Genomic DNA, 482,387 nt, shown 5'->3' on the forward strand with positions numbered 1-482,387 from the left:
GGGGATTTTCCCTGTGACTTTTCAAAATGTATTTTATCCTGCTTATTGTTAGCACATGACATCATATCTTGAGGATTTTTTCATGTTGTGACTTTGTAAACATCTGTTTCACGGAAGAAGGGCAAAATGAATATTTTGAAGACTTAGGAAATAATTTCTGAAGTTAATTGCACCAATTTACAGTCTTACCTGATATATGTGAGAGTTTCTTTCCTGTTTTTTAACTTTAAGTTAAATGAAATTACATTAAATTTTTACTTTCATTTTTTGAGAGTTTCTATTTCACTTTTCCCAATATACTTTGCGGATGTGTTAAACATCTTTGCTGTTAAAACAAAATTTTTTTAAAAAGGTATTTTATCACAATTCTTTGAAGTCTGTGTCGATTCCATGCCTCCTCTGGGGTTGCTCAGTTGGCTGGAAAAACAACCATGCTGGTTGGTTCACTCAACTCCATAACTAGTGATCTCAAGTGAGCTTTTGTTTTTGCCTGGCAATCTGCCTCCATTTTCCACTCTCCTAAACTATTTCACACCTTCTCCTCTTTCCTCCAACCTTCGTCTCCCTCCTCACTCTCTGCTGATGATCTCAGTCCATATTTCATTGAGAACATGAAGAGAGCTCCCACATGCTACCCTAGCCATCCTGCTTGTATTGATGCCCATTTACTCTATCATGATGCCCATGATCTGAGATCAGTCCCTTTTGATGCTCTCTAGATTTAATCCTTTCTTGCCCACCTAAGCACTTCACTCTGGCAAGTCTCTTTTTCTCCTACATTATTATTCCAGTTATCAAACAAACATGCTCTAATGTCTCCTATCTTAAAAACAAAACAAACCTCCAAACCTCCATTGACTTCACATCTCCCTCCCACATCTAGCTACTGCCTCTCTTTTGTCCTTTACAGCAAAGTCTTCAAAAGATTTGTGCCACTGTCTCTGCTTCCTCTCCTCCCCATTCTCTTTTGGCCACACTTAATCAGGTTTCACTCTGCCCAAAGGGTCATTGTCAAGGTCCCCAGTGATCCCATGTTGCCAGTGGTCAATGCATCTTCTCCACCCCTGTAGCATTTGACACAGTCGGTCATTCCTGAAGACTTGCTTCATACTGGCTTCTGAGATACTGCTGATTCTCCTGCCTACTGGGCGCTTTTCTCAGAGTCTTTGCAGTTTCTCTGTATCTCCATATCTTAAGGTTGGAGGCTCCAAGGTTTAGCCCTTGGACCTCCTCTCCTCTTTATTTACTTTCATTGCCTTTTGACCAGTTCAGTCTCATGACTTTATATGACATCTACATCCTGATGACTCCAAAATTGATATCTCCAGCATGATCTTCTCCCTGAGCCCCTGACTCATGCATCCAACTGCCTGCGTGACTTTGCCAATTGATAATCTAACATCTCAAAATTATCACATCCAAACAATCTCCTGATTCCGTCCTTATCATCAATACGCAGTCTTCCTCAGGCGAACACTCTCCTTCCACGAATTTGCTGAGGCCCAAAACTTTGGAGTCAGCTTTGATTCTTCTCTTTCTTTCATACTTCTGATCCAGTCTGCCAGGGATTCTGTTGACTCTACTTCCAAAGGATGCCACATCCCCCTCTCACTCCCTTCAGCACTTCCAGCCTGGTCTGAGCCACTACTGGTTCTCACCTGGATGACTGCAAAGCCTCCCGGTTAATCTCCATCATTCGGCCTTTCCCATTCCCCCTTTTCCCCACATCTATCCTCCACACAGTGGCTGACTCATCCTTTTAAAGCTAAATTCAGATCATGTCACTCCTCCTGGCAAAATCCTCCCATGGCTTGCCGTCCACCCCACACAGAGTAAAGCCAAGGTCCTGGCCTACAGGCCCCGTGCCCACCAGTCCCTGCTGTTCTCTACCTTCATCTCCTCCTGCCGCCCCCTTGCTCGCTGTGCTCCAGCCAAATGGGCCTCCTTGCTGTTCCTCAGGCATGCTCAGCTTAGGGCCTTTATGCTCACTGTTTATGCAGTCAGGGTGTTCTTCCCCAGCTAGCTCATTGCTTTAGCCTCCTTTCCTTTTTGCCTCTTTTCCTGGGTGTCCCGGAAGGGGCCACCGTGAAAAGGCCTTTACAGAGAGGAGTACAGATCAACCAGAGGATAGATGCAGGTGTTCTTGTCAAGGGGACTACAAGAGAGTGCCCCCACTGACTGGGGGTATCTGCTACGAACCCACTCCTGCCCCACGAGAGGAAGATTCAGTTTCCAACACCTTCTCGTCTCAGAGAGAGCCATGTCAGTTTATGACAGTACCTGACAAGGAGGTTTCTTTCCCCCCTAATGCCTCACTTCTCCCCTCCTCCCCACCCCCCACCCACTATCCCAGGAGGGGTCAGAAATAATGGGGAACAAGATGGTGAAGGAGGGGTAAGAGAGGAGTAAACATAAAATGTTATTAAGGTCTTTATCATGTATCATGTATCATGTATCATGTATTTTCAAAGAGAATGAACACTTTTACTTTATACTTGTTTCATTGACACTTATTTAATATTTAATTAAAATCGTCCATTCAGATTAAAAATATCTATCAAATAAAGATGAAGTGAGATGACATGTTTTGCCGCAGACCTGAGCTGAATGGTGCAGCCCAACCCACTGCAGACTATTTTCACCTCCTGAACGTCTCTCAGGGCAGCACTGGCTATGGGAAAAAGTCTGGGGCAGAGCCTGGGAGCCACAGGTAGGACAATGGAGACAAATATCTTCCTGTTTTTCCCTAATGCTCTTCACTTTTTCATGTTTCACAGAAATCTGTTTTCCAACAGTACGTCAGCAGCTGAATTTAAAAAAAAAAAATTTTTTTTTGGTGTTTATTTTTGACAGAGAGAGACAGAGTGCGAGCAGGGGAGGGGAAGAGAGAGGGGGAGACACAGAATCTGAAGCAGCTCCAGGCTCCAAGCTGTCAGCACAGAGCCCGACGCAGGGCTCGAACTCACGAAACGCGAGGTCATGACCTGAGCTGAAGTCAGAAGCTTAACCGACTGAGCCACCTAGGCTCCCCAGCAGCTTAGTTTTTTAACCAGAAGCAAGAAACACATCATCTGAGCACTGGAACTGAAATAAATTTTTCTTTAGCAGCTCAACAAATAGTAAGAAAATTTTCGCTCTATGCCAGGCCCCATACTGGAGATAGCAATTAGGATAAGATTACCGTGGCTCCTCTCAGGGGATCAGACAGGGCATCAGGTGATATTGTGTGAACGGGGGCCTGGACAGGAGGCGCAGGAAAGGAATTCCAGCTTGTGCTATCAGGGAAGTCTTCCTGGAGGAAGTGGATATACCCAAAGATTTGCAGACAGACACTGTGAGTGGATACAGCCAGGAGAGGGAGAGAAGAAAGAGTGTTCCAGCTGCAGGGGATCAGAAGATATCCCCCTCACTTGTCATATGCAGGTTTAGTATACAGATTATTCTGAGCTGAAGGTACTTCAATAGCGAATGCAGTAAGGGCTCCCTGACTTTCCCCTTTCTACCTAAAAACGGGTGATAAAATTTCCCCTGAGAGAAATGCCCTCCCTGTACCAGGATGAGAACCTTCTTATCACTGGAGAGTGTAGAGAGTTAATGCTGGAAAGGCTCTGTACAAACCAGCCCACTAAAATAACTTATCTTTTATTGGTTTCCCCCATGTATTTCCCAGTCACTGCCGCACAATTTACTGTCCCCAGCCCGAGGCACCTTGTCTTACCACATTCCCACAATTGGTCAGGCTTTGGGGCCCAATGCCTTCTTTAGGTCTTTATTTTCCTTTTGAGGACTTGCATGTACATGTAAAAATATCAGATAAAATGTGTGCGCTTTTCTCCTACTGATCTTACGTCAGTTTAATTCCTAGCTCCACCTTAAGAGAGCCGAAGGAAATTATTCATTCTCTTTTTTTTTAGTGTTTATTTATTTTTGAGAGGGAGAGAGTGTGTGTGAGCAAGGAAGGGGCGGGGGGGGGGGGGCGGGTGGCAGAGAATCCAAAGTGAGCTCCGTGCTGACAGCAGTAAGGTCGATGAGGGGCTCAGACCCATGAACTGTGAGTTTAGGACCTGAGCAGAAATCTGACATTCAACTGACAGAGTCACCCAGGCACCCAAATTATTCCTTCTCTATACAGCTGAGGATGCATCATGAGGGTGGCACTGAGGGCCTGAGAGGCTAATCATCCCTGAGCCTGAGGAGAGTTGATAAACGTTGCAACCTGCCCTCGGCTGTCTTGTGGGGAAATGGGGCATCCGGTGCCTGCACCTGGGCCATTCCCTTTGAGCCCATGCGTGGTGACTGTGGTCGTTACGGAGAGGTCCCCAAGGAGCAGGAGTTCTGGAGGACATGGGACTGGGCCTTCCAGCCAAGTCTACTCACCATGAGCTTTTTACTCTTCTGCCAATGTGGGACCATCCAGGGACTACTTTGTCAAGGGAAATGGCAGGTGTGCTTAAATACTTAGATGCAGTTCGGTCGATCGGCTGTTTTAGTCCTCAGGAACGGGATGGAGACCGTTCTGTGGAGAGGTGATGGAGAACGTTCTGTGGAGAGGTGATGATAGGGTGTTGGAGCCAGAAGCTCATTCTGGAGCATGGCGCATGGCCCCAGAGGGCACTCCTGGTGGGTGTGTGGCTGGAGGCTCTCAGAGGCTGGGGAAGTCTAAGGACGTCAGGGACCTCTATCAAACGGGGCTGACAATGAGTGGGGGGGAGCAGACCAGCAGCGTGGGAGTGATGATGGGGTTTGGAGACAGACAGTTTGGCCTGGGGCTAGCCTTGACTAAATAATTATAACTAATGCTATGAAGCGTTTATATGCTAGAATCCTTCCAAAGTGTTTCACATACATTAACTCAATACACTCCCATGGTTACTTAGGGAAACTGAGGCATGGGAGGGTTAAGTAACTTCCCTAGTACGCAGCTTGTTAGCAGCAGAGCCAGGGTTTGAACTCAAGCTATCTGACAGTACCTGCCTCTCAGTGACACTGGAAGATAATGACGATGACACTAACATGCACGTGGTATGTGGTTTATTCTGGAATTGTTCTGGGTTCTGGAGAGTCAGCACTGAACAGGAGCAACACAGTCCCCGCTCTGTGGGGCTGATAATCTAGTGGAGAGATAGACAAGAGAACCACACAACAAATAGATCAAAAAATAACTTTAGAGAGTGACACATGCTATAGAAAGTTAAGGCAGGAGGCTGTGACAGAGGAGGACAAGAGAGGAGTTCAGGGAACACTCACTGAACGGATGACTGCATGAATGAGCAGTTGTGGGCTCGGAGGCCAACAGGTACCTCATAAATTAAGACAACCCTAAGCACCTGACGCTCACAGTCTGCAGCCTGAGGTGTGTTTTTAAAAAAATCTTTTCCCCATTTGTCCAGTGATGTCAGACTTTTAGTCTGGTTATTTCATCATGCATTTATTCTATCATTAAATGTATTACTGCTTATACTCGAAAAGAGATCCCTTGGGAACAAAGAATCATAACTTTTGAATAATAATATTCGCTCTGCTAAGCATCCTAAAGCTACTGGTCTTTCTCGAGAAAAGTTTATCATCAGTTTATCATTGATGTTATCATTCTGGGATGGGTTGTGAGTAGAAAGGGAAAGTATCCCAATTTTTTAAAAAGGTTTATTTATTGGGGCACCTGGGTGGCTCAGTCGGTTGGGCGTCCGACTTCAGCTCAGGTCATGATCTCGTGGTTCACGGGTGCAAGCCCTACCTCAGGCTCTGTGCTGACAGCTCAGAGCCTGGAGCCTGCTTTGTGGATTCTATCTCCCTCTCTCTGCCCCTTCCCAGCTCATACTCCGTCTCTTGCTCTCTCAACAATAAATAAACCATTAAAATTTTTTTTTTAATGGTTTATTTATTTATTTATTTTTGAGACAGAAAGTGGGAGAAGGACAGAGGAAGAGAGGGAATCCCAAGCAGGCTCCGCGCTGTCAGCACAGAGCCCAACACGGGCTCGAACTCACAACCGTGAGATCATGACCTGAACTGAAATTGAGTCAGATGCTTAACTGGCTGAGCCACCCAGGTGCCCCTCAATTTTAATGCAACTCAAAGTAAATACCAGAGAAAGGTCAGTGCCTTTGCATGGGACCTCCCTCTGCAAAATAAACATACGGAGCACAGAAGCATTTCAAGAGTTCTATGGGGACAGTGTCACTGGCTCGCAGGTAGTGGAGTGTCACACAAGGCCCACACCCACCAGCCCTCTGAGCTTTAAAATCTGCAGGAGAGGGTCCCGTCATATCTCCTAGTTAACATCTGGGTCGCTTAAAGGAGAGTGGCAGGTAAGGAAGGTTGGTGCCCTGTGGTCTGGGACACCAGGCCCCACACTGGGTTCTCACCATCCCTTCACTGTCCCTCGGGGTCCAGCACAGGCACCCGGCAGTGAAGATCCTTGCTTTCTGTGCCTCCCCGCTCCCTTCTGTCCCCAATCCTGTCTCTGGTCATCACCTGGTTGAGGGAAGGGCAGGTTAACTGTAGCAGCGGTGGGGAGAGGGGCCAGTTGGTGGAGCTCAGACTCTTGGGTCAGCAAATCTGGCCTCAGGTGTGGGAACAGGAAGGACAAGGCAGGGAGCAGCTGGCAGTGGGCAAAAACCACGAAGTTCCAGTGAGTCCTGCTGGTGTGGAGATAGCAGGATGGTGGTGGTGAGTCAGGTGACAGGGGTGAGTCAGGTGACGGGTACGAGGGCTTTCTCTGGGAGCAGGTTTCAGAGGAGAGCACAGGTAGGGAAGGCACAGCCTCATCAGCTGACCGCAGTGAGCGTGGGAGAATTATGTCATTTCTCCCGGCCTCAGTTTCGTCATCCGCAAAAGGATGGCTATGTTCTTCTGCACCTGACTGGGCTTCCCGTTGAGGTGAGGTGGTTACAGTGATGGCGGGCCTGGGCTCCGGACAGGCTGCTCCTGCAGCAGGGTGCAGGTTGGGTTCTCCAGCCGAGGCACCAGTGAGGCCTGGGCCTGGAAGGTCAGAACTGGGCCTCAGGGTCAGGAAGGTGTCTTGTTAAATAAATTTGGAGGGAAACACTGCATGATATGGCTCCTTCTTGCAAAGTTCTAAAACCTCGATCCTATTAATGGCCGTTAGAGTCCTGCAGTTCAGAAGCCTTTTTAGCTTCACTGGTTCTCGTATTCACTTCCCCCCTTTCCCCGAGTACTTACTAACAACCCCAGGAACTATCCATGCCAGAGCCTTTTTGGTTTAAAAATTCTCCACCTTCCTGCTTCCTCTGGAGAGCGTCGGTCTTAGGGTTGGGTCTGGGACAGAGGCTATGGCAGCAGCCCGGCCGTGGGAAACACTGTAAGAGCATGGGGTGGGCCTGACACTATTTTCTTTCCCTTAAAAAAAAAAAAAAGACCTCTTAATTCTGAATAACTGCAGATTTATAGGAAAGTTGCAAAGATAGGATAGACAGTTCCCATATGCCCTTCACCCAGCTTCCCGTAATGTTAATGTCTTACACATATGCCACAGTACCTTTGTCAAAGCTAAGAGATGAACATCGCAAGGGTACACTTGACTGTCTATAGACTTCATTCCCATCGCACCAGTTCTTCTACTCCATCTTCTTTCTGTTCCAGGACCCAATCTGTAACACCACATGACATCATGACATTTAGGTCATTTTCCTTCTTCGTTCCTTATCTCTCCCACCCCACATTTCAGTGTGTGTGTGTGTGTGTGTGTGTCCCCGTCCCTCCTGGTTCTCCCATCTCGTGGATGGGACAGGGAGACTAAAGTAGGTGAAGGGGACAGTGAAGTGAGTGCAGGAGTCCTCTGTATTGGGGACAAGTTCCCATGATGCCTTTTGTGAAGTGAGCAGTGACTGCAGGAAGAGAAGTCCACAATGTGGCCAGATGGAGAGGGACCTGGGGAACCTGCTCACCCATGATGAGCAGGCAGAGGAAGCTGAAGCTGGGCAGGCTGAAAGAGCAGCTGTCTGCCTCTGGGGAGTAACAAGACAGAGAAACATGAAGCTTGAGGAGCCACTTCTTGAGGACAGTAGCCCCAACTATTCCCATCTCAGTCGTGGCTGCAGGTGGAGTGTGCCTGTGAGACAGCAGAACACTGGCCCTGTTACCTGAGAGTCAGATGGTTCACTCAGGCTCCACGCTGTAATTCAAGGCAACTGGCCAGGTGAGGGAGAGCTCAGGCACCAAGGTGGTATGGTGGGGTTGTCACTCAGAGTGTGTGCTCCAAGGTGACTGAAACAAGCTAACCACCCCATTCCATGCACAGATGAAGGATGAAAGCCAGGTGAACATAGAACAGGCTGTGTAAGCTCCAGAGCTGTGTGGAATAACAGGGAGTGACACTTCTGGAATTCTGTGAAGCCCGCCCCATACAGAAGTGGAACAGACACTTCTGGATGCCTGCCCAACATGGATTTACACCCTTCCTCCTTGCTAACTCAACTCCGACTTAGTTCAGGTCTCTGCTCCCTGGCTAAAAGTCTAAAAGGCAGGGGCACCTGGATGGCTCAGTTGGTTAAGCAACCAACTCTTGATTTAGGTTCAGGTCACAGTCTCATGGTTTGTGACTTCAAGCCCTGCGTTGGGCTCTGTCCTAACAGTGTGGCACCTGCTTGGGATTCTCTCTCTCCCTCCCTCTCCCTGCCTCTCCCCTGCTCATGCTCTCTCTCTCTCAAAATAAATAAATAAAACTTTAGAAAGCCTAAAAGGCAAATGCTTCAGGGAGGCTGGTTTCTGGGAGCCATATTATGTTCCCATACTGTTTGCCAGGGATTGGTTTAAGCATGGGCATGTGGTACAATTCAGGCCAACAATGTAGATGTGAGGAGTAGTCCTCTAGAGATGGGTGTGGGTTTTCTGGAAAAGTTTTCCTCATTCGCAAAGAGACTCAAAGGTGAAATGGTTTTCTTTTCTGAATCTTGGCAATGGAGTGCCTTGGATGCAATATCTGGAACTTTGGCAGCCATCTTGTGACTGAGAACAGTGAGCCTACAAGAATGGACTGATGGGTGGGGCGCCTGGCTGGCTCAGTCAGTATAGCATGCAACTCTTGATCTCAGGGTCTTGAGTTCCAGCCCCATGTTGCATATAGAGCTAACTTAAAAAAAAAAAAAAAAAAAAAAGAACAGACTGATAGGAAGAATCAACATCCTCTGTAACATCATGGAGTGGCCAAACCAACCCAGCTTGGTTGCAGCCACCTGCCTTTGGACTTTCCCTTGTGTGTAAGCCAGGTGAATTGGGTTTTTCTATTACTCTCTGGCACTGAATCACCCAGAGCCAGAATATCTATGACCTGCTGGGGCCACCCCTAGCTCTCCCTCCTTGTCCTATGAATCTCCACCCTAGGTCTCTGTATTCGTTTCCTATTGCTGCTACAATAACTTCCCAAAAATATAGTGACTTAAAACAAAACAGATGTATTTTCTTACCTTTCTGGAGGTCAGACATTTTTTTTAAAGTTTATTTATTTATTAGAGAGAGAGAGAGAGAGAGAGAGAGAGAGAGAATCCCAAGCAGGCTCTGCACTGTCAGTGCAGAGCCCAATGCGGGACTCGAAACCCACAAACCACAAGATCATGACTTGAGCTGAAATCAAGAATTGGACACTTAACTGACAGAAGCCCCTGGGACCCCTGGGGGTCAGAAGTTTAAAATCAAGGTGTTGCCATGTCGTATTCCTTCTGCAGGCTTCTGGAAAACACTGTTCTTTGCTCTTTTCAGCATTCCTTTACTCGTGACACCTTCCTCCCATCACTCAAGATCTCTGTTTCCCTTATCACATCTCCTGCTGCTCACTCTGACCTCCTGCCTCCCTCTTGTAAGGACCTTTGTGATTGAGTTGGGCCCACAGATAATCCAGGATAGTCTCCCCATCTCAAGATCCTTAATTTAATCCCATCTACTGAACTCCTTTGCCATGCAAGGTGACATCCTCTCAGGTTCTGCCAATTGGGGCATAGACATCTTTGGGAAGATGTTTTTCAGCCTAACACTCTCTCTCATCAAAGGTGATCCACACATCCCCTCGCAGCTCCATAGATGATGGTCGTTCTTGTGGTGCCCCCTCCAGGGCATGACTTGCACAGACCGCCAGTCCAACCCTGTTCACCTGGTATTTCCCAACGCCAACTAGGGAGACTCTGCTTGAGTCTAGTATCTGCTCCTGGTGGGAGAGGAGAGCCTGAGTCAGAAAGACACAGGAATTGTGGATACAGAGTGAACTTCAGTTACTTCAAAGTGGAGAGAAATAGAGGTCTCGTGTGTTGTCAAGCTAAAAAAGATGTCAGAGGCCTACCAGATGGCTTAAATGAGGTTCAGATTTTCCTTAGAAACTCACTGCTTTTGAGGACCCTTTTTGACGTCAGAGCCCCAGAAAGTCTGAGATCAGGGCATCTCTCAGGGAATATGAGCATCAGAGTTGGACTCTAACACCAATAGGCCACTGATCTGTTTCTCATCCATTCTGGACACTTGGCTAGGTTTGTGGTGGGAAAATTCAGAAGAACTGCACAGTCAGCTTTGGGGAGATTTCCAGCCATTTTCCTCCTTTTTGCCACATGCTGGGCTTCTGGCCGGGCCAAGGAGTACCATGCATAAATCCCGAATGTATTCTCCACATTGCAGCCTGGAACATGTCTTCTGCCTTCAGCCTTTGCAGCACGTCTGGAGCAAAGGTCACCTTGACTATAAAATGACGGGTTGGGAACAGTCTCAAAGATTTACAGCTTCCAAATGCCATGGCTTGTGGTTGGGAAAGGGACACAGAAGAGAGATTTTTTGGAGCCAGAAACAATGAGGCCAGAGCATTTGAGGGCTTCTTACCCTTAGCCCAACCTTGCAAAAGGATGTGGAGGAAGATGGGCAAAGTTAGCCTCGGTGACCATCTCTCGCAGCCTGACACAGGTGGCATTTTTCTGGTGTCTTGGGTGATTCCATGTCTCCAACCCCTACCCTCTGTCTAGCCTCCTTTAAGGCAGCTCCATGGGTGGGAAGATGCACCAGCTTTGGTGTAGACCAGTCCCATTAAGAGAAGCAGATCAACAACCCAGGAGATAATGAACAAATTTTGTTTGGAGAATAAGCCACTTCTTGAGGGCAAAGCAACAACATCCTTTCATTGGTCTAGATTCTAGTGCTCATACCTTTGCCTTGGTGAATCTCCAGAGAACTATGCACTTCCCCCCAAATGCTGTATTTACTAGATGAAAGAGGAAGAATAGAAGGGAGCATATGGGAACCTTTACCTACCAAAAGGTAAGCCCGGCAGATGATGCCATCAACAGCTGATGTGGATGGATCACCAGGGCTGGCACCTGCAGCCCTCAGTTGGCATGGTTCTGTCACACTGAAAGTCCTTCTTGCCTTCTCAGGTCTCATTTTTCCCAGCTGGATTATGAAATCTCGGCCTTTTCCACCCAAAGCAAGTTGTGGTACATCAATGGGTTAAGGTATGTGGCAAAAGAGCCCTTTGGAAGAAAATGTTGACCTGGCAATCTTGTACTCAGGGGAGAAGGACCAGCACAGCGTGTCTTGCTGTCTAGTGCTGACTGTCTCCAAGCCCCACAGTCAGTGTGAATCTCCCTCAGAGACCACACATGTAACTGGGGTGGGGAGGCTTCTGGGAAGGCGTCAGGCTTCTAGACACAGTCCTAAGTAAATGAAAAGTACCACAATGTGGACACTCAGTGGACTGAGGAGGTGGCTCTCATGAATGGTTTTGGCTCTTGTCAGTGTCATGGTTGGAAATTCACCCTGGTTCATTCAGTTGTTTTAGGTTCTGTGCCAAGGGTGGCTGGGGAGATCCCTGAGGATTCCCTAGATGTACAGGGTCTGATTCATCTTGCCCCAGCCCAGGGTGATGACAGACATGGTCTGATTTCAGGCAGGGAACAACAAACCAGTGTTAATAAGAGACAAACCTACTAGATGCTTCTGGAAGCATTTCAACTTTGTGCTCTTCCCTTATCTCCTTTCCCATACTCAATGGCAAAATAGCTAGAAAACCACAGGCTCCAAGGAGTCTCTGGAGAGGGGGTGGTGGTGGTGGTTAAAGCTTGTTTTCTAGAAAGCCAAGATAAAATGGGGAGCAGGCACATATATCCACATTGGGACATTTTGCTTCAGTGATGGCAGAAAGGTGGCTACTGTCTTGAGATCTGAAAAGGGGAGATAGGGTATCAGGTATTAGGGTGGAAGGAGATCCTCAAGAGTGCAACCACTGGGAGGCCATTCTGTCTACACTGTCCACTGGCTAAGGACACTGGATACTTGATACACCCCTGAGAGGCAGACTTTGGGGAAGATGGCATAGAGGAATTCCCCCTCTAGGCAAGAAAATGCAAGAGCCTCCTTCAGTCGGGGTTCATAGTTGCAAGCAAAAGCAACTAACCCTGGCTGATTAAGTGGGGAGAGAATTCATGAATAAGACATTGAGCAGCTCACAGCATCTCCGGGAGCACCTGGTTTGGAAGCTGCACACCAGGGATAGCACCACAACTCCTGCTGTAAGACCTGCATATGAAGAGACATTTGCTCTGCTGAAGGGCCCACAGCCAACACCCTAACACTGGGCACTGGGTGCTGGCTGGACACAGAGCCCCTGCGGCCTCTAGAAACTGGAGGCCCCACTCCTATGACCGTCATCGCCCATTGCCAGAATACATTCTGAGCTCTTCCAGCTGTTCCTCGTAGGTGACAGAGCCCAGACCACTTACCTTGCCTATCTATCAGGGAGCTGGAGAAACCAGTGTCTGGCCCTTTTGGTTTTTATAATGACGTGTGGGCTCTGCCTCACAAGGTGGGTGGGGGGCACAGGCACAGAAAAAGGTGCAGGTCCTTAGGGACCAAACACAGATGACGGTTGTTCCCTCTAAGTCATGAAGGGATAGGACATGACTGCAGGGGCTTCTGATGCTGTCATACTTCTTCACCTGGGAACCACTATAATCTGGCTTCTTTCACTCTGAGCTCACTGACACTGTTCTTGTTAAGGTCTCCTGTGATCTCCATCTTGCTAAAATCTGTGGTCATATCTCTGCCTCCATCTTGGGCAACCTCTTAGCAACATGTGCCACAGTTAGTCACTCCTTGAAACACTGTTTTCTCTTGGTTTCCATGACACCTCACCCCACTGGTTTCCCTCCACCCACCTCCTCCTCTGACATCCTGGCTGGTTCTGTTTTCTCTGCCTGATCTCTGAGCATCGGTGTTCCCCAGACACGGTCCTGGCCCTTCTTTCCATCTTTGATATCTCCTCCATTAGCTCAGCTGTTCTTAGGACTTTAAACACCATCTACGTCCTGATGGCTCCTGCATTTGTGTCTCTAGTCCAGTTCTCTCCTTGGAATGCCAGACTTGTATACTCAATTGCAATAAAAAAAAATCTTTTTAGTTGGAGATAATTTCAAACTTTCGGAAGGGTTGCAAAAATAGAAATAGCACACAAAACACCTGTATTCCCTTTACCCAGATTCAGTTTTCAAACTCAGTAAATGTAACATTGCTGTAGTACCTTGATCTCATCTACCTACCATTCCTATTTCAGTTTTGTCATTTAGCCCAAAAATATTTCCTATGGCATTTTTTTCACCTTCAGTAAAGGATCTGGTCTGGGGGCGGACTTGGCACTGGATTGTCATGCCCCTTTGGCCTCCTTTTATCTGGAACATTTCCACAGCCTTTGTCTTTTACGACATTGACGTTTTTGAAGAAAACAGTCCCCTTCCTATTTTTTCTTTTTTTTTAAATAGAAAATTCCTCACTTTGGGTTTGCCTGATGTCTTCTCAGGATTAGCATCAGGTTATTTATACTCTGCTGGAATACTGCCTCGGTTAGGCTGTGTTTTTCTCAGAGTATCGCATCTGGGAGCACACGGTACCCCTTGCTGGTGATGTTAATTTTGACCATCTTGTCAAGGTGCTGTCTGATTGCTCCACTGTGCAATTACTGTTTTGTTTTCTTTCCCTTGTAACTAACACATGGTCTATGGGGAGACATTTTAAAACCATGCAAATATCCTGTTCTCCATCAAAATTTGCCTCTAGATTTAATATCCACTGATGATTCTTGCCTGATTCATCCTGTGCTGGGATGATTGGAAAATGATGCTTTTAGTTTATATTTATAATTTTGAAAAAATTTTTCTTTAAGTTTATTTATTTATTTTGAGACAGAGACAGCATGAGTGGGGGAGGGGTAGAAAGAGAGGGAGAGAGAGAGAATCCCAAGCAGGCTCTGCACTGCCAGTGCAGAGCCCGACGCAGGGCTTGAACCCCTGAAACCGTGAGATCACGAACTGAGCCGAAACCAAGAGTTGGACGCTTAACCAACTGAGCCACCCAGGTGTCCCTATATTTATAATTTTTTTAAAAAGTTTATTTATTTTGAGAAAGAGAGAGAGAGAGAGAGTGCACAAGCAGGGGAGGGGCAGAGAGAGAGGGAGAGAGAGGATCGCAAGCAGACTCCATGCTGCAAGTGCAGGGCCTGACACGGGGCTCAGACCCACAAACTGAGATCATGACCTGAGCCGAAATAAAGAGTTGGATGCTTAACCGACTGAGCCGTCCAGGAGCCCCAAGAAAATGATGCTTTTCTAATTCCAGGCACCACCTACATGTTGTCGCGTCAACCCCTGACATTCTGCTATGAGTAAGAGCCGTCTTTCTCCCCCATCCATCCCTCCCTTCCTTCCCTCCCTCTTTCCTTATCAACTTATTACTGGTATGAACACATGAGTTTTTCAATGGTTTGTAATTCATTGATGCACTCACTTAGCTGTCACACAGTTCAAACTCAACATGTCCACAATGGAACTCTCAGTTTCCCACTACAAACGAATGAACCCCCCCCCCCCAAAAACTTCATCTTAGTCTTCCTGTCCTAGGAAATGTCACCATCAGCCCCCCAGCTACTCAAGCCAGAAACTGAGATGTCATCCTCAATTCTTGCCTTTCTCTCAGCCTCTACACCTAATTCATATGCAAGTTCTGTTGGGTCGACCTTCAAAATACATCTTGAGCCACCACCGCCCCTGCCACCCCCCCCCCCGTCTCTTTCTACCCCATGGCTCGCATCCCTGCCACCCTCATCTCTCCCCTGAACTGCTACAATATCTCTCCCTACTCCACCACTGCCCTGATGCCCCCTCCCGTTCCTTTGCACACACTAGCCAGTGTGATGTTTAAAAAAAATTATAATCAGATCATGTGTCTCCCCTGCTTCAAACCCTGTGACGGCTTCTCGTTGCATCTAGAATAAACTGCGCCCTTTGGCACAGCCTCCGGATCTCTGCAGCCTCTTTGGCCACATCTCCACTGCTCTCCTCCGGGCCTGCTGGTGCTGTAGGGAGCCCACACACACTTAACACCCCAGGTACACGGCTGACTTGCCCTTGCCTACCTCGCCACATGACTTTCCCAGAGCGGTGGCTCAACAGGAGCCCAGGTTCTGTGGGTGGTTTTCCACTGGATTTTCTCCCTATTGAGCAAGGGGTCGTCCTCCCAGCGCTTGGATTCAAAAGTGGTTGTGGAGATGACTCACGTGGGGCTTCATGTGCGAGAAAGCCATGGTTTGTGGTTTGGTATGATTTGCCAGGCAAAGCAGGAGATTATGAGAAATGGGAGAGAGTTTTCACCAAAGTCAGTGACGGACAGAGGGCCGAGGGCCCTCTCTGAACCTGATCTTATCTCAGAGCGGGGACTGCACAAGCAGCCACGGGTTCAGGCGGCCCCCCTTGGCTCTTCCCAGGTGCGGCAAGGGCCTGGGGACCAGTGACCGTGGTGGCACCCTTATACCTTCTCTGGTCCCTGCAGACTTGGGGTTTTCATAGCTATCGACCTTGGTTGACGTGCTGGACTTTGACTTTTCGTTCTGTCCCTGGATGGTTGCTTTCTGGAGATGCTGGGTCACTCTCTCTTAATCTCACTTGTTTAGCAAACAAAACCAAAGGGAGACTTTCTCCTCTGGGTTCAAATGGGACTTCTGTTCAACTCTCAGTCTGCCCTGTGCTACCCATCGCTGCTCATCTCCCAGTCTCCAGCCTCCCTGCCTGTGTAATGCCCCCAGGCACTTCGGCCTTCTCCTCACCTCCATGAGCCACACTGCCCAAGCTCTGTCCCCCTGTCCTCTCAGGCCAAGACCTGGGCACTGGCCGTGCGCATGGTGGCAGTCCTACCTAGTCACTTCTTGAAGCACCTTGTTAGGACCGGTCCTTCCCAGTAAGCTTAAACTCCTCAGAGGACTGGGCTTTTCTCCTGCAGAACAGGCCAGGGCTACGCAAACAACCTGACTCCCAGAGGGGCTCCCGGGTTGCCCTACAGGCTTCTGCATCTGGTGCATTTCTGCTTTGAAGCTTTGGAGTATTATTCACAGCTGACAGGCCCGGCTTCTGAAAGCTGAGGGCTGTCTTTGGGGGAAGAGCCTTTGGGCATTTCTGAGGCTGTCACCTCACCTCTGCCACTTACCAACTGTGTGGCCTAGCCCTTTCTGTACAGTTGGGATGGTTTGAGTCCTCTGGCACTGGAGCCGGGAGCATAAGTGAGGCCAACACACCATGAGTTCTTAATAATTGGGGGTTATTACTGCTGTTGCTACTGCCTACTCATTCTGTTTGTAATGATTTGTTTACTTTCTGTCTTCCCCAGGAGCTCCTTGCTCTGTTTCTGTCCCATCCTCTTCTCTGATTCCAGAGCCTGATTGTCAATACATATAGTTTGATGAAAGAAAGAAAGAAAGAAAGAAAAAAAGAAAGAAAGAAAGAGGGAGGGAGAGAAGGAAGGAAGGAAAAGAAAGAAAGAGAAAGGAAGGAGGGAAGAAAGGAAGAAAGGAAGGAAGGAAGAGAAAGAAAGAAAGAAAGAAAGAAAGAAAGAAAGAAAGAAAGAAAGAAAGAAAGAAAGAAAGAGGGAAAGGAGGGAGGGAGAGAAGGAAGGAAGGAAGGAAAAGAAAGAAAGAGAGAAAGGAGGAAGGGAAGAAAGGAAGAAAGGAAGGAAGAGAAAGAAAGAAAGAAAGAAAGAAAGAAAGAAAGAAAGAAAGAAAAGAAAAAAGGAAAGAAAGAGAAAGAAAGAAAGAAAGAAAGAAAGAAAGAAAGAAAGAAAGAAAAAAAGAAAGAAAGAAAGAGAAAACTTGTCATGATAATTAAATAAGATGCTGTGAAAACTTCAGGCACAGAGGGACACTTCATCTGGGGAAGGAATGGATGGGCCATTAGCAGCTCGTCTGGGACAGGTGGGGTGGGCAGAGGCCCAGGTCTGAGCATCTGGTGCAGTGGGAGAGCCTGGCTACTGCGGGAAGGTCTCCAGGTGCTTCTCAAACCAGTGGCAGCACCTCAGCAGGGGCCTCCTCACTTCTGACCTCTGTGTGAAGTTTCAGCCACCACTGTGGTATGGATCTCCTCAGAGGAGGAGAACCGGCTGAACCGTCTTCCTGGAGCCTCAGACCCTCTCAGGGGCCTGGGTCTGAGCAGTGGGTGATGGCTGAGCAACCAGTCCCCAGAGAAAATGCCATCTCTTTCCCGTCAGCATGAACCCTCACATTTACATCGTTGCCAAGCTGGAAATCACAGTAAACTCCCCTCAGTAGCCCCGACAGCCCCTGAAGAGAGAGGAGAAAAAAGCTCAGCCCAGTCCAGGAAACAAAGTTCCTTCTGTTGCAAGACATGGGCTTCTGTTCAAGTCCCGGGGGTCCCTGTGGCTGCAGTGGACTGAGCTGGGCCCGGCAAGTGGGGTTTACCACGTGGTCAGGGGCGGCCCCCCAAGGCCTGGCCTTGTTTCCCACCATGGGAGAGGGGCAGCCCCCAGCCTGGCCAGGGCATCCATCGAGGGGCTGATCCTGCCAGCCCGGTGGGATCCCAGGGGCCTGAATGCCTCCCCTGTCCCAGGGGGTCAGTGCTTCCCACCCCCTGCCCTGGGAGCCCTGGTCAAGGGCACATCACATCCCTTGCCAAACTGAAGCCCAGTGTGTGCCCAGAGTCTGCCTCCTTCAGAACAGTCTTCCTTTTCACTGCCCTGCTCAGGAAATCGAAAAGGTTAAAATTTCCATCTTCTGTCTTAATTCCTGCTGTGACTCAGTCTCTGACAGGAGTCTTTTTTTCCCACCTTCCGGGGCGGAGTCTGAGCTGGGGATTCAAAGCAGAGAGGCTGACAACATGGAGCAGTTTGGATGTGCCGCTGGACAAGGCCATTTTGCCACCTCCACCCCAATGTGGCCACGGGGACAGGCAACCCTGGGCCCAGGGCCCGAGAGACCCTTGATCTCATGCAGGTTGGAGAAGCAGGTGAGCCTGGAAGCATCCCTGTCCCGGTCTCTCTGCCTCCCTGCAAGGTACCACAGACACTCGCCCTCCCTTGCTCTATTTCTTCATCAGCCCGGCCTGCCTTCCCTCATTACCTCATGGCTCTGCTCTCTGCTTTCTCAGGTGACAGCTCATTTACAGAGAAACCCTTGCAGTGTGGCTGGGGACTTGTGGAGATGCCATACCTTAACCCTGGAAGGCTCTGGGGCCTCCAGGGCATTGACGAGGCCGACCCCCAGGAGTCTGAGTACCTCTGGTCCTGGGCTTTGTCACTCACTCTGACTTCTTGGGAAATAAGGACTTTTTCCCCAGCAGGGGCTTCAGGTCAGCTTTCCCTTACTTTAATTTTTCAAACTAAGAGGCTTCTCACAGGACCTCTGTGGCATCCAGGCTTTTATTTTGGATAGGGGCCCAGGATTCTGAAATAACTGCCTGCAGCTGGGTGCGGACCCTGAGATGGGGGAGCAGTGCTTCATGGTCACGAGGCCCTCAAGATTTGGGAAAACGTGTGCTCTGAGTTGACTTGCAGAGTGTCTGGGGCCCCATGGTGAGTGTTTCTGTGGTGACTCAGGCCAGCCTATCTTTGGTCTGAAGATATTTTAACCTGGGGGACTTCTCTGGCACTAACGTCTGTGGGTTCAAATAAGGCAACTTTCAGATAGTAGAGTCAGAGAGAAATCATAATCAACTGGAACCATCAGTGGAAGTGAGACGAATTCTAAATTTGTGAGGAAATAATAAGTGAGGAAAGTCTAAATTTTCAGCCAGAAGTAAATTGTTCCACAGCTATTGTGGTTTTTGCTGCAATGTGGACATCCTGAAGGGTGTTTTGTCTCATTTAGGAATGCAAAAAAAAAAAAAAAAAAAAAAAAAAGAAAGAAAAGAAAAAGAAAAAGAAAAAGAAAAAGAAATAAAATATGAAGGTGATTGGAACTCCTACTCAAGGCTTACAAAACTAAGATGTAGGTTCTCAGAGTCCACAGGAAAAATGTCATGATATGTAGACTTATTTGTAGCCCCAACCCCAGAGATAGTCTCTTGTTGTTTTTTAATTGTAAAAATAAATAGGGGCCTGGGTGGTGCAGTTGGTTAAGCATCCAGCTCTGGATCTCAGCTCAGGTCAGGATCTCGCAGTTTGTGAGTTCGAGCCCCGCATTGGGCTCTCTATGTGGATGGTGTGGAGCCTTCTTGGGATTCTCTTTCTCTCTCCTCCTCTCTGCCCCTCCCCAGCTGTGCTCTCTCTCCCCCTCTCTTTCTCAAAATAAATAAATAAACATTAAAAAAAAATAAAAAAAATAGCAGAAAAAAACGAACAAAAAAAATTTACACAGAATCCAGTCACTTAACATGCCACAGTTATTTGTTTTGATGGCTTGGTTTTAACTTACTTGAGGTGCTTCTGACTTAAATATAATTTAGATATTTGAAATCTAAATAACAATTATTATTGACCAAAAAACTGGCAAGTTTGATCAAAATCCTTAAGACAGATAAGAGGCTTCTAAAGAAAATTTCCTGTTATCCACTCATTTCTAATTTATCTAACACAGTGAGTCAACATCTCTTTCAGAAGGGATTTAACATGAATTATAGGAATAAAGATACAAATGAACAAGTTGACTACTCACTATTGTGTAGATGGGTGGCTCTCAACTCGAAGGCAGATTTGCTTCCCAGGGAACATTTGCAATGTCTGCAGACATTCTTGGTTGTCACAAGGAGAGAGGCTGGTACTGGCTCCCAGGGAGTAGAGGCTAGGGATGTTGCTCAACATCCTTCGATGCTCAGACTGCTCTTCCCTAAGTCCCCACAATAAAGAATTAAAATTCAATAGTGCTGAGGGTGAGGAACTGTGGGACAGAAACTGTGAGAGAGATAAAGAAGCATGAGGCACAGTTACTATTTTTTAGGAATTCACCAACTAAAGCATTTTTAAAATGCATAACAGAAATAGACTTTAATCTTCCACGTCTTTCCTTGTTCTGGTCCCTGTTTCAGATTCATGGAAAAGACAGGAGTCCCGCCATGCTCCTGAGCCAGGCATTCTGGGTAAGGCCCGAGCGGCAGAGCCTGGGGCTGAGGCGACGGTCGTGACTTACTATGGTTGGCAGCCACTGGAATCTGCACTCTTCTCAGGGTGACAGTGAACGACTAGACCCATTTTCCCTTCAGGTGGTCCACAGCTCTGAGCCCACACGTCCCACCAGGCCGTGAGACGCAGCCCTGATGGAGGAAGATGACAAGAGTGGGTGTGACCGCAGAGCGGCACTGTGGCTGCCTCCAAGTCCAGTCAGCTCTGGGGAGCCTCTTTCCTGTTTGTCTGTGGTTCTCACTGTCCTCAGGCTCCTAGGTCCCCTGCGTTCCATCTGGCACCCAGAACTGCAGCTAATACCCTGGGGCCAGCCTGGTGCTCTGTCATCTCTCTGCCACATTCCACAGGTGGGCCTTACCTACGGGGACGCATTCCTGGGTCAGGCCTGGCACACATTAGACTTCTCGAAGCCTGTGTACTATGGTATTGTGGTGAGAAAGGATAGTCCTTGCTTCTAGAGAGGCTTCTCCAAGTATTTAGTGATGAAGCAATATGATGTCTGTGATTTGTATCAGAATCATCTGGAAGGTGGGCATAGGGGAGAGGGGGTGAGGTGACAGAAAACAAGGTTTGCCTGCGCCCAGGGTGGGGGCTCAGTCGATTAAGCTTCTGACTCTTGATTTCAGCCCAGGTCATGATCTCAGTTTATGAGTTTGAGTCTCATGTCAGGCTCTGTGCTGACAGCAGAGAGGCTGCTTGGGATGCTCTCTCTCCCTCTTTCTGCCCCTCCCTCACTCTCTCTCTCTCTCTCTCTCTCTCTCAAAATAAATAAATAAAAAACTTAAAAAAGAAAAAAGATTTGCTGTGAGCCCTGGGTGATGTCCATGGGGGTGTACTGTACTTTTGTGTCTGTTTGGAATTTTCCATAAAATCTCTATAAGCCACGCTTGACCCTCACAGCAGGGCAAGGCATGGGGTAAGTACCAAGTCTGTGAAGGGACCTTCCAGTTTTCTTTCAGAGAGTGTTATTTGATTTCATTCCTGACTGCAGGCTTGGGTTTGGAATGAGACTTTTTATTTTTTTAAACTTTATGTATTTTCAGAGACAGAGCGTGAGTTGGGGAGGGGCAGAGAGAGAGGGAGAGAGAATCCTAAGCAGCCTTCACGCTGTCAGGATGGAGCCGACAAGGGGCTTGAACTCACAAACCATGACATCCTGACAAGAGTCAGACGCTCAATGGACGGATGCACCCAGGAGCCCTGAGAGTTTTTAATATCGTCCTGTGTATGTGGAAGATTAGAGCTCCTGTCAGGTAGATGGGTCTGGGCGGAAGGGCTGGCAGAGTCGGAGAAGAGGGAGGATGGAGGGAGGGTCTGTCAGGATGTGCTGGTGAGGATGGGATAGACCACCCCTTAGGACTGCCCACCCTGAAGCAGGAGGGTCTGGTTAAACGGGGGAGGCTGAGTCGGCCTTCAGGGTTTCAATGTGGGCTCTGGGCAGAGACAGTGAGCAGATGGTGAATAGGGGATCGGATCAGAGGAGGACTCTCGTGTTTTAAACCTGCCGACAGTAACACAGAAACAGGCAGCCGAGATCTCACGATCTGATGTCCTTCCCATCCTGGGGTCCTCTGCACCTACACTTTGTGTGCAAGGGGTGGGGGTTTGACTGTGGGGCCTGTCTCATAGACAGGGGAGCAGGAAGGTACTCAAGAGCAGCACTCTCGTCCGTTATCTATTGATGTGCAACAAACCACCTCCAAACTTAATGGCTTAAAACAGTGAGCATTTTGTTGCTTCTCAGGCTCAGCGGGCAGTTCTTGGGCTCACTCGTGGTTGTAGTCAGGTGGCACCTGGGGCTGCAGTCACCTGGAGGCTCCTGGGGCCCGAGAACAGTTGGCCTCTCCATGTCATCTCAAGGCATCTGCTTCCCATATGGCCTCTGCGTGACGTCTCCATGTGGACTTTTTGGCAGAGGAGCTCAGCTTTTCAACATGGAGGTTCAGGTCTCCCAAAAATGTCACAGGTGTCACAGCAGAAGCGCTCTCAGGCTTGGATTGGTCCAGCATCACTCCTACCACCTTCTGATACTCAAGCAGTCATGAGCCAACTCAGGCTTGAGGGAAGGGAAATAAACTTCACCTCCCGATGAGAGAATGACGAAGAATTGCGGCCACCTTTAATCCCCTACAGGAACCCTATTTTGGAGTCTGCTTGGAAGAAGGCGTGAGCTGCAGTCATATTAAGTGATGCCACCTTGTGGGTGGGGGAGATCCCAGCATTGCTATCCCTTGTTCCTTCCCCATTTTGTCGTGGGGATGATTGTAACATCTTTAGATGCTTCTCTAGACCTCATGTCATCATTCATGAAGTGGTGTCACGATGAACTTTCTCTGGGACCAGTGCTGGGGCTACCACCTCACTGTTCTTGAAAGTCATTCACCCAACGTGACTCTGGAGCCAGAACTTTCCCCACATGCTGGGGGCCTCTTCTGTGACAGCATGGCCACAACCTGGCCTACCTTGGTCTGTTTGGGCTGCTATAACAAAAATACCATAGACTGGGTGGCTTAGACAAAAATCACTTATTTCCCTTAGTTCTGGAGGCTGGCAAATCCAAGATCAAGGTGCCAGCAGATCTGTGTATGGCAAGGTCCTGCTTCCTGGTTCACTGATGGCCATCTTCTCGCTGTGTCCTCAAATGGAAGCAGTGGAAGAACCCTCTGGGATCTCTTTATAAGGGCATTAATCACCCAATCGCCTCCCGAAGGGCCTATCCCCAAATGCCAAGTCCTGGAGATAAGATTTCAACATACGAATTTTGGGGGGAAAAAGACATTGTCTATAACCTGGTTCTTTTACTCTCCTCCTTCTGGACCCACAGAAAGGAGGCCTTTAGGGCATGGGAATGAGAGCCTGACTCAGCTTTAACTGAGTCTGCCAAATCATGGGTCCAGTGGGCAGCCAAGGGGAGCCTAGGGGAGACAACATAACAGAATACCTTCACGTGTCAGCATCTGCTTAATCTTCCTGCAAGCCTGTGAGGACGCTGTAGCTATCAGGTTAAACATGGACCTTAAGGGCACGTAAGCAGTCGTAGTGGAGTCAAGGGTCAAGTCCAGGTTGGCCTGACCACTGCACTCACCCTCTCCCCGCAGTCCTGAGTCACAATCCCCCTGGCTGCCCTTTGGGTGGGCAAGGAGGAGGATGTAGAGAGAACCGGCCCTGCTCTCATGCCTGGACTCCTCGGGGATGCCCTTTCCTTAGTTACAAAGAGCCTTGGCTTTGGTTTGCTACCCGGGACAGATGTTCTCAATTTTCAAGCAGCGAACGTGTCTCGTTTCACCTTACCTTAATCAAGTTATTTGGGTTCTATCCACAAAGTGTCTGGGGATTTGGATAAATGGGAAAGGGTCTGTGCAATGAATGGCTCCTCTGTCTGCTGGCTCTGGAGTGGCCGACCCAGGGGCTTCACCAGGGGGGCAGAGGGGAGCAGGTCGCTCTGGCTCCTGGGTCTGTAATTGAGATTTGACCTGTTTTCAAGTCCGTATGTCTTGGAGAAATCCTTCATTCTCTCACTCTCCTCAGGTTCCTGGCCACCACCCCATCTGTCCCAGTGCCCAGGTGGGAAATGAACACTTCAACATGCTGGGCTCAGCCCCGGGCTCTCTCCCTTCTCTGCCGCATTCCACACACAGGTGGGCTCTGCTGGGAGACATTCCTGGGCAGAGCTTGGCTGGATAGCATTAAAAAAAGTCTCTGAAATACACTTATATTCAAAACAGGACTGGAGGTGGAGGTGTGGAGTGAGGTCGGGTTGATTTGCAATGCTTTCTTGGAGAGATTGATTTGGTTTCAGTTGTGAGCAGAAGAACGCTCTGCAGCCCCTGTGTGGTTCCCCTTACTCTGCAAGGATGGTGTGTGTTGGGGGTTCTCATGCCCCCCTCCCCCACTTAGCCCCTTGCTAAGCACAACTGGAATCAGCAAACACCAGGAGGCATAAAAAAAAGCACTTGTTGATTCAAGGTAGTAGCTCCCAACCTTGGCTGAATGTTAGGGATCTCCTGGGAAACTGAAAAGCACGGATGCCAGGCTCCCACCCACAGGTACTCTGACAAATTGGTCTGGAGTACCATCTGGACGGGAACTCTCCCACGTGACGCCAACGTACAGACAAGGTGGCAAACTCCCACTCTGATGTCCTTTCCTTCTCCTCTGCCAGCCCTGCTGGGACCTGTCCATGCCTCAGCTTGGGGGCTGCTCGTATGGCTGTCCGTGGCGTTGCCTCTTGTCAGCTGCTGGGAGCTGGTCACACTCTGTTAGTTCCCAGTGTAGTCACACAGTGTGACCTGCAGAAAGAGGATCTTAGTTGGAGACAGCCAAAGTGCCTCCCATCCACAACCATGGAGAGTCAAAGGCTACAACTTGTAGTGTCTGTAGATGGTTCAGGAAACTGCAGCAGAAGGGGTCACATTCCACATCTAATCCATCAGCAAATCCTGTTGGCTCCATCTTCAGAACATATTCAGATTCTGACCACGTCTCACCGCCTCCACTGCTCACCCAGGTCCCTGTACCATCTTACCACCACGTCTTAACTGTTGCAGCGAGCTCCTTAACTGGTCTAATTTCATCCTGGGCCTTCCATGGTCTCTCAATATGGCAGCCCAAGTGCTCCTTTCAAAATGAAATTCAGAGTACGTCACTACTGTGTCAGAACGCTCCATTGGCTTCCAGATTTACATCCTGTAAAATCCGAAGTCCTTACCATGATCTATAAGGCCCAATATAGTATGGGATGTGATATCTCTCTGGCCTTATCGTTTGACACTCTCCCCTTGTTTACTCCACTTCAGACATATCGGTCTCCTTGCTGTTTTTCAAGCTTGTGAAATCTGCTTCCACCTCAGGGCCTTTGTACATGCTATTCTCTCTGGCTGGAATGCTCTTATCTTTGATATTGGTGCAGCCCAGGACCAGGATCTTACTTCCTTCAGGTTTCTGTTCAATTGTTGTCTTATCAGACTCAGGTTTCCCTGAGTACCTTATTTAAAATAGCGCACCCCCCCCCCCCCCAACCCAACCTTAACTCTCTTTTATTTTTATTGTGAGAGCTTATTACTACCTGCATATTTTCTGTTTATTTTTGGTCTTGCCACTAGAATGTGTGTTTCATAGAATAAGTTCATTGTTGTATCCCAGCCTAGGATAGGGCCTGAAACATAGCAAGTGCTCAACAAATATTTGAGGCGAAGCAGTGGCAAAGAAGATTCTTGGGAAATCCTCTCTGAAGATCCTGTGACTAGGCTTTGAAGGACTGAGAGGTGGTCACATGGGGGATGGAGTGGGAGGGGGTTTCCAGCAAAGGGGACAGCAGACACGGTCAGTCAGGAGCTATGGCAGACTACAGTGAGGGGCATGGGTGGACCATCTGGAGGGGAGGCTGGAGGAGCACTGTGTCCTTGAGGGGCGTGGCACCTTGCTAACTCAGTAACCTGCAGGGCTTCCATGAAGCTGGGATGATGGAAGTCCTGCGCAGCCCGGAAGAGGTTCTGCACAGAGAGGAGGTTTATTGCGATTACTTAGTTGCTGTTCCTGGTTGATACCACAGGCCACATAACCTCCGAGTTTAGTCTTCTTAGAACCATTCATAAACCACGGAAGTCTTCCTAGCTAGGGCTGGCCTGAAGTGAAGGTGGATGGAGCTGGGGTGGGTTTGAGAGGAGCAAGGTTTTCCTGCCTTCCCTAGGCTCCTGTGGCCTGAGCTGGCTGTGGCTGACTCAGGCTCGGGAACCTCCCTGAGATCCGTGAGCAGAACTCAGTAAGACCCCGAGTTACCTGGAGAAGTGGCGTGTTAGTAATTAGCACATTGCCAGCTAGCTCACATCAGACACTGAGGGAGTACAGCTTGGGAAAGGGAATGAAAGAGATGTTTGGTTTGTGAGGAATTGAATGGAAGACTAGGTGGGGCTATGTGGAGAGCTATTTGGGTATAAATGGAGTCACCAGAGGATTGGGTTGTGTGTTCCCGAACAAGGTTAGGCAGCCCCAGCACATTCACTGCCATCTATTTCTCCGGTGATAATAACTTTCCTAATTAACTGCTAGCACCAGGTGGTGTTAGGTGCTTTACACCCAAAACTACGGAAAGATAGTAATACAGTTGAGGAAATGGAGGTATGAGAAACTTCCTTGAGGGGGGGTAATGTGAGTGAAAATGGTGGGGTCAAGACCTCTGGAAATCCTCCCCTCCATAAAAGCCCTGACAGCACAGGCAAAAAAAAAAAAAAAAAGTCAGAATTAATTGTTTCAAAATTCTGCAAATTAACTAAAGACTTGCAACAATCAGAGAATATATTTAAGAAAAGTGGCCGAATCTTACTAAGAACCATGAGCTTCGTGGTGCTTTAACTTGCCCTGTTACAGCTAGTAAACAAGCTCAGCAAGACGGGAAGATGAAAGTTCACCATCCAAAACTCAGTTGTATTTCTGTCCTTGAGCAGTAAACAATCTGAAAATAAAATTGAGAAAATAATTCCGTATACAATAGCATCAAAAAGAAGAAAATGCTTAGGGATAAATAAATATACACACATACACACTTAGGAATAAAAATTAAAGACGTGCAAGCCTTAGACAACTGAAGACTATAAAATATTGTTGAATGCAATGAAAGAGGTCCTCAAGAAATAGAAACTCACCTTGTGTTCATGGATTGGACAACTTAATATTGTTAGATGGCAATACTCCCCATTATGATCCGTACATTCAAAGCGATCCCAACTAAAATCCCAGCTTTTTAGTAGGGATTTTAATGACAAGCTGATTCTAAAATTGATATGGAAATGTAAAGAACAGCAAAAATAATCTTGAAAAAGAACAAAGTTGTAGGACTCATAGTTTTCAAAACTTACCACAAAACTCTACCAATCTAGACTTCACGGCAGTAGCATAAGGATAGTCATATAGATCATTAGAATAGAATTAATGGTCCACAAATAAACCCAAACATTTATGGCCATTTACTTTTAGACAAGGATGCCATGATAGCTCAATTGGGAAAGAGCTGTCTTTTCAACAAGTAGTGCTGGGAAAACTGGATATGCACATGCAAAAGAAAAGTTGTACCCTATTTCACACAAAAATTAACTCAGAATGGATCAAAGGTGAGAGGTTAAACTATGAAACTCTTAGAAGAAAATGTAAGCATGAATTTTCATGACTTGGGATTAGGCAAAGTTTTCATTCTTTTTTTTTTTAAGGTTTTTTTAATTTTTATTTTTAAGTAATCTCTACCCCCAGCATGGGGCTTGAACTTACAACCCAAGCTCGAGGGAAGTATGCTCTACCAACTGAGCCAGCCAGGTGCCCTGGCAATTTTTTCTTAGATATAACACCCAAAGCATAAGCAACCAAAGAAAAGATAGATAAATTGGACTTCATTAAAATTAAAAACTTTTGTACTTTCAAGGACCCTTATTGAGAAAATGAAGGCAACTCATAGAATGGGGGAAATAATTGCAAATCATATATCTGATAATGGTCTAATATCCAGAATATATAAAGAGTTCCTACAACTCAACAACAAAAAGACAAATATCCAATTAAAGAAATGGGCAAAGGATTTGAACAGATATTTCTCTAAAGAAGATATACAAATGGTTATAAGCTAAGAAAAAGATGCTCAATATCATTAGTTATTAGGAAAATGAGAATCAAACCCACATGAGATACCATTTCACATCCACTAGGATGGCTATAATCAAAAAGATAGAAAATAACAAGTGTTAGAAAGGATGTAGAGAAGTTGGAACCCTCATATTGCTGGTGAGAATTCAACGGTGCAGCCATTTTGGAAAATAGCTGCCCATTTCCTCGAAAAGTTAAGCATAGAGTTACTATATGACCTAGCAATTCTACTCCTAGAGAACTGAAAACATGTCCACATAAAAGCTTGTACATGAATGCTCATAGCAGCATTATTCATATTAGCCAAAAAGTGGAAACAGCCAAAATATCCATCAAGTTATAAATGGAAAAACAAAATGTAGTATGTTGAGACAATTGAATAATATTTGGCATAAAAAAGAGTGAAGTAGTGATCCATGATACAACAAGGATGACTCCTGAAATCATTATGGTAAAAGAAAGAAGCAAAAAAAGGTCCCATGAGTATGAATCTATTTGCATGAAATAATTCAGCATAGGCAAATTCATTGAGAAAGAAAGTAGATTACAGTTGCCAGGGGATGGGGGAGGGGCAGTGGGGAGTGACTACTAATGAATATGAGATTTCCTTCTGGGGTGATGAAAATATTCTGGAATTAGGTGGTGATATTTGCACAACTTTCTGAATATACTCCAAACCACTGACTGAATTGTATGCTTTAAAAGGGTGAATTTTATGGTATGTGAATTGTATCTCAATAAAAAAAGTGTCTTAGAAAACTTCCCTAGGACAGAAAACTAGTTAGTATGGTAGTCAAGATTTGAATCCAATGCCCAAGAGCTTAAGGACATTTGTTGCCAAGTCCTCTGTGCCTTGGTAAGCAGCATGTGGTCCCTTGGAACCGACTCGGTTACTCACAGAAACATGGTTTCTGTTGGGTGATGTGGTGTCTTCTGGGCACAGCTACCTAGATGTCTCCTCGTCACCAGGGGCTGACCTGGACACAAATTCATGTTCAATACCACACAGCATACTTGCCTCTCCCACTTCCAATATTTTGTTATAAGGTCAAGCTTGGGTGTCTGATTTATTCTTCTCTTGGGATGACATCTTTCCCTGTGGTTCCTCATCTCTCATGTAAATGGATTAGGGGTGGGCCTATGCTGCCACTCTAGCAGATGTGACAGAATTCCTGCTTAAACTAAAGCTTAATCTCTATCTCTGCTACAATATTGTTATTGTGGGTGCTAATCTCCTTTCCTTTAGGTATTTTGTTGTTGTTATTATTTTTGAGAGAGAGAGAGAGAGAGGAGAGAGAGAGGAGAGAGAGAGAGAGAGAGAGAGCACAAGTGGGGGAGAGGGTTAGAGGGAGAGAGAGAAAGAATATCAAACAGGCTCCATGCTCAGCTTGGAGCCCAATGTGGGGCTTGATCTCACAACCATGAGATGACTCAACTGAAATCAAGAGTTGGGTGCCCAACTGACTTAGCCACCTAGGCACCCCTATTTTAGGTATTTTAAATAGGGTAAATTTTCTTCTCTTCAATCCATCCACCTACCCACCCACCACCCCATCCATCCCTCCCTCCCTCCTTCCCTCCATCCTTCCATCCTTCCATCCATCCATCCATCCATCCATCCATCCATCCATCCATCCATTCAATTTGACCAATCCATGTTGTGCTAGGCTTTTTCCAAAGCAACTTGCTGAAGCACAGATTTGTCTAGGTTTAGGAACATGTGCCAACTGAGTTTTTCTAAGTCTTCTAGTGATTTGTGAGTTCAGGGGGTTGTCTTTCTGGGTTGTGTGTAGGCTTGAAATGCTTGGCAGCCATGATGATCAGCCAGGGGTCCCAGGCAGCCTCACAAAGGCAGAAATAATTCTGATCTTTCCTGCTGATTTTTTTCTTCTTTCTTTTCTTTTTCTTTCTCTCTTTCTTTCTTTCTTTCTTTCTTTCTTTCTTTCTTTCTTTCTTTCTTTCTTTCTTTCTTTCTTTCTTTCTCTTTCTTTCTTTCTTTCTTTCTTTCTTTCTTTCTTTCTTTCTTTCTTTCTTTCTTTCTTTCTTTTCTTCTTTCCTCCTTCCTCTTCCTTTCTTTCCTTCCTCTTCCTTCCTTCCTTTTTTTCTTCCTTTCTTTCTTTCTTCTCTCTTTCTTTTCTTCCTTCTTCCTTCCTTCCTTCCTTCCTTCCTTCCTTCCTTCCTTCCTTCCTTCCTTCCTCTTCCTTCCTTTCCTTCCTCTTCCTTCTTTCCTTCCTTCTTCCTTTCTTCCTTCCTTCCTCTCTCTTTCTTTCTTTCTTTCTTTCTTTCTTTCTTTCTTTCTTTCTTTCTTTCTTTCTTTCTTTCTTTCTTTCTTTCTCTTTCCTTCCTTCCTTCCTTCTTCCTTTCTTTCTTTCTCTCTCTCCCTCTCCCTCTCTCTCTCTCCCTCTCTCTCTCTCTCTCTCTCTCTCTTTCTTTTCACAGAGTTCACAGAGCAAGCCATTTTCAATAAAAGGGTTTGCAAATGTAAAATTTCCTCCCCGAGGGCTCCTTCTGCATGGCACAGACCTTTCATCACTAACCCAACTTGTAATCTTGGGTAAAAGAAGGTTCTCCACTCATTTTCAAAGAGAAAAAAAAATGCAAAGCAAAACAAAACAGACATATCATGAAGTCCTCCATGTAATGAGGTTGCTCTGTTGAGCTGTCATTACTCTGGGCTCCAGGAGGGCCTGGCCTCCCACCTCACCCTGGCCAGTCAGGGCTGGAGTTAGCCAAGTGGACAGCCCAGAAGGCCACCCTGGAGGCTCTGAAAATAGGCTGTTTTTCAGGGCTGGGCCTCACTTAGAAACTCCTGGCTGGTCAGTAGCAGCCAAGGATGGGAGAAGAGTCCTGTCAGAACTCCCATCTCAGCTACCCCTTGGAACATTCCAAATTCAGGCTTTTGCTCAGACCACTCTTACCCCTGCCTTCCCCCAAAACTCCCGCACCTCTCGGCTCATAGAATCTCGCTCATCCTCCAGAGCCAGTAGGAGTCCTGCCTCTGGGACCCCAGAGCCTCTGCATCCTACAACTACTCATGCAATAGCAGTTTATGGAGCAGTTTTTCAGGGCCAGGCTAAAGACAGATAAGACTGGATCCTTGCCCTTCCCACAATAAGGAATGTAGATGTGGAAACAATTATGGGACAGCATACTAAGCACTCATAGCTATTCCTACTGACTTTCAGGGTGCCATATGCGCTTCTCTCACCCTCAGGCAGCAAGTTGGCCTTTTCTTTTCCCTTTTAGGGTAGACTGGTGGTCTTTGCTTTTTAAATAAAATGAGAGGGGGAATGGTACCTGTCTCATGAAGTTGTTGTGAGGGTTTAATGAGTTTGTTTATGCAAAATGCTTAGGAGGTGACTGGCACCTGGAAAATGCTAAATAATAGTGATCTATTATTATTTCGTGTAATAATAATAATAATAATAATTTTTATTATTCTCCCTGCATGTGACAGAACATGGCACCTTAGGCATAGCCTTCTAAGACTCCTCAGTCACTGCTTCCAGAAGGGTCCGACTGAAAGGGAGCCATTCTTTCTTTTTTTTTTACATTTTTTTTTTAATGTTTATTTTTGACCGAGAGAGAGAGACAGAGCATGAGCGCGGGAGAGGCAGAGAGAGGGGGGGACACAGAATCTGAAGCGGGCTCCAGGCACTGAGCTGTCAGCACAGAGCCTGATGCGGGGCCCGAACTCATGAACTGTGAGATCATGACCTGAGCCAAAGTCGGGCGCTCAACCGACTGAGCCACCCACGCGTCCCGGGAGCAATTCTTTCAAGGGCTATCTGAATACTTAGCTGAGTTGGGGGTTCTTCCCTGGATTGAGGAAGGGGTACAGGACAGGAAGACATCCAGATGGACTCACTATAGTCTTTATTTACTCTTAAGGAGAGAGAGAGAGAACATGAGCATGGGGGGTGAGAGAGAGAGAGAGAGACTGAGAGAGAGAGAGAGAGAGAGAAAGAATCTTAAGCAAGCTTCACGCTTAGCACAGAGCCCAATGCAGGGCTCAATCCCACAACCTTGGGGTCATGACCTGAGCCAAAGCCAAGTATAGGACACTCAATACTGGCGGCTCATAGTCTTTATTTTTAATACAGTTCTAGCGCTAACAGCCTCCTGGACAGACGCCTGTGGCTGCAGTGTGAATGGCTTGGGGCCACTCCTAAGAAGGGCCATTTTGTCTCCCCCGGAGACAGGCAATGGCAGAGCCAGGAGACAAACTCTTGATTGCAACCACATCTGCAAATAGAGAGCATGGGCTCTGTGCTGTCCTGGAAGGACAGAAAGCCCTGGAGCTGAATGGCCTCCCATCACTTGCCCCCAGACCCCAGACCACTCTGCTTTTATTTTCCTGTATTTGGTCCCCACTTCGTTCACCCTGATGGAGAGGATGCTCTGGGCTCTCCATCCATTCTGAGGTGTTTGACCAGACCAAAGAGTGTCCTGGCCCCCAAAGTTGGTCAGAGTCCCTCACCTCCCAAGGGGCCACGTCCCTCTTGGGAAAATGCCACTTGAACTGGATAGCACTTTCTGTTTATAAAGTGCCCTCATTATTTTATCTCGATCTTCACATATACCCCGAGATATATGATTATTACCCTCATCTCAGAGGTGAGAAAACAGTGCTCAGAGAGGCCAGAAAATGCTTCTGAAGTCATGGGGACTCTGCCTGCCCCATGCAGAGGGGGAATTTGGAGTTTCTTGGCCTGGCAGGAATGGATCTGACTACAGAAACTGGGGTGAGTCTTCTCATCGTCTCTGCCTTCTGTGCTCATCCTGTTGTTCATCTGACTTATGTCATATTTTCAGGGTGCCAGACATGTGGCCTTTCAGTCAGACCTTGCTGGGATAGTCTCATTGAATGATGCCCAAATGACAGGACAAATGAGACTGTCATGAGGAGGAGCTGAAGCGGTTTTAAGAGAGACACTGATGTCATGGTTTCTAGAAGCCCTTTGGGAATGGCAGTAATGAAGTGGGGGTGGGGGCGCGGTCACTGGCGGGCTCAGGAAATGCAAAGCTGTTTCTCTTTAAATGTGTGGTGATGGATGGTAACCAGACTTACTGTGGTGACCATTTCACAATCTATACATCTATTGAATCATTACGTTGTACACCTGAAACTAATATAATGTTATATGTCAATTATACCTTTATTTAAAAAACTGGTTCTCTTTCGAAGAGGAAAAAAGTGAGCTGTCTCAAAGAAAAACAAAGGAGCTTTTATCTTTAAGAAGCCATACTCATTTTTCAAAGGTACCTGATTTTTTAGCGCTAATAATACATAAGTGTTTTTAAAGTTTATTTTTTTTTTGAGAGAGACAGAGAGACAGAGAGAGATTCAGAGCATGAGTGGGAGAGGGGCAGAGAGAAAGGGAGAATCCCAAGCAGGCTCCGCACTGTCAGCTCAGAGTCCGACGTGGGGCTCACGAACCATGAGATCTGACTTGAGCCCAAACCAAGAGTCAGGGGCTTAATCCACTGAGCCATCCAGGCATCCCAATATACAAATGTTTTTAGAAACTTAGACAATAGCTTCTTCCAAAAGTCTGAATTACAGACGCTTCAGAAAACTTCCCAGTGTAAGTATGCTCAATACTCTCCTTGTACGGGAGGAACATTCTGGGTTTGAGAGGCTCACGCTGATGTCATTCCAGTCCTTACCAGGAAGGCACTCAGGAATTTCTCAGCTCCCTCCTCAGGACCGTCCCCAGGGCTTGTGGAGCAGCCTTGTGGGGTGTGGACCAGGCCTGCTCCTGCAGGGGAGGGAGGTGGCTTCCAATAACGGTTGTGGCCTCTCAGGGGTTTAATTCTTTTTTGAAAAGCCTACAGCACAGGGTAAAAGTCCTCTTGGCAAATTGGAAAAAAAAAAATCTGATTTGTTTACTTCACCAGAAACAAGGCCCGGGTGCTGTGAGGCAAGTGCCCAGTGGTGAAAGGCCTTGCTGGGGAATTGCCTCCCTGACATGTGCATGGCTCCTGACTCCCGTAACCCAGATGCCAGGAGGGTGGAGCTTCCACAAGACGGAGGGCGAAATGCAAGTGGAAGTCTGGGTGTCTCTAAAAAAGCGGGGCTTCAGAGGACCAAGCCAGCATCCATCCACACCTGACAAAGCCTTCACTGAGCGCTCTCTCAAGGGGACGGAGAGGCCACATATGCAGCCCCAAGCGAGAATGTCACCCCAATGTGTTCATGTCACATGCCTGCACGCCATGTCCCGGGCCCAGGCCCCTGCTTGGGTGATGCTCCAAGCTGCAAGCGCCCCCACCCCCTCCCACTTCCTCACCAGTCACAGGCCCTGTCTGGAACCTTCATCTCAGCTGGGGCCTGGACGAAAGCATGTGAATGAAGGAATTCAAACCAAGATGAGCATGATGGATAGCCTCTCAGGGCTATTTGTATTTTAAAAGAGAAGCCCCTCTCTCTGGGAAACGCCACTCTAAAGACAGACTTCAGATGTCAGGGGGCGAGGAGCCAGGCCAGCTGCATGGGGCTTATTCCAGCCAAGTGACTGACTGCCTGCTCTCAGGCGGTCTTGTGGAACCGCCACAAACTCCCACCTCTGCAGACTGCGTGCCCATTCCCGTCTCCACTGAAAGAGATTCTTTCGTCTGGGCACTACGTATCGAATAGCAGATCTTTGTACTTGAGGCTGCAAGGTATGGACATGCACATTCTATCTGCTTTGAAAATAGTTGTTCAAAAACATAGAAGCCCCAGAGGACACTTTTCAGATAAAAATCCCTTTGTCAACTGCAAAATAAACAGGTATATTTTCCAGACCGTGTGTCAGTTAACTAAGGAAGCCCTGACCCTCCCAGGTATCCCTTGTCATCTACCCTCTATTTTATGTGGAGAATACCCTGCCATCTGAGCATCCTGGTTGCCGTGGAAACCCTCAGTGTCCTCACCTCAGTGTCCTCACCAGCCCTGGGTTCTGTGGGAGCTGCCCCCAGGAGCCAAGGTGAAGGCTGGTCAGCAGGCTGCTTCCCCACTGTTGCCATTTGATTTCCACTGGGCCCGCGTGTGCTCCTTTCTGGGCCAGTGTTTTCAGGGGCGATACGGGCCAGAAAATATTTTGTAAAAGGAAATGGACCAACTAGCTTTGCTAAGACTCACTCTATTCCTGGAGCCCTGATGATAGAAGACTTCTTAATTAGCGTTGGAAAGAAGAAGTAAATAGTGTCATTACATTGCATCAGTACTTGTTAATATGAACACATTGCACGTAAAAGGCTGCCTTTAATGTCCTGAGTAAATATACTTATTTTTCATTTAAATTTGTAAGGCTTCATGTATGGTATCATGGGACCAATTACACAAAGTACTCTTGACAGGCTCATTCTTTTCTTGCCCCACTGTGGCGTGCATAAAGAGACAGACCCTTTGGGATGTTCAGACAGACATTTTTCACAGGTCAAACTCTCGCTGCCATTACTAATGCTTCAGGGCTGCGGGGAACTTTAATACATCCTGATATTCTGAAACTCCTCTGGGATCACACCCACCATCTCTGGGGTCCGAGTTTATTGACAAATACTGATTTTTTTTTTTTTTTCAGGGTAAAAGCTGGCTGCTCCAAAGCACTTTCACAAAGCCGGTAAGAAGGGGGGAGCCTCAAGGTGACTCTGGCGCCTGCCAGGAGGAGGACCTCGGGTGGTGGCTGAGGTTCCTTAGAGAGGACGTGTCCCTTGATGAGATTTCTTAGAGACGAACATGACGTTCCCACCACGACCAGGATCCAAACCCCTTTAAAAGAGTGTTCTACTTTGCTCCCCGTGGCCAAATACCACAAGCACTAGTCAATTTAAAAATTATGTAACCCTGGCATTCCAGAGCTGACGTGCCTGGCTGCAGGAACATACGCAGTATTCGAAGGTGAAAGCCCCAGACGGTGCTCAGTGTCAAAAAAGAGTGTCAAATCATTTTCAGCTTGAGAGGTTTGCTCGGCAAGCATTTTTTCCCCTCTGGAGGAGATTTTTGTTTACAGGATTTAACAATTAAAAAAACTCACACACACAATTGCGCATTGTTCAGCTCGGGGCACAAAGGTCAGCTCTCGGCACCCAGTAGTTTTCCAATTCCTGATCCTTTTTGATCCACTGGGCAGATCAGCAGATATGGAGTTTTATTTTAAGGTAGCAACATGCAAAGTAAGAGACAAAGTGTAGAAATCTTGTGAATTACTATCCAACAGAAATATCCGTCCAGATGATGGGGGAAAGCTTGCTTGTTCAATTCTAATGATGTCTTTGTAGCTTTTAGAATGCATATTCAGTTGTAACACTGTATTTTTGGGTGCTAAAATCCTCTGTATAATTGGAGCTGTTTGTGGGGTTCAGGCGACAAAAATACATGAAAATGATGTTGTTCTCGTAAGACACGTGAGGGACAGAGTCAATTGCTGTAATGAGATATAGAAAGAGGGACTATAGTGTTAGAGATAATTTTGTTCAACTTTTAAAATTTAAACTTGAAGTTAATTTTAAATAGGTGAAGCAATTCAGACCCAGAAGTGACAAGCCCAAGTTCATACACGTAGCTAAGCAGCATCTAGAACTTCCTTTCTACTAATAGTACTTACTTAGAGTCTGTAAATTCTCCCACCACAAGATGGAACACTGGAATTCCTTTCTATTACCTGCAGGACTCTTGCCACAGCCAGTCTTAGAAAGAAAGGTAAAGGAAAGGCAATGGTAAGAACTTTATGATATGACTCTAACCAGAAAGTGGGAGCAAATTAGATGCTTCATTGAACAAGCCAGATATGTTACTGGTTGGAATAACTTTTTAAAAGTGGACATTTTATTGCTTAAGATGAAAAAGTTATATACAATTTACTAAATACAAGTGGACATTTGGCTGTTCTTTGATGCAGTTCCAGAAAAAAGTTTTCCGGGCAGGAGATGTTGGCTGACAACTTGTGGAATCTGAGGTGCCTGGGTGGCTCAGTCGGTTAAGCATCTGACTCTTGGTTTCGGCTCAGGTCATGATCTCACAGTTTGTGAGTTCAAGCCCCATGTCAGGGTCTGTGCTGATAGCAAGAAGCCTGCTTGGGATTCTCGGTCTCCCTCTATCTCTGCCCCTCCCCCCTTATGATCTCTCTCTCTCTCTCTCTCTCTCTCTCTCAAAAATAAACATTCAAAAAAAAAAAAGAAAAAGAACTGTGGAATCCCTCTCATAACTGCCACTGTTGGGCCACAATGGAGACACAACCAACAGGCCGCCACCCTCTTGCTCCTCTAGTCCTACACTTCTCTGTTTTGTTTGAGGAGGAATTTAATTCTGGCTGATCTGACAGGCACAGGAAGGAGCCAGGCAGAGAAAGGGTTGAAGGCTCTGGAGCTGCCCTTTTAAGAACACTGACAGTGGTGTCCACGGAAAACTACTTCTAAATGGCTTTCAAGGCCCTCGAGTTTGTTTAGAGAAAATCCCGCTGGCACTGATGGATTTCTCCTCCTCTGACAGTTCACAGGAAAGGGCGTAAAGAATTAGATGATTCATTCCACACGTGACAGCCTCACGTAGTCCCGCTCTGATCCACTTCTTGCGGCTGTGTTCGAGGTGCCCCATGTGTGATGAGGTCATCTCGCTGGGGCACACAAAAGATTCCAGGGGGAATACACCATATACTGCGGCCATTCATGGCGTTCATTCCTCCTGGCTGCTCAGGGGTAACAATGAACCTTCTCAGCATTACAGGGCTCACTAGGAGACAAGCTGGTTTAGATGCCTTTCAGTGGAGCTCCCTCCCTGGGGCAAACAATGCATTTATTATAATGTCTTGGCCCCAACAAGGGCCTGGGAACAGCAAGGAGTGGCCTACAATTAAGTACATTTCATAATAAAGGCACAAACTTCTTAGGTATTCTAAGAAGTGAAAATAAACCCTTCTCATCTCCTCTCTTGGCCACCCCCCCACCCCCACCCTATCATCTCTCCCTTTTACAAAAAGGCAAAGTCAGGGTTTACACGTTTGTTTGTTTGTTTGTTTTAAATAACAATTGCAAGGATGTCTGGCCAGTGAGGAGAGGTGAATTAAATTACAGGAGAACATTCTTCCCATGTGAAGGAAAACTGGCCTCTGCTCACTCAGGTAGTCAGGGCACAGGCAGGATTTGTTACATGGCCATTGTGTTAATGATTCTCGGATTCTGGTCCAAAGCCTTTGGGGGCTGTGACTGTCCTCAGAGGGGCACTCCTAGGGGTTAAGCTGCCACTTGAACGGGCACTTCCTCAGTTTGCTGCTGAGCCCAGGAAGGGCTGGTTAGAGATGTCCCTCCAGCAGTGTCTTGTGTCCTTGCTCCCCACATCCTCCTCTGAGTGCCCGGATGTGTGCAGGTGGCTTCTGAGTCCCAGGGAGAGGAAGACAGCTCTGTGAACTGTGGTCAGGTTGCAAGAAGAGAAAGGAGTCAAGGCAACGAGAGCTCGAGTACATCACGAGGGAGGCCAGCACAGCCCAGCTCCGCCCCTGCCTGCCAGTGACTGAGGCCCGTTTTCTTGAACTTCCTTACACCTCAGTTTCCTTATTTATCAAGGAGGATGTGAAAAGTATGAATAGTCAGTAGTCCGGTATTGGGAAGTGACTTACTTTCCTCATCTGTAACATGAGATAAAAAAAAGAAAAAAAAATGCTTCTATTTTACATGCATCTTTGTGAGGATTGAATGGAATGATACATGAAATCGTTTAGCATACATACCTGGTATGTGGTAATAATCAGTAAGTGCTACCGGCTGCTGTTGTTGTTATTATTACTGTTATTAATGCAATTACATTTTTAAAGGTACTCGTTGGATTGAAACTGCATGGCTGGATGATTCAGTACACAGAGCAAGTATCTGGCCGGAAAAATAAGAGAAGCTATGCAAACTCATTGGGCAGGATTGCACTGGAAATCTAATTACTTTTATTTCTTTGACAACTGATGGGGAATCGAGGGTGGTGGAACAAATGGGTGATACCTTTTCTTCTCTACAATTGACTAAAAAGAAACGGATCTGTATAATTCCATTACATATGGGTAAACAGGGTAACCTCATTAACAAGACTAGTTTTTCCAACTCATGACAAGAAAGCACGCACACACTGGTGCCCCCTGCAATTTTGACTTTGCATCTCTAGCTTCTTAGGTGCTTGCACAGACCCTGACTTTGGCTGTGGCATTTGATTTTAAACAAAGGGAAAATGAGCCTGTTGGTAAATGAAGGTCAGCCCAAGAGTAGGTGGGAATGAGGTACACTTTGAAAGAAAAGAGGAGTCTTGACAAAAAAAAGCATATATATATATATATATATATATATATATATATATATATATACATACATACACACACACAGCTAAAGAGATCTCCAGTTACCATTCAATTCAAACATACCGCCTTGTTTTTACTTTGCTTTAAGTAAAAACATAAGTGTTTGTTGTTTTGAACATTACATTTTGGACACCAAAATACGTGAGACTTGTGAGAAGCACTGGAAGAACAAGAGGAAACAGGAAGTTCAAGGCAAGACATCCTTTATCCTTCCACGCTGGCAGCATGGAAAATGGGAGGTTTGCTCTTTATTATTTAAAGAGTCTTTAAAAAGTCAGGTGGGAAAGATAGCAATGCAGGGATCTTTTGATTCCTTTTGGCTTTTGCCAAGAGAATGGAATTATTGAAAAAAACCTGTTTATAAAATATGTCTGTTAGAAAGCTTTCCAGTGAGTTACATACTATAAAATCATTGTCTTCTGGGCAACCAAGAGTGGAGAAGAAAATACACTTAATTACTGGATAGGAGCAGGTTGGGTGGGTTTGCACAGACTTGTAACTCAACGTCAGAATACGGCAACTAAAGCTTAGTTTGATGGGGTCGCTTCTGTTACCTCAGGTGACCAGATGTTAAGGCAAAAGCAAGGAATTCTCTTTCCTTCAGGTTTCTAGATATAAACCAAGTACCACAGTTCTCAAACCACTTTCCTTTAACCCTGACCTTTTATAAAATGCAGGTCAACTCACTTCCCTGTGAACCCATCAACAGTTGTCAGTTTCCATGCACAAACCTCCCTCTGCCTGCTTTCCTGAATTCGGATTGCTGAGCAAGCGCAGGAGGACCCAGGAATGCCAGAATTATCCAGTCATTGCACAGGTTCCCTTTATAGATGTCTTCTTTTCTTCAGAGTACTCTTTATCCCTATCTTATTTCAAATCCCGGGGGCACCAGGGTGACGAAGGGCACGTCTTAAACAGTGGACAACATGGTGGAGGTGAAGATCTGTTGTAAAATCTGAGGGATGTCCTTGGTATCCATGGCAACGAAAGACCGGCCAGCTGGTAAAGTTCTCTGAAGCCTGCCAGGATGGAAGGGGAGAGAAAATTACCATTGCAAATCGAGGCTCCCCTTCCACCTCCTGCCCCCACAAACCACAGTGTCCCGATGGTTTCTTAGGAAAAGAAGTTTTTACTTTCTAATACCTTGCCCCTGCCGGCAATTGAACTGGCTGTCACTGGGCAGTGAAAGGCTTGGAAAAGCAACAAAACAGAGCGAGGCACACTGAAAGCAGTGAACCCAGAGAAAGGTCTTTTCGGTGAGAAAATCAGTTAATTGGAAAAGAAGAAATTTCCTTCCTTTTATTACTGTCACTTTCTAGTATTCCCTTGGTAGAACAGAACGCTAGGGACGCATTTGAGATTGGCTCACCTAGGTCCAGCAAATCCATACGCTGTACTTCTAAGTGTTTTTCCTGCCTTAGAAAACAGGCGCCGAAAAATGCTGCCTGGCCAAACCCCGGGTGGTTCTTTCTTTCTTTCCCTGCTCTCTCGTTCTTTTTTGCCTCACATTATACAGCATGAAGTACACTCTGACTTATGCAATTGCAGCTTTGATGACACCAAGGTTATACAGGCTAATGATAATTTTTTTAAATGGCAATTTATCATCTGGAACAAAGGGCCATTTTTTGAAAGCAATGAAAGGACAAGACACAGTTCTATCCAAAAGAACGCCTTCTTTCACTGTGCCAACAAAGTTTGGTTTTGGAATGACATTTAATAAAAGTCAACCGTCCTGTGTAGTATCATACATTTGGCATGCCTGGTAGACCAGCTAATTCTGCAACGTATCTTTTGCCAGTGGATGTTGGACCATTTCCCTAGGAAACCACAAGGGTATTATTGTACTTTCTTAAGTATTCAAACAGGATCTGTTCACTAGAAAGACAAAATAGCTATTTCAGCTCAACCAGTATTTGTTGAACTTGCCGTCTGCTAAATACTGGGCTGGTCCTGAAGGAAATCTGGGTAGAAAAGGCACGGTTTGCATTCGAGGACATGGAAGTTCTAGAAGAGGCTAACGTATAAAACTGGGAAGAATGCAAAGTCAGTTGTAATAAAGTGACTGTAACTACATGATATTCAGGCTGTTCTTAACCTCACTTGGTGATCCTGCAGCAAGGCGAAGGGAATAGGAAAAGATGCCAGCTCTTTTGACACTAAAGCATTTTGTAGTGTATACAGGACTCTATACTTCAGAGTATGACAGGTAAGAGACAGGAATAATAAAAAGGTATGCATTCTAGGCAGGAAATTTATTTTTGGGGGTGGGAAAAATATACTTCCATTTGTGTTTTCTGCCTCATACAAATATTTCAAGCAAAGAAAAATCAGAAGTTCTTTCTGTTTATAATTCAAAAGAATAAACATTAGTATATTTGAGAAATGAAAGTGTTTCCAGATCTCTCCTTTTAGCTCATCCACAATGGTATTTGTTATCTGACCACACCTTCTCTACTAAATATTTAGCATATTCAGTGTAGAATTTTACCACATATACTCTCTTACATTGTCTCCAAGTGCTTTACCTGCTTGTCCCCCCAGTAAAAAGGGATATACACACATACAAAGGGAGATATTTAAGAAGTGATATTTATCTACAATCTATGTATCTATATCCACGTATGTCTGTCCATGTATATTTATGTATATGTCTCACTATATGTATGTGTATGTGTGTGTGTATGTCCATGTATATTTATGTATATGTCTCGCTATATGTATGTGTATGTGTGTGTATTTTATATATTATTTATATACAGGTTTTACAGACACAAACATATATATACGCAATCTCTTATGCTGGGAAAATAGATGTTTGCTAACTTTGAATATGATTTGAACATGAACTGATTAGAACTGAGCTTGAGACCTTGATGTTAAGTGAAAATATATAAAATACTGTCTAATTTATTTGTGGACAAATCAATTTGTTAATTATCCTATTGTTGGTCTAAACACACAATGGAAAACTGTTAATTTCAAATGATTACTGCTCATCCAAACATAAGCCGGAGCATTATATCCTTCCAACTGGACTATCAGCTCCATGACAGCAGCAACCCTACGGGCCATTCCTCCTTTTTCTCTTCCACTGCCCCGCCTGATGCCAATCCCGTGAAATGACATGCGCCAGGTAGGTCCCTATACCTGTCCTTTGCTGTATTCCGAGGAGACCCTTACCTGGTTGCTTGATCACCTAAAGATCCAATGAAAATGGCAAAAGCATTTACTTGAGGGTTGCTTGTCAGGATTTGGGCAAACTTGGCAGGATGTATTCCATATCGTGACAGGTTTGCGTCACTTAAGACGATGACAAAGTACTCGTCAGCTTCTTCTTTGACAATTTCCTTGATGGCATGTTCTGTCCCCTCTAACGTGTGGTCCCCACTCATGCAGAATTGAGCATGGGCATGCATTGTCTGGAGGTAAGAGATGTCGCACAAAAGCCACAGGTGAGAAACTTTCTAAGCCAACATAATGGTTTTTCTATTGACCACGAGAATGCACAAATACCAATTATTCCATGTGAATAAGAAATCTCTGAGCAAGTTCTATTTCATTTGCACCTCAGAGTGACAACAGTACATGTGATATTTGTATGCGGTTAAGACTTTTGTTAGAAACATGAAATGTTCCCAAACTCTCCCAGTTGGCACTTACTCCTCAAACTCAAGCTGCCATTTAAAGTGAGAAAATGTAAGAAAACATAAAACTTGGTATCACACACACACGCTGTGGTAGGCAGAATTCCAAGGTGGCCCCCAAGATTCCTGCCCCTGGTAAACACAGCCTGCATAGTCCTTTCCCCTTAAATGTGGGCAAGACCTGTGAATGGATGTGACACAAGAGAAAAATGAGAAATGGGTTGAATTTCTAATAAACAAAGCTGTAACACTAAACACTGTATTTACAACAATAGCAATGGAGGACATTTACTTTAACCTCATAAGGTGTGTGTGTTTCTACTGTAGATCTGAGTATGTGAAACTGAAGTTATCATTAGAAAATACTACGAAGTACATAAAACTGGGAGAGTACGCTGAAAGGGGTCATTCTTTTCCTTTTACTGAAATACTTAGGGACTGAGAAGAACTGTATAGGTTTTAGGAGGGGGACTCAGGCTGTGGAATCCTGACATAATCTTGAGTACACTAAAAATATGTAGGGAACAGAGTTTAAAATTTGTAGTGTGGAGAAGAGGATTTTAGGCACCAGGAGCATTTTCTCAGTTTAAGGCTTGAATGCTTGTAAAACAGAAAGTCTTTTTCTTTCCTGTATCTGTTGCTGCTTCAGTGAATCTTTCCAGTCATCAGAAGATACTTTACCTAATCTGGTGGAAGTTTTCACAATATAGAGGTGATTCAATGTATTTACCTTCAGAATTTCTAGTCTTTGCTTATTGTCCTTGGGGATTTTGTTAATTGGAACCAGACCAATGTTGTAGCCATCTCCAGAGTGTCCAGCGATGTCATACTATAGATAAGAGAATCAGAGTTAGAAGCCTCTGCCCACTAGAGAATTGTCATCAGACCTTTTGGCCTCCAAATCTTTGGTCTGCCACCATACACAATTGCTCAACAGATGGCCATGGAGAAGTCCAGAGAGATGGATGTGTGCTTATCAACAAAGGCAGACAAATTCCAGGCTCCTTCATTTCTGGCTCATCCTCATGTGATTTCTGCCCTAGCAGGAGGGAGAAAGTATGATGGGGGCTTCATGGGCTACCAAGACTTCCATTCTTAACCATCAGGGGAGAGTTCAAAAAAAAATCACACACATACACACGCACTGTGGTAGGCAGAGTACCAAGGTGGCCCCCAAGATTCCTGCCCGTTGGCATACATGGCCTGCATAATCCTCTCCCCTTAAGTGTGAGCAGGACCTGTGAATAGGGTAGGATGTTTACTTGTGATTATGTTATGTGGCAAAGGGGATGTTGCAGATGTAAGGCCGCTAATCAGGTGACTCTGAGTTTATCAAAAGGGAGATTACCTGGGTGGGCCCAATTTAATCACATGAGCCCTAAAAAGCAGAGTTTTTCTGGATGGTAGTAGAAGGGGAAGACAGAGAGACTTGAAGTCTGGGGGGATGTGACATGTGGGAATTATCTGTGGCTGAGATGGAGGTGACTATGGGGTGAGGCCTTGAGAGTGGCGTCTAGGAGGGACCCTGGCTGACAGCCAACATCAAAACAGGCACCTCAGTCCTATGACCACAAGGGACTGAATTCTGCCCAAATCCAAATGGGCTTGGAAGCAGAGCCTCTAGGTAAGAGTCCAGTCTGGCTCAGATCGCAATTTCAGCCTTATGAGACCCTAACCAGAGAACCCAGCTGAGCCTTCCTAGACCCCTAAACTATAGAACTAAGACCTAGTAAATGGGTATTGCTTTGAGAGGCTATGTATGCAGTAATTGGTTACACAGCAGTAGAAAACTAATACATAAACTTTTTTTTTTGAACACACAAAGTGAAATGTATTCACCATCGAAATTACAGTAAAGCACAAAAAAGAAAGTAAAAATTAGTCATAATCCCATATTCAAAGCTAACATCTCTCAAAGTTTTGTAGAAGTTCTGAGGCTTTTATTTCCTCTCACTACATGTGAAAAATGTTGCACATTCACACACACACACATCTACATCAACATAACTTCTAACTGCAATGGATAACATTGTTTTATAATCTGCTTTTCTACTTTATTTATTTTTTTAACTTTATTTTTAATTTTTTAAAATTTACATCCAAATTAGTTAGCATATAGTGCAACAATGATTTCAGGAGTAGATTCCTTAGTGCCCCTTACCCATTTAGCCCATCCCCTCTCCCACAACCTTTCTAGTAACTCTCAGTTTGTTCTCCATATTTATGAGTCTCTTCTGTTTTGTCCCCCTCCTTGTTTTCACATTAGTTTTGTTTCCCTTCCCTTATGTTCCTCTGTTTTGTCTCTTAAAGTCCTCATATGGGTGAAGTCATATGATTTTTGTCTTTCTCTGACTAATTTCACTTAGCATAATACCCTCCAATTCCATCCACGTAGTTACAAATGGCAAGATTTCATTCTTTTTGATTGCCGAGTAATACTCCATTGTATATATATACCACATCTTCTTTATCCATTCATCTATCGATGGACATTTGGGCTCTTTCCATACTTTGGCTATTGTTGATAGTACTGCTATAAACATGGGGGTGCATGTGTCCCTTCGAAACAGCACACCTGTATCCCTTGGAGAAATGCCTAGTAGTGCAATTGCTGGGTCGTAGGGTAGTTCTATTTTTAGTTTTTTGAGGAACCTCCATACTTTTTTCCAGAGTGGCTGCACCAGTGTGCATTCCCATACTTTATTTTTTTAATAAAAAACATTTTTTAATGTTTATTTATTTTGAGAGAGAGAGAGAGAGAGAGAGAGAGAGAGAGGTTGAATGAGAGGGGAAGGGGCAGAGAGAGAGAAGGAAACACAGAATCCAAAGCAGGCTCCAGGCTTGGAGCAATCAGCACAGAGCCCTACATGGGGCTCGAACTCATGGACCATGAGATCATGACCTGAGCTGAAGTCAGATGCTTAACCAACTGAGCCACCCAGGTGCCCCTCTGCTTTTCTACTTTAGTGTATGACATGTATTTTTAAAATTTAGGAACTACCTTTCTATTTCTCTATCTCACAGTGCACATGAGAAAACTAGAGCTGAGTGTGGGGTGCAGCATTTGAATGGAATCTGGAAAGAAGTTTGGGACCTGAAGCAACCCCATAACTGGAGCAAGGTGGCTCTAACTATTGGGGTTTGCTCCCCAATTCCCTTCTCCCCTTCCACGTCCCTCTAAGAATTTTTGTGATTCTGATGTGAAAGTTAGAATAGATGTTAGGGTATCTGGGCAATTGGGGCATCTGGAAAGAAAATTCTGAGTGTGGGCCTGGGGCAAAAGATTTTCAGGAATATTTGGAATACTACTGAGGGACAAAATGCTTTAGAATCACTGCTTTCTATTCACCAACTGCCCATCAATCAACAAGTATGTTTTGAGCACCAACCATGTGCAAAACATGACTCTAGGTATTGTAGGGGAATGCACTTATTTCTTTTCATGTCTGTTTCTTTTTAACTGTTGAGCTCTTTGAGGCCATATCTTATTCATCTTCAAATTTCAGTATCTGTGAGTGTGCCTGGTGTGTTTATGGCAAAAATGCAATCATGTTGGGGCAATAAGAAGCTTTCCTTTCCCATGTGGGCTACATTCTTTTGCAAATAAGCTGCTTGGAAGCTGGAATGCATTTTCCCACCCCCCACCCCCCATAGCCACCATGTGATAAATGGTGGTTAGCCCAAGCTGGCTGACCAAAAAGCCCATACAGTAACCAAAACCATTGTATTTAAAATGAAAAGAAGTGGAAGAATTTCTGTTGAAATAATTTTTATGCAATGATAGGGAGCCAGGAGAGAAGCTGGGTTATTTGCAGAAGATCAGTTCCATTTTGGATGTGCTGAAATTATGCATCCAGGGAGGTATCAGAGTAGAAATGTATTTCATGGAGTCAGAGATGTGGCTGTCCCTGCCCAGGAGGGACACATGACTGCCAAGGGCAAATGCAGAGACAGAGAAGAGCAGAGGAACCCTTCACCTGAACTTTGAGGAGTATCCTCTTTGGTGGGTGGAAGAAGGACACAGAGCTGAGTGGGGAAGACAGGGGAGACAGCACTTGCCAAAGTAGGATAAGCGGATGGCCCTGGGGAATCTGTGTGCAGGGTCTCCGGAAGTGGTTGTGCAAGTGTGCTGAATCACACTAACGTCAGCCATCCCAGAGAATGGGGACTAGTGACCTCTGGGCCTCAGAATCAACAGACACCTTTGTGGGGACAAGGTTAGTGAAAAGTCTGTGGGATAAAAAGTAAAATGGAACAGCATCTAGAGGGGTGTTGGGGGGGAGGTGTCTGGGCATGTTACAGGTGGCAGAGAGGAGGCAGTCAGGAAGGAGATCATGGTCAGAGTCAGAGTGTCTAGTCTGGAGAAGGAAGGAGGACACTCCTTTTTCTGAGACTGAAAACGAGCAGAAAGAATGGGAATGGACAGAGATAAGTGTGTAATTGGAAGGGACAAGTGTACAAATGAAGGCCGATGTAAGATGCCTAAATATTTAAAACCTGTAAATCAGGATATAAATTGTTAAATAAAATATATTCTGTCCTCCTTTGATAAGTAAATACAGATTATAATGACCTGGAGAGCCGGGAGTCCTTGAAGTTCTGTGCAAGAACAGAATGGTGTGGGCAGCACCGGCCCCTGGCTTGCTATAGTTGGCTCTGTCCCATTTCCATGAGGCGCTTCACATATGTATGGACACCCAGCCATCATATTCCTTCCTACAGTTGCCCCTTGGCCATACCTCAGACCTGGGTGTTTACACCATTGGCCAGTCTGCCCTATGAAGATGGGCATAAGAAAGGGGACCACATAGGAAGCAGGCTTGGGGGGTCATCAGAGGTTTCTTGGGGAGCCCAGAAACTGGGAACATGATCCAGAAACTGGCTTTAACCGAGTATACCCCCTTGGCCCCATAGGCTCTTTACCTCATGGGAGGGACATGGTTAGGGGAGGACCAGAGTGAGATCTTGGGTGTGGTTTTCAGATTTTTTAATTTATGCAAAAGATGATACAAAAGAATTGTAAGGGAAATTTACCAATACAATAAAAAGGCTTGATAATAAATCAAGGCTTTTTAAGAGGATGTAATAAATTCCATATGTGAAAAAAAAATCTCCTTGGATAGTTTGTTATCCATCTTATGAAAAGGTAACAGAATTTGAACCCTAAAAGCTGTACAGCTCTTGCCAATGGCAACTAGTAAAGTATTGGCTTCAGTAGATGTCTAAGGTCACCCACGTGTTCAGTGCTGGGGCGGGTATGGAGAAAGCCTGTCGGATTCCTCCATGAAGCATGCTCGAGGCCCTATCATGTCTCAGTTGACAATGGTCACGGCCGGAACTATTTTAAGCCAAGAATAAAGTTCTCCTGAGAAGGTGCCAGGCAGACTGCTTTCGTTACGGGGCTGGTGAAGTAATCTGTTAAACAGGATCTTACACAGGAGGGGATAAGATCAGTTCCTTGAAACAGAAGTAGGTTTCTCCTTTTTGGCTGAGGCAAGAGGGCTATAAATGTATTAAGCTTTTTCCTTCCCTTTAACTGGAGATGCAAATTCTTACTAATCAGATGACCATGGATGAGACTATATGAATACATCTTTGACCATATGGTCTGCTCACAGGGTTGACGTAACTGGTTACTGTGAGGAAAAAAGTTGATTATTACACAAATAGCAGTCAAATGAGCTCTTTCTCAAAAACAGATACTGGCTGATTAAAGGCTTCGGGAACATTTTAGTTACTATCCATCTATCATTCCCTGGACTGATTTACCTACCTACCTACCAACCACTTTATTTGTCCAGGAGAACAAAGCATACTATACTTTTTCATACAAGTGAGAGAAAGGTAAGTTGCCAATCTGCCTTTCTTCTCCCTCCCTTCTTCCTTTTCTTCCTTCTTCTGTTTTCTCCTTTTCCTCCTTCCTTTCTTTATTTGTAGTAAGGAAATTTCTATTTGCAGAACGATCTGCCTTTGTCTGTGCCTGGTTAGCATTGCAAAGGCTGAGAAGACACACCTAAGGGACAGGATGAGGCTTATAAAATGGTTTGCAGGCTCTGGTTTTTATTTTCCAGACAGGCTTGGGGATTATTCTGTGCCCAAAGTAAATAAAATGCTTGAGAGGAATCCAAAGCACATCCAAGTGTGGAACATTCCCTGGTGTTACTGTAGATCAGTGTAAGCTTCCATTAAAAACAATATTTCTATGTCATAATTATCTAGTATCTGCTATCCAAGGATCCCAACACGTTTTACAGGCAGAGATTTGCTAATCCTCAAAACGGGCTGGGCTAAAGGAAAAAAGGTACATAAACTCCTTCTTTTCCATTCTCTGATACTTAATCCTACTGTTCACCCAGTCTGGTTCGTTTCTGCTGTGACCACCGTCAAATCAGACTTGACAGGGTCTCAAGCATGCATCTGTGGAGGAATCACAAAGTCACTAAACAAGAGCCTCACTGTCATTACCAAACCACCTAACATTCAGATCATAACTTTTTTGAGCAGCTCAAAATTTTATGGTCACGAAAATGACCGCTTCTCACGGCCTCCCATAAGTCCTTGTGGGGTCTTGCACTGCAGCATAAACATAAATAATAAACCACAGTAGTAAGAAAAACTTTGACTATAGAAGATCAATTTTAATACTTCTTTGCTTTGGAAACTTGTTTAAATGCCCCCTTGCTGTATTTTCTTTTGAAAATCGCATTCACTTAGAGAAAGGTCTTACAAATGAAAACGAATGCTGAGTTTCAGTCTAAGACACAAAGATGTATTAGGAAATAAGAAGGCTGATTTGTGATAGGTTGCAAAGAAATGTCTGCTTAGAACAAAGAGCTATTGGTGTTTTGTTTTTTTTTTAACAAGTGAGATTTATGTTTAGATTTCTGTGGGGAAGGATAATCATCTGCTAGTTAGGAAAGGCTATGCTTTATTGTGCATCCACATTATAACTAGGTATGAGACAATCGTCTGAGGCTATTTCTGAAGACTGATGATGTGTGAAATTTTAATCTCCTACAAATCCAAGTACACCATTCTAAGGTGGCACCACTGACAGTGGGCAGCAAAGGATTAGAAGATGAATATGTGATCAAAAGAGTCAAGGGAAGTGCCAACAGAACCCCTAAGGTGTTAGTGAGCCGATAAGCTATAGTAGTAGCTAGCTAACCTTTCTTTGTATCTTAGAAGTCAATGTAAAAAGAATACTGTTCTGGGGCACCTAGGTGGCTCAGTTGGTGAAGTAGCCAACTCTTGATCTCGGCTCAGGTCATGATCCCATGGCTCGGTTCAAGAGTTCGAGCCCTGAGCTGTGCTCTGTGATGACCACATGGAGCCTGCTTAGGATTCTTTCTCTCCCCCTCTCTCTTGCTCTCTCTCAAAATACATAAACTTAAAAAAATAACGTTGTGAAGGTCAAGGATTCTAGGCTTAGCTCTGATATTAACAACCTCTTTGACCTAGCACAAGTCACTTAACTTTTGTAAATCTTGTTTCTATTTTGTAAATAATGCTGGTTTAAATGACCTCTAACATTATATGCTTAGAAGTCCCTTAACCTCTCTGGCAAATAGGAATAATCTCTGTTTTATCTAACCTCACAGGGTCACTGAAAGTATAGGACAATACATTTAATGAGTATAATGTCAATGTTTGTACAGTTCTTCATGTCTCAACTCATCTTGATTCTCTTCACAGGATTTGTGGTGGGAATTATTTACCTCTTTTTACAAATGAAGAAATTAATGCTTGGAGAGGTCAACAGCCTTTCCTAAGCTCAGAGATGTAGTGTTGGCAGAGGTGGAAGCCAGACCCAGGTGCCCTGATTCTGTAGAGAAATAATCATTCCCTATCCCCCTCCCCAGTCTCTTTGGCCAGTACTTCCATAGCAACAACTGGGTCAATTCTGAATTCTTGTTTCACTGTGAATGGATTCAGAGAACTCTGTACCCCTTTCTTGGGTCTTATCTCCATGTACCAAGAAGAGTTTATTCAAAGCCTAAGCCTGATAAGATAAATGGTTTCCATTTCTAAATGTGTGAAACATTCCTGAGGCATGGGGAAAAGGTTAATTACAGACACAGAGCTAAGTTTTTGATAGAAGGAATCTTCCCAGCAGGTGCTAGTTTTGTGAATCATATCTTTTCACATCCTTCTGAGAATTAACCCAGCCTTTCTGACCAAGATATCTTTGAGAAAAGTTATGCCTACTATACCTCACTTGGACGAAGAAGTGCTAAGGGAAGGAAAATATAGAGTCTTTTATGTAAATGGTACATTTGCTCCTGAATTACAGCATTGTAAAAATACTGACTGGGCAGGAGTAAAATGGTTGCAAAAAAACGGGGATAAAACATCAACTTCTTAAGAAAGGGCCCGGAAGTAGGAGTCAGAAGTCCTGTTTTGTTTTTTTTTTTCTACCGTGTAGCTGTGTGCCCTTGAGCAAAGCATGTTACCTCTCTGGATCCTGATTTTTCTCATCTGTAAAACAAAGAAGTTGGTGAAAATAATTGCCAAGACCATTCCTGCTCCTAAGGTTCTATGAAAAGTCAATGGTTCACTCTAGAAACAGACTGGAAAAGTCTGCTTCCCTTCTCATAGGAAAATCTGTGCCTTGCTTTCTCTTGTCAAAGGAATGAATCACCTAAATCTACCTGAGGACTGATGAAGTCTTTTCTAAAATGAAAGCTCTCAGAGTCTACAAGAAATAACAATCCAGTACTGGCTCTAGTGGAAGTCTTTCTCCAATGGAAACACTGCACAAAAGCCCAGATTATGAAACATCACACAAAATTAATATAAATGGAATTGTTTTGGTTTAATTGGAGATGGAAGGGGAAAGGATAAAAAGTCCTGTCTGCTCGTCATCAAACCCCCAACACCCTTCAAGCATTCCTTGTTACACTGTTAGGAAACCATGGCCTTAAAATAGGAGTTATTCTCCACCAAAAAAAAAAAAAAAAAAAAAAAAAAAAGGAAAAAAGAAAAAATTGAACACTACTTTTCAAAGTCCCATTTCTCAAAAACTCAATAAATCTGTCTCTTTTCTGGACTCGCCACTTGAGTGCTCAGTGGAGAGACAGTCACCTAACTCTTGATGTTATGGAGTGCTTTGAAGAAAAAAAATAAAGGCATGAAGAGCTTTTGAAAAGGAGGTCTACTTTAGGGTTTTAGTAAAACATTCCCATGGGCTTGCAGAAATCACAAGGAACAAACAAGAAATCATGAGATAAAGGAAAAAATGTTTCTTGACTGAAATAAAATGGTTCGCACAACAGTTACCATTCCACTTTTCACTCCCGTGTTTCAGTGCTCTGTGAACATTAAACATTTTGCTGCTTAAGACTAGAGGAGTTTATGATGATTATTAGCAAATAATGTCACTTTCATCTTAAGAGACCAGACTATATATGCTGCTTCTGAGAATAACTGAATTCTATTGGTAGACCAATTATGAGAAACTTTAAAAACTCCAGATGGCTTTGAAATGTGTCCTGCCACTGAATTACCTTTTCTTCTCAGTAATTCTTACTCAAGGGTCCCTGTGGTTTGGCATGGCTCATGCTAGGATGGAACAGAAAGTGGAGGCTGACTCCAAATGAGCCTCCTGGACCTGGACTGTAATGACCCAGAGCCTGGGAGCTGAGCCCAAGCCAAACAAGATACAACACAGATGCCAAAAGAGAGGTTTCGGGGAAGAGTCCAGATCACTGGGCCAGGTCGGTGGCTTCTGAAGGTTTCAAAGCAAATATAGACTAGACACCTTTACGAAGGAGGGATCCAACTGCAAGAAGACCATGCTAGAAGCCATCTGGAACTGTGGAGCAGGAAGTCTCAGAGCACATTGCTGAATTCCTAAAGATACCACACGCGATGCCATCCTGGGCTACGGAATATAAATTTTTCACTAGGAACTCCTAAAACTGTCATTTGTTCATGCATCATTTTATGTTTGCTGAGAAAATTACATACTTTCATTAGTTATTCCTAGTCCTTATGCGTCTCTCACAAATGGGAAAATGAAAGCACAGATAGAGTGAGTTGGACGTGACCAGATGGTGTACAGATACAGAACACAGTGAATGGAACGCTGCCATTTGATGTACACGTGTCAAATATCTCTGAGAAGACACCACAAAAAAATCCACACCGGAGGGGTAAGTGGGAGCTGAGAGGGGTCAGAGGCTTACACAGAGGGCTTCACTTTCGCTCCTTTTTGAACCTTCTACACATTTACCCCAACGTATTTAATTAAACGCCCTCACAGAATGTCAGGTGGTTCCACCCCACTTTTTTCATACACTCTACAAAGGAGGCTGGAGAGACCCCAGCAGAGACTGGGTGGCCAGTGGCCACTCTAAACTCAGACATGTTGGCAGGGGTGGTGAGAACATTATACAAAGTTTCCAGTGCACCCAGTGCAGGGGAGAAGCTGTTGGGAGTTCTGGAAACATGGGGAATATTGGGATAAGGTAAGTGGCACCATGAGGAAATAGCCAGATGAATCCAGAATAAAGGGCGTTCTGCAGAACAACTGTTCTGAACTCTCAAGAGCAAGCATCAGGACAAGCAAAGATGGTAGTGGCAGTGGATGTGACGTGGCCGCTCTGGGTGAAAAGAGGCTAACGAGACATTACAACCAAAAATGAAGTGTGGATTTTGGATCCTGGATTGTGTGTGTGTGGGGGGACCAATTAGAAAAGACACTTCCTGTGGTAAGCACTGAGTAATACATGGAGCTGTTGAATCATTATATTGTACACCTGGAACCAATATAACCCTGTATGTTAATTACTTCATTTAAAAAAGACACCTTTGAGATAGTTGGGAAAAGTGAATTTGGACTGGACACTAGAAGATATTATGAAATTACTGACAATATTTTTAGATGTGATAATGGTATTGAGGTTGTGCTAGAGAATGTCCTGTTAGGAGAAGCATAATAAAATATTTAGTAGTAAAGCATTATGATTTATTTTTAAATGATTTAGAAGAAGGAAGACAGTATATATTTAGAGAGAAACATAAAGCAAACAAGGGAAAATATTAACATTTGGCGAATCTAAGTAAAGGCATATGGGTGTTCATTTTACTTCTCTTTCAACTTTTCTGTAGTTTTCAATTTTTTCAGAATAAAAAAGTTGGGATAAAAAGGGGAAATTTTAAAAACAAATCAAAATACCAAAAGGGAATAACAAACAGGAGAGGAGTCCTGTCTCCAACAGCCTTCTGACTTTGGGAAAAAGTCCTTAATGTTCCTGGGTCTCAGTTTCCTGTTTGAGGACTGGGGAGACTGAGTATTGACTTGTGAATTCTGAAGTCCATGGACATGGTAATGAATTTGCAGGAGCAGGACTCCTATGCTCTCCCTGTCTCCTGTCCCTCCCCAGCCCTCGAGATACTCGCCCAAATGCCATTTTTCCTCACAGAGCTTGTTTTGTGAAATCTTGACGTCTTTTCTTGGAAAGATTTTAATGGAGTGGAGACTTTCTATGCTCTTAAAAAAGTTCTAAAGGAACTATAGTGAAGGTAGGGAGTATGTTTAGAAGTACAAGAAAATGCACAAAATCCATTTCATAAAAGTGCTATTAAGAATCTAATAGCATAAGGGCGCCTGGGTGGCTCAGTTGGTAGAGTGTCCGACTTAGGCTCAGGTCATGATCTTATATTCATGGGTTCAAGCCCTGCATCGGGCTCTGTGCTGACAGCTCAGAGCCTGGAGCCTGCTTCAGATTCTGTGTCTCCTTCTCTCTCTGCCCCTCCCCTGCTTGTGCTCTGTCTCTCAAAAAATAAAATAAAATATTAAAAAAAATTAATCTAATAGCATAAAAAAAACAATAAAGATACTTCAAACCTTGAATAAAGCTTACCTTATCTTGGTGTCTTGCTGTAATTTCTTGCTCTAAATATTGACTGGATTTGTTAGTCATATATTACCATGGTTATCTTCTCAATATATCTGTGGTTTTACTAATAAAGACTGGGGAAATTATTTACACTATTGTGGGAATTCGAGACTATAAGCAAAATATGTGCTGAAGTGGGGTGTCTGGAGATGAGCATGCTTTCTATGTGCCTCTGTTACTGCACATCTCTCATTGAATGTTCTATCAGAATTAGTACTTTTTATGTGTCTCCCTCACTAGGCTATAAGCTCAAGGATGGCAGGGAACTCTGTACCTAGCAGAGTACTATCCTCTTAGCAAGTGCTCAATTTATGTTTGTAATTTTATTAAAATCCACTTATATGGCCACAATTGGGTTGTAACTGTCAATTAGAAACAAAACAAAACAACAGCTTGTGAAAGGCTGATTTTCCTTGATATTGTTTCTTTTTGGTGTGACATGTCCAGTCTCATTAATGTTGTCCCAAATGCCAGCCTTTTAACAGTGAGAACTGGAGAAATACCAATCTCTCTGTGCACTCCGCTGTGTGAGATGAAATGATATATTCAACACGCTTCCTGATAGTCACATCATCCACCTGCAGGCTGTTGGAATGGTTCTCAGATTTCCGTATTAGCTTTGCCACCTTCTACCTTCTGTCTAATTCTTTACACAGTCCTGGGGAGCTGAGTCAACCAATTTCTTGGTTAGCTCCTAAAAATGTTCCTAAAAACTTAGAAGAAGTAGTCTCACCTATCGGAGTGGTTCTGTTCTCAAAGGCATAAAAATCCTCTAACTGGAAATTTTATTCTAGATAATATGAGTATGTATACCAATTTTAATAGTGATATGTTGGTTACCATCTATAATGGATCACAATTTCCATATAACTCAAAAGAAGCTAAGGAACGCTGACCTTCAAAACTCACAAAAGAGGCAGATGGGCTGATCCAAATATTAGTAGAACCCAAGGGTTTCAAAACATTCAATGAGACTTATGCTGATGTGATGGATAGATGTTTAACCATCCGCTGGTCATCCATGGTCCAAGTGATTTAGGAATTAAACTCCTACTAGGCAAGATCTAAAATATTTTAAAATAAATATTTCCCAGAGACCCATAAAACATAAAAAAACAAAAAATTAAAATGAAGACACACTTACATCTGAAGGGAGGCAGGGTCAGGGGAAGGAAAAGGCTGAATACTAGTGCACAAGCCACAGGACATAAAGCTGCCAGAGTGGTCTTTGATTTTTGGCTTTGACCTTTCTGGCAATGGAAACCAAGAGGGAATCTTGAACAGTTCCATGGTTTTCACTAATCACAACCCTGTTCTTCATTCTGGGAGGGAAACAAAGCTGCTCCCTACCGTGAAAGTCTACATCCTATTTGTATTTGTATCCTGAACTTGTACAGAGCCTGGCAACCCACAGCACTCCCTGACCAAAGCTGCCTTTTCCTACCACTTAATTCTAAAAGGAATCTCTCACACAGAGCTTCATGCAAGGGACCCTGGGAGAGTTGGAGCTCAAAAACGGGCTTGAAGTAAATGCAATGATGGGTTACATTGATCTATTGCTTGCTGTGCATTCCGGCACAGATTTTTAAAGTAAAAAGATAATAGAGACCGTAATACACAGATAGTAATCCTCTACGTGGGATGTCAAGCTAAATAATGATCTACGATTGCCTATTTCTGAAGGACATGTTGGATCCTGCATATGATCTAGAATACCTATGGATAGACTGAGCACCCTCTATACATGTCTGCACATATACCATTTCTGCCCCCTGCACTTTTGATAATAATTACCCAGCACGTGACTGTGTTATTTGCTCTAGTAAAGGGCCAGAAGTGCAGGTGCTCCTGTGGCCGATTAAGAGTGGACCGATGGGCAACTTGGGCAGTCACATGGCTCTAGGGGATCCCCTTTCCACACTCAGGCCTCTGAAGGAGGGTGCAGCAAAATGGACATAGTTGGAACGGGCAACTGCATGTCTCCCAGGGTTGCTGTCTTCATTCCCAGTGGAGGGTCATCTATTACTGTTTAATCTTCGCGCACATGGAAAGGGAAAGCAAGGCTGAGAATAGTGCTCTTTGAGGGTGTCCTCAACCCTTGGGAAGGCTGTCTGCTCAGTGATGGGGACGAATGGGCTGTGGAGGAAACTGGGATGAGGATGGCGGTTCTAGAAATTTGTGGAAGAGATCTGTGGTATTTCTAAAAAAAATTTTTTTTAACGCTTATTTATTTTTAAGACAGAGAGAGAATGAACAGGGGAGGGGCAGAGAGAGAGGGAGACACAGAATCGGAAACAGGCTCCGGGCTCTGAGCTGTCAGCACAGAGCCCGATGCGGGGCTAGAACTCAAGAACCGCGAGATCATGACCTGAGCCGAACTCAGATGCTTAACTGACCAAGCCACCCAGGCGCCCCGATCTGTGGTATTTCTAAATGCCTGCTTATTGCCCCTAACATTATGGCTAACATCACACACTGGCAAAGTGCAGTGCTTTCTTCTGATAATGGGTTCTTTGAATTCTGGTATTATCGTTTTCTGATGGTTAGGGCAGAGGAAACAAAAGGCTCTCTTCCTCCGTGCTGATAAGTGAGCTGATGAGGAGATGAAGATTTTTGTTCACTCCGGTGGAGCCTGCATCCCCCTTTCCACCACCGTGCCCTAACCCGGAGTGACCGGTGGGCATAAGTGGTCAGTGGCGCCCCTCATCATCCTCAGTTCATGCCATACCTTGAACTTCTCTTCGTAGTTCTCGAAGGCTTCCATGACCATACACACGGCCTCCATTGAACGCTCCAGCCGGCCGTCCACCCCGTTAAAGCGGTACATGCTGCCAGACACATCCACCACCAGGCGCAGGCGCTTGGGTTTCTGTTGGGGGCTGCCCAGCTGAGGGAGGAACAACAGAAAAGCCTCGTGAGCCAGGAAACCACCCCTGGTTGGAGTTCTGAGGGTCCCACACCGGCCCCGGCGTGCCGGCCATGAGGCAGGCAGATCAGCTGGAGGCTGGGTGTGGCTGGAGGCTGTGCTGGCAGGTGGAAAGGACTGTATTTCAGTAGATGGAATTTCACATTTGTGCTGGGGCCATATGGGAGAGATTTTCCTTTAGAATATGGGCCTTCCAAGGCCTAACCTAGTCTAGTAAAACTGCCTTGCTGAGGCTGTTATTCTTAAAAATAATAATCTGGAAAGATACAAACCCCAACATGTCATTTTCATGTCATGCCTCGGAGTCAGTTACACTAGCAAGATTGAGTTGTTTGGGAAGGCCACGTTAATTCTGCTAGTGCCTTTTATGTAGTGTCCTGCAAATCATTTTCCACATAGCTTGTGAGAAATGTTAGATTCCTAAAACAAGGTTCTGTGAGAGGGCATCTGGCAAAGAACAGAGGGAATAGATTTCATCAGTGTCTTTTGTCATTACAAGCTTTTGGTTTCTGCTTCCTTCCAGTCGCTGCATTTCTACTTCTCTTTCCTTTTCTTGGCAGTTAAAGCATGCAAGTGGCATCTAACTGCTATTTAGCAACAACTGTCAATTAAAACATAAAACTCCTTTAAGTTTCAGTTTGATTGTGGACTCATGCCTGCCAATTCGCAGAATTAAACACAAAAGTACGTTTGTCAGTTTTACTTATAGGAAAAAAGGAAGAAGAAAAGTTCCAGATTATTCTGTTATTATATGCTTGCTGTCAGGTATGAAGGCTAATGAGCAGAATCAGTAATTTCAAAAAGATTGTGTGGGTATTGGAGTGCAGTGATTTCAGACAGAATTCAGTATATTTCTTAAAAACTTGTGTCTGCCTAAATTAAGAACAGAGCCACATATGATTCCATGACCACTCACAATTCAGATATATCTAAACACATTTGTTGACCGCAATGAGTCAGTATAGAAAGTAGTTGTTGACTCATGCCAATGACACAGAAGTGAGTACTGCCCAAATTACCAAAAGATCCTCTCTGAATAAACATTTAAATGGAGTAAGTGACTGCTTTTCCCCACCAGTCACTGCACCCCCAGCTCTCAGTGGCTACTCAGCAATTTTGGTTATTCAGGAATACAGGAAGCCACGGGGCCCTCCAAGAGATTCAGTATTTCAACTGCTGCCATTTTTTTTTTTTTTTTTTTTTTTTGCCATGGGACTGCAAACACTTTAATATTATGGCTGTCTAAAGCTTTACATGCTACAATTGGAATTATTTAAGAGAGAATTTCTTATTTTCTAAAATTTTCTTCAGTTTTGGGATGGGCACAGATCTTTGAAGTAACAGGATAGCAGAAAACCACCAAGAGTCTTCCAGGGCTTTTACTCGCACAGTCCTCCAGGATTCATGGACACTGAGTGTCTTCAGTTTCCCCTCCCCCCAGAGGCACCCTGCTCTGTGTCCTGGGAGCTGATCTGCAGGGACAAGCATCAGCCTCTTGCTCAGCTGCAAGCTTCTGGTGGATTCTGCTGGTGGGAGGCCCTGGCAGGAGACCAGATTGCCATATTCAGGGTTTATGGTGTTTTGATAAAGATGGCAACTCTGGAAAGCATTTGTCTGTAAAGAAGACTGAACTTTACCTGAGGCTACTAGTTCACCATTACTTACTTGTGGTTCCAGCTCACCCCGGCGTTTGTAGATGGCTTTTTCTCCAGTGAGCCCATCGATGATCTTGGCATCATCTAGTTCCCCCGTAGCTTGGTGTCTTAGCCACTGTCTTTCTTTACCTTTAGCCTACAACGACATGCACACACACAACTCCTTATTTTAATTACTTCTGCAGGGTACGTGACACATTTTCTGCATGATAAACAGGAAACACACACAGGATCTTTTTAAATAAGTGATGGTTCTGCATGAACCCAGTTTCACAAATGGACTGGTCTCCGCTCTGCTGACAAAGAATGCCCTCTGTGTAGATTTTGTCAATTTTAATTGTTTTAACACATGGAATGATAAAATGAACTCAATGCACGTACGAATGGGAAAACAGTATGCAAATGGACCCCTGGAGAGCTGTGCAAAATCCAGAAATGTAGTAGTGGCGATGCATTTCTTAAGCATTTTCTGTCACGGTACACCTAGCAGATTTCTTAGGTAACAAAATAATCAGCTTGAACTTGTTAACAATGACTGCAAGCGCAGAGAAAATGTGATCTTCAGAACTCTTCCTTTTAGAAGAGAAGTTGATACTTGAGCTCTCTGTGACTTAGCGTGCAAGTGGAAACAGCTGAAAACAATAGTTCATGAACATGTTGTGTCCCCCATGTCTCCCTGATCAGAAATCTTCTGAATTACTTTCCCAAAGGTATTTCCACGTAATACTTTCCCACAATAACTTATAACTATGCCAGGGGGACCGAGAAGGTAGTTAAACAATAAAGAATGACAATATCCCAATCAAGACATAGACAGGTTTATTACAGCCAAGGACTTTATTTACATTAAGAAGTGGGAAGAATACCAAAAAAAAAAAAAAAAAAAAAAAATCGAACTACCCTATGACCCAGCAATTGCCCTACTAGGTATTTATCTAAGGGATATAGGTGTGCTGTTTAGAAGGGGCACATGCACCCCAATGTTTATAGCAATGCTATCGACAATAGTCAAAGTATGGAAGGAGCCCAAATGTCCATCGACAGATGAATGGATAAAGAAGATGTGGTGTGTGTGTGTGTGTGTGTGTGTGTGTGTGTATACACACACATATACACAATGGAGTATTACTCAGCAATCAAAAAGAATGAAATCTTGTCATTTGCAACTATGTGGATGGAACTAGAGGGTAATATGCTAAGTGAAATTAGTGAGAGAAAGACAAATATCATATGACTTCACTCATGAGGACTTTAAGATACAAAATAGATGAACATAAGGGAAGGGAAGAAAAAAATAATACAAAAGCAGGGAGGGGGACAAAACAGAAGAGACTCATAAATATGGAGAACAAACTGAGGGTTACTGGAGGGGCTGTGGGAGGGGGAATGGGCTAAATGGGTAAGGGGCATTAAGGAATCTACTCCTAAAATCCTTTTTGCACTATATGCTAACTAACTTGGGTGTAAATTAAAAAAAATAAGTAAATGAAAAAAAAAAGAAGTGGGAAGAATATCTGAAATATTTTTATGTGTGCAAATGCGAGTAGTAGTTAAGATCATGTGCTCTGGAGTCAGATAGCCTGGTTCCGATCCTCCCTTCCCCATGCTCAGATATCTGACCTCAAGCAAGTTACTTAGCCTGTCTGCATGTCAGTGTCCTCAGCTCTAAAATAAAGATAACACTAGTTCCTACTTTGAGTGATTGTGAAGAGTAAATGAGATACTACATGGAACTGGTTGAGAAAGAGCCTGGCAATCTATGTCAGCTGGTATCATCATCATCATCGCCATTATCATCAAGTGAGACACGTTAGGGACAACTAAGTGCACGTTAACTTAAGCATACTTCCATCACGGTTTCATTGGGAGTGCCTGTATGACAGTACTGTCATTGAAAATACAAAGCCACGGGGCGCCTGGGTGGCTCAGTCGGTTGGGCGTCCAACTTCGGCTCAGGTCATGATCTCGCGGTCCGTGAGTTCGAGCCCCGCGACGGGCTCTGTGCTGACACCTCAGAGCCTGGAGCCTGTTTCAGATTCTGTGTCTCCCTCTCTCTCTGACCCTCCCCCGTTTATGCTCTGTCTCTCTCTGTCTCAAAAATAAATAAACGTTAAAAAAAAAAAAAAGAAAGAAAATACAAAGCTAAGCTTTAGGCAGGCTTCTTTAGGCATAGACCAACCACTACACAAAGAAGCTCCACACAGTTTTACTCTAGGCAGGGCTATATAATATTAATTTCTTGTTCCTGATAGCCTTGCTGCAAACAAGGGCAAAATTCCCTCATTTGAATACAAATATATTAATGTGAATGTGAAACAAAGAGAGAGAAAGTCCTAAGCAGCATAAAGTCACCACCATTTGGTGGGCAGTTAATTCCAGGAATTATTTTACGTGTGCTCCTCGGGACTATGTTTTTTTTCTAATGTGTGTTCTTGGTAAGAACCCCATGATCTTATAGGAAAATGGGATTCCTTGGAGTATAGTTCAACGTGCTCATGCAACTCTGTGAGATACACAGCTATAGGTGGTAGGAGGAAGGGGTGAACAGAGTCTTCTAGAATCCTTTCCCACTGGGCTATGAATCAGACAGACAAGTTTGACCACACAGTGCTATCCTTCTCAGGATATTTTCCTTCTCAGGATATTATCCTTCTCAGCTTCTATTTTCCCTTCCCCATCATTCCTGATGTCTGGAGTAGGATCATTCCTCAGGTTTCCAGGATACTTCATGCTGGGAAATGCATTTGGGGGTGAGCACTGAGCTACCTTTCAATTCTGAGATTCTATGATTCTTGGAGATACGAAACTGCAGAGCACTGGCTTCTAATGCCTTTCATAGATGAGGACAGACTTTCACAGACCAGTCTAGACTGGGAAAATAAGCACTGCAAAAAATACTAGAGAATGTGGGAGCAATACTTAGCTGTCATCAAAGTGACATGGAGGTTGTATTCTAGAGCTGGGTTAAGAGGAATATGGGATTACAACAGAAACAAGATTATGTGGCATGTAATGTAACAGCTGTGCCACTGTTATCATTAGTCTTGATTTTCAAACTTTCATCAATACATTGACAAGGCAATGACATTGAAGAAGTTCAAGGGAACCTGTTACATTTCCAGTGATATGTAACTCAATTAAGTACAATATAGAACTCTCAACCAAATAGCATATCAAATATACCAAATATCAGTTTTTGATAAGGCTAAAAGTTACATGTCAACCCTAAAGGAATCAAAGAGGTTCAGATAATGAGCATAGGTTATTAAAAAAGTAAAAAAAAAAAACAAACCAAAAACCATTGTGTCACTTCTTAGCTCATCGTTGTTTTACTTTCTTCATTCTTATCACTGTTTACAAATGTATTATTATCTCTTTATCTCTATTAGCTCTCTGCTCCATTAGAAAGTAAGGTGTATGGGATAAGAGCCCTTATGTAACTGCAGCATCTAGAGCAGTGCTTGCTTGATACATAGTTGGTGTTCAATAAAAATTTACTGACAGAAAGTTACCACTAAGAAATGTTAAGTGATAAGCATATGATAGAAAAGCATGTCTATACAGTATTATCTTAATTGTGTATGCATGTACATTACATACATGCAAAGAAAAATATGCAGGAGAAAACAAAACATTAACAGCCATGGTTATTTTGGGGTTGTGAGGTTATGGATGATAACTGTTTTCTTTAATTTCTTTTAATGTTTATTTTTGAGAGAGAGAAAGAGAGAGAGAGAGAGAGAGAGAGAGAGAGAGAGAGAGAGAGGAGCAGGGAGGGGCAGAGAGAGAGGGAGACACAGAATCTGAAGCAGGCTCCAGGCTCCGAGCTGTCAGCACAGAGTGTGATGTGGGGCTGGAACTCACGGACTGTGAGATCATGACCTGAGCTGAAGTCGGACGCTTTAACCTACTGAGCCACCCAGGTGCCCCTTTTAATTTCTGTATTTTCTAATTTTCATATAATGAACTCATGAGTTTTATAATCTGAAATAAGCAAAAATGAGTTCTTTTTTTGTCAAAAGTTTTAAAACAATTCCTTTATATTTTAATGAAATATTATCTTTGAGACCAGTTTGCAAGTTATGGAAAGCAAGGCTTCTCAAACTTCAATGTGCATACAAATAACTTACAGATCTTGACCAAATGCAATTACAAATTTTTAAAAAATGTTTTATTTAATTTTAGAGAGAGAGACAGAGTGTGAGCAGGAGCGGGGCAGAGAGAGGGGGAGACACAGAATTTGAAGCAGGCTCCAGGCTCTGAGCTGTCCACGCAGAGCCTGACATGGGGCTTGAACTCATGGACTGTGGGATCATGACCTGAGCTGAAGTCGGATGCTTAACCGACTGAGCCACCCAGGAGCCCCACAAAATGCAATTTTTGATTCAGTAGGTTTTGTTAAATAACTGGTCCAACATCACTGCAGAATTTTTTTGCTAATAATTAGTAAAAATGATAAAAAGGGGTCCTTTTTAGGAGACCTATTAATGCCCTTGGTAGGGAGGCTACAGAATTGTAAAATGCTTACTTTTCTCTTAGAATATTATGTTTGTCTGCTGTGTCTGGATTCAGCATCATGTAAGAACCTAGGGATTTTAGGTCTTAATTTTCTTATGCCAATGTTGCTTCTTTTCCTATATATGATTATCATTCTGTAATGTGCTCTCTAGCTTGAAGACTATTTCCATTATGTGTGCCAATGGAAGGAAAAAAAAAACTTAGTAAAATTTGGGGTGAGAGTGAGGGAAGGAATATGCTTTTTCCAATTAATATGCTATCTCCTTCTTCTTTTTTGGGGTCAGCTTTTATTTTTTTTTAAGTTTATTTTGAGAGAGAGAGAGAGAGAGAGAGAGAGAGAGAGAGAGAGAGAGAGAGAGAAGGGCCAGAGAGAGGGAGACAGAAAGAGAATCCCAAGCAGGCTCTGCACTGTCAGCAGGGAGCCCAACGAAGGGTTCGGACTCACAAATCATGAGATCATGACCTGAGCTGAAATCAAGAGTCAGTCGCTTAACCAACTGAGCTACCCAGGTGCCCTGGGGTCAGCTTTTAAAATTTAGTTATAACACACTTTTAGTAAAGTATATGATTCTTAAATGTAGAGCTCAATGAACTTTAAAAGTGAACATGGGAACCTGGGTGGCTCAGTTGGTTAAGTGTCTGACTCTTGATTTTGGTTCAGGCCATGATCTCATGGTTTGTGAGTTCGAGCCCCGCATCAGGCTCTGTGCTGATGGCACAGAGCCTGCTTGGGATTCTGTCTCTCCCTCTCTCTCTCTCTGCCCCCACCCTGCTTGTACACGCCTTCTCATTCTTTCTCTCTCTCACTCTCAAAATACATAAAATATACATTAAAAAATAAAAGTGAACACCCCATGTAACCACCTGTATGTCCACAGCCCCCCAGCGCTCCTTCTGGAATTTATTTTCCTCCTGCCAAAGGTGACCTCCTATTCTGACTTCTGTCAGCATGGATTAGGTTTGTCTGGCTTTGGACTTCATAAAAATGGAATCACACAGTAGGTGTTCTTTTCTGTCTGGCTTCTCTGGCTCAACATAACTCCTGTGAGGTTCCCTATGTAGCTGTGGAGCAGCCCTTTATTCTCTCTCACTGCTCTAATGATATTCAATCCTATGATTTAGTCGTAATTTGTCCATTCTACAATGGCACTGTTTCCAGTTTGGGGCTATTACGAATCATGGCGCCAGGAGTGTTCCTGAACATGTCTTTGGAGCAGATGTGTGTGTATTTCTGTTGGGTAGGAATCCTGGATACATTCAGCTGTCGTAGATACTGCTAAACAGTTTTCTAAGGTGTTTTTTCCAATTTACATCCCCATGAGCAGTGTATAAGCAAGTCTCATTTGCTTATACCCTCACTAACACTTGACACTGGTGGCTTTTTAAAAAAGATTTTTAGCCATTCTGGTGGGTATATAGCATATTCCCTTCCTTTTTATTTTTATCTGTGGAAAAATGAATGTTGGTTCTGCATGTCATTGGTATTTTTAAGGAACATGAACCAGTAGTTTCTGATTTTGAGAAGTGAAAATATGTGCTAGCCTTTTGATCCAGAACTACTGGGCACAAAGACATTTTTATAATAGTAGCACTATTCATTAGTTTTCAAGCCTAGAACTTGCAGATAAATACGGGCAGATAATTTATTATCTGTCATCTAGCCAGCCCACCAATATTTGGAAATTCAAAACAGGAAGAGGCCTGTCAGAATGGATACTCTTGGAAGCAAGGGGCAAGTGGGGGAGCACTTGAAAAACTTATTGTGGGATGGAACAGAAATATTTATTATTATAGACTGTGTATTGTATCTCAGCGAGATACATCCTTGACAAGTAAGTTCCTATTGTATTTAAATACATGCTTTCATTTATAACAAAGGGCCAAACATGATCTTTATTGTATATTCCTATTGCAAATATTCTTATAAACACGTCCATCTGTTTTGTATTATGCAATACATCCAAACTAATGAGAACTTATTATACATAAAGCTATGTTTCCCTAGTAAAAATATACGTTACAGGCTTTCTAGAAAAAAAAAAAAAACCATAGTTTTATTATGTTCATGTAAGGGACATTTAAGACTAATTGAAATGCTCAGAGGATGACGTATTCTGGTTAATTCATTTTCTGGGAAAAAAACTGGTTAACCAGAAAGCACACACACACTCATCTGTAGCAGTGAGGACATTAGGAGGAATACACTTGACAAAAACCAGTTATCTTGTGGTTTGTGACACTCGATCTTGTGATTTTGGCACTGAAAGTATTCTGATTAATCTTAAGTCTTCACTTACCTGGGTTACGGTTACTCAAGGCTTCCTTTACCTATAAACTCTACAAGTAAGTCAGTTTTCTCTTATTCCTTCAAAATTTAATGAAGAGATTAGAAAGATTTAAGTAGCAGTTTTTGTAGAAAGCACATACATTCTATAGAATAAAGCATAGAGATATTCACCAATAAACATTGTGTCAATGAATAAATGTAATGGGTGTTTGAGGATACGTGCCTGGGAACAATGATTCTTTTATTAAACATTATTAGCTCCCATTATTTTTAACATTTAGTCATGTTCCACCAAGATATACTTTTTATGTTATTAGTCTGCACAATTAAAAAAAATAACATGCTGGATTGAGGTAAACTTTTATACAGTATTTATAAAATGACAAATTATAAATCAATGGAAACAATAAAAAATTTTCTCTGTGGTTCTCAGTATTTTGACATAGCAAAAAATATTTTCCTAAATACCTGTTAGGTTGCTGGCTGCTCTAAATGGTGGAAACAGTGTTGCCCAGACAAGAGAAGATGCAGACCTTCCTTTTTAAGGAGTCTCCCGGTTCTTGAAGGGACATCTCATGGCAAGGTTAACTAGTGATTCATGTACTTAACAAAGACGACCTTCGTTAGAAGAGTCTGTTCTCTTGGATGCCGATGTGGAACTATGACTTTGAGTCATCACTTACCGTCATTTTATAATTTGTTTTTATGAATAAAGAAACTGGAACCTACACACGTCAGTGTGCATGTACAGAGGCATCTTTGGTTCCTCTTTCTTTCATAGCTCATGCCTAGTGGGCCGGCCAACCCCCGTGGCTTCCCATGTACCCACCGTCTCTTCCTGTGGCCGGGCCTATTTCCAGTGCAAACACCTTTCTCTCTCCCCTGGACCGCTGCCGTAGCCTCTTCCCTGGCCTCCCTGCCTCCTTGCCTCTCTCCTGGCTCCCATGGTCCTCTCTCAACACAGGAATCAGAAGAATCTTTAGAATAACACATTGTAATTTGCAGGCAACACATAAAAAAAAAAATTCTGGCATGATTAAATTTTTTAAAAGCCCAACTGAACTTCTCTTTCTCCAGTTATTTTCAGGAATGAAGTAGTATTTGTCTCTGTTGCACGTAGTACAAATGATCACACTTTTAGCTTACTTCTGTCCCTCATCTATAACAACTTCTTGATTGTTGTTTCATTTTTGAGGTACCATGAGAATTTAGGCCCCGCTTATTACTATTATCATTAAATTCACTTTTTAATATTGTGCATCTTTTTCAAAGCACTATTCTTGATATTTGAGTTTTCTTTGAAACACATTTTCCACAATTATTTAGAACTGATTCTGTGTTTAACTGAATTCTGAGGTTCATTGCTAGTCCTTCTACGCCATGAATTTCCCATTCTTAAAGAATTCAGATTCTCTTCTTAATTGGCTGGAATATTTATACATATGTGCTTACATACGTATGTATGTAATCATTTTCAAAAAGAGTACTTAAGTACTTAAGTCTCTCGATATTTGAAAATGTCTTTCTATCTCTTTGTACTTTGGCTGAGTACAGCATTCTCAGGTCACAACTTTCCCTTGTCCCCCAGATCTTGCAAACATTCTGACAACTAATGTAAGATTGATTTGTCTCTAATAATAGCTTGGTTTTTGTCTGCTGGCATTCTTTTAGGATATTTTCTTTGTTTCTGAGATGTTAACGTTCCATGAAGCTGTAAAAAGGCACTTACCTCTTTTCATTATTTTTGCCTGGTACTCAGTGAAGTTGTTTTCATCCATAGATTTAGGCCGGTCTTTAGCTCAGTGCAGTTTATGTTGTTGTTGTTGTTGTTACTTTGATTATTGCTTATGTGTTCCTTTTGGTCCTCTTTGGGAATATCATTGGCTCATACAGCATGTATTTACTGCACAACTTCTACGTGCCAGGGTTCTACGTTTGGGGATGGATCATGGTTCTGTGTGTTAGCTCTCTGCTCTGTTTTTACTGATCAGCTTTCTTTTGTGTTTTATCTCTTTATTTCCTCTACAGTCTGGAATAACAATTCCAAGTTTCCACTCATGTTAGTACTTAGACTTAGGACTGGATTGAGTCTGTTCCTTCTACTTTTAATGTAGATTTCACTTTTGGCATTGCATTTTTAGTTTTTAAAATAATCTTTCCTTATTGCATTCAACTCCCTTATTATTTCTGCTTGCTTCTTAGCCAGACCCTTTTAAATCTATGTCTCATTTCACATACTTCAAGTTTCTTTGAATTGTGAGAACACAAAGCAGATGTTTTCTAAAAATCCAGTGTTTTCTGAAGAAAATATTCTAGCCCAGTGGCACCTTCTGCCTTTACATCTTGGATGCTTGTTGCTCTATCTCACTGCAGAATCATTTCATAGATCCCACGTCATTTCATTTTTGGGTGTTCCTATTCTTGAATGATGAGATGGCCCCACAAAACCGTTTAGGAACAGACTGGATAGACTCTCCTTTCTTGTATTCACTTACCATTTTGTTATTATTAGAGTTCTCCTTGAAGATTTTGAACTGGTGTCTGTAGTGGAACTAAATCTATTTACTACTTAGCTCAGGAACTCAGTAGGGAAGGAGTTGGAACTGTGGACAGTCACAGCATGAGAACTTCATCTCCACATCATTTCTTACTGTTTGGCAAAGCCATCGCAATGGGGCCACTTGGCATTTGTTTCATCTTGTCTTCAGGCCAAGTATAAGCTAAGGCTGGGCTGGACCCTTTCCCGGTGTTATTCCCCTTCCAGCTTTCTGTTTGTCGTAGCCACTGCATAAAATCTAGATCTCCCCAGCCCCACTGCTCCCAGTGTTGCTACTTTCAACTGCTTCTGCTTGGCAGTGACAAAATGGAGGTCAAGTGATCTGCTTCCCACCAGCTTTAGGGCTCTCGCGTCTACTCTCCACCTCGCCAAATAAGGGATGTCAGTTTGATTCTGTTGGGTTTCATGCACTTCCTTCCTAGTAATGCCATTCCTTAGGGAGGTTTTTGAGTTGTTGCTAGTGCTACCATTCACAGGGGCTCATCACCATCCGTTTAGCAAATATTCTTCAAAGCTTCTTGCACATCACTAGCACTCTTCCCTAATTTCTGCTGTCATATGGTTTTTCACTGTTTACAGCTTTTTGTTATTTTAACATTCTCATGGTCATCCGGTGAAGACCGAGTTAGATGCCTGTGCTCAAGTAGCCTAGAAGTCAGGACTGTATTTGATGGCTGCACTTCGTCCATGTTGTCCCCTAGTGGCTATGGATGCCTTGTGCTGAGTGATGAGCCGTTCGGGTGCTAAGAAGAGTAACTGGCATCTTACTGTTCTCCCCAACATGCAGATGTTCCTTGACATGCTGTTTCCACCTTTCCTCTCTCTGCTCCGTAGTCTCAACCTTAGTCAACACACCTTCTCTCTTGGCGTGGGCTGTTGCTCTACACAGATGATGATAAGAATGCAGATGTAGATATGCATGTGGGTATGCAACACTATCTGGTCCTCACCTTGCTCCTGAACTCCAGATTCACATCTTCAACTCTTCAAATCTCACGCTTGACATTTTTACGTGGGAGTCCCAGTAGTGAGAGAAACATGATAACGTCCAAAGCAAACATCTGCTTTCTCCACAAGCCTCTCCTCTTCCTGGCTTCCTTATTTCTGGCCTCTAGGGCTTGAAAACCTCACTGTTCCCCTTACCTCACATTCGATCAGTCACTGTCTTCTTACCTACCTTCTTGTCCAGCCTCCAAACTGTCCCACTCTTTCTATTTTTCACTTTGATTGCCCTGGTTCGGGTTCTTATCACTTGTCACCTGGATAACTGAAGTAATTTTAATAATTTGGTTTCCAGGTTCCCCCACCTCTCTCTTTTCTTTCTCTGACACTTTCTTTTTCCATGGCTTTGAAGCCTCCTAAAGAAGATATAACTAACTATACCACTCCCTTTCTCAGTCATGTTCACACTCTTCACTGCTTATAGAATTCAGTTAGCATGGTGCTCTAGGCCCTTGGGGGTTCACCTTCTCCTTCATTTTCTCTTCCACTACCCCCAGCCTCATCCCCAAACTCTGAGCTCTAGTCTCTAGGCAGTTTGTCACACTCCAAATAGCCTTGTATTCAAGGCTTCTTCCTCTGCTCATAGATTCCTTCTGTCCAGCCCGGAGCTATGCAAACTGCCTTTGGTGAGTAAACACTTGTTACTGGTCCATGATGAAATCAGTAACAGAAATGAACAGTAAGCATTTAAAAACGTATATGGCAATTTGAAAAAGTGCTTTCATGCTTGCTGAATCTCATATTAAGTAATATGGGTTTGTATCTTGTATGCTAATTTTTACATCTTTTTTTTCAGTAGTTCATTTCTGTTTTATTTTATAAAAGCCTCAGCCCATGATTGATGAAAAATACTTGGCCTCTCTCCACAGAAGGTTTGAGAAGCTCTGGTCAAGGCTGTCCTTCCATGCCAATCCTTAGAAGAGTTACCAATTAAAAACATACTCATCCTTCATGGTCCAGCTCAAACGGCACTTCCTCTGAGTTTTCCCTAACTGTGCAGCCTAGAAATTGCACACACATTTGTCTACATAACACAGCACTTTATTTAAAACACTGCTGTGGCATTCACCATATTGTGTCTTCTATTATAACTACACATGTATCTTCTTTCCTAGGTCAGTCATTGAAGGCAAGAACCCTTAGGCAAAAGAGATATCCAATAAATGTCTACTGGATGAAATACGGTTATTATCAACTAAATAAAAGGAATGGGGAAATGCTTTCCATTCTTTAGATATGAGCGAAGTGGGTGCTCAGAATAGAGTCTAAATTCCTTGCCTGGCACCTACCTGACTCTTAGCCCCAAGTCTCTGTATGCGTTTTAGGCTGAATGGAATCCTGCTCATACTGGAGACCAGCCCTCAGCATACCCCTGAGACTGCACAGTGTCATGCTTTTGTCTATGCCATATTCTCTGCTGGGGCACTTTTTCACTTTCCTTTAACTAGTTAATATCCTTCAAGAGCCAGCTCATGTGTCCTTTCCTGAAAAATCCATCCTGGAATCTCCTTCCTCTGGGCTTCCACTGCATTCTATGCATCTGTCTACCAAGACACCATATTCAACTGAAACCATGTGTTCAGGTACCTGTCTTTCCCACTCCTCAAAACTACAGCCCTCTTGAGTACAAGGACAGTATCCTATGAATCTTTTTGCCCTCAGTGCCAAGCACAGTGCATGCCAAATGTTAATGTTCATTTTGAACTACTAAAGGAAAAAAAAGGAACATAATTGTTGGTTCACGTAGATATCATGCTAGCGAAAGCAGTCAGGGAAAGGCTAATTTCGTTCAGCCTGAGAATGAAATTAGCCTGATTGTAGATCAGCAAAACACTGGAGAGAAGATATGATTAAAATCAGTGGCTTCTTGTGGAATGGGTATTTTCTTTTGTTAGGGAATGCTGGAATCAAGAGATTCAGATTCTGAACCAAGTATAATTGAATTTATTATAAACTCTATTCTAATAAGAAGATTCTTGCTATCGATTCATAAAAGGTCCAATAAAACCAGGACTCTATGATATTCCATGATCCAGTCAAGAGGCAGAGAGGTCACTGGTGATGGCTATCTCAACTGAGAAGAAGGACACATGTTGCAAAGACACACTCACTGAAGCAGACATTAGCAGGAGTGGCAACAACATTCCTTTTCCTCAAATCTCAGCACAGCCACCCGGAATCAATGCGTGGGCTTGAAAATGTACTTTGAAAAGTCATTTCAAATGATGATTTGCTAGTTCCTGGCCAGACTTTCTGCTGTTCACCAAGGAAACACCCATAGTTACTGGGATTACACAGCAACCTCAACACAGCTGGGAGCTATTAGTCAATCAGAGCCACACAGGACTGGCAGAAGATGGCGAAAAGGGGACCAAACAAAGCCATCTTGTTTTGGTAACAATCTGAAGATTCATATTCTGCAGGAGGCCCTGTCTGTCCTTGGCCGGTAGCTGCGTTTTCAGCTAGCACATCTCTCTAAACTGAGGACTAGAAGGCTCACCTGAGAATAACACTCCTGTGGGTTTCAAAAATACCTACATGTGATAAGGGAAGCACTTGACAATGCTACGTCGGCATCAGGATAATGATGCAAAGTGCGTCGTGAGCATAGGTGAGCATGATACTTCTCACAGAATTGTAGAGTTGGCAGCAGATAACAGAGGCCTCACAGGTAATAGGGACCCAAGCTCTGGGCCCTATGACCCAGGACATATTACATCATCTTTCTAGTCTTCCGTTTCCTCAAAATATCTACAGGATATTGCAGGAACAAAATATCTACATTTCAGAAGAAATGTAGAACATAGTCCTTACTGCTTATCATAAGGATTAAATAGCATAATGAATGTAAAGCATTTGACTGGCTTGCAGTCCACGCTGATGAATATTAGCAAATACAAGGGAAGTAATGATGAAACAAATTCTTCTGTAGAGAACGTTATGTGCCAGGCATTGTTTTAAATGGTTTACATGTCTCATCTGAATTAATCTGCATAACTGCCCTATTATCTATCATTCCATTTTATAGAACCCAGGCTGTCTGGCTCCAGGGCTGGCACTATTAGTCACTAAGTGATGACAATGATGATGATGATGGTGGTGGTGGTGGTGGTGGTGGTGATGATGGTGATGGAAGAGATCTTGATAATGATGTTGATAATGTAAGACAACTAGTAGAGTCTCTGGCACATTGTAATTGCTCAGTAAATGTTTGCTGTTATTAAAATGCTTGTATTATTTGTGAAGATTTGAAGGGATGGTAGTTCTACAACCATTTTAGGTCCTCATCCAAGGATTACATCACTTTTATTCCCTTTCTTATATCTTAAAACTCTTTCTTGCTATTATTTAAGCCTATTTTCTCTTTTTCAGATTTCCAAGGAAGAAGAGAAGAAAAACATCCCTGAAATAATTACTCTATTTGAGGATATCTAGAAAGTTATGGATCCCCTTATGGTTTTTTAAATAGGTGCCAATTTCTTGTTTCCCATCCATTTCATCTTATTTGTTGCTTTTCTTTGAGCCCTTCACAGTTTTCTTTCACCTCTCTCTTGAGGGTGGAAAGCAAAACTGGGCAGTTTCTGATGCTGGTCTCATTGCTGTGGACTTTAGCAGAAGGGTCATTCCTTAACGATAACCCTAATTCTAACCCAGGTATAATTGGATTCCTACTTGAAGAAGTCACAGTAGTGGGTCTGCCTTTTCGTCCTTTGGCTGATCTGGTGAACATAATATCATTTATCTCAAAGAGCTGATGTGAGGATTGAATGTGGCGATGTCTGTAAAAGTAACTATAGCCTGGTGCCCAATGAATACCAGTCAAGACATGAACTAATACCAGATGAGGATTCTCGTTCCTTCAATTAAAAATATCTTCGCAGGGTGCTTGGGTGGCTCAGTCGGTTAAGTGTTTGACTTCAGCTCAGGTCATGATCTCACAGTTTGTGGGTTCAAGCCCCACATCAGGCTCTGTGTTGACAGCTCAGAGCCTGGAGCCTATTTCAGATTCTGTGTCTCCCTCCATCTCTGCCCCTCCCCCCCTACTTGCACTCTGTCTGTCTCTCTCAAAAATAAACATTAAAAAAAATTTTTTTAAATAAATAAAATAAAATGTATTCTTGTATTTCTCTCCAGTACTATGAGTAATCTAATGGCCTATTTGTACACAGGGTAAAACCCAGTGTTGTCTGCATGTTCTCATGGAAGCCAGGGCCAGATCATGATCGGGTCTTTGTGATTTTGATAGCCTTCTCCTTTGCCACTGTCCCCCACCACGTACATGTGCTTCAGAGTCAAACTGAACAACCTGCACTTGTACATCATGTGTCCTATGTCTGGAATGCCCTGATTCCTCAACCATCTGGAAAATCCTTAGCCTCTTTCAAGTGTGAACTCAAGCATTACATTCTCCACAAAGCCCTTCTTCGTTCATTCCATAGAATCATGCACATATTTCCCTACGAATGTAAGAAATCATTTGCCTATTTGTCTTCTTTGAAATCCTTCTTTGAGGGCAGGGGCTGCATTTTATTTTTCTTTTTTAAAAGATTTTTTGTTTGCATTTATTTATTTTTGAGAAACAGAGTGAGACAAAGCATGAGCAGGGGAGGGGCAGAGAGAGAGGGAGACACAGAATCTGAAGCAGGCTCCAGGCTCTGAGCAAGTGGTCAGCACAGAGCCTGATGCAGGGCTCGAACCCACAAACTGTGAGATCATGACCTGAGCCGAAGTCGGACGCTCAACCGACTGAGTCACCCAGGAGCCCCTGCACTTTATTTTTCTATCCCTAATGTCTGGTGTGCATCAAGAACTTAAGAAATGAATGACTGACTAAACCACTCATTCTTCAGTTTTAATATAAACACTATCTCTTGTTGCCCTCATCTCGTGTGAACCACTCATTTCGGCTCTTATTCACCTTTTGCCTTGCCATGGAGATCAGAGCCCACCTAGAAGTTGCCTTCGATGCCCAGGGTGATGAGCACTGGTAAAGTGAGTGACTTTACTGGAAAAAATCCAACCATTCAATGTTACTTTGTTCATACAATTTGCATATGGATTTATTTTTTTAAAGCAAATTCTCCAAATAACAAGTCTTTGCTTAGGAAATATTGAAGCATCTTAATTAGTATTTTAAGGGGCAAGAGCAAATATTAACTTATTCTGAGGAAACCACAGTCTAAAACTGAAAAAACAGGCAGGCAATGCAGGGGCAGGGGGAGCATCGGAGGAGATGCCAGGAGACATAGAGAGTGCACAGTCTGGATGATCAGAAATGTTCCTCTGTCTATAGTCAACAACAGTGAAATGATTTGTAGGAAAAGAATTCTATCTGTGGATTTCTAGTAGAGGTGGGATGCTCATAGATCTTATATATAGGGGAATCAGGGAGTCTGGGGTCTTCTAGGATTGCTGGTCAAATTATTGCTTCTTGGACAGGATAGGAGAGGTCAAATATTTTCCTTGGAGAACTGACCTAAGAAGGCCAGGGAGTGATCTGCAGTTTTACACAAACATTTTGGCATTGATTACTTTTTTTCTGACTGGTTGATTAGGGTTTAGGTAACTTTTCTCCAGTAGTTTTGGGATGGGCCCAGCTTTGGGCCCAGATTATTTTCTTAGCCCATTATTGGAGATTACCTGTAAATTATCCAGGATGATTCGGAGGGAGCGCACCTGCCGTCGAACAGCACCTGAGAACCTTTCATAGGTTGTGGCATCATATTCACTCATTTGGATCTCCTTTAGCCTGTAATCAGAGGGCATGAAAAAGACAGTAGCTGAAATCATGTGTATGTGGTCCCTTGCGTCCATTCGTCTTCTGCTAGAACTATAGCAAGGTCCTTGGTATCTGATGTTGCCTTGAAGGAGAAAACTCAAGAAGCAACGTTTCCAGTTAGGAGAGTCTAAGGAAGAAAATGTCTAGTGGTAGGCTGGTAAAAAGTTAACAAGTAGGTTTCCAGAACAAACCAAATCAAACCAAACCAACAAAAAACTCTGATTTATAGTATTTGCTGATTTCTGTGGTGTAGATACTCCCACCATGATCAACTCCAAAATACTAACAGTAAGATCACCAAGCACTGACTTGGGAAAGAATGTGCGCAACTGGCTCTCATAAGCCAGTGAGTCAGCTCTATAGCAAACCACTGCCATATCCCAAAGACGTGTCACGATGTTGGCAGCTGGTCAGTTCATGTGGCAGGTTCCTAGAAGAGCTCCGTGGGTTGCTTTTAGAGACCAAGGACATATATTTGGTTGACCAAGATAACAGTTCAGGCCCAAAGAATGTAACTTAATGTGTTGCTATGTAGAATACAAGAGTTTTCTGCAATTGCTGTGTACTTTTAATAGGATAATTATGTTTTCATATTATTGTGGCTTTGAGGTTCTAACCTGCCAGCACGGTGCTCCTTTTTATTGTTCTTTATCATCAGCTTCCACTGTAGCCCCAGCAGGACATTCACAAATCCTTGAACACACTGTACACCCAGAGCTTGGGCTTCTCCCCCACTGGGAACTTCCTTTCTCTGCCTCTTTGTCTCTATTCCCACTTACTCTTCAAGACTCAACTCAATAAGGACTGCCTCTAGGAAGCCTGCACTGATCCCAGGTCTGTCTTCTGTAGCCTCAGAGCATTTTGGGCTTCCCTCTATCAGAGCATTTACTACTCATGCTATACGTGTCTGCCACCTGTCTCCCCAACTAGGCTCCCTTAGGAGAAGGATTGAGTCTTTCTCATTTTTATATGTGCAGTGCCTACCATGGTACCTAGCACATAATAGGTGCTCAAAATGAAATCAAATGAATGACTGAAATAAAAATAAGACTCAGGATTATTTAAAATGCAGCATCTCAAACTAATCATAAGGAGAAGGTTCCTTCACGGAATGAGGCTCTCTTGGACTTTACAGTGTTGCATTCATAATACGCTAATTTGATCACGTTTCTAGAAATTTCTATAAATGAAAGGGTTCTGATACTAGGATAGGCACTAATGAATGCATGTCTACAAAGCCTAGCAATGGCACAGTCTTCTAAACTGCTCTGCATGTGTGCATGGGCGTGTATACGTGTGTGTAGTGCTGGCAGGTGTGGATCCTGTGTGCACAGCTGAAACTCTTATCTAAAATCTAGATTTGTCATCTCAGGCTGGAACAGAAACCCCAGATGCAAGATGAGAATGAACGGTGTCTCTTCCTCCATGTCAGGCCAAGCACCGGGAAGAATCCAGCCATCATGGGGCAGAGTGTTGGAGGCTTACTAGAATCACATAACATTAGGGCTACACTGCCAAGGGCAGATCTGCAGTTCCTGCCCAACCACCTGGAGGGGTCAGCTAACACTAACTCAGGTTTCAAGATCCCGCTTGAAGGCCACATCCAATGAGGTCTTGCTTGATCCCTCTGGTAAAACGGATCATTCTTATTCATAAATCTTCTACAGCTATCTACTATGAAACCTCTGCACATTACTGCTTTTACTACATAGGTCTATTTCCCTCTATCATAGTGTCTCTCAAACTTTATTTTCCACAGGAGGAAATATGCTTTATGTTGAAATCCAGTGCACACAAGTATGTATGCACGTGTGTGTATAACTAAACCAAAAATACAATGAAAAACACATTTATTACATGTGATTTACTACATGGATATTTTCTCTTCTATTCCTCTGAGAGAAGAAATAGTCTTATTTTTTCTTTGAATCTCCAGTACCTAGTGCAATGCCTGGCACATGGTAGCACTCAATAAATGCCATCAGAGAGCAATTTGAAAGCACTGACTATCAAAAGGTAAATAATAACTGAGTGGTGTTCCCCAAGGTGACATGCCAAGGGGCCTTCTAAATTTAATTTACTTTCTGTTCTGAAGAACAGCTAGGAATACGAGTATAGCACTTGACCTCCTAACAATACCTCTTATGTTTGCTTTTTGGCAATCTCTTAAACCTCTCTATAAATTTTCATTAGATTAAGTTACGTCTCAAGTCTCAAGGCTGACAGAAGCTGGGCACCATGAATACGTGGGACATGCAACTTCCCCTCTTTCATATATAGGAAGCTAATACGCTCTGTCCCATAGAAGGGAGATTAATACTTTTCAAAGAAGGGAGGTTAGTACAAAAAAATGTAGATAGCTTGCCCTTAGCAGGGAGAAACACACACACACACACATACACACACACACACACACACACACACACACACACACACGGAAAGGAGTCAGGCAGTTGGTAAGTCACCTTGGGCGGACTGGTCTTTGTAGTGAGATCAGAATCCGCTCCAGTGATAGGGCTACTTCTGGCACGGTCACATTGCACCCCAAAACACATCACATGCTGTTTTAATTATGAAGAAGTCTGGAAATCATATTCCAGGTTGTTTCAGCTTTCAGAAAGATCGCCTACAAGGTGCTCAAAGCTGATAAATTCTGAAAGATGAAGACCGAAGCAGGGAAGGGGAAAGAAAATAGGAAATCTTAGCCTCTGGACCAGATAAGCTTCCTGGTGTTAATACTCTCAAGCCCACAAAACTATCTGGAAATATGTCTTTTTGCTGCTTTAACTGATCAAAACTGCAGCGCACAGCTGCTTCACATCCTAGTAATCTATGTGGACTAACTGCATTTTGTTGGCACGGTATATTTTTAAAGGGTATATTTATTGTTACGTAACAGTCTGGGAATTTTAGTTCTCATTTTACTTTTCTTATAGGTCAGCCTTAAATACTATAATTTTGGATCAGTTATGAGGAAAACAAACATAAGTTGAGATCTATGGTGTGAGGCTGATGAGTTTTACAAATGGTAGTAGGTACATTCCACAGCCGGCACCCACCTTAAATACTCTTTTAGGCACGTGAAATACCTCACCATCGATTTCATTCAGGTTTTGTTGCTTTAATGTTTCTGTTCTGCCTTCTGCATGTCTTATGCTTGTCTTCCTGAATGAATCTTTTTTTTTAAAAGAAAAAAGTTCTTAAATTCCAGTTAATTTACAGCATAATATTACTTTCAGTGTACAATATCAATCAATTCTTGATGCATAGGAACAGGTATTGAACTGGAATCCAGATACAAATGAATGCTAACTAGAGGCTATGTTGATGATGTCAAGAACCTATCAGGAGTATTAGGCTCTTCAAGGTAATATGAGGGACCTCTAGGCTGATGGATGGGTCTGGCTTTCAGTCTGGTTTTAGCCAGTTTCTTCTTTTTTTTAAGTTTTAATTTTAATTCCAATTACTTAACATACAGTGTTATATTAGCTATAGCTGTACAATATAGTGATTCCACACTTCCACACATCACCCTGTGCTCATCACAAGTGCACTCCTTAATCCCCATCACCTATTTAACCCATTGCCCCACTCCATCTAGTTTTAGCCAGTTTCTGAATTAAGTATCAGCCCATCTTTGAATAAAGCATTATTTGTGCATATTATTTATTCCACAAGTGTACGAGTGTTTGCCATGCACTAGGTTTGGGGTATAGGTACTGGGGATATATTACAGAACACAATACTCTGCCATCAAGGAACTTAAAGCCAGTGGAGGAGAAATCAACTTTTCATATAAATAATAATATAAAGGGAAAGAGGAATAAGAACTATGGAGAAAAGGTCCAGGGTATATAAAAGCATAAATGGAGGGACCTGACCTCATTCCACATATGCCTAGCATTGCAAAATAGCTTTAAAACAGACTATTTGATGATAGTAAATAATTATTACTTTTTCTTTCTTTTCTTTTTTTTTTTTTTTGAGAGAGTGCATGCATGTGAGCAGAGGAGGGGCAGAGGGGGAGGGAGAGAGAGAGAGAGAGAGAGAGAGAGAGAGAGAGAGAGAGAGAGAGAGAGACTCTTAAGCAGACTCTATGCCCCGCAAGGAGCCCAACGTGGGGGCTTGATCTCATGACCCTGGGATTATGACCTTAGCTGAAATCAAGAGTCAATTGCTCAACTAACTGAGCCACACAGGCGCCCCAAGAATTATTACTTTTTAAAGACACGATAATTGTATTGTGTGTTTTTATTTTTATTTTTTAAAAATCCTTATCTTTCAGAGATACACTCTGAAATATTTACAATGAAAGGATAGGACATCTTGGATTAGCTTCAAAACAAACCAAGGGTGGGGACTAGGAGTGGAGCCAGATTTTTCTTCTTGAAGTTGGGAGAACAGGTACTTAGGGTTCTTAAAGTTTTCTCTCCACTTTTGTTTATGTTTGAGAAGTTTCATACTAAAAAGCGAAAGAAAATCTTTAGCGGGACTAACCTGGATACTCACCAAATAGGAGTATTTACTCCATGAAAGCAGAAAGCACCCTCTTTCCTGTGTTTGCTATGCCCTGTCTTTCTCAGGATCCTCATGTGTTTTTATTTCTTCCTCTCCTTTCTCGTACTCTTGTCCACCTCTCGTCTTTCAACCACCTTATGGATTTTTCTTTTACATGGACTAGATTCTTCTCTGCAGTAATGAGTAGACGTGTATGGTTTTCTCACTCTCTTCCCCATTTCATTTCTTTCCTCTCTTGTAGCTACTACATTTAGTTGCCTTATTATCACAGATGCTTCTTTCCCCTCCCTGTCAGCAGTGGTTAACAGGACCAGGTTCCTTCTCCCTATTACAGAGATTAGAGAAGGGGTTGTATACTTGTGCCCAAGCACTACTGAAAGGTCTTTCTGCCTCCTCCCATGAACTATGTGTGTGTCAAAGTAATCTATTTGTCCACTTAGGCAAAACTTGAGACGGGATAATTACTTATGAGGCTCTGGGGATAGCAACAATAGGAACTTATTAGTCGATGCATACCTAATGTGGTTTTGGTTCCTAATGTGGTTTTGGTTCTTTTCCTAATGGATGTTTTATTGTTTGTATGAAATGTAGAGCAGTATTTGAATCCCAGCAAGATTTTCCATGTAGCATTCCTACCACTTTTTTTTTTAAGAAGTTTAAACTGCTCTCATTTCCTTTTTTTTTTTTTTTTTTTTTTAAAGTTCATTCATTTTGAGAGAGACAGGGAGAGTATAAGTCGGGGAGGGGCAGAGAGGAAGAATCCCAAGCAGGCTCCTCTCTGCTACCAGCACAGAGCCTGATTTGGGGCTTAATCCCATGAACCGTAGGATCGTGACCAGAACTGAGATCAAGAGTGGAATACTTAATGGACCGAGCCACCCACACGCCCCCAAACTGCCCTCACATCTAACATAGTTATCTGTCCCCCATAACTTTTTTGAGAGGAAGAGAGAAGAAAGTCCCCCATCCCAGAAGAGCAAAGTCAGGCCCGGTGAAGATAAATAACCTGCTCCAGGCCTCCAGAGATGGCAGCAGAACAGCTGCGAGGAACACTTTGCCTTGTTTGACCTCCTGGGTATATGAGGGTCCTACTGCTGGCAGGGTTTCCTGAGGGCGCGGCCGGAGGGGCCTGCGTTTCTGTCCCTATTGTTCTGTCCTGTTTACTTGCAGGATGTGTAAGCACAGCATGTAACGTAGTACCAGATGTTCTACGTGGGAGGAATTTCATTACTCACATACACTTGAGGGTGCTTTCTTCCGACTGTACCCAGCCCTTTCAGTGAGCACAACAATGTAAACCAGCCTCCCGAACCACTACCAATTCCCTCAAACATGAAGGAGACATTGCGGGTCCTTTGGTATTTTTTGCTTTTAGACATGTGGATGCCTAGTGAAAGCATCATGTGGATTCTTATTTTTTAGATGGTTCCAATCAAAGTGGCCCAGAATGGTTCCGGATCATGTAAAAGCCACAGGCTCGTTGGCCTGGATTTCAAGGCCTCTGCCCTTTGAGAGGGACTCCACATTCAACCTCATTCCCCTCCACCCCAGCTGGTACCCCGTTATCCTGGATAGATAAGCTGACTCTCTCTGCCATAGACACTATGTTCATTCTACTCTGGTGTTATCCCTTCCTGGAAGAGCCAAATCCTGGCTGAGCTCAGGCCCCACCTCACCGACCTCACCCTTCTCCGTACTGGCAGGGGGCACAGCTCTGTACCACGTGACTGCAGCCTTAACTTCCGGAGTGTATGTGGGCATGAGTGTGCAAGTTTGAGTGTGTGTGTGTGTGTGTTTACTAGTCCTATCCCCACATCTACAAGATTCCCGAGGGCAGGAAGGTACTATCGACTATCACGTAGAGTTTTCTAAATTTCCTATGGGGCCTAGGAACAGAACAGATGTGGATGGAGTGATTTGAACTTTAATTTTTCTTCAGAGCAGTATCTTTTTAAAAAATTTTTTAACATTTATTTATTATTTTATTTTATTTTTTTAATTTTTTAAAATGTTTATTTATTTTTGAGACAGAGAGAGACAGAGCATGAATGGGGGAGGGTCAGAGAGAGAGGGAGACACAGAATCTGAAACAGGCTCCAGGCTCTGAGCGGTCAGCACAGAGCTCAACGCAGGGCTCTAACTCAGGGACCGCGAGATCATGACCCGAGCCGAAGTCGGACGCTTAACTGACCGAGCCACCCAGGCGCCCCATAACGTTTATTTATTATTGAGAGACAGAGAGAAACAGAGCATAAGCATGGGAGGGACAGAGAGAGGAGGAAACACTGAATCTGAAGCAGGCTCCAGGCTCTGAGCTGTCAGCAGAGAGCCTGACAGGGGGCTCAAATGCATTAACTGAGAGATCATGACCTGAGCTGAAGTTGGACGCTTAACCCACTGAGCCACCCAGGCGCCCCTCTTCAGAGCAGTATCTTTGGTTTGACTTTCCAGTGTGCTCAATTCCTTTTCCTACACAATCGTACGTAATGAATACATTTAACATATTCACATCAAGCAAAAAGAACAAGGGAGTATGTTCATTTGGCCTCTGCCGGGAGGCAGGCGTGGGGGTGTCCGTTTGTGGTCGCCGCTGCTGCATGAGGTGGAAAATCATGGGACGCGGGATCTACTCGGGGACCGCCGCCACACCACACCCCAGCAGCCGCCCTGCTCTCACTGCGGCGGCCCACTCACCGCTGCTGAAAGGCCTTCTGGCCCATCTCTCTGGCGGCTCTCTTCACCTCCTCGGGAACCGCGTCTTTCTCGGCCTCAGACACCTGGTACACCGCATGGCCCGCGTCCAGCCGGTAAGGACCTCCTTTGCCGCCCAGGCCTGCGGTGTCTCTTCCCCCTGGAAGGAAACCATGAAAGTCCAGGTGACAAGACTGATGGACCACAAGACAAAAGTCAGATCGTACCTTTAAAGCAGTCCTGTGAAGCATATGAATGGCACCCACTTAGTGATTAAATGTTCAAATGAGTTGTCTCCTGGAAACAAAGAGTTTCCCCCTGTTTAGGGTGCCTTTTGTCTTCTCTGTCCAGCCAAAGTTTACCCATATTTCAAGACATCTCGTCCGATGACTACCTCACAGGGATCACTCCTGGCCACTATTTGTTACCCTTTAATATTTATTTTTTCTTTTCTCACCAACTGTTAATGATGGGTGGGATTATATCTTACATAATTTTAAATCTTTGCACCTACAAGAGTGGCTTGGGCACCATAGATAACTTGGTATGTATTTGTCAACTAAATGAGCACCGCTCCTTGTCCCTTGCACGTTACCTTACTTTTCCTTAAAATAAGAGAAAGACAGCCAGGATATAGATCCAGTCAGCTTTAGACACTGTCAGCGGCAGGACAGCTTTCCAATATAAACCCAAGTCTGCATGCTTGTAAGTGTGTGTTATGTAATATTACAGAAACTGTTTGTGTTGTAAATATAAATTAAATGCCTAGAGGACCAGGTAGATAATACTATAAAAACTGGTGACGCCTTTGGCTAGCTAGAGCAAACTTGCCTTGTCTAAATACATTCAAATTCAAGTTATTTAAAATATCGTGTTGGTCCTCAAAATACATGTATTGGCTAGATTTGGCCTCTGGGCTACCTCTGTTTTATAATGATGAAAATACTAGTAATCAGTTTCTTTTGTTCACTCACACATAACTTGGGCACTCAGAAGAGAATTCAATATTGGGAGGGGCAGTGCAGTATCGCATCGTGTCGTATCGTATACCCGTATTATATAATACAACACTGTACAGTTAAGCGGACAGGCTGAATTTGAATCCTGGCTCCAATGCACTAGTCATGTGTCCTTGAAGGAAGTCCCTTAACTTCTCTGTGTCTCAGTCTCTTCATCTGTAAAATGGAGATACTAATACTACTTAACTTCTTGGGATTTTCATGAAGCTAAAATGCTTAGAACAGTATCTGGTGGAAAATATAGAAGTGGTTGCTCTTACTATTATTAATTAGACAACCTCTCATCACATAGAATGAGGTCATTTCTAAGTTTCACAAAGTGGAAATTTTGAAAGCTTTTAGGCTTTTGTTAAATTATGTTACATTGACCTTTTCCCCCTCGGAGCCTTAACTGGTATAATAAACTAAAAGTAAGAACTCAGCATGTACTGCTTCCCTGACCAAAGTCCAGGTAGGTCATTTCCTTTTGGAAGCACCATGACAACAGCCTATTAATTACAGTATGTTTACCCTTTGATTTGAGAATATCTGACTTCATTTTTATTTGGAAACTGATGGTGGAAAATTTCTTCTTAGATGGTGTGATTGCTGGTTCTCACTCAGCGACAGCCTGTAGGCAGAGGGGACCAGTAACTGGACAATGACGATGAGCTACAGAGGTAGAAAAGCTATTTCTGTGACCTGACTCCCTTCCTACAGGTTCTCCTTAGGCATGGGTGGATCATGATTAGAGCTTAACACCTCCTAGGTGCTGAGATGACAACCATTCAGAGGCTGGTGTGAGCAGTCAGCATGAGTCACAGGGGCCCTCAGGGAAGTCCCATGGGGGTGGAGAGGGCAACAGGGGGGAGCTCTTCATGACCTCTACTTCTGAGAGCCTTTAACTTGTATGACTTAAATGAAAACACTGGTCAGAGGTTCTAGACTTCAAGGCATCATCTTGAAGCTAATCTCAGGCAACTTAAATCAGCTCCTAAAGTATGGGGAGAACAAGAAAGGGAGGGGCTCAGATGATGAAAGAGGGATCAGGTGATTTGGGTCAGAACTCTGTTCAATGTGATTAACAAGCGAGACCCTCGGCTCCAGAGTAGTCCACTGCTGGGAAATGTACGTCGGGCCAGCTCATTTCACAACGCATTCCACATGGATTAAATCGTGCTGCGTTGACACTGATTTCGAGATCAAAGGACATTTCTAAAAATACCCTTTCTTTAAAGCTGATGCTTGATGAATAAACAGAACAGGCAAGAAGTCTATGGGCCTATTTGATAGCACATTGTCTCAGCACAGAAACCCATTTCCTCCCGAGGCTGTCAAGGCCAAGAGGCACACACCATCCTTCGGGAAGGAGAAGCATGGAGCTCGTGCCAACACGAGACAGATAAGATCAGACGGTGCACACACAGTCTGGCCCTATTCCTGAGGCCCAGCAGATGTGTGTGTCCAGCTGCCGCAGAGGAAAGAGGAAGGCAGCAGTCATGGGAACAATGCTCTCATCAGGCAGCCAAGAGGAAGGAACGGACCACGGCCATCAGTTCAAACTGCAGCCGACTCTCTTATCTCAAAATCCTGCATCCTCAACACACTCACTTCTGAGATGTGGAAGGCGAGGACCACTTCTTTTCCAAGTCAGCTGGTCAAGAAAGAATTTACTATAGATTGCTGGCATGATCCCAAGGGCATGGAATTTAGAAGGGGTTAACATTTTTAATGAATACATTCTTCAGACCAGGGCTTGTGCGCAGCACTTTACAATCGTGATTTCATTCAATCCTCACCACAACCTGGTAAGGCAGGTAGTATTTTCCAATTTACTGATGAAGCCACCCTGGGAGGGTCAGAATGGTCTCCCGTCACAAGGTGGCAGCATCTGTGGGGCTCCAAAGGCTAGAGCTTTGTCACGTGTTGATGTCACACTGGGACTCAGGGCAAAAGCACAGTCCCGCTGACTAACGGGGGAGGCAGAGAAAGGAAGAGGCCCCTGCACCTTCTCAGAGGTGGTGTGCATTCTACCTGGGCTTGTGAGGTTTTGGGAAGCTCGACCCAGGAGGATGCGGGTGCTACCAACCTGTTCCACCAGCCCAAGTATTCCCGCCCACGTGGGGCATGTTGTCTGGGTCCTCCTTCCCGTGTTTGGGGGAACTCACGTCTTCACCACTATCTCTGTTGATTGTTATCTACAAACGGAGAATTGAGACATTATCACTATCTCATGAGCAACCCCAGAGACTGCAGGACAGAAAGAAGAATAACCTCAGGCAACAGGACACAATAGATGCTGTTTAGAGTTTGGCAAACAACTTCATCAGATTTCACATCCATTCAGTTGGCAAGGAGACATTTGATTTAAAAAAAAAATTCTTTGAAAAAGCAAAAAAAGAAAAGAAACTGGGCTGAGTTGTAGCTTCAGAATTCTCTTGGGGCAGCACGTGCCTCGAGCAACCACACCAGGAACAACAAACACGAGCAACCACACCAGGAACAACAAACACCTTCGAGAAGCAGGGAAAGTGGATCTCACCAGAGACTGACACTCTCTGGACGGTTTAAAAGGATCACTGCCCAGCTGTTCCAGCTGAGTCTCAGCAGATACACATTTACCTATTTAATTTTCAAAGACATTCGATCCTTTTGAGAAATACTTTGTATAACACATGTGGAAAACAAAAATAGCAAATGTATCTGTGTGTGCTGCAGTGGTATATTAAAGTTATACACACAGAAACTAAAAACTGCTTACTTATTTTCTGGACCCTCTCTAATTTATTATGGTACTTTGTAGCTTTCCTAATTCACCTTTATTTTAATACAGGATTTACTATTCCTGCAATGGCAAACAGAGTAAGCTGCACTTTAGCCCTCTTCCATGATAGCCTGTGACTCACTGGTCCCTAATTTCACTCAGCACAGATTCAGCAAAAGGGCTGATAATCACCCAAGAATTCCAGTCGTACTAAGTTCATTCAGTGGATACCATTCCACAATAAAAAGAACTCAAAGCAGTCACACTTCATGAATCCTATGAGTCTGCTGTTAAATGTAATGGTTTTCAGGGCAGACCAAATCAAATATGCATTTATTTGTTCAAAAAGTCTTCTGGAAGATGTTCTGGCAGGACATCGTACGAAGTAGAAAGCCATGGAGGATTGGTCACTGCTCTCTAATTGCTGAGGGTAGAGCAGGGTGGGGCTTGCACCTGGACCAGAAGCATGATGCCAGATCAGTCTTTAGAGCTGACCCATTCCTTGTCAGTGCCTGGACTTTCATTCTAGATGTTGGATTAATGAAGGTAGGTGGGTAATATAGAGTCTTTGCAAGTAAAATGGCTATTAAGAATGAATTCAACATAACTTCCCTTGTCTATGTCCAGACTAGTTAATTTCAAATGTTAGACCATCGTAAAGAGATTTCTGCCAATAGCTTTGGCAGCATTAACAGGGTTTTGGCCACAATTTTAGCATACTTTAAGAAAATTCAGCAGCCGGGACAAGACAATTGATATGAATTCCACACACACAATCATGCTCTAAAAATGGGGGAAAGTAAATATTTTCTCCTTTTTAAAATTAAACTATGCAGAAAAGCTAGAAACATTCAGAGAACAAATAAACATTTAAAAAACTTTCCCAGAACTTGTCACCACCTTCTAACTTATCCAGAGGTAATATAAGAGATAAACAGTAGATTAAAATACTTACGAAGTATAAGAATTCTAGACCAGCGCTAATCAATAAAATTTTCTATGTTGATAGAAATGTTTACAGCTGTAGTGTGTAATATGGTAGCTAGTAGCCCAATGTGGCTACTGAGTACTTGAGGACCTGACGTTTACATTTTATTTAGTTAACTAAAAATTAAATTTAAATAGCCACATGTGGCTAGCGGCTTTTTCACTGGACAGCACAGCACAAGGACAAGCTTGCCTCAGCCCAGCAGATACTGTTTGGAGCACTTTGGAGCATTCTGTAGACGTTCTCCATGAGAAATGAGAAAAACAAGGAACATTTAAAAACTGGGATAGTGTTTTATTCTGTTTCGAATTTAAGAAATCTATATAAAAGCTATAACTAGCTGAGCCTGGGTGGCTCAGTTGGTTAAGTGTCTGACTTCAGCTCAGGTCATGATCTCACAGTCTGTGAGTTCGAGCCCCACATCAGGCTCTGTGCTGACAGCTCAGAGCCTGGAGCCTGCTTCAGATTCGGGGTTTCCTTCTCTCTCTGCCCCTCTTCCCGCTTGCACTCTGTCTCTCTCTCAAAATAAAATAAAGACATTAAAAAATATTTTTAAACCTATAACTACAGTCTAACAGGTTTTTTAAAAAACAAATACAATGGAACTTACATATTATTATTACTATAATAATAATAATATAAACTTTTTAAAAGATGCTTTGATTACAATATTATCACTGCTCAAAACAAATTATGGACTGCTTCTGGAAGGATCTACAGAGTCCATGACAGATTCTTCTTTAATATCTTTAACGGTGGAAAATATGTATTAAAACTAGGTTTGATTTTTAATAAACAGTAAAAGGATAGTTGGAGTTGATTTCTGGTATAAACTATTTTCTAACTTGCTATGTACCTGTTGGCAAGTCAATTGACTTCTCTGGCCCTCAACTTTCTCATCAGAACTAAGGGAGTTGAACTCAATGATTTCTGCCATTTTGCCTAGTGTTGAGATGCTCTGATTTCAGTGATTCCAAACCTTGTAAATAAGGTGATCAATCTGTGGCTTTAGTCAAAACAAGGTACACTTACACAGTGATGAGACTAGTTTGCTTATAAGAGTTGTGAGTCTTCTTTAGGCCAATTCTAAAAGATGAAGTTACAAAAATGGTCTCAGCAATGACAGCATTATTGGAAAAATTGTTCTGAATATCATTCTTCACTTTAGGGGTGTGTGTGTGTGTGTGTGCGCACGCGCATGTGTATTCAGGTATGTTGTTTAAAAATAAAAAAAATTCAGGGGTGCCTGGGTGATTCAGTCAGTTAAGCGTCCGACTTCAGCTCAGGTCACGATGTCACAGTTTGTGAGTTCCAGCCCTGCATCGGGCTCTGTGCTGACAGCTCAGAGCCTGGAGCCTGCTTCGAATTCTGTGTCTCCTTCTCTCCCTGCCCCTCCCCCACTTGTGCTCTGTTTATCAAAAATAAATGAACGTAAAAAAAAATTCAATAAAAAAACTTCAGAAGAGAAAAAGAAAGCAAATTCCTATGTGTCTAGTAACTTTAACAAAAATTAGTTATCTTCTTTAGATATTTCCTACAATCCAGATATTCTAGTGTAAGAGAATAGTCTTTAATTTTTTTATTATTTTCTTTTATTTGAGAGAGAGAGTGCAAGTGGGGAAGGAAGCAGAGGGAGAGAGAGAGAAACTTAAGCAGGTTCCATGCTCAGCATGGAGCCTGATGTGGGGTTCGATCCCACAACCTGGGATCATGACCTGAGCCAAAAGCAAGAGTCTGATGCTCAACCAACTGAGCCTTGAGAACAGTCTTTTAAGAACAAATACTAAAAATGATGGCACAAGATAAAAGGAAAAGCCCTGCAAATTGTCCCTTTGTGACCTCCGAAATCATGCTCTTGGAGTTGCAAAGACACTCAATCAAAATGGGCCATCATGGAGGCAGAAAATTGGCTATGAAATTCCCGGGGAGAAAGGAACTGGTATGTTCTTTGCCGCCTGTGTCTTCCCAGGCCATCTGCTGGGAAAGGGAGATGGCCTTGCGTACATTGCTAAGAAGACAGCCATACACCAATCCCAAGTGGGAGTCTAGAGATGCTTCAAATTTGACAAATTCTTAACAATAATTATCAGCCCAAACGTGATTTATTCCAGAGAAATACATACCACAAAATTCCAGGACACTTGCTTAAAAAAAAAAAAAGGCATTTTGGGAAGTTTATCTAATTTTGTGTCACTTTATGAATGCTTTTAGACTCACAGGAATATATTTCTCTAGCACATCTGCCAAGGGGTTTTCAAAGGCATTTTAGGGCATCTCTTACATGAATTGACAATGATTCATAAAAAGTACAAGGCAGGAAGTCTAGGTCAGTCCAACCCAGGACAGAAACTGAAACAGATACTTGGGAAGGCCTATCATTTGAGGAAGCTTGTCTCCTGGGGACAGACATGTGTCATGGAGCCACTGGTCATTCTGAAAGTTGATAAACTACTGAATACTTTGAAGTTTGTGTTGAGGATTTGGAATACATTTCCTATGAGGGATGGTTTCACCTAGAAAGAGCTCAAGTAAATCATTCCAATTACTGAAATAGACATTACTATATTCATTAAATGGATCAAAATTTCCCCCAAACCACAAATATCATGGCCCCTTACAGCTTTTGATGCAAACTGATGCATGTGCCAAGACCTCTGATGTGTTTCTCACGGCTGACACAATCTACTTCCGTTTAGGGAAGTGTGCTGTAATCCTAAAAGCTGTAATCCTACGAGTCCTCTTACATATGAATTAGATTGGAAAAAAACCATGAATCTTGTAACATATAACTCATAAAAATGTTCCAGAGTAAAGCAACCCAAAGTCAGAGCAGGAAAGGGACATGACTCACTAAAACCTTGTAATTCTGGGCAAGGCTCATATATTTTAGGCTCCTCCTCAAGTTCAGGATTTTTAAAAACCATCAGTAAAATGATATAAATAGTCAGATTATAATGCTGGAAGAAGAGTTAACCCTTGGAGGTATGACTGGCCACCATAGCTGATTCTCATTTTCCAGCGGGAGACTAGGTGGGGCACAGCAGATATTTCTAGCTGCCTGCCCAACACCCATCCACTCCCTCTTTCTTCTTTTTAAACGGGAGTCAGATGAATCATTGTTGACTGGGATTAAACATAGCATTCCCTTTTGCCAGTGCCTAGTTTAGGGAAAAGCATGAGACCTGAGATGGAAGAGAAAGTCTATCAGGAGGTTTCTGGGAAAGATCTTCCTCCCACGTAAAAGGAGAGCTCTCTCGCTGCCCCGGATGCACTGCCCTTCTCTGCCCTGGAACATGCACGCACTTGCTGCCTTGGGAAACAGAGTCAGGATGTGATGCCCAGAGCTGCAGCCTACATCTGATAAACCATGTGGAAATAAGTCGAAAGTGGCAGACGGAAGGATGGAGGAGCTAATGTCCCCAAATGGCACTGTTGAGCTGCTGAACCAGCCCGGAGTCATGTAACTCTGGTCTTCCACATAAGCAAATCATAAATGTCCTTATGGTTTAAGCTACTGTCAGTTGGGTTTTCTGCTACTTGGAGTCAATTGCACGCACATTAATAAATTCATATGTTGAAGGATGAATGACGGGCAGCAGGGCGGAAGCTATTGTCCTGACCTTTTGGAGGATGTCCTATTTCTAACAAGAAGACATTATTTGCATTCTTGCAAAGAATCAAAATTGTCAAAATTGTCATAATAATATCAGCACAGAAATCCTACTTAATATAGTTGCCTACAATTTTCTTGATTGATTCACAGGCAACTGAATGAACGGATTTATTCATTCTCTTATGCCAACATTTCTGGGTATGTTTATGGTACATCTGCTATTTACTGGGACACAGAGATACATGAAACAGGATCTTTGCTTCTAGAAGGATACTTATAAAGGGGAACAAAGTCACAGCACAGGGTGATACAGGCCATAATAAGGCACTGAGCATACTAGCCTAAAACATATTACTGTCTGAGGTTATTCTTACAGATTAGAAATTGCCTTGATAGACACAATGATAGACACATTACTATGTCTTGAGGAATGATGATGGTCTTTCATATGAAGATAACTGGCTTAAAAAAAAAAGGTGACCCTCACCTAATTTTCATAAATAACATGTAGCTTCTATAATGAAATGCATGACAAAGATCCCTTTGTCCATAGGTACCTTCTATGGGTTTCAATTTCAATCTCTGGCAAGCCATCAACTTTGAAGAAGTTATCTTCAGTTCTTCCCTGGCTGGTGGCAACATTTGCTTTCAAATACTCAGTGACCCCTCGCCTTCTTTAATCCCTGTTCATTCTCACAAAGCAGGGAAGGGCCTGATTTTTGCTCATTGATGTTAAGAAATTACACTATAGCTGATATACATCCATACTGAATAACCCCAAAGGGTATTCACATTTTAAGTGCCTTTGTCCCTAATTGAGAAATTAGGTCTTTCTTTTGTTTGAAAGTCTAGGAAGAAGCAAATAGGCAGAGGTGGCAGGTGAACATATGGGGCAAGGGTGGGGTTATACTAAGTCTGTTCCCTGGCCCTGAAGACAAATGCCTCTTAGGGTGATTGTAATACTACATGTAAGACACAGACTAGGTGGTCTATGGTCTTATCTTGTAGACACTCTTGCTCTGATGGGGTGGGTGGAGTCTTCTGGCATAGAAAGGGTTCCCGTCCTTTCTCATGGGCTTTTTCAAGCCAACGAGCAGCTCCTTTCTCCTGACTGTGGGCTGGACCACTTGGCCCACCTCCCCAGACTCAACCAAACTCTGTCTTACCCTCCTCCTTTCTGCTTGACCACTCCTAGAGACTTGGGTGTATTTTGTTTTCCGGCATGAGTGTTGTGCTTGGTAAGTATTTTTAAACATTTGAAATGATAATCTAAAACATCTCTCTTCCTCTATCTGATATGATGTTCTGGAACACATACCTATATATATCCTATGTTATTTCTTTATCTGAGTTTACAGTTTCTGATAAAGAACTTTCTCACTGAAATGCCCCTCTTCACTAAGTCTATTATTATGCAACAAAAATACCCAGTCTGATTAAAATAAATGACACTGTAAAGATTTCACAGCTTCGGCTAAAAGGGGGGGGGGGCACGTATCAGTTTACTATTTTATTTTACATTTCATTACCCGACAGCAGTAGTTGGCACAGTGGCTTATACGTACATCCTTAAACATAATAGATGCTTAATAAATATGTTAAATGCACATGTGTGAGGCTGCTCGCAACAGAAATGAGTTTAATCTTCTGTGTACAAACCTCTCCACAATAAGCTGTCAGCTGGGTGTCTGCTGGGACTCTTCCTGGCTCCTTCCTGCCAGCCTCTAATTGGCAAATAGCACAGCAGGGTTCAGCCATGGGCAACAGACAGCCGTCTCCTCATAGAGGCAGGAAACACATGGCCCTGTGGGCTCGGGGTTGTTCCTAACTCCTGATCCTGCACCTCCCTCCGCTTGACTCTGATCCCTGCAAGGCCTCAGCTCAGTTTCTGGCTGGACCTGTCACTGGGCCTGGGATGACTCCCTGTCGTGGGTAGTGGCCTCCTTGCTCTCTGACCCAGATAGAGCTCTTTGAATGGCCTTCCAAAATAAAATTACAAGGTTGCAGAATCCATCCAAAGCAACCTCTCACTTTACTTAGAGTATTTATTCATCTCTTTCTTCTCTTTAAATTCAAATAGAAACAAAAGATGAGGAAAACTTAAAAAAAAATGTTTATTTATTTATTTTGGGGCACTTGGGTGGCTTAGTCAATTAAGCATCTGACTTTAGCTCAGGTCATGATCTTGGAGTTCCTGAGTTCAAGCCCCACGTCAGGCTCCATGCTTTCCTGCTCATGTTCTCTCTCTCTCTCTCTCTCTCTCTCTCTCTCTCTCTCTCAATAAATAACGAAATTAAACTGTGTAGTTTATTTGGTTATTTTGAGAGAGAGAGAGAGAGAATGAGGGAGGAAGGGAGGGGCAGAGAGAGAGAGAGGGAGAGAGAAAGAATCCCAGGTAGGCTCCAGCTGTCAGCACAGAGCCTGACACGGGGCTCGATCCCATGAACCACGAGATCATGATCAAGAGTTGGACGCTTAACCGACTGAGCCACCCCGGTGCCCTGAGATGAAGGAGGCTTTTGGAAAATGTGAGAATATGGAACGCACATGAGGGAATTGGGAGGATGTTTCATGGGAAAAGAGGCTGTAGTTACAAACAAATCTTTAAGGGAAACCAAATGTTGTTATCATTGTGCGTAGGTGAGTGTCAAAAACACATGTTGAGAAACCACAAATAATTGGCATGGCGGCAGTTGCCTGGCACGGAAACGCACCCCCTCCTGCTGCCACCTGCCAGCACATCCAGTGATCTGAGCGTCCTCACGGAATCAAGTGCTAATTCAATTCAGAGACAGCAGAGGCAGGGCAAACCGTCAGGTCTTTACATGTTCCACCCTTTCTATTTTTGCCTCTTTTGTTTTCAGGAGGCTTCGACAGGTTAACATTCAACACTAGAGTAAATTCAAGCCCGGTCGTCCGATGTCCATAGCCAAGGCAAAGGTTAGTGATGCAAGGTCACCTCAACTACAGCAAATCGTGCGCAGCTGCTTTGGTTTTGTTAAATATGAGAGGTGGTCCTGGCGAGAGACAGCTACTGCCGTGGACTTTTATCATTACTGCCGCGAAGTGATCTCTCGTGCCATTTCCTGGCCAGGTGATTTCAGTCTTAGACCGAACTTTTGTGTTCTAAGACACACCATCTATTTAGCAATTTTTAAAGCTATTGTGCTTTCCATGTCAACAGGATTCTCTGAGGTGCTGTGTAGCTAAGGAACCGGAAGGATGGATAGAAAAGCCATTCCTACCACTGAGTGGTTAGAAGAAGCAAAAGGGGCTTTTAATATGACCTACGTTCTAAAAGTTCTTGGAAGCAATGGTCACAGCCTCATGCAAATGCACTTGACATAGGAATTCTCTGAAAAGAGGAGCGCTTAGTGAATCAGTGCTGGCAGGTCCTTATAGCATACTTCCTGTGGAGTATCAAACACTGGCAACCGGTTTTCCATTTTCTTTGTTTCCGCTGAAGTCGCATTCTGCCGATTATTTCTTCCAGTTATCCTGCAGACAGGCTCCACATCTCAGGCTCTCATAATGTTTCTATGGTATTGCCTACTGCCGTTTACCCTGGGCTTCCTTGACCTTTTCCTCAGGCACATGCGGTTCCTGTGGAACCTGCGCTGTGACATCTGGCAACGCATCGTCCTTTGCTTCCAACAGGACCAACATTCTCACACACTTTGACAGCCACTCTGGGCCAGAAGCAGTCATCAGAATGCAAAATCAACGGCACCAAGAGAGGCCAGAGAGAAATAAGCTGCACGCGCTGCATACACACAAAACTCAGGATGCGGTATTATGTTGCTCATTCGCTGGGCGCTTATGGTTTGGGGCTCTAAGGCTCACTGAGCAAGGGAACATTCCAGGCTGCTGCACTAGCTCAAATGGGCTGAGAGTGTAGAACACTATGTGGAACCTGGGCAAAATACACGTTAAGTGATTGTGATGTGCATTTTTGTGATAGTACGTTTTTAAAAGAAAAGATTTCTTTAAGTGATAAATAGCATTGCAATGAATCGGCACTTGGGGCATATTGGAATGTGTGGCCAGACAGGTAAACTGGTGTGGATTCTATGCTGTGGCCATGCACTAACCTGTGTGTATCGTCTTCTGCAGCTGGCACAGCCACTGTGGCCATTTCAAAGCTGCAGGGCAGCTCCAGTGGTGTATATGCACAAGAGTATATAATTCTGATAATATATAATCCTGATGATTGCTCTCCTGGAACTTAAGGAGGCAGGTTGCAAAGCAGGAGCTTTGGGGCAGGAGAAAAGAATACGATTGGCTTTTGCTTTATGAAACATTCTTTTAACTTGACTTGTGCTGGCGACATGAGCAATAGACTAAGAACGCTAAGCACCGACAGGTAAGGCTTATGAGATTTCAGGCATAGTTATAGGACACAAATTATGTTATGTTTCATCGATACTGAGCTACATGGTAATTAGACACAAACAAATGATTCCTATAAGGGCTATAATTAATTAGGGGCTGATATCATCAAACACGAGTTTGCCATTTTCTTTGTGTTAGTTTTCCAGTTTTTTCAACAGTGTGAATCTGTCAGTTTCCCATTTATACCCCAAACTCCTATGCCCCAAAAGACAAAAGCCCTGAATGCTTTCCCAACAAGTTCCCTGTGCTCCTGTCTCCCGTGGTTCCCCCTCTCTCCCTGCACCTTGCTCTGTGCCCCAGATCTAAAGATTCCTCCAGTGGGCCTGGAGGCCGACGGCAGAAGGCAGCACGGACTCCGGAGCCTGAAGCTGTGTATGTTCCAGGGGTGCCGCAACAGGGTCCCAGGAAATGAAGGGAATCACAGGGAAGGGAGAGGAGGGAACACTGTAAAGACTAAGTTAACCTGGGGCCTTGGGGCTGAACTGGGGTGAGCGGGGTGGCAGCCAGTCCTTCCTCTGTGCCTTCCCGGTGCCGGTACTGTCTTCTATTCATGAAATTAATTGTTCATGACACTTAGGAATGTTTTCATGTCGGTCTCCATCCTCTGACATCATTGTCTTCCGGGTCCTCACACAGTGTGGTGTTCTAGTTGTGCAGCCATGCGAGGTAGCCTAACACAACCCTGGTTTTAAGAAATGTATTTTAGGGGCGCCTGGGTGGCTCAGTCGGTTAAGCGTCCGACTTCAGCTCAGGTCACGATCTCGCGGTCCGTGAGTTCGAGCCCCACGTTGGGCTCTGTGCTGACCACTCAAAGCCTGGAGCCTGCTTCCGATTCTGTGTCTCCCTCTCTCTCTGCCCCTCGCCCACTCATGCTCTGTCTCTCTCTGTCTCAAAAATAAATAAAACGTTAAAAAAAATTTAAAAAATGTATTTTATATCCCATTTTTTACTTGCTTTGAATGATTTTTTTTCTGATGTTTATTTATCTTGAGAGAGAGAGACAGAGAGAGAGAGAGAGAGAGAGAGCAAGCGCAGGAGCAGGGGAGAGGCAGAGAGAGAGGGAGAGAGAGAATTCCAAGCAGGCTCCACAATGTCAGCAAAGAGCTCAATGCAGGGCTCGAACCCAGGAACCGGGAGATGATGACCTGAGCTGAGATCAAGAATTGGATGCTTAACCAACTGAGCCACCCAGGCGCCTCACTTTTGTCTTACTCTGACAGGCTTTAATGTCGCTTTTGGGGATGAGTAAGTTTAATGTAGAGAATGGGCTTGGGCATGTGTAACAGAGATTTTAAACGAAGCAAAGTGTCCAAGAGGAGGTACGAGGTGTCTGGGGGGTTGGGGGTCCCCAGCCCAAGGAGCACGGGCTGAAAGCTGAACTGGAATTTCAGCCCAGTGGGGCTCCAAACTCGCCGTGTGATACTCATCAAGTCATTTAACTTTTCTGGGCCTTAGTCTTCTTGTCTTCGAAATGAAAAACAAGACGAAATTCTTTCTAGCTCTAAGTTCTTTACGTGGGCCCTTATCTACATTTATCTCTAGTTCTAGTTTATAAGAAATATAAGCTGTCACCAGGGATCAATTTGACAAAAGCCAGTTAAGTGTAAAGAATACTTTGATACAGTCACATAAACGCTAGGCTCTTCTTCACATCGGTTCACTAAGATTTTAAAATTAAAAAAAAAACATTTTTTGAGAGGCAGCTTGATGTCATGGAAAAACCATTTTACTGGGAAATAGAAGGCTGACTTTTGATCCTGGTTCTGGTACTAACTGGTGGAATGGTTTTGGCTAAAGTTACTTATTTTCTCTTAGCTTTCTGTACCCAGAAAAGGAGGGGGGGTGGTGACTGGCAGACATGTAATTCAAGTACACTACATAGTTCTTCTGTCTGATAACATTTTACATAGTTAGTAGAACATGGAACCTGAATGATGGTCTAACCCAAATTCCAGCACAAGTTTGCTGGGGGAGGCATGTATCACACAGCAGGGACAGGGAGATGTGGACTGTGCGTCACGGAGTGGGATGGGAAAGCGTGAGAGTGTCAAACTTGAACTCCCGTGGCTGAAGTGAAGAGATAATACTTAAAATGGAAAAATCAAGAAGAAACATGTTATTGAGGGATAATGAGGGCAAAAAAATAAGTCAGCAAAAAGAGTTTAAAGTGTTTGTCTCTGAACCATTTTTCACAAGTTTTTTAAATTTGATTTTAAAATCTATGTACATATATATAGCTTAGATGAACCTTCAGTTCCCTCCTTTTCCTCCTTTCCTGTCAGACTGTCTACCTGCCTGGAGTAGTTTTCAGCAAGCAAGGACTATGAGCCAGACCCTCTGCTAGAGGCTAAGGATACAAAGACCTGTGACCCAGTTTTGTACCCTGGGGAGATTTCAGCCTCTGTGCTCATCAATCATCGCAGAGAGTGGGTGGAGCCCCATGCCGGTGGAGGGTTGGGGGTAAGCACAGTGTGTTAGAACATACTGGAAGGGCTCCTAAGACTGAGGGTCAGGAGAACTATTAGGGGAAGTTTCCTGGAAGAGGTAATGCCCAAGGAGAATCTTGAAGGAAGTGTAAGGAGGCTGGAGATTTCAGGCAGTAGGGGCGCTGGATTGAAAAACAAGGGGGGTTACATGATAGCAGCCTTGGAGAGCCCTTTGTTCATGCTAATACAGCTCTTGCTGAGCAGCCAGGACCATCCACCTGTGTAATACATATTCATGAGGATTATGATGATGAAACACCTCCTCCTAAAGTCCACCCATTCTGCCAAGTCTAAGTTGAATAAACGAATCTGAGCACACACAGGTTTACGTGAAAATCCTACTGACCAAAGAAGTTAGGGCTCATCATCACTCCTACCTACACTTATTCTCCTTTATTGAAGAACATCAGGCAGGAATGTATATATAGTTGTGGAATCAGTTCACCCGTATTCAGTATGTACATTTAAATAAACAAACAGGGGCGCCTGGGTGGCTCAGTCGGTTCAGCATCCTACTTCGGCTCAGGTCATGATTGCACGGTCTGTGAGTTCGAGCCCAGTGTCAGGCTCTGTCCTGACAGCTCGGAGCCTGGAGCCTGCTTTGGATTCTCTGTCTCCCTCTCACCCCACTCTGCTCTTCCTCCGCTCGCGCTCTGTCTCTCTCAAAGATAAATAAACATTAAAAAAATAATTAAAAAAAATAAACAAATAGCCTAACTGAGTCTCTGAGCATGGATAAACACTTAGAATTTTTACTATGTGAAACTCCTCCTCCCTGCCTCTCTTCCCCGTAATCACACCGTGCTGCAGTAGTACACAGTGCACTTGTTGTTGCTGTGGGTTTGCCTCTCTCTATTTAGAGAAAATCCAATCTAAAAGTATAGCTATTTAACTGCACCCATGTTAGGAATGTGGGGAAGCAGTACGGTGCATCACAGTAGCCTGAGAAACTAGGTGACCTGAGTCCTGGTTCTAGGTCTCTGGTCTCTACCTATGAGCTGTGCAACAGTGGGCAAGATTCAAACTTTTAGAACCACAGTGTTCTCCTCTCTTAAATAGGAAGAAGTACACATGCCTTCCCGGAGTTCTTGTGAAGTTCAAACAAGGTGTGAAGCAGTTGTGTGACTCCAGGAGACGTACTCGCTGTCTTTGGACTTCAGTTTCTGCATCAACGGAATGAAGGGGGTGGATTCAGACCTGATCCCTTATGTCGTTTATGTCTATGTCTATGTGGGTGTCTATGCAAAGACGCTTTCCCAAAATGTAAAGTCCCATTCAAATATGTGAGGCAGTTGAGACGTATTGTTATTGTTCCTAAATAAAACAGACGAGAAGGGAGAATTCGTTCTCTTTTTTAATACGCACTTTTAGGAATTCCTGCCATTTCGCTGGCTTCTTCATTTGTTAGGGTTCTTTACGAGCACCAACCGCCTGAAATCATGGAAGGAAGTGAAGTTGCCTTGAATGAGAATGTGGAGTGAAAAGGGCAGTGGCCCAGGAAACAAAACAGCAGACAAGACTGAGAGGAAGCAGAGAGGCAGGCAGGAAGCGAGGGGGAGACTGTGACTATCATGAAGCCAAGGGAAGACTGAGCTTCAACTCTGAGTATGCGGAGTTCAGAGCAAGTGAGGGCTACATAGGGTGATGACCGAGCAAGGCCCATGGAATTTAGCAACATTGAAGGTCCTTGTGACTTTAGCGAGAGCAATTCTGTAGATGGGGAGGAGGGGCCAGAATTCATGTGAGAAGGAGAGAGGAATGAGTGGAGGTCTGGAAGTAGAGTCAGTGCATGGAAATGATTCTTTTAAGAGGGTTTGCTGTGAAATGGATTAGAGTTCTGCAGATTAGAGTTCGAGTACTAGCAAGTAAGATCTGTGGGGTCCAGAGAATATTAGAGCAGGTTTCAATGCTGATGAGAAGGATCCGAAGGGAGAGAGAAGGAGGATACCTGAGAAAAAGGAGTCACAGGACGGAGCCATGTACCCGAGAAGGTGGGAGGTGAGGCAGGTACATCTGCAGATGGGCTTGCTCATTTGAGCTTGGGAAGTTGGAAGAGCTGCATTCTGGTGGCTTCTGTTATACTTGGGAAGCATGAGACTAGAATATTGCCTGAGAACCTGGGAGAGAGTAGCTTCAAGTTTGAAGAAAGTAGAGACTGTATGAAAGTCATTATGGAGATTAGGCTGAAAAGACTTTTTTTTCATCTCAAAAGAATTTTAAGATTTCCAAATATGATCCTTTAAATGGGAGTTTTGTGGAGTATAACCATCTGTTTGGAGATTGAGTATTAGACAGATATGTTGGTTGTGGAAAAAAGATAAGGAGGCTAGATTAGTGAAATCTAAAGCTATCATTTGGACAAACTGCAAATATCTGGCCATGAGGAGAGCGATCCTGCAAATGCTTCCTTCTAGAAGTTGTTCCTTCCTGAATTTCCCAAACAAAAAATGCTTTTCTTCCTCTGGGCTCTTGCAGCACTCCTTCACTATACTGTCCTTCCTCTGTGCCGTAACGATCTGACAACACATGTGTGTCCCTTCCACATGCCAACCTCTAGGTACTTTAAAAGCAAAAGCCCACGTGCCAAAGCTTAACTGTACAGCGCATCTTTTAGTACATGTTTGCAAACTTTGAAATGGTTACATAATCAAGAGGAAATGGTATCTGATGTATACAAACTGGCCTTCTACATGTTGGAGAAGACTCTCATGGCATTAAGTCAGGTATCTTTGTAAGAACAAAGGATTTCCAGAAACAGCAACATAACAAATGGGTGGGCCACACTTGGAAGCAATGTGCTCTTTACGTGGGCCACATCTCTGCTCCATTTTACAATTTCAAGAGCCTGATGCAGCCTCGCGAAGAAAATTCAAGGAAATGAAACAACTCCCTCCCCCTGCTCCTATTCTTCTAAGATACAAAAGACAGATAATTATCTAAATTGTTTCTCAATATGAACAAAATGGAAAAGTGACCTTTGAGTCTGTGACAGAGTCTATTCACGTCAGTGTTTTTAGCAGAAGCAAAGCCATGTCCAGGCTTCGAGAATGCTCACAGGAGCCAACTTTTGTTCTCCCTCATGTTACATAGACCATAAATAAATAGGCATAGTTTAGCAGGCGGCCAGACCCGAATGGCTCATACTCACTCCCGGGGAGTGATAAAATTCTCCTGCTGGTAGACTTACATAAACGAAGATGCAGTGAATTTTTTAAGGATATTCCCTTTGCTCAATAAACCTGAATGCTTTAAACTTGAAAGATAGCTTGACTACAAGGGAAAATAAATCAATGTGGCAAGAAAAAGTAATCATTCAAAGTGCTGGTAGATTAACTGAAACATATAAGAGATCAAATTCAGTGATTTAAAAATCATATGCTTGCTAGTTAAAAATCTCCCTTTCTAGTTTTCTGCCTATTTTAAAACACACCAGAGGAGCTTTCTCTAGTGATTTGGCCATTTCATGCTACAACTGGAGCTTCTGTCTTGTTTATATTCAAAATAGAAGGTAGAGTGAATTTCAGAATCCGAGGCTTCTTATAGATTTGTCTATTGGTTGGTGGCAATTATTGCCAGAGAACAAATTAATCCAGTTGATCATTCTGATGATGATGAAAATCTTAGATTTGGGGGGAAAGGGGTATTTCTAATTTATTGGAGCAAAGTATCCAAATAGTTAATTGCTTTATTCTTATGTTTTAAAAGAAAAAAAAAATACGCTGATGATACCAGAATTAAAATTAAAAACTTAATAAAAAACAAGAAAAAAACCCCCCACAAAAACAAAGAGGACAAAATAAACAAGAACAGGTTGGAGGAAGCAGGAGGGAAACGGTCTGAGAAGTCCTCCTATCCAGTCTCTATCTCTGATAACTACTGAGTTTATCAACAGCTTGTGGATACTGAACAGCACACGTTCCATTCTAAAGAACCCTCATTCTTTCCCCCAAGTTATACATGCATACTTAAAAAAAATCTCAAGCACCAGCTTGAATGAAGACAAAGGATAAGGAGGCATAGCAAGGGGAGGGGGAGGTTTGTTGTTGTTTGTGGACAAGATACAGATAAAAGGGTGGGGGGGGGCATTTTCTGGGGGAAAGTATATACCAGAGTGTAAAAGTAAAGTAATAATTACAGTTCTTTTAGAAAAAAGGTAATATTAAATATTCATAAAGCAAAACCAGTGCCAACTACAATATTAATTTTATGATGAACAATTAGTTTTCAAAGCATTTAGAGATGACTGGTTTTTAAGAGAATTACAATGCCAAAGTCAGGTAGATTATTTCGCTTTGGAATCTCTTTAGAAATTTAATTTTTGGGGGACCTGCTTAGGGTCACACATAGAAGGTCAAGTTTGTCTGGAATTCTGAACCTCCTTATCTGTATTGGCTCAGCTTTTTTGAAAAGAGTTATTATAACATCTATATACTAGTGAGGGGCCAGTACTGCTGTGGTGCTATTAGTTTTAAGATGGCTGTTATGTTCTCTTACTATTTAATTTTTTTTAACTTTTATTTATTTTTGAGAGACAGAGAGAGAGAGAGCCAGAGTGTGAGCCGGGGAGGGGCAGAAAGAGAAGGAGACACAGAATCTGAAGCAGGCTCCAGGCTCTGAGCTGTCAGCACAGAGCCTGATGTGGGGCTCGGACTCACAAACTGCAAGATCATGACCTGAGCCAAAGTGGGATGCTTAACCAACTGAGCCTCCCAGGTGCTCCATGTTCTCTTACTATTAAAAGAAAGCAATTTCCATCAATCTTGGGAGATTCTGAACATGGGATTGATATCTCCCCTGGCAACTTCAGGATCTTAGGTGGTGAGCTAGACAAGCTAATTTGTATTCACACTGTGTAGTGTTCTAGAATGCATTATAGATTTATAATGCAAAGAAGACTTTTATTTAAAAAAGCAGCAAGTGGGAGGGGTGGGCAAAATCTTTTCTTGGTATGCAAATGTCTTATATGATCTTATGTTCTGGATTTATATTTCCAAAATACCAGAGGAATCCTACAAAACTGCATTCTAAATAAAATAGAACAAATGGAAATAAAATGACTAATAACCAGTTTATCATATGTCCTGCTGTGTGGGGACAGTTCCAGTTAATGCCTGCTGTGCCAGGGTAATTATTAATAGCACCAATTTAGTCTCATAAGTGGAATTATACAATCATCCTGTAATAACTGAGGATTGTACATATAACCTAGCCCCTTGGAGGAGTTTATGACTCCATTTGAGTATTGAATTAAACTGTTTCTGGACAGCAACTGCCAAGGGTCATACTGGATTATACATGTCTTGCCATTTGATAGAACAATGTGTATGTGATTGTCTATCTTTGTCTATACATATCTGTTTATTCCAGGCTCATATTAATAGCAGGTTTTTTTTGAATGCAGAAGTTTTTGAATTTTGAAATAAAAAAATTTAAAGTTTTAAATTTGTCTTCAAAATTTATAGACAAATTTTCTGGTATGTTTCTTACAGTGCCTCTTTATGAAAAGGTAATAGAAAATTCCAGCTTTTTAAGATAATGCTATAGGCTCTAGACTAAGGTGGTCTGACAGCTTTTGGCCACTCAGCCCCAGATGCCACTCAGCCTCAGACCAGTCCTGCCGCAGGTCCCTTCTCTTTTTCCACTTGAAGTCTTAACCAACCTTCTGACTTTTTCCTTGGGAACAAGCCCCAACCTTGAATCCCTCGTCTCGTAACCAGGCTCCAGTTCCATTTCCTACTGTATGAACCTCTGCTTTGGTTCCTTGACTTGTCCTTTCTCTGGAGTTTTAGGGATCTCTCTGCGTGATCTTGAACCTTTCCTACCTGGACTCCCAGCCATTGTTAGGCACCACACTCCTGACTCTACTTTGCTTGTGCTGACTGTAAGGTTAGACATTCAGAACTTGTCACCTTTGAAGAGCTGGAATCTGGTGCATTGCCTGGAGCATAGTAGATTCTCCACAAACAGTTGTTAAGTGAATGAAGGATGGATGAATGCTGCAGCTTCTTCTTGTTGACTGAGCCTGTGTTTCCTTACAAGGGCCACTTCCACCCTGGCTCTCTCCATCGTTAACTGGGCTCTGGGGTGCTTGGGTGGCTCAGTTGGTTAAGTGTCCAACTTCAGCTCAGGTCCCTATCTCACAGTTCGTGGGTTCGAGCCCCGCATTGGGCTCTGTGCTGGTAGCTCAGAGCCTGGAGCCTGCTTCAGATTCTGTGTCTCCCTCTCTCTGCCCCTTCCTGGCTTACACACTCTCTCTCTTTCTCTCAAAAATAAATAGACATTAAACAGGGCTCAGGGAGCTAATGTTGTTTGTATCTATTCCTCTTGCATGAGACAAGACAGACACAGAGTTTAAAGGATGCCGGGGCCCGGGTGGTTGGCTGGTCCCTCACTGGGCTGCTGCTGTGTCGGCTGAGGCAGTGTGAGCAGGGCTGAGGTTCACACCATGGTCGTGTTGCCAGCTCCAGGCATGGGAGGACAGCCTAGAGAAGGAGGCTCTGTTTTTCCCCTAACTGGTTTGTCCAGAGATGGCCCTTTGGCAATCCATCCTCCCTGTGGGAAAACCTCTGTCCACTTGTATACAGTGGACCAGGTGTGCTGGAAGAGGCTCTCTTAGGGCTCTCACTTCCACGAAGAAATGTTTGACCCGAGTTTTGGCAAGGGCAGCTCTTAAGGAACAAGCACGTGTGAAGGAGTGAGTCTATTATCTCCTTTTCTTGCTTCTTATCATAGGTAAAACCTGACTGCTTTGTTGGAAAGTTCATAAAGATAGACGCCATCCAAGTTTAAAGAACTTCAGTGTGATAGCTAACTCAGATGTTTTTATTGTGCCAATTGTATAAAAGCATCTTTTTCCCAGGAAAGTAAGGTGAACACTCTTTGCCTTGGGAGAACCCTTGAAGGGCTCTTTGGTAGGCTCTCTTCATTTCAGCCTCTAATCTACACGTGAAACCTAGGCATGTTCCACGTGAAGAAAAATAGAGTGTAGGGAGGTGGTTTGCCTGCCCATATGCACTTCGCTAGGATGGTCAAATAGACCAGTCTTTTTTTTTTTTTTTTTTTTAAATGTTTACTTATTTATTTATTTTGAGAGAGAGAGAGACAGAGCGGAGGGGCAGAGAGAGAGAGAGAAGAGAATCCCAAGCAGGCTCCATGCTGTCAATGCAGAGCCCAATGCGGAGCTTGATCCCATGAACCATGAGATAATGACCTGAGCTGAAACCAAGAGTCAGATGCTTAACTGACTGAGCCACCCAGGCCCCTAGAGACCAATCTTAATAGAGCTCTCTATTACTGCTACTCAAAAATGTCTTCTGAGGTAGTGGTTAAGAGCACAGACACTGGAACCAGATTGCTTGGATTCAAACCTTGGCTCTTAACACTTGCTAGCTAGGTAAGGCATCTCATCTGTAAAATGAGGATAAGCACGGTACCTACCTCACAGGGTCACTATGGGGGTTAAAAAGAATTAGTATACATAATCACTTAGAACAGAGCCTGGCCATAGCAAGTGTTATATAGGTTAGCTATTATTACCCCTGCTTTATTTTCTGAGAGTGAAAAAGGTATTGCTCAGTATAAAACATTTATTTTTCAGTAGAGATGTGCCAGATATATATCATGTTAATATCAGCACTGTGGAAAAAGTAACCCAGGGTTTTAATCAAAGATATTTTCTGAAATTTAAGTTGAATGAGAATTCAACACTGTCCAATTCTTACACTAACACTCACGATCTGCTGTTCATTCATGATCTCACACAGGAAGTTCAATGCTGCTCAAGTATTACAAATACCAAATTGATGTTTCCTAGTGCAGTGCTCTGCCCAGAATGCAGAGGCCTCTTTTATGGCTCTGGCAGCTGGAATGAAAACTCGATTCCTTCAGAGCTCCCCAAAACATGTTTGCTCTCAGCCGCAAAAGATATGACATGAAGGGGACTCACATTTCCAGCCATGAAGCTGCTCCAAGCAAGACCTGAGAGAAATGGATACCTTAGAAAATGAGAATAAAATGGGCTGGAGTGCCAAGGAAAAGGCAGTTGTTTGCCTACAAATTTCCAGTTAGGATTTTCACTTCAGTGTACCTTACTTGTTCACTTGTTAGATTAAACATTTCTCTTTTAAAATCAGATGATATTATAGATAAAATAAAGTAAGATAAGATGATATTATGTGTGAATTTTGCATTGACTTCCTATTTTCCTGAGTGCATCCGGAGGACAGAAAGGCATTTCCAACAACGCAAAGGTGAAAATGTGTACTATTTTTCCTCTTGCTAAAACTTCTTATAGAAGTTTCCCTTATTAATATGCGTGGAGTTGAACAACAGAAACTACCTGATCTGGTTGCTGAAGAGACTTCACGCATTCCCTTGCTCCTTCACTCAGTGAATACTGGTGGTGAGGGCCTCCTGTGCCTGTCCATGCATTAGGAAGATAATGTGTATGATACATCCATGATCCCTGCCCTCATGCTGTTCACAATCTAGGTATTTCACACATATTATTCCTAATACTCACAATTCTCCATATTAGGCATTGTTACCTTGACTTTGTGGGCCAGCAGTCTAAAGCCTAGAGAAATTAAACAACTTAGTGTCACCAAGCTCTCAGGCAATGGAGCTAGGATTCAGATCCCAGTCCGTCTCATTCCCAAAGCCAGGTTTACTAGATTCTTTTTATTATATCACACTAGCTTTAAATAACAAATGGGTTCTTGAACGTCATAGAATTCAGTGTTTTATAAAGCATCTCACAGTTTAAGAAAGCAAGGAATATTTCTCAAAAGCAACTGCTTTTTCCCTTATCATATACATCAGATTTATAGAAAACAATGAGTATCAGGAAACAGGACACCAGATCAAAGGGCTAGTATAGTTTTCAGAAGGCTAGCAAAATATAGTATGTACATACTGTCTGAGCCAGTTTTACAGCAGGCAATCTTGAACATAACTTGCAAACTCAACGCCTGCTCTGGTGGCACAAATCTGATAGTGTCACTTGCTGGCCACAGGACATTACATAATGAGCTTCTGTTTCTTCATCTGTAAAATGGGGATATCATTACCTACTACATGGAGAGCTACAAAGAGTAAGAGGAGGAAAGTACGTAAAGTGCTTAACAGTGGTGGGCATGCTTCAACCTTTTCCCTCCCGCCCCCCACCACAACATCTCAGCTTCTCTAACAATGCTAGTAAAGCATACCCCTGTTTAGCATTTACAGACCAAAAACACCTCCAGTGGAAACGTGCCAGAGTATGAAGATCACTGACTTTGATGCCCTGCTTGTGGTAAAATAGAAGACATAAATAAGGATTAGAAGCTTTTAGGATACTGCTTCTAGATGACTCAGGTTTAGAGTGACTGAAGAAGGATTTGAATGGCTAATCCCTAAAGCACAAGTAATCTCCCACTTATGCAAATGAGGTAAGGTCTGATAAACACATAGAGTATACCTTTGGACCAGTAAGATTTGAAAAACAAACAAACACATGTTCATTTAAAAGACTGTAATTTGAGGGGCGCCTGGGTGGCGCAGTCGGTTAAGCGTCCGACTTCAGCCAGGTCACGATCTCGCGGTCCGTGAGTTCGAGCCCCGCCTCGGGCTCTGGGCTGATGGCTCGGAGCCTGGAGCCTGTTTCCGATTCTGTGTCTCCCTCTCTCTCTGCCCCTCCCCGTTCATGCTCTGTCTCTCTCTCTGTCCCAAAAATAAAATAAAAAAACGTTGAAAAAAAAAAAAAAAGACTGTAATTTGAAACTGTCATCCTGAAAGTGGATGTAGTTTTTTCATTCCTTCATTTAACAAACGTCGAGTGGGTGTCCAGTAAGCTCAGGGCACTGTGTTAGCATTGGGCATATGGTGATGAGTAAAGCAGAAATGTTTTGTCTCTTTCAAAGCCAGTTCACATACATGTGGGATCAGTCACAGTATTTGTGGTTGGATAAATAACATAGAGAATTCGGACTGGAGTGGTCTTAGCCTGAATCGATCATAAAACTAGTTCTGAACATGGACCTATGAATATCTTACAGCATCAACACAATTAGCAGAGGGGCTCTTTCCCGACACAATAGAAAAGTGCTTTTGGACTATGTAGTCCCAAGTAAAGCGTCTCCTATTTCCTGAGCCTGATCACTGTTAATTATGACAATAAAAAAAGATTCCCTTTTTTTAGCCTTGGAAAACATCCCATCCAAATAACTTTTCTGAAGCTTGAGATTACATTATTTATCTCTTTCAGGTTTTAAAAATATTTCTGATTTTTTTCTGCCAACAACCAAGCCCTCTTTCCTCACAGAGAACAACCTTGATTTCTGAAGCAGCTCTTCCCTTGACATTACTTGGGAGGTGGGCATTATTTCCCCCCCGAAAAGCAAACAAGGGAATAAAAACAAGGTGACTCAAAGGATGAGGAAGTATGTTTTTCTAGAGAACAAAAGATCCTTTCACAGTATGTCAAAGACTCAACTGTGAACTTTCCTGAATGTAAATACTGTTCAAATGGCAAAAGGAATTTCATCTATGTCTATAAAAGGTCCTGCACAATAGTTCTTGCTGGAAGCTACATTTGGCAGGCAAGTAAAATAATCTTTTCTTCAGACACTTTGCATACAGACCTACAAAAACTTTTTTATTGTCTCAGGAGTGATACAATTACAATCACCTTCATAACAGCAATAATAACATGTAGATCAGAGTACTGCTAAAGGCAAGTAATGTTATAAATTACAAATAACATCATCTATGCTTAGAGTCTTTAGGAATAAGGAAATGTTTTGGGAGAAAGTTTAAAATAATAGGCTGATATTTTCCATTTAGCATAAGAGTTTAAAACTTACAGGGTACTAGATTTTTAAAGCAGATTTTGTTATGATCATAGAAGAGGACTTATTAATATTTTAAACTGACAGGAATCATGAGATATCAGTTAAAGTAAATATTCAACTTTCCCTTTTATTAAACTTTTATTCTTTGCAAACCTCTGGGTTCTAATAAATAAATTTAAAATTGACCCTGATAATGACGTTTACAATATTTAACAGAACTATATGCTATAATCAAATTATAGAATTATTATGGGAAGGTCAGAGATCTTTCCTTCCTTATCTGCAGATTTTATTTTTTTAAATTATTTAAATCAAATGGTTATTACTATTATCAGTCCAAATCCTATTGTAGCCAGCTGCTGGGGTTCTCTCTCCCACCGTTATAGGAGGGTTGGACAAGTTCTAGTAAATGATCTATAAGGAGTAAAACTCAGGGTCAGAGGATGTGGAGAATCTATTTAGGGCTTTCTATTTTCAAATGACGAGTATAAAATTTCAATAAGATGTTCTCCGGGACCCTCTGGTTTGGGGTGAGAGAGTGGGGGCAGTGGCAAGGTTACTGTGCCTCAGAGATCAGCCTCTCTGTGACATTCCCTCTGTACCCCCACTCCCATGGGTCTGTGCCATGGCAGTTCTTAACCAGGATCATGGAAGGAATGTGTCATTTAGTCAAATCCTTGAGACAGGGGCTTGGTGCTTCCTCAGAGTCCCTGGGAGAGTAGGGGACACTGAGGAGATCCTGAGTGACTTACTCCTTGTGGACGAAAGAGAGTATGATATCGAGAAAGGGTGATGACATCTCCTGGAAACCACCCCTGGCCTGAGTGGGTCCAGTGCTCTTCCTGGGGGAGGAGCATGTGATTTCAGGTTCCTGGAATGGACTGAGTTAGGCAGAGGAGTCATAGAGTTCATGTCCTAAAAACAGTAAGAAAGAACAATCCCTCAGATTCCCTCTTCCTCAGTTCCCTTTTCTTAAGGAAAGGAAGCTTCCTAAAAATACAGAATTGCCTTTTCAGCTTCTACCATGAAGTAAATGTATACTTTCAGGAAATTCACTTAATCTTTCTGGGGCTCAGTTTACTCGAGTGCCTCGTGATCCCTGAGGTTCCTGGAGTCAGTAACAATACTAAACATTTACTAAGCATTAATATTTGCCATATGATGAAACAGACTCTATGTATGGATTATCTCCTTTACCTTTATAGCTCCTCTTTCAAGTATTGTCATTCTCATTTAATGTGAGGAAACTGAGGCTTGGAGAAATAGAGTAAGTTACTCACAGTCATAGCTTGTATGGAGTGGAGCCAGTATTCAAAGTCTGTTCAATTCCAGAGTTGGTCCTTTTAGGCGTTATGCCAGATTGCCCCATTCCATGATTTTCACAATAATGAACAGGTGTGAGTCATTTGTTACAGAAAAGGAACTATTACTTCTCTACAAGAATAATAAACTAGACATAAGCTACAGGTTTGCTCCTTGTAAGAGCAAAACTTCCTTCAGGTTTTGTCTGCCATATCTCCCTGGGAAGAATTGCCAATCTGACTTGGCAAAGACCAGGGCATCCACTGGGCTACATTTTGAGTGTGCAGAGTCACTGTGCATTAAACATGTAATAGGCTCCCTGGTAGTTCCTACTTTGGTGAAGTGAGCTGACCGGTAAAGGACTTATCTCCATCATGGGGATCCAACCAATCTTTTTCTTTCTGCTCTACCTCTCCGTGCTTGCATCTGAGAGGGGAGATCAGGTTGGTGCTTCTCCCCTTAACGTTTAGGGGAGGAAGCAATAACCCACTTCAGCCTGCAGCCTCAAGTTTTGCTTTCTTTGTTTTTAACTATTCCTGCATTGAGGATAGCTGAGTGCTGGTCCATTTACTAACAAATTAAATCATATACATTGGTACTTGGTGCCCCATTTGGCTAGTTTTCTTGTGTTTATAGGTCTCTTGGTTGGGAATCCTGAAGACAGAAAGTGTAAGCAATAGGTAAGGCATTCCTAAATCTTTGCCTAATATCTAATACCTTCAAGATCTCAGGTTGCCTATAACAAGTATGGAGATTGAATTAGTGGCTTCAAAACTGTTCACAAAGGAAAGTCCAGGCCCCGATTCATTACCATTAAATTCTAACAAGTATTTAAAGAATTAGTAACAATTCTTCACAGACTCCTTGAAGAGGAAGGAACGTTCTTCAACTGATTTTATGAGGCTGGTATTATTCTGGTACCAAAACCAAAAAAGACATCACAAGAACATTACAGACCAATACCTTTTATGAATATAGATGTAAAACTCCTCAACAAAATAATAGCAAACCTGAGTCCAGTAATGTATTATAAAAGGATTACACACTATGACCAAGGTGGCTTTATCCCAGGAACGCAAGGTTGGTTTCACATGAAATCTGATTAATGTAATACACCACATTAGTAGAATGAAGGAAAAAAAAACCCAAAACAACCATTATCATCTTAGTAGATGCATAAAAAGCATTTGACAAAATTCAACACTACTTCATAAGAACACTCAACACACTAGGAATGGAAGGGACCTTATTCAACCTGATAAAGGGTAGCTACAAAAACCCCACAGCTAACATCATACTTCATGGTGAAAGACAAGTGTTTTCATTCTTGATGAGGTACGAGATAAGGATGTCCATGACATACGTATTTAATGTTTTACTGGAGAATCTAGCCAGAGCAATTAGGTAAGAAATGGAAATAAACATCCAGATTGAAAAGGAAGAAATAAAGCATCTGTATTTGCAGATAGCATGATCTTGTATTTCTAGAAAATTCTAAGAAATCCACTGAATATATTAGAATTAATGAACAAGTTCAGTAAAGTTGCAGGATACAAGATCGATAATAACAGTCAATTATACATTTGTACACAAACAACGAACAGTCTGCAAATAAAATTAAGAAAACAATCCCAGTTGCAATAGCATCAAAAAATACTGTAAAACTTAAACTCTGAAAACTATAAAACATTCTTGCAAAAATTAAAGAAAAACTAAATAAATAGAAGTATCTTCATTTTGATGGGTCAGGAGGCTTAATGTTTAGATTGTGCTATGATCTGAATGTTTCTGTTCTTCCAAATTCTTATGTTGAAATGCTAATGCCTGATGTGATGGCATTAGGAGACCAGGTCACTACAAGGTGCTTAGGTCATGAGAATGGAGTCTTTATAAATGGGATTAGTGCCTTTATAAAAGAGGCCCAGAGAACTTGCTAACCCCGTTCCACCAGATGAGGACATAATGAGAAAATGCTGGCTATGAACCATGAAGAGGTTCTTCACCAGGATGACGCCTTGATCTTGGACTTGCCAGCCTCCAGAATGGTGAGCAGTAAGTTCAATTCAATCCCTGCTCAAATCCCAGCTGGTGTTTTTCTTTTTTTTCTCACAGAAATGACAAGCTGATTCTAAAATTCATATAGAAATGTAAAGGATCTGGAACAGCGAAAATAATCTTGAAAAAGAAGAAAGTTGGAGGACTCATACTTTTCAATTTTATAACTTAGTAAAAAGCTATAGTAATCAAAACTATGTGGTTGGTAGCATAAGGATAGCCATATAGATCATTGGAATGAAATTGGTAGTCCAGAAATAAACCTATACATTTACAGTCAATCAATTTTGACAAGGATACCAAGACAACTTAATTAAGAAAGAACTGTATTTTCAACAAGTAGTACTGGGAAAACTGCATATCTACATGTAAAAGAGAAATTGTAACCCTACTTCATACCATACAGAAAAATTAACTACAATGGATCAAAGACCTAAATATAAGAACTAAAACTATATAAGATTCTTAGAAGACAACAAAAGTTATGTCTTCAGGACCTTGGATTAGGCAATAGTTTCTTAGAGATGATACCCAAAGCACAAGCAACCAAAGAAAAAGGTCGATAAATTGGACTTCATCAAAATTTAAAAACTTTTAAGCTTCAAAGGATACTAGCAAGAAAGTGAAAAGACAACCTAAAAAACGGGGGAAATAATTGCAAATCATATATATGATAACGGTCTAGCATCCAGATGTATAAAGAATTCTTATAATTGAGTAATAGACAATTAAAAAATTGAGAAAGGATTTGAATACTTATTTCTCCAAAGAAGATATGCAAATGGCCAGCAAGCACATGAGAAGATACTCAACATCTTTAACTATTAGGGAAATGCAAATCAAAACCACAATGAGGTCCATTTCAGATCTACTAGTATGACCATAATAAAGACATACAACTGTTGACAAAGGTGTGGATAAATTGGAGCCCTCATACATTGCTGGTGGGAATATAAAATGGTGGAGCTACTTTGGAAAATAGTCTGGCAGTTCCCCAAAAAGTTAAACATAAAGTTGCCATACGGCCTGGCCATTCCACTCCTATAGATATGTATGCAAGAGAACTGAAAACATCTATCTATACAAAAATTTGTACACAAATGTTTATAGCAGTATTGTTTACAGTAGCTAAAAAGTGGAAACAACCCACATGTCCAGGAATGGAATAAATAAAATATGGTACATATATGAAATGGAAGCTATTCAGCAATAAAGGAAATTAAGTACAGATCCATGTTACAACATGGATGAATCCTGAAAATATGCTAAGTGAAAGAAGCCAGTGAAAATGGACCACATACTGTATGATTCCTTTTTTTTTTTTTTTTAGTTTTAGAGAGCAAGAGCTAGCATGAGTTGGGAAAGGGGCAAGGGGAGAGGGAAAGAGAGAATCAAGCAGGCACCACGCTTAGCATGGAGTCCAATGCAGTGCTTGATCCCACAATCCTGGGATCATGATTTGAGCTAAAATCAAGAGTCAGACTCTCAACAGAGATAGACAGTAGATTAATGGTCGCCAGTGTTGAGGGGAAGACGGAATGGCTAACAACTACTTCCTGGGTACAGAATTTCTTTTTGGTGATGAAAATGTTCTGGAATTAGTGCTGATGGTGGCATAATTCCAAGTATATACTAAAAACCACTGAATTGTGTACTTTAAGGGGTGAATTATATCTCAATAAAGTTGTCATTAAAGAGAAACACCTCAGCTTAAACCGCCAATACCAATCATTGCTGGACATTAAGTGGTTTAATTTTTAAAATTATTGATAATTTGTTAAGTATAATACATACCAGGATCTAGAAAAAATAAATATGAGGAAAACACAATCCCTGGCTTCAAATACTTCAAAAGCTTACAAAGAAGAGTAATGCAGTCTCACAAGCAATTCAAGGTAGGTCGTGATAAGTACCATATGAAAGGACCTAGTGGGTGGGGTGGGTCAGGGGAGGTAGCATTTGGGATGGACCTGTGAGACTGGATGGCTGTGACCCACAGAAAGAGGAAAGAAGGAACGGCAGAAGGGAGCGTGCTGCAGATGGAAAGTCTGCATGAGCCTAAGCACAGAAGGAGCAAGGATGGGCTCTATTGGGAAATAGCCACTAGTTTAGCATGTGGTAGAAACTGGGTGCTTTTAGGCTGGAGCATGCCGTGGAGGCCCTGAACCCCGGCAAGAGCGGGTTTTACCTCAGGTTGACAGTGATGCGATTTCTGAAGGTTTCTGACCTAGAGTGACATGTTCAGAGCTACTATTTATGAGCATTTAATTCAGCAGTTTATGGAGAATGGATTCGAGTAGGAGGACTCTGGACCTCAAGCACATTTCCATTTTTAGGCAAGGATTAGATATTGTGATGTAACTCTTTAGTTACTCGAGAATACTATGATAGAATGCTAGCGAGGCACATTTGTTGTATTAGATGAACAACTTATGAGTTAGAGTCAGGCAGAAAATCATATTAGCTGTATTTCCTGTGGGCTACTTTTACTTTATGTTTTTTTGTGAATAATTTTAAGTATAGCAGGTTTTTTGTTCTTAGTATTTTGAGTATTGTTAAGGATTTTTTTTTATTGTTAGTATTTAATTACCAGGTTATTGTTTTTCCGTCAATATTAAAATTACCAAAGGTGGGGTGTGTGGGTGGCTCAGTTGGTTGAGTGTCTGACTTTGGCTCGGGTAACGATCTTGTGGTTTGAGAGTTTGAGCCCCGCATTGGGCTTACTGCTGTCAGCACACAGCCGGCTTCAGATCCTCTGTCCCCGCCTCTCTCTGCCCCTCCCCTGCTCATGCTCTCTCTCTCAAAAATGAATAAAAACATTAAAAAATTTTTTTAATTTGAAAATTTAAATAAAATAATAAAATTATTTTTATTAAATTATTACATATGTTATATATTTATTGTATAATAAAATATATTCTGTTACAAAAATTATTAATTTAATTAATAAAATTAGCATTTTATTTCTACCAAGATGCACTTCCAACTTTATAATTTTTCTTAGTGTTAAAACAATTTATTTCCAGTAAAAAGACATATTGAAGCATAGAATTTAGAGGTCAAGGAGATATACTAGAATGCTTTATGTATACACTCAGCCTCACATCTCACAAGGAAGACATTCTACTACCAGTGGTTCTTGCAAGAGCGAGAGGTAAATTAAAATGATCACTGAGACAAATATCATGCCTCCACAAAACTGGCTGGGGCAGGAAAGAATCTAAATCCTTGGACTGTTCATCTCAATCCATTTAATTTAGGATCAAATGTATTACCCTCTCCCTCCAATAAAAGGGTTACTACATATACTCAACAGGATTCCTAAAAATTTCAAATTTAATTCAATAGCTCTTTATGAAGTTTAAAATTAGTTCCCCATGCTCTATACTCATTCCTTTACTTATCATACAGATTAATTATCATAAATAATACATCTCACATTCATAGACTACTTTACAGTTTGCAGACAGAGCGCCTGAACATATGTTATCTCATTTGGTTTTTACAACAATTCTGTGAGGTAGCTGCTCTGAGTAGTTGCATTTCACAGATGCAAAAATGGAGCTCCAGAGAAGTTGAATGACTTGCCTAAGGGACTGGACACAACTGGGAATTAAACTCAGTTTTGGCCACCTGGTTCACAGGTGTTCATGATGCAGCCACAAAGTAACAAGTGTAGGAAAAAAGGAAGGGTGGGAGATTTATTACCATTTGGTTCTCTGCCAACTTAGGCAATAGTCGGCTTGTGAACAGTGAGCTCATTTACAGAAACAAAAGATGTAGCCTTGTAAGAAACACCAAAGGAGTTTGCAGCTTTTATGACCCCTCGCAGGGATCTTATAAAAGCTTTAATGCCCCAATTAATCATACATTCATTTATTGGTTCACTGATTCATCACAAATTTATTGAGCTCTGGTCCCATGTCAGGCTACCAGGCAGATGCCTCAATGGGACACAAATTCTGCTGTGGGGCAGCTTGCCTTTCTGACACACAGCAGTTAGAGATCACATGCGGCCAGGGCACAGCGATACCAAGGAAGGAGGGATGAATTCAGCTGGGGGTGGATAGGCTGGAGCCATGTGTGCTTACCCTTGAAGGGTGAGACACAGAAGTGGGTGATGGGCATCCCAGCCAGAGGGGACAATGTGAGGGAAGACACAGGACATGAAAATGCACGTGGAAGAGCTATGTGGAGAGCGTTCTAGTTTCATCCTTCTCATTCTTGTCATGAGTAGAGAATTTTGTTTTGTCACTCATAAAATGCATTAAACAAAACCACCCTGGGACCAGTTAGATTCCTCCCCTTACAATTAAGAGCTACATGGGGCGCCTGGGTGGCTCAGTCGGTTAAGCGGCCGACTTCGGCTCAGGTCATGATCTCGCGGTCTGTGAGTTCGAGCCCCGCGTCGGGCTCTGTGCTGACAGCTCAGAGCCTGGAGCCTGCTTCAGATTCTGTGTCTCCCTCTCTGTCTGACCCTCCCCCGTTCATGCTCTGTCTCTCTCTGTCTCAAAAATAAATAAACATTAAAAAAAAACAAAACAATTAAGAGCTACATTACTCCTCATTATAACTTAAACAGCATACAAACTAAAAAAAAAAAAAAAGTACATTTGATATACTATGGCTTTTCTTAGAGGACATGCACACAACTTAGGAAGAAGAAACATAATTTTTATCTCTTTATGCCTGGATAATATTTTGAGATATTTATGTTTACTTTTCTCCCTTTGTTTCCCCCTTTTCCTTTCCTCTGATTTAGGTAGATTCCTTTTTTTTTTTTTTTTTTTTTTTTAATTTCAGGGTAGGTATACAACATGGCAGTAGATTGCCCATCTTTTTGGCTTTTTATTCTAAACCTGGGGGTTTAGAATTCTCCTAATTTCATTAGGAGAACTTAAAAACTTTGTAGAGCAAGTAAGGGAATTTACCAACATAGGTAAGTTATTTGAAAAAAGCTTGTAAGGGAATGGGGTTTCATTTCTTGATACATCCCCAACCTGGTGAGAAGAAAGAGAGATCTGTGGGTCCTGGAGTGTTCTGTCATCACTCTATCCACAAAAAAATGCTGAGTTGTTGCCAAATTTTCAAATCAATGAGATTTCATTTAAAAGTCTGGATTTCGGTCTTCTCTTGAAACTGTCCAAGTTGAGCCTGCATTCTCACACGGCCACAGCGAAGTAGAGACTGCCCTCTTAGTTCAAAGGGGCATGACTTCCTGTTTACCTCAGACCCTCCAGATCTGTGTTCCCTATCCAGCACCTGTAAGCATTTGGTCTCCAGGACAGACAAAGAATGACTTTCTCCTCTAAGGGTACAATCTCCACTGAAACTAGTCTTTTGGACCTAGGGAAGCCATGTGGTGAAGAGGAATAAAAACATGGGCTTCTGAGATGGAGAGAGCTAGGCTGAAATCTCAGCTTTGTTCGTTGTTTAGGAGAGTGATCTGGGGCAAAGTACTTAATCTAACCTCAGAATAGAACAATATAATGGTGGTTATGTATTGATAGCACCTAGCATACCCTAAGCAGTCAATTAAAAGAAAATCACTAGTATGGAGAAGTTCTTCAATGTATACCTTAATTTAAAAATTTTAAAGTTTATTTATTTTTGAGAGAGAGAGAGATTGAGAGAGAGAGAGAGAGAGAACATGTGCGCAAGCAGGGGAGGGACAGGGAGAGAGGTACAGAAGGAGAATCCTAACCAGGTTCTGCGCTGTCAGCACAGAGCCCGATGCAGGGCTTGAACTCATGAACCATGAGATCATGACCTGAGCCGAAACCAAGAGTCAGATGCTTAACCAACTGAGCCACCCAGATGCCCTGATGTATGTCTTATTTTTAGATCCTATCTTCATTGTTGCCTTTTGTGGAAGGGCCTAAAGGATCAGTTTACAATCTATCTCATCTTATAGAACAAGAAATTAAGGTCCAGAGACAGCGTGACCGCTTAAAGTCACACATTAGTGGTGAAACCAGGAAGAGGATCGGGATCTCTTAATTCCTGACCTGAGAAAATTCTGTGAGCCTAACTTCACTAGAAGTTCTGAATTCTTCTCATAAATGCCGTTCATGTAATAGCCAAAGGTCTTCGAATGGAGAGAGCATTGACTCATGTCTTCTGGCTACCTCAACTACTTTTTAAATTATAACTTCCAAATATAGTGAAATGACAACAGTTATTAGTTATGGAAGTTCTATTAGTTGTTGAAATTATCTGAAATATTCCTGTTCTAAGCTCACAGACACCCTCGTGTGGTCAGTAGAAATAATAATTCCAGCCAAATGAACAAGAAAAATCTGAAGCTACTTACAGTTAATGATAAAGTGTAGTAAGATGGGTAGATAGGCATCAAATAACAATAATAAGGAGCCCCTATAATAATATTATTTTACGCCCTGGCCAATGGCCAGAGGAAGAATTATTTCTCTCTCTCTGACCAAATGAGACTGAAAGATTATAATGGATGATTTCTTAGGCCTTGTTCAGAACCTAACTCTGTAATAACATGAAGAAAAATATTCAACATATATGGTGGCTATATGATCTCATATCTTTGTTGATTTTTCTCCAATGTACATGATTATGAGTGACAGAACATTCTGAGACTCTCTGAATATAACTGTTATGCATGGGTCATTCAACCTGAAGGCTCTGCTAAAATGTTTCCTGTCAAATGTAAGCACAACTCAACTAGTGGGAACAGAAGTATGAGGGCATATTGGAGACAGGCTGATGACCTGTGAATGTTCAGGGTGCTCTGGACATCCATTCAAGAGAGCAGGTTAATTTGGAGAGTTGGTTAAATGGAAGTAGGTTACAATGCTTCTTTTTTATTAACAGGGTGATCTAAGTCAACAGATAATACCCAGAGAAACCGCCCAACGAAACAGTATTTATACCAGCACAGAAAATCAGAGACAAAAGAAATTGGATCTACTTTTTATGCCACAAATTAAAGAAGTACTAAAAAAATGACTGAAGCATGTCAAAGGGACAAAGGAACTGGCTTGAAGGAGTCCCCACTGGCTAAACGAACAATCTGAACATCAAAATAAATAAGAGTGGCAATAGACTATCACCCATCAAATAAGGTAGAAATCCATGAGGTAATACTAATAAAAAAAACAGAGGGATAAGAAGGGAGGGTCCTTCCTTAGTTTAGAATGCCAACTGTTAATGTAGAAGAAATGATGCAATTGGAAAAAAAAATCACTGTTTGACAACCACAGTAATAATAATTGATTCAAATAAGAATCATTGATGGATGGTAAAATTAATGAAAGAAAGCTTGATGAGAAATAAGATATTTACATAGTCTCAAAATGTAAACCCACAAAAGACATATAGTAATTATCAAAGGAAGAAATATTAACTTCACAGTGGAGAAACACAGTGGAGATAACACCTTAACCAGATATTTGAAGTTAACATCACCAGTAATGGGACAAACCAATACTCTGTGCCACCTAATAGGACACATTGAGAGAAATATAGCATCATTTTTGTGATATTCCTGCCATAGATGCATAAACTGGATCTACAATGCAGAAACATTAGTTAAACCCAAGTTGAGGGATATTTTTATACAGTAACTAGCCTAAGCTCTTCCAAAATGTCAAGGTCATGAAAGCCAAGGAAAGATGAGAAACTTTTGGATTGACAGAGAACATGATCCTGGATTGCTTCTTTGTGCTAAAAGGATGCTCTTGGGACATGTGAAATTTGAATAAACTCTGTGGATTAGACATTAATGATGTATCATCGTTAACTTCCTGATTTTGAGGTCTGTATTGTGGTTATGTAGGAGAGTGCTTTTGTTTTGAGGAAATACTCCCTGAAGCATTCAGAGGTAATGGGGTATCATGTCTCTGACTTACTTTCAAGTGGTTCATGGAAAAAAATATATGGAGAGAAAGATAAACAGTTTTAAAATATGTAATTAGATTTGGTGAGGAAAAATAAAAAATTAAATTATTTGTCTATACTTGAAGACAGAACTTATAAATAGGCATGGATTTAAGGCTCTGAAGGGAATGCTTTTCTTTCCTATTGTTTGTTTATTTATTTTAATGTTTATTTATTTTTGACAGAGAGAGAGAGAGAGAAAGACAGAGCATGAGTGGGGGAGGGGCAGAGAGAGAGGGAGACACAGAATCGGAAGCAGGCTCCAGGCTCAGAGCTGTCAGCACAGAGCCCTAAGCGGGGCTTGAACTCACAGACTGCGAGATCATGACCTGAGCTGAAGTCGGACGCTTAACCAACTGAGCCACCCAGGCACCCCTCCTATTGTTTTTTTAAAAAGTATTTATTTATTTATGAGAGAGCATGCACAAGAGTATGAGTGGGGGAGGGGCAGAGAGAGAGAGCGAATCCCAGGCAGTCTATGTGGTGCTTAAACTCATAAAGCATGAGATCATGACCTGAGCTGAAACCAAGAGTTGGATGCTTAACCGACTGAGCTACCCAGAGGCCCCACTTTTCTATTGTTTTTATCAGCAGTTGTCCTAAACAAACAATATGCTTCTTTCAAATTCACCAAAGTTTAGAAGAAACAGTGAAAAACTCAGAGTGGAAGAATCAAGGCCTATTTCGTAAAAGATATTCTATTGCAACTTTAGAAAGGTTTTATATATATACACATGCATATATATAAAGACATATTATAGGTCTAATATTTACAAACATAAAAATAAATAAATATAAATGTTCTTTCTATTCTACCTATCTACCTACCTACCTACCTATCTACCTACGTACCTACCTACCTAAATATTTCTCAAACTGAGTGAGGAGAATTATATTCAGAAGTCTGAAGTCTGTTTAATCTTGGGAGCAGTCAGAAGCTTATACCTATAACAACTGATTTTTAAACTTCTAAGTAATTTGGAATATAGGATAGGAAAAATATTATATTTTAGTATTAAGAGAGTCATAGTAACAATAATAACTTCTATTTATTGCTGTTAAATAGTCCTTATATATTTGTTGGGAGTTCTACGGGTTAACTCCAACCAGATTCAGAACACGTGAAATTTGTTTCTGATATTATGTCAGGGTTTCCCCTTTCTGAGCAATGACTTATATATGTAAATATGATGGCAGAGTGGTTGAGGTAATGATGACTCATAGTCAAATGCAGCACTTTCCCCTTTGGCTAGCACAAAACCTATTAAGTTTTAGACTTTCCTATTAGGGCTCTATAGATGTCATTCCTCTTTATGGAAAGGATTATTCAACCCATACCAGCAATGTGAAATGTAGGGCCTTTAATAGTGTTGTGTTTGCTTCTTAAAACAGAAATATCTAAAGGAAAAAAAAATAATGAAAATGATCCAATATTAGTAAGTTCTTTTCATTAGGGGAAAAACCCACCGTAATGCCATCAGAGCACTGTCAAGACAGACCTGACAATTTTATTCAGAACTCTTGCAACTGGAAAGTCTCATAAGACAATTGTAACTAGAATATTTATGTCTGCCTTACATGTATTTAGAAAGTTAAGTATGTGTTTCTGAAGTATTCACTCTAGGACTTAAGTGGAAGATGAAATTAATGAATGCTATAGGTCATCACTGGTCTAATTACCTTCATATTGCATCTGGTAAAAGTCATGTTTTATGAATGTTGTGCTGAGTGCAAAACAAAATGAATCTGATGATAGTTCTGGTCTCCAGGAAGCCCAAACCTAGAAAGGTTATCAGCTGTCACTTGCAAGAGGGTGGCTTTAGCTGTCAAAACTACCAAAAACAACAACACCCCCCCGCCCCCAAAACACATGGTCAAGTTTTTTGCTTATTCAGTATTTCTTTAGGGGTATTTCCCCTATTCCTAATTCATAATTTTGTAGTTCGGATGGGATTGATACAGCCCTCGCTCATCCCAAACTCTAGGAGTGAAGACATGCATGACCAGAGTCTGACTAATTAAGAGCATTCCATCCTTTTGGTCACAGTGATTGGTTCAGGATGGGCACGTGACCTCATGGGCCTATTGTAATACCCCTAAAGACTGTTGAAATTACTCGTAGAGACGTGCCCCTTTTACTGAGATTGCCAGCTGTGAGAACCATGTATTACCTAGCACCATCAGGGCTATTGCTGCCACTAAATGGAGAAAAGCTTTGTAACAATGAAGCCAGAAAAAAGCAGAGCCAAGAGGAGAGAGACTAGGTCATATGACGTACGTTGAGCCCTTGGTTTGAGCTGAGCCTAAGGCCTAGGTTCTCTCTTCAAAGGTATAGGGATACATTCTTTTTTAACAGTCAACCCTAGCATTCCAGATTTATTCTCTGAAGTCATAAATGTCATGCAACATGCTTGTATCCTGAGTCAGGTTTAGAATTAGCATGAAGGTCTTGTCCTAAGAGATCTACTACACAGCGTGCACGGTGAACTGAAGCAAAGAAAACCAGGAATATAAAGACTGGCAACTTGTTGAAGTATTAAAAAGACTCTGAATACATTTGGGGACTACTCAGTTAAATAAATTAAAGAGGTTTCTTTACTGGGACTTCTCAAAGCCAGATATTCACTAATTGTAATTTCATCTCTAAGAGGCTAGTAAGTTATAGTGTCTTCCAACAGCTTGAACATGGATTCCTTATTAAAGAGGGTTCTGAGAATATGCTTTCAAAAACAACTGTACGTTTTTCTAAAAACAAAGCTCAGTTGTTCTGCTCATTTTCTCTCTATTCTCCTTAGCATCTAACTGTTTTCATGGTTTCAGCTAAAAGCTCCATGCTAAAGATCATTGTAACTCTCACTAGCTTTGATCTTGGGCTCAATAATCTATTTCCAATTACTAACTGCACACTGTTAATGAAGTATCTCACCATTACCTGAGACTCAGCATATACAAAATGCCTGAATCCTATCTCCTCTCCAACTTTCCTGGTTCCTACAATGATCTGCCATTTTGCCAGATATCCAAACTAGAAATGTCCATAATGTCTGCTTCCATGACCCATATTCAGCTTTTCCCCACCAAACCATACCCGCCCTCACAGTTGCCCTAGTTCACTCGGGGTTCTTTCCCAGACTGCACATCACTACCAAGTCCCTCTTTCTAATCTAGCCGCCACTATTATATTTTTCCTACTCAAGGACCTTCCGCAAATCCTAGGAGTAGGGAACCTAAAAGCCTCATTGAATCTTCACACATCCTAATTTCTCCTATTTGGGTGACTCCTTCTTACACCACTCCCCAGAAGATACCCTTTGCTTTTAGTTGTTTGTCTTAGAATATGCTACAGATATGCCTAAACAGGCCAAAATCCTTTCAACTGCTTTTAAAAGTGTCCTGTGCCAGCAAGACTGTGCTGACACTAAATCGCACCCTGTCTTCTGAGATCCCCCAGCGGGTGTGTGTCTGGTGGTCCCAGACCCAGCTCTTAATACCCACCCCTGCTCTGGTATCCCCTCCAATGTCTCCTTGGGATAGTTGGTATTCAACCTGGATTTGCCCCCTGGGCTTTGTGCGTGCATCACACTGGCTGTGATATTTGCTTACTGTTCCTCTGGTATCTGCACCAGGTCACTCTTGGATTTGTTGTGATCCATGCCTATGGCACAAATCATCCTCTTATTAAGGAAACACACAGTGCTCATTTATACCTATGCCTGTGGTATGATTTTCAGAATGTCTAGAATTCTCTGACCTCTCTTTTTGAACTATCTAAAGACAAAAATAAAAGTTCAACCCAAGCCCCATTTCCTTCACTTACAACTTTCATCATACATATATACTTCCCTTCTGAACTACTATAGCACAGGGTCAAAACTCCCCAATTTACCATTGATTTTTTTTTTTTAACGTTTATTTATTTTTGACACAGAGAGAGACAGAGCATGAACCGGGGAGGGTCAGAGAGAGGGAGACACAGAATCTGAAGCAGGCTCCAGGCTCTGAGCTGTTAACACAGAGCCCGACGCGGGGCTCGAACTCACAGACCGCGAGATCATGACCTGAGCCGAAGTCGGCCGCTTAACCAACTGAGCCACCCAGGTGCCCCAATTTACCATTGAAATACACATTGTTTTGTACTACATGCTGCTGTTTCATGACTATCATCCTCAACTCCCCAATCACATAGAATAAACTCTCTGAGGGTAGAAACCATGCTTTATGTTTTAGTATTCCACCACCTCCCCACAGGTCCTTCATTGGTGGGTACAGAGCAAGTGCTCCACAAGAACATTCTGGATGGTGGTTCTCAAATGGGAATAGATATTTGAGTCCCCAAGGGACTCAAATATCTATTGTTTGTCCAGAATTGCTGTAATTCAATAGATGACCACCTGCCTATCCCACAAAGAAATTCTACAGCTTGGCTCACCATCATCTCCCTAGGAAATTATGGTTTGCTATTTTCCTGAAGCCAGGTCTAGAGTATATACACTGCTGTTATATGAAAATCAACTAGAAATACCGGATGCAGGTGGGAGAACCAACAGAGCTTTTAAGGAACTGAGACTCAACTAATACAGCCATTAGATTATAGATATAATGACATGACAGGAAAACTTCTTCCTCACCAAAAAAAGTATTTATGATGACAAATATGTAATTATATTTGTATCTGTAGGTGTCACATGTTGGTTGAAATTTGTTGCTGGGAGGTGACTCACTAGTACCTATTGAGAATATACTTAAAGGTTTTCACTATATTTATATGCAGACAATTACTGATAAATCAATTAATCGAAAAAATGCAGTGATCGTTTTTTGTGGGTATACAAACATGGTTGAAATAAGATTGATACTTGACTGGTTAAATAAAATCATGAGAACACAGCGGTTTGGAAAAGAAAAGCAACTTCTAAGTGAATAAAATGCCTGCTTCCTCTAGGACAGAACAACTAGTCTAGTTCCTCTGGCTTTTGGGTCCCAGCCGGTTGTCTGCTCTGCCCTATAGCTTGAAGGTTTCACACTTCTGTTCCAGATACAGTGTGCTTTTCTCCATGGGATCCAATGCTTTTAGCAGTTTTCTGATGGAAGCAGAGAGTATCGACAGCTCTGTTGTTTGGCTATATAGGTCAAGGGGGAAATACATGGGCTGTGCTCTGCCTGGAAAGTGAGCAGAAGTCCATGGGAGAAGATCCATTTTCCTACCCCTATCTTCCTATCAGCAAGTCCTACAGAGGTTCAAATGAAACTAGTTCTAGAAAATCATTTTATTTATTGCAATTTTTTTTAATGTTTATTTTTGAGGGAGACAGAGCATGAGTGGGGAAGGGGCAGAGAGAGAAGGAGGGGAGACACAGAATCTGAAGCAGGCTCCAGGCTCTGAGCTGTCAGCACAGAGCCTGATGTGGGTCTCAAATTTACCAATGGTGAGATAATGACCTGAGCCCAAGTGGGATGCTTAACTGACTGGGCCACCCAGGTGCCCCTAGAAAATCATTTTAATCCCCAATCAGGCCTTGTGTCTTTTAACTTTTAAATTAAAAAAAATATTTTTAATGTTTGTTTATTTTTGAGAAAGAAAGAGACAGAGTGTGAGTGGGGGAGGGGTAAAGAGAGAGGGAGACACAGAAGCTAAAGCAGGCTCCAGGCTCTGGGCTCAGAGCCCAATGAGGGGTTCGAACTCAACAGACTGAGAGATAGTGACCTGAGCTCAAGTAGGACACTTAATTGACTGAGCCACCCAGGTGCCCCTTAACTTTTAAACCTTAAAATGTGTTATAGAGATATGAGACAACACATTGAACGAATGCAGTTCTGAAAGTTGACTTGGTTAAGCGAAGCACTAGCCAGTGAATGTCCAACGCCTCCTATTGAATTTATTTTTGCTACCACTTTTTATTTCTCCATATACCATGTCTGATTGGTTTGTTGTTTATTTAATTGCAGTACAGTTAATATCCAGTGTTATGTTAGTTTCAGGTATACAATATAGTGATTCAACACTTCTATACATTACTCGGTGCTAAATTTCCAAGACACCTTTCTTGTTCTTTGAAGGTTCCTATGTTAAAAAAGCATCACATTTTTGTTTTATGATCATCATATTTTCTCTTGCCTGTCTGAGAATGTCAATTGTCACTTTGTGACATGTTTTTCTTCTTTCTGCATCATCTCTATTTTCTCTGTTCATTTGTTTTCATTTCCATTTTTTTTTCTGTATAAGAGGCTACCCATTAATATTTAAGCAGAAGGCATTAAAAAGTGGACTGAAGTTTTTGCATAAAGGCTGGTCTCAACAATAAGTGGGTCTTCTTGTAAGATTACTAGGGAGAAACTTCCAAATATTAGATCAGAAAGGTTTTCTTTTGGATATGTCAGTTTCTAGAAAGGATTTTTCTACTCTTCTGTTCAAAGGGTATAAATGTGGAAGTCAGCTTCATGGAATCTATATAAGAAAAGTAAACTTTCACTTTATCTTCTCACTGTCTACGTGGTCTCATTCTTGTCCTCAATTGTACAAATCTCCATTACAGCTCCTGTCTTTGGTAAGCCTAGAGAAGAGCCAGTGGCCCAGGTGCAAAATAGAGGAGAAAATCTGGCTATCTAAATGGTCTCTATACAGAATTTCAATTCATCTCCCAATTTTTGGTGCCACCCTGCACTCCAACCTTCAGAGGTACATGGTGCCTTCAAGCCCTGATGCTTTGTGGGCTTCTGCAGAGTACGGCAGCTTGCATCTTATTGGCTTCCCCCTCTGGAAGAATAGGTTTCAGCTCTCTCCAGCTGATAACTCCGTTATCACCCACCCATTTATTTTCTATCCTTCAAAGCGCTGCTGCGTCTGTAGTTCTCTTTGCCCTGGTGGGTTGGGACTGTTTTTTGATCCTTTATTGCTCTTTTACTGGGATTTTGGCAAGAGACAAAACTAGTCACATGTGTTTGATTTATCAAGAGCTCCTTCCCCCTTCCTGAAAAACTGGGGTTAGGCTGTTTTCTGATCCTTTGATCATGCTCCTATCAGTTTATCTGCCATATTGCACTACAACTTATTTCATTATAGCTCTACTTGACTGTAAGTTCCCTGGGTCTGCACCTGTATCTTATTTATTTCTTTATCCTAGCGATTCTGGGTACTAAGCAAATGTTAATTAAATAAATGAAAGAATGGGTGGGATTATTCAGAGAGGTTAGAGAATGGTACCTGTGGCCTGACCTTGTGAAGAAATAGAAAATAAAAAGAGAGACATTTTTGGAATGTTATAAGGAGAGACCAAAGAGTACTGCATATGGAAAAATTAAGAGAGACAACTCCAAATTTGACTTGCTCTTTTCACTGTTCTCAGAACTCAGGACTAAAGATGATGTATATATTTGCTGTGTGTTTTCTGGTCCTGTTCTAATTTGTCTTTTGAATAAGGTTAAACACTATAATCCTCTGCTGACAATTGTCCTATCATTCATTTCCTGCTTTTCCTCAAGTTGACAGGTTTAGGCACAGACCAAAATTCCTTTTTTGGGCCTGACAAAACTTTTCCTAAATAGGATTATAAACAAACCTCACACCTTATAACACAAAGATAGATGATGCATTATGTAACTCATTGGGTCATGATTTAATATTAGGTGACTGGGTAACACTGCTTCCTTTTAATTTGGCTTTGCATTTCCATATAAGCATTAAAGAATTCTATGGCCCAAATTCTAAATTCTAAGTTTCTAGTTGTTATTTGTTTACTTACTCTGTGCCAGGTACTGATGCATTTCAGTCTTACGACAACTTTGTAAGGTACAATGGTATTATCTTTATATTATAACTGGAAAGCATAGCCAATAGGCTATGCCTGCTTATGAATAAAATTACAATTTTATTTATAAATATAACAGGAGGATTTTATTTCTGTAGCCAATGTGATGTGTTGATTACATGTAACTATATACATAATAGGCTCAGAATCATAAAAATTCTAGAGCCATTAATTGTCAACATATTCATTGCATTTGACATCTCAATTTATAACTGATATACTACAGAATTAATTTGTTTTCCTTATACTTTAAATATTCCTAAGATTACTTCTTTACTGGCTGATATATTGTTAAATAACACGCACTGAAGATATAGTATCATATAAAAGAATGATCTTAAGGTCTGTCATGAGAGAAAGGAGTTGAAATGCTTCTGTCAGTGATGATTTGAAAAGCAATTTCCTAAGGTTAGGTCTTTTCTATAATGAGAAAGCTAGGTGCTATTTCTGTTTTTAATATTAGTTTAAGACTCTATAGTACCCCCAATTATTATAATTTGTAGGATTATTATTTTTGTTGGATATGCACAAAAGGTTAATGAAAACTCATGGCCTCCCTGAAAGTCATAAGCTTGTTGATCTGCTTGTCTGAGGGAGGTGGTTGCTCATTTAATTTTAGTTATATTTAGCAATCACTGACAAAGTTGTGATCTAATGGAAGCACGACTTCTGGAGGACTGTAAAAATCTGGTAATTTCCTTCTGAAATGATGTTTATAAGAAAGGAGGCTTGTACTTGTGAACTCATGAGTGTCATCCTACTTGACTGCAGACTTCTTTCTAATTCTTTGCTCAAACTGTATTCGTGGTTCAAAAAGAGCATTGCCAGTCTGTAACTGGGACAACTATGGGCTTCAGTACTTCCCAGAGATAAGATGGCACCATCTTGTCTGTGTTCCTAGTACTTCTTTCCTTTCTCTGATGGCTGCTAAATACTCAGAAATTCAGCAAGTTGATTATTAACCTTTGGAAGCGTGAAATCGGCCACGGAGGGAGTAGTTACACCAGGGAAATTGGCAAACATTATAAACTGCCCCACCTTTACCTCACCAGAGGGCTGGTCTATCAGCACACCACCGGGTAGTACACTCCCAGTGTACCTTATTCAAGTCTGAAAACCTTATTCAAGATCTAGATTCAAAATGGATTTCCATGGCTGGGAATTTCTCTAGCAGGAATAAACATGGGAAAATCATTAGAGGCATTGCTCAAATGCTACCGCATAGGCAAATGGCTAGACCATCTTGCCGAATGTTTTTATGAAAATTAAAAAAAAAAAAAAAAGCATTGCCTTTTTGGGCCAAGGAATATCCCCGAAGATACATGTACATATAACAATCCTATGAAATATACATTGTTATATGTACGATAATGATAATGACCCACTGAATCAGACTGCTAAGTATTTTCAGTCACTGGCCAAAGTGAAGAACGTGGTGCAAGAGTGAACTATAAGCTACCCTTAAAAAGAAGAAAGAATTCGTCTGTATTCCAGGGTGGCTCAGTTGGATGAGTGTCCAACTTCAGTTCAAGTCATGATCTCGCAGTTCATGGGTTCGAGCCCCGCATCAGGCTCTGTGCTGACAGCTCAGAGCCTGGAGCCTGCTTCAGATTCTGTCTCCCTCTCTCTCTATCCCTCCTTCACTTGTTCTCTCTCTCTCTCTCAAAAATAAAAAAACATTAAAAAAATTTCTTTAGGGGCGCCTGGGTGGCGCAGTCGGTTAAGCGTCCGACTTCAGCCAGGTCACGATCTCGCGGTCCGTGAGTTCGAGCCCCGCGTCAGGCTCTGGGCTGATGGCTCGGAGCCTGGAGCCTGTTTCCGATTCTGTGTCTCCCTCTCTCTCTGCCCCTCCCCCGTTCATGCTCTGTCTCTCTCTGTCCCAAAAATAAATAAAAAACGTTGAAAAAAAAAAATTTCTTTAAAAAAAGAACAAAAAATTGTAAACCCTCTCAGCGTATGTGGAGAAAACATAGTCTGCATAGTGAAAACCTAAAGGTACTAATACAGCTCCAATGAAATGATCTAGTGGTTTCCAAAACCGGAAGAAGGACTTACCATCTTACTGATATCTTAAAAAAAATCCTTACTGTTGGGCTTGTAGTTAAAGAAAAGGCCAGTCTTGTTTACCAAAGTACAACAACTACCTTTACTCATATTCCTAGAATATCTTCTTTAAAAGGGGGAAAGTCTTAGTGGTGCTTAATATAAATTAGTTATCTTTTCTAAGTATGTTTTCTGATGCCTCTACTGTGTATCTATTGTGTACCAGGCACTATCTTCACTGTAAGAATGAGTAAGTTGTAGTCCCACACTGTGTTTCAAAGATCCTATCCATTTTAAAAGTATACAGATAAGGAAGTACTATTCAAGGGCCTCAAAGAGATTCTACCAGTAACATACAGAGGATTTACTTTCGAATTAGTTTATTGTAATCAGACAATAACACTTGAAAGCTATAACCTTTTAGCTTTTGTGTTCCCACAAGAATAGTCACCAGGAGCTTTTTAAAGAAGATGGTTTGATTTCTGAAGAAACCTGTGGTGTAGCTTTAACAGCCTTCTTGGGATGAATCCAAGTGTAACTAAATAAAAATATGAAAAATATGCTTTAGAGAGAACACTATGAAGCATGGTCAGAAAAATTTTGGCTTATAATTAACACATGCTTCTGAAAATATGAAGTCTAAAAGTAATAAATATGAATTCTTAATCATGGGCTTTTAGAACCACAGCTACAGTGACACTTTGAATTTGTTATAGTTGTTTGCTGTAAGAAAAACACACTTCCTATCAAAGCATGTAAAATTAATGAACACATTTTCTATCAAGAGCTCAATAAACACTCTCTTGCAAACTATTTATGAAGGAGAACTATCAATGAATTCATTAAGCAAAAACTAAAATTCAAAGCAACAATGGCTTCAGAATTGATAACTCTAGAAGGCTGAAATGAAGCAAGATATAAAGGAAAGTGGTAAAGCATGTAACTGACATAGTTAATCTAAATATAAACAGTTCTTTTGCTATCATTCAAAAGACTTAAGGAAAAAAGTGGGTCAGTAAGTGGTGGGGTATTTGCCCAGCCTTCACTGTTGACCTAAAGGAGCATCTTGTGACCAACAGGAACCAAACAATACAGGTGTGTGTAAACCTCCTTAAACTAGTGAATGCAAAACAGGTCTTTTAATTTCTACGATGTAAAGTAAGTCCATTTTGCCACTAGATGGAGATCGGGTTACTCTGCCAGGAACAGGGAGAGGGCTGGAACTTAGCCAGCGAGAAGTATGGTACTAAGAACATATTCTCTTTTCTCAATATTTCTAGAAAGGCATTTTTCAAGCTCCTGAACCAGGAGGAGACATATGCTGAATAAAAGGCCCATAAATGAGGAAGAGCTTGAGGGATCGCACCGTACGGGAAACTGTAAAAGACATATTTTGCTTCTTATTACTACTGCTCCACAGTGATTCCCATTTAGGTCTGGTTGTGTACACTACTTGTAAATAATAACAAGAACTGGTCTACATATGAGCAGTTAAATATACTCTCATTGTTAAAAAATTTTTTTTTAAAGTTTATCTACTTTTGAGAGACAGAGCATGAGCGGGGGAGGGGCAGAGAAAGAGAGGGAGATACAGAATCCGAAGCAGGCTCCAGACTCCAAGCTGTCAGCCCGACGCGAGGCTCGAACACTCGAACCGTGAGATAATGACCTGAGCCCAAGTGGGACACTCAAATCGACCGAGCCACCCAGGCGTCCCTGTGCTGTCTCATTATTGACCAAGCAGGGAGAAGAGGACAGATCCGACCAAAAAATAAAACGACGTCAGACCATCTGGGCAATTAATACTGTCTCTTTAGACATAAAGACGTATGCTTACAATTTGTTTCTCAGTTTGAGTATGTAGATAAATATATATTTCAATATCGACCAAAATGGATCAAGGAACATCAGAGATGTTAGGAGAAGGTTGGATAACAACTATTCTAATTTTCCAAATGAAACTAACATTCACTTCTGAATTGTGTAACTTTCTTTCTGAATAAGTCTTATTTCTGTTATAGCTGAACTTTGAACGGGAGACATAAAGTTATGCATTTTCTGGAAAATGTTAGGTCTGGGAAGGATCAGATGTTGCTCTGCATACTGCAGCCAAACCTTTTGATTATTTTTGAGATGTTAGATAATATATTTCTGTTCATTTCTAACTTAATAACTATATATATTCATCCAATAAATATTTATTCAGTTACACAAAAACGAATGAATAACTTGTGACAGTTTAAAAGAACAGTTCCATTTTTTGTCAAATAGCTTCAAAGGCTAGTGCAATTAGGATATATGAGTATGAGCATACACAAATATATTAATTGCCTGTTGTGTATCAGTCACTATGCTGGGAATAGAAAGATGAACAACAGAGTTGGGGAAGTCGCTGGGAAAGAAGAGTGTATGGCTAAACCATAAATAGGGGTTAATTTTTGTAGCAGTCAAGACCAGTTATGAAAATCATGTGTAAAATTATTTTTTAAAGTTCTGTTGTGGAAGACACTTAATTTAGGCCACACTCTTGACCATAGGAAAAATATGACCTTTCATCTCTATGACACATGAGGAATTGAAATAAAATACAAGAAATTTAAATACAATAGTATTTACCAATCTCTGTAATGAAAAGAGGAGCTTAATTCAAAGGGAGAAGAAACTAATGTTCAGGATAATAAGAGAATCAGAACCATAGTTAATTAATTTCCTAATTATTGTTACGGATAGTGACCAACATTCAGTCTGTTGCTATGATAGATTCATTGCACTTAATGGCATGTTTATGTTAGAGCAATACATTTGTTTTAGCTTAATTAAATTAATATATTCATACCCTTTCAAAAGAAGTTGAAGTTGCTTGCCTACATTGGTGTCGAATTTTCAGAATGTTCCTATAAGGTTTTAAGAATCTAAGAGAAATATGTATTATTCATTCACAATTATTCTCCTTTAAGGGAAATCAGAAAAATAACCACACAAAATAGTAATTATTAATCAAGTATCAATGGAGTAGTTTGTAGAAATTTATCTTGTGAATTGGCTCTCTGCAGAGCAACACAGCTGGCAGGAACCCGCCTTTCTTTACCATCTTGCTGGATAAGAATGAAGCATAAACAGAGAAGTTTTCTTCTGAAGATTAAAATCAATCAATTACAAATAAATCCTTTTATTATATGCTTTAGTATTTATGGGTACACAGCTTTCCTCATTGGTTCCAGACCAACTAGATTAGGTGGTGACTGAGTCATTTCTGGAGTTTCCTCTCACTTTGGTGACCTATTTCCATATCTCTTTCCAGGGCAGGGCTGGGTCTATCTACTGCTAAGTTTGCATTATCTGGAGATAAGGAAGTTGGTAAAAACACATCTTTGCTGGATGCATAATATATGTATCTTCTCTAGTCTAAAGGTTTTGACCTTATGGTAATGTGCTGCGTTTTATATCAGTATTTCTGCCTCCTTGGTAGCATAGCATGCAGAGATGCCCAAGATGATGGTAGTAAAAGAACAAATGCAAAGGTGATGCTAGAAGCTGATTAATGCTTGGGGTCAAACAGAAGCAATTGTCTCGTATTCTCATGTTGTGATGTGAGGAACTTGTATATTTAAGCACTGACCGCAAAAAGGGCACCTTTTAACTTTCCCACTATCTAGAAAAAGACACGTCTTTTCCTATTATGAGAAATTAGGTATTTAAGTAACTATATTTAAGTTTTGAGGCCAGAGGTTTACTTCCATTTGGAACTAATCTTATACGTAAATATGCACCTTTAAGAGGGAAAGTGGGTTAGAGTGGTACCTGCATATGTCTGTCACTGTCTTGTCCAATCATGTTTCTCCATTCAATGAGTGATCGCTGCAGACGTTCAAGTCCAGTTTCCCAAAGCCTGATGTGACCTCCCATATCGACAGTAATAACAGCACCTTTGCCCCACTCAGCTAGCAATGCATCTGTGTCCGAAATAGTAGACAGCCATGTGGTATATGGTGAGAGAGATTCTGATCTGAAAAGGAAATTACAGTAGTCAATCAGTTGGTAATAACGAAGCTAGTTTACCTAATTGTGGTTCATTAAACTTGCTATAAAGAATTCTAATAGTAAACATATTAAAAGATACCAAGAGATCCATCTGTAAGAAAAAAATGCACAGATATCTATTGGTTACTTACATTTTTCTGTATTTGTGGACCCCCGATTGTATTGCCGTTCACTGTCAGAAAGAAAAGAACTCTAAACCAACTCATATCTCATGCACCTGCAATGTTAGACTCACTCCTCAGGGATCTAAGTTTCAGTCTAAGGGCTAAAGCTGATATCTTTTCTATGGGCTTTACCTGCGTTTATATTTAATATTTTGCATTTTCTAATTTAGGAAGTTACAAGAATTTATAACAAGGAATTTATATATTTGTCATATTATATATATTTCATACATATACATGTTTTCTTTGCTATATATTCATTTCTAGGGATGCAGTTTTGCTTCTATGAGTCAACTGCACACTTCCTTTTTCTAGGTATAGCCTTCACTATACAAAAGAAACAGATTAGAAATTCGAATTACCAGCGTTGGCTCTCTAAATACATCTGATATTTTCTATGTAAAATAAATGGTCTAAAGGCGGAGTCTCGTCAGATAATAAAAACATAATAAACTATCAATGTAGATTTGGGAAACCACAAAACCACTATGTGTTGGGTCAAATCTTATAACCTCCTAAAGAATAAACCGAGACTACCTGACCTTTTTTTTTTTTTTTTTCCAGTCTGCCTTAGTAGATACTAAACACAGGTGACACAGCCAGCTACTCTGGGACACAGAAGCTTTAAAATATGTTTATATGAAGAAGATGGTAACTACTGCTTCAGTGTTTCAGAGCTACTTTACAATAATAGAAGGACTCAAAGAAGGCAACATTTGACATAATACAGGATTTATCTCACGGTGCTCTGCCAGAAATATTTGCCTTAGGAAAAAAATTAATAGGTACACATGGTGAAGTAAAGGGCTATTCAAGAATAATGAAATTTTTCTACGTGAAACAATAATGTTTGTAATTCTTCCAAGAGCACTCAAGATGTATGACTGTTGAGTACTGTATCTACTGGCTAAATGTTTAACTCTTCATAGTATGAAACTTGATTAATGTCAAAATACGTCAAAAAAAGGGTGAAAAAAATCACATTTACTGCAATTTGCCCTAGAATCTCTTCTTCACCTTGTTTTTTTTTTTTTTTAAGTTTTATTTATTTATTTTGAGAGAGAGAGAGCATGAGCAGGAGAGGGGCAGAGAGAGGGAGAGAGAGAATCCCAAGCAGGCTCTGTGCTGTTTGTGGAGACTGACGCAGGGCTCAAACTCACGAATTGTGAGATCATGACCTGAGCCGAAATCCAGAGTCGGATGCCCAACTGACGGAGCCACCCAGGCGCCCCTTCTTCACCTTGTTTTAAATGCATATTCTCTTTTATACATAATAGCAAGGTCTTTAAGGAACACATAGAATCATAGTAGAGGGAAGCCCAGATTTACATACACCCACACATGAGAGCTAGGCAGTATCATTTTACAGATGGAAATAATACAAAAATTTGAGGAAAAATACTCAAATTTTACTGGGGGCAAAAGTGATGTACTCATTTTGGTTCTGTAGTTACATGCAGTGTCACTGTATTTTCTGTTATCTGAAGTTAGCCATCAGATGGAAAATTCCAGCTATCTAGCAGAATGCTAAATTTAAGCAACTAGCAGGAAAACTGAAATCCAGATGGGTTGTTCTCTTGGACTGCATATATGCCAAAAATGGCAATAGCTAATCTCAAGAGAAATTCAGGATATACTGATAATGAACAGACTCTAAATCACATGGCACTTGAAATATGGCAAGTCCAAACTGAGATGTTCCCAAAGTGTAAAATAAATACTGATTTCAAAGACTTAGAAGAAAAAAGGAATGTAAAATATCTCATTAAAACTTTTATATTGAATATGTGTCAAAATGATGACATTTTAAATACATTGCGTTAATAAAATGTTTAGTTAAAGTTAATTCCACCGATTTCTTTTTCCTCTTTGAATATGGCTAGGAAGGAACATAAAATGACATTGCATTATATTTCCGGTGAACAGTACAGCTCTAAATGAATGCATTACAGTGACCAGTTGGCACTGGCTATACACACAGCTGCTCTTCCAGATGTTGTTCCTATGGCAGGTAGAACATGGTCCACATAGAAAGTTAAAACGGAAAAACAACAAAATAAAGCCTAGGGCCAATGAGGGAGAAATTAAGAGAAATATTGGAAAAGATTATTAATGCTTTATAAATGTAAAAAGCAAAAAGTTGTTCTTTGCTTCTGTTGCTTGAACTAATAGTATATTTTAATAAGCATATAATTCATATGGAGTAAGGAATTTCCCCAAATGACCAAAAGCCATTTTCCATGAAATTGACAAGGTGAGATGCTCTAAGAAGCCATACTTCTATATGTTGGAACAAGTAAACCTATTTTTTTGAGTAATGCTTTTATTCTTCATATTTATTGACCTTGATTAAGGGTCCTAAGAAATAAAGCTGTGCTTCTGAGTTACTGTGTACTGTCATGCTGAGCTATTTACTTCTAGGGGTTAGAGGAATGGGTGCAAAGGTGGCCTGCGGGTGCCATGGATGACTGACAGCCTTGGTGTGGCTGGCCTTTCTCTCCTGTTGGATGGCTCTCCAGGGTCCTCTGCTTGGCATCTCAGCTGAGGCTTTCACCCCTGTGTTGTGAGGTCTCAGTTGCCTGTCAGGAAGTATATGTTAGTAGGGGATGTGATGTCAATCTAGGCCAAAGCAGAGTAAAAAATTAGAAGAAGGAGGAGTTGGCCCCGGGGGGGCAATGTAAGGAAGAATCTAGGCCAGGTGGACCAGAGCAGGGGCTCAGTTAGGCTGAGAGAGGGAGATCAGGCATGGATGCATCCAGAAAGGGATGGGCTACTGGAGAGGACACCTGTGCTCCTCAAGGGTAGACACCAAACACGTTGTTTTCCTTCTGTATCGTCCATCCAACTGGTTTGAATACTTTGCTTCCATCATTGGACAATAATAAGAGCAGTGAATGATCATGAGTTTCATTCTAAATCTCTGGAAGCCTTTAGCTACTACATAGCCTTCACAACCGCAGATGCACAGTAGCACATTTAAAAACAATATTAAACAAATGCTATTTAAATTCCTTTGACATTTTGAACACATTTGCCTCCAAAAACTAATATGTAAAGTTAATAGATACGGTGGATGGAGCTAGAGAGTATTATGCTAAGCAAAATAAGACAGTCAGAGAAAGACAAATACCATATGATTTCACTCACATGTGCAATTTAAGAAACAAAACAAGCAAGCAAAGGGAAAAAAATAAGACAGAGAGAGCGATGAACCAAGAAACAGACTCTTAACTGTAGAGAAGAAATTGATGGTTACCAGAGGTGGGGGGTAGGTGGGGGGATGGGTTAAATAGGTGATGGGGATTAAGGAGTGCATTTGTGATGAGCACCGGGTGATATGTGGAATTGTTGAATCAGTATATTCTATACCCGAAACTAATATTACACTGTAGGTTAACTAACTGGAATTAAATAAAAACTTAAAAACATTTAAGAAGCCCGAAGATTTCTGCAATACTGAAAATGCTATTTCAGTTACAGAAAAACTTATCATTAGGACAGATCAAAAAAGAGAAATGAAGCCTTGAAGTTTGTTAGACTTATACCTATATGACATTTTTCCCAAATGAAAATAAAAATAGCAGTAAACCATGCAGAACAGCAGCAAGACATAAGCCAAGTGCAACTGGGGGGAAAAAAGAGCTTGCTATTTAAGGAAGCAAAAGCACACATTTATTCAGAGCACTTGGGAAGACTTGGCTCACTTTCTATCTGACATACAAACGGAGGAGAAAGGTGAAAGTGAATTACCTGGGAATAGGGATGTATCGGAGTTTCTTTGATTGAAGGTCAGTGATTTCCACATAACCAGCTGTTTGTGGAGGGGTAACATCTGCAAACAAGTCACAGCATTGAGCAGAGTATTAAATTACAGCAGGATAGCAAAATAAGACCAAAAGAAAGCATGAATGTTGCTAAAAGTGGAATGAAGTTACCAGTACACTCAGGCAAAACTCTGAGACCCACCTGACAAGGTCCTGGGCCAAGTCTAGTCTCTAGGTTATGTTTTTGTCAAGGAAACACAAAGATTGTCAAATACATGCATATTAGGCTATGATTCTTTACTGTCAGAAAATTACCCAAGTTCTTTTCATTGTCTTTGCTAGCTTCCCAAGATGAGAAGTTTCAGCACTTAGAGTTTATATGAAATTATTTCATCACGTGAATTCTGTTTTTCCTTCCTGGGAAGTCACAATGACAGTATAACGTAGTGGAATCAGTACCCACTTTGTAATCAGACTGGCCTGGTATAAAACCTTGGCTCTGATATGTCCTAATTGCGTTTTTGGCTGGTCAAGTTAATGATCTCACTGCTTTTGTCATTTGTGAAATGGGGGTAACAGCATCTGAGCATCATAAACATTATTTGGGGGGTCAGATGAATTGGGTAATTGCAAAGCACTTAATTAGCAGTTGCTCCACACACGGTGCCTGTAGTGATGAGGGCCATGCAAGACGGGAGAGGGTGAGGTGAGCATGGGCCAGTGGGGTGAGGGCTCTGGATCACGGAAACTATGAAACGGTGGGGGAAGAAGAGGGGAATGACATAGAGGGGCCAGAGCTCCCATCTCCAGTTCTGGAGGTGTTTCCAGGAGGATTCCAGGGGACTGCTGATTTCTTTTCCAAAGCCTTGAGTTACACCACTCATCATCCCTAGCTGCCACTGCTGTGTCAGAAACTCTGCTTAGTGCTTTTTTTTTTTTTTAAATGTGCATTGATACTTAGAGAGAGAGAGAGAGAGAGAGAGAGAGAGAGAGAGAAAGAGAGACAGTGTGTGGGAGTGGGGAAGGGGCAGAGAGAGAGGGAGACACAAAATCTGAAGCCGGCTCCAGGCTCCAGGCTCTGAGCTGTCAGCACAGAGTCTGAAGCAGGGCTCAAACTCACCAACTGTGAGATTATGACCTGAGCCAAAGTCGGCGCTTCACCTAATGAGCCACCCAGGTGCCCCAGACTCTGCTTAGTCTTTACAGGTAGTATTTTTAATACTGACAACAAAGACTTATGATTCCTGCTCGAGAGATGAGGAAGCTGAGACTTACAGAATTATGGTAATAATGTGACTTGCTTGTGGTGACACAGCTGGAGGGTGATGTAGGCGGCTTTCAAACCAGGCCGTTCCAGCTTTGAAGTCTCTGCTCTGTCCACCACTCTACACAGCTCCTACCTAGGCTGACCCTAGGGCAACAACATTTAAAATTGTTCTACAAAATATTGGCTATCAGTGTCTCTTAAAAAAATCTCCCTTACACAGAACCCATACTTTAAAAAAAAAAATTTTTTTTTTAATGTTTATTTTTGAGAGAGAGAAAGGGACAGAGCACGAGTTGAGGAGGGGCGGAGAGAGAGAGAGAGAGAGGGAGACACAGGATCTGAAGTAGGCTCCAGGCTCTGAGCTGTCAGTACAGAGCCTGACGCAGGGCTCAAACTCATGAATCAGGAGATCACGACCTGAGCTGAAGTTGGATGTTTAACTGACTGAGCCACCCAGGTGCCTCTACAGAACCCTTACTCTTAAAGATTTTTTCGGTTGTCTATATCTTATTACAATTCCAGATTAGAATGAGATATCCAGGATGTTCACACTGGATTTATCCAATGTAGTTTACAAAAAAATTAAAAACTTGGCATTTTTATTTCATGTTTTTAGCTGAAGATTTCTGAGTTAGACCATCTGAAAAATTCAAAACTCAAAATATCTCTTATTTATTCAACAAACATGGTTAAGCTCACTTTGCACCAGATACTACACAAAGCACTGAGGATAGAGAAGAAGGAGGTTGATTCCTCCCTTATTCAAGGAGCCCACAGCACAATGAGGAAAGTTCCTTTTAACCAAACCAGACCGAATCCAACCCACCGAGGGCCTTTCGGGACTTGGAAAAGACTCCAGGGTGAGACTCATGGGCCTGGGGCCAGGTATGAGTTGCAGAGCAAGGCAAGAAGGAGTGCCAGGGGTCAGAGGTTTAGGAGGAAATGGAGGTAATGTCCAGGGATAACAGAGGGTAAGACAAGAGAGTTACTATGGTAATCTGACCACCCAGCTCAATTGGCTGTCCCCTGATGGCCATTTACAGAAAACAAGCATGCTTATCATCTGTCACACAGGCCTGCACTGGAAATGCTGCCTAGGATAGAAGGTCAGTCTCGGATAAAGTTTTGCACCATCTATCATTTTTGACAGTTCCTGCGGCTAAGACCCAGCTGAAGTAGGTTGAATTATTTATGGACCCAGGTTCTTTGCCAAAAATGACCAGTTACTGAAGAGGTTGGGATGCCTAGAGCTGTCTAGTTAACAGACTTATATTTTTGGCTTGTCACTCATGGGAACTTTTTTCATACATAGCAGAATGAAGCTGAGCTATGGCCATCAATGTTTTTAGATGGCCTGTGAAAACAAAGTAAGTCAACTTATTTTAAAATACTTTTTTTCCCCTACATCGTTTTTTTCTTTCACTGTGCAAATTAATTCCATGGCATAAAGAGGGTGAGAAAATGCAATAATGACTGTGTCTATTTCAAGAAGGAGAAAGCAAGAATTTTACTCCTGGTGCTAAAAAATATTTTCATGTATCAGAAAAGGCAATTCATGGTTATAAAGCACATCAAAGTAATATTAAGGGTAATGGTAGCGGTGGTAATGGTAAATGCTTGAAAAATGATCAGAGTTGATGTTTACTGATTTGAAAACGAATCAGCTTAGAATACATGATTGAATTAAGGAAGTGAAAATCGTGGCCAGACTTCCCTGCAAACTTAGCCAAATCCTTGTCAATCCGTTTTAAATGTTTCAACGCTGTAGAGAGGACGGAGGCTCAGTAAATTTCCATTACATTTATAATCCAGGTGGATTTCCAAGATAGGTGTAAGCTACGCGCGAGGATGAGTTCACTAATGATTAAAGGGAAGTCACGGCTGCAGTGCTTCCTGCATAGTTCCCGCAAACAGTGGGGACAGCTTATGTGCACAGTGCCAAGGTTAGAAGGAGGTATAAAAGCTGTCAGACAAAACAACCACGAACACATTCAGAGGGAAGATGAAATTATATTAAAAAATTCACTCCTTCTAGCAATGTAATTTGATGGACATTTGTTAACTGCCAGGTTTAACACACTTCTGTGTTTACAGATTAAGAGTGATGTATGCCCTGCAATCGTGCCAATGCCAAATCTTTGAATTTACTCAAAGTTCAAAACACAGGGCATCAATTTCAATCCAGAGTCATTATTTTGTGCTTAAAGAGCCGAGAACTGTGATAAAAAAACAAAAAAAAAACAAAAACAGCTAACATTTCCCTAGATGAAAAATGATTGGAAGAAAGGAATAAATCTCTCCTCGTTTGCATTAAACAAAAGCTATACCATCTTTGTAAAAGCCACCAAGAGAGTAGCCTTTACGGTTTCTATTGATTTCTTTAATAAAAGGCTGATATGCATTAGTTCCTGGCTAATCAGATAGATGGTTGGATTCTATTTACTTAAAAAAAATTACCTATTTTTTTATACCAGCATCAGCTCAAAGATTGCTTCTTAACCAGCAAAAGTATTTTTGACGCTATAATCTTTTCACTACTACTTTGGAAGTTATATACTCAATTCCTAACTTACACATCAACTTAGTATCACAATAAAACACATCAACTTAGTATCATTGCCTTCTTCCTGAATAATGTAAGGCACTAGAACACTTTAACATCAGTTACTCCTCTCCTAACTTGTGGATGATAATTATCTCATGGTTTTGATATATGCTTCTTAAAATTTCACAAAATTTCATTACTTTTTATCCCTTATGATAATGCTTGTTAGTCACATATTTATTCTTTTTTCATATGTTCTCATCTGAATGGGTTGATCCCTAGATCTGTGCACAACTATCATCCTGGTATCTCCTTTTGTCATTCTCCTAGTTTTTGTTTTTTTTTTAACAGCCCACATTTATAAAATTCCTCCTGTGTGTTAGACACTATGCTAAGCACTTTATATATGTTTGGTATATTTAAGGAATTCTACTTAAACAAGTGAGGGGAAATAAAACTCCTGGCATCTAAGAGAAAAATGGTAAAAGATATAAACAAGCAATTCTCAGAAGAGTAAATTGCAACATGTAAAAAGATTCTTCAAGTTACTAGAAATTAGGGAAAGATAAACTGAAACCACAATAACGGGGTCAGATGCCTACAAGAGTGGATACGGTTGGCACCAAGAAACATAAAATACCTAGGAATAAATCTAACCAAAGATGTAAAAGATCTGTATGCTGAAAACTATAGAAAGCTTATGAAGGTAATTGAAGAAGATTTAAAGAAATGGAAAGACATTCCCTGCTCATGGATTGGAAGAATAAATATTGTCAAAATGTCAATACTACCCAAAGCTATCTACACATTCAATGCAATCCCAATCAAAATTGCACCAGCATTCTTCTCGAAACTAGAACAAGCAATCCTAAAATTCACATGGAACCACAAAAGGCCCCGAATAGCCAAAGTAATTTTGAAGAAGAAGACCAAAGCAGGAGGCATCACAATCCCAGACTTTAGCCTCTACTACAAAGCTGTCATCATCAAGACAGCATGGTATTGGCACAAAAACAGACACATAGACCAATGGAATAGAATAGAAACCCCAGAACTAGACCCACAAACGTATGGCCAACTCATCTTTGACAAAGCAGGAAAGAACATCCAATGGAAAAAAGACAGTCTCTTTAACAAATGGTGCTGGGAGAACTGGACAGCAACATGCAGAAGGTTGAAACTAGACCACTTTCTCACACCATTCACAAAAATAAACTCAAAATGGATAAAGGACCTGAATGTGAGACAGGAAACCATCAAAACCTTAGAGGAGAAAGCAGGAAAAGACCTCTCTGACCTCAGCCGTAGCAATCTCTTACTCGACACATCCCCAAAGGCAAGGGAATTAAAAGCAAAAGTGAATTACTGGGATCTTATGAAGATAAAAAGCTTCTGCACAGCAAAGGAAACAACCAACAAAACTAAAAGGCAACCAATGGAATGGGAAAAGATATTTGCAAATGACATATCGGACAAAGGGCTAGTATCCAAAATCTATAAAGAGCTCACCAAACTCCACACCCGAAAAACAAATAACCCAGTGAAGAAATGGGCAGAAAACATGAATAGACACTTCTCTAAAGAAGACATCCGGATGGCCAACAGGCACATGAAAAGATGCTCAACGTCGCTCCTTATCAGGGAAATACAAATCAAAACCACACTCAGATATCACCTCACGCCACTCAGAGTGGCCAAAATGAACAAATCAGGAGACTATAGATGCTGGAGAGGATGTGGAGAAACGGGAACCCTCTTGCACTGTTGGTGGGAATGCAAATTGGTGCAGCCGCTCTGGAAAGCAGTGTGGAGGTTCCTCAGTAAATTACAAATAGACCTACCCTATGACCCAGCAATAGCACTGCTAGGAATTTATCCAAGGGATACAGGAGTACTGATGCATAGGGGCACTTGTACCCCAATGTTTATAGCAGCACTCTCAACAATAGCCAAATTATGGAAAGAGCCTAAATGTCCATCAACTGATGAATGGATAAAGAAATTGTGGTTTATATACACAATGGAGTACTACGTGGCAATGAGAAAGAATGAGATATGGCCTTTTGTAGCAACGTGGATGGAACTGGAGAGTGTGATGCTAAGTGAAATAAGCCATACAGAGAAAGACAGATACCATATGGTTTCACTCTTATGTGGATCCTGAGAAACTTAACAGAAACCCATGGGGGAGGGGAAGGAAAAAAAAAAAAAAAAGAGGTTAGAGTGGGAGAGAGCCAAAGCATAAGAGACTGTTAAAAACTGAGAACAAACTGAGGGTTGATGGGGGGTGGGAGGGCGGGGAGGGTGGGTGATGGGTATTGAGGAGGGCACCTTTTGGGATGAGCACTGGGTGTTGTATGGAAACCAATTTGACAATAAATTTCATATATTAAAAAATGAAAGAGTGGATAAGGTTGGGGCATCAGGAACCCTTTTATGTTGCTGGAACAATGCTGGGAAACAATTTGATAATTCTACTTTTAGATAGATAGATAGATAGATAGATAGATAGATAGATAGACAGACAGACAGACTCTCAGCATATATACAAGGAGAGGGATAGAAGAATATTCATTGCCCACTATCTGTAACAGCAAAAATTGGAAAGAACCTAACTGTGCATCAACAAAGACCAGATGAATAAACTGTAATATGTGCAGCAGTGAAAGTAAATGAAAGTGCTACTGACATGGATGGTGACAAAGATTATCTCCTTTGACCAAACTCTAGTCAGGCTCTTCTGGATCCTCTTCCCAAACAGACCCCGACTTTTGGGTTTCTGTGTCCATCTCTGTCTTGTCCACTTTCAGCGAGAGTCCTGCTAATAAGTAAGTTTAGCAAGAATCCTCTCCCCCGCCTCAATATGTGATCAGGTTCCTCATCCTCTACTCCCCCCAGGTAAGGTCTGATCACCCTGGCCTGACTTCAGCAAGAATCCTGTTAGGTCGATTTAGCCCATAGGTTTCCTTATCCCTGATTTCCTCTTAGTAATTTTCTATCCACTGATCCCTACCAACAGTTAGAGGATCTATACTACCTGATTTTGACACTCATTATAAACTACAAAGCTAGGAAATAACCAAGAATGTGCTGTTAGTGAAGGGATAGATACAGAGATCAATGGAACACAATACAAAATACAGAAACAGACCCAGACATATGTGGTCAGTTGATTTTCAGCAGAGGTCTGAATGCTGCAATTCAATGGAGAAGGACAGGTTTTCCAGCAAATGATGCTGGAACAGTGAGTATCTCCATACAAAACTATGAGTCTCAATCCACACCTTGTGCCATTTAAAAAAATATCATCTCAAAATGGAGCATCTAAAACTATAAAATTTCTAGAAGGGAAGATTTTCCCTTCATCAAGAAGGCAGAAAATGTTTGAAAGGAATATATCTGATAGTGGACTTGTATCCAGAATATATAAGGAACACACAAAACTCCTAAAACAAATAAACAAACAAACAAAAACACCAAATAACCTGAGGGCAAACAGTCAGACCTTTCACTAAAGAAGGTACACGTGACAAGATGCTCAACATCATTAGGCACTAGGGAAAATACAAATTAAAATCGTCATGAGCTATTGCTACACACCTGCCGGAAAGACTGACGACACCAAGAACCGGTGAGGAGGCACAACTAGAACTCTCATTCATTGCTGGGAGGAATGCGAAATGATTGCCACTTTGGAACACAGGTTGGCAGTTTTATCATATAATGTAAAAATGCCATTCCTACATATTTACCCAAGTGAAGCAAAGACTGATGTTCACTTAGAGATCTGTGCATAAATGTTCAGAGTAGGCTTATTCATTATTGTCAAAAAGTGTAAATGATCCAACTATCTACCAACAAAGCATGAACAAAGCATGCACATATACACAACAGATTACTACTTGGCAATAAAATGAACTACCGGTACACAAAACAATACAAACGATTCTCAAATACATGATATTGGGTAAAAGAAGCCAGACTTGAAAGACCATATACTATATGATTCCATTTATATGACATTCTGGAAAAGGCAAATCCATAAGGACAGAAACAGATCAGTCAGGGGTTAGGGAGTAGGTAGACAGGTTGACCACAAAGAAGCACTGGGGGGGGGGGCGGGTTCTGGAAAGATGGAACTGTCCTCTGTTCAGTTAAGGTGATGGTTACACAACCGTATGTGTTTGTCAAACTCACAGAACTATATACAAAAAAGGGTGAATGTTACTCTGTATAATCTGAAACTTAATAAGAACAAATGCATACTTTAAAAATATCACTCTGTCTGGTGTGTGGAGAATGGGTAGGATGCGGAAAGAGTTGGAAGAGGAAGCTCTCAAGAGGCTGTTGCAATATTCTGGTGCAAGATGGCAGTGATTTGGATGTTGGTAATAGAACTCTAGTCAAGTGGGTAGATACAAAATACAGTAGTCAGGCTGTATCAAAAGGACATGATGATTTGTGATTGGATTAGATAGAGAGGAAGATGAAGAAGAAGTATCAAGGCTGACTCCCAGGTTTCTGGGTAGTTGGAGATAACACTAAATTCTGGTATAGAATTTCTTGTATTTCCTGGGATGCCTTCATGGCTCTGTACCTTTCACATAGGATTCCCTGTTCCTGAAACAATTCCTTCATTTGATTCAATCCCATTTATCCTTTCAAGGGTCAGCTCATCATCACCAGTCTGGACTGTGAGCCTCCCCTTTCATAGATCACCTTGTGAGTATTCCTACCATGGCACTGTACTGAGACTGTCACTTTCTTCACCTGCCTCTTCTACCGTAAAAAACATTTTGAGGAAATGGTGATTTATTTGGAAGAAGTGAATTCTAAATATTATCATATAACCAGGACTTCCAAACCCAGTAATAGATTATAATACATGTAGCATTATAGTTCTTAAGTTCACGGTGATATAATGAATGTAAACACAGGACAACATATTACTACCACTACGATGCAAATAATAATCTGTGGCTCAATGATCAAACATTTTCATAATTATCCATTATGATGAAAGCCTGTGTGGTCCAGCAAAAGTAGCTCTAGACTTGGGACAGGAAGACCTTAGTGCAGATCTGGGCTCTACCAGCCACCGGTGGTGTGGCCCTTGGCACGCCATCTTGCCTTCCTTTGTCAGCTTCCCTGCATATAAGCTAGAGAGTACACTGATGACAGAATGGAGATTTGAAGATTAAATAAATGTATATGAGGAAAAGTGGCACAGGACCTGGCATATATCTTGCAGTAATAAATATAAGATGACTTTGAGAGAACTACTAAGTGAATCAGTCTGCATGAGTCCCTGGTCTTTCATCATAAGTCGGGCCCCATTTTCTATGCCTAGTAGTCTAAGAATTTTTAAAAGTCCCTTTGAAAACATCTTCTAAGTTAAGTTATTGTTCAGATTATAAAGCAAAGGAAAAAGAGTTCTAACAGCAGTGGCTTCAATCAGAGACTGCGAGAAACTGACTGAAAGCTTTATGAGCCCACACCTCGGACTCTTTAAGCTGCTAGGTCCTGGTAGACTTATCCACATTTATAAATACAGAATGACAATGATAAGTTAAATATCCCTACCAAAAGAAAACTAGGTTTACTACTTTGGCAAATTAGGAATTGGTAAGTTTCTTACCTTTTGGGTAGATATCTTTTAGAGGGACTTCTCCTGGGGGCAAAATCCTGACTATTTGATTAGTATCTAAAAGAGTCACACAATTGCTCTGCTTTGGACTTTCACTTGTTTTCTTTCCTCCATAGAATGTTGTGTCAGTGACATTTGGTTTATGAAGAGATGATGGCCTTTTCCAAGAATAGACTTCACTGGGTGACTGAAAGAAAAAAAAAAAAAGATTAAAGTACCGAAATATAGTTGACCCTTGAACAACACAGGTTTGAACTGTGAAGGTCCACTTACATGTGGATTTTTATTACAGTAAGTGTATTTTCTCTTCCTTATGATTCTCTTTCTTTAATTGCAATAAGTGTATTTTCTCTTCCTTATGATTTTGTTAATGACATTTTCTTTTTTCTAACTCACTTTATTTCACATATGTAATGTATATAACATACAAAATATGTGTTGATCATTTATGTTATCAGTAAGGCTTCCAGTCAACTGTAGGCTATTAGTAGTTATGTTTTGGGGAGTCAGATGTTATATTTGTGGAGTTGTGATTGTGTGAAGGGGGTCAGCACCCTAAATCCCCTCTTATTGTTCAAGGGGCTATGGTACTATAAACTATATTCACCACACCTGCTACAATGCAGCCCTTTAAGCAGATACCGGTGGTAAACTTGTATTTCACAAGTATAAGAAAACCAAATTATTTCTTGACCTTCTGGTGTAGAAAATAGCTGCTTCACCAATAATTATAATTTTTAGGCAAATGTGAAATATAAAACATATATATATATATATATATAGATTTTTTTTTTTTTTTTTTTTTTTTTTACCTTGAAATAAATGAAACAAATATCTGGTTCATTCATTCTCTAGCATAAGGAACAGGACATTACCAGCATTCTAAGGTCCCTGAATGCTGTATCCCATTCATATCTCCTGTCTGCCCCAGATGTTTATAACTCTTCTGGAATTTTGTGTTATTTTTTCCCTCTTGCTTGACTTCAAATTTTTACCAAATATGTATTTGTCCTTTCCTACTCCAAGATCATAGACATTCTCCTATGTATTCTCTAAACATTTTAAAGTTTGTCTTTCACATTTAAATCCTTAACCCATTAGGGATTTATTTTTGTGAATGGCATGAGGCAGGGATTCATACTCGTCCTTTTTTCACATGGATAGCTAATTGTCTAAATACCACCAGATACTAAATGGCACTGATTAACATTGCTATCATAAAATACAGTTTTATATATGCATGCATCTGTTGCTGGGTACTTCATTCTGCTCTCTTATTTCTTTTTCTTCCCCCACGCCAATACCACACTTAGTTACTGAAGCTTTATAATAAACCTTGAAATTTAGTAGGTTCTTCAGCAACGTCTTGATTATTACTTGTCCTTGCTTTTCCATAAAAATGTATGAAAGTTGCATTTGCTCTGTATCCTTGTCAGCACTTGTTACTGTCAGTATTTTTTTTTATTTTAGCCATTCCAAAGGCGTGTATAGTATCTCATCATGATCTAAAAACATTTTTTTTAATTTTTTAACTATAATTTATTGTCAATAAAAAATTAATATTTATTTTTGAAGGAGAGAGAGACAGAGTGTGAGTGGGGGAGAGGCAGAGAGAGGGGAAGACACAGAATCTGAAGCAGGCTCCAGGCTCTGAGCTGTCAGCACAGAGCTCGATGCAGGGCTTGAACTCATGAACCGTGAGATCATGACCTGAGTCAAAGTCGGATGCTTCACTGACTGTGTCAGTTAAGGTGTCCCTCACATCATGACTTTAATTTGCATTTCCTAAATGACTAATGATGGTGAACATCTTTTCATGTACTTAATCTCTGTATCCTCTCAGGTAAAGTCTCTGTTTAAGTCTTTTGCCCTTTTTTTTTTTTTTCACATTTACCTCCAAAGTTATTTCTATATCTATCTAAATATATTGAAAACTGTGAGTTCACACAAATAAATCCAATTCCAATTCAACAACTATGAGATTCATTTTAGTTTTTTTCCTTTCTTTATCTGTAACCCCCTTCTAATGAGAAACTAGATTTCATTATCTTTAATATATTTACTTTCTTGCTCACTTCTACTGTATGTGAGTCATATGCCGTCCCATTACTAACCTTCCCTCCTGGGCAAATGCCCTCCTTACTCTCCTTGGTCCTGACAGTCCACACTGGGCTACGCTCATGAAAGGATGCCCTCCTTGCCTTACTTGGGCGTCTACACCATGTTACTTCTACATCTTCATGGGCACCGTCTGCATCCTGCCTGGAGTGAATTCCCATCACGAGTGATGACACCCTCCCCCATCACGGATGTCCTCACCTGCTCAGTCTCTAACCTCTGATACCTCACACTGGGCCACTATTTGCCTGTTTTCTATATTGGAATATTTGTTTTCTTGCTCTAGAGGTGTTTTGTTTTGAGAGAGAGAGAGAGAGAGAGAGAGAGAGAGAGAGAGAACGAGCGGGAAAGGGTCAGAGAGAGAGGGAGACATAGAATCTGAAGCAGTCTGCAGCCTCTGAGTGTCAGCACAGAGCCCAATGCGGGGCTTGAACTCATGAACTGAACTGATCATGACCTGAACTGAAGTCAGACACTTAACCGACTGAGCCACCAGGTGCTCCAACTTGCTCTTGAGTTTTAAGAAATCTTTATATGTTCTAGATACAAGTCCTTTGTTGGAAATGTGATTTGCCAATAGTTTTTCCCAGCCTTATCTTTTCATTCTCTTAACAGTGTCTTTCACAGAGCTAAAACTTTAAATTTTGATGAAATTCAATTGATCAAAAATTTTGTTATGGATTATGTCTAAGATTCTCAGTACAATGTTTAATAGAAGTGGCGATAATGGGTATCCTTGTGTTATTCTTGATGTGAAAAGGAATGCTTTTAGTGTTTCACTATTGAGGATGATGTTTGCTATAGGTTTTTGTGGCTATGTGGCATTAAGTTAGGAAAGTGATAATAAGCTTATAATAATTTAGGTACCTCTGATAATGCTATAAAAAGTTAATGAGAGGTGACATACCCCCTTATTGATAGCTTTATGAAGGATTAAAAGAAATTCACATAAAAGCAGGAAGGCACTGTGATACAAGAGAAAGGATACAGATTTGAGGGTCAGTCACACTTGACCTCAAATCCCAGCTCCCTCACTCATAATTTGTGTGGCCCAGGAGATATATCTTCTCTGTTTGTTTCTTCATCTATAAAACCTTGTAAAATTATTTTAAAAATTAATTATCATGCAAGAAAGGTTTTAGAATAGTGCAATGCCTGACTTTTGTGTTAGGTCCTAAAAGGTATGATTGTTACCATAAAATGTTGAAAGGCTCCTTAACTGACCCTAGTCTTTCATTTAACAAATATTCACTGAACACCTCCTGTATGTTGTGTGCCATATTAAGTAGGGGGAGATAGAGCTTTTTTTAGTGTTTATTTATTTATTTCGAGAGACGGAGAGAGAGGACCTGAGTAGGGGGAGGGGCAGAGAGAGAGGAGAGGGAGAAGTGGGGATAGAGCTTTTAATTTAACAAGGTTACTAGTCCTACAGGCTATAAAGGATTCCTATAAGGTTAATACAAATGGTGTCTTATACTCAGTGTAAAATACTTTTACTTTCTAAATCTTTACAGTGACATTACATTTCTATACTAGTTTCTTCAATTGGAAGATCAGTATTTTAAATGATTCCACCTTCAGAAAAATAGCTCTAGTATTTTCTCTATTGATGACAGCACTCATTAAGAAAGCATACTAAACACAACTCTCATTCAGTCAAGGCTGCAGTAGATACTATATTCCAACAACATGTTTCATTTTCAGTTACATAATACCATAGCAAATGCTTTCTCCTTGATAAGTAGGAAGACATATGGCAAAATCCTAAGCCACATATTATCCACTGGGTTTTGGATTTCAAATGCCTTATACCCTGAAGTACTCATCATTCATTAATTACATTAAAAAGTTGAGCTTATGTGAGATTGGTGTACCATCGTGCAGAGCCCATGTTTTTATCTTTAAATGATTCTATTTAAAAACAAAAGCTACAAAGGAAATTATGAAAATTAAATGTTTAATCAAAACACATGGAGCTACCTCTAAGGTTATTAGATGGCAACATGGACTTAAATCACCTTTATATTTCATTTTCCCACATTTCCATCAGAGGAAGATGGGACCTAGCTTCACCTGAAGTCAATTACAAATAGTCCCTTCTTTACAGATAACAGTACGTAATGGTAGGAGGGACCATCTAAGGCAGATTTAAGTTGAGACTATCGCCATAATCTGGATGCTGCAAAGACACAATAAGTCAGAGCAAAACTCAGCGGAAGGTGAATAGATGTTCGTGAGTGTTGAAAAAATTTAATTGACAGTAATGAGACCCCAACAAATTTAACTTTAAAAAATTCCGGAAGACATGTTATTTTGTTAAGTTTCCAATGTTCCTCTTGACGGATTACACGAGCACACAACAAGACAATATGATATAAAATTACCATCAGTAGGTTAAGCAGTTAACTGTATCACATGAACTCCCATGTACGGAGAATACGGGCTTTCCCTTACGAACCAATATAATTACATTACCCTATAAATGGTAATTTTAAAAAAGCAATGAAACTCTTTATGTAGAATGCATTTTTTAATGACTGATTTGGAATATAGTCTTGATCTAAAATGTTTACCAGAATATCATTACATTTTTAATCACTCCTCAACTAGCCTTATAGATTAGAGGCTAAACCAAGTAGAAAAAAAACATCTATTGAATAAATGAAAATATTGGTGCTTACCATGAGATCTGGGAAACCAACAACAACCGTAGCATAACTAGTCTCATCTGAGAGAATTCGGTTAGGAGAGGCAATCTTTTGTCCCACTGCTGAACTTAGATTTTCAGATGATAGTTGATCACTTGAAATTTTATGAGGTATGCTGAAATCTGTTTCTGCAGTGGCAGAGAAACATTAGATACCATATGCCCCTACAATGCTCCAGGAATTAATTTTTGCAAGATTTCATTCTTGCCAACTCAAATAGAAAAGCACAAGTTAAAAAAGAGAAAACAGTTTAATTATATTCATGGCCTTTTGTTTGAGAAAACTCCGTTTTTACAGTCAAGGCATCTTCTCTAAGTGAATGCAAGTATTTACTGAATTCAAAATTTTATTAGCGCTTAAGAGACTCTTAAAAACTGAGAACAAACTGACGGTTGATGGGGGGGTGGGAGGGAGGGGAGGGGAGGTGATGGTATTGAAGAGGGCATCTTTTGGGGTGAGCACTGGGTGTTGTATGGAAACCAATTTGACAATAAATTTCATATATTAAAAAATAAATAAATAGGGGCGCCTGGGTGGCGCAGTCGGTTAAGCGTCCGACTTCAGCCAGGTCACGATCTCACGGTCCGTGAGTTCGAGCCCCGCGTCAGGCTCTGGGCTGATGGCTCGGAGCCTGGAGCCTGTTTCCGATTCTGTGTCTCCCTCTCTCTCTGCCCCTCCCCCGTTCATGCTCTGTCTCTCTCTGTCCCAAAAAAAAAAAAAAAAAAGTTGAAAAAAAATAAAATAAATAAATAAAATAAATAAATAAACATTAAAAAAAATTTATTAGCGATGCATATTATCACTAATAGCACCCTGCAGAAATGATGTGAAACTGCCCCAACCAGTGCTGGTAATGGTATGTTTTAGATTTTTTTCCATAAGTACTATTCACCCCCCAAAACTGTGATGAATTAAGTAGACATCTGATGGTCTGTGTAAAAAAAGAAAAGATGCTACCCTAAAAGACTATTAGACTTGGCACCTGAATGTATATAAAAATTCTGATTTCTCAGTTAGAAAAATCAATGACAGAACTTAAAAAAAGAGTAGATTCTCATTTACTATTTCTAAAGTAGTTACTAAGCTTTCCCTTTTAGTATGAACTTAACATATGTTGATGTTACTGCTCTAAAAGGATTCTAGGGGACTGTAAGCACGTACCCATACAGTCATAAACACAAAGAACATGGGATTTACCTTGTATGACTCCAAATCCTGTGCTAGGCAGCTCCTCTTTCAATGCGTACAACTGGCAAACCCCGCTGTCCTCAGATTCGATGTGTGCAGGCTTAGTTAAAAGATATTTCCTGCAAACAAACAAAACATCTAAGTGAAAAAAGTTCTTCTTTTTTAATAATTGTGAGTCCAGGCTATGAAAAATCAGAATTCTACCCCTTTCCCCCAAGGCTTCTTTTTTATATTCAGAGTAAAATTTGTAGTTTCTGAGTTACCTCATGAATTAACAAATAACTTCTCAACACTGTGTATAAGGAGCAGTGCATAATAACAATGCACTAATAAATATGAACCAAAATCTAACACTTCCTGTAAGAGGAAGGGCTACAATAATAATAATAATAATAATAATAAAAATAAATAAATAAACAAATAAATAAAGCAGTTCTAATGAGAAACTACCCCCACCCCTGTATCATGGGACCCGCTATTGATATGACTGTTTCATCAGTCAGTCAGTCAAGTGGGAGCCTGGTCTTTGATTTCTGACCAGCTGAGAGACAGAAGCCCTAACCATTGTAACCATTGTAATCCCCTTGATCTACTTATTTTTAAGATTTCTAAAATAGGGATGTATATATAGGCAGAAATCTTTTGCAGCAGGCTACTTCTGCTTGTGACCCGAGGGGAAGAGAGAGTCTGTATTTAGCCAGTAGAGGTAATGTGTGAGGGAGGGGGACTTAAAATTTACTGTGCACCCTATTTATGTCAAGTGCATATAATGGCCCTTTCATCAAGAAGTGTATATAGTCCAATGGTGGCAGGCAACACAAACACAAACATAACTAAGACCAATCAAGACAGAATGAAGAAGAAACTTCTAAGGGGTGAATTCTGTGAAGTTCCAAAAAGGCAACAGCTCTAGGGCAGAGACTATGACCCTCTGAAGAGAGGATAAAATAAAAATCTATTTTGAAGCATCTCTGGTTTGGTAAGAATACAGTGGATTCTCAATGTACTAATAGGAAAAATCCAAAGAAATATGGATCAGACATAAAAGTCATTATGTTTCTACTGTTCATTTCAATGTCATTCTCTGAAACACTTTCATGATTACTCCGTGAAGTGATATTTAATTGGTTTTCATTTTTTCCCTCCCCTTCTTCTTTCACCTATAGAGACGCCAAATTCAGAAACTGTGAAAAGACTGACTGGAAGACAGAACAGTAAGGATGCTGGGTAAATGCTCTATGAGACGCTACGTAAATCCACCCACTGGTGTGTTCTACTCTCCACCAGAAGCCACTTGTCCTCCGCTACAAGGAAGACGGTCTTGAGGTCGATGGGAAGTGAGATGGTGTGTGTTCGCCCTTCGAGAACATCCAGCACAGTCAGGCTGTTCCTGAAAGAGGAGAAGAAAGCTATTTGAAAGGAAATGATGAGGATAACGATTGAGTAACGATGGCACAGTCATTTCATGATACTTCATGCAACCCTAAAGAGAATGTTTTCAAGACTAAAGAATAATAAAGAGAAATGTTAATTGAGAAAACAGATCTATAAAACTCTAAACTCTGTAGGGGTATGCATAAGAAGAAATAATGGATGCTGATAACCACCAAGCTGGCAGTGGTGGTACTTTGAAATTAAGAGCACTGTCTTTTCTTAGGTCTGGATTTAAATGTTCTTGCAATGTGGGATGAGTTGCTTTTACAATAGCATATTTGTAATGTGGTTATATTGGTTTTATAATAAGCAAGTATAATTAAATGAGGAAACAGAATGGGCAAACTAAGGATCCCAGTTTCAATCTTCTATAGCAAAGCACTCACCCATTTTCTTTGTAGAATACTAGCCAGTTTTTGTGCGAAAATTCTTTACACATTTTATAAGTTTCCTAAAGACAAAACCAAACAAAATATTCACATTAAATGTGTGAGATGCAGTCATGTCTCTTCAGTTGCTTTCCCTTAAATAAAGTTCTCCAACATGTAAAACATGTAATCCAAAAAAAAAGAGAAGCCGCCTCTTTATTTACTCCAAGGCTCTTACGGTGATGTGGATTTAAATATAATTCAAAATTTATTGTGAACTATGTGCTAAAACATCTTTTAGGATAAAAGTTTAAAAAATAATGCCAAATACTGGTTAGAGATAAATATGCTATCTGGCGAGTAACTGTGGAATTTATACGATAATATAGACATAAAGGAAATACTGCTTTTTGTAGATTTGAATGTATTTATGGCATTTAAAACATCTCTCTTTTTTTTTTTTTTCCATGGTCTTTTAAGACTTATGTATTGCAGGGCAGAAGGTAAGTCGTATTTTATATCCATTACCTTTCTCTGAATGGCAGAATAAATTCTCTTGGGTTGGCCTGAAACTTATTTACTAGTTTAATTTAGTTAATAAGTTCAAATGTTCATTCATCTAGTAGGTGCACTCGAGTGTCATACTTGTCAGTTTATCATATAAATCCAAAACATAAACATATTAACTCAAAAACAGTTCAGTGACTGCATGATTAGGAATTTGTCATGAATATCACCCTCAAGAAGCCCACGAATCTCTATCATTATTATAGCTCAGTCCTGACAAGTCTTCATGTGAGTATGATGTATACAAAAAAAAGCTATTGGTGTTAGTTATATGTGTATCAGTGTCTTTTCATATTGCGTTAAAATCTACAAGCGCACAATAAGAGAATTCTCTTGTGCTGTAAATAAAAGGCCCTGAGAAGAATGGGCATGCATGCATCTTTAAGGTAGAAAACTACAGAAGTCCTTGGCAACTTGCTGGACAAGTTGGGTATTCCTTACAGCTTCCTCCTTGTTCCACCAGGAAGATTTCTTAGGTGTAACCTCTTCGGAAGGGAGGATGAGACGTCGAAGGGCTCGGCTAGTGGTGTCTAACAAGAGGATGACATTACTCTGGAAATAAAGAGAACAGTTAAAAGCTCAAGATGTTCTTTTTTTTTTTTTTTTAAGCAGCAGCTTCTTGACAACCTGGGAATAAAACATATAGTGGTAAACCGAAAGGAAGATGACAATATTGAAATACTTAAGAGACAACATAAAGATAATGGTTTTCCTTAATACACAATTTAAAGTAGTAGATGGTTTTATGAAAATATTTCAATTATGTAATGCAGAAGGGAGTCTCTTTGAAGATTTTATCTTAAAACCATCCCCTTCTATACACAGGCTATTTTAACCATGGTTCTGTTTTATTATATACTTGAAATTAAGAGGATTGATATTTTTTAAAGTCCATTTACTATCATAAAACTTACATGTCAAGAGTGTTTTGTTGACATGTCTTACATTGTGCATAACTAAGTCTCACTCATGCTTTTCACAAATCCAGATTTACTTCAGAAAATGTGTACATGATAAATAGATGGGTTAGCAAGAAAATATCAGGATCTCAAGAACTTAATTCATAATGAGTGTGTCTTCATTTCAAAACTCACAGTTGGTGCTGTAATAATGTACAAACAAGAGATTTCTCTCCAGCGGTATTAATCACAGTTTTGCAAATGAAGTAATAATCTCCCAGTAATTAGCAGTGTTTTTTCAAGAAAAAAAATTTAAGTAAATCTCAAGCATTACAATCAATGAACAGAAATACATGAATAAGAACTTAAAATTGAGAAAGCCAGAAAAGATTAAATATTTTAAAGAGATGCTATTAGTTTGGCTTTTTTTTTTAAGTTAAAATTTAAACATGTTTGAAGATTAGACAAAAAGGTTTGCAGGGCACCTGGGTTGCTCAGTTGGTTGAGCGTCTGACTCTTGGTCATGATCCCAGGGTCTTGGGATTGAGCCCCATGTTGGACTCATGCTGAACCACTGACCATGGAGCCTGCTTGGGATTCATTCTTTCTCCCTCCCTCCCTCTCTTTCTTTCTCTCTCTCCCCCTCTGCTCTCTCCCCCACTCACACACACTCTTTTTCTAAAATAAAACAAAAATAAAAAAACTCCGAGAGCCCCAAAAAGGTTCGCAAAAAGGCACGTACAAGCTGTTTGTCAGGCCTCATTGTTATGCAATGGTCTTTTTCTAGAAGTTTTTGTTTTGTTTTGTTTTAAATTTGGGGCTTCTCCAGCTATCTTAACCCTTAGGAACTTTTCATTTCAAAAACTTTCTTTGGGGAAAATGAAGTCATAAAGCACCCAAAGAATTACTGTATAGTTTGTGAAATATAGGAGACAAAATAAAAAATGTTTGTTGGCTTGTTTCTTAGTATTTACTGAGCAGCTTATATTTAAAGCACAAAGGAGAACACAATAATGAATTAACCATGACCCTTGCCCTCTCTTATGTGGTCCAGTTAGAAATAAGAAGAAAGGCAAAAAGATTGATGATGGGCCAATATTGAGGAGGGCACTTGGGATGAGCACTGGGTGTTGTATATAAGCGATGAATTATGAGAATCTACCCCCAAAACCAAGAGCACACTGTATACACTGTATGTTAGCCAACTTGACAGTAAATTATATTAAAGTTAAAAAAAAGAAATAAAAAGAAAGGCAGAAAGATTGATGATTCATCCACTAACCTGGGACCTCATCGTGCGGTTTCAAGTGTATTTTACTAGCTAATTGTACTGAAGTGCTCAAAAATTAAAGTAGTATTTGTACCATGCAGTTTCCTTCACTGAATCCTGGCTGTTAAAAAATTCTATTAAACATGTTGACAGAGTTTAAACTTCTCCACAAACATCACTCTTAGAATGCATCATTGGTATGACAGGCAATTTTCCATTCAGGACGTGTGTTACAGATATTCTTTTTAAAATCATTTCATACGAGAGGTATTATTTCTGGCCTTTGAAAGTTTGAAAAGGATGGCAGTACCTTAAAGTACCTTAAAGTTACTTAAGAAAATGTATTAATTAACAAATTAAAAAGTGACAGTCTTATTCCATTCTAGATTAAATCTTTTTTTTGAGAAAGTATTTTTTTAAAGGAGAAACTCTTTCTTGTATGATAAATATGAACATTAACATGAATTCTTAGCGCTTTAGCAGTTTGGGATAATATTAACTTTTCTAAGCAAAAGAAGGTTCTAAAAATAATGTTTGATTCCAAAATATAATTAAGCAGAAGAATAAGCAGATGATTAAACAGATACGATTAAGCAGAAAAATAAGTATGGTTTTGCATTTTTCTTCCTTTTTAGGGTCTAATACTTATATACTCATAACTTGGCATAAGCAAATTGAAAACCTGTGCCTTTCTGAACGACAGAAAGCATATATGTATTTGCAGCCATCGTTGGACTTAGTTTTAGAAACAATTGGCAACATGAAGGAGTTCTGTTGGTCCATCCTTTTGGATGTTAATGGTTTCCTTCTGTAAATGACTAATGATATATTCTGAGTTTAAAAATAGAATTTTGCGTCACACACGAGTACATGTAACTGTGGCTTTGGTGCTCCTTTAAGGGGGGCAGGGAGAAGAAGTGAGCAATTTTATTATGTTTGTATCTGACTGGGAGAAAAGTAACCTCTGGATGACCTCAATGTCCTAAAGTCTGAAATTCTAAACTTCGTACAGATGTAATAAGTAATCTCATGGCAGGAGAGGGGGAAGGGTGGAGGGTCTTTATTTTTAGGCATGGCCAAGTTTCCCTTTCCTCACTTAAGATTTTATTTTAGCAAGGAAGCTTTGAACAACTTCTTTAACCAGGGAAATGCATCCATAGCAAGCTTTAGACAAGTGATAGTGGAATTAATGGCAGTGATTCTCTGCAATATTTTAGCTCTGCTCTCAGTGAGGGCAGGATGGGGAAGGAGGAACTGATGGCAGTGCACACATTTGTTATTTGATTAGAATTATTTATCATTTGTCCAATTTTACAGACGCATGCTGTTCATTTGAAATTAAAGAGGTCTTACCTCCTAACAGGGTTTTAATATGATGGCTACGATACCCTCTTTGGGAAAAGAAGAGGCAGTTCAGAGGGTACAGTGGGAGTATTCCTATAAGCTAGGCATGCCTTCTCAGGGTGCTGAGGTAGCTTTCTAGAAAACTGTTCAGGCTGTGGTCAAAGGGACAAGTCAGAATGTCAGGAGACAAAGTGCTGGCCATGGAAGTTGACAGTCTGGCCACGACAGTTGTAAAATGCTGAACAGAGTATTACACTGAACAGAGTATTAATCGGCAATGTTGCCAAATAATTGGATCTTCTGAGAAAATAAAATACTTGCTAAGAATCTAAAAATCTAGTACTTTCCAAGAATTGGTATATGTAAAATTGGAAGTTAATTTGACAGCTGAAAATTTGGCAGGATTGTTTGAATAAATACTCCAAATTTAAATTCTTACTCAATTGACTTGCTGAATTAAAAATCATCAAGATAGCATGTGTTTTTTTATGACAGATTCTTCTCATTGTAGAATTCAATTCAATGCCACTGATATTTTATTAGAAACCTATAACACAAGGGGTGCTTGGGTGGCTCAGTCGGTTAAGCATCCCTTTTTTGGTTTTGGCTCAGGTCATGATCTCAGTTTGTGAGTGCAAACCCCACGTTGGGCTCTGCACTGACAGTGCAGGGACTGCTTGGAATTCTCTTTCTGCCCCTCCCCTGCTCATGCTCATGGTCTCTCTCTCTCTCTCTTTCTCTGTCTCTCTCAAAATAAATAAACTAAAAAAAAAAAAAAGAACCTATAAAGCAAAGCCCTTATTCCATGTGATGGATACAAACTTTTATAAGCAATATGTGGATATTTATAAACTCTGCTTGCAGGAGAAAGTGAAAATGAAAAAAAAAAAGTGAAAACCTGAAAAAATTTAACTCAGAATTCATGATAATTATTTACGCAAGGCCTAAAGTTAAAGTTGACTTATTTACTCAGTGAAACACTGACATGTTATTTATGCAACATTTCCTCTTGATTAGACACAGTCTAAAAGTATTGTTTCTTGGTAACACTTTGTTCTCCTAGTGACTTTAAGTATTCGTAAATAGCAACACTGCATTTCTTTAATATTTTCCTATTACGAATACTTTTTAAGTTTTCACACTATTCTTTTCCCCAAGTAGCTATAGTGAGTGAGATGGTGGATGGAGTTTAATTCTGGGGGGGCCAATCCAATCTGGTTTGAATCTCAGTTCATTATGTAGCTACCGGGCAGGTTATTGAAACTCTCTGAGCCTCCATTCTCTCAAATGTAAATCTGGCTGATGGGTATCTCAGTGGGCTACTGGAAGAATAGCATGGGATGATGTATGTAATCTTTCATTTGGCACACTGCCAACATTTAATAACTGCTTCTTCTGTTTGCGAGGCTCATCACTTAGCCTTCTGGGATACCACACTCCCTGCCCTGTCCACCTACTTCACTGGCCACTCATCGTCAATCCCTTTGGTTGATTCTCCCGTATCTCCCTGATTTCTTAATATTTCATTGCCCCAGGGCTTGGACTTCTCTGCCCACACTCACTCCCTTGGTGACCTCTTTCAGCCTCATGGTTTTCAGTAACATGTACATGCCAAGACTCCCAAATGTTCTGATCTCTCCCCTGAACTCCAGGCTCATCTACTGGGATGTCTAACAGGCATCTCACATTTAATCAAAGGTCTACTCCCCCCAAATCAATTCCTCATCTCAGTTGATGGCGACTCTGTTCTTTCAGTTGCTCATGCCCTGGACTTTGAAGTTGCCCTTAATTAGCTCCATCCTCTCTCACCCCATGCATCTGATCTGTTAGGAAATCCTGTTGGTTCTACCTTCAAAATATATCCAGAACCCATCGTTACTTACAACCTCCATACCCTAAACTACAATTACCTCTTGCTGGATCACTGCAAAAATTTCTTTACTAGTCTCCTTCATTCTGCCTTACCACCTACAGACTATTTGCTGCAGAGGAGCCAGAGAAATCTTTTAAATATATAAGTCAGGTCACGCTACTCCTCTGCTTGAGATGCTCTAACACCTTCCTCTTCCACCCACAGTCAGGGCCCAGGACATTACCATGGTCTACGAGGCTCTGCACAGTCTGCTTCCTCACTCCCTGCACCACGTCCCTGCTCCAACTAGCTGAGTAACCTGTGATCTCACCTCCTTATGCTCTCCCCCTTGCTCAATCTTCCCCACCACACTTCTTTAAAGATGGAACAAAAGCATGCTCCAGCCTCTGGGCCTCTGCCTGGAATGCCCTTATTTTAGATATCTGTTCTCCCCCTCACGTCCCTCAAGCCTTTGCTTAAATATCCCTTCCTCAGTTAGGCGATCCCTGCCCATCTACCCTACTTTGAATGGAAATCTTCCTGCCAGCCTTGCTTCTCCTCTTCTAGCTTGAGATATAATTTACTTCTTTTGCTCATTGTCTGTCTTCCTGTACCACAATGTAAGCTTTTCAGGACAAAAATTATTGTTGTTTTCTTTGCTGCAGCATCCCCAGTAATAGGCACATGATATAATTTGTTGAATGAATAATATGCTTGAATGAATAGTACGGTATTTGGTAGATACTAGGTGGATAATAAGCATGCAAAAGCATTACACTCCTTTCTATTGGTATGGTACAGATTAACTTAGACCTTCAGAATTCTCACTAATTGAGACACAGCCTGCTTTTTGATCTATACCTTCTATTTGGAATTATTATTATTTTTTTTAAATCAGTGTTTTTTATTATTTATTTTTGAGAGACAGAGAGAGACAGAGCATGAGCAGGGAGGGGCAGAGAGGGAGGGAGACACAGAATCTGAACAGGCTCCAGGCTCTGGGCTGTCAGCACAGATCTCCACCCAGGGCTTGAACCCACGAAGCATGAGATGATGGCCTGAGCCAAAGTCAGACACTTAACCGACTGAGCTACCCAGGTGCCCCTGGAATTATTTTAAGCTTGACTCTAAACACCTGTACTTTTAATTAGTGCTATCTTACACTAGTAGTGATGGTTAAAACTTGAGCTTCATTACATACCAAAGGAGTTCAGTGTCATCTTGCAGTGAATGGAAGGTTTATGTCCTCCCAAAATTCATATGTTGAAATCCTAAACCCTGGCATTTAGGATTACTAGGAGGTAGGGGTCTATGGGAGGTGATTAGGTCATTAGGGTGGAGTCCTCCTGAATGGGATTAGCGGTCTCATAAATGAGACACCAATGCAATCCCTCGCTCTTTCTGTCCCGTGAGGTTACAATGAACAGACAGCTATCTAGCAAGTGGGTTCTCGCCAGACACCAGATCCAGATTTGCTTATTCTTGATCTTGGACGTCCCAGCCTCCAGAACTGTGAGAAGTAAATTTCTGTTGTTTATAAGCTCCCTAGTCTATGCTACTTGTGTTATAGTAGCCCAAACAAGACCAAGACAAGTCCATTCACTATATGTTTGTGGCTGTGTCTACATTAAGAATGTCATTCAGGTTTCAAATAAAACGCATCTCCTAAGGGGAGCACCCCTTCATACTGTTACTTCCACCTTCCACTTCCTCCTCCCCCACCCCTATCACTCCCCAGGACATTGTCTCATTTCTATACAGCACTTATCACCGCCTGAAATCAGCATATTTATTTGTTGGCTTACTTTATGGTCTGTCTCCCCAAAGAGAATGCAAGTTTCACAACAAAGAATTATCCGGCCTCAAATGTCATTAGTGCTGAGGTTGAGAAACCCTAATTTACATGCTTCCAGAATTATAGGTCATGTTGAAGTCTCCGCAGAGAAGATATTAGCCTGCCTTTGTGGTACTGACAAAACACAGCTCTGATCCCTCCTTGATGTTTATGAAAGCACGTATTTTCACTTGTAGGTTGCGAATCACCTTTGCCTTTTTCTTCACACAGCTTACTCTTGGCGTAATTGTACCATGTGAGTAGCCCGGGATGCCTTACCTGCTGCTCGTGGAGAACCACTTGACCCTTGAGGGGATTTCCCAGTGGTGCCACTGTCACAAATGGGTGCCAAATTCTACTGGCCACTCTTGGGAAGATGTCAGAGAGGTCCACCATGTAGCCACTTTTCCCCGTCATGTTCAGAAAGTATAAGGTGATGGGATTGCATGCAACTACATAGAGGGTATTTTCCTCATTTTCTGTAATGACAAAAAGGTGTTAACTGTGTGATCTGCAGTAGATTTTCTGAATGGTCAAGAGGTCCAGTGAAATCTGAATCATGAGACTGAGCACACAGCTGGAACTCAGTGGACAAACTGTAGATGGATTGATTAGGATATACATACGTTATGTATATATATCAATTAACTTTGATTCTAACCTCCCAAAATGCTCTTTTCTCCCAAAAATACAGAAGAGGTATAAAAACAAAGAAACAAAAAACAATTAAAACTCTAGTTTGCATAAGTGGACAATACTGAAACAGAGAGTTCAATTACAGAAAGGGCAGCATTATTTTTATGGGCCAATTCTGACTGACGGCAGCTGCCTGGAATGTTGTTCTGAGAACCGTGAGGCCAGGACAAGGTTTAACCAGAAAAGCGCTCCTGGTTAGCGATGCCTCTCACTGGCATGGGGCAGAGGATCACAGCATACTTATTTCCAATTCTGAAAGATGGGACAAGGGCCAAAGTTCAAGCTTTATGCATAAAATCCATATTTATTCTCTACTGGTGAATGTAAAATATCTTCATAAGAGCACCCGTCTGTTACCAAAAACCCCTGTGTATATGTACATACATACATACATATATATATATATACACACACACACACACACACGTATATACACACACATATATATGTGTATATACACGTATACATATATGTGTGTGTATATACACATACATATATGTGCATATGTGTGTGTGTGTGTGTGTATATATATATATATATATATATATATACATAAATTTTTGCCCTCATTTTACTTATTTTGATGGGGGTGGGGTGGAGGAGCAGAGAGAGAGGATCCCAAGCCGGCTGTCAGCGCAGAGCCCGATGTGGGACTCGAACTGGTGAATCCTGAGATCATGACCTGAGCTGAAACCGAGAGTCAGACCCTTAACAGACTGAGCCACCCAGGTGCCCCAAAACCTTGTATATTTTTAAAGCATATATTTTTATTCCACAAAGCTGATTTTGGGAATAAATAATATTCATAGAACTTAGATAACAAAAACTTGCTTCTGAATTTTCCCCTCAACAATCCCCATCCTAGGCAAGTTAGAAACTCTCTCCCTTTCTTCTGTCATCACCTCTGTTTAATAGGACCTTAGGAACTGCCCTCGATTGAAAACTTCTGCCAAAAACTACCCAGGGCACACTGTATGAGTCAGTAGGAAATGGCAGCAGTCCAGAAATGTAGATGCCAAAAATTCACGTCCTTCATTTGCCATTCTTTAAAATAAATGTAATGACTGCAAAGCACTCCAGCCGTGCTTTGGTGGTTTACGCCATCATCAAACTGGAATCCCAGCCCCCAAATCCAATGTTTCTCTTTTTCTTGTTCCCTTCTATTTTTAGCACATGCCTGGGTGTGTTTAACTTTGTGCTACAGTTGTAATGAGAAACAGACATATGCATACAAACTTAGCAGTGCTTATGTGGATTCCACAATAGTATTTTGTTAGGTTGTTATAGGAAATTAGGTCTAAATTGCATATAATTACTATCCAATACAATATGACACAGTTACTGAGTCTATCATAGACTTTTTGATGTCTAGAGATTCTTTCAATCCCTCTTTTAGAAAAAAGTAAGTACAGGAAGGAAAAATCAACAGAATAAATTGACATACCACATGACGTAGCAATGTCACAGATTAAGTTAATTTCATCCAATGGTAATTTGCAGGAGGCACATTCTTCAGTAAAGGTTTGGGATCTTTCTTCATATCTTTCTACTGGATATTCCTGTATGTTTATAAGTGCTGGACCCTATAATAAAGTAGTTGTCTGAGTTAAGGAATTTGGATAGTTACTAAAATGTAGAAAAACTGAAGTTTTTCTAAAATATGAAATTTAAATTCAAATACCCAACATCTTGATATACCTCTTCTTATTTTGTTGACTATCATGGTACCTATAACAATAATAATGCCATATACTTGCATTTATAAATGCTTTCAATTGTCCTATCTTAATTTCTCACTTTCTTTTCTTTTTACTCACAAGGTACACCAGCTGAAAAACCCCATAGGATTTCTGATTACTTTATTCCTTCCTAAACAATGGTCAAGGTTTGAACTCCAAGTATTGGGACCCAGAGCTGGCCAAACTAGGAAAATAATCTGTAAATGCATGAATCAGGGCCTTATATAGTTCCATTGTAAAGAACGATTATTATACCATTATATAGAATATAATGGCTAAACTTCAGTCTTTGAAATAAAAAAAAGCTTGCTGATAACTACTGTTGTTTACAAAAGGTAGAATATTATACACATAGTGAAAATTATTCAATATAAACATAAGCAGAGAATCTAATTTAATAATATTATTGATATTAGGGCTGGTACTTAGAGAAAATAACTATATAGAAGAATTATATAGATGTAACTACACTTTCAATATTCCCATGCCATACAGTCCTTTTTTTAAAGTTTATTTACTTATTGAGAAAGAAAGAAAGAGAGCACATGCACAAGTAGGGGATGGGTGCAGTGAGACGGAGAGAGAAAATCCCTAGCAGGCTCCACGCTGTCAGCATGAACTGTGAGATCATGACCTCGGCTGAAACCCAGAATTGGATGCTTAACTGACTGAGCCACCCAGGTGCCCCCAGTCCTTAATTAATCAAAAATGTCTGGGTTAGATGGTGACTGTTGTGGCATCCCTGCCATCCTCCATCCTGCCCCTTTCTATCTAGTCTGTATCTCTGGAGCTGGAAATCTAGAAACAACATTCCTCAAACTCCCTTGCAGTAAGGGTTCTGGATGTGATTTCGGTTCTGCCAATTAAATGCACTTAAATGGCCCACAGGTCAAGTGTGACCCATTGCTTGCTTTTGTAAATAAAACTTTACTACAACACAGCCACATTCATCTGTTAGCCTATCACCTATGGTTGCTTTTGTGCGATCACAGTAAAGTCGAGTAGCTGCAACAGAATCTGTATGGCTCTTTAACCATCTGGCTCTTTGCAGACAAAGTTTGCTGATCCTGCTTCGCCGTGTCGCTGCCAGCAGCAGGGATGGTAGTAGAAGCAGACACACTGAACTTGAGACTAAAAGTCCAGTGGTGGCCCATTGACTTCTGTTTCTTCTGTCCTTTCCAATGATATTACAAGCATCCAATTCCCCACAGTAAATCCCTTTCTGCTTGAATACCTAAACGAGTTTCTGTTGTAACTAACAACTGATACTCCTTTCCTTTGCCTTTTTACATGAAAACAAGGATCATGGAGTAACTCTTTTAGGAGGACACACAATATACCTGACTCTAATTCATGTTGGCTCTTAGGAATTCTACTAGTCACTGACAATGACCTACACTGAGTTCCTCAGAGGCCAGGCTGGCTTGAGAGTTGGAGTGGAAGTTAAATCTAAAATAACCTCAGAACAAGTTATTTTGGAGATTGTATGGAGTTTTCCCCAGGGAACATATAGAAAAAGTTGTAACATTCAGTATTTGAATGAAGAAATGATGGTGTCAACCTTTACGTCTATGTGATGAGTTACTGCTGGACACAACAGTTTTTGCATTCCATTTCTTGACTGACCAAACGTCCAGAAGCCCATGAACGTCTGCTCTGGCAGAGGCAACCTGTCAAGGATGATTTGAAAAGTAAACATTTCTTGTTTCCGAGTCATAGGAAAAACCCAACCCATCTATTATACAAGTAAATTTGAAGAATGTTTTACTTACAAGTGAATTATATTTTATTTTATTTTATTAAAAGACAGTCTATGATACAACACTTGGAATATACTTTAAGAAGAAGATTTCATTTTTGCTCTTTGCAATGACATGGATAAAGCTAGAGAGCATAATGCTGATCAAAATTCAGTCAGTCAGAGAAAGACAGATACCATATGATTTCACTCATATGTGGAATTTAAGAAACAAAACAAATCAGCAAAGGGAAAAAGCAGAGAGAGGGGGAGAAATCAAGAAACAGATTCTTAATTATAGAGACCTGATGGTTACCAGAGGGGAGGTGGATGGGGGTATGGGCTAAATAGGTGATGGGGATTAAGGAGTGCACTTGTCACGATGAGCACTGAGTGATGTATGGAATTGTTGAATCACTATATTGTACACCTGAAACTAATACAACACTGTATGTTAACTAACTAGAATTAAAATAAAAAGTTAAAAAAAAAGACTTCACATTTCTGAAACTCAGAAGCTAAGGTCCTATTTGGTTTTTATCTTGATGACAAACATAATTAAGGTTTACATATTTTTCCTTGAATGGGTAAAATACTTAGCAATTTAACATCTTAGTTCCTAGCAGAGTATAGGAAGGATTTAAAGAGAAAAATGAAGCAATCCAACCATATTTTTAGTCTATTCTTTTTTTTTTAAGTTTATTTATTTGAGAAAGAAAGATAGCGTGCAAGCAGGGGAGGGGCAGAGAGAGATGAAGAGAGAGAGAGAATCCCAAGCAGGTTCCACACGATCAGAGCACAGCCTGATGAGGGACTCGGACTCATGAACCATGGGATCATAACCTGAGCTGAATCAAGAGTCAGACATTTAACCAACTGAGCCACCCAGGCACTTCTATTCTTTTAAATTTGGCATCAAATAATAAACAGTAAAGAAACTACCAATCACATATTTGTAAGTTGTACAAGGCAAGTCTCAGAGAGTATTTTAGCTCTTTAAACTTTTTTTTCTACTTTGAAGTATAATATACATACAGAAACGTTCATATAAATGTGTCACTTAGCCCTGAACACACCTGTGTATCCAGGTCATTACCTCCACCAAGGGAGTTATTGTCCTGACTTTAATGGAATTATTCTGTGTTTAGATTCCTTTTTATTTAAAGTGATTTTTAAATAAAGTGATATGTCAAAATATGGCAATGCTAAACTATAAAACCACAGACAAATTTTTGAGAAGAAAGCCTTCGCATTTTTTTTTTTTTAATTTTTTTTTCAACGTTTTTTATTTATTTTTGGACAGAGAGAGACAGAGCATGAACGGGGGAGGGGCAGAGAGAGAGGGAGACACAGAATCGGAAACAGGCTCCAGGCACCGAGCCATCAGCCCAGAGCCCGACGCGGGGCTCGAACTCACGGACCGCGAGATCGTGACCTGGCTGAAGTCGGACGCTTAACCGACTGCGCCACCCAGGCGCCCCGAAAGCCTTCGCATTTTAATCATACTATATTTTCTTCAAATCTTTAAAAAAAGAACCATTAATTTGTCATTTATTATAAATTTCTTATTCTGTGGTAAGGAATAAAGCAAAAAATGATTCACAGTTAAGAAGTTGTTTAAAAATAATGCATGTATGGCTATAAGTTAAAATGCATGCTCAGAATGAGTTTGATAATCATTAAAAGGGTATAGATTTATATTTAGAAATTATTTTATTTTCAGTAAAATACACAATATTTCCATATGCATACTAAGACCATGTAAGGCTCAGATACTGTTTACATAAAATAACAGAACCAAACATTCTGGTGGAATATGTTTTGTCCCTTTGAAATGCTAATGTTTAACATATACACAAAATAAATTAAAGAGAAATTTACAGTGAAATTCTTCTAATTCATATGACATAAATCTCTCAAAAGGACATATGTGCTTATTTATCTATCACCTCAAATAACATTTTAAGTGTCTGGACAATTATCCTGATTGGTCACCCACTTCCCTGTTTTAACTGGAAATGAGGTGGGAGGGGCACTGAGTTACGGGATTTACAGTTACTGTGTTCTCTATTTTATTAAAAAATTTTTTTATGTTTATTTTTTGAGAGAGAGAGAGAGAGAGAGAGAGAGTAAGCTGCGGAGGGGCAGAGGAAAAGAGAGAGAGAGAAATCCCAGGCAGGCCCCACGTGGGGCTTGAACTCACAAACCGTGAGATTCATGACCTGAGCCAAAACCAAGAGTCAAATGCTTAACCGACTGATCCACCCTGTGGCTCTCGTGTTCTCTCTTTTAAATGTAATAAAACCACATTTCTGTGTCAAAGGGGCAGATCCTGAAAACATCTTGCAGACTAGAATCTCTCTCTTCTTGTTTAGGGAACAAACAGTATTCTTCACTCGCTTTCAGCAGTTCACTAAAGGAGAGTTAGATTTTCAAATAGAGAAGGAGAAAACAGAGGAACGACACACCGAATTTCCCTCTGGCCTAGAAGACTTAGTGTAACAAAATGCAGGAGACCCGGGTTCTAGTTCTAGTTCTTTTATTAATCAGCTCTACAAACCCGGGAAGGGAACAGTCAGCTAACTGCTCCGAGTGTTAATTTCTTCCTCTGTGAAATGACGGGTGTCATCTGCAAGGTCCTCACAGCCTGAGGAATCTTGGATGATCACTGGAGTGAGTAGAGGCAAGCCTCAGTGTTAGATTCAATAGTCTTGCATCACCTTGGTGCTCTGAAGTTAAAAGTAATCAGAGTGAAAATACCTATACCTACAAATAGAATCAGTGCCCTCATAGACAGGTATGTGCTTTATTAAAGCTTATAAAAAGAGACTCTAAATACATCCCCAAACTAGCTCTTTGAAGACAACAGAAAAAGTTACACATCTTGAAATCTAATTAGAAGTGGACAATTGCTTTACAAAATGATCCTTGGTTGACAGGTTGCTATCTACCCTAAACAATGGATCTAAAATATCCCTTAATAATCTCACAAAAAATATAGATGCTTAAAAAAACACTTCATCCCTTTGAGAAAAGGTAACTTTATTCAGCTTCCAATTTTTATGGACAGTTTCTGGGATACTCATGAAATCTGGTTTGAACTTACAAACTCAATCTACATTAATACAGAAATTACAGGCTGCCCGTTTCCATCTAAATATAGCCCTAACTGGTTGGCAGGGTATGGGAAGGACCTTCAGGTACCCCATATAGAAACGATTCTGGAACCACACAACAAAATTGCAAATGCAATAGTAGCTATAAAAGAAAGACACATGTGGGGTGTTCTGGAGTTGTACAGCAAACTGACTCCATCCATCCTGCTCCTTGGTAATACGAAGTGTTGTTCTAAGTCTTTTCCTGTGGGCTCCAGACTGGCCAGCTGAGGTAAACCAAAGCCCCTCATTTATTTTTCATGGCTAAGTACTCTCAGTAAGCTGTGCAAAAATCTATTACTAACTCTTTCTCTTTCAATAAGTTAATAGCCAGGAGACAGGGGAAGCATTGTATTTGGGTGAATGAGCAAGCTTTGGAATTAGAAACATAATCAACATTAATTTGGACCTAACTCTAAACGAAAGGCCCTATATTTCATTACTGAAATCTGTCATCTAACTCTAACCACACTGATGTGACCAAAATGACAATGATACTTTCCATGATTTTAAGATCCTGACACTTGTATTATTTAACTCCATTAAAGTCTTAGCTGGACTGATGTCTGGATTTGATTTGAAGGGGGAGGAGGATGAATTTAAGGCCTATAAATAGCATTACTTTTTATCTTCAATGTCATTCATGAATTTATGTTTTTTAAAACAATGAAGTATTTCAATTCATATGTTGTGATGTTTCTTAATCCCTTGTGGAAGTATTAATAAAGGCCTGGAAGTAAAAGTTTTAACTAAAAGAAAGGTGGACACCAAAATTATGACTCAGATCAAATTATAGCACTTGAGCAAGTTACAAAAAGAAAAAAATTTTCTTTCTAAGCATGCATACAATTCATAACATGATGCATATGGACACCAAAGCCGAGTAATACAGTTTGAATGACAGGCGAGTGATTTGTCTAAGATTGTTTCCATAAAGAGGTGAGCTGGGGTTTTGAAGAGTATGTTCTGGCAGATTTCTGCCTTCTCTGAACATTTGCCAATACTATTTCTGGAGTCGGAAAGAAACACACGAAAAAGATTTGGATCTTTCTAGGGGCATTATGCAATTAAAAGTTGTTGACGTACCTATTGTCAACAATTCCTAAAATATCTCCTTACCACAACAACTACTAATTTTCACGGGAATAGTGGAACCTCTCAGGGTAGTTCCGCCAACTCCCCAAACTTCATCAATTACTACCATCTCGGAAAAGAAAAAGAACAGCTCCGATTTTAGCAGTCCTCATTCACTCCTAATGTTTTAAATCTAACCTCTGGTAAAAATTAGGTTCGACTGTCCAACTGAGTTTGCTAGAGCCTTTCATAGAATAACCCTGACAAGCATTTCCACGTTTGGCTCCTATGCCTTCTTCTTACTCTCCAGCCAACTTAGGCCTTAGCCACCTTGAACTGCTACTTGCTCTTCTTGAACATGCTACCCATTTTCATGCTTCCATGAGGCCATTACCTCTGCCCCGAACTCCTTGCTGTTACTGCCTCTTTGATGAAATCCTTCTCATTCTTAAGGCCCAATTCAAACATTACTTCCCCTTGCATCTCTTGCCCAGATTTCTTTCTGGGCAGAACGAATCTCTTGCTCTTCTGTGTTTCCATGGAAATTTGCACATTTGGAACTGTTAGAAACTCTTAGGGTACAGTTTTATAGAAATTTGCAATTTTCAGGTTTAAGGCCTGATAGAAAATAAAGTTTTAGGGGGCAAGGTCAGAAGTGAGTCTCTTGCAAATATTTATATTTATTAAAATAAACAGTGCCAGCATACTTAAAAAGAGAAAATAGAAAAAAAACCCTCAAAATGCTTTAAATTGGTGATAATGGGTATTACTATTCCCAGTTACCCTCCCTTGTTTGCTAGAAGCTTCTGAATCTCCCTTCCCTATAATCTCACATGTTACTGGTAAATTAACTTTGTTTCATTGTAAGTGATGTGCACACAACAAATATGTGTATGCTTTTCCTTTCTTTGGGTGGCTCTGCATTAGACATGATGGTTTCCACTTTATAACTTAGACGTATACGCCTCAGCCACCCAGGTCCCACTGACGCCACTGAAATGAGTCATTTGGATGCATGAGATGGAAAAAGATTTGGGGAACCCTACTATTCTTGGCTGACAATTCTCAAATATGCTCCCCAAGATCCAGAATGACACTGTGCTGTCTTAGAGCTGGTGCCTAGCGTCACTCTGTGCTAAAGCAGATATTGTCAGCTTGCTCCACACATCTCTGGCTTTCCTTCTCCTCACAGAAGTTGCCTGAATACAGTTCTGGGGCCTGGCTTTCCTTTCTCTCCTCTTTCACGAAATTTTACTGCAAAAACCTCGCTTTTTTCTGCCATCTGCTTTACCAACCACATCTGAGTATTTTCTAACCTTAAGTTCTTTCCTTTTCTAATTATCCACATCAAGAATGATGACTGGGGTTGAATCTTTCCCAGTTGGAAACTTAACCCCCTCCTACCCTCCCCCCCCACCATACACAAGAAACCTCTGTTATTTCTGACAAAAAGACCGCAATACTGTTAATTCATTGAGGGTAAGGCTTACATCTTACTTGAATCCTTGACTCTCTGGCACTTGGAACCCATCGGTTCTGCCACTGAAATCTCTCTTGCTCGTGGGCCTCCTTTCCTTCCCACTGCCACCAGCAGGGCCTCCCTGACTGTCACTTAAGATTACTGCAGCTGCTTCCCGACAGGTCTTCCTGCTGCCAGCTTCAGTGCCTTTCAAACCAAGAGACTGCCTTTCAAACCAAGAGACTATGAATTTGACCATGCTACTGTCAGGCTTAAAATTCTTCTGGGATTCCCTCTGACTCTTCTCTCCCTTTTTAGCCTCATCATGGGGCATGCCCTCACTTAACCCTTTGTTTTAGTCACCAAACTACTTGCAGTTTCCAAAATGCACCACGGCCTCTTAAAAGTGTCTCTGCTTGCAATGTTTTCTTCTCCTTTAATCCCTTAAGCATTCAGCCCTGTTATCCTCCCTGACTCTCCCCCCAAGGGCAGAAGGCAGCAAGCTTACCTCTTTGATTCTCTCTAGTGTGGCTCTAACACAAGTCACTCTTTACTTGGGTGCTTCTCCAATTCAACTGTGACCTCCTTGAAGGTGGAGGTAAAGCCTTCCTTCATTCACCTTTCTAATTCTGACTCCCTACCTAGTGTTTACCACATAAATGCTCAATAGTGTTTGCTAAGTGAATGCTTGGCTGCATTAGAACGGTCAACATCTTCACTTACCTACTTCTCTCTCATCTCATTGGCAAGATGCAAACCACCATAGCATTCATTCTTCCCCCATTGCATCCTGACTACATTACCCTCAACAGATGATGCAATCTACTTTGGCAGGTGTACTGGGAAGAGTTGGTTATAGATAGGGACTGGGGATGTCTATGCAGCCAAGTGACAGATACCACTTACAGATGCTTAAGGGAATCCAAGGATAGTTCTATGAGACTGTTTAAGGTAAGTATGATAGAAGATTCATAGCTCTTGAAAATTTCTATATACAGATTGGTTATATTTAAAATTTTTCTGTACCTTCATAAAGGAATTAAAAACAAATGAAATGGCTGTGAAGCTACTTTAATAATATACCAAGAGAATATAGGGCAAAGGGCTATGAAACTATAAAATCTAATACCATCTTTTGCTTATGATAGTTCTGGAATGTCATTATGTAAATCTTATTATTTTTGAAAACTAAGCTCTTTTATGAAATGGAAGTCCATCATCATGCAGAGTGGAATTGCACACCTTAGAACTCCATGATGAGTACTATGTACTCATTTGTAAAAACCAAGACATGAAAAGAAAATGATAGCATATTATAGCTTGGAAAATGGAACGTGAGCCACAAAACTTTAAGAGAGTCTTAATGCGATAAACAGTAAACTAATAATCATTCCTAGTTTCAAAGACAAACCTAATGAAGTTACTCCAAAGAGAGGCCCCGGCTGGAACGTTCTCTTCGATGCCTCTGGTACCCCATGGTTGGTCGTGGTCAGAGCAGAAGCCACTGCTATTGATGTCACAATTACACCGAACAAGTTTTTAAAGCAGGAAACCTATTCTAGGGAAATACTCTTTCAAAGACATTCACTATAGCTGAAGCTGTTCTGTCTGCAAATGCGCACAACTGTTTTTATTTCTGCTGCTTTAAAAGTGTTTTCCTCACTTGATACATTTATGTTGATGTCTACCAATGTATCAATTTACTTATACTGTGTGGAAATGCAATAGAAATGCTTGGTTGGGCGCCTGGGTGGCTCAGTTGGTTAAGCGTCTGACTCTTGATTTCGACTTAGGTCATGATCTCACAGTTTGTGAGTTTGAGCTCCATGTCGAGCTCTGCGCTGTGGTGGAGCCTTCTTGGGATTCCCTCTCTCACTTCCCTTTCCCTGCTCGTGCGCTTGCTCTCTCTCTCTCTCTCCCTCCCTCTCAAAATAAATAAACTGAAAAAAAAAAAAAAGGCTAGTTAACTGGATTTCTCCTTTGCCATTGGTAAGGGAGCCAATGTTCTGCCCTTAGAGTAGGCATTGCAGTGTGGTGGTAAGCTTTGCTGTGCCAGAGGCAAAGGTCCCCAAATATAGCAATTTCAGAAAAGACCTTTACTTTATCGTTCTTATTTTATTTAAATAAGAAAACAAAATGCAAAATTCCAGTGCTCAGATAGTGGGTGGACATTTAAAAAATAAAATATAGAAAATAAAAACATGTTAGAATATTAAAAGGGTACAGAAAGTAGAGCCTCTTTTCTCTACTCCAGGGCCTCTCTCAAAGGCAACTACTATCAATAGCTACAATGGTATCTTTAAATTGTTTAAACTGTGAACCTATTTAAGAAGTTTAATAAAAATATTGGATAATATGGAACTAAACTTTATTAATTCAAAGTTACTTTATTTTGCCTGAAAAATAAAATTAAAAAAATTTAAGCATTTGAAAGCAGAGAGAGAATACAGATGTCAATAGGACATCAGAAGAGTAATTCAAGACTCCAATAGGGTTTCTTCATCAGCTCTGAGAGTTTTTTTTTTTTTTTTAATAATTTTTTAAAGTTTATTTATTTATTCTGAGACAGACAGAGAGAACATGAGCAGGGGAGGAGCAGAGTGAGACAGAGAGAGAGAAAGAGAGAGAGAGAGAGAGAGAGAGAGAGAGAGAGAGAGAGAGAGAATCCCAAGCAGGCTCTGCAGGGTCAGCATAGAGCCCGACGTGGGGCTCAAACTCACGAAACTGTGCGATGGTAACCTGAGACTGAGCCCAAATCAAGAGTGGGATGCTTAACCGACTGAGCCACCCAGGTGCCCCAGCTATGGGACAATTTTTACGTGTAGTCACACATAACACTTTTAGAGGGGCAGTCTGTCTGGCAACAGCATTTTTATATATCTGAACAGGATAATGATGTTTAAACACATATATAAAGAGAGTTGTTGATATCAATTCTCTATGAGAATATCTTACATGCTTTATGAATGTGTTCATTAAGCCTGGAATAAATGAATAAGTAGGCCTAAAATCTCAAGAAACAATAAGAATGGAGAAAGAGTGGGATTGGGGGAGGAGTGCCATACATCCTCAAATCTAATTTATTATAGATATACAGTTGACCCTTGAACAATATGGGTTTGAAATGTATGGGTCCAACTTACATGCAGATTTTTTTTCAAAGAATACAGTAAGTACAGTGCTGTAAATGTATTTTTTCTTCCTTATGATTTTCTTAAGAATATTTTTTCTCTAGCTTACTTTATTTTAAGAACATAGTAATAATACATTTAGCATACAAAATATGTGTTAATCAACTGTTTATGTTACTGATAAGTCTTCTGGTCAACAGTAGGTTGTTAATAGTCAAGTTTTAGAGGGAGTAAAAGTTATATGTGGATTTTTGACTGCATGCTTGGTGTTGGTGCCACGAATCCCCATATTGTTCAATGTCTCTTTTATTAAGGAAAAACAAACAAACAAACAGACAAACAACTCAGGGGCTTCTAGGTGGCTCAGTCGGTTGAGTGTCTGACTTCGGCTCATGATCTCATTCATGGCTTATGAGTTTGAGCTCTGCATCAGGCTCTCGGCTGTCAGCACAGAGCCTACTTCAGATCCTCTGGCCCTCTCTGCACCTCCCCCACTCATGCTCTCTCTCTCAAAAATAAATAAACATTAAAAAAAAAACTGAAAAGAATATTTTCTCAGTGTGTGCAATAACACAAAGAATCATAGGAAAAGATCTAGAAGGATTTAACAATGGTTATTTCTGGATGGTGAAATTATAAGTGTTCTGCCTTTTTGCTAATTTACTTTAAAAATGAATGGGACATTATTTTTCATTTTGTAAATGCATCATAAAGAAATCCTACATATAAAACCTTTTTAATCTCCTCAAGTTTTTTATTCCACTTTGCTCATACAAATAAATGATTGGTAGATTATAATTTGCCAGTGACAAATAGGGAGTAAATGCTTTGGAAAAAAAGATGCTAGCTTAAGAACAAATTAAGCAGCATTAAAAGAGAAATGAACAGGGTGCCTGGGTGGCTCAGTCAGTTGAGCGTCCAACTTCAGCTCATGTCATGATCTCACGGTTTGTGGGTTCAAGCCCCATGTCGGGCTCTGTGCTGACAGCTCAGAGCCTGGAGCCTGCTTCGGATTCTGTGTCTCCCTCTCTCTCTGACCCTTCCCAACTCACGTTCTATTTCTCTCTCAAAAATAAATAAACATTAAAAAAAATTTTTTTAAAGGAAATCAACAGAGTTGAGGACAAAGAATTTAGAGTAAGGAGGATGATCATTTCAATATTTTGTAGATGTGTGTCTCCTAGGGAAGACAGGGAGAGAAAAACACGTAACAATAACTTCAGAGGGTAGAGATAATTTCTCTAATGTTTTATTTATTTAAAAATGACCACAACCTTTGAGAAGATTTCATAAATTAGTTTTGTGTTCCAAATCAGGAAAGGATAATGGCTAGTATGTTTTTTATATATGGCACCCAAATAACGTTTTCAAATTTATTTTTATTTTTCTAAATGAATTACCTAGTGTTTTATTTCATGATCCTTCACTATGTCAAAAAACAAAACAAAACAACAAAGAACCAAGAGAAAACTTAACTGGGAAATGAAGAGGTCTCTAAAATGATCTCTGTATGCCAAAAGTCTATGTTAATCTACTTTTTGACTCATTTTTTTTTTTGTGAAATATCATTGGGGGCCAGCCCCCTCCCCCCTACCTGAATCTTTCATAACTCTGTGAAGAATTTGTGCATTATACATGTAGGACATCATAGTCAATAATGATTCCAAGGTGCTTACCTCAAATCTTAAGGCCCTTTTAAACCAATTTCAGTAATTTTCAGTATCCAAAGAGTAACTGATTTAAAATTACCTATAATTTGCATATCAATGTGCTTATTTTAGTCTTTATATTACAGCTCTAATCTTGGTTAGCTTTTTTTTTTTTTTAACGTTATTTATCTTTGAGAGAGAGAGACAGAGAGACACAGAGACAGAGCACAAGCACGGGAGGGGCAGAGAGAGAGGGAGGCAGAATCCGAAGCAGGCTCCAGACTCTAAGCTGTCAGCACAGAGCCCGACGTGGGGCTCGAACCCACAAACTGTGAAATAATGACCTGAGCTGATGTCAGACACTTAACCCACTGAGCCACCCAGGTGCCCCAACCCCAACCCCAACCCCACTGCCAATTAGCTTTCTAATCTTAGGCAAGTGACATAACCTTTCTGTGTCTTAAATTCCTCATCTACAAAATGTAATACTAATATTATACATATACATAAAACATTACCTATTATGGGTTTGTTATGAAGATTATCTAAATTCATGTAAAATGAGTGTTTGGGAATGTGCTGGGCATGTAGTTTTCTATAAGTTGCTTGTATTACCATCATCATTATTGTTATTAATTAAGATGTTCACAGGTAGAGTATACTCTCCTGTGAATTTATGAAATGACAATTCTCTCATCTTAAGAAATGTCAAATTGAAAGTGGCATACATATTTAAGATAAAATATTATACAAGTCACTTAAAATTATGTTACAAAAAATAAGATTTTTTTCTTCCTTTAAAACAAATGTTTTCCTGCATGTTAGAGCTCATAAATTGCTCTGAAACACACTTTTAAATTAAGAAGAACTAATGCACTAGCTGTATGTTTACTCTCAGATAAAAGAAACTTCAGAAATAAAAGCTCATTTTAGGGAACAAGAAGAAAACTTTACTTTGAAATTTATTACCTGTCTCTACTACAGTAGATAATCGATACGCCTTTGGTTGGATGTTTGGACCTAATTATGTGTGTTTGCACTCATTTCCGCCCCCCGCCCCCCCACGATATTTGAAACTCAATAGCTCAGATTATTTTTAAAGAGCTCAGATTTTAACCCAAATCTTCCTATTTCTGCCTAAATTTCTCCCAGTGTGCCTCCTTATTCGGCTGTGTTTGCCATCTCTTTGGCCTATCCTATCTCGTATATTAGAAACTGAAAAGGGAACAGTAAAAAAGAATCTCAGGAAGTACCAGTGGGAAGAGGCCAATGTCGTGTGGGAGTCTAGGTGGCCAATTCTGATCTCAGCACTAAGAATTGGGAGTGTGTTGTAGATCAGGAAGAAGAGCTGCATTATGGCATGCCCGAGCTAGGTAAAATAAGCACCTGGTAAGACTCAGCCTAATAGTGGGTTTAGCAAAGGTTTAGTAAAGAAGGTAAGTCATATTCACCTCATAATATGACACTGGGCCTTTTAAGAATGTCCAGAGACCTATGAGATAGGTACTATCACTGTACTCTTTAGGAGAACAAAAGGGGAAGTGACAGCATCTCTTCTGGGAACTCACTAAAGATCACTAATTGGACACTACCAAACAGCCAAAGTATATCCTGATTTCAGCTGAGGAAGAAGGTGCTGTAGAAGACTGTAACAACAGCGGTCATCTCTGCCCAGGTGAAAACTTCCTTCTACAATTTTTGCCATACCTCTCTTTTTAGTTATATACAGTGGGTGGCCAGTTATTCTTCCATCCCCAACTTGAATGTGAATGTGAACACCCTATTCGGACTCAGTGGAATTTTGGTCCTAACCAATAAACACTATGATTGGATTAGAGAACAAGAAAATTAAGAGGCTGTAGCAAGAATTTTTCATTTGGGGCAAAAGGATATTAACAATAAGTAAAACATTTTGTCTTTCTTTCTTCAGAACAGAAACCCATTGTGGAGCTTCTTCACTGACATAGTATATATGCAGAGGTGGGCAGGAGCTGGTTTAGCAAAAAGTCTAGTGAAGTACGAGCTTTAGTAAAAGGTCTAGGGAATTAGTACGAGGTTTAGCAAAAGGTCTAGAAAAGTCAAAGCAAATCATAAGACTGCATGGGGACAACTTTAAATCTTCAGAGGGCTATGTGATTACTATTAACAGTGTGTTACTCTAGAGAGAAAAAGAAAACATTAGCATCACTCCTTTCTTATTCGTTTTTGTTTTTCCAACGAGAGAAAAATAAGATTACGTTAAAATGCAAAGGATGTTAGAATAGGAAGGAATCTTATTAATAAAGTTAACCTTATTAACTTTATGAAAAGGACCTTATATTCTAGCCTCACTAGGACAGTCTTATTTTATACCTCTTTTTACAGAGGTATTATTAACAGAACCCCCTTCCATTGTTAAACATGTACTCATTAGATAAGTTATATGGTTATGCTGTCTATAATAAAATGCCCTCATTTTACCAACAGGCCAAAAATCTGTTTCTCCGTCACTGACCAACCACACAGGTTGAATATATAACTGCTGAGCTCCCAGGCCATTGCTTCGTCACTTTACCATTCTCCTCTGTCAACGTACAGGACTGACTGTTCAGTAGAAACAGACATATGGAAGCTGTGGATTTCAGTTAGAGGGCAACAAAATGACATAGCTACTTTAGAGCTGCCTGAGTCACTGCTTTACCAATGTGGAAACAATGCCCTGAATGTCAAACTGTGGTCTACTGCTAACTCCACCACAAGGGAAAATCCACTCATCCTCCACATCTCTGAGTCTACTGTTAGCTACATGCAGTGGGTGGACAGCTAGATGTTTCCATCCCCATGTCAGGCATGAGCATGACCATCTCGTTTCTAGGCTCAATATACTGTTTCCACTCACAAGTACTAGAGTTGGAATTAACTTGCCATGAAGAATTTTTTCAGTTTAGAAGTGAGAACTGTAATGCATAAGTTAAATCATTTTATCTGTCTTCCTTAGAAACTTAAAATGCTCTCTATTTCCTTTTGATTGATCTTACCAACTGATGTCTATTTTAATTTTTATTTCAAGTTGTACAAGTGTACAAAAGATGTTATTTTAAAATCATAAGCCTCGTTTCCATGAAGCCAGAACTCTATAGAAATTTGCTAGTGGTAAAAAAACAACAACAAACCCATCTTATTTCCAATTGAAAAAAAAAGATCCAGTTTATAAAAAGGGAAGTAAAAAACATGAGTGCTTACAGAGGTTTCCATATTAAAGATAATTTCCTGAACTCTAACATAGAAGGTATGCTTTTAAATTAGCAAATGAGCTTCAAAATGCCTACAAACACTGCTAATCAATCAGTAAAACAATAGTTTAGAGAAAATTGTTTGTATTAGCAACTTAGTGATTAGTGACACCAAATCACTCCTTTCAAAAAGAAAAATTTACTCACTCATTAATAATATAAACCAATTCACCGATAATTTCAAACATAACTGCATCTTGTGCTTTTACCACAAAAGGGAAATATTTGTTTCTCTTTAAGAATCCTTGAAGAAACTGTTAAAGCTTTAACCACTTATTTTTATTGGTACTTATCCTGACAAGTTTTTATAATAACTTCAAAGAAGAAATAAATAAGGATGATATTTAAACTTAGGATGTAAATGTATATATGTGTGTGTGTATAGATGGACTAATCATCAATTTATATTTAACAATTTTTTCTAAGGAGGGTAGAGAGTACCTCCTGTAGGAGATTAAATTTAAATAATAATTTAAAAGTAATTATTGTCCCTTAAGAATTATGGTAATTAACTATTTTTTATAGACAAAGGTGGCATTAAATGCATTATCAATTAAGTGATACGTATCTAAAACTGTTGAATTTTCACTGACTTAATTACTAGTAAACTACATCAACAATCATTCTGGTAAACAACATATTTGCAAGAATTCTCTACTAAGGTTAAGTATGTAGTCTACAATTATAAAATAAAAGGCAACTGGCCTACATGAAACAAACCCACTTGTTTTCACTACCTCTTTCATCCATTGAGCTGAAATAAGTAACCAACATTCTCTTCAGTTAATATGATTATAAATTTAGAAAACTATCATAACAGAAAAATATATGGTGACACAAATAAGAACATCTTAACTAAATACATATTAGCCCTTTAAGTAGTTTCCATGTTTGTGCAATGATTTTGCACTAGACTAGGAAATAATGAGAGTCATAGTAATTCAACAAAAGGACAGAGACTGTTAAAGAAACAAATATTTCCCTTTATTTGATTACATTACATCTACTCATGGGATATTCAAAGTAATTGAAATTCTCAATTTACAGGCCTACAAATAATGCTATTTAACTGAAATCCAGTCAGCAAATAGCAACACGCATTTGAAAAGTTTACTCATGGAATTTCCACACCAGGTCAGTTTAGCAGCATGTAACAGTAGATTCAGAATTGTCACCATTTAAGAATCAGAACAGTAACCCTCAAGAGTATTTTATCAATAATTAGTTTGCCTTACTCCTTTGCCAGATGCACATTGGTCGGTTTTGCTCCAATAGGTATCCCATATTTGTGCAAAGTGTTAATCAAAATCTCCCTCATTTCGTTGTTGTAGGAATCAAAGTCAAACACATTCCGAACCACACTGGAGAGACCTTCCGTGGGAAATTTCTGTATTAAAAAAAAATTTCCTTATTACACATGTGATAAAATATACAGTATTATAAAAATTTATAAAACTGATAGAACAATAATGATCAAATAAACTTTAACAGATGTTTACTAGCCTGGTCAGATAATTAGATAGGAGGTAATATATACATTTTCTTTTTAATGTTTGCTGTGATCTTGGTATTTTCCTTTTCAAATAAATATTAGAATTTGAAGGGGAACAGTTCTTTCCCTCAAATGTTAAATCAGTGCTCAGATCCTGTTTGGTGACTTCCATTGCTTTCTGAAACCTCCGGCCTTTAAAATGAGTAGCAGATTGACCAAATTAAAAAAAAAAATGTTATTTACATAGATAGAGCAAAGTGTTGAATATCTGTACAGAAGTATTTAGAGAAGTCACAGGTCTATGAATAAATGAAAGAATAGATAAAGGAGCAAGAAAAGAAGGGAAGAAGAATATAAAAAGTACAGTGAATAAAGAAACCAAATGGCAGAGGGAAAGAAATATTACTAACAGCTACATTTACACTGGTTGTGCACTCTGGGTCCCTTGTTGGCTGTGTCTTGATTTTCTTTAGGCACTGGGGTCTGAGCTGGACTTTTCATGGTTTTAATACGCAGAATAAAGCTTTCTATTTCCCTTTCTAGATTTTCCTTAGCGAGTTGAGGATGGGTCAGAGGTCAAGAGTCATTAGGTTGTGACTTTTAGCTTAAAGACCATTATTTGTTATAAAAGTAGACCTGACCTGGGTTTTTTGTTTTCTTTACGAAGGTGGACCATATATTGTACACAGCTACAAAGAATTACATTCTCCTGCCCATTTATTCTATCTTATAAAACTTTCTTACAGTATTTACAGGCATATAATAAATACTGTTCTTACTGTGTTTTCTATATTCACATCTTTTGTTTTCAAAATGAAAATATTTTTCACTCAGATACCTCATGCTTGTTGTATAAAGTCAAATAGTGGTAAAGTTTCCCTGCTTGTCTCATTCTGTCTTCCCTCACCCCCCAAAAAACCTCCACCAAATTTCCTAGCTCCTTGGTAATGGCCATGGCACAGACCTTCACTTACATCAATTCAAAGGCTTAAACATAAAATGTTCATCAGTCTTCCAGATTTAAAATTTAGATTACAAATACTTCTTATTATATCACCTAAATCGGTATTATATTTTAGAAATTAAAAGACTTGGTATAAATTAAGCAGTCTAAAAAAAAAAAAAGAAGACTGATGGTTTCTTTTAAATCTTTATGCACAGGCACGTGCCATACCTGTAAATGCTTCACTATGTTGATGACTTCTCTGGTAGAATAAGGATAATTAATAGTCCCCTGGTCAGCTAAACTCCTCAGTTCTCCAAAGGCAGCCACGAGCTTCTGAAGGATGGTCTCAGGCACATCTGGTCCATATTGCCTGAGCATTTCAAGCTCTGAATGGGGTTTGGGATTATCAACTGCATGGCAGCTAAAGATATCACCTGTAAGAAAAAAAAAGATTCACATTCAGTATGCAAGTAATCCATTATAATGCCATAGGAGATACAGAATGGTCGTTTAAAGAGACCTTGGTTGTTCATCAAAGCACTTCTATTTTTAAATATATAAAACTGCACAGAAAGCCCGTCCAATGATAGAACGGTAGAGAGAAGAAATGACTAGAACAAAAGAAAAGGAAACTGACAGATGTGTGATTTATTCTTCATAGATTTCTGTTAAAAATTATATAATATTTAAATACAATTTCACTGGGAGATGCTCAAATATAAAAGCCAAAAATAGAGAGGCCTGTGTCTCTGCCAATCCCACTCCTTTCCCCCACAGGCACCCAATATTGACAGTTCAGTATTTGTTCTTCTATAACTGCATTAGTCTTTTTAAAAATACATGGGACGCCTGGGTGGCGCAGTCGGTTAAGCATCAGACTCTTGATCTCACCTCAGGTCATGACCTCACAGTTCATGAGTTCCAGTCCCACATCCTGCTCTGCACTAATGGTGTGGAGACTGCTTGGGATTTTGTCTCCCATTCTCTCTGCCCCTTCCCCTCTTGTGCACACGCATGTGTGCATGTCTTCTCCTTCTCTCTCTCTCTCTCTCTCAAAATAAATAAATTAATTAAAAAATACATACATACAAACACAATTTTGGTGATTTATTCATTTTCTATTAATTGGAAAATACTCTTCATACAGTTCTGGAACTGTATGAAAATACTCTTCATACAGTTCTGGAATTTTTAATTTTAACACATGTTGAACATTTTCAGAAATGACATACATCTATCTCATATGCATGTTTCTTTATGTATACCAAGATGGGGGAATTAGTATCACTGCTCTATACACAATTTATATCTTGCGCAGATTGCTAGAACTTACACAAAATATTTCAACCATAATTTAGGCAACTGAAATTATACTAGTACCATATAATCTATGCTCAAGAGAGATGGGTTTCTCATATTAAAAGTTCATGTAATTCTACTGATGCACAAACCAAGAGACTGGGGGCCGAAGGAAGTTAAAGTAAATAGCTTTGCATTATTTAATATGATCATTTTATGTTTTTTAAGTTTATTTATTTTGAGAGAGAGAGAGAGAGAGAGAGAGAGAGAGAGCGTGTGCACACATACATGTAAGTCAGGGAGGTGCAGAGAGAGAGAGAGAGGGAGAATTCCAAGCAGGCTCCATGCTGTCAGTGCAGAGCTGACACAGGGCTTGATCCCATGAATCATGACATCATGACTTAGGCTGAAATTAAGCCACCCAGGTTCCCCACCCAGGTGCTTAACTGATTAAGCCACCCAGGTTCCCCAATATGTTCATTTTAGAAAGAACTTTCTAGTTCTCAAAAATCATTAAAATCATAATTTATCATTATTACATATTTATAAAAGTAACTGAATAAAACACAAGCCATGATAACTTCAAGCTTGTAGCTCATAGACTAAACCTGTTCAAACACAAACACAAAGTATATTTTTTTGCTGAAGATCAAATGTAACATGAATGTAAAATGATAATTAACCACTCATTCATTCATTCATCAAGTAATTATTATTATTTTTTCATCAAGTAATTATTAAGTATCTTCCATGAGCCAAGTACTACTCTAGCTATTTTATATACATCAGTGATCAAAAACACAGAAGTTCCTGTCCTCATGAAGTTTATATTCTGGCAATGAACAGAAAGTATAAATATTAGAAACCATTTGTTTCAGAGAAGAAAAAAGTCATACTATAGGATATCAGAAATGGTAATGATGGTGGAGGTGAGTCAGGTAGTCCTTGTGGAGAAGGTAACATCTGAGCAAATGCAGCTATTGGTGGGGAAAGAGCACTTTAGGCAGAGGGTACAGCTAAAGTGAAGACCCCAAGGCAAGCATACTTCATATGTTCAAGGAAGACACAGGAGAACAGAATGGCTGAAAAAGAATGAGTGTTGGGAAGAGCATCATAGAATAGAACCGACATGAAGTCATGGAGATAAGAGGATGTGGGAGACATATTGAATGCTCTTCTGTATAAATTCTACACAGGCACAAGCATATTCATATATACATATCCCTCTTGCCTTTTGGTTTTTTAACTAATACAAATGGTAGACTACTCTTCTGACTTATTATTTCACTTAAAATATTTTAAAGATTTTTTTTTTTGATCAGCATAGGTAAACTTACCCCATTCTTTTTTTAACTGTTGCATAGCACCCTACTGTGTGGACAGAACAGAGTTTCTTTATCCAGTCCCATTTGGATGGACATTTGGGTTGTTTCCATTGTTTTGCTACCATAAACAATGCCATATTGCCTATCTTTGTATTTCAATTATTGCATGGGTGAATTCTCTTGAAAAAATTCACTGATACAGAATTGCTAGATCGAAAATCCTACTGAGCCTGCTCCATGTTGAGTATGAAAATTACTGGTATCTAGAATCACCTACTTGCCATAGAGAAGTGAATTCCTTCTTAAAGGCTCTTGTTGATGAAGTCTGTCTCAGGGCCTCTCTGATCCGTGTTAATCAGTCTCCTCAGAGCTGGTCTCAAACTCTTTCGTACTTACGGGGATGTGACAAAAACCAAACACTGAAAATCATTTCTGATTTTGTGTTTTATTCTAAGAGACCCCAAGCAACAAACATAGTATAACTGTTTGAGCAGTTACAGGCTCTGGAATCAGACAGATTTAGATATGAAGCCCAATTCTCATATTCATTGTGTAAGTGACTCCAGAAAAGATGACTCTCTCTGAATATCTGATGTTCTCCTTCTCTCAAAAGGAGATAACACATACTCTCACAAGGTGTTTGCGATGATGACACAGCACATGGTGGCATTCAGTGACAGCCACCTCATACTGTTACTAAGACAATATTATTATTGTTATTGCTATTGTTTTTGTTATTGTTATCATTATTATTTTACCTAAAGTGCCGAAGAAATCATTGCCTAAGAAAGGAAATCCAGGTCTGTTGGCCAGAACAATCATTCTAAAATCAGGATGAATCACAATAACGTTTTCTCTTCCATTGACATTACCAGAATCTGAAAAACATAATTTCTCCTTAGTCTTTATTGATATTTAATAATTCTTAAGAATTTCGTTACAGCATTTAAAATAATATAAGTAGTCAATTAAAAAAAACCCTAAAAGGGGCGCCTGGGTGGCTCAGTCGGTTGAGCGTCCGACTTCGGCTCAGGTCACGATCTCACGGTCCACGTGAGTTCGAGCCCCGCGTCAGGCTCTGGGCTGATGTCTCAGAGCCTGGAGCCTGCTTCCGATTCTGTGTCTCCCTCTCTCTCTGCCCCTCCCCCGTTCATGCTCTGTCTCTCTCTGTCTCAAAAATAAATAAATGTTAAAAAAAAATTAAAAAAAAAACAAAAAACCCTAAAAATCTGGTTGTGTCAATTTGGTTATGGGGAAAAAAAAAACTTCCTTGAGAAAGTTTGCTTAAGAACAGAACACTGATTACGCATATACTGAATTTTACAGGAACTTACATTTTTATGTAAATTCAATGTAAATCTAAAAAGCAAACTTGCCCAAATATTATCTTACAGTATTTAAACTTGGCTTGAGATACATTATTCCTTAAAAAAAAAAAAAAAAGAGGTAAGAATCTATAACGAAGGATAATCCAAAGGATACCCAAAAGATAATCCAAACATCCTTCTATTTTCATCAAATCAGTAGCTGCATCACTTTGCTAACAGCCTGCCATCATGCAGCTAGGAAGTGATTCCTGGTTTAGACTATGTGCCCTGAAACTTAACACAGAATAAAGGTCTTGAACACCTAGTCAGCTCATTCGTGCAATGTTGATTTATTTCCAATTAAAGGATTCTACCTTAGTTCTTAAAATACATAGTTTCTTTTTTTAAAATTTTTTTTTAACGTTTATTTATTTTTGAGACAGAGAGAGACAGAGCATGAACGGGGGAGGGTCAGAGAGAGAGGGAGACACAGAATCTGAAACAGGCTCCAGGCTCTCAGCAGTCAGCACAGAGCCTGACACGGGGCTTGAACTCACAGACCGCGAGATTATGACCTGAGCCGAAGTCGGACGCTTAACCCACTGAGCCACCCAGGCGCCCCTAAAATACATAGTTTCAAGTTGACTGAAGCTTTCTTTGTCTTAAGGAAACTGAATATGATATTCTCCTGGCTGATGTACATTTCAGATAGAACTGCTAGTCTGGACAATAATTTCAGATGGTAAAAACTTTATTGTGATTATTTTAAGAAGAAACACTTGTCATCTGGGTTTATTTAAATTCCAGCTTTTAAAATGAATAGTTATGTAGCACCTGCAGTTTTATTTGAGATCAGCCTGTATGAACCTACACTTCTACTTTTTAATATAATCTTTCAAATATGCCATATATTCGTGTACTAAATACAATCAATAATCTTAATGTTTGATCTCCATTAATTTAGCAGTGGTAAATAAACCAGTATGTGTCACAGGCAAAATTTAATTAGTTAGTTAATTAAAATGAAAATGACAATAAAAAATAAAAACTTAAAAAGGAAAGAAAATGGAAAACATAGCCTGAGAAGTGATGCTTTATGAAACCATGTTCAGAAGCGCTTCAGGGGCTCTTGTGTTTAAAATGCTGTCTACAATTAAATTTGAGTTTAAAAATTAGGACTACTCTTTTTCTTCTAGACTATTCTCCAAAAATGTATTGGATAATGTAAAGGGTTACCAAGAGATAATTACTCTTTAACTACAATTTTGTTTCAGCAATTCTTTCTTGTTATCCATTTACTGTTTTCAAAATGCATCTATGAAAGTCAGGCAGAATTTTTTTTTTTTAATGTTTGTTTATTTCTGATACCAAGAGAGACAGAGCATGAGTGGGGGAGGGGAAGAGAGAGAGGGAGACACAGAATCTGAAGTAGGCTCCAGGCTCCCAGCTGTCAGCACAGACCCCGACGCGGGGCTCAAACTCACAAACCGTGAGATCATGACCTGAGCTGAAGTCGGTCGCTCAACAGACTGAACCACCCAGGCACCCCAAAAGTCAGGCAGAATTCTAATCCTGAAAGTCTGAATGATCTAGGAGTTCGTATTCAAGCTGTCTAACTCAAATGCTCATTTCTCCCACAAATTCACTGTGAAGTTGAAATATTAGAATACCTTTATTAGTGCTGAGTTTCCTAGGCTCAGAAATAGCCATCTTGAAATACTAACATCTAAGAAAAACCCCTCTGGTGATGCACCTGCACATTTTTAACGGGGTTTTCTTTACATCCTCACTTTGCATACTGAAGGTTTTAGTTATTAGTCTCAATTTGTTTGATTACCCTGCTATCAGCTATATATATTTTCAGTGACTAGTTATAGATGTTCAAGTCTTCTCATCACACAAAAAAATTAAATTAGAAACTAGAAAAGGGACACCTGGGTGGCTCAGTCGGTTAAGCGTCCGACTCCGGCTTAGGTCATGATCTCACAGTGTGAGTTCAAGCCCTGCATCGGGCTCTGTGCTGACAGCTCAGAGCCTGGAGCCTGCTTCAGATTCTGTGTCTCCCTCTCTCTCTCTGCCCCTCCCCCACTTGTGCTCGGTCTCTCTCTCTCTCTCTCTCTCTCAAATAAATAAGATGTAAAAAAAATTTTTAAAATTTAGAAACTAGAAAATATTCTGACATTACATTAGACAGTTTTTCTTTGTAGGTTAAACAGACTGATCAGATTCATCGATCTACATTTTTGCTAACAAGAAAAAATTCAATCAATCAATCAATCAATCAATAAAAGGAAGAAGGTAGTCCAAAACAGAGGATAACTTCTTCCCGTGGTAGGAGTGTGTGTGTGTGTGTGTGTGTGTGTGTGTGTACACATATTCACATGTATGTATGACAATATATATATATAATAAAATGCGTGGCAATTTTTCTAATTATAATGAGTAATAATAACATTAATTTTAACATTATAAGCAATAGAACATGCTAGAGCTTTTTAAAAAATTCAGATAATGATGAAGGAAATTAAATTACATACAAATCATGGACAAATGAGTATAATAAAGATGATATGTTAGGGGTGCCTGGGTGGCTCAGTCACGTAAGTGCCCGACTTCAGCTCAGGTCATGATCTCATGGTTCGTGGATTTGAGCCCCATGTCAGGCTCTGTGCTGACAGCTCAGAGCCTGGATCCTGCTTCAGATTGTGTCTCCCTCTCTCTCTGCCCCTCCCCTGCTCACGCTGTATCTCTCAAAAATGAATAAATGTTAAAAAACATTAAAAAAATTATATCTTAGTATTCTCAGAGTAGAAAAATATAGAGCTGATTTGACCTAAAACTACTATGAAAATTTTCACAGATGCTGACTATAAAAATGTGAGACAAAGATTGATTCAGATGTATTGATTTTTATAAATGACTGTCAATGCAGACAACTTTGGTTATATGGAACTTATGTTTGTTACTTGTAGAAAAATGGCCAGCTAAGTGTGTGATTTGATACCAAAGATGTGAAATTTGCATATATTGAAAGCTTTTTTATACTCACTTGCAACAATGCGTCTTCCATCTGCTAGAATCATTTCTCCATTTTCTACTAGAGTTTTTAAAATACAGGTGACATTTGTTGGGGCTTTATCTGCCTCATCTACCACCAGAACATGACCCAACTTTACTGCTTTAACCTTTGAAGACAGAACATTTATCATAAACAAAAAAATAAAAGCAAATGTCTTTAAAATTTTTTCACTCATTGCTTTGGCTTTATACTAGTAGCTAGTTCTACTTAAGTTATGGATACACTATCACAAAAAAAAAAATGTGTAGCAGAGCTGGAAACAAAATTTATAGATCACCTCTAAAAGCTTCACATAGTTACCAAATTGTTAACTCTGCAGTAATCAATTTATTCCCCTTTGGCAACATAATTATTCCTATGTTGGTAATGTCCACATTTTACACCCCAGAGTAGGGGAGATTTAAAACAAGAGAAACAAATACAGAAACTAGAGTTCCATGGAGGTTAAGAAGACTGAGACATCACAATCAAGAGTGGATATCCGAACACTGCATTTGTTATGGCTCTAAAGGAGTGGGGGATTTCAATAGATCAGAATGGATGGTCAAGAGGTGGGTATTCAATATAAAGGGAATCACTGGTCAAACTCAAGAAATCCTGAGGCACATTGAGGGAAGAGGGAATATGAGTAGTCTATCTTGGCTGAAGCAGAGGTTAAATGTAAGAAAGAAAAAAGAAAATAGGGTCTGAAAGAGTAGATCAGGTCTCTGTTAATTTGTCACCAGAGTGACAAATATGTACTTTATCTCATTAAGTAATCAATTTGTAAAGATTTATGAGTTTAGGCATGATAGGAATGGAGGCTGGAACTACACTTTAGGATGTTTAATCCTGCAGCGATATGCAGAGTAGACTAAAAGGGGATTACCATAATAATCTGGTAAAAAAGTAGTTTGAGAGACCTGGTTTTAAGGGAAGAGGCATGGAAAAGTGGAAATAAAAAGTATTAAATTGCTCTGAAGGGTTTTCTTCTTTTAAGTTTTTAAAATTTATTTTGAGAGAGAGAGTGCACATGGGGGCACAAGTGGCAGAGGGGGAGAGAGAGAGAGGGAGAGAGAGAATCCCAAGCAGGCTCACAGAGCCTGATGTGGGGCTTGATCTAATGAATTGTGAGATCATGACCTGCGGTGAGATCAAGAGTTGGATGCTTAACCCATTGAGCCAACCAGGCACCTTGATCTGAAGTTTTTTGGACATATAATCTATAGTCTTGGCAACTGATTACATGGGAAGTAAGGAAAGGAAAAATAAGAAAGAATCCTAGGTCTTAGGTGTCTGAATAAGTGGTGATGTTATGAAGAGAAAGGTAAAAATAAAAGCTAGGAAAAACTCTTAAAAACATTTTAAGAGGGGGGCACCTGGTTGGTTCAGTTGGTTACACATCTAGCTCCTGATTTCAGTTCAGGTCATGATCTCATGGGTCATGAGTCTGAGCCCCGCACTGGGCTCCAGGCTGACAGTGCAGAGCCTGCTTGGGATTCTCAATCTCTCTCTCTCTCTCTCTCTCTCTCTCTCTCTCTCTCTCTCTGCCCCTCCCCTGCTTTCTCCCTCTCTCTCTCAAAATAAATAAGTAAACTTAAAAAAAGAAAACATTTTAAGAGAGTAGATGGGGGAAATACTCAATGAATTTAAATACAAACCCAAAGCTTATTTTTTTTAATGAACCATATAATAAATTTTCCTCATTACATAGTTTTGACAAATAATTTTACAGATTGAGAAACAGATGATTGCCTCTACCACAAATGAATATTCATATTCTAAAAAAACTGATAAGGGTTCTTCTTTTTAACTTTAGGGCAAAAATGAACTGAATTAAAAAAGAGGGAGAAAACATATAGCTTTCAAACACTAATCCAACTCCAGCCTTCACATCTCTGTTCAGGGAAAGTCAGACCCAACCTGGGAGAATTCAGGAATGAGATTCTAAAGACTTCAATCACTTCAAAAAGCTCTGGACCAGAGAGGTTCTTATGTTGGCATATTTGTGCCATTACCACAAAGGAGTTATCTACACAGAGGGACAGGCCTGGCAGGCCAGGATTATTTTGGGTCTTATGTAAGAAGTTGAGGGATGGGTCTTTCCAGCTACCCAAAACACTGGGCTATATTTTATTCATTAAAATCATTTAAAAAAATTCTAGAAACATTATCTAATTTTAAACACTACACATTTGAAAACAGCAAAGTTTTTTTTCCTTAATTCTGGAATGATAAAGAAACCATTAGAGGATTTCTATCATTCCCTAAATCACCTGGAAGAGAAAAGAACAGAATAAGAAAACATTTTATTTTCCAATAATTTGTATTTAAATATCTACTCTCCAAATGACATATGAATGAGTGTTTTCCAGTTAAGACTGAAATTCATTGAAATCTATGGGATATTTACAAATCCCTCTCAAAGGCTGAAATACAACTATCATTCAGAAAAATAGAGTTGAGAATATTCATATAGTTGGATTACTAACCAAAGGTGAGTCTTCGTATACAATCAGTCCATCTTTAACAGAAGGCTGAAGAGTAAGGGTTTGTACTGTGGTGTCCCTGAAGTTAAACCAAAACATTTTATAGTTAGTAAGAAAATAAACAGACATGAATAAAAATATAGCACAGGAGGACTTCTTTTTAAATTTTTATTCACCACCCACTTTTCTCAAAATGAATAATAACAAATGAAATTCCATTTAGCAACAGTATTTTGTGGATGTAAATATGAATTATAGGGTTTGGAAATCAATCCAGGTTTACAGATTATCCAGGTTCTTTACTTCTCCTTTCCTTTCTAGTAATTTCCTTTGTGACCATTTCACTCCTCAAAATCACCTCCTGAGGGTGAGGAGGAGAAATTAAAAACATATATATTTGCATTAGAGAAATAATATTTATATTATTTGAAAGGAATTTTGATGGTGACTTTGGTGATGACTGGCATCCTGACATGACCAATTAAGGCAAGTGTATGAATTCCACATTCTGGCCTAATCTGCCCTCAGCATGTGCAAAAAGCCAGACTGTCTTACCTCCCTCCAGCAACCATAGGCTTTTGAACATTTCTGCTAGGATTAAGACAATCCATTCCATTTTCTTAAATCTATTTGCTAGAGTGTGCCAGACCTTCCTTTAGATCAGAATATTCAAATTATTAATAGTGAGCTCTCTTGATGTTATATACGTTCTCACATGATGAGATAGGAAATTCATATCATCTATGAATTACTTTTACCAAAAATGTGTATATAAGCTGCAGGTGATAGGCAAGTCCAGACACATTTAAGGGGATCAATTCTATATCTTCATCTTCTACATATATGCTCTCTTTAAAATAAAAAATTCTATGGCCATCTTGATCATATCATGTAGAGAATTAAATTACTTTTAAAATGTGAGTAGCACTTTTCTTTATAAGAATTGAAGGTTGCCTTTTCAAATTTATCACTTACCAAGTAATATGTGGAGTTATGCCTGTGTTCTTTTGAGTACCTACTATGTGTGAGGCCATACTTGGAATGTGAACTTCAGACCTTAGTGTTATAATATGCTTCTGAAACTTCTCCCCAAATGCTAACATTTATCACCATCTATTAAAATTATAAAATGTGTATTTATTTAAAAAACTGATAAATACTATATGACAATGACAAACCAAGCAAACTTAAGATATCTTTCAAGTAAGTTTTTGCTTTAGCAAAACAAATTTAATCAAAATAAGTGAATTGCTTTGACAGGCAGCAGTGGGGTAGTAGAAAGAAGACATTGGAGTCAGACCAATCAGGATTCAAATTCTAGTTCTTATCACTTATTAGCCACTTGATCTTGGGTAAGTAATACAATCCACCCAGGAGGATTGATGACAGAACACTTGGAAAGTACCTAGCACAGCATATGGCAGATATAAAGAGTGTAACTACACATCAGCCTTACCAGTTTGTTATCATTATTTCTGCTGTTAGGACTGAAAGTTCTTGCCTGTCTAACTTCTACCTGATCTTCAGGTCTTGAGTGTAGACGGTGTTTCTTGGAAATCCCCACCATGACCCTTTCTAAAAAGACCAGGTTAGGTGACCCTATTGCATGTTCCCTTTGAGCCCTGGATCTCCTCTATTTCAACCCTTAACACACTATATTCTAATTACTTATCTTAATATCTTTCTACATAGACTGTAAGATTTAAGAAGGTAGACCATATCTATCTGTCCCTCATCCAGTTCCCTGCATCTAATGGATATCTGGCACATAGAATGCATTTAATACATATTCTCTGAATAAATGAATGCATGAATAAAATGACAAAAATGCTAAAAGTTAAAAGTCAACACTGCGGCTTATAACACAACATATAGTATGTGGATTTCCAAATTTATTGGACCAGGGACCCCCTTTTTTTTTTTAAACAGAGAATCTGGAACTATAGAATCCACTTCAGTAAATGTTGGGTTCGATTAAGGCTGACTCTACTAGATATAAGAAATCTTTTTTATTAATTTATAAGTGTTTATTAGAAAGTACAGTCATATTGAGAAGTACACTTGCAGTTGACTAGTCAAGGGAGTATGGAAGACCTTGTTTACATCCATCATGGACTCCAACTGAGTTGAATTTAGACTTATTGTAGTGAGTAACTCCTCCATCAGTGTCCTCACCTACCAGGGCTTGAACAGGTACGTTGGCAATACAATTAATGACATTTATAATTTCTAGACTACCTAACTTATCTGCACCTAGCTTGAAAGGCTTTTCCCTCTAATTTGACTAAACAGCAAGTGGCTTCTTGAGTTAATTCCCTGGAGTCTGGTCTATTGCTCTTCCTGACCTCTACTCTAAGCTCCCACCCCAATGATTCTGGCTCTCATGGGTCTGATACCTGCCTTATTATCTACTGCTTCCTATAGCCCAAGCACTAACACTTTACAAAGAATCAGATACTACTTTTAATGTTGGCTAAAATTCAAATTCAGATGTGTTTGAAATAAAGCCTTGAGGATGTTAAGAAAAGTGAAAACAAAACATACGGTGACAATTTATTGGTGCTTATCCACTTTTAGTATGAACACAATGTTTCTTATGCAGTGTAATGATATCTAGTCATATGTCCATTTTCTCTATTCCTGGGTCTTACAAGTTTTCTATAGGACATACTTTATGCTATCTTCTGCTAAAAAATTAATTTTTAGAGTTTTAAGCAAACAAGAACACAGTTTAACTAATTTCCCTTAAATTCGTTGTTAATATTCTAGCAATACAGAAGGGGGGTTGGGTGAGGAAGAGAAAGAGTGTGTTCACACAGATTTTTATAGCTATATAATGAATTTCTCACTTCACTTGTCACATATTTAATGGGCAACAACATGACACCTTCAAGCACCAAAATGGAAAAAGGAACTCTTGTATCATTGTCAGTGGGAAGGAAATTCAAGCTGAATTCCAATTTTAAAAAGGCAAATGAAATTGTTCTATAACACTTGAATTCTGATAAGATACAACTTGCCAAATTAGATTTATCAAAAGACTTTTGTGCTAGAATTAAAAACCAAAGGTTTGAGGGAACATGCACAAATCAGATGATTTCTAAAAAGGATTACAAATGAGAATAAACACAAATGGAAATCATGGCTTTCAGTGGAGTAGTCTGTGAGAAAGAGGAATTTATAGAAAAAAGGTGGTTTTGTTCTGTTCTTTTTATTGATCTTTCATCATATACATCAAAGGAAAAGCAGAGATTAGTATAATGTGTAAAATGATATGCTATTAAAAAATGGATTGGCTTATATGTCAGTTAAGTTTCACTGGTGATGTAAGGGTGGCAAATAACCTACTATCCTTGCATAGTACTTAATACAATAAGAGAAAGCTGGTTTTTCAAGGTATCTTACAATATCATAAATTTCAACTTAGCGAAGTGATAAGCATTATTGTCACAAGCAGCATATGAATTGACCCTTAAAGCCAATATAATGATTATTTTTCTGAAAAGTTGATTAAAATCATTGCTCTGTGTTTAGGAGCATCTTGGATCAAAAGATATTAGTTCTCCACACAAATAGGCAATAACCCTAAGAGAGTATTTTATTTGCTACAATTTCAATTCTATTACAATTTGTTCCTCTCAAGAACATCTCTGAAATATAAGCTTATAAAAGTTTAAATAGAATTAGTAATTTCAACAATAGAGAAGAGAAGGGAATTTAAAACACATCTAAGTCACATTTTCTTAGCCTACGGTTTAATTTAAAAAATGGTTTTCAGTACATAACTATCATCTGTAATGCTTGAATTAATTAGAATGTTTAGCTAATCGCTGACATAAATGTTCTCACTTCTCACTATCTTGCAAACTAAAGTTTTCTATCAATTAAATCCTGTGTAGATAAAGGAGCTACTCAAAGAAATATGGTGCTAAACTCTATTCTTTTTTTAATTCTGTGATTAAAAAAAATTTTTTTAATGTTTATTTATTTTTGAGAGAGAGACAGAGCATGAGCAGGGTAGGGGTGCAGAGAGAGAGGGAGACACAGAATCTGACGTAGGCTCCAGGCTGTGAGCTGTCAGCACAGTGCCCAACGCGGGGCTCAAACCCACTATCTGTGAGATCATGACCTGAGCCTAAGTCAGATGCTTAATTGACTGAGTCACCTTAGAGTCCCCTTAATCCTGTAATTTTAAAGTTTTTTTTAAATAGAGTTATTAATGTCTTGATAGTAATTTAAAATCATTCTACATGCAATAAAAATAATTAAGTTGTATAAAGACTAGGTTTTTGTCAAAATAAGGAAAGAAAATTGGCCTCTGGAGAGCAAGCACAATCTGTTCTTGAAATGTTGCTTGTAAAGGTACATTAAGCTAATATCTGCTAATTTACTGAAGAGCAAATGATCTCAAAATAGTGATGTTTATTTTAAAAATGATATTTTAGTAAGCTGTGTTTAAATTGGCTTATGGTTAGCTTTCTTTTAGAAACGCAATAGTAGTTAAACATAAGAGTGAAAGAAGAAAGACGACATATAAGAGTTTCAAATAGCTAACAAAAATTATCTCTAACTTTATGGTTCATTACATAAAATTGGCTGTAGGAATAGACTAGTCATTAATAGAAGTCAAACGTGGGAAAGGAAAGCTGGACCATGGCACATAGGAGACACTTAAGAAATATTTGCCAAATATTTCTAAATGAGGGAAGGTCCTGAAAATAGAAGTAAATAGTAATTTCTGCCAATAAGAGATAAGCATAACATTACCCATTGAGAAGTAACGCTGCTGAATGATATTGCCAAGTGGAAAAGAGTTCATGGCATCATCAAGAATATCATTTCCAAAGGCTTATTTTAACTATCAATGAAATGAAGGTAAGGGGCACTGATAATTTTCAAAAATAAAACAGAGTGCTACTTAGACATAGCTGAGGCAAACAAACGTTAAGCTGTAAACAATGTGTACAAGCGGTCTGGGCTCTCTCTTGAATAGCTACACACCCTTTCTTACTCTTGCCTGTAAAAGGCAAATGTACTCCTGCCATGTTGGAAGAGAAACTTCTCAAGGACGTCAAACAGAAAGGGCCACTAATATAAGCAGTGTTACCATACAATACAAAAAAAGGAAGACACAAATTAACTGTGATTATTGCAGTGTTTGTTAAAAACCACCACTGGCCTAACTCTGAGTCCAGATTTAGACGTTGGTCAATCACTTCACCTCTTGAAGCTCAAGATTACTCGTGTCTAAAGAGGGAATTAAAAGAGAATAAATGAGGGAGCAGAGTAGAGTAAAAAGCAAGGAAGATAAAGTGGAGACAGAAAGAATATTATTGTTATATGTGCTTTGAATGCTTTGAAGGAAAAGTCTTTTTAATAAGATAAGCAAAATATTATTTCTGCCAAAGTGACTGAAAAGACTCCAGCTCTTAAAATAGCTGTTTTGGAGGACAAATAGTTTATTTAGCAGTCAATCACTCATCACTAATGTGTCCAGATGCAAAAAATCCTAACAAACCATAAAAGAAAGGAAGACATTAGGGGGATAATATTTATGGAAGGAAGTCTACTGTGATGCAACACTGTTCTCTTCAGGGGTAGCTTCTTACTGGGAACAACAGGTAGAAAATAGCCACAGCAAAGTAGTCATCTGATGGAAGCTAAACATTTCAAAATATGCTTAGTTTTCAAAATCTACTTCCCTCCCCACATCTCCTAGCACTGTATTAACACTTATTTAAAAAGAAACTCCTCTAATATTCAAAGCCATGCTGATAATCAAATCTCTTAACAAAATCTGAAAGATGTGAGTTGTCTAATCTTTAAAAATACATCTACTAAAATGATATATTTAAAAACTGGATCTTTTGTCTTTCCTCTGAAAGCTAGGTTTCTGGCTTGGTAAATTTTAGGAACTCAAGATGACCTAATTTCTTTGTGGGAACTTCATTTCCTCTTTTCCAGCCCCAAAAAGAAAAACAGTATGCAGGTCCTTTATTACCCTTTGCTCCTAACATTAAACAAGGCATTTTCTAGTCAGTTCTAAAAAAGGAATAGAAGAACAAAAATGCAGATTAAATGCAAAACTAATGAGTGGGCAAAGATGTACACACAGATGAAACCAGAGCGCGAGGCTGGGGAACACTGTGTCCACTGAGTAAAGCTTTATCAGAAAATACAGTAATGAGTAGTTTATAGTTTTTAAAAGTCTCATTAATTGGGTCACAACAGAAAAGCATGAGAGAGTCAAAAATTAATGTGAATATCTTTTCATATCAGGATATTATCTACTCTTTTATTCAATAAATTTGTATTCAGCATTTATCCATGGGCATTGCTTTGGATGCTGAAGTATCTGTGAACAAAATAGGTAGAAATTCCTTCCCCTGATGAGCTTAAACTCATAATATACTTAAGCGAACCTAACTCATCATACTAACAAAGTACCATCTTTCGTACAGTATGAACTAGATCTTGCATGAGATTAAATATCGAAAGATATTTTACCAGAGGCAATTCAAAGAGAGAGAGAGAGAGAGAGAGAGAGAGAGAGCACGCGCAGGAGGGGCAGAGGGAGAGAAGGAGAATCTTAAGCAGGCTCCACACTCAGTGTGAAATCTGACGTGGGGCTGGATCTCAGGACCCTGAGATCATGACCTGAGCTGAAATCAAGAATCGGACACCTCACCAACTGACCCACCCAGGCACCCCTGAAATACCTATTTTTGATCACTAAGACAAATGAGAAATAGCCTGCTGCTAAGGAAATCCATCAGAGGACTTAAGTCCACCAACTCTCCGTGAGACCGGCTTAGCACGTCTCTCATGGTTAACAACCCTAAATACATTTTCCGTGTAACACTTATTGCCTAAAACTCACTATGTAAGTTGCATTTTACATATATCATAATATTATTTGGTATATTATAATCATGAATTATTTTTATCCTCATTTCTGACTGTTCATCAACTTGAAAAAACTCACAATGCTCAGTGTTAAATTTATCACACTTCAACTACTCAAGTCAAATAGAAAATAGTATGTAAATAAGCATTATATTTGGAGAACTCTTCAAGGAGATCCATGTTTAAATTTTCTGTAATGTACCTATTTTATTAAGTTTTTATGATAGATTTTCTGAAAGGAAGACACTACTGAATCATAAGAAAAATGAGATATATAACATTCAGAAGCAAAAGTTAAAGAGTTCATTCATTTCAGTCATAGCCATTTTCCAGCATTATTTGAATGGCAGAGAAGGAACAAACACCTCCAAGGACTTAGAGGTCAGGGGACTGGAGCAGAGCTCTAAGCACTACTTCTTCTTCTTCTTCTTCTTCTTCTTCTTCTTCTTCTTCTTCTTCTTCTTCTTCTTTTTTTGCGATCTTATGTTTTATCTTAAAATTTGCTGGGGATTTTGAAAGCTATTCCATAACATACCTAGGTGTTTCAATACCAAAATGTTTCAGTCACCAGTAGGAAGACAGCAACAAGGAGCTGAGCCAACACCCGCAGGAAACAGGGTTGAGCCTAAGACAGTGGACACTGCAGAGAAAGTTCTGCCCCTGGCCACTTTGGCTCTTCTGGTATCTATCATATTTCTTGAATCCAAATTCAAATAAATGAATGATAACTTGTTTCTCACTTCTATCCTTCCACTTGAACTAACTGCTCGAAAGGACTTTATACTTAAAATTTTTAGTTGTTCCTATGACTGTCCTTCACTGTGAGGACAAGGCATACCATCTATACACAAGGGGGTATCACCTATATATCTAGTGCCTGTCACCACACCTCATACCTTCTAGGCATGCAATCAATGTTCACTCAAAGAATGAATGAGGCAAGAGTGTGTTAAACAAATATTACATATTTTCAATGTATAAGGCAGAGTTTTAGGTATGATGATTATAAAAGATCAGAGATTCTGTTCTCAGGAAGCACACATGACAGAAAGATAGATGTAAAACAAATATAATCCATGTCAGAGGGTGATAAGGGCAATAATAGAAATTAAATCAAAGTTCAGTGAGAACACAGAGGAGAAGGCAATTAATTCTGAGTAAAGAGAATAGAGTGTTGATGATTCAATATGATTTTAACTGATAGGTATGGGTAGAAAATGCTTCCAGACAGAGAAACAGACAAACATGTAGAAGGTCAAGATACAAGAGAAATTTGAGGGAACAAGAGTATGTCTAGAATATAGTTGCACAGAAGGCAGTCGAGCTGGCCAGGTGAGGTGAGCCAGAGTGCACAGTTTTCTTAAATATCATGCTCAAGAGGCTGATTTTCATTTCATGGAAATGAAGAACCAATCACCTGTTCATTTCCGACAGAGGACTCTCTAAGCAGATGTCTCAAAGATGGGTGGGAAGGAAGAGATATTGCATTTATTCATTTGTTTAACAAATGTTTATCAAACACCCACCATGTTCCAGACGTTGTGCTGGAAGGAGGCAGTTCAAAGACCCATCCTTGCCCTCAGGGAGAGCTCACTGATCAGCCAGGGAGACAGAAGTGGGAACACGTAATTGTGATAAAAAATGACATGTACAATAGTGGAGACTGTTCTAGGTCAGTAGCTCTAAATATACTATCAATCAAAGTTTTTTCTGAGAAGATACACTGTAAAATATATGAAAACAGTAACAAAAACTGAGCCAACTATGGAAAACAATATCTAAAAAATGCTCTTGGACTTTATTTGTTGATAATACAAACAACTTTCATTCTTATTAAAAATTAAAGGACGTTTTTGGGGGCACCTGGGTGGCTCAGTCAGTTGAGCGTCTGACTTTGGCTTAGTTCATGATCTCACAGTTCGTGAGTTCGAACCCCACGTCGGGCTCTGTGCTGACAGCTCAGAGCCTGGAGCCTGCTTCAGATTCTGTGTCTCCCTCTCTCTCTGCCCCTTCCCCACTCATGCTCTGTCTCTGTCTCTCAAAAATGAATAAACGTTAAAAAATAAAATAAAATAAAGGACATTTTTGGGAGAACAACGTGGTTGATATACTTTATTATTATTTGTGTGATTAAAAGGTCTAGTCCTAAGTTCAGTTTATTTCAATGCCTGTTTTAATGGTTATTATAGCTGAAAAAGAGCTCACAAAGACATACAGATCCAAATAGAAATGCAGCATTCACTGCACCCCTATAGCATGACATACACTTTTCACTCATTTATCAAACATACAAAGGATTTTAGTACTATTAGGCTTGGGAATTTCCATCCTTCCTGAAGTCTATCAGTGGTTTGGCAAACAAATCAGTGCCACATTTTATATTTTGAACCAATGGGTTCAAACATCATTGAAAATCTTCATTTATAAGGCTTTTAATCATTTGAGGAAATTGTATTTCAAACTGTTTTAGCGCGTAGAAGAGACCTTTTGGGACCGTATGATCTATTTCTACATTTCAGCACTCTGACACCGAACATGGGTTTTCCAGACCTGACAATCTCTAAGTTTCTGCATACACCAGCTGGTTGTCTACAAGGTAATTCAATTCTGACACTAACTACACGGTGGAGCTAGCACAGATCCCAGTGGGTAAGGGCTCTGTTTCACAAGACTGTCCCCATTTCACTCACCAATTCCAAGTCTCAGGCCTCCCCTACTTTTGACAGACCAGCTCTGAGTCAGGGGTTTCCACGATACCCTCCTCGGGATCCATAATCTGCTAGAACAGCTCACAGAACACAGGAAGGCACTTTATGTACTACTCCTGATTTATTACAAAGGCTACAACTGGGGCGCCTGGGTGGCGCAGTCGGTTAAGCGTCCGACTTCAGCCAGGTCACGATCTCGCGGTCCGTGAGTTCGAGCCCCGTGTCGGGCTCTGGGCTGATGGCCCGGAGCCTGGAGCCTGTTTCCGATTCTGTGTCTCCCTCTCTCTCTGCCCCTCCCCCGTTCATGCTCTGTCTCTCTCTGTCCCAAAAATAAAAAAAAAATAAAAAACGTTGAAAAAAAAAAAATTAAAAAAAAAAAAAATAAATAAATAAAAACAAAGGCTACAACTTAGGAACAGCCAAAAGGAAGAGATACAGAAGGCAAGTAATGGGGCGAGAGGGTCTGTGCATTGAGAGGACCAATGTCCTCTCTGGTCACAGCACCCTCCCAGTACTTCAGCATATTTGCTAACCCAGAAGCCCTGCAAACCCCACTGTTTGGGATTTTTACAGAGGTTCCATTAAGTGGACACAATTGATTAAATCATGGGCCACTGGCGATTAACTTAATCTTCAGTACCCCTCCTTTCCTCTCCCCAGAGCTAGGGAGCAGGGCTGAAAGTTCCAACCCTCCAATCACATGGTTTCCTGAGGAAATGGGGGGGGGCAGTCTGAAGCTATCCAGGGCCCCAAGAGTTACCTTATTTGCATAAAAAAAGAGTCTTCTCACTCCAGAGATTACAAGGGTTTTAGAACTGGGAAAGAAGATCAGTGTCATAACAGAAAGATAACCCTTATTTCTCAGGAAATTACAGGGGTTTTAGAAGCTCTTGTGGCAGAAATGAGAATGAAGATGAAATATATTTTTCTTATTATATCACAAAATCACAGGGTGATATGTATTATTTTCAGCAACAAAAAAAGCCTAGCAACTGAAACACTTATAAACATCTGATTTTAAAATGCTCTCTCCAGAGATTTTTTAAAGTAATTATTTTCTACTTTACTGTTAGAGCATGACCTTTACCTTGAAGGACCAAATTAAATGTTTTTTTTTTTTTCATTTTTAAAATATTTGTTTATGGGGCATCTCTCTGACAGTCGTTTAACACACATCAACAAACTGACCTCTTGACTTTGTAAGAGACGAATGTGTAGGTTTGGCAGATCTTTGAAATACTTTACAATAAAATTTTAAGTGAGACTGTAGTATAAAAGATTTTCATTGTTAGCTCCTATCTCATAACAAGATATTGAAATAATTCTGGCTTTAGTTTACATTTTTTTAATTTAAGTTTATTTATTTTTGAGAGAGAAACAGAGAGAGCGAGTGGGGAAGGGACACAGAGCGAGGGAGAAAGAGAATCTCAAGCAGGCTCTGCACAGTCAGCACGGAGTCTGACATGGGGCTTGAACTCACAAACCTCAAGATCATGATCTGAGCTGAAACCGAGAGTGGATGCTTAACTGACTGAGCCACCAGAGTGTCCCATGGCTTTATTTTAAAGGTCTTGGTTTTAAATATGGTATCAAGCTGGTGCCATCCTGTAGGACTTCGTGTAAGTCCACTTTCAACTTCTCTGCAGCAATGTTTTGTTTTGAATCATTATGAAGAGAGTATTATTCATGTGTGGTGTCCTCTGTAACCTTACTCCAGAGTCTTTTCTCTTTTCAATCAAATCAGATGCACCATCTGATGGTTTTACTTACATAATTTTCTGTCGGTTTCATTTCATTTATGCTTATATTGTTAATACTATTTTCAAACTGGAGTTCTTTTTCAAGAGTCTTTAAAACCACTGTCCATTATGCGAGGGCTAGCTTGGTTAAAAGTAGGTTAAGTAAGACTTTCCCAGGCAGAGTTGATGAGAAAGGCACTCCAGGCTATAAGAGCTGCACGTGATACTCAGGAATCATAAGCAGTTCATTTGGCTTAAGCATAAGTATGTGGGAGAAAAAGGTTGGAAGTAAGACCAGTGAAGCAGATGCGGCTCAAACTAAGGAGTACAGACTGGATACTGTTGGCAATGGGAGTCATTAGAGGGTTCTGAGCAGGACAATAAGTTATCAACTTCATTGGCTGGAACAATGGGAAACATAAGAAAGATAGACTGGAGGCTGAGTTCTTAGCCAGGAGACTACCACAATAATCTAAGCAAGAGAAGAGGAATGGAATTATGGCCCAGAGAAGGAGGGAAGGAGATACTATATCTATTAGAAGGATGGAACTGAAAGGAACTCTGGAGTGCAGGAAAATAAACGAATGTAAAAGTCCGGGCATGGCCTGTGGCTGTGGGAAAGGAAAAGAGGAAGATATTTAGGAGACCTTAAAAAATGAAGACATGATTTCATAATGAATGACTGTCAAGGTGAAGAGTAGGGAAAGACAAAAGGTACCGGGCTTACAGGCCAGGTGACTGGATACAGGGCTCTGTAAGCACGGAGAGGAAACATCTATTCTTTCCTTCACCAATTCCATAATTGACACCTGCCATGAACCAGGTCTAGAAAGGGGGCTGGAGAACATTGAAAAAGAAGAGTTGGTAAGAAGAGATGGATATTTTGGATTTGAAATGCCCCAGAGATACTTACGTGGATATTTGTAAAAGAAAAATGCAGATCTAAAGCTAAGAATAGAAGAAGGGGCAGAAGATGTGGCTTTCACCTATATATGGATAGAAGATGATACAGACTTATAGACAGGAGGTTTAATTTTAACTGGCTCCTTACCACATACCAGGCACTGTCCTAGTTACATGTGACATATATCATTTAATCCTTATAATAACTCTCTGATAAACTTTGGGCTCAAAGAAGTTACCCAAACTCATGCTTTCCTTCAAAAATGTGAGGCTTCCATTTTATTTTAGCCCAGTTGTATAACAAATGGTTTCTGATTTTTGACACAAGGCATTCCTAAAAACTGTATCTGAAAACATACTCATAGCCTGGACTGTAGCATTATTGCCATTTAACCAGTTATGAGCAGAAACCGGTAAAAAGTGCTACTAGTTCCAGTGATGCAGCAGCAGAACTGAAGTCCTCGGTGGAAAATAATATTCATTTATATGCAGCTGCCCCTGAAGGTTGGTTAAAAATAAAACAAAACCCTCACATTCAGAATGCGTGTGTGTATATAATACAGAAGACACCTTTGTTGGTACGGAGTGCAAAGCTTGTAGTCCTGTCCCTTGCTTTATTCAGTTTCACTTGGCTGTAGGCTCAGCCCTGCTCAGTTCCTGACTTCCTATTCTAATCAGGGGATAAGACACATGACTCACTGGTATTGTCCATAGAGGTTATAAATCTCATATTTGGGGATTTATAACAAGTTGCATATACTTCTGCCTCTGTTTCTCTCCATTTTCTGATTATCACACCAATACTCCCCTTGGTATCTGTATCCCTGGTACCCTATTTCCTCTAATCCTATCACCCTGGGTCAGACCCTAGCTAGGCCTGGGACCTCAGGCTGTTGGCTGGAGTGTTATTCCAACCTATCACTAGCCCATGTTCTCACAGCTCACGGTCATCTGCAATCTTTTATGGATTCATCTTACACTGGGTCAATTCATCCACTGAATCTCTAGAACAGACAAAGCTACTGAAATGCTGGAATGTGTTATTGCAAATTCCACCACAATTATGAAGATGGTCATTGCTGCCAAGCTTACCCATTCACTCCTTATCACATCAGCCTTTAAAACATTTTCACATAATTTCCTTCACAGCATTGATACTTCCCTGTTTATTGTGTTATTTACTGCATGTTTCCTCATTACCACTAGAAAGCGTCATGACAGAAATGACCTCAGCTGTCTTGTTCAGTGCTGTATTTCTCAAGGCCTAGAACAGTGCTATGGACTGTGCTGTCCCTCAGAAAAGGTTCCTTCCAGTATATGCCATTGGCACCCTGCACAGATCTCCTTTACCACCAAATACACCTGGCCCCCGGCTACTGCAGCATGACTTCTGACAACTCATAGCTGCACCCTTCTCCAAAGAACTGCCCTCCACCACTGGGGAGCTACTCTGCCCAGAAATGCCTGGGAGTTAGAGGGTCCCCCCTAACCTCCCCTAGGGGACAGCCCGTAACCAATGACTTACTGATATGGGGGCAAAAAAGGCTGGCCCATCTTGCTTCCAAATGGGATAGCTGAGCAGTGCCATTCATGCTCCAGAGCTCTCTGGCTGAGGCCAGATGGCTTAAAACCTCTCTTTTCCACAGCTGTATCCTAACTCCTTGGCCTCCCTGCAAGTTTTACCTCAAAGCTCTCCCTCTAAAATTACTTACACAAACATTTCCATCTCTGGCTCTGGTTCTAGAATACCTAGCCTAGATATTTGTTGACAGCCTGAAGGCATGAATGATGTAAAAATGCAAACAACAATTCTTAGATTTTTCTAGCGATGTTCTTCGTTCTTCCTGTATGAAATATTATAGCTACATCTCAGTTAATAGAAATTACTTAATGGAGCTGTGAAGTGAGCAATCCCAGTGAGACACAAATCGGCTTACTTAATCTAAACATGTCATGCCAGCCCCGTCTGCTCATGTTGTCACTGTTGGCGTCATCTGGAGTGTCTGGCCACAGCAATACCTGCCTTCCTTATGAGGAGCCGCGCTTTATGAAGCATTTTAGATTTTAATAAGTAAAAAGACTGGTGAGAAGTATAAGGCACCAGCTCAAGATACTTCTTCACTCTCCCTGCTTCTCAGGGTGCTGTGAGAAACCAGCCACTGATGCTAGCTGGAGAGGCCCAAAGAGAGAAGAGCAGATTAAGTGGTTAGGATGTGATGGTAAGCATGTTCAGAGAATCTGATATTGAAACAACTGTAAGGGGGCGCCTGGGTGGCGCAGTCGGTTAAGCGTCCGACTTCAGCCAGGTCACGATCTCGCGGTCTGTGAGTTCGAGCCCCGTGTCAGGCTCTGGGCTGATGGCTCGGAGCCTGGAGCCTGTTTCCAATTCTGTGTGTCTCCCTCTCTCTCTGCCCCTTCCCCGTTCATGCTCTGTCTCTCTCTCTGTCCCAAAAATAAATAAAAAACGTTGAAAAAAATTAAAAAAAAAAAAAAAAAAACAACTGTAAGTTTGAGTTGATTTTTATTACAGCTAAGGACTGAAACTTTTTTTAATCTCTCTCCCATCAGAGTATCACTAATTCTATAATGGAAGTCAGTGTGAGATAATAATTCTCTTAACAAAAATGTCTTTTACAAGTTAAAAGAAAAACACCCACAAAGGGTTGGAAGGTTATAGACTAAACTGACATTAGTGATTGACTTGAAGAAGGGGAGATAGGATTGGGGTGGTGGCTGAAGGGGACTTTAGCTCTAATCACAGTGTTTTATGTCTGTAAAAGGAAGAGTAGAATCAAATTTGAGAAAAATATTAACAGTTGTTAAATCTCAGGGGTAAGTTTGGGTAGGTGTTACATAGTTCTATTTACATTTTTTGGATTTTTAAAGTTTTTCTCAATCTAAAAAAAGTACATAACACTTGAAAGGAATGTAGCTCTTCTCTAATGGCAAGGGATGGAACAGAACTAAGAAAAAATGCACAAGGCACTGGTGGTTCTCAAGCTTATTTAGCTTGGGACTTAGGAAGTAGAAATGAAAGCTCCTCCTTCTTTCCAGTCTTCTCTTCCAAAATAGCCTAGAGCATGCTGGTCGCTGATTCTCCTAGTTTCAGGGGTGTGTGTGCAGCTTGGACTCAGCCACCTCTCTAACCCTCAATCTGCGGCGGGAGCACGAGAGGTCAGAAGCAGTGTCGGCCCAGGAGGGACATCACGTAAAAGGCCACGAGAATTAATTTGGTTAATGTTTTTATGAATTACCTGGGTGATGGTTGATGATACACCCCAGGTGATGTGCACCTCTCTTCTATGCACATACACCAGGGGAGGTGTGATGAGGAGGCAAAGTCAGTTTAATAATCTGGAAAAGTGGTCAAGAAAACACAAAAGAAATTTCATTAAGAGATTACTATTGGGGCACCTGGGTGGCTCAGTTGGTTGAGCATCCGACTTCGGCTCAGGTCATGATCTCACAGTTTGTGAGTTCAAGCCCCATGTCAGGCTCTGTGCTGATAGCTCAGAGCCTGGAGCCTGCTTCTGATTCTGTGTCTCCCTTCTCTCTCTGCCCCTCCCCCACTCACACTCTGTCTCTCTCTCTCTCCTTTGAAAATAAATAAACATTAAAAAAATTTAAAAAAAAAAAAAAAAAAAAAAAAGAGATTACTATTGAAAAAATGGAAAAATATGGAAAACTGGCCGAAGGAAAGAACTTGGGGTCAAGTTGAGCAAGGATTAGAAATAGGATGGTAGAAGTAAAAAAATCAAGCTAGTATATACATGGATTAGAAAGTAAGAAAGTAAGACTAGAAACTAAGACTTATATGACAGTTTTCCACATGGCTGGTACTTTAGTAAGGAATTTACTAAAACACTATCATCCCTAAAATACTATTTGATTAGCACAACAAAGTCAAGAAGCAACATGGTGCAGTGATTAGAACACATGGCTGACCCCAGACTGTAAGAAGCCCGCTCTGTAACCTCAGCCAAGTTATTTAACTTCTCTGTGCCTCGGTGTCCTCACTGGCAAAACAGAGATGGGAATAGTACTGATCTTGTAGAGTTGCAGTGGGCAGAAATGAGTTACAATCTGAAAAGAGTTTACAGCAATGCTCAGTACAGAGTAGCTGCTATGTACATACTTGTTAAATAAAGAAACCAAAATAATATGGAAATATAAGTGGATTTGAAGATCATCCGGAAAAGAGTAAAAAATTATTACAAGCCTAAAGATCTACATGGAAAGGTTGGAGGGACTGACATAAATCCTTTAGTGAAAAAGAGGCAGCAGAAGGCATTCTTAGTGGGAGAACTACTGTCCAACTGCTGATAAAATAGCAGCTTCTAAAACAGCTTTTTCAAATTCATAATGGGTAGGGTGAGACAGGAGTATCTCAGAGGGTTTTGCGTAGCAGCTGACACGTGACGTGCCTCCAATTCTCTAATGCTCTTATCAGTGCTAAGGATGGCTTGATGGCTCAAAAATAATTTTTTCTATGAGACTTAGAAAAGCTTTCAGTTCTTCTATTTTCTGTCGATACATCTATTTTCCCTCTGGGACTTTGTGAATTTCTAAATTTATGCTGTCATATTCAGTTTTCTTCAGCCTGAGGATAAGTCTTACATGTTCAATTATGCTGTGCCCGTATCTTCTTCTTGGCAACAACTCTTGCATCTATGCACACACAACCCATGCCATATCACGCTGCCTCTCTCACCTCCTGGCTTTTAGATAGCATGTTTTTAATAACCATGATGTCCCATGCTCTGCTCTACACTTAGAAAACTCCTACTTCTCCCTTCACACTCAGTTTGAGTGCCACCTTCTCTAGACACCTTCCCATATCACACACGGGTACACAGACTGTTGGGCACCTCTCTTCAAGGTTCCCACAGAACCTGCAAGTGCCTTTTTCATAGCTTATATTCAACACTGTATGGCAAATGTTGTAGTCTCACCCACTGACAAGCAAGCAAGCTCCTTTAGGTCAAGATCAGTATCATCATCTATAGGGCATCAGTGCTAAGACAGCCACTGACAAGCAGTAAGAATCTAATAAATACAAGTTAGATAAATGAATTAATATCTAATGAATAAACCAGACTCCTGCTCTCAAAAAATTCCCTATTTAGATGGGGAGGCTTGACTGGGGAAAGTGGAGTGGATGGAAATGAGATATAGAAATTAACTATAATGCAAATCAGAGTGAGATAAAAAAAAAAGTGGGGCATGTAGCAAGAAACTAATATTTATTAGCTCGCCTACATATTTAAGTGCCTAAAATATGTCAGACATGTGAACGCTCCTTTCCATACATTCTCTCCTTTAATTTTCACAACCATCCATAATAATCTTATTGAATATTATCCGCAATAATAATATTGAAATATTATTATTTAAATTTGGTAAGTAAGGAAAATAGGACTCAAGAAGTTCAAGGCCACCAAAAAGTTAGTGGTAAAGATAGGACTTGATCTCTGAAACTCACGTTCTTTCTTCCACAATGGTACACATTTAGTCCATACTATGAAGTTTCAAAGGAAGGGATGGTTACACCCAGAATGACAAATCAGAAAAGATTCCATGTAGAAGTAAAACTGGGCCCAATCTGAAGGATTAGGAGAGAAACACAGTGCATTTTACTTATTTTATTAAAAATTTTTAAAATATTTATTTATTTTTGGGAGAGAGAGAGAGAGAGAGAAAAAGACAGAGAGACAGAGTGTGAGCAAGGGAGGGGCAGAGAGAGGGAGTCACAGAATCCAAAGCAGGCTCCAGGCTCTCAGCTGTCAGCACAGAGCCTGATGTGGGGCTCGAACTCATGAACTGTGAGATCATGACCTGAGCCAAAGTCAGACACTTAACTGACTGAGCCACCCAGGCGCCCCATGAGAAAGAGTGCATTTTAGATGGCAAAATAAAGACAGGCATGGCTACAAGTTCAAAACTTGTGAGTAGGACATAGAATGGTCCAGTCTGAAATAAGGTGAGCATAGATGAGGAAGATCCCACTAAAGAGAAAGTTTGAACTATACAGAGAACCTGGGAACTCTATATTTACAATGGGCATCACTATTAAAAAAAAATAACGAAGAGCATATAGGTCATGCTAATGATGATCTGTGCCATCATCTTCATATATGAAAGTTAGCAAATGAAAAAAAAAAACCTGGTAAAATAAGTATTTCAAAGCCTCAAGATAATTCTTAATATAGAAGTGTACTTTTATCCACAGAGGAAATACAGCTGCAAAAGGTGACATATCAAGTGTCCTCTTGAACCTCAAAGTAACATGACATTGTGGAAAAACAAGTAAACAGATGTACTTCACAAATATGAGCCATGTAGTCTCTTCTATTTGCAATATGCACCGTAAAAGTAATTATATCCATTAATCTTTTAAATTACCTAAATCATACTCAGGACAACATCCTGATTTTAACTAAAGACATGAATTAAATTGCCCAGCTTCCTCATTTTATGGGATCTGATCATTAAAACATAAGATGGTAATAGTTAAAAAATACACGGGTTGTAGGTTTTATTCATGTATGTTTGGTGATGCTTTTGCTTATCAAGATTATGTTTTGAGTGGCCCATAACTAATTTTGTTGGAATGGCATCTATAAACTAAATTGAATGTGACTTATTATTTAGATGGTAATAGCACAAATCCATTAAAAGGAATCTAAAATAAACAAAGTAAAGATGTTATGTAGGTCACCCGTAGATCAGAGAAGTCCAGGATATTTTTTTGATTGCTATTTTTAGGTCTTTTAAAACATATGTTTTTCTTAAAGCAATTTTATGACTTTAAATTTTATGTCAAATATAGCCCCAAAGCTGTGTATAATGAAAAAACTCCCCACATTGAACTTTGTGAGAAGGTCAAATTTAATTAATAAAAATCCATTAATATTACATATCTTAAATAGAAATGGAGAGTTTTTACTTCCAACTTTATATAACAAATTCAGTATCAAATATTGCAAAATAGAGATACCTGAGTCCCTGTTACAGTGAGTAGATATTTTATTTATAATAAATCATCATTCAGTAATGTAGCAATGGGTGCTATCAACAAAAATTATACAAATATTAGGCTTTGAAATTGTTATTACATTTTTAATTTAGAAAGTTTTTTCATAGATAACACATCTATACATTTATGTGGCCAATGTCAAATTTACCACAGAACACAAATAAGCAGAACACAATTCTTTACTATTTATGGATCATTTGTTACCTTAAGACAAAAAGTAGGTATAAAATGTATTGTAGGCAGAAAATGCATGTGGTATCTCTCTCTCATCTTCCGAACTTTTAAAAAAATGACTTATTTATTTTTGAGAGAGAGAGAGGGACAATGAGAAGGTCAGGGGCAGAGAGAGAGGAAGACCCATAATTTGAAGCAGTCTCCAGGCTCTGAGCTGTCAGCACAGAGCCCAACATGGGGCTTGAACTCATGAACTGTGAGATCATGACCTGAGCCGAAGCCAGACCCTAACTGACTGAGCCACCCAGGCACCGCTAATCTTCCCAGCTTTCTAAAGTACCTTGAATACCATCTTCTTCTTGCTTATTCAAAGATTTTGGGACATAGAGCCAAAAGATGCTACAAATTACCTTGTCTACCTTTCTTAATCAGAGATGAAGGAAATGAGAGCCAAAGGGAGACCCAAAGATAGATACCCTCAAACATATATAAATAAAAGGTAAAAAAATCAATTACTTCAACATTCATATAAAAGAGTTTAAAACAGAAAAGCAGATTAAATCCAAAGGAAATAAAAGGAAGGGTATAATCAAGATAAAATCAGAAAATACTGACTAGAAAAGAAACACACAAAAGAGAGGTTCAATAATACCAGAAGTTGGTTGCTTGAACAGACCAATAATATTGATAACCTCCTGGAAAAACTGATCACGAATAAAAGAAAGAGAAGACAAGTAACCAATACCAGGTATAAAAATGAAGACATCATTACTGAGCCTAAGGACATTAAAATATCATAAGATGATATTATAACAACTTTATACCAGTAATTAGAAGACAATGAATAATTCCTAGAAAAATAAGATCAAAACCTCTTAGAACTATTGAAGATAATGAATAATAAACAAAGGCCTGTTTACAATCAGTGTGATGATGACATACACCCAGGAATAATTACTAAGTACCTGTTTTATTTCTTTGTCTTCTTTTTCACTGATTGTGCTAAGTAACCTCCATAATTCACAATCAAAATTAATTGATATAATTCAGCCTAACACAGCCTATTTCTTTTAAAGTATTTTGGTGTCCAATATATAGAAATGGAAAAACTGTCCCATCATACAAAGGGACTCTCACATAAAGTGACTTCCTTATTTCTGGGGCATAAATTTGTGAGCCAATTTCAATCTTTCAATCTTTGATGTCATCTTTTTTTTTTTTTTAATTTTATTTTAATGTTTATTTATTTCTGAGACAGAGACAGAGCATGAGTGGGGGAGGGACAGAGAGAGAGGGGGACACAGAATCCGAAGCAGGCTCCAGGCTCTGAGCAGTCAGCACAGAGCCCGACGCAGGGCTCGAACTCACAGACTGCGAGATCATGACCTGAGCAGAAGCCGGACGCTCAACCGACTGAGCCACCCAGGTGCCCCTGATGTCATCTTTAAAATAAGTTGGCTTTCTGCTTATTTTAAAATCTAAAATTTAAATTCATATGTTTTTGCTCAAACTGACATTGTATGCTTAAGTGGCATGGGAATATACACTAATTAAAACTTCCAAGTAATTACATATTTTTAAGGGCATCACTAAACAGTAGAAACTAAACACAATGCAACCAAAATAAAATAGCACAAATTCTAAGAATGAACAACTGCAATGCTCACTCTATCATCCTTAAAAATATAAAATATGGGTCTTGCCATGTGCTTTAAGGCTCAAAAACTAGAACTGTGATGTTATAAACAAAAGTTATTCAGGTGAGAACTAGCAAACTAGTCAAACTTTGATTCTTTCATTATTTTCTTCAAACTTTGTCCATGTAGGAAGAAAAACTTGTTTTAAAGCTTAAGGATGAGGGGAAAAGGTAGTTCTTCAGATTCAGGGGAACATAAAATATTGAAATAACTATAAACAAGGACAGTATTATAGCTCCTTAAAGATAGAAATCATGTTTCTTATTCCTTTCTAAATCCCCTAAAACACATAGTTCTATAATCTTGACATAGTAAATTCCTAAAAAAGGTGAGTTGAAATTCCTAGGTTTATATAAGTTATTATTCATATAAAGAAGAACCATGAGAAGATGAAGGAATAGGCTAGAAAATTTCCAAAACTATGCAGGTGACCTATGCAAGTTAAGGGATTGAGATGGCCTTGCTATGCCCTATTAAAATCAGCAAATTAAAATTTGCACATATTTTGTTAAATTTATTCCTATGTATTTTATGTTTTTATCCTATTATAAATAATAGTTAAAAATTACTTTTCTTTGTCCATTGCTATTATATAAAAATAAAACTGATGCTCCACATTGACCTAGTATCCTGTGATCTTTCTCAACTCACTTATTCTGATGGCTTTTTTTTTTTGTAGATTTCCTAGAATTTTCTATATATACAATCATGTCATCTTTAAATAAAGACAATTTACTTCTTTCATTTAAATATGTATTTTAGCTTTAGTTTTTTCTTGTCTTATTGCACTGACTAGGGCCTGCAGCATAATGTCGAATAGTGAATATCTCTGCTTTTTCCCCCATTATAGAAAGAGAGCATTTAGCTTTTCACCATTAAATATAAGTTAGCTGCAGGTTTTTCATAAATGTCTCTTCTTAAGTTGAGGAAGTTTCCTGCTATTTGTAATGTGTTACAACATTTTATCATGAATGGGTATTAAATCTTACCAAATACTTTTTTTTTTTTTTTTGCAATGATTGAGATGATCACATAGCTTTTCCCTTATGCTATAGATTGAATGAGTCACATTGTTTGATTTTCAAATGTTAAGTCAACCTTACAATCCTGGGATAAAACTCACTTGATTACGATGTATTATCCTTTTTATATATTCTGGAAGTTGATTTTTTAATACTGTTTATAGATTTTTGTATCTATGTTCATGGAAAATGCTGCGCTGTAATTTATTTATATTATGCAGGTCTGCTGTTGAAAAAATACCCTCAGCTCTTGTTTATCTGAAAATATCTATTTTTAAAGATTTTTTTTTCCAAACACACCATTTGACACTCACTTCTCACTTTTTTTTCTTCTTTTGGCACTTTGAAAATAATCATTTCACTGAATTGTGGTTTGTATTTACTACATACGAAAAATCAGCAGTCATTTTTATCATTTTCCTTCTGTAATGTTTTTTCCCCTGTAATATGTCTTTTTTCCTCTCTGGCAGTTTTAAAGATTTTTATCTTCCAATTTTCAACAATTTAAATATAGTGTACTTTGTTGAGGTCTCCTGTTTATCCTACTTGAAAGTCACTGAGTTTCCTGGATTGGTGATTTTATGCTTTCCATCAAATTTGGGAATTTTTCCACCATTATGTCTTCAAATATTGTTCTGACTCATTCTTATTCCTTTCTTTTGAGACTCCGATTGCTCATATGTGAGACTGCTTTTTTTAGAGTTGCCATTTCTATATTGAGAATTCCTAAGTATTCCCTCATTATACTCATTTTTTCTCCTTTAAATGCCTGAATATATTTATGGCAATTGTTTTATAGTCCTTGTCTGCTAATTCCACCGTCTGTCATTTTGGGTTTTATTTCTACTGACCAATTTTCCTGCTTCTTTGTATGTCTAGTAATTTTCTATTGAATGCTTGACATTATGGATGCTATATATTGTTGAATGGATTTTACACTCTTCCTTCATTTCATGTGAAGTTTGTTTGGCTAGGCAGTTAATGTACTTGTGAATTAGACGGATCTTTTAAAGACATTTCCCCCCTAACATCCATCCCTTTAATTTTTAAAGTCATTGTGCATGAGAAAAGCGTCCAAAAATACTGCTAAATAGCAAGCATCCTTGTTTTCTCAAGGCTTTTTTTTTTCATTTTTATTTATTTATTTTATTTTTTAATATGAAATTTATTGTCAAATTGGTTTCCATACAACACCCAGTTAAACTTATTAAGGATGAGCATAAAGCAGCTTTTATTTTACAGATAGACTGGTTGTACTTCTAAAGCACACACTCTATAGAATATCTTCCAAATGCCAGGAGTGTTTAATGGAGGCTCCTAATCATGTGGGACCTCTGGTACTTGTTTAGCTCACAGATCCCAGGTAGTTGTAAGTTTCCCAGTATTTGTGAGTCTTGTGCAGTTTTATAATTCTTTACTATGGTAGGACTAATCTGGTACCACTTACTCCATCTCCATAATAGCCAGAGGTATAAATCCCAAGAGGGAGATTTTGTTTTTTGTTTTTTACTATCTCTCAGCTTTACTTTGGTTCTCTTCTCTTTCTTTCATGATTCATTAATTCTGCTTTCTTTTTTCTTACATTTTTCTCCCAAGAACATATTATTTAATAGAAAGACTCAAATGAGAAACTAATTCTTGCAACTCAATCCAATGTTTTTTCCACTACACAATATATACATATTTTTAAATGTTTATTTATTTTGAGAGAGTGAGAGTGTGAGTGGGGAAGGGGCAAAGAGAGAAGGAGAAAGAGAATTCCAAGCAGGCTCCACACTGTCAGTGCAGAACCCAATGCGGGACTTGATCTCATGAATTGTGAGATCATGACCTGAGCATGAATCAAGAGTCAGATGCTTAAGTGAGTAACTGAGTAACACCCACTACACAATATGTTTTATCTCCTGGGATTAAAATAACAATTAAATCTAGTTTTAACTTGCTTATTACTTGGTATATTCCTTGATTTCTCTATTTCTCTCTCTCTCTCTCTCTCTCTCTCCCCATCTCTTTGTCTCTGTCTCTATTTTGGTGGATCTGCTACTTACTTTTATTTTAGAAAGATTTAGAGCAGGTTGGCTGATACAGGTAAAAACAATTCATGTCAAGAAAATCTATTTGATTAAAAGCTATCCCTGAACCAGCATTCTGACCACACAAAACTAAATAATCCACAAAGTGTTTATAAGGAAGGCAAGGAGACCAATAACTTATTCTATATTTTTGGTTTCTTACCTCATTCCTGAGATCATATAGTATATTGTTTCTCCTTGTGAGCTATTTTAGCTTCCTGTTAGTGAATGGGCTTAGCCTCTAATATTTTTATTCCAATTTAAGGGCCTTTATGTTGATGAAATCTGCTCCTAGAATGTAATGTTCATCACTCTCTGTCCACAAAATATCTATTTATTCATGTTTATAAAGCATTAGTCACTTTAAAAATAAATTTTGCCATGTTTTATTGCCTTTTAAGGAGGAGAAAGATAAGGACAGGAGGAACAGAAATAAAACTGGCTTATAAAATGGGCTTTTAAAAAAGTATTTTTAAATTGTACTGGGAGAAAAATAAATAATTAAACTACATCTCAAGAGGTTGTGGGTCTTACAGTTTTACCTGTGCAGCTGAATGTATTCTCGAGGTCTGTTGAGCAGGTGAAGGAATCTGTCAACAATCTTGTTCTTTCCTACACCCTGTAATTACACAAGCAGCGTTAAACAAAAAGAGACTTTTGTGGAGGTAAAACAAACCAGAAGAATCTTTTGCCAAAATGTACTTTCTCAAAGTTGTACTGTTTCAGCTTATTGTTAATGAAAACATACATATATACATATATATACATATATATGTATATATATGTATATATATGTTTACATACAGCAAACAAATACAGCACAACTTCTGACAGAAAGATTTTTTAAAAAGTTACTTCTAAGTACACTAGGTTAATTTACATAAAATACACTAAATGCTTTCTTTTTATTTAAAAGGAACTTCATAATAACTTTTAGCCTTCTACAGCTTGTTTTTTCTGTTCTACAGTTTTACACTTAAATATAGATGTTATAGTACAATATTAATTATTTCAAATTTGAAGAATGGCATCAAAGGCAATAAACTAAGTATAAAAACAACGATTTTGCCAGTGGTTCTTCATAAGTATGGTTTTTAAAGACAGATGAATACAACACCGCACTTCGGTGTTAATCAAACACTCATTTATTTTTCTCCTTTTATCCCCCTTTCAGTCCTTTAAAACCTTGGAAACCTAAATTATAACCAAGGTTTATTAATAAGTCTCAACTCGGGGCACCTAGATGGCTCAGTCAGTTGAGCGTCCAATTATTGATTTCAGTTCACATCATGATCTCAGAGTCATGAGATGGATCCTCACGTGGCGCTCTGTGCTGAGCATGGAACCTGCTTAAGATTCTCTCTCTCCCTCCCTTCTTCTCAGCTCTTATGCACGCTTTCTCTCTTAAAAAAAAAAGTTTCAACTATATCTGCTCTTGTTAGGAACGTCCTCATGTCCTTACCACTTATTGATGCTGAGAGTTGTTGCCATCCTTTTGTAGAAGACAGACTGTTAAAAATGGAAACCACTCCCATGCTAGTTCCCCATTTTAAAGTTTTCTCTTACAGGTGGAATACTCTATTAACGGAATGTGACTCTTTTAACAAGTGAGTTGTGTGGGAAGAGTAGAAGTCGTCAAAAAGCTAAATTCCATAGTCATATGTAGTCATAGCGATAAATAACACTTACTGATATCTTATACCCTCCCTGCCAAGCTCTATGCTAGGTATTTACCTGTGTTCTTTCATTTAATTACCATAACAGCTCTATGAGGTAAGTATTTTGATTATTCCAACTTCACAAATCAAGACACCAAGTCTCAGAAAAGCCAAGCAACATGTTCGTGGTCACACAGCCAGGATTCAAATCCAGGTCTGTCTGATTCTGATGCTCATACTTTTAGTCCCAACATTATGGATTATATTTCTCTCACTTTGAAATTGATTTAGGGAAATGGGGCCTTGAATTTTCTCCTCCCCTACTGCTAGGAGTCCATCCTAAGGAAATCATTAGGCAGATCAGGAAAATGCATGGCGCTAAGCAGTAAGAGCAGAACCCCAATAGAAGGAAGCAGGCATTGGTATTTCTGCTACACGCTCAAATATCTTGTAAAGAAAGGCATTCTACAAGTACAGAGGATAGAAATTCAAATCAATCAAATGAGTATTTATTGAGCATTCTCATAGTCCAAGAACTGTGACAGTTCCTCTAAGATAAACAAATTCGCAAAGAAAATATGAGAAGTTGTCCCTCACAGTTCTCAAAAGGAGGCAAGATACATACACAGGGAGCACAGAAGACAAGTCGCCAGTGTAGATAAATAACTGCTAACTTATATGACATAGATTCTAATAACCTTAGAATCTTTCTCTTCTCTTTGGCCCACTAAATATGTCATAAGATGACAGATGCAAGAGAGACTAAGAGGGCTGGAATGATTACCAATTAATAAATACGACAGAGATATGAAGCACACACAGAAACACACAGTAGCAAGCAATTAAGATCCATTGTATACCCTCAATTCAGGGAAACAGAATGAAATCAATATTTAAAGAAGGACAATATGACGATAATATGCAAACTATACTGAAAGAGGAGAGACTGGAATCCAGGAGATTGATTGTTTATCCACTCAACATATAAACAAACATTTACTGAGTGTTGGCACATGTCAGGAGAGAGACCAGTGAACGAGACAGATAAGGTTTCCACTCTTCTGGAACTCCCATTTCAGAAGTGTGGAGACAGAAGGATTGGAAGGTAGATTAGAAAAGTAGGTAGAAAGCCAGCAACATATAGTTAGACAACTAACAAAATAAAGAAAATTATCAAGCAGTGATGTTCTCTACACACAGTTAAGATAGGGTGAGGTAATACTAACTGGGTGGTTATTGACATTGATTTAGAAGTGAAGACCTTTCCTCAGGTAACTTTAAGCTGAGATCTAGATGACGAGGAGCCAGTGCTATCAAGATTCCAGAAGGGGCATTCCAGGAGAAGAGTTGCTACAGCTGATCCCCTAAAGTACATATAAGCTTAGGATATCTGAGGAGCAGCCCATGTGTTCAAGTGTTGTAGGCAAGAGAAGAATATACAAGATAAAGAAATAAAAGTAAGTAGGGTCTAACCAACCAAGTTTACAAGTCAAGGTGAAGAAGTGGGATTTTATTCTATTCGATAGGGAGCCATATATATATATATATATATATATATATATATATATATATTTATATATTTATATATTTATATATTTATATTTATATTTATTTATTTTTGAGAGAGAGAGAGAGAGAGAGAGAGAGAGAGAGAGAGAGAGAGAGAGAATAAGCAGGGAAGGGGCAGAGAGACAGGGAGACACAGAATCCGAAGCAGGCTCCAGGCTCTGAGTTGTCAGCACAGGGCCCGACGTGGGGCTTGAACTCATGAACTGTGAGATCATGACCTGAGCCAAAGTTGGACGCCCAACCAACTGAACCACCTAGGAGCCCCCATTACAAGATTTTTTAGCAGGGAAGTGACATGAACTAATACATAGGTATGGAGAGTGAATTATAAGGGAGGGTGTAAGGATGGAAACTGGGAACCAGTTGGAATGCTACTTCCAGAATCCAGGCAATAGACAGTGATGGCTTAGATTAGGGAGGTACAAATGGAGAAAGACAGATTCAACTTGTTTTGTAAGTAAAGCTGACAAAACTGGCTCACGAACTAGATAAGAGAGGGTAAAGGAAAAGAAAGATCAAAGGTTACTTCTAGATAATTCCTTGAGCAAATGGATAGGAAAGACTAGGGGAGGAAGACCTTTTTCAGGAGGAAAAATCAAGAGCTAACCCTATCTTTCTCCAAAGCATTTATTATCATTTAACATTCTGTCAATTTATTTGCTTGTGTGTTACCTTTATCCCGGATTGGAAATGTTAGCTCAAGAAGCTTGTCTTGTACACTACTGTATTGCTAGTGTCTAGAACGGTGCTCACACTAAATAGGTACTCAGCTAATTTGTCTAATGAATTAATGATATCTACATCTCCCCAGGTGTTTATGGCAGTGACCCCAGTCATCCTCAGTACTTCTGACTCCCTCTCAATTCATTACTATTCCTCTCATTTCTATCTCCAAAATAAATCTTAAGTCTGTCAAATTTCTCTGGAATCATCTTAAACCAAAGGAATATCTTATCTTGTCCAGAACAGTGGTTCTCAAGCTTTGATGAGCAAATGAATCACCTCTCAGATCTTAACAAGATGCAGAATGATTTGGTAGGTCTGGGCTGGAGTCTGAGATTCTGCATCTCTAAGATGCTTCCAAGTGGCACCAACACTGCTCATCCACAGACTTTGTGCAGCAAGAATATGTACCTGCAATAGTCTCACAACTGAGCTCCCTACATTCATTCATTCATTCATTCATTCACTCTATTCATTTGTTCATTCTATTCATTCATTCATGCTATTTTGAATGTATTTTCCACACTGCCAGCTGGAGTAATGTTCTTAACAGATAAATTAGATTATGTCATTCTGCTCAACCCCACTCAGTAGCTTCTCACCGCATTTAGAGTAAGTGTGAAAATTCTTCCTGTGGCCTGTAAGGTCCTACATGCTGTAGACTCCACTCATTCCTCCGGGCCTCCAGTGTCCACTCTTCTCCACCCAAACACTGTTCTAGTCACACTCAGCTTCCTTCAGTCCTTAAAAGATTCCAAGCTCTTCCTACCTCAGGGGCCTTACACATGCACATCCTTCTCCTTGGGGAGCTTTTCTATCATTCACCATCTTAGTCATTCACACTCATTATCTTAACTCCCTTCTTCACAAAGGCTTCTCCTACCTCCCAGTGTAAGTTAGGCTCTTCCTCACCTCCCACACTACCCTTTATTTTTCCTTCTTAAGCATAAGTAGGATTTATATGGGTGACAACTTGTTTATAAAGTCTCTCTCATCCACTGTTCTGTGAACTGAAAATGTCCTGAGGGCAGGGTCCAGGACTATTTATTGCTGGTTTGCCCAGAGCCCAGCACAGAGCCTGACACAATAATGCATTCAATAAACATTTGTCCAATGAATGAATACAAAGAATTTGTAAAGTACTGGAAAAGGGTATAAAATCCCAGTAAGATATGAACTGTGATCATGTTAATAAAGATAGTGAATATTGGAAACTGTGATGAGTTCCAGACTAGTAAAAACTGGCCAAGTTTTGCAATGATCCAATTTACACATTTCACCTACAAAAGATTCAACGTTATTAGAGCTGACTGTCAAACTGACAAATTCACTGATGTAAGAACAATGGATCATTTCATCTTCTAGGAATCTTTTTGATATCTAACTGGATTTCTCCCCAGATAGTTCCAAGTCTAACACAGGAACAAAGAGAAGGAAAATATTTTCACATTTGCACATATACTACAAAGCTCTGTAAGCTTTAAATGGCATGTTCTAACAAACATAACATTTTAAATAGATACATTCAGAAGAGTAAAATGTGTTTGTTAACATATCAAGTCTGCTAACTTCAAAGAATCTACAGAAAGCAAGTATCATAAACGCACTGTAATGTCAGAAATACAAAGGATCTCCTGATAGAAACAGATCATGGAAAGCTACTGCCAGGAGTTCCTGCTCCCTGCCCACCTCCAAAGTTACCTAATCAGCCATGCTTTTCAAACTGCTCTGGAGCAACACACTGTTTTAGGGGCTTACAAGTCCCAGAGATGTGGGACGTGACATGAAATCCCCAGCTGCCACCGGGGATCTCTTTTTCTTTATGTTAGGGTCTTTAGAACTTCAGAACTTCTAGCTCAGCTATCTTCTTGCTCCATATACTCTCCCTGGGCAATCTCACCCACTCCCATAACTGGAGTCATCACATAGGGCTCAAACCTCTTTCCGAAGCTCCAGCTGAGATCCCTTATCCCTGTCAACTGAACTTCTGCACCAGATGTTCATAGTGGACTCATTATGCTGCCACTGAAACCCACTCCTTTTCCTTTTTAATCCCAGTATAATAGAGTATCACCATGTACCCTGCTACTCAATGAACGAACCTTGGAACGTTTTTGACTAGTCTACTTTTTCCTATGACCCCATTCAATGTCACTACAACCTGTGTAGTCTCCACCTGCAAAATGTTTTTATTCTTTCTTCTCACTCCTTTCTCTCCTTTTCTTCCTTATTTCCTATCTTCCCTCCCTCCCTTGTCCAATAAGTCAACTATTTTAACACATAACGTTACAGGTAATGTACTAGCTGAGCAAGATATGATGGTAAATAAAATAGCCATGGCCCATGGTCACACTCACAGCTTACCATCTAGTAAGAGACAAAGACAATTAAGCAAATATAACGAGTACACCTATAATAAGTGTTATGCTATGGGATATCCGAGATGCCTGAAGATTTTAGCAAAGGGCTCAGGTAGGCCCACCACACATAATATTGTTTAGTGGGGATGTCACGGAGTTAAGGAGGTAATGGGGAGGAGGAGGAGGAGGAGGAGGAGGAGGAAGAGTGTTCCAGATGGAGAGAAGAGTATGTGTAAAAACTTGAGGGCAATCGTGAGCTGGAGTGCTGGACAGGTCTGAGAGAGGGCAAAGGCTAGAGCAGCAATGAGGAAGGGAATGGTAAGAAATCAAACGAGAATGGCAGGTAGGGTCTAGCTCTGGCAAAGCCTTGGAAGCCAGTTAAAAGAGTTTGGGCTGTTTCCCAAAAGTAGAAGTAGAGTAGAGGAGTAATAGGATCAGATTTTGACTTTTGGAAAACCACTCTGTAGAATGATCTGGCAGACAGAAAGAATGAAAGCCTAAGAAAGCAGCCTAGAAATGCCTTTAAAAAATCCAGGCAGGAGATAATGGTGGTTTAAACTAAGGAGCAGAAGAAATGGATGGATTTAAGAGGTATTTAGGGAAAAGAACTAATGGGATCTGGTGATGGTCTGGATGTGGAGATGAGGAGACAGAGGTGTCAGTTTCTATCTGGGGCCACAGGGTAGAAGGTGGTGCCATTTACTGACAAATGAAACAGGGGAGGAGAAGTGGATTTGCTGGGAGGAGGAGGGAAGCCTAGTTTTTAAAAAAGGCAGTTTAATTTTGGATTTGTTTACTTTGAAGTGCCTGCTTCCCATATCTGCTCCTTCCTCTCCAATTCACTGTCACTACTCAAGGGCGGCCCATCGTTGTGCCAGGAGTCTTTTGGTCTCCCTCCTCTGGACTCACAATAGGCCAGCCCACAACTTGTTGAGTTATTTTTCTAAAATAGAGATCTCATCAGGTCATTTCTGACTTAATTTTGAAAGCTCTGATGGTTCCTTCGAGGAAATGCTAAAAGCATAACCTCAAAAGGAATTTCTATAAATATGCGGAGCAGAAAGGACCAGTTACAGCGATTTGTGCTTTCCAATCAGTTTTTGCCTAGAACACAAAATCCTCAGGATTACTTTAATTGAATAAATACATAAATAGTCTCTTATTTTTCCATCGTAAAAGTTACACACACTCATTTTTCTCACTGGGAAATGTAAAAGACGAAACGTTATACAACGTGCAGCTGCTAAAACAAACCTGCTACCATTTTCATTTTGTGCCTCTGAGAATTTATGTTCAGTTGTCATTATTCTGTAAATAAAATGTGTATTCTCTAGTAGAAATTAGCATGAAGTTAACAGTTTTTACATCATATTTAACTCATATTAGGGATAATATTTAGTGAGTTGAAAATTTAAAAAGGGAGAAGGAAGCTGTGGAATGAGAAGTCTGAGAAAATACAAAATGTCTTATGAGAATGCACTTTCTTGTATCATTACTGTTCCGTCTCACTGTGTTCTTTGTGGCAATATCCTGGAGAGAAGGACCTTCGCAGATGTAAGAGTCAGATGGTCCTTCAACTACAGGGTTAAGAGAAGCAGGGAACATGTTACGTCCCACAGACACGAATCAAACCAAGGATAGGAAGTAAACATGCTTCCAGTTTCTGTGAGAGAAAACATCAGGGACCATGACTTAAAGGACTTGAAAGATTCTGGAATTCTCATACATTCCTCAGGTTTCTTATTTTAATTATCCTGTTTCCTCAGAGAGATTAGCGGTAAAATCCTTTAAAGGAAAAGGCTGTAGAATTTCGGAAACTCCATCTGTATCCATCAAGGGGGAGGGGGAGATAGGAGTGGAGCAGGAGAAAAGACCTAAAGCAGAATGGAGAGCAGGTAAGAGAAAATGAATCCAGGGATGAGACCTGGGCCAGTCCAGATGTTGAAGGATATGTCATAGCAGGTAAACTTGAAAGCTGCTGGCAGCCCTCTGCAAGTCTCACTCAAATGTGTTCTTAATCAACCAACAGTCTCCTGAACCTTCACGCTCCCACAGCTTTGCTTACGTTGTTCGTTCTGAGAATAGCCCATCCTTCCCCCATCTATCCAAATTCTTCCACTCACTCTTTAGTGTTCTGATCAAATGTCTCGCTTCTCGGAAGCTTTGCCTGACTCTCCCATTCTTTTCTCTCTCTGAGCATCAGAACAATCTCCTCCTTTGGGCTCCCAAGCCATTGTCTTACAGCACTCACCACACTGTACTTTAGCAACAGGTCTGGTGGCTGGGAGGGAAAACTCCCTCCCTGAGGCCAGGATCGGTCCCCCAGTTCGCACACCTCATTCACCTCACGTATAACCTGCAGGGAATAACTACTAAAATTTGAGGAAAGAAGAAAGTAAGAAAGGAAAGGGAAGTGATGCGACTTGCTCTTGCAAAAGGAGGTAGAAAGCTGTTCCAGGAAGCTTCTGCTCCCTTTGTGCAAACAAAGAGGAGGAAACTAACATTTATGGAGCCCTCTGCTGTATGCATACACACCCTTTCAGTGCTTAATCACTTGAATCCTCACGCTAGCCCATGTGAGCGGGAGATAATGTACCTGCTTGGAGAGAAGCAAACTTAAATTTCAAGTGGTTAAGAACCCAGCACACAATGGGATTTGAAGGCATATCCATTCTGATTCAACAGATTGGGCTGTTTTCTGTTTCACCATATTGCAAAACAAAATGTCAGGAGGTAGTCTCACTGAACTGATTTACATGGGAGTTTATATCCTGATGTCATACATCAGTCAAGATCAGTCATTCCACAGTTATGATATACTAAAACATGTGTCCAGCAACTCCCTGTATAGAATCCAAGGTTCAGGAGGGAGAACAGTGAGAAAGTCAAGTTCGATCTTTCCTTCTGCAGTAATTTTTAAAATCGACTCCAAGTGAGTGTTTACCACTGCCAGTGTTCTGCTTTCTCTCATGTGTTTCCCTCAACTTAGGGCATTCCTTCCAGTTCTCCCTAATTCTTTAATAACATTCATACAGTTAGGCCAGTTTGTATAATATTTACAGATAATTTCTGCACAGTGTCCTAATTTCCTTTTTAAAAAAGCTACTATATGGGGCGCCTGGGTGGCTCAGTCGGTTAAGCGTCCAACTTCAGCTCAGGTCACGATCTCAGTCTGTGAGTTAGAGCCCTGCGTTGGGCTCTGGGCTGATGGCTCAGAGCCTGGAGCCTGTTTCCGATTCTGTGTCTCCCTCTCTCTCTGGCCCTCCCCCATTCATGCTGTCTCTGTCTCAAAAATAAATAAACGTTAAAAAAAAAAAAGAATAAAAAAAAAGCTACTATATGAATGCCATTAACAAATACCAACTGCAATAAAAAAAATAACAAAGAGACTAATATTACAGTAAATTGAGAGAAATAAATTGTGGCTGCTTTTTTTAAGCCTTAAAAGTTCTATCAAATGTTGAACCTTCTAATTCTTTGCTTCTGCCTGAAAATATACTTAATATACTAGCAGTTAAGAAACCTGGATTATGATCTCTGCTTTCTCTCTCTCCAGATGGAGGTTTCTACCACCATCTGAGCCTAGATTTGTTCATTTGAATAGAGGGCCTAGACATGCTGATCCCTAAACACTTTTATTCTAATATTCTGTAATCGCATAGTAAAATGTGAGATTACTGCTATATAAATCACCGGAAATTTATTTTCCAAATTCTCTCAGTGAACCTGCACTACTTAGGTAATCAGAAAAAAATTATTAAAACTGAATAGTAAACAATCCTAAACATGTACACAAGTGGCTTATTCGTAACAGAGCCAATAAACATACCCAGAAGCCAGACGGAAAGACATACATTTCAACTGCACTATGAGTTTGCATGGCTTGAAAACACACTTACTTATAAAGCTTTCTGTCAAAGTCATAATCTCTTTTTCAAACAGGAATGATGAAATCCACATCCCTGCAACTCCTCTTTGAAATACTGTGCTGCTATAAATGGCAAAGGTATACTCTTAGGTAGTTTGGTCATTAGGTATGACCAAAGCAACCATGACAAATCTTGTGGAGGGAAAAGAAAAATCAATATGTGTGCAAGAACAACATGCAAATTCAAAATAAGTGCAAAAGAACATTCACTAAGAAACACTGAATGGTCAAGAATTTCCAGATCGTAATACAAACAACTTCATTAGGAAGCAAGGGGTTGGAGAAGGGACACAACATAATACAATCTAAAATAAAGATGACTGTCCTTATCTTTGATAAACCCAAGTATTTCATACCCTTGGGACTCCCAGGCTGCTAGAGCTCCTAGAATCATAGCACATTTAGTTATCAAATTCCCTGCTGCCACTACCAGCTGGGGACTACAGACAGGATTTCTGGACAAACTGTTCAGTTCCATTACAGATATCAGACAATTCTGCTGGCATAGCAACATGCTATATTTCTAATGTTGCACAGTAGCAATCTGCTAGGGCTCAGTTCAAATTATTAATTAGCAAAATTCACACATTCTTTAATTTTGGCAATAAAATATTCACAGCATCTCAATATTAAATAATTCAACAAACATGACTTTACCAGGAGAAAAACTAAGTCCATGATCACAAGAAGCCTATGATTAATGGGTGGAGTAAGATACAAAGGATTATATATGGTTATGTAGTAACAACGTGCATAGAGTTCTGCTTAGTTGGCACTAAAGATATGCTTACTGATTTTCATAATGTATAAATATCTCAAAGTCAAAGGCTATGAAAATCAAGAAAAGAAAGCAGTTATTTCTAACGTGGAAAAAAATGGATATGGTTTGAGGTCACTGTTGTACAAATTAATGAGGGACTTAAACTGGCTTAACAAAATTTATTCTAGACAGTATTTCCTCAGACGTTCATCAACACTGGTGTAGTTCTGAATAAAATGTTTACATTCGTGAAAATTCGTTACCCTGCTCAGGGTAAAGAGGACAGGAGAGTATTGCATTCCTTTTTCAAAGAGACTTGGGAGGGACGTCAACTAAATATAATTTCCAGCCTTTGTTTAAATGCTGATTGGAATAAACCAAGTGTAAAATGACTGTCTGGAGATAGCTGTGGAAAAATGAAAAAAGGGTATCAGAATATATTCAGGGATTATTAATTTGTTAGGTGTACAGAATTGTGGTTATATTAGAAATAAATACTGGGATGGCTATGAGAAAAACGCATTATGTAAAAGAATAATGTTGGGGCGCCTGGGTGGCTCAGTTGCTTGGGCGGCCGACTTCGGCTCAGGTCCCAATCTCGCGGTCCGTGAGTTCGAGCCCCGCGTCGGGCTCTGGGCTGATGGCTCAGAGCCTGGAGCCTGCTTCCGATTCTGTGTCTCCCTCTCTCTCTGCCCCTCCCCCGTTCATGCTCTGTCTCTCTCTGTCTCAAAAATAAATAAAACGTTAAAAAAAAATAAAATAAAAAAAATAAAAGAATAATGCATGAAAAGACAACATAAAAAAGCGTTGGGGGAATAGATAAAACAAGTTAGATAAAATGCTATTAATTGTTAAAGCTAAGTAACCAGTAAAAGGGTTCGTTACATACTCTGCTTTTTATAGAAAATTACAAAACGCCCTGTACTCTGTATGTAAAGCATACTCCTTAGCCTGTGGCACTCAACCAAAGTTAGCAATTACATATTATTATTCTTGTTGCTGTTACCATTATTATTCCTAGGGTAAGCATTCCTGTGGTATGGTGAAAAATAAGTGTGAACTTTGAGGTCAGAGTCCTAACTCTGCCACTAAATAGCTATGTGATCTTGAGCAAATATTTTAACTTTTTTGAGTTTTAGAAGGCTTATTTGTAAAATGTGGAACGTAAAAACATTTACCTCAAAAGGCTGGTGTAGAACTAAATGAAATGGTTTTAAAAAAAGGATATTGGAAATTGTAAAATGTACAAATATTACCATTTTTAACCCTTATACTCATAAGAAACTTGTAGATGAAATCTACAGTTGTAGATAAAATCAAATACATATCACAACTGAAAAAAAGTATCAAAATAGTGAAAAATACTATAAAATTTCAGAAAAAAAGATTATTATTATTTTTTAAAGATTTTATTTTTAAGTAATCAGTATACCTAACGTGGGGCTTGATCACACAACCCCAACACTAGAGTTGCATGCTCTACTTACTGAGCCAGGCAGGCACCCCAAGATTATTTCTACTTGGGAAAGACTAGGAAAGGTTTTGCTGAAGAAGAAATATCTGGGCTTTGAAAACTGGCAGGATTTTCATCGGCAAAGATGAGAGAAGTGCTGTGTGAAGCCAACAATATGAAAAATGGCTGGGGGAGCAAAAGGGCCTGGTTTACTCAGGGAGGCTAAGAAACTCAAATCTGGAAGAATTAAAATTATACAAGGAGTTTGGAGCCAGGTTACAGATCATTTTAAGTGTCTCCCTCGGAGACTTTATCTGATAAGGAAGAGCCACTTACAACTTTTACCAGGAAAATAAAATTAAGAGATACTTTCTAAGATTTATCTCACTGCTGATCGATCAGAAATTGCCAAGGAAGTGAAAAGAATATCTAAAGAATCAGTACTGTAAAAACATGAAGCACATGAAAGTCAGGGATAGAGAAGACATCCTATGTGAAAAATCAGCCAGAGCTGACTTTTGATTTTATAAGGAAGACATAACACAATAGAATTTTGATAAGGGCAAAAGTATGGGCTGTGGAATACAAGGAGAGCCTAAGTATAAAATTTTCACCAGACCACTATTATTGGTAAAATGATACAAAAAGCTAGTTTAAAATGAAGAAAGAAAGAAAGAAAGAAAGAAAGAAAGAAAGAAAGAAAGAAAGAAAGAAAGAAAGAAAAGAAAAGAAAAGAAAAGAAAGGAGGGAGGGAGGGAGGGAGGGAAGAAGGGAGGGAGGGAAGAAAGAAAGAAAGAAAGAAAGAAAGAAAGAAAGAAAGAAAAGAGAAGAGAAAAGAAAGGGAGGGAGGGAGGAAAGAAAGAAAGAAAGAGAAAGAAAAAGAAAGAGAAAAGAAAAAAGAAAGATCTGGCAAATTACTGGATTATATTCATTTAGAAGTGACTACAAATTATTATGTTTCATTAAACATAAATCAAAATATGATGATTTGCTTTGCAATTTTATCTCACATTATATATAGATGATTACATTTTCATCTCTTAAAATACTGCATATTAGAAAAACACTCTTAGGTAGGGATAGCTGAGCACTTTGGAACACCATATTGCTGAAATATTTCTTCCTTCTAATATCTGATAAAATGCAACTGTCTCTCAAAACTCAAGGGTTCTTACACAAAAATGTAAGTTTATTCTTAGGGAGTTTTTAAAAAACAATAAAAACTACGCACCTATAGGTTGATTCTATAACGCCAAACACCCACAATCAATATTTTGCCTATCAAATAGAATATAGCTCTATAAATCAAGAGAAAAGAAAATCTGGGAAGAAAAGAAGCTTATTCTCCAGTAGAGTTGGGACAGAAGAAGCATCACTGACTCAAAAATAAATAGGCATTTCTTTTTTTCCCTCTCAGTCAAGCTTAAATAAATAGAAAGTCATGCTAGGATAAAAAAAAAAAAAAAAAAAAGAAAAAGCCTGCACGAAAACTCCTAATTGCACGAAAGGCACATGTAATGTTATAATTAAAGTAAGTAGAAAATAATGCATGTGGCGGCATACTAAAGTGGTTCTACACTCTGCAGCATTATGTACTAAGGGACCATCAGATTAGTGTCATTTCAGGCACCTGTCCCTTTTGGCTAACAGGCAGCCATTCTGCTTCTCTTATTGGAAAGTTGCTGCACTGAGCCATAAAATCCTACATAGAAAATCGAAAGGGTAACAAAAATCAATTCACTTCACCAAAATAAGATGTGGGTTACTTAATTTTGCTACGATAAGTGACATTTATGGAACTGTTTTCAGCTTTCCAACAGTTATAAAATCTTGTCTAATATCAGATTTCTTAGAAAATATAGTATTATATGGAAAGAAAAGGTGGATTTGGGCTTATAAAGACAATAAACCGTGAGATATCTCAAAATCAACATTTACTCAACTTCCTCACTGTAAAAGCTGCTACTGGTGACAGAGAAATCTTTCAAGGCATCTCCAAATTTACAACTTCAACTATTTAAAAGTTTCTTTCATGGACTTCAGCCAGATTCTAGTTTGCAAACAGAAGGCTGGGTAGACTGAATGTATCCATAGATAGTTTGTATTAAGAGCATTCATCACACTTTATTGCCAGCCCACTGCTGGTTTCTCTGCCAATACTTAATCCTCAAAGCTTCACTTTTGATTTTTTTTTTTTTTTTTTTTTTTTTTTTTTGGAGTAGTCATCATGTAATGTCTTAGAAGGAGAAAGAAAGGGGTGCCTGGGTGGCTCAGTCGGTTAAGTGTCTTGACTTCGGCTGAGTTCATGATCTTCTGGTTTGTGAGTTTGAGCCCCGTGTTGGGTTCTGTGCCTCAGAGCCTGGAGCCTGCTTGGGACTCATTCTCTCTCTCTCTCAAAAATAAAAATAAACATTTAAAAAAAAGAGAGAAAGAAAGGAGCCTGATCAATTGCTACAAATAGTTTACTTAGTTTTAGAATAAATCATGTGATTAAAATAGGCATTTTCCCACTTGTCACTTTGCATTTAGGAAAAAAACACTAATAAAAACAATGATACCACTACTGTCAGTAGTCCTCAACCTACCAGCTATGCCTTCACTCTCCTTTTTCCTTTATTTATTATTTTGTTTTACAAGATAGAAATAAAGGTGAAGATGAGAAGGTGCATAAAATATTCAGAGGTGCTGAAAATACCACTGATAAATGAAGCAAGGCATTTTCGAAGCCATTGATGAAGGGCCTGTTAGTATGACTGCAAAAGTACGTTCATGAAAAAGAAACCTCCTAGATGCTCAGAATTCTGAGGAAAGCACAGGGAAAGAGAACACACAACTCCATCCTTGGCAAAACACATCTCTGGGTCGTACTTGCTCTGCATTTATTTGCCAACAAATCGTGTAGGTGACTTTACACTCCCTTGTACATACTAAATGGAAGCAGTCAACAGTCTAACTGTAATGAACTTGGAGGGCATTATGTTAAGTGAAATAAGCCAGAGAGAGAAAGAGAGACAAATATTGCGTGGTATCATTTATATGAGGAATCTACAAAAGAAAAAGATAAAGAAAAAGCTAGACTCAGGGTAGAAAAGTGGCTGGGGGTGGGGTAATAGGGAGAGGTTGGGAAAAGGGTACAAAATTTCACCTAGAAGATGACCAGGCTCTTAAGATCTAATGTATAACATGGTGGCTATAGTTGATAACGCTGTATTACATAATAGAATTTGCTAAGAGAGTAGAATCTAAATGTTCGTATGACAAAAGAAAACATGTGAGGCAGTGGAATGTTTAATCAACTAGGTGGGAGGAATCTTGTCAAAATGTATATGTATATCAAATCATCACATTGTACCCTTTAAATATATTATGATTTTGTCAATTGTATCTCAATAAGGCTGGGAGAGAAAAAGAGTCAAATTGTAGAATCTTGCTCAGATCTTTTTTAAAAATTTTTTTTTTAACGGTTTATTTATTTATGAGACAGAGAGAGACAGAGCATGAATGGGGGAGGGGCAGAGAGAGAGGGAGACACAGAATCGGAAGCAGGCTCCAGACTCTGAGCCATCAGCCCAGAGCCCGACACGGGGCTCGAACTCACGGACCGCGAGATCGACCTAAGCCGAAGTCGGACGCTTAACCGACTGAGCCACCCAGGCGCCCCAGATCTTAACACCAATGGTTGAAAACAAGTGTGAGAGGAACTGAAATTAGCTAAAGTATTTAAAAAGTTCTGTTTAAATTTTAACTAGCCACTTTGGTTCAATCTCTACTCCTTGACCTGGTAAATGTAAGCAGGCACAATGTTATATGTCACTTAATTAGCTAAATATTAATCACCATTTAATTATTATTTGAAATTTAAAAATGATTACTATTCCATTATTCTGTTCTAGTGATAATGCTGCCAGTCTCTGATCCCGTCAGTATATATAAACATATCCAGTTGAATGGGCCACTTAACTATTTACTCTCTTAAGTAGGCACTCCCTAGATTCTACCTAATTTGTTTCCTTCATTGATAGTTACAAATTTACAAAATAAGGAATTCAGTCCATCTGTCTTAGACTCTCCTGAAAATAATCCGAGTTAACCTGAATTTTAAATTCATACTACTTCTAAATCATTTTGACTACTCATTGGGAATTTATTCTTAGTAGTCTTCTACAATCCAGCAATTTACTCAGCAAATATTTGTTGACTATCTATGTATGCAAGGCAAAAATAATTAAGGCTTTTCTCAAGGGACTCTCTCTCGGTTTAGTAGAGAGATGGCAGGTAGAGGCATAAGTCTAAGAGAAGCCAAAAGAAATCAATAACTGACCTGCTGTAACAGTTCAAGGAATAGGGCCAAAGCTTCAGGCCTGTGTCCAGGAAGACTTTATTAAAGAAACATATTATAGAATATTATAGCCAGAAGGACCTTAGAAAATACCCATTCCAGGGGCGTCTGCGTGGCTCAGTTGGTTAAGCATCTGACTCTTGATTTTGACTCAGGTCATGATCTCATGGTTCATGGGATTGAGTCCCTCATTGGGCTCTGCGCTGACAGCACGGAGCCAGCTTGGGATTCACTCTCTCCCTCTCTCTCTGCCCCTTCCTCTCTCACTCTCTCTCACTGTCTCTTTCAAAATAAATGAATAAACTTAAAAAAAAAAATACCCATTTCAATCCTATCATTTAACAGATAAGGGGAAAAAAGAGAGAGAGAAGAAAAAAGACAAAGCCCATTAAGGAGTAATAGCAATCTACCTAGTATCACCTAGAGAATTGTAAAGTCTGGACAAGAATGTAGGTCTTTGGATTCCCAGCTTTCGCTCTTCTATGATAGCACATTGCCACTCTGGGGTTGGAAGGATTTCAAAAGGCAAAGATGGGGGAAATAAGAGAGCAGGCTGATAAGACCAAAGGTTGGAATATGACACTGATACAAAGGTATGTTTGGAAAGCAGTTATATTTATCTGAGGACAAGAGTTTGAGGGGGAGGAATGAGACAGTAGGCTGCAAGCAGGGTAGGAATAGATAATGGACAAATGACAGGAGGATATCAAACAACAGACTAAGAGAGTTAGTCTTGTTCACTAGATAATTTAATGGACACAGAAGCAGAACTGACTTGGGAAATCTGAAAGTTCCTTCAACATTGGTAATATTATTATTATTAATATAATTTATTGTCAAATTGGCTAACATACAGTGTGTAAAGTGTGCTCTTGGTTTTGGGGGTAGATTCTGGCGGTTCATCACTTACATACAACACCCAGTGCTCATCCCAACAAGTGCCCTCCTCAATGCCCATCACCCATTCCCCCCTCCACCGCCTCCCCATCCACCCTCAGTTTGTTCTCTGTATTTAAGAGTCTTATTATATGAGACTGACGGTCTTAAAGGTATATAATGAATGAACAGAAAAACCCTTCTGATATGAAAAAGGCCAGTTAAACATACCAAATTTAACACTGAATACAATCTCCCTTGGTCAATTTTTCTTTCTCCCAAGTGGGTGCAGAACAAGGATGAAAGAAGGCAAGACCCGCTGATGACAGGCACAGTTTGTGACGGCAGTGATGGAGAGACATTCGTGATGCCAGGCACATGCCTACAGAGCGGTAGCTGCTCTTGCCTCCACCCCACTGGCTGGCCCTGTGTCCTACTGTCCTGTTCTCTTCTTTGGGACTGGAAATCAACTAGAGATAGCCTACCGGATTTCCCACCAACATGACTCTAGCGTCATTTCAAAGCACACTGCCTCTTTTCCACTTACCACAAAGTAAAAGCAAACCTCTGTTCCACCTCACCCTCGTCCTGCATAGCTCTCCTCAGCCCCCCTCCCCTCCCAGAGATTAGAGTGTGATTCCTGTCTTTCTGGTTACTGGCTAGGTTCTAACTTTAACCTTTCAACCTAGACAACTCTTCTGAAACCCTGACTCTCTTAGCTGCTCAACTGTCAACTCTGCCTTTGGCAAGACACTTCTACTCCATCCCACCCACTAAACCCTTAGGGCATCAGTATAACCTAGGATATTTCCGTGCTGCTTGAATTCACAGCTTGACCTCTAGGGACCTTCCTTTTGAAAAGCTGCTTCTCGGCAAAATTATTCCCCAAGTCCCAGTTCTGTAGATTGTTGGTCTGGCCTGCTGCTGCTGAGATGCCAGCAGAGTCTCTGTCTAAGGTCATCCAGGTGATGGCAGAAGTCCCAAAAGGACACACTGAGTGCACCAAGGTTTAACCACTTATAAAATGTTTGTGAAATACTCTGGGCTAGATAGTCAGAAATTTTCAGAGAGTCACCATTTTTCAGAGACAGATGAAAAATTTGAAATCAAGGACTGAATACTGGATAATTGCTCTCCAATCCTTACTCAGGGAGGAAAATGATTTTTCAATACATAAAGGTAGGCAGGACTTTTTAAACAGTGGAAAAAAACACCTGAATAATTTATCACACTTCTTGTAATTCTTATTTAGAAAAAAATGAAACAAGAAAATATTAAAGTCCTTTTTAACAGCACAGTGATACAGAGATTTAATTTTAACTGAGCACCTACTATGAGGCAGGCACTGCATGAGGTACTTTCCACGCATTACCTCCTGTGGTTCTTACTTGAGTGCATACTCTTTTCACTTCCAGGTTAGATATCAGGGCACTGGGCCTTGGTAAGATAAGCAATTTTCCCACAGTCACAGCCATCTGTGACAGGGTTGCTATTGCAGCTTGAACCAGTTAACTTCTAAGCCTATGTACTCGATCAGTAAGCCATTCGATTGGCCCACGTTTAGTAAAAAAAAAAAAAAAAAAAAAATCAACACTTTGGGGCACCTGGGTGTTTTAGTCGGTTAACTGTCAACTCTTAATTTCACCTCAGGTCATGATCTCACGGTTTGTGGGATCCAGCCCCACATCTGCCTCTGTACTGCTTGGGATTCTCTCTCTGCCCTACCCTCACTTACGTGTATTCTCTCTCTCTCTCTCTCTCTCTCTCTCTCAAAATAAATAAATAAAAACTTAAAAAACCCAACACTTTAAAATTATAAGTTTGAGGGACTAAATATATGAAGAACATGTGTTGTCTTTATAAGTTTAAAAAAAAAAAAGGAAAAATAAAGGCTAAACTCCTTCTGAAAGTTTATCATTAATTTAAGACCCATTTAAAAAAACCAAAGGTGCTGTTCACTGTGAATCTGACAATTCAACTGGGGAACATTATCAGAACCTTCTAAACAGAAAATATCCATCCCGTCCCTCCATAAACACATGGTGAATATCTACAATGTAGCAGACACTGTTCTAGTAACCAAGGATACAGAGAGAAGCAAGAAAACCATGGTCCCTGCCCTTGAAGATCATATAGACAAGTTGGAAAGACAGTCATTCTACACATAGACACAGTAACATGACTAGTGTGAGGACAGAAACATAGAAGGGTGTAGAAGGAGGATAAATTGAATTCAGCTAGGGACAAGGGGAGACCTCTCAGGAGTTAGGGGAAAGGGGCGGAGGAAGAGGACTGGGAGTGCTCCTTGTAGACAGAAGGGCAGGCAGCAAGGACCAGGGCAGAGATAAGAAACTGAAGCAAGTTCAGAGTGGCTCAAGCTAACACCGAGTGAGAGAAAGGAAGGAGCCAAGGCTTAGGACTAGAAAGGTGGGCAGAGGCCAGATCCTGCAGGACACTGTAAGCCATACTGAAGACTATACCTAAGAACAATGGAAAGCCAATTTAAGCGAAAAAGGGAGACCTGATCAGATTTTAATTTGACAAGTATCAACCTGGCTGCAGAGTGAGGAGTAGATCGGAGTGAGAGTAAGGTTGACGTGGAGCTATGTTAGCAAAGTACTGCTGTAGACCAGGTGACAGGTGACGGCGAGCTGGGCTAGGGTGACAGATACAGGAAAGAAGAGTAGATACTTAGGAGGTAGAAGGGACAGAACTTGATGGGTGACTGAATGGGGATTTAAGCCAGGACATAATTCTAAAACTTAGAAGGTAGAAGGCCCTCTTTGCCTAATTAAATCAGTCATTTTGGTAGGAAAAAGAAGAATCACTTCTAAAAACATATTCCAACAAGAAGAGACTTACTGCTTTTAAACTGTTACTATCATTTATTCATTAGTACCTGAGTTCCAGCCATAACTCACCTGATTGCCAACCAATAATAGGTGTTCTCCAAGAAGAAAGTCTTTCAGCATGTCTTCCATCACTATCATGTGCTAGAGAGAAAAGAACTAGAGGTTAATTGTGTTTTGCATAATCAAGGTGAAATAATAAAGTTAACAATAAATACCTCTTTGTGCTAAGTAAAACATCTAGGGTGACAATTCAAGATGGCAGTGTAGGAAGATCCCGAACTCACTTCCCCCCGTGGACACACAGATTGTACAGCATCAGATGAAATAATTTCCTTTTAGAAAAATCTAAAGGCTAGCTGCCTGATGATTACACACTGGGCAAATGAGAAGAAAACCATCAAAGCAGGGAGGAGAGGCTGGGACACAGTCTCACCATAAACCTCACCCCCAGTGCAGCATCCTGTAACTGGGAGGGATCTCAAAATGTGGAGCTTCACCCTGAGGAACGAAGCGTCCGAACCCCACACTGAGCATCCAACTTTTAAGACATATACTTGAGAGATGAGCCCCCCAAAACATCTAACTTTGAAAGCCAACAGGGCTTACATCCTGAGACCCACAAGACTCTAGTGATCTGAGAAACTGCTCTCAGAGGATTGTGCGCTCAGACTCCCCTGCCCCGGGGCCCAGCTCAGAGGCAGCTGACTGTGCCCAGACTTAAAGTGAAGGAGGCTCACCTGCTTATATTAAAGAACTGGCCTGAGGTACAGGCATCTAACTTAATACACACATGTAGAAGCCTGCTGGAATACTCTCTGGGGATGGAGACTGGCACAGGCCATCTTCATGCTCTCCCTCTCCCATATTCCAGAACACCAGTATCTCCTGGAAGAGAGCTTTTATATGGGTCTGGTGCCTCAATTTTTGTGACTACGACCTGGGAGTCACCTCTTGATCACCTGGCTCTGGAGGCCGGGGAGTTTGCATTCCTGGTCCCATACAACTGATAACTGGCATCACCCAGAAAGAAGCTCATACCCCTATGTGGCCCCTGATTTTTGTGACTTCTGCCAGAAGATACCTCTACATCACATGGCTCTGGTGGCCATTGGGGCTTATACAGTGAGTCCCACAGGACTGTAACCAAAGGACAGAGAGGTCTTAAAAAGCTACCACCCCTAGGGCATAGCAATAGGCAACAAATTCAGGAGCTCGGTTATTCTAGGAAGGAGGACTATTAGCTAATCATCATGACTGAGGCCTGAGGGGGCAGTATTCTAATAAAACATGCATCCTAGGGGTGGCTGTAATCCTGTCTAGAGACCTTGGAGGGCAGGCGCTATCTTTGTACTCACACTTTATCATGCTCCAAAGCACCAGTGTCTCCTGGAAGGGAGCTTTACACACATCTGGTGCCCTAGTTTTTGTGTCTGGTGCCCTGGTTAATGCAGCTGTCACCCAGGGACACTCCTTAATATTTGGCTCTGGTATCTTGGGGGGGCTTGCATTTCTGGGTCCCATGAGACTGTGGCTATCATAAAGATGGTGCTTGGCAGGCTACCAGCCCAGGACACTGCAAGACAGCGGACTGAGGCATACTCTTCAATCTTCTGTGAAGGAGGCCTCTTTGCTTGTCCTGGAGCTTCAGCCTGAGGAACAAGCTTCAGTTTGGCACACATTTAGAAGCCCATGGAGCACTATCAAGAAATGTAGGCTATGGATGCCATCTTGGCTTTCTCTTTCTTGGCCTTGCTCCAATTCCCTAGTATCACTTAGAAAAGGGCTTGGACACTTGTTTGTAGCCCCAATCTCTATGGCTGTCATCCAGTGGACACCTCTAGATCACCTGGTTCTCATGGTCAGAGGGGCTATAGTTATGGTACACAGGACTGTATATATTTGCATACTTTTAAAAGCTAATGCTTGAGGGTGTGGCTTCCAGTCAGCCTGAGTCCAAGTGCTGAGATCCTCCCCTATGGGACAAGAGGTCTTGGCACATCTTCAGGTACTGGGAACTATTAAAAATATAATGGGCAGCTTGAACAAGCATATAGATTTAAGAGACAATCAAGAGCTGAGGCAACGTTGAATGATAAGGTTCATCTCCTACATGAGGCCACTCTTTTAAGACTGGGAGAGGTAGTTATTTCATATATTGTATAAAACCAATAGAGTTAAGCAAGATGAAAAACAGAACAAAGGATATGTTCCAATGAAAGGACAAGATACAACCTCGGGAAAAAATCTTAATAAAATGGAGATAAATAATTTACCCAATAAAATTTCAAAGTAATGGTCATAAGGAAAACCACCCCCCAAAACTGAAAAGGATGGATGAACACAGTGAGGACTTCAACAAAGAGATGAGAAATATAAAAAGTATCAAATAGAAGTCACAATGTTGAAGAATATAGTAACTGAGCTAATTAAGTTCAACAGCAGAACAGATGAAGTAGAAGAAAGGATCAGTCAACTCAAAGACAAGGCAGTGGAACAAACCCCATTAAAGCATCAAAAAGAAAAAAGAATTTTTTTAAAAGTGAAGATAATTTAAGAGACTTAAGGGACAACATCAAACAAACTAACATTTGAACTACAGGGCCCCAGGAAAGAGAAGTTAAAGAGGCAGAAATCTTACTTTAAAAAATAATAACTGAAAACTTCTCTAACATGGGGAAGGAAACCAACATCCAGACCCAAGAATCCCAGCAAGTTCCGAAGAAGAGGAGTTGAGAGACCCACACCATGACACATTATAATTAAAATGTCATTTTTTAAAGTTTATTTATTTATCTTGAGAGAGAGAGAAAGAGAGAAGAAGGACCAGAGAAAGAAGGAGAAAGCATATATAAAGGTCTTAGAATTTTATTCCCATTCTGTCAGCACAAAGCCTGATGCGGGGCTTGAACTCATGAGCTGTGAGATCATGACCTGAGCCAAAATTGAGAGTTGGACACTTACACAACCAAGCCACCAAGGTGCTCCCAAAATGTCAAAAGTTAAAGACAAAGAGAGTATATTAAAATCAACAGTAGAAAAACAACTTGTTACATAGAAGGGAACACCCATAAAGCAATGAGCAGATTTTTCAGCAGTGATGTTGCATGCCAGAGGGAATGGCACAAGGTATTCAAAGGACTGAAAAAAAACCTTGCCAACCAAGAATACTTTACCTAGCAAGTTATCATTCAGAAGTGAAAAACAGAGTATTCCAGACAAGCAAATGCTAAATGAGTCATCACCACTAACCGAGCCTTACAAGAAATATTAAAAGGACTTTAAGCTGAATAGAAAAGGTGTTAATTAGTAACGAGGACACACATGAAAATAAATTTCACCAGAAAGGTAAATATATAGTAAAGATAGAGGATTAATCACTTACAAAGATAGTATGAAGGTTAATAGGCAAGGTAGTAAAAACATCTTTGATTATAATAATTAATTGACATATAAGATAAAAAATGTGACAGCAAAAACAAAACATGAGGGGGAAGAACAAGAATGTTGAGCTTTATAATGGGATTAAACCAAGTTGTTATCAACTTAAAATAGACTGTTGTAGATATATGTAAGCCTCATGGTAACTAGAAAGAAACAACAAAAAATAGACAGAAGAGAATATAAGAATAACACTAAAGAAAGCCATCAAACCACTAAAGAAGAGTGTAAGAGAAAAAGAAACAGAGAAAAACTATAGAAATAGTCAGAAAATAATTAACAAAATGGCAATAAACACATACCTATTAATAATTACTTTGAATGTAAATGGACTAATTTCTCCAATTGAAAGACACAGAGTGGCTAAATAGATAAAATACCAAGACCCTTCTATATGTTGCCTAGAAGAGATTCATTTTAGACATAAAGACACATACAGACTGAAAGTGAAGAAATGAGAAAAGATATTCCATGCAAACGAAAACCAAAAGAAAGCAGAAATGGCTGTACTTATATCAAACATGTTTACTAGTAAGGAAACTGAACCCATAAAAAAAACAAAAAAGCAAAACAAAACAACAAAAAAAACAACCCTCAACAAATGAAAGTCCAGACCAGACTGCTTCACTAGTGAATTCCACCAAACATTCAAAGAAGAATTAATACCAATCTTTCTCAAACTCTTCCAAAATACAGAGGGGACCTCTTTCAAACTCACTGTATGAGGCCACCTACCCTGATACCAAAGCCAGACAAAGATGCCAAAAGAAAGAAAAATTACAGGTCAATATCCTGGATGAACACAGATGTAAAAATTCTCAACGACATATCAGCAAGCCATAATTTAACACGACATTAAAAGAATCATACACTATGATCAAGTGGGGATTATTCCAGGGATGTAAGGATGGTTCAACATCTGCAAATGAGCTAATGTAGATACGAAGACGATCATCTCAACAGATGCAGAAGAAGCTTAAGTCAAAGAAAGACAAATCCTGTATGATCTCTTACATATGGAATCTAAAAAATATGTGTATATTTATAATATGTAAATAAAATACATTTAACATATATGTACTAAAAAAAATCGAGCTCATAGGTACAGAAAATACACTGGCTGTTGCTAGAGGCAGGGGGTAGGGGTGGGAGAAATGGGTAAATTTTTATGTTTTAGTTTAAACAAACTGAATACAAAAGAAAGTAAAACATCTATTGTAACCGACAATACTCAATTTAAAAAAAATTAATGTTGGTTGTAAATTATATAACCAATTAGGTCACTGACACTGAAAGCTTGCAACAGTCCACCTAAGCAAGACTAAGCCACTGACCATTATTTCAGAGTTTGCATAATTTAACCCTAACATATTTTAGCTATTGCTCTATTAGGGTTGGCTTATAATTTAATATAATATTTAAATTAACACTTGCTAATAATGTAAATATACAAAGGCTCTCTAAAATAATTGGAGATTTCCATGGAACATGTTACACTAACTTGCTCTTAACCATTACCTTCAGAGGAAGTGTAACTTTAGAATTAGAAATACATGACTTAGTTTCCATGTTTTTTATTTGAATTAGGCCACAATATAATACAAGAACAAGATTAAGGTTGCTCACAATAGCCACAGAGGAAATTACATTGCTCTTTTGTATCTTGCAAAATAGGACAACCATAAGTAGGTCACGAAGGCTCAGGGGTGGGGGTTGGGGGGAAGAAATATATCCTAGAACAATTAATATCCTTATTTCTTTCTCGTGGTTTTCTGTATCAAAACAATAACAGCTTCATAAGTACTGAGTTACTGAAGTTCCTCATTTGTAAAAAAGGCAAATTAACTGCATTTAATACACACTGCAGATATTTTTCTAGCTTATGCTTGCTTTTCTTTTTTTAACTTCTTATGGATTTTTTTTGACATCTTGAATATTTTCCTTTTACTTGTCAAATTAAGCCATACTTTCTTTCAGAGTTTCTTTCTTAGAAAAACTGAGAAAGTTTTTTCTTTCCTTCAAAAACAGATGAGTATTTCCTAAAGTTTACCTTTGTAGTTTTTATTTTTTAAAAAGCTTTCAGATACGCTGTTGCACTAGAGTTTTAACAAAGCTTGAAGTAGGGTGGGCACATCAATTTATTGTCCACCCTGGCACTTTTAAGACTAAAAAGAGATATCGTTAATAATAATGGTCAACAAATGTAAACAGGGACTATTTTAGGGATTATCTTAAGCAGGCCAATGTGTGTGGTTACCCTAGGAGGCCTAGAATACCCCTCTAATCTGGGTTCTACTGGTAATGTGGTCTGGAGACCTCTTCCTTCTAAGATGAAAACTCAGTGCCAATTTCCAGACATTAAAGTTTTCCAGTAACAAAAGGGCTAATCCACATGAGGAATAGACAGAAAAGTTAGAAGGAGCACCTGTATCACCAGATAAAGAAAAGCCATGTAAATACTGAAAAATTCAAACTATAGTTGTATTCTTCTATAGTGTACTCATGTTCTCCTACTTAATGCCCTCATTCCATCCAACTAGAGTATTCAAATCAACAAACATTAGCTAAGGCTAAGGTCACACTGCCTATGTAATTCTTCTCTTAACCTCTTGGCCCACTCATGTACCACAGACAGTTTCTTAAAAGTTGCCCCTTCCACTTGTTCACCTCTCCTGAATCCCTCCTACCTCTCTAACAATTTCTCTCCACAGTCTTTCAGGTTGGATCTTTTTGTTGTAGCAATTCCTTGGATACTGATTTCTTCCATATTCCTTCATTTGATCACTCTCAGTACCTTTTTACATAGTCTCCTGGGGTCAAGGTTTAGGGCAGAGTAGCTCATGCCTACTTGTACACGGGCACCCACCGGAGGGGGAGGGAGGGCTGTGTGCAGAGTTGGGTACCCACATGTCAGTGCTTGAAGAGCTACGTGTGACTACTCTCCCTAAATACTCTTACCTATTCCACTGCTTCGGCTACCAACTCTATGATGATCTTCAACAGCAAGACTCCTCCTCAGCTCCAGCCTCATATTCTGAGCAATTATCAAACCATGTACTTGGTTATTTCCCAGTCTCTTCAAACTCACCATGTCCAAAACTTGTCTCATTTCTTTCTCCTCAACTTTGTTTTTTCTCCTGTATCTCTTATCACTGTTAATAGCATCATTTCCTACCATCCGACCAAACCTCTACCATCATCTTGCACACTTCACTCCTTCCTTATCAAGAGCCAGTTAAACACCAAGTCTAAGCTATTAAGTCACCCAAAAGTCAATTGTATTTATCCCTCTCTTTCTATCCCCAGTTTTCATTTAGGTTTTTACATCTCTGGCCTAGATTTTTATCACCAATTTGGCTTCTCTAACTTCAGTCTGTCCTTGAGGCAATGTGCTCTTTATAGTACTGACAATCACTTCTTTGTTCAAAATCATGTCACTTTTTTTTTCTTTTTTCTTTTTTAATGAAATTTATTTTCAAATTGGTTTCCATACAACACGCAGTGCTCATCCCAACAGGTGCCCTCCTCAATGCCCATCACCCACTTTCTCCTCCCTCCCACCCCTCTTCCCCCATCAACCCTCAGTTTATTCTCAGTTTTTAAGTCTCTTATGATTTGGCTCCCTCCCTAACTTTATTGTTGTTGTTGTCATACAGAGAAAGACAGATACCATATGTTTTCACTCTTATGTGGATCCTGAAAAACTTAACAGAAGACCATGGGGGAGGGGAAGGAAAAAAAAAGTCACTTCTTTTTTTAAAATTCCTTAAATGACTCCTAATACCTTTGAAACAAAGGTTCATCCTTCCCTCCTCCCTCCCTCCCTTTTTTTTTCTTTGCTAAAGGCTATTTATTTATGTGTTGAGATATAATCGACATGATGTTAAATTAGTTTCAGGTGGCACAACATAGTGATTCAACATTTGTATACATCGTGAAATGATCACCACCATCTGTCACATTGCAAAGTTAATATAATATTATTGATTATATTCCCCCATGCCGTACATTACATCCTCATGACTTATTTATTTTATAACTGGAAGTCTGTACTTAACTCCTTTCACCAATGTAGCCACTCCCCTCAACCGCCCTCCCCTTCTCAACTTCTTGATTTAGTCTTGGCCTCCTCTCCTGTCACTCTCCTCCCACACTATATTCAGCCAAAAATTTAGAATAATTTACTCTCTTCTCTTCTGTTTACTTTTCCACCAGGCTTATGTGCTCCCTGAGGGAGAATCTTGGCTTTCATCTCACACATAGTTCCACTGACTCTACCTACTGCCTAAAGAGCCCTGCTATTTGTCCTCTCCACTCTATCCCCACTGTCACCCTCTTCGTTCAGATCCTTCATAAGGACCTGACTATTGTACCTGGACTATTGCAACAGCCCCCTAACAAGTCTCTCTCTGTCTTGGTTCCAACACATGGACAACATTAAAGAGTGAATGCAAAGTTAGCTAGTGGAAATGTGCCTAACATCTTCCAATGGCTTCCTCACTTCTTACGAATAGCATCCAGATTCCTTAACTAGAAGGCCAAAATGATTTGACCCTTTTCTAACTCATCAGCTGCATCGCCTGTCACTCTTCTGTTTGCAACCTCAGCTCTGTGCCAGTGATAATTAATTATATGTAGTTTCCTAACTACACATAGCTAAGTCACATATGCTAAGTCACATATGCAAATGTTAGTCTCTCTGCCTGAGAGAGTCTCTCAACTTTGCCGGGTTCACATCATTTTCCATGATGTATTTTCATTTCTATGAAAATATATGACTCTCGTCACAGCAGCAACTCTTCCAATTTTCAAGTGTCTTTGGAAAGAATTTAAAAGTTTACAATGCCTTAGTAAAAGATGTTTCAGGGCACTTGGGTGGCTCAATCTGGGACTATCATCTCACCGATGCTACCATAGTAACCTGTGTGCACTTTTGTCACACTATCCAATAATCATGTGTCCTTTCTTTTCTTTCTCTGCTGATGGACCTAGGCAATGTGGGCCCTGGAGCTACCTATGTGTAGCTGCGTATGTGTGGGTATTTTAATATCTTTATCCAAATACCTTAAACAAGGCTTGACACATGGTAGATATTTTAAACATTTTTTCAGATCTAAAGTTCCTTAGGTTTAAGAGGCTATTATTTTCCTTTCCTCCAATTTCTCCTTACTACTGGAAGTGTAACATTTCTTAATGACCCATTTAATAAAATAATACTCCTGATTATGAACATTCAAAATCTTACTCTTTCTTTATTAATCCACTCAACACATATTTTACTCAGCATTCCCAATGTGCTGGGCACATGATATTTGGTGAAGATTCAAACTAAAGAAAACATAGACTTTACTTCAGTGGTATAGAGACCATATTTAAAAAATCAATTTCAGGGGCACCTAGGTGGCTCAGTGGGTTCAACATCCAACTCTTGGTTTCAGCTCAGGTTATGATCTCGTGGTTTTGTGAGTTTGAGCCCTGCATCGGGCGCCATGATGGCAGTGTGGAGCCTGCTTGCGATTCTCTCTCTTCCCCTCTCCCTCTCTGCCCCTTCCCCAGTTGCACTGTCTCTGCCTCTCTCAAAATAAATAAATAAACTTTAAAAAAATCAATTTCAATACAATGTGGCAAAGGGACCTCAGGGCATAGAATAGAATGGTATAGAAGCCCCTAAATATTTAAGAGACAGTGGAGATTACTGCTTCAAAATGAAGTACAGCATAAAAGGAAGTAACATATGCAATAAAAGCAAATTTGATCAAAAGCCATGGTTCCTTGAATTGATACAGCTAAAATTTTTCGTTAATGGTTAATTCACAATGCTTTATGAAGAAAAGGTACATTTGGAGACAGGCTGCGGAAAATCCTTCAGGGCCACTGTGTAAAGTTCATAGCAGCCCTGTGGTCCTCAAAGTCTGTGTCACAAATACCATGGCAACAGACAGTGTTCAAGGGCACAATGGCCCTCCCTGTTACTGAATTTTCTACATTCTTAAACGCTGGGAAGTCTTTTCAACCTTTGCTACCATGGACTTTTTCAAATTGTCACTTATAAGATTTCCTGATTCGTTTGTCTTTATTCCTCTTGACTACATGAACAGAGTACATTACTATCAATGCTTGGGAATAGTATATTTTCTTTACAACCATGTTTCTGTCTTTCTTGATAGGCAAGATTCTTTCCTTCTGTATCCTAAAAGTAACTTTCTTGTCTGCATATTTGTCTACTGCTTGCGTAAGAGTATTAATGCTTCAGAAGAAAAATCAGACCTACGTTATTAGTTAGTGGGCCATAGAACAAATACAAAATAAATTCAGGTTATGCTTTTGCCTTTGTCATAGATAGTAATTACAGTTTTGACAGATTTCAAAATATTTAATCAAGATTTTTATTGAGGAAGAAAAATTTTCCCAGATACCTTCTGCATTGTTAATATCATCTAGGGATATAAATTACGGTACTAACTGAACAACAAATATGGGAAATGGCAGCAAAAAAACTTTTAATTTTTCTAACTCCTTAATATAGTAAAAACAGCAAGTAGAAGTTCTTCTAACATAATGTAAGGTTATTATCTACATGCAGATTAGGGACAAATTATTAGAGAAAAATTTAAATATATAACCACTTGACATAAAATCTGGAAAACGAAAATCTCCTTTTATAGTATGGGTAATTTTCTCTGGAAAACATTCTTATTAAGGTGAATGTCTACAGTAAAGCTTTCTGGGTATACACTTATTTTGGGGGCTTAGTGGAAGGTCTGTAATTATTGATTAGTTTACAAGTGAGAAATTATCTAACTTTCTCCCTTAAAAAAAAAAAAGGAAAAGGATAGGAAAATATTAGGACTTTTCAGGGAAAAGAAAAGGAATATGAGAAAAAGAATACATAGGACACATCCTCTTTGAACTGTTGAGATAATTTAACTGACAGGAAAGCAAAGGAGAGGATGAGTATCAGTTCCTTTTGTTCTTAATTTCATGATACATTCATTTTATTTACCTGGAGTGTAGTACATGTGCACATAGAAAACATATGATTCTCGTCACAGCAGCAACTCTTCCAATTTTCAAGTGTCTTTGGAATGAATTGAAAAGTTTACAATGCCTTAGTAAAAGATGTTCCGGGGGAATTGGGTAGCTCAGTCAGTTGGGCATCAGACTTCAGCTCAGGTCATCTCATGGCTTGTGGGTTCGAGCCCTGCGTTGGGCTCTGGGCTAACAGCTCGGAGTCTGGAGCCTACTTTGGATTTTGTGTCTCCCTCTCTCTCTCTGTCCCTACCCCACTAATGCTCTGTCTCTCTCTCTCTCTCTCTTAAAAATAAATAAACATTAAAATTAAAAAAAAAAAGTTTCAACATCTCATTTTGCATCATGTGAATTGAACTTGGCAAATTAGAAAACTAATTAAATATCAGCTTCACTGTGGAGTTGATTACCACAATGTAAGAGGTGTTATCCATAAACGCAAAGCAGTGATCTTACCTGAATGTTGTCATAGAACAGAACATCAGGCACTTTCATTCTCTCCCGGGCATTATAGATCGGTGCAGTAACAGCTCCAATCCTCAGAGATCCAGAAGCTACTTCACCTAAACATTTCCCACAGGATAGAGGATTACTCGTAGCACTGTCTTCAGAGAAACCAAGTCCAACGTGACATAATGCAATACAGCATCTTTAACATCTTGTGGGCTCATTAAGGACTTCTAAATTAACATCTAAATGAAGTAAGCTTGAAGGTGGTAATAAAACACCAAAGCTCTACATAAAATGTTTAAAATGTTGCAAAATATAATAAAACTTATTTAAAATAAAGTATGTAGCAAACAGCATATAGACACAATTACAGAAGAACTGCTCCCCCCACCAGAACTCAGTCAAGCTGCCTTCATAAGCTTCTTTTATCAGAGACTATCACATAAACAAGGCTGAATACACGTTCAAAAGCTCTGAAGTACTTTGAATATTTGGGAACCTACCCTTTGAAAAAACTCCAAATGAGAATTGCCTAGAGTTTTAGTAAAAAATATTGATTAGCCAACCTCCCCACCCAAGACCTCTCAAATTACTATTTTCCGGGATGGTCCAGGAGATCTGTATTTTCAAGTAAGAACCCCATGTGTCACACTGTTATTCCGTGATAATTACTATTTTATTGTCTTCTATTTGCTTTATATAGTTGGTCTGGAATAGAATATGAGCTCCTTAAAACTAAATAATAAATTTGAAGTCACGGAACACATCTCATATGTATTTCTATAGTAAAGAGATATACATGTTCACTGCCTGACATATTCCAAGATTACCAATCATAACATTAATAGTGGTAGTTGTTAAAGTAACATCGATGATCACAACAGAAGCCATAATTTATTGAGGACCTTCTACAGTCCAGATCTCAAACTAGAAGCTTCGATGCTTTCTCATATAATTTCATGTAATTCTCTTAACAATGAGCCAAGAATTATGAGGAAGCTAAGGACATATTATTAAGTAATTTGCTTAAAGCCACCCAGCTAACATGGGTAGAGCTAAAAATAGAACTAAGTATAATGTTCTTTCTGCTGAGTGGGGTACATTTACTCCTTTGACTCCAAATAATATTCCATCCTGTGGAAATACTGGAGCAAGCAGACAGATAATTACAATGCCTAAACAACTGACCTGTCTTCTTCCTGACCCCGCCCCACTTCAAATAAGAAAACTGCTCTTTTGTGCTAAAGCATTTTGAAAGACCAGGGAGGGGGGTGGGGGGAAAGCAACATTTGTGTTTTGCAGTGCTGTGAACTATTTTGAGCTACAAATAATGAAACTGTCACCCTGTTTAATCAAGTGCTGAGTGCCACACGTTAGCCAAAGCAAAGTAGACCTCTCTCTCCAATAGATCCTTGACATTTCCCTTTTATTTACAAGTTCTATAGAGAAGAACGATGAGCTGTCACGCTGAGAATCTATTGTTTATTTACTACCATCAGGTCTCTGAAACAGACCCAATATAAAACCGTATAGAGAAAGACCAGAATTGTCGCAGTGACTTAACTATATACTTTTATGTTGAGATGACAAATATAATTTCAGAATCAAGTAGCATCTGAAACTATCTATGGTTTAGTTTATGGAACACATCTGTTCAGTTTGGTTTTGGGCTTTAGAACAATGTAATTCACCCAACTCACGTTGGTTGTTAAAATTTGAAGCTTGAAAAGGGAAATGCACTCAGACAATGGTCATACTTCTACTTCCTAGAAGAAAGGTGGCTAGCTGTGTCTGCTAAGAAATCTCATAGGATGGCATTATTTTGGTCCATTTGTCAAGGTCCTCAGTCTCGTAGACTCAAAACCTGATTTTGTCATGTCAACTGACAACAAACCTAACTCCCAGGAGAATATTATTAAACACACATATTCTGATCTATACATAAATCTGATATATAAAATAAGAATTGAAAATACTACAACACAATGAAAACTGCAACTTTCCTATGGACCACAGGGTACACTGGTTGCCATAGCAGCATATTATTCAGAGGGGGAGACCTACACGGAAAGCCAAATCCTCGTCAGAAGGTTATTTGGTGAACCTTGTCCTTCGAACAAGGAGAGTACATTAAATGAATTCTCCTCAAGAGAGATGACATTAAAGATAAATGGAACCATATGAGTCAAAAGTCTTTTAGGTTCCTTATCCCCTACGCAAGGCACAGATGGGAACTGCTGACACTGACCTGGTACCAAGACTGAACAAGAATCTACAGTCAGAACGACACGGGCTTTCTTTGGATATGTTAAAAGGTTTAGTCAAGTAACATATGAGTCTCCAGGCCCCAGAGTTATTCCATCTCCTTGAGGTGGCTGGGCCTATCTGTGCCCAGATCCATTGGTATGTGGAGTTTATAATTTTACTCTAAAAAAGTCATCTCATTTCTTCAACACCAAATTCCTGTCTCGGTGTAGCCCCAACTATTAAAAACATCTATTACAAAGAGAGTCACAATAAGCCCTCATTAGACAGTGGTCACACGAATTTTTCATACAACAGGTAAGTACCTCTAAAAATAGAGAACCTTTTGTTGTGTTTTAATTGAAGAACAGGGAACATTTATAGGAAGGGGTAAACCTCCCTAAAATTATACTTAAATGGTTATCCAGAAGAAGAGAATCACAAAAGACAGTAAGGGTGGAAATGGAAAGATAAGAAGGCATGAAATGGTACTCTGAATATTTTAGTCTACATCAAACTAGAACAGTTTCCCAAACATATCCTGCAGGGCACCAGTGGTCCTCAAAATGTAAATGTTGTGCAAAGGAAACAGAATTCTAGATTCTACAGTGAAATACGTTTGGAAAAAAAGGTAAAACAAAATCACGTAAGTTTATTTATGGCAGGGATTCTCAGGGCCTTGAACAGGTTTGTCTCAATTGTGACTGAAGGACCGGTATCTGGTATGCATTGAAACAAAGGAAATATTCTAAGATCTAACTTGTATGTGGGTTTCAATTTTTTTTTTTTAAAGGAAAGATTCATTTCTTCAACCCAATGCATAAAACAAAGTAGATGGAAAACAAAACCATTTTTTTATTGAAATTAAAACAATAATACAAATATCTGATAATTACTATTTCACTTAAGAAACAAATTTAATACTTACACTTATAATCCTCCAATTCTGGTTCCTGATTATTATCAGCACTTATTTCTATTGCAGCATCTGCCAGGTTTTTTTCTAATGCTGACCTTGCAAGGCTTGGTAAGAACCTGGTGGATGGGGGGAGGGGGTGGGGAAGGATATAATGTAAAGTCAAAGGTTTTTGTGATTCCTAAATATCTTTTGGCACGTACCCACGCAAACTCTTTCTCTCCTCCCTCTCTATCTCAATATAACCATTTATGGAGTGTCAGTCTTGCTCTGTGAAACCCATGAAAAATTTTGGAATATAAATTTCAAGCACCTGTGAAGATGAAGTATGTTTGTTGAACTCCTTTAATAAGTAAAATTTATGTGTAATTAGCAGTATTCATTTATATACAATATTTTATAGGACAAGATTTAAAATAATTTACTTCTTAAAATGGATTTAGTGTGCCTCATAAATCTTGTTTAACTGTTTAACTGGATTATCAAATTTTCTTAAATTGATAAAATAACGCTTTAACCTGCTCCAACCTGGCAATCAGAAATTCAAATTAGTGGAAGCGGATTAATGATGTTTACTTTCTAACACAAATTACTCAATTTAGGGTTATCCAGCTTGGTCTTTCCTTCCATTTAAAAAAAATACACCTGCTTGCCTATTCTATATGAATGTTGTCAAAATAATAATCTGGTGAGTGACAGAGGCATTCTTCATCTACAGGTAGATTGTACGAACATCATGAGCTTGGATGATGAAAATGGAGTTTCCCAGCCACACAAATAAAGTTATATCTAGAACTTATGATCCCAAGTGAGCCCACAGAAATCATTTTTAACCCATTACCTGTGTTATACTACTATAAGCTAACCACTGTGTGCCACGATATTCCAAATAAACATACTAAGAACATAACACTTCTAATTTAGGCTTTCCATAGCTCTAAATCCTTGGTGGTGGTTCCCACAGCCTTGAGTGTGCGCTCGAATAAAAGAGATGTTGGTGTGAGTGAGAAGGCAAATGAATGAGCGTGTGAAGAACTGATAGATTTCCTGACCCTGTGATATAATCCACATATCTGACACTATCTCCCACCTACTGCATCATTTTGGTTCCAGGCTATGACAGGGGGATTTCTATAACTCTAGGTCAGTAGCTCATTGGTTCAGCATCAAGTAGGACTTATTGTTGCTCACCTCTGACCTTTCATCACAGTTCTTAGACTGTGTCCAAAACCAAGGCCTCACCTTCTCTCTCAGACCCAATAACTGGGCTTTTATCTTGTTTCCTGAGCCCTTATCTTGGCACCATGCCCCCCTTTCCTCTCTCCTCTACACCACAAACTGGAGTCTGGCCTGGTAACATTAGGCCCTGCAGCTCCATCTCCATTACTTCCTGTCAGACCATCGTGATTGACAATAACCACTTGCAAGCTGAGACTCCATCACCATCCCCCCAAACCCCTTTCATCTATACAGCCTGCTGTCGACACATTTTCCTTTGCCCCTGTACTGAAACATTTCTAGATTGCCCTCCAAAGCCTGTAGAGAACTGCAAAAGGTATGCATGTCTCCCTTCCAATAGCAGTGGCAGGCATTGCTTGCCCATGTGATACTCTTTTCTACTGAACATGTTTCCGAACTGTTTTCAACCTCACACCCAGATACAACTACCAAATAATCAGAGGTAGTATGGAAGTTGAAAATATCCCACTTCTAGAACCTACATTTTAAAAGTCACTGGCTCAGGGCACCTGGATGGCTCAGTCGTTAAGTGTCAGACTCTTGGTTTCGGCTTTCATGAACTCACAGTTTGAGTTCAAGCCCTGTACCAGGCTCTGTGCTGACAGCACGGACCTGCTTGGGATTCTCTCTCCCCCTCTTTCCCTGCCCCTCCCCTTTTTGTGCGGTCTCTGCCTCTCTCAAAATAAATAAATAAATGTAAAAAAAAAAAGATACTGGCTCATCCCACAAATGAAGAAAATAAAGTGTGTCAGGTTGTATTAGGTCAACCTTAATTTTTTCTAGGTTTCGATTTTTTTCTAGTTAACAGCTTCTTTTCCCATTGCTCACTGATATTTTCTACTTGCTTTTTCCTCTCCTTCTGTGGGCTTTCACAGAATAAGTGAGTGAATGAATGAAACATCACTCTTTCTGTCCTACTTCCCTATAACAAAAACAAATACATACTCTGCTGTAAAGTTTTCAAGGGTATTTATCACTATTAGGAGCACCATAATGCCTTTTTAAAATCATTATTGTCATTATCTTCATTTACTATCAGTAAAAATAGAATTGGAAATTATCTTCATTTACTATCAGTAAAAATAGAATTGGAAAGTCTCCAGTCTCTACGGTCTTGGTTGAACAAAAAACTAAAGAAATATTCAACCACATTCTAGGAAACAAAAACAGAGGTAGTTTCCCTAGGCTAACTGAAAGTGAGATACAATCTTTGGATTAAGGAGTAAGATAGGGTTTCTCAGGATGGTAGTATGAGAAGCTAGAGTAAGGACAGGGATGTTCCCAAATTACCAGTGCAGGAAAGAGAGGTATTACTATTAGTAGTAAGAGAGGGAGAAAAAGACTGTGGGAGTCAGGGGCTATCAGGTAGACTGTGATTTCTATTTAGAGTGTGTAATTAATTAATTGATACCTGTGATTTTAATCTTAAGTTTATAAACAGCACTTGAATATTTAAAGTAACTTATGGCTCATTCTATTTATAAAGTTAGTTCATTATCTTTGTGAGTTATTTACTTTTCTGGAAAGGTTTTGTTTGTTAATTAAGCTATCTGAAGTACTTAAAAGGAAATAGCATACATAAAGTTTATTGACAAATTTCAAATATTTGAAGACAGTTAATTTAGCCAAGATGTTTGGAAGATAAATGGAATCAAACATGTTTCAAAGGCCTATAAAAATAATTCATATCTGCTAGGCTTATAAGAGTAAGTTGAATAATAGAAACACGTAAAGAATATCTAGATTTTTGAAATTATACCCTTAAAACACTGAACAGCAATTGTAAAGCCAGAAATAAATCGCTAGTCTCTCCAGAAAGAAAAATAATTTTTCAGAACAAAAAATACACATCAACGATAATCCTTATAATCATTTAACACTGTGTATGATTAGTTCTATCAGGCTTAATGATTCTTTAAAAACTAATTGGTTAATAATGTAAAAAGAGTGGAAATTTTATATAGATGTCATTCATTTTATGTTACAGGGAATTCTTGAAAAATATTGTCTGTAAACTGAGTTTTTGGTGACTGGGAAAATTTCCTCATTACCTCCATGTCAGAGACTGTTAATCTTCATTTCTAATTCTTATAGCTCTGCCTAAAGTTTCTATGCTAAAGGATCATTACCCCAAGATTTTCTATAAGCAGATAATGTAATGGAATACAAAATACTTGCATGGAGTAGAACCCTTGTTATAGGAACTTCTAATTAACTCTTCTACAATAAAAGAACTTTTAAAATGTAAAATACCTAATAACTTCCTAATCTTCTAAAGTTTCTTTCCTTTGGCTTCTTAGGTTTTCAACTATCCAGAAAATTAAACATACATCTAGCTCCAAGACTTGGTGTATATATTATAGGATATGAGGATAAGGCACTTAGCAAACCATTCCTTCAGATGAAGAAATGTTCCAGTCTGAACTCAACTGCCATACACAAGTAAATAAAAAAAAAAAAAAAAAATTTAAGTTTATTTATTTTGAGAGACAGAGAGAGAATGCAAGCATGGGAGGGGCAGAGAGAGAGGGAGAGAAAGAAAATTCCAAGCAGGCTCCATGCTTGTGAGGAGCCCAACATGGGGCTCAATCTCACAACCTGAGCCAAAATCAACAGTCAGACACTTAACTGACTGGGCCACCCAGGCACCCCCAAATAAATGAAAAGCATTTTAAAAATTCAATTAACAGGATTTTTTTAAATGTTTATTTATTTTTGAGAGAGAGAGAGAGAGAGACAGATCGTGAGTGAGGAAGGAGCTGAGAGAGATGGAGACACAGAGTCTGAAGCAGGCTCCAGGCTCTGAGCTGTCAGCACAGAGCCTGACGCGGGGCTTGAACTCACAAGCTGTGAGATCATGACCTGAGCTGAAGTTGGACACTCAACCAACTGAGCCACCCAGGCACCCCAAAATTAACAAGATTTTTAAAAGCCAAGTTAATACTTAATAAATTTAATGTTTAACAAATTTAAACTAGAGAATTTCTTTGGATTGTGTCTGCTAAATAATAGATTTCATTAATATAAATTATGTCAACTTAAAAAAAAAAATGTTTATTTATTTTATTTTTGAGAGACAGAGACATAGCCTGAGTGGGGGAGGGGCAGAGAGAGCAGGAGACACAGAATCTGAAGCAGGCTCCAGGCTCTGAGCTGTCAGCACAGAGCCCGACATGGGGCTCGAACTCATGAACTATGAGATCGTGACCTGAGCTAAAGTCAGATGCTTAACTGACTGAGCCACCCAGGTGCCCCAAATTATGTCAACTTTCAAAAATTTTTTGGGGGGGTGCCTGGGTGGCTCAGTTGGTTGAACGTCCGACTTCAGCTCAGGTTATGATCTCACGGTCTGTGAGTTCAAGCCCCGTATCTAGCTCTGTGCTGACAGCTCAGAGCCTGGAGCCTGCTTCAGATTCTGTGTCTCCCTCTTTCTCTGCCCCTCCCCTACTCATGCTCTATCTCTCTCTCTGTCTCAAAAATAAATAAAAATATTTAAAAAAATAAAATAAAAATTTTTTGCGAAACTCAATTTCTTTTCAGTGCTTCAATATGGAATGAGGTCACTAAAAAAAGGAAAAAAACTTTATGTGTCCATAATTTTTTTTTTCCTTCCTGCAATTGTGCTATCTTGAATAGAAGGTTAGTAAAAAAGGTTTTTGAGTTTGTAGCCTTGCTAAAGTCAACAGATAATGAATAAACAAGATAGCTGTTTTGCTTTTTTGCAAAGTGCCATAGGGTGGTGACAAAGAGAGTTTTATTGTGGTCAGGTGATAACACTGGAAAAATTAGTTGACTATTTAATTCAGTAAAATATTTATGAGTGTTAAAAGTAAGTAATTTTAAGTTTTTGAATTTTTTTAACTATGAAATATTGCAAGCATATAGAAAGTTACAGAGGATATTAAATAGTCTATTAATCTCTTTTCATCTCTGGAGGTAATTCTCACGCTGGAAGTGTTATGTATCTCTCCTGTCCACATTTTTATTTTGCTATATTAGTATGAATAAAACTATATTGCATTTTTGTCACATTTAGCATTTTTATACATGGCAACATATCCCAAATTTCCTCTTGCAAACTGCCCATTTTCTGCCTGATATTACAGACAGACCTACTTCATTTTAACTAATGTGTACTATCTCATTATGTGAATATGTCAATTTATATATTCATTCCCTACTGATGGATAGATGGGTTGTTTCCAATTTTTCACTGTTACAAACAATAATGTAGTGAACATTCTTACATATGCCTCCTATACATTCATTTAAGTCTTTCTCTGAGGTGATATCAAGAAAAAGAATTGCCAAATTATAGAGTATTAATATACTTAAGTATAAAGATAATGTGAGGCAACTCTAAAGTGAGGAGACTTCCATCCCAACAGCTTTAATAGAATTCCATTTTCTTCTATTGACAAAAAATGTTAATTTTTACAGGTAAAATTATAAAAGTATGAAATGATAGCTGATTATTATTTTAAAATCTCATTTCCCCAATTAATTATAAAGTTGAACATCTTTTCAAATATTTATTGGTCATCTGAATTAACTTCTGTGCATGTCTATTCATCCTTTGCCCATTTATGGTTGATTCTTTCATCTCATTAATTTGGATACTTTATAGTCCCTGAATACCAATCCTTTTGTGATTATAAATTTTATCAAACATCTCTTAGTTTGTGGCTCATAACTTGTAGACTGGCTTATAGGGTTTATATCATATATACATATTTTACTTTTTTGTAAGGGATAAAATGGGTATTTTTAATTTTTAACCATTTATTGATAAGTATGTCCGTTCCCACACTGATTTATAATGCTACTTCTAACATATACTAACTTTCCACAAATATATGGGTCTGCTTCTGGGCTCCATAGTCTATTCTAATAGTCCATTTGTCTTTCCTTGTACCAATCCCATCCTGTAATAATGAATATAGCTTCATAATGGATCTTGATATATCTGATAAAGTACAACTCCTTAATATTCCCCAAAACTTCCTTTGTTATTATTTCCATGATAATTTTGAGATCAGCTTGTCAAATTCTGTATAACCTTGGTGGGATTTGACCAAATAATAACTATATATAAGTTTGGAGTATAATAGCTTTATAATTCTGAATCTTCCTTTTCATGAATATGGTATAGCTTCCCTTTTATTTAAGTCTTTATGGCTTTCAATAAAGATTTATGCTTTCCTCCATAAAAGCATTAGATATCATTAGATTTGTTCTTAGGTGCTCAAAGATTTCTACTATTATTTTGAATAGGATTATTTAAAAAAAAAAAAACTTCCTCAGTTGATTGTTAGTAGAATATAGAAAAGTCACTGATATGGATTTATAAGTCATCTCACTAATCTCTATTTGTTCTAATGATTTATATATAGTTTCTCTTGATTTTTTTTTTTATTTTGAAAGAGAGAGAGAGAGATTGAGAGGGGGAAGTACAGAGAGAGAGAGAGAGAGAGAGAGAGAGAGAGAGAGAGAGAGAGAATCCCAAGCAGCCTCCAAACTGCCAGTGTGGAGCCTGACATGGGTCTTGAACCCATGAACTATGAGATCATGACCTGAGCTGAAACTAAGAGTCGAATGCTTAACAAACTGAGCCACCCAGGTGCTCCTTTTGAATTTTTTATGTAGCCAATTAGATAATTTTGGGCAAATGCTCTGACTGAAAGGACAGATAGGTGACATTCTTGTTCTGTTCCTAATTCTAAAGAAAATATGTGTATTTTATCATAAATATGTTTGCTCTAAATTTGGGGTATATACCTTTTATCAGATTGAAGAATTTTCCTTCTTTTCATGGTTTACTAAGAATATTCCTGGTTTACTAAGAATGGTGTTTTTGCTTTGGTTTGTTTTTAGGTTTGGTTGTTAGGTTTCATCAAATCCTTTTTACTCATTTATTAAAATAATATTTTTTTCTAATTTGTTAATATAATGAACTAAAAAACAGTATATTAAACTTCCTTCACATTCTTGAGATAATTCAAAATTGCTCATGATTTTATATATATGTGTATACACATACATATATATATGTATATATGTAATTAGTTAGAATTAGTTTGTTAGCATTTCTTTTAAAAGTTTTGCACCTATTCCATGATTGTGATTTGTAATTTTCCTTTCATACATTATTCTTGTCTGGTTCAGTTACCAAAATCATACTAGATTAAAAGTGAATTGCTGTTTGTCTGTTCTTTGGAATGGTCTGTAAAATGCTTTGGATTACCAGTTTTTCAAAAAATTAAAGACACTGGAAAGGAGCTTTATTTTAGCTGGATACAGCATAGAGAGAACAAATTTAAGTTGCAATGCAGTAAGTTTACTTAAACTATAAGAAAAATTGTCCACCAAACTAAGATTGATAGAAGGCAATTATAAATTCTCATAAGCTGAAAATAGATTCTTTTAATTCCTTTTATATATCAAGGAATGAATGGACAATAGTCAGAACCACCATAAAAATAATTGCCAGATTATATGAAAAGAGCCTAAAAGAAAACTCTGGGCTTATTGGGTATTGTTATTAATCCTTTTTTTTATTGTTATTTTGAAAAAGGGGTGCCTGGGGGCGCCTGGGTGGCTCAGTCGGTTAAGCGTCCGACTTTGGCTCAGGTCATGATCTCGCGGTTCGTAAGTTCAAGCCCCACGTCCGGCTCTGTGCTGACAGCTCAGAGCCTGGAGCCTGTTTCAGATTCTGTGTCTCCCTCTCTCTCTCTGACCCTCCCCCATTCATGCTCTGTCTCTCTCTGTCTCAAAAATAAATAAACGTTAAAAAAAATTTTTTTAAATAGGGGTGCCTGGTTGGCTCAGTTGGTTCGAGTACCCAACTTCAGCTCAGGTCATGATCTTACAGATCGTGGTTTTGAGCCCTGTGTACGGCTCTGTGCTGACAGCTCGAAGCCTGGAGCCTGCTTTGGATTCTGTGTCTCCCTCTCTCTCTGCCCCTCCCCCACTCACATTCTGTCCCTCTCTATTTCTTGAAAATAAATAAAATGTTAAAAATTTTTAAAAATTTTTAAATGTTTATTATTTATTTTGGGGTGGGGGGCAGAGAGAAAGAGGGACAGAATCCAAAGCAGCTCCAGGCTCTGAGCTGTCAGCACAGAGCCCAATGCAGGGCTCGAACCCACAAACTGTGAGATCATAACCTGAGCCCTGAGCCAAAGTCGAATGTTTGACTGAGCCACCCAGGTGCCTGTTAAAAATTTTTTTTTAAATGATTTCATGCAAGTGTGATTTTGTAAGAAAATTCTTTAAGCCAATATTTTATAATAATTTCCAAACAGGTATAAAAGTATTATTAGTATAGACTGAAAAGACATTAGTTTTGTTAAATTTAGGCAACAGAACAGTATATCAAGCATGGAAGTTTCCAAAGCTAATTTGGGAGATGCTCAGTGTAGTGCTTAAGAACACTAGCTCAGAAGACACACAGCATTTGAATCCCAAATCCACCTTTACTTCTTCACTACTCTGACTAGAGCAAGGGACTTAGTTTTCTTATCTGTAAACTATCTCTTAAAATTGCTGTTATGTGTACGATAAAATATGTTCTAAAAACTGAACACAAGGTTGAAATAGCTACATATTAAATAGCTACCAATTAAACTTACGTTATCGTTTTAGCAAAGACCCAGGAGCTTGAATTCAGTGAGAAAGGGGAATATGGTTACCTGGAAAGGCAGGCTTTAGTAACTGCACTGTGAAGATTTTCATGAGGGTACTGTGACAGCCGACGAGAAATCCGCAACAGCTGTCTGGTAGATAGTGATGCTGCCAATGACTGGGCCTATCAAAAGACAAGGACAGCCTGATGACAGTCTTGTTTCTACCTGCTAAAGTCCCTTTAGATGAGTATCAGGGCACAGCTCATTATTCCTGATGGACAAGGCCAGACTTAAAATAAATATGTACTGTTAATGAATTACAAATAAAAATAAACAGGGGCGCCTGGGTGGCGCAGTCGGTTAAGCGTCCGACTTCAGCCAGGTCACGATCTCGCGGTCCGTGAGTTCGAGCCCCGCGTCAGGCTCTGGGCTGATGGCTCGGAGCCTGGAGCCTGTTTCCGATTCTGTGTCTCCCTCTCTCTCTGCCCCTCCCCCGTTCATGCTCTGTCTCTCTCTGTCCCAAAAATAAAAAAAAAAAAAAAAAAAAAAAGTTGAAAAAAAAAATTAAAAAAAAAAAATAAATAAATAAACAAAAGCCGATTTACACTTTAAAAATCCTTAAGGAGGGGCGCCTGGGTGGCTCAGTCGGTTAAGCGTCCGACTTTGGCTCAGGTCATGATCTCGCGGTCCATGGGTTCGAGCCCTGTGTCGGGCTCTGTGCTGACAGCTCAGAGCCTGGAGCCTGTTTCAGATTCTGTGTCTCCCTCTTTCTCTGACCCTCCCCTGTTCATGCTCTCTCTCTGTCTCAAAAATAAATAAATGTTAAAAAAATTGTTAAAGATAGGTTTTTAAAAAAAATCTATAAAAAGTGCTTATAAGTTAAATTCGATAGAAGTGTTTTCATTGAGCTAAGTGCTGTATACACACGTTTTGGGGGTTGGTGGGGGAAGAGGTTGGAGGAAGGAAAGATGTTACATAATACAGTTCACACCTGACTTACAAATAGCTTTTCTGTGCCATGAATTATTTGTTCTTTCCCCCACCCCCCCCCCCCCAGCCTACACAAAGCTGCACTGTTAAGATATCCTGAAAATGCTTAGAGCTTTAAGTAAATCGATGGTTTCTAAAAGGGAGAAAAGGAAATGTGGACAGTTCAGGTTGCTGATCACAGAGGTGTCAACCAGTGTTATCACCTGGGCGGCAGCTTGCAGTTTGAAATCCTTTCCCTACACTGTCAGAATAATTTCACTTTTAAAATTAATAGAGCTGCTAGTATAGAAATCAAGACATGTGAGTACCAATAATATTTGTTGTTGATTTTGAAATTATCTTAGTGGGCAGCATAATATAAAGTTCATAAGCTTCGGAATCAGACAAATCAGGCTCCCTCCCGTGTATTAGCTTGGTGGATTAGTTAACACCTTAAAGTCTCGGTTTCCTTATGTTTAAGTTGGCGATAATAATGCCTTTACCTTTAAGATTGTTAAGAGGGGTTTAATATCCAAAATCTATAAAGAGCTTATCAAGCTCAACACCCAAAAAAACAAATGATTCAATTAAAAAATGGGCAGAAGACATGAATAGACATTTTTCCAAAGAAGACATCCAGATGGCTAACAGACACATGAAAAGATGCTCAACATCACTCATCATCAGGAAAATACAAATCAAAGCTACAATGAGATACCACCTCACACTGGTCAGAGTGGCTAAAATTAACAACATAGGAAAACAACTCTTGGGGAGGATGTGGAGAAAGGGGAACCTTCTTACACTGTTGGTGGGAATGCAAACTGGTATCGCCACTCTGAAAAACAGTATGGAGGTTCCTCAAAAAGTTACAAATAGAACTACTCTATGATCCAGCAATTGAACTACCAGATATCTATGCAAAGGATAAAAAAATACTGATTTGAAGGGATACATGAACCCCAATGTCTGTAGCAGCATTATGAACATTAGCCAAAGTATGGAGAGAATGCAAATGTCCACTGACTGATGAATAGATAAAGAACAGGTGGTGTTTATATTCAATGGAATATTACTCAGCCATAAAAAAGAATGAAATCTTGCCATTTGCAATGATGTGGATGGAGCTAGAAAGTATAATGTTAAGCAAAATACATCAGTCAGAGAAAGACAAATACCATAGGATTTCACTCGTTTGTGGAATTTAAGAAACAAAACAGATGAACATGGGGGAAAAAGACAGGCATATCATAAAATAGATTTTTAACTATAGAGAACAAACTGAGGGTTGCTGGGAGATGGGCAGGAGGATGGGTTAAAAATGAGTAATAGGTAAGTATTACAGAGGGCACTGGTTTTGATGGGCACTGGATGTTATATGTAAGTGATGAATCACTAAATTCTACACCTGAAACTAATATTACACTGTATGTTAACTAACTGGAATTAAAATAAAAACTTGAAAGAACAAAAAAGAAAGAAAAAGGAAAAAAGAGAAAATTGTTCTCTTAGCAGAGGTCAGTCACATGGATGCTCAACAAATGTCACCAATTATTATTAAAAGTCAGCCTCTTCAAAATGAAGAAAATCTAACAGGAAGGTGATGTGACCTACACTTTAGTATGAATTTAATGTATCAGATTATTATTGGATTTAGATCAGCAGCATTAGGAAACAGCAGTTTTCACTGAAAACCAGAAGAGAGAAGAACTTTTAAAGAACAGGCCAGGGTGAAATGAAGGCACATGTGAGCCCCTAAGGGAACACAGAAGAGGACCCCAAGAAGTGAACAGAGGGTTCAGGATGGATGGTGGTAGGATGCCACAATGCCAGAGACACAGTCTATTTGCTTGTTTCAACATTTCACTTGAGGTGATTTCTGCATGTTCCAAGGAAGAACAAAAGGAAGTGATTTCTCTCCCTTGGGTATTTCACGGCTCCATGAGATGCTGTTATGCTAATACTAGAGTTATATTTCAGCTACAACATAGGTTAAATAGTCCTCTGGGGACTAGGTTGGGGGCAAGATCACCATTTACAACGTACCCTTTTTTCTATTAAAAAACACATTCGATGTCTCAAAGAACTCATTTGTAAGCAAACATTTGGTTCATCCTTGTTTTCAACAAATTTGCATTCTAGACATGGAGGCAATATTTAAATATAAGAAAGTAGAAATTGCAATTCAAAATAGCATATAATTTAATGCCAAAGCAAGTGAAGCACTTGACAACTGCTATAGGGGCTTAAAATTAAATTGTTCAAGTGGGCAGGAGAAAGGCTATGAACAAAGGCATGAAAGCAAAAGAAACAGAAATCATGCAGACTGTGAGGAAACCAGCCCAGCTCTATCACAGGGTCTTGCTGGAGAACTTGCTCCTAAGTAACAAAGACCTGGGACTGACTCCTGGAGGAGTTTGGCTTTACCCCGAAAGGCAATAGGACTTCTTTTGTGCACAAAGTGGTAATATGATTTTAGAAAGATTAATCTGGCAGGAGCATGCAAAATAAGTGAAGGACGGGGGGAACTGAGACAGGAAACAGAAAGCTCCTTCAATGATCTGTCTATAAAATGATAAGGTACTACAGTAAGGTCACTGGCAAAAAGGAGTAGAGAAAAGGAATCAACAACTATTTCAGAGAACTTGGCACCTGATGGATATGAGAAAGAAGGAAGAAGGGAGGATAAGGTTATTTCAGCCAGTATGATTTAAAGTATCAGAAGCCTAATATGATTCAGCAATTCCCATTCTTAACACCTGGGTCCACAAAAATTTCTATTTTCATCATGGAAAATGTATGACTAATGACTCCAACCCGAGCATTCTCATGACAAGAGTCCCAATAAACAGTACAGTAACTTCCTAGTATACAATATTCTAATCTCATCCAAGAATGACATTGAATTCAGGCTTCACATTTCATTCCAGTGATCGGTAAGGACTTTCTCATGAATTTGAAAAACACGAGCTTTCTCAGTTGATAATACCGAAATGCTTTATGATAACATCCAGTGTCAAAAAAATCAGAACAAAGCTTTATGTTGAGCCATTTAAGTGTTGAATAAAGGGTTTGGTTATTTCTTCTCTCACATTATCAATTAGAAATTGAGAATGCACTTTAATTACAAAATTCCTAACATGTTTAACGTTTATAACATTACATTTCTCTTAAAAACTGAGAACAAACTGAGGGTTGATGGGGGTGGGAGGGAGGGGAGGGTGGGTGATGGGTATTGAGGAGGGCACCTTTTGGGATGAGCACTGGGTGTTGTATGGAAACCTATTTGACAATAAACTTCATATATTGAAAAAAAAAACATTACATTTCTAAGTGCAGTTTCATCTTGCAAAAAAGAATGTGAGGATATGAGCACATTCTCTTAGTTACCATGGTTATGGAGTTTAAGAGCACACTTCAAGGGTTTTTTGTATTAGCATGATTAGTACCAGTAATTCAGCTTAAAAATATGAAGGTTCTGATCAGAAATTTTTTCAAATAAATTCTCTCTTTTTCCTCTTAAAGAATTATTTCTTTTATGAAAATGTAACATTCTCTGGGAGAGAAAACTCTAGGGACAATGTGTTAATAAATTAGTAATTAGTTGATTAGTCATTTTATTCATTCATTCATCAAACATTTATTAAGTGTCTCTTATGTGCCAGGCACCAGGCTGGGAAACGGGAATAAAAGAATGAACACTGGGGCACCTGGGTGGCTCAGTCGGTAAAGTGTCCAACTTCAGCTCAGGTCATGATCTCACAGTTTGTGGGTTCGAGCCCCGCGTCGGGCTCTGTGCTGACAGCTCAGAGCCTGGAGCCTGCTTCAGATTCTGTGTCTCCCTCTCTCTCTGCCTGTCCCCCCACCCCCACTCTCACTTTGCTCTATCTCTCAAAAATAAATAAATGTAATAAAAAAATTTTTAACTAAAAGAATGAACAAGGAGTTCAAACAGTCGTTGGGGAGATAAAAATAAACAGAGATGGAGCCACCACAGGTCCGTAAGAGAATCCTACGTCAAGTGTCACGAAAACAGACTGCAGACTGAGGTTACTTCTGCCTGAGGGGCTGAGAGAGACCTGACGGAACAAGGACCTGTGGGAGAGCAGAAAGGGAGAAAGCACATTTCGGGCATCACCTGATGTGGAGGCATCTGGTTATGTGCTGGGCTCAGGAACCAGTAAGAAGAGGAGTGTGGGAGGCCTGAGGGTGCTTCAAGAGAGGCTCTAGAGAGCGAGGCTGAGGAGGGCAGCACACAGCCAAATGGAACTTGGCAGGCATGCATGTTTTAGCGGGTTGTCCTTCAGTCTATACGCGGAGAATTCAGCCCTTAACAGTTCAGGAAAGGCCACTCCAGAGATAACAAGGAAGAGTCACTCATTCATTTATTTAATAGATATTTGTTGAGCATGTACTACACAGTAGGCAAGTTCCAGATGCTGGGGATACAGCGGGGACCACAACAAAAATCCCTGTCATCCTGGAACATAAATTTGAGTCAGGGAAAACAGACAATTTAAAAAAGTGAGTGAAACATATATTATGTCAAAGGGTTAAGCCTCAGGAGGAACTTGAAAGCCCAAAGAGAGCTGGGAATGAAAAGGGCGGAAAGTGTGATTCTAAATAGAGTGCTTCAGGTTGGCCTCTCTGAAGAGGTGACATCTGAGCAAATCCAAAAGGGGGAGGGGGCAAAGCTACAGTTATCTGGGGAAGAACAATCTAGCCAGAGGAAATGCTGAGTAGCAAGGGCCCTGAGGCAGACACTAGTGGGTTTAAGGAACAAGAAAGAGAATGGTATAGCTGAAAAGAACAAATAAGGAAGCAGAGTTGCAGATGAGGTCCCAGGAGTTATTAATAGGGGGCCTGTGACAGCTAGAAAATGCTCCCACCCCCTATACCCCAAGATACCCACATCCTAATCCCTGGAACCTGTGAATTTTACTTTATATGGCAACGCTGACTTTGTAGACCACATTAAAGACTTTGAGATGAAGAGATTATCCTGGATTATTTGGGTGCTCCCTAAATGTAATCACCCGTATCCTCGTAAAAGGGAGGCTGAGAAAAATCTGACACAGACACACAAAAGAGAAGGTGATGTGAAGACGGAGGCAGAGGTTAAGATAAACGAGGCCACAAGTCAAGGAATGCTGGTCACCAGCAGAACTGGAAAAGGCGAGGGACAGATTCTCCCCTTGAGTCCCTGAGGGAGTGTTGCTAATACCTTGATTTCAACTCAGTAATACGCATTCCAAACTTTTGGCATCCGGAACACTGAGAAAATAAATTTCCAGTGTTACAAACCATTTATGGTAATTTGCTAAACAGGCACAGGAAAGTAACACAGGGTCATATTAGGAATGAATTGTTGGTGATGAGGGCAGTCAAAAGGAAATAACGATATTCCAGGAGAAAGATTATGAAACCAAATACCAGGACAATTCTGATAATAGGTAAGAGAATGGATGAGACATCATGATGCTAAATTGATGAGATTTTCTTTCAGGGAGAGTGGAGATAGTGGGAAAGCAAGGAGACAGATTATTAACAAAGTCGGGGGATTAAAAAAGGAAGTAGGAATAGATTTAAAGGGGAAAGACAGTTCAGTTGTATAAAATAGGTTGAATTTACAGCAATCCCAGAGTATCCCGTTGAGCAGTGAAAGAAATGAACATTTATTAAGCAGCTACCAAGAAAAGGATTCTTCACATACATTTTCATGTTTAATCATCACAACATCCTTATGAAGTAGATGGCACTTCCCATTTTACAGATGAGAACACCGAGATTCATAGAGTTAGTGACAGTCCTTGATCCTTCCAACATACACAGTGATTTCCAATGTTTTAAGCACCAAGTCCCTTATTGTTATTCCCCATGTGCCCTGTGTATTTTTTAAGTAGGCTTCATGTCCAGTGTGGGGCTTGAACTCATGACCCTGAGATCAAGACCTGAGCTGAGATCAAGAGTGGGATGCTTAACCAGCTGAGCCACCCAGGTGCCCCCTGTGCCCTGTGTTTTAAAAGGTTTTGCTTACCAAGCTGCATTTATTAAAGAATTAGTTCTCTATTTTTTGCTATTCAAATGCATGTATAGTCACCAATCGTGTTTCTGATTGGCATAATATAACCAGGCTTAGGTATTAAAATTCCAGCCCAAAGCCAATAACATTTTCATTAGTCCTTTTATTCCTCTGTGGGAAAATATACAACTTGCTTTGGTCTATTTAAAATATTAACTATTGCTTGAAGACTTCAGATTAAAAACGAATCACCTTTTCATTTCACCCCTGATAGCGCATGAATTATACCGAGTGTATTGGACTTTTGACAGGGGGTAGTTTTTGTAACAGTGCAAAAATGTTTTCAGCTGTGAATGCTGAAATAAACGTTAGGCAAGAAATTTTAAAAAGGGTGGGGGAACATAGTATGCCACCCCAAAGTATGCCATTTTGACATGTTTATTATTTTGAATTAAAGTCACTTAAGAAACAGTCAGTGTGAGAAGGACACTCTGACCCTCCTCTGTCCCCCAAAAGCAGGAAATAAATCTCCCACCTGAAAGGCACCCTGTCTGTCCCAGGAGGGTAGAGCGCATCCTTAATGCCAGAAATAGGGAACAAAGGGCTAAGATGGCAATATAAACAAACTTTGTTACTTTGTCACTAATTTACCTTCCCAAGCTCCAACTTTTTGTCTTGTCAATTCTTCCCAAATTTATTGTTTGTCCGAAAGGTATAAAAGCTGCCTGCTTTGGTCATTTCTTTAAGTCTAATATTTTTATAGGGCTCCCGTACATATGATATCAAATTGGGTTTTCTCCTGTTAATCTGTCTCATGTCCATTTAATCATTAGGCTGACCAAAGAACTTGGAAGGAAGGAAGGAAGGAAGGAAGGAAGGAAGGAAGGAAGGAAGGAAGGAAGGAAAGGGAAAGTTTTCTGCCCCTATACCATCCCAAGATGGAAATACAGTTAGAAACAGAGAATCAATGAGAAAAGAAAAGCTAGAAGCTGAAGAGAAATATGTTGGCGTTAACATAAGAGGTCATACTTGAAGCCAAAGGACTAGGTGAGACCACTCAGCACAGGAGACCAGGGTAGCAGAAGTGAAACCCCTAAGAACATCAAGCACTCCTCTAGAGCTACTGGTTTTTGTATGATACCAGCCACGAGTGGCTGGAGTAAATGTTCAAACCACCAAGAGAGTGAAATATATGCACAGGGCAAAGCACAGCATAAGAGATAAAAATACCAGCTTGAAAAATAGATTTTTAAGCATTAAACTCTGAGAACATAAAGCAGCAGCATGTCAACAACGAAAAATCCTATGGGAAAAAGCCCAGACTTACCGTGGGATCCTGTGTCTCTCTGAGTTTGTGTGCAAATGATAACAATCTGTCCAAAGCTTCCTGAGGTATATTTGGGACCTATTTTATGAGAGAATTGAGAAAAGAAAGAAAGAATAAGTTGGGATATCTGATCAATCAACCAGAAATTATGGCTAGTTAGCAAACGATATTAGAATTACATTTTTAGAAAGTCTCTGATGATAGGTAACATGTTTAACTCCTAGCTAAATTTGCTTATTCATTTTCTCAGGAAACACTTACACCTCTACTTTCTCTTTAAGGATCAGGTAACTGAGGAGAAGCCGCCCTTCATTTACACTTCCATCACGAGGATAAAAGATGAAAGGAGTTGCTCAATTAAAAACTGGCATAAAGTGTGCCCATAAAAAAACTTTTCATAATGATTTCCCTGTTTGTTAGCTTCAGCATGATTTTTTTAATTCTAATTTCAGCATTTTTTCGTACTGAAACCAAACTCCCTCATTTAATCATCATCTTGTATCTACAAAGTGACATAAGGTATCCTTGTACAAAGACTGGATGTTCAAGCTGTTCATTTTTTCAAGGGCTTTTAAACCACACACCTAAGGGGTATAATCAGTTTATCAGTGAACTGTGAAGAACAATGGCCCAAATAACACACACTTGTTGCCTGAACTGTAACAATTTAGCATCTGACTCTTGATTTCAGCTCAGGTCATATACTGTGAGATCACCACATCAGTCTCCACACTAACACTGCAGATTCTCTCATCTTCTCTCTCTCTCTCTCTCGCAAAATAAATAAACATTTGAAATAAATAAAAATATCACAGAGATGTTAGAACAATGACTGGTATGATGCAACCATTTCAGAAGTAAACTGCTCAGGATTCCTTTGATGATTTTTAAGTGACTGGAACTTGAAAATTCTAAGTTCTTTTCAGTATATACTTTATTTCATTTATTCTTTTAATCAATCCTGTGATATATCCCCAACTTTGGTTGAGTAATTTACCCAAGGTCTGGGAGCTAATAAATAGCGGATTTGGCATTTAAAAGCAAGCTGTTTGGGGGCACCTGGGTTAAGTCGCTCAGTCGGTTAAGCATCCAACTTCGGCTTAGGTCATGATCTCACAGTTTGTGAGTTCGAGCCCCACATCAGGCTCTGTGCTGACAGCTCAGAGCCTGGAGCCCGCTTCAGATTCTGGATTACATGTCTCCCTCTTCTCTGCCCCTCCCCCATTTGCACTCTGTCTCTCTCTGTCAAAAATAAATAAACATTAAAAAAGAAAACAAAACTTTAAAAGCAAGCTATTTGACTTGAAAGCCTATGCCCTTATTCACCATCATGCTCACAAGACCTAAAATTAATCAGCTCATTCTGGTCTTTCAGAGGGGATGGGTGCATTCATATAAAAAGTTAATTATTCGTGATCTAGAACAACACTGCCCAGGAGGACTTTCTATGATGATGGAAATGTTCTTTACCTATGCTGTCTGACATGGTAACCAGAAGCCCCATATAGTTATTGACCACTTGAAACATGACTGAGAAACTGAACTTTTAAAATATCTGTAATGTGGCTAGAGCTACACTGAACAGTGAAGTTCTGGAGTTCCACAAGTGTTAAACACAATACTTGGTTAAGGCAGACATTGAAATAATGCATTATGTATACTGCAAGCCACCAGGTAACTGGTCAGGTAAGTACAGGATATATTACAGTATCGAGGGGAACAGCATTACTTTATATATTCTAAAATCTAAGGAACTAAGATATATTTGGCCTCCCTGTATAGGAACTTAAAATGATCATCTTTGGCTGATTAGAAGAGGAAAAGGAATCCAAATCTGCCTCCATATGAGGAAAGTGGAGAGCTAGCTTACATCCATGGTTCTCAAAGTGTGTTCCCCAGATCAGCAGCTCGGCATCACCTAAGAAATGCCAAGTTCTCGTGTACCACCCCAGACCTAGACACTCAACAATCTGTATTTTATCAGACCCTCCATATGTTTCTGAAAAAATGCTGAAGTATGAGGACCGTTATATCAGGAAATGTGGGAGTAAATGGGAAGAAAAAGCCAGGAATGTCCAACTCTGCTCCAGCAGGTGTCAGAGTGCCTTAAAAAAGGAACAGTTGAAGGCCACAGGCTAAAGCTAGCCTCACTCTTACCATTTCCTTAATCACTTGAACTTCTTCACTTTTGGCAAGTGGTTTCATATAATGGAAAAAGAACATGGTTAAGAATTCTGGTCCCAGCCATTGCTGTGTGGTGCTTCCAAAGACAGGGGGTTCTGCCAAGGCGATGATTCTGAAGGAGGGGTGGACAGGAAAAATGGATCTAAGGGGGGGAAAAGTAAAACAAACAAACATAATCATTCATATTAGAAATTAGGTCATGGGAGCTAAAGCCTAGGCAGTGATAACCCCATCATGTTGCTGTTAATATAGTCAAAGCTATTATCCAAAGAACAAGCTTTGAAAAAAATCAGGACATCCTAAGAACCTATTATTAACACAAAAAAAGAATCACCTACTGTTAAAATATGTTGGATTATTTCCACTGATGGTCTCCATGCCTTGCACAAACCACCGTTTGGGATATGCTGTTACATATCCAACAAAATTTCTCCAAAGTCCCTCAGAACAAAATCCCCTCCAATTCACATTCATTACACAGCTTCCTTTTCTTTATTCAAAATCCCCTCAAAATCTCCTGTCTTGCAAGGAGCCCAGTCTATGTAAATCGTAGAAAGACCAAGAAGTATGATCCAGGATGAGAAGGCTTTTTACAACACAGAAAATTTAAGCAGCACAGGGGCTGGATTAAATTTAAAATTTGCAATTGACAATAAGAATAGTCTTCAAAAAGTAGAGAAAATTCAACTTTTAGATCATTCACTCTTTTGTCATTTTTTAGGAAATATTGTGATTTTTTTAAAGTGATCTTTTATAAATCTCTGCTAGGGAATCTGACGATGTAAATATTCTAGGACACACAGAGGAAGAAGATAAGACTCGCCTTGGTTTATGAAATGACTTAATATATTTTGGAGAAGGGACTAGACACCCCTTATCATGATCTAATCATGGGGTGATATTGTCAGTTCTTATGAACTGTACTCTAAACCCCAGTGGAAATACAACTTTAGAGGGTAGTATCATCCTTGTTATGTGACAGAAGATATGAAACTCAAACACCTGCCAAGATCTTCACAAAAACAAAAATATAGGTACATAACTGGCATTTCTCCAGAAATGGAATACTCATTGCCATTAACTGTTATAATAGAAACCAATAGTTAAGTGCTTAGGCGGCTAGAATATCAGGAGGTAGGAAATGTGTGGAGAGAATCAGATAAGTACTCTGAAGATTTCAGATAAGACCATGCCCTCCCAATAAAACAGGTAGGTCCACGGACTCTCTGACCATGTGATCTGTACATTTAGAGGCCACTCCCTGATTTGTAAACCAGGGAAAAGCAGTTTTTGGAAATGGTCATATGAGAAAGGTCTAGAGGAATTCATGAAAGCTACCAGATATCATTTCATTTCTCCAGGTGGGAAAAAAAAAATCCTTATTTACAGATATTCAAGCAGGGCATGGGAATGATCTGTCCAAAGGAGTTGTTCTGAGAAAACAGGAAAGAACAGCAGCATGAGCAGTGCCCGGAAGGCCTGAGGATAACATGATCACTGAGGACCGCCAGCAATTAGACAGTCACACAAGAGAACCTGGACACAGAGAATCCTGTCATCTAAAAGCTAAAAGGGAAGGTTATTCCATTTTCCACTCCTGCCAAGTGGTTTGCTACAATCCAGAAAACTCCTGCTTCGTGGCCCAACAACAGATGTTGGATTCATCCCTGCTCCTCCTCTTTCCTAGCTGGGACAAAAGAAGGTGGGAGAGACAGAGCCACTTTTTTGTGCTTTCACTGCACAAAATTAAATCTGCAGATGCAGTTTCTTACTCAAGATAATGAGGGATACTAAATCAGGGAATAAACAAAGCCAAAATCCAACAAGTAAGCCAAAAGAGGAAGTCTAATTTATATCCTTCAACCAAAAGATCAGGAAGCAGGGACCACAGCTGAGCTGTGGATTTAGTACCAGAAGAGCAATTAACATGAGAACAAGCAACAGGAGAGCAAGCTAGGGGGGTTGACTTTAAATAGGTGATGATCATTGCTTGGAACATACATTGTCTGTGGCTTGCTTTTTGGTATTGACTCTAGCTGGGTACACCCAAGTGAGCTGGCCCAATTTAAAGAGCGGCAGTTTCCGAGACTGTTGATGTATCAGACAGAGAAGTGTATACTGACTATGAAAACAGCCAGCAAACTACTGAATAACAGGATAAGGACCATTTTGTTGCTAGGTAACCCCAAAGGCTTCCTTACATATAAATAGGTCATATGGAAAGTCATTTCCTGATGGTGATAGGATCTCCACCTCTGAAAGCCGCTGAGTAGAGTACTCCTAAGGATCTGCCATGTACTTTCAGGTGCTTTAAGACACTGGTGTGTAATACAAAGGCTGAATACGTGGTAAATAGTTGAGAATTAGGAAACAAGCACTGTCAAAAGTTAAAACTAAGATTAATGTTCATTTTACTACAATCTAACAACAAATAACAAATGAAACTAAAGATATGGCTTGACTGAGATAAATAACTATTTCATAAGAATTAAAGATGAGAAAAGCAAAGTGCTCTTTTAAAAAGATTTCAGGAATAGAAGTATTGGGGTCAACATGTTTGGGCACATAAGTTTTAGAGAGAAAAGCACTTTCCACTGCTTCTTAGCGATAAGAAGGAATGAAGTATTGATATACATAACAACATGAAAGATCTCAAAATAAGTATGCTGAGTAAAAGAAGTTAGATCAAAAAGAGTATATACTGTGTGATCCCATTTATATAAAGTTCTAGAAAATACAAGAGAAATCAAGTAACTTGAAGCAGAGTCTGAGGGTAGCAGAGGAGGGTGACAAGGGTCAAGAGAGAGGGATTACCAAGAGATCTGAGGATACTCTGGGGTGGTGGTCACAGATATATTCATTATCCTGACTGTGATGATAGTTTCATAAGTATATATAAATATAAAAATTATCAAACTGTACACTATAAATATTCACAGTTTATTATATGTCATTATACGTCAAAAAAGGCTATTCATTTAATAAAAGAAGAAAGACTTCAGTAAAGTCTAATCTTTGGAAGGAAATTATACAGTACATTTTTGTCAAATGTGTATATTGAGAATGACATAGAAGGTTTTTATAAAGACATTAATCATAAACCAGAAGAGGATCTTGTAACTGGCTTTCTGTACTATAAGACTAGTGCTGAACCTACAGGCTATGTAGTTCTATCTACAGCCCATATTTCACCTTTTTTTCCCGATGCAATGTAGCAAACTGCATGGGCACATTTCTTGCTCATCTTTATGGCACACGAGGTCTAGGGTGGTACTTGGATGACAGCAAATGCTAAATAACTAAATAAATATATTACTGTTGTTAAGAACCATCACAGCAAGAAACTTTTTGAAGACCTCTGATGTCAAGGACAATGGAGGTAATTGATAAGGACTGAGAATAATGATTTTCTACCCCAAAGCAGAGCAGCTCATCTAAATGAATTAATTTGTTAGAGAAGGTGCATCCTCTGTATCAAAAAGACAAAACCACAACATACAATAATAATTAGATTCTTTATAGACACAGAGTTTAGAACTTTTCCTTGACCAAAAAAAAAAAAAAAAAAACGGTAATTTTTCAAAATCAGAATCTGCTGAGAATCAAACACAAAGACGTGGGCAGAAAATCCTGGGTCTATCTTGAATTTTAAAATTTACGTGGCCTACATCGCTACTAAAAAGAGCTGAGGTTTTTGGGCAGGCCGAGAGAATGCTGAGATCCTACCTATCTTCTAACACAGGAGTAAAAATAAAAGGGTCTAGAGAAGCTAATCTATCAAGGATTACGCCCAACATCCAGTTATGGTTCAATACCGATCTAGAAAAACTGGAGACTGTAAACCATTTTCAATGTTCACTCATAGTTAATACTAATAAAATATTCAATAAAAATGCAAAACACCAGACTATATATAATTATAACTGAGACTAGGCCACTAATCTTTACTGCTTCCCTGAGATAACCATAAGCCCTTTCTTGGCAAAACAAACTATTAGTAATGCACAGAAACTCTCAGCCCCCTCATCTAGGCTCTGACCGATGGCAGGAAGGGACATATTTAGCAGCTTATAGTATTTGTACTCTCCCTTTCCCCAAAGAAGTTTTTCTCATCAAAGGAAGCAATTCTATTTTGGTCCTTGTTTCCTGTGAGAAATGCAGGCATGGTGTCTGATGTGCGTGGCCATCATGCTATTTCTAACCACCACATCCACTGTATTCTTGGTGTCTTGCAGCAAGGGAAGGAAAGTTGCTAACATTTCTTACACCATATTTAAGAGCACATTAGCTATGTAGTTACTTGCGGACAACGCCTGCAGAGCATTCAGATCAAGACATATGATCTTCATGAAGAATTAGAATTAGAATACAACAGAGGTCAGCAAAGGAGTCAAGTACAATTCTTTAGAAACTGGGTTTCACACTATGAAGTTGACAGGCACAGTAACCCACTGCTAGTAGCTGTTAATTACTAGGCACTGTGGTATCAGAAACATTTGCTAGCTCAGAAGGTTGTCTAAAACTGGATTAATGGAGTTACCTTTACCTTGAGTTTCCTAGAATTTATACTAGGTTAAGATTTACTCACTTGCCCAAAAACATTTGCTAAGTGGTCTACTATGTGCCAGGTGCTGTGACGTTAGAGACAAAGAGATGAAGTACAGAGCAACAATGTCCTGGCAACATTCAAGTCCTGGGTTGCAGTTATTTCCTGAGGTCCAACTGCATCCTTGCCTCTCCTTTGAACACATGACTTGCAAAAATTTAAGGTTTTTTTGTTACCTGTAACTAAAGAAGTCTTGCTAAACACAAATATGAAAATTGGTCCTATCTGAAAAGAGACATGTATCCAAATTTATCAAACTGGGTCCAGAGGCAAAGACGCTCTTAAATCTGCCTTCCCTTCATTCTACATTGACTTTTCCTCTATCTCAAAATCCCCCAAGGAAACAAAGCATTCATAGCTGAGTTTGTTTAAAGGCTATCAGATATAATAATGATTTCCCTGAACTTCAAGTCTGTGCTTAGGTAGAGAAATAAAGGGATAGATGATTCAGACGCTGAGTTTCTCATGTAGAGTTCAAATACTAATGCCAAGAGTAACATGTTAGATATGCACAGCATATAGGATCAACTCACACTAGATAATGGGTCATATGACTTATAGGAACAACTCATGAAATAAATCAATTTCCTCACTGAGTACAAATTTCCCACTTTATACTATGCTGTATTCTTTTTGGTCAAACTGTCTTCTTCCTACCTAATAAACACAGGCTTGAAAGAAATACTGTCAATGGCATTAACATACTATAACCTACCCTATTATAACCTATTATGACCCTAATAGAGAACATATTTATTCTCAGTAAGACAAAAATGGGCCACAAAATTAAATCAAGTTTAGCCAGGAAAAGATAAAGAAATTTACTAACAATCCACATCCATCAGAGTGAAGAAGATTCTGTAACATGACTCTTTAACAATGAAATAGAGAAAAACTGTTTATGTTCATAAGAAAATAAATAGCATGTTTCGCAGGCCAAAAAACAAACAAAAAAACAAAAAAACAAAACAAAACAAAACAAAAAAGGAGGAATACTGATAAGGAAAGGAATTAGGATTTCAACTCGTAGAAATATTTCAGACAGAGAAGTATCAACTCCTAGACATTTTGCCCCTGAAAAGTCAATGAAGTCCTGACAAACTGGCTGAACATAAGAGAGAAAATTAAAAGTTCAGCCCAAGAGGTTCAACACCTAACAGATGAAAGTTGCAGAAGGAGAAACTGGAGGAAATGGGCAAGTGGGAGTGGACAGAGATCTAGCATGGCATTTGTGCTGTAAGTATGAAGGACAGCAGGTCCGAATTAGGGCTAGTCAGGATGCACTATGAAAGAAAAGATGGAAACCTGATAAAAGCCTGATGTGCCTGCACACACCGAGAGGAGATTTAGACAAGAGGGGAAATACCTGGAATGAAAAAGTGATAAATACATGGAAAACAGGGTCATTTCCTCCTCTGTGTTCCCATAGCATTATTGTAGAGATCTCTGTTCTAACATTTAAAAGCTGCATTGTAATGGGCACGTGGGGGCTCAGTTGGTTAAGCATCTGACTCTTGCTTTTAGCTCAGGGCATGATCTCACAGTTTGTGAGTTCGCGCCCCACATTAGGCACCATGCTGACAGTGCACAGCCTCCCTGGGATTCTCTCTCTCCCTCTCTCTCTGCCCCTCCCCTGCTTGCTCTGTCTCTCTCTCTCAAAAATAAACTTAAAAAAAAAGCTGCATTGTAATTATTTACCTACATATCTGCCTCTCTTCATATGTATACAATCGCTAACTCTAGGAAAAACAAAATGTATGCAAGACAGGAAAAACAACTGTATTTTACTAAATGACTCAACTGTATACAGTCCTTATACTGTGATAATAATGCAGACATTGAGTGAAGTTCTAAATACTGCAAGATAAAGAAGTATCAATGAAAGCACATTATGACATTGCAATAGTGATGTATGGGGACAGATAGTATCTACCTACGCTTGTGGTGAACACAGCATAATATGGAAACTTGTGGAATCACTATGTTGGATACCTGAAACTAATGTAACATTGTGTGTCAACTGTACTACAAAAAAAAAAAAGTATATTATTTAGTGATATGGAGGTAAGTACCTTGAAGAAACAGCTCAGAGTAGAAGTAGTAGTCTCTGGGGTGTGGGAAATGGGAAAGTGTCTGAGGATCAATGAGAGGGGACTGGTATTTTTCGCCAGATGCCTTGAAAAACTATCTGGCTCAAGTTTCATGCATGGTTAACAATGACACAAAATTCAAACAAAAATAAAAAGTAAATGACAGAAACCAAGCAACACTCTTATGACTTGTTTCCACCTACTCGGAGAAACCTCTTGAGATAGAACTGAGCCTGGTTTGTATTCATGGGAGTGATGAAAATCAATAGTGATGAAGATAGGACACTTTGAGAAGGAAGTCCTAGTGACCAGTCTGAGCCACAACCTCAACACGATGTACAGGCCACTCTGTTCCTGAAATGGTTTTCATTTGTAAAACCGCTTGTGACCATCAGGGAGAACTTGGGTCCTTCTCAGGAAACAGGGCTGTCATTTCCTGGACATTTGACTACAAATACAAATGTTCCTGAAGTCCTAAGGGAGCCTGACAAGCAGGCTTGCTACTGCCCCACTGTTTTGATCCAGCTCCCTGAAAATACAAAATACAAAAGGTATGAAATGAGAGGAATGTTTAAAACTTACCTCCCTAGACACTCAACTAAACTATTCACTGGGCTAGAGGAGTTCAAGGATGTCTATCCTAGAAGCATAAATAGCTGTGTATAATCAAGTGCATTTTTTAATAACTTACACAGAAGCAGTAAGGAATTTAATATTTCCTCTCTATAAAAACTTCCAAGAAAATTTTTGAACAAAATTCTCCTTAAAACATAAACACAATAAGAAACACACTTAATTATCATTTGTAAAATTTTAACGTTTTCAGTATGTCAGCAAGCCCTTTGTGGGGAGGGGAAGCTTTAATTAAATAAGATTCAATTAAGTCACTACATATTTGCCAAGGTAGCAATCTCTACTTATGTCAAAATATCCATGGAAATGGAATGAAACAGAAAACTTATATTTGCCAAACCTCCTCTGAAGGAAAGTAGTGTGTAGTTGGAGGAAATGTTTTGAAATTTTTCAAACACACAGAAAATTTGAAAGAATAGAATATGAACACCCATACATCCTTTACCTAGGTTTCACCACTTATTAAGATTTTACCACTTTGTGTTCTTATTCCCACTTGTTCTTTCTCTGTGTGTGTGTGTTGTGTGCATGTACACACACGTACATGTCTTTTTCCCCCTGAAACGTTGGGAAGTAAGTCACCGACATTTTTTTACATTATCCCTTCAATATCTCAGTGTGCATCTCCTAAGAACAGGAATATTCTCCTTCATAGCCAGAATACCATTATGATATCTAAGAAAATTAATACTAATTCAATATGATATAGTATATATTTCAAATTTAACTTTCCCAATTGTCCCGAAGTATCTTTTATAGCTGTTTCCATTTATTTCCTGATTCAGGATCCGAGCAAGCCTCACACATAGCATTTGGTTGTGACATTTCTAGGAGGGAATATATAAATAAGCCACAAAGGGTACACCTTTATCAGGTGGCTTACCTCAGTAATAACCCATCACTTCCTGGGAGGGAGGACCCAGTAAATTACGAGAGTTTTTTGTGTTGTTTTTGTTTTGTTTTTGTCTTGCTGAAGGGAAACAAAGTACGGGACAAAAACTGAGTCACCAGGACAATGAATAGGGGTTACCTTCTGAGCACTAAGCAGCTTATGAAGTGTTCAAACACTTAGGTGAAAGTTCGGCTGAGAGGGCAGAACATACCTTGGGTCGTAAACCCAAGTTTTAAGAAATGCCAGATTATGAGCATGCCCAGGACAACAAACTATTAAATTCTTCAAAGTTAGCCTGGCTTGGCCCTCGGTTTAGAAGGATAATAAAAAGAAGGCACACTTGACCACAAGGATGAGGGCAGTGCACCCAACATTACCTCTTCCGCAGCTGCTTGTCAGACAGTTGTAGCTCCTCCTTTAAGCGCATATACCTGTCTTCTCTCAGCAGCCTGGAGCCATCGTACAGGCTTAGCTCCCGGTCGTGGATCAACCTAATGGGAGAGGCGAAAGTCAGGGAGCAAATTCATCTGTTTTGAATGCTGAAGTTACAGGAGGTAGAATCAGCTAACATTTTAATCACGTCTATTCTTATGGGCAATGGAGTCTAACAATTTTGTTAGCAGCGCCTTTTGAAACTTCAAGTTGGCTAGTACTGCTGTACTTGGCAAAACTATTGGTTTCTGTGCTGGAGAGCGGTTGTCATGGTTACGAGATGTGGACAGTGGGGAGGAGAAGGACGAGGAGAAGCTGGAAAGGGGAAGGAGGAAGGAGATGCAAGGAAACAGCCGAATGAGCGACTCAGGACCATCAGGAGGTACATATTAATGACCAAGGCAAGTGGTACATGCTCTGAGTCTAATGTAAGTCTTTAAGGGATAGTATTTCCAAAAAATTTCTATCTTTGGAACTATAGGATTTTAAAATATCAAAGATCTTTATAATGAAATAACTGGTGCTGCTTTATCTACAAACTACGATGGTGACCTGACCATCCATAGCACCAAGAGCACTCCCTTCCAGATGTTGCAGAGGGTGAAAAGCACCAACCACTGAAGTCTCCTGAAGCCTGCATTACACTTGGCCCACAAGGACCTCCACTCGGTGAACACCAAGGAGAGGGGAGACTGCATAACGCAGGGGTCAGGAGCATGGACAGCAGACTCAGTCAGATCTGTGTTCAAATCCAGCTCGGCACCTTATAAGCTGCCTGGGGAGGGGGAGAACTGCTACTCCATCTCTCTAAATTTTTCTCTTTTATAAAATTAGGGCGATAATACCAACCTCCTAGTATCGCTGTGAAAAGTAAACACCTAATGTAAGGCAGACGCTATGACAGTTGTTGTCAATCTTGGCAGCACATTAGAATCCCCTAGGAAGGGTTTGAAAATGCCCATTTCCGGGCCTCACCCTGGATCAATTATATATGAATTTGAGGAGGCAGAGCTCAGGCCTCAGTAGTTTTAAAGCCCCATCCCTGGAAGGTGCTTACGGCTGAGAACCTGAGAAGCACTGGCCTGGCACAATGCCCAGTACAGAGTAAGCACTCATAGCCACTCCTCTTAAGTGCTTGGCCTAAGGGCAAGGGATAACCAATAAAAGGAGAGGGCTATTATTTTGTTTGTGTCTGTATTTATCCGTTCAGAAGAAAAAAAAATACTGTAAATCTATGGAATATTTATGGCAAATCACTGAAAGGTTGTGATTATTATTTTCAAATGCTCTCAAACCTAATTAGGACTAACAATGTTTTTGGAAAGTTTTGTAAAATTTATTTATTTTGAGAGAGAGTGAGAGTGCAAGTGGGGAGAGAGTGGGGAGAGAGAATCTGTGGTGTCAGCGCAGAGCCTGATGTGGGGCTTGAATTCGTGATCCAGGAGATGATGACCTGAGCCGAAATCAAGAGTCGGACACTCAACCAGCTGAGCCACCCAGGCACCCTTATTTTTGGAATTTTTAATTATACTCAGGATGTGACAAAAAATTTTGAATATTTAGTTGGGGAAATGGCTTATGCCATAGTTAAAAAAAATCTACAAATGACAGAATCAAGACAGAATAAACAAAAAGTTGGTATCATTCATCTTCTTAAATAACGGGATAGACATATTTCCCATGAAAGTTACACATGAAGTTTTCTCTTAACATTACACTCTAAAGAAGTTAATTAGAAATGTTTTCCCCACCTAAAGGGAAATAAGGAAACAATAGTTACATAAATGTTCAAGTTTATAACCACAAAGTGAGTTTTCTAGTCTATATAAAATATCATCAAACACCTATTACACATTTTATATAAGGAACTACCCTTTCTCTCTCAAAAAAAATTCCAACATGACCAACGAATAATTTAGATCTATGATTCATAAGGAGTTTATAAACAGTGAAGCAGTGACTGACAAATCGTAGAAACTTCAGCTGTGTAACTTATTGCATGTATCAACCAGCATATACGAAGTCTTTCAAAATTACTACCTGACAGCTTTTTTTTTTCCACTCTTATACGGAGACTGCTGCTCTGACAGTGGTTTTTCCCAAAATGTTCATTATTTGAAGTTTCGCTACTGTTTACAACGAAGAAACATCTTCTGTTCTGGGTGGTTACAGAATTAAGTTTCTCAGTCTCTACATAACCCAGTTTAAAAAGACTGATAGAGTCCCCACCCACTGTTTCCATGGTGTGTTTTTCTGCGTGTGTGTGACTCACGCAAACCTTTGCAATACAGCGAGTGTGCCGGCGTTGACGCGGTGAATGCCATCCAAGAGGACAAGCTTTCCTTCCAGAGCGGCATTCACAAGGGGTGAGGACCGCCAAGCAGTGTCTCCATTGGGAAGAGTGTATCTCTGCTGTAGCAGATCACGTGCTGTCATATCCTGGAACCAAGTGCCACCACCCACCAAAGAAAATGCAGAATTAGTTTTGAAACTAAGGTTGGTGGCTTACTTAGCTTTAGAGTTAGGTACTTCTCTGAACATAACATTCCACACTCTAACTGGGAAGTCGTCTTCTCCAATTCAGTAAAGAGCGAGATATCCAAAAGCTTCTCCTGGTTATTTGAGGTTGGTCCTGTTACTCATCCACATAGCATAGTAAGTGTGAGGGCTCCTCCCCCTCTCCTTCTTATTAAGCATTTTCCCCCTCCCTTGAAATGTTCATTTGGCTCATTTAGATGGCATTCATTTCCACTTGACTGTAATGAAATTCAATTCAATCAGCTTTATTTTTGCAGGGATCAAAATGTGTGGATTCCTTTTTAAGAAGTAGAGGCCATACAAACTCAATGGGAGGCGATGCTTATCAATAATGTGCATTGTCTTATAGTTAAAGTCTCCTGAAAAACCATGCTAGGAACCCATCACAATGACTCAGTGTATTTAAAGAGGTCTGAAAATGGAGGAAGCCAAGGAGGACAGTTGTCAGATGAGGTACAGGAATTGACAAACAATAGCATGGCACTCACAAGCAAGTCTTTAAAGCACACACACAATGCGCTTGTGTTAAAGCAGTGTAACAGATTTAAGCAAACTATAATAGCAGTGGCATATAAATGTCTGCTTACTTTAAAAAATTCGAGGTGCCATGTAACATGAATAATTTTTTCTTACATGTATTAATGATGAAGATAATAGTTTGCTTTCTGTTATCACCTTCAGATAACTTTTGTGCAACTAATAGCAAACAAAATTTCAACTTTTACAATCAATTTTATCCTGAAACTTAAAGTCTTTTGTAAATTCTTTGATATCCGACTCCAGTTTCAAGAAGACAGAAAACTAATACATTTGCTTATATTCACAATGGCAACAGATCTACACCAAAGCCAAGATGAAAATGTAAGTATTCATCATTTCAGTTTTCTCACTATCAAAAAAGTACTGACTTAGGAAGTGTGAATAAGCCTATACTGAATCATAAAAGCACCTGAGAACAGTAACATTCAAACTCACCAAGTCCCCATAGGCCTAAAGGTCTGGCTTTGACACCTTATCAAAATTTGGCTTAGCTCATTAATTTCATTTAATTCTTCAACTATGAATTTTAAGTTCTATGCAAATTATATGAGCATGGCATTCTATGCGGCCAGTGATAGTTGCAATAGTCAATACTAAATTGATCACCATCGTCAGCATTTACTGAGACGGTTCAGAGTGAGAATGAGATCACTCCTACCCATGGGTATGCCATGTAAGAACAAGAAATGGATAAAAATAGGACAAATCAAAATAAATCATTGTGGGTCATTTTCATAATCAAATTCTGAAAAACAACCAAATACACAAATAAATCTTTCTAAAATTAATATAAAATAGGTAAATTCAAAAAAATTCTTGGCAATAATTATTTCAGAAAAATATTCACTATAGAGTTACATCATGTATTGTTCTAGAGAATAAAACAAACAGAAAACATGTCTTAGCACAGTACTTCTAAGTCAAAGATATATATCAGAAATAGCTGGGGGAAATTTTGGAAAATACATAAGCATAAGCATAAGCCCCTCTCACCCTGAAGATCTGGATTCAGCAGATCCAAGGTGGGGCTCACCACCTTGTAACATTACCTTATAATGTTTAATTAAACATTAATTACATGGTAACTTAAATGCCCCCTCAAGTGGGAAACTGCTTTAAAATAGAAACATTGACTCAATGTGAAAGTCTGTCTCATCCTATTTATTTATACCCCTTTCTTATTCTAGTAGGAATTATGAGATTATACAAGGACGTACAAAATGTGTAGCAAAAGAGTATAAATTAAGAGGTGAAAAAAATGAAAGAAAAAAAAGGAAGGAGTAGGCCTTGTTTCCTTCAGGTGTTCCTATTGGTATTCAGAGGGGATGAAGAGAGCATCCCATTGATACTATATTTTTAAAGGAATGGATGGGTGTTAATTTTGAAAATGCCAGCTTCATATTGCAAATAGATGGTATCCTGACCCATCTGAGCTCTTGAGTCTTTTTGCGTGGGCCCGGGAAAAGGAGGTGAGGAATGGGACGGTGCCATGGGATGTTCAGACTCCTAAGTGGCTGAGGCTGGCAACTGGTAACTTTTTTTTTTTTTTTTAAATTTCAGTAGAGAAAATTCCTTACTGTCATACCAAGATACCCTCAATCACCATTCTGTGAACGCTACAAAAAAGCACTGCTTCATTTGATGAGGATTCCAAAATACTTTCACATCTTGTTAATTCATTCAATGCCTACCAAAACTTGCCTCGTTCAAATGAGTAAATATTTACCAGTAAGACAGCCATCGCTGACTGAGGTAAAACAAGATTATTTGCTGCTATATAAGGAGCAGTCATAGATCAACAGAGCTCAGTGCTGCTAATGCCAGCCAGCCACAACTACAGACCAGAAATACTCTCCCTTTCTTCAATCCTTACAGGAGTAAAAAAATGGAAAACACTTGGCATTTCTTGGAAGACTAGCTCACTTCAGTTTTACCACCTAAACTCTCTTACACTACTATGCAAAAAAAGAGTCATTCTTCACTTCTAGTATGACTTCGCATTAAAATAAAAATCCTCCTGAGAAAGAGAAGAAAACATTCCTTTTAATACAAGCTTCTACTTTTCATAATTAAAAGCCTGTACTGGGAGAAAAGAGGGAGATTCCAGCTTTTCCTTAAAGAGATAATTGTCCCCACTTTCCATAATATGAGTTAAAATCAGAAATTATTTTTGATTGTGCAAGAGTGCAAGAACACCAAAATAAAGCTGAACTTTCATCCAACTCAAACTAATCAAACCTAATTATATTGATAGGCTTTTTTTCAGCATAGTCTGAATTGCTCAGTGATATGAATTAATTTCAACAACAGGCTAATCTCTAAAATAGAGTAACAGCATTTTCAAGTGTTCCTGTCAATAGAATATTTGGATTTTAGTACCGTGAAATTGTTATAATATCTGTATTTATTTTAACATATACTGGGTCATGAAATTTTTGAAAATTTATCATTTCTTTATTCTTCCTGCCTATTCACACATCCCCAAAGCAAGTGGAAGGCCAAAATTAAAAAAAGAAAATGTGCTTGCTCCATATGATTATTTTGAAGGTACACTAATAAAAACCAAAAAAAGATGCATATCCCAGTTTTTGCATATATTTTTCTTATCCTTGAAACTTTTGAACTTAAGAGAATAAAAATAGTACTAATGATATCATAGAGCCCGGACCATTTCCTCTTTCTGCATTTCCTTAAAAATTTTAAAACAACAGGACATGAAATCCAGTTCCTTTAGAGCTACCATTGTCTAACCTTCAACACTTCACCTTCTCATTCAGATTCCTGGAAAACATCCGAATATCTCTTAAGATTCTGGGTCACTTGAAATTTTGCTTTTTTTTTTATTAATAATTTTGCTCTTTTCATTTTTCAGTAGGGAAAAACCCTACTGAAAAAAAAGTTTTATTACAATGAGAAGCATAACTGCATGAAATGTATCATAAAACATAGATCTGAACCCTAAGGCAATTATATGCCTTAAGGTTTTTAGCACCTTTGAATGATATATGCTAATTTTCTGACATTTCCTTGAGAGACCTGGATGTAAGTCATTAGTTAGATGGAATAAGTTCCAAAAGCATCTGTGTGTCAAGGAGCTAGAATAAGACTAGAATTACTTGTCCAAGGCATAATATCATTCAGAAAGATATATAAAAATATTATAGTAAATTTTCAGCATATAAAGGAATTTGAGCTTTCTTCCTTTTTCTCTTTCTTTCTTCTTTCTTTCTTTCTTTCTTTCTTTCTTTCTTTCTTTCTTTCTTTCTTTCTTTCTTTCTTTCTTTCTTTCAGAAAGGGAGACATAGTGTGATCAGGGAAGGGGCAGAGAGAGAGAGGGAGACACAGAATCTGAAGCAGGCTCCAGGCTCTGAGCTGTCAGCACAGAGCCCAATGCAGGGCTTGAACTCAAAAACCGTGAGATCATGACCTGAGCCAAAGTCAGATGCTTAACGAGCTAAGCCACCCAGGAGCCCAAAGTTACCTGTCTTGAGATGCAAATATTGATAATCAAGTAAAATTTTACAGTAAAAAGCATATGTAATTTTTCTGATGGAAAATTTAAATTATTGCAAATGTAGTATTCAAAGCATATATAGAATATGGCTTTAATTAGATTAAAAATACACGTTTCCACCACATATAGGAACCCAGAATTTCAGAAAGGTTTAAAAGTTGGCTTGCAAAAATATGTATGATGTATGTTATAAAATCTGAAATAAGTGGATACAGAAAACTAAACAAGGGAAGATGAAATGAAGAAAGGTAAAGATAATACACAAAGCATGCATTGTAAGAAGAATCTAAAATGCGGATCTAATCTTTTTAATATCTAACACACACACAAAACAAGTGACATAAAAAAAAAGTTATGTAAGTCCTAATAACCATAGCACTGACACCAAAAAGAAGCGGTACTATAATTCTTGGTGATGAGACAGAGGAAAATTTCTTCCATGGGTCAGGTCATCATATAAAGAACAACATGTTAAGAACTTAAAAATAGAAATAACAATAATTATAGCCACCAGTACTTATGGAGAGCTTACTAGGTGCCAAGAACTGTACATAAATTAACTTGTGTAATCTTATAACCCTCAGAGATAAGAACAATTATTGCCTTTATCGTACAGATGAAGTAACTAAGGTATGAAGAGGTTAGCTCACCCGATCAAGGACACACAGCTAATAAGCAGAGGAGCTAGGTTGTCCTCAAAAATATTACAATAAATATCAGTGAAAGAAGTTCCACAGAGAAGGGGCTAGTTTGGATTGATCAGTACATGGATATATTGCAGAGATAATATAAGAACGTAGCAATTGTACACCTCTCAGGCTACCTACCCTCCACAAACGCTGCTTCTCAATCAAGTTCTTTGAGAAGAGTCAGAAATTGGTGACTGTGATGTTTCCACACCCCAAGATGTCCCTAAACACAGCTAGTCTACACTGTTGTTTAAAAATATCTTTGAATATATGTATAAAAGATTATAATAAAGATGTTTTAGTTAACAGTAATTACATAATTCTTCACTTTCTTATTTCTGAATCAAAAATATAAACTGTGAGGGGCACCTGGGTGGCTCAATCGATTAAGCGTCCGACTTCGGCTCAGGACATGATCTCGCAGTTCGTGGGTCCGAACCCTGCATCAGGCTCTGTGCTGACAGCTCAGAGCCTGGAACCTGCTTGGGATTCTGTGTCTCCTCTCTCTGTTCCTCCCCTGCTCATGCTCTGTCTCTCTCTCTCTCAAAATTAAATAAAGATATATTTATTTATTTATTTATATTTATATATATTCATATATATTTATAAACTATGGGCATTTAATTTTTTTTGATTGGGGTAAGTAGTATTAATTATTTTTCTCCCCAAAAGAAACTAGCTGAAATTCTGTGGGCTTTCCAGCTCTATCTGAAATAAGTTTTGCTCAAGTAAGTAAAAATACCCTGCCAAAAAATACCTGTCAGTAGAGTATAAATACCAAGAAAATCTGGGACTTAACTGCACAAAAGAATACACCAAGACTAGCTGATGTAAGCCATCAATTTTGCAATAAGGGATTAATTATGTCCATACCTATTAGTGGCAGCATAGTGCATAAATACTGTATAAACACAGAATGTTAATAATTTTTAGGTCCTAGAATAGAAATGAAGCCATTATTTACAGTCTAAGCATGCTCACTGAACAGAATGCAAGGCATGTTGCCAACATTCTTTAGTGTCATTTATGTTTGATCTCAAAGAAGCCTCTCGTTTTACATATTGTAAAATTATTTATAAACCCTTCCATGCTTCTCCCCCAAGTTCTTCTCTTAAAGAACTATTTTTAACCCATCACACGTATAATAAATACCTCCTTTATGTACACAATGATGGCCTTACAAGCCCACCATGATTGTTTTAAGTTACTCTGCTAGCATTGGGAAAAAGTCGATTTGAATAATTTATAGCTCTATTCACTGTAACCAGTGGGATCTATACAAGATGATCTCCTCTGGTCAAAGACTTATTCTATGAACACAGAACAAAATTCTTCTCACTAAAGCTAACCAGATGTCAAACCCACTGTCTCACTAACAACTGACCCAACAAAAGAACATCTTAATAAAGTTGCAAAATAAAACATAAGTCAAGGTCACTGTAGGTATAAAAGATATCATATGTATTCAGTCAAGATACCCAATCAAATACCCTTCTATCCTTCTTGTACCACAGAGGCTAGAAAACTGGAAACATTACTTCTTAGATGCTTTGCAACTAAAGTTCTAACTATGCAACTAAAGCATTCTTGCATAGGCACAACTAGGAACTGCAGTGAAAATGAGATTAGGTGACAGCCAGCTAGAGGGGACTAGGGTAGCTACAGCTGCAGTTCTCCTGGCTCCGTCATCTCCATCTGGGTAAAATCGAAACACTGCTCCCTGTCTCTCCCAGAAATTTTGTATGCTACCTGATACCCAGTGAGAAATCCCTCTCCATTTTAGACAGCTAGGATGGATGCCATGGTCCGCAGCAAAAACCACAAGCTAAAGATAACAATATTTTAAGAATGAGCAACTTATTAAAGCTCGTGCAGAAATGCTCATGGACAACTAAGTATATAAAAGAGAATGAGTAGACTTTCAAAAAAGAAAGGTAAAAGGCAGAGATGTTCCCGAGTAGAACCCCAACACACACAAACTGAAGAACCACATTTTATCCAAATGGTAGGGCAAACTTTCCTGCATTTTATCACAGGGGTATGACTCCGTTAGAAGAACAGGTGAGAAAGGTGCAATCAATTCTAGCTTAAATATTTGCAATATTTGCCTTTTACTAAATCAGTTTTTAAAAGCAAGTCACAAGATCATAAAATCTTGTTGTTTTAAGTACTAACAAGCAGTTCCGTATTCAGTAAAGACAGCTCGAACAGGTTTGGCCTCATTCAACACTCAAATCCCTTCCGATCAGCCAACATGGAAACAGCAGGTACAGAATGAGGAAGGCTGGGTTTCAATTCCAAATTTGCCACTTCCTTGCGATAAATGGATGACGTGAGTAAAATCTCTTTGGAATTAAATGAGATGTCTGGCATTTGGTGGGTATTTAATACATAACAGCTGAATTAGAACCAAGTGGAGAAAAAACAATACAAATACATTAAAATTTAATCTAAGTTAACAGTTCAGGATACTAATAGGAGTCATAAAACAATGCTATATGACAGAAGATATTCTTATTTTAGGATTTAAAGAAAACATAACAGGAAAACGAGTAGGAATTAGTAAAGAAAAGTTGACAGAGGTCAAATTTGAGCTGGTCTCTTAAAAGTGATGTGAATTACCCCAAATTTATTTATCTTTTCCGTCATATATTGACTGCTGACTACATGCAAGGCACAGTTCCAGGTACTGAGGATACAACAGTGGAACAATAAACAGTCTTTACATTCCAGGGGGAAAAGAACAAAAATAGACAAAGGAAAAGGGACAGAGGACGAGAAGGAAGGAAGGGAGGGAGGAGACACAACTAAAAAAAAAGATCACATAGTGGGTCAGGGCTATACAGAAAATATCGGGTAACGTGATAGCAAATGACTTGTTGGGTCAAGGATGCTTTCTCAAAGTATATTTAAGTTGCCAGTTTGAATGACAAGAGTCTGTGTGAAATCAGGGGTTAGAGGCCTGGGCAACAACCTGTGCAAACGCCCTAAAGCAGAAGCTAGACAGATATAAGGGACTGAAAGTAGCAAGAGGGTGAAACATAATCAGCAGGGGGTCCAGCAGGGAGCCAGGAGGCTGGAGAGGCAGACATGGGCGGTGGTTCTCAACCTTGACTGTCTGTTAGAATTACCAGCTAGCTTCTGTAAAAATACTGAAGTCTGGGTTCCATTCAGACCAAATACATCAGACTGTCTGATGATAGGGCCTAGACACTGGAAGACTTTCTCTCTTTTTTTTTAAAATTGTTTTTAATGTTTATTTTTGAGAGACAGAGAGAGAAAGAAAGAGAGACAGAGTGCGAGCAGGGGAGGGGAAGATAGAGAGGGAAACATAGAATCTGAAGCGGGCCCCAGGCTCTGAGCTGTCAGCACAGAGCCTGACGTGGGGCTCAAACCCACGAACTGTGAGATCATGACCTAAGCCAAAGTTGGATACTTTACTGACTGAGCCACCCAGGCGCCCCTGGAAGGATTTCAAAGTTCCTTGGGTGATTCTAGTAGGCAGCCAAAGTTGAAAACCAGTGATGGAGGGCTCATAAGTGAGGGTAAGGCATTCTTGTTTTATTCTAAGTATGACAGGAAGCTATTGACAGATTCTAAGCAGGGAAATGACATGATCTGATTTACTTCTCCTATTCCTTACAGAATAGATTATGGGATGCAATATATTCTAATTAAATACCTACACATGTTTAATATCTACAAAAAAGTATAATTTAAATGTTTTCACCAAAAGAGATAAATTTTAAGATAAATAAATTGAAAGCTGTAAAATATTAATGAAAGAAAGTGAAGAAGGCAAATAAATGGAAAGATCTTCTATGCTCATGGATTGAAAGAATTAGTATTGTTAAAATGTTCCAAAGCCTAAAGCAATCTAAAGGTTCAATGTAGTCCCTACCAAAATTCCAATGGCATTTTTCACAGAAATAAAACAAACAATCCTAAAATGTGTATGGAACCAACCACAAAAGGCACTGATTAACCAAAAAGTCTTGAGAAAGAACAAAGTTGGAGATATCACACTTACTCATTTCAAGCTAAAGTAATAAAAACCATATGATACTGGCATAAAAAGACACATAGATCAATGGAACAGAATAGGGAGCTCAGAAATAAACCCACACATACATGGTAAACAAATTTATAACAAAGGGGTCAAAAAAAAAAAACAACAAAGGAGTCAAGAACATACATTTGGGAAAGGATATTCTCTTCAATAAATGGTATGAGGGAAACTGCAGAGCCATACGCAAAATGAAACTGGACCTCTATCTTAGACTATACATAAAAAATCAACTCAAAATGGACTGAAGACTTGAATGTTAAGACCTGAAACCACAAAATTCCTAGAAGAAAATATAGATAGTAAGCTCCTTGACATCAGTCTTGGATTTTTTTTTTAATGTTTATTTATTTATTTTGAAAGAGTGTGAGCAAGCATGAGTGGGCAGGGGCAGAGAGTGAGAAGGAGAGAGAGAATCCCAAGCAGGCTCTGTGCCAACAGCCAACATGAGGCTCAATCCTACGAACTGCGAGATCATGACCTGAGCTGAAACCAAGACTCAGACACTTAACTGAATGAACCACCCAGATGCCCCAGCATTGGATTTTTTGAATGTGACTTCAAAAGCAAAGGCAACAAACCCCCAAATAAACAAGTGGGACTGCATCAAACTAAGAAGAAAAAGCTTCTGCACATCAAAGAAAACCAGCAAAATGAAAATGCAACTTACTGAATTAAGAAAATATTTGTAAGTCATATATCTGATAAGAGGTTAATATCCAAAATATATGAACAGCTCATACAAGTCAATGGGGAAAAAAACACAATTTGATTTTAAAATGGGGAGAGGACCTGAACAGACATTTTTCTAAATGGCCAACAGGTATAAGAAAAGGTGCTCAGCATCACTAATCATCTGGAAATGCAAATAAAACCACAATGAGATCACCTCATACCTGCTATTATCAAAAAGACAAGAGATAACAAATGCTGGTAAAGATGTGGAGAAAAGGCAACACTTGTGCACTGTTGGTGGGAATGTAAATTGAATGTACAGCCACTATGGAAAGAGTATGGAGGTTCCTCAAAACATTCAAAATGTAACTACCGTGTGATCCAGCAATCCCACTCCTAGTGCAGGAGATACCTGCACTCCTGTGATCACTGTGACATTATTCACAAGAGCCAAGATAAACAACTTAAGTGTCCATCCTCAGATGAGTGGGTAAAGAAAATATGTTTTTACACATATAACGGACTATTATTCAGCCATGAGAAAGCAGGAAGTCCTGCCATTTGTGACAACATGGATGGACCCCAAGGGCTCCTGCCATTTGTGACAACATGGACGGACCCCGAGGGCATTATGTTAAGTAAAATAAATCAGACATAGACAAATACATACTCTATGGTATCACTTACATGTAGAATCTTTTAAAAAAAAGTCAAACTCTTAGAAAAAGAGGGTAGAAAAGTGGTTTGGTTGTCGGGGGCTGAGAGGAAATATGGAGAGGCTGGTAAAAGGGTACAAACTTTCAGGTATAAAATAAATAAGATCTGAGGATACAATGTAAAATGTGATGACTATAGCATTATATAATTGATACTTGTGAAAAGAGTAGAACTTCAATGTTTTTATCAAAAGAGAGAGACAGAGAGAGAAATACCTACAAATATTCAACCAACATAACTGATGTGTTCTTAAAAATCCAATGAAGTAAAATTCCACATGCCAAATACGTTTTCCACCAAATTCTCAACAATGCGTCTACAGATAATGGGCTGGAGCTACTGGAGATGTTCATCACTATAGTAGATCCTGGCAAAAGCAAATGATGCTAGACTGCTACCTGGCTGTGGGGGTTAGGGTGGATGAGGAGCAGGCTAAGAAGTGTGCTATGGCTGCATTACTTGACAACTCTTTTGATCAGCTTAATGTGTACCCTGTGGCACTTTCCCAGCAAAACCAGAGCTGCTTTCTCTAAACTGATCCCCATGGGAGAGACACTGTGCAGCAGGGAAACAAGCACTTCTTCACGAGGTGGGAGACAGGGAAGAGTTGATGGATTCAGGGAGGGTCATTAGGGATAAATGTGGAGTCTCCTGCCCGAAGCAGCACAGAAGGAGGCTTGCCAAGAGGAAAGAGACAGACTGATGGAAATAGCGGTCAACCTCACGTGGCTCACCTTCTCACCTGGGCGAGGGCGTTAATGGACATCACTTCTCTCCTGTGTAGAGCGTGTCTGCCTGCAGCGACCTAATTCTGAAAGAGTTTAAGGGAACCACAGGAAGCATCACAGGATCTGGGAACTGCCAAAGGCCCCCTTCAGATTGTTAATCTCTTAACAGGAGTACACAGAACATAAAATCAGGAATGTGGCAACTTTTACCATCTTAAATCCCCGGCTACTTCAATTCTAAGGCCCCAATGGCACTAAATGAGCTCTGGTAAAGAATACCTTTCCCTTTGCTGTCCGTTTTCACTATCTCTCTAGTTTTGTCGAGTGGCTTTTATTTCAAATACCTCAGAAAGCCCTGTTTCTACGATGAGACTGGCTTGTAAATCAGCAATAAAGTTCTACATATTCAGAAAGTGGTTTGGATCCTAAGTACATGTATTTTTTGAACAGAGGAAAAACAGACAAACAAAGCATTTAGGAATCAAAAAAGGCAACTAGACAAAAAAGATTAGAAGGATATATTTCCTTTTTATTTCCAGGTATAAAATGTTTACAAAATACACTGGCACATACAAAAATTGTGAATTTCAAAACCAAATCAAAGTTATATCCTTCTTTCTTTTCTTTTTTTGACATATTCCTCATAAAAAGAATATAGATATATAACATCATCATTAAATTCACTAACTTCTAGCAAACTCCTCATTCTTACCGTAATCTTTGATGACTATAAATGCCTCAGGACCCTTAAAAGATTGCCCTAAGGATTGCCCTAACTTCTTTAAGTGGAAAATAAATGGCCATGATTAGATATAAGAAAATTAGGAACAAAAATATATAAAAAATAACAGCATATACATGAGACATGGAGGAGGGAATAAAAAAGTTTTTGTTTTTTCTTTTAGAATGTGTTTGAACTTAAATGACCATCAACTTAACATCGACTGCTATAGAGTGTTGTAAGTTAACTTTCATGGACACCACAAACCCAAAACTTATCATAGATACACAAAAAATAAAGAAAAAGAAAGCCAAATACCACTACAGAAACTCATTGATCACAAAGAGTGCAAGAGGAGAAAGGAACAGAGAACTACAAAAATGACCAGAAAACAATGAACACAGTGGCAATAACTACATACCTATCAATAATTACTTTAAATATAAATGGCCGAGGGGTGTCTGGGTGGCTCAGTAGGTTAAGCGTCTGACTTTGGCTCAGGTCATGATCTCACGGTTCGTGAGTTCGAGCCCAGCGTCGGACTCTGTGCTGACAGCTCAAAGCCTAGAGCCCGCTTCCAATTCTGTGTCTCCCTCTCTGCCTCTCTCCCACTCATGCTGTGTGTGTGTGTATGTCTCCCAAAGATTAACATTAAAAAAAAAATTTAACATAAATGGCCGACATGCTCTAATAAAAAAAAAGACCCATCTATATACTGCCTACAGGAGACTCATCTCAGACCTGAAGATACATACAAAATGAAAGCTAAGGGATGGAAAAACATTTAACATGCAAATGGACATGAAAAAAAAAAGGCCAGGGTAGCAATAGGTATAGTATAGTATCAGGTATCCCAGACAAAATAGTTTTTAAAACAGACTGTAACAAGAGATAAAAAAAGGGTATTACAAAATGATATAGGGATCACTCCAACAAGAGGATATAACAATTGTAAATACCTGTGCACCCAACACTGGAGCACCTAAACACATCAAGCAAATATTACTGAATACAAAGGAAGAAATTAATGGTAATACTATAATAGTAGGGGACTCTAACACCCCGCTTACATCAATAGATGGATCATCCAGGCAGAAAATCAGTGAGGAAACTATGTTTGAATGACACATTAGACCAAATGAATTTAACAGAGACAACAGAACATTCCATCCAAAAACAACAGATGACATATTCTTTTCAACACATGTTGACATTTTCCAGAACAGATCACATGTTAGGCCACAAAACAAGTCTTAATAAATGTAAGAAGACTGAAATCTCTTCTGACCACAATGGTATAAAACCAGAAATCAATCACAAGAAAAAAACTGGAAAAAACACAAACACATGGAGGATAAATGATACTAAAACAACCAATAGGCCAATGAAGAAATTTAAAAAAATACATGGAGACAAATAAAGATCGGAAAACACAATGGTCCAAAATTGTTGGGATACTGCCAAAACAGTTCTAAAAAATATACAGCAATACAGACTTACCTCAAGAAACAAGAAAAAAGTCAATCTAATTTTACACCTAAATGAACTAGAAACAGAAGAACAAATAAACCTATAGTGAGTGGAAGGAAAGAAATAATCAGAGCAGAAATAAATGGCATAGGGACCAAAAATAATTAAATAAAAATTGAAAAAAAAATCAAATCAATGAAACCAAGAGATGGTTCTTTGAAAAGATAAAACTGATAAACCCTCAGCCAGACTCATTCAGAAAAAGAGAAAGGACCCAAATAAATAAAATCAGAAACCAAAGAGGAGATATAACAATTGACACAACAGAAATACAAAAGTTTATAGGAAAATACTATGAAAAATTATATGCCAACAAATTGGACAACATGGAAGAAATGGATTAATTCCTAGAGACATATAGTCTTCCAAAACTGAATGAGGAAGAAACAGAAAATCTGAACAGACCAATTACTAGTAACAAAATAGAATTGGTAATCAAAGAACTACCAAAAAATAAAAGCCAGGACCATAAGGATTGACAGAAGTGAATTCTACCAAACATTTAAAGAAGAGTTAGTACCCATTCTTCCATTCTTCTCCAACTATTCAAAAAAAAAAAAAAAAAAAAAAAAAAAAAAAGGAAGAGGAAGGAAAGTTTCTAAATACATTCTATGACATCAAATTACCCTGATACCAAAACCAGACAAAGATACCACAAAAAAGAAAACTACAGGCCAATATCCAACAAAACATTAAATGGATCACTCACCATGATCAAGTAGAATTTATCCCAGGGATGTAAGAATGGTTTAATATTTGCAAATCAATTCACATGATACATATTGACAAAATAAAGGATAAAAATAATGACCATCTCATTAGATGCAGAAAAAGCATTTGACAAAGTACAACATCCATTCATGATAAAGACTCTTAAAAAAGTAGGTTTAGAGGGAACATACCTCAACATAATAAAGACCATATATGAAAAACCCACAGCTAACATACTCAATGGTGAAAAACTGAGAACTTTTCCTCTAACATCCGGAACAAGATAAGGAAGTCCACTCTTGCTACTTTTATTTAACATAGTTCTGGAAGTTGAAGCCATCATACTCAGACAAGTAAAATAAATAAGAGGCATCCATATTAGTAAAGAAGAAATTAAACTGTCACTATTTGCAGATGAAATGATACTATACATAGAAATCCTAAGGACTCCACCAAAAGACTATTAGAAGTGATCAGTGAATTCAGTAAAGTTGTAGGATACAAAATTAATACCCAGAAATTGGTAGTGTTTCTATACACTAATAACAATTTAGCAGAAAGAGAAATTAAGGGAAAAAACCTATTTACAATTGCACCAAAAAGAATAAAATACCTAGGAATAAACCTAACCAGGAAGTGAAAGACCTGTTCCCTGAAAACTGGTGAAAGAAACTGAAGATAACACAAATGAAAAAAGACATTCCATGCTGTTCACAGATTGAAAGAATTAATATTGCTAAAATGTCCATGCTACCCACAGCAATCTACGGCTTTAATGCAAACCCTACCAAAATACCAACAGCATTTTTCACAGAACTAGAACAAATAATACTAAAAGTTGTATTTTGGAACCACAAGACTCCAAATAGCAAAAGCTATTTTTTTTCAATATATGAAGTTTATTGTCAAATTGGTTTCCATACAACACCCAGTGCTCATCCCAAAAGGTGCCCTCCTCAATACCCATCACCCACCCTCCCCTCCCTCCCACCCCCCTTCAACCCTCAGTTTGTTCTCAGTTTTTAAGAGTCTCTTATGCTTTGGCTCTCTTCTACTCTAACCTCTTTTTTTTTTTTTCCTTCCCCTCCCCCATGGGTTTCTGTTAAGTTTCTCAGGATCCACATAAGAGTGAAACCATATGGTATCTGTCTTTCTCTGTATGGCTTATTTCACTTAGCATCACACTCTCCAGTTCCATCCACGTTGCTACAAAAGGCCATATTTCATTCTTTCTCATTGCCACGTAGTACTCCATTGTGTATATAAACCACAATTTCTTTATCCATTCATCAGATGATGGACATTTAGGCTCTTTCCATAATTTGGCTATCGTTGAGAGTGCTGCTATAAACATTGGGGTACAAGTGCCCCTATGCATCAGTACTCCTGTATCCCTTGGGTAAATTCCTAGCAGTGCTATTTCTGGGTCATAGGGTAGGTCAGCAAAAGCTATTTTAAGAAAGAAGAGCAAAGTTAGAAATATCACAATTCCAGGTTTTAGGACATACTACAAAGCTGTAGTAATCAAAACCGTGTGGTACTGGCACAAAAACAACACACAGATCCGTGTAACAGAATAAGAGCTCAGAAATAAACCACATCTATAGGTTTAATTAATCTATGACAAAGGAGGCAAGAATACACAGTAGGGAAAAGTCTCTTCAATAAATGTGGACAATTACATGCAAAGAATGAAACTGGACCATTTTCTTATACTGTACACAAAAATAAACTCAAAATGGATTAAAGACCTAAATGTGAGACCTGAAATCATTAAAATTCTAGAAGAGAAACAAGCAATAATTTCTCTAACACCGGCCCTAGCAACATTGTTCCTAGATATGTCTCCTAAGGCAAGAAAAACAAAAGCAAAAATAAACTATTGGGATTAGATCAAAATAAAAAGCTTTTTTTTTTTTTAAATTAAGTCTTTTAATGTTTATTTTTGAGAGAGAGAAAGAGAGAGACAGAGAGAAACAGAGAGTGAATGGGGAAGGGGCAGAGAGGGAGGGAGACCCATAATTTGAAGCAGGCTCCAGGCTCTGAGCTGTCAGCACAGAGCCTGACACGAGGTCTGAACCCATGAACCGTGAGATCATGACCTGAGCCACAGTCCAACGCTTAACAGACTGAGCCACCCAGACACCCCAAGATAAAAAGCTTTTGCATAGCAAAGGAGACAATCAAAAAAATGCAATGAATGGTTAAAGATATTTGCAAACGATATATCTGATAAAGGGTTAATAACCAAAACACATAAAGAACTGATATAATTCCACACCAAAAAACCCTCAAATAATCTGAGTAAAAAATGGGCAGAGGACCCAAACAGATATTTTTTCAAGAAGACATACAGATGGCAGACACATGAAAAGATACTCAACATCACTCATCAGGGAAATGCAAATCAAAACCACAAGGAGATGTCACCTTATAACTGTCAGAAGGGCTAAAATAAAAAAGACGAGAAGTAACGAGCATTGGTGAGGATATGAAGAATAAGAAACCCTCATGCACTATTGGCAGAAATGTGGGAAATTGGTACAGCCACTGTAGGAAACAGTAGAGAGGTGCCTCAAAAAATTAAAAATAGAAATACCATACAATCCAATAATTCCACTACTGGGTATTTACCCACAGAAAATGAAAACACCAATTCAAAAAGATACATGTGGGGCACCTGAGTGGCTCAGTCAATTGAGCATCCAACTCTTCATTTTGACTCAGGGCATGATCTCATGGCTTGTGAGTTTGAGTCCTGTGTTGGGCTCTGTGCTGGCAGCACGGCTTCTTGAGATCCTCTCTCTCCCTCTCTCTCTGCCCCTCCCCTGCTTGCACTCTCTCTCTCTAAATAACGTTATTTTAAAAAGATCTATGCACCCCTACATTTACTGTGGTATTTACAATTGCCAATAATTTACAGTTGCCAAGAAATCGAAGCAAACTGTATCCATCAGTAAAGAGATGTATGGATAAAGAAGATGTGGTGTGCATGCACACACACATACACGCTCACAATAGACTATTACACAGCCATAAAGAAGGGTGAGATTTTTGCCACCTGCTATTACATGAATGGAGCTAGGTGGTATTATGCTAAGTGAAATAAGTCAGACTGATAAAGATAAATACCTTATAATCTCATTCATATGTCAAACAAAACAAACCTGCAAAATGCAGAATTAGACCTATGTATACAGAGAACAAACTGATGCTTGTCAGGCGGGTAGGGAGGATAGGCAAAATGCATGAATGAGAGTAGGAAATACAGGCTTCCAGTTATGGAAAGTATAAGTGACAAGAATAAAAGGCATAGCACAGGGAATATAGCCAATGATATTGTACTAGCGTTGTACGGTGATAGAGGTTGCTACACGTTGTGTTGAACACCGCATAACACATAGAGAAGTTGAGTTACTATGTTGTACACCTGAAACTAATATAACATTGTGTGTCAATTATACTCAAATAAAAAAAAAAAGAAAAAGAAAAAAAAAAGATTACCTCAAGACCCTAGTCAAAATTACTGTAAAGTAAATTTAAAACCAAAGTACTGGCTAACACAGAGGGCCAAGTATAACAATGTGTTCTTACCAATAGTACCGGATTTTATTACACAGTGTCCTTAAATCTGGAGCCATTCCACAGAGAATCCCCAAATTTGAGATTCCTTCCCTCTTCAAGTTTACGGATCTCATGTTTTTGGATCACCAATGATGGTAAATGAAATACCTTTCAGACTAAAGTTCCTTATTTGGTAGGATTCCTTGGTCACTTGTTTTCTTCCTTGGGCTAATGGATTTGGTTTTATTGTAATGTTTATTTTCATGCACATGCCCAAAGGCCTCCTTAGTGCGTTTTTAGAAATCTAATAAATACCTCATGATAACTAAATTTGTTAAGATAACACAAAAGATTTTGTCCATTATTTAAGAAGTACATGGTTTCAATTAAAAAAAGGAGTCCAGTGCAGAGTTTTAAAAAATTATAAAAGATCTGAATATCAAATTTGGATACTTAAAAAAATATATATAAAATCTATTGTCTTTTAAGTGGAAAATTTGTGTAACAAAAGCAGTTCTTCAGGATGAACCTTTATAATTGCCCAGTTAAACATTAAGGCACACTTTGCCTTTTTGCAGTATACAAGTTTAAAAGATTATGAGTTAAGCCAGCAAATATCCAGCCTTTTCAACACATTAACTTTGTGCTGCATCCTGTCATCTACACAGTCCAAGCAGTTCTAGTTGCGAGCTTAAGGTAAAACACTGTAAGCGTCACTGCCCTCAACTTTTGACTCTGTCTCTGTCAAAATGAGAGCCTAAGGTACATTTTATAAGGTTTCAGTTATAAAAATAACACACTCTTGAGATGGACTTCTGTCAGTTGAAGACAACCATTAATTTTTTGAAATTCCTCCATTCCATTATGTTGTTTTTAAAAAGCTGGCAAGTGGAAAAACAGACCAATACTGAAAACCGAACTGATGTGACAAGAATCCTAGCATGCTAAAGCAAATGAGGCTAATGTGAAAGAAAGCATTCCAAATAAAACCAGATGGTCGTGCAGGGCCTCAGCCCAGTTCCCTGTTATCTCAGAGTGAGCCTCATTGTCTGCTGCTTATTGTTTTTAAAGATGTACAATCTAGCAGGCAAAAAAAAAAAAAAAAAATGGCTTGAAAATTAATAAGCTAGAAACCATTGTACAAGCTTTGGCTAATTTGAGGTATAAACTCTGGCACTTAACCTTTCTCATCCTTAATTTTGAAAGTCAGGAAATTCCACTTCACTGGCATATTTTAGAGTAACTAGTCAGTTAACTTTTGGTAAATAACTTTGACCACTTCAAAGAGGCTGCAAAAAGAGATTATTAAATTATCACACAACTTTATCTTGGAAAAACATTGGAAATACATAGAAAATTATAACTCTAGAACCAAAATGAGTTTGTCTCAGAATAGAGTCCCCTGCTTTATCCTATAAGGATTTATTCTCAGAAATCAGAAGTCGATCTAAATAATCTCCCTTTTTCTATATTACAGAATGCAATAAATAGAGAAGCTCTGAAATGTTTTTATGAGAATGAGAACAATGTCTGAAGAATCACACCTATCCCTGACATGCATAAAAATAAAAGTCATTCTACTTAAAATATTTTTAGATTTCCCAAGCCTCAAAGATGGTGCCTATTTAACTGAGTATCTTCTTCATGCCAAACACTGTGCTGTGGTCTAGCCCACCGGTTCTCAGTTCTGCTGGGCTCAATACCCCTATTTTATAAACAATACTTTGTAACATTTGCTTTATAAGCCTGAAAAAACCATAGGTAATACAATGTACTTACACACCTAATTTCAAATAAAAACATTGGATAATGCCTAAACTTCAGTATGGAGAAAGTAACTTGTTATAAAGTAGTACATAACTTCAACAGATATATGGGCACAACTACACCAAAACACATAATGATGAAGTCAGATGTCTATAGCTACAGATATAGAACCACTATGGATATGAAAACAGTATAGGCTGATGCAGGTGTGCTATATTTGTAACTCAAATACCATGAATGGCAATGCTTTCAGTGACGTGATCTTCTAAAATGGTCAGTGTGGTAGGCAGAATAATGCCCCCAAACAAAGATGTCCAGGAGCCTGTGAATACATTACTTTGCATGACAAAAGGAATTTTGCAGATTTGACTACATTAAGGACCTTGAGAAGGGGAGATTATCTTGGATTACCCATGTGGGCCCAATTTTATAACATGAGTTATAAAGCTGCAGGACCTTTCCCAGCTGTGGTCAGAGAGAGGGCAGCATGATCACTCAGTGCTCCCTTGCTGGTTCTGAAACATAAGGGCTCTGGGCAAGGACTGGAGAGAGTTCAATCTAGAAGCTGAAAAAGGAAAGGCACAGGCGAATTCCTCCATAACCTGGGTATAAGGAAAGACTTTCTAACCATGACTCAAAATCTAGACATAATAAGACAAAATATTAATAAATTTAACTACAGAACAATCTTTTTTTAAATTTTATGGGGCACAAAATAATTTATTCATACATACAACCAAAGGACAACTGACAAACTGAGAGAAAATACGTGCGGCATATATCAGAGACAAAAGCAAAATGGCTAATACATCATAAACTCAAAAACTGATGAGAAAAAAGGCCAAAAACTCAACAGGAAAGCAGACAAAAAAAGTGAATAGATAATTCAGTAAGAAAAGACATGATATAATGATATAATGACCCTTCAAAATAGAAAAAATTTTCAATTCTCTCGCAATATAAGAAATGCAAATTAAAACTACTCTTTAGATACCATTTCTAAGTATCAAATTGGAAAACATTAAAAAGCTTGGTAGCCCTGTCTGTTGACATTGTTGATGGGAATGCAAAATAATATAATCTTTATAGAAGAAAATTTGGCAATTTCTAACAAAACTACATATGCATTTACCTAGTAACCTCACAGTCCCACTTCTAGGAATTAATCCTGAAGATATACTTCTAACAATATAAAAACACGTACGCACAAGGTTATTCATTGCAACTTCGTGTGTAATTATAAAATGTTGGGGATAAAACTAATATTTAGGAGACTGGTTAGATAAACTCTGGTATGTCCATATGAGGGCATTAATAATAGGCAAATACAAATGAAGTATGAGGACGATCACTATGAAAAGGAAAGAGCAACTTCCCTCAGTTTACAATTTGTTACAAAATTCATAGAGGACACGGAATTTGCAAGCTTCACTTTTTCATCCCGACATCTACTATGTGCCCATTAAGGGAACAGAGAGTTAAACAGCACATTATACCTGCCTCCAAGGAGTTTACAAAGGATGGGAGAGACAAACAGCTAAATTCCATCAATTCCAAAATACATTTTACATCTCTGAAATCAGGATGCACCTTCAGTGGACAGAATCTTACAACTGCTGGCCAGCTAATTATTCTCTGACCATGTCTGAACCTGGCTTTGTATATCTCTCTGTAGCAAAAAGGGATAACTATAACCCATTTATGGTTTAGTCAACAAATTAAAGACCACTTGGGAAAAGGAATCGCAGCTATTGCCTTAAAACATTTCTGTCAACACCTTCTGTTAAAATCAAGAAAGTACCAGTATTGAAACCTAAATGGCTATCAGTAGCTTGGAAGAATATCCTGGAAATGTCTATTGTTGACAAAGCACACAGGGTGCAGACAATAGTATGTGAAATGACATGAACATCTACAGCTGAACCAAAAAAAGTCATACTCTGAAGGTAAAGAAGTTTTAGAAATGCTTCAACCATTCATCCCAGTTGTATTTTCTTTTTTCTGCATGCACAAGAGATAGATAATCTAAATTAAATCTGAAAGAGTTCTTTCATTAAGAATAAAATAAAACTGCTAACTGATAGTCTTTATGTCATAACTTAATTTGCTGCACTACTTTCTTATTGGAACACAAAATAATGGCATGTCTTATAATTGGTGGCACATTGGACTTAATGAAATACAGTCATTATCACAGGACAGAGCCATAAGTGCTATCCAAAAGGACATTTAAGGGCCAGTGAAACAAAGGAGTACACATAAATCAAACTGGGGACTTAACAGAAAACACAGAGATGGTAGCAGTGGAGCTAAGGCTTTTTTTTTCTTTTTTTTTTTTTTTTTTAATGTTTGTTTTTGAGAGAGAGAGAGAGTGAGAGAGAGAGAGAAAACGAGCAAGCAGGGGAGGGGCAAAGAAAGAGGGAGACACAGAATCCAAAGCAGGCTCTAAGCTCTGAGCTGTCAGCACCGTGCCTGGCCTGGCGCAGGGCTCAAATTCACAAACCATGAGGTCATGACCTGAGTCGAAGTTGGACCCTTAACCGACTAAGCCACCCAGGCACCCCAGGAGCTAAGTTTTGAAGAGCAAGCCAACTGGTCCTCAGGAGAAGGAGGTTCATAGAGCATGAATGGTGCAAGAAAGCATGGCTGCCTAACACATCAAGTCATGCTGAGGAGACCACAAATCATTCTTTATGACTGGAGTTCAAAGGTGAATGTTAGCTGTATGGGTTGAAGCCTCAAACCTGGCTAAGAGAGGCCTGGGGGGGCACCAAACAAAAAAAAGCACTGTGCTAAGCAACAGAATTTGAATATTATCTTACAAACTACACAAAGCGATTCAAAGGCTAAAAGCAGGGGGAAAATAGAAAAAACAAAATTCAGAGCTGGAAGGATGGATTGGGAAAAACCCAGGCTGGAAACAGGTGGAAAGCCTAGGAGGCTTGATAAGTGAGGTGAAAAGGGCTGAGCACCAGAAGTAAAGCTACTGTAGCAGGAACATAGAGAAGTACTCACATAAACACCAATAAAAATGTGTTAAGGTTCTCAGCAATTAAAAAGAACAAACTACTGATACACACAACAATGTGGATGAATCTCAAATGCATTATGTAAGTGAAAGAAACCAGACTCAAAAGGCTATTTAAATCCATTTATACACCATTCAGGAAAAGGCAAAATAGGGATAGAAAACAGATCAGTGGTTGCCAGGTGGCAGGGAGGGGGTGACTACAAAGAGGCACAAGGGAATTTTCTGAGCTGATGGAAATGTCCTATTACCTCAGTTGGGGTAGTCGTTATACAACCGAATGTATCTGTCAAAATGGACTGAATTTTACTACACGTGAATCATACCTCAATAAAAGAAAGAAAGAAAGAAAGAAAGAAAGAAAGAAAGAAAGAAAGAAAGAAAGAAAGAAAGAAAGAAAGAAAGAAAAAAGAAAAAACAGGCACCTGGGTGGCTCAGTTGGTTGAGTGTCAGACTCCTGATTTAGGCTCAGCTCATGATCTCAGGGTTCATGGGATCGAGCTCCACATTGGGCTCACTGATGTTAAGGGCCTGCTTGGGATTCTCTTTCTCCTTCTCTCTCTGTCCCTCCCCAGCTTGCACACATTTGTGCAAGCGCTCTCGCTCGCACTCTCTCTCTCTCTCTCTCTCTCTCAAAATAAACACAAAAAAAATGTGATAAGGTGGATCACAGCCACACTCATTCATTCACATATTGCCAATGTCTGCTATTCCACTACAATAGTAGAATCATATTGTTTCAACAAGGTCCACATGGTCCACAAAGACCAAAATATTTATGATCCAGCCCTTTAAAAAAAGTTTATCAACCCTGTTATAGAGTATTGTCAGCCATTTGTATGGTTCTCACTCAAAACAAAACAAAACAAAACTTAATTGTCCATAAAACGAAAAGGAAGACAATAACAGAATGTGCATAAATACTCTATTCAAACTAACTGGAGGAAAGAAATTAGTTGTTTTCTTTCTTTCTTTTTTTTAAATTTATTTATTTTTAAGTTTATTCATTTTTGAGAGAGACAGAGCATGAGCACGAGCAGGGGAGGGGCAGAGAGAGAGAAGGAGACACAGAATCCAAAGCAGGCTCTAGGCTCTGTGCTAACAGCTCAGATGCGGGGCTCGAACTCATGAACCGTGAGATTACGACCTGAGACCAAGTTGGACGCTTAACCAACTGAGCCGCCCAGGCGCCCAAGAAATGAGTTGTTTTCGAAATAGATCCTGAATTAAATCTCCCAAAAGGAAAGAGTATATATTCAGTTCTAAATAATAGCCACAGATTTCTTTTTATAAATGTTCACAAAATCCTCATGTTATAATCCCCGCATCTTCCAATTCAACCTATTGTTTAAATTATATATTTGTTGGGTATTTTTTCCTATTTTTTTTTTTAATTTTTTTTTTTTAACATTTATTTATTTTTGAGACAGAGAGAGACAGAGCATGAACGGGGGAGGGGCAGAGAGAAAGGGAGACACAGAATCGGAAGCAGGCCCCAGGCTCTGAGCCATCAGCCCAGAGCCCGACTCGGGGCTCGAACTCACGGACCGCGAGATCGTGACCTGAGCTGAAGTCGGAGGCTTAACCAACTGAGCCACCCAGGTGCCCCTCCTATTTTTTTCTTTTTAAGTTTATTTATTTTTGAGAGAGAGACAACGAGAGTGAGTAGGGGAGGGGCAGAGAGAGAGGGAGACAGAATCCCAGGACAGAAGCTGCCCTGTCAGGACACAGCCCGATGCAGGGCTCGATTTCATAAACTGTGAGATCATGATCTGAGCTGAAGTCAAGAGTTGGACACTTAACTGACTGAGCCACCCAGGAGCCCCAATATCTTTTCTTGTTGAAGTGACATGACACTGGCTTTTATTTAAGTAATTACTACACTCTATAAAACTGCTTCTTTATATAACTTCTACATGAAACAACTAGCTTTCCCATGTATTTGAAGTGTGAAGCGTGCATCCAAATAATTAGAGATGATATCACTTCTCATTTTAAGCTGCAAAATATGGATAACAAAGCTTGTGGCATTTTTACATAAAAATCAAGCACAGGCACTATGTGAAAAATTTAAAAATGTGGTAAGGAAAAAAATTATGCCAGATGCCTACAAATGATTTTGATATATATGAGTTGCACTCATTTCATTATTAATATTTAAAATGAAGAAATGTAATAGTGTTAGTATGCATAGGCAATAATCACAATGATGATTTTAAAATTAGTTGAGTATAAACTTGAATAACCTTTTCCAATAATGGTGATACATTACAGAGAGTTATCTATACTCTCTTGGTTCTAATAAAGTATATTTGTGAAGCAACTTGGAATAAGGTTGTAGTTTGTGGCTTTACAATTTAATTTGCAAAATTCCCTATGTGTGCAATTGTCACATGCTTAGTAGTACCCTGATGAAATTTACTGAGGTAACTATTCCATACAATTATACAATGCATAATATTTATAATCTTATAATTATAAATAACATTATGCACTATAACTTATCTATGAAATTACGACAAAGAACATTATGGTTATTGGTCCTCCTAGCATGACTCTGATATTATAGGCAAGAAACATGAAATCATATTTAATAAAAATGTCCCTTCAAATTAGAAGGGACGTTTTATTCTGCTAACTTTAAAAATTTTATAATTGCATTGGGGCGCCTGGGTGGCTCAGTCGGTTAAGCGTCCGACTTCGGCTCAGGTCATGATCTTATGGTTTGTGGGTTCGGGCCTGGTGTTGGGCTCTGTGCTGACAGCTCAGATCCTGGAGCCTGCTTCGGATACTGTGTCTTGCTGTCTCTCTGCCCCTCCCCTGCTCATCCTCTGTCTCTCTCTGTCTCAAAAATAAAAAAAAAAACATTAAAAAAAAGTAAAATTTTATAATTGCACTAAATTTTAAACTTTGATGAACTACAATAAATTTTAAAGCACATTCTACACAAAGGAGGTAGGAGACAAGACAACCTCATTATCAAGGAGAAACTGAAAAACACATGAGACAGGAGCCTTGGTGAGCCTGGGACTTGAAAAGGATTGCTCAAGTCAACAATTTTGATGATGATGACATACATTGTTCTTTGAAAATAACTTTTATAATGTAAGAAATTTAAAGGAGCTGAGGTAAGTAAATTCTTAGAGTGTAGCAAACTACTTAAATTCTTAGCTTTATGAAGGTTAGTCTATGTGGGGAAAGAAAAAAATATAAAGACAGGAAGGATCACAGATTGTAGCAAAATAAGAAATCAAGAAAACAAGATGAGTTACGCAGAATCATGCAGAAAGTCAGCCTCCAAGGTTGAACATTAACCATTTAAATAAATACAGCTATCTTACAATCTTGATGAGAGAAAAGTACAAAGTCAAGGCAAAGACAAGAAGCAAGTAAATAAATCCAAGACACACAGCAATGAAAACAAAGGAGAGAGAATGAAAGAAATAAAGATACTTCTGTATCTGGATGAACAGGAAGAAGTAGAAATTGTAGATTAAAGATAGAGAAGAGAATTTGGTTTGAGTTTAGCTCTAGGAAGAAACACTTAACTGAAAAATCAAAATGATTCTAAGACTTCAATCTGTTTTAGATAGTGATTATTTTCATTACAGGTCCCATGAACTTATTTGTGCTTAAATTTCTTATTGGAGCTGACTTGGCTTTTATACAAATAGTGCTTTAACAAAAGAAAGATATCTCAGATCTGATGCTGTTTATGATGATGTGGAAAGAAATCTGGAAACATGCCCTTATCTGGTTGTGAAGGAAAAGAATAATAACTTGGATTTCTTTGACACTACGAAATCACTGGCTTCAACACTAAAAAAAGAATAACCAGTTAAAAGAATCTGACCTAACACTTGAGCCAAGTGATTTAAGATTTTTATAACCTATTATAAAACTTACTTTATGTACTGCCACAAATCTGTGTTAAGGCTCTGTTTTTCTTTTTCTTCATATGAAATCCAGTTCTAAAAATAGTCAAGTCTAAAAATAAAGCAAAACCCACAGATTAAGTGTAGCTTTATACATGTACAAATAACAGGGAAATCTCCACATCTTCTAGGAAAACAGATGTTGGGTTACTTATTCCCACTAAATTCTCTATGCTGGGTCAAACTTCCAGAATTTTTTCCATATTTTTCATTAATATGGACTGTATTATTATAAAACCCAAACCTGTCTTGAATTCTATTAAATTAGTTCCTCTGTCCCAGAGAGCTCAATGAGCTCTACTAATAAATATGAAAGTATGAACAAAGAGTCTTATATTTGATCTCAGGGGCTTGGTTTCTATCATGAAAACCAACTGATTAACAGTTTAAAAAATCTGCAGATGTTAATACAGTACCTATTGATTCTTTGATCCAGTTCATGCAGACAGACAGAAACAAACTCACCTACATTTTTACACTTCTCTATCCCTTTCTGAAGTCTATGCTTTCAAAAATCACTTTTCTATTTTCCTATAAAGACTAATATTCCTATAAAGACTAGATATTCCTATAAAGACTAATGAGCAGAAAAGCAAAATTGGAAAAGGAGTTTCAGAATATGTGGTTTATTTGCTTATCTCTGTGCCAGTTTTCCCAATCCTCAATGGTAGCATCTTCCTACCTTTGTTTATCCATAAATCAACAAACTTAACAACAGAGTAAAAAAACCACATTAAAATAGTATTTTTGTTAATTTGCTGTCATTCTCCAATAATATATAAGAAGTCTGTTCTCAGCCTCTTAAACTAATGCTTTCAAATGTACAGATAACATTCTCAATGGCAGGATACTTTGGGTACTTTTCCAGTGGAGCTGAGATCTGATGATGGATACATACATACTCTCTTGTTTGGTTCTTCTTTTAATGAAGGGCAGAATGAGGTGACCATAATTTTCACACAGCTCAAACATATAATTTTAGGATGATTTACCACTACCAAATCACCATAAAGTGACTACAAAAACCTGAAACCGTATTGTGTGGAAAAATTGATGAGGCATAAATTAGTTCCAGCTTTCATTAGAATGAGTGTTTTTATTTTAACATGAAGAAAATAATCATGTGTATAATTCTAGAAATAATACTATTAACAAATTAAGTTAGAGTCACAAAGAAAAGAAATATTGTCCTCAAAAGTTCTTCTCCATATGATTCGAAGTAGTGGCACTTGGGAAATACACTGTGCTTGTATTTATCCTTAACCTATAGATAGAATATAAGATATTTATAGTACAATTTAACTTATTTTACAAATATATCGATGATTTGGGTGTTCCCCCCCCCTCCCAATTACTTGGTAGAAAAGTATTTTCATTGGAAATTAAAAAGTTGATAATTAACAGGTTGGTGAGATGATAAAATATCATCCTCAGATCACTTCTAACAAGCTAACGGAAGGATATAGACAGATGAAGTAGCATACTGAGTTAACCATCTGCCTTCTGATCTCTGACAAAGACACCAAGAGGACTGATTCATAAGAGGGGAGGGTGTTCTTCATGGCATCTGCCATAAATTAAGTTTAAGATATACTCTCTCTCAATTTCCTTAATTGTCTTTAAAAAGCCAGTAGACCTAGAATCAAATCATAAAAACTCATTTCAAAATATATTTTCAGTGAGTTCCAAGACTTGCCACCTTCTATAGAGTGTAGAAATTCATTCTTTTCCCTACACGTGTATATCTAAAGACCAAGGATATCACTACTAGTTTAATCACTTCACCTGAATTTTTCTTAGTGATTTCATAAATCATATGCTTCTTCACAGATTTTATGTAAACTCTGGCCAATTTAACCAATAGACACAAAGTACCTTAAAGCAGCATTGAAAGGAATCTTCTCAACAGAATCATTTAAAGTATGAGCTGTTAACATTTTCTATAATCCAAAGTCATAATAAGTAACTAGTTTAAACATCATTTTTCAAAAATAAAAACATTTTAACATAAGTATATTTAGTGTCAGTAATAATAACAAAGTTAACTAAAAAATAAACTAAAAAGGCAAACTACAATCTAAAATGTAAGTAAATAAGATCACATCTACTCCCCAAACTGTTCAAAAATAAAAATGGAAACTCTGCCGTAAGTAAAAAGATACTATAATCAAAGACTAACATATAGAATAGATAAATTACGCAGTATGAAAATGTCTTAGGAGTGATCATTACAAACAAATACACGAGAGAAAAATTTACTGTGTAAAAACACAAGCTGTAAGTTTGATTTTTAATCATACCATATACAACATGGACATTCACAAAAACAATCTATTCAAAAATACTTAGGAATAAATTTAACCAAGAAGATAAAAGACTTGTACACTGAAAACTATAAAAGAAATTATTGCTGAAAGAAATTATTGAAGACAAATATATGAGAAGACATTCATGTTCACAGATTGAAAGACTTAAATATTAAGATGACAATATTACCCAAAGTGATCTATATATTCTGTGAAATTCCTATAAAAATCTCAATAGCATTTTTTTTTCATAAATAGAAAAACCTATCCTAAGATTCATATAGAAACCCAAGGGATGCTGAATATCCAAAACAACCCTGGAAAAGAAAACAAAGTTGGAGGTCTCACACTTCCTTATTTCAAAACTTACTATAAAGCTATAGAAATCCAAACAGTGTGAGAATGACATAAGGACAGACAGAGCAATGAAATAGAAGAGAGAGCTCAGAATAAACCCTCACATATATAGTGAATTGGTTTTTGACAAGGACGCTAAGACCATCCTATGAGGAAAAGACTGTCTTTTCAACAAATGGTGCTGGGAAAACTGGCTATCCACATGTAAATGATTTAAAGTTGGACCCTTACTTTTCACTGTATACAAAGATTAATTCAAAACAGATCAAAGACCTAAATGTGAGATCTAAAACTATTAACACTCTTAGAATAAAACAGAGAAAGTTCACGATATTGGACCTAGCAATGATTTACTGTATATAACACCAAAAGCATAGGCAACAATAACAAAGAGATAAATTAGACTTCGTCAAAATTTAAAACTTTTGTGCATCAACAGATAGTATAAAGAGAGTGAAAAGACAACCTACAGAAAGGGGAAAAAAACATGTGTAAATCATAACAGAAAATGGGTTAATATCCAGAATATATGAAGAACTCCTACAACTAAACAACAAAAAGACAACCCAATTGAAACACAAGCAAGGAACTTGAATAGGCTTTTCTCCAAATAAGACATACAAATGGTCAATAAGTACATGAGAAGATGCTCAATTTCATTAGTCATTAGGGAAATGCAGATCAAAACTACAATGAGTTACGACTTCACACACTGCTGGTGGGAATGTAAATTGGTGTCACTGCTACAGAAAGCAGTATAGCAGTTCCTCAAAAAAGTTAAACATAGAAATACAATATGGTTCAGTAACATCACTTCTAGGTATATATATAATAAGAGTTGAAAGTAGGGACTCAAACAGATACTTATATACCAATGTTTATAGGCACATTATTCACAAAAATCAAAAGCTAGAAACAACCGTGTGTTCACCAATATTTGGATAAACAAAAGCCAGTATATCCATACAACAGAATATTATTGAGCCATAAAAAGAAATGAAATTCTGATATATGCTATAACATGAATGAACCTTGAAAACATCATGCCAGGTAAAATAGAGACAAAATGACAAAAAAGTGCTTGGTTCTACTTAAATGATGTACCTAGAATAGGCAAATTCATAGGGACAGAAAGTACCATAGAGGTTACCAGAGTCTGGGGTGGGGGATGGGAAGTTATCATTTAATGAATATAGAGTTTCTATCTGGAATACAAAATGTTCTAAAAATAAGTCAGACAAAGAAAGACAAATACCATATGAACTCATTTATATGTGGAATCTAAAAAACAAAACAAACAAAAAGCCAAGACAGACCTATAAATACAGAGAGCAAACTGGTGGTTGCCAGAGGGGAGGAGGGAGGACGATGGACAAAATGGGTCAAAGGGAACAAGAGATGCAGGAAGGAAACAAAAAAGTTCTGGAAATAGATAGTAGTGATGGCTACACAACATTGTGAATATACTTAAAGCCAGTGAGTTGTACACTTAGAAACAGTTAAAATGGCAAATTTCATGTTGTGTGTATTTTTCCACAATAAGAAAATACTCTATTCAGTGAATACCTAATTATCTCCCATTGCTGCTAAAACCCATTTTATTTCGATTTCCAAATTACTACTAAATGCAGTCTGTGTATGTGCGCACATGCAGGTAAATTGAATCTCTCTTGAAAAACAGACACAGGTGCTGATATGGTGTGCACATTCAACACTCTAAAATGCACTTTCAAAAGTTGCAAGTAATTACAATTGTACTCCAATTTGATTTTTATTTCAGTTATTTATGTAGACCAAAATTAACAGGTCATACATAACTCAAGGAAGAATATCCATAACTTCTACTGATGGTCTAAATATATATGTTTATAGTCCAAGTACTAAAAATGAACATCATACCTGATAGAGCATGATGGGTTCTATGTTGTATCCTAAGTTATCTGCAAAGTTCTTAGCAATGACCGTTTTTCCACAACCCTACAAATGGAAACACAATCATTCAAGGGAGAAGTCAAAACAACCAAAAGTTGGGAAACAGAAATCCACAGTGAGACTGCTGCTATTCTTACTTTTCCTCCAATTAAACATATGTCCTTAACCATGTGTGACTGCATCATCTCAGCCAGTAGTTGTTTATGGCTTAAAGTCTGTACAAAACGCTCTGATGCACAAGGTTGACTTATTGGCCTGGTCCCAGCTGGCACCTATAATTAAAGAGAAGTAAATATAATATGCATATGTGTTTCTCAAAACATTAGTAAATGAAAGAACATAACTGCCATTTAGAAGCCCCTAATAATCCCTTGCTCAATTCAATTCTGTACTGTTTTTGATATTTCAATAGAGCAGCAACTATTTTCTTATTCACAGATCTGATTATCATTATCATCAACCCTCCAAATCAATCATCCCTCTAAAATTAAAGCCCTGTGCTGTCAGACATTTTCATAATAATCATGTCATTTGGGGGTTATTTATAACTTATAATAACAATGTCACTACTTGAGAATGAAGTTTTTTGTCCAAATTCCAGTGCTAAGTACAGAATTTCAAGTCAGTCTACTGGGACTCTCCAAAGTCACCAATGATGTCCTGATTTCTAAAATCCATGTCCACAAATCCTTTTCCACTCTTAGTTTACAACTCGGAAGCATCTGGTCTTAAAATCTCTCCTCTCATCCTTCACACCTGCTTCTTTTATTTTCTATCTCCTCCTCATTTGTCTCCTGGGGACTCCACTAGGAGATTTCCATGTTCTGCAGAGGACTCGGGGCCCATCATAACAGGAACCCTACAGAATTATAAGTTTGGAAGTGACAAGATTAGATTTGCATTTAAGAAAGATCATCATAGTGGTAACATAGAAGGCTGACCGGAGGGACTGGAGGCAATGAAAGCAAACAATGAAAGCTTGCTCCCATTTCATGCCTTTGGACGTGTCTGAAGTGTGCTGAAGTGTCCTATCACCTTTCCACTCCTGAGCTACTGGAAAACTACTATGTCATACTTGAAGACAGCTCACTCTATATCCCCACAGCCATTCCAATGCAGTCCTTACTTATCTGCCTCTATTTAGACCATCAGCTTAATGAGGTCATTCATCTGAAGTAGACAGAAGAGTGTAGTGGAAAGTGATCCTGTCTAGAAGTCTTATCTATGACATTTCTTAGCTAGCAACCATGAATGAACTGATTATCCTCTTTACATCTGTTTTCCAATCTATAAAATGCAGATCATAAAACTTGCCTCCAGGATTATTGGAGGATTTAATGGCATAATGTATTTATGGTATTATATATTTGTCAAGAGACAAATATAGTGACTAATACACAGTAGACACTAATAATTTTTAATACAGAGCCTGGCTCAGAGTAGACATTAATCAATGTTCAGCTTGGTAAATGAATAAATGCAGCAACACTAATTAATAAGTATTAATAATATCACATTAGAGCACATAAAAAGTCTATATAATTAAAGTGCGCTGTGGCACATAAGAAGGCAAGCCTTCTTCTTCCCCACATTCACTTACAATTCATTTAAGTCTGTGTTTTTCAAGCTGTGTTTCCTTGTGATAGTTTCCCATCCCCTCTAGGGGTTCTCAGGGCTCTCAAAGGGTTGGAAGAAAGGGAGGCAGAGCAAGCATATAGAGCTCTGTGACCAAATATCCTTCCCTTTTCTAAAACCTCTCCAACCAGAACAGCTCCTCTTTTAACTGTTGCATGTAGTTACGAAAGATTTTATTTGAAAAGAGTGTTCCACAGCCGCTCAAATATGTTTGAAAACACTATTTCTTATCAAGGACTCAGAATACAAAATACTTTATTTGGTACTTCATTTGATTTTCCCAGAGATCAACTTTAGTTTTTTATGAGAAACTACGCTTATGTTTCTCCTGAACTTTTCCAGTTTACAAACATACATGACTGTGGATACATGGATAAATACAGATACAGATATACAGATGTGACACTATTGAGCCAAAGAAGATTTAAAAGGGGATCATAAACGGGCAGAACAAAGCACATCTAAGAAAGTATAAACTTTATCCATTACCTGAATGGTCACTTCTTTTTCTGCAATCCGGACAGTCACAGAAGCTTGGGGGGAATGGCTTTCAGTCAGCCTCTCCACTCTCACAACCTCTTTAGGAAGCACAGAGCTTCCTGAATCTTGGAGCTCAAAGCGCTGCAAAATTACAAGAAAATCATGTAATTTACTTTTTATTTTAGTATTAATTTTTTTTAATGTTTATTTATTTTTGAGACAGAGAGAGACAGAGCACGAACAGAGGGGTAGAGAGAGAGAGAGACACAGAATCCGAAGCAGGTTCCAGGCCCTTAGCTGTCAGCACAGAGCCCAACGCAGGGCGTGAACCCACGAGCATGAGATCATGACCTGAGCCCTAAGTTGGACGCTCAACCGACTGAGCCACCCAGGTGCCCCTTTACTTTTTATTTTCGTATTAATGTTGGATACCTGGAAGATTCATCTTAATTAGAACTGAAACTCTATATTAAAAAGTAGAGGTAAAAAATTAATGAGAATTTTTCCTATTTTTACAAAAGTCATTCTACTTAAGCCAATTACTAAAGGTGATATGCAAATCGCTCCTAAGATTTACTCAATGACAAGTAACGAAGTCACTTAATTCCTGAACTGCTAGAAGTTCACAGCCTCCATTTCTTGTTGATCAAAAGTTCCAGTTTCCAGGAAAGGATGATGAGACTCTCGACAGCATGTTAAAGTTAAATAAAACTTACTTTGGTTGATTTCTTAAATCAACTGATGTTGATGTTGCCTGAAATTCATGAAACCAAACTTCCTGGACACCATTCTGCTGTTGGCTTGTGTGATTAGCCTAACTGATTACAATATATGACAACAATCACAGATATTTCCACAGTATCTGGCACAGTGCCTTCTATGGTGTAGGTTCTCAGTACTTGTCAAACTGAGTATAAAGACTAAGACCATTGATTCTTTCTCCATAGAGAACAATTATCAATGTTCTAACACTTGTTTACACACCTCATACCAGCTGGTTATATAAAAATGCACACAAAGAACACAAACAAGTATATGGAAAATGAGAATACTAATAGAAAATTAATTAAATCCTATGCCCTAGATTAGCAGCATGTTCAATATGAAAAGCTTAATTCATTTTCAGTATAAACAGGCAGAAACTAACCCCTCAAAATCCTACCACAGTTTTAGAACATTATCACTATTGTGAAAGAGTTGAACCTCAATGCAAGGGCAGATCGCTGCTTATTCAACAGAATGCCACAACTCCAGAAAATAGATTTGGGGGAAGAAAATCATTTTCAACCTCAATGTTCTAAGCATAGGAACCCAATTCAAGTCTTTTTGGTGTCCTAAGTACTTAAGACACTCACTTACTCCATTCCTCAAACCTAAGAAAACCTGTCTCTTTGTGCTATCACTTAAAAATATGTTTTATGTTTTATGCATTTTATACATGCAAAGTCCCATAGTATTACATAATTTGGTAGGAGCTGCTTCTATGTTGTAGACTAATAGCAATATTGACACTTTAATTTCATGCAAAAAAAAATGCTACACTGTATTTTAAGGGAAGTTCAACAGGAAAGGAGTAAGGCCTTAGAATTAAATTAAGTTCTTTAGAATTTAGAATCTAGAGTCGTTAAATTCTAAGAAAACAAATGTATTAGCTTAAAGGTATGCTTTTAACTCCAGCTATAATAACGTCAGTCTAACCTGATACAGGATTGACTGCAGAGCAATTATATTCCAGAAATGAATACTAATGCCTCAAACCTCTTGCTATAACTGGTTATGTCATTTTAAATAATTCAAGCTAAAATATATCAATAGAATCAACCTAGTAGGCTAGAAGACCCTATGAATACCCTAAGTAAAAGAACTCAAGTTGCAAGATGAATTACCATCTGCTGGCATGGGAAGTTTAAAGAACTGTTAACCAAAAAGGTAAATGAGAAACAAAATACATATATAATTCTCATAGACCATATGTTAGCAAGAAGTAGAAAATCAAAGTTTATTTGCCTCACCATTTTACATTAATGAGTAGTTCCTGTTGATTCTTGAATTTCAATTAAACAAACAATACTAATGTTTTTTTTTTAATATACTTTCTTTGGGATTGCATTATTTGAACTGTGAAATATAATGTAATAAAAGAAAATGTTAATTACGTGTTGGCCTGCAAGGCCTCCATATTCACCCTCACTATTCTCAGTCCTGTCCCTCTAAGCTATTCATTTTCCTCATACCTTTTTCTAGGCTCTGAAGAACTAAGAAAGAAAGTCTCCGTACCATACTTCCTAACTACCAAAAAAGTAGGCAGCCCACAGTCTCTGCTGGGCTCTCTTTCCAGTGCCAATCAGCAACCAATGCCAACAAACATCACTCTCCTTAGGGGTCCTCTGAACCAATGCATTCCTATCTCAGCTGGTCATCTAGCTGCCTCCTCCACCCACAACAGGAGCCTTCATGCACGTACTCCTCCATTTGCTTGAAAATAAACCCCATTAGGATAATATCATAATGTATCTATTTGGCTCACTCCAAATCTCCAGAATCTAGAATCATACATGGGGCACAGTCGGCGGTCAACAGAGGTTTGTTAAATGAACACACAAAATTCTTTCCCCCTAGTCCTCAAAATCCTCTATATTTTCATCAATCCTCACTTCTTTTCCCAGTGTCTCAGTAGAAAGGACTTCTGCTTTAATTATGAGTGAGTGGAAAGCCACTGGAAGTCTGCTTTCTCCATCTCGGTTAATGATAATTCCATCACCTCAGCTGCAGGGTGGAAAAATATGGTCTTCCATCATTCCAAACCAAGGCAGAATGGCGCTCTGGAAATGTCCTTTCCTGCCTCTCTCAGGCCGTATCCATAAATATTCTCCATGTATTCCACAGATTTCATCCCCTCTTCCTATGAAGATGTTTGTCTTCCCATTTCTTTAAAAAAATTTTTTTTCAACGTTTTTTATTTATTTTGGGACAGAGAGACAGAGCATGAACGGGGGAGGGGCAGAGAGAGAGGGAGACACAGAATCGGAAACAGGCTCCAGGCTCCGAGCCATCAGCCCAGAGCCTGACGCGGGGCTCGAACTCACGGACCGCGAGATCGTGACCTGGCTGAAGTCGGACGCTTAACCGACTGCGCCACCAAGGCGCCCCTGTCTTCCCATTTCAAGAAACAAATAAAGTCATTTCTTGATTCTACATAATCCTTGAGTGAACACTATCTTTTCGCTTCTCACCATCACACTTATTTTACAAGTAGTATATAATCACTGTTTCTGCTTTCTCATCTCTGATTTACCAGTCAGCTGACTGATTTTTGGCTTACATTCCCCCCACTCCACTAACATTTTGTTCCCGTTAAGTTCACCAATAATACCCTACTCACCAAATTAACTAAATAAATAAATTCGTTTTCCTCCTATTTTACTGTTCCCTTCTTCTCAGTCTTTTCTGCAGGTTCTTCTTCAATTACCTGACCAGTGCCCATCAGGGTACTTCAGGAGTGGATCTTTTATATCTTTGCTTGGTGTTCACTTTTTAAGTAATCTCATCCAGTTTCAGACTACGAACCATTTGCAGGCTCTGACTACTCTTTCTCTAATTTGAAGGTTCTCTGTGTGCTGTCCAATCCTTAAATGTTGGTTCTTGCAGGGTTTAGTCTTCAGACAATACTTCTCACCATATACACTCCTCTTCAGTTCTTTCATTTACGTGATCAATTCAACTAACACCCATATATTTATTACTAGCTCCCAAGTGTTTATCTCTAATATCAAAATAGCTCCAGATCCACATCCATGTTTTCAAGTGTACTAGACAGACCCAACTGGTCCTACCTAAGAAGAACAGAGAGCCAAGACATGCTACTAGGAGACCAAATGTACTTGTCACTATCCTGTAACAAAAGCGTACCATTCTCAAAGTAGAGCAGATTCAGAGTGAGAGTATTTTCTTTAAGACATCCTTAACTAAAAGCTAGAAGTGATTTATGACTACAGAAACATGTTTTTAGAGTACCAAGATCATACGACAAGTACCATCTTAGGAATGAAAGACATTTTAACCGTTTTTATTTTGTTTTGGGAAACAAAGGTGTTCTGAATTTTAGCTTACTGCATTTTTCAGTGAGTAATAACTTTTCCTTAAAATAGTCTAATTAAGGGATTAGACTAAAATTCAAACAGATATCTAATTCATACGCAAATATCTATGAATTTCTATGACAATGTAGGTCAGAAGTTATTGCTTTTAATTAAAAATTTTTGTTTATGTTTACTTATGTATTTGGGAGAGAAGAGAGAGAGGGAGAGAGAGAAAGTACAGGAGCACAGGAGGGGCAGAGAGAGAGAGAAGGAGAGAGAGAAAGAATACCAAGTAGGGTCCACGCTGCCAGTGCAGCGCTTGAGGCGAGACTCAAACTCACAAACAGTGAGATCATGACCTGAGCTGAAATCAAGAGTCAGATGCTTAACTCACTGAGCCACCCAGGGACCTGAGAGGTTGATTATTTCTCAAGGAAAAGTTATTATACATATATACGTATCTTCCTGGTTTGCAATTACAATAGATATTGCTATTCCCTCATTCAATATTTTTTCCCATTCAACAATATTGCCTTCAATTTCACCTCTCTTAATTCAAAATCATTTGAGGATATATAAAATTTTGTCCATCTGTGAACATTAGCTTGAGAAAATAGAGACACTTAGAATAACAAATGAACCACATGGACTGTCCTAGAACAGATTACAAAAAAAATTATACCAATCACTAGACTGTCACCATTTTTAAAGAGAACAATTTAACACTCTAATCTGGTTGTATATATCACAATGATCTTACAAAAAGAAAGTTTTTCTTTAGGTTCAGATGAATGAATTTAAGGTCCCCACCCACCCTTATTTCTCTACTGGGGAGTTAGAAAAAGAAGTTAACTATTCCTTAACTAGCTCTTCACACACTTAAGAAAAGATAACCACTTTTTCTAATCTTATCTAAGTAATACCATTCCCTTTTCAATTTTTTAGACTCTGAAATTTAAATTATTTCCTGTCTGTAATACAGTCCTTCAATCATTTTTCTATGTTCCCCTGTATCATAAAGGGCAAAATAAAGGCCAAACAAAACACTGCAATACTAGCTACTTTCTTTAAAAAACTCAATTCCTTAAAGGTATTCTATAACTTTAACTCATTTGTACTAGTTGTTTTGTTTTGCTTTTTTAATTCCAGTACAGTTAACATACAATGTTATATTAGTTTCAGGTGTACAATACAATGATTCAACAATTCTACACATTATTCAGTGTGCCCTTAATCCCCTTCACCTATTTCACCCATCTCCCTCTGGTAATCATCAGTTTGTGCCATATAGTTAAGAGTATGTTTTTTGGTTAGTCTTTTTTTTTTTCCTTTGTTCATTTGTTTTGTTTCTTAAATTCCACATATGAGTGAAATCATATGGTATATGTCTTTCTCTGACTTATTTCCCTTAGCATTACACTCCCTAACTTCATCCACGTTGCTGCAAATGGCAAGATTTCATTCTTATTTATGGCTGAATAATATTCCATTGTGTATACATAACTACACCAGTTTGCATTCCCACCAACACTGCACAAGTGTTCCTTTTTCTCTACATCCTCATTAACACTTGTTGTTTCTTGTATTTGATTTTAGCCATGTTCATAGGTCTGAGGTGATATCTCATTGTGGTTTTGATTTGCATATCTCTGATGATGAATGATGCTGCATTTCTTTTCATACTTCCGTCGACCATGTGTGTATGTCTTCTTTGCAGAAATACCTATTCATGTCTTCTGCTCATTTTTTAATTCATTATTTGTGTTTTTGGTTTTGAGTTGTGTAAGTTCTTTATATATCTTGGATACTCTTTATTGAATATGCATTTTGTAAATATCTTCTACCATTAAGTAACTTGTCTTTTAGTTTTCTTCTTGATTATTTCCTTTGCTGTGCAGAAACGTTTTATTTTGATGTGTTCCCAATAGTTTATTTTTGCTTTTGTTTCCCTTGCCTCAGGAAATATATCAGAAAAATGTTGTCATGGCTGATGTCAGAGAAATTACTGCCTATGATCTCTAAGATTTTTATGGTTCAGATCTCACATTTAGGTCCTTAATCTACTCTGAGTTTATTTTGGTATATGATATAAGAAAGTGATCCAGTTTCATACTTTTGCATGTACAAGCTGTCCAGTTTTCCCAACACCATTTGTTGAAGAGACTGTCTTTTCCCCATTGCATATTCTTGCCTCCTTTGTCAAATATGAGTTGATCATATAATTGTGGGTTTATTTCTGGGCTATTTTATTCTATTGATCTATGTGTTTATTTCTATGCCAGTAGCATACTGTTTTGATTACTATGGCCTTGTAGTATATCTTGAAATCTGGGATTGTGATCCCAGTTTTGTTCTTTTTCAAGACTGCTTTGGCTATTTGTGGTTCCATACAAATTTTAGGATTGTTTGTTCTAGTTCTGTGAAAAATACTGTTTATATTTTGATAGAAATTGCATTAAATCTATAGATTGCTTGAGTAGTATGACATTTCAACAATATTTGGTCTCCTAATCCATGAACATGGAATGTTTTCCATTTGTTTGTGTCATCTTCAATTTCTTTCATCAATGTTTTATAGTTTTCGGAGTACAGGTCTTTTGCCTCCTTGGTTAAGTTTATTCCTAGGTATTTTATGATTTGGGGTGCAATTATAAATGGGACTGTTTTTTTAATTTCTATTTCTGCTCTTAAGTCTTAAAGACATGCAAAGGATTTCTGTATATTGATTTTGTATCCTGTGAGTTTACTGAATTCATTTATTAGTTCTAGTAGTTTTTTGGTGGGGTCGTTAGGGTGTTCTTTATATGTCATTTGCAAATAGTGAAAGTCTTACTTCTTCCTTACCAATTCTTGTCTGATTGCTGTGGTTAGGATTTCCAGTACTATGTTGAATAAAAGTGGCAAGAGTGGACATCGTTGTTGTATTCCTGATCTTAGAAGAAAAGCTCTCAGTTTTTCACCACTTAATATGATTGTTAGCTGTGGGTTTTTCAGATATGGCCTTTAATACGTTCAGGTATGTTCCCTCTAAGCCTATTTTGTTGAGGGTTTTTCTCATGAATGGAAGTTGCACTTTGTCAAATGCTTTTCCTGTATCTATTGAAATGATCATATGTTTTTTATCCTTTCTCTTGTTGATGTGAGGTATCATGTTGACTGATTTGTAAATATTGAACCATCTTGCATCCCAGGAATAAATCCCACTTGATCGTGGTGAATAATTTTTTTTAATGTATTATTGGGGGCTCTCTGTGCTTCCTGGATCTGAATTTCTATTTCCTTCCACAGATTCAAGAAGTTTTCAGCTATTATTTCTTCAAATAAATTTTGACCCTTTGCTTTCTTTCCTTCTTTCTTTCTTTCATCCTTTCTTTCATTTTCATTTTTCTTTTCTTTTCTTTCTTTCTTTCTTTCTTTCTTTCTTTCTTTCTTTCTTTCTTTCTTTCTTTTCTTCCCTTTCTTCCTTTTCTTTTTTCTTTCTTTCTTTCTTTCTTTCTTTCTTTCTTTCTTTCTTTCTTTCTTTCTTTCTTTCTTTCCTTCCTTCCTTCCTTCCTTCCTTCCTTCCTTCTTTCTTATGTTGCAAATGTTATTATGCTTGATGGTGTTGCTGATTTCCCTAAGTCTATTTTCATTTCTATTATGCTTTTCTCTTTCTCCTGTTCAGTGTTATTGTCTTCCAGTACTCTGTCCTCCAGGTCACTGATCATTCTTCTTCTCTAATCTACTATTTATTCTACCTACTGTATTTTTAATTTCAGTTATTGAGTTCTTCATCTGATTGTTTTTTGTTTGTTTTCTATCTCTTTGGTAAGGGTCTCACTGATGTTGTCCACTCTTTTCTCAAGTCCAGTGACCATCTTTATGAACATTACTTTAAATTCTCTATCAGGCATATTACTTATTTTCATTTTGTTTACCTTTCTTGCTGTGATTTTGTCCTGTTTGTTCATTTGGGACATATTCCTCTGTCTACTCATTTTGTCTAACTCTTTGTGTCTGTTTTCATGTGTCAGGAAACTCAGCTACATCTCCTACTCTTGAAAGTAGTGGCCTTATGAAGAAGATCTATAGTGCTCTGCAGTGCAATGTCCCCTATTTACCAAGACCTGGCACTTCAGGTGTCTCCTATGTGTGTTGTGTGCACCCTACTGTTTTGGCTGAGCCACTTTTGCCTTCAATCCAGTCATTTGCAATGTGTCTTTTTGCCTTGTGGGCAGGGTTGGATCCCTGTGTTGTTAGTGAGCCAGCCTGAGGCTGCCTTGGGCTTGATTTGAGTCAGACCAGGGATTTGCCAGAGATACAGTGGCACCAAACTGCAGAGTGCTTTCCCTGTGTTGTCCCTTGAGAAGCTTTTGTCGGTGGGCAGAGTCCGCAATCAACCAGATGTCTGCCTCCAGACCATGACTGGGACTACAGTTGGACTAGTGTGTGCGATTATCTTCTCCTCTCTCTAGGGCAAGAGTCACTTTGGAGTGGTGCTCACAGTTGGGACTGCATGCACACTGCCATCCTGTGGCACCACTTTGGGTGTGCTCTGGCCAAGGATGCACTGCAGGGGTTGTGTCCGCAGAATGCAGGACCTGGGTGCACTCTTAGCAAGTTAGGCAGGGCATGTTGGTGCTGTGCTGGTTCTTAAAGATGGCCATGTATCTAGGCTGGGAGGGTGGGGGAAGAAAATGGTATTTGCCAGCTCTTTTGTTCTTGAGGAAGTCTCCCAAAGATCCCTACCCCTCCAGCATGTGCTCTGAAATTGGCAAACAAATCCTCCCATATACCCCAGCATTTTCCAAACTGCTGTTTCTATGCTGTATCTCTGTGGGGCTATTTGTCATGCTGTTTCTACAATGGTGGGGACTTAGATTCCTATCACCCTCCCAGAGCTGAGCCCACAGATTTTCAAAGTTCCACGTGGTAAGCCCTGCTAATTATAAGAACTTGCAAAATTCAGCCCCTCTAGTTTTCAAAGCCAAATGTTATGGAGATTCATCTTCCCTTTGCTGGTCTCCCATGCCTGGGATGCCTGGTGTGAGGGTCTGCTCTTTTCCCTTCTTTTGTGCCCAAGACATCCCTCTGTTCCACAGACAGTCCCGCCATTTAGCTCCTGACCACATCTTCACCCTTCCTATTCACTTCAATGTGCTCTCTTCTCTTCATTTAACTGTGGATAGTGTGTTCTCCCAGTCTTTGGGTTGTTTTCTGGGTTACTTACACGAATGTGGGTGTTATCTAGTTGTATCTGTGGGACAAAGTGGGCTTAGGATCTTCCTACTCCACTATCATCACTGGAAGTCTAATTTGTGTGACTAGTTTTTTAAATAAGAGCTCAGAAGCACATCGAAGTGGCTTCTTTATAAAAATAAAGGCCTTGGTTCATAACTGACTTTTCTAGGCACTGAATATCTTCTCAGCTCTGTCATGAAAAAGTTTACTTTGCTTCATTTTATCAGCCCTTCCCATGACATCTTCTTCATCCCTATCTACCTACCATTGTTCTCCAGGCATTGGGCATTGTGCTGAGGGGCAATGAGGGAGCACATCTGGAATCACAGCCTTTTTCATCAACACTAGGTGCTCTATTCAATGACCAATGCCAACTTAGTTCAGATGTTGATTAAATCAAAGATGAATTCTAGTTCTTTTTGTCAATGTCTAGAATAAACTTAAAGTGAACTATATGGTTATATTTTCTCCTTGCTTCTTTATGCTTTTCATTTAGATTCTATCCCCAATGATACTTCTCAGCATCTATGGGGAAGAACTTTTCATTAGTTTTATTTTTTTATTGTTACTATTATTGTTATCATTATTAACATCACCAATAAATGAAAATAATGTTTCTTTGGCTAGCTGGTATGTGGGAAACACCTGCTGAAGTACCTAGCATCTACTTCCGAGTTCTTCTCACTATTAGTAGCTGCATAAAGAATACCTCTTTCTGTACTCCCCTTGTAGATATTGGAATAAGGGAGAAACAAATACCACTCCATTTGTGTAAGGTTGTAAACTCCTGGCCTCCAGGAAATGAAGGGCCTATACACAGAGCCAACAGCTTAGTGTTCACATTCTACCTACTCCTTAGAAATCTGCTCTTTGAGCCAAACTGCAAAAGAAAAACAAAAACTGTCTGTTGTAAAAAGGAATTTGGGTAAGTCAATAAATTCCTGCCAGGAGTTAAACCCATTTAAATATATAGTCATAAGATATATATTGTGATTGGCCCTTTAGAAAACACTACCATTAACTATACAATGAGGAAATTATGGCATCTGTATTTTGAAAGAAAATCAACTCTATATATTATGAACCACTCTGACAAAAATAAGAACTTCATTAATTTAAATGACAGGTCTACAAGCAATTTCCATAGTTTTATATAAAGTCCTTACTTTTCAAGTTAATAATTTAAGTTACAGGCAGATAAATTTTAAGTGTTATATTCGTTTAATTTTTTTTTTATTTTGAAATGAGTTATAATGAATATTCACTTTGTAAAATTTTTTATCTTGAAATAATTTCAAACTTACAGGAAAGTTACAGGACAGTTGTAGAAAGAACTTCTATTTTGCCTTCACTCAGATTTTTCAAAGATTACGATTTTAGCATATTTATTACCTCCCTCTTGCCGCCAGCATCCCTAACACACCCATTATAACTGGTCTTTTTCTGAACCATTTAAGGGCAAGCCACAGATATGATGCTCCATCATCCCTGAATATTCTAGTTCATATTTGCTAAAACAAGAATTGTGGCCAACATATTCACCACATAAGCTTCCAAATCAGGAAATCATTTTAATAGAACACTGTCATTCAATCCACAGACCATATCAACTTTAACCAAATGTGCTAACAATGTCATGTTTTCCTATCTGGTCCAGGATCCAACACAGGATCACATGTCATATCTCTTTAGTCTCTTTCAATCTAAAGCAGTCTTTCAGTTTTTCTTTTCCTTTTATGAATGGGACAATTCTAAAGAATACAGGCCTCTCATTATGTAAGAGGGCCCTCAACCTAGGTCTATACAATACTTTCTCATGGCCAAATTCATGCAATGAATTCTTATCCAGAATATCCTGAAATGAGGCTGAGCCCTTCTCAGCTCAACAGTCAAGAGACACATAATGTCGATTTGTCCTACCTGGTCAAGTTGGTATTTACTATAAAAATGCCATTTTTTTGTTTTGTAGTCAAGTGAGTATTTTGGTAGGAGATATTCTTAGATTACATCAATATCCTATTCTTCATAGACCCTCCACCCACCAGTTTTAAAACCTTTGATGACTCCTACCTAAATCAACTTCCACACTGGTGGCTGCCAAATGGTGACTTTTCTGCATTTATTCATAGGTGTTCTATATTAAGAAGAGATTTTTCTTCTCCCCTTTATTTAGTCATTTGTATCAATATGAACTCAGGGATTCCTATTTTGTTCAATGGTTTATAATCAATTGCTATATTTGTTTATTTTCATGCTAAAATTGTCCCACATTTTGGCCAATGGGGGCCACCTCAAGCTGGCTCCTCTGTCACTTTGGTATGTCAACATCATTTGTTAAACATTTCCTTACTTTTGGGCACAATAAGATGATCCAGGTTCATCATGTACTTTCCCTGTGCTGAGCCTTGAACCAGCACTACTTTCTAGGAATCCTGATTCCTTTTAGGAAGTGTGGTATTTAGAAACCAATGTCTGGGCACTTGGTATGATCATTGCCACTGGAATGTCATAGTTTTCAGGCCCTCTTAAGGGGACAGAGCTAGAAAATATGTGTCTGTATATTCATACATACACAGTATCTACATCTATTACTCTGCTTATATATATTAAAATATTAAAAAAAAAACATGAGTTCATACTGATTCCTCCAATTCCAATCTAACACCTCAGGGGTCTTTCTTTTCTTCTCCCTTTCTATGCTTATAAATTCCTTTCCCAATGGTAAGAAACATAGCTCTTATAATCCTCAATTTATTCACTCATTTCCTCAATTGATTTACTCATTTTTTCAATATAACCAGTCTCCCAACCACAGCAGCCACTTCTGTACTTGCTTCCCTGTCACTGGCATGCCAGTGGCTCCAGGACTAGAAGAAAAAGGGAAGGAAAAGTAAGGGAAGGCATGGGAAAGACAGAAAGAAAAAAAGAAGGAAAGAGGAGGGAGAGAGAAATGGAAAAAGGGAAGAGAAGGGACAAGAAGAGAAATGGAAAAAGAAAGAAAAGTGAAGCAGATACTTACTTTTAAAACACCTTCCACAGCCATTTTCCCTTCATGTCCTAGTAAGATAGTGTATGGATAAAGCCACTGGATTGCATGTTTGATTGACATCATAGGAAAGGAATCCTATTTAGGAGCAAAAATACACAGGCATGAAGAACATCCAAAATAATCACAAAAAATTTATCTGAAATGCATATTTGACATATATGACATATCCAAAATGTATATATGATTATAAAAAATAACCAAGAGGTTTCTCATATTTTCCACAAGTCCACAAAAAATATTCATTACTCCCTCTTCTTTTCCTGTTCCACACCGTTTCACTGGGTAAGCCTACCCACCCCCATCTTTCAGCTACCATCTATCTGTTAATGGCTCCCATGTCTCAGTATCCGGTCCTGAGCTATAGACTCGAATTCTCAATTGCCCAAATGTGACCCTTTAGATATCCCATTGACCTCCATTCAACATGCCTGAAACTACATGTCTGAACATGTTTCCCTACCCTATTCATCCCAAAGTATGCTCTTCACTTGTATTCCTTGTTTTTTAATGTTTATTTAGTTTTGAAAGAGAGAGAGTGTATGGGTGGGGAGGGGAAGAGAGAAAGAGAGACAGAATCTGAAGCAGGCTCCAGGCTCTGAGCTGTCAGCACAGAGCCTGACACGGGGCTTGAACCCACAAGCAGTGAGATCATGACCTGAGCTGAAGTCGGATGCATAACCGACTGAGCCACCCAGGCGCCCCTATTCCTAATCTGAGTTAATCACATCCACATTTACTTAGTTTCATAGTTATAACTACAAAGTTAGAAAGTGTTTATTATTCTCAAAAGTTTTCTCCAAGTTAAACTGCTTTCCCAACAGGACAATTAGAGAAATTTCAGCATAGGTTGTCCTGTAGATGATATTATAGCATTTCTGTCAACATACTGAAGGGTGTGATAATGGTTCTGGTTATGCAGAAGAAGGTCTTACAACTTTTTCCAAGTTGCATATTAAAGTATATAAAAATACTGATCACAATTTACTTTCAAATGGTTCGGAAAAGAGAGAGAGAGAGCGAGAGCAAACAAATGTGGCAATATGTTAAAAATTGGTGATTCTACTTGAAGGGGTTATAGATGTTCATTTTACTGTTTTTGAACTTTTATTTTTAGATTTGAGAACTATCAAAGTAAAATGTTCCAAGCAAAAACAAAAAGAACAAAAAGCAGAAGACGTGATAAAAAGGAAGAGAAAAGCTGTTCTAAACACAGAGGACAGTGCAAACATTACCTGTGAAACCTAACTCACTGAGTCTCAGGAAACCTAAATGAATAGGAACAAAAGTTTAAAAATAAGTCTCTTGTCTCGGCAGTATCCCTACTACCTGGGATTACGCTCTCCTTAGCACAGTCTCTCACTGACTGTAACAACAGTTTCCTATTTGGTCGTATGCAACCAGGCTCTCCCCATCCCTCCTCCCTGCCCACAGAGGTATCTTCCTCCAACATAGAACTGATTACTCCACGCTTCACCTACTTAGTAATATCTAACAGGCCGCTTCTTCCACACCATGAAATCCAGACAACTTCACTCACCATGCAAAACACTTCACGATAAAGTTCTCACCTCTCTCTTCACCCTACACGCTTGCTCTAACGATACAATTTATCATTCTTCAAACATACCAAGCCCATTTGTGATTCAACACCTCTGTGCATGCTGTTCCCTCTGCCTGGAGGGCATTTCCACCAATCCTGACACGACCGTCACAACCTTCGTTAAACTGTAGTGGACAATGTTTACACTCTACCAAACACCTCGGATCTGTTTTTATCTTTTCTGAGCCTCCCACCTTTCCCTTTCAACAGCTAGCTGCTGCAGGGCTTTTAAAGAAGACTACTTTTGAACTCCCAAAGCCAGCTTTGCTCACAGCCAAGAAAGCAGCTAGTGCCTGGAAATTTGTGTCCCTTGTGATGACCCACTGACCAATGACTGCTGGTGCCTGAGTCCGAAAGCCCCAGCTCCCTGCCTCAGGCTACAGGCCGCCTCTGCAGGCTCCTCAGGCCTCTCCAGGCTGAGTCATCCTTCTCTCTGTGGAGTTTTTACCTGAACTGCATGTCTACCTACCTCCCTCCTAGGCTATGAGCTCAGTAAGGGCTCACAACACATTGCTGGTCTCCGTACAGTATACTGCACGGCATGAGTCGGCGAATCTCAGGTCTTGTAATATTTTTAGAGGAATATGACAAGGCAAACTGAAATGATGAATCCCCAAGGATTAACTTTTAAGTTCTCTTTGCCACATTTGGGTATACAAGTCATTAATTTATTTTATACATACCAGGATTTGAACTGCAGCTGGTAAACTATCTAAAGGAAAATCTGGAAGTCCGAGAGTAGAAGATTCTTGGGAACAGAGAGTGGTGGCAAAGGACAAGAGCTGAGAGATTCTAGGGGAAAAAATTAAGTAATGTTAAATGCCATTCTAATAGTTTTAATGCATAAAATGCATTCACTTGTTAAACATAAAATAGCTGAGGCATCTTAATTGATATAAAATGACATTTACTGTTAAATTCTTTTTTAAAAAAAATTTTTAATCCTTACTTTTTTTTTTTAATTTTTTTTTTTAATGTTTATTTTTATTTTTGAGACAGAGACAGAGCATCAATGGGGGAGGGTCAGAGAGAGGGAGACACAGAATCGGAAACAGGCTCCAGGCTCTGAGCTGTCAGCACAGAGCCCGACGCGGGGCTTGAACTCACGGACTGTGAGATTATGACCTGAGCCGAAGTCGGCCACTCAACCGACTGAGCAACCCAGGCACCCCAAGTGCTTACTTATTTTTGAAGGAGAGAGAGACAGAGCATGAGTGGGGGAAGAGCAGAGAGAGAGGGAGACACAAAATCCGAAGAAGGCTCCAGGCTCTGAGTTGTCAACACAGAGCCTAACATGAGGCTCGAACCCACAAACTGTGAGAACATGACCTGAGCCAGTCAGACGCTTAATTGACTGAGCCACCCAGGCACCCTGACCTGACGTTTACTATTAAATTCTTAAGAAACAACAGCTTCATATTATAATATTCTGTTTAAAACTCAGAGGCTGACTAGATACACAGACATATTTCTTAAATCTATCACAACATGTGAGGTTTTTCACAACCTGGCCCAAATTTATCCTGCCAGCCTCACCTCCCTCCCTTCTCAATCCAAACCTGAACCCCAGCCACCAGGAGTTTTTTATAGCCGCAAGAACAAGGCATACACTCTCATATCCCATGCTTTAAAAATAATTTCTTAGGATTCGTTAATTCCATTCTTTATATGGCAAAAGCCTACTCATTCTTTAGGATGCTTCTCAAATGCCAATGCCTTTTTGAAATTATGGCCCTTACTATATAATGCTAAACTAATGTATTCTCATATCTTTAAACTCTACTAGATCTTGAGTTTCTTGTCTCCAAAAATCATGTCTTATTAACTTTATCATCAGCACTTACCACAGTTACTAAAAAATTCTTCAAAGCATAGTTGTTGAATGGATGAATTAATCAATGTGCAAAACAAATAAACAAATTCAATGTTAAGTGTCCAGATATTTATATAAAAGTGTGTGCGTGTGTGTGTGTGTGTGTGTATGTAGCAGAAATACTTACTTCTCAGCAGAAACATTGGCTCCAACTGAATATAACAGTTTAAGTTGGTCCTAAAATAACACAGAAACATACCAAATCAATAAGGAATGTAACAAATTAAATGCAAATTTTATAGACACACTTCATACTTTTAATTAAGCAGACACTATGTAAGTAATAGCAAAAAAAAACATTGTTTGATACGCATCATTTTCTAAAAATTAGCCTTTTTAACCCCATCAGATAAGTAATGTCCTAATAATTTTTCTTCTGAATTTCCAGAGATTTTCTTTACCCTATATCCTTTTCTCTCCATTAACTACTGAGAGGGACATACAAACCTAGTAACATTTTTATAGTAACCAAATACAAATAGACAAACTGTTTAAAAAATAAATTATTCTTGTTTGTACTTACCTTAAAGGGTAGATAATAAATATCTCTGGCCTGAAATCGAGAACGGAGCGGGGGGTCTAAGGGATTCCCAGAGTACTTAGGCACTGGCAAACCCAAGGCAATGACTCGGAAGTTTTCACTAACTCGAACAAGCTTCCAAGCATCCAACTCTGTTTTGGTATGATCCTAAAAGAAAGAGATCAAAGCTCACAGCACCAATGATGCAGATTACAACTGCAAGAGCTGCCCGGCTGCGGAATTTAGGCCCTGACTGCTGAGTAAAGTGTATTTGAGAACAACCTCAAGACCAAACCACCAAGGAAGGAAGCAAAGTCAAATCAGGAGAAGGGTGCCAGGGAAGGCTCATGACATGAAAACTGGTGTTGAACAGACAAGTAGCTAACACATCAAGGAACAAAGAAAAATGTGGGTCAGACCTCCAAGCTGTAGTCATCAACACAGAGAAACTGAGTGAGGAGAGTCAGAAAATATACTGGTTCAGACTAGAGAATGTAAAAAGGTTAGTCCTAGACAGACTTACCGCTTACTGGCAGAGAAGAGACTGCCCCGTGGACCTCAAATAGACAACTACATGTATGGGTACATTTCTGCCAAGGCATATTAATAATAACAACCAACATGTGCTGAAAACTCACTACACGGTAAGTACTTTCAAAGAATTTTAATCACTTAACTTTTACCAGAATGCAAATAAACACTTAATTCCTTTTTATGGATGAACAAACTGATGTTCAAAGGAATTCTATAACTCCCCATTGTCCAGCAACTAGCATATTTTGGAGTTGAGAATGGAAATAGCACAGGGTTTGGAGTGATCCTGGCTCTAGCGCTCAGCATAAATTCTAGTGAAGTGACCAAGAGCATTTTATTATACCCTCTGACCCTCAGCTTTGTCATCCATAAAGTGGGAATAATATCACCAGCATTACTATGGCCATTATAAAAACTCAACTTGACAGTGTATGTGAAAGCAACTGGTCCACAGTAGGCACCGGTTAGATGTCATGCCTTCCCTCTCTGCCTGACCCTATCAATGGCTCTTCACTGTCCTCAGCTGTTGGAACTTATAAAGTTTATAAGAACGTGTACATGTTCATTCTGAGAGACAAGTCCTCAGTTTCCAGTATATCTTCAGGGGGTGGGGGGATGCAGCCCATATGACAGTGTAGAAACTCTTAATGGACACTCAAGGCCCTTCCTGGCCGGATTCATGTCCGAATCTCCTAGTCTCATCAACCACTGCATAGCCACCCCCTAGCCTGCCTTCCCCAACCCTGTGCTCCAGTCCATGTCACAATGGTGGCTCTCCAGACACACCATGCTACTTCACCAACACTGCCCCACTTGCTTGGAACGCCTTTCCACTTTGCACAGCAGAAATACAAGCATCATTTAAAGCTCAGCACAAAGAACATCGTCACTAAAATGGGCCTCTTTCTAACCCCTCCCTCCATCAGAACCATTTTTGTACCCCTCCGCTCTATCCTATGCAAGCTTCTACCATTATGCATGTGTGCACTGACTTCTGTTCATTACCACCTCATGCTGGATCCAGGCTCATGAGAGGACTTATTACCTCTTAAACATAATAGGACAAATGTTTTTTGATTGCATGAAGTAATTTAAAAACATAACCAAACGTATGACCCCACATTTAATTAACAGGACTAACAGTGATACTATGTCACATGTGCTAGAAAACAAGAGTCTGGATCTAGACCATCTGAAAAGCCAAGAGTGTAATCTTCAGAGAGCTAAATATTTTTATTTTCCACTTACCCAAAAATAATAATCTGGATATAAATGAAATTTATACAGACTGATTATATCCGTTTCCATAATAACAAAATTCTACTACAAACACCTGTATGAAACCATTAACATTTTGAGACATTCAAATTTAGTACATTGAATCTAGCTAGAAATAAGTGGGACTTAAATGGTGTTGAAATCCTTTTATCATAGAAATTGTCTTAAGGTGGTGATGTTCTGTGAAGGGATCTTGCCTATATTCTATGACATTCCTATGAGACAGATTCTATAAATATAGAAATGACAATTATGAATTAAAACTATGTATTTATACTGATATTTACATTGGGAAAAACAATGTAATACATCCTTCTCAATAATAACAAGCACTCCTTGTATACTAAAACCCTCTTGACCCCGTATCTCAAATTCTTACATAAAGTAAAATGTTCAATAACTCTGCAAAAATTCTCACACAAAGAATATATCAAACTTTTATTGTGAAGTAACTTCTATACTTAAAAAAAAATCCATTTCTGAATATGAAAGCATTTACTAAATTCTAAATCATTTACTAAAAATAACATGTGCACATAACGGGGCACATGTAAGTGTCTGACTCTTGATTTCGGCTCAGGTCATGATGTCATGGTTTGTGAACTTGAGCCCCCATCGGGCTCTGCACTCACAGTGCAGAGCCTGCTTGAGATTCTCTATCTCTCTGCCCCTCCCCTGCTTTCTCCTGTGCTCTCTCCCTCTCTCAAAAATAAATATTTTTTTAAAAATCTATTAAAAATGGGAAATAACTAAAAAAATGGCAAATAACTATACAGGGGCAAATAATAGTTCTTTTATAATTAGAAAGTATCTAAAGAGAAAATGTCTTGCATACACCAATATGTACCTACTCTAAAAGTAATAAATATAAATTAATATATTTATTTGAAGTCATTTTATTTGTAAAATATTAATTAAAATTTAAAATAAATTTAACTAAAGAATCGTCTTTTAGTAAATTAACTACAGCAATATGAATGAATGAATAAATTTAACTTTTCTTACCAATTAAATCCTCAATTATCCCCTTCTAATTATATTAGCATGATGCCATCTTCAGATAGAGGTACAAAACAAGACAACTATACCGCACAATGAAAACAGCATCTAGAAACTCCCATAAACAGTAAAGAAACAGTGCTAAAAGGATAGCAAGACAGATTTCTGAGAAAACAGACTTGCACAGTGGAAATCAGAAAGAGATATTTCCGGTCCTGCCAGCCTTGGAGCATCAGGTCAATCAGACCCTCTGGTGTCAACACATATCATTTAGTGCCTGGTGTGTCCTGGGCTTGTATTAGCTGTATCTACAAGAAACATAAGACACAGATTCTGCTCTTCAGCAATCTGTAGCCAACTTGGGGCAATAAAATTAGCACACATATGTATTTCACACATGACAGCACAGGTGTCAGAGAGACTCTAAGTCATGGAATACAGAGGCAGAGCTCTCGGTTAGAGCAAGGGCTCTATGAGCCCTTTTTTGTCCTTTTGTGACGTCACGTGAAGCCCTTCTCCAAAGCCCCTAAAGGGCCCCACACTCTCTTATTGTTGCCCTTTTTGTATCAACTGGCATCACAGCATTTAAAGTATTGCACTTATCCATCCATTCATTCAACAAATAGTTATTGAGCACCCACCAAGTGCCAGGCATTGTTCTAAGAGCTTGAAATAGCATCAGTGACAAAAAGCCCTGTCCTAGTGAAAGTTGCAATCTAGTGGAGGGAGGCAGTGAATGAACTAAAACATTGCAAGTCAGTAAATCATGTAGGATGTCAGAAGACTAAGGCAATGAATAGAGCAGGGTCAGGGAGAATGGGGGCAGAGAGGACAATGCAATGTCAAATAGGAGGTGAGAGCAGACTTCATCAATAACGTAACATTTGAGCAAAGGCTTGAAGGAGTATAGAAGTGAGCCAGGCAGATATCTGGAGAAAAACCATTCTGGAAGAGCAAAGTGACTGGCAAAGCACTAGGAGAATGCCTACCCAGCAGGTTTAAGTTTTAGTAAAGAGAATGCTATCAGCTGGAGTGGAATAAAAAAGGATAGCAGGTGATAAGCCCAAAGAGGCAGTAAGAGCCCAGATCAGACAAGACCCTATTCTCCATTGTAAAACTTTTTTCATAGCGAGGAGAGGGTTTAGAACAGAGAGGTCTGACCTAATCTGTCCCATGTTTTAAAGTGATCACTGACTGCTGTGGGGCAGCCAGAATGAAATTGGGGCTTTTTAAGAGGCTCTTACAATTATCCAGGCATCAGATATGGATAGCTTGGATATCTAGGTATCTTTTAAATATCATGTTCAATTCTGGCAATATCTCCTGGAGTTTGAGCTTCTGGAGGGCAAGAACTACACTTTATTCAGCTCTGTCTTCCCAGCACTGTCTAGAAGCCATTAGACTTTCAGTACATAGTTGTTGAAGGACAGAAAAGGAAGATAGGAAAGGAGGGGAAAAGAGAAGACAGAATTTAAAGGAGAGGGAAGAAAGAAAAAATAGTTATTACATGGGCAAAAAAAAAAAAAAAAAAAACCTAAAAATCTGAGAGGTCGTCTAATATGATCTGCAAACCGAAGAACCTTGTGAAACTGCAAACTCATGACCGTTAACTGCAGCAATTCACCACAGACATGAGCCACCTGAACACTGTCCTCACTCTGATACAATCATGTCTTACGCAACAAACAGCACCATCCATAGCTCAATAGCCAAGATAAGGGAGCCAGAGTTTTCTTTTCTTACTTGGAGAAGTTTGTCGTAACGCTCTGCAGACATTAGGAAACGTCCATCTTCAAGCTGCATCTCCCTATTTTCCAGCAAGTTGTTCAAAACAGGCAGAACATTCCTCTCCGCCTTTTCCAAGCCTTCCAAAACGAGAGTTCTGCCTTCTGTGGCTGCACGAACCGCACACTATTTCCAAGAAACAAAAGCAACATGAGCATATTGAAGATTCCAGAGCATGGCCTAATTTTACTTGTAATGCAAATTACACTTGTGGTCGTTGTTATAGGGACCAGGAAATCAGGAAAGCTGGGTTCCAGACCTTGATTTTGCTTTATCTGCCCATGTGATCTTAGGCAAGTGATTCTCTAGTTTCACTAGTTATAAAATGGAGAGATGAGAAGAAATGATCTCTGAGGTTTCTTTCAGCTGCAACACTTTAGACATATGCCTGGTGAAATAGACAACTAGGAACTGTCTTTGAATCAGTCACATAATTAAACAAGAAAATGAATTCCTTAACTAGAACAAAGAAATGAAGATTACAATCTGGGGTATCTATCCCATAAGCTTCTGGTGAGGATCAAATCAGGTAGGTGAGCACTCGCAGGGATTGTGAGCTTTTAAACAGAGTCACCAACAAAATGAATTCAGCTTTAGTGTAATGTTCAATGCTGACAACATTACAAACTTACCAAACCAGAAAGAGTCAGGTTTTACGTCAGACTGGTTATAACCATAGTCCTGTAAGTCTTCCATGTAAAGTTAAAAAAATTAGTAATAGAGAAAAATAGGAAATAAAGTGGGTCCCAAATGGTAAGAGACAGGAAAACTATAATACAAAAACGTACCAAAGATGTGAAAAAAGTATCTTTCTTTAATTGATAAATGCTGAACAAAATAGAAAAAAACTACTTTTGGGTCAAAACCCTTGAAAATCTGATTTAAGAAAAAGAGGAAGAAAACCTCAATGACATTTCTCCTGCTCATTCAACAACAGGCAGAGGATTAATGTGCTAAATGTATGTTCTCACTCTCTCCTTCAAAGTCTCCTTCCTCGGCATCCATGCCACACTGCATTCTCCTACAAAACTGTTTCTCTTTTTCTGCCTGTCCATTGCATATAGGTAATCCAAGAATCACATCTTTAACCCACAACTCTTCTTACTCTATGAGGTCTGGCCTGAGTAATCTCACTCAGTAATAAAGTTCCAATCACCTTTATGCAGATGATTCTTTAATCTTGAGCTCCTCCAAGCTCGACCACAGTCCCCCCATCACATGGATGTCCCCAACCACAAGCTCACCTCAGCCTCCCCTGTGCAACACTGAGCACATCATCTTTTCCCCCAAATCTGCTCTTCCTCTCATACTTTCTATTTAAGGTGGGAAGACCATTCACCCATGCCAGGATCTTTGATTTCTATCTTACCTCCTGTATTCAATTTATCACCATGTCCTTGATGATTTATCTTCTTTAATATTTCTTGAACTCATCCCTTCTACCACCTCTCTACTTCAGGCCCCCCCTTACCTCTCAGATCTCCTACCTACTAAGTCCAAGCTCCCCAAGAAATTTCCTAAGAAATTTCTCAAACAGCAAAGCATTGACTTTCCAAGGGTGGAAAAGAAAACAGACATTGTTTAATCAAGCATTGTTGCAACAAAATGTTGAATTTTACACTGTATTGTAGAATTTAGTTTATGTAAGATATTTATGTATTATTTAAAAATATAAACTTTTAGGGGCACCTGGCTGGCTCCGTCGGTTAAGCACTGACTTCAGCTCAGGTCATGATCTCACGGTTTGTGAGTTCAAGCCCTGCATTGGGCCCTGTGCTGACAGCTTGGAGCCTGGAGCCTGCTTCGGATTCTGTGTCTCCCTCTCTCTCTGCCTCTCCCCTGCTTTTGCTCTGTCTCTCTCTGTCTCTCAAAAATAAATAAACATTAAAAAAAATTTTTTTAAATATAAACTTTTATGAAAACTACATTAGACTAAACATGATAATCCCATTAAATAACATAAATTCATGCATAATCCTTCAGAATTATAATTATCACATATATTTTAATTCTTTTCTACCAAACTAGCCATCTTGTGGTAATACCTTTATTTAAAAAAAAAATGCATGCATATAAGTGATATAGTATTTCCTAAAAAACAAAAATATAAGAATCTCATTTTTGCCAGCTGCATAAAAGACAAAACCATAGAAATGTTTTTGGAATTAAAAATAAAAACATAAACTACTTCTTATAAAAATTCATGTTTCAGCTAAGGTCTCAATTAAGCTTTCTTTCATGAGAATCTATTTACTCCAAGAAAGCATAACTTGTAATAAAAGAGAAACAATTACAATTAAGCTATCACAACCTGTGGCAATATTCTTTTAAAAAGTTTTATCAACCTTTGTTACAAGACAGGCTAAATTCTGTATCTGACTTTTAAAAACTTCATAAAGATGAAAATACATGTTCTCTGACATAAAACTAGAAATACAGATATCAAAATTTAATGGTTTCCCAATTGTGGGCCAGGGAAGACAAAGTCTAGACAACATAAGACAACAACAAATACTGCTTTTATTCACCTCAGGTATATTTTGGTTTCTTATGTACAGAATCTTTTCAGAGAGATGTGGAATAAGCTACAGTGAGAGACCAGAAACAGAAGCCAAATACATAAGGAATTCCTTTCATCTGCTCTAATGGATATAGGTGCTGTGACATAAAGTTGAGAAAGTAGTGATAGATGAAAAAAGAAAATACTATCTAAAGACCTCTTGGAAACCTGACAAATGCTGTACCTCTTCTCCGAGTAAAATGCATGAACAAAATATATATGTATATGGATACAAAATATGTATACCACAGAAACCGCAAGTTAAGAACCTCTACTATTAAAAACTGATAGAAAATCCCCATAACAGTAACTACTGGAAACAAGAATCGTCAATGGACGGTAAAAGTAGTGGGTAAAAGTATGACAAGAAATGGAATATTTGTAGAGACTCAAAGAGACAAAGGGAAAAATAATGCAACAGTGGAGGAAGCTGGTAGTTACCACCTTAACCAAGTGATCAAAATTACCACTAAAGAGATGTATCAATTTCACGTACTAAAGTTTTAATATAATGCCCTGAGAGGGATACAACATCACTTCTACCGTATCCTTACTAAAAATGCATGATCTCAATCAGCTCATGAGGAAACATAAGACAAGCCCAAGTTGAGCAACATTCTACAAAATGACTGGCCATGAAAAGAAGGGAGAGGCCGGCTGCTGTCAGCTGGGGACAGTGTGGATGATGATAGCCTTTTTTTTTTTTTTTTTTTTTTTTAATGAAGCAAGAAATTGAACACGTTCAAATGGTGATGAGGAAGAGCTGGTAGAGAAAGACAGAAAAGAGAGTGCATAATTACTGAAATAAAATTGAAGAAGTTGGTACTTGATGTTGGAGATAGTTTGATCCAACTACTGAAAGGGAAAGTGGTAGGGTCTCTACAGAGTGGTAACTGGCATGTATGTATCAAGTTCTTCCATTTATGTCATTTAATTTAATCTTCATGACAGTCCTCTTAAGTACACAATATCAGGGTGCCTGGGTGGCTCAGTCGGATAAGCGTTGGACTTCAGCTCAGGTCAAGATCTGAGGGTTTGTGAGTTTGAGCCCCCCACTGGATTCTGTGTTGACAGTTCAGAGGCTGGACCCTGCCTCTGATTCTGCGTTTGGGTTCTGTGTCTCCCTCTCTGTCTGCCCCTCTCCTGCTCACGCTCTGTCTCTCTCTCTCAAAAATAAACATTAAAAAAAATTAAAGTACACAATATCTTACCCAGTTGTTCAAGTGAAGACAGGTTATACAGCTTGAAAATGGTAATGCTAAAATTTTAACCTATCCTTAAGTGATGGAGAAATGGAGTCGATGAAGAAGAGGTCAATGAATAATGCAAACGCAGATGATTATAACTTCGGAGTTTAGTTTTACTAGGCCTTGGAATTTGTTGTGTGCCTATTTAGAAAAACAAAATCTGCACAATACATTTATACACACACAAGCGATTCCATTCAACTCAAAGTTTATGTGACTCTGCAGTGTGCCCTAAAGACTTCTAGAGGTAACTACAATCACATTTCCCCAAATTCATATTATTTTTCAAGTCAATTGTGATATTGTGATATAATAAGAAATATATATTTGGTCTTCATCCCCAGTTCCTGCTGCAGGTTCCTAAAACCCTTGGAATTTACTGAGTGATAGGGGTGAGAGGAGTCTTTTTTACTCAAAATAAACCTCTTTCAAACACACATGAGTTTATGCAAATAAGACATATCCTGAATGGCCCCTAAATAGCTTTAGGGTTGGGGCTGGTTGCCCGAAAAACCTACCATATAGTTTGAGCTGGAACTTTAGGCCCCAGCCCCAGAGAGGCAAGATTTAATTAACCACTAATGGCCACTGATTTATTTAATGACTCATGTCTATGTATTGGAACCCTCTTAAAAGCACTACACAGTAAGATCTGGAGAGCTTCCAGGTTGGTGAACACATCCACATGTCAGGGGGTGGCACACTGCAAATGCCGCAGGGACAGAAGCTCTTACGCTTAGGACCCTTCCTGTCTTCACCTAATGCTGTTCTTCATCTGGCTATTCATTTCTATCCTTTACTATGTCATTTATAACAAACCAGTAAATAGAAGTGTTTCCCTCAGTCCTATGAGCCATTCTAGCAAATTATTAAACTGGAGGAGGGGGTTGTGAGAATCACATACAGCCCGACAGTCAGAAGTATGGATGACTCAAACTTGTGACAGGCATCTTGAAATGGGGCCAGTCTTGGACTGACCCTTAACTTGTGGGGTCTGTGTTAACTCCAGGTAGTTAGTGTCCGAATGGAATTAAATTATGGGATACCCAGCTGGTGTCTTCAGGGAATTGGAGAACTGCTTGGTGCAGAAAACCCATGACTACTACTACAAATCCTAGTGGCAGTACGTTGTCAAATCAAAGAAATCTCTGGAACTGAGTAGCAGTGAACTAGTCTTTTGCCTAAATTTACCTAGAGAAAGAGGTGGTTCAACATAACCCATTATTGTACTATGATCCCTATGTGATGCAATCAGTAACTGACCCTTCTTGATAAATTGTTTTGAAAATATAACAAACTCTAGTTTAAGCTTCTTTTTTTTTGTTTGTTTCACTAACAAAATTGTTTTTAGTTTTACTTACAAAAAATTACCTAAGTTCTTTCTTTCCCCAACTAAATATTAATGTAAGAAAAACGAATCAGGCAAGGATCCAGTTTCTGACAGTGCCTTCTAAATGTCTCTAACTTCCCCTTAATAATTCATTAGAAACACTGCCAGGAAGGTCTGTAAAAGAATAAAGGGGAGACTTTAATTTAAAAAATAGATGAAAAAAATGAATACATAGGCAAATGAACAGAATAGAATAAAATGGTATGATGTAGTATATGTAGAAATTTAATGTGTGAACAAGAAACACTGGGAAAGGAGAATAAGGGGTGAGAGATTCTTTCATGTGAATCCTGTGTACCACGTGCATTTTTTTTTTTTGCCTGATCACATGGACTACCTTTTCCATATTTAAAACCTAGTTAACGAAAATTCTTAAAGATTTTAATATATGAGAAAAATGGCATTTCAAAATAGTGGAAATTAGGAATTTGGAAAAGGAATCCAAATGAATTAAAAAATTTAATGGTAAATGTAAAACCACATAATTACTACATGAAAACATATGACTTTTTAAGTAATCTTAAAGCACAGAAATTCTTTCTGCTAATTCAAAAGCAGATGCCAATAAGAAAAAGACAAAATTATTACATTAAAATTTTTACATATAGTAAACAAAAAAATTAAAACACAGACTGAAAACTTAGAAGAAATGTTTGCAACATATATAACAAAGGCCAAATAAATGTTTAATATAAAAAGATTTTTTCAGATTATTAAGAAATGAATAGTACCGCTATAAAATACCAATGAACACCATAATAAAATATTTTCAATTTCATTGGTTAACAAGGAGCTACAGGGTAAAACAAGATGTTTTTAGAACTTCAACCTGGCAAAGATTTAAGAATGATAATACCCAGTGTTGGTAAGGCTAAGAGGAAACTGGCATTCTCATTTGTGGTTGGTCTATGTACAAAATGACAACCTTATAGAGAATAATTTGGCACAGTATTTTAAAAAATGTAAATGGCTATGTTCACTAATCCAACAATTCTATTTCAAGGACTTTATCTTAAGAGAATAGTCAGGAAAATATACAGTGATACATGAAAACAATTTTATAATTGCAAAAAATCCCCAAATGCCACTCTAGAGGATTGGCAAAATATACCTTAATAAATCAATAGGATGGACTACTACACAGCTATCAAAAATAATGAGTTAGCCCTATCTTTACTAACCTACAGAAAGGTCCACAATGTGTCATATACTGAAAAGGCTATAATCCCCTGTCTAGGACTAAGGAATAAAAGAAAGAGAATAAGAGAACTATGCAATTTCTTACCCAATTACTAAACCCCAAGTAAATATGCTTCTTCTTTTAAGAACCTTATTTTAAAAGTCCTTAATTCATAAGTCCATGGGATGATTTGGGGAAGACAATCACAATGTTCTAGAGATGGAACATTTGTTCCTTCCATTAGCTCTATTACAAATCTCTGATAAAACGTGAGGAGAGGCCACTACAAATTCTCATTGCTCAACTTCAGCTAAATCCTCACTACTATTTAGAAAGAATTTCCTTCACATCCTATAAAAGTTATTGCCAAGCCAAGCTGCCAGTCTTTTTCAACTCTTTCACATGATTTTGTCCAGTACTTTCCCATGATGATTAAAGTCATCTGAATTGAGATTCCATGACTTTTCTTCCCTCCATCACACAGCCCCTCTGTGTCCTCATCTTTCTACTCTACTCTGATTTCTGTTCTTGACAATCACTCCTCCCCCCCACCCCCCACCCTGGCTCTAAGACTACCTCTACCTACCTTGAGCTTAGTGGCAGCCCCTCCCACCTCCTCCAAAATCTTCCACCAACTATATGACCTCTTAATTGGATTTTCAAATTCTTTCTCTTCTACAAACATGTCTGTACTTGAATAAACCTACAGTCTCCTGATACCTCTTAAGATCCTCTCTTCATCTTCAAGCCCCTTGAAAAACAGTCCACATACACACTGCCTCTAATAAGCCTCCATTACCCTTATTTTACTCAAACTGTTCACTTGCAAGCATTGAAAATCAAACAGCCAAAAATCAGGTATTTTCTTGATCTTCATGTCCTTTTTCCAACCCTCTTCCCTTGATCTTATCTTATGCTTCATCTTCTGCCTTAAACATTTATTAAGTAGGTTATCCCCTCTGCCTTTCCCCAGCCCTTCCTCTGACTCCTACTGTCTTAAAAAGAAAGAAAGAAAGAAAGAAAGAAAGAAAGAAAGAAAGAAAGAAAGAAAGAAAGAAAAGAAAAGAAAAAAAGCAAGCATTTCCCAAGGCTCTACCCTTAACCTTTTCCCCTCCTCTTTTCTCATTTGTTACTTCATTGGCAAAGACCTAGCCTACTCCCACAAATCCTCATTCACTCATCTAGTACCCATTATATGGCAGGTGCTATGTTATGTGCTACATCAACTAAACAGCAACAACAACAGGTAACAGTTGTTTCATTTTCTTTAATTCCTTATTCTTGAGAAATATACTGTGAGATCCTAACCTTCCTCCTGAGTTCTACACTCCCATTTCCAAATATTGTTTTTAACATCTCCATAAGGTGTTCAACTCAACATGCTGAATCAAATCATGACTTCTTTCCTAAATCAGGCCTTTTTCCTGATGTCTTTTTCAATTAAAATTTCATTGATTCTTCTGCCATACAGAATTCATTACTTCTCATGTCTCAAACAATGTAAGTATAACCTCTAAATATCTCATGCATCCATCACCCTTCCCATCCACAATCCACCATCCCAACAGGAGCCTTCATTCACTTCCTGTTCGCTTTACTAAAAGAGTCAATTGGAACAGGCACCATATCTCAATATCTCTAATTCTCAGTTGTCCTAAAGATGATGGTATTTTACCTGCTGGAAGTGAGAAACTGAATCATGCAATCTGTAAATTCTATTTCAACACTAAGAACTATGATTGCACAACTTACCTCAACATTATTAAGAATATTATTTTTTAAAAATCCTCCTAAGCTTTTTTCTTATTAACTCAACGTTAAATTATTAATTATTTTACACACAATTTAAGTGGCAATGAGAATGGCTACTATAGGACTATAGGAGATAGGACTATAAGAAGAGGAATATAAATGTGTAATATATTGTGGTATTTTTAAAAAAAAAAAAAGAAAGAAAAAACTTATCATGCAAAGGATCACCCAAGATTTTTAACTTTCTTCTCAACTTGCCCTGTATTTACGTGGTTATAGACCCAGTATATATATGCAAATTAAAAATTTTTAATGTAGGCAAGAACACTGGCTAAAAGGAGAAAACCTTATGAAGATGCTTTTTAGTAACAAAATCTGAATCACTGAATTTATAGAAATTATGCTAGTTATTAATTCAGTATCATCTTGCTTCCTGTAGCCTTCCTTAAAATAGTCTATAGAATGATGAAAATACTTTAATAAGTACTGTCAAACTTTATTAATACAATCTCATCACATCGGTGAAGAATGTTAAAAACAGCTACATAGGAAATCCATTAAGTAATAGTACATATTGTACCCTGCTGTCAGTCTCAAACTTAACTGGAGATGCATGAGAAAAAAAAAGATTTTACAAATTTTGTGCCCAAGAAAGATCCAAACATCTTACCCTCCTTACGCTGGTGCCCTCTTTGCCCTCTGTTTGCTCAGCACATATGTGAGGAAGCACAATGCTGAAGTTTTCCTAGTTCTCCCATATGCCTGTTTCATCTCCCTAGCAAGATTCTCAGGTCCTCAGGGGGTGAGAACCCTGCCTTTTATGTCAGGCTGGAGCAAAAGTGGCTCACAGAGGGCTTTTAGTGTTTATGGAATAAAAATGTAATGGCTCAGTTAAAAGATGCTGTTATGTAAGTTTAGGAAGAATTTTTATATGAAGGATAATAGTTATCCGTGCCCACACTTGTTATAAGAAGAGAACAGAACAAGTTTAACTATCAGCAGGAGAGATTTAGGCTACATATTTCAAAATTTTTCTATACAGATTTTTAAATAAAATAATTGTGGTATACTTTTTCTCTTGAAATCTAAAAAAAAAAAAAGGGAGCAATGCATACATATTTTATGTAGAGTGAATACTTGTGATAGTTACTCAAAGTAGAAAATACATCAACCATAGAATCCTTTCCTGCCCTTCCAGCTATAGAACCTCCAGAGACCTAATTTCCTCAAAGAGACACCAGAAAAATGCAGCAAGAATCCTTCTGGACAAACCATCTTATATCACAGCTTTAAACAACCCAACACATAGGCATGAAGGGTTTCAAGATAAAAGATGCTGTGTGACCTAAAAATCAAAAACTGTCTAAGCCCCTGTTCTAGATTTGCTTCTGATTTGATACAAGACCTCAGGCAAACAATTAGTCTGGAGGTCTGTGTCCTCATTTACTAAATGAGAATATCCTCAAGGGGTATGGCACAATGTCACTATTTATGAAAGAAAGCAGTACTGGAAAAAGAAATTTAAAGCGATCGAATCTATAAATAGAAATTATTATTAATATAGACATAATTCAATGAAAATAGACTCCAAAGGGTTCCAAATGACTCAGAATGGCTACAGTGTAACAGCACTGATGAAGCCAAAGAAAAACGAAAACACTTACATTTTAGGTTCTTTATTTTAAAGTATCAGAATAGGATCAAATTGGTTTTTCACTGCTCTACCACTTACAGGCTGTGGGTAATTTAGGTGAGTCCCTTACCTCTCTGAGCCTCCACTTCGTTCTAAAGTTACACTATTTGTGGTGCTTATTTCACAGATTATGGGGAAGACTGACCATAACCTCTGGCTCACAGTAAAGCTTTACAAAATGATTAGCTGTTATTACTAGCAATACTATAATCCTTGTAGTCATTGTGGCCATTAGCAGTATCATCATCATTGTTCTTTCAGGGAAATAGTATGTGGTACAAAAGAACCTCAACTTTGGAATAGGACAGATCCTGGTTCAAATCCCACCTCTGCTATTTATCAGTTGTGTGACCATGGCCCTCCAAGACTCAGTTGCTTTACTTAGAAACGGGGAAGTCACCTCCCTCCTAAGGATGTTTTGAGGATTAGATGCAGCCACATGAAGCACAGAGGTCTCAGTAAAAGTTGTTTTTATGCCTTGATTTTTATATTTTATTTTAAATTCCATTATAGTTAACCTACAGTGTTATATTATGTGCCTTGATCTTTTTTAATGACTTACACAAATCTGCCAAGCAGTTAACATCGTATAAATACATAAAAATTGGCCTGAGCAAGATGGCAACACGGTAAGAAGCAGAGGCCTGAGTTCTAACACAGAGGCCAGAACATAGGGAGACCTTTTCCAACAATCCAAGTGACAATGAGAACATATTATAACCATATGGTTACAAAGGGCCTAGTGCAAGTAACAGAGTTCGGCCACTCTCAATAGCCTTGTTTCTGTAGGTGATGCCTTCCAAATTCCAGAGAGCTTATTTGAAATAAATATTTATTTGGAATACTAAATACATATTTTATTCGGAATACTTCATTTATCAATGAACTTCTGAAATACAACTTTGTAATTTTAACAGTGATTACGTGGGGAAAGTGGCTTCAGCATCCACAAATAGGATTAAGTTGACAAGTAAATGTTTTCCCCCATTTGCTAACATAAGTAAAATGCATTTTCACAAAATAGAAATCTTATTTTCTGATCAATAGCACTGTTACTCAATTTATTAGGAATTGCTTTCAATGACCTACAATGTTTAGGCAGTGCGTTATAAAAAGGTTAACCCTAATTTTTTCTATTAAATAAGGGAGACTCTAGAATAAGCCAAAACAGAAGAGACTACATTAAAATATTATATGATTGTTGGGGCGCCTCGGTGGCTCAATCGGTTAAACATCCGACTTCAGCTCAGGTCATGATCTTGTGGTTCCGTGAATTTGAGCCCCACATCAGGCTCTCTGCTGTCAGCATGGAGCCTGATCCAGATCCTCTGTCTCCCTCTCTCGGCCCCTCCCTTGCTCACATGAGCACGCTCTCCTTGCCCTCTCTCTCTCTCAAAAAAAAAAATAAATAAAAAATAAAAAATAAATTTTTAATATCATATAATTATTTAAAATGCATTCTTATGCTTAACGTTAAACACATATATCACACATTATGGAACTGCAGTTTCGTGTCAAACAAATTAACAAGATTCTAATGTGAAAAGGGTTCCTGGCTTAGAAAAAGCTACAGAAAATCATTTGAACTTCCCATCCTGCCTTTCTACTCCCCAGATTATCTTGAGTGTCTCCTCCCAGCCAGACATTAAAGTTTAAATGTAATTTATTTGTAGCTTAATTTGTATTGGCTCACACTTCGGTAATGCAAGCAATTTTCTATTGACTTAAAGTCTTCCACTCCAGCTCTTTGGAGTCACATGGCAATACACAGAATTAATAAAGAGAATGTCAACAACTAAGGTAAGAAAAAAAATACAGTAATCGAATTTTAAAGAGTTAGAATATCAATGATTTAGGGGTTTGTTTCAGGCTATTTCATCTTCTGAGGCAAAGGAAAGTTAATATGGTAACAAAATATTTTTTAGTCTCCTTATTTCTGCATGGGTGTCAAAATACCAGTCATATAAATTTTGTTATTTGTTCTCTAACCAATTCTTTTTAAGAAGCTTAATCTATAATCTGCTTAGCAAGGCAATTATATAAAAAATATTTAAATTATCTTTACATCAACAATTGGATACGTTTTGGCAAATATCTACATAGACAAGCATAGTGTAAATTTCAACATTTTCTCGACAGACTGTAAGTTATTTCATCAGTCCCTTTCTCCTTTCCCAAATCCACTCAATTCACTGATGTTTTACAGAAGCAATAGCCAAAAAAACATATAAAAGATTCAGCCTACTTAGTAATTTTTAATGCAAATTAAAACCTATCAATTTGGCAAAGTACATATAAAGAAAGACCCAACACTGACAAGAAACCATGAACATACTTCCTGGAAAGCAACTGGGCAATATATATTATTCTTGAATTATTCTTGAAAATGTCTAGACCTTTTGATTAGTAATTACACTTCTAGCATTCAAGCTAAAAAATAATCAGTGATTACAAGATATAAGTACAATGATATTTACCAAAGTGTTATTTAGAAGAGTGAAAACTTAGAAAGAACCTAAATTACCAACAATGGGAATGTGGATAAAATGAGAATGTTCATTTTAATAATAGCACACATATTTGATGAAATACTGTATGGACACCAAAAATTATACTTTTGAGGAATATCTAATGTCATAAGAAGATGCTCCTTGTAAAATATCAGGTTTTTTAAAAAGCAGACTATAAAATTTTATATACATGGTATACATTTTTTGTAAAAATTATTGTACTTGATAAATAGATATGCATATAGGCATTAGAGAAAATAATATAGAAAATATTTACACTGGGGCGCCTGGGTGTCTCAGTTGGTTAAGCAGCTGACTTCAGCTCAGGTCATGATCTCATGGTTCATGAGTTCAAGCCCTGCTTTGGGCTCTGTGCTGACAGCTCAGAGCCTGGAACCTTCTTCAGATTCTGTGTCTCCCTCTCTCTCTGCCCCTCCTTCGCTCACTGTTCTCTATCTCTCAAAAATTGAATAAACGTTAAAAAAATTTAAAAAAAGAAAAAATGTTTACACTGTCAGTCTTGAAGGGGAAGATAAAAAGTAATTTTATTTTTTATTATTACTATTTTATTTTAGAGAGAGAGAGAGCACGCAAGCTGTGGAGAGGGGGAAGAGAGAGGGAAAAGGGGAGAGAGAGAGGGAAAAGAGAGAGAGGGAAAGAGAGGGGGACAGGGGGAGGGAGGGGGAGAGGGGGAAAGAGGAGGAGAGGGGGAGGGAGAGGGAGAGGGAGAGGGAGAGGGGGAGGGGGAGGGGGAGGGGGAGAAAGAGAGAGAGAGAGAGAGAGAGAGAGAGAGAGACAGACAGACAGACAGACAGACAGAATTTTAAGCAGGCTCCAAAGTCAGCACAGAGCCCGACAGGAGGCTCGATCCTATGACCCTACGATCATGACCTGAGCCCAAATCAAGTCAGACACTCAACTGACTGAGCCACCCAGGCGTCCCTAAAAAGTAATTTTTATATTCCTCCTAATGCCCTTTAGCATTTACCTTATCATACCATCCTTCTTTACTATGTTTTTGTTTCCCCCACTGAATCATAAGCTCCATAATGACAGGAATTTGTTTCTTTTGCTCACTGTCCCTAAATAGTGCCTGACACATAGGAGTCATTTTGATATTTATTAATACTATACATATATATAAACACACACATATAGCTACAAAAAGCATTTTTAATATTTATTTAATATTTATTTATTTATTTATTTTGAGAGAGAGAGAGAGAGCAGGGGAGGAGCAGAAAGAGAGAAGGAAGAGAATTCCAAGCAGGCTCCATACTGTCAGAGCAGAGTCCCACGTGGGGCTCTAAGACACAAACCGTGAGATCACAACCTGAGCTGAAATCAACAGTCGGAGGCTTAACCGACTGAGGTGCCCACGTGCCCCACATTTTTTATATCATCGGAAAAATATAATACAAATTCCCTACTATAGATTAACCTAATTCCAACCTTCAAGAGTAGCAGTTCAGTTTAACCTCTTACTTTATCATTAATCATCTTTAATCCTGCAGGAAAATAAGTGATTAGGTTGATGGTCATGACCCTCAATTGGAATCGGAGGTTTTGGCAAGGTTTCTGGCTGAAATGTCAATTAGTAATTACTTGAACATCAGTCATATGTGCATACATTGACCACACTGAAAAATCCAAACCTCTCCCAGCACCCACCTGATGGCCACAGGTATTTTTCCCAACTATGTTGGCCCACCTAAGTTAGAGCCATCACCTACTGATGAATGAAGATACTGCCTTTCCCTTGATCTCAGACATCAATTTAAGAATATTTATTATTCTTACTGTTCTATGACTATGGTTAACAATATTAAATAAATAAAAGAAATTTCTAAATAAAGACCTTTCAGTCTAACAAATATATGACTAGCTGGTAATCAATTGGCAACTTCACCTAGAATTCAGATGGGAATTATTCATTCTGAGGACTCCAAACAGACGTCAAAAAGACAAATATTTTTCCACTGGTGAGTATCCTGGTCTTATCCAGAACCTATTTACTTAAAAAAAATTTACTTAAAAATTTAATTTTTAATTTACTTGAAAATTTAACAACATTGATTATCCAAAGGAGAAATCTGTCATTAAATATAAGTGTCAATTATATTCCAGACAGTTTTTAGATGTCAGAGTTAAGCATGAAAGTTACATTCTAGTGGGGAATATGACAATAAACATGGAAACAAAGAAATAATTAGGTAAATTCAAATAGTGATGGATACTCAGAAGATCACATTGTGTAATATGATAGGGCTATATATATGGCAGGGGGGTGGGCATCATCAGTGATTAGTTAAATGTTCTGAGAATTTATAATCTGAATGATGAGGAAGCAGGAATATACAAATCTGGGAGATCATACTAGGCAGAGGGAACATTAAGTACAAAGGTTCTGAAGCTGGAAAGCATTCAATCTATTTTTAAGAGAACAAGACCATGTAAGCAGGAGCCTAGAAAGCAAGGGAAAGAGGGAAAGGAGCTGAGGTAGACAAGATTAAGTCCTGTAGAATACTGTAGGCATATTAAAGGGATTGGATTTTATTCTGGGTGTGATGAGACTGCACAGGTGTAAGCAAGGAACTGTTAAGATCTGATTATGAACAAAGAATAAAGATTATTAAGAGACAAAAGAAAAAATATGAAAACCAGATACAGTCTCAAGTCTGAAGTAACAGGAAAAGGACCGATGTTCCTATACCATGATCACAGGCTCTGAAGGTGTCAATGCATTACATCCTGAACAACTGATTTTCGTCATAACAAGAAGGATTTGCCAAGAAAACAAAGAAAAAATACTACCATATATTTATAATAGCACTTCAAATATTTTATAAACTGTAAAATAAATGTCACCTAAAAATATGCTTTTTAGAACAGCAGGGAAGAGTATATTACACAGTGTTACATAAATAATTTACTTTATGCCTCAAGAAATACAAAGTCTTAAAGTGCCTTTAAAATAATAAGCATATAAAAGTCCACTTTCTCTTCCTCACTATTTGCATTGCAATAATCAATCCAGATATAAAATTCATTCAAAAAGTATGTTTTAAAATCTATACCAAACAAAGCCAATTCTTTTGGTGTCATTAAATCTATCCCAATCTCCTCTGCACTATTTAGGCTGTAGTCTTGTTTTCTAAGCTCTCTCCCCAGTTCCTTACTCCCAGCCTCACGGGTTCAGAAAAGAAGCAGGCATTGTAAAGGTACATCTTTTCCCAGGAGTAATTAGAAACTATGTATAAAGTGAACCTTGGCATTATGTGAACAAAACAGAGTTCTTTAAAATGTACTTGTGTGTTTCATCTACAAAAGATTACTTTTTAATTGGAAACATGAACTTCTCAGATTTTCTCACTACAGGATGCTAAATGTGATCACCATCATTTCATGTGGTGACGGCCAAATGTCTCCATTTTAAGCACATTTTTTCTTTTCTAATTAATATGTAATCTATGAGACAATATGAATATTCTGGTGTCCAAAAATTCTTTCACTCTGTGTTTTGTTTTGTTTTGTTTTATAGTTACACGTGGTCCTTGAATAATGTGTCTGAACCGGATGATTTATATGCAGATTTTTGTCAACATAGTACAGTACTATAAATGTGTTTTCTTTATGATGTTCTTAATAACATTTTTTTCTTACATTATTGTAATAATACAGTATATAATACTTCTAATATACAAAATACATTAATTGACTTAGTTATTGGTAAGTCTTCTGGTCAACAATAAGTTATCAGTACATAGTTAAGTTTGGGGGAGCTAAAAGTTATATGCAGACTTTTGACTATGCAGAGGTCATCACCCCTAACTGCTTCATTGCTCAAAGGTCAAACGTATACTCTTTTAATTATAAAGTAATAGTGTGCTCATGAGGAAGCTTCAAATTTAAAGAACTATGAAAATTCCTTCCTCCCCCCACCCGAGATGCTGTCACATTTCCACAGAAGTCAGCTCTTTTAATTGATTCTTGTGCATCCTTCGGGAAATTTCCAACACATACACATTTATATATTTCTTTTTCTTTTTACCATAAATACAATCATATTATCTATGTTGTCTTGCAACTTTATTTTTTATGCTTTATCCTGGACTTCTTTCCTATTACTACATATAGTAATCTATATAGATTCACATAGATTCATCTCATTCTTTTTAATGGCTATAAAGAATTCTACTTGCCATTATTTATTTAACTTAGTTTAACTAGTTTCCTAAATACACATTATTACAGTTTTCACTTACAGTTTTATGATACTGAACAATGCTATCGTAACTACCATTGCATATAACTTTGTATATTTTATGTGCATAACATTTGGAAGAAGATAAAATTGCCAGAAACATAACTTCTGGGTCCAGATATATTTAATTTCTTTCCTTTTAATAGGTATTACCAAATTTTCTTTCAAAATTGCATCAACAGCAATGCTGTTCCTCCTTCCTTCTTCCTCATCAATAATGGACATTAGCAAATTCTTCAATCTTTGCCAATATGAGAATTGAAAGAAAAAAAGCAGCTCATTAATATTTCAATTTTTATTTTTGTAAACAAGAAGCATCTTGTCATGAATACATTGGACATTTGAAATCTTTCCTCTATGAGTTGCTTATATAAGGTCTCTGTCCTTTTTTCTATTAGGTATTCCTAATGGATAACAATATTTAATATTTTAAGCTATGTGTTTGAAGAAATGTATAATAAACTTCATTATAATATTCATAAAATATTATTATAGTTGGTAATCTGTACCTAAGAAACCCTCCCTCAAGCAAAGCTATAGTTCCTGAAAGTATATAGTTTCATTATGTTTAGTATACCTTTAACTCCTTGACTTTTAAAATGAGAATACTGTTATAAATGTGCTAGAGAATTTCCTATATTAAAATCTCAATTCTTTGTTAAAAATTCAAATTTCTATGTGCAAGTAGTAGGAAACAATTAAAAATTAAGAAATCAGCATCGTGTTCTTTAGGTAACATCTTACAACCACTAATTTCATCTGCAGTTTTTTATTTAGTGCTAAACCCAGAAGGCATTTCTAAGAACAAGGAAACGAAAAATCTAAATTAAATCTGCCTAGAGAAAGCACTGTACATCTTTCTTTCACTATTATGTGAGCTAATCTCTTTCTACTTTAAAAATCAATTTTGCCTAGCCCTGGAGTAAACACTCATGTGCTGGAGTGTGATAAGAACTTGCCTGATCAATGTAAAAAGCCGTGCCTGCGCGGATCTCTCGTCGCTGTTTGAGATCAGTTTCAGTGGTGTCCCTTGATAGGGCAATGTATTCAACTTCCCGTTTGGTCAGCTCCTGTAGAGCAGAGAGTGAAATTGTTCCAGAATTAAAACAAATTCTCAACATATTCTTGGGAGCCAGTTATCTGACAATGCCACTGCCCTAGAGATGAGCATTTTAAGTGAAATCATGAGTCTTAGCTTTGAGAAAAATGCAAAACATTGAGCATTAATCAAAACATGTATGTACCTCTCCTCAGAGCTCTACTGCACCAATAGTTGACTACTTGATAATTATGTACTTCCTTAGCAATTATTATTATAATCAGATATTATAAATCTTAATGTCTTCTATAGAATTCTTTGCAAATATCACGAGTAATAACTTGCCAACTTGGTGGGGTTTTTTTTTTGTTTTTTTTTTTACAAATGATAGCCATTTTAGTAAGTAATGTTCACCTTCTTTTTAAAGGGTGATCTACATTAATTAAGTCCATTAACCAATGTTTACCAACTGTCTGTGATACATTAGATCACACTTTACCGAGTGTGAAAATAAGGTAAATACCAGTAGTCAGGTCAACAGAAGAGAGAAGGAAGACATACATAGATAGCTATGCAGGGGGAGAAAGATGAAGAAGGATGAAAGCAGGAGGAGAGGGAAAAAAAGAATTCTTTCATAGAAAACAAACATTTTTGATTTGAAGGAGAAATCATCCAGAATCCATTTCTTTTAGAATAATTTATCCATCCGTAACGTCATTTTTCCCTGCATGTGACAACCATATACAAACAGGTTTTAACATTAGCCTTGGTTTTATAACATTGAATTAAAAACAATGATGTTCTGGGGCACCTGGGTGGCGCAGTCGGTTAAGCGTCCGACTTCAGCCAGGTCACGATCTCGCGGCCCGTGAGTTCGAGCCCCGCATCAGGCTCTCGCGGTCCGTGAGTTCGAGCCCCGCGTCAGGTTCTGGGCTGATGGCTCGGAGCCTGGAGCCTGTTTCCGATTCTGTGTCTCCCTCTCTCTCTGCCCCTCCCCCATTCATGCTCTGTCTCTCTCTGTCCCAAAAATAAATTAAAAACGTTGAAAAAAAAATTTAAAAACAATGATGTTCTCCAGTTGAGTAAGGCATACAATATGTTCTTATTAAACAGGGAGAACAAATTAATTTACTGAAGTATAAGGGAAAAAATTGAATGAGCACGCCATTAACGGTAAAAGAGGGTATTTCACGCAACAGAATTTTTTTTCTCTGCCATATAATGTTGATAAAAATATATCATAGTTGTCATTTTGGTTTTATAAAATATGCCTGTTCCCATGCGCTATAAATTTAAGTATATATGGAAAGTAGAAAACATTTTAAATAGAGAAAACACACGCCATAGTGGTAAAGATGTGTTGATACCAAACAATATTTTTCTAAATAAGAATGAATTGCCTCTGAAAGCACAATTTTGGACTAAAGACACAATTTCTCTTTTTAGCAGATGCCTCCTTCTTGTTTCTTAACATATCATTGGTACCTTCACGTCTATTTCATTGATTGGCTGAATGTGATCACTGAAAAACCCTGTCAAAATTGGTTGACAAAGCGACGCCTCTTATTGTTAAACTGTACCTAGTAACACCCTGAACTGCCACACTGAAGATATAATCCTGGTTCCTCAGGCAAGACAAACGCAACGTCTCCTCAGATGCTGCTTCCCAGAAATGGTATGAGCAAGTTCAAACAGTACCAGGAGCAGCAGATCGAGGAGGCAGCAGGGGTGTGTTGAGTTTGTTGAGCTATCTATACAACTCCTTCTATATAAATTAAATATAAAGTAAACACAACTATCAAATTATGCCCCCAAATCTCTGCCTGTAAAGACTTCATCTACTCTGGATATTACTTAGCATGGGATCTTATATCTAACAGCAACAGTACCCAGGGCAGAGTTTGCAAGGCAGCTTAGGCTACTGTTTTCTTATGTGTATTTCCACATCCTTAAGCTGCCCTAGCTGTGATTCACAATTTAAAGTTTGTTGCTGTTTTCTTTTTTTAAAGATACAGGTTATATTGCATCTTTGAACCCACAAGACACCTATAATGTCCTAGCCCTTCTCATTCCACATTCCTAACAAGCTTCAGAATCTTGCCCAGAAACAAAATCAGAGTGAGATATTATGGTCTTTGAAATGAACCAGGCGGAATGGATTCTCGGTAGCTGACTTTGCATTCTTAGGCAAGCCGCTTTTGCCTTATTTATCAATAAAATGAGGATAATACTACGATGACCCCTTATACCTCACAAGCTCATTCCAGAAGCAAATAAAAGATATGGAAGGTACGGGCTAGAAAGAGTTAAGTTCTGATTTGTCCATTGTATTTTGATCATCCTCACCCCACATGATTTTGGAAGTACCAAAATAAATTCACCACTGAAATAAAAGAGGACATGAAGCATATTTCAAATAGCACAGAAATCAATTCTTCAATATCAAGTAACACAAGTAAGCTTAAAGTAAAGTTCTTCCCCTTCATCCTAAAAAATATCTTCAGACAGAACAACTTCACCTGATGGCAATCTTCCTCCCATCAATACAGCAATGCCTATTAATGCAGGCAAACTGGGGGAAAAGGTCTTATACAATTTTTTCTTATTTGGATTGAGATTTTAATATTTCAACTCACTTCACAATTGTATTCAGAAAACTACAAACATGTAAGAGGATAACAGGTCAGAAAGAAGACTTGAAGTCTAGCTCTATCATTTACTAGCTGGAAAAAAGCTTGAGTGAGTTATTTCATAAACTTGTTTTCTCATCTATGTAAAGGAAAAAACCGTGTTAACATATAAGAGATATTTGACAAACTGCAGGCTCTCCTTAAAGACCATATAACAACAAAAAGTCAAGAGAATTATTTGGCTTTTTAAAATGTGGGCCTTAAATACAGAGAACAATCTGAGGGTTGTTGGGGGGATGGGGGAGAAGGGAACATGGGTGATGGACATTGAGGAGGGCACTTGTTGGGATGAGCATTGGGTGTTGTAGGTAAGCGATGCACCATGGGAATCTACCCCAAAACCCAAGAGCACATTTTACACACGGTATGTTAGCCAATTTGACGATAAATTGTATTTTTAAAAAATAAATAAAAATTTAAAAAAATTAAAAAAGAAAAAAGGATATTTCTTGAGTAATATAAATATAAAATATATAATATGAAATTAATATAACATAAAATCATATAATAATGTAATACAACATATAATATTATATAATGTAATATAAAACTAAGTTTTGTTTTGTAACCTCATAGTTGCTGATTCTATCTGCTACTCATTGCCTGAATTTGTATTTCTTTTTTACCAGAAGTTGAGAACTTTCTAGTGACAACAAAATTTTGCTAAAGCTATGAGCAATATACATCTGCTTCCCAAATAACTTATTCCACACTCCTTATTAAAGAAAGCATCCTTCAACATTAAAATTTTTTTCAAGTAATGAACAATCTTGATATTTTTGTAAATTCTTAATCTTAATTTATGTTAGAACACAATCAATCAAAGTTAAGACCCTTAGGAATCCATAAGAATTGATTGCTTACCAGGTACTGCATAGCAATAGAGCGTCGAAGAGGCCCAGGAGGTCCTATGAGAAAGACATCTTGCCCCAAAAGATCCTTCTGCATCATCCATCTTAAATGCTGAATTACAGATTGAGCCAGAGAGTCTGAAACTTCAAGCACGAAAAAACAAGATGAAGTGAAATGCAAATCAGACTACTACTTATAAACCTCTAAGCAATCAAGGCATAGAGTGTATTATATTTTAAAAAGTGTGTCTATCTCTCTATATACATGAACAACACACATATTCATCAATACATCGACCTGGTGAATTCTCACACTGCTTTACTGCTTTAAAACCATTGTTACCAATGTTAAAACAGGACAAAGCTTATGATATCACAAAGAATCACATAATATCACACTTGTTATTTATTTACTTTATTTACTCATTTTGAGAAAGAGGGAGTAAGAGAGCATGAGCAGGCGAGTGTCAGACAGAAAGGGAGAGAGAGAGAATCCCAAGCAGGCTCCGCACTGCCAGCATGGAGCCTGATGCAGGGCTCAAACCCATGAACTGGGAGATCACTACCTGACTCAAAACCAAGGGTCAGAGGTTTAATTTAATAAGCCACCCAGGTGCCTTTGATATCACATTTAAAAGCTTACAAGAACATTTGAATGGTCACGTTTAAGTGTCACTAAAGAAATACAAGTGATATTCAAGGGTGATATAAGGAATTAGAATCATTATCACAATTCTATAGCCCAATGCTTTTGTTCTAAAAGGGACATGACTAAATCATCCCAGACAATTAATGATTATCACAGTCTTGAAAATTTTAAGAAAACTATATTATAACTTAAGTTGGCAATGGGTTGTGAGATCTCTCAAACTTCACAGTTAGAAGGTTTGAAGACTTACGTGTGCAACTGTTCGGAATAGAAGACTACTTCATTCAATGCCCTTCTAAGTCTACTATTAAATCTGTCAATCTGCTCATCTGCCTAAGCATTTTATAAATGTTTGAATTAACACAATTAATTTGTGTTTGCTCATTTGTAAATCACTCAGTGACCCCGAAAGTGCATTCCTAGGTACATAAGAAAAACTCTCGCCCTTGTACATTGGTAGACATATAGAATAATCATGGAGTGTTATTCAAAACAAACTGAATACAACAAAGAAAAATATAGCTTATTAATTCTTTAAAAAATAAAAATACAACTGGAGACTGGAAGTGGATAAAATACACATGAAGGAATATTACATAACAACAAAAACAGAATGCACTACCACTACTTCTAACGATATTATTCCTTAAAGGTATAGTATTGAGCGAAAAAATTAAGTCACAGAATAAATCCCATATGATGCTATTTTTGATAACGGTCAGTAAACTAGCAAACTGAATTCATTAGAAATACATACACATGTAATAAAACAGTGCTTGAAAAGCAAAAAATCAAGAGAATGATAAACTGAGAATAATGGACACTTGGGCATGGAATCAGAGATTCTCACAGATAGCTTCAATGATTTTGGTAATATTCTAGTTCCTATACTGGACATGCTTTACAGTGTTTGCTTTATTATTGTGTTGCATTTTACAGATAAACACACACACACACACACACACACACACACACACACACACACACACGTATCCTAAAAGTCCTTTACATGTACTGAATATATTCCATACTTTTTACACTTTGTTTAATCACCCAGTGAGGCCATGAAAGAATTCAAACTAAGAACACCTGCCAAGGCTAAAGCTATGCTTCCCCGACCACCTTCAACAGCACATTACAAGGGTAGTATCCCCCTAACCCATCCCCCAAAGCTAACATTTAATCATTGGAAAAAATAAAGATAAATTTCTGATTTTCTTTATCAGGGTGAGACGGTCAAAACAAGGTTTGGGGCAGCCTGCTTGGTTTATCATGTCACTGGGATCACACCAAAGCATCTTGTAATCTCCCCAAATCAAGTGCCTCTATGTCTAAAAATAAGGAGACTCAACACCTGATCAGAGGTGCTTGGTTTCTCTCCTGTCCTCTATGAATCCTCTACAACATGCATAGGGAGCATATCACCCCCAAGGGGGCAAAATCTGAAGTTAAAGAGGGGTTGAAAAGAATTCTTAGATATGACAAGGGTTTGTTGTCCACTAAAGGGATGCTGTGCATAAAAGATATACGGTATATCTGTGGTACTGACGTTTCATGAGATTGGGGAAAGACAATGGGGAGGGGGGAGGTAAATGTCTTTAGTAGAGCAATAATGAAAAACATATTGAGAAACATTGCTCTGAGACCTAGACCTCTGAGAATCTATCAAGGAGTTTCATGATGCAATGGAAGCAATTCACCCAAGATTGGAGATTCAACCTCATTTATAACTATCAAATGTCCACTTAACTATTTCCTTTCCTACTTCAGGCTTAAATCCACCTTTGTGATATATAGTCTACTCTTTCTTATTTCAAGATGAGTCAGTCTGCTTGCTGTTTAAGGATGACACAAGATAAAAGTTAAGTTCTAACTTCTCTATCATAAATTACACAATGTTCCCTATCCTGCAGATCTATTATCTCTTCTTACACTGGTATCAAATACATAATTAAAAACATAAACATTTCTGGGATTTCTTTCTTTATATTTTTACAAATCTTCACTTACTTTGGCCACAGGCCTTCTCTACACTTCAGTGTCACTCCTTTGTATTCAGCTTTGGCAATGTGCCTGACCTTCCATTACCTGGACTTGACTACTTAAAATACGACATTTCCAAAGTTCTAGAAGGTAAAGCCAAGTTGGTCTCTTCAACTTCCTTCCACTGTCTATTATTTATAACTGTTGTAACTATTCATAATTACAGAGTCTCCATTTAGTTCTATATAGCTCCATTCCATTTTGAATGCCTTGACCTTGGAACTGTATACATTTTCAAGGCTTTTTTAAAGTTGAAGGCACCAGTTCCTAATCAAATGTGAGGTCTGCCTCTCCTAAGTTGTCAGTGTCGATAAAGTGCTGAGGTTTCGGAATAACATATATATTTTAGCAAAGTCAAGAAGCATCAATTATGCCTGTATTTACAGAGCAGTTTGTATACCATGTACTTTCTTAAGTAGGAGAGAAAGGCATAGTTATTTAAAGCGGGAATTCTAGGAACTGAGTATAATTGCGAGGATGCTCATAGGTGTTCTTCCACTCGACGTGATCCTAATGTGTTGAGGACCGCTGGCCTAAGGCACATCTGACAATTCTCAGCAATCCCTTCCTTTCCTCTTGCCACTCAGCAGTGGTTCTCAACTAGTGGCAATACCGCCATCACGCTATGCCCGCCAGAGACATTTGGAAATGTCCGGGGTACTTCTGGTTGTTGCAAAGCCTTGGGGGACGAGGGATGACTGGGTGCACTACTGACATTTAGTGATTCTACATATGATGTCCAAGACAGTCCCATCTGCCCAGTATGTTAATGGCACCCTTGTTGAGAAATACTGTGCCTGGGTTGACATGTGTGGGTTTTTTTTTTTTTCAGGGTTTCTGTTGCTTGCATGCCACAAATGCATTATTTCTATTTAGTCACAAGTAAGCCCAGAGGAAGAGTTCCCCTTAGTTTCCCCTATTTTCTGAAAGATGACATTGTTAGGGAGGCAACTCAAGAGTGATTTAAGTTCTACCTGTAGACTGAGATGTTAGATGTCAGAATATCTAAGGCTCTCATCATCACATTCCAATTCTACATAATTTTCTTAATATGTATAAGCAGCTTCTGAATCTTGTGGCTGGCCTTGCAGTCAATGCCATATCTTCAAGAACAGTTTTTCCTTTCCCTTATTTTTCTTTACCCAATAAACAGTAATAATAATGGTTATAATTTAGTGCATTCATTTCATGTGCCAGATAAAATACAAATGACTTTTCATACAGGATCTCATGACAACCCTGGGATTTAGCAGACTATACTGTGTACAGATACGGAATCAAGCCAGACTGCTCAAATCCCAACTCTGCTGTTTAGCAGTTATGTAAACTTAATCAGCTATTTAAACTCTCTGTGTTCAGGTTCTCCATCTGTATAACAGATATAATAAATGTACCTACTTATAAGGTTATTATGAGGATTAAGTTAGGCACTTAGAACAGTGACTGGTAATAGTTAAGTGTCATATAAGCACTTCATTAAATATTCATTCCCTATGTTTTTCAAATAAGAAAATCAAAGTTCTTGAGGTGCAGTCTTGAGTTGGTATGTGCATAAACCAAGACTTAGATCTCAGTGTTTGAGTTCAAAGTTTGCACTATAGCCATTATGTCCTATTGCCCCTCCAAAATCTTTTTAACAGGCTCTACCTTCAGATCCAAGAATTTCCCTACAAGTGTGTGCCCCATGGGGGCTCCATTGAACTTAATGGAGTTGCTTTTCTGGCCATCAATTTTATTTCTTGGTTTTTGAGGATGTCAACGATACCATGTTTTTCTCCTTTTATTGAAATTTCTAATTCATTTTATTTTATATTATGTTATGAGAGGGCTGTTTCTCTAAAAAAACCTCCCATTTCCACTTGCTCATATTTTAGGATAGTATATTTTGTCAAAGAAAATATTTAATTTGTCAAAAAATTACATTAAACTACTGAGAGAACGCATTATGTAGTGCCGTGTGGTGTCTGTGGTGTATTTTACATTAATGCTTGAAACTAGCTGTATTTTTAGGATGGCCTCAAGAAAACATGAGTCATACTTAAAAGCATTCTAGAAATAGAAACAAGATGTAAGACTGTACATTACGAACATCTGCAAAACAAACTGCCAAACTGCCACGCATAACCTAATATAAACACAGCCCTGTGCGCAAGAGAAATCCCTGACTTCATTGTTTTCAGGCACAAGATGCTACCTTCCAGGAGTCCACATAATGATAAACTGATGTCCAAATAATACCGGAGAGCTTGATCCTATAGTCTAACATTTCCTTCTCTATGTAAAAATCAAACATCTGGTTCATGTTGGGCTACATTCCTTATTCAATCCCTAGCCGATACTTGTTTTAAAAAAAATGTGTACTATTTTTGCCCGGGCGTATTCAAGGACTTTAAAATAAGTCTATCAAAGTAATCCAAATTATAATTTTCTCCCTCCACAGACTTCAATTTGTCATATATATAAAGATTAAAATTAACATTTCAGAAAATTATGCTAAGTTCTCATCCCATTATAATAAATCCTTTAAAACTAGTGGTGTTTCCTAAGCATCCGAAGAGGAAACATAATATAATGGAGGAAAAAAACCAAAACAAAACAAAAAAGCCTTTGAAGCCAAACAGATCTAGTTGTGATTTCTCATCCTGTCCTTTATCAGTGTCCTTGGACAAGAATTCTGAATCTTCCGGGCTTTTCTTATTTTCAAAATAAAGGTAATAATACTTATCAAGAACGGCTAGTATGAGGATTACAGGTAAAGCACCATGTCAAACCCCTCAGCCAGTGAGAACCGCGAATGGAAGGATATTGAAGACTTATCCTCGCCTGCAAAGTCCTCTACCTGGTGTGTGTCCTAGATAGCAGGCTGTATGTACAGTGTGGACTCGGTGGTAATGAATGGGCTTCCGAGTTTATACTCAAACTACCTTCTGGGCCTACATACAGCCCACCCCGAAGAGATAAAGGAGAATGAACCCGATATTTACCATATCCCTGACTAGTAGAGCTTATGTCAGGTACCTTCTCATGGCACTTCATCTTATTCACCATAGTCGTCCTACAAAATAGTTCAGAAAGAATCTCAACACAGGCCTGCCACACTCCCCTGCATTCACTCCTGCTACCTCATCACAATGAGAGATTTCAAAAGAATCGCAATGAATCTCACTGCAAGTACATGCTCATTTACTAAACTGTCACCTATCTATCATACATCATTCTGTACTTGGATATAATGGACAAGGGAGAAAACATGAGAGGAGGGGACACAATACAGTTATGTTTAGAACTTAAGTCCTCGTTATTTACCACACGGGCTAACTGAACTAAGAAATTACATCATTCACACAGCTACATTTATTAAGGATCTACTATATATGCTTAGCGCCAAGAACAGCAAAATGAATACAAAAGGTCCTCTGAATGTGTCAAAGGAAACCACTGCATACATAGAGAGCCTCAGTTTACATAAAGCCACTCATCTATAATGTAGACTGAGGAGTCTGATCCAATACAGCTGTAATCAAAATTAAATGAGAAGTACAATATTGGCCAGCACAGTACTCAGCATAGAGAAGTTATTCAGTTTTTCTTAAAACTAGAAAAACATATCAATATGCATTAAATACATTAAAGCATATCCATACACAATGATTGTCAAGTTGTTTACTTTTTGTGTTGAGATGTTAGAATATATATGCATGTGTTTCTTGTACTTGCATAGAAAAATACAGGAAAGATACCCCTAAAACTAATAACATGGCAAGTAATGTAGATGAAAATAAGAGTGAAACTGAGATTCCTCAATGTGCAGTTTTTTATATTATTTTGACTTCTGAACCATATAAATGTATTATTTCCACACACAAAAAGCTAAGTTACTTTTTTAAAGTCAAGTTTTAGAAAATACTTGACACAAGAAAATTTATATCATATATAGTTTTTGTGGAAGTGGTCACAAAATAGCAACAAAGAATATTTTCTTAAATGATGTATGCAAATAGTCATTTTTTAAATGTTTTATTTTTGAGAGCGGGGGGAAGGGGCAGAGAGAGAGGGGAATAGATGATTTGAAACAGGCTCTGTGATGACAGCAGAAAGCCGATGACGGGCTCAAACCCACGACCTGTGAGATCATGACCTGAGCTAAAGCCTGATGCTTAACTGTCTGAGCCACCCAGGTACCCCACAAAATACTGTCATTTTTATTTTTATTTTGAAGTTTATTATATTTTTGAGAGACAGAGTGAGAAAGAGCAGAGGAAGGGCAGAGAGAAAGAGACAGAGAATCGATCCCAAGTAGGCTTCATGCTCTCAGCACAGAGCCCAACACAGGGCTTGAACTCATGAACTGTGAGATCATGACCTGAGCCAAAACCAAGTCATTGGCTTAACCAATTGAGCCCAAGGCACTCCAAAATATAGTCATTTTAAAAAATACTGGGTACATTTATAAGATTCGACTCATAAAATTATGTTCTCTGACCAAAACTAAATTAAATTGGAAATTAATAATAAAAAGATCTTTGGGAAAATCTCCAAATATTTAGAAACTAAACAGCACACTTGTAAATAGCGCATGGGTCAAAGAAGAAATCCAAAGGGAAATTGCCAAGAATTTTGAGCTGAACAAAGGTGAAACCACAATGTATCAAAATTTATGGCATACCACTAAAGCAGTACTTAGGGGAAATTTTATAGTACTAAATACCTGTATTGAGAAAAAGGAAGGATTGGGGAGCCTGGGTGGCTCAGTCAGTTAAGCGTCTGACTTACATGATCTCATGGTCCAAGGGTTTGAGCCAGGCTCTGTGCTGACAGCTCTGAGCCTGGATCCTGCTTCAGAGTCTGTGTTTCTCTCTCTCTCTGCCCCTCCCTTACGTTCTGTCTCTCTCTATCAAAAATAAACATTAAAAAAAATAGAAAAAGGAGGACTTCAAGTTAATGGCCTCAGCTTCTGCCTTAAGATACTAGAAAAAGAAGAGCAAGTGAAACCCCAAGAAATGAAATTCTACTGATCAGAACTTAAATCAATGAAATAGAAAACAAAATAATTTTTAAACTTTTTTTAAGGTTTTATTATCCATATTTGAAATAGAGGGAGACAGAGCATGAGCAAGGGAGGGGCAGAGAGAGAGAGAGAGAGAGAGAGAAAGAGACAGAATCTGAAGCAAGCTCCAGGTTCTGAGTTGTCCGCACAGAGCCTGATGCAGGGCTCGAACCATGGACCGTGGGATCATGACCTGAGCCAAAGTTGGACGCTTAACTGACTGAGCCACCCAGGTGCCCCAAAACAAAATAATTTTTAAAAAATCAGTGAAACCAAAAGAAAGTTCTTTGACAAAAATCAATAAAATTGACCAATCAGGAAAGACTAATCAGGAAAAAGAGAAGATACAAATTTCCAAAATCAGGAATATGAGATTGGGGTTGACATGAAGTACAGATACTGCAGATATTAAAAGGAGAATTAGTGAATATTGTGAAAAAGTTTATGCCAATACATTCCAAGACTTAGATGAAATGGACAAATTCCTTGAAAGACAAATTCCTTTAAAAAGTCAGCTTTTTTTTAGCTAACATAAGAAAAGGTAACCCCAATAACCATATCTAACGAAGAAACTGAATTAGTGAATAACCTTCCCACAAAGAAAACCCCAAGTCAAGACAGCTTCAAGGTGAAGCCTACCAAACATTTAAGGAAAAATGCCAATTTTATACAAACTCAGTCAGAAAACGGAAAGAAGTAAATACTTCCCAATTCATTCTATAAGACCATCATTGCCCAAATACCAAAATTTGACAAAGATATCACAAGGAAGGTATTATGGACTGGATGTTCGTGCTCCTCCAGAATTCCCATGTTTAAGTCCTAACTCCCAATATGATCAGTAGTATTAGGCGGGGCCTTTGGGAGGTGATTGGAAGCCCTCATAACGGGATTAATACCCTTATAAGAAAAGACACAGAAGCTTTCTCTGTCTCTCCACGCTTTGGGCCATGTGTGGATACAAGAGGTCAGCAGTTCACAACCAAGGAGAGGGCCTTGCTAGAACCCTACCATACTGGTGCCCTGATTCCAGACTTCCAGCCTCCATAACTATGGGAAATAAATTTCAGGTTTTTTTATAAGCCACCCAAACTATGATGCTTTGTTAGAGCAGCTGGATCTAAGATGAAAAGAAAGCTGCAAATCAATATCCTTCAGAAATACAGATGCAAAAATTCCAAACAAAATTTTCTTAAACTAAAACCAATAATATGTAAAACCAACAACACAATACAACCAAGTGGGATTTACTTCAGTAGTGCAAAGTTAGCTTAACACTTAAAAATCGATCAAGGGGCGCCTGGGTGGCGTAGTCGGTTAAGCGTCCGACTTCAGCCAGGTCACGATCTCGCGGTCTGTGAGTTCGAGCCCCGCGTCAGGCTCTGGGCTGATGGCTCGGAGCCTGGAGCCTGTTTCCGATTCTGTGTCTCCCTCTCTCTCTGCCCCTCCCCCGTTCATGCTCTGTCTCTCTCTGTCCCAAAAATAAAAAAATAAAAAAAATAAAAAAAAAATCGATCAAATATAATTCATCATATTAACAAACTAAAAAAGAAAAACCACATTATCGCATCCAAGAACACAGAAAAAACATTTGACAAAATAGAATATAGCTTTCTAATTAAAATCATCTCTAAGCAAAGCACAAATGGGAGAAAACTTCCTCATCTTGATACACAACGAACGTGAAACACCTATGCCTATCATACGTCAGAGTAAAAGGCTCAATGCTTTCTCCCAAGATCAGAAATAAGACAATAATATTCCTTCCTCTGACCACTTCTATTCAACATTTACTGGAGGTACCAACAAATGCAGTAAGGCCAAAACAAAAACAAAAAACAAAAAACCACACCTTCCAGATTAGAAAGAAGTAGCATTTCCTTTATTTATATATAACAGAATTGTTTATACGGAAACTGTGATGAAATCTACCAAAACAAGTTCTAGAACAAGTGAGTTTAGCAAGGTGCCAAGATACAAGATCAATATACAAAATCAATTGTACTTCTATGTTGAAATTAAAAAACAATACCACTTACAATAACATTAAAAAATAAATACTTGAATGATGACTCTGACAAAATATATGCTAGACCTGTACACTGAAAACAACAAAACACTGCTGAAAGAAATTAAAGAAGATCTAAATAATGGAGAGATACACCTTTATGGATTGGAAAGCTCAATATTATTAAGATATCAAGTGTCTCCAAAATGATAATAGATTCAATGCAATCCCAATCCCAACAGTTCTTTTTTGTGGAAACTGACAAGCTGATTCTAAAATCATATAGATGCAGAGGACCTAGAATAGCCAACATCTTTGTAAAAAAGCAAAGATGGAAGACGAACATTACCTGATCTGAAGACTTATTGTAACACCATATTAATCAAGATAGTGAGACTTTGGTGTCAAGACACACTAAGAGATCAATGGAACAGTTTAGAAACGGATTCACAATATATATGGACAACTGATTTTGAACAACGGAACAAAGGCAATTCAGTGGGACAATGATAGTCGTTTAAGCAACCGGTGCGGAAATAATTAGGTATCTATATGCAAAAAATGAACTTTGATCCATACTTATATAAAATGACCTTTGACCCATACCATATATAATAAATTAACTTAAAATAGATAATAGACCAAAATGTAAATTATGTATACAACTGTGAAGACATTTAGGAAAAAAAAAAAAAAAAAAGAAAATCTTTATGATCTTTGGTTAGACAAAGATTTCTTAGGTATGATACCAAAACCCCAATACATAAAGGTAAAAACTGATAAATTGGTCTTCACTAAAATTTAAAACACCTGCTCTTCAAAAGATTCAATTAAAAAAAAATCAAAAGACAAGTCACTGAAAGAAAATACTTGTACATCTTATATCTGATAAATTTCTTTTACCCAGAATGTATGAAGAAATCTCAAATCTCAAAAGAACACAAACATCCCAATAAAAAAGTGGGCGAAAGATTTAAACAGACACTTCACCAAAGATATACAGATGGCAAGTAAGCACATAAATAAGTGTTCAACATCTCTAGTCACTAGGAAATGCAAATTAAAATCACTATGAGATACCATTACACACCTATCAGAATGGCTGAAATTAAAAAGACTGACCATACCAAGAGCTAGCAAGAATGTGGAAGAACTGGAAATCTCATACATCGCTGGCAGAAATAGAAAATGACACAACTACTTTGGAAAACAGAATGGTAGTTTCTTGAAAAGTTAAACATCTTCTGTGTGATACAGCCATTCTACTCCTAGGTATTTACACAAGAAAAAAAGAAAGTACTATGGCCATATAAAGACTTATACATGAATGCTCAGTGCAGCTTTGTTTCAAGAGCTTCAAAATAATAACACTGATGTCCATCAACAGATGAATGAATGAACAAACTGCAATTATTTCCATACAATGAAATACTAAGCAGCAATAAAAAGTTATAAACTATTGACACACGCAACATGAATCTCAAAATAATGATGCGAAGTGATAGAAATTAGACAAAAATTGAGTATATATTACAGAATTCTATTTATATAAAATTCTAGGAAATCTGAATATATCTACAAAGCAGATGAGCCATTCCCAGAAAAAGGAGGAACCAGGGGATATTCTAAAGAGGCACAGGTACACTTTGGGGGGTGATGAATTTATTTGATCAATATTTTGACTACGGTGATGTCTCATGGTTACATACTTATGTCAAAACTTGTGAAACTGTACATTTAACTATGTGAAATTTATTGTATGTAAATTATACTTACTAATATTATTTTTAAAAGACTAGAATAACACATTGAAATGTCAACAATGTTCTTATAAATGATTTCAGTTTTATCCTTTCGTTTCTCATTATCCCAGGTTCTCTGTATTGATGATGTTTTATTTTTGTAATAGGAACAAAAAATTATATTTCTTTTGAAAAACCACATTGCAAAGTAATAACAGCCAAACGGGAAGCAGAGAATAACTGTGATACACAGGATAAGTTGTAATATGATACATAACACATATTAGAATATTTTGACTAATCAATACATCACAATTTAACCCCAAAATTCAATTTGCAACTCAGCTTCTTATAAAGTTCTTATCGATAAGACACTGTTACACTGTGATAATTCACTGAAGACATCTTTGTTGGTCTTAGTGTAGCTAGTCATATTCATCACAAGACTTACAACAACCAAAAACATAAAATGAAACCAAAGGAATAACCTTTAGTTATAAACACATCTCAGAAGATCCAAGAATTTCTAGGTCCTGTCAAATGAGTCCAAGTTATTTAAGCATACCACATGAACTTTTTATTTTAATGAGTCAGGTTACAGAAAAAGCAGTTATAATAGATGTATTCCTTAATCAGGTTTCACTTTAAACATGAGGGTTTTATTAACTATTTTTAAAATTACAATCCAATATATGCTTACTATAACAAAGAAAAAAAAATCCAAAAATGTAAAAAGAAAAATTATCTCTCTTGATCCCTATCATTCCTGGCCTTACTCCTAACCCAATGCCCCCCCCACCCCGCCATAAAACTCAAAATTAAGAACCTGGAGTATAGCCTTCCACACTTTTCTCTGTATACAGAAAGACATGCAATACACCTGCAAAAGGTGTTTAAGTTGTTTAAAAAAAAAATAGTATCATACTTTACATACTACTCTGCAATCTACAATTTTTGCTTAATAATATGGTATAGACATCTCAAGGTCCACAGATATAAATATATTCTTTTTTAACAGCTGCAAAAGATTCCATTATATGGGTAAGCAATAATTTATTCAACCATTCTCTACTGATATACTCATTGCCTCTAGTTTTGTTCACTATCAATAACACCAAAATGCTGGAATATATATTATGTACAAATATCCTTTATATACTGACTTTTTTCTTTAATGAATACAACCTGAAAAAGAAACTGCTACATCCAAAGGTATATAATATTTTTAATTGTAATAGCTACCACAGTATTACTTTCCAAAGAAGCCATATGAACTCAGACTTCTACCAACAATGAATGACAACACTGTTTCCCTGCAACCTTGTAGTTACTTGACATTATAATATTTCTGAATTTTGGCCCAGGTGATGCATAGAATTGATATTGCATAATTTACATCTCTCTAACTATTAAGCAGGGTTAGAACATATGTTCATATACTTATTGGTCCTTTGGATTTCCTCTCCTGTGCCATGCTTATTTAAATCCTTTGCCTATTTTCCACTGGATGATATGGTGTTTCTCATCAATTTGTAAGATATATTTGTCTATTGAGGGTATTAATCCTCTATCACATGTGTTAGATATCCACTAAAATGTGAGTTTTAAGCTAGGGGTTTACTACTTGAATTCATTTTTTCATTCAAATAATGTCATAAGTGACGATTAAAGTATTACCACATACACCTGAAGAAGACTATTTATATATTACACAGTTCAAAAATTGTACATCTGCAATGAAAGTTGCAGAAAGCAACAACAGTCATTAAACAGAAAATAAAAGGCAACAAAATGCATCAAGAAATGTTAGCTTCAGTGTGGTGCCCAAGACAAAGAAGATTAAAGAAAATTTAGGCACTGAATAAAGATTGCTGTAGACAAGCTGGAGAAGACTTCAGGTCATATTACAGAGCCTGAAAAGTTGATGGGACACTCCCCTTTGAAGGCTCTATTTTATATAAAGAAATCTCAAATTAAATCCTTTTCTCCAAGTAAATTTTCATGTAATGAGTGGCAATTACTGTGCTATTGAAAATAGGGTAAATCTAGGGGCGCCTGGGTGGCGCAGTCGGTTAAGCGTCCGACTTCAGCCAGGTCACGATCTCGCGGTCCGTGAGTTCGAGCCCCGCGTCAGGCTCTGGGCTGATGGCTCGGAGCCTGGAGCCTGTTTCCGGTTCTGTGTCTCCCTCTCTCTCTGCCCCTCCCCCGTTCATGCTATGTCTCTCTCTGTCCCAAAAATAAATAAAAAACGTTGAAAAAAAAATTAAAAAAAAAAAAAGAAAATAGGGTAAATCTTAAGGACTGGAGGCTCTGCTCTCTAAGTTCTGTATAATAAGTTTCTGTTCTGTAAGGGAACCTTAGTTAACACCTTCCTGGAGGCCTTATGTGTAAGCTTTGTCAGTCATTCATTAAAACTGACGAGTGCCACAATGATTGTTCCACATTATCTACAGACACAAAAATGGCATAGATTCTCCATGCTATTCTGTCATTTACATGCTGATGAATTTCTCAAACCTCTTAAAATTATTTACAAATGTCCCCCCTCCCCCATAAAACCTTTCACACTGTTGACTTTATGCCAAAAACCATCATTTTAAGAGTACAATGTTGTAATTCTTGCAGAAAACCTTTGTGGGTGCTAATTGCTTGGATAAAAGTTCAGTGTGTCCAGTAAACCTTAAATGACCTCACATATAATTGGTCCGCTGACTGCAGCAAGAAGATTATGTAAGGAAGCAGAAATACAACTCTGAAGTCGACTTTGAAGGCATCTATTGAATGCCACCCTGGAGCGTCACCTCTTAAGGCAAACACTAAAAGAAATACCAGCTTGACTCAATATAGTTTAACTTCAAGAACAAAAACATGAAGGAACCCCTTTTCAACAGCTGACAATTTCATCTAAGCCTTGAGATTCAGGCTTTTCAGACAAAAAAAGCAAAAATCTTCAATTATCCACTTCAGCACTTGCAGGGAAGAGACTAGAGACTAAGATGATAAGTGGGAGTTATAATGGTCAAGGCAGGAGGTGACAAGACCTAGATAATAAAATAACTGAAGAACAGTACAACTCCTTTGTCTGCTTTGTGCCAGGCACTGGACTGGGCTAGATGCTGCAGCTAGAAAGACACCCTGCTGTGCCCAACACTGTGAAGACAGAAATAGTTCAATGAGAAGCAGACAACAGACTACAAAATATATTTGTCAGCTCAATCAGATGGCCAAGGAATTAAGAAATTTTGCTTTCATAAGTAATGCTGTTTTCACGTAGTTTTAAACCGAATTTTAGGGGCGCCTGGGTGGCTCAGTTGGTTGAGGGTCTGACTTCGGCTCAGGTCATGATCTCCGGGTTCCTGAGTTCGACCCCCACATTGGGCTCACTGCTATCAGCACAGAGCCTGCTTGGATCTTACGTCCCCCTCCTTCTCTACCCCTTCCCCACTCACGCTCTCTCAAAAATGAATAAACATTTTAAATAAATACATAAATTGAATTTTAGATTTCCACTTAAGAATATTCTCAGTCTATTGCATCTCTGCCAGCTAACAGGATTTCTACTACTTCTATCAAATAGATGTTATATATGAATATCAGGGTTCGTGGTCCAACATTGTGATTTTTATTTCTTCACTACTAAAAGACAACAGTTGATTTTCAGTGCTCTGAATAACTCTGAAAAAGAAATAAAATATGACTGCCATGTCTCACTGATTTCAATTTTTTCAATATTTTTCACACTCTTAAATTCCAAAAGAATTATCTAACATACCATTCTTCTTTTCATTACAGGACTTCCTCTAAAGAAAAGTAGCCAGAGATACTGTGGCAAACTATAAAAGGAAAACCAAACGGAAGTCAGGGAATCTGGGCTTTGCTACTAATTAATTAGTCTTCTGACCTCTTTCTTGTGGTCCTATTTTCCTGGTTATGAAATGAGTTTTAGAGAGGATAATAATAGCTAAAGTTCCTTTCCTTAACAAAATATTGAATACCCAAACACGAAGAGCTGAATTGAAGCATAAATATGGATAGGAAAATAAGAGGGTATCAAACTTCAACAAAATACTGTCTTGAAAATATTTTAAAATATTATTTATTTATTTACTTATTGATTTTTATTTAAATCCAAGTTAGTTAACATATAGTATAATATTGATTTCAGGAATAAAACTTAGTGATTCATCACTTACAGATAACACCCAGTGCTCATCACAAGTACCCTCCTTAATGCCCATCACCCATTTAGCCCACCCCCCCCACCTCCCCTCCAGCAATCCTCAGTTTGTTCTCTGTATTTAAGAGGAACTTATGGTTTCCTCCCTTTCTGTTTTCACTTATTTTTCCTTCCCTTCCCCTATGTTCATCTGTTTTGTCAAAATATTTTAAAATATTTTTTTAAGTTTATTTATTTATTTTGAGAAAGAGAGAGAGAGAGAGTGTGTGTGTGTGTGTGTGAGAGAGAGAGAGAGCAGGGGAGGGGCAGAGACAGAGGGAAAGAGAGAGGATCCCAAGCAGGTTCTGCACTATCAGCATGGAGCCTGATACAGGGCGTAAACTCACAAGCCGCAAGTTCATGACCTGAACCAAAATCAAGAGTAAAATGCTTCACTGAGTCACCCAGGTGCCCCAAAATATTTTAAAAAGTAACTCCAAAAGAGGGGCACCTGGGTGGCTCAGTCGGTTAAGCGACCAACTTTGGCTTGGGTCAGGATCTCACACTTTGTGGATTCGAGCCCCGCGTCGGGCTCTGTGCTGACAGCTCAGAGCCTGGAGCCTGCTTCCAATTCTGTGTCTCCCTCTCTCTGCACCTGCCCTGCTTGTGCTCTGTCTCTCTCTGACTCTCAAAAAATAAATGTTAAAAAAATATATAAATAAAAATAAAAATAAAAAGTAACTCCAAAAGAGGTAAAAAAACCTATCAACGTTCTCTCATAGCCAAAAACCCATAATCTCTAATCAGTCATGTAATAGCAAGAGTGAAGTCAAAGAATTATAAGTTTCCCATCTTGGAAATAGTCTGAGAGAGGGAGAAATATTTTAAAGAATATGATATTTGAACCTAATATAGTAAGTAGATGCACAAAAACATGTTTCATTAATAAATAAATATATCTAACCTAATAAATATGTAGCAACATGTAATGCTTATGTGGGTATGTAAGATTTGGGTTAACTTATTAGCTCAGCCATTTTTCCTATTTCAAGTTAAACAAACTCCAAATAGTCTTTTCCTTACATCTGGGTACCGTTGCTCATACAAAAGACTAGTAGAGACAACGTTAGTATTTCCTAGTGGGTAAAAGCTACCGTCATTTTGATATACAAACAATAATATATCTAAGGATACTTGTATTATGAATATGGTGGGAACAATGATGAATGGATAGCAAGCACAGAAAATGAAAGTTGGAGCCTATACACCATCCAACAGTTTTCAATATAAATTCTCTTCTGATAAATTTCAAAGGGAAAGCTACTAATAACTAAGCACAAAAGAAATGAAAAATTTTGACTACATAAGAGATGTATGAAGACAGCAATAAAAATCATAAGTATATAAAGCCATAAAATGTTGAGGGTTTTTCTTTGTTTGCTTTTCTGGGGTTTTTGGTGGCAATTTATAGTTTTGCTATATTTAAAAACAGATATCGTTTATACTTGGAACTTGATTTGAGCCAGCCACTGCTGTATTGCCCCCTAGTCATTTGCAAAATATGAAAATACATTCATTCAAAGCATGTAAGTCTTAAAATTGATATTATTACTGAGATCCCTTGAATCCTTAAAGCTAGTATAGTCTCATTATACATTCTCTTACTTAATAAGATCCCCCAAATAACTTAGCATTTGGGCTTCAATAAAATATTTTAGCAGACCCCCAATAGGAGGGAGACTATGGCATCTTAGTTTAAGTTAAAAGAAGAGAAGGATAGTGCTATCCCCTGCTGAGAGCTGTCAGGCAATGACGATGCTTCCTGTCTAGGTGAGACTTGAAAGGCCAACATTCTTTCCACACTGTAAACACATGAAGTGTTTGCCTTTAAAAGAATATTGAAGCTTTTTTGAAGAGCCTACCACCACCACGTGTGATTCTGGAAACAACCTAAGTAGGAGCAAATTCAAAATCAAATCTAGAGAAGATGCATTCCAGATTCATTTTTTTTAAGGGTAAGACTATAAATGACAATGAAAATATTTTTAGCATATCTCTTAAGCAGAATCATAGCAGCCTTTAGTAATAACCATACACAACTGTGTTACAGACATGGGATAATGGGGAAATGAGAAGGAATAGAATCAGGAGACTGAGGAAATGGTTGTGTCAGGGACTCATACAGTTATTGAGCACCATGTGCCAGGCACGATGCCATGCATGTCACATAAGCTATTTCATTCAATCCTTACAGTATATCCATAAGGTTGAAATGATCGTTCCCATAATGTCAAGGAAATCTGGAGCAGTTAAATGACTACAGAATTCACACATCTAAAAAAAAAAAAAACATAAAGAAAGAAAAGAAAAAGAAGGGAAGAAATTCTTATCTAGGAAACAGTACACACAAAATTTTAAACCTAATCCTCCCCCTCTCTCAAATAGATGTTTCCATATAGAACCCAAACTATGTATCAGTCTTCCTATCATCTATCAAGAGTGGATATTAGGGGCACCTGGGTGGCGCAGTCGGTTAAGCGTCCGACTTCAGCCAGGTCACGATCTCGCGGTCCGTGAGTTCGAGCCCCGCGTCGGGCTCTGGGCTGATGGCTCGGAGCCTGGAGCCTGTTTCCGATTCTGTGTCTCCCTCTCTCTCTGCCCCTCCCCCGTTCATGCTCTGTCTCTCTCTGTCCCAAAAATAAATAAATAAATAAATAAATAAAAAAAAAAACGTTGAAAAAAAAAAAAAAAAAAGAGTGGATATTATTCCTCACTTTAAAAGTTAATTGTAAAAGTTAGCTACATTCATAATAAGATAAGATCCAGGAATCAGGGGAAAAAAATGAGTGTTTTCTTCAATTATCACATACCAGTATCATGTAAGGTGTTTTAAATCTATTTTGTTAATTTTTCTCTGGGTAAACATAACAACTTGTTCAAGATTTAAGTCCCTAGTCCTACCCCCAGAAAACCTATCAAGTATAATAATATGACTAGGTATAATCATTAAATAATAAATATTAAAAATAAATGTTCCTGACTCCCACTTCTAGTTAGGATGAAGAGAATTGCAACAGAATTTTACTTTCAACCTAACAACCAGAACAAGGCAGTAGATCTGTAAAACTCACAGTTTCTTTTTTTTTTAATAATTTTTTATGTGTATTTATTTTTGAGAGAGACTGCATGCAAGAGAGGCATAGAGAGAGGGGGGGACAGAGGACCCGAGGAAGATGCTGTGCTGACAGCAGAGAGCATGACTCAGGGCTTGAACTCATGAACAACGAGATCACAACCTGAGCCAAAGTTGGATGCTTAACCGACAGAGCCACCCTGGGGGCCCACCAAATCACAGTTTCTTAAAACCCATCATACAGCTAAGAATACAAAGAAACCTGAATGAACCAAATTCTAGAAAGTAATGAGTACTTTCAAGAAGAGAAGAGACCCAGAGCTAATTTTCCCCCTAGTAGACTGGCAGGAGAAGGAAGAATCTGCCATAGGTGTATCAGGATAAGCAAGCTGAACTTTAAAACTGAATTTTAAAACTTACAATGGCCTCACACGAGCTGACACGATGAACTAGTCTACGGAGAAGCCTTAGCCACAAAGAGAGTCTACACCTACCCACCAACTCTTTCCCATTGGCCCTTACTGAGTACACAGGAGTGCACACTAAAAACCAGGCGCAGGGCAAGAACTGAGAGGATTCTTCCTGAAGCATGCTGGACCTTTTCTTAGTGCAAGGCAACAACCCATTGAAGGCTGGGAGTGGGACAGAAGCAACAGAAATCCCTCCAAGGCACTTCATGGCCTTATACGGTATTAGGGAGCAGTCACACTCAAGGCATTAGGGCAGAAGAGCTGAGATAAATCCTGTTGGGGCACTCCTGGCCTTCAGTGACATGTCCTCTGGAGGCTGGAGGCAGGGCAACAGGATAAAGGAGATCTGGGTTGGAGAAAGCAGAATACAGGACTAAATGACTAAACTCCCCAGCAATCCAAAGATGCAGCTATAAAGCTAAGAGAGATTAGCCATGGCTGGTAGAGCTGGAGATTCAGCTATAAACCATAAAGAAAGCTCTGGAATCTCACCAGAATTCACATCCTGAACATTGCTATAAAGAAAGTCCTGATGTCTTTCTCAAAACCTTTAAAGGTAGAGATAAATGGAATGCAACTAAGCTAAAACAAAGGCCAGTCCCAAGTCAAGCACATATTAGACCAACTCACCTCACACTCCCTCCTCCCATGCTCCCACCCCCATCTCCACCACACCTCCAACTCCCTACATGGGGCTTAGCAGATGCAGAGACATGCCCTTTTCTGGGGTAAATATCATTTACTTCAATCTCTACTGTTCCTTTATACACAATATCTGGCATACAATAAAATATTATGAGACAGAGAAGAAAATGTGATCCGTGGTCAAAAATCAATAAAAACAGTTCTAAAAATAGTCTAGGTGCCAGAATTATTAGACCCTAAAAAATATGTTAAAATACTTGTGGAAAAGGAGGAAAACATGAATGTATTCCAGCATAAGAGATGGAAAATATAAAGAAAAGCTAAATGGACATAGAAATGAAAAATGTATTAACAGAAATGAATGAATCATCAAAAGGGACTAACACAAGATCATACAAAGCTGAAAAGAAAATCAATTAACTTAATTATGGCCAAGAATTTTCCAAAATTGATTAAAGTTATTAACCCAGAGATTCAAGGAGCTCAGAAAAACACAAAGAAGTTAAATTCAAAGAACACCACAGCTAAGTACATCAAAGCCAAATTTTTGGTTAAAAAAAGTTAAACGCAGATAGAGAAAAAGGACAAATTGCAAATAGGAGCCCAACAAAAATGACAGCTGGTGTTTTGTTGGAAACAACAGAAACCAGAAGATATAAAAAACAAAACAAAACAAAAACCTGGCATTCTGTATCCAGAAAAAAAAAATCCTTTGAAAATGAAAGTAAAATAAACACATTTTAAGATAGACTATAGAGATACAGGGCACCTGGCTGGCTCAGTCAGTAGAGCAGAGTAGACTCTTGATCTCAGGTCATGAGTTTTTGAGCCCCATATTGGGTATGGAGCTTACATTAAAAAAAAAACATAAAAATAAAAAAAAAAGATAGACAACAGAGGAGAGAATTCATATCACAAATCAACTAAAAGAAGTGGTAAAGAAACTCTTCTGGCTGAAGGGAAATGCCTTCAGAGAGATGTCTGAATCTGCAAAACGAAATGAAAAGAAGCATAAAGCATCAAAATATGAATAAATATTAAAAACTTTAAAAACCATCTCCATTTTACATATATATATTCAATTTCTTTAAAATTCCATTGATTGCCTAAAGTAAAAAAATAATAATATCATAGTGTTTTAGCATATTTAATTTTAACGAAATTAAAATATATGAAAACGAGACTACCAAAGGTGTGAGAAGTAAATGAAAGCACAGTGTTGAAAAGTGATCACATTGCTCCTAAAATAGATGTATTATTTGAAAGTAGACTATGGTAAGTTGTAGATGCATATTATAATCTCTAGAGCATGTCTGTTCAATAGAGTACCCACTAGTCACACGTTGCTATTTAAATTTGAGTTTAAATTAACTAAAATGAAATAAAATCTAAAATTATTTTCCTTGATTGCACTGATCACATTTTGAATGGCTAACCACATGTGGCTAGTGCCTGTTATATTGGACAGCACAAATATAAAGCATATCCATCACTACCGAAAATTCTATTGGACAGAGCTACTCTAGAAAAAGAGGCATAACGAGATAGCCTACGAAAGAGACAACATGGATATATTGTCCCTGAAAAGAAGACAAGAAAAGATGTATCACAAACAGGACAAAGAGCAAAAAAACATCAAGATGGTAGACTTAAACACATCTAAATCAATAATTATATTAAATGTAAATGGGCTGAACATTCCAATTCAAAGAAAGAGCTTGTCAGAATGGATGAACAAGCTGTTCAAAAGACACACTTGAAATATAAAGGCACAACTAGCTGAAAGTAAAAGAATGAAAAAGAACATACCATACAAACAGCACAAGAAAGATGGTATGGTTCACATTATTATCAGACAAAATAAACTTTAAGAAAAACAGTGTTACCAGAAAAAGACAGCATTGCATAATAAAAAGGACCATTCACAAAGAAGACATAACAATTATAAATGTGTACATACCTATTATAGAGGTTCAAAATATACAAAATAAAAATGAGTAGGATAAAGGGGAAAACAGACAAATCTACAATCATAACAGACAGTTTAACACCACTTTATTGACTGAAGAGGTAGATAAAATCAATAAAAACATAAAGGACTTGAACAATATTGTCAACATTGACCAAATCTGTATTTATAGACTACAACAGCCAATATCAGCAGAACATTAATTCTTTTCAAAGTTTACATGAAATGCTCACTCAAAGAGGCCATATGCTGATCATAAGTCTCAATAATTTCAATTTCAAAGAACTGAGAATATTCTCTGATCATAATAGTATTAAATTAGAAATCAATAACTGTAAGGTAAAGAAAAACAAACCAAATACTGAAAATGAAGCAAACACACTTCTAAATAACTCTAACCAAAGAAAAAATTTGTGATTTTTTAGTAATATCTTGAGAGAAATAATAATGAAACCTTAACATATCAACTTTTATGAGGTAGAGCAAAAGCACTATTTCGATGGAAAATTATAGCTTTGGAGATCTAATTTAGGGGAAAAAAGGGGGGGGGAAATCTGAACCTCTATGTTAAATAGTTGGACAAAGAATAGGAACCAAAGTAAATAAAAGTAAGGAAGTATTAAAGAGTGGAAATCAGTGAAATAACAAATGGACAAACAACAGAGAAAAATCAACAAAAAGCTATTTTTTTTGAAAGTTAATATCACTGATAAACTCCTTAGGGTGATTAAAGAGAAAGAAAAAAAACCCTCATTTCCAATATTAGGAATAAAAAAGGGAATAGCAATGCAGATTCTACAGATATTTAAAGAATAATAAAGGCTACATTATGAAAAAATTGCCAATAAATTTTAAAACTGAGATGAAATGGACCTATCCCTTTCAAATAAAACAGAGCTCTAAAGTTCTTAGGAAAAAAAAACAACAACAGACTTATCTTCACAACCTTGAAGTAGACAAAGATTTCTAAGACATAATAAGCACTAGCCACAATAAAAGATAAACCGTATGTAACCAAAACTTCTGCCAACTAAATGATACCACTGAGAAAACGATTAGGCAAGGCAGAGACTGAAAACAAGTATTCATAATAGGTAAGCATGACAAATGACTTGTGTCTAGAGTATATAAAGAACTGTTACAAATCAACAATAAGAAGGTGAACTCAGTTTCTTTCAATAGGCAAAATATTTTAAGATAGTTCATGAAAGATATGCAAATAACCATTAATTATAGGAAAATATCTTGAACACCATTACTCATCAGCGACATGCAAATTACAACCACAGTGAGAGGACATGCACTCCTGGAATAGCAGAGTAAGGACCTCTGAAAATCCACTCCTCCAAAAAACCAATGGCAACACTGCAAAAAACTGTCAAAATCATTTTTTTTTTCAGAACTCTAGAAATTAACAAGACTTCTAACAATCTGGTGATCATTTATCCAAGAAAAATAGGTGACCCTTAGTATGAACAGTAAGTTCTGTGGTATTTTAACTTGCCCTTTCCCCATCTCTCTCCCCAGCTCTCTGGAAACCTTGAAAAACAACTGCCTACAATGCTGGTGAAAACGAGCAGCCTGGCAACCACTGGAGGGGACAGAACAGGGTTGCACTTCCTAGGAGTCCCACCCCCAGAAAACTATCCCTACTTGACTTATCTAACAGCTTGCCGAAAAGCTCCATTTTTTAGAATTTGACTTCATGTGACCCACTCGGAGCTCCCAGTGTGCAAATAACAACAAAAAATCAACAACTGTTTAACATCACAGTTGGAGGCACCAAAACTAGTTGGAGCTAACAAGAGGATGACCAAACAAACAAACAAAAAACTTAAAAGGAAAAACTGGGAGTAAGATGTCCAAGGCATACAGTGTACAACTAGGAATGTAGAAGGCCATGCACATGTCTGGGAAAGTTTTGAGAAGGGCCTAATCGCTCACCTTCAGCTGACACTGAAGATTTGCACAAGCAGGAAGACACAAGCAAACTTGTAAGCTGCCTGTGAAGCCCTGAAATCATGTCCAACATACACACAAGAGACCCTAGTCAAAGGCTAAGAGAACTGATTTCTTTGAGGCATTTAAGAAATCTCTCTTCCATCACTGGCTGGCCATTAAGCTAACTGAGTAAAAACTTCAATGGCTACATATGGCAAAGAATATAGACTTCAGAAAAATAGTCTACAAAAGTCATTAAACAAACAGGAGCAAAACCAAAGCCTAGGGAAGGGGGCATCTGATTTCCAGAGTCATCCAATTGTACTAGTTAACAGCTCTACTTTTCAAAAGAAATATGATAAGAAACACAAAGAAATAGGAAAGTATAGCATATACCGAGGAAAAAAGCAGTCAAAAAAAAAAAAAAATCTTTGAGGAAGCCAGATAATGAATTTAGTAGACAAACACTTTAAATTAGCTATGACGAACATGTTCAAAGAACAAAAAGAAATCATGTCTAAAAATTTAAAGTATGACAATATCTCACTAAAAAATATCAATAAATACAAATTATAAAAAAATTCAAAGAGAAATTCTGAAGTTAAAAACTATAAGTGAAATGAAAAATAATCACCAAAGAGGCTCAACAACAGATGTAAGCAGGCGGAATAATCAGCAAACTTGAGTAAGTCAATTGAGATTATCCAGCCCAAGAAACAGAAAGAAAAAAGGATAAAGAAAAATTAACAGACCCTGAGAAAGCTATAGTATACCTTCGAGTATATTAACACACACATCATGTGAGTCCCAGAAAGACAGAGAGGAGGGAAGAAATAATAATGAAGAATGATTACAAAGAACTCCCCCAAATTAATGGAAAACATTACTATGCATATCCAAGAAGCTCAACAAACTCCAAATAGGGCAAACTCAAAGAGACCACACTTAAACACATCATAGTCAAACCATCAAAAGACAAAGATAAATGGACTGTATGAGAGCACAGAGAAGTGGCTCATTCTCAGAAGGGATTCTTGGTAAAATCAGTAACTGATTTCTCATCAGAAACTATGGAGGCCTGGGGCACCTGGATGGCTCAGTCAGTTCAGCATCCAACTTCAGCTTAGGTCATGATCTCACAGTTGGTGAGTTCGAGCCTTGCGTCGGGCTCTGTGCTGACAGCTCAGAGCCTGGAGCCTGCTTCAGATTCTGTGTCCCCCCTCTCTCTCCGCCCCACCCCTGGTTGCGCTCTGTCTCTCTCTGTCTTTGAAAAATGAATAAACATAAAAAAAAAATTTTTTTAAGTAAATAAAAAAAGAAACTATGGAGGCCAGAGGCAGTAGGATGACATATTGAACGTGCTGGGGGGAAAAAAAACCTGTCAATCAAGAATTCATCAAACAACAAAGGTAAAATTAATAAATTTCCAGATAACCAAAACTGAGAGAATTTATCACTAGCAGCTCTACCCTACAAGCAATACTAAAGTGAGTCCCTCCTTCAAACTGAAATGAAACTACACTAGATGGTAACTCAAATGCACACAAAGAAACAAAGAATACTAGTAAATATGTAAATATAAAGACAGTATGAACATATTTTTATTCGTAATTCCTTTCTTCTCTTGACTTAAGAGACAAATTCATATAGTGATAATTATAAAATTGTGATGATAGATTTTAATGTACAAATATATATTTTGGGGGTGCCTGGGTGGCTCAGTCAGTTAAGCGTCCATCTTCAGCTCAGGTCATGATCTCGCAGTTTGTGAGTTCGAGCCCCATATGGGGCTCTGTAGTGAAAGCTCAGAGCCTGGAGTCTGCTTAGATTCTGCGTCTCCCTCTCTCTCTGCCCCTCCCCCATTCTCTCTCTCTCTCTCTCTCTCTCTCTCTCTCTCTCTCTTTCTCTCTCTCTCAAAAATAAACATTAAAAAAAATTTTAAAGACCTATTTTGTATGATAACAGCAAAAAGGAAGTAGAAGGGAAAAGAGCTACATTAGAAAAAGTTTTTGCACACAACTGAAATTAAGTTATTAATAGGAACAAGTTTGTTTTAAGCTAAATTGGTAATTGTGATCCCTGGAGTGACCACTGAGAAAATAACTCAAAAAAAAGAAAAAATGCAGTAAAATAAAAGTGAGGCAAAGAGGAGAGGACAGTCTGCAGAGCCATTCAGGAGGCAGAGTCATTGGAAACTTATGTCAGATGAAAGTGAGACATTCTCCTTCAAGGAGCACATAGTCTAGTTGAAGAATCTGAAAAGTGAACCAAAAAAAAAAAAAATAGCCGTTTTGTCCAATGACTGGAACATAAATAAGGAAGGGGAGTCATAAGAGATGAGGCTGAGACTAGATCATGAAAGGTAAGGAATGATCTTTGTTCCTAAAGTATTAGGATTCATTTAAGGAATTGTGAGAAAAGAAGTGGCATGATTTTGAGCAAAAAATTGCCTGTGAGGCATTAGGGAGACGCACATCAAAACAACAAGATACCACTTCCCGTAATAAAAACAGGTAATAATAAATGCTGGTGAAGATGTGGAGAAACTGGAACCCCCGGACACTGCAGGTGTGAACGTAAAATGGGGCAGCCTCTGTGGAGGGTAGTTTGATAATTCCTCAAAATGTTAAACAGAGGGCTACCATCTGACCTAGCAATTCCACTCCTAAATATATACCCAAGAAAACTGAAAACCCGTGTCTGTCAAAAAACTTATATGAATGTCCATAACAGTATTATTCATAGCAACCTAAAAATAGAGAAAAACCAAATGTCTGTCAACCAATGACTGGATAAACAAAATGTGGTATAGCCACACAATGGAATATTATTTACCCATAAAAGGAATTAGGTACTGATACAGGCCACAACGTGGATGAACCTTGAAAACATTGTAAGTGAAGAAAGCCAGACACAGGCCACATATTGTATGATCTCATTTATATGAAATGTTCAGAGTAGGCAAATCTATAGATACAGAAAATATAGTAGCGGTTGCTGAAGGATGGGGGGGTGTGGGGTGTATGAAGTTGTTGGAGAAGGAAACAAGGAGTTAATGGTACGAGGTTTCTCTTTGGTGTGACGAAAATGTTCAAAAGTCAAAGAGTGGCATGGTTGCACAACTCTGTGAATACATTAAAAACCACTGAGTTGTACATTTTAAGACGATAAGTTTTTAAAAAATGTAAATTTTATGGTATATTAATTGTATCTCAGTAAAGCTGTTACAAAACAAAAACCATGACTAGTTATTATTTCACACCTAGTATAACGAGTAAAATCAAAAAGATTAGAAATACTAATGTCGGCAAGGATACAGAACATCACCGTCGGTCAAAGGCTAAAACAGCACAAGTACCTTGGAGAACAGTTTGGCAGTATCTCATGAAGCGAAACAGCCATCCACCCAATGACACATCAACCCAACTCCTCATTATTTATTCAAGAGAAGTGAAAAGTCATGACTACAGGACTTGTATTGGAATGTTCATAGAACCTTATTTGCAACAATCTAAAAATGGAAACCCCCAAATGCCTATCAACAGAACAGATAAATTATGCTGTTATTTATACAACAGGACACTACTCAACAATTAAAAACAAACTGATCAGTACAGGACCATGGATGGATTTAAAACCATTACCTTGATGGAAAGAAGCCAAATACACACACAGGAAAACTATACTATATGATTCTATTTACATAAAGCTCAAGAGCAGGCAAAACTAATCCATCATGGTAGGAAAAAAGACCATTGGCTTCCGGGGCAAATCAGAGGGGAAGGGGCACAAAAGAATATTCAGAGGTAATGCAAGTAATCTTGGTGGTTATACAAGTTTATAAAACTGCCAAAACTAACCAAAATGAATACTTAAGGTCTCTGCATTTTATTATATGTAAATTTGATCCCAATTGAAAAAAAAGAAAGAAAAGTATGTGAAAAATAAATGTTTTACTGAAATATTCAGGGGTGAAGTGATAGGATGTCTGTCTGGGATAAGTTTTAAATACTCCAGAACAAAGACTAGAAGAGTCAGTTAAAAGAAGACTGGCATACACTGATAAACGTTAAAATTGAATGATAAGTACATCACGTTTACACTCTTCTCTCCAGTTTTGGATATCTTTGAAAATTCCCATAATGAAAAGTTAAAAGGCATTCACTCATAAATAAATGAGTATTTCTTACTGTAATTCTGTGGCACAAGTTCTGGGCTCTTAGGAGTTTTCAACTTGTAGGATACATCTCCGATATTAACTGTATCACCTAAAAAGAGAAAAAGGAAACACACCTTTACAAGAGACAATAAAACAACACACTATGCCTTTCCCAACAATGACTGCCCTGAGGACTTTATAGAAATGCACATGCCTGCCTATGTTAGGCCCCATCGACACACCTATGTCAGCCACTATGCTCTAAAACTTGTATCCAAAGTATAAGTTATATAATGGAGAAGTGAAGCACTGGGGAAATTCAGATTTTAAATGCTACATTAGCAAAAAAAGGTGAGGTACTACAGAATTTATCAATTTATTATTTTTTTTACTAATAGCAACACTAATAAAGTCAACAATACAGAAGAATGCATTTTAAGATCATCCAAAGCATCCAAAAGGTGGCATCTTTAATACAAATTACAAACTTATTACATCTTTATAGGTTCCTATTTTTTCTATAAACATGTTCCCCAGCAACATAATCCAAAAATTCAATATTTCTAGGAAAGCCCCAGCCTATATGCCAAGAATTTCTACATGAAACCAGTACAAAACAGGCAAAAGTTCTCAGTAGATTCTACACGGTTCTAATTTTAAGTAGCATTGATTTGTGGCTGTGGCTGATCTTCTAAAGTGCAGGACTAAACCAAACAATCTCTGCTTTGCTCTCTCCAACAGCAAAATAGACATACTGATCCCATCTGCACCTGGTACTTCCTTTGTAAAGGGCTCAATGATACTTAGGAAAAGTAGCTGTGCAAAACACAAATTCCAACATTGCCAGTTGTGAGCTAGTTAGGTGTCCCAGAGACTAAGGCCTTAAATCATCGTAATAACAAAAACTGCCAACATTTGTTGAATGATTACTATCTGCTAAATACTTTATACATTCCCAGAATAACCATATGAGACAGAGGCTTTACAAATGAGGAAATCGGCAACTCTGTAAAAAAAACTAAAAAAGATTTTATAGATGAAGAAATGTATTATAGCTAAGTGAAAAGTTGAGAGAAAAGTAGAAACATCATGTAAAACTCAGGTGTACCTTCTCGTACAGAATATGTGTATATTTAGAGTGTAAATCAAAGGAATTTTCCTGTGAATTAGTCTAGACATCAGCTAATACTTACTGAATACTGGCTATTTGGCAAATATTGTTATAGACACATTATTTATGTTACTTCATTTAATCTTGGCTCTAAGCAACCTGTGATTCCTGGAGTTATTTCATATAACTGCTACAGCAGAAACCCCACCTCAAATTAGCATAGTAAAAAGGCATTGCAACCACAATGAGGTACCACCTGACACTTGTCAGAATGGCTAAAATTAACAATTTAGGAAACAACAGATGTTGACGAGGATGCAGAAAAAGGGGAACACTTCTCCACTGTTGATGGCAATGCAAACTGGGGAAGACACTCTGGAAAACAGTATGGAGGTTCCTCAAAAAATTAAAAATGGAACTACCCTACGACCGAGCAATTGTACTACTAAGTATTTATCCAAGGGATACAGATATGCTGTTTCGAAGGAGCACGTGCACCCCAATGTTTATAGCAGCACTATCAACAATTGCCAAAGTACGGAAAGAGCCCAAATGTCCATTGATGGATGAATGGATAAAGAAGATATGGTACATATATGGAGTATTACTCAGCAATCAAAAAGAATGAAATCTTGCCATTTGCAATTACATGGATGGAACTAGAGGGTATTATGCTAAGTGAAATTAGTCAGTCAGAGAAAGATAAACACCATATGATTTCACTCGTATGTGGAAAGAAACAAAACAGAGGAACATAAGGGAAGGAAAAATAATATAAAAACAGAGGGAGGCAAACCATAAAAGACTCTTAAATGCAGAGAACAAACTGAGGGCTGCTGGAGAGGAAGTGGGTGGGGGTGATGGGCATTAAGGAGGGCACTTGTTGGGATGAGCACTGGGTTATGAATCACTGGGTTCTACTCCTGAAACCAACACTACACGGTATGTTAACTAACTTGAATTTAAATAATTTTTTTTAAAGGCACTGGAGTTTGTTACAGCAGTTATAGGAAATAGCTCACAGGAGCCATGGGTTACTGAAGAGACCACGACTCAGTTACTAGTCCACAGCATGGTAGAGAAGGCAAAGGAGAAACAGAAGTCACACAAAGTCACACCTTAGGAAAAGCTGACTGAGACACTGTCCCTTGTACCACTAGATCCACACCTGGGACATCATGACCAGAGGACAACTTTTTCCCCCATTTCATTTTGGTAATTTTTAAACCTGTAGGAAAGTTGGAAAAACACTATCTTAAATTACAGAAATCATGATTCTTCATCTGTAATCTAGTCTTCAGATACATCTTCTAACAGTAAGGACACCGCCACAGGTAAACTGTTCATACAGCCTCTGCGTAATTCCCTCATGACTCAAGAGTCCTGGGCAGGGCAGTTAACTGGCGGAGCCAAGGTTACTACCCACAGCCTGGCTGCAGGAGGCAGGCAGGAGGAAGAGCTGACCACTGTGATTTCTGGGGTAGAGTCGGAGCGCTGCCTCCTTTCAAGACTTACACCATAGGGGATTCTACCACTTTCTCCCTCTCCCCCCATCTCCTAGCCCCATCACCTCCTCTCTTTCCTTCCTACCTCACCATGACCCCAAGTCTTCCCTGCTTGCTCTGCCTCTTCTCCTCAACTTCCTAACACTGTTTGCAGAGGCCCAGTTCTAGCCTCTTTTCTATTCCACCTACCACCTCTCCTTGACGAGCTCACCCAGTCTTACATCTTTCAATGCAACTAACATATTGCTGGCTCTCAAATTTGTATCGCTAACCCAGACCACCGAACTCCAAACATGGATACCAACAGACACTGAGATGCCTAACATATGTTAAACCTAACATATTCAAAATTGAGCTTCTGATCTTTACACCAAAATATGCTCTACTCACAGTATTCCCCAGTTCTGCAAATGGCAACTTACTCCTTCCAGGGGCTCAAACCAGAAATCTTGCAGCCATTCTTAACTTTTCTCTCACCTAACACATCTCCTGCCTCAACCCTTGCACCCTGCAGTTTATTCTCAACAGAGCAGCCACAGTGATCATAATAAAATAGGAGTCAAGTAATGCAAGTCCTTGCTCAATCCTCATCTTTGCAATGGTCCAAAAGGCTATTTTGATCTCACTCCCCCATTTCCTCTTACCTCATCTCCTACAAGTGTCCTCCTGACTTATTCTACTCCAGCCACACTGGCCTCCTCCCTATTCCGTCAACATATCAGACTCATACTCATTTCAGGCTTTTGCACTGGATTTTCCTACTGACTGAAATGTTCTGCCCACACATATCCATTTAGCAATCAGGGCCCAACCATTTGTGAAGATGGGGCAAGGATAGTGCAGTATCCTGGGACTAGCAATAATAGGAAGCCATGGCCACCACTAGGCCTGTAAGGACCTAGTGCAAGTAGAAGGGGACAGTGCCTGCAGAGAAAGTATATTTAGAAAGCTTCCTAAGTGAACTGTGACCCTTTGTGGAGGAATACAGCAAACCTATGGTGGTGACCTGGCAAGGAGGAGGCTGGGGAATAAACAGGAAACAAAACTTGACAGAACTAAAAGTAGAACTAGATAAATCCATAATCATACTTGGATATTTTAATATATCTCAGCACTTCATGAAGAGCAAGAAAAAAATAGAAGGATATAGAAATAAGAATATTTCTTCCTCAGCCTTCGGCTAAAACCAACTGGAAAACAGGATAGAGAAGATCTGAAAACACGATTAACCATTCAACATAAATGACTTTTACAGAACTCTGCACCCAACAAGGGCAGAATACATATTTTTTGCAAATACACATGAGACATTCACCAAACTAGATCTTAGGCTGGGCCGCAAAGCAAATCTTAATAAATGTCAAAGGGATGAAATCATACAAAATATGTTTTCTGATCAGAATGTAATTACCTAGAAATCAATAACTAAAAGATAACTGGAAAATCTCTCAACATTCGGAAATCAAACCAAAGGCTTCTAGAAAAACCCAAAGAAGCAATCACAATGAAAATTGGACTTGTGAAGAAATAAGGATAGCAATCTAGTCATGCCTGCTGTAGGCAAAGACGAAAATGACATTCATAGGCAGTAGGTATTTGACCTTCCTGCCTCAAAGCTGATGTTCTTGGCCACCTTCTGTTACCATGCTATACTTTTCCTGAGTCATCTAATCCCTGCTAATGGCCCAACTCTGACCTCTGTACACTAAAGTCTTAAACGTCCCCTTTGGCTCAGATCTCTCTCCTGAGATCCGTATCTATCAGCAGGCTACTGGACATGCTTAGATATTCTAGAGATAATTCAACTTTAACATGAGAAAATCAGAACTTTTTACTTTCTGTGTGTGTTGTCCAATTATGTCCGACCAGCTCTACCTCTTCTATTCCTATCTCAGTGATTGATGCTTTATTCCCTGGCCTGAAAGTTCTTCCACAACTCTCTCACACCCTTTCCCTTCAGACCCCTACTCCTCAAATCTCTTCATCTCCCCGTTGAACTTTCCCTAACTTTTCCTTTTGCATGATCTCCACCTCCATCAAGAACTGATCCTCTCATTCCTGTCTTTCTGCTAGCACAGTAACTGGCTCATGCTTCTGTAATAGCATTTCTCACACTGTATTACAAGTATTGATTATTGTTCCTCTGCAATAATTCTCTTTAAGTTAGGATACACACTTCCTAAGGGTCCAGAGCACGGCAGTCTTAAGGAGATCAGTTTCTAGATCCGTTCTTCCCGAATGCTGACCTGACAGAACTGGCCCTGCAGGTCCTTCGTTCCCAGAGGCTTTTTCAGAAGCCCCCCCCCTTACATTTCTACAGTGGATGGTGCACTGCTCCAGTGGACTAAACAAATGAGGCATTTTCAATTATGGTCTAGGAGAAGCTTCCTTTAAAGATTATTCAAGTCAACATAAACTGCCTCAGAATAGTTTCTCCATGTCTTCCATATTCCTACTGAAAGTGAAGAGTAGCTTTAGAAATACCTGAAGTATTTTTGGCCTGTGTCAGATACAGTATATTGCAGAGTAGGGAAGTGGGAGTTAATACTGTCAAATAATCCAAGATGGGAGAGCTCAGAGTGCAAACCTGGCTTTTTACGTACTTAAAGGCAAGCTGCTTTTTAGCTTTCCTCAATTCTTACCTTGAGAACACATACTATTCCTACACACACACAAGAAGGCACTTCTGAACACCTGAAGCAGCACACATAATTGACGCTGCTCAGTTTTAATGTCACTGAAGTAACTGTCAGTACTACCAAGATTTTCACAATATGGTGGATAAAAACCACAGAAAAAACTTTTAAATGTCTGTTTCAGATCAGATATGTGTCTTTCAAAAGCCTGCTAAAAATTTCTTCTCGAATGTCATCATGAACCATTCATTCCAAATACAGTCATTCCTCATCTTATAAAATGGCTATTTTCTAACTCTTATGGTGAAAAGGACATACTACCTTCTGAACCAGTTAGTTCTCATTTCACTAAATACAGTGTCAAAGCTGGATCATGAGGTTTAAACAAACTGATGCATTTATTTCTGATTTTTATACATGATTTTAATTGTTCTCTAAGACGCATCAACAAAGTTTATTACACATTTAATAAAACAATATCATGTCTTCTATCAGAGACCTCACTAAATAAATAACTTCCTTTAAGTATTACATTACTTATAAATTATACTAAAAAATAAAACTGCAAAGCATACATTATGAAATCGATGACTTAAATATGTGACCACTAGATTTTACTGCATTTAGTAATCTAGCCTATAAAATGTGGCCTGCAATTTCTCATTCAGTGGTTTTTATAACATTCCTTATTATACATACTAACACATTCATTCAAATTGAAAGGAAAAATTTTTTTTCTGTCAGAAAGCCTAATTAAGCTGATTGAATTGATAATACAGGCTACCTTTTTTAATTATGAAAACTAAAATTTGATTAAAAAGTACTTAGGCACGCGCTCTCTCTCTCTCTCTCTCAAAAATAATTAAACACTAACAAAAAAAATTTTTTTAAGAATTTATGTTTCAACTGGCTGCTATTTGTAAACTCACTTTATACTTCTCTCTTAAAACAACTTAGAGATCTGTAAGTGGCTCAGCACTGAGGTAAAATGATCAAAATGCCCGAAGAGCATGAGATAAAAATGACCTGAGGGAAGATGGCGGCGTAGAAGGCCTCTGAGCTCACCGTGTCCTGCTGATCACTTAGATTCCACCCACACCTGCCTAAATAACCCAGAAAACTGCCAGAAGACTAGCAGAACGGATTCTCCGGAGCCAAGCGCAGACGAGAGGCCCACAGAAGAGGGTAGGAAGGGCGGAGAGGCGGTGCGCGCTCCACGGACTGGCGGGAGGGAGCCGGGGCAGAGAGGCAGCCCGCCGGCCAAGCAGAGGCCCCGAGTCTGGCTGGCAAAAGCGGAGGGGCCGGACGGAGTGTGTTTGGACAGCAAGCGGGACTTACCATCTGGAAAGTTATAAGCTAACAGCTCTGCTCAGAGAGCGGGAGAGCTGGGGGACAACGGGAGGGAGAGTTGTTGGGCCCTGGAAGACAGAGCGCAGCTCGGCGGGGAACAAAGGTGCTCACCAGCGCCATCTCCCTCGCCCATCTCCCAGCCAAAATCCCAAAGGAAACCAGTTCCCGCCATGGAACTTGCTTGCCACGGAACTTGCTTGCACCGCGCAAACACCCAACGCTGTGCTTCTGCGGATCCATCCCTCTGGCGGGTCTGACTCCCTCCTGGTGCCGCAGGGCCCCTCCCAAAGTGGCTCTCCGAAGGAAAAGTGAGCTGAGCCTGCCCCTCCCGCCCCTGTGCACCTTGCCAATCCACCCCAGCTAATACACCAGATCCCCAGCCTGATCCCACAAGCCTGGCAGTGTGCAAGTAGCCCAGACGGGCCACGCCACCCCACAGTGAATCCCGCCCCAAGGAGAGGGGAAGAAAAGGCACACACCAGTCTGACTGTGGCCCCAGCAGTGGGCTGGCGGCAGACATCAGGTCTCACTGCGGCCCCACCCACCAACGCAAGTTATTCAAGACAGCACAGGGGAAGTGCCCTGCAGTTCCACACCACTCCAGGGACTATCCAAAATGACTAAACGGACGAATTCCCCTCAAAAAAACCTCCAGGAAATAACAACAGCTAACAAACTGATCAAAAACGATTTAAACAATATAACAGAAAGTGAATTTAGAATAATAGTCATAAAATTAATCGCTGGGCTTGAAAACAGTATAAAGGATAGCAGAGAATCTCTTGCTACAGAAATCAAGGCACTCAGGAACAGCCAGGAAGAGCTAAAAAATGCTATTAATGAGCTGCAAAATAAAATGGAGATGACCACAGCTCGGATTATAGAGGCAGAAGAGAGAATAGGCGAACTAGAAGATAAAATTATGGAAAAAGAAGAAGCTGAGAAAAAGATTAAAAAATCCAGGACTATAAGGGGAAAATTAGAGAACTAAGTGATGTACTAAAGAGAAATAATCTACGCATAATTGGTATTCCAGAGGAGGAAGAGAGAGGGAAAGGTGCTGAAGGTGTACTTGAAGAAATCATAGCTGAGAACTTCCCTGATCTGGGGAAGGAAAAAGGCATTGAAATCCAAGAGGCACAGAGAACTCCCTTCAGACGTAACTTGAATCGATCTTCTGCACAACATATCATAGTGAAACTGGCAAAATACAAGGATAAAGAGAAAATTCTGAAAGCAGCTAGGGATAAACATGCTCTAACATACAAAGGGACACCGATAAGACTAGTGACGGATCTCTCTACTGAAACTTGACAGGCCAGAAAGAAATGGCAGGAAATCTTCAATGTGATAAACAGAAAAAATATGCAGCCGAGAATCCTCTATCCAGCAAATCTGTCATTTAGAATAGAAGGAGAGATAAAGGTCTTCCCAAACAAACAAAAACTGAAGGAATTCATCACCACTAAACCAGCCCTACAAGAGATCCTAAGGGGGATCCTGTGAGACAAAGTACCAGAGACATCGCTACAAGCATGAAACCTATGGACATCACAATGACTCTAAACCCATATCTTTCTATAATAACACTGAATGTAAATGGACTAAATGCACCAACAAAAAGACATAGGGTATCAGAATGGATAAAAAAACAAGACCCATCTATTTGCTGTCTACAAGAGACTCATTTTAGACCTGAGGACACTTTCAGATTGAAAGTGAGGGGATGGAGAACTCTTTATCATGCTACTGGAAGTCAAAAGAAAGCTGGAGTAGCCATACTTAGACAAACTAGACTTTAAATTAAAGGCTGTAACAAGAGATGAAGAAGGGCATTATATAATCATTACAGGGTCTATCCATCAAGAAGAACTAACAATTATAAATGTCTATGCGCCAAATACGGGAGCCCCCAAATATATAAAACAATTACTCACAAACATAAGCAACCTTATTGATAAGAATGTGGTAATTGCAGGGGACTTTAATACCCCACTTACAACAATGGATAGATCATCTAGACACATGATCAATAAAGAAACAAGGGCCCTGAATGATACATTGGATCAGATGGACTTGACAGATATATTTAGAACTCTGCATCCCAAAGCAACAGAACATACTTTCTTCTCGAGTGCACATGGAACGTTCTCCAAGATAGATCACATACTGGGTCACAAAACAGCCCTTCATAAGTATACAAGAATTGAGATCATACCATGCATACTTTCGGACCACAATGCTATGAAGCTTGAAATCAACCACAGGAAAAAGTCTGGAAAACCTCCAAAAGCATGGAGGTTAAAGAACACCCTACTAAAGAATGAATGGGTGAACCAGGCAATTAGAAGAAATTTAAAAATATATGGAAACAAACGAAAATGAAAATACAACAATCCAAACGCTTTGGAATGCAGCGAAGGCAGTCCTGAGAGGAAAATACATTGCAATCCAGGCCTATCTCAAGAAACAAGAAAAATCCCAAATACAAAATCTAACAGCACACCTAAAGGAAATAGAAGCAGAACAGCAAAGACAGCCTAAACCCAGCAGAAGAAGAGAAATAATAAAGATCAGAGCAGAAATAAACAATATAGAATCTAAAAAAACTGTACAGCAGATCAATGAAACCAAGAGTTGGTTTTTTGAAAAAATAAACAAAATTGATAAACCTCTAGCGAGGCTTCTCAAAAAGAAAAGGGAGATGACCCAAATAGATAAAATCATGAATGAAAATGGAATTATTACAACCAATCCCTCAGAGATACAAGCAATTATCAGGGAATACTATGAAAAATTATACGCCAACAAACTGGACAAACTGGAAAAAATGGACCAATTCCTAAACACCCCCACACTTCCAAAACTCAAACTGGAGGAAATAGAAAGCTTGAACAGACCCATAACCAGCAAAGAAATTGAATCAGCTATCAAAAATCTCCCAACAAGTAAGAGTCCAGGACCAGATGGCTTCCCTGGGGAATTCTACCAGACATTTAAAAAAAAAATTTTTTTAAACGTTTATTTATTTTTGAGACAGAGAGAGACAGAGCATGAGCGGGGGAGGGTCAGAGAGAGAGAGGGAGACACAGAATCAGAAACAGGCTCCAGGCTCCGAGCTGTCAGCACAGAGCCTGACACGGGGCTTGAACTCACGAACCACGAGATCATGACCTGAGCCGAAGTCGGACGCTTAACCGACCAAGCCACCCAGGCGCCCCTCTACCAGACATTTAAAGCAGAGATAATACCTATCCTTCTCAAGCTATTCCAAAAAATAGAAAGGGAAGGAAAACTTCCAGACTCATTCTATGAAGCCAGTATTACTTTGATTCCTAAACCAGACAGAGACCCAGAAACCCAGTAAAAAAAAAAACAAAACTACAGGCCAATATCCCTGATGATTATGGATGCAAAAATTCTCAATAAGATACTAGCAAATTGAATTCAACAGCTTATAAAAAGAATTATTCACCATGATCAAGTGGGATTCATTCCTGGGATGCAGGGCTGGTTCAACATTGGCAAATCAATCAACGTGATACATCACATTAATAAAAGAAAAGATAAGAACCATATGATCCTGTCAATCGATGCAGAAAAGGCATTTGACAAAATTCAGCATCCTTTCTTAATAAAAACCCTCAAGAAAGTCGGGATAGAAGGAACATAAACATCATAAAAGCCATTTATGAAAAGCCCACAGCTAACATCCTCAATGGGGAAAAACTGAGCGCTTTCCCCCTGAGATCAGGAACATGACAGGATGTCCGCTCTCACCGCTGTTGTTTAACATAGTGTTGGAAGTTCTAGCATCAGCAATCAGACAAGAAAAGGAAATCAAAGGCATCAAAATTGGCAAAAATGAAGTCAAGCTTTCACTTTTTGCAGATGACATGATATTATACATGGAAAATCCGATAGACTCCACCAAAAGTCTGCTAGAACTGATACATGAATTCAGCAAAGTTGCAGGATACAAAATCAACGTACAGAAAGCAGTTGCATTCTTATACACTAATAATGAAGCAACAGAAAGACAAATAAAGAAACTGATCCCATTCACAATTGCACCAAGAAGCATAAAATATGTACGAATAAATCTAACCAAAGATGTACAAGATCTGTATGCTGAAAACTATAGAAAGCTTATGAAGGAAATTGAAGAAGATATAAAGAAATGGAAAAACATTCCGTGCTCATGGGTTGGAAGAATAAATATTGTTTAAATGTCAATACTAAAAGCTATCTACACATTCACTGCAATCCCAATCAAAATTGCACCAGCATTCTTCTCAAAGCTAGAACAAGCAATCCTAAAATTCATATGGAACCACAAAAGGCCCCGAATAGCCAAAGTAATTTTGAAGACCAAAGCAGGAGGCATCACAATCCCAGACTTTAGCCTCTACTACAAAGCTGTCATCATCAAGACAGCATGGTATTGGCACAAAAACAGACACATAGACCAATGGAATAGAATAGAAACCCCAGAACTAGACCCACAAAAGTATGGCCAACTAATCTTTGACAAAGCAGGAAAGAATATCCAATGGAAAAAAGACAGTCTCTTTAACAAATGGTGCTGGGAGAACTGGACAGCAACATGCAGAAGAATGAAACGAGACCACTTTCTTACACCATTCACAAAAATAAACTCAAAATGGATAAAGGACCTGAATGTGAGACAGGAAACCATCAAAACCCTAGAGGAGAAAGCAGGAAAAGACCTCTCTGACCTCAGCCGTAGCAATCTCTTACTTGACACATCCCCAAAGGCAAGAGAATTAAAAGCAAAAATGAACTATTGGGACCTCATGAAGATAAAAAGCTTCTGCACAGCAAAGGAAACAATCAACAAAACTAAAAGGCAACCAACGGAATGGGAAAAGATATTTGCAAATGACATATTGGACAAAGAGCTAGTATCCAAAATCTATAAAGAACTCACCAAACTCCACACCCGAAAAACAAATAACCCAGTGAAGAAATGGGCAGAAAACATGAAAAGACACTTCTCTAAAGAAGACATCCAGATGGCCAACAGGCACATGAAAAGACGCTCAACGTCGCTCCTCATCAGGGAAATACAAATCAAAACCACACTCAGATATCACCTCACACAGTCAGAGTGGCCAAAATGAACAAATCAGGAGACTATAGATGCTGGAGAGGATGTGGAGAAACGGGAACCCTCTTGCACTGTTGGTGGGAATGCAAACTGGTGCAGCCACTCTGGAAAGCAGTGTGGAGGTTCCTCAAAAAATTAAAAATAGACCTACCCTATGACCCAGCAGTAGCACTACTAGGAATTTACCCAAGGGATACAGGAGTACTGATGCATAGGGGCACTTGTACCCCAATGTTTATAGCAGCACTCTCAACAATAGCCAAATCGTGGAAAGAGCCTAAATGTCCATCAACTGATGAATGGATAAAGAAATTGTGGTTTATATACACAATGGAGTACTACATGGCAATGGGAAAGAATGAAATATGGCCCTTTGTAGCAACGTGGATGGAACTGCAGAGCGTGATGCTAAGTGAAATAAGCCATACAGAGAAAGACAGATACCATATGGTTTCACTCTTATGTGGATCCTGAGAAACTTAACAGAAACCCATGGGGGAGGGGAAGGAAAAAAAAAAAGAAAAAAGGTTAGAGTGGGAGAGAGCCAAAGCATAAGGGACTCTTAAAAACTGAGAACAAACTGAGCGTTGATGGGGGGTGGGAGGGAGGGGAGGGTAAGTGATGGGTATTGAAGAGGGCATCTTTTGAGATGAGCACTGGATGTTGTATGGAAACCAATTTGACAATAAATTTCATATATTAAAAAAAAGTATTTAAACATGATAAAAGCATTTTCTCAAATACTATACTGGCAAAGGTATGCTGAATGAAGGGTTCATTTTATCACCTCTTTTCTGAGTACATTAAACAAGCAGCCTCTACATGAGGAAAAAACCATAACCTTTTGATAAATTTTGGTAAAGCCTTTTTGGTGAATCTTCCAGAAACTGAGGCAGAGTGATGGTACTGGCTGGTTAGGTCAGTGACTCTACCTGCCAGTCAAGTGGTTTCCAATTATTGGCTATGAATAAAACTGAAAAGGCTATAATCAAGTTGTCAGTTGATAGACCACTAAAAATAACATTTTTGATAATTAATCAACATATTACTTTTGGCTCATATATAAAAAGTCTGTAAAGAACTGAGTGATATTTCTATATCAAAATTATATACATTACAGCAAAATTAGTACTCAATTAGGAGCTATTAATTACATTAATATTTAACTGGGGAAAAGCACCACTCATGTTGTTAACAGGTATATTTCCGCAAAATTTTACATTTTTTTAAAGAAATTTGAAACATATTGATGTTCTTTTGAACAATTATAATTTAATAATTGTAGTGATAGGTATGTTTTAACACAAACATTTTTGTGCAGAGAAATCTAAAGACAAAACATTTTAAGAGTAAAAATATTAAGATAAAATTATGATGAGTAGTGGTAATTGAAATATAAATTCAAGGAGATAAAAAAAAAGTAACATGAGCTTCCTGATAGTTAAACATGAGCTTTTTAATCTATTTTTCAAAACATAGATAGTGGCTAACATATCACTAGGATATTCTAATTTCACTTAAAAGATACACTTTCAAGACTTAAAAATTTTTATTTTAAAGGTCAATATTTACAACACACTGAAACACTGTACTCTGCAATTATTTATTCTTTTCAGGAAAATTTCTAGATATCAACTTCAAAATATACAAAGGGATACATATTTTCAAAATCCTTTTAGGAGGTAAGTGTGAAAATTTTTGAAGACCACTGTTCAGTCTGTAAAAGTGCAGCCTTTTGTGGGCAGGGCCTATGTTTTAATCACCTTTGTACTCATAGAGCCAAAAATAATATCTTAAACCAACTGGGTATTCAAGAAATGTTTGGTAAATGAATATGTGAATGAATACAGCTTTTAATTAAATACTGTTTTCTTAATTAAGTGTTGTTTTAAGCCCTAGTTCACTGATTTTCTGCACTGAGAACAGCCTGTCTTCCAAAAAGCTCAGAAATCAAGTCATTTGTAAAGACTTGATTTAAATGAAGTAGTGTAAGTATGTTCTAAAGGGAAGTGAAAATACTTATATAACACAATAGGTAATACAACTTAGAAGAAACTAAGGTATACCTTTCTTCAAATACACTATTTTGGTTCAATACAATCATTTTTTTAGACACTGTAGTTAATGATATAAGATACTCATAATGGAAACTACTAGAATAACTAGAATGGGTTAACAAGTACAGATTGTTGTAGAATATACTGCTTAACACTTAATTACATTTATTACAAATAATGCAAAAAAGCAACCACATGTAACTCAGATTACTTAAATCCCTGTATACAGCATACAAACTCTCACACAAATACTACCACCAATAAACTGATATATATTTTATTCAGGCATGGAAAGTGTCGATTTGAAAATTAAAAGCCCTGAAAAGAATCCAAAAGATAAAACCTTCCAAATGAAATTAACTTTAAGGTTCATTTAAAGTAATAAGGTTTGATTTTATCACTTGCAATCATCCTACTTTAAAGGAATTTCCCAAAGGTTTATAGGAAAATAATCTCTATATTCAAATAATAATTAATAGTGTATTTTATTTTTTTTAATATTTATTTATTTTGAGAGATAAAGTGTGTGAGCAGAGGAGGGACAGAGACAGAGAGACACAGAATCGGAAGCAGGCTCCAGTCTCAGAGCTTGACATGGGACCTGAACTCAAACCGCGAGATCATGACCTGAGCCAAAGTCAGACGCTAAGCCACCCAGGCGCCCCAATAGTGTATTCTAAATAACACTTATTCTTGTAAAACCCCTTTGGATATTACACACTTGAGTTTTAGTAGACAGCTGTTTTGTTTTACCTACTCAATATTCTTTCCCTTTTGACAACAGAATCCCTCTGTCCAGTGGAGAACCCACCCCATCTTGTTTGGGTAGAGTTTATACCATTAATCCCAACCATTACCCCTGCACCAAAACCTCCAGAAGTGAATATCCTGCACAAACTTGTCAGAATATTCCACTCTCTGGCCACAGTGATTGTTTTAGAGATGGACACATGATCCAGGCTTGGCCAGTAAGAATTCTCACAAGACTTTTTGTCAGAGCTCAAGGAAAAGATGTTCTCTCTTTCTCTTTTTTTAAATTTTTTCTTAATGTTCATTTTTGAGAGAGAGGTGGACAGACAGAGTGTGAGCCAGGGAGGGGCAGAGAGAGAGAGGGAGACAGAATCCGAAGCAGGCTCCAGGCTCTGAGCTGTCAGCACAGAGCCCAATGTGGGGCTTGAACCCACAAACAGTGAGATCATGACCTGAGCCAAAGTTGCTTAACCAATTGAGCCATCCAGGCATCCCCCTCTTTTTCTAACAGTGTGAAGTGTAAGGACCATCAAAATCTGGGGCTGTCAGTAAGGCTATCATTGCTACCACTTGAAGAAATCCCAACAGCTGTTGAAACCAATACAGCAAAAATCAAATCCAACAAATGGAGAGTAGAAAGGGGGGGGGGGGGGCACGGGGAAGGGCAGAGAGGGTCCAAGCCCTAAAGATCTTTGAACATCCTACATCTGGCCTGAAACCATTAGATCTCCCACCTATGTGAACCCATCACCATGTTTTTCTATGCACATTTTCCCCTGGGGGAAGGGAATCACTCTTGGTTAAAAACCACTGGTTTAGTGTCACCACTTTTTTTAATACAAAACTTAGACCCAAGAGAAAACCAAATATATCAGCAATTTCCAGATTAGTCTGCATGTTCCTAACACAGGTCTTCCCAATGATTTATTAAGTTACAATTGTTTTGGGATTTTACTGCTAAATGCTTTAATATAGAAGGGTCACAATGTCCTCAGGGTCAAAATAGCCTACTGCAAGTTTAAAGTAGTTAATAATTTTCCCAAAGTTCAATACCTAGTAAATACAGAGCTAAGACCTGAACCATCATAGTGTAGTTTTTCCCTTTACACTGTATTCTTCATGAAGCAGGAGTTCTCTACTTCCCCTCCCCAAAGTCATTACTTCCATTGTAGCTCTGGAATAAAATCACAAAAAAATGCATTATGGGTGGATGTCTATTGCACTTTTTATATATTTAAAAACAGACAACCTGTGGCACCCAGCTGGCTCAGGTCAGTAGAGCATCCAACTCCTAATCTCAGGGTCATGAGTTTGAGCCCCACATTGGGTGTAGAGATTTCTTTTAAAAAAATAGAAATAAAAGTAGGCAACCTGAATGTCCAACAATGAAAAACTGGTAAAACAAATTATATGAATAAATATATGACTTTAGTATCTACTTAAAATGAACATGTGTAGCAATATTTACCACTTTGTTAATATGTTACAATAATGGTTAAGTGAGAATTATAAAAAATACATGATCCTATTTTTAAAAAAGAAATGTGCAGTTGTACAAAATATTATATGTATTTCACAAAATCTGATAATAGTAACACCATAAAGTTGACAATGATGACTTTGAATGGGAGATTATATCTCAGGGGATTTGTCTGCACTTTACTTTTCAACAATGAACACAATTTCTTATACAAAAAGTATTTTTAAAGATTCCTTGATCAAATTTATTAATATACAAAAGTCATAAAAGATAAAACAGAGTCCCTTTAATAACAATGGTGTTAAATGACAGCAATAAACATGTCATGGTGGATTACACAGAGTTATGCTTCCAGGTTTATCATTTGAGCCTGCTCCATGGTATATCTAAACAGTTTACTGTCAGAGTCCCACTGAGCCAATTTACTTGCCTCCATCTGTGAAACCCTGCAATAATCTTTACTGAAAATTCTTTGCAGTAGCTAACCTCCTTGTAAGCCTCTTTGTTCCTAAAACTAAGAGACAACACTACCAATTGAAGCATAAAGAGATACAAAGAATTTACAAATTATCGATACTTAAAACTATCCAATAGCAAAGGACAAAAGGCAGTGGGTTTTGGGATTTTTTTTTTTTTTAACATAAATGACTCTCTCTTCTTTACCAGGCTTTATAAAGCTCCTATCTTGAAAGCCAACAAGGCAATTCCAGCCTCTCCTGGAAGGAGATAGTTAAAACTCTGATAGTTTTAAACCTAAAGTACCTGGTTTCCTTCTCTGTATGAATTTTAGTATTATAAGTCACTGAGTGCTTGTATCGTGTCAACACGATACAAAGTGTTGACAGGTACCAAAGGAATATAAAGATAAATAAGACATACGTACAGTCCAGGAAAGATAAGAACAGTATAGAACATGAATCTACTGCTTATGTACCCCAGTGCTCTTTTTCCAATCTACAAGGAAGCAAGGTCAATTACATGCAGAGATGAGTTACTGGTCACATGTGTATATGCAGCTGGGAGCATCTTTCCAATCTAAATTGTAATTCATTACATCACAGTGCTATTTGTGTCTTTTATTTTGTCTATGTATGACCTCTGGTTCAAAATGAGACACTCCAACCTTTATGACCAACATTATGTCCCGGGGTAGCCAAGAGCTTGCCTCCGATTTACCTGGCTCTCAGCTGTTCTTAATAGAGTCCAGATCTCTCATAAGTTTCCAAATGAATTTACTCAGTCTTCACACCTGCAACATTGGGCATCTTTGCAACAGCAAGGCAAGTAAGTTTAGCACAATTTACTCCTTGTGGTCTGATTCTGCCAGTCAATGACTAAGTCTAAAGTTAATATGTTGTCTATAATGTGTTCATGAGTCTCACATTTTAAGCAAAGCCTGTACTTTGATTTGTTGGACATAATGTTGAGGACAGTTTTAATGTTTTTATAATCACCACGTATTATTCATGTACAAAGACCAATTTTTTTAAAGGTCATACGACTTAACTTTTTCCCGTATGCCTAGCCAGCTAGCTGATAGTTTTAAACCTAAAGTAACTGGTTTCATTTCATCTAAAGCCAAGGAAACAGAACAATTCTCCCATAGCTAAAAATATATATACTAAGAATAATAAGCTAACTTTTATTGAATGTTAACATGTGCCAGGAATTATATGAACTAATTAAATCCTCATAATAATCCTACCAAATATACACTTTTTATCCTCATTTGAGTTAAGAAAACTGGGACACAAAATTAAACAACCCACCCTCAGATCTCCATATCCAGATGGTGCAGAAATGGACTCCAACCCATACTGTTTAACTCCAAAGCCCAAGTTACAGATTATGCTGCACTTCCACCCTTGTCCTCCCTGCTTTCTAGAACAAAGAAGCAACAAACAAACCAAAAAACTCTTAATATCACAATAGTCACAATAACTGGTAAAGGAGCAAAATTTGAAATCACAACTCCACACAAAACGAAAAAAAAAATTTGTTCAGTAAATGAATGAATGGATGGAATATATGGGACCTAAACCTGGCAAGGAAAATTATTGGGGCCAGTCTTTGCAAGAACAATGAACCCTACAACTTCCAAGTAAAAACCTCTGGTATTCTAAGCAGCAATGACACTGACAAAATCTTGCCTAGAATCACTTTGCCGTTTAAGAACAGCCAACAACATACATCCCTTCCCCTTAACCAGCACAAATGCTCTAACTCCAGCATGTAACAAAAAAAGATTCTGAAAACCAGCTCTAGTATAACCAAAAGGGAAGGGAAAAAAAAAAAAAAAGCCTGAGTTAAGAAATCAGACACGTGATTCTAAAGCAGTCACTAGCTGTGTGATCTGCAAGCCAGTTTTTCCTTCTGGGTCTAAATTATCTCATTGGTACAGTCAGGAGTTTTAAAATTAAGTTGTGATTTTCAGCTCTAATAAGATGTGAACACTTTGGGAAAGGAAAACTCCTGGAAAATTCAGAAAGGCTTGCGTATACATTTAAAAGACTGTTAACGATGGGATCCTTGGCAAGAACGTACACTTCTAAGCCGCCACTAGCCCTGGTTGGAACATGACACAGACTGGCTTCTAGGCCCTTGACACTCTGAGAGCAAGGTCAATCCCAGGTTTCAACAATTTCTGAGGGCTCCTGCATTAAACCCCAGCGTGTACTGCAGTCCAAATCAGCATCCCAGGGATAAAAGCAGCGGGGGGCGGGGGGAGGCGAATGCACTATTCCAGGTCATCATAAGCTTTAGCCCAGATCCCTCGGACTACAGAATGAGGCCCAGAGAGTGCAAGCGCCTTGCCTCGCGATACACAGCATTAGCCGCGAGATGTAAACTAGAATGTCTATGTCTTGGCTTCCCGCGCGGCGCTCCTTCCCAAGCGAAGCAGCAGGGAGTGGGGTGCAGAGGACCGCAGGGGCCCCGCACAGACCGCAGGGGCGGCGGGGACGTCCCGGGGTTACCTGTGTCGGCCCCCGCCCCGGCATGCAGCAGTCTGACCTCCGACCCGCACCCGTCTCCGCCGGGCCTGCCCCGCACCACCTGCCGCAGGAGCAGCCGCATGCGCCGCGCGGCCGGGCCGCCGTGGCCGCCGGGCGCCCCGAGGAGCAGGAGCCGGGACTGCATGGGGCCGGGCGTGTTGCCGGGGCAGGGGAGCGGGTCCCGCGCGAGCCGCGTCCGGGACGGGCAGCGTGAGGCGGCGCGGCGAGCGGGACAGGAAGCGGCTCCGCGCTGCGTCCGCCGGAAACTCCTTCCCCCGGCGCGGCCGGCTCAGCAGTCTCGGGCCGGCCGGACCCCAAGCGGACTGAGGGAGTCCGAGAAGCGCGAGCCCGGGAAGCCCGCACCGGCCGCCGAGGGACGACCCGGAGCAGGTGCGGCTGAGCGCTGAGTCCTGCAGGCCGCCCGGGTGCCTCTGCGGCGGAGCTGGGGGCACTTGGCTCTGGTGCGGGCCTCGCCCGCACCTGCGTCGGTTCACCTGGCTTCACCAGGCCGGCTTCCAGTCGTTCCCCTGTAGTCCTGTAAACTCGGAGTTCAGGAAATGCCCCCGGGTACTAGGACTGTTTAATGGTGTGGCTCTTCAGATGCTTTTACCAAGTCTTCCCTTCCTTTCTTGGTTAATGGCCCAGTCTTACTATATTGCCCTTTTCCTGTAGGCTGCTTCAAATCCTTTTCAGAAATTGAGTCCGTACCCTGGAGATTGTGGGAACTTTTACCTATTTCGATGCATTGTAACCATTTGAAAGCCTTGTCCTTTATCTTTTTTCCCCCCCTGTATGCTTGTTGTCTTGTATTTTAAAGGCAAAACTCACATCTTGGTGATTTATACAAATTGTCAAAATGTCAGAAAGGACCCAAATCAAGGACTTGTTCAGTCATTCTGCGGTGGAAGTGTTATATAAACATAATTTATGTCGTTAGTAAGAGAAAAAAGTAGGACAGTGGTTAAAGCTGACTCCCTGTCACACATGCCAAAGGCAGAAGAGGTCCTACCACAAAGCAGACTAAGCCTAATATCTCCAAATGTCTCCACAGCATCTCCAAAATGTCAGGAGTCAATTGGCCAACGCAAAATGTTTAAATCAGGTTACTCCAAACCAACAGCAAACCAAAAGAATGCAGAAGGCTTCACTTGCAGTTAAAGGCCTTGGTAATTCTGGAGTTGTCCCTATCTGTAAATCTATATTGAGCACCTGCCGTGTCATAACCCTGTGACAGGTGCTGAGAGGTGATGGGTGGCTGTAAAAGAAAAGCAGTGCTGGATAAGGCTTTGTGCATCTTGTCGAGGCCTTGGACCTAAACGATGAAGGCTGAAACAGGCTTCTAACCTAGTTAAGGGGCTGAAAATCAAGGTAAATGTTTGCATAGTACACTGCAACATGGTTTCGTATGCATGTTCTCATATAATCTTCACTACAGCCCTATGAGACTGCTAGGAGAAAAAGACAGAAATGTAAGATGTAGGAGTTTATGAAATGTTTTTCCCACTTTGAGTTCATACTGTGTGCCAGGTATTATGCTAAATACTTCAAAGCATTACTTCATTTCACACAGGCCTTTATTATCTATCCTGTTTCATAGGTGAAGAAACTGAGGCTGGAGAAATTAAGTTCCTTGATTAGGACATCTCTACTTAATCTTACTGGAATCCAGTGCACACTTGAAACAGTAGAAAAACAATGTAAGGTAATTTAGCAAAGTGCTAAAAGCTCTTGGAGTCGAGGCAATGGGGAAATCAATACAGGTTTACAGACAACATTTTTCAAGCAATTGTGGTATAAATGGTACCCTTCTGGGTACTATGTAGTCATGGGCTCACATCAAGTGCAGAAGACAAATACACAAATGAGTTATAATACAATGTGTAGGATACTACATGTTTAGGATGTTTACACTCAAGGTACTCTGGGCTAGAGTGCTTCACCAGGGAGAGGTCAGTGAGGTTTCACAGAGAATTTAATGATTAAAATGGGTCTTGAAGGATAGTTGAGATCTTTTCAAGTGGAGAAAAGGGCCAGTCACATCTGGCAGTGGGAAAAGCATGGACAAAGGTACAGAAAGCTGGATATACATGGCAAGACTGAGAATCAGTTATTCGCTGTGCCTGGAGGTCAAGTATATAAAAGTTTGTAGAGATGAGCCTGGAAAGAGAAATTGGGGCCATGTTGTATGTGAGGTGAAAGAGTTTACATATTAACCTCCAGGAAATGGGAAAATGAAGATATTTTAGAGTGACAGATCTGCAATATGAGGGGAAATTTGAGCCAGAGAAAAAATGACACCTGAGCTTTATGTTGAATTCCACTTTAGATTTGGATAAACAAAGAAGTGGGTATAGAGCAGAAGCAGGGGCTTGGAGTCCTGACAAGCATTGTCAATTTATAGGGACAAAGAGACCAGCCAGGTGAAAAAGGCATAATCTTAGGAAAGCACGAGTGGGGGAGGAAAAGATTATACAATGAAAAACCTTGAATGGCTTGATGAGGTTGGAAAGTTGGACTTCATCATATAGGTAGATTGGGTCCCCTGGTTGTTTTGATCATGGTTTAGATACGAAATGAATTATGAATTGAGTAAGTAAGAAAGGAAGCATCAAATTCTAGCTATGTGGCAGTAAAAATAGTCTCTGCTTGAAACAGTGAACCCCAGCTGGTGGCAATGAGTCTGAATGGGGAAAAGTAGACCTCAGCAATGTTTGAAAGATAAACCAAAGGTCCTTGATTTAAAAAGATGTCTATCACAACCTCTGTGTAATTTCTCTCAAATTCTCACTAAAATAACTGGTCACATACTTTAAAAAAAAAAAAAAAAAAAGCCAAGCTACCAAAAACTGGGATTGTTAACCTTTTTCCAGAGTCCAGAAGAAATATTTTTCCTACCATATTAATGTAACTCATTGGAAAATTCATTTAATCTATAATATATATAGTATAATCTATAATATATAATATAATCTAATAATGCTAATATTAATAATTATTAATAATAATAATCTAATAATGCTATGTCTTATTTTTAAAAGGTAGGTGCTTCATCCCTCCTTACTGTTCACCCTCCTGGGAAATCACAGGTCTGCACCTGTGCTTCCCAAAATTCAGTGTGCATCCTGATCATCTGGAGAACTTGTTAAACTATAGATTCTCAGGCTTCACTCCCCACCCTGAGATTCTGACTTAGTAGGTCTGAAAAGGCCCAAGAATGTGCATTCTTGGCAATACCTATAAGAGATAAGAGATAACCTGCATGCCACACATTTTAGTCATAAAACTAGATAACAGTTCTCTCCATTGTTTTGTTTTGCTCTAAGTCTGTCCCACCTATTCATCCTCTTCAGCACTTTTTCTAAAACAATTTGTGAGTGCTCTCCCCTTATCCACAGTAAAATAAAATAAAATAAAATAAAATAAAATAAAATAAAATAAAATAAAATAAAATAAAATAAAATAAAATAAAAACTGAACAGGGAATTGGAGAAGAGAGGAAAGAACAGGTGATGGCCCCTTTACATCATGAAATGATTTTAGACAAGGACATGGCAAGAATAGCAGCCCTGAGAAGACTTTAAACTGGAGAGTTCTTGAACTCCCATCTGTTCAGAGAATGGGAAGGAACCCAACAGAACCACAAGATCCATACCCTGCTAGATCTTAAGATCTGTTAAGGGGATTCCACCAGCACACAAGTGGACAAACGAGGGCCAAAGACAATTTGACCAGTCTGTCTGCTGGCAAACACCAGGTCAGGCTAGGTAGAACATTCTGTATCCAAAATTAAGTAAAAAAGAGGATAATGGAATCCATTTTAAAAATAGTATACTATGGAACAAAGAAAATAAAGTAGCATGTCAATTTAGGAGGTACATAAATCACTGAAAATTTACTACCCTGCTGAGGGGGGAAAATGCCACTTGCCATGGTTAAGGATACAAGAATACATAGCCTTTATGAAATAAAAGTGAGCAAGAACATGAGAAGTTGAGAGAGAGAGAGAGAGAGATGAAAAGGGTAAGAAAGGGTAAGAAAGATACACTAGAAGAACCCCCACCCCCTGCAAACACTTAATGCTGGAAAAAAATAGTTTAAAACAGCACTTAAAATGAACTTGGAAGCTTAAGAAAGTAGGGAAAAGGGGCGCCTGGGTGGCGCAGTCGGTTAAGCGTCCGACTTCAGCCAGGTCACGATCTCGCGGTCCGTGAGTTCGAGCCCCGCGTCGGGCTCTGAGCTGATGGCTCGGAGCCTGGAGCTTGTTTCCGATTCTGCGTCTCCCTCTCTCTCTGCCCCTCCCCCGTTCATGCTCTGTCTCTCTCTGTCCCAAAAATAAATTAAAAACGTTGAAAAAAAAATTAAAAAAAAAAAAAGAAAGAAAGAAAGTAGGGAAAATTCTATAAATCAACGAGTAAATCGGGAAGAGTCTGGGAGGGTGAGGAATCACCAAAGGTGCTGGATGCCCTGAAAACCTCTACTGTGCCAGGTGCCTATAGCTTTAGGTGACACACAGGACAGGGAGTGGACTAAAGACCCCAGCATAAACCAGGACGGGAAAAGGTCTACACAAATGGTAAACTAGGGGGGAAATTGCTGAGGTAGACAAAAAGGCATCACATCTATCTGCTTGATTCTAGATAGATTTTTTTCCTTAAGACTTTGTGGCTTCTGCCTGAAATTTAGATGGGTTTGATGCCTGAATATACAGGATTTGATTGCTGTGAAGAAAAATATAAGCCATAATTTTAATTTAGATGGACTCAGTCATTATATAGGATATTTGCACAGCACAATTAATAAGCTCTATTTGATTAATGTACAAAAAAATGGCAAGCATAAGTTGAAGGGTGCACATTATCTGCCAGAATAAATAGAACATTAGAAATGAGTTATGTTAAAGGCTATAAAGCATGTTTCAACAAAAATCAAAGAACAGAGAACACAATTTCAGATCTTAATGCAATTAAGTGAGAAATCAATTTTATGACTTTTTTCAGATATAGATATGTTTCTGTGTACTCATGGGTCAAAAAAGAAAATAAAATTAGAAAACACTTGGAACTGAACAATAATGAAAATGCCTCCTATTAAATCCTGTGATGTGCAGCTAAAGTTTTCCTGTACTTACAGGCTAAAAATTTAATGGACTAACCTTTCAACTTAAAAAGTATGAAAAAGAATAACATATTAAATCCAAAGGAAGTTGAAAGAAGGAATACTAAAGACAAACAAAAATTAATGACACGGAAAGCAAAGATAAAAGAATAAGCAAAAACAAAATTTAGTTATGTGTAAAGACTAATTTTTGTAGCAGAAATAAAGTGAACTCAAGAGAAATGTTGGAAAATAAAGTTGAATAAGTCTCCCAGAAAAAGGAACAGAAATATTAAGAAAAGAAAAAGAAAAGGTTTAAAAATTAAAGGATCATTCCAGGAGTTCTAATATATGGGTTTCAGAGTTCAAGGGTTTCTGAAATAAAGAACAGAATGAACAGGGAAGGAAATCATCAAAATTCAAGAAAATTTCCCACAAATGAAGGAAGCAAGTGTTCAAATTAAAAGGGCTTAGACAAAGGAAGCTGTTTGTGAAATTTCAGTAAACTGACAAGAAAGAAAAAAATTTGCCAGCTTTCAGGAAGAAAAATCAGGCTTTATATCAAGAATTAAGAATCAAAATAGCATTGAACTTCCAAAGTCATACCCAAAAGGAAAAGAGGGAGACAATATAACCCCAGGTGCCTGTTTATTAAAGCATAACTAGGATGGCAATAAGGTAACTTTTTATTTTACTTTTGTGCCGAGTTAAAATACTTAAATTTTTTGAATGTTGAATGCATACATGGTGTATTTTTTATTTATGGGTACATTAGAGCAAAAAGTATACTCTCTATACATTACATCTGCCCCCAGGGAGATATTTGCCTGCTATAGCAACAGAGGAAGCCAGAAGACAATGAAGCAATGCCTTCAAAATTCTGAAAGAAAATTATTTTCAAGAATTATATACCCAGCCAAACTGTCAATTAAGAGTGAAGGTAGAAGAGAGACATTTCAGACATGTAAAAATCTCAAAAACAATGTATTTCAATGCACCTTTTCTCAGGAAGAGAGAGAGGAAGCCAAGAAAGAGAAAGACATGTAACCTTGGGAGATAAAGATGTAGCACAGGGAAAAGGAAAAGGAGATTCCTAATTGACAGTGAAGAGAGATCCAAAGGAGATGGCTATGTGGCAGGCCAAAAGGCCATAGTCTCCATAGGATCTGGTTAGAGCATTCAAAGAGACTTCAAGAAAATCAAAGTCATTTAGTATTATCAAGAAAATAGAAAACAACCCTAGTTAATGAGTTAATAATGAAGCCATGAAAAACTAAATGAACAAATTATAAATTTCAAGGAAAACGAAATGTGCAGGAAAGGTAAAGGATGATATAGTATGTGGCTTAACTGTGACTGATATTTAGTAATGATAATAATATAAACATTGAATATTAAGCTAGCTGAAATTATAACTGCACAGTAAGATAGGAGGATAGTGACTGGTGAGGGCCGAGCTAAATTCCCATTGATTAAAGTAAAAAATCAATAGATAATGCCTAAAACTGAAAACTCAAGAAAACACCTAAAATTGAAAACTCACAAAGTAGCAATATAAGCATGTTGTAAGAGATATTAAGAGTTAAGATGACACCAAAAACCATAAAATACCTGGGAATAAATCTAACCAAAGAGGTGAAAAATCTATATGCTGAAAACTGTAGAAAGCTTATGAAAGAAATTGAAGAAGACACAAAAAAATGGAAAAAGATTCCATGCTCCTGGATAGGAAGAACAAATTTTATAAATATGTATACATATATGCACATATGTATACACACACACACACACACACACACACACACACACAATGGAGTATTACTCAGCAATCAAAAAGAATGAAATCTTGCCATTTGCAACTACGTGGATGGAACTGGAGGGTATTATGCTAAGCAAAATTAGTCAGAGAAAGACAAATATATGACTTCATTCATATGAGGACTTTAAGAGACAAAACAGATGAACATAAGGAAAGGGAAACAAAAATAATATAAAAACAGTGAGGGGGACAAGACATAAGAGACTCTTCAATATGGAGAACAAACAGAGGGTTACTGGAGGGGTTGTGGGAGGGGGGTTGGGTTAAATGGGTAAGGGGCACTAAGGAATCTACTGAAATCATTGTTGCACTATATGCTAACTAATTTGGATGTAAGTAAAAAATTTTTAAAAAGTTAAGATGAACACCATGTGGGAAATGGATTGATGGGGAGAGGGCTTCAGGACTGGATGTTTTCTCATAGCAATCACAAAAACTAGATTTGGGGAAGATAAAGGGATTGTGCCAATATTTACTCTCATCAGTTTGTATGAGGGTCTCTGCTTCCCTGATCCCTTTCCTACACAGGATATCACAATTAAAAGAAGGAAGGAAAGAAGGAAAGAGGGAGGGAGGAAAGGAAAAGAAAGAAGATCATTATCTATTTGGTACCCCCAAACTGAAACTGTTATTTTAATGTTTATGCCTTTGGTCATCAGTGAGGATGAGCACTTATACATACGTTTAAAAGTCATTTGCACTTTTGTTACTAACTGGTCTAATTCTTCTTCATGTACTTTTTGAAATATTGTTTTGATTTTAAGAGCTCTCCATATTAAGAATATTGACACTTTTTTAGTAGGTTGTCGATACAGTTACATAGCTCTTTCCCTCCACTACATTATCTAGCTCAATCCTCAAATCTTTGTCAACAAATACATTGAACTAGGAATGAATGTGAAGTAGTAAAACTAGAGGCTTTGGAGCCAGGCAAATCTGGTTACACTTCATTTCTAGTTGTGTGATACTGGAAAAATTACTGTCTGAGCCTCAATATCTTTATCTATAAAATATAAATAATACTTAATAGAGTATTGTGACAATTCACTAATAAATGCAAAGTGTCTAGCAGATCACCGGTAGGTTTTCAGGAAATGTTTACAATTTGAGTAACCAAGCTTTGGACATGAGGCAGCTTGACAATTTAAAGAATTTTAAGTAGATATTAAATGTAAATTAAGGGGAGGGGAGATCTAGAAGTCTTGATTACTATGATAAGTAGCTTTTGTTTTACATATATATATATATATATTTTTTTTTTTTCAAAGCATATGAAAGGGTACAACAGTCTTCTGGACCTTTTCCTCCAAAGGAACAATTTCTTGGTTTCTTTCTCTGCTAGTCTGTTATATTTGCCTGCCAGAACTCCCCTTCCACTTTTTCTAAAGAGCGTAATCCCTTTTCCTTTGGGCACCTGCATCTTCCAGACCTGGTAAGGCTGTGAAGCACCTTATCCTACCTCACCAGGCAGAGGGTTGGGCATATGACTCATGCTCATAGAGCTTGACCCAGCACCAGTCAGAGAATTTCATCAGGGGTGGCAATGGGTACAGAGACTCTTCCTTACTCAGATTACAGGTGCTTACATCCCCCTTGTAATTCAAGAACTTCTGAGGCCATCTTTGCTGTGATTCAGAGAGCCTGCCTGAGACAAGAGAAAAGCAAAGCAAATGATTAAAACAAAGAACAAGGTGTCCTGGCAATATACTTTGAACTCTAAATCAGCCAAATCTGAACCACCCCTTTAGACGTCTATGAGCCAATAAATGTTTATTTAATGTAACTTTAACTTAGCTTTTGTTACTTGTGATTTCAAGAGTTCTGACTGATGCCAGCTCTCCCACCACCCCTTCCCAGCCCAGAAGCCTTGCAGGAGTGGCTTGGCTAAGAGATGTGGCTGTCCTTGGTATCAACCACTTTACAGTACCTCTCTCTATATGGGAAAATATGGTGCGCTGTAGATTATAAATGTAAGTCACATCAAGCTCCTAATTTATTAACAAAGGAAAAAGATCTTGGTGGAAGCAAGATGGCCATACATGTGCATTTCCTTTGGCCCCCAAAATCCCTAATGGGGGCACATCCTTCCAGCACAACTGCTCATTCGAGGTAGGGTGTTGCCAAGTGTGGAAAGCTCAATTCCTGTAGCACCATAATTCTCATTACGTTCAAGGCCTATTCAGGAAAAATGTTATCAATCTATATATTTCAAGCTAAAGGAAATACTTATGTCAAGCTTTTTTGATCCTTGACTTCATTCCTGCATTAGCAAAGGCCAGCAGGGAGAGCAGAGTGAGCCCAAGTGTCCCTGCTCCACACTGTCCAGCATTCTACAAACCCAATTTCCCAGAACTACCCTTTGATTCTGATTTAATAGCTGTTACATCAATTGTTCTAATATTGTGTTTGGTCTGAGAACCACAATCATAAGTTCATTTCACCATATATGAGCTTATCAAGAAATTAAATTAGAGACCAATTTTCACTATTTTAAACGATTATATAGGGGCACCTGTGTGGCTCAGTCGGTTAAGTATCCAATTGTTGGTTTTGGCTCAAGTCATGATCTCATGGCTTCATAGGTTCGAGCCCTGCATGAGGCTCTGCACTGACAATGCAGAGCCTGCTTGGGATTCTCTCTCTGCCCTTCCCTCATTTGCACTGTCTTTGGCTCTCTCAAAATAAATTTTAAAACTTAAAAAAATAAAAATAAAAATAAAAGGATAGGGCCACTTGGGTGGCTCAGTCAGTTAAGCCTCCAACTTCGACTCAGGTCATGATCTCACAGCTCATGAGTTCGAGCCTGCGTCGGATTCTGTGCTGACAGCTTAGAGCCTGGATCCTGCTTCAGATTCTGTGTCTCCCTCTCTTTGCCCCTCCTCTGCTCATGCCCTGTCTCTCTCTGTCTCTCCCTCTCAAAAATAAACATTAAAAAATGTTTTTTAGAAATAAAAGTATTATCTGTAAGATTCCTTTAAAATTGTCAATCCATGGTGTATATAATCAATTGATAAAAATCAACATGTGTCCATATTTTCAAGAACTATTCTCTTTATTTTAAATATTTTTTCTTTTGTACACGATTTATTTTTAAATTTCTTCCAAAGAACCTAGTTACCATAGAATATTATTAGCCTCATATCTTATAGCTGAAAACATCATATCTCTTATTTTATTTTTCCTAACCTTATGGAAGTCCCCCTCGTTCAGCACCATTCAAGGTACGCAACTACGTATACAAGTACCACTTTCTTCAGTAGTTCAGTGATTACTGAGCTTTTACTATCACTATTCCCTCCTCCCAGAATTCTCTTCCCCCATACTTCTACAGGCTTTTCTTTCTGTCTCAGGTCCCAGCTTAAAGAGCTGTTTCTCAGAGAAGCTTCCCTATTCCCTGTCAAGGGAGACCTCCTTCCTTATTTTATATCCCATTGCCCTTAACACAACCTGTAAGTGCTGTATGCCCTTCATTGTCTCTGTCCTTCACTGGGCCCTAAGCTGCAGGAGGCTGTCTGGCTGAGCATTTTCTCCCAAGTGGCTAGCACATGACCTGGCAGATTAAGTGCTCATTAAATATTTTTTTGAATAAATGAAAATGTTCTTTTTTCTACATTCTTAACAAATCTCAAGAAATTAGCAAAGGCTGATAATAACTGCCATTACACCCACCAATACCAGATTTCATAACACAAACCATGGATAATGAGGTTGGTAAATAATACAAAGACAGTCACACTGCTACATTTGGTTGTCATCATGGCTAACTTTGGTATGTTTAATAGTTAAAACTATTAGTTGTTTTTTTTTTAACATTTTAAAAGTTTTTAAAAATTGTGGCAAAATGCACATAACATAAAACTTACCATCTTAATTATGTTTTAATATACAGTTCAGTAGCATTAAGTACATTCACGTTGTTCCGTGACCATCACCACCATCCATCCCCAGAAGTCTTTTCATCTTGCAAAACTGATAGTCTGTACCCATTAGACAATGACTCCCCATTCTCCCTGTTCCCAGCCTCTGCCAACCACCGTCCTACCTTCTGTCTCTATGAATGTGACTACTCTAGGTACCTCATATGTATTAAGGCTCTCCAGAGAAACAGATCTAACAATATATAGACATACGCATAGGTATAGATATAGGTTTAGATTTAGATACAAAGAGATTCATTATAAGGAATTGGCTCATACCATTATGGAGGCCAAGAAGTCCCAAGACCTGCAGTTAGCAAGCTGTAGATCCAGGAGAGCTGATGATGCAGTTCCAGCCTAAAAGCTGGCAGGCTCACAACCCAAGAAGCACTGATGTTTCTCTTTGAGTTCAAAGGCAGGAGAAGACTGATGTCCCAGCTCAAAGAATCAGGCATTCAGAGTTTAGGGTCAACATTTTAATTCTATTTAGGCCTCCAACTGACTGGACATTCATATCAGGGAGGACAAGTCACTTTACTCACTCTGCTGATTCAAATGTTAAACTCACCCTCCAATTGCATCTGAGTTATGCTAATGAGGAGACTCACGGTGGGCCCCTCAATAACCTGATGGTGGCTGGCCATGCTGGAAAGACCAATGGTATGATTGGAGGGTTGTGTCTTTGAGCCACATGATAGCAGTCCAACTTCCTGACCTCTGGGGTGGCAGGGAGGCTAGAGATTGAGTTTAATAATGGAGTCAACGCTCCTATAAAAACTGATCACCAAGTCACATGGCCAAAACTCTGGACAGGGAGCTTCCTGGTTGGTGAATACATTGATGAGCTGCGAGGTTGATACATCCTGGTACCATAGGGAGAGGGCATGAAATCCATTTGCTCGGGATCCTCCCAGACCTCACTCTACGTCTCTTTATTTGGCTGTTCCTGATTTGTATCCCTTAGAATAAAACCCTAATCTTAAATGTAGCACTTTCCTGAGATCTATGAACCATTCTAGCAAATTATCATACCTCAGAGGGGTCATGCAAATCCTCCAGATTTGTAGGTAGTTGATGTGAGGTGAGGATGGTCGTGCTGTGGACTGTGTCCTTCAGCTTGTGGGGTCTGGGCTAACTCCCGGTGGTTGGTGGCAGAATTCGATTGTAGTACGCCAGTTGATGTCAGAAGAGAGCCCCTTCGGGGGCTACAAAGGAAGAGGAGGAGAGGGAGGCTCCACTCTAGTTGTAAATCCTGTCTTTCTTATTCGCTTCCTGAGTGACCTTTATTGAGTGCTTATTTAGTTTCACTCACTGTTATTTCTGTTTTACAAATGGGAAAACCGAGGCTTAGAGGGGATAAATAACTTACCCATATATAAACATGAAATGGCTAGGGGCTTGACTGTCATGAAGAAAACGTTAAATTCAAGAACCACTGTGGAAGAGAAATTACCAGGTGGCTAATTATCTGTGAAAATCAAAAGAGAAAGAAGAGCCAAAGCTAACTTAAGGTTGTCGCCCAAAGGAAACCAGTGTTTGGGAACATGGGCAGCCACAAAAGAAGAAGGATGTCACTTTGAGGAAAGGTGATTACTTTGCATAAAAGAGAAACAAAAACATTTAAAGTTCAAATGCGAGTGAAAAGGGGGAGTAAGGAAAAAGGCTCTTTACTCTTCATTAAAGCCTTTGCTTCCCCATCGATAAAGTGGAGAGCTAGTGACCCGAGGACTCCAGGTTAGTTATCCAGCATCATCTTGGCACGCTTCAGGTTCTCAACAGATAATAATCCCCTTTCCTTCTCCCTAGTGTGCACAGTTAGAGCACAAAGGAAAAATGATCAGGGACCCAAAACAACAACTCAACCACATGAGCCTATTCAGTGTCTACCCTGTTTTTTAAGACCCTTTTACCACCCCCATGAGATACTGTAATTATAGCAGAAATGCTACAGTGTGCTTCATGTACCCTAGCTAAAAGTTCAGGATTTTCAGAGACGGGTCACACTAAATCACAACCCATAATCACTGCATGAGAAAATTCGGCATATATTAGGACATTGCAAATAACCTTTGGTTTTGTATTTAATATTTCTACAGTTACATAAACATTCAAATGAAATTATAAAAATATTTCTGTTTAAAGCATAGTTAGTATATGTGCTGCCGAAGCGAGCACTTAAAGCATAGTTAGGTCCTAGGCTCAGATAATTCTGTGTAGGTTTCTGACATGAATGAGCCAAACACTGGATAATTGTGTGGGACAAGTTTTATAGTCGGATAGCATCTGTGCACGACAGATCATCTAGCATCCCTAGTCTCTGACAACAGGGCCAGGAATTGTTCCTTGTCATTGTGGAAACTCCAAAAACCACCTCCACAAATTTCCAAGCTGCACCTTGTAAGGTACTACTACTCCAGATAGGAGCTATTGCTCTGTGCTTCCCAGACAGAGAAGACATCTAGGGCAAAGAACAAAGGTCTTTTTATTTACCTGGTACAATTATCATCTACTCTCCTTGTTGCTTATCAGTGGTTGTAGCTAAATTGTGGTCATCACTGCCCTGCGTAGCTATTGTCCAAATGCAGGCACTGAAAGTGCCGCAGGCCCAGCTCCTTCAGAGGCCCCTCTCTGCCACATGTCCCAAGGAGACCATCCAGCCCTTGCCAGCTGAGCTCCTGCCGCGTGGCACATTCCACAGCCTTTGCAGCTGGGGTTGCCCTCTGGGGTGGAACAGCCATATGGCTCTCATTCAGCTGCATGCAACAATGTCCCTGACTCACAGGAAACTCCAGCACCCTCACTGAGTAAAGTCATGAGGAAATGACTGTGTCACTGCCAGCTCCAGTCACTGTCCTTCCTTTGGACCCTTCCCTCTTCTCTTGGCTGTGGAGGCGGGAGGGGTAGTACGTAGAAGAACACTGTCTTCTCTCCCCTTGAGCCGTGGACAGTGCCAAAGCTCCCATTTCCTCTCACCTCTCCTGCCCTCCTCTTACACGCTAGGGAGTTGGGCCAGTGCCTGCTGGTGGTGCAAAGGTACCTTCTGCCCGCTCTGGACAGAGTGTCCTGCTCCAGATGTTGGTAGGAGTCTTTTTTTTTATTTTATTTTATTTTTTATTTTTAAACGTTTATTTATTTTTGAGACAGAGCATGAACAGGGGAGGGGCAGAGAGAGAGGCAGACACAGAATCTGAAACAGGCTCCAGGCTCTGAGCTGTCAGCACAGAGCCCGACGTGGGGCTCGAACTCACGAACCGTGAGATCATGACCTGAGCCGAAGTCGGACGCTTAACCGACCAAGCCACCCAGGCGCCCCAGTAGGAGTCTTTAGAATGTGGAGTCATTTTGCCTCTTTGTCCTTAGCTCTGGGCCCTACGTGCCAATTCTAGGGAGAAAGGAAAAAATCCTTCTTAACCTCCCAGTTATTATATACAGTTGCTGCCTCTGGGGAGGAGGACTGAGTGTCTGGGGTGGAAGGCAGGCAAACATTTCACTATATACATTTGTACTGTTTGAACTTTGTACCATATGCATCTATTACTTTATTCATTTAAAAGCTTTTTAAAAAATTTTTGATGTTTATTTATTTTTGAGAGAGCAAGAGAGAGAGACAGAGCATGAGAAGGGGAGGAGCAGAGAGAGACGGAGACACAGAATCTGAAGCAGGCTCCGAGCTGTCAGCACAGTTTACTTACTGCGTTAAGTAAACAAAGCAAGCTGCAGAGTAATGGGCATACTCGTAATAATAACAATAGGCATAATAGTAAAAGGAAAAGCACGTACCCATGCTCATGTTGGTACATGTTTTGTAAGAGCAGGGACAGGTGTGGAGAGTCACATACCAATCTGTTAACATAAATGCCTCAGAGGCATAGATGAAGGGATAATAGAAAAACTTTTGCCTTTTCCCTTGATATTACTTTAAATTACAAAAACAACACAGGCTTGTTGTAACAAATGCAGGTTCAAACAAGAGGGTTGTTTTTGTGATTTGAAAAAGGAAGGGAGCGAAGTGAGAGAAAGTGGAAGACAAGAAGGAATCTCTCACACCACCATCCCCACAATCCCAAACCCAAGGAGCAAGTCAATGAAATAAGCTAGTGCTTCCGTCTACGGGTCTGCCAGCCACGGGAGGCAGAAGTATTCACTCCCTTCCCTCTTCTCAGACACTGGCGACAGGTTTCAGGAATAGCTACTTAACCTACAGGCATTGATCTCACTCTCTCAGGACCAGTTCAGTCTTCCAGGAACAGGGATCTTGTCTTAAGCCCTCCAAGGCTCGTAGGACCCCATATGGACAGAAGAAATATATCATTGTGTTTGTAAGTAAAAGAAATAAAACTGAAGTTCAAATACCCATCAATGGTTAAGACATTTTGCCTTCCCCAACATTGATTAATTCCTTTTGACAGCAAAATCTGATAGAGGAAAAAAGCATAAAGATGCTGGATGCCCCCAAGACAGGTGAGATTGGATGAGGCACCTGTGCTTAAAGGAGTTTGGGGGTGCAAATTCACCTCGCTGCCCTGCTCACAGTGACCTGGCCTGGGCTCTCCAGCAGCAGATGAGTCTGCTTTAACAATGAGTGCTGTACCCCTTAGGAAACAACGAATAACACAAATCTTACTGCCTAATTTAAGGTGGAAAAGAATGATTATGCATATCAGACCGGCAAAGATCTTTTTTTAAGCCTTGATGATAAACATGACAATGGGGTAAGAGGCTCATCTTACACATTACAGGAAGGTGCATAAAGTGGCACAGTTATTCTGGGTTGCAATATGACAGCATGGATTAGGAACCTAGAAACATTTTGTGCTCCTCTAGGGCTCTGGCTTGAGGAAATATACAGGGATGTTATCAGAGATTTGGCCTAAGAATGTTTTGTGCGGTATTATTTATAATTTTAAAATATTGAAAGCTAATTGCTCAATAGGAATATCTATGATATGATCATAGAATCTTCGCAATATAATGTTTAAAATGCTGGAAAGCAAAACCATATGTCCAACATGATTCCAATTTTTAAAAATATATAATGAGGATATAAAATCTAGAATACACCTGAATGGTCAATTCATGAATAATTGTAAATTTTTTATCCTTTTTATGTTTTAAAATGTTTCTACAAGAAATATATATTCATTGTATTATTGGAGAAGCTAATAAAATGGAGGGAAAGAATCAGGTCTGTTCCCACGTAGAAAGAATTCTCCTTGACACATTTGAATCCATGAATTTAGGACAACCCTATTATCTCACCAATTGAACAGTCTGTTTCTGAATTCATAAATTTCCCTAAGGTCCTGAAAGATCCACCTATTTAGCTACTAAGGGGCCATTACTCCCAGGAAAAAAGAGAGCTCCAAAAATTTTTTTTCCTTTCTCATTTTCCTCTATTTCTGTCTGTTTCTCTCTACAGACAAGAATTTGACAAGTTTATGCCTCTTATGCATTTTAAAGAACTGGCACCTTGAATGGGGTTCTGAATGGACTTTGTGCAGATGGGATGTAAATATCATCCTGCACTGAATTGGGCCCTCATCCTGTCCAGCCAATCTGGAAATGTCTAGTAAGCTGTTTATTGTCTGAGTCCAGAGCTCGGAAGAAGGTGTGGGCTGAGATGCAAATATGAGTATGTTAGCATATGCAAGGCAGTTGAAACCCTGGGAACAGCCTCCATCTGAACCAATGACTCTCAACACAGATTTTGTCCCCCAAGAAATACTTGATGATGTCTGGAGGCATTTTTGATTTTCAGGACCAGGGATGGGGTGGTCCTGGCATCTAGTGGGTCCCAGGCTAGGGATGCTGCTAAACATCATGCAGTGAACAGGACAAGATCTTACAAAAAAGAATGATCTGGCGTAAAATGCCAATAGTGTCTAAATGGAATAATCTTAATCTAAAGGACTCACAGGTATTTTAGACTCAAAACTGAACTCATCCCATCTCTCTCAAAACTTGCTTCTCCTATGTCCCTATCTTAGTCAATAGTAACCCGTTTTAACCTTCAAACCAAATTAGAAGCCTTAGGTACCCCTTAAACCTTTTTATACCTTTACCTCTTACATCCAAATGATAAGCAAATCCTGTTGAATTTACCTCTCTCCTAGCCATCTGTTCTTCCCTCTCCTCAGTCCCTCTGTCATTGCTCTGGTTCAGACCTCAATGCTCCCTTTTCTGTTTGCTGCAGGAATCTCCTAGAGTTTTCTCTCCCCAATCTTGTCACTCTCTCATCTCTTCTCCACACCTTTATATATACATATACATATACATATACATATACATATACATATACATATACATATACACACACATATATACATATGTATATGTATATTCATTATTCAAACCCCAGCCCAATTTCCAATTTCTTGGGGAAGTTTTCCATAATTTTTTGGACAAAGTCAGTTTCCTGATGATATTCTTTTATACTACCATGTATCTCTCTTTTATAGCATTCAACAACACTGCAATTTTACACTTATTTGTGATTCTTTGATTAATACCTGTCTTCCCACTAAAGTGTGAGCCCTGTGGGGGTAACAACTATGTCTTTTGTGGTTGTTCTATTTTATTATATTCCCAACATCTATTACAGTGACTGGCACATAGTATGAATTCAGTAAATATTTGTTGAATGAATGAATGCCTGAATAAAGTAAATGAGCTAATACTCTGAAATCTCTTAGCATAGTGCCTACTTTGTAGCAAGCCATCAGCGAATCTTAGCTATTAGTGATAATTAAAATTTCCAAATACATTTACCCTAAAATTGCTTTTTAATACCATGGAACTAGTATTGCTTGGATGCTTTGGAAAATGCTGGCAGAGACATCTTTTGAAGATTTTGGCTGTAAAAAAAAAGTAAGGGGTGGGAAGTTGCTAGACAAGGATTCAGAATCAATGAAGAGTTTTGGTTTCTGAATGGAAAAGGCTTGGAGTATCAGGACAGAGCAGCTCAGAAATATTTTGCCAAATTATTTCCTTTCCACAGAAATTATTTTATCCCAGTAAACAAGTTATACATTATACCATCTTCAAGGCACATCACAGTCTCTTAAGGCTCCATCGACTTAAGGAATATTATAATAGTTTCTGTCGAAATCCCCTCCCTGCTATAGCAAGATGGGTGGGTAGTTGACGTTGAGCTGCAGGGGTGGTTATGAGTTGTTGCTACACAATGGAGGGCAGGGTAGAATACGCTTGGTGCTCAAGTAATCCATGTGAAGCATCTCTTGGTTCTCAGTTGCCCCATTTTTAAAAAAAATTTTTGGGACGCCTGGGTGGCTCAGTCGGTTAAGCAGCCGACTTTGGCTCAGGTCATGATTTCGCGGTCCGTGAGTTCGAGCCCTGCATCGGGCTCTGTGCTGACAGCTCAGAGCCTGGAGCCTGTTTCAGATTCTGTGTCTCCCTCTCTCTGACCCTCCCCCGTTCATGCTCTGTCTCTCTCTGTCTCAAAAATAAATAAACGTTAAAAAAAATGTTTTTAATGCTTTGTTTTTGAGAGAGAGACAGAGTATGAGTTGGGGAGGGGCAGAAAGAAAGGGAAACACAGAAATCAAAGCATCAGTTGCCCCACTTTAATAACAAATTCACAGATACAGAAGCTGCAGGATCATGGTAACAGGAGCTCAGACCCCTCAAGAATGAGAGTCTGGGTCATTGTAGTAGGCAAGCCACCTAGACTGGCATAGCTCCTGGCTGAGGTTAAGGGGAATGGGCAAAGGAAGAGGTGGGTATCAAGTATTAGTACCGTCTCCAGATCAACTGTGGCAGTAGAGGCTTTTGTTCTTCCCATTGACCTTTTTTTGTTAAGTTCCACAGGAAGCAAGACCTACCAGAATCCCGGGTAGGCTGTTTACAGACCAAGGGAACTTGCCATTAAAACGCATATGGGTATGAGGGGCATAAAAAGTGGGCTCTAGTGGATACTGTAGTGTTCTGCTTAGAAACCTCTTTGGGGTGGGGCGCCTGGCTTGGCTCAGCGTCAGACTTCAGCTCAGGTCATGATGTCACGTTTCCTGGGTTCAAGCCCCGCATCAGGCTCTGTGCTCACAGCTCAGAGCCTGGAGCCTGCTTCAGATTCTCTGTCTCCCTCTCTCTCTGTTCCTCCCCTACTTGCACTCTGTCTCTCTCTCTCTCAAAAATAAATAAACATTAAAAAAAAAACCTCTTTGGGGCTGGGGCACCTGGGTGGCTCAGTTGATTAAGTGTCAGACTCTGGATTTCAGCTCAGGTCATGATCTCACAGTTGGTGAGGTCGAGCCCTGCATAGGGCTCCACACTGACAGTGAGGAGCCTGCTTGGGATTCTCTCCCTCCCTTTCTCTCTGCCTCTCTCTCTCTCTCTCTGTCTCTCAGATGCTAGGATTATTACCTGCTGATGTTTCCATATCTTGACTATGGTGGCAGTTCCATACCACCTAGAACTATATGCCTAAATAGGTAAGTTTTACTATATGTAAATTATTTCTCAATAAACTACCTAAATAAATGAATAAATAACCTCCAAAAGGTTCTTTGACACCCTAAAGTGTGAGAACCACGGCTCTGAAGCAGTGGTCTCTGAAGTGGTAACACCTGTCCCCCTGGGTTTTGGAAGACAAAACCACTAGGGTATAGGAAAAAAATAATGGAAATCCTATCTATATATTTTTTAATTTCCAGATGAGAAGGAAATTATGCTTTCCTAACATTTGGAAGTTCAGTTTAAAGGCTTTCCCGATATTTATATGGAGAATAACATTGTTGCCCCCACTCCATCTGTGTCACATGGGTACACAAAATGTTCCAGGGAAGACTGGAACATCTTGCATAATGAGGAGGTTCACCGTTGTGATCTCATTCATTCACCTGCTTTCAGCATACTGCCACAAACCACTGTTTACGTGGATTTATGGATTATAATATACACCTCTAAACAAACCAACCCTCAAAAAATGGACAAATCATTTTTAAAAAAATCACTGCATCCATTTTGAATTTATTTTTGTGTATGGTGTAAGAAAGCGGTCCAGTTTCATTCTTCTGCATGTTGCTGTCCAGTTTTCCCAACACCATTTGTTGAACAGACTGTCTTTTTTCAATTGGATATTCCTTCCTGCTTTGTCAAAGATTAGTTGACCATATAGTTGTGGGTCCATTTCCAGTTTTTCCATTATCTATGTGTCTGTTTTTGTGCCAATACCATACTGTCTTGATCATTTAGATGAAAGACCCAAATGTGAGACAGGAAACCATCAAAATCCTAGAGGTTAACACAGGGAGCAACCTCTTTGACATCTGCCATAGCAACTTCTTACCAGATATGTCTCTGGAGGCAAGGGAAACAAAAGCAAAAATGAACTATTGGGACTTCATCAAGATAAAAAAAAAAACACCAAAAAAAACTTCTGCACAGTGAAGGAAACAGCCAACAAAACTAAAAGGTAACCTTTGGAATGGGAAAAGGTATTTGCAAATGACATATCTGATAAAAGGTTAATATCCAAAATCTATAAAGAACTCATCAAACTCAACACCCAGAAAACAAATAACCCACTTAATAAATGGGCAGAAGACATGAATAAGACATTTTTTTCAAAGAAGACATCCAGAAGCCTAACAGACACATGAGAAGATGCTCAACATCACTCATCATCAGGGAAATACAAATCGAAGCTACAACGAGATATCACCTCACACAGGTCAGAGTGGCTAAAATTAACAATACAGGAAACAACAGGTGTTGGAGAGGATGTGGAGAAAGGGAAACCCTCTTACACTGTTGATGGGAATGCAAAGGGGTGCCACCACTCTAAAATACAGTATTGAATTTCCTCAAAATGTTAAAAATAGAACTACCCTACGATCCAGCAATTGCATTACTAGGTAGTCACTCAAAGGACACAAAAACACTGATTCAAAGGGACACATGCACCCTAATGTCTTATAACAGCATTATCATCATAACCAAATTATGGAAAGAGCCCAAACACTGACTGACAAATGGATAAAGAAGTTGTGATGCACACACACACACACACACACACACACACACACACACTGAAATATTACTCAGTCGTAAAGAAACAATAAGATCTCTCCATTTGCAACCATGTGGATGGAGCCTGCAGAATAAGTCAGTCAGAGAAAGACAAATACCATGATTTCACTCATATGTGGAATTAAATGAAACATGTACATAGGGGAAGGGAAGGAAAAACAGAATAACATGAAAACAGAGAGGGAGGTAAACCATAAGAGATTCCTAACTATAGAGAACCGAGGTTTGCTAAAGGGGAGGTAGGTAGGGGATGGGCTAAATGGGCATTAAGGAGGGCACTTGTTCTTTTTTTAAATTTTTTTTTTTTTTTTAATGTTTATTTATTTTTGAGACAGAGAGAGACAGAGCATGAACGGGGGAGGGTCACAGAGAGAAGGAGACACAGAATCTGAAACAGGCTCCAGGCTCTGAGCTGTCAGCACAGAGCCCGACGCGGGGCTCGAACCCACGAACCGTGAGATCATGACCTGAGCCGAAGTCGGACGCTTAACCGACTGAGCCACCCAGGCGCCCCAAGGAGGGCACTTGTTCTTATGAACATTGGGTGCTGTATGTAAGTGATGAATCATAAAATTCTACCACTGAAACTAATATTACACCATGTGCTAACGAACTGGAATTTAAGTAAAATTAAAAAAAATCACTGCAGAGAAGCTGCTGATTAAAAATGGTGCTAACAGGGACGCCTGGGTGGCGCAGTCGGTTAAGCGTCCGACTTCAGCCAGGTCACGATCTCGCGGTCTGTGAGTTCGAGCCCCGTGTCAGGCTCTGGGCTGATGGCTCAGAGCCTGGAGCCTGTTTCCGATTCTGTGTCTCCCTCTCTCTCTGTCCCTCCCCCGTTCATGCTCTGTCTCTCTCTGTCCCAAAAAATAAAATAAACGTTGAAAAAAAAATTTTTTTTAAATGGTCCTATTATTGTGAGCCAAGAGATTATGAAATGGCAGAACTGACCTTTTAGTAAGTGCTCTTTCATCAGCCACATTGGGAGGGGTAAGCAATCACATACTAAACAGATCTGAAATGAAGTCAACTAAAGAGAGAGAAATTAATTCCTTTTCACAAGAAACTTGTGTTATGTAGAGAGCATTTTGAAAACAGAAGTTTGGCAATGTCTCCACCATTAAGTGACTCTCTTGTCTAATCCATGTAAACATGACACCTGCTAAAACTTTCATATCTGCACACCAAAAATATTTGGGAAAACTTGGTAATATAAGTTTCTAACCCATTTAAACATCTACCCAATGAAGAGTTTCAGTAGGCTTTCAACCCATTTGTTACAAATTTTAAAATACACTTTCCAATTTGAGAGAGCAACCAATTGATATCAGGGAAGATGTAAATCGACCACCTGGATTTCAGCAAATACTTCTGCATAATTAATGTATAGGATAGAAAATGAGTGTCATTATTTAGGAAGTGCTGCTTCTTCCTTTTGATTCTGTGTATCTTTGTGAGATCCTGGACCATTAAAACAGAGTAAAGCCACAAATCAAACTAGCAATAGACATTTAGATCAACGTCTCACAAAATGTCAAACCCAAATGTTTGCACAATAATGCAGCATATTCCATCACATGGCTTTCGCTGGAAAAAGCTATTAACAAGAGTTTAACAACGTCATTCTTTAGCATTCACTGTGGGTCTCTTCTGCCTTTGCTCTCCACCTACCACTTTGTTCCTTTTGTTTCACACCGTTGGTTGCCATCTCGAAAGGGATGAACTCTGAATTTAAGTCCCTTTCTCTGAGTCTTGTAATTCCAACTCCTGAAAGGCAACCTCAGCCTGGTTCTGGGACAGGTCCTTCAAACACGTTATGCCTGAGACAGAACTCAGTATTCTGCCTCATCGCTACCCTGTTCCTCTCTTGGTCTGTCTCACCAGGGTTAGTGGTACCACCTTATGCGGACATTTGAAACCTCTGTGTCTTCTCTTTTTACCCCTCGCATTCAATCAACCACCGAAATTTAACCCTTCTACCTATCTGGTTCTGCTTTTGTCTTTATCTATCTTCCCACTTGTATATTGATTTCTCGGTGCCTATCTGTCTCTCATCTTTCCCTCTTGTTTATGTCTAATTCTGTTCCCTTCCTCCTCCTCCCTTCTCCTCTGCCTGCCCTGTCACCCAAAGAAAGTACAAAAGCATTTTTTTGTTTGCTCTGTTTATTAAATATTTATTGTACTAAAGCATGAAATGGAACACTTTCTCTTTTTAAAACCTGTATTAAGCTACATATTTGTGTATCCCTTGACTGATTTCTGTTGTTGCTGCTGTGCATCGGCAGGTGTAGATAGAAAAACAGCAATGAGAAAGGAATTTCTGCTCCAGAATTAGCAAGTTAGTGTTTCCCTTGTAGCCTGACATAGTTAACACACAGCCACTCTCAACTCCTAAGGAAGAAAAATTCTTGGCAAATGTTTGTGTTACCAGGAATCTGGGGCTACTTATGTTGTTCTGGTCAAAAATACTATTTTTATTTTTTTCATAAAAATTTTTTAACGTTTTTATTCATTTTTGAGAGAGAGAAAGAGACAGGGTGTGAGCGGGGGAGAGGCAGAGAGAGAGGGAGACCCAGAAGCCGAAGCAGGTTCCAGGCTCTGAGCTGTCAGCACAGAGCCTAATGCGGGGCTCAAACCCACGAACTCTGAGATCATGACCTGAGCCAAAGTTGGACGCTTAACCGACTAAGCCACCCAGGCACCCCAAAAGTACTATTTTTAAAGACAAGATTTGCCTGGGAGGAAGAAGCTTCATAGATTGAAGGAGGGCATTCTAATACAAAAAGGGATCTTAATTAATACTCCTTATTAATAATGCTCATTCAGCACCATTCAGCAAGGTTTGGTTCAGAATGTACATTATTCATATACACAATATTGTGTACATTATTCACAATATATATGACTTACAAAAGTATCCTAGGAAGATTTTTTTTTCACAAAAATTACTGTATTTCAAAGAATTTTTAAAACAAGATAGATATTTAGCATTCATTTTCAATGGGACATCTAGGTCTAAAGCATCTGAGCTGTGATACTGATTACCAACATTTGCTTTTGTTGATGCCATGATATATTAAAATGAGAATACAGGAATTTCCTGACTTAGTTGTGCTCAATTTAGTCCAAGTTGCTCGCCTGTGCTCTAGCCGCCTGCTGTAAAAGTGGCTCTCTCTTACATCAGCTGCTGAGAATTTCCCTCCTTCACTTGGATCCTTTCCCTCATGCTAAAGCAGGCCCTCTGCAGTCCAGTGACACATGACTGTCACGTGTGCTGCTGTTCCTTAAACTCATCACTCCTGGTCACCTCTCGTCTCATCCAGGGCCTCACTCCTCTTGTCACCGTGCCCCAAACTGGTAGTAGAATGGATTTGATTCTGTAACACTGCACTACAGACAACAGCCTTAGTGTCCATCCTCAAAGTGCTCACCATCTCATAGGAGAAACAGAAGGAAGCAACTAACAATGCTAAGTTAAAGGTGTTACACTAAGGAAGGCTCAAGGAGGCCTGCCCAATCCAGCCTGAGGGGTCAGGAAGGACTCAGTCAGATGAAATGGGTGCAGGTGTGGCAAGGACATGAGGCCCAAAAGGAGGCAGGAGCCAGCTATGAGGGATTTAGATTTGATCCCCCAAAGTATTGGGGTCCTTAAGGAGGAGAGCAACGTGATGAAATGTGTTGTACCTATAAGATGGAGAATGGATGGGACACCTGACAGTAGAGACAGGGAGAATCATGTGGGTTGCAGGGGAGAAATGGTGAGAGCCTGATCCAGGCAGTGGCCATGGGTACAAGAAAGAGATAGACCAGAGAAGAATTTAAAGGTGGAAATGAGGCAACATAAGGCATGATGGGACATGTGGCTCAGGGAGGAAGAAGAATAGAGAAGACTTTTGAGAGAGGGGGGAGACAGAAGATGGAGGAGAATGAAGAGGAAAAATGGAGGTGAGAGGTAGAATAGGGAGAAAGAGCAGAGGCGTGGAGAGAAAAGGAGGGAGGGACTTCTCATCACTGCCCTCACACCACTGCTGGAAGCACGGGTTTGTGTTTGCTAGGGGATGGACTCTATGGTGGACGTAAGAAATGGTGAAAGCCAAGACAAATTGAGATTGGCATGGGGGAGGGGGTAATTCCTCTTAGCCTTCCTCCTCAAGTCCACCTTCCAAAGCCTTGTCTCTTCCTCTCTTCTGAGTTTCTTCCAATGTTTTGAGTCTTCTTTACACTGTAAGTTGCCAGGTTGAATTGAACGGTGAAGGAGGTGAATATCTGTCTTTTTAAAAATGTTTTGATATGCATCATACCCCTAAGAATATTTTATAATTGAAGAAGAGGTAAGTCCTTACAGTTCCAGGTACTTTTCCTGCTGTGGGTTCACCCAGGAAAGTAGATGTCATCTTGTTTCAATGGGAAATATGTTCTGAGTTTCAAACACATGTCTTAAAACTAACTTTTGAAAAAAATCTGTATTTGAGCTTGAGACTAACCATATTAAGTATATGCTCTGAAGAGGAAAATAAAAAAATGCTTTAAATGCTCTCTTCTTAAACTTTGGCATGTTCTTGCTGATTACTCACTATTTGAAAGTGCATGATAGCTATATTTAGAAGGAAAGTGAGAAATTCAGTCAAGAATGTTTTCATACATCCATAAATATTTGGCACTACATGGATAATTTCTTGCATTTACATAGAAAATGAGTCTCAAAGCACTTTAGACATATATTGTTTTTTTAAATAAGGTGCCCCTGGATACAACTGGATTCCAAGATTATGGCACCTTGAAGAAAAGAGACTGGCAAGGATCTTTATTGAGGTTGGCACAGTGCCATTTGGATTAGCTGCTGAAATGCCACATGTGGTACTTTTCAAGATGGAATAGCCCATATTTGGGGAATATACTACTACTAGATATCTGTGCGATTGTCTTATTAGGGCCATAGACCAGCCACACTCTTGTGGATGGCAGTATGTCTCTATGAGTGGAATAGACTTTTCCATTGTCAGTCATGTGGGGGTGGAGGGGGGAGTCTGTAGGGCATGAGGCAGGACCTGAAGATATAGGAATCAGGTCTCAGACTTTTTCTCCTTTCTGGGTGAGGGGCCAGTTTGGTCACTTGGGAGGCCAAGTGATGCAGAGGCCTTTCTGATGATGTGGAGTGAATACCTAGAGGTGTTGAGTTGTGTGCAGACACAGGAATGTACGCTGCTCAGAGACCCCTTCAAGAAAGACTCATTGCCCAGCTGTGAGGAGTATGGTCAGCTGATAGCCTCCAGCTGTTAGCTCCTTCAGGTCACCCTCAACAAAGACAGTCTTTGCTCGGGAGCTCCCATTGGACAAGAGAGACTTTGTCAGATCTCTATCCCAGTCTAATGGCTCTTCTACCCAATCCCAATCTTCCTGTGGGTCTTATTCCCCAGTAAAGTCTTTGCACTGCCAATTCCAAGCCCACATCTGCTTTCCAAAGGATCTGACACACACCACCACAAGGAAGCCAACTAGGAGACAGTTGGGAGTGGTCACTCTAAGCAGCCCTGGAATGGCTCTGGGCCTGTGCAGAAATCATTCTCTGTGTCATACTTTCTAAGTTCCCTTAAATGTCAGAAAATCTCACTAAAAGGCACATGCCAGTATCCACCATGTTGTGAGGAAGGGGAAACAGTCCACCCCTTGGGACAGCAGAGAGGGAACATCTCAGGAGAGCTTTGATCCTCTTAGCAGCAGGATGGCAGCTTAACAAAGAGGTTGGAATGGAGGACCCAAGGGCTCAGATCCAAAGCTCACCTATGCAGCCCTGTGGGGGCCCCTCACAGACAGCTAGGGTCACTCTGAAGGTCTCTGTTCCCAGTAATAAGTCCAGGGGTGACTTATGCCATCAGTCCTGGGTTGCAGTCCACTAGATTTGCACCATGAGAACCCAAAAGGTAGATAGATTTTATTATCCCCATTTTGCAGATGAAAAAATTGAGATACCATTCTGGAAGTTAATTAGGTATTCTTTTCACTATCCTATAATAGCACCCCCCTCCATCTTTTCAAAACAGCGGAACTCTCGGGTCACCATTTCCTGTTAAATAATTGAGTCTAATGTCAAAGGGCATCTCAGTGGTCTGAAATAATTTAATGCTTTAGGTGGGGCAGTCAGTCCTCTAAAGAGCAGCACCGTGGCGCTCTTTCACTATTGGATGCCTTTAGTGTTACCAGGAAGTGAATTTGTTTGTTTAAACAAGACCGCAGTAAGTTAAGTTTTATAGGGGATGCAAGAGTCTGTGATAGTAAAGTTAAAAAAAAGAAAAAGTACGCATTTCCCCCGTGGTTTTATTTCTGACTCTCATCCATCTTATGAAAGGACTTTCTGTTGAAAGACTTAAATGAGCAGGTATTTTTAAATATGTTTATTATTTAAAAGAAATTTAAGGTTAAAATCCTTTTCCCCAGTAATTCTAAGTTTTTTGAACCCAGTTGTTTGATCCCCTTTGATCCATGTAACTCCTCCTACTCTCGGGCCTCCCCTCAGAATCCGTTATTTCCTGCAACAAATATTTCCCTACAGGTAAGGAATGCCTTGTCCTTTTCCCTTTCTGGTGAACTTGTTAGAAGTAATGCTGCACTTTTCTCGCATTTTTCGTTGCTTTTCCATTACTCGGTTAGCTTTTCTTTGCTTGACTGTCCCAATTTGTGTCGCTGTTGCTGCATTTTAACATTTGTGGTGAATCTCCTTTGTTTAAACCCTGGAAGGGTCTTGTGCTCTACTAGCTCACACTCTGTTTTCTGTTTTGTTTTGTTTTGTTTTTTAAGTTGTAACTTGTTTTCTTTCATTAGCTCCTCAGGGAATTTTATTTTTTCTGCCGTCACATCTTTCTTACACAAAAGTGAAAATGTTTAAAATATTACAAATTTCTGATTTTGTTTCGGCTACCTAAGCCTTCCCATAAGAGTAAAATAGTCAGGGGCGCCTGGGTGGCTCAGTCGGTTAGTCATCCGACTTCTGCTCAGGTCATGATCTTGCAGTTCCTGGGTGTAAGCCCCGCATCGGACGCTGTGCTGACAGCTCAGAGCCTGGAGCCTGCTTCGGATTCTGTGTCTCCCTTGCTCTCTGCCCCTCCCTTGCTCGTGCTCTCTGTCTCTCAAAAATAATAAATAAACATTAAAGAAAAGCAGAGTAAAATATTCAGGATTCTTCATTATGTCTTCATCTGGTATAAATTCTCAGCTGCCCTGGGCAAACAGCTGAGTGGTTATGGCTAAGCCTGCTTTATAGGAGTAAAAATAATTATCCTTGGATTTCTTTTTCATGCTCAATTTTCTCCTGGACTTTTTATCTTTTTCAAGGAAAATGAACAATGATTTTATTGACTTTTATAGTGCTGCAAGCTCTTTATACCACTCTGTGTCTAAAGGAATTTTTCTTTTATTCTCTGTATCATGAGCCAGGAAATATTTTAACCAGTGTTTTCTGGAACTTTATTCCCTGGTTGTTATGCTCTGTGAACAGTTTAGCAATTTCCTTCTACCTGTCATGACCACAGAAGGAAAATGGAGTAGTATTGTTCTATAAAGATAATTTGACCTGACCTCTGCAACTAAGAGGCAAAAATAATAATAATAATAATAATAAGTTAAATGGGGAAGATTCATGTTTATTTTTGTCTTTTATGTTTATTATTTGTATTTAACACGTGACAGGCACTATTATACTCTGAAATAATTAATTGTATAACACTGTTTTTACTGAGATACTGAAACCTTCAAACTTTAAAAAAATTTTTTTATCTTTATTTATTTTTGAGAGAGAGACAGAGTGCAAGCAGGGGAGGGACACAGAGAGGGAGACACAGAATCTGAAGCAGGATCCAGGCTCTGAGCTGTCAGCACAGAGCCCGACGTGGGGCTCGAACTCACAAGCTGTGAGATCATGACCTGAGCCAAAGTCGGATGCCCAACTGACTGAGCCACCCAGACACCCCTGAAACTTTCAAACTTTTAAGGTTTTGAGCAGTGTTTCTAGAATGGCTTCTACTGGATGACTTTTTGGGGGGAGAATGGATATTTTTAGTATAATTTTAACATGACTATTCAAAATTCTCACACAGCTTGATTAAGTGAAAAAATTCTTTTATGTTGACCAGTATGATCTCTTATGATTTGAAAATGTGTACTTTAAAAGAATCATAGAATTTAGACAAGAAGAAAACCACAAGATTATCTAGTTTAACTTCCCAGAGAATGTTCAGTTCTCTCTAATACGTCGTTGAGGTGTGACCGTTTTAACTTGGATGTGTCCGCTGTAGAGAGCTCCTCTGAAACCCCGTTTTTGTTGAACAAGTCTAACATCTAAAATCTTTGAACCCGAATCTGCTCTAGTACTTCCATCTTTGGTACCAGTTTTTCCTTCAGGAGTAACTCACATCATGTCTGTTCTCTGGTTTTTATGGCAACCCTTTTTATATTTACTTATTTATTTTGTTTGTTTTTAAATTTACATCCCAATTAGTTAGCATATAGTGCAACAGTGATTTCAGGAGTAGATTCCTTAGTGCCCCTCACCCATTTAGCCCATCCCCCCTCCCACAACCCCTCCAGTAACCCTCAGTTTGTTCTCCATATTTAGGAGTCTCTTATGTTTTGTCCCCCTCCCTGTTTTTATATTATTTTCATTTCTCTTCCCTTATGTTCATCTGTTTTGTCTCTTAAAGTTCTCATATGAGTGAAGTCATATGATTTCTGTCTTTCTCTGACTGCCTAATTTCACTTAGCATAATACCCTCCAGTTCCATCCACATAGTTGCAAATAGCAAGATTTCATTCTTTTTGATTGCTGAGTAATACTCCATTGTGTGTGTGTGTGTGTGTGTGTGTGTGTGTGTGTGTGTGTGTATATACACACACACACACATACCACATCTTCTTTATCCAATGGACATTTGCAGCCCTTTATATATTTAACCATTGAGGTACATATCTCCTTACTTCCTTCCATGGTCAGCACTGACTCCTCCTACAGCCATTCTTTATGGTTTACAATATCTGTCCACTTTATTTAATTCATGAATGATACTCTTAAATGTGATGTGCAAAGTTATACTCATTCTTTTTTGTTTCTGTTTTTTATTGTTTAAATTTTTGTTGAGGTATAAGTGGCATATACATTATATTGGTTTCAGGTGTACAACATAATGATTCCATATATGTATATATTGCAAATTGATCACTGCAATATGTGTAGTTAACACCCATCACCACAAAAATTTATAATTTTTCTTGTGATGAGAACTTTTCAGATCTATTCTCTTAGCTACTTTTAAATATACAATACAGTATTATTAACCATAATCACCACACCGTACATTATATCCTCATGACGGATTTAATTTTATAAATGGAAGTTTGTACCTTTTGACCACCTTTACCCATTTGCCCCCCACACCCTGTGTACCTTTCCACTCCCCACCCCTCCACCCCAGCTGCCACAATCTGTTCTCTGTGTCTTTGAGTCTGGTTTTGTTTTGTTTTTAGATTCCACATGTAAGTGGGGTAATATGGTATTTGTCTTTCTCTGTCCGGCTTACTTCACTTGGCATAATGCCTTCAAAGTTAACCCACATTGTCGCAAATGGTAAGATTTCCTTCTTTTTTATGGCTGAATAATATTCTATTATACATATATATGCTACATCTTCTTTATCCATTCATCTAGATATACACTTAAGTTGTTTCCAAGTCTTGGCTATTTTAATAATGCTGCAGTGAACATTGGGGTGCATATATTTTTTCAACTTAGTGTTTTCATTTCCTTTGGATAAGTACTCAGAGTTCCCTTTTCTCTACATCCTTGCCAACATTTGTCATCTCTTGTCTTTTTGATAATAGCCATTCTAATGGGTATGAAGTGATATCTCATTGTGGTTTTGATTTACATTTTCCTAATGATGAGTGATATTGAGCATCTTTTTGTGTGCTGATTGCTCATTGCTATGTCTTCTTTGGACAAATGTCTATTCAATTTTCTGCCCATTTTAAAATCAGATGACTTTTTTTCCTATTAAGTTGTATGAGTTCTTTATATATTTTGGTTATTAATCCCTTATCATGTATATGATTTGCAAATATTTTCTTCTACTGAGTAGGTTGCTATTAATTTTGTTGATGGCTATACTCAATTTTAACTTTTAACTTGCTATTATGCTCACTTATTGCTTCAAAAGATATCTTCCAGTAAGTGAAAACACAGCTCACAAAAAAGGGAGAATATATTTGCAAAGCATATAACTGATAAGAGACTTGTATCCAGAATATCTAAAGAACTCTTACAACCTAAAGATAAAAACTACAAACATAATCCAATTTAAAAATAGGCAAAAGACTTGAATATACATTTCTCAAAAAAAAAAGATATTAAAAGTCTAATAAAACCATGAAACCGTACTCAACATTATTAGTCATTAGGGCAATGCAAATCAAACCACTCAGAGATATCACCTCGCACTCCTAGGATAGCTATAATAAAAAAGACAAATCTTGGCAAGGATATGGAGACATTAAGACTTTCTTACAGGGGCACCTAGGTGGCTCAGTCAGTTAAGCATCTGACTTCAGCTAGGTCATGATCTCCCAGCTCGTGAGTTCAAGCCCTGCATCGGGCTCTGTGCTGTGACAGTTCAGAGCCTGGAGCCTGCCTCTGAATCTGTGTCTCCCTCTCTCTCCGCCCCTCTCCCTCTCATGCTCTCTCTCTCACAAATAAAAAATAAATAAATAAATAAATAAATAAATAAATAAATAAACATTTTAAAAAAAGACTTTCTTACATTGCAGGAATGTAAAAACCCTTGGATAAGAGTGTGGCCATTTCCTCAGGGAAACAGGGCCACCCCCATTGACTGAGCAGCTCCCAGGACAATATTGGGAGCAATATAGCTCTTCTCATTCTTTCGATTTGGCAAGTCCAAGTGCGTCTTCCAAAAACAGGGATCATGTGTGAGTTCTAGAGACAGAAATCAGTTACAAGAAAAAGGAAAGCTATCATTTAGTGGACTGGAGACAAATCGAAAGCCTAGATTTCACTTTATTTCTGGGAGGAAAAGTAAAATAATAGAAAAACTACTAAATTCATTTCCATTTCCAAGCTTAAGTTCTCATCAGCTCCAGTTGCCTTCCTGCAGCAGCAAAGGTTTTCACCACCTACAGGGATTTTCAGGGAAACTAAAATCAAGGTGAGTGGAACTCACCCACTGGGCAGAGCTGCTGTCTTAGCAGAGTTGGGGAACCGTCAAGTGTGTGAGCATCCTATGTACGTCAACAGATAGAATCCGAGGCAGGAGACACACACACTCAGGAGGAAGGAGAAATGAAACCGTCTCAATGCCCCCTCCCCATTCAGTTTCTGAGTATATATTATCGAGGTTCCCAACTTAGATGAGCCTGAATCCTGCCTGTTGCCTATTGCTGTGCTATGATATATAAGAAATACAATACAGGGAATTATTCCAGCCCAAGCGCACTCTTCTAGAGTTTCATCCCTACATCTTCGCCTGCTTTTCTATCCTGTTGAACTAGCTGGAGAATATACATACTTGACATGCAGTGTATCCTCTTCCTAAGCCAGTGGCCAGCGCTAAGCAGCCAACCTTAGCCTTACTAAGAGAGTAGTAAATCCTACTCTCTTTGACCTTACCTTGTTTCCTCTTAAAATTCCAGAATCAAAGATACTGCTAAGATGGCATGTACAGCTCGTGCCTTATTCTGCAAGAGAGAAAGCATGAAGAAAGGAGAGAGCAAGATGACGTTTGTGATCCTGTCTCTCCGCCAGCTGGGTGCTGTAGCCTTCCACCCTGAGGAGCCTCTCTCTGAGGAGGCTGTAATGAAGGGGTAAAGCTGTGGGGGCTAACACCTTTGCACATTCTATAACATAAATTTCCTTAGTTTCACCAGGCTACAGGTATAGATAAGGCTATGTTAATAGCATTTACCAAATTTCTTTGGGTAAATGGATTTTTGCCCCATCCAGTTTACCTATGAGTCCTGCAAAGCTTCCTTTAGATATTTCTGGGAGCCCCCAGACAATATCTTATATGCTTTGCAAACAAATTCCCTCTCACAAGTGGCATCTGCCACCTTACTGGAACATTAGCACCTCCTGAAACAGCTGAGGACACAGAGCATTTTGAGATGTTAAAACACTGCAGTGTTGTGTTCCAAAGCAGGAGAGTGCTGTGCCCCTTACGTGTTATACCCTTACAGGGGCTGGAAAGCTAAGCTTGTCCCATGAGGTTATCGCCATTCCTTTTCTTTTACAGACTCCCTCCTCCTAATAACCCAGTGTAAACTCTAATGAGTTCTGGGTCAGGAAACACATTTCATTATCAGTATTGGATATTTGAGATTGATATTTGAGGATCAAGGCTATTTCCATAAAGTCCCCTCCTCCAACAACCAAAGCTCTCTTACTGGAGTCAAGCTCTTACAATGTCTAGCATCTGCTTTGTGCAGGATGAGTTTCCCCCAAGAGGCTTTTCAGAGCACAGGAAACTGTGCTTCTGGAAGACTCATCCCACTGTTTTGTCAAATATGTTCAGACACATCTGATTTTCAGTTTCTCAGCTATACAGATACATTATTTCCACAGTAGCCCTTTCTCAGCCAAGACAGAGCATTGGTTTGGTTAAGGAGGTGTTCCCAGTGCAGATAACACGAAGCCTGACTAATGAATGGTAGCTTAAACAAATAGGATTTCATTTGTGTCTCATTACAAAACATTCAAACATAGCAGGCTGGGGCCAGTGCAGTGGCTCAAGGAGACTGTCAAGGACCCATATGCGCTCTTGTTCTCTCTCTCTCCGCCCCCCTGTCCCCCACCTTGCCCTGCCATCCTTACCTCATCAGCTTTTATTCTTAAGTATCTCATGATCACTGTATGGCTATTGCCTGGCCCAGCCACAGGTCAGTATTGTGTGCAGAGGAAGGAGAAAAGGTATACCGGCAGATTTATACTTAAATCCCTTCCACCAGCACTGCCTGCAGTGAGTCACTGGTGTGGGGTGGGGAGGGTGCTCTCCATTTGGTCCAAGCTGTCCAAGCTGAAACGGATTCTCCCATGAGGTATCACAAGGACATCTACGGTGTAGAATCTAACTTAGATACTCTCCGGGCAGCACTGACTGTTGTCCATTCTCTTTGTGTCCCACCCTCAACGTGGGCCACACACCTTCACGTCTCACCTGTCTTTGTGTAAATAAGAACATGAAGCTAACTAATTAAATGGACAATTTAGGACTTTAAGACTTTTTAAGAAGTTTTTCAGTGGCTCCTAAAAAGCAACTAAAATGGTTTAGAACATGACTTCAACTAAGTCTGCACCATGCCAGACTGTTCTCTAGGTTAAGAATTTTTTCCATATTCCAAAATTTCTCAAAGTGTGCATTATAGAACACCAGTCCTATCAGATAAAACACGGGTACAAACACATATTAGAGATGCTGCCTTTTATACTGGACCCTTAGAGCTCCAAAGTGCACATGGGCATTTTAAATGTTCCCAAAGAGTACCTGGCTGGCTCAGTCGTGGGGTGTGTGACTCTTGATCTCAGAGTTATGTGTTCGAGGTCCACACTGGGTGTGGAGATGACTTAAAGATAAAATCTTTAAAAAAACTAATGAAATAAATATTCCTAAAAGGCACACTATAAATAAGCTTGTTTAACTCTGTTTAACCCACTGCTTCCCAATTTTTTTGGATAAAAGAATTTTTTGAGGCATAACATTTTATGCTATGAAAAGTTATCCATCACTTTTTGGCCATGAACATGTTAAGGAACTAAGGTTCTATGGAATACACTTTGGAAAATGCCAACATTCTCTTTTCTTGTGTTAAATTCTAGCTGTGTTGTCCAACTAAGCTTATCAGTTTGAATTTTCAAGTGTGAAATATAAATAATAAAATACATGTAAGGCCATGCTTTCAGTTTAACACCCTTCCAAGTGGTTGTTTTTGCCTTACCCCTTTATTAATTTATTAATTTGAACATTTATAAATTCAAGCCCTTTCCCTTTAACAAAAAATCCATATTGTAATTTCTTATTCATATAGATTAATTAAGAAAAAATGTTTTAGTTATATAGCAAAGCCTTTAAAATAAAAAAGTTTGATTTCTTTTTTTTTAATCTTTATTTTTAAGAAAGAGAGACAGACCACGAGCCGGGGAGGGGCAGAGAGAGAGGGAAACACAGAATCCGAAGCAGGCTCCAGGCTCTGAGCTGTCAGCACAGAGCCTGACATGGGGCTCAAACTCACAAACCACGAGATCATGACCTGAGCCGAAGTCGGACGCTTAAACGACTGAGCCACCTGGGCACCCCAAACAGTTTGATTTCTTAAAAAAAGGAATAATAACTGCACATATTTAAGGAATGAAAACAATATAATAAAAAAAGTAAACTTAGAAACATCTAGAGATACTACAGAGAATACAGAGAAGAATTTTTTTTTTTAAATATGCCACAACTGGGCAGGAAATAACCAGCCTATGATGCTGTAAGCTACCGATGCGAACTCAAAAGAAATCAGTAGCTTCGGCATATAGCCAAGGGGAGAAAAAAAAAAAAAACAACCATTGCATCTTAACTGCTGACAAGTTTCCACAGAGGCAAACGATTTTGAGAAATCAAATAATTGAACAGAACCCAAGTTCAGATTATATGCTTCATTAAAATTTTTGGTCAGTGAGCAGAACATTCTCAAGTACCTTAAGCCTGTACTAATTTTATATTATGTACACATATTCACATGCAGAGTCATGGTGATGAAACACCCAACAAGGACAATAGCCAAATACGGCTATCCTCATGATGACATTGGAGAAGCAGTGGAGGCCTTGGCCCCAAAACCCACAATGCGGATATGTGACTGCCAACAGATCAGGCGCAAGAAGAGGGTGCCTTCTGTGAATGCAATTAACCACAGTATCATATTTAACTCGTAGAAGGCAGTCTCTCTGACTTAAGGGTGGAGAATTTAAGTAGCCTCTACAGCAGAGTTAGGCATGAGCCAAAATGATTAATCAGAAAATACGTGACTCTAAACCCCTGCCACAGAAACAAACAAGTATTGATGTCATCATTTATATACATGATTTTATGTGAACTTTTTACTGACTTTTAGTAGCTATTTTACATCTAGTTTCCCTAGGAAAGACTAAAATTTTATTTATTCTTACTATCAGATCTATTCATGAGTTGCAACAAAACACTGGTGTTCTTTTCTTAGTCTTATAAAATAAGAAAGGCTCTTGTAGAAAACAAGTAGCCCAATAAGGTGAGGTTCTTTGCTGAAAAATCTTTGTGAGTGTTGAAAAGATGAGCTTGGGAAGCAGGGGAAGGGGAATTTCAATATGTCTCATGACACATTTGATGGCTTCTGAAAGAATGGAACCTCAAACACTATGCTGATGTCAAATTTAATAATTGCTTGAGGGTAGACGTTTTAAAATCTAATATTACATATGAAAATTTAAGGAAGAAGGATTTTTTTTTTTTAAAAAAAAGAGAGATTGGGGCTCCTGGGTGGCTCAGTTGGTTAAACGTCTGACTTCAGCTCAGGTCCTCATGATCCTGTGGTCATGAGTTCGAGCCCTACATCGAGCTCTGTGCTGACAGCTCAGATCCTGGAGGCTTGGAGCCTGCTTTGGATTCTGTGTCTCCCTCTCCTCTTTCTGCCCCCCCCCCACTTGCACTCTTTCTTTCTCTCTCTCAAAAATAAATAAACATTAAAAAAAATAAATAAAAAATAAAAAGGAGATTAACCCATGGTGTAGAAATAGACTATAAAATAAGAGTTCTCTTGATAAAATAATGATTAGCACTGTATGCACAACAGCATTTGTTTCAAGATAGGACTTGAGTACGTATGACATTTAACCCTCTGTCTGTAACTAGAACAAGGCAAATTCAGCACCTAGACACAAATATGGAAGTAGGTGGAATTTGGAACTCTAAAATTTATTTACTTGTACATTTATTTCAGAGGAAGAAGTGGTCCTATTCTATGCGCCCTATTCTCACTCTGTGAAGACTTGCCTGTTGAAAACAAGTCCTGGTGTTTGTGTTTCCTTTCTATATTACAATCTAATCAAGTGCCTGTTTAATAATCTATACCACACAAATAAAATGAAATAAATGTATTAAATGTTGCTATATTCAAGGAGCCATGCTCCAAAACATGGCTATCCTGTGACTGAAGCTCTGGGTTCTTATAATCATTAAATTGAGTGAGAAATTATTTTCTCTCAAAGTGTTTTAGTTCTATGAGGATGTAGTAGGAATCCTCGGGGAAAGAAGCTTGCTAAGGAACTCTTGTAACTTTTCCTTGGTACGGTCTCCCTTAAAACATTTTTTTGAATTCCAGTAAAATATACATAACATAAAATTTACCATCTTAAACATGTTTAAGTGCACAGTTCAGTGGCAGTAAGTACATTCACATTGTATGCAACCCTCACCACCGTCCATCCCCAGAAGTTTTTTCATCTAGCAAAATGGAAGCTCTGTACCCAATACAGCTGAAATTCTATTTCCCCTTCCCCCCAGCCCCTGTCAATCACCATTCTACTTTCTGTCTCTATGAATTTGACTGCCCTAGGTACTTCATGTAAATGGAATCATACATTATCCTTTTGTGTTAAGCTTATTTCACTTAGCATAATGTCCTCAAGGTTCATGCATGTTGTACGATGTGTCTACAGTCTCCCATTTTGGTGGCTGAGCAGAAAAGAAAGCAGCTCAAAACACTTAATTTTTTATATCTATATAATATTTCGTATCAATTTTCTTCTAAGGGACTTTAGAAAGTTTGCTTAGGGTGTGAAACCCAATAAAACAGAGTAGTGTTAGCAGTGGTGGTGAGCTAAGTATAGAGAGAGGCATGAAGAGGCAGTTTCAACTCTAGGTTAAAGTTATCTGCTCTGCTCTTAGAGATTCTGGAGTCCACCTATTTGGGTAAGGCCTCACAATCAATATTTTTTAAGAGCCTTTTTAAACAAATGCAAAGAATGCAGAGAATACAAATTCTTCTTTGCACTGCACTGTGCTATTTCTAACTGTGACTTCCACCCACTGCTACCTGCTGCAGAGATAAAGCCAATCCATCCTCTTTGACAGCCTTTTAACATTTGACTTTGTCTCCTCTTCTTGAGGCAAAACACCTCAGTTTTGCTGAAGTAACAGACTTTATTTTATGTGGTCTTCTTCTCTAGTAGGTGGTCAATATCCATTCAAAATGAGGCATCTGAAACTGCTGCTTGTTCAGCATCGTTTCCTAAGATTCTAACTGTGCTGGGCAGAATTCTAAGACAGCAGAGGGAATCAAGCTTATTAAACACTTACTAGTAAGATAGGAAGATTGTCCAGGTTAGCTTAAACTAATCACGTGAGCCCTTTAAAAGCAGAGAGATTTCTCCTTCCCATTGCAGAAGGAGAAGTCAGAGAGATTCAAAGTGAGAGGGATCCACTACAAGACAGGATCTCCATTGCTAGAATGGAGGGGGCCACATGGTGAGGACCTGAGAGTGGCCTCTAGGAACTGAGAGTGGTCCTCAGCCAAGAGGCAGCAAGAAAACGGAGACCTCAGACCTACAAGCGCCAAGAACTTGAGAGAGCTTGGTGACTGATCTTTCCCTAGTCGAGCCTCCAGGTGAAGTTTCAGCAGCCAAAACCTTGATTTTAGCCTCAGGAAACCCTAAGGAGAGGACCCAGCTAAAATGTGCCAGACTCCTGAATAACAGAAACTAAGATAATAAGCAGGTGTTGTCTTAAGCCTCTGAGTTTGGAGCAGTTCGTAAGGCAGCAATAGATAACAAGCACACTGCCCCTTTATGTTCCAACAATACTTCTCTACTTGCATTTCCTGAACATAGCTTGCTGTCAGGCTTGCATACTTTTGTTCATGAAGTTTGCTCACCTAGGATATCCTTTCTTACCTGTTCAGATGGACAAACTCTACTCTTCATGTTCAAGATCTATCTCAGGCATTACTGCCAGAAAATGTCACTATCCTCCCGAGGCAGACTTACTGTGTATTAGTCCTTTTGACTATAGGAATTTGTGCCCTGATAAATTCCACTGGAAGAATTTTCAATTAACAATCCTAAGATTATATGAGGACAAAAATAAGATTATAAAGATTGAAATTGTGAGAATACATGTATAAAAGTACTCGTCGATGTTTTATATTCCTTGAAATAACACACGAAGTTTATCAGATAGACAGTTAACAATTATATTCTACACAATATTGGCAGCGATTAATGATTGGCAGTCTGCTTTCTGTATTTACCACGCTTTGCTAAGTAGAAACTTTTAAGGATTTCCTTCCTCTGCAATTTTAGTGAGATGCTTGTAAAATTCTCCTGGTTTTGTTCCAGGGGTTGTGCCTGTGGGCACGCACGTGTGTGTGTGTGTGTGTGTGTGTGTGTGTGTGTGTGTGTATTCCCCTATATAGTCCAGGATTCTTATAACTTTTAACTCTGAGGTTTTGACTCTTCTCCTGCCTCCTATTCTCCTATTCTGCAGAGAGTGCCACTTGGATGGCACGGAGAACAGTAGGAACAGAGTAGGTGTTCCTCAAACCACTCCCCAGTACCAAGAGGTTATATAACCTTGCTGATCACTTCATACCAAACCACAGATCCTCTTATGCTCTCTCCTTCCAACCCGCTGAGCTCTGCCTTTCCTTTGACTGTAGCACTAAAACCAGGACATGAACACCATCAGTTTCATTTCTCTGGCCCCCAGAATTACAAGAATTCTATTTTTGCACTCCTCTCTACTTCCTTTTTGTATCCTAATCCTAAATTCATTTTTCTAATTACAGTATATCCTTTGTACTCACAAGCGCCGTATCCTCTAATCTTTGATAATCCTCAGATTCACAAGTGCATCGTTGCATGTAACAAACCCCTATCATGAGACAGGCCTGCAGACAACAAAAAGATAATATATAATTTTGTGTTTTCAAAAGTTCACTTGCATGGGGCGCCTGGGTGGCGCAGTCGGTTAAGCGTCCGACTTCAGCCAGGTCACGATCTTGCGGTCCGTGAGTTCGAGCCCCGCGTCAGGCTCTGGGCTGATGGCTCGGAGCCTGGAGACTGTTTCCGATTCTGTGTCTCCCTCTCTCTCTCTGCCCCTCCCCTGTTCATGCTCTGTCTCTCTCTGTCCCAAAAATAAATAAAAAAAAAAAAAAAAAAAAAAAAAAAAAAAACGTTGAAAAAAAAAAAAAGTTCACTTGCAGATACAAATAATCCAGCTCAGTAGATAAAGGGGTATCCAAAAACTAAAGCAAAAAAATGGTAGTCAATGTAAACAGCATCAATGGGATACAACAGGCATCCCAATAGGCAGACAAAGCATGGGAAAAAAATTGGGGTATGGAAAATATTTCAAGATTCAAGTAGACATCAGAGAAGTCTGTTAGGAAGTGGAAAGATAGTGAGATGTCTAGAGGTTCAGATGCAGGATTTTAGTCTCTGGTGGGGAAATGAAAAAGCAGAGCAAGGTCTTGGTTCTTTAGAGATTGGAGTACTGGTAAAAGAAAGGCAAGACTCCCAAGTGGAAAAGCAAATCTGTGACCCAATTACCAGAAGTAGGCCACAGGCAGGGAGCAAACCCAAAATTCCATGTCATTGTACAAATCTACTTGCATAAGTATGCAAATATATTCATGCAAGGCTGTTAGTTACAGACATTAGTAATGGTGAAAAACTTAGAAACAACTAAATGCTCACAGTGGGGGTCCTAGTTATAGAAATGATGGTGTATCTAACCAAGGGAATACTTTGTAGCTCTTAAAATCAATGAGGCACCTAGCCGAGATGAGCTGATATGGAAAGATTTCCAAAGTGTATGATTAATTAAAACATTGAAATAGAGGACAATAGGAATAGTTTGATATCACCAGTACAAATAAAAGGATATATCGTGGGGGCACCTGAGTGGCTCAGTCAAGAGTGCCACTTGAAACACCCCACTCTTGATTTTGGTTCAGGTCACGGTCTCAGGATTGTGAGATTGAGCCCTGCATCAGGCTCCATACTGGCCATGGAGCCTGCTTAAGATTCTCTCTCTCCTTCTCCCTCTACCCCTCTCCTGCTTACCCATGACTTCTCCTTCTCTCTGTCTCTCAAAAAAAAAATCTTAACCATACATGCGCACACACACAAGTACACACACTCATACCTGTATATATACAAGTATGTGTGTGTGTGTATATATATATACATATATATATTACAGGTATGTAATATATATATGTATATATATATATATATATATATATATACATATATATATTAGTCAGTGTCCTTTTTGGGGTAGGGGGAAGAATATTTGAGGTATTCAAACAGAGGAGATTTAATATAGGGACTATTAAAAATTGTTGCACAGCCAAACAGGGAAGGTGAATTTACCCAATGGTGGACAACTTTAGGAACACTTAATGGAACAAAAGAAAAAGCAATTTAACCAAGAGTCCATAGTTGCTGTTGTACCGGGCCTGCTAGAGGATCTGTCAAGGATAAATCCTAAAAACTCCATGCTCCAACCATGATATCCCTTTCATGTGCTTGTTTTGGACTCCCATTAGGCTGAGGGGTGGTCTTAAAATGGCAATGTACTGGTATTCTTATTGTACATTTAATGGAATTAGTAGATTGTGTCAGGGAAAGGATCTTAATGTCAATCCTTTGATTGGTTGGTTCGTTGGTTTTTAGATACACTCTTCTTGTTTGGTAAATGTTGCATGATGACAAAAAAGACCTAACTTTTGCTTGACTGGTTGGGGCAGTGGGGGTGAAGAGAATGGGGGAAGAGCCTGACATATTATTAAATATAAGATCATTTACAATGATAATCTATGAATGGTTTTATTTTAACCTATCAGAAAAGAAGAGTCTGTTTACAACTGCATGAGGACTGTGTTGGGTTTTTTAGATTTCCAAATAGAGATGTATAGCATATCTTTAAGAGACAAGTATGTTACTTTTTTATACTAGTCAGTTGAGTCTATTTCATCATGAAGATAGAAGATCTTTGTATCTGATACTTCTTGGGCACAACTTGAGTTCTCTCGGCCCCACCTATCTCTTATTCCAACCCCTACTGTGGCAGCCAGTTCTGGGCACGCTCCATTTTCCTACAAACACAACCAGACAGGCACAGGCTTCCCCTTCTAGGGGTTGCTGTTGATGCTGAGGCAGAGACACAGTGGGAACCCACAGCATGCAACAAACTGGAAGGGCAGAGACAAACTTTTGATGGACTGGAGCCTATCAATAAATGATTTTCCTGCTTTTTGCCCTGGCTGTGTAGCCCTGAGTTTCACAAGGCAAATCACCAGTAAGGGAGTGAGTGAGCAGACAGGAATCCATCTTTGTGTTGGCTCTCCCCACTTCCCTGCTTTGCTCCCCTGTCCTTCACTCCTGCTCTCTAAATCACACTCCTCTGTAAAGTACTTGAACTTAAGTGTTTGCTTGAGGCTTTGCTTTATGGGGAGCTCAGACGAAGACAGCCTCCAGTATACAATACTGTGGTTCTGATGATGATCCAATTCAGTGACTGCTGGGGGGGAAAATGCATGGAAGATAATATTACAGCCAAATGAGCAAAGCCAAAACCTGAGTTTGAGCACTTTGTTATGATTTTCGTGAAATACAGCAAAATGGAAAAATCCATAGGTAGGAGGAACTACTGAAACCAGAGGGTCAAATGCTATCAGGGCTCTCCCCGCATCACATCTGCTTTGTTTCTGCCTCTGTCTCTCTCAGTTTCATCTGCTTCTCTGGTTCACCTGGAAAGAGAGTGCCCAGGTGGGAGGTGGGGAGACTCTCACCCCTTTTCCTGTTTCCATGGGGTGGCATTGCTGTAACTAACACTCCTTCCATTTCTCTGCAGCCTGACTCCTCAAGTACCCCCTCCCCCCCAAAATGTGTGATTTATGTGATTTGTGAGTTTGGGGAAAGGGATTGGATAAATGTGGCTCAGCTATGTCCTTCCTCCTTTCCTTTTGAGATCAGTCAGCCCGCAGGGAGCACACATTTTCCACTCCTCCAAGCAATAAGTTTTAAAGGATTAGACACATGGAGGGAGCCAGCTCGCATGCAGCTGTGCCTGTGGCTGGGTGGGTAATTCTCTTTAATTTAGGGGTGGAGCATGAGCAGGACTGTGTGTTACACACTCTGCTTTGATCTCCAGGCTGGCTTTGATCAGTGATAAATATGATATCTTGATCTCTGATTATCTGAGTCCTGCATCTATTTCCCAATTGGTTTTGAGCTTAGGTGGATATGTTTTATATATTGATTCTCCTGAAACCCCACAGCCACCAACATCCCTCAGGCTTTTATATTTCACAGTCTTTATGCTCAAAGAGAGATGGTTTCAGAAGGTTAAGTCAATTGTAACATGGCATCTCCATTCCACTGGAGCTGTGCCGCCACTGTGGGCACAAGCCCTGTAGAGTCCAACAAGTGTCACCGTATTTCTGGGCAAGACTGGCTATCAGGGACAGTGCTTACAAGTGTGCATGGAATTCATACATGACACGACTGCTCCATCATCTAAAACATGCATCGCCCAGTGTGTGAGGGCAACAGCTTACCCTATCAGAATCACCGCACTGAACCTGATGCCAAATCCTGAATAGCTTCACCCATCGGCCTAAGTGGATGACCTATGACTACTAAAGCATTTATGTTATGTGGGCTAAAAATCATAACATGGCTGACCCAATTGCAGCTGGAAAGATGGCAAGAGAGATGAGATACTTCTCAAAAGCTGAAGGGCTTTGAGGTCCCAGATTTAGACATGTTTGCTCCTACCTCAACCAGTTATCCCAAAGTTTTGTCTCTGTCCTGTCTCCCCACCATATCTTCATGTTGCTCTTCTTTGCCTCAGGGCATCTTAATAAAAAGAACAGAGGCTGATGTGAATTACAAAAGCTCTCTCCACTTCCACACAACAAACATCTGCTTCTACCCATCTCTTACCTTCTTTCCTTCTGTCTCAATGGGAAAGGTGCCCTTTCTCCACATCATGCCATCTATGGGGTGTGACAATATAATGTTGGGCTTGGGAATCAGATGGCCTAGATGTCAGTCTTGGTTCTACCATTTCCTTGGCTTATGACATCATCTTTCTGTGCGCCCCCGCCCCCCGCCCCAGCTCATCTGTCAAACCCAGCCAAAAATAGTGGTAACAACTGAGAGGGTGGATTTGAAGATTAAATGAAAGAATGGACACAGAGAACCTACCCCTGGGCCTGGTACAAAATAGGAATAGCAGTTTTCTCACCGTGCTGTGACCACCACCAACTTCCTGGTCACTAACCCAAAGGCTACTTTTCACCTTTATCTTCCTTGACCTTCCTGGGATGTCTGACATTGTTGACCTCTCTCTCTTTAACTGTCTCTTTTCTGTTGACTTCCATTTTACCACTTTTTCATGGTTTTCATGTTATACCTCTAATCATAGGCTCTCAATACCCATCAAAAATTTTCTTCCTCTGCCTGCCATTTCAACATCAAGGCTCTGCCTATGACCCTCTTCTCTCATTATTTCACATACTATCCCTTCACAATCTCACTTACATCTACGTTCTTGGGTAATCCCTGAGGGTAGGTTTACATAAATTGCATTTCTAGCCCTAATTGCTCCCCTGAGTTCAGAGATAGTTAATGTATGGCCAGATGTACCCAGAGCTTAAATAGACTCAAGAGTGCTTTCATAGGAGGGCACCTTTTGGGATGAGCACTGGGTGTTGTATGGAAACCAATTTGACAGTAAATTTCATATATTAAAAAATAAATAAAAAAAAAAAAAAAAAAAAGAGTGCTTTCATAAATGCAATAAAGGCAAGTATCTAATGGATTCATATTTTTAAAGATCCAGATATCCACCTGTATGTTCTACAGGCACCTTAGACATCTCCTGTGCAAAGCAAATTTATCGTATTCCTCACCCTACAAGTGGGTTCTTTATACCTCCGTCTGTATCACCTGCTCTGTCACCCTAACCAGAAACTTCTTCCTCCCTTTTACTCCTATTAAAATACTATTTGTCCCTAACAAGTCTTATCAGTCTACTTCCTAAAGCTCATTGGATTTATCTCTTCCTTTTGTCTCACATTATCCCAGCCAACCAAAACACCTGCACTTCAACAAGTGTGCTATCTCCCTCTTTTGTTCAAGCTCCTCTGTAGATTGGGATGCCCTTTTCTCTTTTGCGCACTCCTACTCTTTCTTTGAGATTTATCTGAGACCTTGTTTCCACAAAACCTCCTATACCTCCCCCAAGATCAAATTAGGAGCCCCTTGGGGCGCCTGGGTGGCGCAGTCGGTTAAGCGTCCGACTTCAGCCAGGTCACGATCTCGCAGTCCGTGAGTTCGAGCCCCGCGTCAGGCTCTGGGCTGATGGCTCGGAGCCTGGAGCCTGTTTCCGATTCTGTGTCTCCCTCTCTCTCTGCCCCTCCCCCGTTCATGCTCTGTCTCTCTCTGTCCCAAAAATAAATAAAAAACGTTGAAAAAAAAAAAAAAATTAGGAGCCCCTTGATGCTCTCTGTGGCAGGTATGCGGGTGCACTGTGCCGCATCCACTCAGCCTCCCTGGGGACAGCTGTATGTGCTGTGCCCACTCCTCACTTCAAATCATCCCTGAAGTGTCTCTGCACTTAACTGCTTTGCAGCTTTCTCTGAATCGACAGGAAGTTAACTGCTCAGCCTGGTTGCAGGAGCAACGTGGAAGTGTGGCAGAAGCTAATACCTGCAGAGCCAGCTCCCAATTAACAGGGGACAGGAATCAGTAGATCCTCCAAGCGCTGATCTCAGGTCCTTTCTACACAATTCTGAGGGTCTCCAGTGGGATTGGACCCCAGGTCATCATTGCTCACCGCTGTCCCGTATTAGCTTTTCTCCTTCTTGCTCACTTTCCACACTTCCTCAACCCTGCTTCCTGGCATGACACCAAATAAATTACCTGTCCCAAATATTTTTCGTAGGCTCTGATTTAGTAGGGTAGGGGTACCCAAACTAAGACATGCTCTAAGAGTATCCAGTCTATCCCTCTGCCATCACATTCATTATATTACCATTGCTGCTTTACCTTAATCATCTTTGCATCGTTAATGCCCAGTGCCCTTATATAGAGCCTGGATTAAAATAGACATTATGTAAAATATGTAAAAGCAGATGGAGTCGGGGCGGGGCGGGGGGAGGCAGAGGAGAGAGGGGAGAGAGAGAGAGAGAGAGAGAGAGAAAGAGGAAAAAGAAATATGGAAGAAAGGGAGGAAGACAGACCCTTTGGCCAACATCGCTCTTCTTGGTGCTGATTAGTCCTACTGCTACACATTTCATTTTATGAAAGTACAAAATTTGAATAGCACATTGCCAATATAGAATATTGTTGAAAAATCACCCACAAAGTAAGACCCAGACACAGGGTGGGCTTTTTGTTTGTTTTGTTTTGTTTTTCATTCATGTTAAGGTGATTATGAGGCTAAGCCCCTCCTTGGAAATGTGATACACTGTCTCAGACTTGCTGTGAACAAAACAGAGCAATGGTTCTTTGGGGGATGCAATTCGAACAAAGTACCTGTGACACAGCGGTAAAGATGGAATCAACAGAGGCGACACCACTGAACGCTTTTCAACCTCCTCAGGATGTTTGTAAGCAAGATGGAGTATGGGAGACCAGAGCCAAAGTAGGCTGGGTTTAGAGGGTATTAAAAAAAAAAAAAAAAAAAAAAAAAAAAGCCCGATGCATCTTTTACTGGAATTTCACAGATGATTTCTTCACAACCACTTAAAGCTTGCTTTAAAGACAGCAAGCTTCATTAGTGAATAATGTGATAACCTAGCGTATAATTATTTATGAAGTTTTCACACTGGCACTTAAACACTTCCGAGATACTGGATGTGTGGCCTGGATGCACCGAGAGCTTTATTAGACTCAGGGTGCATCTACAAATGTAATAAAGGCAGATGTTTAATGGGTTCACATTTAAAAAAAAAACAACAAAAAACTCACTGCCAAGGCACTTGCAAATGCTCACTTGTTTCATACTACCCAAATACCAAATCTCAGGAGAAATAATGGCAATAGAGCATAAAAAAGTGGGCTAGAAGTTCTTGGTCTCTGAAGGGGAGTAGTGCCAGGAAATAAAATGGTAATGTAGGAGAAGTAAGAACTAGTCACAACACATGCTTCTATTTCTTGTTTGATCTTTTTTTCCTTTTAATTTTTAATAATTTGTGACTTCGTTTTCCTTTCTTCTATTTTCATGTTTTTCATTCTGCCCTTCTTTCTCTAGTTCTTTCGTTTATATTCAGAAAGTCGAGAGAGCCAGGGCTCCTCGGCACAAGCCTTTTCCTTTTAAAGAGATCTGTGAGGTTAACAGATATATTCCTTTCCTGGCCTATTTCACTGAAGCAGACTATCTGCAGAGAAGGATTTTCACACAAAATGAATGTTTTAAAAACTTAAACTACATCTATATTTGGATCTGTGATCTATAAACAGCAGGAAACCTGCAAGGTTCTAAAACCTGCTATTTTCCCTCTTATCATTTCTATTTTACAAAGCTTTGTGTGTCCCATCTTCAGAAGTGGTCTCAATTCTTCCAGTTCAAGAAGATTTACCTTAACATCGTGTGCAGCCTTTAGATTTCTCTGACTTTACCCACAGATGTCACCCCAGAAATGATGCATACCACTCAGCTCAATTTGCATCATTACACAAAAGGGACTCTCCTTGGAAACCTTTCATGTGCTTCTAAAACATAATAGCATTTCAAAGAAATGTGTTCTTTTTAAGATAATAACTGCAGTTAACTCCCCCACTAGATCTTGCTGAAGTATTTGACAATTAACCCAGCTTACCACTGGCTTGAAATGATTTGACAGTGATTTAACTCTTTGGGGAAATGCTTCTCTTTAACTTACTACTAAGCTTTTTTTTTTTTTTTTTTTTTTTTTTTGCTTTGCTTTGCTTTTCAATGTGTTTTAGCACATTTAAATTTCATCTCTATTCTTCTACATGTATCCCTTGGAGTACAAATCCATTTTTAGTTATGTGTCTTTGTGGTTCTTGAAAACATACAGAATCATTGTGTTCTGGGCTAAATTGTGTGACACCCCCCTCCCTGGCAACTCATATGTCAAAGCTGTAACTTCCAATACTTCAAAATGTGACTGTATTTAGAGAAGGGTCTTTAAAGGGGTGATTAAGGTTGCATGAGGTCGTACGAGTGGGCCCTAATCCAATCTGACTGGTGCCCTTATAAGAAGAGGAAATTTGGACACCCACCAAGACATGAGGGATGTGCACATGCAGAGGAAAGACCATGCAAGGGTACAGCAGGAAGGCAGCCATCTGCCAGCAAAGCCAAGAGGCCTCAGAGGAAACCAAACCTGCCAATACTTGATCAGGGACTCCAGACTCCAGAACTGTAAGAAAATGCATTTCTATTGTTTAAGCCACCCAGTCTGTGGTATTCTGTTATGGCGGCCAGAGCAGGCTAACACACATGGATTCCGAGTGATCTTTGCAGCTTTGGCCTGAAGCTCTTCGGTGTCAGGGAGCATAACATTCACTCCTCACTACCTATTCTACTTAGGGCAGCCCTTGAGGAAAGTGTTTCCTCCTGTTCTGAGTAACTATGATTTCTTGCTATAATTCTACTGCTGAAGCAACGTCAGGATGCACAAAGGGCCATCCCCAAATCTCCACAGAAGCCCAGTGCTTTCCAAATGCTGTTATAATACATTGATTAAAAATGGCGTTAAGTTTTTGAATTGTCAGCCAGTGCCTCTGAACTCCTCTAACTATCCACACAGACTTAGTTGGTGAACTCAGACTCCTCAGTCTTTGCCTCATCCCTTAAGGCTGTCTGGTCCCTTCCTAATTTCCTCATTCTCTGCTGCCTTGACTACCATCTTTCTGGTCTCCCTGTCTATAGCTTTCAGTCATAACTGAGAGAGGTTATTTTATGAACATTACAGGGGTAAAAGATTCTGTGGGCTAATCACCCACCTTGACCATTTTTATTTGATGAGATTAAATCATGGTGAATAATGAAGCCTGCCTTAAAAAGAAAAATAAGACACCTGGAGGCAGTTTAGGAGCACCAGAGGGGAAAGACAAATGCTTTGTCTTACCCAGAATGTGTGTGTGCCACTATCCCTTGCCACCGATGGTCCACTCGGATCATAGCAGCCCTGTGATGATTTTAAATTGTATTTGCACAGCCATCTCTCTCCTTGGCTTCCTGTCTCAGTCAGGGTAAAACCTGAGTCCTTGAAATGTCATGCTCACGCCTGGCTCCCTGTAAGCTTTCTGACCAGTGTGGCTTCCTGCTCTCCTCAAATGCCTCAGGCTCCCACATTGTGGCTTTTGTTATTCCCTCAACTTGGAATTAATTTCTCCCGTGTATCTCTCTGAAATTTGCTGAGATGATACTTTTCATTGTTTCACCTTCCCCAGTTCCACCAGTAAGAAGAAGAATATTGATGATAATAACAATAGTAATAAAAACATTATCTTTCCTGCCATCGTTTAAAGTTCTACAAATGGTACCTCCACTCAGTGTGATTTAAACTGTGTAAAAGCAGTAGTTAAGGACACATGTTCTTTACTGTCTCACATGTACGACCCTGGGGAATTCACATGATGAAAAATGTTTCAAGGATACAGTTTGGGGGTCACTTATTGCAAAACTGGTTCTAATTAGATATTTTTTTAAAGTTACATTTGATGAAAATACTCTGTATGATACTATAATGAATAGATACATGTTATTATGCAGTTGTCTAAACCCATAGGAGGTAAAACAGCAAGAGTAAATCCCAGGCAAACTAAGGACTTTGGTGATCATGATGTGTCAGTGTAGATTCCTAAGTTGTAACCAATGTGCCACCCGTGGGGGATGTTGATAATGGGGGGGCTGTGCATGTGTGGGGACAGTGGGTAGATGGGAAACCTCTCTAACCTCCCTTCAAATGTTCTATGAACCTAAAACTAACTCCAAAAATATTCTTCAAAAAGAGTTAGATTTGCAAGCTTTTGCATGGATCAATGTAAGGGAATGAATGAATTGGAACATCTGGACTGCTCAAGTATCCTTTTCTTTTCTTCCTGGATTTAGGTCAAAAATTTAATTCTTAGTTCACCCTCTTCTCACAGATTGGTCCTCGGGGAACATCTGAAATAGTCCTAATGGAGCCTGCACCTACTACATGTCTTGGGGTCCTCAAAGATTCATCCGAACCTGGCATAGTTACCTCCAAGGAACATTTGTTCTGTCTCATGTGTGCTTCTGTGGGCATTGGAAGGGAGCATGTATCACACTCTGCTGCAAGTTTGTCTTCAACTGTCTGCTTGACCTCACACACTCTGAGTGCTTTCTAGATGGGGTCGTTAAGATTTATTATAAAATTAGTACATGCTCAAAAACTCAAATAGTACAGAAGTGAAAAATCCCTTATATCTCTATCCCTTCACATCTACCCCCCCAAAGGTGTCCCCTGTTAAATTTTGGAATGCCTTTCTGAATTTCTCTATTTATAGACAAGCATATGTCTATACACAGCAGGCGTGATTTCAGGATACCACATTTAGGGGTGCAAAAATATAACTTAAAAAAATAACATCTTAAACAACGACAAACAAACAAATAACATCGTAAGCTTTGAGTATCAGTTCCATCAAGTGGCAGAAAATATTCGTCAACGCAAGGGAAATGCAGGCATTTGAAGGTTTTCTCAATCAAGTAAGGAGCTTCCTCTCTGCTTGCCTGCCTTGGATTGTTGTTCTAGATCACAGGGGGACGGAACAGAAGTTTTGCAGAAGAGATGGCCAGCCATCAGCCAGCTCTGAACACGCAGGCATTTACCATGTTACCCACCACGGTGCCCGGCTGCTGCCGCCTATGAGTCCTCCATCTTGGCATCTGGTACACGCCAGGTAGCTGAAGCGGCAGCTGCTGATGGGGCTGTCTCTTGACAGCCAGAGGTCTCAACTGGCTGTTGATTTCTTGCAGGAAACCAGAGGCTGCTCCCTGGTCCCAGCCAGTGAGTGAAGCTGTCCCAGGCCCATCTGCCTGGCAGACCTTATACCTGCCTCTCCCCTGTTCTGTGTCCTGACACCAAAGAGAATTCTATAGGAGGCCTAGACAGGAGACTGGGCACCGCTCTTCCTTCTCGTTGCCCCCCACGCTGCGGGGCTCACGCCAAGGTGGGCAGTGTGCTGACTGACCCTCATCGCTGTATGTTCCGGCCAGCTCTCCTCTCTGCTTCTCCTTTCTCTCTTGGAGTATTTTATCCAGTTTAAAGCAGGAAAATTGGCTCTTAAATCAACATTCATTTTTTCAAAACTATTGTTTAACCTATTGTCTCTGCCAAGAGTTCCAGAAGGTCTATTTTGAAACTAAAAAGCGAAGAATTGATTCTTTTGTTCTCTGTTCCATGTGGCCTCGCTCCCCTGAGACCTGGGCTGCCCCAGTGCTGCCTGTGGTGGGTGGAGGGGCACGGCCTGGTGGTGATGACAGGGGGCGGGGTGCATCGTAAATATTTTGAAGGATTATCCCACCACACCTATAGATAGCCCTATTTTGCCCACAAGTACAATCCCTCCATTCTCACTGTTCTATAATTTGCTTTTTCCACTCAATGAAATACCAGGTATCTGTTTCCAAATCAGTACATGTGTGTTTACCTCATACCTTTTCACATTTGCATCTATGTCATTGCCTCAATATATGCTATTGTTTATTAACTAGTCCACTGTTGATGGATATTTAAGTAATTCCAAGTTTTAGCTTTTCAAACGAAGCAACAATGAGCATACTTATAAATACATATCTGGTTATTTATATGAGATACCCATAGTATACTTTACTAGAAATAAAATTGCTCTATCACAGAACATATCAATTTTACAGTTTGGTTCTTGTTGCCACACTGTCTCTAAAAATGTGTGCCAATTTACATTCCCACCAAAAGCATTTAAGAATGTTAATTCCCTACAACATTTACCAGCACTAGGCATTTGTTGAACTAGAGAATTGTTCTTGGTTTCTCTGGGGATTCTTTTTTTGTGTAAATTGCTCATTAATTTCCTGAAACTATTTTCTTCTATTAAACACTCTTTTTTCCTATTGATTTGTACAAGGTCTTTATACGTGAAGGAAATTATGCCTTTGAATAGTTTTCTTTATTTGCTTTGTTTTTAACTCTGTTTATGTCTTTTTTTCTATAAAAAGTTTATGTTTTGTTAGAGTAAAATTTTGAAATCTATCAAATCTGTACATTTCTACCTTTCATGACACCAAGGAACAGCATATTCCATTCTCATAATAAATGAATATTAATTTATATATCACTATATTCCTCTTTTGTTTCTCCATTTTAGACTTTATTGGCATTTATTCAGGTGTAAGGCATAAGGTGTAGGTGGGGCTATAATGTTATCTTTTTCCAAATGTTTTGGTCGCACTTATTGAATATCATATATCTTGTATATCTCAGGAAGAAGTACTAAATTTGGTTATATATTAGAGGTTTTCTAATGTTTATGCATCTTTGAGAGAGAAAGAGACAGAGTGTGAGCCGAGAGAGAGGGAAGCACGGAATTCGAAGCAGGCTCCAGGCTCTGAGCTGCCGGCATAGAGCCCGATGCCAGACTCTAATCCACGAACTGGGAGATCATGAGCTGAGTCAAAGTTGGACGCTCAACCGACTGAGTCACCCAAGTACCCCTATATAATCTAGTCTTAATAATTTTTGGAGTATCTAAAGTAATCAAGGTCAGTGTCTTCTCTTCCTCCTTTTTCCCAATATTTCAGATTATAATTTCTTCCAGAAGGTAGACAGAAGTAGTATTTGCTTTTATGTGTGTCTGGAGAGGAGAAGAGAGGAGACCAAACCTAATGATAGCACTTGCCTCTCCTTCCTCCCAAAGGACAGGAGCTCCTGTGAATGGATACAGATGGATGCTCCCCAGAAAGGTCCTGCTTGTCAAAGGTTCACAATTTCTGTTAGCAGTGTAAGGCTTATTGCTAAAGCCACAGGTGTGAGTAGTAACGTAGCAGGCTGTTCTGCTGGAAGGTTGCATGACTTCTACAGTGTCGCAATTCTGAGCAAGTTATAGCCAAAATGCTTGCCCTGAAAATGCGGAAAATACACCCCTTGGAGTTCCGAGCCTAAAGCACCTTCCCTCCTCCTTGGCTTTCACTTTCTGAGCAGAGTAAACAGGTGGTGATGTCTTCTCACCTTTCTCAAGAGTGGGAGTGAGCCTTCGGCTTCTCTCCAAATTCCTTCACAGTGACCGTGAAACCCACAAACTTATCATGAACATAAATGTTACAGGGAATGTGTGAGGATAACAAATGCTAAGGACAAAAGCAAAGCAGAATAGGGTGTGTGGGAGACCCCGCATGCTTGGGGATGGAGGGACAGGTTGCAATTCTAAATAGGGCCGTCAGAGTAGGCTTCCTCGAAAAGTGACATTTGAGCAAAGGTGTGTAAGAGGCAACGTTGTGAGTCATAAGGGCTTTTGAGTAAAGAACATTCCAAACAGAGGGAACAGCCCTTGTGAAGGTCCTCAGGTGGGACATGACTGGGCTTTAAGGTATAGCAACGAAGAGCAACATGAATGAGGAGAAAGTAGAAGGAGAAAAGGCCAGAGAGGTAAGGAGTAGGGGTAGGCACAGATCATGTGGGGCCTTGAAGGCCTACTTTCTTTTTTTTATTTAATGTGTATTTATTTATTTTGAGAGAGAGAGAGAGAGATTTAGAGCATGAGTGGGAGAGGGGCAGAGAGAGAGGGAGAGAGAGAATCCCAAGCAGGCTCCATGCTGTCAGTGTGGAACCCCACATGGGGCTCAAACTCGTGAACCCTGAGATCATGACCTGAGCAGAAATCAAGAGTCAGTCACTTAACCGACTGAGCCACCCAGGTGCCCCTTGAAAGCCTACTTTCAAATTATGGAGCCATCACGCCTAATTTTTTTAATTATTTTTTTTCATAGTCCAAAAGACTATTAAAAACCCATCCTTCTCGCACTAAAATGGTTCATTTAAGTAACTCATGGAGAGTCGATCAAATTGGGAATTAATGTTATCCAATACAAAATAGGATGGGTATTTACAGTGAAATAATCCAATGTTAAACTATTAAATAAATATACTATTGAGTAAACTAAACATATCCAGATGAAGAAGTTTGTTATATCATAACCTCACTAAATTAAACCTATTTAAATGAAACTACTTTTCAAAACCAAAAATAGTATTAAGGGTGGAGGAGGAAAAAAGGTGGGCAAGATAGAAATATGCATGTATATGGCTTTTTCTTAACTTCTTTCTCACAGAACAAACAAGTAAATTAAAACAGAAACAATATAATGACAGGGAAAAAGTGCCTGATTGAATTGTGTCACTTCCCTGGCAATATTTATTTGCTTATTATTTGAAGAGTCCCCATTGTCTCAAATGAGAGATCAGAACCAGGGATCAGGCTGGTATAAATGCTGCTGGCTCTTTTGTTTTCAATCACTTGGTAGATATAAATGCATGACTTCCCTCATGCCCAGGTTTCCTGTTTAGCAAAGTAAAATAAATGAACAAACAAACAAACAAACAAACTGCTCCCTTGCTCACTTGCTCGCTCACTCTCTCTGGGGCAAAGTGCTTAAGCATTGATAGCCTAAATTTTTTTGGTGAAAGATTTGTAAAAAGGTTGTTTATATTAAATTATGAATCTTTCTGATGATCAATGCTGACTTAATTTGCTCAGCAAATAGTTCTCAAATAATAAGGTAGGTGGAAGAAGAAGACCATGTGAAGAGTCTGAGAGAGTGGTTGAACAGGTAAGGGAACAGAAGTATCAGAGAACCAAAGCAAGGGGAAATTTCAGGAGGTAGCAAATGTCCATCAGCTATTGCAAAGAGATTAAGTATGTTAATGCTATCAACTTCTGATAGATTGGCATTTAAGAGTTCATTGGTGACTTAATTAAGATTGGGTCCATTTTGTGTGGTGTTTATAAACACTCTAACATGTGTTTCGTCATTGTACTAAGCCCTGTCTGTTGAAATACCTAGAGTGGTTTCTGTGTTCCTGATTTGGCTCTCATTAATACACAAGGTACAACAGCTAGGTCATGACTGAAGTTTGAATTCACTGGGTAGGTGGAGATAGGTGGTGCTTACTATCCCTGCCTGCCTCTATGTGCATCACTGACTTTTACGGAAGCCAAGAGACTCCTGCGGAGACATGAAATCTCGCTTCTACCTGCCTTGTAGACACAGATGTCAACACATGGAGAACTGATGTGTGGGTGGGTTATGAGGGTAGGGGTTGTGATGAGAGGTGATAAATTACTAGAAGAATATGGACCCTGTGGCAGAGAGTCCACCATAAAAACGGAGTCAGGTGCCATGAGGAAGAGACTCTGAGAGTCAAAAGAGAGTAATGGCCACAACATGAGTGAGTCTCAACCAAGTCGGATAATTTGGGCCCTGAGGGGGAAAAAAAGCTGTGTGTAAACCAAAAAAGGGAACTTAACAAACTCTGGAACACTTCTACACCCAAATAATCTACTGTAGGATCCCTTTAACACACCTCACTTAAGTGGAAGAGAGCTGCCACTCACTCAAACACACCAGTTTCTTATAACATGTGAGCTTTGAGGAGATGTGCACCTCAGGAGGGCAAGGGCAATGTCATCTGCAGAACCTGACAATAAGCAAAGGTGACAACACCTTGGACTGACTACACCTCCCAAGAAGTACCTTCTGGGGACCATCCCAAAACTTTGGGAGACCTGAGAAGAATCAATGTAACTTAGGTTACAAAGACAATGTAATTGACTCTATCTCAGACTTCTGGAAATGAAAGATTTTTTGAGACTTGAAACAATAGGATAATTATCTGTTTTATATCATGGCAGTTTTATATTTGGAATTTTCACCTAGGTTTAAAAATGAGTGTACAAATTGCTGATGATAGTCTCTACTCACTTTTCATATCAGTTATTGTAGATCCTTCCTTATTTCACATTTTTAAAAAATGCTTATTCATTTTGAGAGAGAGCGAGAGGGAGAAGGTAAGTGGGGAAGGGAAAGAGAGAGAGAACCCCAAGCAGGTTCCACACTGTCAGCACAGAGCCCCATGTGGGACTTGAACCCACGTGAACCGTGTGATCATGACCTGAGCCAAAATCAGGAGTTGGATGCCTATTTGACTGAGCCACCCAGGCTTCCCCTTATTTTAGATTTTTAAATTTGATTTCTCTCTCTTTTGGCCTAGTTTTGCTAGTTGTTGAATAATTTTGGTAACACACACAAAAAAACCACTCTTGCTTCAGTCTATCAATAAAATTGCTTTCTAATTTCTCAATATGATGTCTTTATTTTTTATAAAACCAATATTTTCCCCCATCTCTGCTTTGTTTTTCTGTTTTTCCAAATACTTTTGGTATAGAAAAATAAGGAAATTAACATTTATTGAGCTCTCTACTACGTACCAAGTTTTAGTATACATCAAGATTATGTTTCCCTTAGTGTTATTTTCATACTTTAAATTTGGTTCAGAAATAGTTTTCACACTGTTCTCCTTTTGTGTCCTGGATTTCATAACAATAATACTTTACTTAAGGTACTTAATTACTATTGCTATGATAGTCATCTAAATCACTCAAGTTTATTGTTCCTCCAGATAACCCCAATGTTCTGTAGTTTATTTTGTAGATGCAGTTTGTGTTAAAATATGCCTTCAGGCTCTACGTTTGCCAAATATTTTGTCTGCCTTAAACCAAAACAAACAACAACTAAAAGCCCTAAGAAATCAACTAATATATATATTTTAAAGTGCATTATAATGGATTTGTAGTGAGAATCTAGTGTTTTTAAGAGATTCATGGCAGTTTTATTCTTAGGACTTGCTTATATTCTATTACATAAATTCAAACATCTTTTACTCTGAATCTTTGAATGATAGCTTTCTCTCCTCTTTATCTATTTCCATTAGATGTCACATGTCTCTATAGCTCAAGAATTTGACGAGTAGATACCCAGGAATAATTCTCCAGATATTCAAGATACTCAGAGACTCAGATATTCTTGCTCTTTCAAAACTGAGGACGAGTTAGTTTCGGTGATTTCTTTCCGTATGATCTCTGTGATAATTTTCTCCTCTTTTTCTCTGGCAACACTATTCACAGATTGAATTGGTGAGATGTTTCTTTAGGTCAATAGGTTTCTTTTGAACTGCTTTAAATTTTAAAATCATCTCTCTTGGAATTTGATTTTCTATAACTGCTGAACTTTTAAAGATACCTACTGCTGTCTTAGTGGGCTTAGGATGGAGGTGGCCCCTATGTTGTTCATTTTTTCCTTACAGGTTAATTCAGTAGTGTTCCCAATGGCCAAGTGACAGTCTCAACTTCCATTTCAATAGAAGAAATGTAGTTGTAGGTTTTGAAGAGAGTATTACTTCCTTGAGAACCTTGACCTTAAACCAGCAGAACCTAAAGTTGCAGGGATGGGAGGCAAACATTTGTGGGTCCTTACACATGATAGTGAAAGGATAGATCCCCATCCCCAAACCTTGATTCCTGGGCTGGGCATTCTGGCTCTGGGAGACACACTGCTGTATATTGATCACTTTGATCATGGATTCAAAGCATGTACTCCATCCTATAGGGCCACACTGCAACCTTGTACCATGTCAGCATTCCCTAGGGGCATCTAGATGATGGGGACTTGGGAAGATCAGTGAATTCCATGGACATGAGCCCATTGTATCACTCCTTTTGCTGTAAAATTATTTTCTTGGTCAGAGGCAATTGCAAAATTGATTATTTTCATTCAACTCCCCAATCAACCCAAGTTCATTTTGTAATATGTCATAAACTATGATTCTAATTGCTCATTTATAGTTTACCAGAGAAAATTGCCTCATTTATACTCAATCTCTGTTTCCTCTTCGTCATTGTGTCAAAACAAAACAAAACAAAAAAGATAAAGGAGATGACAAAGAAATGTGAAATGCTCTGATTAATTTTATTATTATGAGAGTATTGGTCTTTGTTCCAATTAGCAGTGTGAAATCTACTTGTTTGCCTAAAATATATTAAATAAATTAGCTAAGTAATCCTCAAAGTATTCAAAAGTAAAAACCTTAAGCAAAAAATTCTAGGGACATCTGGGTAGCTGTGTTGGTTAAGGGTCCAACTCTTGGTTTTGGATCAGGTCCTGATCTCATGGTTCATGAGTTTGAGCCCTGCATCAGGCTCTGCACTGACAGCATAGAGCCTGTTTGGGATTCTCTCTCTCTCTCTCTCTCTCTCTCTCTCTCTCTCTCTCTTCCCCTGCTTATTCTCTCTCTCTCAAAATAAATAAATAAGTAAATAAATAAATAAATAAACTTTAAAAAACTTTAAAAAAAAAAGGAAGGTTCATCTTAAAAAAAATTCTTAAAAAGAGCTTCAACTTTTTGGTATATTATGAAATGGATACTTAATGAATATAAAATTTTAGTACATGATTTGTTGGGTAAATTAATATTAGTTATATTGATTGATTATATGTGATATAATAAGTTTATAGATTTTATGTATATAGAAATAGATTTGGTTTTATTAATTGTATTGATGTGGATAGATATTTAGAATTTTTCTTGAATTAATAAAACCCTGCTAATAGTTTACTGTGCAACCTTCCAAGCTTTTTTGTATGCATGTCTATATGTACACACAGAGGTTTTTTTGTTGTTTGTTTTAAATGTGGCACCATACTGTATATATTGTCCCATTAGTTGCCTTTATTTTTTTTTTAAATTTTTTTTTCAACGTTTTTTATTTATTTTTGGGACAGAGAGAGACAGAGCATGAACGGGGGAGGGGCAGAGAGAGAGGGAGACACAGAATCGGAAACAGGCTCCAGGCTCCGAGCCATCAGCCCAGAGCCTGACGCGGGGCTCGAACTCACGGACCGCGAGATCGTGACCTGGTTGAAGTCGGACGCTTAACCGACTGCGCCACCCAGGCGCCCCCCATTAGTTGCCTTTAAATATACTAGGTACATTTTTGCATGTTAATGTCTATGAATGGATGTAGTCAAATGGTTTTAGGAATTGATTTTATATATCAACTGAGGGAGAATTGACATTATATAACATTTATATAAATAACTTATAATAACATAAATATTTAAATATATAATATTTTTAAGTCTTACCATGAAGGAATTAGATATATCCATATCTTCTTAACTGCCCCTTATAGTCTTCTTCATATAAATCTTAATTGTTTCTATTTACCCTAGGTATTTTATGTCTTTTGTTACCATTATGAATAGGATTTTTAAAAACGTTTATTTATTTATTTATTTATTTATTGAGAGAGAAAGAGAGAGACAGAGAGAAAGAGAGACAGAGACTACCAAGCAGGCTCCACGCTGTCAGTGCAGAGCCCAACACAGGTCTCAACCCCACGAATTGTGAGATCATGACCTGAGATGAAATCAAAAGTCAGACACTTAGCCGACTGAGCCACCCGCATGCCCCATGAATAGATTTTTTTAAAAAAACAACTGATTATTGCTATTGATTTCTGTAAAAGAGTGTCTGTAGCAGTAATAGTGAACATTTTCTGTCTTGCTCTCTTGGCTTTAATGGATAAATATTAAGTGTGATTTTTGCTGTTGTTTCTGATTGATGCCTTTTTACAAGTTGGGCAGTTTCCCTCTTTTCCTAGCTTATGCAGAGTGTTGCTGGGAATGGGTGTTGAAGTTTATCAAACAGTTATTGAGCACATCAATTTTGGGATGATTTTTTGAACACTTCTCTCAAGAAATTTGATTGTGAAAATCTAACATCCGATTCAATCATTATCTTTTGGATCTTTATACTAATGTGCAATTGACAGTTGTAAAATTGTTATATTTATTGAAGAAGCCCTTTAACATCATTCTGATAAATCTTAAGGTTAGAACTAGTTATGTATTAGTAACACCTGATTTGTATATTGTGCTTACTGTTTGAATTAATTCTACCGAATTGATGTATAGAAGTCAACCAAGCCTTACAGAAGTCAAGCATAGAATGGAAAGCATAGTAATATGGAATTAAGAGAGATTGTTTTTATGTTTCTTCCAACAAATGGTAAAGCCATTTATAAATTCATGCACAAACTAAGAACAGCCTTATGATCTTTACAGAGCATCTGCCAAAGTAAATTATAAATACCTCAGTTAAACTTTGAAATTATATTGGAAAATAGCATAGTTATGCAGTATGGCTGACAAATGACAAAGATGAAAAATCACTAAACATGTTTAAATACTTCTGAACTATATATGAATAAAAGACAAGCTCCTAACTCAACACCCAGGGAGAATGAAGTGAAAGGTGCATGTGTAGAGAATAGTTAGGGGGACTGAACAAGGTAGTCTTCAAATGCTGGTCCCATATGAATGCCAGTTCATCCCCTTATCTTCTGGCCTACAGAAACTCTCTGGGATGGATTTCTGACTGTTCAGGGCCATGAGAGGCTTGAGCTGGCAGCCCTAAGCAGAGAGTCTTCTGCAGAATATTTCTTGCAGCCCTGACCAGCCAGACACATGGCTTGATGCTCTGAGGACAGTACAGACACAGCAGTGAAAAGTGTGGGGACTGTTGCTCCATAGCCTTTCTCACTCCACCCGGAATATTTTTGGATCAAGTGAGACTATGACATCCATTTGATTGAAATCCTTTGGTAAACCTATTAAAAACCACACTACTAAAACCAGGTGGACATTGAGTTCTTCTTCCTTATTGCAGTGTCTATAAAGTGCCAAAGTCAACAAACTTGTATCAAAAAACTACTTCAAAAAGTGTATATTTTAAATTATAGTATGATTTTTCTACATTTGACAACATTTTTATCTTCTCAAAATAAAGTTGTCTCTTTCTAAATATCTTGTTATTAAGTGATAGTGATAGTAGATAGTGTCTTTCTGCACAATTGGTTATTTATTCAAAGTAATGATCAGTACTAAAATGAAGACAGATGCGGTACCATGTGAGTTTGTAAAGAAGGACCAACCTGAGTTCAGGGGTCAGGGAAGGCAGTCTCAAGGAAATGGCACATCCACTGGCCTCATTTAGGTGGGATCTATGAAATCAAATTCCATTTACCACCTAAATGATGGTTATTAGAATTAAGTATGTCAACATAGTACCCCACAAGCAGTATTTTTGCTCATTTCCCATCCCAGGTGGCATATGGTGGACCCAATCCTCCAGAAGCTGGAGGCAAACATGAAAATATAAGTTAGCTCTGCAAAGAGAAAAGAGAATTAGGTTTTAGATGTTCTCTAGACTTGAAATATGTTCTTTCCTTCTCTTTCTTGGTGTTCTTCTCTCCTAACCCCCTTAGTTCTAACTTCTCCTTATGATCTATCTGCTTCTTTCCTCTTTTTTTCTTGTTCTATCTAAGACAAGGATCTTAGAGAAAAAGACACTAATGGAAAAATAAATGTCCAAATCATCAAGGGTAATGGATTCAGAATATTGTAACGATAAACTACGATAGCAGTTGAACAGATTATACAGACAGTTTGTAGTGACAACTTGTCTTCATTGTAGAGATCTTTTCTTTGGGAGCTCAGCTGCAGAACTCAGGCTGGGTATTATTCATAGGACAGCAGTAAGGGAAAAATAGAGGAAGTGAGATGCCTGTGCTATTTGCCTTTATTGAAACTGTCTAAAAGAAGCTAATGTTGTTCTCTGGTGCCATGTTTATTAACTCTCCCTGGACTGATACGGGATCACATCTCACTTCACTACATCCTCCAACTTACATATTTCTGAATAATAACTGCCATTTGGCCTTTATATCCCCAGAGAACAAAAGTCATAAACAGACATGAATCTATGTTGCCAACTGAATGGAAGGCAAAATTGGTTTGTTCTTAAAATACCTTCATTTGGCAGGGCACTTGGGTGGCTCAGTCTGTTAGGCATCCAACTTCAGCTCAGGTCATGATCTCGCAGTTCGTGGGTTGAAGCCCTGCATTGGGCTCTGTGCTGACAGCTCAGAGTTGGAGCCTGCTTCAGATTCTGTGTCTCCCTCTCTCTCTGTTCCTCCCCCGCTCATACTCTGTCTCTGTCTCTGTCTCTCTCTCTCTCTCAAAAATAAATAAAAGCTTAAAAAGTTTTGTAAAAAAGAATACTTTCATTTGGCAAACTAAAATAATAAACACCTCTCTTGAATGATATTCTTGATTGAAAACAAAAATATTCACTCCAGCTAATCTAAGTACAAAGGGATTTATTAAGTTATATAGACAGCTTGTCCTGAAGCCTAAACAGGTGAACTCTAGCTTGAACTCCCAGAACCACTTTGCAGAACTGGCCTCCCAAATGAACTGCTGCTTCTCTCAGGATCAGGAATCCAGTCAGGCACCACCACCATCACAAGCTGCTGACACGGACCACACTGCCTAGTTGGAACCAACCCTCTGAACAAGCCTGGATCAAAGTCTCCTGGGGATATGTCTTATCAGTCTAAGGTCTGAAGCCTAGAGAACAGAGACGCTGGGAAATGAAGCTTTATGGACTTTGGGAGGGAAAGTATATAATTATCACACTGCGGAAAGGTTATTCAAAAGATTTGGGGCAGCTATGAATGAATGCTCTTCACTTTAACATCCTCCTATTGATCTCTCAACTAAAAATTTCTCTCATTTATGAAATTCCAGAGTCTGGGAACTCTGGTGAGCAAATAATAATCTAGGAAGGGAGCATGGGTGAAGCTTAATTATTGAAGACCTCAGATACCACATGATAGAACTTGAACTTGATTTGGTGAGCAATAGTGTGTCACTGAAGGAGCAAAGTAATTTCACTGGAATATATATGTATGTCCACAGACAAAATTGAAATTCTGTCTTCTAGTCAGGTTTTTCCCTTTATCTAATTTTGTCTGTCTTGCCCGCATGTTACCTACTGCTGGCCATATGCAGTAGTAGTAAAATTCCATGTGATCGCTATAGGTCACCCTCAGATAAACAGTCTTGGTGTGTGAGAATTTTGACCTTGTAATTGTTAATTCCATATGCTTCTGGATTGGTTGCTCTGGGTCATGCTCCTTGTTATAAATATTCCTTACCATTTTCCTATCTTCGCCAACATCTTAGAGCCAATCCAGGATCAAGGAAGGAGCCAGGGTAGTATTCAACTGTGGGAATACCTGGGGCTTATCACTGGTCTCTTTGAACCTGCTCCTGTAAGTTCTCAAGGTGGGTCTAGTTACAGACCTCTGCTCTCTATAATTAAGAGGAGAGCTAGTCAGAGAAGTAAGCAACAAGGCCAGTCTTGGTTGTCCATATGATTTGACATCAGGATTCACGGAGGTCCTCATGGGTGTTAGGTCAACCTAGATTGTGGGCATGGATTTCAGGGTCCCAGTGTGATAAAGCCCATCAGTGATCAGATACAAAAGAATAGGCAGACTTGCCACGTAGCAAAAAGTAATTTCTTCTTAGGGAGAAGCAAGACTAATTAGACCATGGAAAAAACTAGCCATCAATAATATTACTAAAAAAGACCCTGTATTTGAAAGTCTTGCCTATGAGGAGCCAGGCTGGTACAGAAACTGCAGGATGTCTTTGGCAGAGTGGCACTGGGTGTTACAAATGCACAGAGAGCTGTTGCCCAGGAAACGATCTTAGCCTTAGACATCACCACAGGAGACAAGGATCCAGAGAGGTGATGGCTCGAGATCTTAGTGGTCAGGCTGTCCCGTGTGAAAGGGGGAAGAATGCATATCTGGGTCCAACCGCTTTTCAAGATGAGACCTGGTAGAAGCAGCGGCACTTAACTGCTCTGCGGTCAGGGCTGGTGACTGGACTGCGCATGGTTTCTAGAGGGGGAAGGATGATCTCAGAGAGGAAACTGGAATCCCTGCTGAAGAGGCGTCTCAGGTCCCTCGAAAGATGAAAAGTGGCCTCTGAGTTCTGTGGCTTGAGAGTTATGGCAAGATCATACGGGGACCCTGAGAAGCTGAGTCCCTCCATTTCATGGATCCTGGGTGGATAACTCATGGACAAAGACATAGATGAGCAGCAGCCTCTTGAAGATATAGGTAGGGTTCTTCAGCTGTTGTACCGATCTCCTCCACTCTGACTTACCATTGCTGTGACTTAGCAAAAATCAGAGGAATGTTGGCTCTCGAGCACCTTTCCTCCCTCTCTGCACTGGCAGTGGGGTGTGGTGGGGGTGAATGCCCATACGCACATACACTCTGCATGTTGTATCAAAGCACACAGTGTTTAGAGCACCCCACTATGTCAAGAAAAGCCATAAAGTTCTAGCCCAGGCTGGCGTGTTCTTTCTTTAACAGTGTTCAGCTCTTACTACTTTGCCTTAGGGTTCTCTCTCCCTCAAGGATGTTAGGGTTGACAGGCAAGAGGGTCCTTTCCTGACCTGAGAAGGCCACACGTGAGCAACCTAAGCCAAGCAATGTCATACAGTATTGAAGAGCATGGGCTTCGGAGCTAGGTTGCTTGGGTGAAATCCCAGCTCTGCTCCTTGCTAGGTGTGTGACCTCTCAGTGCTGTATTTTCCTCATCTGGAAAGTACAGAAGTAGCAGTACCTTGCTCTAGGGTTGCTTGGGGTTGAGATGAGGGCATATGTGTAAAACTTTTATAACAGCCTCTGGCTCATAGCAGCTGCTATACAAGTGTTAGCTGGTAAGCCTTGGGGTAAAGTCTTTATTCGACAATAATTTATTGAGCATCTACTACGTGTCAGGCACTTAAATACTGGGAAGAAAGCAATGAACAGGACCAGGTGTGTGTTTGTCCAATGCTTACATTCTGGAAGGGAGACAGTTAGTAAACAAATGAACAAATAAAGTACTCGGCAGTGATAAGTGCTATGAAGACTATAAAACAGGGTGAATGATTGAGAGAGACTGAGAAGGTACTTACACACCCTTATGTTCATTGAAGCATTATTTACAATAGCCAAGATATGGAAACAACCTAAGTGTCCATCACTAAATGAATGGATAAAGAGGATGTGAGATATATGTGATGGAATATTACTAGGCCCTAGTAATAGGCTTTAGGAAAGAGTAAAATCTTGCCATTTGCAGCAATATGGATAGACCTAGAGACTATTACGCTAAGTGAAATAAGTCAGAGAAAGACAAATACCATACGATTTTACTTATAGATGGAGTATAAAGACAAATGAACAAACAAAACCAAGGCAGACTCATAGATCCAGGAAACTGTCAGTTACCAGATATGAGAGACATTTGGGGGTGGGTAGGTGAAATAGGCAAAGGGGATTGAGAGGTATAAACTTCCAGTTGTCAAACAAATGAGTCATGGAAATGTAATGTACAGCAGAGGGTATATAGTCAATAATATTGTAATAACTTCGTGTGATGACAGATGGTAACTAGCCTTATTGTGGGGACTATTTCATAACGTATAAAAATATCAAATCTCTATGATATAAACCTGAAACTAAAAGAATATTGTATGTTAACTATACTTCAATTAAAAAAATGCCAAGACAGGACATGACATGTTTGGGGAACGAGAAGGGCGGTATAACTGGGGTACAGAGAATGAAGTGAAAGTGGTATGACATCAGATCAGAAAAGTAGGCAGGTGACAGTAAAAGGACGCTGAGAATTTCGGAATTTCAAATATCTTCGGAGTAGTGTTCATAACCATTAGTAAATGCTAGGCAGATAACTGACATGACTTGATTTATGCTGTAAGAAAACCCAAAAACATTCTGTCTGTTGTATTGAATGTGGATTGTACAGGAGGGGTAATAGTGGAAGCAGGGAGGCCCGTTGAGAGACCAGCACGCTAATCAGTAAGAGATTGTGGTGGTTCACACGAAAGGAAAGTAGGGACAGCTAGAAATGGATAGATCAATTTTGGAGGAAAAGTTGACAGAACTTGCTGATGGACTGGATATTGGAGTTAGGGGGAAAAGAGGACTCATTTTAGGCCTTTTATTTGAGCTACTGTGTGAATATTGGTATTTTTTACTGGTATGAGAGAGAAGCAGTTTATAGGTGAAAGCTATTTTGGATATATTAAACCTAATGCACATATTAGATACCTAAATGGAGATGTCAAGTATGTAGGTGGGTGTATAAGAACAGAGCTTGGGGAAGAGTCAGCTTGGAAATATAAATACAGATGTCCTCTGCATATAATTTAAAAGTCAAGGCATGAGATCCAACAAAGGCACCTGGGAAGAAGGTATAGATAGAGAAGAGAAAGAGGCCTAAAACTGAGCCTTGGGACTCATCTCATTCAGAGTTTGAGCTAAAAAGGAGGAGCCAGCCAAGGAGATTGAGAAAGAATGCCCAGTGAGGTGGGAAGAAAAGGAAACGAGGGTAGTTTCATGGTTCTCTGTAAACATAGAAGTCAAGAGAAGGAAGTATTTTAAAAAGTAGGGTGTAATCAACTGTGTTGAAAGGTCAAGTATTGTTGAAAAGCTAAGTGAGGTGAGGACCGAAAAGTGTCCATTGGATTTGGTAACATGGAGGATGACGGTGAGCTTGACAAGACTAGCTTCTGTCATGGGGGAAAGACAGAGAGCTGGATTAGAAATGGGTTAAGGAGAGGTGAGGAAACAGGGACTATTTTCTTTGGACTGTTCTTTCCTCACCATTAGAGTAGCAAGGGAAGAAGGCCTTTGACTCTAGACCTGCCTTAGCCCACCGAAACTTAGCAAAGGACCTCATCACAGTTTGGGACAAAGCTTCATAGTAATTCAGAGGCACACTGCTCCTTTTCACCTTTTTTTTTTTTTTTTTAATCTCTGAAGAAGCTTCGGGGAGGGCTGGCCATGGTGGGGCAGGATAATTGGTCTGTTTTTCTCTCTGTTCACTGAGAAACCTAACCTATGCCTATCCTCAATACTGACAACAAAACATTAGAATATTAATATCATAAATCACCACTTCATTTTTTTGGAGTATAAGCGTTTAATGCTAATGACCCTTGACCTTCAATCCCGGCTTTTGGAAAGCTTTTAATCTTGTTAATGATATGCTTAAACAAATTAAACAACATGACTAATTCTGCGGCCTAGTCACTGACTGATTCCAACAGGAAATTTCTCTTCAGGAAAGTTCACTCTGAAGGTAGATTCATCTGATGTCTAGTCATAGACAGGGTATTTTTTTAGATTGTGAGGCAAGAATATCATATTCTAATAATAGGCCAGTCGAACCTGCAATTGTTTGTTCATTTTGATTTCTTTATTCAAAGCAGTGTGCTTTAAAAAATGAAATTATAAGAATCTTGTGTTTGAAATAAGTTTCCAACCTCATCCTTCACCCGCTCTCCAAAGGGTAAAGCCTGTTCCAGCATGTACTTCTTACTCTGCCCTGGAGGAGACTGTTAATTTCTAGATCTTCAAAGATGCCAGACTGGTTAGTCAGATGATTTCTAAGCCTGTTCAAAATGGCTCCCTCCCCCTTCAATCATCATTCCTGTGATTCTCCACTCCTTCAGCCTTTATTCAAAAAAGAAATTAGAGAAGAGAAGTAGATATTTTAAAATGGTACCTGTGCCCTCTAGTTTTGAAGACATAATATCAGGGTGTTCGAGATGGAAGATAGTAAATTGTGATAATCCAACCTCCGTTGCCTTCTAGGAGTTAAAAGGATTAATTAGTCAATCAACTGATGTGCTCACTGCTTGCTATTATTACTGTGTTAAAGATGTGAACCCATAAAGTCTTTGCTGCTGTATTAAGCCCTTCATGATCCATCATATGCTCACTTCTTCAGTGTCATCTCACATTCACTGCCTCATGCTATAGTTAACAATGATATTACCATTCTTTTCAGAACTTGAAAGAACCAGCAGAGCTCTCTTTTACTCTAGACTTTTATAAAGAGTTCCTTTTCCCCCACAGGACGGCTTCCTGCCTCACAGCCCCTCCCTATCCAATGTGGTCTAGCTAATTCATAAGAGTTAAGTCTCAGTTTCCATGTCACTTCCTCCAGGAAGCCTCCCTTGATGACTCAGGATGGCTTTGCGCATCGCTTCTATGTGCTCCAGTACTCCCTGCATCGTGGCACTTACCACACTATTTTATAAAAGTTTTATAAACATTTTTCTTTAACGCATTCAAACACACTGCACTGGTAAATAAGACACGAAATGAACTGTAACTTTAACTTCAGTCTAACAGTTTGTAAAGTTCTAAAAGTTCCACACCTTGTGACCAGAGACGCTTACCTAATGAGAACTGTTTAACATGATTCTGAACAAGCCAATGTTAATGATTTGCACAAAGTAAGTGTTCAATGAACTCTTATTGGTAAAGAAATTAAAACATAAGGTATTGATACACTTCCTTGGTGACAAAAAGCAGAGGTGTCATTAAATGATTTTCACATCAGATTTAGGGGCTCTATGATATCCTCCCTGACTTGCTGCAGGGCACACGGCCCCCATCCCCATGAATATTAAATGCAAACAGCCCCAGTCCTCACGCTCCAGTTTCCACCCTTTCCCTACACCTTTGGCCACCATCCTTGTGATCCCCAGACTGCTGCCAGCCTCATAGGAGCAGGGCCAGGGAAGGGGGAGAGGCAGGACTGGGCAGACAGAATGGCAGGTACTTTGCTCTGGGCTTGGGTGCAACTGGGACCCACTTGTGGCAGAGACGTAAGGCAACGCCAGCTGGGTCAGGAAAGGCTCCCGAGCTCCCATCCCATTATCTGCTGTGATTCTGCAGATCCCTTTCTGGAGTAAAAAGGCTAGAGTTGGAAAGGTGGAGGAGAGGAAGGGGCACCCAAGGTAGACTGGCCAGGTCCCTGGCAGGGTGGAAAGGTGGTGGAGCCGGAGACAGAGTCAAAGCAGTGTCTAGGAAAGTGGGCCTGATGTGCAAGAGTCTGGGAAAAGGACCAAGAATGGACCCAGCCAGTCTAAGACCTTTGTACTGCGGGCAGTTGCTGTACCCTGGGGTGACAGGAAAGAAATACACACTTTAGACCTGGATTCCAGTCAGCTCATAACAGTCAACATTTATGGTGTGTTTTTCTTCCTTGACTCCTTTATTCTTGGCTCTGAAGAAGCAGGGTTTCAGAAGCCTTATTCCTCAACCTGTGCATCAGACCTTTTCCCAGGAATTAGTCTCTCTCTCTCTGGCATTCCATCATTTCCCCTGGACTAATTCCTGCCCACTCTATAAACAGTTGTTTATTTCCCCATGCTGTAAAATGGCGCTAACTTCCCCCAGCAAAATTCTTGAGGTGTATGTAGTCCATGGTCCTTGTTGGTCCTTCCTCTGTATCTCTGTTTCTTGATCCTTCTTCCACCTCTTTCATGGGACCTTTACATGGTGAGAATTCCACATGCCAGCTCTATAGCTCTGACAAGTTCTGTGACCTCAGGCAAATTGCTTAATCCCTGAACGTTACTCTCCTCATCTGTAAAATGGGGCTGATGACAATTACCTCATGTTGTTGTTGTGATGATCAAAGCCAAGTGTCACGTACCTAAAAGGCACTTTTAAAAACCTGTTATGTGCAAACTTTTGAAAAATCTATGGTTTTCTCATTCCGGTAGCTGCTGATGTCAAAGACTGTATGACATCCCCCATGAAGGAATGAAAGACAATATTCCCCATCTAATCTAGGTGATGTAGATTTAGCAAAGTAGTTTTCCCCTTATTTCTTTTCCTTTTCAGCTGGAACTTTCACGTGTGTAAAAAGCACCTATACTATACCAGACATTTTTAGTACAGGATTTCCCTTGTCCCTTAAACAGTACTGAGAAATTGGTATTATTATGCTCCTTTCACAATGGAGGAAACAATTTGCCCAAGGTCTCCGGTTAGTAAGTAGAAGAGCAGGAGTTTGAGCACAGTTCTCTTTAACAGCAGATGGCACGTGCTTTCCACTAAGTATTAGTGCTCCTCAAATGACAAGGTGCCAAACCTCACTCTCCTTGCCTTCATCTCTTCCTTGCATAGTTTTCCAAAAGAAAGTACAGTAAAACCTTGGTCTGGGAGCATAATTCATTTCAGAAACATGCTTGTAATCCAAAGCACTTGTATATATCAAAGTGAATTTCCCCATAAGAAACAATGGAAACTTACATGATTCATTCCACAACCCAAAAATATTCATATAAAAATGATTTTAATGCTATAATACAAAATAATAAAGAAAATACAAAATATAAAGAAAATAAACAAATTAACCTGCACTTACATTTGAAAACCTCTGTGGCTGGTGTGAGGGAGACGAGAGAGAGGAGGGTTATTGTGTAGGACGACTTTCACTATCACTAACAGAATCACTGCTATCTATTGGCTCAATGGAATCTTTTTCTGCATGGGGTCCTTTGTATATGCTCACACGGGTGTTGACTAGAGTACAGAATTAGTAAACTCTGGTCATATACTGTATTTAATGTAACTGGTAATAAGGCAGCAGAGGAAAGGGTCTGTGTCTGCAGGATGCCTGATCAAGAAAGAAGCAAATCATTCCTAAGCTTACTCTTGTATGGAAAAGCAAAGGACTGTCCATTGGTGCTTTGAAGTGACAAAAAAAAAAAAAAAAAAATACACTAGTACCAGTTTTGGGCACCTTCTAACACTCTGAAAAATCACTGATTTCTGCTAAACACCATGGCCTGAGAGCAAGCATCCAAGCATGGGAGACAATCACCCATGTGAGAGAGAGAGAAAGAGAGAGAAGGAACCATTGGTTCACTTGTAATCATGGACATTCCGCGTCATGTACTACTTGAATTGCAAGACATAGGCTCGTTTATTTAGTTAAAATTTAGGGGCGCCTGGGTGGCGCAGTCGGTTAAGCGGCCGACTTCAGCCAGGTCACGATCTCGCGGTCTGTGATTTCGAGCCCCGCGTCAGGCTCTGGGCCGATGGCTCGGAGCCTGGAGCCTGTTTCCGATTCTGTGTCTCCCTCTCTCTCTGCCCCTCCCCCGTTCATGCTCTGTCTCTCTCTGTCCCAAAAATAAATTAAAAACGTTGAAAAAAAAAATTTTAAAAAAAATAAAATTTATTAGAAATGTTTGTTTATCTTGTGGAACACTCACAGAACAAGTTACTTGCAGTCCAAGGTTTTACTATACTCTTAATCTGCTCTGAGAAAACCACTGTAAAAATATTAGTCCCTTAATCTGGGGTAGCTTTCTTGAGGTTCACTGCTTGTATCCCCCAGTGTTGAAGGCCACCACTGACCACTGGCTCCCATTGCCCTCTCTAGCCTGTTGGCCCCTGATCGCACATCCCTGAGGGCCACCGAATTGGCTGCTGGGCCGCCTGGTCAGCGTTCCCTTCATGTCTGTTGCCCTAGTTCCCAGCATTTTGCTTTGATTGATTTCTGATACTTGGTTCTTGACAGCCTCCTTCTGGGATCTAGAACTCTGACCTTGAATGTAAAGGGGCTGGGCACCTGCCACCACCCAGGTGAAGTCCACTGAGTGTATTCTCAGGGATCACAAAAGCCCCATCCTCGGCTCTGCTCACTTGCTGGGAACCCCACAATTCACCAGTTTGAGTCACAATGAAATTTGTCACATTTTATTTTAACTTTTAGACCCAACTCTTCACCCTCATCTGGCCTAGAAGACATAGCCCTAGGCCCCTGTTATTTGCACTTTTCCTCTGCTTTATTCCCTAGTCTCAGTATACCTCTTTTTGTGCATTTAAGGATTTATATTTCCCTAAATATACTGATTTTTATTAACTTAAATATGATCAATTATTAACAATTTTCTTCTCTAAAAAGCAATACATACTTATTGTGGGGAAAATAAGAAAGTCAAAGAATATGCATAATCCTACCAGACATCAAAAAGAAAGAATAAATATCTGACATTATGGAATCCAACTGCCTGAGAATAATCACTAAACACCTTGAGGTATATCCTACCAAACTTCTTAATACATATTCACATAATATTTACATTTTGTTTATACATTGTATTTTAAAACCTACATTTTCTTTTCTTTTTTTTTATTTTGCATTTATTTATTTTTGATAGAGAGAGACAGAGCACAAGTTGGGGAAGGGCAGAGAGAGAGAGAAGGAGACACAGATTCCGAAGCAGGCTCCAGGCTCCGAGCTGTCAGCACAGACCCCGACGCGGGGCTCGGGCTCACAAACTGCGAGATCATGACCTGAGCCGAAGTCGGACGCTTAACCGACTGAGCCACCCAGGTGCCCCTAAAACCTACCTTTTCACTTGTATTTTTAGTATCCTTAGATTCACAGTGAACAAATGTTTAATTATTTTTAAATGTTTTTCTCTTGATATTGTGTGGGATGAGGGCAGAGGAATGAGATAAAATCATTTGTATAATTTGTACACTTAAATTGTGGTCTGTAATAAACAGAAAACACCACCCAGCACCCTGCTACATGAAGAACCATGAAGGTGCTTTTATTAAGGCAGCAGGTATAACAGCCAATGTGACCTACAGAGAGTTGGGTTTATTATGGCTCTTCTTTTTGTGCGCCCCACACTACTTTGATAAAGTGGAATGAGGGCTGCAGTTTCTATTTCTTGTCTTAGGTAGGTACAGTATTACTAAGATGTAATCTGTTTATAGACTTGCTTCAAGTACAATCCTTATTTTTTTTAAGTTTATTTATTTTGAGAGAGAGAGAGAGAGAGAGAGAGAGAACAAGCAGGGGAGGGGCAGAAAGAAAGGGGGACAGACAGAGGATTCGAAGTGAGCTCTGTGATGATAGCAGAGAGCTCCGTGTGGGGCTTGACCTCACGAACCATGAGATCATGACCAGAGTTGAAGTTGGACGCTTAACCGACTGAGCCATCCAGGGAACCCTCAAGCACAATCCTTAAGCAGAGAATCTTTATCAGATTACTTCTTTGGGAAGTTTCGTTAGATTCCAATATGCTCCATAAAAGATCTGCTCTGTGTTTCTTCAATGTAAAGAGCACTCTATGCCTGCATTTTAGTTGGCTGTATTCCTCATGAATGATAATTCATGTCCTCCAGGTGCTGGGTCAGAGACGAGGAATATCCCTCTATGAATATAATCTACTTGAGAATGAACCTCTGGTTGCCGAGAAACACGACCCTGAAACTTACTGAGATCTACCATTATGGGAGATTGTATGTTCCAAAGAGGACTGCACAAGTATGTATGTCTCATCCCAAACGTTTCTCTTCGAGTGTTTCTGATGCTCCTCCCACTGACAAGTTTGAGACCTGTACGTTCCATACCCTTGAAACTGGGCAGGGTTTTGCGACAACTCCAATTCATTTGGTGAAAGTGATGCTATGTGATTTCTGAGGTGAGGTCATAATAGAATATAGCATCCATCTGGCTTGCTCCCTCTTGCCACACACCTTGGGAACCCTGATCCTATATATAAGAAGTCAAACCAGATATCTTGAAGCCACCATACCGAGAAGAGTAGTGGAGAAGCCTGTTAGAAAGAGTGAGAGAGACCTTAGGAGCCCCAGGCTGTGCCAGCCCTCATCTGCCTGAGTCTTCTAGCATCCACTGCTATTCACAGTGAGCCAGGACAACCTACAGGTCCCTGGCAGAGTCAAATGTAACACCTCATGGGGTGTGCATAACCATCACGGAAAACAAGTCCCATTGAAGAGGAACTCACAGCGAAACATTATAAAGCACACAAGGAAACAGGCCACCACATTTGTGACTCAGTAAGTGCAACAAATGGGAGAATTGATACTCTATTAACTATAGATATTAGAACAATGTTTAAATTATGTTGTTAATTTTAATTCCAGTATAGTTAATGTACATTGTTTTATTAGTTCCAGGTGTACAATATAGTGATTCAATAATTCTATGCCTTACTCATCATGATAAGTGTGCTATATTAGAACAGTTTGAAAGACTTTTAAGTAAATGTGTTTAGAATGTTCAAAGAGATAAAGGAAAAGGATAGACTAATACGAAAGTAAGATATTATGAAAAAAAAAGAACAGGTAGATTTGAAAAGAAAAGAAACAAAAATTCTAGAAATGTAAACAAATTAAATTCAATGTCCATTTTAAAGACTATATGATACAACTGCAAGGGGAATCTGAGCAAGAGAATCAGAGAGATCTGAGAAAATCACCCAAGGTCAGCACAGAGAAAAAGAGCGGAATATGAAAGAAAAATGAAGACCTGAGAAAAAGAGAAACTCAAACTCCTATTGAATACGAGTTCCAGAAAGATAAAATAGAGACCAAAAAATGCACGGGGTGGGAGTTGGGGTGCGGGGGAGGAATACTTGAAGCAAATAAGGGCTGAAAATTGTCCAAAACTGAAGAAGACTTGAGTCTTCAGGTTGAAGATGCATATCAAGTCCCAAATAAGATATCTAAAAAACAAATCCACCTAGACACAAATCACTAATGTAAACAACTGGGGGAAAAAAGAAAATATTGTTACTATGGTGAAAAAAGAATCTATAATAAAGGAATAACAATGAGACCGACCAGACTTCTAATCACCCACAGTCGATGCCAGAAAGTCATGAAATAGAAACATCGAGGTGTTGAAGTCAATAATTGTCAACTTAGATTTCCTTAGCTGATGAAATTCTGATTCAAGAATGTGAGAGAAAATAAAATGAGAGTGATTATATGAAACAGAGAATTTTACAAGCAGATATGATGAAAAAAATACTAAAGAACATGCTTCACCAAGACATAAATTGAGCCCAGGAGGAGAGACTGGGATAAAAAGAGCAAATAGTAAGGAAACACACTGATGAAATATGTTGGGAAAATTAATTAAATAATTATAAAAGTAGTAATGGTGATGACTAATTTAGTAAAGAATTGAAAAATAAATAGGAAATTAAACAATGCTAGATAGCAATACATAGTTTGTAGGAGGGGAATTGGGAGTTAAAGTATTTTATTTATTTTTGTTGCTTAAGATTATCTTTAAAGGAAGGAGTTAAAGATACTGATGGAATCTTGGGTGTTAGGTATAAATGTTAATATTTTAAAGGTAATCACTGAGGATTGGAATAAAAGGTATAAATTCCAAAACACTAGGAGTGTTTAGAAGAAGAGAGTAAATGAAAGAAAATTCAATTAATCCAGGAGAAAGCAAGAAAGGAGAAAAAAAGAAAGCAAAGAAAAAGAAAATTAAATAAATATGAAACAAGAAGGTGGTGATAAATCCAAAGAGGGTATTCATGATGTAAAGAGAATGCTAGTTTTTACTAAAATCTGTTTTCTGTCTTCCATAGTAATAGAGTTGTGGTTGGAACATGGCTGCCCGGATAATGGCTCCATTTTCCTGCTCCTTTGCTACCAGGTGTGACTAAGTAGCTAAGTTCTGGCCAATGGGATATGAGCAAATGAGAAGTGTGTCACTTCTGGATCCAGGCCTTAAGAAGCTTCTACCAAGTAGATAAAGGCAATGCTCTGAGGAATGGAATAGAGATATGGAACAGAGGAGCCACCCTGACAACCTGGACCACTTATCCTAAGACTGTTTCAGGAGAGAGAAATAAACATTATGTTTCAGAGGAGTCAGAGAGGAAGATCTCTTTCTTACAATAACACTTTACCCTAATTAATATACATGATAAATGAAAACTGATTAAAATAAAAGGCAGACTCTCAGAATGAGTTAATAATACCGAAATTCAACTGTTTTTTACAAGACATACTTAAAACATAGTGACTTAGAATGGTTGGAAATAAAGAGATGAGAAGATATATACCAGGCAACCACTAACAAAAAGAAAGCTATGGTATCATGCAAAATAAATTTAAGGTGAAAAACAATGGACAGATAAACATGTAATGAATTTGCCTAGGCAACTGGATTATAGTCCTGCTTTGCGATTTATACAGTGAAACCTTGGGCAAATTGCTTTATTCTTGTCTAGTTTCGATTTCCATCTCTATAACAGTTGATGATATTTTATTTGCTGAAATGTGAGAATTAAATGAGATAATGATGGGAAACTGATTTTCTTTTTTTTTAAATTTTGTTTATTTATTTATTTAGAGCAGGGGAGGGGCAGAGAGAGAGGGAGAGAGAGATCCCAGGCAGGCTCTGCCCTGTCAGCACAGAGCCCAACTTGGGTCGGGATCTCACAAGAACCATGAAATCATGACCTGAGCTAAAATCAAGTGTTGGATGCTCAACCGAGGGAGCCACCCAGTTGCCCAGGAAACTGATTTTCTATAGCCTTAAAAGATGAAACTCAAATTCTATCACATAATTCATTCAACATTTACTGAGCACCTTTGATGCACCAGAAACTGTACTGAGAACTAGGAAGATGGAGATAAGTCAGTCATAATACTTGTCATCAGGGATATTATATGTTAAAAAATGAGTTTAATAAAATCTTCCGAGGCGTTGCAATGGGGTAGGGGATGTGCATTGCATCTAGAGTGAGTGGCTAGTTCTAACCTGCAGCAGTGTCAAAAGATTTCATAACGAAGCGGCCCTTAGGTTGCATCCTGAAAGATGAGCAGGTGTTTGGACAGGTTGAGTAAGAGGAAGGGCATCCCATGAGAGAGCACAGCATAAAATTAAGTGGCCTTACAGGGAACTGCATGCAAGGACCTCAGAGTTGTTTGATAAGACTGGAGAAATAGGTACTGGCTAAGATACTAGGACTTCATCTTACAGGTAATGGGGAGTCATTTGAAGGGCTTGTCCAGGGAATGACCCACTCAGTTTTGTATTTTAGAAGGCTTACTTTGGCCACAATGTGAGAGATGGCAGGGGTGAAGGTCCTACCAGCTTTGAGGCAGTGAGACTAATAAGGGAAGAAATGCAATGTTTCAGGGGCTTGAAACACAGGATCTGAAACCAGACAAGAACAGTGACATTGGAGGGAAGGTGATATACAGGAACCTCTGGTGTGTGGAGGGGGCAAATGGGAGAGAGAAGAAGGAAGCTGGGACAATTTTCAGATTTCTCCTTTAGATAACTAGGTGGATCGTGAAGGTATTTATTGAGAGCATAAGACTACAGAGAAAAGCCAGATGGCAGGAAAATTAACTTCTGTTTTAGTCAAGCTGAGTTTAAGGCCCATGGGAAGTCTGGATAGAAATTTCTGGTAAGAAACTGGCTTTACAGAACTGGAGATCTGGGATAGGGGTGGGCGTTTATGAGTTATCAGCACATGGTTGGTAGTTGAAGTCATGGGTGCTGTGTGGAAAGACCAAGCAGTGTTAGAAACGGACCAAGGGCAGATTATTTAGCCACTCCAACATGTAAGAGGTGGCAAGAAGGCTGAGCATGAAACAGACAACTTAGAGACGGAAGTGTCATAGGGGCCAATGGAAGGGATAGTTCCAAGTCTGGTCCCCAATGACAAACACTACAGATAGGTTAATTAAGAAGAGAATCGAAAATAAAAACAACAACAGTATACTTGTTTAGGGCCTTTTTAAAGCCCTAAATGACCTTTGTCAGGGTCACCTCGTGAAAGTTGGTCTGCAGGGAAGAATGAGTGGTAGATTAAGAAATGGATGTGAAAATAATGAGAACAGGTGTTTATCTCCAAAAGAGCTTGGCTGTTGAGAAGGTGGGGACTGGATCAAGTAAGTGTTGTTGTGTGTGTGTGTTTTTTTTAATTTTTGCAGTTTGTTTTTAAAATGCGTGAATGTGTTTGACATGATTAAGAGCCCTGGGAAGATGCTGATAGAAGGAGCCTGAAGTCCAAGCTAGGGAATAACCTGTGAAAAGCCATTCTTGGCTTGGAACTAGATGGAAACCGATTTCTACGCCACAAAGATGATCAGAAACGCCATTTGTAACGTTGTTTTCAAAGGCTGGAGGAGGCGACTTGCCATTTATTGAGCACTCACTGTGAGCCAGTCCCTCTCCCAAATTTGAATGTATTGCTGGAATTGGAAGGCAGATCGACTCCGTAGCCTGTTCTTTCCACGAAACCGTTAATCATTAAACATGAGTAAAAGAAGCACTCCTTCAAGCTTCAACCCTCCTGCAGATGCTAACCCATCTGCAATCTCTTTAACATCACAGAGAATAAACCATCCCTGCACAGCTGGTTCAGGAGCGGCTCTGGAGTGCAGTTCCCTTGCTCTGTGGAAGTCGGTAACTGTCCAGTGTGGCTCCGTTCTAGCCTCGGCGCCCGGAGGAGGGGGAGGTGCCCGCAGCACCGGCAGCCGGCGTTCGGAGGGAGGCGGGCTCGGGCTGCAAGCACCGGGAGAGGGAGAGAGGGAGAGGGGCGCTGGGAGGCGTCTCCCGGGA

General features: G+C 39.2%; 1 protein-coding gene and 3 long non-coding RNA genes across 5 annotated transcripts in view; 3 read left to right on the top strand and 1 right to left on the bottom strand.

Annotated features, from left to right (window-relative positions):
• Positions 1–263, top strand: part of LOC131485099 (uncharacterized) — a 2,385-nt gene extending 2,122 nt beyond the window's left edge. For both annotated transcript variants that reach the window (XR_009248638.1, XR_009248639.1), the window contains exon 3: positions 1–263. This exon is cut by the window's left edge and continues 96 nt beyond it. This is a non-coding gene — a long non-coding RNA (uncharacterized LOC131485099).
• A 38,635-nt stretch (positions 264–38,898) lies between these two features.
• Positions 38,899–404,462, bottom strand: VWA8 (von Willebrand factor A domain containing 8). Its single transcript, XM_058684129.1, has 45 exons — positions 404,206–404,462; positions 385,242–385,319; positions 357,262–357,392; positions 353,628–353,738; positions 336,031–336,198; positions 331,480–331,644; positions 331,084–331,133; positions 329,767–329,875; positions 327,454–327,558; positions 315,145–315,276; positions 313,158–313,292; positions 312,988–313,065; positions 281,981–282,141; positions 279,648–279,761; positions 271,023–271,191; positions 268,866–268,943; positions 260,614–260,729; positions 251,696–251,802; positions 248,530–248,636; positions 237,676–237,747; positions 217,631–217,707; positions 192,835–192,910; positions 190,334–190,469; positions 186,736–186,855; positions 183,582–183,787; positions 182,151–182,302; positions 166,999–167,107; positions 165,143–165,281; positions 163,282–163,481; positions 156,245–156,355; positions 155,255–155,319; positions 154,699–154,824; positions 153,444–153,553; positions 152,220–152,374; positions 147,412–147,607; positions 137,948–138,029; positions 133,794–133,998; positions 85,897–86,005; positions 82,813–82,969; positions 75,462–75,570; positions 59,468–59,593; positions 57,605–57,763; positions 43,704–43,802; positions 42,510–42,748; positions 38,899–40,345 (listed from the first exon to the last, which is right to left on the bottom strand). The coding sequence occupies exons 1-45, from the start codon at positions 404,366–404,368 to the stop codon at positions 40,237–40,239; spliced, it is 5,721 nt and encodes a 1,906-aa protein (XP_058540112.1). The 5' UTR covers positions 404,369–404,462; the 3' UTR covers positions 38,899–40,236.
• A 592-nt stretch (positions 404,463–405,054) lies between these two features.
• On the top strand, positions 405,055–423,501 carry LOC131485108 (uncharacterized). The gene is made up of 3 exons (XR_009248642.1): positions 405,055–405,925; positions 420,473–420,561; positions 423,417–423,501. It is a non-coding gene; the product is annotated as an uncharacterized LOC131485108 (long non-coding RNA).
• A 53,554-nt stretch (positions 423,502–477,055) lies between these two features.
• On the top strand, positions 477,056–479,786 carry LOC131485109 (uncharacterized). The gene is made up of 2 exons (XR_009248648.1): positions 477,056–477,841; positions 479,392–479,786. It is a non-coding gene; the product is annotated as an uncharacterized LOC131485109 (long non-coding RNA).
• Positions 479,787–482,387: the final 2,601 nt, after the last annotated feature.

Source organism: Neofelis nebulosa, chromosome 1 (genome assembly GCF_028018385.1).
Source record: "Neofelis nebulosa isolate mNeoNeb1 chromosome 1, mNeoNeb1.pri, whole genome shotgun sequence".
Lineage (NCBI taxonomy): Eukaryota > Metazoa > Chordata > Mammalia > Carnivora > Felidae > Neofelis > Neofelis nebulosa.

Bases quoted from the DNA above. Each gene is read 5' to 3' on its own strand.
- VWA8 (XM_058684129.1), bottom strand. From the start codon at position 404,368: ATGCAGTCCCGGCTCCTGCTCCTCGGGGCGCCCGGCGGCCACGGCGGC. The intron at 133,999-137,947 runs GTAATTCACTTT...TTTCCTTTTCAG, and splicing joins CGATACATCCCTATTCCCAG to ATCAGAATCTCTCTCACCAT. The intron at 43,803-57,604 runs GTATGGCATGAA...TCTTATCTATAG, and splicing joins ACTACGAAGAGAAGTTCAAG to TATGACATCGCTGGACACTC.